Source organism: Dendrobates tinctorius, unplaced genomic scaffold, assembly GCF_039654945.1.
Source record: "Dendrobates tinctorius isolate UK_male_01 unplaced genomic scaffold, ASM3965494v1 ptg000030l, whole genome shotgun sequence".
NCBI classification, from domain to species: Eukaryota; Metazoa; Chordata; class Amphibia; order Anura; family Dendrobatidae; genus Dendrobates; species Dendrobates tinctorius.
The window spans coordinates 18,229,838-18,806,553 of NW_027361698.1; the positions used below are offsets into that span (position 1 = coordinate 18,229,838).

At 43.9% G+C, this 576,716-nt stretch overlaps 1 protein-coding gene across 18 annotated transcripts; it reads left to right on the top strand.

Annotated features, from left to right (window-relative positions):
* Positions 1-110,667: 110,667 nt before the first annotated feature.
* Positions 110,668-399,171, top strand: CAMK2D (calcium/calmodulin dependent protein kinase II delta). Of its 18 annotated transcripts, XM_073571880.1 has the most exons (22): positions 110,677-111,292; positions 129,594-129,688; positions 190,423-190,482; positions 246,524-246,578; positions 280,214-280,279; positions 300,522-300,594; positions 310,946-311,048; positions 316,450-316,533; positions 326,281-326,375; positions 326,459-326,581; positions 326,926-327,009; positions 328,205-328,247; positions 347,872-347,909; positions 364,252-364,305; positions 366,011-366,055; positions 371,752-371,769; positions 374,110-374,158; positions 391,755-391,830; positions 395,161-395,178; positions 395,733-395,827; positions 396,953-397,178; positions 397,629-399,171. In XM_073571880.1, exons 1-22 carry the CDS (start codon positions 111,231-111,233, stop codon positions 397,630-397,632), a joined length of 1,566 nt encoding a protein of 521 aa, XP_073427981.1. In that variant the 5' UTR covers positions 110,677-111,230; the 3' UTR covers positions 397,633-399,171. The 18 variants fall into 18 exon arrangements, with proteins under 18 accessions (XP_073427984.1, XP_073427982.1, XP_073427990.1 ...); XM_073571883.1 differs by lacking the exon at positions 300,522-300,594 and adding an exon at positions 301,149-301,221 and having other exon boundaries at positions 110,668-111,292; positions 347,875-347,909; positions 396,953-399,171; XM_073571881.1 differs by lacking the exon at positions 300,522-300,594 and adding an exon at positions 301,149-301,221 and having other exon boundaries at positions 110,672-111,292; positions 396,953-399,171.
* Positions 399,172-576,716: the final 177,545 nt, after the last annotated feature.

A 576,716-nucleotide genomic window follows, 5' to 3' on the forward strand; every position in this document is an offset into this window, starting at 1 on the left:
TGCTTTGAGCGCCGACCACCGGGTGGCTCTGACAGTAAACCGGCAGTGACAACCATAGAGGTCTCCATGAGACCTCTGGTTGTCATGACAACCAATCAGCAATAACCTGCGATCACTTGACGGTGTTCACCAATGGGTGGATTTCTGGCTTGATGTCTGGAATCGCGAGTTAAATGCCGCTGTCAGAGATTGATAATGGGTTAATAGCCACCGGTGGATCGCAATTCCACACATGGCTGTTCCAGGCACATGTCAGCTGTTTAAAACAACTGATATGTACCCGGAAAGATGTGGGCTCATTGCTGGAGGCCACATCAAAGGTAGGGAGTCTGACATTGGCGTAAATGTATGCCTGATGTCGGAAAGGGGATAAAAACAAAATCAAAATATCCCCGAAAGTATAAAACAAAACATCATAGCTCCCAAATGTCTCAGACGCAGATGGGGCTGGCAGGATTTGAGGCAGCTGTCCCACTGTCCAGGGAGGTCAGGCTATGTCCCAAAATCCAATCACGCTGTGCAATGTCTTCTCTCCTACCATAGTCATGGCTCTGTAGCTTCTCCTCCGCAGGGGACTGGGTTAGCATTTCTCTCCTCTCTACATACTTATATTTAAAGAAATAAACAATTATTCTATCTTCTTGAGTTCTGTTCTCCCCAAGAATCGGACCCACAAACTGCATCATCGTAGGTAGCAGTAAAGACTTAAGCTACAGCCTACACTGATATGTACAGTCATATGTTAAAGTTTGGGCACCCCTATTAACGTTAACCTTTTTTCTTTATAACAATTTTGGTTTTTGCAACAGCTATTTCAGTTTCATATATCTAATAACTGATGGACTCAGTTATATTTCTGGATTCAAATGAGGTTTATTGTACTAACAGAAAATGTGCAATCTGCATTTAAACAAAATTTGACCGGTGCAAAAGTATGGGCACCTCAACATAAAAGTGACATTAATATTTCGTAGATCCTCCTTTTGCAAAAATAACAGCCTCTAGTCGCTTCCTGTAGCTATTAATGAGTTCCTGGATGAAGGTATTTGTGACCATTCCTGTTTACAAAACAATTCCAGCTCAGTTAAGTTTGATGGTCGCCGAGCATGGACAGCCCGCTTCAAATCATCCCACAGATGTTCAATGATATTCAGGTCTGGGGACTGGGATGGCCATTCCAGAACATTGTAATTGTTCCTCTGCATGAATGCCTGAGTAGATTTGGAGCGGTGTTTTGGATCATTGTCTTGCTGAAATATCCATCCCCTGCGTAACTTCAACTTCGTCACTGATTCTTGCACATTATTGTCAAGAATCTGCTGATGCTGAGTTGAATCCATGCGACCCTCAACTTTAACAAGATTCCCGGTGCCGGCATTGGCCACACAGCCCCAAAGCATGATGGAACCTCCACCAAATTTTACTGTGGGTAGCAAGTGTTTTTCTTGGAATGCTGTGTTTTTTAGCCTCCATGCATAACGCCTTTTTGTATGACCAAACAACTCAATCTTTGTTTCATCAGTCCACAGGACCTTCTTCCAAAATGTAACTGGCTTGTCCAAATGTGCTTTTGCAGACCTCAGGTGACTCTGTTTGTGGCGTGCTTGCAGAAACGGCTTCTTTCGCATCACTCTCCCATACAGCTTCTCCTTGTGCAAAGTGCGCTGTATTGTTGACCGATGCACAGTGACACCATCTGCAGCAAGATGATGCTGCAGGTCTTTGGAGGTGGTCTGTGGATTGTCCTTGACTGTTCTCACCATTCTTCTTCTCTGCCTTTCTGATATTTTTCTTGGCCTGCCACTTCTGGGCTTAACAAGAACTGTACCTGTGTTCTTCCATTTCCTTACTATGTTCCTCACAGTGGAAACTGACAGGTTAAATCTCTGAGACAACTTTTTGTATCCTTCCCCTGAAAAGCTATGTTGAATAATCTTTGTTTTCAGATCATTTGAGAGTTGTTTTGAGGAGCCCATGATGCCAATCAAATAGGAGAACTACTTACAAGTGGCCACCTTAAAAACCTTTTCTCATGATTTGTTACACCTGGCTATGAAGTTCAAAGCTCAATGAGGTTACAAAACCAATTTAGTGCATCAGGAAGTCAGTAAAAAGTAGTTAGGAGTGTTCAAATCAAGAAAATGATAAGGGTGCCCATACTTTTGCACCGGTCAAATTTTGTATAAATGCAGATTGCACATTTTCTGTTAGTACAATAAACCTCACTTGAATCCAGAAATATTACTGAGTCCATCAGTTATTCGATATATGAAACTGAAATAGCTGTTGCAAAAACCAAAATTGTTATAAAGAAAAAAGGTTAACATTAATAGGGGTGCCCAAACTTTAACATATGACTGTATAAGAACCTTTTCTATACTTTATTGTGCAGCAAGAATTCAACAACCAGAGAAAATTGTTAGTTATTGTGCAGATTAGTGTGGACACCTGCAGAAGACGTGAAGAAAACAAAACTCAATGTATTTACTCAACACGTGAACACACACAGACATTACAGACATTAGAAAGCATGCTAGCAGTGTCCCTTACGTTGCATGTGGAAGAAGATGCTTTGGTCAGATGGGACCAAAGTAAAACTGTTTGGTCTAAATACAAAGTGCTATGTGTGGTGAAAACCTACACTGCACAGCACATCTGAAAACACCATCCCCAATGTTAAACATGGTGGTGGCAACACAATACTGTGGGGATGCTTTTCTCCAGCAGGGACATGGAGGCTGGTTAGAGTTGATGGGAAGATGGATGGAGCTAAATACAAGGCAAACCTGTAAAAAAAACCTGTTAAAGGCTGCAACAGACTTGAAAATGGGGCATAGGTTCACCTTCGAGCAGGGCAACATCCCTAAACAAACTGCCAGAGCTACAACCAAATAGCTTAGATCAAAGCATATTCATGTGTCTGAATGGCCTATTCAAAGTCCAGACCTAAATGCCATTGAAAATCTGTGGTAAGACTTGAAAATTGCTGTTCACTGATGCTCTCCATCCAATCTCACTGACCTAGAGCTTGTTTGCAAAGAAGAATGGTGAAAAAATTCAGCCTAGATGTGCAAATCTAGTATAGACATATACTACATATAGTTACAGGTCTGTGAGAGCCAGAAATCTTGCATGTTTGTGGGTGACCAAATACTTATTTTACACCATAATTTGCAGCATAAATCTTGCCAAATCATACAAGGTGATTTTCTGGATTTGTTTTCTCATTTTGACTCTCATAGTTGTGGTCTGCCTTTCATATCAATTACAGGCCTCTCTCACCTTTTTAAGTGGGAGATCTTGCACAATTGGTGGCTAACTAAATACTTTTTCCCCCACTGTACAGTGGGTTCGGAAAGTATTCAGACCCCTTTAAATTTTTCACTGTTTTATTGCAGCCATTTGGTAAATTCAAAAAAGTTCATTTTTTTCTCATTAATGTACACTCTGCACCCCATCTTGACTGAAAAAACAGAAATGTAGACATTTTTGCAAATTTATTAAAAAAGAAAAACTGAAATATCACATGATCATAAGTATTCAGACCCTATGCTCAGACACTCATATCTAAGTCACATGCTGTCCATTTCCTTGTGATCCTCCTTGAGATGGTTCTACTCCTTCATTGGAGTCCAGCTGTGTTTAATTAAACTGATAGGACTTGATTTGTAAAGGCACACACCTGTCTATATAAGACCTCACAACTCACAGTGCATATCAAACCAAAAGAGACTGGTATAATAAGATTACATAGACTGCACAGGAAAGCAAACAAAAAAAGTAAAAACACAAAGTAAATAGACTTTACAGGATTGTATGTTCGCCCGCTCAGAGTTTTCTTGTCTAGTTCTTAAGGCCATAGCACAGACCAACTTACAGGAGATCCACACCTAACCAGAACCAGTCACTGAATGAGACACTTGGTCTCCATTTTATCTGCCAAACCACACCCCTGGGGTGAGGATATGTGAGTAGCCACTTCCACCCACCTCTTTGACTGCTTGTAAAACTCGACCCATATATGCCGTATTAACTCACTCAGCACTATACATGCTGGAGCCGGCTTTCCCGGGCGTACATCACCGAAGCTACCAGCCTCGATTATACATATCTCAACTCAAGGACCTGTCAGGGGGCCATCTCTCAGTGCTGAATGTGGCTCGTGACCCTCTTTCTAAGCTGAATGTGGCTCTCAAGGTCAGAAAGGTTGGGGACCACTGTAGCACGAGCACCACTGGGAAGATTTGCTGAGAAGGCGGAGCCGGAGTATCTGAAGAGGAAAAAGTCTCTTGCAGCACAAGCCAGGAATTTTAGCAGAATACACAAGCAAGGACTGGGAGGAGGAACCAGGGTTATAAAGACAGGAAAGGCAGATTACATGAACGGAAGCGAGGCAGCAGATGCCATCTTGAAAAAGGGGAAAAAAGTATCACAGAGGAACCAAGGAATCCAGAGTCCTGACACACACCCTCATTTCATCTTTAATATCCTGGTAAATGGCAGCAAATTTTTATCAAGAATGTCTCCGTGCATTTGTCAATTCATCCTTCCTTCATTCATATGAAGTTTGCCAGTGCCAAATGCTGAAAAACAGCCCCACATCATGATGTTCCCAACTCCAAACTTCACTGTTGGTATGGTGTTTTTGGGGTAATATGTAGTGCCTTCTAGACAAAAAACATGGTGTGTATTATGGCATCCAAAGAGTTCAATTTTTCATCTGACCAGACTATATTCTCCCAATATTTCACAAGCTTGTCTAAATGTTGATGAGAAAACTGTAAACATATTTGAACATGCTTTTTGTTCAGCAATGAAATCTTGCATGGCCAGCGTGCATACAGACCAATTTATACTTTTCTTTGAAACAATTGTACCAGGTATTTCTGTAGCTCTCCACAGGTGGTCCTTGGGTCTTGTACAACTCTTATGATTAATCTTTTCACTTCTCCATTTGAAATCTTGAGGGGAGCACCTGGTCATGGCCGGTTTATGGTGAAATGATGTTCTTTCTACTTCCAGATTATTATATACAGTGGGGAAAATAAGTATTTGATAGGCTGCAGATTTTGCAAGTTTTCCCACCTACAAAGAATGGAGAGGTTTGTAATTTTTATTATAGGTACACTTCAACCTTGAGAGACAGAATCTTGAAAAACAATCCAGAAAATCACATTGTATGATTTTTACATAATTAGTTTTATTGCATGAATCAAGTATTTGATACAATAGATAATCTTTTTTGCAATTACCGAGATCAGACCTTTCCTGTAGTTCTTGACCAAGTTTGTACACACTACAGCAGGGATTTTGGCCCATGTTTTGAGGCTGTTGCTGGATAACATTGAATTTCCGCTCCCTCCAAAGATTTTCTATTGGGTTCAGGTCTGGAGACTGGCTAGGCCTCTCCAATACCTTGAAATTTTTCTTACAGAGTCAAGCCTTAGTTGCCGTGTCTGTGTTTTTCATTGTCATGCTGGAAGACCCAGCCTTGACCCATCTTCAATGCTCTTACTGAGGGAAGGAGGTTGTTTCCCAAAATATCACAATATATGACCTCATCCACTCTCCCTTCAATACAGTGCAGTCGTTCTGTCCCCTTTGTAAAAAAGCACCTCCAAAGTATGATGTTTCCCCCACCATGCTATAAAGTTGGGAGGTTGTTCTTGGGGTTGTACTCATCCTTTTCCATTCTCCAAACACGGTGAGTGGAGTTGATACCAAGACGTTCTATTTTGTCTCATCTGACCACATGACCTTCTCCCATGCTTGCTATGATTGTCATTGGCGAGCTTCAAATTGGCCTGGACATATGCTATCATGAACAGGGGGACCTTGTATGCCTTGCAGAACTTTAATCTATGATGGTGTATTACTAATGGAAATGTTAGCCTTTCCCAGCCTTGTGCAATCTTGTCCCTGGTGTCATTAGACACCTCTTTGGTCTTGGCCATGTTGGTAATGAGTTCAAACAGGTGCAATTAATACAGGTAATGAGTGCAGAGTAGGGGAACTTCTTAAAAGAAAAACTAACAGGTCTGTGAGAGACAGAATTCTTGCTGGTTGATAGGTGATAAAATACTTATTTCATGCAATTTAATTATTTAAAAACCATGCATTGTGATTTGCTAGTTTTTATTTCTTGATTCTGTCTCTCACAGTTGTAGTGTACCTAGGATATAAAATTACAGAGCTCTTCATTTTTTCTAGGTGGGAAAACTTGCCAAACAGTCAGTGTATCAAATACATATTTTCTCTACTGTATATACACACACAGTGGGTGAAATAAGTATTGAGCATTTCACCAATTTTTAAGTAAATATATATTTCTAAAGGTGCTATTGACATGAGACTCTCACCAGATGTCTATAACAACCCATCCAACCCACACAGGCATAAAACTTACCATAAAGTTGTAACTTTTTTATATAAATCAAATTGCTATATTGAGTAAGACGGTCTTGATAGACAACTCCTTGGTGCCTTTTGATTTATGTATATATCATGACACTGTTCAATAAATTTATCTGGAGAATTCGGACATTTTCTACTTTTGAGCTTTTTGAGATTGAGACTGCAGGGCCTTTGACACTGCATAGAGTCAAAATTTTAACATGAGCAACTGATTTCCATTTTTGGGATCCCCGTTTTCTTGGCTATAATTCTCATTGGGCATAACTGCTTGTTTTGATAGACCTGAAGGTACAGACACAGAAATGCAAGGGTCATCATAATTGATTACTATATGCCAGAATGTCAAATGCACTTCTGTCCCGTTGTAGATTAAATTAGGTTTTGACTACTTTTGGTATGTTTATGCTTCCTATTAAATTTCATTCTACTGAATGATAAAAATGATAAGTTCATGTTGAAGTGAGACCCGTTGGGCACCACTTTTTTATCGGATAGGTTGCTCTGCATGTTGCCATATGTCTGACTAATGTCACAAAGCTGCTTAATCTGCTGCTTAACTTCTTCCTCATTCTCTTGCAAAGAATAAGCTGACTCATGCTACATCTGGTTTGGAATCTATTTAAGAAGAGATTATTATAGATATCCAATTCCCTATTCTAGAAATGTTTCCAGTAAAGTTACTTTCTACTCAACATTTGTGCTAAGGTAAATGCAGGCAAAATTTGCCAGGTGAATGTATTCATTAGACATTTCGACTGCAGACCTTACACAGCGGTAAATAGTGCTACCAAAATGGTGTAGTCAAGTTTCATATTTCCTGTATTGCTTTGCAGTCAATTTAGAGTCCACATAGAAGAAAAAAATCGGCACTGCTGTGTCTCCTTAATGGAACTCCATAGCTCTGAAGCAAATTCACACACCAGGACTGTCCGCCATTCTGCCTATAGAACAGGTGCTCAATCCAGCAAAAGCACATAGACTGTATCATACGAAAAAAGAAAGAAAGGATGGCACTCACCGTTCTGTAGTGTTGATTTTTATTGGATAAGAAGCATAGGCTCAGGAGGAATGTACAAAGGGTGGACAACGGCTGTTTCACGCACTTGCGCTTCAACGGGTCATCATTTGTGTTAAGGTAAATGCAGGCAAAATTTGCCAGGTGAATGTATTCACTAGACATTTCGGCTGCAGACCTTACACAGCAGTAAATAGTGCTACCAAAATGGAGTAGTCAAGCTTCACATTTTCTGTATTGCGTTAGTCAATTTACATTGTGGCCGGAGCGGACATACCATTGGTGCGATCTGCGCAGCTGCACAGGGGCCCAAGAGGTAAGTCGGCTACTTCTCCCTCCAAAGCAGGTGGATTTATGCATTATGATGAGTTATTGGACTGCAAAGAGCCCATGTACTGTTCTTGCATAGGAACCCCCTTTCTGTCAGTGTCTGCTGCTTAACTGCAGCTATTCTCCCCAGGATGTGCATTAGATTGTTTAAAATCCAGTAAACAGCACTGCCATTGTAACATACATATTCACTGTGCTTGAGCTCAACATGCACATTAATACATTTTCTATATCACGTTGCATTAGCCATAGACCGTAGTCCTTGCTGTCTTCTAGCACAATACATTGTAAACCTAGGAGACAGCATAGCCATCGCTCATGCTGCTTTTGAGAACAAAATCAGTAATGAAAGTTGTTTCCAAAAATAATTATAGTGCAAAAGCCTTTTGCATTTTTTGTAAAACTGGTGGAACACGTACAGTATATTGATTTATATATGTATATTTCAATGTGACATTCATAGAACTGCATTCAAAAAGTGATTTAAGGTCAGCAGCACATAAGACACTGTGTGATCCGTTTGGTCCCAATGATAATCACATGATGCAGAAGAAGGTGGAGATCAGTAAGTTCACTCGAGACCAACATTTTTGAGACTGATACAAATGTTGTTTTCATAAAGCCTGCTGCTTCTATATTTTTAGATCTTTTAGTTGAATGTTTCTATGATTACTGAAGTACAATTAGCCTTTCATAAGTTTTTAAGCTTTCATTAACAAATACATCACTCTTATACAAAGACTCAATATTTACAATGTTTTCCTTTATTTTTCAGGACTTCCGCAAATTGTCCTTGCATCCTGGATATCAGCTTCTGGGCCAAATCCTCATTGACGGTAATCCATTCTTGTCTAATCAGTGCTTACAGTTTTTTCCCAAATTCTGTGTTTTTGTTTATCTATCCACTTTTGAAGACTGTCCACAGGTTCTCTTTGGGATCGAGATCTGGGGAATTTCCTGGCCATGGGCCCAAAATTTCAATGGTTTATTCACCAAGCTATTTTTTCCCTTGTGACATGGTCTCCATCATGCGGAAAATAGCATTCTTCACCACTGAATTATTCCTAGATCCTTGTGGGAAATTACCAAAGGTGTCACAGAATGATCCGTATGTCTGCAGACCAGGAAAAAAGTGTGACGTAAACAAAGTAAAAAAGATGAATAGCTGATAACTTACAGTGTGTGCTGTATATATTGTTCCTGGTCTCCTGGGATAGACGTCCAGCCCCAACGCGCGTTTCGGCACTAAGCCTTTGTCAGGCTGAATGAATTAAGTGTTTCAGACGAAGGCTTAGCGCCGAAACGCGCGTTGGGGCTGGGTGTCTATCCCAGGAGACCAGGAACAATATATACACTGTACACACTGTAAGTTATCAACTATTCATCTTTTTTACTTTGTTTACGTCACACTGTTTTCCTGGTCTGCAGACATACGGATCATTCTGTGACACCTTTGGTGTCTTTTAGTACCACTTGTATGGTCTACATAGGCATACTGACACCTATTGTTCAATTGCAAAATTGCACTGTACTTTATTTGTATGGTTTATACGGACATATTGACATTTATTGTTTTATTGTAAAATTGCACAGCACTTTATTTATATTTATGATGCACTTTACAAGTTTATATACAGAATTATAATTGATAAATTAATTGTATGCACAATTTTTTCACATAATTATTTTTGCACTATTATGTGAACTGTATGTCCTATTGGGGTGGTACTGCCCACATAAAAAATTATATTTCTTCAACATATGCATAAAAACTTGTCTCATTCCATATACTGATACCTGTTTTTGATATTTTAATTTTTATCTGATTGTATTAATAAATTCTGTATTTTAATCTGGGACTTGTGGTCGTCATGTGGTTTTTCATGTGTTGCTTTTGGTAAATTTACGACTGTCCTGATTATTTATAATCTCCATTAATTAGCTAGCAACAATAACATTTGTAATTTAATCTTATTATATTGATATTATATTGTTTTATTTGCTAGCTCTCCTGACCTCTTTCTTTGTGTGGTGCTTGAGAAACAATGCAGGCAAGCCGGCATCTTAAAGACATCATGTGCACATATCTGTGATGTAGTTTTTGAAAGTGAATGAACGGTCAAGAGACATTTTTTCCTTATAAAAGATATTTTAGTTTCATATCTTCACTAAGGCTGGGTTCACACGTGGCTTTTTTTCGCGTTTCCGCGGCTGTTTTAACCGCGCGATTTTGCCGCGAAAACGCGAAAAATAAGCATCCCATGCATTCCTATGGGATTCCGCAATGCTGTGCTAATGCTGCGGTTTTTACCGCGGCGGAATCGCTTTGCGGTAAAAATCGCAGCATGCTCATTAATTTGCGGAATCGCGGCGATCCCGCACCCATAGGAATGCATTGTTCCGCTTATTTCCCGCATGTGGCTGTGCACAACATGCGGAAAGTAAGCAGAACATTTGCGGATGGTACCCACGGTCCGGAGAAGAGGAGACTGTCCTCCGGGCTTTGGGTACCATATCCCTGTAAAAAAAAGAATTTAAAAATAAAAAATATTGTTATTCTCACCCTCCGGCGTCCCGCGCAGTCTTTCCGCTTCTCTTCACGCTCCTGTTCCCAGTAGTCCTTTGCGAAAATGCCCGCGATGGCGTTCGATCTCGCGGGATCACGAAGTCTCGCGGTCATTCGCGCGACGTCATCGCGAATTACCGCGAGACGTCGCGATCCCGCGAGAACTGACGTCATCGCGGGCATTTTCGCAAAGGATTACTGGGAAAGGATGCGCGGGACGTCGGAGGGTAAGAATAACACTATTTTTTATTTTTTTTTTTACATTTTATCTTTTACTACTGATGCTGCATAGGCGGCCTCAGTAGTAAAAAGTTGGTCACACTCGTCAAACACTATGTTTGACGAGTGTGACCAACCTGTCAATCAGTTCTCCAAGCGATGCTACAGATCGCTTGGAGAACGCTAGCATTCTGCAAGCTAATTACGCTTGCAAAATGCTAGTTTTTCCGCGGGAAAATCGCGGGAATTTAAAATGCGATTTTCCCGCGGACTTAAATTCCGGAATTCTCGCGGTAATTTCCGCAAGAGTTCCGGTACGTGTGCACTTAGCCTTATACTTTTGATTTTTTTAAAAGTGCAGTTTAAGTTTAATATGAACATATACAATATCAGAACTTCACGTAGTCATAGTAACTTGAACTCAACAGTTTACCAAATTTCACTAGTCTATCATTTTAACTTTCTCCATACATGTATAGTCGGATGTCAGGTTCATGTGCACATAGCTGACTCAGGAGCTGAGCCCAATCCATACAACTGCTGCTGCTGCTGAACCACTTAAATGTCGTTGTTAATCCATAACAGAAGAATTTACGCATTGCGATTTGCCTCTCTGCAATCACGTCCACAAAGTAATTGAGGGGTGCCGAAGGGTTACCATAGCAACTGAAAGCTTACTTCATAGGAGAACATTATTTTCATTAGCTGCTGTATTTCTAGGGTTAAGATTTCCAAAATATGGTGACAGAAACCAAATGTATTTTTCTAAGTTCTGAATTTATTAAGTCACTAAATTAAAAAAAAAGATTTTTAACCCCTTACCTAGAATGAACATAATATTCCATCCATGTGACCCTGGACCTAATTCCCATGGACAGAATATTACGTCATAGCGATCAGCGGCGCCCACGTGGTGAGCGCCGCTGATCGCGGCCGGGTGTCAGCTGATTATAACAGCTGACACCCGGCACAATGTGTCAGGGGCGGTCACGGACCGCCCCCGACACGTTGACCCCTTGCACACCGCGATCAAACACGATCGCGGTGTACCAGGGGTTAAAGGGAAGCATCGGCAGGGAGGGGGCTCCCTCCGTGCTTCCCTGAGCCCCCCCACAGCAGCGCAATGTGCAGCGCTGCTGCGGGGGTCTCTTTCCCTACAGGTCCCCTGATCCAAGATGGCGACGGGGACCTTCAGGGGCCTGCAGGGAGCTGACTTCCTCAGTGCCTGCAAAGCGCAGGCATGAGGAAGTCTGCGTCTATGCCTGTGACAGATCGCTGATCTGTCACAGGGATCTGTGATGTGACAGATCAGCGATCTGTCACAGGACAGTTATGTCCCCCCTGGGACAATGTAATAAAGTTAAAAAAAAAAAAAGTGTAAAAATAATTTTTTTTAAAAAAATCGCTAAATAAATTAAAAAAAAAATATTCCCTAATAAATTCATTTTTTGGAAATAAAAAAAAAAACAATAAAAGTACACATATTTGGTATTGCCGCATCCGTAACAACCTGCCCTATAAAACTGTCCCATTAGTTAACCCCTTTAGCGAACCCCTTAAAAAATAAAAATAAAAAACGAAGCAAAAAATAATGATTTGTTATCATACCGCCGAACAAAAAGAGAAATAATGCGTGATCAAAAAGATGCATATAAATATCCATGGTACCGCTGAAAACATCATCTTGTCCCCCAAAAAACGAGCTGCCACACAGCATCATCAGCAAAAAAATAAAAAAGTTATAGCTCGCAGAATAAAGCAATGCAAAAATAATTATTTTTTATATAAAATTGTTTTCTTTGCATAAAAGCGCCAAAACATAAAAAAGACCTAAATGAGGTATCGGTGGGTCAAAATATGGAAAAATTATAGCTCTCAATATGTGGTGATGTAAAAACTATTTTTACAATAAAAAGCGTCTTTTAGTGTGTGACAGCTGCCAAAAATAAAAAAAGCCATAAATAGTAAATCAAACCCCCCCGTTATCACCCCCATAGTTAGGGAAAAATAATAAAATTAAAAGAAAATGTATTTATTTCCATTTTCCCGTTAGGGTTAGGGCTAGAGTTAGGGCTGAGATTAGGGTTAGGGGTGTGTTGGGGTTAGGGTTGGAGTTATAATTGGGGGGGTTTCCACTGTTTGGGCGCATCAGGTGCTCTCCAAATGCAACATGGCTTCTGATCTCAATTCCAGCCAATTCTGCGTTGAAAAAGTCAAATGGTGCTCCTTCCCTTCCAAGCTCTGCCATGCGCCCAAACAGTGTTTTACCCCCACATATAGGGTATCAGCCTACTCAGGACAAATTGCAAAACAACTTTTTGGGTCCAATTTCTCCGGCTACCCTTAGGAAAATAAAAAGTTGGGGGCAAAAATATCATTTTTGTGGAAAAAAAATGATTTTTTTATTTTCACGCCAGGGAGTTATAAACTTCTGTGAAGCACTTGAGGGTTGAAAGTGCTCACCACACATTTAGATAAGTTCCGTGGGGGGTCTAGTTTCCAAAATGGTGTCATTTGTGGGGGGTTTCCACTGTTTAGGTACATCAGGGGCTCTCCAAAGGCAACATGACACCCGCAGACCATTCCATCAAAGTCTGCATTCCAAAACGTCACTACTTCCCTTCCGAGCCCTGACATGTGCCCATACAGTAGCTTTCTCCCACATATGGGCTATCAGCGTACTCAGGACAAATTGGACAACAACTTTTGGGGTCCAATTTCTCCTGGTACCCTTGGGAAAATAAAAAAAATTTGTGACTGAAAGATCATGTTTGTGGAAAAAATATGATTTTTTTTATTTTCACGCCCGGGCGTTATAAACTTCTGTGAAGCACTGGGGGGTTCAAAGTGCTCAACACACATCTAGATAAGTTCCTTGGGGGGTCTAGTTTCCAAAATGGTGTCATTTGTGGGGGGTTTCACTGTTTTGGTGCATCAGGAGCTTTCCAAACGCGACATGGTGTCCAATCTCAATTCCAGCCAAAAACGTCAAATGGTGCTGCTTCCCTTCCGAGCTCTGCCATGCGCCCAAATAGTGGTTTACCCCCACATGTGGGGTATCAGCGTACTCAGGACAAATTGCCCAATAACTTTTAGGGTCCTGTTACTCTTGGGAAAATAAAAATTGAGGGAGAAAAGATCATTTTTGTGGAAAAAATATGATTTTTTAATTGTACGGCTGTATGTTATAAACTTCTGTGAAGCCCTTGTGGGTTCAAAGTTCTCACCACATATCTAGATAAGTTCCTTGGGGGGTCTAGTTTCCAAAATGGAGTCACTTGTGGGGGGTTTCCACTGTTTAGGTACATCAGGGGCTCTCCAAACGTGACATGGCATCCGATCTGAATTCCAGCCAATTTTGCATTGAAAAAGTCAAATGGCGCTCCTTCCATTCTGAGCTCTGCCATGCACCGAAACAGTGGTTCCACCCCACATATCAGGTATCAGCGTACTCAGGACAAATTGCACAATAACTTTTTCAGTCCAATTTCTCCTCTTACCCTTGGTAAAATAAAAAAAAATTGAACATGAAGTATTTTTTTGTGAAAAAAAGTTAAATGTTCATTTTTCTTTTTTAAATATTCAAAAATAATTCCTGTGAAGCACCTGAAGGGTTAATAAACTTCTTGAATGTGGTTTTGAGCACCTTAAGGGGTGCTGTTTTTAGAATGGTGTCACTTTGGGGTATTTTCTATCATATAGACCCCTCAAAGTGGCTTCAAATGTGATGTGGTCCGTAAAAATAAAATGGTGTTGTAAAAATGAGAAATCGCTGGTCAACTTTTAACCCTTATAACTTCCTAACAAAAAAAATTTTGGTTCCAAAATTGTGCTGATGTAAAGTAAACATGTGGGAAATTGTATTTATTAAGTTTTTTGTGTGCCGTATCTCTGATTTAAGGGCATAAAAATTCAAAGTTGGAAAATTGCGAAATTTTCAAAATTTTCGCCAAATTTCCATTTTTTTTCACAAATAAACGCAAGTTATATGAATGAAATTTTACCACTAACATGAAGTACAATATGTCATGAGAAAACAATGTCAGAATCACCAGGATCCATGGAAGTGTTTCAGAGTTATTACCTCATAAAGGGACAGTGGTCAGAATTGTAAAAATTGACCCGGGAGTTAACGTGCAAACCACCCTTGGTAGTGAAGGGGTTAAAGGGACTCTACCCGTCTCTGACGCTATGAAGCTAGAGCTGTCAATCAAAGACGTGGGTGAAGATAGAGGGAAAATAAGTAGGTGGGAAGGTGTATGCAAATGATTGGCCACGTCATGGAGCACCAATTGCCTGTGCTTGGTTTGTCAGTCATTCTGTGCTGACAGTTCATTTAAAAGAATTCACCTTCATGGTCATTTTTACTGCACTTTTAAAAATGAAACTTAAATAAACAGCTGAAAAACCATTTCACTCCACTTGTTTTCTTTTTCTCCCATTTGAGTACATTATATTGGTAAAGTGAATGATGTCATACAAAACCACAACTTCCCCTCTCAGCTGTCACAAAAGGAAGTTTTGGCTTTTGATAAAGAGAGAGGAAAGAACAAAAGTGCAAAAAAATTAAAATTAACTTGGTCTAAAAGGTTATAAGGAGGGGACAAGGGAAAGAGGCATGGGTGTACTGTCCCCGAAGTATATATGCTAAATATACACTCACTGGCCACTTTATTAGGTACACCTGTCCAACTGTGTGTTAAGACTTAATTTCTAATCAGCCAATCACATGGCGGCAACTCAGTGCATTTAGGCATGTAGACATGGTCAAGACAATCTCCTGCAGTTCAAACCGAGCATCAGTATGGGGAAGAAAGGTGATTTGAGTGCCTTTGAACGTGGCATGATTGTTGGTGCCAGAAGGGCTGGTCTGAGAATTTCAGAAACTGCTGATCTACTGGGATTTTCACGCACAACCATCTCTAGGGTTTACAGAGAATGGTCCGAAAAAGAAAAAAAATCCAGTGAGCGGCAGTTCTGTGGCCGGAAATGCCATGTTGATGCCAGAGGTCAGAGGAGAATGGGCAGACTGGTTCGAGCTGATAGAAAGGCAACAGTGACTCAAATTGCCACCCGTTACAACCAAGGTAGGCAGAAGAGCATCTCTGAACGCACAGTGCGTCGAACTTTGAGGCAGATGGGCTACAGCAGCAGAAGACCACACTGGGTACCACTCCTCTCAGCTAAGAACAGGAAACTGAGGCTAAAATTTGCACAAGCTCATCGAAATTGGACAGTAGAAGATTGGAAAAACGTTGCCTGGTCTGATGAGTCTCGATTTCTGCTGCGACATTCGGATGGTAGGGTCAGAATTTGGCGTAAACAACATGAAAGCATGGATCCATCCTGCCTTGTATCAACGGTTCAGGCTGGTGGTGGTGGTGTCATGGTGTGGGGAATTTTTTCTGGGCACTCTTTGGGCCCCTTGGTACCAATTGAGCATCGTTGCAACGCCACAGCCTACCTGAGTATTGTTGCTGACCATGTCCATCCCTTTATGACCACAATGTACCCAACATCTGATGGCTACTTTCAGCAGGATAATGCGCCATGTCATAAAGCTCGAATCATCTCAGATTGGTTTCTTGAACATGACAATGAGTTCACTGTACTCAAATGGCCTCCTCAGTCACCAGATCTCAATCCAATAGAGCATCTTTGGGATGTGGTGGAACGGGAGATTCGCATCAGGGATGTGCAGCCGACAAATCTGCGCCAACTGTGTGATGCCATCATGTCAATATGGTCCAAAATCTCTGAGGAATGCTTCCAGCACCTTGTTGAATCTCTGCCACGAAGAATTGAGGCAGTTCTGAAGGCAAAAGGGGGTCCAACCCGTTACTAGCATGGTGTACCTAATAAAGTGGCCAGTGAGTGTATATAAATACCTTTTCATGATATTGATGTTCACATAGGTCACAACCTGTAGAATCATTAGAGTATAAATAATTAACTCGATGACAGAAAAAAATTACCCACCTAATAAAATATAACCTTTATTTATAGCCATTAAAAATAGCTCGTATTAATAAGAATATAGAAATTCATATCAATGTAAAACACAATTACCTCTTCTCGGGATACAGTTGATTGTTGTTTTACATTGATATGAATCTCTATATTCTTATTAATACGAGCTATTTTTAATGGCTATAAATAAAGGTTATATTTTATTAGGTAGGTAATATTGTTCAGATAGACCTCTGAAATGCAAATAAGGGTTCTGTACTGATGGCTGTTGAAATAATTTGATTATTGTTAATGAGTTTTACATTTCTAAATCTGATGATTTGGTACTTCAGCTTAAAACAGTACATAGTGTGATGAGCAACATTGTTGTTATTATCTGTGCTACATTAGGTTATACATTCATACAGATTATTATGTTCATTTAAAGACTTCTTAAAGGGAACCTGTCAGCAGGATTGTGCACAGTAGCCGACAGACAGTGTCAGGTCGGCGCCGTTATAGTGATTAAAATGATTCCTTGGTTGATTAAATCCGTTTTGTTTAATCCTTACTTGTAGTTTTAAGTTAATGATATGCCCGTGCTCTGGGGTGGCCTGTAGAGGATTCTTCATTGGTGCTCTCCTTAGCTATTCATCTGTATGGTTTCTGACAGGTCACTGATCCCTCAGTGACCTGCCCCCTATTTTACATACTGAATATAACATGTATTGAAGAAAAAAATACACGGCACTGTGGTAAAAGTGTATAGATCCACCCCCAGAGTCAGAATTTCTCCGGGGTCTCGGCTGCCAGAGGTAGCCGAGACCCCAGAGAACATGATTTGGGTTGGTTTTTACTGACCCTGGTGTTGCGATCGCCGTTATTAACAGTATAACGGCGACCGCATATAAAAATAAAAAGGACATCAGAGGAGAGAGAAATAGGGTCCCTGATAAACCCACCCCCCCCGTACCTCCCGGTGTCCCTGGGTCCTCCTGCTTCCCCCCCCACAGCCGCCAGCATCTTCTTCCGGTAAAAAAAATAGTAGGCGCATGCACAATGCACCCACTGAGATCTGCTAGCCGGCACCCGACAACAATAGGGAAATTTTTCCTATTGGTTCTTTTTGGTCACTGTGATAGGGTCTATCACAGTGTTAAAAATAATAAAAATAGTAAATTAACCCCCCTTTATCACCCCCTTAGGCTGGTATCACACTAGCGTTTTATCACGCAGCGCATCGTGCGCTATCGGGCGCACACGCAATGGTCCCCTATCTTTAAAATGGCGGGTGCAGTGTCTAGCGATTGCACATGCTCATCAGCGTTTTCGTGCGCTGCGCATTTTCCAGCTATGCGCCCAGACGCGCCAGACGCTACATGTTGCATTTTTTGTTCCGCCCAACCTCGTTAAAAAATCGCATGCACACGTGTGCACACGGAATGCGCAAAAAATAGCATTACAGTCTATGGGGTCGCTGGCGTGCACGTGATCGTGCGCTCGTCAGCGCTTTTAGCGCGCACATGATTTTAGAGTAAACAATGTCTAGACACTGGTTTAAACCACCCCCTACACAAGCAACATTGTTTAGGAGGAGTGTAGATAAAAGGTGTCTGCACGGTCAGACCATTTACTCTACAGACAGCCTGGAAGAGACCAGACAGCCTTGAACAAAGAAGAGCCACAACTTTGGATACAAGCTGCATCAGCCAAAATGTGAGTATTCTTCAACATAATGTCTGCCTGTCGTTTCAAATTTATTATGTACTAATGGTTTTTTTTTTGTTTAAATTCCAGCATGTCTTCTGGATCGGAATATTCTCCATCCCAGCAACAACTGGCCCAAGCAGAGCGTGAGGTGAGGATTTTACTGCCTTTTGGTAAGTATAACTGCTGCCTCTACAAATGTGTAATTTTTTTTTTTCTTTACAGACATCGTCATCGGACCCGGCAAGTGAGGCGGAACAGCGGGAGCAGCCTACCCAAGTCCCAGCGAGGAGAAGTAATGTAAGCACAGTCTTTCAATGTCCCTTTTTTTTTATTATTTTTTTTTTTTCTTCCTTTTTTTCATCTTCTGTCTTGCTTCTTTCATTTCTATTTTTCTATCTTTTTCATTCTCCAAAATTTCCAAGATTATAATTTTTTTTTTCTAGGTTCCACAACGGGATGAAGACATTTACTTGGACAATGAGCACCTGATCCACCTGGTCCAGGCGTGTGTCCCGTTGTGGGACAGCCGTGACCAGCAGTACAAGGACACTGTGGTGGCCCGGTAGCTGGGACAGCGCCTCTCCAACTTTCAAAAAGGCGTTTAGTAAGTATTTCAATGCTCTGTGATGCCGCATTGACTCTTGTTCCTGATGATACTGGTGTGTTTCTTGCAAGATATATTCTTGCAGGAAATGCAACAGTGTCCTCAGGATCAACAGTGACTGCATTGTGTATTGTACTGCTGTATTGATCATGCTTTCACTCTTGTTCCTGATGATACTGGTGTGTTTCTTGCAAGATATATTCTTGCAGGAAACACATCAGTGTCCTCAGGATCAACAGTGACTGCATTGTGTATTGTAATGCTGTATTGATCATGTTTTTACTCTTGCTGCTGATGATACTGGTGTGTTTCTTGCAAGATATATTCTTGCAGGAAACACACCAGTGTCCTGAGGATCAACAGTGACTGCATTGTCTATTGAATTCTTTTGTGATGCCGCATTGAATGTTTGCCAAGTTCACTCAGGTGTGTGTGATGATACAGATGTTGCCATCAGTCATTGTATAATGTTTTTTCTTTGTTTTTTCAACAGTGAACAAAGTCGGCACACGTTGGCTCTCGATGAAGGACCGCTTCAACACTGATGTTCATGCTGAGGGACAGGTTCACAGTGGTTCAGCGGCAAGGACCAGAACAAAGTACCGCTATCATCGTGAGTTGGCATTCCTAAGGTCCTTGCCACCAGAGCGTATGTATTATATTTTTTTATTTTTAATAATCTGTGCTTTTCTATTCCACAGCTGATGCTTCTTGTAAATGCATGATAGTAATATTTTTATTTTCTTTCCACAGCACCTGGAGCAGCACCCTGCAACCTGTCCCTGGAGCGGTCCTTCATCGATCGACCTCGGACCCGTCCCAGCCATCCAACAGCCAGGAAGCATCTTGCAGGTCAGAAACACGGACAGCTGGTGACCAGGAAGCTGGTCAATCAGGTGTTCCCCTGTCCCAGGTCTCTGCCACTGGTTATGCAGGCACTTCCCGCCAGTGGCAGATGGCCTCGGACAGGCCTGTCTTGCCCGAGTTCATGCACTTGAGCGAGGCCTTACATGCCAGCCTCAAGTCGCTGTCAGACAGAGTGGAAAGCGGTTTTTCACTCATGGAACACGGTTTTACCCACATGGAACACCGCTTCCACTCTGTCGATCAGCGCCTTGACCGTCTGGAGGCCGACTTCAACAGACCAGCGCACCATTTTTTCAGTAAAATTGAACGTGGCATGGCGGAACACTTTAGTCCTGAGCAACAGCTGAGTGTTTTGCAGGCCTGCAACACTGCTTACTTGCAGGCTATGCAGCAGAATCGGTATGTGCAGCAGTCAGTGGTGTCATTTCCAACAGTGCCACCACTGACTCGCTACACCTCACTACCGACTTCTGCTGCATACCAATGCGTGGCCACCTGCATTCCTAGCCAAGCCGGACACCACTACACCACACCAACGCTGAGTGCTACTGGACACTCCACCCCCGCCACCACCATGGCATGCGCTGCTCCTTTGTGGAGCACCACCATCGCCACCGGAGCACCATCTTGGAGTACTGCCACCGTCGAACCTGCTTGGGCCACTGCCACCTATTCTCCTGTTTGGAGCACCGCCACCACTTCGCCATCTAGGAGCACCGACACCACTCATCAACATTCAAGGAGCACCGCCACCACTCCTCATCATTCAAGGAGCACCGCCACCACTCCTCATCATAGGAGCACCGCCACCACTTCTCCTCCTAGGAGCACCGCCACCACTCCTCATCATAGGAGCACCGCCACCACTTCTCCTTCTAGGAGCACTGCCACCACTTCTCCTTCTAGGAGCACTGCCACCACTTCTCCTCCTAGGAGCACCGCCACCACTTCTCCGAGAAGCACCAACACCACTTCTCCTTCTAGGAGCACGACATGACTTCTCCTTCTAGGAGCACCACCACCGCCACTTCTAGGAGCACCGCCACCACCGAGCATCAGAGGGGTGACTCACATTCCCTCTTTTACCCATCAAGGCCGCGGTCCAGCAGCTCAAGGCGGTCGAGCAATGTAAGGCGGTCACACGGTGGAAGTCGGTCCAGGCAGGAGACTCCAGCCACAACGAAGCAAAAAAACTAAAAGACTTTGTTTGCCCCCCCTCTCCTCCTAATGTGTCTCAACCTGCCTCCAGTTCCATCCCTAAGCTCCCTTCCCCCAGTACTTTCGTCGCCCCTTCCCCTAGAACCCCTTCCTCAACTTCCAGCCATTCCTCGTCTTCCCCCAAACGTCATTCACAATAAAAAATTTGATTTTTTTTTTTGTTTTCAGGATTTCCTTTGTATTGCTCAGGTGATAATTGCTTCACCTGTGCAATACAAAGGAAATCCTGAAAACATGATCTGTTGGTGGGTCTTGAGGACTGGAGTTGGGGAACCCTGCTCTATTCAGTCTGTGCAATATTAGCAGACTGAAGAGACTGATGGTGAAAATACAAGTCAGAGATTAGCGTTTTTGACACCACATAGCTCCGTTACTGACACATGTTCCTTGTGTCAGTCTTGGAGATATGTGTAGTCAAAAACACAAATGTATGACTTGTATTTTCACCACCAGTCTCTTCAGTTTGCTAATATTGCACAGACTGAATAGAGCAGGGTTCCCCAACTCCAGTTCTCAAGGCCCACCAACAGATCATGTTTTCAGGATTTCCTTTGTATTGCACAGGTGAAGCAATTATCACCTGAGCAATACAAAGGAAATCTTGAAAACATGATCTGTTGGTGAGCCTTGAGGACTGGAGTTGGGGAACCCTGGAAATAGAGGATGGTGTTGAGTGCAAGGCATATCTATTGTTACCTTGCCAGGTATCATAAAAAGTTAATTGACTATGGTGATTGTTTACCATCATCATTTAACTATTTGTGAGACAAGGCAAGCGGATTCTAGATATACCTTGTAATTAACCACATCTTCTATTCAGTGTGTGTTGATTAAACTGATGACACGATGGGGAAAATACACATCATATGTACAATACCCTGGCCTTGAATCATAACTATCACACCTGGGCAGGTGAATACACATGAGTTTTAACCTGCAGCATCGCTTCAGTCTGCATATATTTCAAGCAGACTGTAGCGATGCTGCAGTTTAACTCATATGTGTATTCTCCTGCCCATGTGTGATAACTTTCTGAAGTCAGGATGCGTTAGTTTGGGCAGCCTCACTTCAGCATGCCACCAGGCCTGGGTATTGTACAAGTTGTATAAACTTTATTATGTCTCCAGTCTGTGTTCAAACTCAAGCCACAGTGATGATACTACAAATAATATTTATAGTCACAGGGTCACTTTGTCATAAAGCGTGACGGATGCTAGTGCATCCCCAAATCACTATTTGTAACATCAGGCCATGTGACACAAATATTAGTTGTATTATCTCCACCGTCGCTGAAAATTGAACACAAACTGTAGAGATGATAAAGGTCATACAAATTGTGTGTGTGTGTGTATGTATAGTCGTATAGTCACCTGGTCAGGCGTACTAGTAAATTCATGATGCACAAAACACAGCATCATGAATTCACTGGTACACCTGGCCAGTTGATTATTGTATTGGAGTGTAAAAAGACAGAGTGCACTCGGTACAGGTATGAAAACAGGTTTTTATTATTAACATACACACAAGAAAACATTTTTACACCATTTGATCTTGCCATTCCACCCGTCCTACATCTGAGTTGAAGTAGGCCGCAAATTGGTACCTCATTTGGCCAACTTCAACGGATGACCTGAGAGGGTGCTGAGTAAATTTAGGCAATGGGTTAGGAGATGTATCATCAAGTTCAAAGTTCGGGTGCTCTCTAGCTATCACAAAATTATGTAGAACCACACAGACCTTCACCACCTCATCCACTGTTTCCAGTTTCAGATTAATGGCTGTGCCGAGAATGTGCCATCTGGAAACCAATATACCAAAGGCACACTCTACAGTTCTTCTGGCCCTGGTCAGCCTGTAATTAAAATTTTTTTTAGTGTGGTCCAAGTCCCGGCTGGAGTAGGGTTTGAGCAGGTTTTGGCACATCTGGAATGCCTCATCCCCAACCATTACAAATGGCTGTGGTGGATCTTCGATGTTGAGAAGAGGCCATGGCATGGGGAAATTGAATTGGTTGCCATACAACCTCCGGCCCATGTCCGAGTTCTTAAAAGCCTGGGAGTCATTCCCACGGCCAAATGCCCCAATGTCCACTGTAACAAACATACAGTCTGCATCCGAAATGGCCATGAGTACTGTAGAAAAGTACTTTTTGTAGTTATAGTACTCAGATCCAGTTGTTTTTGGTTTGATAATCCGGATGTGTTTCCCATCAACCGCTCCCAAACAGTTGGGGAAATTGCAGACTGTCCAGAATTTTTCTGCTATTTCCATGCACTTTTGACGGTGGGCAGGGGCATAAATTCAGGACAGAAAACGTTCCACAAAGCCCGGCAGGTGTCCGCAACAATTCCAGACAAGGTGGATATTCCAATCCGGTACTGGAAGTGGAGTGAAGAGAGGGTCTCTCCAGTAGCCAGGAATCTGGGAAACCAAGAAAATACAAAAATTAATATTTATGTATATGGATTTAAAAAAAAAAATGGCATAAAAATAAATCTGCAGCCTTTTGTTTACTACATGGCAGAACAATAATTCTGCCAGGTTTGTAATAGTACATGACACAACAAAGAAAATTTATGCAGGCATTGGTTTTGCAATACTACATACCGTAATTTGACCAGGAGCTGTTCCTCCAGAGGAATCGCACAACGGAGCTGTGTGTCCTGTCTCCGGATGCCTTCTTGGACATGATCAAGTAAATCACTGAAGCTTTGTTGGGACATCCGGGTATAATCAGTAAATTTCTCCGGGTTTGCCTGGAGCTCGCTGTAGAGGTTGTGGTACGCACCACGGCTCTCCTAGAGTTCAATAATGGGATGTATCCACAAACGCTGCTGTCTTCGCTGTCTCTCTCTCTCTCCCTTTGTTGATGGCAAGCAACTGCATAAGCCTGAGCCATCCTGATGTCCAGATCCAAGTTGAAGTGAAAGCTCTTCGAGCGCAGATCCATGTTTCACAAAGGAAAATGCAAGCAAATGTCAAGAATTAAGCTGTAAGCAGGGTCTATATAAAGAATTCCCATAACACACGCCCACTGCTGTCCCATTTGTGGAGTTTGTTGCAAGAATTTTTCAAGGATTTTCCTTCTGTGAAATGTGACACCTAGGACAAACCATGCGCATAAAAAACACAAACGCATGGAAAACGCTTGAAAATGCATACAAACACTGCATTTTTTGTCATAATGCGCGTGATGATGCGATGAAAAATCACAGCGTTCGCATGCATTTTTTGCATGTGTTTCATGTGCGCTCAAAACGCTACGCAAAACGGCGCAAGTATGAAACTAGCCTTAGTTAGGGAAAAATAATAAAATAAAGAAAATGTATTTAGTTCCATTTTCCCATTAGGCTTAGAGCTGGGCTAAAGTGAGTTGGCCTAAGGTTAGGGTTAGGGCTGGGTTGGGCGTAAGGTTAGGGGTGTGTTGAGGTTAGAGTTGTGGTTAGGGTTATGGTTAGGATTAGGGTTAGAGTTGCATTTAGGGTTATGATTAGGGTTGGGACTAGGGTTAGGGGTGTGTTGGGGTTAGGGTTATGGCTAGGGTTGGGTTTAGGGTTAGGGGTGTGTTGGGATTAGGGTTGGAGTTAGAATTGGGTGGTTTCCACTGTTTAGGTAGATCAGGGGGTCTCCAAAAGCGACATGGTGCCACCATTGATTCCAGCCAATTTTGCGTTCAAAAAGTCAAATGTGCTCCCTCCCTTCTGATATCTGCCATGTGCCTAAAGTGCTTTGCCCCGCATATGGGTATAGGCGTACTCAGGACATATTGCACAACAACTTTGGGGGTCTAATTTCTCCTGTTACCTTTGTGAAAATAAAAATTTGGAGGCGAAAAGATCTTTTTTGTGGAAAAAATATGATTTTTGATTTTCACGGCTCTACATTATAAACTTCTGTGAAGTACTTGGGAGTTCAAAGTGCTCACCACACATCTAGATAAGTTCCTTAAGGGGTCTAGTTTCCATAATGGTGTCACTTGTGGGGGGTTTCCACTGTTTAGGCACATCAATGGCTCTCCAAACGCGACATGGCGTTCAATGTCAATTCCAGCCAATTCTGCATTGAAAAAGTCAAACAGCACTCCTTGCCTTTCAAGCTCTGCCGTGCGACCAAACAGTGGGGGTATCAGTGTATTAAGGAGAAATTGCACAACAAACTTTGTGGTTCATTTTATCTTTTTACACTTGTGAAAATAAAAAAATTGTTTCTGATTTAAACTGTTTGTAAAAAAAGTTAAATGTTAATTTTTTTCCTTTCACACTGCTTCACTTCCTGTGAAGCACGTAAAGGGTTAATAAAATTCTTGAATGTGGTTTTGAGCACTTTAGGAGTGCAGTTTTTAGAATGGTGTCACTTTTGAGTATTTTCTGTCATGTACACCCCTCAAACTGACTTTTATTGTGATGTGGTCCCTAAGGCTGAGTTCTCACGTGGCGTTTTTTTCGCGTTTCCGCGGCAGTTTTAACCGCGCGATTTTGCCGCGAAAAATAAGCATCCCATGCATTCCTATGGGATTCCGCAATGCTGTGCTAATGCTGCGGTTTTTACCGCTGCGGAATCGCTTTGCGGTAAAAAACGCAGCATGCTCATTAATTTGCGGAATCGCAGCGATCCCGCACCCATAGGAATGCATTGTTCCGCTTACTTCCCGCATGTGGCTGTGCACACCATGCGGAAAGTAAGCAGAACAATTGCGGATGGTACCCACGGTCCGGAGGAGAGGAGACTGTCCTCCGGGCTTTGGGTACCATATCCCTGTAAAAAATAGAATTTAAAATAAAAAATATTGTTATTCTTACCTTCCGGCGTCCCGCGCAGCCTTCCCGCCTCTCTCCACGCTCCCGGTCCCAGTAAGCCTTTGCGAAAATGCCCGCGATGGTGTCCGTTCTTGCGGCATCGCGAAGTCTCGCGGTCATTCACGCGACGTCATCGCGAATGACCGCGAGACATCACGATCCCGCGAGAACAGACGTCATCGCAGGCATTTTCGCAAAGGATTACTGAGAACGGATGCGTGGGACGTCGGAAGATGAGAATAACACTATTTTTTATTTTTTTTTACATTCTATCTTTTACTACTGATGCCACATAGGCGGCCTCAGTAGTAAAAAGTTGGTCACACTCGTCAAACACTATGTTTGACGAGTGTGACCAACCTGTCAATCAGTTCTCCAAGCGATGCTACAGATCGCTTGGAAAACGCTAGCATTTTGCAAGCTAATTACGCTTGCAAAATGCTAGTTTTTCCACGGGAAAATCGCGGGAATTTAAAATGCGATTTTCCCGCGGAATGCAATTCCGGAATTCTCACGGTAATTTCCGCGAGAGTTCCGGTACAAGTGCACTTAGCTAAAAAGAATGGTTTTGTAAATTTTGAAGTTAAAATGAGAAATTGCTGGTCGAATTTTAACCCTTATAACTTCCTAACAAAAAAAAAAATTGTTTCAAAAATTGTGCTGATGTAAAGTAGACATTAGGGAAATGTTATTTATTAAGTATTTTGTGTGACATATCTCTCTGATTTAAGGGCATAAAAATTAAAAGGTTGAAAATTGCAAAATTTTAAATTTTTTTGTCATATTTCCATTTTTTTCATAAATAAACGCAAGTCGTGTCAAATAAATTTTACTACTAACATGAAGTACAATATGTCACGAAAAAACAGTCTCAGAATCAGCTGGATCCGTTAAAGTGTTCCAGAGTTATAACCTCAGAAAGTGACAGTGATCAGAATTTAAAAAATTAGCCTGGTCATTTAGCTGCAAATTGGCTCTGTCACTAAGGGGTTAATAGCGTTATTAGTCTGCCCAGCACCCGCATTTAGTAGAACACTGCAGGGAGAAAATTAACATTATTCTACCCGGCAGCATGCAGATTTCAGTCAGTCACTGCGGCGGCGGCGGTGCCGGCGCGGTTCATTCACCGCTTTGAGAATACAGAGTGGCGACTCTATCCACACCCGTAGCACGCACGGACACTGGTGTATTCAGGCCAGTTGTTAGTCATTGCCGGTGGTGCGGTGACCAAACTAGCACCGGCATCGTCCCCGTGACTGAACCCCGAATGCTGCCGAGAGTTCATTCCTCCCCCCACAGCATTTGGCTAAGTGATTGCGCCGGGCAAGTTAGTGACGCTTTTAACCTGCAGATTAACCCAATATTTGCATGTTGATAATTTTTTTCTGGTGATAGGTTACTTTTAAAATCCCATTTAATAGTGTTTCTTTCCATTCTATCCATCTGACCATGATTGTTTCTATGTGTGTGCAAAAAAAAATGTATGCAAGCCCTATTCAGATAAATGTCATAGAGCTTTCTGTGACAAATCTGCAGTGTTATTATCCTCTGATATACTAGGATAAAAGAAAATGCAGGGCAAAGACACTGCTGATAATAACCATTCAAAGAATAGAAGATGTCACCCCAGGACACATGAGCTGCAGTTGTAGCCAGCTCAAAAACATTTGAGGGAACCACTGAAAGAGTTCTTTGTTTTGAGTGAGCAGCAGAATGAATGCATGTGTTCCAATGGCAATGGACAATAAAATAGCTTGGAGGTCATTATTAGGGCTCGTACCCATCACCGTGAAAAAAAGGCCCAATTCTGGTCCAGAAAAGTAGGACTAGCGTCATGCAAGTGCCGTGCAATTTTCATGCAAGTACAGTGCGATTTTCCACACCCAGGATCCGACTGACATCCAAATTCCTATGCGATTGCTATTCGATTGCAATGCGATTTTAACACGAGCTTTCACATAGAGTAATTATTTGTCATTTACTCATGGTTTTCCGAGGAAATATTCATATATATATATATATATATATATATATATATATATATATATATATATATATATATGTGTATATATATATACAGTGCCTTGCGAAAGTATTCGGCCCCCTGGAACATATCATGCTTCAAACATAAAGATACCAAATGTAAATTTTTGGTGAAGAATCAACAACAAGTGGGACACAATTGTGAAGTTGAACGAAATTTATTGGTTATTTTAAATTTTTGTGGAAATTCAAAAACTGTAAAGTGGGGCGTGCAATATAATTCGGCCCCTTTAACTTAATACTTTGTTGCGCCACCTTTTGCTGCGATTACAGCTGCAAGTCGCTTGAGGTATGTCTCTATCAATTTTGTACATCGAGAGACTGAAATTCTTGCCCATTCTTCCTTGGCAAACAGCTCGAGCTCAGTAAGGTTTGATGGAGATTGTTTGTGAACAGCAGTTTTCAGCTCTTTCCACAGATTCTCGAATGGATTCAGGTCTGGACTTTGACTTGGCCATTCTAACACCTGGATATGTTTATTTGTGAACCATTCCATTGTAGATTTTGCTTTATGTTTGGGATCATTATCTTGTTGGAAGACAAATCTCCGTCCCAGTCTCAGGTCTTTTGCAGACTCCAACAGGTTTTCTTCAAGAATGGTCCTGTATTTGGCTCCATCCATCTTCCCATCAATTTTAACCATCTTCCCTGTCCCTGCTGAAGAAAAGCAGCCCCAAACCATGATGCTGCCACCACCATGCTTGACAGTGGGGATGGTGTGTTCAGGGTGATGAGCTGTTTTGCCTTTACGCCAAACATATTGTTTGGAATTGTTGCCAAAAAGTTCAATTTTGGTTTCATCTGACCAGAACACTTTCTTCCACATGTTTGGTGTGTCTCCCAGGTGGCTTGTTGCAAACTTTAAATGACACATTTTATGGATATCTTTGAGAAACGGCTTTCTTCTTGCCACTCTTCCATAAAGGTCAGATTTGTGCAGTGTACGACTGATTGTTGTCCTATGGACAGACTGTCCCACCTCAGCTGTAGATCTCTGCGGTTCATTCAGAGTGATCATGGACCTCTTGGCTGCACCTCTGATCAGTCTTCTCCTTGTTTGAGATGAAAGTTTAGAGGGATGGCCAGGTCTTGGTAGATTTGCAGTGGTATGATACTCCTTCCATTTCAGTATGATCGCTTGCACAGTGCTCCTTGGGATATTTAAAGTATCGGAAATCATTTTGTATCCAAATCCGGATTTAAACTTCTCCACAACAGTATCACGGACGTGCCTGTTGTGTTCCTTGGTCTTCATGATGCTCTCGGTGCTTCAGACAGAACCCTGAGACTCTCACAGAGCAGTTGCATTTATACGGAGACTTGATTACACACAGGTGGATTATATTTATCATCATTAGCCATTTAGGACAACATTGGATCATTCAGAGATCCACAATTAACTTTTGGAGTGAATTTGCTGCACTGAAAGTAAAGGGGCTGAATAATATTGCACTCCCCACTTTTCAGTTTTTGAATTTCCAAAAAAATTTAAAATAACCAATAAATTTCGTTCAACTTCACAATTGTGCCCCACTTGTTGTTGATTCTTCACCAAACATTTACATTCGGTATCTTTATGTTTGAAGCATGATATGTGGCAAAAGGTTGAAAAGTTCCAGGGGGCCGAATACTTTCGCAAAGCACTATATATATATATATATATATATATATATATATATATATATATATATATATATATATATATTGCTCAAAAAAATAAAGGGAACACGAGACACTCTTACTGAGCAGACACATGGATGTTGGTGACATTCCAATCATTTCTACCTGTTGTTTATTCCATTGACACAACAGCAGGAGAAATTGAATCACAATCAATGTTGATTTCACAGACGTGTGACTGACTTGGAGTTACATTTTGTTTTTTAAGTTTTCCCTTTATTTTTTGAGCAGTGTATATATATATATATACACACATACACACAGTGGGTACAGAAAGTATTCAGACCCCCTTAAATTTTTTTAAATTGCAGCCATTTGGTAAATTCAAAAAAGTTCATTTTTTTCTCATTTATGTACACTCTGCACCCCATCTTAACTGAAAAAAAACAGAAATGTAGAAATTTTTGCAAATTTATTAAAAGAGAAAAACTGAAATATTACATGTTCATAAGTATTCAGACCCTTTGCTCAGTATTGAGAAGAAGCAACCTTTTGAGCAAGTACAGCCATGAGTCTTCTTGGGAATGAGGCAACAAGTTTTTCACACCTGGATTTGGGGATCCTCTGCCATTCTTCCTTGCAGATCCTCTCAAGTTTCTGATGTGAGCTCATTTTCGGGTTTGCCTCTGGCTTCTGGTGAGGGTTATGGAGCTGGCTGTGCTAACAGAGGAGTAGTGAGTTCTCTATCTGGACTCCCTCTGTTGGTGAAGGGAGGTAATGAAGCTGATCTAAATGGCAGAGACCGGCCACCTGAGGAAGAGGACTGCGATTGGACATCAGGAGTTTCTGATTGGATTTAAGGCAGCCGACTCCCTAGTTTCTTGCTGGTGATTTTTCCTGACTGTGGCTCCTGGTTTCCAGTTTGGTTCCTGCCTTCCTAAAGCTAATTTTTCTCTGCTATTGTTCATATGAGTTTTTGTCTGGTTTACTTAGTTTTTGTGTTCAGCCAGCCCTGGCTGGGACTGGGCTGAATCCCCATTTTATCTCTGATCAGTTGATCTCTTTTGCTCTGTCTTCAGAATATACCTGAGTGCTGCTATAGTGATTTGAAGTCTAGCGACTTCAGGGCCTTTTTCTATCAGACGTGTTGGACATTTTTTTTGGCAGGGTTTTTTGCGTGATTGCAGACAGCAGCTTTTCTTTCCTGTCCTTTCTAGTTAGCGAGGGCCCCATCATTTGCTCAGCCTATCTTTCTACCTGTGTCTGTGTTTTCATCTTGTTTCACCGACAATACACGTTGGGGGCTGTCTATTACTTTGGGGTCTGCTCTGGGGCAGTTTAGATTTTCCCTTTCTTTCTTTAGGCTTATTTAGTTCTCCGGCCATGAAGAGGTGTCTAGGACCATCGTAGGCACGCTCCACGTCTACTGCTAGTTGTTGTGGATAGGATCAGGGGTCTGCAATCCGCTAGTTACCAACCTCTCCGGTTTTCTGGGCTTAGCTTGCTTTTTGCTTTTTCCTCCTCGGTGACTCATTCATAACAAGTTTCCATCAGGTTGGATGGTGAATGGTGGTGGACAACCATTTTCAGGTCTAACCAGAGATGCTCATTTGGGTTTAGGTCAGGGCTCTGGCTGGGCTAGACAAGAATGGTCACAGAGTTGTTCTGAAGCCACCACTCTTTTGTTATTTTAGCTGTGTGCTTATGGTTATTGTCTTGTTGGAAGGTGAACCTTCGGCCAAGTCTTAGGTCTAGAGCGATCTGGATGAGGTTTTCATCCAGGATATCTCTATACTTGTTTCCTTCAAGTGCAACCAGGCATCCTGTTACTGCAGCTTAAAAACATTCCCATAGCATGATGCTGCCACCACCATGTTTCACTTGTGGGATTGTATTGGGCAGGTGATGAGCAGTGCCTGGTTTTCTCCACACATACTGCTTAGAATTATCACCAAAAAGTTCTATCTTCGCTTCATCAGACCAGGGAATCTTATTTCTCATAGTCTGGGAGTTCTTCATGTGTTTTTTAGCAAACTCTATGTAGGCTCTCATATGTCTTGCACTGAGGAGTGGTTTTTGTCAGACCACTCTGTCATAAAGACCTGTTAGGCATCGGGTTCTGGGCGCTGCACAGCAGGAATCCCAAGCCTTGCCATCTGCAGTCTACCATTCTCCTCCGGCTGCAGTGGAGCCTGCTCAGCTGACTCCACGATCCCGGCATTCTGCCCACACCAGCATCGTGGGTTCAGTTGCTGCTGCCACCTCTGGTCCAGTTATGGCAATGCAGTCTGTCCAGCAGCAAAAGACTCCAGAGTCTAAATCTTCCCTTCGCTCCACTGAGCATGCTCAGGAGACAATCTCCCATTGGAGATCGGGAGTCACATGATCAGGAAGGTCCTGGAAGGGCACGGCTATAAAACGCTTGCATGGCCGCCCCGCCATGCGCTATGATAGACTCTGAGGCTAATGCATTTAGTGTATGTGTGATGATGGATGAATGAGCCTGGTGACTGACGCATTATAATTCCCCCTCCTTGGATATTACATATGTGTTAGGGTGAGGGATTAGAGTCAGTACGTTAGCTCTACACTGCATAGCGCCGCAGTGTTGCTCCACATCCACCGCTAGGGCCTAGGGAGTCGGTCAGTATAGGCCTCCTTGGCCACTGCTATCGCAGCGTCCGCTAGTTTCGCCGTGCGCTTTAGTAGCGCTTTTCAGCCCGGTTATTAGGCTGGTTAGTAGCATCTGTCAGGGCGGATACTGCACACGTTGCAGCAGCGGTTCGCACACCGTGACCTGTGACGCTAACAGGTAGCGGTTGTTTGCCGGCAGGCACGTGTTTCGTGAGGTAACGGTGCATGTGTCTGTTAGTTCCGGCTCAGTGATTACGCACTGGTGTCCGGCTTTACTCCTACACGCCTTTCCCTCATTGTTGAGCAGCCGTTGGTCACCTCTGCATGGTGGGCCCTGGGCTGCGAACGCACATTATATATTATTTCATCTTTATTATTTGTTGCGTTCCGCCAGCCCCGTAACAAAGACCCTACTGGTGGAGGGTTGCAGTGATAGTTGACTTTGTGGAACTTTCTCCTATCTCCCTACTGCATCGCTGAAGCTCAGTCACAGTGATCTTGGGGTTCTTCTTTACCTCTCTCACCAAGGCTCTTCTCCCACGATTGCTCAGTTTGGCTGGACGGACAGGTCTAGGAAGGCTTCTAGTGATACCAAACTTCTTCCATTTAAGGATTATGGAGGCCACTGTGCTCTTAGGAACCTTGAGTACTGCAGAAATTCTTTTGTAACCTTGTCCAGATCTGTGTCTTCCCACAATTCTGTCTTTGAGCTCCTTGTCCAGTTCCTTTGACTTCATGATTCTTATTTGGTCTGACATGCACTGTGAACTGTGAGGTCTTATATAGTCAGGTGTGTGCCTTTACAAATCAAGTCCTATCAGTTTAATTAAACACAGCTGGACTCCAATGAAGGAGTAGAATCATCTCAAGGAGGATCACAAGGAAATGGACAGCATGTGACTTAAATATGAGTGTGTGAGCAAAGGGTCTGAATCAGAGGCGTAGCTAGGGTTTCAGCTTAGGGGGGGGTGAAAAATCTGAGTGGGCCCTTAACCAGCTAATTGAGACTACAGCTATGATGAAGCCACTTAATCGTGAGTATAGGGGAAAATCACCAGATGACTGCACTTATGAACAGTATGATGGTCCCACAGCTCCCATATATCCAGTATGATGTCCCCCACAGTTCGCATATAAACAGTATAATGGGCCCAACTGCTCCAATAAATACAGTATGATGTCGCCCAGAGTTTCCCTGTACACAGTATAATGGGCTAACCGCTCACATATACACAGTATAATGCCCCCCCAGCTCCCCTATACACAGTATACAGAGTATGGTAAGCCAACAGCTCCCTTATACACAGTATAATGCCCCCACAGCTATACACAGAATGGTAGGCCCACAGCTCCCCTATACATAGAATGATGTCCCCACTGCTCTCCCAAAACACAGTATACCAGTTAATAGTGTTCTTACACTGTGCGGTGCCTGCACTGAAAGTCTCACTGCCAGGAGGAAATTAAATATATTCCTCCTGGCAGCCTCACTCTTCCAGTCATAGGGGCAGCGCTGGGCATGGTTTCAGTCACCGCTCTGTGTATAGAGAGTGGCAGCTGTAACTGCGCCCCTGACCCTGAGTGACAGCCAGCTCAGCACCCTCTAGCACCCGGAAGCTTTGCTACTGGTGCCCCTATAAACAATAATGCTTCTTAAGTGCCCACTTGACATTTAATAATGTCTCCCCATGTACAGTAACAATGGCCCCATTGCTGATGCCAAGTGATGACTCTTTCAGCTTCTCTCAATTCTCTTCTATTGAGAGAAACCAAACCTTTCTAGTCAACACAAGCCCCCATAGCAAACATGTGATCACATGACCACCTGATAACGCCAGTGATATTGGAGGCTCATGACAGCAGGAGCTCCCTGTCATGATTTGACAGTTTGCTTATTATTAAATTATTAAAGCACCCCTCTAGCAGAGCTTTTTTTTCTCACCGCTGGAGTGATGCTTTAAACACAAGTCCTCTGCTCCGGTCATGAGCTCATCCTCCAGTGTGTTCATCATTTTTTGGCACAGCTCCAGTCCCACGGCTCAATCTTATGAGTGCAGCTTCTGATAGGCCAGAATTTAGTAGCTACGTCACAACCTCTCAGTGCAAGTCTATGAGAGCATAACGAGGCAAGAAAGAGGTCAGAATGAGGCTTTCATAGACTTACATTGATTAGTGACCTCCGTGCCACTCCATGAAACACTGGAGCAGCGGACAGGTCACAAACTGCAAGAGATGAGGCTGAGCGTCGGTGAAAACAGATGAAAACGCTGGAAGGTGCTTTAAATGTGATGCATGGTTGCTATATGGGGGCTTCTAATACTAATACTCATAAAAGACCAAGCTGGTAAGTATAAAAAGCTCCCAACCGGCCCATCTGCAGAATCCCAGACCGCAACTATTACATGTAATAGAGTGCATATAATCTCATAACAAAACAGTATAATAATCAGCCCCCAGTGCCCTGTCACCCTTTCCCCACCTCAGCCCCACAAACCCCATCCTCTCACATTCATCCCCCATTGCCCTGTACCCCACCTCCACTTCAGCTCTGACAATACCCTCATTCTCTTACATTCCCCCCAGTGCCTGGCCCCCTCTCCCACCTCCACTTCAGCCCCACACAATACCCCCTTCCTCTCACATTCACTCCCTAGTGCTCTGTCCCCCCTCCCCCACAAAATCCCCATGGTCTCACATTCCCCCCAGTGCCTGGCCCCCTCCCCACCTCTAATTCAGCACCAACAATACCCCCATCCTCTCACATTCCCCCCAGTGCGCTGTATCACCTCCCCCACTTCAGCCACAATAATAACCTCATCCTCTCACATTCACCCCCAGTGCCCTGTACCCCCACAATACACCCATCATCTTATATTCATCTCCCAGTGACCATGACATGCCTACATTTAAGTAATCTAATAAATTCCATTCCCACTTTCTGATGAAGTTTGCAGCAGGACCACTAAGTATCTGAAGGTGACATCAAGCCCAGAGGTTAGTAATGGAGAGGCGCCTATAAGATGCACCCATTACTAACCTGAAAATGATATTGTATAAAAAAACACACACACCCCGAATAAAGTCCTTTAAGTGAAGGAATGACACTAACTCCTTAATGAATCTAAATTAAATCAAACTCATGTCATCACCCAGGCTACTGAAGCCAATGTCCCCTGTAACAAAAATGAAATAATGAAGCAACCTAATCCTCACCTCTACAATGAGAAGATTATAATCCATTTGTCCCGTGACATGTCTAGCACTGCTACATCTAGATGACAGTCTGAATTTTTGCATGATGAGACAATACAGGCTTCCATCCAGCAGAGACACTGAGATGCGTGTGCTAGCGCTGCTCAGTGGCTCATGATAATGAACTTCTATGAACTGACTGACGTCACCACGAGTGTAAGAAGGTTCATATGCTCGTGGTGCTTTCAGAAAGGTCCTGGGAGTTCACAGCGAATTAACTCAGTTCAACTCACGTCAGCGGAAGCGCCGTTAGAATTTTTCCTACAGCGCTCGCGCTGACACTCATGCTCAAATCAGTGAGATTGTCACAAGGGTAACAGGAGAAAATGGACCAGAAAAATTTGTTGTGCAATTTCTACTCAGTACGCTGATACCCATATGTGTAAGAATACTACTAATTGAGGCGCATGGCAGGTCATGGAAGGGAAGGAGCACCATTTGACTTTTTGAACGCAGAAATGTCTGGAATCGAGAGCGGACACCATGTCGCATTTGGAGAACCCTTGATGTGCCTAAACAGTAGAAACCCCCCAAAAGTGGCCACATTTTGGAAACTAGATCCAATTTTTTATTTTCACAAGGGTAACAGGAGAAAATGGACCTGAAAATTTGTTGTGCAATTTCTCCAAAGAACGCCACACCCCATATGTGGAGGAAAACTACTGTTTGGACGCACGATAGGGCTCGGAAAAGAAGGAGTGACATTTTGGAACACAGACTTTGATTGGTCTGTGGGTGTAATGACGTGTTTGGAGAGCCCCTAATGTGCCTAAACAGAGAAAAACATATATTTTACCCCATTTTGGAAACTACACCCCTCAAGGATTTTATCCAGGGGTAAATTGAGCATTTTGAACCTACAAGTACTATATAGAAATTGATAACATTAGGTCGTCATATTGAAAATTTTCATTTTTTTCACGAAAATGTTTTTTTAGCCCCAAATCTGCAATTTTCACAATGGATAATAGGAGAAAACAGACCCCATAATTTGTAACAAACGTGATGATACCCCATATATGGTCAAAAACTTCCGCTTGGGCACATGGCAGGGCTAGGAAAGGAAAGAGCTATCTGCCTGGGGTAGATTGTGAATGCCTTATTGCAATTGATGATCCTATGACATTTGAAAACAACAGAAACTCCTCACAAGTGACCTTATTTTCGAAACTAGACCCCTCAAGGAATTCGTCTAGGAGAGTAGTGAGTGTTTTGAACCCATAGGTGGCTCACAGAATTTTATAACATTGAGATGTGGAGATATGAGATTTTAGTTGTAAAAATGTACCGTATTTTTCGGACTATAAGACACACCGGACCATAAGACGCACATAGGTTTTAGAGGAAGAAATTAGAAAAAAAGAAAGCTAAACAAAAAATGTGGTCAATTCTGTACTTCATATCCCCTATCCTGGTATATATGGTCCCCTCATCCCCATCTTGGTATACATGACCCACTCATCCCTATCCTGTTATGAATGGCCCCCTCATCCCTATCCTGTTATGAATGGCCCCCTCATCCCTATCCTGCCATGAATGGCCCCATCCTTATCTTGGTATGCTTCACCCCCATCCTGGTGTGCATGGCCCCCTCATCCCTATCCTGATATGCAGGGACCCAGGGGAAGAGTCTGGAGGAGATCATTTGCATATTCCCAGTGCCTTCTGGGATAAGTGAAGAGTCGCCGTGAGCTCAACGATCACTGGGTTTTGGCCGTTGCAGCTGAAAAGAGGAGATCGGAAAACCGCGCGCTGATATTTTGGCTCATCTTTCATCATTTTTAAGAAATCTCAATATGGAAGAGGCCAGGAGCCATTTGGTGAGCTGCATTTCTTGCTACATGTTCACAGACTTACCAGTGGAAAAGCCAAACTTCACATGCCACAAATGCAAGCTTGTGTCCCTGTTGGAGGAAAAGTTTCAAAATCTCGAAGAGAGGTTAGCCACGTTGAAGATCATTAAGGTAGGTGAAGAGTTCTTAGACAGAGCAGAATTATCTCTTCATGTTACAGAAAGAGAAGAAATTCGAAGTGCACCTGAAGAAACAGAGGAATGGAGACATGTGACCCAGAGAAGCAGGAGGATCAGGAGGCAGTCAGCACCCATACTTCTCAGGAACCAGTACCAGGCTCTCACGCAGGAAAACGATGAAGAAATACATCATGATAAGACTTTGCCCACAAACAGCAACCTTGTACACCTTCAGAGTCCTCCTGGATGGAGAAAGAAAAATGTTGTGAAGAAGAAACGGAGAGTGGTGGTCATTGGGGGATTCCCTGTTGAGAGGAACAGAGGCCGCTATCTGCAGACCGGATATAACTTCAAGAGAAATGTGCTGTCTTCCAGGTGCAAAAATTAAAGATGTGTCTGACAGGATATCAGGACTCTTCAGACCTACAGATGACTACCCATTCCTGCTTCTACATGTGGGGACAAATGACACCGCAAGAAACGACCTGGAAACCATCTGTAGAGACTTTGAAGACTTAGGCAAGAAAGTGAAAGAACTGGGAGCGCAGGTGGTCTTCTCTTCCATCCTCCCAGTGGATGGCCATGGAACAAGGAGGTGGAATAAGATTCTGCAGGTGAACAACTGGCTACGTCGATGGTGCCGTCAGCAACGATTTGGATTTATGGATCACGGAGTGAATTACCTTCACGATGGACTACTTGCTAGAGATGGGGTGCACCTTACGAAGACTGGAAAACATGTATTTGGAAGTCGCCTTGCTACACTTGTAAGGAGAGCTTTAAACTAGAACAACATGGGAAGGGAAGCAAAAGACCAGAAAAAGCCGTACACCTGACAAATGCTATTGAGAACTCTGCTATTAGAAGTGGAAAGGAAGAACAAAGACAAAAGAATCTAATTAATAAAAAATATTGGAGAAAGAGAAACCAATCACAAACTAAAATGTTTCTATACTAATGCACAAAGCATGGGCAACAAACAAGGAGAATTGGAGCTACTAACACAGGAAAAGAAATATGATGTCATTGGAATCACTGAAACTTGTTGGGACAATACACATGACTGGAATACAAGACTAGAAGGATACAACTTATTTGCAAGAAACAGACTTGATAAACGAGGAGGAGGTGTCGCATTGTATGTTAGAAACGTGTATATCTGCACAGAGATTGAAGCCTCAGATACTGGGAGTTCTGTGGAAACTGTTTGGGTAAGAATACAAGGACAGAACAATGGAAAGGACACCATTGTAGGCATTTACTACAGGCCGCCTGTGCAAGCCGAAGATATGGATGAACTCTTTACGCATCAAAAGGCCAAGTTCTCAAAAAAATATGACTTAAGGTACTGTCACACTTAGCGATGTACCAGCGATCCCGACCAGCGATATGACGCGGTCAGGATCGCTGGTACATCGCTAAGTGGTCGCTAGTGAGCTGCCACATAGGCAGATCTCACTAGCGACATCGCTGGGGACGGAGATCGCTACTTACCTGTCACACCAGGCGATCCTGCGTCCTCCCGCCCGGCTCCACGCGTCGCTCGTCCTCACAGCAGGAAGCGCCGCAGGAAGCTGACGACGAGAAACAGTCCTGGACGTTCTCGCGCGATCAGCGATAATCAGCGGGGGAGCCGGTCGGAGGTAAGTATCAGACACAGAGATATCGCTAGCAATATCGCTATAACGTCACTAGTTATAGCGATATTGCTAGCGATATCTCTTGGTGTGACATGCCCTATAGTTGTCATGGGAGATTTCAACTATCCAGACATTTGTTGGGAATCTCTCTCAGGCAAAACTAACAGGTCAAGGAAATTCTTATCCTCTCTTGCTGACAACTTTATCTTCCAAAAGGTAGGGGAGAAAACAAGGGGAACTGCTACATTGGATCTAATCCTTATAAACAGGCAGGAAATGGTTGAGGAGGTAAAAGTGGCTGGGACCCTAGGAGGTAGCGACCATGCTATTTTAAAATTTTGGATAACTAGAGGAGGAAGACCTGTGAAGACTCAGACTTCAAGGTTAGATTTCAGAAAGGCAGATTTTAAGGGATTCAGAAAGAGAATTGGAGGGATCCAATGGCTGGATATCCTTAAAGACAAAAATGTCCAGGAAGGATGGGAAATCTTGAAAAATGAAATTCTCAAAGCACAATTGTTAACAATTCCGAAAAGAGGGAAGAATAGGAAGCATTTAAGGAAGCCAGGATGGATGAACACAGAACTTAAGCACATGCTAAAAAGGAAGAAAAAAATGTTTATAAAATGGATAGAGGGAGGCATATCTAAAGAAGAATATAATGCTGTCTGCAGAACCTGCAGGGCACAAATCAGATTATCTAAAGCTGACAATGAATTGAGGCTTGCAAGAGATGTCAAAAGCAATAATAAAGGATTTTGGGGATATGTCAAAAGTAAAAGAAAAGTCAAAGATGCTATAGGATTTTTACAGGATGAAAATGATGAAATGGTAAGACAGGATGTTGAGAAGGCCGAACTTTTAAATTCCTATTTTGCATCTGTTTTCTCTCAGAAAGGAAATGTAACATCAACTGTTCTTCACTGTCCTATTAAGGGAATAGAAGAATCCAGGATATCTATAAACAGAAAGATAGTGAGGAAACACTTAGCTAACCTAAATTAATTCAAGTCTCCAGGTCCAGATGAATTACCCCCCAGAGTACTGAAGGAGATAGCAGAAGAAATTTTTGAACCCCTCTCCATAATCTTTGAAAATTCCTGGAGAACAGGAGAAGTCCCAGAAGACTGGAGAAGAGCAAATGTTGTTCCAATCTTCAAAAAGGGGAAGAAGGTGGACCCAGGCAACTATAGGCCAGAGAGTCTGACTTCTATACCAGGAAAGATCTTTGAACAAATTATTAAACAACATGTATGTCAGTACCTGGATAAGAATGAAGTGATTAAACAGAGTCAGCATGGGTTTGTAACTAATAAGTCATGTCAGACTAACTTAATTTCCTTCTATGACGGAATCACTGATTGGGTGGATCAAGGAAATGCTGTAGATATAGTATATCTTGACTTCAGCAAAGCATTTGACAAAGTATCTCATACAATCCTCATTGAAAAAATGACTAAGTATGGAATGGACAAGGCAACTGTTAGGTGGATTCATAACTGGCTTAGTGATCGGACCCAAAGAGTAGTCGTAAATGGCTGCACATCCAGTTTGAAGAATGTCTCAAGTGGGGTACCACAGGGCTCTGTCCTGGGCTCTGTATTGTTCAACATCTTTATCAACGATTTAGATGAAGGAATTGAGGGTAAACTGATTAAATTTGCTGATGACACAAAGCTAGGAGGGATAGCTAATACTAGAGAAGAGAGAGAGAGGATTCAAAAAGATATAAATAAACAGGAGAAGTGGGCAGCAACTAACAGAATGGTTTTTAACAGGGAAAAATGCAAAGTACTACATCTGGGCAATAAAAATGAAAAAAGCATATACAGAATGGGAGGAATAGGGCTAAGCAACAGTACATGTGAAAAAGACTTGGGTATACTAATAGATCACAGACTGAATATGAGTCAACAGTGTGATGCAGCAGCAAAAAAGGCAAATGCAATTCTAGGATGTATTAACAGAAGCATACAGTCTAGATCACGTGAAGTCATTATTTCACTCTACTCCTCTTTGGTCAGACCTCACCTGGAATATTGTGTCCAGTTTTGGGCACCACATTTTAAAAAAGACATCAACAAACTGGAGCAAGTTCAGAAAAGAGCAACCAGAATGGTGACCGGTCTGCAAACCCTGTCTTATGAGGAAAGGTTGCAGGATTTGGGATTGTTTAGTTTGCAAAAGAGAAGACTGAGAGGAGACTTAATAGCTGTCTACAAATATCTAAAGGGCTGTCACATTGTAGAAGGATCAACTTTATTCTCATTTGCACAAGGAAAGACTAGAAGCAATGGGATGAAACTGAATGGGAGGAGACACAGATTAGATATTAGAATAAACTTTTTGACAGTTAGAGTGATCAATGAGTGGAACAAGCTGCCACGAGAAGTGGTGAGTTCTCCTTCAATGGAAGTCTTCAAACAGAGGCTGGACAGACATCTGACTGGGATGATTTAGCGAATCCTGCTTTGAGCAGGGGGTTGGACCAGATGGCCCAGGAGGTCCCTTCCAACTCTACGATGCTATGATTCTATGTCCATCCTGGTATGCATGGCCCCATCCTCATCCTGGTACGCAGGGACGCCATCTCCATCCTGATATGCATGGCCTCATCCTTATCCTGGTATGCAAGGCCCCCATCTCTATCCTGGTATGCATGGCCCCATTCTTATCCTGGTATGCAGGGACCCCATTTCCATCCTGGTACGCATGGCCCCATTCTTATACTCGTATAATTGGCCCCCATCCCCATCCTGGTATGCATGGCCCCTTCAACCCTATCCTGGCATGCAGGGCTCCAATCTCCGTCCTGCTATGCATGGTCCCATCCTTTTCCTAGTATGATTGCCCCCCTTCCCCATCCTGATAACAGGAACCTCATCAGAAAAACATAAAAAAAACACAGACTTATCTTCTTGCGCTCCCTTGCAGCTCCTTTTTCTGATATCAGCAGCTTCTTGCTTGTAAGCAGTGCATGGCAGGGACGTCATGCGCTGCTTACAAGCCAAGGACAGCTGCTGGAATACTCACTGATCTCCATGCTGGGACTATGTGCGTAGAGCACAGTGAATATTCATTGCTCTTTAGTAACAAGCTCAGTGTTTGCCGCAGCCTCCGGCTTCCTGCAGCTGCCGCTACTAAAGGGAATGAATATTCATTACATTCCATACCTATGGGAGTGGAGAACAGTGAATATTGATTGCCTTAAGTAGCGAGCACATGTAGAAATTGCAGGGACGCGGGATGCAGTGACATGCAGGAGGCAGAACAAGAGTTAACAGGTTTATTACAGGAAATACTCCACGCAGGGAGGTAATGGATTAATGGAGAATAAACATGAATATTATGTCTATATAAGAACAATGGTTCTTGAAACAAGTATCAGTCTGCTGGTGTCCTGGCTGTGAAGGCTTGCAATCCCACGGTGGCATCCATGTAGGTGACGCGTAAAGTCTCTGGCATGATCCTGAAGACAGTGGAGGAGCTGGCTCCCGATGAAGGCGGTGTATCGAGGCTCTCCTAAGCGTGGTACTGCGTTACCGGGTTGACGAACATGCGGTGTCACAGTCTGTGTAATCAACGAAGCGTGGCTCAGTTTATCAGTGGCAGCGGGGATGAAGCTGCCCGGCTCTGTGTGAAGCACCAGGTCTTAGGCCACAAGCCCGCGGCAATCAGCGGGACGGTGAGAGGGGGTTTCTTGGTGTCAGGGGTGAGTGGACTCACAGCTACTGTCTGCTCATGGTCAGTGCGCGCATAGGCCGGGGAAACAGGGCGGAACTGAGGTATCGTGTCACTGACAGAAGAGTGAACTAACCTCCTGCTGCGCACAAGTCTCTTGCTTTCCATCCCTTTTATCCCAGCCACGCCCCCTACAGTCCAGTGCAAAGGTCTGTCCAGGTCAGAAATCTTTCCCCACGGCAACAATGGTGACAGCCCCAACAGTTCTGGAACTGGCACAAGAGAGGTACCACCAGCCCGGTTCATCTTCCTACACACACGTGAACGCCCAGCAGCTTCAAGAAGCGAGCAGCTGCGGCTAACACTGTGCTCGCTATTAAAGAGAAAAGAATATTTACTGTTTTGCACGCCCATGGGTGTGTAATGGAGTGAATATTCATTTATCTTTAGCAGTGGGCACAAGAGTTAGCCTGTAGCTGCTGGCTCCTGCCTCCTGTCACCTGCCGCTCCTCTACATCCCCACCACAGCCAGGGCTGTGAGCCAGAGTACATCCGGACTATAAGACGCACCCCTCATTTTCCTCCATATTTTTGGAGGGAAAAAGTGCATCTTATAGTCTGAAAGATATGGTAACTTTTGCATTTAATAGGTGAAACTATACCCCACAATTTATTGCACAATTTCTCCCGAATGCGGTGATGTCCCATATGTTGTCAGAAATTACTGTTAGGCCACACGTCAGGACTGAGAAAGAAGCGTACTATTTGGCTTTTGGAGCACCGTAAAGGTATGTGGTATCATTCGGTAACTATGTGGTGGTAATACGTGGTTCGGTCATGGTGTGACGGTATTTGTCCCTTGCATGGTCATTTTAAAAAGTGTACTGTATGTGACACATTCCCTTAAAGAAAATTAAATAAAAGTATACCTAAAAAGAGTATTGGATATTTTAAGAATTGTTAAATAGGTTACAATAGGGTAGGGCGTAGCCAACAGAGTATACCTTGTTGTGGTGGGGGCTTAAAATATCTTTTGGTCAAAACAAAAGCTGATGGCTATGTATGTGATGTGGTGATCAACGGGAACTGTTAATGAGTGATAGGTGAGGACGTGCTGCAAAAGTGGAGCTTTTCCAAGAGTGGGTGGTGGGACTATGAAAGGTTCGAGGGGTGGAGGTGGAGCTGGGCTGGAGCCTGGGTAAAGTCTCAAGGGGACCCAAAAATGTTGCCTGAAATTCCTAGTGACCGTCCTGTGGGCAAGCACACAAGAACACACTCTGCATTTCCTTCTAAGGCCTCTTTCACACATCCGGATTTTGCCGTCAGGCGCAATCCGGCATGTGTGTAAAGAAACGGATCCGTTTTTTTTTTCAGCCGGATGCGTTTTTTTGTCATTGAATCTCCGCAACGGATGTGTGAAAGTAGCTTATGTGCCTACTTTTCTTACTTAGGAGACCATGTCGATTGGAGTGACCAAGTCACAGCATGGAGAATTTAACTACCCAGATACTTATTGGGGTTATGGTTCTGCTTCAACTGTAAAGGGTAAAAAAATTCCTCAGCTTGTTACAGGATGGTTTTATGGGGCAGTTCGTTGAAGACCCAACCTGCTCTGTTGGATCTGGTCATTTCTAACAAAACAGAGCTTGCTGGAAATGTCACTGTTCACGAAAAACCTTGGTACAAATGGCCACAATATAATTTCAGTTTGCTTACAGTATAAAAAAAACATACTTGGGTAGAGAGGGAAAAAGCACTAATTTTAAAAAGATCCATTTTCTTAAGAATTCTACTACTGAACATCTGGGTGTCCGCCTCCAGACTGTATAAGAAAAACTTGGACTTTTTTCGAATAAAGGCCCCGTCACACATAGCGACTTACCAGCGATCCCGACAACGATATCAACGTGTCAGGATCGCTGGTGAATCGCTCTGTGATCGCTGGTGAGCTGTCAAACAGACAGCTTCACCAGCGATTAGCACAGCGACGCCGCGTTTGCGGCATCGCTGTGTTCAGCGCTGATTCATGTCAAAAATAGAATTAAAATAAAAAATATTGTTATTCTCACCTTCCGACGTCCCGCGCAGCATTCCCGCCTCTCTCCACGCTCCGGTCCCAGTAATCCTTTGCGAGAATTACCGCGATGACGTCCGTTCTGGCGGGATTGCGAAGTCTCGCGGTCATTCTTGCAAAGGATTACTGGGACCGGAGCGTGGAGAGAGGCAGGAATGCTGCGCGGGACGTCGGAAGGTGAGAATAGTAATATTTTTTTTTTTTTTTTTTTATTATTTTATCGCTGATCGCTGGTCTCCCGCCTGTCACACGCAGCGATGCGTGCTGGCCAGCGGGAGATCAGCGACGAAAGAAATGTCCAGAGATTTCCCAGAGCGATCAGCGATACCGGCAGGGGGGCCGGTCGCTGATCGCTGTCACACACAGCGATCTCGCTGGTGAGATCGCTGTTGTGTCACAAAACTTGTGACTCAGCAGCGATCTCGCTAGCGAGATCGCTATGTGTGATGGGGCCTTAAGACAACGGATTGCAGATCTCCCTGTATTTTATTTTATTTAGCTTTCTATTGTAAGGGAGGTACAGGACTGTAGTCGTGACCTGAACAACCGCAATATTTATGTCCAGTCCTTCCCCTAAAGAAAACTGTACTCTTCTCTTCAGCATACCTGCATCTCCAGATTCAGCTTCCTCTGGGCACTTCCCAGGCGATGACTGTCCCTCTTTCAGGCGACCCCCCAGGAATAGAGACACAGTCCAAGTTAACTTTGACATTTTCCTTACTGAGTACTTCACACGTTACATCCACAGTTGGTACATTGTGACAATTACTGGTTTCCTCATCTTTCCCTTTCTGGCTGTCGTTACTGTGCAGTACACGCCTGGACCGAACCATCCTAGACTGCTCCCCAGTTCCTTCCTGGCCTGAACTGGCCATGATGACAATTCCTTCTGCCTGTTCCACCCCAGACTCGAAATCATCAGTCACCAGGTTTGATTGCCTCTGGTAAAGCATCCGGCCCGTCTGTACCGATCTCGTCGAAGCTCCAACTTCCTTCATCTTCTCAGTCCAACCGACTCCTGCAATAAAAGCATCTGCCCAGGCGATAAGTTGACACACCTTTCCTTTCTTGTTCTGGCCCACTGCTATGACACACAGTGGCCATGGGTAATGTGGGCTTCAGAGCATTAACGTTCTGTGGCTGCCAAGCTGTCCGGGCCTATAGCCCACGTGGACACTAGGGCACCCCGGCCCCGTCTGACTTAACTTCCTACAAGCTTCCCTCTTACTACCTGGCAACCCTTCCTACAATTAACCCTCTATAAACATCCTGTCAGCTATACCTATAAGGCCCATTAGTATGCCCCCCATCTAGTGGCCCACAACAGAACTACACTTACCCTATGTATAAGAACTATGTACTAAAGTGCACTCCTCTAATGTCCCCAAAAGGATGCACTTACTTATCCTATACTACACATGAACATCAATATACATCACTTTATATTATATACAGTGTAGCTCTAAGTAACACAGACTCTAAAGCATGGTAACACATATTTATGTGGCAGTACCAGTAAAGTGAGCGGTAATACATCTTTATATGTAGCAGTACTGCAAGCATTCAACCTATACATTATTAATATTAGCAATATATACATATAAATAAATCAAAGGCAATTAGAGGAAGGGAAGCAAGAATAACAATATATCTCACCCCCTTACACTATGCCCCACACACCCATATTAACAGTTTAGGAAGGTTGATCCCACTGACAGATTCCTCTGTTTCTGTGAAATCCAGGTGACAATTTTATCAGATACAGTGATACTCAACATTCTCCTCTACCATACTGTGGCATAAATTGCACATTTGCTATTAATGTGTCTGGGGAGATTGGCTGACAGTGACCACATTGATAGTCAAACTTCCCCAAGGATAGATACAACAAATGTGAAGCTCTAAAAAGTACAGAAAAGACAAGTCAAGGACACAGCTGATTCATTATAGTGCCCAGACTAATAGGTCCTGACATATAAAAGAATGTATGGCTTGGTGCATTACACCACCTTCCACTCCTTTGTTTAACATAGCTATCTTTGAAGTCCAAGACAAAGACTGATTAATTGCCTAATGACAAGCACTCAGTAGCACTCCTTGTCTAAAATAAACATGTTCTCCATATTTGTATAGGTATTCTATTTGACTTTCACCATTTTATCATAGCAACAAAATTTACTTGGATATTAGAAATCGTGGGTTGATGCACAGAAGTAAAATACAAATGTAAAACAACAAAATAGAGCCAGGTTTCCATATCCAAAGGTATATAAAAAAATGAATGTATTTATTGTATGTATTGCACATTATAATATATACTCTTCTACTTATACCGCACTTGCTCCACTTTATCTCCGGAATGCTGCCCAGGTTGCCCGCCAGTCTACAGGCTCCTACTTCTGCCAAAGTTGGGCATCTTACAGCTGCAGATTTTTTTGCAAGGCACATACTGTATAATGGGGGTATGAATATCGACACATTTTACAAAAAAATTACCATTAGAAACTAATTATTTATTCATTTCATTAAAATATGACCAAAAAATACTGCACACGTGAAGTTTAAAAACATGGAATTAATCATATCAAAAATTTCTAAAAGGGACACTATTACTGTTACACTCTTGTAAGAGCAGGAAAGCGGGATGCAGTGACAGGAAGCAGGCAGAGCAAGGGTTAACAGGTTTATTTACAGGAGAAATACTTTATGCAGGGAGGTAAAGCGTTAAACAATATTAAAGGCACAGTACAATACAACGGTTCAAATAGTAGTAAATGTATAAGGAAGTCCTAATACTGAGCTCCTGCTGTTGCGAACTCAATGGTGCCGGCAAAGGCCGACGCAGTGTCCTCATTAATCGGGTCAAGCAGACAACAATACCCCCCTTCTTCTGGTGACAGTGGTCAGTCTCCGGTACCTTCCACTGCCCCTAGTCCATATACTGTAGTTTCCTACAAAGGTAAGGGCCACGACTACTGTCTAAGCTCGACGAGACTCCTGCACAACTCTCCTCACATTCTCGGTCAAGCGAGCCCAAAGTGGCTGACAGTAAAAAGGATCACGATCAGGTACGGGCTCCACGTGGCTCAGAAGTTGTTTAACCCCTTTCTGCCATCCGACGTACTATCCCGTCCATGGGACCTGGGCCCCTATGCCCATGGACGGGATAGTACGTCGACGCGATCAGCGGCGCCCACGTGGTGAGCGCCGCTGATCGCGGCCAGGTGTCAACTGATTATCACAGCTGACACCCGACACAATGTGTCAGGGGCGGTGACTGACCGCCCCCGACACGTTAACCCCTTGCACACCGCGATCAAACATGATCGCGGTGTACCGGGGGTTAAAGGGAAGCATCGGCAGGGAGGGGGCTCCCTCCGTGCTTCCCTGAGCCCCCCACGGCAGCGCAATGTGCAGCGCTGCTGCGGGGGGCTCCTTTCCTCCAGGCCCCCGAATCCAAGATGGCGACGGGGGCCTTCGGGGGGCCTGAGGAAGCTGGCTTCCTCAGTGCCTGCAAAGCGCAGGCATGAGGAAGCCTTCTGCAGTGCCTGTGTCAGATCGCTGATCTGTCACAGTGATCTGTGACGTGACAGATCAGCGATCTGTCACAGGACAGTGATGTCCCACCTGGGACTATTTAATAAAGTAAAAAAAAAAAAAAAAAAGTGTTAAAATAATTTTAAAAAAAATCGCCAAATAAATTAGAAAAAAAAAAAAATATTCCCTCAATAAATCCATTTTTTGGAAATAATAACAAAAAAAAACAATAAAAGTACACATATTAGGTATCGCCGCGTCCATAATGACCCGCCCTATAAAACTGTCCCATTAGTTAACCCCTTTAGCGAACCCCTTAAAAAATAAAAATAAAAAACGAAGCAAAAAATAATGATTTATTATCATACCGCCAAACAAAAAGTGTAATAACGCGCGATCAAAAAGACGCATATAAATATCCATGGTACCGCTGAAAACGTCATCTTGTCCCGCAAAAAACGAGCTGCCACACCGCATCATCAGCGAAAAAATAAAAAAGTTATAGCTCGCAGAATAAAGCGATGCAAAAATAATTATTTTTTATATAAAATAGTTTTCATTGCATAAAACCGACAAAAACATAAAAAAAGACCTAAATGAGGTATCGCTGTAACCGTACTGACCGGAAGAATAAAACCGCTTTATCAATTTTACCGCACGCGGAACGGTGTAAACGCACCCCCCCAAAAGAAATTCATGAAACGCTGGTTTTTGTTCATTCTGCGTCCCAAAAATAGGAATAAAAAGCGATCAAAAAATGTCACGTGCCCGAAAATGGTACAAAATAAAAACGTCAACTCGTCCCACAAAAAATAAGACCTCACATGACTCGGTGGGTCAAAATATGGAAAAATTATAGCTCTCAATATGTGGTGATGCATAAACTATTTTTACAATAAAAAGCGTCTTTTAGCGTGCGCCAACTGCCAAATATAAAAACCGCCATAAATAGTAAATCAAACCCCCCGATATCACCCCCTTAGTTAGGGAAAAATAATAAAATTAAAAAAAAAGTATTTATCTCCATTTTCCCGTTAGGGTTAGGGCTAGGTTTAGGGTTAGGGCTAGGGTTAGGGCTAGGGCTAGGGTTAGGGCTCAGATTAGGGTTAGGGGTGTGTTGGGGTTAGGGTTGGAGTTATAATTGGGGGGTTTCCACTGTTTGGGCACATTAGGGGCTCTCCAAATGCAACATGGCGTCTGATCTCAATTCCAGCCGATTCTGAGTTGAAAAAGTCAAATGGTGCTCCTTCCCTTCCAAGCTCTGCCATGCGCTCAAACAGTGTTTTACCCCCACATGTAGGGTATCAGCCTACTCAGGACAAATTGCAAAACAATTTTTGGGGTCCAATTTCTCCTGTTACCCTTAGGAAAATAAAAAATTGGGGGCAAAAATATCATTTTTGTGGAAAAAAATGATTTTTTTATTTTCACGTCCGAGTGTTATAAACTTCTGTGAAGCACTTGGGGGTTCAAAGTGCTCACCACACATCTAGATAAGTTCCGTGGGGGGTCTAGTGTCCAAAATGGGGTCACTTGTGGGGAGTTTCAATAGTTCAGGTACATCAGGGGCTCTCCAAACGCACATGACACCCGCAGACCATTCCATCAAAGTCTGCATTCCAAAAAGTCACTGCTTCCCTTCCGAGCCCCGACGTGTTTCCATACAGTAGTTTTCTCCCACATGTGGGGTGTCAGCGTACTCAGGCCAAATTGGACAACAACTTTTGTGGGTCCAATTTCTCCTGTTACCCTTGGGAAAATGAAAAAACTGGGGACTAATTGATCATGTTTCTGGAAAAAATACGATTTTTTTATTTTCATGCCCTGGCATTATAAACTTCTGTGAAGCTCTTGGGGGTTCAAAGTGCTCACCTCACATCTAGACAAGTTCCTTAGTGGGTCTAGTTTTCAAAATGGGGTCATTTGTGGGGGGTTTCCACTGTTTAGGTACATTAGGGGCTCTCCAAAGGCAACATGACACCCGCAGACCATTCCATCAAAGTCTGCATTCCAAAACGTCACTACTTCCCTTCCGAGCCCCGACGTGTGCCCATACAGTAGTTTTCTCCCACATATGGGGTATCCGCATACTCAGGACAAATTGGACAACAACTTTTGGGGTCCAATTTCTCCTGGTACCCTTGGGAAAATAAAAAAATGGTGACTAAAAGATCATGTTTGTGGAAAAAATACGAATTTTTTATTTTCACGCCCGGGCGTTATAAACTTCTGTGAAGCACTGGGGGTTCAAAGTTCTCACCACACATCTAGATAAGTTCCTTGGGGGGTCTAGTTTACAAAATGGTGTCATGTGTGGGGGGGTTTCCACTGTTTAGGTACATTAGGGGTTTTCCAAACGCGACATGGTGTCCGATCTCAATTCCAGCCAAAAACGTCAAATGGCGCTGCTTCCCTTCCGAGCTCTGCCATGCGCCCAAATAGTGGTTTACCCCCACATGTGGGGTATCAGCGTACTCAGGACTAATTGCACAATAACTTTTAGGGTCCTGTTACCCTTGGAAAAATAAGAATTGAGGGTGAAAAGATCATTTTTGTGGAAAAAATATGATTTTTTAATTGTATGGCTTTATGTTATAAACTTCTGTGAAGCCCATGGGGGTTCAGAGTTCTCACCACACATCTAGATAAGTTCCTTAGGGGGTCTAGTTTCCAAAATGGTGTAATTTGTGGGGGGTTTCCACTGTTTTGGTACATCAGGGGTTTTCCAAACGCGACATGGTGTCCGATCTCAATTCCAGCCAAAAACGTCAAATGGCGCTGCTTCCCTTCCGAGCTCTGCCATGCGCCCAAATAGTGGTTTACCCCCACATGTGGGGTATCAGCGTACTCGGGACAAATTGCACAATAACTTTTAGGGTCCTGTTACCCTTGGGAAAATAAAAATTGGGGTGAAAAGATCATTTTTGTGGAAAAAATATGATTTTTTAATTGTATGGCTTTATGTTATAAACTTCTGTGAAGCCCATGGGGGTTCAAAGTTCTCACCACACATCTAGATAAGTTCCTTAGGGGGTCTAGTTTCCAAAATGGTGTAATTTGTGGGGGGTTTCCACTGTTTTGGTACATCAGGGGTTTTCCAAACCCGACATGGTGTCCGATCTCAATTCCAGCCAAAAACGTCAAATGGTGCTGCTTCCCTTCCGAGCTCTGCCATGCGCCCAAATAGTGGTTTACCCCCACATGTGGGGTATCAGCGTACTCAGGACAAATTGCACAATAACTTTTAGGGTCCTGTTACCCTTGGGAAAATAAAAATTGGGGTGAAAAGATCATTTTTGTGGAAAAAATATGATTTTTTAATTGTATGGCTTTATGTTATAAACTTCTGTGAAGCCCATGGGGGTTCAAAGTTCTCACCACACATCTAGATAAGTTCCTTAGGGGGTCTAGTTTCCAAAATGGTGTAATTTGTGGGGGGTTTCCACTGTTTTGGTACATCAGGGGTTTTCCAAACGCGACATGGTGTCCGATCTCAATTCCAGCCAAAAACGTCAAATGGTGCTGCTTCCCTTCCGAGCTCTGCCATGCGCCCAAATAGTGGTTTACCCCCACATGTGGGGTATCAGCGTACTCAGGACAAATTGCACAATAACTTTTAGGGTCCTGTTACCCTTGGGAAAATAAAAATTGGGGTGAAAAGATCATTTTTGTAGAAAAAAATATGATTTTTTAATTGTACCGCTGTACGTTATAAACTTCTGTAAAGCCCTTGTGGGTTCAAAGTTCTCACCACATATCTAGATAAGTTCCTTGGGGGGTCTAGTTTCCAAAATGGGGTCACTTGTAGGGGGTTTCTACTGTTTAGGTACATCAGGGACTCTCCAAACGTGACATGGCGTCCAATCTGAATTCCAGCCAATTTTGCATTGAAAAAGTCAAACGGCGCTCCTTCCATTCTGAGCTCTGCCATGCACCGAAACAGTGGTTCCCCCCCACATATCAGGTATCTGCGTACTCAGGACAAATTGCACAATAACTTTTGCAGTCCAATTTCTCCTGTTACCCTTGGTAAAATAAAAAAAATTGAACCTGAAGTATTTTTTTTATGAAAAAAAGTTAGATGTTCATTTTTTTTTAAATATTCAAAAAAATTACTGTGACGCACCTAAAGGGTTAATAAACTTCTTGAATGTGGTTTTGAGCACTTTAAGGGGTGCAGTTTTTAGAATGGTGTCACTTTTGGGTATTTTCTATCATATAGACCCCTCAAAGTGGCTTCAAATGTGATGTGGTCCTAAAAATAAAATGGTGTTGTAAAAATGAGAAATCGCTGGTCAACTTTTAACCCTTATAACTTCCTAACAAAAAAAAATTTTGGTTCCAAAATTGTGCTGATGTAAAGTAAACGTGTGGGAAATGTTAGTTATCAAGTTTTTTGTGTGCCGTATCTCTGTGATTTAAGGGCATAAAAATTCAAAGTTGGAAAATTGCGAAATTTTCAAAATTTTCGCCAAATTTCCATTTTTCTCACAAATACACGCAAGTTATTTGAATGAAATTTTACCACTAACATGAAGTACAATATGTCACGAGAAAACAATGTCAGAATCACCGGGATCCATGGAAGCGTTCCAGAGTTATGACCTCATAAAGGTACAGTGGTCAGAATTGTAAAAATTGGCCCGGTCATGAACGTGCAAACCACCCTTGGGGGTGAAGGGGTTAAAGGCACGGTCAGGGTACAAGGATCTGTCCTGCCCTCGGTCACTCATATGGGGCATGTGTGTCATACTCACAGACACAGACCATTCTGTGCCTTGCTTTCTGACACCGGACTCATGCTGTACGTCCCTTTCTCTCTGGTCCCCGCCGTTTGCTTGCACACTGCTGATGTTCTCAGGACTTGGCACTTCTCTCTCTGGCTGCTAACACATAGAAAAAGTGATGATCAGAAGGCAATATTCTCATAAAAAATACAGGTGGCTTTGGATACAATAGCTACCACTCACAATCCGGTGTTATCTAATTACTGCCAATCCGGTATAGCATTCCTAACCCGGGGCTGTTCCTGTTGGATTAGGTGCGTGTTATGTGAATCATGAGTGAAAAGTGTCATGCATTATTTCATCGTCTTCAGTAGATAATTGGCAGTATGGATTTTAACTTTTACAAAAAAAATTGTATTTTTTATGAAAATATTGCCTTCTGATCATCACTTTTTCTATGTGTTTGTATGGTAATTGATGATAGGCTGTAGTAATCCAGTCACATACATGGTTAATTAACCATGTGTGTTTCAGATCTTTTTGTGTCTCTCTGGCTGCTGCATGGCTGGCTCAGCTCTACTCGGTGTGCACGTCTCAGCTCTATGTACATGGCTCAGTTCTGCATGTTCTGTCCGGGGTATACAGCCCTGCTCTGCTCTACTTTGCACGGCTCCGCAGCGGTCTCGCTTTCCGGCGTGCTACTGTACATGCTTGGCCCTGCAGGCGATGGGACCCTCTCTATGCCGCCTGCTACAGTGCCGGTACTCTGAGGGAAGGGAAGGCAGAGCGCGCCACTCATCGCTCTGTTCTGCCCTGGCACTAAAAAAACCCTTGTTTTGCGTGCTTTCCCTTTTTATCTGCCGGCTGCTGCGCGCCATTTTTTGGCTCTCCCCGCCCCCTCCTGTCAGCAGGAAGCTCCTTCTCTCTCCTGCTTCCCCCAGGCAGCAGGGAAAGGTCCGCCCTGCTCAGGCTTCCCATCGGGAACAGAGGATGCAGCCTTTCTAGTTCCGGTCTCGGCATGCAGGTACCCGAGGTTTGGTCTATGTCTTTACATTCTGAAGATACTTCTCTAACTTGCTACAGAGTTTGGCACCCTAGAGGATTCCAAAAGGCACCTCCACTCCTCGATCACTCACCCTCAATATCCCTGGTTCACCCTAAATGACTGGGGACAGTATAGATATAAAGAACATGGTTTCAAAACCGGTCAAATACAGAACATAAGAAAATCTTATGAATACCCAAATGAAAGGATCAGGGATAAGATCAAAATTATTGTCCCAGATGAAGGTAATAACTCCAATGATAAATCAAGCATCAAAGGTAACATATTATATTGTGAAAGCCATAATTAGAAAACTGGCCTAAACGCCCATGATAAACAACAACACTTCATATGATATGGAATATAATGTCACTTATCGCAAATGTTTATTCAATCTACTATTTTGCCTCTGCATTTCCCCTCATATCAGAGGTTCATCAGGAAGCTTCCAAATATCTTAGCATGACCTTCTGATGTGTATCCAACCGATTTCGTCCATTCAGCCATGATTCTCTGCTATTCTCGCGTGTTACAGATACACCATATCACTGGTCACGTCACTGCTGTGGCCAATGATTGACTGCAGTGGTCACATGCCCATAGGTCCAGAATAGGATGTACAGAGACAGTTTGCTACACATATGAGATGTGTAAACATAGGTGGAACTGGTCTGAACATTACCAATTTAATGTTTATGTAAAACGTGTTTTTGGCGGAAGTAGTTGTGGATTTCACACTTTGCATTTGGAAAAATATATCTTTGTACTTGTGTTAGACAGGAGATAGGAAAATATTGCAATTTGAGAGTCCTCAGTGGTTGATACCTTTTAATGGCTAACTGAAAAGACCACAATAAATGGAAAGGTTTCGAGATTACTTAGGTCTCTTCATCAGTCACAGTATACTAAGCCTTATGAAAAGACTGGAGTAATGTCTAAAGTTCGCTACTTGTTACTGTCTTTTCAGTTAGCCATTAAAAGGTATCAACCACAGAGGACTCTCAAAATTTTAACACTTTGCATTCCAATTAATAAAATCCATGGTATTTCTACAACAGGTAGAGTGTGCTGCTAAACTTCAAACTTTACATATGAAACCAGAGTTTGCAGTATACAACAATCACTTTGCAGAACAAAGTACAAAACAAGTATAACTAAATGCAGGAAAGTGATAGACACAGGCCCGGATTTAGGAGGGCCCAGGGGGCCCGGGCACTGGGCCACCCACCAAGTGGGGGCCTCCCACCAATATAGGGATAAATATCTGAAAACATGTAAAATACACGTCTCTTTTCTGTGAAGCGTTTCTAATGATAAGGAACATTTAACAAAAGAGAAACTATTTAAAGTGTAGGGATCTGGCTACAGTCCTACATCTCAGTGGCTGGCGCAGAGCAGCAGAGTCATGGCACCTGCCCTGTATCAGCATCCACTGACCTGGCTAGCCAGACTTCCTTAGTACCCTGTACCTAATGCTTAACTTATGGCATGCGGCAGCCTTCTCTGATCCCAACAGAAGCTTCTAGGTGCTACCTACTCAGCTATATGATCGCTCCCTCAGACTAGATCAGATGAGAGTTTGTTCAGCTACCTTCGAGGAAGGAGGCGGAGCCACGATGTCGGCGTGAGAAGAAGATTCTCCACCGTGGAGCGCGGCAGGACTTCACTCTGGAATGGATCTTCAATCACTGAAGATCCAGAGGTGGGGAAGGGAAGGAAGAAGGAAAAATACTTTCCCTGGTCATCTTCCTCCACACGACCAGTAGGGAGCGGCTTCTTCGATAGTGTCGAAGTTTCGGCGTGAGCCCCATGGACCAAATCATCAGTCTCAGGGGCTGGCTGGCACTTTTCAGCCTGGGGGGCAATCACAAGGCAGTGGCCCTCGAATTGTGGTGGCCCACCTCTGCCCTGCTTATCTCTGGCCGCTGCATTAAAGCAGCAGCAATGACAAGCTTTAAAGACAGGCTGGTACATAGATATGCGAACAGAACAAAGCTTGCTGCATAGATATGGGAGTAGAACCAAGCTTACTGCCTACATAGATACAGTAACAGAAGCAAGCTAACTACATAGACACAAGAACGGAACCAAGAATACTACTTAGATAAGGGAACTGAAACGAGCTTACTACAGCGATAAGGGAGCAGAGCCAAGCTTACTACAGAGATATGGGAGCAGAACCGAGCATACTACAGAGATAAGCGAGTAGAACTGAGCTTACTACAGAGCTATGGGAGCAGATCCGAGCTTACTAGAGAGATATGGGAGCAGAAATGAGCTTACTACAGAGATATGGGAGCAGAACAGAGTTTACTACAGAGATATGGGAGCAGAACAAAGCTTACTCCAGAGATATGGGAGCTGAACCGAGATTACTAAGTCTACTACATAAATACGGGAACAATACCAAGCTTATGGCATACATATGGTACCAGAATCTAGATTACTACATCGATACAGTACCAGAACCAAGCTTACTGCTTAGATATGGTACCATAACTGAGCTTACCTTCAAACATACAACTCCGGAAACACGGACATGTAAACACACAGTACGCAGAGGTGTTGCTAGGGTCCTAAAAGACCAGGGGTCCAAGCCCCAAAGTGCATGTTTCCCCATATGACCGCCCTATATCCATATAAAATAGCATCTGTAATTACAGTATATCACTGTTGCTAGCCAACAACACACAATGCAAAGACCAATATTATCAAAATGACTACTACAAAAGACCAAACAATACGGCTACACAATGTCCACTATCATCACCAATACACAGAGAATACATAATAATATGACCATTATCTCTACATAACAAAACACTCTATAAAGACCAATGATACCACCATACACCTTCTACTACATAATGACTGAAACACATTAACCTGTTACTAAATAAAAAAAAATAAAAACACTACTAAAAAGAGCAATCTTACCACCTTACAGCAACTGTATATTGGTAGATACCAGTCCCACAGAACATACACGTGATTACAGTACAGTTTAACTTACACATGACGTTCTTTCTGATTCGGGTTGTTCACTTTTCCAGTCTTTTCCATCTGGCCCAGACCTCCATTACCACTTCTCCAGCCACAGCTTGTCTGCACAAATTACAATAAAAACACATTTAAAGCGACGTAGCCATCTATTTCCAACCTACAAAAACTCCCCACTCTGCGTGCACTTGCGGTGTGGAGCACTGACCCCAATATTTAAAAATTATGGCGTTATTAGGATTACTCCCTCCCCAAAAAATTCTATATAATATCCCAAGTGCCCCCTTCCAGCAACAAATACTCTTGAGTGTCCACTTAAAGTTAATAATGCCCCCCCAACAAAAATAAATAATGGTACCTGAGTGCCCCTATCAAAACTAAAAATGTCTCCTTTTATAACAAATAATGTCCTTTGAGTACCCACACAGCTCTGTATATACAGAATGATAGTCCTACAGCCCTCAATACACAATATGATTTTCCCCAAAGCCCTTTATAATACATTGAGGACCCCAGAGCTCCCTATATATAGTAAAATGGCTACATAGCCCCTATATACAATATGATGTCCCCACTGCCCCCTATATATAGTATGAAGGTCCTCACTGTCCTATACGTATCATACAGTGGGGAAAAAAGTATTTAGTCAGCCACCAATTGTGCAAGATCTCCCACTTAAAAAGATGAGAGAGGCGTGTAATTGACATCATAGGTAGACCACAGCTATGAGAGTCAAAATGAGAAAACAAATCCAGAAAATCACCTTGTGTGATTTGGCAAGATTTATTTTGGCGGAACATAAGAAACATGCAAGATTTCTGGCTCTCACAGACCTGTAACTTCTTCTTTAAGAGGCTCCTTTGGCCTCCACTCATTACCTGTAGTAATGGCAGCTGTTTGAACTTGTTATCAGTATAAAAGACACCTGTCCACAACCTCAAACAGTCACACTCCAAACTCCACTATGGTGAAGACCAAAGAACTGTCAGGGGACACCAGAAACAAAATTGTAGCCCTGCACTAGGCTGAGAAGACTGAATCTGCAATAGGCAAACAGCTTGGTGTGATGAAATCAACTAAGTGCACAAAAAAGCAACACGGCGCATTTTTGTGCGCTTGCCTCAGCGCCAAAAACGCGCAAGCACCAGCAAAAATGTACCAGCGCATGACCAGCATACCCAACGCTAACTATAGGGTACGCTGATTACATGCTGCGTCATGCGATCAGAGGAGGAGCTGACCGGAGGAGGTGGGACGGGGGCAGAGCTTAGCGGTGGCCCATCACCTCCGAACGCAAATCTGAAAGTTGCCTTAGGCCTGTTTCACATGTCAGTTTTTTGCCATCAGTCAAGATCCGCCGTTTTCCTAAAAAAACGGATCCGCCATTTTGTTTGGCGGATCAGTTTTTTTTCCCATTGACTTGCATTACTGGCGGATCTTGACGGATGGGGATGGCCATCCGTTGAATCCGTTTTTTTGCAGATCCGCCATTTTTTACCGTCCGCCGACATGCCCAGACGGAGCATGTAACTTTTTTTGGCTGAATGATCCGCATTTTTGTATTGCGCTTGCCCGGAGGCATGAACTCAGCCGGCAATTTAACCCTGAAATACTTTCTGGCGCACAGAAAAATTCTCTCTCTCTCTCTCTTCCCCAAACTGCGGTTCCTTAAAAATTCTTCAGCCAACGGATCCGTAAAAAAAACGGTCCGCTGCCGTCCGTTTGCATCAGTTACGAACGGATCGGCTTTCCGCCATTTTGGCGAATTGTAACTGACAAGAAAAAACTGACGTGTGAAACAGGCCTTAGAGGGACACATCAGTCACAGTCACATTAACATTTTAGAGGGCCACATCCACATTATTGATGTCTGTGAATGTGGCTAAAACACATTTTCCCATACTTGCTGTGCTGGAGGAGCCTGCCTGGGCTGGAGGACACACGATCAGTAGTGCACTCAGTGGAGCGAGTCACGAGTGGACAGTTTGAGGCCTGGCTGAGGGCTGAGGCTCTCACTGTGTGAGCAATGGCGGCTGATCTCTGCCTCTTCTCTCAGATATGGCTGGGGACGGTTCAGAGACGTGCTTACGTAGCACGCTGTACACATGACCCACCCACCCCCCTCTCTCTGAACCTCGGCCAGATCCTCCAATCACAGGCTGCCACGTCTGTGCTGTCTCACTGTCTCAGTCAGCCTGCAGTGACAGTCTGACTCTGTGTGCAGTGACTGAGTGCCCCTCCCCTCCCCATGTCTCTGTACTGCTACACAGTACTATAATGAATGCTGCAACCCATGTGTGCTGCCGTGGCCAGCCCACCCCCCCTGTGTCAGTTAATGTGCTATGTGTGTGCGGCGGCACGCCCCCCCTGTGTCTGCTAATGCTATGATAATGTCACATAGCATTTAGCAGACACATGGAGGGAGGGCGAGTGGGCGGGGCGCCGCACACACATAGCCTATGTGTGTGTGGCTGCAGTAGTGCCCGGCCACCCGCCCAGCAACCCTGTCTCAGCTAATGCTAGCCTATGCCTATGCTATGTCTAAAAAGTGACACAAAAAATGGCAATGTATAGTGGGCCACAAATGTATAGATGGTATGTATATAGGTACAGCTATACATATATATTATATTTTATAAGCACCAAAAATTGAAAAGGCAAGTATAATATGTAGAAGGCCATCAAAAAGTAAAGGGAAAAGTCCCTGGCTAGCCATACAGAGTGAAAATATTGCCCAAACATAGGTGGTAGAGTCACATACGCCCCCTGAGGAAGGAACTTTTCCGAAACGCGCGTTGGGTCACGGCTGTGTACATTGTGCCACACTTTTCTACAGGTATGTGACTCTACCACCTATGTTTGGGCAATATTTTCACTCTGTATGGCTAGCCAGGGACTTTTCCCTATACTTTTTGATGGCCTTCTACATATTATACTTGCCTTTTCAATTTTTGGTGCTTATAAAATATAATATATATGTATAGCTGTACCTATATACATACCATCTATACATTTGTGGCCCACTATACATTGCCATTTTTTGTGTCACTTTTTAGCTGTATTGTGCCTCATCTGTTGACAATAAAGATTGTGATTTTTATATTTATATTGGACTTTTTACACTGTTTTTTTTTTTTTTTTTTTTTTCGGTGTTGGTATAGTTATACATACAGTGTGTCCTGCACTGTCCTATGATGTGCTGGAATCTTGTTGGTGGTCCCCAGTACATTCATTATGAACATACGGTTGACTAATTTTTCCAGCACATCTTGCTACCTATTGTTCTTACTATGCTATGTCTGTGTGGCAGGCAGCCCGCCCGGCCCCCCTGTGTCTGCAGCTGCTAGTGCGGCGGCCGCTCTCCTTCTCCTGTCTCCAGTCCTCTGATGATGCCGACAGTACTATTATGTACACAACAAGCGCTGTGGCCCTGTCCTTCTGCCAATTAACCGGCCCGGGGGGAAAATTCCTCCCTGCCACCCGGCCCAGCCCGCCACTGATCAGTCTGCTCACTACAGGGACGTACCCCTTCACCTCGGGGAACACCAGGCAGCACCAACTCCTCACACCTGCCTGGGTGCGTCCGCGTGTATGAGCAAGTCCCGCTCCCCAGCAGGGACTCTAGGGGGCATATTCGCCAAAGCCGCACATTGGGATTCTGGTTGAGCCAGAGGGGAGGCCCCAGACCCTGATAACTGCTGCTGCTGCTCCAACACATCATGCAGATCCTCATTCTCCTCAGTGAGGACCAGCAGCAATTGATCTCAGGTCTGTACTTGGCCCATGGCTCACCAGAGAAAATAAATAGGTTGGAGATAATCTGTCAAGTGTACTGTCCTGTGTGACACGACCCGCAGGCCGGTAACTGAAACAACAAGACCAACACGTGACCCTGTCCTGTGTGACACGACCCGCAGGCCGGTAACTGAAACAACAAGACAATGGGGAAACAGTTACAACGGTGGACCCTGCAATAGGGAACGGGGACGTGGAGACCTCCTGCACTCCCCTGAGGCAGTGTCCCTAAGTACTCCTAGCATTCCCTATACAGGCTCCTCACCTGTCGCCGACCAGGATACCTAAACCCTCACTCACCCTGCACCTACCCCTTGCTAGGGAACTTGGTGGTGCAGACACTGGTCCCACCGCTGCACTAATACACACAAGGAAAAATACACAAAACGGGGAATACATCAAAACACTTATCGTTCTCTGCTGCAGTCACCAGGCAGCAGAGTGCAGCACCAGATCAGCTTTCAGAAGTGGCTCGAACCCTCAGAGCCAGCTGCTACCTTCACCATCTTCAGCAGTGGCTCGACACCTCAGAGCCAGCTGCTCCCCTTTCTCTGCGGCAAACACCGGGCAGCAAAGTTCAGCACCAAACTTTCAGCAGTGGCTAGACACCTCAGCGCCAGCTGCTAACTTCACCAGGTTTCAGCAGTGGCTCAACACCTCAGAGCCAGCTGCTCACTTCACCGTGGTTAGAATCCACAAAGGAAATGCTATCACCAACACCTGCTGATAGACCAGCTGACCTTATATAGCAAAGGAGGGGCGGTCACATCAGCAGGGGCCAAAAACAAATGTAATAACCCGAGTGACCACTGGGGGCAAAAGGTAAAACAAAGAAACCATCATAATGTAATTACACTTGTGGCCACCGGGGGCAAAAACCCAAATTAAGCCCCAGAAGCCTGAAAATAAAGGTTTTAATGAGGGAACCCAGAATCTGACACAGATCCAAGAATTGGACTGTAACAATGAGAGCATTAAACAGCCTCTGTACAAATCGCTGGTTAGACCGCACATGGAGTACTGTGTATAGTTTTGGGCACCTGTGCTCAGGATGGATATAATGGAACTAGAGTGAGTACAAAGGAAGGCAACAAAATTAATAAAGGGGATGGGGGAACTACATTACCCTGAGAGATTAGCAAAATTAGGATTATTTAGTCTAGAAAAAAAGACGACTGTTTGGTGAACTATTAACCATGTTTAAGTATATAAGGGGACAATACAAATTGCTCTCCAAGTATCTGTTTATACCAAGGAAGGTGACGGTCACAAGGGGGGATTGTCTGCATCTGGAGGAGAGAAGTTTTTTCCACCTATATAGAAGAGGATTCTTTACTGTTAGGGCAGTGAGAATCTGGAATTCCTTGCCTGAGGAGGTGGTCATGGCGAACTCAGTCGAGGGGTTCAAGAGAGGCCTGGACGTCTTCCTGGAGCGTAACAATATTGTATCTTACATTTATTAAGTTCTTGACAAGGACGTAGACCTGGGGATTTATTCTGATGGAAATGTCACGATGTGACTGGCCCTGCGTGACGTGACCTGACAATCGATCGGTCACCAAACAACAAGACAAAACAAGGGGACACCGGGGACACAATTACAACGGTGGGCCCTGCAATAGGGAATGGGGAAAGGGACACCTCTTGCACTCTCCTGAGGCTGTGTCCTGGACTATCCTGATGTCCCTATACGGCTTCTTTCAAACCGTCGCCGACCAGAATACCTCAGCCATCACTTGCCCTCCACCTGTCCCTCACTAGGGAATTGGCAAGTGCGGACACTGGTCCCACCGCTGCACTAATACAACACCAAGGAAAATAACAGACAGGGAAAAGCAAACAACACTTAGCGTTCTCTGCAGTCATGCACAGGACAGCAGAGTAAGGCACCCGAACTCAGCTTTCAGCAGAAACACTACTGCTCCAGAAAGCTCCTCTATTCAGCAGCATCACCGCTGCTCCAGATAAGCTGAACCACCTCTGCACCGGGTGGGACCAGTCTTCACAACGGTTGGTTTCCAAAGGACCTGTATTACCAACAATCAGCTGGTGTACCAGGTGACCTTATATAGGAAGGAGGGAGTGGTCACCACCAGCAATAACAGAGTTACAAAACATGTAGTAACACCAGTGGCCACCGGAGGCAAAAACTGACATTAGCCTCCAATGGCCAGAAAAGAAAAAGGTTTATATATGAGAAGCCCACACTGACGCAGATCCAAAAATGGATCGTGACAGGAATATAGGCTGAACTGGATGGACAAATGTCTTTTTTCGGCCTTGCTAACTATGTTACTATGTCACTACTGTATGTTCTTCGGTGCTGCTTGATGGCCATCACTTTCACCGACTTAGCCGAGCACAGTGTACTGTTCAGCTGTGTCTGCTAATAGTTCTATGGCTGGGCCGACACAGAAGCAAAATTAAAGGAGCAATGCCCGCTTAACCTTGTCATTACTAGCAGTCACAACTACACAGTGCACTGTGCGCGGACAAGTCTGTGAAAGTGATGGCCATCAAGCAGCGTGCCCTGCACAGCCTCATGCCAGAGGAGCTGGAAGGAAGACAAGCCAGGGGGAAGATGCTTGTTGCCGGCTTCCCCTTATTAAAAATTCTTTGACTGTGTCTTTATGTCTGTGTGTATGCATGTATGATGTGTATATCTATGTTTGTCAGCGTGTATGACTGTGCATATAATTATATCTGTTTATATATTTTTGTGAATTTGTCTTCAAACATGTATATGTACTTATGCCTGTATGTGTATGTATCTGCATATATGTTTGTGTATGTGCGTGCATATCTGCGTACAGTGTGCATGTCTGTGTACCATGTGTGCGCATGTCTATGTACTGTGTGTGTGCATGTCTGCATATTACGTGCACATGTCTGCGTACCGTATGTGTGCATGTCTGCATATTGTATATACATTTCCGTGTACTGTATGTGTGTACGTCTGCGTACTATATGTGTGCACATCCACATACTGTATGTGTGCATAACTGTGTACTGTATGTGGGTATGCCGGTGTACTGTATGTGTGCATGTTTGTATATTATATGGGTGCATGTCTGTGTACTATGTGTGTGCATGTATGTATATTGTATGGGTGCATGTCTGCATACTTTGTGTGCATGTCTGTATATTATATGGGTGCATGTCTGTGTACTGTGTGTGCATGTCTGTATATTGTATGGGTGCATGTCTGCGTACTGTGTGTGCATGTCTGTATATTATATGGGTGCATGACTGTGTACTGTGTGTGCATGTCTGTATATTATATGGGTGCATGTCTGTGTACTGTGTGTGCATGTCTGTATATTATATGGGTGCATGTGTTATGATTGAGTCACCGTAGGAGGCAAAAACAGAAATGCTAGCTAAGTCCAGAAAACCAGAGAGGTTGGCAGCTATCGGATTGCAGACCCCTGATCCTATCACAACAACTAACAGTAGCCGTGGGGGTTTCCTATGATGCCCTAGACCCCTCGATCACAGCCGGAGAATTAAATAGGCCTAAAGAAAGAAAGGGGAAATCTAAACTGCCCCGGAGCAGACCCCAAAGCAATAGGCAGCCCCCAACATATAATTACGGTGAAGCAAGATGAAAACACTAACACAGACAGAAAGATAGACTGAGCAAAGACGGGGTCCAGACTACCTAGATAGGAAAGGACAGGAAGGCTGCTGTCTGCAATCCGTGAAAAACCCTATGAAAATAAGAGCCAACAGACTGACAGTGAAAAAGGCCCTGAAGACGCTAGGCTTCAAAAAAGCTATGTCAGTACTCAGGAATATTCTGAAGACAGAGCAACCGGCAAAAGGAGATTCAGCTCATCCCAGCAGGGAATGGCAGAATCCAGAAAAGCAAGGAAAACAAACACAAAACATAAATGCAAACAGGCAAAGCAGAAACTTAGCTTTAGGGAAGCAGGAATCAGACTGGTGTCCTAGAAGTCCACAGAGAAATCACCCACAGGGCAGAAGGGCGTCGGCAGCCTTATATCCAGTCAGTGACTCCACTCAGCCAGTCATCCTCATTAGACTCAGGTGCCTGATAATCAGGCTCATTACCTTTCTTTACAAGAATAGGGAGTTCACCAGACCTCAGTGACGAAGGGGAAAATTAACTCACAACAGTACCTCCCCCTTGAGGAGGGGTCACCGAACCCTCAACCTCGCCACCAGGGCGATCAGGGTGAGCCCGATGAAAGGCACGCACCAATCTTTTGGCATGAATATCAGAGGCAGAGACCCAGGAATTATCCTCCTGACCATAACCCTTCCACTTAACCAAATACTGGAGTCTCCGTCTAGCCAGACGGGAATCCAGTATTTTCTCTACCTCATATTCCATGTTACCTTCAACCAATACAGGGGCTGGAGGTGCCACCCCAGGAACAACTGGTTCAACAAACCTCTTCAACAAGGACTTATGGAACACACTGTGTGTGCATGTCTGTATATTATATGGGTGCATGTCTGTATATTATATGGGTGCATGTCTGTGTACTGTGTGTGCATGTCTGTATATTATATGGGTGCATGTCTGTGTACTGTGTGTGCATGTCTGTATATTATATGGGTGCATGTCTGTGTACTGTGTGTATGTCTGTATATTATATGGGTGCATGTCTGTGTACTGTGTGTGCATGTCTGTATATTTTATGGGTGCACGTCTGTGTACTGTGTGTGCATGTCTGTATATTATATGGGTGCATGTGTATGTACTGTGTGTGCATGTCTGTATATTGTATGGGGGAAATGTCTGCGTACTGTGTGTGCATGTCTGTATATTATATGGGTGCATGTCTGTATATTACATGGGTGCATGTCTGTGTACTGTGTGTGCATGTCTGTATATTATATGGGTGCATGTGTATGTACTGTGTGTGCATGTCTCTATATTATATGGGTGCATGTCTGTATATTACATGGGTGCATGTCTGTGTACTGTGTGTGTATGTCTGTATATTATATGGGTGCATGTCTGTGTACTGTGTGTGCATGTCTGTATATTATATGGGTGCACGTCTGTGTACTGTGTGTGCATGTCTGTATATTGTATGGGTGCATGTCTGCGTACTGTGTGTGCATGTCTGTATATTATATGGGTGCATGTCTGTATATTATATGGGTGCATGTGTATGTACTGTGTGTGCATGTCTGTATATTATATGGGTGCATGTCTGTGTACTGTGTGTGCATGTCTGTATATTATATGGGTGCATGTGTATGTACTGTGTGCATGTCTGTATATTACATGGGTGCATGTCTGTATATTACATGGGTGCATGTCTGTGTACTGTATGTGCATGTCTGTATATTATATGGGTGCATGTCTGTATATTATATGGGTGCATGTCTGTATATTATATGGGTGCATGTCTGTGTACTGTGTGTGCATGTCTGTATATTGCATGGGTGCATGTCTGCGTACTGTGTGTGCATGTCTGTATATTATATGGGTGCATGTCTGTGTACTGTGTGTGCATGTCTGTATATTATATGGGTGCATGTCTGTATATTATATGGGTGCATGTGTATGTACTGTGTGTGCATGTCTGTATATTATATGGGTGCATGTCTGTGTACTGTGTGTGCATGTCTGTATATTATATGGGTGCATGTCTGTATATTATATGGGTGCATGTCTGTATATTATATGGGTGCATGTCTGTATATTATGTGTGTGCATGTCTGTGTACTGTGTGTGCATGTCTGTATATTGCATGGGTGCATGTCTGCGTACTGTGTGTGCATGTCTGCGTACTGTGTGTGCATGTCTGTATATTATATGGGTGCATGTCTGTGTACTGTGTGTGCATGTCTGTATATTATATGGGTGCATGTCTGTATATTATATGGGTGCATGTGTATGTACTGTGTGTGCATGTCTGTATATTATATGGGTGCATGTCTGTGTACTGTGTGTGCATGTCTGTATATTATATGGGTGCATGTCTGTATATTATATGGGTGCATGTCTGTATATTATATGGGTGCATGTCTGTATATTATGTGTGTGCATGTCTGTGTACTGTGTGTGCATGTCTGTATATTGCATGGGTGCATGTCTGCGTACTGTGTGTGCATGTCTGCATGTCTGCGTACTGTGTGTGCATGTCTGTATATTATATGGGTGCATGTCTGTGTACTGTGTGTGCATGTCTGTATATTGCATGGGTGCATGTCTGCGTACTGTGTGTGCATGTCTGTATATTATATGGGTGCATGTCTGTGTACTGTGTGTGCATGTCTGTATATTATATGGGTGCATGTCTGTATATTATATGGGTGCATGTGTATGTACTGTGTGTGCATGTCTGTATATTATATGGGTGCATGTCTGAGTACTGTGTGTGCATGTCTGTATATTATATGGGTGCATGTCTGTATATTATATGGGTGCATGTCTGTATATTATATGGGTGCATGTCTGTATATTATGTGTGTGCATGTCTGTGTACTGTGTGTGCATGTCTGTATATTGCATGGGTGCATGTCTGCGTACTGTGTTGTCTGCATGTCTGCGTACTGTGTGTGCATGTCTGTATATTATATGGGTGCATGTCTGTGTACTGTGTGTGCATGTCTGTATATTATATGGGTGCATGTCTGTGTACTGTGTGTGCATGTCTGTGTACTGTGTGTGCATGTCTGTATATTGCATGGGTGCATGTCTGCGTACTGTGTGTGCATGTCTGTATATTATATGGGTGCATGTCTGTGTACTGTGTGTGCATGTCTGTATATTATATAGGTGCATGTCTGTGTACTGTGTGTGCATATCTGTATATTGCATGGGTGCATGTCTGTGTACTGTGTGTGCATGTCTGTATATTATATGGGTGCATGCCTGTGTACCGTGTGTGCATGTCTGTATATTATATGGGTGCATGCCTTTGTACCGTGTGTGCATGTCTGTATATTATATGGGTGCATGTCTGTATATTACATGGGTGCATGTCTGTGTACTGTATGTGCATGTCTGTATATTATATGGGTGCATGTCTGTTTACTGTGTGCTTGTCTGTGTACTTTGTGTGCATGTCTGTATATTATATGGGTGCATGTCTGTGTACTGTGTGTGCATGTCTGTATATTGCATGGGTGCATGTCTATGTACTGTGTGTGCATGTCTGTATATTATATGGGTGCATGTCTGTGTACTGTGTGTGCATGTCTGTATATTATATGCATGCATGTCTGTTTACTGTGTGTGCATGTCTGTGTACTGTGTGTGCATGTCTGTATATTGCATGGGTGCATGTCTGCGTACTGTGTGTGCATGTCTGTATATTATATGGGTGCATGTCTGTGTACTGTGTGTGCATGTCTGTATATTATATGGGTGCATGTCTGTGTACTGTGTGTGCATGTCTGTGTACTGTGTGTGCATGTCTGTATATTGCATGGGTGCATGTCTGCGTACTGTGTGTGCATGTCTGTATATTATATGGGTGCATGTCTGTGTACTGTGTGTGCATGTCTGTATATTATATAGGTGCATGTCTGTGTACTGTGTGTGCATATCTGTATATTGCATGGGTGCATGTCTGTGTACTGTGTGTGCATGTCTGTATATTATATGGGTGCATGTCTGTGCACTGTGTGTGCATGTCTGTATATTATATGGGTGCATGTCTGCGTACTGTGTGTGCATGACTGTATATTATATGGGTGCATGTCTGTATATTATATGGGTGCATGTCTGTGTACTGTGTGTGCATGTCTGTGTACTGTGTGTGCATGTCTGTATATTACATGGGTGCATGTCTGTGTAATGTGTGTGCATGTCTGTATATTATATAGGTGCATGTCTGTGTACTGTGTGTGCATGTCTGTATATTGCATGGGTGCATGTCTGTGCACTGTGTGTGCATGTCTGTATATTATATGGGTGCATGTCTGTGCACTGTGTGTGCATGTCTGTATATTGTATGGGTGCATGTCTGCGTACTGTGTGTGCATGTCTGTATATTATATGGGTGCATGACTGTGTACTGTGTGTGCATGTCTGTATATTATATGGGTGCATGTCTGTGTACTGTGTGTGCATGTCTGTATATTATATGGGTGCATGTGTTATGATTGAGTCACCGTAGGAGGCAAAAACAGAAATGCTAGCTAAGTCCAGAAAACCAGAGAGGTTGGCAGCTATCGGATTGCAGACCCCTGATCCTATCACAACAACTAACAGTAGCCGTGGGGGGTTCCTACGATGCCCTAGACCCCTCGATCACAGCCGGAGAATTAAATAGGCCTAAAGAAAGAAAGGGGAAATCTAAACTGCCCCGGAGCAGACCCCAAAGCAATAGGCAGCCCCCAACATATAATTACGGTGAAGCAAGATGAAAACACTAACACAGACAGAAAGATAGACTGAGCAAAGACGGGGTCCAGACTACCTAGGTAGGAAAGGACAGGAAGGCTGCTGTCTGCAATCCGTGAAAAACCCTATGAAAATAAGAGCCAACAGACTGACAGTGAAAAAGGCCCTGAAGACGCTAGGCTTCAAAAAAGCTATGTCAGTACTCAGGAATATTCTGAAGACAGAGCAACCGGCAAAAGGAGATTCAGCTCATCCCAGCAGGGAATGGCAGAATCCAGAAAAGCAAGGAAAACAAACACAAAACATAAATGCAAACAGGCAAAGCAGAAACTTAGCTTTAGGGAAGCAGGAATCAGACTGGTGTCCTAGAAGTCCACAGAGAAATCACCCGCAGGGCAGAAGGGCGTCGGCAGCCTTATATCCAGTCAGTGACTCCACTCAGCCAGTCATCCTCATTAGACTCAGGTGCCTGATAATCAGGCTCATTACCTTTCTTTACAAGAATAGGGAGTTCACCAGACCTCAGTGACGAAGGGGAAAATTAACTCACAACAGTACCTCCCCCTTGAGGAGGGGTCACCGAACCCTCAACCTCGCCACCAGGGCGATCAGGGTGAGCCCGATGAAAGGCACGCACCAATCTTTTGGCATGAATATCAGAGGCAGAGACCCAGGAATTATCCTCCTGACCATAACCCTTCCACTTAACCAAATACTGGAGTCTCCGTCTAGCCAGACGGGAATCCAGTATTTTCTCTACCTCATATTCCATGTTACCTTCAACCAATACAGGGGCTGGAGGTGCCACCCCAGGAACAACTGGTTCAACAAACCTCTTCAACAAGGACTTATGGAACACACTGTGTGTGCATGTCTGTATATTATGTGGGTGCATGTCTGTATATTATATGGGTGCATGTCTGTGTACTGTGTGTGCATGTCTGTATATTATATGGGTGCATGTCTATGTACTGTGTGTGCATGTCTGTCTATTATATGGGTGCATGTCTGTGTACTGTGTGTGTATGTCTGTATATAATATGGGTGCATGTCTGTGTACTGTGTGTGCATGTCTGTATATTTTATGGGTGCACGTCTGTGTACTGTGTGTGCATGTCTGTATATTGTATGGGGGAAATGTCTGCGTACTGTGTGTGCATGTCTGTATATTATATGGGTGCATGTCTGTATATTACATGGGTGCATGTCTGTGTACTGTGTGTGCATGTCTGTATATTATATGGGTGCATGTGTATGTACTGTGTGTGCATGTCTCTATATTATATGGGTGCATGTCTGTATATTACATGGGTGCATGTCTGTATACTGTGTGTGTATGTCTGTATATTATATGGGTGCATGTCTGTGTACTGTGTGTGCATGTCTGTATATTATATGGGTGCACGTCTGTGTACTGTGTGTGCATGTCTGTATATTGTATGGGTGCATGTCTGCGTACTGTGTGTGCATGTCTGTATATTATATGGGTGCATGTGTATGTACTGTGTGTGCATGTCTGTATATTATATGGGTGCATGTCTGTGTACTGTGTGTGCATGTCTGTATATTATATGGGTGCATGTGTATGTACTGTGTGCATGTCTGTATATTATATGGGTGCATGTCTGTATATTACATGGGTGCATGTCTGTGTACTGTATGTGCATGTCTGTATATTATATGGGTGCATGTCTGTTTACTGTGTGCTTGTCTGTGTACTTTGTGTGCATGTCTGTATATTATATGGGTGCATGTCTGTGTACTGTGTGTGCATGTCTGTATATTGCATGGGTGCATGTCTATGTACTGTGTGTGCATGTCTGTATATTATATGGGTGCATGTCTGTGTACTGTGTGTGCATGTCTGTATATTATATGCATGCATGTCTGTTTACTGTGTGTGCATGTCTGTGTACTGTGTGTGCATGTCTGTATATTGCATGGGTGCATGTCTGCGTACTGTGTGTGCATGTCTGTATATCATATGGGTGCATGTCTGTATATTATATGGGTGCATGTCTGTATATTATATGGGTGCATGTCTGTATATTATATGGGTGCATGTCTGTATATTATGTGTGTGCATGTCTGTGTACTGTGTGTGCATGTCTGTATATTGCATGGGTGCATGTCTGCGTACTGTGTGTGCATGTCTGTATATTATATGGGTGTATGTCTGCGACCTGTGTGTGCATGTCTGTATATTACATAGGTGCATGTCTGTGTACTGTGTGTGCATGTCTGTATATTATATGGGTGCATGTCTGTGTACTGTGTGTGCATGTCCGTATATTATATGGGTGCATGTCTGTGTACTGTGTGTGCATACCTGTGTACTGTGTGTGCATGTCTGCGTACTGTGTGTGCATGTCTGTATATTATATGGGTGCATGCCTGTGTACCGTGTGTGCATGTCTGTATATTATATGGGTGCATGTCTGTGTACTGTGTGTGCATGTCTGTATATTATATGGGTGCATGTCTGTGTACTGTGTGTGCATGTCTGTATATTATATGGGTGCATGTCTGTGTACTGTGTGTGTAAGCCTGTGTACCGTGTGTGCATGTCTGTATATTGTATGGGTGCATGTCTGTGTACTGTGTGTGCATGTCTGTATATCATATGGGTGCATGTCTGTGTACTGTGTGTGCATGTCTGTATATTATATGGGTGCATGTCTGTGTACTGTGTGTGCATGTCTGTATATTATATGGGTGCATGTCTGTGTATGTCTGTATATTGTAAAGGTGCATGTCTGTGTACTGTGTGTGCATGTCTGTATATTACATGGGTGCATGTCTGTGTACTGTGTGTGCATGTCTGTATATTATATGGGTGCATGTCTGTGTACTGTGTGTGCGCATGTCTGTATATTATATGGGTGCATGTCTGTGTACTGTGTGTGCATACCTGTGTACTGTGTGTGCATGTCTGTATATTGTATGGGTGTATGTCTGTATATTATATGGGTGCATGCCTGTGTACCGTGTGTGCATGTCTGTATATTGTATGGGTGCACGTCTGTGTACTGTGTGTGCATGTCTGTATATTATATGGGTGTATGTTTGCGACCTGTGTGTGCATGTCTGTATATTACATAGGTGCATGTCTGTGTACTGTGTGTGCATGTCTGTATATTATATGGGTGCATGTCTGTGTACTGTGTGTGCATGTCCGTATATTATATGGGTGCATGTCTGTGTACTTTGTGTGCATACCTGTGTACTGTGTGTGCATGTCTGCGTACTGTGTGTGCATGTCTGTATATTATATGGGTGCATGCCTGTGTACCGTGTGTGCATGTCTGTATATTATATGGGTGCATGCCTGTGTACTGTGTGTGCATGTCTCTATATTATATGGGTGTATGTCTGCGACCTGTGTGTGCATGTCTGTATATTACATAGGTGCATGTCTATGTACTGTGTGTGCATGTTTGTATATTATATGGGTGCATGTCTGTGTACTGTGTGTGCATGTCTGTATATTATATGGGTGCATGTCTGTGTACTGTGTGTGCATACCTGTGTACTGTGTGTGCATGTCTGCGTACTGTGTGTGCATGTCTGTATATTGTATGGGTGTATGTCTGTATATTATATGGGTGCATGCCTGTGTACCGTGTGTGCATGTCTGTATATTGTATGGGTGCACGTCTGTGTACTGTGTGTGCATGTCTGTATATTATATGGGTGTATGTCTGTATATTACATAGGTGCATGTCTGTGTACAGTGTGTGCATGTCTGTATATTATATGGGTGCATGTCTGTGTACTGTGTGTGCATACCTGTGTACTGTGTGTGCATGTCTGCGTACTGTGTGTGCATGTCTGTATATTATATGGGTGCATGCCTGTGTACCGTGTGTGCATGTCTGTATATTATATGGGTGCATGCCTGTGTACCGTGTGTGCATGTCTGTATATTATATGGGTGCATGCCTGTGTACCGTGTGTGCATGTCTTTATATTGTATGGGTGCACGTCTGTGTACTGTGTGTGCATGTCTGTATATTATATGGGTGTATGTCTGCGACCTGTGTGTGCATGTCTGTATATTACATAGGTGCATGTCTGTGTACTGTGTGTGCATGTTTGTATATTATATGGGTGCATGTCTGTGTACTGTGTGTGCATGTCTGTATATTATATGGGTGCATGTCTGTGTACTGTGTGTGCATACCTGTGTACTGTGTGTGCATGTCTGCGTACTGTGTGTGCATGTCTGTATATTATATGGGTGCATGCCTGTGTACCGTGTGTGCATGTCTGTATATTATATGGGTGCATGCCTGTGTACCGTGTGTGCATGTCTGTATATTGTATGGGTGCACATCTGTGTACTGTGTGTGCATGTCTGTATATTATATGGGTGCATGCCTGTGTACCGTGTGTGCATTTCTGTATATTATATGGGTGCATGCCTTTGTACCGTGTGTGCATGTCTGTATATTGTATGGGTGCACGTCTGTGTACTGTGTGTGCATGTCTGTATATTATATGGGTGTATGTCTGCGACCTGTGTGTGCATGTCTGTATATTACATAGGTGCATGTCTGTGTACTGTGTGTGCATGTTTGTATATTATATGGGTGCATGTCTGTGTACTGTGTGTGCATGTCTGTATATTATATGGGTGCATGTCTGTGTACTGTGTGTGCATACCTGTGTACTGTGTGTGCATGTCTGTATATTGTATGGGTGTATGTCTGTATATTATATGGGTGCATGCCTGTGTACCGTGTGTGCATGTCTGTATATTATATGGGTGCATGCCTGTGTACCGTGTGTGCATGTCTTTATATTGTATGGGTGCACGTCTGTGTACTGTGTGTGCATGTCTGTATATTATATGGGTGTATGTCTGCGACCTGTGTGTGCATGTCTGTATATTACATAGGTGCATGTCTGTGTACTGTGTGTGCATGTTTGTATATTATATGGGTGCATGTCTGTGTACCGTGTGTGCATGTCTGTATATTATATGGGTGCATGCCTGTGTACCGTGTGTGCATGTCTGTATATTATATGGGTGCATGCCTGTGTACCGTGTGTGCATGTCTTTATATTGTATGGGTGCACGTCTGTGTACTGTGTGTGCATGTCTGTATATTATATGGGTGTATGTCTGCGACCTGTGTGTGCATGTCTGTATATTACATAGGTGCATGTCTGTGTACTGTGTGTGCATGTTTGTATATTATATGGGTGCATGTCTGTGTACTGTGTGTGCATGTCTGTATATTATATGGGTGCATGTCTGTGTACTGTGTGTGCATACCTGTGTACTGTGTGTGCATGTCTGCGTACTGTGTGTGCATGTCTGTATATTATATGGGTGCATGCCTGTGTACCGTGTGTGCATGTCTGTATATTATATGGGTGCATGCCTGTGTACCGTGTGTGCATGTCTGTATATTGTATGGGTGCACATCTGTGTACTGTGTGTGCATGTCTGTATATTATATGGGTGCATGCCTGTGTACCGTGTGTGCATGTCTGTATATTTTATGGGTGCATGCCTTTGTACCGTGTGTGCATGTCTGTATATTGTATGGGTGCACGTCTGTGTACTGTGTGTGCATGTCTGTATATTATATGGGTGTATGTCTGCGACCTGTGTGTGCATGTCTGTATATTACATAGGTGCATGTCTGTGTACTGTGTGTGCATGTTTGTATATTATATGGGTGCATGTCTGTGTACTGTGTGTGCATGTCTGTATATTATATGGGTGCATGTCTGTGTACTGTGTGTGCATACCTGTGTACTGTGTGCATGTCTGCGTACTGTGTGTGCATGTCTGTATATTGTATGGGTGTATGTCTGTATATTATATGGGTGCATGCCTGTGTACCGTGTGTGCATGTCTGTATATTGTATGGGTGGACGTCTGTGTACTGTGTGTGCATGTCTGTATATTATATGGGTGTATGTCTGCGACCTGTGTGTGCATGTCTGTATATTACATAGGTGCATGTCTGTGTACAGTGTGTGCATGTCTGTATATTATATGGGTGCATGTCTGTGTACTGTGTGTGCATGTCTGTATATTACTGTATATGGGTGTATGTCTGCGACCTGTGTGTGCATGTCTGTATATTACATAGGTGCATGTCTGTGTACAGTGTGTGCATGTCTGTATATTATATGGGTGCATGTCTGTGTACTGTGTGTGCATATCTGTGTACTGTGTGTGCATGTCTGCGTACTGTGTGTGCATGTCTGTATATTATATGGGTGCATGCCTGTGTACCGTGTGTGCATGTCTGTATATTATATGGGTGCATGCCTGTGTACCGTGTGTGCATGTCTGTATATTATATGGGTGCATGCCTGTGTACCGTGTGTGCATGTCTGTATATTGTATGGGTGCACGTCTGTGTACTGTGTGTGCATGTCTGTATATTATATGGGTGTATGTCTGCGACCTGTGTGTGCATGTCTGTATATTACATAGGTGCATGTCTGTGTACTGTGTGTGCATGTTTGTATATTATATGGGTGCATGTCTGTGTACTGTGTGTGCATGTCTGTATATTATATGGGTGCATGTCTGTGTACTGTGTGTGCATACCTGTGTACTGTGTGTGCATGTCTGCGTACTGTGTGTGCATGTCTGTATATTATATGGGTGCATGCCTGTGTACCGTGTGTGCATGTCTGTATATTATATGGGTGCATGCCTGTGTACCGTGTGTGCATGTCTGTATATTGTATGGGTGCACGTCTGTGTACTGTGTGTGCATGTCTGTATATTATATGGGTGTATGTCTGCGACCTGTGTGTGCATGTCTGTATATTACATAGGTGCTTGTCTGTGTACTGTGTGTGCATGTTTGTATATTATATGGGTGCATGTCTGTGTACTGTGTGTGCATGTCTGTATATTATATGGGTGCATGTCTGTGTACTGTGTGTGCATACCTGTGTACTGTGTGTGCATGTCTGCGTACTGTGTGTGCATGTCTGTATATTATATGGGTGCATGCCTGTGTACCGTGTGTGCATGTCTTTATATTGTATGGGTGCACGTCTGTGTACTGTGTGTGCATGTCTGTATATTATATGGGTGTATGTCTGCGACCTGTGTGTGCATGTCTGTATATTACATAGGTGCATGTCTGTGTACTGTGTGTGCATGTTTGTATATTATATGGGTGCATGTCTGTGTACTGTGTGTGCATGTCTGTATATTATATGGGTGCATGTCTGTGTACTGTGTGTGCATACCTGTGTACTGTGTGTGCATGTCTGCGTACTGTGTGTGCATGTCTGTATATTATATGGGTGCATGCCTGTGTACCGTGTGTGCATGTCTGTATATTATATGGGTGCATGCCTGTGTACCGTGTGTGCATGTCTGTATATTGTATGGGTGCACATCTGTGTACTGTGTGTGCATGTCTGTATATTATATGGGTGCATGCCTGTGTACCGTGTGTGCATGTCTGTATATTATATGGGTGCATGCCTTTGTACCGTGTGTGCATGTCTGTATATTGTATGGGTGCACGTCTGTGTACTGTGTGTGCATGTCTGTATATTATATGGGTGTATGTCTGCGACCTGTGTGTGCATGTCTGTATATTACATAGGTGCATGTCTGTGTACTGTGTGTGCATGTTTGTATATTATATGGGTGCATGTCTGTGTACTGTGTGTGCATGTCTGTATATTATATGGGTGCATGTCTGTGTACTGTGTGTGCATACCTGTGTACTGTGTGTGCATGTCTGTATATTGTATGGGTGTATGTCTGTATATTATATGGGTGCATGCCTGTGTACCATGTGTGCATGTCTGTATATTATATGGGTGCATGCCTGTGTACCGTGTGTGCATGTCTTTATATTGTATGGGTGCACGTCTGTGTACTGTGTGTGCATGTCTGTATATTATATGGGTGTATGTCTGCGACCTGTGTGTGCATGTCTGTATATTACATAGGTGCATGTCTGTGTACTGTGTGTGCATGTTTGTATATTATATGGGTGCATGTCTGTGTACCGTGTGTGCATGTCTGTATATTATATGGGTGCATGCCTGTGTACCGTGTGTGCATGTCTGTATATTATATGGGTGCATGCCTGTGTACCGTGTGTGCATGTCTTTATATTGTATGGGTGCACGTCTGTGTACTGTGTGTGCATGTCTGTATATTATATGGGTGTATGTCTGCGACCTGTGTGTGCATGTCTGTATATTACATAGGTGCATGTCTGTGTACTGTGTGTGCATGTTTGTATATTATATGGGTGCATGTCTGTGTACTGTGTGTGCATGTCTGTATATTATATGGGTGCATGTCTGTGTACTGTGTGTGCATACCTGTGTACTGTGTGTGCATGTCTGCGTACTGTGTGTGCATGTCTGTATATTATATGGGTGCATGCCTGTGTACCGTGTGTGCATGTCTGTATATTATATGGGTGCATGCCTGTGTACCGTGTGTGCATGTCTGTATATTGTATGGGTGCACATCTGTGTACTGTGTGTGCATGTCTGTATATTATATGGGTGCATGCCTGTGTACCGTGTGTGCATGTCTGTATATTATATGGGTGCATGCCTTTGTACCGTGTGTGCATGTCTGTATATTGTATGGGTGCACGTCTGTGTACTGTGTGTGCATGTCTGTATATTATATGGGTGTATGTCTGCGACCTGTGTGTGCATGTCTGTATATTACATAGGTGCATGTCTGTGTACTGTGTGTGCATGTTTGTATATTATATGGGTGCATGTCTGTGTACTGTGTGTGCATGTCTGTATATTATATGGGTGCATGTCTGTGTACTGTGTGTGCATACCTGTGTACTGTGTGCATGTCTGCGTACTGTGTGTGCATGTCTGTATATTGTATGGGTGTATGTCTGTATATTATATGGGTGCATGCCTGTGTACCGTGTGTGCATGTCTGTATATTGTATGGGTGGACGTCTGTGTACTGTGTGTGCATGTCTGTATATTATATGGGTGTATGTCTGCGACCTGTGTGTGCATGTCTGTATATTACATAGGTGCATGTCTGTGTACAGTGTGTGCATGTCTGTATATTATATGGGTGCATGTCTGTGTACTGTGTGTGCATGTCTGTATATTACTGTATATGGGTGTATGTCTGCGACCTGTGTGTGCATGTCTGTATATTACATAGGTGCATGTCTGTGTACAGTGTGTGCATGTCTGTATATTATATGGGTGCATGTCTGTGTACTGTGTGTGCATACCTGTGTACTGTGTGTGCATGTCTGCGTACTGTGTGTGCATGTCTGTATATTATATGGGTGCATGCCTGTGTACCGTGTGTGCATGTCTGTATATTATATGGGTGCATGCCTGTGTACCGTGTGTGCATGTCTGTATATTATATGGGTGCATGCCTGTGTACCGTGTGTGCATGTCTGTATATTGTATGGGTGCACGTCTGTGTACTGTGTGTGCATGTCTGTATATTATATGGGTGTATGTCTGCGACCTGTGTGTGCATGTCTGTATATTACATAGGTGCATGTCTGTGTACTGTGTGTGCATGTTTGTATATTATATGGGTGCATGTCTGTGTACTGTGTGTGCATGTCTGTATATTATATGGGTGCATGTCTGTGTACTGTGTGTGCATACCTGTGTACTGTGTGTGCATGTCTGCGTACTGTGTGTGCATGTCTGTATATTATATGGGTGCATGCCTGTGTACCGTGTGTGCATGTCTGTATATTATATGGGTGCATGCCTGTGTACCGTGTGTGCATGTCTGTATATTGTATGGGTGCACGTCTGTGTACTGTGTGTGCATGTCTGTATATTAAATGGGTGTATGTCTGCGACCTGTGTGTGCATGTCTGTATATTACATAGGTGCATGTCTGTGTACTGTGTGTGCATGTTTGTATATTATATGGGTGCATGTCTGTGTACTGTGTGTGCATGTCTGTATATTATATGGGTGCATGTCTGTGTACTGTGTGTGCATACCTGTGTACTGTGTGTGCATGTCTGCGTACTGTGTGTGCATGTCTGTATATTATATGGGTGCATGCCTGTGTACCGTGTGTGCATGTCTGTATATTATATGGGTGCATGCCTGTGTACCGTGTGTGCATGTCTGTATATTGTATGGGTGCACGTCTGTGTACTGTGTGAGCATGTCTGTATATTATATGGGTGCATGTCTGTGTATGTCTGTATATTGTAAGGGTGCATGTCTGTGTACTGTGTGTGCATGTCTGTATATTACATGGGTGCATGTCTGTGTACTGTGTGTGCATGTCTGTATATTATATGGGTGCATGTCTGTGTACTGTGTGCATGTCTGTATATTATATGGGTGCATGTCTGTGTACTGTGTGCATGTCTGTATATTATATGGGTGCATGTCTGTGTATGTCTGTATATTGTAAGGGTGCATGTCTGTGTACTGTGTGTGCATGTCTGTATATTACATGGGTGCATGTCTGTGTACTGTGTGTGCATGTCTGTATATTATATGGGTGCATGTCTGTGTACTGTGTGTGCATGTCTGTATATTATATGGGTGCATGTCTGTGTACTGTGTGTGCATACCTGTGTACTGTGTGTGCATGTCTGTATATTGTATGGGTGCATGTCTGTATATTATATGGGTGCATGCCTGTGTACCGTGTGTGCATGTCTGTATATTGTATGGGTGCACGTCTGTGTACTGTGTGTGCATGTCTGTATATTATATGGGTGTATGTCTGTGACCTGTGTGTGCATGTCTGTATATTACATAGCTGCATGTCTGTGTACAGTGTGTGCATGTCTGTATATTATATGGGTGCATGTCTGTGTACTGTGTGTGCATGTCTGTATATTATATGGGTGCATGTCTGTGTACTGTGTGTGCATACCTGTGTACTGTGTGTGCATGTCTGCGTACTGTGTGTGCATGTCTGTATATTATATGGGTGCACGCCTGTGTACCGTGTGTGCATGTCTGTATATTATATGGGTGCATGCCTGTGTACCGTGTGTGCATGTCTGTATATTATATGGGTGCATGCCTGTGTACCGTGTGTGCATGTCTGTATATTGTATGGGTGCACGTCTGTGTACTGTGTGTGCATGTCTGTATATTATATGGGTGTATGTCTGCGACCTGTGTGTGCATGTCTGTATATTACATAGGTGCATGTCTGTGTACTGTGTGTGCATGTTTGTATATTATATGGGTGCATGTCTGTGTACTGTGTGTGCATGTCTGTATATTATATGGGTGCATGTCTGTGTACTGTGTGTGCATGTCTGTATATTATATGGGTGCATGTCTGTGTACTGTGTGTGCATACCTGTGTACTGTGTGTGCATGTCTGCGTACTGTGTGTGCATGTCTGTATATTATATGGGTGCACGCCTGTGTACCGTGTGTGCATGTCTGTATATTATATGGGTGCATGCCTGTGTACCGTGTGTGCATGTCTGTATATTATATGGGTGCATGCCTGTGTACCGTGTGTGCATGTCTGTATATTGTATGGGTGCACGTCTGTGTACTGTGTGTGCATGTCTGTATATTATATGGGTGTATGTCTGCGACCTGTGTGTGCATGTCTGTATATTACATAGGTGCATGTCTGTGTACTGTGTGTGCATGTTTGTATATTATATGGGTGCATGTCTGTGTACTGTGTGTGCATGTCTGTATATTATATGGGTGCATGTCTGTGTACTGTGTGTGCATACCTGTGTACTGTGTGTGCATGTCTGCGTACTGTGTGTGCATGTCTGTATATTATATGGGTGCATGCCTGTGTACCGTGTGTGCATGTCTGTATATTATATGGGTGCATGCCTGTGTACCGTGTGTGCATGTCTGTATATTGTATGGGTGCACGTCTGTGTACTGTGTGTGCATGTCTGTATATTATATGGGTGTATGTCTGCGACCTGTGTGTGCATGTCTGTATATTACATAGGTGCATGTCTGTGTACTGTGTGTGCATGTTTGTATATTATATGGGTGCATGTCTGTGTACTGTGTGTGCATGTCTGTATATTATATGGGTGCATGTCTGTGTACTGTGTGTGCATACCTGTGTACTGTGTGTGCATGTCTGCGTACTGTGTGTGCATGTCTGTATATTATATGGGTGCATGCCTGTGTACCGTGTGTGCATGTCTGTATATTATATGGGTGCATGCCTGTGTACCGTGTGTGCACGTCTGTGTACTGTGTGTGCATGTCTGTATATTATATGGGTGTATGTCTGCGACCTGTGTGTGCATGTCTGTATATTATATTGGTGCATGTCTGTGTACTGTGTGTGCATGTCTGTATATTATATGGGTGCATGTCTGTGTATGTCTGTATATTGTAAGGGTGCATGTCTGTGTACTGTGTGTGCATGTCTGTATATTACATGGGTGCATGTCTGTGTACTGTGTGTGCATGTCTGTATATTATATGGGTGCATGTCTGTGTACTGTGTGTGCATGTCTGTATATTATATGGGTGCATGTCTGTGTACTGTGTGTGCATGTCTGTATATTATATGGGTGCATGTCTGTGTACTGTGTGTGCATGTCTGTATATTATATGGGTGCATGTCTGTGTACTGTGTGTGCATACCTGTGTACAGTGTGTGCATGTCTGCGTACTGTGTGTGCATGTCTGTATATTATATGGGTGCATGCCTGTGTACCGTGTGTGCATGTCTGTATATTATATGGGTGCATGCCTGTGTACCGTGTGTGCATGTCTGTATATTATATGGGTGCATGCCTGTGTACCGTGTGTGCATGTCTGTATATTGTATGGGTGCATGTCTGTGTACTGTGTGTGCATACCTGTGTACTGTGTGTGCATGTCTGTATATTGTATGGGTGTATGTCTGTATATTATATGGGTGCATGCCTGTGTACCGTGTGTGCATGTCTGTATATTGTATGGGTGCACGTCTGTGTACTGTGTGTGCATGTCTGTATATTATATGGGTGTATGTCTGCGACCTGTGTGTGCATGTCTGTATATTACATAGGTGCATGTCTGTGTACAGTGTGTGCATGTCTGTATATTATATGGGTGCATGTCTGTGTACTGTGTGTGCATGTCTGTATATTATATGGGTGCATGTCTGTGTACAGTGTGTGCATGTCTGCGTACTGTGTGTGCATGTCTGTATATTATATGGGTGCATGCCTGTGTACCGTGTGTGCATGTCTGTATATTATATGGGTGCATGCCTGTGTACCGTGTGTGCATGTCTGTATATTATATGGGTGCATGCCTGTGTACCGTGTGTGCATGTCTGTATATTGTATGGGTGCACGTCTGTGTACTGTGTGTGCATGTCTGTATATTATATGGGTGTATGTCTGCGACCTGTGTGTGCATGTCTGTATATTACATAGGTGCATGTCTGTGTACTGTGTGTGCATGTTTGTATATTATATGGGTGCATGTCTGTGTACTGTGTGTGCATTTCTGTATATTATATGGGTGCATGTCTGTGTACTGTGTGTGCATACCTGTGTACTGTGTGTGCATATCTGCGTACTGTGTGTGCATGTCTGTATATTATATGGGTGCATGCCTGTGTACTGTGTGTGCATGTCTGTATATTATATGGGTGCATGCCTGTGTACCGTGTGTGCATGTCTGTATATTATATGGGTGCATGCCTGTGTACTGTGTGTGCATGTCTGTATATTATATGGGTGCATGCCTGTGTACCGTGTGTGCATGTCTGTATATTGTATGGGTGCACGTCTGTGTACTGTGTGTGCATGTCTGTATATTATATGGGTGCATGCCTGTGTACCGTGTGTGCATGTCTGTATATTATATGGGTGCATGCCTGTGTACCGTGTGTGCATGTCTGTATATTGTATGGGTGCACGTCTGTGTACTGTGTGTGCATGTCTGTATATTATATGGGTGTATGTCTGCGACCTGTGTGTGCATGTCTGTATATTACATGGGTGCATGTCTGTGTACTGTGTGTGCATGTCTGTATATTATATGGGTGCATGTCTGTGTACTGTGTGTGCATGTCTGTATATTATATGGGTGCATGTCTGTGTACTGTGTGTGCATGTCTGTATATTATATGGGTGCATGTCTGTGTACTGTGTGTGCATGTCTGTATATTATATGGGTGCATGTCTGTGTACTGTGTGTGCATACCTGTGTACAGTGTGTGCATGTCTGCGTACTGTGTGTGCATGTCTGTATATTATATGGGTGCATGCCTGTGTACCGTGTGTGCATGTCTGTATATTATATGGGTGCATGCCTGTGTACCGTGTGTGCATGTCTGTATATTATATGGGTGCATGCCTGTGTACCGTGTGTGCATGTCTGTATATTGTATGGGTGCATGTCTGTGTACTGTGTGTGCATACCTGTGTACTGTGTGTGCATGTCTGTATATTGTATGGGTGTATGTCTGTATATTATATGGGTGCATGCCTGTGTACCGTGTGTGCATGTCTGTATATTGTATGGGTGCACGTCTGTGTACTGTGTGTGCATGTCTGTATATTATATGGGTGTATGTCTGCGACCTGTGTGTGCATGTCTGTATATTACATAGGTGCATGTCTGTGTACAGTGTGTGCATGTCTGTATATTATATGGGTGCATGTCTGTGTACTGTGTGTGCATGTCTGTATATTATATGGGTGCATGTCTGTGTACTGTGTGTGCATACCTGTGTACAGTGTGTGCATGTCTGCGTACTGTGTGTGCATGTCTGTATATTATATGGGTGCATGCCTGTGTACCGTGTGTGCATGTCTGTATATTATATGGGTGCATGCCTGTGTACCGTGTGTGCATGTCTGTATATTATATGGGTGCATGCCTGTGTACCGTGTGTGCATGTCTGTATATTGTATGGGTGCACGTCTGTGTACTGTGTGTGCATGTCTGTATATTATATGGGTGTATGTCTGCGACCTGTGTGTGCATGTCTGTATATTACATAGGTGCATGTCTGTGTACTGTGTGTGCATGTTTGTATATTATATGGGTGCATGTCTGTGTACTGTGTGTGCATTTCTGTATATTATATGGGTGCATGTCTGTGTACTGTGTGTGCATACCTGTGTACTGTGTGTGCATATCTGCGTACTGTGTGTGCATGTCTGTATATTATATGGGTGCATGCCTGTGTACTGTGTGTGCATGTCTGTATATTATATGGGTGCATGCCTGTGTACCGTGTGTGCATGTCTGTATATTATATGGGTGCATGCCTGTGTACTGTGTGTGCATGTCTGTATATTATATGGGTGCATGCCTGTGTACCGTGTGTGCATGTCTGTATATTGTATGGGTGCACGTCTGTGTACTGTGTGTGCATGTCCGTATATTATATGGGTGCATGCCTGTGTACCGTGTGTGCATGTCTGTATATTATATGGGTGCATGCCTGTGTACCGTGTGTGCATGTCTGTATATTGTATGGGTGCACGTCTGTGTACTGTGTGTGCATGTCTGTATATTATATGGGTGCATGCCTGTGTACCGTGTGTGCATGTCTGTATATTATATGGGTGCATGCCTGTGTACCGTGTGTGCATGTCTGTATATTGTATGGGTGCACGTCTGTGTACTGTGTGTGCATGTCTGTATATTATATGGGTGTATGTCTGCGACCTGTGTGTGCATGTCTGTATATTATATGGGTGCATGTCTGTGTACTGTGTGTGCATGTCTGCATATGTGAAGGAAGAGGGGGCAGGCTGGGCCCTGTGTTGTATACCTATATTTCTCTGCTGTATCTGTGCATCATGAATTGTAGTATGTGTTAAAGGGGCCCACTGTAACGCTTTCGCCAGCCCTGACTGCATGTATGCAAATCCCCTACTAGTGGTCACCGATCCTGGTGCAGGTGTAAGGGGAAGGAACTAACTAGGCATGTCTCCTCCGTGAAGGGTCCGGAATCGTCGGGGGTGTTACCTGTATTGCGAGGTAGAAAGCTTGAGACTCCAGACCGTACTCCGTGTTTGAGAAAAGGGGGCGTGGCTAAGCGGACAGAGCTGCAGCGCGCAAGTGATCAGACAGTTTGGGCGGGAACTTCAGACGCACGGGACGCCTGTGAGGTAAAATCAGCTGAGAGGCGTCTGGGCAGAGCAGAGTCTGGGATGGCAGAATGCTTTGACAGGAGACTGTCGACTGAGTACTGCTCAGACACCGCTGTCCCAGCCGACATCACCGCCCTCGCTGAGACCACTGACACAGCTGACAGCGCTGCCACAGCTGCCTCTGCTGACAGCACTGACCGTGAGAGGCAAGGTCTGTGAACGGGACTTAGGCGTGTGTCGATTCAGCACAGCGAACCGGGCTGCCCATTGTAAACTGTGTTTGGGCGGTGCTGCAAATCTCTAGTGTTGGGACACTCACTGCTGAGGATAAGGACGTATCCCTCTCCATCACCTCATCTGCTGGACCAAGACCCGCATCAGGATCCCGAGGATTCGCTGCCATCGTCAGGACCATGGGAGGACACCATCAACATCAAAAGGTACTACATCATTTACCTTAGGATTGTGACAGACCCCACTGCGACGCAATCTAGGCAGCACCAGTCACAGACAGAAGTTCAACCGTGACTGGTCCCTGAGTGATAAGTCATATTTTATTGTATTTTCGGCTTTACTTGTCCCTGTTCCTTAATTATCCCCATTAGCCTTTTGCTGTATTAGGGAATATTATCCCTCCTTTTTCTCACTGTGTGGAGTTTCTACTGTATAATAAACCCCTTTCACCCTTGGTTTGTGTACAGTCCCTTACTGCATCCTATGTGCCTGCAGTCCCCTCACACAGGCACCAAAGAATCCTCACAGTGTACAGTGTGTTCACTGAGAGAATTCACAAGTCTCCAGTCACGTAGAATGACTGCAGGCTTGTACACTAAGGCCGGACAAGGGACAACCTCTTTAATTTTGTATAAATGGGCACTCCCTTCTATCGCATTGGTTATCTACCTTCACCGAATAAGCATACAGCTGTACAGTACAACAAATATATCTCATTTGCATGTACAGTAACTCTTGAAGGGGAAGCACAATGAACACAGGACTCTGCAAGTGATGCCAAGCAGAGATTTACACTAGAATTAGTACTTCTTCCACCAGAGTGCCTGGGACTACAATTCCCAGCAGCCTTTGCTTCTCTTTGCAATTTGTAGCAGAGACAAAGACTGATTGGCTGAGCAAGTTAGAGGAGAGGGGTGGAGTTTGAAGGTAAGGAGAAAGAGAGACAAGGAAGCATCCATTACAGACTGCAGCGCACAGAACAGAGGCACAGAGACCTGACAGCCCATAGGCCCCTGGAGAGGTCAGGAGACAGCCCTAGAGCAGCACTATTGCAGATTCACCAGATTTCCAAGAGTTGCTTATGGCATTCGGTCCTATCCCAGAGAAGAATCCTGCCTCTTAATCCATGCTCATCCTCACATCTGAACGCTGTGGCCCCAAGCTGGATCCTGGTGTGATAGTAAATCTGCTACAGGAAGCAGTGAGTAAATATTGCTGGGATTTGTTGTTCTTCTATTAAAGAGGGTGTCCACTACATTGTATAATGCCTCCACCAATTTAAACCTTGTAAAGAAGTATCTTTGTAACTATCTCTTGTTGTCATCTTGTAGGGGTCGGGGCTGGGCTGAGAGGCGATGATGCGGTGGTGCCGCTGATAGGCGGGGAAGGTGTGCTGATCCCACAGAACTGGGGGGGTGGTGACCCACTCCTTAGCGCAAACAGACTGGAGACTGAGACAGAAAAAGTGCATTCAACAGGTCGGTGTTTATTCACCTTTCTTCAACGACTCCCAGGACTTTATTACAGGATTTTCACAGTTCCTTAATACACAGACCCGGGGTACTTTCTTTTCCTATTTCCACCGTCGTGGTGTCCTCTGTGGTTCTCCTCACTGTGGCTGCCCTAGGCACTTCCACCACAGCGCTTCCCCGTTCAGAGTACACCGGTGTACGTAACCCTCAGGCCGTCTCTCAGTCTGTCGCTACTGTGTTCTGGGCCACCCCCCGTGACCGTCTCTACTGTCTGGTGCTTTCTGAGGGCTCTCCACTGCGCAGCAGACCCTCCTTTCTAGTGAGCTCCCCTGGCTGACTGAAGCTTCTAGAATCTTACCTCAGCCTTTATACTATCAGCCTAGGTAGCTTCGCCCACTATCACCTGACAGAGACCTCTGACCAATCACGATGAACTTGACCTGTGGCAGTTATGTTTTCAAATGATCTTTATTGGTATTTTAAATTTTTTAAAAGGTATGGGTAAAGGGTAGGGAAAAGAGGTAGGAAAGTAAGGTGATAAGGAGGAAAGGGCAATGGAACAAGGGAAAGAAGGGATGGGGAAAGAAGTAAAAAAAAAACCCCTATAAAGATAGGGGAAAGACAGGCATACATATATACACTATCATGGGTTATATACAGTTGAACACGTAAAGCTTAATAAAGTATCCAGTATAGGATTGTGTGCATATCATACAGTAAATCTGCACAAGGTTTAAGTTGCTTATTACAAACACCAACACCTGTAAATAAAAAAGCAATACAACAATATACCTCAATGAATCCTAAGTTACTCCTAGCAAAACACTTGCAGTTTAATACAGAAGCTGAGAAAGTTGCTTATTATAAACGCCAACACTTGTTAAAAAGCAAAAAGACAGTACACAAAGTATATAGTTTTACAATACTTGAGACTACAGATCACTGCAAGTAATCGCTTAATAAAGATATATAGACCTGTCGCGTCCGGGTACACATATAAGTGACCCTAAGACCTTGGGGAGGTAAAGTCCGGTTCATTCAAAAGCCATAAAGTGGAAAATACTTCTTTGCCAATCAAAATACTTATAAACCTCAAGACACTCAGTTTGGGACCTGTGGCAGTTATGTAACACTCTCTTCTGTGCTCCTCACTGCCCTCTAATGGCCACACTCAGTACGACACCCCTTTCTCTTTATCTCCGTGTTTTCCATTCTTACACTGAGCTATTCCTCTGCCTCTCACTAAAAGCAGATCTCTCTGTCAGGTCCACCTCCCCACATTCTATGCCTGTGAGTGGCGCTATCGCTGACCGCTCACTCTGCATCACGTGACCCTGGCTGCAGCCGCCACTGACATCCGCCGATGTCACATCAAGTTCCACAATCCCTTGCATCACCCGGCTGTGACTCAGTCGCACACACCCCTCACGTCACAGCCCAGTATCCAGCACACGCTTTCCCTTTCTCCTCAGCTTTCATTAGCTCTAAGTGCTGGATACTGGGTTATAACATGCGGTGAGAGTGCATGCGACTGGGTCGCGCCCAGGTGATGCAAGGGATTGTGGAACTTGACGTGACATCAACGGCGGCTGCCGCCGGGGTCACGTGATGCCGAGTGAGCGGTCAGCAATAGCGCCACACACAGGCACAGATGACGACAAGAGGCATTTACAAAAATACTTCTTTGCAAGGTTTAAATCAGAGGGAGCATTATACAATGTAGCGTACAACCCCATTAAGGAGTTGATGACATAGTTGTTGCTGAGGGCATGTCACTGTGTTTGGGTTTCTGTAAGTGCTACAATAAGGCTGAGTGGCGGTTATTTTCTCGTGTTCGCGGCGATTTTGCCGCAAAAACGCTTACAATAAGCATCCCATGCATTCCTATGGGATTCCGCAATGCTGTGCTAATGCTGCGTTTTTTTCCGCGGCGGAATCGCTTCGTGGTAAAAAACGCAGCATGCTCATTAATTTAGCGGAATCGCGGCGATCCCGCACCCATAGGAATGCATTGTTCCGCTTACTTCCCGCATGTGGTTGTGCCCACCATGCGAAAAGTAAGCAGAACATTTGCGGATGGTACCCATGGTCCGGAGGAGAGGAGACTGTCCTCCGGGCTCTGGGTACCATATCCCTGTAAAAAATAAAATTAAAATAAAAAATATTGTTATTCTCACCTTCCGACGTCCCGCGCAGCCTTCCCGCCTCTCTCCACTCTCCCAGTCCCAGTAATCCTTTGCGAGAATGACCGCGATGACGTAGAGATCTCGCGGGAGTGCAACGTCTAGCGGTGTTTCGCGATGACGTCACGGGAGCGCGACGTCTCGCGGTCATTCGCGCAAAGGATTACTGGGACGGGAAGGCTGCGCGGGACGCCGGAAGGTGAGAATAACAATATTTTTTATTTTTTTTATTATTTTTTTACATTTTATCTTTTACTACTGATGCCACATAGGCAGCATCAGTAGTAAAAAGTTGGTCACACTAGTCAAACACTATGTTTGATGAGTGTGACCAACCTGTCAATCAGTTCTCCAAACGATGCTCCAGATCGCTTGGAAAACGGTAGCATTTTGCAAGCTAATTACGCTTGAAAATCGCTAGTTTTCGCGGTGGTTTTTACCGCGCGATTTTGCCGCAAAAATGCGAAAAAACAGCATCCCATGCAATCCTATGAGATCCTGCAATGCTGTGCTAATGCTGCGGATTTTCCCGCGGCGGAATCGCATCGCGGAAAAATCCGCAGCATGCTTATTGATTTGCGGAATCGCAGCGATTCCGCCCACATAGGAATGCATTGTTCTGCTTACTTTCCGGATGTGGCTGTACCAACCATAAGAAAAGTAAGCAGAACATTTGTGAATGGTACCCACGGTCTGGAGAAGAGGTCCTCCGGGCTCTGGGTACCATATCCCTGTAAAAAATAGGATTAAATTAAAAAAATCGGGTATATTCACCTTCTAGCGTCCCGCGCAGCGTCCCCAGGCGTTCCTAGTGATGCATTGCGATGACCTTTGCTGACGTCGCGTCTCGCAATCATGTAGCGATCTCGCGAGACCGCGACGTCAATGGTCATTGCCGCAATGCATCACTGGGAACGGGACCTGCCGTAGCATCGCGGAGGCCTGGGGACGCTGCGCGGGATGCTAGAAGGTGAATATACCCGATTTTTTTATTTTTTTTACTAATTTTAACATATCTTTTACTACTGATGCAGCATAGGCAGCCTCAATAGTAAAAAGTTGGTCACACTAGTCAAACTATGTTAGACCAGTGTGACCAACCTGTCAATCAGTTTTCCAAGTGATGCTACAGATCGCTTGGAAAACGATAGCATTCTGCAAGCTAATTACGCTTGCAAGTTGCTAGTTCTTCCGCGGGAATTTAAAATGCGATTTTCCAATGGAATGGAATTCAGGAATTCTTGTGGTAACTTCCGCGGGAATTCCGCTACGTGTGAACTTAGCCTAATAGAAAATAATTTGCAACCTGTGTTTAACCCCTTCATTACCAAGCCTATTTTCACCTTAATGACCAGGCCATTTTTTGCAATTCTGACCAGTGTCCCTTTATGAGGTAATAACTCTAGAACGCTTAAACACATCCTAGCGATTCTGAGATTGTTTTTTCGTGACATATTTGGCTTCATGTTAGTGGTAAATTTAGGTCGATAATTTTTGCGTTTATTTGTGGAAAAAATCAGAAATTTGGCAAAAAGTTTGAAAATTTCGCAATTTTCAAATTTTGAATTTTTATTCTGTTAAACCAGAGAGTTATGTGACACAAAATAGTTACTAAATAACATTTCCCACATGTCTACTTTACATCAGCACAATTTTGGAAACAAATTTTTTTTTGTTGTTAGGAAGTTATAAGGGTTAAAAGTTGACCAGTGATTTCTCATTTTTACAACAAAATTTACAAAACCATTTTTTTAGGGACCACCTCACATTTGAAGTCACTTTGAGGGATCTATATGGCAGAAAATACCAAAAAGTGACACCATTCTAAAAACTGCACCCCTCAAGGTGCTCAAAACTACATTCAAGAAGATTATTAACCCTTCAGGTGCTTCACAGGGACTAAAGCAACGTGGAAGGAAAAAATGGACATTTTAATTTTTCCAACAAAAATTTTCTTTTATCATTAATTTTTTTCATTTTCACATGGGCAACAGGATAAAATGGATCCTGAAATTTGTTGGGAAATTTCTCCTGAGTACACCGATACCTCATATGTGGTCATAAATCACTGTTTGGGCGCACGGCAGGGCTCGGAAGGGAAGGAGCACCATTTGACTTTTTGAATGGAAAATAGGCTAGAAAATTTAGCGGTTGCCATGTTGCGTTTGGAGAGTCCCTGTGTGCCTAAACATTGGAGCTCCCCCACAAGTGACCCCATTTTGGAAACTAGACCCCCCAAGGAACTTATCTAGATGCATAGTGATCACTTTGAACCCCCAGGTGCTTCACAAATTGATCCGTAAAAAAAAGTACTTTTTTTCACAAAAATTTTCTTTTAGCCTCAGTTTTTTCATTTTCACATGGACAACAAGATAAAATGGATCCTACAATTTGTGGGGCAACTTCTCCTGAGTATGCCGATACCTCGCATGTCGTCATAAACCACTGTTTGGGCGCGCGGCAGGGTCTGGAAGGGAAAGAGCGCCATTTGACTTTTTGAATGGAAAATTAGCTCCAATTGTTATCGGACACCATGTTGCGTTTAGAGAGCCCCTGATGTGCCTAAACAGTGAAAAAAAAACACAAGTGACACCATTTTGGAAACTAGACCCCTTAAGGAACTGTTTACTGTAAGGACTGTAAGGAAAATGATTGTTTAGCACGCTATTTTTTATTTTCACATGGTTAACATGAGAAATTGGACCACAAAAGTTGTTGTCCAGTTTGTCCTGAGTACGCTGGTACCCCATATGTGGGGAGGAACCACTGTTTGGGTGCATGGCAGGGCTCAGAAGGGAAGGAGCGCCATTTGACTTTTTGAAAGGAAAATTAGCTCCAATCGTTAGCGGACACCATGTCGTTTTTGGAGAGCCCCTGTGTGCCTAAACTTTGGATCTTCCCCACAAATGACCCCATTTTGGAAGCTAGGCCCCCTAAGGAACTTATCTAGATGCATAGTGAGCACTTTGAACCCCCAGGTGCTTCACAGAAGTTTATAAAGCAGAGCCGTGAAAATAAAAAATACTTTTTTTTCCTCAAAAAATTATTTTTTAGTCCGTAATTTTTTATTTTCACAAGGGTAACAGGATAAATTGGACCCCTAAAGTTGTTGTCCAGTTTGTCCTGAGTACGCTGGTACCCCATATGTGGGGCGGGACCACTGTTTGTGCACACGTTGGGGCTCGGAAGGGAAGTAGTAACATTTTGAAATGCTGACTTTGATGGAATGGTCTGCGGGCGTCATGTTACATTTGCAGAGCCCCTGATGTACCTAAACTATGGAAACCCCCCACAAGTGACCCCATTTTGGAAACTAGACCCCCCAAGGAACTTATCTAGATGTGTGGTGACTGGTGAGCACCTTGAACCCCCAAGTGCTTCACAGAAGTTTATAACGCAGAGCCGTGAAAATAAAAAATCATTTTTTTCCTCCAAAAAATGATTTTTAGCCCACAATTTTTTTTCCATAAGGGTAACAGGATAAATTGGACCCCAAAAGTTGTTGTCAAGTTTGTCCTGAGTACGCTGGTACCCCATATGTGGGGGAAACCACTGTTTGGGCACATGTCGGGACTTGGAAGAGAAGTAGTGAGGTTTTGAAATGCCGACTTGATGGAATGGTCTGCGGGCGTCATGTTACCTTTGCAGCGCCCCTGATGTGACTCAACTGTGGAAACCCCCCACAAGTGACCCCATTTTGGAAACTAGACCCCCCAAGGAACTTATCTAGATGTATGGTGAGCACTTTGAACCCCTAAGTGCTTCACAGAAGTTTATAACGCAAAGCTGTGAAAATAAAAAATCATTTTTTTTTCTTCAAAAAATGATTTTTTAGCTCACAATTTTTTTTATTTTCACAAGGGTAAGAGGAGAAATTGGACCCCAAAAGTTGTTGTCCAATTTGTCCTGAGTACGGTGGTACCCCATATGTGGGGGGAACCATTGTTTGGGCACACGTCAGGGCTCGTAATGGAAGTAGTGACATTTTGAAATGCAGACTTTGATGGAATGGTCTGCGGGCGTCGTTACGTTTGCAGAGCCCCTGATGTGCCTAAACAGTAGAAACCCCCCACAAGTGACCCTATTTTGGAAACTAGATGTTCCAAGGAACTTACCTAGATGTCTGGTGAGCACTTTGAACCCCCAAGTGCTTCACAGAAGTTTATAACGCAGAGACATGAAAATAAAAAAATCATTTTTTTTCTGCAAAAATCATTTTTAGCTCCCAATTTTTTATTTTCCCAAGGGTAGCAGGAGAAATTAGACCCCCAAAGTTGTTGTGCACTTTGCCCTGAGTACGCTGATACCCCATATGTTGGGGTAAACCACTGTTTGGGCACACGTCGGTGCTTGGAAGGGAGGGAGCACCATTTGACTTTTTGAACGCAAAATTGGCTGGAATCAATTGCGGCACCATGTCGGGTTTGGAGACTCCCTGATGTGCCTAAACAGTGGAAACCCCTCAATTCTAACCCCAACACACCCCTAACCACAACCCTAACTCCAACACACCCCTAACCCTAATCCCAACCCTAACTTTAACCCTAATTCCAACCCTAATTCTAACCCTAACCCTAATTCCACCCTAACCCTAACTCCAACCTTAACCCTAATTCCACCCTAACCCTAATTCCAACCCAACCCTAATTCCACCCTAACCCTAATTCCAACCCTAGCCCTAACCGTAATGGAAAAATAAAAATAAAAATATTTTCTTTATCTATATATAAGAGGCATCGTGATTACTCGCTAATCCTGCCCCCTGCACAGTAGCTCTGCCCCCCACCACATCACCACACATAATCCCGCCCCCCCACCACATCACCACACATAATCCCGCCCCCCCACCACATCACCACACATAATCCCGCCCCCCCACCACATCACCACACATAATCCCGCCCCCCCACCACATCACCACACATGATCCCGCCCATCACCACACATAATCCAGCCCCCCACCACATTACCATTGGGTGTCAATGGCACAGGTTTTAAGTTGGAAAGATTGTGGTAGTTCTTATTAGATAGGGAGCGGTAGGAAGGGGAAGTAGTGGGGGGTGAGAGCTGTGGGGGTCCAGGATTATGAAATTTGTTTAGATGCTGGAATGAATAAAAAATGCACATCTTACTGAATCCAGTTTGTTTTTGAGTTTACACTGTGAATAAAATGTATCATTAGTATTATTCAGATTTTTAATGATTATTATTAACTTCATTTTAATTTAATTTACCACCTGCGTAAGCGCTATTGAATGTTGTCATTATTTACTTTAGTTTAATCACCAGCAGTGTTAATTAGATAGCAATGAGCGTGCCGAGCGTTAGCTGGCTGGAAACAGCTAGTTTTATTATATGTGCCTACATATGAGGGTGATAGAGAGGGGGTTTATTTACTTTTTATTTCATTTTGATCACTGTGAGAGTGATCAAAATGAATGAATCGAATGTGCAGCCGGCAGATTTGGGCGGGCGCACTGCGCATGCGCCCGCCATTTTCCAAGATGACCGCGGGACATGGGGAGCGACAGCGGCACTCGGTAGGCATCGGGGGGTGGGAGGGTGTGTGATCGGACTGCAGGGGGGAGTGGAAGGAAGGCAGGGGGAGCAGATGATGACAGCGGCGGCACATCGCCGCTGTCATTTAGTGGCGGGGGCCGATCGCCCCCACCAGCAAGTGTGTGAGGGGGTTCAGATTACTGTTTCCAGCCATGTCCGATGCTACTGCAGCATCGGCCATGGCTGGGTTGTAATATTTTATCAATTTTCATTGATGAAATATTACTATCGCTCTGATTGGCTGTTAAAAGTGAAACAGCCAATCAGAGCATTCGTAACCACGTGGGGGTGAAGCCACACCCCCTGTGGTGAAGTACAAAGCCCCCTGTATCTGCGGGTCAGGTGACCTTTCAGTGACCCTGACCCGCAGGGGGGCTTTAAAGTCATGATGCCACATAGGTGTCACTGGTCATAATGGCACAGGTTTTCATGACGCCTATGTGGCATCATTGGTCGGGAAGGGGTTAAATATTTTTGTAATCTACTTGGTGTGATGCATCAGCACTAAATAGTCTAAGTTGGTGAAGTGAGAAAAATATAGGCATAAGTTAAATGTATGGGATCAAATATCTAAAAATTGGCATGTTAATGTGTATTCAGACATGTATTCTCCCCTTTTTGCTAGGAAACCCCTAAAAATTCTGGTGCAAGCAATTCCCCTCATAAGACACATTATTAGTGAAGGGAAGCCTACCTGTGTGCAATCTAAGTGTCACAAGTCTGTCAGTATATACACACCTTTTCTGAAAGGCCTCAGAGCCTGAAACTCCATTAAGCAAGAAGCACCACTTTCCAAACAACACCATGAAGATCAAAGAGATCTCCAAACAAGTCAGGGACAAAGTTGTTGAGAAGTACAAATTAAGCTACTGTCACACTTAGCGATGTACCAGCGATCCCGACCAGCGATATGACACGGTCAGGATCGCTGGTACATCGCTAAGTGGTCGCTAGTGAGCTGCCACACAGGCAGATCTCACCAGGGACATCGCTGGGGATGGGGGTCGCTACTTACCTGTCACACTAGGCGATCCTGCGTCCTCCCGCCCGGCTCCACGCGTCGCTCGTCGTCACAGCAGGAAGCCCAGCAGGAAGCTGACGACGAGAAACAGTCCTGGACGTTCTCGCGCGATCAGCGATAACCAGCGGGGGAGCCGGTCGTAGGTAAGTATCAGACACAGCGATATCGCTAGCAATATCGCTATAACGTCACAAGTTATAGCGATATTGCTAGCGATATCTCTTAGTGTGACAGTACCTTTAGAGTTTGGTTATAAAAAATATCCCAATCTCTGATGATCCCCTGGAGCATCATCAAATCCATTATCATCAAATGGAAAGAACATGGTATCACAGCAAACCTGCCAAGAGAGGGACGACCACCAAAACTCTCAGCCTGTGCAAGGAGGGCATTAATCAGAGAAACAGCCCAGAGACCAAAGGTAACACTGAAGAAGCAGCGGTGTTCCCAAGCAGAGACTTGAGTATCTGTCCATATAACCACTATAAGTCGTAGACTCTATAGAGGTGGCCTTTATGAATGAGTGGGCAGAAAAAAGCCTTTACTTACACACAAAAATTGTAAGGCTCATTTTCAGTTTGCCAAAAGACATGTGAAGAAGAGGAGGGAAGGAAACTTCCAAAACAACAATAAAAGGTCGTATTATAAAATTGCTTTATTGGATACAGGGAAAAAAACACTAAAATATGCTAAAATGCTGAACACTTGTCAAAAGACAAAAGAACACCATGGGCCATACTTGCTTCATAAAAATACATTAAAGAGGACACAAAAACGAAGGTTTCCTGAAACGCGCATTGGGGCGGACACCAGGACCCGCTATTTGTCTGTGCGGACTTGCGTTTATCAGGTAATCTATGACACATGGGATTTAGTGTGTGGCTATTTGCGTTATACATGTCCATGACCTTAATGCAGTTCTTGGGTACTTACTTGTCTATTCTGTCAGTGGCATGGTAGCTTATCACATCATTTATTTTTGTGTCCTCTTTAATGTATTTTTATGCAGCAAGTATGGCCCATGGTGTTCTTTTGCCTTTTGACAAGTGTTCAGCATTTTAGCATATTTTAGTGTTTTTTGCCCTGTATCCAATAAAGCAATTTTATAATATAACCTTTAATTGTTGTTTTGGAAGTTTTCTTCCCTCCTCTTCTTTGTAAATCGTGACAATAGGTCTCCTTTACAGTCCACGGTAACTTTATTAATATGGGATAATATCTACGTATGGTATGTTACTCTTCACAATATCCCATATGATATCTGTACTGCTGTGTACCACTCTTTGTATCAAAAGACATGTGGCAGACTCAAATGTAAGGAGGAAGGTGTTGTGGTCAGATGAGACCAAAATTAAACTTTTTAGCCACCAAGGTAAATGCTATGTCTGGCGCCAAATCAACACAGCTCATCACCCCAAGAACACCATCCCCACAGTGAAACATGTGGGGTTATTTTATTGCAGCAGGGACAAGGAAGATGGTCTGAGTGAAGGGGAAGATGAATGGTGCGAAATACAGGAATATTCTAGAGAAAAACCTCTTTCAGTCTGTCAGTGATTTGAGATTGGGATGGAGGTTCACCTTCTAACAAGACCATGACCCAAAGCATACTGCTAAAGCAACACTCTAGTGGTTTAAGGGAAACGTATAAATGTTTTGGAGTGGCCTACAGTAGTTAAAACCCAGACCTTAATCCAATTGAGAATCTGTGGTCACACTTGAAGATTGCTGTTCACTAGTGGAAACCATCTAACTTGAAGGAGCTGGAGCAGTTTTGCCTTGAGGAATGGGAAAAAATCCCAGTGGCAAGAGGTGGAAAACTCAGAGACTTATCCAAAGCAAAGTGTAGCTTTAATTGCCGCAAAAGGAGGCTCAACAAAGTACTGACTTTAGTGGGGTGAATAGTTATGCACACTGAAGTTTTCAGTTATTTTTGTCCTATTTGTTCTTTGCTTCACAATAAAAAAAACCACAGATATTCATAATTGTAGGCACGTTCTTTACATGAACTGATGCAAGCCCACAAAAAAACATTGAAATTCCAGGTTGTGAGTTAGCAAAACACAAAAAATGACAAGGGGGGGTGAATATTTTCACAAGCCACTGTACACCGCTTTGTATAGCATATTTCTTACCACTAAGGGTGGTCTTTTATACTGTTTTGCAGGTGTTGTGCTATGAGAATTGTCTCCTATTGTTCAATACATGTGTTTTCTCAATTCACAGTTTAACTAGGTTAAAATAATCCTGTTAAATTGTTATATTCGTATCTCTTATGAGTGTATAATAAGGTTGGACAGGGGTTTCCAAGTCAACCACTGGGAAGAAGACCCTCCTGCTACCTGTAGACCTGTCTACAAGATTTAGGTGGAGGCACTGCACCACAGTGAGGTAAGAACTACAAGGCGCCTTGCATACAGGGTAAGGTCCATGGGGGTGTTACATGTCAATCAAGGCAGTGTACCTCATGTATGTCATCTGTATGTACAGGCAGTGGATTTCGCGTATGTCATCTGTACATACAGACAGTGTATCTCGTGTATCCTATCTGTACGTACAGGCAGTGTATCTCGTGTATGTCATCTGTACGTACAGGCAGTGTATCTCGTGTATCCCATCTGTACGTACAGGCAGTGTATCTCGTGTATCCCATCTGTACGTACAGGCAGTGTATCTCGTGTATCCTATCTGTACGTACAGGCAGTGTATCTCGTGTATCCTATCTGTACGTACAGGCAGTGTATCTCGTGTATGTCATCTGTGCATACAAGCAGTGTATCTCGTGTATTCTATCTGTATGTACAGGCAGTGTATCTCGCGTATGTCATCTGTACATACACGTACAGACAGTGGATCTCGCGTACTGTATGTCATCTGTACGTACAGTCAGTGTATCCTATCTGTACGTACAGTCAGTGTATCTTGTGTATGTCATCTGTACGTACAGGCAGTGTATCTCGTGTATCCTATCTGTACGTACAGGCAGTGTATCTCGTGTGTCCTATCTGTATGTACAGGCAGTGTATCTCGCGTATGTCATCTGTACGTACAGACAGTGGATCTCGCGTACTGTATGTCATCTGTACGTACAGGCAGTGTATCTCATGTATCCTATCTGTACGTACAGTCAGTGTATCTTGTGTATGTCATCTGTACGTACAGACAGTGTATCTCATGTGTCCTATCTGTACGTACAGTCAGTGTATCTTGTGTATGTCATCTGTACGTACAGACAGTGTATCTCAAGTATCCTATCTGTACGTACAGTCAGTGTATCTTGTGTATGTCATCTGTACGGACAGTGTATCTCATGTATCCTATCTGTACGTACAGGCAGTGTATCTCGTGTATCCTATCTGTACGTACAGTCAGTGTATCTTGTGTATGTCATCTGTACGTACAGGCAGTGTATCTCGTGTATCCTATCTGTACGTACAGGCAGTGTATCTCGTGTGTCCTATCTGTATGTACAGGCAGTGTATCTCGCGTATGTCATCTGTACGTACAGACAGTGGATCTCGCGTACTGTATGTCATCTGTACGTACAGGCAGTGTATCTCATGTATCCTATCTGTACGTACAGTCAGTGTATCTTGTGTATGTCATCTGTACGTACAGACAGTGTATCATGTATCCTATCTGTACGTACAGTCAGTGTATCTTGTGTATGTCATCTGTACGTACAGACAGTGTATCTCATGTATCCTATCTGTTCGTACAGTCAGTGTATCTTGTGTATGTCATCTGTACGTACAGACAGTGTATCTCATGTATCCTATCTGTACGTACAGTCAGTGTATCTTGTGTATGTCATCTGTACGTACAGACAGTGTATCTCATGTATCCTATCTGTACGTACAGGCAGTGTATCTCGTGTATCCTATCTGTACGTACAGTCAGTGTATATTGTGTATGTCATCTGTACGTACAGGCAGTGTATCTCGTGTATCCTATCTGTACGTACAGGCAGTGTATCTCGTGTATGTCATCTGTACGTACAGTCAGTGTATCTCGTGTATGTCATCTGTACGTACAGGCAGTGTATCTCGTGTATCCTATCTGTACGTACAGGCAGTGTATCTCGTGTATGTCATCTGTACGTACAGGCAGTGTATCTCTTGTATCCTATCTGTACGTACAGTCAGTGTATCTCGTGTATGTCATCTGTACGTACAGTCAGTGTATCTCGTGTATGTCATCTGTACGTACAGGCAGTGTATCTCTTGTATGTCATCTGTACGTACAGGCAGTGTATCTCTTGTATCCTATCTGTACGTACAGGCAGTGTATCTCGTGTATGTCATCTGTACGTACAGTCAGTGTATCTCGTGTATGTCATCTGTACGTACAGGCAGTGTATCTCTTGTATCCTATCTGTACTGTGATAAAACACTCCGGGATCGGCTTTGCTGGGGTCAAAGGTCACGTGCGTTCCGCATGAAACTCAGGCGCAGAGCTGGGATTCGGGTGTAACTGACTCTGGGTCAGGTTTATTATCAGAGAAAGCAATGCAAAAGGAAATAAAACATAAAACAAATCCTTGCCTGTCCGGTACTAACTAAACAATGGACAACCTAACTACCAACTGGCGGGCTTCTCCCGTCCAGCCAAATCACAGTTGCAGTGGGCACTGCTTTCACTCACGTATGTGTCTCTCACACAGACAAGCTCTCTGTGTTCCCAGGCTGAGACACTCACACAACCACCTTGCATCCTTTTATATCCACCTCCCATTATCCATTAGTAAGCAGGTGCGATACTGACCAGACTAGGCCACATAGGAAAGGAATCTGGGCGAGATATACCTGCCCTCATCCACTATTCCCACATGATTCTCACATATCCCCCCCTTCTGCTCAGACCACTCCGGTCGAGCAATGACACCCGCCAAACAGTGCACTCGGGACAGGGCATGCTGCATTTCCCATCTGTACCCCTGGGCGGTGCTCCACCGTAAAAGTGTAGGCCTGCAGGGCAAGGAACCACCGGGTCACCCGGCTATTCCGTTCCTTGTTCAAGTGCATCCACTTGAGAGGGGCATGGTCAGTGATCAGCCTGAACTTTCGGCCCACCAGGTAATATTTGAGGGCCTCTAGAGCCCACTTAATGGCGAGGCACTCTTTTTCTACGACTGCATACCTTTGCTCGTGTTTATTCAGCTTCCTGCTGAGATAGAGGACTGGGTGTTCCACTCCGTCCCTCACTTGTGAGAGTACAGCCCCGATACCGGTATCAGAGGCATCCGTTTGTACCACAAACTCACTGCGGAAGTCCGGAGTCACCAGTACGGGCTGAGAGCAAAGTGCCCGTTTTAGGCTATGGAAGGCTTCTTCAGCCGTTAAACTCCATTTAATCATGACGGAGTCTTTCCCTTTTGTAAGATCCGTCAGGGGGGTAGCGATGGCTGCAAAATTGGGTATGAACCGGCGATAATAACCGGCGATCCCCAGGAAGGCTTGCACCTGCTTCTTGTTGACAGGTTGTGGCCAGTCCTGAACCGCCTGAATCTTATCAACCTGGGGTTTAACAACACCCCTCCCAATTACATACCCCAAATACCGGGCTTCTTCTAGCCCGATGTGACATTTCTTGGGGTTCGCGGTTAGACCTGCCTCCCACAGGTCGTCAGTCACAGCTTGTACTTTCTGGAAATGAGTCTCCCAGTCCAAGCTGTAAATGACAATGTCATCCAAATAGGCCGAAGCATACCGCCTATGTGGCCTCAAGACTCGATCCATCAGTCTCTGGAAGTTCGCCGGTGCCCCGTGCAGTCCAAACGGCATATACATATACTGAAATAAACCTTCCAGCGTAGCAAATGCTGTCTTTTCTCTGGCAGCCTCCACCAGAGGGATCTGCCAGTACCCCTTTGTTAGGTCTAGGGTCGTAATATACCGGGCTTTTCCTAACCGATCTATTAACTCGTCGACCCGGGGCATGGGGTAGGCATCAAATTTTGAGACCGCATTCAGTTTCCTGAAGTCATTGCAGAACCGGATGGTGCCGTCCGGTTTAGGAATTAGCACAATCGGGCTGGACCACGCACTGTGCGATTCCTCAATGACTCCTAACTCTAACATTGCCTTCACTTCTCGGGAAACGGCTTCACGGCGCGCTTCCGGGATTCGGTAGGGCTTTACGTGAACTGTGACACCAGGTTCCGTTACGATGTCATGTTTCATTAGCATAGTCTGCCCGGGTTTTTCTGAGAAAAACTTTTGGTTGTGAAGTAGAAACTGCCTGACTTCCGTCTTTTGCCGCTCCGAGAGAGTCTCTGCAACCCGTACCTCCGGTACGGTATGCGAGCAGACAGGACGGGCCAGCTCCGCTGACAAGGCAGACCGATCCTTCCAGGGCTTTATCAGATTTACACGATAAATCTGTTCAGGTTTCCGTTTACCTGCCTGGTATACTTTGTAGTTTACCTCACCAACTCTTTCCTTGATCTCAAAGGGGCCCTGCCACTTTGCCAGGAACTTACTGTCCACCGTGGGGACCAGGATCAACACCCTATCTCTGGGTGCAAACGTACGGATCTTGGCGCCCCTATCATAGATTCTTTTTTGGGCTCCTTGAGCCTGTATCATGTGTTCTTTGACGATAGGCATAACAGCCGCAATACGGTCCTGCATTTGTGTGACGTGATCTATCACTGTTTTAAACGGAGTGACCTGACCCTCCCAGGTTTCTTTTGCAACGTCTAACAGTCCGCGAGGACGTCGGGCGTACAATAACTCGAAAGGCGAGAATCCCGTGGAAGACTGGGGTACTTCCCTGATTGCAAAAAGCAAATACGGAAGTAAATAGTCCCAGTTCTTCCCATCCTTGTCTATCACCTTTCTCAGCATCTGCTTCAGAGTTTTATTGAACCGTTCGACCAACCCGTCTGTTTGAGGGTGATACACAGATGTGCGTAACGGTTCAATTTGTAACAACCGGCAGAGCTCCTTCATTACCCTGGACATAAAGGGGGTCCCCTGGTCGGTGAGTATCTGTTTTGGTATACCGACCCGACTAAACACATGCACCAGTTCCTTGGCAATCGTCTTGGTGGCCGTGTTACGCAAAGGGATGGCCTCCGGGTAACGAGTGGCATAATCCAAGATGACCAGGATATGTTGGTGTCCACGTGCAGACCGTGGAAGGGGCCCAACTAAATCCATCCCAATCCTCTCAAACGGGACTTCAATAATAGGTAGGGGTACCAAAGGGCTACAGAACCGGGGCTTAGGTGCAGAGGCTTGGCAGTCAGGACAAGACTCACAATATACTCGAATATCGTGATGCATGCCTGGCCAAACTAAACAGTGTAATATCCTTTCGGTGGTTTTCTGGACTCCCAGGTGACCTCCCATCACATGTCCGTGGGCCAGGTCCAGCACCTGCCGCCGGTAGGGTTTTGGCACGATTAATAGTTGCACCGTATCTTCCCCCTTTTTCTCTATCTGATAGAGTAAATCATCCTCCAGAACCATGTAAGGATATGCCAGCCTAGAGCCAGGTTCAACGGGTACCCCATTTATCACTTTTACATTTGTCCTAGCCTGAGAAAGGGTAGGATCCTTTATTTGCTCGCTTTGGAAGTCATCTTTCTGAACTTCCAAATCCGGCAAACGGGGAGGTGGACGGCTGTCGGCCTCCTCCTCTTCCCCGGTCTCCTCCGTATCACCCGCCATGACTGAAAACGGGAACTGTAGGTCATTTCCAGCAGACTCTTCTCCAGAGTCTTCCGGGGAGACCTCTTCCAGGGGTTCGGGACCCACACGCGCCCTGGGAGAAGAATCATGTACACTATTACCCGAGGGCATCAACTGATTCTCCCACAATTGCCAGAAGTGGGGAAAATCCCGGCCCAGGATAACATCATGCAATAACGCCGGGACGAGTCCCACTTTATGTTGCACAGACCCATAGGAAGTAGTAATGCATATGACCGCGGTGAGGTACGAACAGGTGTCTCCATGCACACACGTTACAGAAAATTTGTCTGATGGTCCAGTCGGGGCTGACACCAGACTGGCCTTCACCAGAGTCACCACACTTCCCGAGTCTAACAATGCCACCACATTTTTGCCATCAACAGTTAAATCACACAAGTGTTTTTCCACATCCTTTTGACCGGCATTCACACTCACTACCCGTGCAACCATAGACATGCGGTTTTTAGAGTCTGTGACGTCGCACTGCATGGGTTCAGTAGTGAGCGGACAGTTCGCAGCAATATGTCCCATCTCTTGGCAGCAGAAACACCTAACGGGCCCCTTGCTTAGACCATAGTTCGTTACTCTCGGCCTCGCAGTGCGGGCAGTCCCGTTTTCCTCCCCCACTGTCTTAGGGATTTTTCCATCTCCCCTATTCCCTGGAACAGTCTTACCGGTTCCACGTGGAGATGATGAAGAACGAGGTGGGGTAGCGTCGTCTCGGAGTCCTTCCGCCACGGAGTAACGTTCAACCAGATCCACCAGTTGATCTGCCGTCGTAGGATTTCCATGGCTTACCCACTTCCTCAGGGCTGGCGGTAGAGCTCTCAGGTACTTGTCCATGACGACTCTCTGGATTATCTCTGGCGCTGTCAACACCTCGGGTTGTAGCCACTTCTTCGTCACGTGGATCAGGTCGAACATCTGTGACCGCGGTGGTTTATCCGGCTGATAAGTCCATTGATGCACTCTCTGTGCACGGACAGCGGTCGTCACTCCCAGCCGGGCCAAGATCTCGGCTTTCAATTTGTCAAAGTCCTGCGCGGCTTCAGGCTCTAAGTCATAATAAGCCTTTTGTGCCTCACCGGAAAGAAACGGGGCAATCAGGCCGGCCCATCGTGCCTTCGGCCATTTTTCTCGTACCGCCGTCCGTTCAAACGTGGTCAGGTATGCCTCGACGTCATCTTCGGTCGTCATCTGCCAGTACCGACTCACGTGAATCACTCTCGACTCGGCTTCCAGGTTAACCTCATGTAGGCTTGCCAGGCGCTGCGCCACCTGCTGGAGAAGCGAACGATCGGTAGCTGTCATGTCCACCAACTCCTTCAGCTGGGCCATCATCACCCGATTAGCTTCTTGCTGGACGGCGGTGGACTGTACCAGCGCTTTCACCACGTCCTCCATGCTCATGCTTGCAACGTGATGCCCGCATTCTCCACCACAATGTGATAAAACACTCCGGGATCGGCTTTGCTGGGGTCAAAGGTCACGTGCGTTCCGCATGAAACTCAGGCGCAGAGCTGGGATTCGGGTGTAACTGACCCTGGGTCAGGTTTATTAATAGAGAAAGCAATGCAAAAGGAAATAAAACATAAAACAAATCCTTGCCTGTCCGGCACTAACTAAACAATGGACAACCTAACTACCAACTGGCGGGCTTCTCCCGTCCAGCCAAACCACAGTTGCAGTGGGCACTGCTTTCACTCACGTGTGTCTCTCACACAGACAAGCTCTCTGAGTTCCCAGGCTGAGACACTCACACAACCACCTTGCATCCTTTTATATCCACCTCCCATTATCCATTATTAAGCAGGTGCGATACTGACCAGACTAGGCCACGTAGGAAAGGTATCTGGGCAAGATATACCTGCCCTTATCCACTATTCCCACATGATTCTCACAGTACGTACAGGCAGTGTATCTCGTGTATGTCATCTGTACGTACAGGCAGTGTATCTCTTGTATCCTATCTGTACGTACAGGCAGTGTATCTCTTGTATCCTATCTGTACGTACGGTCAGTGTATCTTGTGTATGTCATCTGTACGTACAGGCAGTGTATCTCGTGTATCCTATCTGTACGTACAGGCAGTGTATCTCGTGTATCCTATCTGTACGTACAGGCAGTGTATCTCGTGTATCCTATCTGTACGTACAGGCAGTGTATCTCGTGTATCCTATCTGTACGTACAGGCAGTGTATCTCGTGTATCCTATCTGTACGTACAGGCAGTGTATCTCGTGTATCCTATCTGTACGTACAGGCAGTGTATCTCGTGTATGTCATCTGTACGTACAGGCAGTGGATCTTGTGTATGTCATTTGTACGTACAGGCAGTGTATCTCATGTATCCTATCTGTACGTACAGGCAGTGTATCTCGTGTATGTCATCTGTACGTACAGGCAGTGGATCTTGTGTATGTCATCTGTACGTACAGGCAGTGTATCTTATGTATCCTATCTGTATGTACAGGCAGTGTATCTCGTGTATCCTATATGTATGTACAGGCAGTGTATCTCGTGTATGTCATCTGTACGTACAGGCAGTGTATCTCGTGTATGTCATCTGTACGTACAGGCAGTGTATCTCGTGTATGTCATCTGTACGTACAGGCAGTGGATCTTGTGTATCCTATCTGTACGTACAGGCAGTGTATCTCGTGTATGTCATCTGTACGTACAGGCAGTGTATCTCGTGTATGTCATCTGTACGTACAGGCAGTGGATCTTGTGTATCCTATCTGTACGTACAGGCAGTGTATCTCTTGTATGTCATCTGTACGTACAGGCAGTGGATCTTGTGTATCCTATCTGTACGTACAGGCAGTGTATCTCGTGTATGTCATCTGTACGTACAGGCAGTGTATCTCGTGTATGTCATCTGTACGTACAGGCAGTGGATCTTGTGTATCCTATCTGTACGTACAGGCAGTGTATCTCGTGTATGTCATCTGTACGTACAGGCAGTGGATCTTGTGTATGTCATTTGTACGTACAGGCAGTGGATCTCATGTATCCTATATGTATGTACAGGCAGTGTATCTCGTGTCACATCTGTACATACGAGTGCACATGACCAGTAGTGTGAGGACAACGGATCGGTTAGGATTTGATTAACACACAGTGCATCACCCAGCTTTGCACATAGACTTGCCTCTGCACCTAGCATTCACATGGTATGTCCATCCACCCTGCTCTCCTGCTGTCTGTCTATGAAGGACACACAGTGCATCACCCAGCTTTGCACATAGACTTGCCTCTGCACCTAGCATTCACATGGTATGTCCATCCACCCAGCTCTCCTGCTCTCCTGCTGTCTGTCTATGAAGGACACACAGTGCATCACCCAGCTTTGCACATAGACTTGCCTCTGCACCTAGCATTCACATGGTATGCCTTTCAGCTAACCCCAGCTTACCCCAGTGTTATTTATGACCTTGTTTACTCTGGCTTGATCATATACATCTGGTCCACTCTTAATTGTCTGACCAAGATGAGCAGAGACCACTCCTCTCTGCTTCACACCTGACTGCACTTAGTTGTACATATATTGCAGAGCACAAGTCTGCATAGACTTCAGTATGCAGTGTGATTCCTATAAGTGTGTGCTAGAAGTGTGAAGATTAATTTAAGAATTAAAACCAGAATTGAACCAGAAGGGAACTGAAGGTAACTGGACACAGTCACTGTAAACAATGTTTCTGTTTGTTTTCACTTTCACCCCAATAATCCTTCACTTTCTGCTAATTCCCCTAATCCCTACTCCTAGTAAGGAACTGTTCATCTCTTCTTCAATCCTCCCCATCCACCTCACCTCCGCCTCAAAACTGTTCCTTAACATACAGTCCTCTGTCTCCAAACACAGACAGCCCCCTCATGCCCTCTCCTGCTCCCACCTGCTAACACTTTCTCTGCTCCTTCTCACTGCTGGTGATATCTCTCCAAATCCTGGTCCTCCTCACCACATTCCCACAGTCATTTCTACCTCCCATCCACACTCTATCACAACCTTCCGTAACCTCTCCAACCTTATACCCATTCACCCAGCCCCCGCTTCCCCAGTCCCACTAACAGGAGCTCTGTGGAACGCTCGCTCTGTCTGCAACAAGCTTTCCTACATCCATGATCTTTTTGTTACTACCAAACTCTCCTTCCTCGCCATCACCGAAACCTGGCTCACCCCTTCTGACACAGCCTCTCCTGCTGCACTTTCGTATGGCGGCTTCCACCTTTCTCACACCCCCCGCCCCAGCAGCAAACATGGTGGAGGAGTTGGTTTTCTCCTGTCAGATACCTGCTCCTTCACCCCAATCCCACTGCCACCCTCTGTTACCCTCCCTTCCTTTGAGGTGCACTCTGTGCGCATCTACTCCCCCTCCAACCTCCAACTGGCTGTCATCTACCGCCCCCCAGGGCCAGCCACCACCTTCTTTGACCACTTCACCACCTGGTTACTTCATTTCCTTTCCGCGGACATCCCTACTATCATCATGGGCGACTTCAACATCCCCATTGACACTTCCCTCTCAGCTGCCACTAAACTTCTATCTCTCACTTCCTCCTTCGGCCTCACTCAATGGTCTTCTACAGCCACCCACAAAGATGGCCACACACTGGACCTCATCTTCACCCGCCTCTGCTCCCTATCTAACCTCTCTAACTCACCTCTTCCTCTCTCTGACCACAACCTGCTCACATTCTCTTCCCTCTTCACTCCATGTCTACAATCCCCACCCCACAAACTTTCACACCCTCGCAGGAATCTTAAACACCTTGACCTACACTCATTCTCTGAATCCCTCCTCCCTCTTACAGATATAAGTTCCTTACACAATGCGGATGACGCTGCCGCTCTATATAACACCACAATAGCTGTAGCTTTGGAATCCGCTGCCCCACTTACACATACCAAAACTCGCAAAATCAACAGACAGCCCTGGCACACCAGCCTGACCAAAGAGCTGAGGCGAGCTTCCAGGGCTGCTGAGCGCAGATGGAAAAGATCCCACTCCAACGAGCACTTCATCGCATTCAAACAGTCCCTCACTACTTTCAAGACCACACTCGCCACAGCTAAACAAACCTACTTCTCATCTCTCATATCCTCCCTGTCTCACAACCCTAAACAGTTATTCAACACCTTCAATTCTCTCCTCCGCCCCCCAGCACCTCCTCCCTCCCCACTCATCTCAGCTGAAGACTTTGCCTCATTTTTCAAGCAGAAAATTGATAACATCAGGGACAGTTTTGGTCAACAACCCCCAGAGCCCTTCCTCCCGACTTCCCAGCCCTCCACCTTCAAAACCAACTTCTCCACCATTACAGAAGATCGACTCTCCACTCTACTCTCAAGATCACATCTCACCACCTGTGCACTCGACCCGATCCCATCCCACTTCATCCCAAACCTCACCACAGTCTTCATCCCAACCCTAACCCATCTCTTCAACCTATCACTAACAACTGGTGTTTTCCCCTCAAGCTTTAAACATGCCTCCATCACACCTATCCTCAAAAAGCCCTCTCTTGACCCATCCTCTGTATCTAGCTATCGCCCTATATCACTTCTCCCATACGCCTCCAAGCTACTGGAACAACACGTCTACCTTGAACTGTCCTCCCATCTCTCTTCTTGCTCCCTCTTCGACCGCTTACAATCTGGCTTCCGGTCACACCACTCCACTGAAACTGCCCTTACTAAGGTCACCAATGACCTCTTAACTGCCAAGAGCAAGCGACACTACTCTGTCCTCCTCCTCCTGGACCTGTCGGCTGCCTTTGACACAGTGGACCATTCCCTATTATTACAGACCCTCTCATCCCTCGGCATCACAGACTTAGCCCTCTCCTGGATCTCATCATACCTAACAGACCGGACATTCAGCGTCTCCCACTCACACACCACCTCCTCACCTCGCCCCCTATCTGTCGGAGTCCCACAAGGTTCAGTCCTTGGGCCCCTGCTGTTCTCTATTTACACCTTTGGCCTGGGACAGCTCATAGAATCTCATGGCTTTCAGTATCATCTTTATGCTGATGACACACAGATCTACATCTCTGGACCAGATATCACCTCCCTACTAACCAGAATCCCTCAATGTCTGTCCACTATTTCATCCTTCTTCTCCACTAGATATCTGAAACTCAACATGGACAAAACAGAATTCATCATCTTTCCCCCATCCCACGTGACCCCCCCTACGAACCTATCAATTACAGTAAATGACTGCCCACTCTCCCCAGTCCCACAAGCTCGCTGCCTCGGAGTAATCCTTGACGCTGATCTCTCCCTCAAACCACATATCCAAACCCTTTCCACTTCCTGCCGACTTCAACTCAAAAATATTTCACGCATCCGTTCATTCCTCACCCAAGAATCTGCAAAAACCCTAGTCCATGCCCTCATCATCTCTCGCCTTGACTACTGCAACCTCATGCTCTGTGGCCTCCCCTCAAACACTCTCGCACCCCTCCAATCTATTCTAAACTCTGCTGCCCGACTAATCCACCTGTCCCCCCGCTATTCCCCAGCTTCTCCCCTCTGTCAATCCCTTCACTGGCTCCCAATTGCCCAGAGACTCCATTACAAAACCCTAACCATGACATACAAAGCCATCCACAACTTGTCTCCTCCATACATCTGTGACCTCGTCTCCCAGTACTTACCTGCACGAAACCTCCGATCCTCACAAGATCTCCTTCTCTACTCCCCTCTTATCTCCTCTTCCCACAATCGCATACAAGATTTCTCTCGCGCATCACCCCTACTCTGGAACTCTCTACCACATCATATCAGACTCTCACCTACCATCGAAACCTTCAAAAAGAGCCTGAAGACCCACCTCTTCCGACAAGCCTATAACCTGCAGTAACCACCGATCGACCAAACCGCTGCACGACCAGCTCTACCCCCGCCTACTGTATTATCACCCATCCCTTGTAGATTGTGAGCCCTCGCGGGCAGGGTCCTCTCTCCTCCTGTACCAGTTATGACTTGTATTGTTTAAGACTATTGTACTTGTTTTTATGTATACCCCCCTCACATGTAAAGCGCCATGGAATAAATGGCGCTATAACAATAAATAATAATAATAATTAATGATATATATTACAGATATTTAGAAAATCAGGATACAAAACAACTTCAAACAAAAGCTTAGTCCTGGACCCTGTGACAGATGTGCTGAAATATAAGGACCCAGGGCAGATTTTCGCAGCGCTGTGTACCCATGATCTGCTACTAATATGTGTATGACTGTCCCTGTACTCAGCAGCATGATCAGGAGAATCATGAAACTAGTGAGCAGGGCAGTGCTTCCTGTGATCAGTCACAGGCACTGGGTAGAGTGATTGTAATTCTCCCCATCCCCCTATGCCAGCATGTGTTGCTGTTTGGCCACTAGAGGGCGCTGTCATCCTCTCTCAGAGCCGAGCTGGGAGGCTCATAACACTGAGCACATCTAACCTACATAACATAACCCTGAGACGCTCTTCCTGGGTTCTCATTAGTAGCAGCAGGGCGGTAAGCACAGGTAGCTGTTGTGGGATTATCTGCGTCTCCTATGAGCCATCAGGCTTGCAGCTCTCTGGGGTGACTTGCTCTGGTAGAAGTTGGTCGCCCCGGCTACTTGCCCCAGCAGGTGTGTTTGGTGTCAGGAGCTCCTGCCGATATTTAGGTGTCTCCCAAACACAAGTGACACTAACTCCATTGCACAAGTGATAAGGAACGGAGGGCGGTGACCGTGCTGCGGGTCCAGAGGTGGAGAGGTGGCGGAGGAGAGGGGGTCAAGGAGGAGAACGACCCTGGTAGCCGCGGTGGTCCTGGCAGGTTCAGAGCGGTCTTGCGCCCTCGTCGCTTCCGCCGCTGTCGTTTCTCGTGTGTGTTTGTGCGCTGCTGCGCGTCTCCCAGCACCCCGACCCTGCACCACCCGAAGAGGACATCGGGGGGAAGAGGAGGAGGCGGCAGTATGGCTTCTACCACCTGCACCAGGTTTACTGACGAGTATCAACTCTTCGAGGAGCTCGGGAAGTAAGTGCCTCTGACTTCACCTATTCCTACTGTGCACCTAAGCGTACTATGCATGGACATATCATGTATCTCATCTGTGGTACAAGAATTGTATCTCATCTGTACATGCAGGCAGAGCATCTCCTATATCTCATCTGTTAAGGCGTCCACACATACTTCTATACGATTACAGTATATCTGGGTATCCCTCATTTCCAGTCATTCTCTATGTGCATCCATACAAACCTATAGATATACTGTATCCCATCAGTATAGACATTAAATGTAGCCGCACTGTACACCTACAGCTGACCTCTCCATCTCATGTATGCACTGTTCTATACCATGTCCTTTCGGACACTGACTCGTGTCACAAACATGCCAGTATCTCCCCTGTACATGACATATACACGCAGGTCTACATGAACAATGCTCCTGTGCCATGTATTTATGAGAATCCAGCTAATAACAGTGGAGAATAGCCTAACCTGCTATATTACAGAGGGGATCCATATGTCACACCCTTTATGAGGGGCTGTCAGTATATGTAACCTTGATACAGACAACCTGCAGTGTCTATAGATCCAGGATCCATGTACTGAGAGGAGAGGCGCTGCCGCTCATGAAAACTCTATTAAATGTGGAAAACCCAGTCAGGATATGGAATTGTACTACAATGCTGTGTTCTGATGCTACGCTACACCCTGTAAGACATCAGAGAGCGGCACCCATACTGGCCTCCGGCACTAGCCCTGTTCACACTGCTGCCATGTCTTCTGCTCCTCCAGGGTCTCTAATGGCTGTCACATATCTATTGGAATCTGTTTGGCGGAGCCATCATTTTTCTTTCTTGAATGTACTCTAAAAAAAAAATAATAGAACCCTGATGACACTGAAGTGCGAACGGAGCCTCGTACAAATGGAAGGAAAGCTAAAGTCCCTACTGTTATGAAGACCCTCTGGCAATCCGTGTGCTGCCATATGGTGCCTCTGTATGGCACTATATCCTCACACGGATCAATGCTTTTGGTGAGAATACCTCTGCAGTACAGCATGCAATAGAACATGCCACATGTGTGAAACTGAAACATTAGATGGGATTCTGTAGTGGGGTCTTTTCCAAGCAGTTTTTAAGGTTTTTTTTTTTTTTTTTAAAAAGAGGATTTTGGAGTGAGCCTGTTCTAAAAAAAAAAAAAAAACTCCTTAGGCTACGTTGAAATAGAATTTTCTAAAGATATGTTCACATGTCGTCTTTTGCAGACTGTCAAATCTGACAAGTTTTTCAAGATGAAGATGCTTCAGATACCATCATTCAATAGCTTAGCCAGCCCCCTTCATACAGCCTAAGGGTACGTGCACACGCTGCGGAATCCGCTGTGGATTAATCTGCAGGGATTTTGCAAAAACCGCAGATAATCCGCAGGTCCAAAGACCTGCGGATTATCTGCGGTTTTGCCTGCGGTTTGGTCCTGCGGATTCACTATCTCCACAATGGTGGAGATAGAAACCCGCAGCGGTTTCCGCAGAAAGAATTGACATGCAATTCTTTCTGCGGATTCAAAACCGCAGCAAATCCGCGCGGTTTTTTCCGCAGCGTCGGCACAGCGGTTTTTTTTTTTCCCATTCAAATGAATGGTACTGTACACCGCAGCTAAAACTGCTGCGTGTCCGCAGCGGCCAAAACCGCTGCGGAAACGCAGCGGAATCCGCAGCGTGTGCACACAGCCTTAGGCCTCGTTCAGACATTTGATTTTCTCTTACGAGTTCTATCTGTGGTTTTCACAGTAACCACACATACCTATGACATTCTTTGAGGTCGTGCACATGTGCAATTTTTTTTCGTTGGACCGAGTAGGCCATGGAAAATTTTGGGGATATATAAGATTTTGATCCAAGCATTGGATCAAAGTCTGCAATTCAAGTCTGTGGATCTGTGAAATAAATGGTACCGCACACAGATGACTTCATGCTGTCAGAATGGAGAAGGTGGAGAAACCTTTTTTTCCCCCACATACAAAAAAAACCGATAGCACTCGGACCAGACTCTGAACGGACTCTGATCAAAATAATCGGTCTGTTTTTCTCCTACGTGAGAACATTGTATATAAGAATGGGACCCAATTGTGTGAAGCACCAAGAGTGCAGCTGCCATGTTATGCTCTGAGCTATTATAGGGCATGTTCTTTTTCTAGTGTATTTCTGCCTGCTTATGATTGGTCAGCATCATACAGGGAGAAGAAGAACACGCCCACAGTTTTTTGTTTTTTTTTTAAGTCCAAGTGAGTGTTAACTCACCAGGTGGCAAATATTTTCATTGCTAATATCTACGTATCATAGAGTTGAAATGGAAAAAAAAATATTTTTATTCTGCTCTGCAACCAATATTACACACTGTCCAGTTCAATATGAAAAATTTGGTGAAAAGTCCTCTTTGAACACAATCAACATAAACCTATTTCCCAGTTATATAAATTAAGGTGAACATTAGTGCTGATGCTTCTTCATGCATTTCATCAATATCACAAATATTTAGCTCTTATTTTTAAGTATGTAAGGCAGGGGTCCCCAACCCGTAGCTCGGGAGCAACATGTGGTTCGCGGTCCCATGAATTGTGGCTCGCAACTGTCTGCCAGCTTGGTGCATTAGGTCCAGATCTAGCAAAGCAAACAGGTATGAAGAGCACATTTCAAAATGGTGAATTTCTGAGTAGCCCTGCACAGAAGAGCAGATCTGGATGCGTTTTACTAGTCTTAGGGGTCTAGAGATTTAGGTATGGTACGCTGGAGGATGGTACTACCTGTTAGAGGAGGTGCTCAAAGCTGGATGTGACAGTGTGTTGGGAGTCCTTGATGGGAGAAAACTGAATGGGGGTATTGTGGGAACCCCTGGATCTCAGTGTACTGCTTCGGAGTGATTTCTGTGGAAAAGCTTTGGTTATCATTATACCTGTAATGGGGGCTTTGGTTGACACTACTTTGAAGGGGGCAGGAGCAGAATGTGGCTCGCTTCTCTCTCTGAGCTGAATGTGGCTCGCAACCCTCTGTCTAAGCTGAATGTGGCTCTCAACGTCAGAAAGATTGGGGACCACTGAAGTAAGGTATGGATGAGACCTCCTGTGGTTAGGTTGCTTGTAGGAGGGTATACCATTGGGAACATGCCAAGACAGTTTTACTCATCAAACTAGTTTTATAGTTGTATAGGTCCTAAAACAACATGTCTTGTAGTAATCCAACTTGCCATTAATGAGAAATTGAGCTTTGCCGCCAAATCCAGATTTTTCTGGAAGTGCATTAGAGACAATGAATGTACTGTCCATTAAGTAACGCCCCTTATACATTTCCAGGGTGAATTGCATGAGGCTTCAGATCTCAAATTCTCAGCGAGGGCACACCGGATATTACAAGATGGGTGTCATTTTCATTACAACCTGTACAACCAGATTATTTCTTTGATGACATTGTCTTGAGAGATACTCTAATACAACAGAAAAGTTTTTAAGAGACTCTCTGCAGAAATGGTTTCTTCCCGTTTTAGAAGCTGTGCCCTCTCCCCTTCCCCAAAAATGGTACTGAGGATATCAACCTTGGGTGCTACGATTGCAGGTAAAAATGATTATATCTCTCCTTGTAGAGTGAGGGATGCCTTGTTGAATCACTTTTACTGCCTTGGTTGTGAGACTTGAGGGGAGGGCTATAACTATAGGTCAGTGTGATATATTATGTGGGTATCATTTTGTGTATATTTATATTTTATGGATTTCCATAGTGTTCTCTTGTTGCCCTGTATCATTGCGTGTATTCCCATATTGTCGAGTCTCTCAATTACCTTCCAAAAGTCTTATAATTGAATTAGCTCACTTACTGTCTGCAGCCTGACTGTATCTATGCCTCTTGATCAACCCCCTGTAGTGCCTTAATCCCTAAGGCACCTTTGTCAGGTCTGAAAACCGCCCCAACCTGTCTGACTACCCCTGGACATAAGGAGGGGGCTGGGGAGGACAGGAGTTGTTCAAGTCAGACCCTGTGTGGTGATGATCGTGTGAAGACAGCACGTCAGAGAGAAGGGGAAGCATATGTACCCATTTTATCCTCTGCTGGATTATTGGACTCTCATCTCCTTGGACATTCATCCTGTTATTGAACTGCATTCGTGTTCTGGACTATTGTATCCTCAGAGTGGTGGATTGTTTATTGACCTTTTAGTTATGCCTATAATAAAACTCTTGGGATTGTTCACACTTCCCTCGCTCTGTTGATTGTGTGGTATTGGAGAAGGACCCCTTGACAGTCAGGTCTGATTAGGAGGTGTTTGGAAGAATAGAACATGTGAATGAAGAAGTTAAATTGCAACCTCGATTTGAGTATTTAAGGCTCTTCTGGGTCAAAGAAGAGACTAGAACTAAGGCCGGGGTCAGACTTGCGAGAAACTCGCACGAGTCTCGCATGTCAATACCCAGCACTGCCGCCCACACTCGGGACTGGAGCGTTCAGCTGCATAGAAATACATGCAGCTGAACTCTCCAATCTGAGTGCCGGGTATTGACGTGCGAGTTTCTTGCAAGTCTAACCCCGGCCTTATGCTGTTGTTAGAATGGCCGTATATTCTCTCATGCAAGACAATCGGGCCGATTATGCTAGTGTCAGAGTTTGATCCAAGTGTCATCTTAGTGTGATCTGATTCTATTGCAGCACAGGTGTGGAGAAGACTGAGAACTTAATTTCTCTGTCTGAGTCCGCAGATGTTGGACTGCACTTGGATGACATCCGAGTGCAGTCAGATATTTTGCACGCACCCATAGACTTGTTTGGATGCGTGTGTTTCTGGGATCATTCGCAGCACATTTTGAGATTTTTCTTTGTCATGCTGAATTGGCATGAGAAAAAAATTGCAGATCTGCACTGCCCTATAGTATAACATTGGGCCGAGTGCCATCCAATAAAACACCTGCGAGCACTTGGCCATGATATACACCAGTGTGAGCGAGCCCTTAGAGTTGGATTATCAGACATGCAGATCTTATGGAGACAGTATAGCACCAGGAGAGGAGTACAAGAACCGGATATTGGCTGAGCGCTGAGTGACCAATCCGAAATGGGGAGACCGCCTTTTCCCTATCTGAGTTGTGCAGAGACTGTGCTGTCTTTTAGCCTATTTTCTTTTATCCTTCTTTATAGTGATGTTTGCAAATGAATGCAGTATATTTTATTGTTTTAAAGAAAGTTTCTCATCAATGGGTCTATGTTTGCTTGGGCTGACTCGTTGCATTGCCATCCTTCACAACTTCTTTACGGGTGCCTAAAAATTATAGGTGCCTAAAAATCATCAACTTGTGATGCAAATACCAACAACGCTACTTGGGAGCCCTGACTTTTCTATACAACGATGGCTACTACAGCAATATATTAATGTTTCTATAGTACATACATTACAAGTCTGTGTGAATTCACCATCGTTGGTCTACTCTATGTCTATGTCTCCTCAGGAAGGTGCATCTGTTATACAAGGTCTATTGCATCTTCTATATTCTGTATGACTAATATTCTGCATAAATGACTTTGCTTTCATATGAATGGCCAGTAACATGGCGTATGGATATATAAAGCACCACTGACAAGTTATCTGTTGGTATCGGAGCAGGAAACGGTTCCAGTTATGTGTGGGGTTATCAGCACTGACAGTGTGTGTGTAATATCAGCTAGCAGATGGAGCCAAGACGTCTCCTGGCTTTCAGCTCTGAGCACACAATGATGTCTCCAGTACAGGGAATCCCTCGCCCAAGATCTCGGCTGTACAGTATAGTAGAAGTGTCTGGCACAGAGCAGGTTCTCCCACAGTCTATTTCTACCAGCATGTTTAGTGTTAGATCATGTGAATGTGTAGGAAATACTGTGGCATCGCTGGGGCTGATGATTCCGTAAGTCAGTGTGGCCGGAATTCTCCATTTACCCGCTGTGTTTACAGTCATTTGCAGAACGTTTCCCATTGGCATGGCCTCTGGGAACTCATTATATTCATGCCTGATTTGTGCAATCAGAAGATACATTAATACCTACAGAGAATTCCCCATGCATAATCTTGACACGTGATGTGCTCTGACTAGTGTTGAGCATTCCGATACCGCAAGTATCGGGTATCGGCCGATACTTGCTGTATCGGAATTCCGATACCGACTTCCGATATTTTTTCAATATCGGAATTCGGAATCGGAAGTTCCAAGTTGATTGACAGATTGACGTCATCATGATGCGCGGTGTGTGCGCATCATGATGCGCCGTCATTTCGGGCCTGCCGGGGGGCTGTGCCGGCCTGCCGGGGGGGCTGTGTGGCCTGCCCGGGGGCTGTGCCGGCCTGCCGGGGGGGCTGTGTGGCCTGCCCGGGGTCTGTACCGGCCTGCCGGGGGGCTGTGCCGGCCTGCCGGTGGTCTGTGCACCCTGTGGGGGTCTGTACCGGCCTGCCGGGGGGCTGTGCCGGCCTGCCGGGGGGCTGTGCCGGCCTGCCGGGGGGCTGTGCTGATGTCCGGGGGTCTGTGCAAGCATCGTCCGATGGGACTACAAGTCCCATCGGGCGATGCCTGCTACCATGACAGTGATTGACACATTAGCCAATGATGGGACAGTAGTAGTCCCATCATCCGGCTAATGTGTTAAATGTTAAAAAAAAAAAAAAAAAATACTACATACATACTACATGCATGCTATATACTACATACATACTACATATATACTACATACATACTACATACATGCTACATACATACTGCATGCTACATACATACTACATGCATGCTACATGCATGCTACATACATACTACATGCATGCTACATACATACTACATGCTACATACATACCACATACATACTACATACATACTACATGCATGCTACATGCATGCTACATACATACTACATGCATGCTACATACATACTACATGCATGCTACATACATACTACATGCATGCTACATACATACTACATGCATGCTACATACATACTACATGCATGCTACATACATACTACATGCATGCTACATACATACTACATGCATGCTACATACATACTACATGCATGCTACATACATACTACATGCATGCTACATACATACTACATGCATGCTACATACATACTACATGCATGCTACATACATACTACATGCTACATACATACTACATGCTACATACATACCACATACATACTACATATATACTACATGCATGCTACATGCATGCTACATACATACTACATGCATGCTACATACATACTACATGCATGCTACATACATACTACATGCATGCTACATACATACTACATGCATGCTACATACATACCACATACATACTACATACATGCTACATAATACATGCATGCTACATACATACTACATACATACTACATGCTACATACATACCACATATATACTACATACATACAATACATTCATACAATACATACATAGACATACAGTACATATAACATAGAGTAACATACTTACCAATACTTGTCACATTGTTCCCCGAAGCCAGTGTCTTTTCCTGAATAAATATTAACATAACAAACCACAAAAATACTCACCCACGATCCGAAGCAGTCCACGAGTGTGTCCCACGACGATCTTGGGTAGAGAACTGCAGCATCAGATGATGCTGCCGTTCTCTACGGGCTGCAGGAATCCAATGACGGAAGGTAGGTATCCTTCCGCACTGTATTCCTCCGCCACTTAAAAAAAAAAAAAGTCCCTAGTCTTACTTTATGCCATTGCTGCATGGGAATTTCCCACACAGCAATGGCATAAAGTGAGACTAGGGACTTTTTTTTTTTTAAGTGGCGGAGGAATACAGTGCGGAAGGATACCTACCTTCCGTCATTGGATTCCTGCAGCCCGTAGAGAACGGCAGCATCATCTGATGCTGCAGTTCTCTACCCAAGATCGTCGTGGGACACACTCGTGGACTGCTTCGGATCGTGGGTGAGTATTTTTGTGGTTTGTTACGTTAATATTTATTCCGGAAAAGACACTGGCTTCGGGGAACAATGTGACAAGTATTGGTAAGTATGTTACTCTATGTTATATGTACTGTATGTCTATGTATGTATTGTATGAATGTATTGTATGTAGTATATATGTGGTATGTATGTAGCATGTAGTATGTATGTAGTATGTATGTAGCATGCAGTATGTATGTAGCATGCATGTAGTATATATGTAGTATGTATGTAGCATGCATGTAGTATGTATGTAGCATGCATGTAGTATGTATGTAGCATGCATGTAGTATGTATGTAGCATGCATGTAGTATGTATGTAGCATGCATGTAGTATGTATGTAGCATGCATGTAGTATGTATGTAGCATGCATGTAGTATGTATGTAGCATGCATGTAGTATGTATGTAGCATGCATGTAGTATGTATGTAGCATGCATGTAGTATGTATGTAGCATGCATGTAGTATGTATGTGGTATGTATGTAGCATGCATGTAGTATATATGTAGTATGTATGTAGCATGTAGTATGTATGTAGCATGCATGTAGTATATATGTAGTATGTATGTAGCATGCATGTAGTATATATGTAGTATGTATGTAGCATGCATGTAGTATGTATGTAGCATGCATGTAGTATATATGTAGTATGTATGTAGCATGCATGTAGTATGTATGTAGCATGCATGTAGTATGTATGTAGCATGCATGTAGTATGTATGTAGCATGCATGTAGTATATATGTAGTATGTATGTAGCATGCAGTATGTATGTAGCATGCATGTAGTATATATGTAGTATGTATGTAGCATATATGTAGTATGTATGTATCATGTAGTATGTATGTAGCATGCATGTAGTATGTATGTAGCATGCATGTAGTATGTATGTAGCATGCATGTAGTATATATGTGTTATGTATGTAGCATGTAGCATGCATGTAGCATGCATGTAGTATGTATGTGGTATGTATGTAGCATGCATGTAGTATATATGTGGTATGTATGTAGCATGCATGTAGTATATATGTAGTATGTATGTAGCATGTAGTATGTATGTATCATGTAGTATGTATGTAGCATGCATGTAGTATATATGTAGTATGTAGTATGTATGTAGCATGCATGTAGTATGTATGTAGCATGCATGTAGTATATATGTGTTATGTATGTAGCATGTAGCATGCATGTAGCATGCATGTAGTATGTATGTGGTATGTATGTAGCATGCATGTAGTATATATGTGGTATGTATGTAGCATGCATGTAGTATATATGTGGTATGTATGTAGCATGTAGTATGTATGTAGTATGTATGTATCATGTAGTATGTATGTAGCATGCATGTAGTATATATGTAGTATGTAGTATGTATGTAGCATGCATGTAGTATGTATGTAGCATGCATGTAGTATATATGTGTTATGTATGTAGCATGCATGTAGCATGCATGTAGTATATATGTGTTATGTATGTAGCATGCATGTAGCATGCATGTAGTATATATGTGGTATGTATGTAGCATGCATGTAGTATGTATGTAGTATGTATGTATCATGTAGTATGTATGTAGCATGCATGTAGTATATATGTAGTATGTAGTATGTATGTAGCATGCATGTAGTATGTATGTAGCATGCATGTAGTATATATGTGTTATGTATGTAGCATGTAGCATGCATGTAGCATGCATGTAGTATGTATGTGGTATGTATGTAGCATGCATGTAGTATATATGTGGTATGTATGTAGCATGCATGTAGTATATATGTAGTATGTATGTAGCATGTAGTATGTATGTAGTATGTATGTATCATGTAGTATGTATGTAGCATGCATGTAGTATATATGTAGTATGTAGTATGTATGTAGCATGCATGTAGTATGTATGTAGCATGCATGTAGTATATATGTGTTATGTATGTAGCATGTAGCATGCATGTAGTATGTATGTGGTATGTATGTAGCATGCATGTAGTATATATGTGGTATGTATGTAGCATGTAGTATGTATGTAGCATGCAGTATGTATGTAGTATATATGTAGTATGTATGTTGCATGTAGTATGAATGTAGCATGTATGTAGTATGAATGTAGCATGTATGTAGTATGCATGTTGTATGTATGTAGCATGTAATTTTTTTTTTTTTTTTTTACATTAGCCGGATGATGGGACTACTACTGTCCCATCATTGGCTAATGTGTCAATCACTGTCATGGTAGCAGGCATCGCCCGATGGGACTTGTAGTCCCATCGGACGATGCCTGCACAGACCCCCGAAGCCTGCACAGACCACCGACGAGCCTGCACAGCCCCCCGGCAGGCCGGCACAGCCCCCCGGCAGGCCGGCACAGCCCCCCGGCAGGCCGGCACAGCCCCCCGGAGCCTGCACAGACCACCGGCAGGCCGGCACAGCCCCCCGGCAGGCCGGCACAGACCACCGGAGCCTGCACAGACCCCCTGGCAGGCCGGCACAGCCCCCCGAAAGGCCCGTACAGACCCCAGAGAGGCTGTACAAGGGCAGGAAAGGGTTTTTCTTATTCCGATACCGGAAGTCCCATAGACTTGAATGGGACTTCCGGTATCGGAATCGGCGATACCGATACTTTTTTTAAAGATCGGCCGATACCATCCGATACGATACTTTGAAGTATCGGACGGTATCGCTCAACTCTAGCTCTGACCTTTCAATGCTGGCCTTAGTCAGGACTTTGGAACCACATCCTTTTTTCTGAAATGCAGATTTAATTTTTTTTTTTGCATTACAGAGAACATTTATTCCTGCTTTTGAGTTTGGGGTCACATCTCATATGAAGCCATATTTGATAAGTGACTTGCTCTAGTTTTTGCTAATTTTGGATCATGTGTTTAAAAAAAAAAAAAAAAAAAATATTTATATATAAACACACACATGGCCCCTGACACTTGCTGAGGGGGTAGTCTGGATTCCTGCAGCCTAACAAATATGAAAATGTTATGCTAAAAATGGTATAAATTATTGTGGAAATTCATACCACTTTATAAGCCAGCTTAAATTGGATTTTCTGTTGCCTGGACAGGTGAGGATACAATTGAAAATCTTGATACTCACTATTTATACTATTTCTGTCTTTTTTGTCAGCAGGGTCTTTAAACCCTCTCAGGATGACAGTTTTCAGTATACTGCAGAGCTGCCTGTACTATCTGTATTCAGTAGCTGTGTGTGCCGTCAGTGAGCTTCCTGCTCCGTCTACTGGCAGAGTTGGTCCGTGATCGCTCTGATGAGACGATGACAGTGCGGTGTGCTCCTCTCTTACCAGCTTAAGCATGAAGGAGTTCGAAATAGCTTGCTCACCTCATGCTTCGGATTTGCTGATGGTGCACTTAAGGCCATGTTCCCACGTAGCGTAAATGCTGCCCTTTTTATTTTTTTTTTTTGTGTGCAGACAATCTAACTCTACAAGCAAAGTGAATATAATTTCAGGAAAACTCCTGCCCTCTACGCTAATTTTTTTTTTTTTTCTTCATAGGCTTCTTTGAAGAACTTGATAAAGATGCAACTGTATTTTTTTCCATGCATTTTTAAGTGCAGCATCAAAACTTTTCTGTACTAAAAATGCATTAAATGCTACTTCAAATCTGTACCAAACACTCATCAGATAAAAAAGCAATTAAAATAGTTTTTTTCATATTTTGGTGCATATGCCTGCAGAAAACATGAGGCTAAAAAGCAGCAGAAAAAAATGCTGTATTTAAGCTACATGTGAACATGACCTAAGACATGGATCAATACTACTGTGAGAGCAGGGTCCTGCTGAGATGGAGACATTGGAGATCCACTTTCAAATATTTTGATTTCAGTACAAAGCGATCATGTGTCTTTTATTGCATTGGAAAATTGTCTTCATTGCAACAGTGGAATTCCGGCTACAGATTGTGATTCAGTGATGAGCACATCTGTAATTGATTCTTGTCCTCACCCGATAACTGCATAGGCTCAACTGATTGGGCACCACCCTATATATGGCCCCCATCAGAAAAGTATAAAAAAAAATTCTGCTTACCATCCCTGCGCTCCTGCTCAGCATCTTGTTTCTGTGCCAGCGCTCCACGCCTATGGGAGTGGAGAGAGGTGAATATTCATTTATCTTAAGTAGCGGGCACCTGTGTTCTCCCGGCCGCTTCACGAAGCCGGCCCCTGGATTTTTTTTTTTTATACTCAGGAAAAAACAGCACAATTATTAACTGCATATTAAACACTAGATGGTGGCCCGATTCTAACGCATCGGGTCTTCTATGTATGTAGTTTAAAGGGAAACTGCCACTGGAATTTGCAGGCCTATGTAAATGGCCTGGGTCCGGTCCAATGGCGGTGTTTCTTCTTTTTTCTCCACCCCACCCATGGCCCTTGTCCGCGCTCTTCTCTGGTATTCTTCTCCATCTTTCGCGCGTGCGCAAAGCAATCTTGCTTCACGCACGTGCAGTATGCTTTGCCCAACTGCGGGCAAAGCCGAAAATCATTACTGCGCATGCGCCGGTACACTATGTCCCGGAAGTATTTCGCTCTGTTCCGGGACATAGTGTACCGGCGCATGCCCAGTAATGATTTTTGGCTATGCCCGCAGTTGGGCAAAACATACTGTGCGTGCGCAAAGCAAGATTGCTTTGTGCACGCGCGAACGATGGAGAAGAATACCGGAGAAGAGCGCGGATGAGGGCCATGGATGGGGTGGAGAAAAAAGAAGAAACCCCGCCCATCGGACCGGACCCAGGCCATTTATATAGGCCTGCAACTTCCGGTGACAGATTCCACACTGAGTGAGATTGCTAGCGCCGGTCGGGATACTTCTGCAGCCAGGAGATGACCGGCTGGCGCCGGTCATTCCCCAGCTGCGTCACCACTGACCTCCGAGCGGCAGGAGATGACCCGCGGCAGCCGTCGGGAGATCAGCGGCTAGCGCCGCAGATCTCCCGACGGTAGGGGTGGAATGTGTCGTTTGAATTCCGCGCCAATTTGCAGCCGGACTGCGCCAGTTGCTGATTGGTCGCGGCCGGCCGCGACCAATCAGCGACGCGGGATTTCTGTTACAAATAGACAGACAGAATTAAACGAATATATAGTAGATGCGATTATGCTGCACAGACGGATTTTTTTTTTTTTTTTTTAAGTATTTACATATATTTATTATGTAAACTAGGGGGCAGGTAAATGAGGGATCAGTGGCCTGTCAGCAGTCTGCGTTATGAATGGCTAATCACAGCAACACCAGACGTCGCCCCGGAGCACGAGCATATCATTAACTCAAAACTGAAAATAAAGATTACACAACAACATCGGATTTCCTCACCAGGTATCATTTTAAGACCTCATACCCACTGGCGATAAAATCGGACGATTGCAATCCGATTTTTAATCGGATTGCACTCTGACCCATGTTAGTGAATGGGTGACATCTCACTTTCGATTTTTTTTCTCAGCCAAAATCGGTCTGAGAAAAAAATCGCAGCATGCTGCGATTTTCACCAATAGAAGTCAATGGGTGCGATTAAAAAAACGGACCATCCGTTTTCCATCCGTTTTTAACGGATACATCACCATTCTGTGGTATATAACACTGTAAATGACTGTAGAAAAAGAGTGGCTGGGAAAAAAAACGGATGGAAAACGGGTGGAAAAATAAATTGCATAGAAATCGCATGACACTGGCATAACACTCCACCCTTTTTTCCAGTCCAGAAATCGGACCGTTTTTTTTTAATCGTCAATGGGTATGAGGCCTAATTAGTATAACGGCGCCGACCTGACACTGTGTAGGTTACTGTATACAATCCTGCCGACAGGTTGCCTTTAAATGAGCCCACTGAGACTTTCTCCCATGGCTCACGAAAACCTGCACAGGAACATTTTTTTTAACCCCTTAACTTCCGGAGCGTGTTTCGATTTTTCGGTTTCGTTTTTTGCTCCCCTTCTTTCCAGAGTCATAACTTCATAACTTTTTTTATTTTTCCGTCAATATGGCCATGTGAGGGCTTATTTTTTGTGGGACAAGTTGTACTTCTAAACGACACCATTGGTTTAACCATGTCGTGTACTCGAAAGCAGGAAAAAAATTCCAAGTGCGGTGAAATTGCAGAAAAAGTGCTATCCCACACTTGTTTTTTGCGTGGCTTTTTTGCTAGGTTCACTAAATGCTAAATCTAACCTGCCATTATGATTCTCCAGGTCATTACGCGTTCATAGACACCAAACATGTCCATGTTCTCTTTTATCTAAGTGGTGAAAACAAATTCCAAAATTTGCTAATAAAAAAAAAAAATTGCGCAGTTTTCTGAGACCCATAGCGCTCCATTTTTCGTGATCTTGGGTCGGGTGACGACTTATTTTTGGCGTGCCGGGCTGACGTTTTTAATATTACCACTTTTGTGGTAATATGTTCTTTTGATCGCCCGTTATTGCATTTTAATGCAATGTCGTGGCGACCAAAAAATGTAATTCTGGCGTTTTTAATTTTTTCTCGCTACGCTGTTTATCGATCGTGTTAATGCGTTTTTTTTATTGATAGATCGGGCGATACCTGATATGTGTGTATGTGATTTTTTTTTTTTTTTTTTTTTTTTTTTTTTATTTTGATTGGGGTGAGTTGAACTTTTAGGTTTTTTATTTATTTTTATTTTTTTTTTTACTTTTGGCACGCTTCAATAGCCTCCATAGGAGTCTTGAAGCATGCACAACCCGATCGCCTCTGCTACATATGGGCGATGAGCAGATCGCCCCTATGTAGCAGATTTGCTCAAAGCGATCTGCCTGCAACAACCATAGAGGTCTCTGAGACCTCTGGTTGTCAGGGCAACGCGTCGTCGACCCCCGATCACGTGATGGGTCGGTGATGAGCTCACTTCCGGCCCGGCGGCCGGAAGTGCTATTTAAATGCCCGCTGTCTGCTTTGACAGCGGGATTTAACGAGTTAACAGGTGCGGGCGGATGGCACATGTCAGCTGATTATAACAGTGTCGTACTATTCAGTCATCGGTAAGGAAGGGGTTAACACATCCAATTGTGGAACTTATTATCTATTGATTAAAACGTTGATTCAAATTAACTTTGTTCATGGGAAACCCCCCTTAAATGTAAGCAACTTTAATACTTCTTCATCCACACTGGATAAGACCCTTGGGTGCCAAACCTAACTCTCAGTTTCCACTCCTAAATATTCTGTCATGTTGACCACCAAGCCCTAAAAGCAGGGTATCACTCATATGATATCATTTAGCAACAATGGCAAAACACCATCAATTCCGTTAACCGTTCACTCAGATTTTCCAGGGTTTTGGCTGACTTGTTCACTGTTCATCCTCGCGCAGCTTCAGTCTTGGCTCTGGTGTTCTCATCAGGGGTCATTCAAACCATCTCATAGTCAGAAAAGGCATTTGTGACAATCAGCTGCTGATGCTTCTTTGCAGCACTGGAATTCTCAGTACGCCACATTCTGACCAAAAATGGAAAAAAAAAAAAAAGTAATTATCACAAATATTTCTTTTTGCCTCTATGTCCTGCATAAAGAATCTTAAGAGGAGTAAACATTCAGTGATACCATAGAATACTTTGTATTATTGGATTTCTGGTAAATTATTACTTTATGATAAACTAATTATTTCTGGGTAATAAGTAAATATATGTAGACAGTGTAGGAATTTGATTTCTATTTTCACATCAATTTTTTACTAATCAAATTTAGGTCATTAGCCTTTTCTGTTCTTTAGAAAGCTGGATTTTATCTATATTCTTAGATGTGCCCAAGGCCTTAGTGTGGCCGTGATATTTAAGGTTTTCTTTGTGAAAATATGAGACTACAAAGATGCCTCGTCGTAGATAAGTGGCTGTATCAGTCATATGCACAGATGCTGTGCTGTTGTATGTCACTAGGGCATGGTAGCTTAGACTTCAAAATCCTAGGCATATGGTTTTTGTACAACCACATCCACGCCACCTGTGATACTATTATGTATGCCTTTATAAAGGCCATGCAATACATCCTGTACCACAGCTTAAATTAGATTATTGTATTGCTCACCTCTAGTTTAATGTACTCTATGTAAGGACCCTTTTATTTGGGGTATATAAACTATCCAAACTTTTGCAGATTTAAACAGAATAGTCAGCACTCAGACATTGTGGGCGAATGAACTACAGGAAGAGAAATAACACACCCAACTAAAACTTCTTACAATAAAGTATAGAGAGAGGAACTACACCAATATCAACAAGATGTAACAGCTAACACAGCACCATCTGCTACAGAACATTCCACAGAATAAGCCTGCAGCTGTTCTATACTCCAACACAAACAAGTGTGAATTAACTTCCTATTAAAATTGTGAGTTTGAAAACATCGGTTGTTCATTCACATACAGTTATCATTTATTATTGACAGCACATTCACTGTTTTTTGCCTGCATTAAAAATACAATCTAAGTGTTTTTTTTTTGTTAGATGATCGCTCTGCATGCTTATACAGACATTAATAGTTTCTATGAACGTAAAAGAACACCAAATTCTAGTTGATGAACTAAAAGGTAATCAAAGGGGTATTGTATTTACTAGACCACATTCCTCACTCCCCCTCTCCCTTACAAAAAACATCCTTCTGGTCATTGTGTGCCATTTGTGCTCTGTTTGAAACGACATGATCCTTTCAGTTAATTGACCAAGAGAGGTCATGCCAAATTTGATCTGCCATAAAATTAGTCTCGTGATTTTGCTCTGTGGGATTTTTGGCCTCTTGCAATATTCCTTCAACATGTGTAGCTGTAACAGGACACCTGACTCAGCAGGTGGTCCAGCCAAACCAGCTAGTAACCAAGACATACAAGATGACCACCTGTGGAGCCCACGCTGCGTGACTGTATTCAAACTTCCTCCAGTCAAAGAGGAATTTCATACAAAGATTTAGGGAGAATATGGAATTATTGTACATCCTAGCCACACACCGGTTACAGTTTTTAGATCTCTGGAACAGCCTTAATGCCTTTCAGGGTCTCTATCCATTCTAGCACCCCAGGATGGGGAGTTAAGCAGAACAGCTAGTAAAAGACAGGTAACGAAGCCTTATTTGGTCTCCAACTGTAAAGGGGGCCCAGCCAGATTCGATGACGCCAGAACCCCCACCCTATGACCTTCAATTGAGAAGTTATGATCCTTCATAGGTTTTGGGCGTTTTAGATTTAAACACCCAGGGGAGGGGGATAAAGCCCCTCTAGGGAGTGTAACCAACCAATTGGATAAATGCTTGTGCTAGGCCATGTGTTCTCCCTCTCTCTTCGCCATGCTTGCTGTTCACTTCCAAAGAGGGGGCCACGTCGTGTAATGTGCTGGAAAGAACTGAATCAGCTGGCAGCCCCATGAAACATGAAACTGGTAATTAACATGATTCATCTGCTTATAACATTTGTACAGTCACCTGCATTTGGATATCTGACAATTTAATATGTATAACCATTGTGTATATAGTGTATTGCCTAGTGTGCCTTTAAGGCGATTAAATATATAATTTAACCTTGGGCTGCTCTTTTATCTCGATCTGCAAAAACACATCCATGTTCTTGGCTTTAACTTTCCATGATACCGGGGCCCAATATAATTCCATTAACACACCGGGCTTATCTGTAAGGAGGAACCTGTAGTAGTCCTACCGGGCTGATAAGGTTCTGTTTCACTGGTGCTAGTGAAAGGGGCCTCTCAGCCTGACAGGGCTGTGAGCGAGTGCAGTGCCATTTTACACTGCTGACACTTGCCACAGCTAGAGAGCGAGCTCACGACATCAGGTTTGATCGCGTAAGCTTCCCCAATAATGCCTTCATCACAGGCATTATAAAAGATGAAGCCTGACCATTTTAGTATTTTACAAGTTATGGATAGGAGGTCAAAGTGCACAGCTCATTCCAAACAGGGGTAGAAAAAGGCCTAAATCTGATTGTGTTGTACTATAGTGCTGAATCACATTGAAAATGCAAGTGGTATTCAAACTTCCTCCAGTGAGAAACCGGAGATTGAGCCAAAATGAAAACCAATTGAAAAAGTCACTAAATGATTCTCGGGCACAGCAAATACTGAAGTAGTTTTACTCTGCTCTGATCTGAATTATTAAAAGGTGAAAGAGTGTGTGTAGAACATTGTTCATTGCCTGGATAACTGAACTGCTTAGGATGATATGCAAGGAGAGGTTAGATGACATCTGAAAAGCACATTTGCTCATCCACAGCCTATTAGTGTCATAGCATACAGAATGGGGGAATCTTTTCTGCTATCTGGTCAGAGATGTTGTCTACTGACCTATTAATACCTATGTGTTCTTGTTTTGCAGGGGAGCCTTCTCTGTGGTGAAAAGATGCATGAAGATTACCACAGGTCAAGAGTATGCTGCCAAAATTATCAACACCAAAAAGCTTTCCGCAAGAGGTATTATTCAGAACCCGCTGAGCATATCTTTCGTTGAGTCTTTGTCTCCCATGTTGTAAAGTTTACATATGCTTACTAAATTGTTTGGTCTACTTTATCTGCTACTTATTATATATGTACCCCACTTTATACCTTTCATATAGGTTGTCTTGCAAACTTGGGCAACCTTTCCCCACAGCCGCTTGCCACACCTTCAGTCAACACTTTGTTTCTGATACATTTATTAGCACTATTGGAGAGGCAGTAAAGGCCCCGTTACACGTAACGATATTGTGAACGATATCATTGCAACGTCACCAGTTTGGTGACGTTGCAGCGACGTCGAAACGACATCGTTGCGTGTGACACGTAGCAACGATCAACGATCAGTTGGCTGATCGTTTATCGTTGCCTAATGGTCTGGGCCATAAATCTATCGTTGGTCTCCCGTTGGGCAGCACACATCGCTTCTTGTGACAGCGAGAGACCAACGATCAGCGAGCTCCCAGCGCCATACAGCAGACGCTGGGAGCTGGTATCCAGGGTAAACGGCAGGTAACTTAGCGCCGCTCTTAGTTACTCACTGTTTAAAGTGCATACCAGCATGCTCGCTGGTCCTGATCGGGTATCCAGGGAAAATAGCGGGTAACTAAGTGCCGCCCGACGCTTAGTTACCCGCTGTTTACCCTGGATACCAGCTTGCTCGCTGGTCCTGAACGCTGGTCAGTCTACCTATGTGACAGCTCACCAGCGATGAGCTAACTATGTCCCAGCGATCCCATCCACGTTGGATCGTTGGTGGGATTGCTGGGACATTAAAGCGTTTAATGGGGCCTTAAGAGAGAACATCTTAATTTGTTGTGTATAGATTACGTTTTGTTAATCCACATAGAAGCAACGTGGGGCACATTTAGTCCACGTAGGACTCCTTTCCAAACCGGTCATGAAGATTTAGCTTTCTGCCAAACCAGTGAAGTTGGGTGGTGGCCTTGTGATGAAAGATTTTTGTGTTGCTAACTTCTGTTATAGCATAAGTCAGCAGACTGATCTTCAACATGTTTGTCCAGATAAGAACTTTCTGGGCATCCATGGCCAAGGAGCCATGTAAGGCTTTAGCTCACTTAGCCTACAATGAGTACACCACTAACATGGCAGATTGCACAATTATCACATTAGGTGGTAATGTGCCCTGCTAATTTCTTAAACTCTAATCAGCCATCTAGACTCACGTTCTAATCCATCTTTGTGCATAAATACTGTACATCGGACTGTAGGTACATAATCTTTCTCTGTGAATTCTGTGACGGAAAATATGGACATTTTATTCTTTTTTGGAGTTAAAGGTAAATATAACGTAATAAGGATGAAAAATGGCATTCTCAAATGAAAGAACTTTTTATGAGCTTGCACAAAATCCCTTTTATTACTTGCAATGTATATAATACGGTATGAGCACTCCTTTTCAGAATAGCAGCATGTCCCTTATATTAAAGCAAATATCTCGCATGAGAGAATGGCAGCACAGGTGCAGAGAAGACTGAGAAATTGATTTCTCAATCTTCTCCATTGCCTCTGTGCTCGTACAACTTAGACTTGAATAAATGAGTGCGATCTGAATATTAGATGCAATCAGCATGTGAAAAAAATCGTGGATCTACTTTGCCCCATAGTATAACGTTGTGCCAAGTGCTATTCGATAAAACATCAGATAGCATTCAGCCATGTTACACGCTTGTGTGAGTGAGCCCTTAGGATACGTTCAGTATTTGGTCAGTATTTCACATTGGTAACCAAAACCAGGAGTGGATACAAAATGCAGAAGTGGTATTTTTATTATACTTTTCCTCTGATTTTTCCACATCTGATTTTGGCTACAAGCACCACTCCAGTGGGTTTTTTTTTATTATTATCGCAGTCCTGGAGTGGTGTTTATATCCAGACTCTCATACATACCTGCTGCCATCTTCCCATTCTATCAGCACCGCTTCTGTTGGTCTCCAGCAGTTTGAGACCTGCCAGATCACTCCCGTGTTCCATGGATCAATCCAGGGGTCACTTTTCAATGCTTGTGTATGAGAGCCTTGTTCTAGCGCTGTTGAGCGCTGAAAAGAATAACTCACTGGAGTGGTCCTTTAAAAATACTGACCAAATACACAACGTGTGAATGTGGCCTTAATAAGGCATATGCACATAATAGCTCTTTCAAACGGATTACTTAAAAAGCTTCACAAAAAATGAACATAATACATGGCAATATCAAAATGGAATTGCTGTGCGCATGTTCAGTATTTCGTTACTTCTTTTAACCTCTTAAGAAACCTTGAAGCAGATAAAAGACATACAGTCATATGTTAAAGTTTGGACACCCCTATTAATGTTAACCTTTTTTCTTTATAACAATTTTGGTTTTTGCAATGGCTATTTCAGTTTCATATATCTAATAACTGATGGACTCAGTTATATTTCTGGATTCAAATGAGGTTTATTGTACTAACAGAAAATGTGCAATCTGCATTTAAACAAAATTTGACCGGTGCAAAAGTATGGGCACCCTTATCATTTTCTTGATTTCAACACTCCTAACTACTTTTTACTGACTTCCTGAAGCACTAAATTGGTTTTGTAACCTCATTGAGCTTTGAACTTCATAGCCAGGTGTATCAAATCATGAGAAAAGGTATTTAAGGTGGCCACTTGCAAGTAGTTTTCCTATTTGATTCTCCTATGAAGAGTGGCATCATGGGCTCCTCAAAACAACTCTCAAATGATCTGAAAACAAAGATTATTCAACATAGCTTTTCAGGGGAAGGATAGAAAAAGTTGTCTCAGAGATTTAACCTGTCAGTTTCCACTGTGAGGAACATAGTAAGGAAATGGAAGAACACAGGTACAGTTCTTGTTAAGCCCAGAAGTGGCAGGCCAAGAAAAATATCAGAGAGGCTGAGAAGAAGAATGGTGAGAACAGTCAAGGACAATCCACAGACCACCTCCAAAGACCTGCAGCATCATCTTGCTGCAGATGGTGTCACTGTGCATCGGTCAACAATACAGCGCACTTTGCACAAGGAGAAGCTGTATGGGAGAGTGATGCGAAAGAAGCCGTTTCTGCAAGCACGCCACAAACAGAGTCGCCTGAGGTATGCAAAAGCACATTTGGACAAGCCAGTTACATTTTGGAAGAAGGTCCTGTGGACTGATGAAACAAAAATTGAGTTGTTTGGTCAAACAAAAAGGCGTTATGCATGGAGGCTAAAAAACACAGCATTCCAAGAAAAACACTTGCTACCCACAGTAAAATTTGGTGGAGGTTCCATCATGCTATGGGGCTGTGTGGCCAATGCCGGCACCGGGAATCTTGTTAAAGTTGAGGGTCGCATGGATTCAACTCAGTATCAGCAGATTCTTGACAATAATGTGCAAGAATCAGTGACGAAGTTGAAGTTACGCAGGGGATGGATATTTCAGCCAGACAATGATCCAAAACACGGCTCCAAATCTACTCATGCATTCATGCAGAGGAACAATTACAATGTTCTGCAATGGCCATCCCAGTCCCCAGACCTGAATATCATTGAACATCTGGGGGATGATTTGAAGCGGGCTGTCCATGCTCGGCGACCATCAAACTTAACTGAACTGGAATTGTTTTGTAGACAGGAATGGTCACAAATACCTTCATCCAGGATCCAGGAACTCATTAATAGCTACAGGAAGTGACTAGAGGCTGTTATTTTTGCAAAAGGAGGATCTACGAAATATTAATGTCACTTTCATGTTGAGGTGCCAATACTTTTGCACCGGTCAAATTTTGTTTTAATGCAGATTGCACATTTTCTGTTAGTACAATAAACCTCATTTGAATCCAGAAATATAACTGAGTCCATTAGTTATTAGATATATGAAACTGAAATAGCTGTTGCAAAAACCAAAATTATTATAAAGAAAAAAGGTTAACATTAATAAGGGTGCCCAAACTTTAACATATGACTGTAACATGTTCATACTTTGGGTGCTTAGTTTGTAACCTCTATATATTGCAGGCATAAAGTAAAGATGTCTGGTGGCAGAACCACCGCAAACTCAACTGAAGAGACAACTACACAAAGGCTTCAGGAGAATGATCACCGGCATTTTCCTGAAGCGGTTTCAACTTGGAAAACCTAGTACTTCCACTGGTATTTTAATAGCGCTACATGCTCTTGCAACCATTTTTCAAGTGTGGGAAATGATGAAGAAAGAAAAGAGAAAGGAAAATGAAAGAAAAATATCTTGTACTGTGTTAGTCAATTAAAAAAAAAATCATTATTGGCTGATACTTTTTAATGACTACTTGGGTCTCTTCATCAGGCAGAGAGAGAAAAAGAGAATAGTAAAAAACTCATCATGGGATGGTGAGCAGAACCCTTTTGATTACCTTTTTGGTGCTGTTTCTCCTCAACGGAAGACATTTTTTTTCCTTCTTTCTTTTTCACTCTCTGCCTGATGTAACGATGACAAAAGAGAAAGATGACGCTCGAAGAAGATCCTTTCCCAGTACTCCAAGGATTACTAGAATTCCATTCAATGGTAGTATGTTTTGCAAATCTTGTCAAACAACCTATGATGTGACATCATGCTCTCTACATGGGCATGTAGGTTACAGGAAGCCGAATAAAATGATACGTTGATATGCGCGATCTAATGTCTTATTCCAGAGAAATCAACGTTTTTTATCATGTGTAAATGAGCTGTAAAAATCTATGGGTCGGACACTGATTTGCATGGGAATCTGCCTCCAGAGCCTATTTTAAATAAAAGGGGGCTCTACCAGTGTAAGACAAGTAACTAACACAGAAAAGGAGAAATGAACTTTGTGTTCTTATAAACACATTTGCTGCAGTTCTCACATCTCTGTTTTACTGCATCACTGTGTGACTGTGAGCTGGAAGCTGAAGCTGAGAGGAACCTGCAGATGTGTCAGTTATAATCACACACAGCTCTGCAGTGAGAACAGAGAGCAGCCATTACACATCACACTGGTAACGCTCTCTTATATTTTAAAATAACCTCTGGAGGCAGATTTTCATGCAGATCTATGTCCGGCCTATAGCCTGGTACATATAATTTACTTATAGGAAAAAATGTGGATTTCTCTGGATCCTGGCAAGCCAGGTATCGTCGTATTCGGCTTCCTATGACCTACATGCCCATATAGACAACTGAGGAGGGTTGATTCTACTGACAGATGCCCTTTAAAGCCCATCTTGCTATTCTCTATATGCATTTCATGGTCAGATTTTAAACAACACTGTTGCTCTCTTCTGGGTACCTCATCAGGAAAGAACAAAGATAATTCCATACTACAGCCGTCTAGCAGCTCAACAGAATGAAGTTCCAAAGCTTCTGCGTAGTGCACAGAAATAGCCGCTTCTGCCAGTGGCTAATCTACATGATTACCTTTTATGTCTCTTTGGCTACCATAAAATAGCCATGTCTGTTGCATGCGCATCGAGATTACTTATAATAACTATTACAGCAATGAATCCACTTGTAAGGCAGCAGTGACAGGATGAGTCGGATAAGAATTGTGTGGCTTCAGGCTTGTTAGTGGGCAGTAGTCTGCCTGAAAGGCACTCGGCAACATGGGAGTAAGATGCTCCCGCGGTATGTTGTGAAAAAATAGGTCAGCGCTTAATTGAATCAGATTCCTCTTCATTATTTACAAATGAACTTGCTCCATTAAGGCATGCTGTATTTAACAGTGGGGCCTGGCAGAATTCTTCTGTGCTTGGAGGTCTGCAATTGGCTGGCTTTAAAGCAGAATCATTCTGAAAGCTGGGAATTATTCATGTATATGTACAAACAGGCTGTGCTCTCTTCTGGCCATTCACTTTAGGAATAAACCCCTCACCACATCCAGTATTCTATAGACGTGAGGATACGGTGAAGCAAGGTGCATACATAATGGTTTTCTTGCTGCGTCTGAAATAGATCTGTGTGGGTCTTCACAGCGCTGTGGTATAATGAGAGCTGCTATTTTTGCTAGCAGTCATTTTTAGAAACCCAGCAAAAAATGTGCACTCCTCTGCTTCATCAGAATGATGCTGTGAAAACGCTCCCGAGAAGATGCCAGCAGTCTGCCTCCCCTGATCTTTTCCATTGTCAGAATAATGGTCCTCATACACCGAGTCGTGTTATCCGAACCCGCTCGGCCTAATACGTATGACGGTTTCCCGATTCACCCTGACAAATGATGTTGGGGGAGAGAAGTATTAGGCAGACTTGAATTTTAACATCCAATCATTTTTGTTCTTCAGGAGAACAAAAGACCAACAAATTGATCAGAATTTACACCACAAAAGCGTAAATTAGGGCAGGAATGTACATCAGTCCCCGACTGTAGGACTCCTCTTGTTGTTGCACAGAGCAGCCAAAAGATGCATTAATTTACTCCAGCTTGCTCTTCTGCAAGACTGGCAACCAAAACGTCACTCCGTAATGTCAGCCGAATCCAGCAGTATCCTCAGGATCGGCCGATGGTCTCATGTTTAAAGGGTGCCGGCAGACTGATGGTCAGTGGAAAAGTCAGCTGTGCAGGTTCGATTTCAGACTTCTGATTGCATTCTTCTCCCCGGGATAAGCGCTGGCCGATGTGTCAGCTGGTGGAATGCATAATCGCTCAGCTGAATAAGCGCTCCTGTGTATGGGAGCGTCGGCTGAGATGTTCGTTGGGCAAACATTGTTCTGCCAGCAGCCATATAATGTGTAGGGTCAGCATTAATGAAGTGTAGGCTAAGTCATCCACATATCCTGGATGGCTGCTACATGATACTCTGTCAAAGAGAGGATGAGACCGAGAGAACCATTTCTTGGTGTTTGATACTAGAGATGCCCTGATCTCTGCTGGTTTCATCAAAGATTAGAGAACTGGTGCCAAATTGCCCAAGTTCAGCTTTGTTGTGGGACATGTCATCTGAAGTTGGCATTAGCCTGCGTGTCTGCATCTCCTTTTTTTATTTTTTATTTTATTTGTTACATTGTTTATTTGAGGTGTTCCGCATTTGATCTAAAAATCAACCAATGTGTCCCATTCCTCTAATTTGAATGCAGGTGTATTGTACAAACATCACGTAGTCTCAGGAGCAGATGGGACCTCTTCATGATATTCATATCCGTCATCTTGTGAGATTTAGCCTGTGTTCATTATACATTTTTGCCTCTTCAGCATTCAATGCTGATATATGAACCATGGGAATTTCTCTGAGCTGTTTGTGGTAGATTAGGTTTCGTGACATTTTGCAAATACTGATTTTTTTTTTTTTTTTTTTTTTTTTTTTTTTTCCCCACTATTGATTCAATTGCTGTGACATTTCTAGATGTGTTTATAAATGGCCGAGTTTCTCTGGTGTCTGGCTTGTATGTTGTTGTTTGCCTGTCATGTTCACCTACTCTTTGTGCACAGAAAGGAAGCTTGCGATGAAGAATCCCATCTGTAGCTGATAGATAATGTGGAGATTTGTGGAAAGTCCTCATAAATCTAATAAAGGCTGGAGGCTAGTCTTTGTTTTTTGTTTTTTTTTTCTTCTGTAGTATTTACTCTGAATTGTGCAAGGAAGAAGGTCTACATGTGTGGACCCAACCAAAAATTACATGTACATGATTGTAGCCTGCACGAAGATACCTGGCATTGGGATGAGCTAAGTCATAGTATTCCCAAATGTTGGCTAGAACATCTATTGGAATGTTTGGCAGCTCTTCCGCCTATCGTTGAGCCAAGGGTTCTGCAAAAAGTAAAAGCCACTATGAAGACTCAGTGTAAGGCTATGTGCACACGTTGCAGATTCACCTGCAGGTTTCTCCACGTGGATCCGCAGGTAAAACCACAGGTAAAGTGACCTGCGGTTTAGCCCTGCGGTTTCACACCTCTACTATGTTAAAGGTGTGAAACCGCCCAAACAATTGACATGCTGCGGTTTGTAAACCGCAGCAAAACCGCGCGGAAAAAACTGCAGCGTGAGCACAGCGGTTTTGAAAAGCCATATGATAACATGGTACTGTACCATATCTGCGGAACTGCTGCGTTTCCGCACGGCCAAAACCGCTTCGGAAACGCAGCAGAATCCGCAACGTGTGCACACAGCCTAAAAACTTCAGAATTGCTTAACTGGTAATTGTTTCACATAGAGCCATGGCGGACACTAGCATGTCATCCATCTTTTCTAATAGATCAATCACCCTGCATGTGTTACAGCTGTCGGAGAGCGCTGAGACAGGGAGCCGCGGGGACTCCAACATATTTTTCAAGCACACTGAAGTTTAGCACCCGAGCATGCTCGGATACCACCTTATCTGAGCATATTTGCTCATCACTATTGCCCACCTATTACGTAATAGTAATCCAGTATATTAGCCAATGTGCCATTATAAATTGTATAAGATGAAGGGGTTTTATAAAGCACGTGTGCACCCAGATGTGTGTGTTTCATAAAGAGGACTAGTGACAGGTTCTCTCTGAAGCTCACCATGGCCGTGAATGTGCTTCCCTCTATATTGGATCATGAAATCATCCATTACTGCGGGGATACAGCACTGAACGCTGAAGTGATTAGCTGCGTCGTCAGAGACACGTGATGCAATCTGAAACGTGCTGGCGAGGTGGAAACTAATGAGCCATCCCCTGCCGCTCCGTGTATAGTCCTATTCCTGTCTCACTCCAGCCATGCTAGGTGCACATCTTCATGGACGGTATTCACCTCTGCACGTCGGGAAGGATTATCTGATTGATAAACTCTGACTGCTTTCTGCCCATTTCTCCTGCCGCTTCTGCTCCGCGCAGTTATATTTAGCTTCGACTGAGCGCACGCCCGCCTGCTCAGCCTGCATCTTTATGTAGTTTCCATTTTTCTGAGCCGCCTTCTTTTTGTCAAGAATGATGAAACCTTGTGTAGATATCGAGACATACGTTTTGTCATATTTCATTATCTACTGGCCAGAATAGCTGCCGCATTAGCACAGCTTTACACTATAATGAAGCCGTTGTACATCTCCGGAACCACATCTTCTCACTGTGCCCTAAATGTATTGTTTGTGTCAATTTTCTTTTATTGAAATAGACACGTGTTTGTTCAGACAGATTAGCCTGTATGACTCCCATCGGTACAGGTCTTGATGAAGTTGGGTGTATGCAAATATCTAGACAAAAAATGAACCTAAGAAGGATACCCATTGAAGGCCTAACCCTAAAACCCTGTGAAGTGAGTGTTATCTGAGCTGCAGTACCTAAGAATGGCCACTATGTAGTGTACAGAGCAGTGGTATAATGGCTACGCACACTGTTAGGGCCATGTGCACACGTTGCGGATTCGGCTGCGGATCCGCAGCGTTTCTGGCCCTGCAGGTCCGAAGCAGATTTAGGTGCGTTGTACAGTACCTGAAAAACGCTGTGCACATGCTGCGGATTTGCTGCGGGTTCTAATCCGCAGCATGTCAATTCTTTGTGTGGAATCCGCTGCAGTTTCACACCTTCCCCATTGTAGAGGTGTGAAACCGCAGGGATAAACCGCAGCCTAAAACGCAGGTCTTTTTGACCTGCGGATTTTACCAAATCTGCACGGAAAAATCCGCAGTAACAAAAATTACGTGTGCACATAGCCTTACTATTCACCGCCTTTGAACCTGCTGGCAACTGATTGGTTAGGGTGCCTGATATTGGTGACCAATGCGAAGGATTTGCCATCATTATCAAACTGCTGCACAAAAGCCTTTAAAGGGAATCTGTCACCAAATATATGCTATGTAATATGAGAGCACCGTGATGTAAGAGCAGAGCCTTGATTACAGTGATGATTAATTTACTAGGCTGTCTTTTGCTCTTTCAATACAATCAGTATTTTATCAGTGGGTGATTATCGCTACTGGACTACTGGCCTTGTGCATCCTAATCCAACCACAGCCCCACCACACTCTTCTGAAATCTCTCATATACAATATACACAGTGTGGTGTGGCAGGGTTAATACACAGCTCAGCAACTGAGCTTTTCTAGAAATGCAGGCAAGCAAATTGTGATTCTCTCATATCTGCTGCATCCAGTAAACTACTGTAAGTGATACATCGCTGGAATCAGGGCATCTGTCCCTACATCATTCTGCTGTCAGATTGCATAGCAAAAATCTGCAGACAGATCCATTATACAGCATATAGTGTCCATACTGGTGTGATGTCATCACTTTATAAGATGGAAAAAATCCTTTAAGGAGCTAATTCAAATTACAGCAGACAGTTTCCACTGCTGATGGTAGTAACTCCATGGAAAGAAATGTAAAAGAAAAATAAAAAGACACAAGCATTTTACAACTCCTGTATGTTTTCTATATAAGCCTGTCTGCAGGTTTTCCAGAAATGCTTCTTTCATTTAAAATAAAGGGAATTAAAAAGTTAGTGTGAACCCAGATTAGTATATAAACATTTGTATATAAGTATTTGAATGAAAAATACTATTTCATATAGGATCAGATGTTCTACTCGAAACCTGTGACCTTGCTAGAATACATACTGTATATCATGTTTGTGTTTTATGCTTGACAAGTTGTGTATCAGGTGCAGCCTGGCTTGGAGGGTAATCTACCGTTTAGCTCAGTATATCTTTATTATGGGAATGGCTATGCGTGACCGGTGTGTCAAGCTTGAAATTGCTGTATTTCATGAAATATAGTCATTCAGTTAACTACTAAACTAGGAGTATTTAAGCCCGGAATCAGGCATATACACTTCACTGTATCCTTCTTTTTAACAATTGGGTGCATCAGTTTATTACCAATGTGATGTGTTTATGTATCGCATTATAGAAACTTTCTTCCAAAATAAAATATAAATGTGTTTATCAGTATAATCTGAATAGGGACAACCAGGGTGAGTGCCCGACGAGCTGGGGCGTTATTGTCGTATATCTAGGGTGCCAACCTCCGCGGATAGGCAGAACCAACCAAGTCTAGCCTTCCAGACTATTAATATCAGCTCACAGCAGTATAATTAGCCTTTCCTGGTTATTAAAATGGGGGACCCTGGAAAAAAAATGATGTAGGGTCCTCCTATAATTAATAACCAGCAAAGGCTAGTCAGACAGCTGCGGGTTGATATTAATAGCCTAGGAAGGGGCCATGGATATTGGCCTCCTGCCAGACTAAAAACATCAGCTCTCAGCCGCCCCCGAAAAGGTGAAATCCATAAGATGCGCCAATTCTGGCACTTAGCCTCGCTCTTCCTACTTGCCCAAATTGGGTGATAGTTGTGGGTTGTTGTCAACTTCATATTGTCAGGTGACATCAAGCCCAGAGGTTAGTAATGGAGGGATGTCTATAAGACGCCCCAATTACTAACCTAATAGTGATATTGTATACAAGAAACACACACGCACATGCCCTGATTAAAGTTCTGTATTGTGAATAATGACAAACTCCTTTTTTGAATCATAGTCGTGTCATCGCCCTGTCCAATGAAATCAACATCTCCTGTAAATGAATTAAAATAATAAACATCAATATTCCTCACCTGTCCAGAATGACGAGATAATCCATAATGCCCCACGACGATCCTGATGACTTTAAGAGCAGTCAATAATGTGACTGTTCTCAAGGATAGCAGGGTCACACTGACAGGAACGTGTAATCGCTCCTGCAGTGTGTATCACTGAGCTGTGGTGAGAAAGTTCACCGGAGTTCATTAGCTGATGAGCCCCGGTGACCTCACTGACGGCACCTCTGCTGCTTTTTCTTTTTTTTTTTTTTTTTTTTTTCTTTACAGTGATTAGGTGTAAGGTGAGTGTAACCATGTTTTTTTTTTTTTTTTTTTTTCATGCCAATATTTATTTTTTTATTGGTTTTTAATTTCTTTTACTTTGGGTGACAGCAGGCTTCTGCTGATGGGAGTAGAAGTGTCTCATCAGCTGATGACTGTGACCTGCGATATGCTTTTTACCGCAGGTCACAGTGAAATCTGCGGGGTCACGCTGACATCTGACAGCGTGGAACCACCATGCCGGTGTTTCTCTCTCTGTCACACATGTTTGGTGTCTATGAACTCGTAATGACCTGGAGAATTATAATGGCACGCTAGTTTTAGCATTTGGTCAACATGGTAAAAAAAAAAAAACGTTGTGGAATTGCCCTTTTTTTGCAATTTCATCGCACTTGGAATTTTTTTCCCATTTTTGAGTACACGATATTATAAAACCAATGGTGTCGTTCAAAAGTACAACTCGTCCCACAAAAAAACAAGCCCTAACATGGCCATATTGATGGAAAAATTAAAAAGTTATGGCTCTGGGAAATACCGTATATACTCGAGTCTAAGCTGACCCTAGTATAAGCCGACCCCCCCTAATTTTGCCCCAAAAAACTAGGAAAACTTATTGACTCGAGTATAAGCCTAGGGTGGGAAATGCTCCATAGATTATTCCCCATATGCTGCCCCCATAAGAAGCTCCATAGATTATTCCCCCATATACTGCCCCCATAAGAAGCTCCATAGAGTATTCCCCCATATGCTGCCCCCATTAGAAGCTCCATATTGTTCCCCCATATACTGCCCCCATTAGAAGCTCCATTTTGTTCCCCCATGTGCTGCCCCCATTAGAAGCTCCTTAAGATTATTCCCCCATGTGCTGCCGCTGCTGCAGCATGTAAAAAAATGACATACACACCTCTCCGTCGCTGGGTGTCAGATTCTCACCTGTCCTGCGTCCATGGCTGCTCACCGCTATCTGCCACGTCATCGGTCAGTGACGTTCAGACTGCAGGGGGTGCGGCGCGCACTAACCACGTCACCGCGCCCTCTGCTGTCTGAAGTCACTGACCGATGACAGACAGCAGCAAGCAGCCATGGACGCAGGACAGGTGAGTATCGCTGTACTTACCCGTCCTGACGCTGTGTCTTGAGCCCCCAGCTTCTCCGCGCTCTCTCTTCCTGCCTTCAGCGGTCACGTGGTGCTGCTCATTAAAACTCATGAATATGCGCATATTCATGAGTATTAATGAGCGGCACCACGTGACCGCTGAAGGCAGGAAGAGAGAGCACGGGGAGAAGCTGGGGGCTCAAGAGACAGTGTCAGGACGGATAAGTATGACCTGACCCCCCGGTGTATATGACTCGAATATAAGCCGAGAGGGGGACTTTCAGCCCAAAAAAACGGGCTGAAAATCTCAGCTTATATTCGAGTATATACGGTAAGCGAAAAACGCAAAAGCGAAAAAGGCCAAGGTCTTGAAGGTGTTAAAATAGTGACAGCTATGTGTGGTACTTAGTGCTATCATTCTAAGATCTGTGTGTATAAGTATTTTGTATAGTGTATCAGGCCCGGATTGGCCACTTACCCAACCGGGCATTTTCCCGTTGGGCCGTCATTTTCATGCAGTTATGGGCCGCTGGCTGGGCGCCCGCTCCTCTGGCCGCTTGCCAGATAATGCGGCGGCCACCGGCCTCTTTATTTATTTTTTTTTTTTTTCCTGCTGCCGGCCCTTTAAATTTGCTGGCAAGGCGGCAGGCAGCGGCACCCTAGGGGGTTAAGAACGCGCGGCGTGACGTGACACTGCACGTCGTCGGACGTTCTTTGAGGGTGGAGAGCAGGAAAGCGCGCGCCTCTGCTGTCTGCTATGCTCTTGCTCTTCTTCCTTCACTGGCTGCCTGCGCCAGGCACAGTGGCTGGTGACTGGCCTATCAACTGCGTCGCCGCGGCCGCGTTCACTGACTCACCCAGGCCAGGAAGCAGGAATTTATCCAGGGACAAGAGGAGGCTGGGCAGTGGGAGCTGCTGTGCGCGACTCGACTCCTAGCCCCGCACGCCGGGCTCAGGGCAGGCTGAAGTTCATTCAAAGCAGTGTGGGAATTGGCCGGGGCCAGGGGTGAGTTAAAAGAGGCTGGGGGGGTGCACTGATGTGATGATGGATAAAATATATATTATATATTACATGGCCGCTACCTGCCAGGGTGGATGTATATACAAGGCCTGGTCACTGGGGGGCTGCCATCTGCCTGCGCTGATGTGGATGTATATTACAGGGCAGGACTGGGGGGCCGCCATCTGCCTGCACTGATGTGGATGTATATACAGGGACTAGGGGGCCGCCGTCTGCCTGCGCTGTTTGGATGTATATTACTGGGCAGGACTAGGGGGCCGCCATCTGCCTGCACTGATGTGGATGTATATTACAGGGCAGGACTGGGGGGGGCCGCCATCTGCCTGCACTGATGTGGATCTATATTACAGGGCAGGACTGGGGGGCCGCCATCTGCCTGCGCTGATGTGGATGTATATTACAGGGCAGGCCTGGGGGGGCCGCCATCTGCCTGCACTGATGTGGATGTATATACAGGGACTGGGGGGCTGCCGTCTGCCTGCGCTGTTGTGGATGTATATTACTGGGCAGGACTGGGGGGCCGCCATCTGCCTGCACTGATGTGGATGTATATACAGGGACTAGGGGGCCGCCGTCTGCCTGCGCTGATGTGGATGTATGTACAGGGCAGGACAGGGGGGCCGCCATCTGCCTGCACTGATGTGGATGTATATACAGGGACTGGGGGGCCGCCGTCTGCCTGCGCTGATGTGGATGTATATTACAGGGCAGGACTGGGGGCCGCCATCTGCCTGCACTGATGTGGATGTATATACAGGGCAGGACTGGGGGGGGGGGAACGCCATCTGCTTGCGCTGATGTGGATGTATATACAGGGCAGGACTTCCTTCCTTTCTCTCTGTTCTTTCTTTCTCTGTTCTGTCTTTCCCCTCTTTCTTTCTATTCTTTCTCTGTTCTCTCTCTCTCTGTATTCTTTCTTTCTTTATTTCTCTCTCTGTTCTATCTTTCCCCTCTTTCTTTCTTTCTCTCTCTGTTCTTTCTTTCCCCTCTTTCTTTTTTTTCCTCTGTTCTTTTTGCTGTCCCCTCTTTCTTTCTCTCTGTTCTTTCTTTCCTTTCTTTCTCTCTGTTCTTTCTTTCCTTTCTTTCTCTCTCTCTGTTCTTTCTTTCCCCTCTTTCTTTCTCTCTCTCTCTCTCTCTATTCTTTCTTTCCCCTCTTTCTTTTTTTCGCTGTTCCTTTTTTCTGTCCCATCTTTCCTTCTCTCTCTCTCTGTCTCTCTCTCTCTTTTTTTCTGTCCCCTCTTTCTTTCTCTGTTTTTCTTCTTTCTTTCTTTCTCTCTCTGTTCTTTCTTTCCCCCCTTTCTTTCTGTTTTTTTCTCTCTGTTCTTTTTTCTGTCCCCTCTTTCTTTCTCTCTGTTCTTTCTTTCTTTCTTTCCCCTTTCTTTCTTTCTTTCTTTCTTTATTTCTCTCTCTGTTCTTTCTTTCCCCTCTTTCTCTTTCTTTTTCTCTCTGTTCTTTTTTTCTGTCCCCTCTTTCTTTCTTTCCCCTCTTTCTTTCTTTCCCCTCTTTCTTTCTTTCTCTTTCTCTCTCTCGTCTTTCTTTTTTCTCTCTGTTCTTTTTTCTGCCCCTTTTTCTTTCTATCTATCTATCTATCTATCTTTCTTTATTTCTCTGTTTTTTTCTGTCTTTCCCCTCTTTCTCTTTCTTTCTTTCTTTCTTTCTGTTCTTTTTCCCTCTCTGTTTTCTCTTTCCCCGCTTTCTTTTTTTCTCTGTTCCTTTTTTCTGTCCCATCTTTCTTTCTTTCTCTCTCTGTTCTTTTTTTCTGTCCCATCTTTCTTTCTTTCTCTCTCTGTTCTTTTTTTCCTGTCCCCTCTTTCTTTCTCTCTCTCTCTGTTCTTTTTTTTCCTGTTCTTTCTTTCTTTCTTTCTTTCTTTCTTTCTTTCTTTCTTTCTTTCTTTCTTTCTCTCTCTGTTGTTTCTTCTTTCTTTCTCTCTCTGTTGTTTCTTCTTTCTTTCTCTCTCTCTGTTGTTTCTTCTTTCTTTCTCTCTCTCTCTGTTGTTTCTTCTTTCTTTCTTTCTCTCTCTCTCTCTGTTGTTTCTTCTTTCTTTCTCTCTCTCTCTGTTGTTTCTTCTTTCTTTCTCTCTCTCTCTGTTGTTTCTTCTTTCTTTCTCTCTCTCTGTTGTTTCTTCTTTCTTTCTCGCTCTCTGTTGTTTCTTCTTTCTTTCTCTCTCGCTCTCTGTTGTTTGTTCTTTCTTTCTCTCTCGCTCTCTGTTGTTTGTTCTTTCTTTCTCTCTCGCTCTCTGTTGTTTCTTCTTTCTTTCTCTCTCGCTCTCTGTTGTTTCTTTCTCTCTGTTCTTTCTTTCTTTTCCTTAGTACCAGTCAGTGTGCCCACAGTACCGGTAGAATAAGAGGGGTAGGAAACTAGATGGCACTGGTCACATTGATCCTTTCATACTTTTTTCTGGTGTATAATCATATGCCCTGAGCACCCCCATAAAGTGGGCCAGCCCCAGACAACAGGGTACAAACAAATCACTATTACTATCAGTCCAAGTGGACAATTATATACGGAAATTTAATGTCCCTGTGCCAAGCAGTGCGGAGGATCAGAATACACTGAGGAGACCAGAGCAGCGGGGTATGGTGAGAAGAATTATATGGGGCGCATTATACTGTATGCAGTAATATATGGGGCCCATAGTACTGTATGAAGTAATATATGTGGCCTATTATACTGTATAAAGTAATATATGGGACCCATTATACTGTATGAAGTAATATATGGGGGCCACTATGCTGTATGAAGTAATATATGTGGTCTATTATACTGTATAAAGTAATATATGGGACCCATTATACTGTATGAAGTAATATATGGGGGCCACTATGCTGTATGCAGTAATATATGGTGCCCATTATACTATATGCAGTAATATATGGGGCACATAATACTGTATGGAGCATTATGTGGGGATAGGGGATGACTTTCTGTTTGTTGTGGATCTGACCGCTGGGACCCCCATGATCCTGGGAAACGTAGCTTTGAAGAGCACCATGTAAATGGAGCTGTGGTCAGTCATATTTACTGTGGTGCCATTCACATGTGGCTCTTCAAATAACTCCTTTAAGAGAGTGATGAGGGGATGACAAATTATAGCAAAAGTTCACTGATTGAGGCTGATGAGTGTTATAGTTTGTGGGCTGGTGGGATTTGTGTGGCAGGGCTGCATTTTTTGTCCCAGTCCGGCCCTGGTGTGTATATATGTATTATTTATAGTGTGTGTTTTTCTCATTAGTTAACAGTATTCAGTAAAGAAGCGTGTCTCATGTTTCATCCACGGTTACACTATTCCCTAGAATTTGTGTGACCATTGTACTCTTCTGAATTATGTGGCTTTTGTCCTATTGCTGGGTAACTAGTTCCGTGCAGCTTTGTTCCTGACCTAGTTTGTGAGGCATCCAATTGAAAATATTTTGTATGTAGAGATTCCCTCAGGAAGCCGACGTGTAAGAACTACCTCATCTCAGCGAGCTGACTGCTAGCAGTGGCACTGGATATATTTAGAATCTGTCACATATAGCGGTTCCAGGTCAGGGCTGTGCTCACTACACAGGATAATGAATGATTGTGGACGTAGAGCTATCGGGACAGTCGTTGGGCAGAACGATATCTAGAAATGCCCCCTTTTTATAACCCTAGTCCCACTCTTACAGGATGCGGGATTGCATAGTATTTAAGTGCATCCCTGGAGTCAGATTCACAGTCCGGGAGCTCAGTCGTGTTTAACACCAGCATTTACAAGACCAAGGACGCATGCGCTGGCAAACGCATACCTGCGCACGGCCTGCGTCCCCAGTGCTAAAGATAGGGGACGCATGCAGCGTCATGCGCCCGTAGGCGGAGCTACTGGCGGAGGCACGGCAGGGGGCGGGGCTTAGCGGTGGTCGTGCGCAGCCCGACGCTGCAGCCTTAAACGCAAATGTGAAACCACCCTTACAAATACTGATGTAAAATACTGGCGTGTGATCATGGCTTAATTTCTATACCCTGCTGACTTTACAAGGCTGATTTACCTAACAAACACTAATAGTAATCAGTATCTAGCTGTGTGTTGAAGGTGTACAGGATGGTTATCTTGCACAAAGTCAGGAGAGGCTGCTTTCCTTGGCTAGGGTCCACCTTAAGTTCATTGCTTGCATTCTTGGCATTCTTGCTGTGGCTTTCAACCATTTGTAAGAAAGGTGTTTTGTATAATTACTAGAATGTAAAGGCTTTCTAGGGTTACAAGTGTAGTGTCTAGTTCTGCATCCATTGTGCTCAGCTAAGGAAGTGCAGGTTTGGAAGGTCTCGTTTGCTTTGACTTGATATACATATCTGTATTTGTTAACTGTGAATATTTACCAAAGAGGTATCCATGTACAGACGTGTTCTGGAAAAATGCCAAGAGAGCATACACAGATCAAGGGTATGAAATAGTGATCCTAGAAAAATGTGTGCTACTCTGTAACTGAAGAGAGTGTTCAGGCAACTAGGACTTGGAGCAAAGGAGCAGAGAGGTAAAGGAAAATTCACACATGGAAGAGTAGTGGTGAATTCGGCAGCAGATCCAGTGAGTTGCCATCTATCCTGGTGCTGACGAATCTCTTCTACACAATGCCTAGCTTGTGTTGTGCCCTCAGTAATAATTCTCCCCTGAAATGAATAATGTTGTGTGACCCCTTTAGACGGTTATGATCCTTTAGTTTCCCTGTACCCCATGAGTCCCCGCTGTAAGGCCACGTTCACACGTGGAGTATTTGGTCATTATTTCACCTCAATATATGCAAGCCAATACTAGGTGTGGGTGATAAATACAGAAGTGGTGACGTGGTTCTATTATACTTTTCCTCTGATTGCTCCACTCCTGGTTTTGGCTTACAGATACTGAGGTGAAAAACTCCCCAAATAATCAACATGTGCACGTGGCCTTAAAGTAATAATGCAACCTTTTGTGTCACACACACACACTCACACACAATCCAAGCACCCGATTCCTGTTCCCTGCACACAGTGGGTGGGCACAGAGAATGCAAAAGAGAAATGCCATTGCTCCACCCGTGTCTGAATGTCCTATGGAAGGGAGATTGGTAGGGCAGCGAGCACTGCTCACCACATTGTGAGTAGTGACTGTAATTGCTTAGTGCACTCCCCTACGAATGAAAGCTGGTGGCTCCTGGGAAGAAATAAGTTAATTTTCTCGTAGTAGCCGCACAGTAAAGCGGCCAGGAAGCATTGTAATGCTATTTACCTGCAGACTAACCCTATATATGCAAGACAATAGCCGATTCCAAGGGACAGGTTCTCTTTAACACATCTCAGTTAGCAGTGCTCCCGCTAATCCTTGTGTAGCAGCAGGCTATGGTCGGGTGTGGGCCCACTTGTACAAAAATATTTATCTAAATGGATGTGACCCCCCCCCTACAAGCATCCTGCACAGGGACTATTGAATAGGGTCTGGATGCCAAGTGAAGTGTTAAATTAATTTCAAGTGTCAAAGAAAACCTGTTACCTCTTTTTTGGCTTACCATCTAAAAATAGGAGTTAACTGAGTGTCAGCTATACATTCCACAACTACTTCTGAAACCCCCTGACTCCCCATGTATCACTCATAAAACCTTTCTTATTGCTCCTGCGCTGTATGGTAATTTGTTCGGTCTGGTCCGATGGGCGTTACCCCGGTTCCCTCACTCCACCCCTCCTCGGCTTGCTGTATGCATTCCTTGCCGTGAATATCACAGATTGCGTAGAGATTTTGCGCATGCGTATTCAAATGGGATCTTGCGCGTGCGCAGTATGCCTTGCCCAACTGCGGGCAAAGACTAAAAGCAGTAAGGCGCATGCACACTACTGCTTTTCAGCTTTGTTTTATCAGAGGCCCATGTCAGTGAATGAATGTGTGTGCTTCCGCCACCCATCGGGCTCTAAATATTTGCCTTTATAATACTGCCATTATGATGTGGCAAATCCCCCCCCCCCCAAAATAGAAAGTATGAAATATAGAAGGGCCAAAAATCTGTGGTTTCTGATTCCACACATACCTTTCCTAGCGATGAGACTGTTTTACTAGCAGGTTCTCCGTGGACAATGCATTGGAACTGACGCCAGCTAGAAGTCTGGTGAAATGAGAATATTTATTCAGGCACGCTGCCATGTATAAAGGGAAGAAGCAGCCAGCTACTTTATTAAACAGGTGGATAGATAGTAAACAGATGCCAGGGTTGGTTAGATCAATGTACTGTGTTTCCAGGAGATTTTCGGAAGTAAATAAGAAACATTTAATCAGCGATGGGAAATGGGGGGGGGGGGGCAATGACCTCAATAGACTTTATCATATCTATAGGTAATGTACAACCAGCTCAGCCTGACATGTATTACTAGAAATCAATGTTCAGGGGCGATAACCGAGGAACGACGCCATTTTAAGAAAAGGTTTCCAGAATTTATTTTCTGGGGAATAAAAGTATTTAGTAAAACAGATGTGTCGGTGGAGCTGGCGGGTCCTCTTAACATTTTCCTGCAAGTGTCTATATTCAATAAAAAAGTATAGTCAGAAAAATATCTATAAATAAAATGGCTTAAGTATTCTAGGAGTGATATCTTTATTGGCCAGCCAAAAAAAATTCTATTTACTAGCTTTCAGGAAATTGATGTCAGCCTTTGCAAGTAGCAGTACGCTGTCAGATCTATCTCAAAATTTGCAGTACAGCCAGCTATGTGAAAAAGTTGTTCAGACACTACAGGCACAAAATGTTAGGAAGTATTTAATGAAGATTGTTTCAAAAGGTACCCATTTTTGTATGTATAGATAGGAAGCAAATGAACGATTGCTTTTAAGTCTGAAACCCTAACACATACAGTATCTATGATCTAGAAGTCTTCGGCTAAATTCACAAGAGGTTAGTATCTGTTGACTATTTATATTCAGTCCAACTCAAATGTCTTCATTTTGGCAACTTATGAAAATAAGCTTCAAACATTATTCTCCGGTTGGCAGCTGGATATCGTCCGTAACAATCCATATTAATCTGTTGCTGTGGGTGACTACACCATCGTGTAACTCGTGGGTGCGGCAATGGCTTTCCTCTCTCTGGCTCTAACCTGCATTCAAGTCTCACACAGACCTGACATACACAGAGCCCCTGCTCTGTGCTGGCAAAACCAAATCCTGGCACACCCAAACCTTAACTGAACATTTAAATGGGAATCGTGGACCTGGGCCTCTCCCAAGACCCAGAGTGGAGGGAGAGATCCGTCCCACTACCTTCCTACAGATCTCTCCAAAAATAAAAGCTCATGTTAGGTTTTCCTAAAGCTGACTTGGTCAAATAACTTGACCAAGTTCACAGCGTTTTATTTTGCATTGTAACCACAGCTGTTGCTGTAATTACAATGCTATCCAGTGGGTTTAGTATGTTTCTATGCACACCCTGGGAGACATATAATGACCCTCCTATATGATCTCCCCTCACTGCATCACAGTACTGTAAATATGCATTTAAATGTACATGTATTTATGGAGGTGATGCCTGACGAATTGGGGAGCCCAAAATATAAGTCCTGCGTGGGGGCCCTACACTGTCAATGTTTGCCCATGGCATAAATATACCCTTTTACTGATTAAAGACCCTGCATAAATTAAATTGTTGCTTTCACTCAAGAACTCATACAAGCTATTGTGTATGTGTCAATACTAAGACAGCAGGAAAGTCCGCATAAATGTACGGTACTTTTGCAACAGTTAAATACCAGAGGGGAAAGTAATGTACAGTCTGTAATACACTCATAATAGCAATAATCAAGAGGAAGCAACGAGTCAACAGACCAGAACAGATACACAAGCTTATTTAGAACCGAGGAATGTGTATTCTGTATCAATATTGTTGTATTCATAGTAGAGACATTGTATATACCAATGAAAACTGTAAACAGACAGTGTATAGAAGCAGGTCACCATGAAAAGGCACATATTCCTATTCTGGAAACCAGGGAGTAAACCATGATTTATCTTACGACTAAGAAGAAGAGAAGATGGCAAAGCGGCACACTTATGGTGCATTTTTAATGTAATAGCTGAGGTTAGGGTTAAAGGGTTATTCCCAAAATCACAATGTGGTCTAAAAAATAATGTACAATACATACACTGGCTGCCAATTCATTACAGGGTACAATTCAAAGTACTTGTTCTCACCCACAAAGCTCTCCACAGTGCGGCACCCCCTTACATCTCCTCCCTCATTTCTGTCTATCGGCCTAACCGACCGCTGCGCTCTGCAAATGACTTTCGACTAACCTCTGCCCTAATCCGTACCTCCCACTCCCGACTCCAAGACTTCTCCCGTGCTGCGCCAATCCTCTGGAATGCTCTACCTCAAGATATTAGGACCATCCACAATTTGCATAGTTTTAGGCGCTCGCTCAAAACACATTTGTTCAGAGCGGCCTATCACATTCAGTAATCAAAGTCATTTTATGTTTGTGTGTGTGTGTAGCCCATTCACTATCTCCATCTAACCCCCACCCCCTGAAGATGGCTGGACCATCATTGTAAATACAAACCTGTGCTTTGTATCACCCCCACCTCATTGTAGATTGTAAGCTCTCACGAGCAGGGTCGTCTTATTTCGCTTTAATTATTGTATTGTTAACGTTGTTACTTATGACTGTTGTGTTTGAAACTGTTCAACTGTAAAGCGCTGCGGAATATGTTGGCGCTATATAAATAAAGATTATTATTATTATTATTATTATTATTACATATATATTCATTGTGTAAAATGGGTAAGATTTAAAAAATTAAACCCGTCCCCGAAAGATGCACTGCCAGGCTTTATTTACCCGGCTGTTCCTGTTTGATCATGCACTATGCTGCATCTCACAGCTGGCTTCTTGTCAGCATAGCTCTGCTCTGCCTCCTCCTATCTATTTTAGAATTAACTCCATGCTCCTGCACAATGTCTGCTTCTGTACAGTACCCTGCCTGACCAATTTATATATTCTACATTTTATGTATTCTATATCTGTAAAGCTGGCTGTGTTGTTATAGCTAGTTTTTGGCAGAGCTCAACTCCCCTGCATTCCTCCACAGCAGAGCTTGTAATAACTAGGCAGAGCAGAGTTCAGCTGTTTGCTGCCTGCAGGTGACAGATCGGTTACGTGAAACTGCAAATGCTGCGGTGCTGATGCATATGGCAGAATATGACGTACGCGTCTGAACATTTCATGGATACATACAACTGGGAATGTATGTTGTAGCAGCAGTCACCATAGACATCCTTTTTTTTTTTTTTTGTTTACTCTTTTTATTACTGCAAACCTTTGTTTGGAGTAATTTAATCAATTACAATTTTCGCAGCAATTGGAGGCAGAGCATTTTATTCCACAGCGCCCACTGTCTGGAACTCGTTACCTGGATCAATCAGAGCAATATCATCCCTGGATGCATTTAAATCGAGATTTAAAACACATCTGTTCAGTTTGGCATTTAAAGGCAAATAACAACACGCCCTTCCCTCTATGTGAAACTGATGCATTGAGGCCATTGCGAGAAAAAGCATAATGCAAATGTTTTTGTTTTTGCTATTCAATATGGAATCTATTAAATAAAAAAAAGCTTCTCTTTCTTTTTTTTTTTTGTTTTTAATGCTATAAACTCTTAAAGTGCTGGCTGCCAGTACTGTCTGAAGGATCACAAATGCCCACGTTTGCTTAAGTGTGATGTAAACATAGATTTATGATTAAGTACCATCTAGACCAGGGGTCTCAAACTCAGCAGAGTAAATGGGCCTCACATATAAAAAATTTGAGCTGGCGGGCGGCATTCCTTTCAAACTTAATACACCTCGCTCACACACAGCTCCGTTCCGTCCACCTCGTACGCACGCGGCCCCGCTCCGTCCACCTCGTACGCACGCGGCCCCGCTCCGTCCACCTCGTACGCACGCGGCCCCGCTCCGTCCACCTCGTACGCACGCGGCCCCGCTCCGTCCACCTCGTACGCACGCGGCCCCGCTCCGTCCACCTCGTACGCACGCGGCCCCGCTCCGTCCACCTCGTACGCACGCGGCCCCGCTCCGTCCACCTCGTACGCACGCGGCCCCGCTCCGTCCACCTCGTACGTACGCGGCTCCGCTCCGTACACCTCGAACGCACGCGGCTCCGCTCCGTACACACGCGGCTCTGCTCCATACACTTCGCTCGTACGCGGCTTCGCTCCATACACCTTGCATGCACACGGCTCCACACACTTCGTATGCACGCGGCGCCTCTCCGTACACCTCAAACGCACGCGGCTCCGCTTCGTACACACACTGCTCCGCTCCGTACACCTCGTACACACACTGCTCCGCTCCGTACACCTCGTACACACACTGCTCCGCTCCGTACACCTCGTGCACACACGGCTCCGCTCCGTACACCTCGTTCACACACGGCTACGCTCTGTACACACAAGGCTCCTCTCTGTGGCTCTGCTCCGCACACCTCGTACACACGCGGCTCTGTTCCGTACACCTCGTACACACACGGCTCCTCTCTGTACACCTCGTACAAATGCGGCTCCGCTCTGTACACACAAGGCTCCTCTCTGTGGCTCTGCTCCGCACACCTCGTACACACGCGGCTCTGTTCCGTACACCTCGTACACACACGGCTCCTCTCTGTACACCTCGTACAAATGCGGCTCCGCTCTGTACACACAAGGCTCCTCTCTGTGGCTCTGCTCCGTACACCTCGTACACACGCGGCTCTGTTCCGTACACCTCGTACACACGCGGCTCTGTTCCGTACACCTCGTACACACGCGGCTCTGTTCCGTACACCTCGTACACACGCGGCTCTGTTCCGTACACCTCGTACACACGCGGCTCTGTTCCGTACACCTCGTACACACGCGGCTCTGTTCCGTACACCTCGTACACACGCGGCTCTGTTCCGTACACCTCGTACACACGCGGCTCTGTTCCGTACACCTCGTACACACGCGGCTCTGTTCCGTACACCTCGTACACACGCGGCTCTGTTCCGTACACCTCGTACACACGCGGCTCTGTTCCGTACACCTCGTACACACGCGGCTCTGTTCCGTACACCTCGTACACACGCGGCTCTGTTCCGTACACCTCGTACACACGCGGCTCTGTTCCGTACACCTCGTACACACGCGGCTCTGTTCCGTACACCTCGTACACACGCGGCTCTGTTCCGTACACCTCGTACACACGCGGCTCTGTTCCGTACACCTCGTACACACGCGGCTCTGTTCCGTACACCTCGTACACACGCGGCTCTGTTCCGTACACCTCGTACACACGCGGCTCTGTTCCGTACACCTCGTACACACGCGGCTCTGTTCCGTACACCTCGTACACACGCGGCTCTGTTCCGTACACCTCGTACACACGCGGCTCTGTTCCGTACACCTCGTACACACGCGGCTCTGTTCCGTACACCTCGTACACACGCGGCTCTGTTCCGTACACCTCGTACACACGCGGCTCTGTTCCGTACACCTCGTACACACGCGGCTCTGTTCCGTACACCTCGTACACACGCGGCTCTGTTCCGTACACCTCGTACACACGCGGCTCTGTTCCGTACACCTCGTACACACGCGGCTCTGTTCCGTACACCTCGTACACACGCGGCTCTGTTCCGTACACCTCGTACACACGCGGCTCTGTTCCGTACACCTCGTACACACGCGGCTCTGTTCCGTACACCTCGTACACACGCGGCTCTGTTCCGTACACCTCGTACACACGCGGCTCTGTTCCGTACACCTCGTACACACGCGGCTCTGTTCCGTACACCTCGTACACACGCGGCTCTGTTCCGTACACCTCGTACACACGCGGCTCTGTTCCGTACACCTCGTACACACGCGGCTCTGTTCCGTACACCTCGTACACACGCGGCTCTGTTCCGTACACCTCGTACACACGCGGCTCTGTTCCGTACACCTCGTACACACGCGGCTCTGTTCCGTACACCTCGTACACACGCGGCTCTGTTCCGTACACCTCGTACACACGCGGCTCTGTTCCGTACACCTCGTACACACGCGGCTCTGTTCCGTACACCTCGTACACACGCGGCTCTGTTCCGTACACCTCGTACACACGCGGCTCTGTTCCGTACACCTCGTACACACGCGGCTCTGTTCCGTACACCTCGTACACACGCGGCTCTGTTCCGTACACCTCGTACACACGCGGCTCTGTTCCGTACACCTCGTACACACGCGGCTCTGTTCCGTACACCTCGTACACACGCGGCTCTGTTCCGTACACCTCGTACACACGCGGCTCTGTTCCGTACACCTCGTACACACGCGGCTCTGTTCCGTACACCTCGTACACACGCGGCTCTGTTCCGTACACCTCGTACACACGCGGCTCTGTTCCGTACACCTCGTACACACGCGGCTCTGTTCCGTACACCTCGTACACACGCGGCTCTGTTCCGTACACCTCGTACACACGCGGCTCTGTTCCGTACACCTCGTACACACGCGGCTCTGTTCCGTACACCTCGTACACACGCGGCTCTGTTCCGTACACCTCGTACACACGCGGCTCTGTTCCGTACACCTCGTACACACGCGGCTCTGTTCCGTACACCTCGTACACACGCGGCTCTGTTCCGTACACCTCGTACACACGCGGCTCTGTTCCGTACACCTCGTACACACGCGGCTCTGTTCCGTACACCTCGTACACACGCGGCTCTGTTCCGTACACCTCGTACACACGCGGCTCTGTTCCGTACACCTCGTACACACGCGGCTCTGTTCCGTACACCTCGTACACACGCGGCTCTGTTCCGTACACCTCGTACACACGCGGCTCTGTTCCGTACACCTCGTACACACGCGGCTCTGTTCCGTACACCTCGTACACACGCGGCTCTGTTCCGTACACCTCGTACACACGCGGCTCTGTTCCGTACACCTCGTACACACGCGGCTCTGTTCCGTACACCTCGTACACACGCGGCTCTGTTCCGTACACCTCGTACACACGCGGCTCTGTTCCGTACACCTCGTACACACGCGGCTCTGTTCCGTACACCTCGTACACACGCGGCTCTGTTCCGTACACCTCGTACACACGCGGCTCTGTTCCGTACACCTCGTACACACGCGGCTCTGTTCCGTACACCTCGTACACACGCGGCTCTGTTCCGTACACCTCGTACACACGCGGCTCTGTTCCGTACACCTCGTACACACGCGGCTCTGTTCCGTACACCTCGTACACACGCGGCTCTGTTCCGTACACCTCGTACACACGCGGCTCTGTTCCGTACACCTCGTACACACGCGGCTCTGTTCCGTACACCTCGTACACACGCGGCTCTGTTCCGTACACCTCGTACACACGCGGCTCTGTTCCGTACACCTCGTACACACGCGGCTCTGTTCCGTACACCTCGTACACACGCGGCTCTGTTCCGTACACCTCGTACACACGCGGCTCTGTTCCGTACACCTCGTACACACGCGGCTCTGTTCCGTACACCTCGTACACACGCGGCTCTGTTCCGTACACCTCGTACACACGCGGCTCTGTTCCGTACACCTCGTACACACGCGGCTCTGTTCCGTACACCTCGTACACACGCGGCTCTGTTCCGTACACCTCGTACACACGCGGCTCTGTTCCGTACACCTCGTACACACGCGGCTCTGTTCCGTACACCTCGTACACACGCGGCTCTGTTCCGTACACCTCGTACACACGCGGCTCTGTTCCGTACACCTCGTACACACGCGGCTCTGTTCCGTACACCTCGTACACACGCGGCTCTGTTCCGTACACCTCGTACACACGCGGCTCTGTTCCGTACACCTCGTACACACGCGGCTCTGTTCCGTACACCTCGTACACACGCGGCTCTGTTCCGTACACCTCGTACACACGCGGCTCTGTTCCGTACACCTCGTACACACGCGGCTCTGTTCCGTACACCTCGTACACACGCGGCTCTGTTCCGTACACCTCGTACACACGCGGCTCTGTTCCGTACACCTCGTACACACGCGGCTCTGTTCCGTACACCTCGTACACACGCGGCTCTGTTCCGTACACCTCGTACACACGCGGCTCTGTTCCGTACACCTCGTACACACGCGGCTCTGTTCCGTACACCTCGTACACACGCGGCTCTGTTCCGTACACCTCGTACACACGCGGCTCTGTTCCGTACACCTCGTACACACGCGGCTCTGTTCCGTACACCTCGTACACACGCGGCTCTGTTCCGTACACCTCGTACACACGCGGCTCTGTTCCGTACACCTCGTACACACGCGGCTCTGTTCCGTACACCTCGTACACACGCGGCTCTGTTCCGTACACCTCGTACACACGCGGCTCTGTTCCGTACACCTCGTACACACGCGGCTCTGTTCCGTACACCTCGTACACACGCGGCTCTGTTCCGTACACCTCGTACACACGCGGCTCTGTTCCGTACACCTCGTACACACGCGGCTCTGTTCCGTACACCTCGTACACACGCGGCTCTGTTCCGTACACCTCGTACACACGCGGCTCTGTTCCGTACACCTCGTACACACGCGGCTCTGTTCCGTACACCTCGTACACACGCGGCTCTGTTCCGTACACCTCGTACACACGCGGCTCTGTTCCGTACACCTCGTACACACGCGGCTCTGTTCCGTACACCTCGTACACACGCGGCTCTGTTCCGTACACCTCGTACACACGCGGCTCTGTTCCGTACACCTCGTACACACGCGGCTCTGTTCCGTACACCTCGTACACACGCGGCTCTGTTCCGTACACCTCGTACACACGCGGCTCTGTTCCGTACACCTCGTACACACGCGGCTCTGTTCCGTACACCTCGTACACACGCGGCTCTGTTCCGTACACCTCGTACACACGCGGCTCTGTTCCGTACACCTCGTACACACGCGGCTCTGTTCCGTACACCTCGTACACACGCGGCTCTGTTCCGTACACCTCGTACACACGCGGCTCTGTTCCGTACACCTCGTACACACGCGGCTCTGTTCCGTACACCTCGTACACACGCGGCTCTGTTCCGTACACCTCGTACACACGCGGCTCTGTTCCGTACACCTCGTACACACGCGGCTCTGTTCCGTACACCTCGTACACACGCGGCTCTGTTCCGTACACCTCGTACACACGCGGCTCTGTTCCGTACACCTCGTACACACGCGGCTCTGTTCCGTACACCTCGTACACACGCGGCTCTGTTCCGTACACCTCGTACACACGCGGCTCTGTTCCGTACACCTCGTACACACGCGGCTCTGTTCCGTACACCTCGTACACACGCGGCTCTGTTCCGTACACCTCGTACACACGCGGCTCTGTTCCGTACACCTCGTACACACGCGGCTCTGTTCCGTACACCTCGTACACACGCGGCTCTGTTCCGTACACCTCGTACACACGCGGCTCTGTTCCGTACACCTCGTACACACGCGGCTCTGTTCCGTACACCTCGTACACACGCGGCTCTGTTCCGTACACACGCGGCTCTGTTCCGTACACACGCGGCTCTGTTCCGTACACACGCGGCTCTGTTCCGTACACACGCGGCTCTGTTCCGTACACACGCGGCTCTGTTCCGTACACACGCGGCTCCGTTCCGTACACCTCGTACACACGCGGCTCCGCTTCATCCACCCTGTAAACCCCTCCTGACCCAACACACAAACCTACCTTCCTCCAGCACCATAACAACCAGCACAGCAGAGTCCTGCAGACGCTGAGGCCCCTGATCATGTGACCCCTGACTCCTCCCCCCTCCTGTGACCTAATCACAGGTCCTGTGCCACAGAACAGCCATCGGGCGCTCTTGAATGCACTCCTTCCACCTGCTTGAGGGAGTGAGACATGTGATGCACCACGGGCCGCAGATGCCTGCCTCGGGCTGCATGCGGCCCACGTATTTGAGACCTCTGATCTAGACAATGCATATCACTTCCGTTACAGTACCTACTTTGGAGTCAACTTTGCAAACATTCATTTCCAAGATGTTGACTGATAAAGGTTCATAAGATTTTTTTACTAACATACAGTGTTTAGCCATTAAAGGGAATCTGTCACTAGATTCATGCTTCCCGGACCACGGGCATTATGAGCCTGGCAGCGCGGTGTTTCAGAGAAAATCGCTTGAAAAGCCATCAAGGGACCATTATGAAAGACCAGATTAGTTTGAGGTGGTTTTCACCCTGCTCCAATTGACTGACAGGGCCCTCTCAGGGGTGTACATAGGGAGAGAAACGATGCGGGGAGAAGACAGTCGGGGGCTGACTAGTCCGGTCTCTCCTTATGATCCCTGGCCAATTTTTCAAACTGTTCTCTCTGAAATGCTGCAGTGTTTCAATGTAAAACGTATCTGAGTACAATCATTTAGCCAGACACTGATTCATGCTTCCCTTGGTTCGGGCAGCATGAATGTGGAGACCGGTTACTTTTTCTTTGCCAAAAATATTAAAGACCTCTAATCCATAGATATATCCAGATGACATAACTGCACTCTGTCTTCTGGGTTGGGGAACATCTCTTTATAATGTTGAGTTTCTATTTAATTGGAAATGAAGTTGTAACGCGGCTCAGTAATCTCCTGAAATATGCATGGCATTCTATCTTGCTGCCCGCCACATACTGCCTTCAGAAAATACCACTATCCCATGAGAAGGTAACAATGCTGCAGAGATCAATATGTCTGAAGTGTGCCGTAATCTGCCTTTCATTTTCTGTGCCTCTCATGTTATCTATTCTTAGCAGAGCTTTCTCACTTTCATTGCATTAACTCTAGGGCAAATACTGTGTGGAATCATTTCAAGTGAGCTTTCCTTCTGCAGAATTTCCGAGTTCCATAGAGCAGTGTCAGTCGTACTTGCTACATTGCATGTGGAAATCGCTTTCAGTCTACAACACAAAATTACTAAAATTAGGTGATGTTTATCTTGTTCAAAAGAAGAGCACATAGATGCATATCCATATTTACAGAGATCTGATCCGTCTATTTGTCAGGAAGTCATCTATTACATGGTTACTTACTATACAGTGTTCAACATTGCCTGAAGACACTTTCTGCACAAGGAGTTTCCCTGCTGCCACACTAAACACAACATACTCGATTGTTTAACCACCATGGTATTTTAATCAATCATTTTAAGGAGGTTTTTCTCATATTGGTTAATGGTTAAAATTGCTAACTACTTGTAAAAACCAGCAACTTTAAAATAAACCTCTTGTAAAAAATACTCTCCCTCCTTAAAAAGGGCAGGATTTTCTTCGTGATAGTTTACAACTTTTTGCCTAGGTTACTGCCAACTTCTGCAGTCTTTTGAGGTAGCTGGTTATATAGGCAAATTAAACTTACTTGCAGGCTCTTTGATATGCAGCTTTTAAGCATTACTCTGGAGCTGGCCAGATCACTGAATCTGCCTCTGCCATCTGCATTGGAGAGTACGCAGTTCAGGCTGGTAGCTTAGGCCTGTTTCACACTTCCGCTTTTTGATGTCAGTCAAAATCCGCCAATTTTTAAAAAAAAGGATCCGCCAAAAAAGGGGCGGATCAGTTTTTTCCACCATAGACTTACATTAGTGGCGGATCTTGACTGACGTTCGTCCGTCCCACCCGTTTTTTGACCGATCCGCCAAGATTTCAGCGTCTCCCGGGCGGATGGGACGGACACTGCAACGTTTTTTTTCTTTGACGGTCCGCTATTTTGCTGTGCGCATGCCCGGAAGCTTCACGTCGGGAAGCATTTTAACTATGAAATGCCGTTCCGGGGAGAGGCAAAAATTTCTCTCTCTCCCTCCTTTTTCCCCAGGCTGCGATTCCTTTAAAATGCAGACTTCAGCGGATCCGTCAAAACAGCGGTCCGTTGGCACCCGTTAGTATCTCAATGGACACGGATCCATTCTCTGCCTTTTTCACGGATTGCTGCTGACAGGAAAAACGTAAGTGTAAAACAGGCCTTAGCCATACCATTAGTCAAACTGAGTTTTGTGGCGTGCAAGCAGTAAGCCAGGAGGCAGAGGAGCATTCCACGGCAGGAAGTTAGCCAGGAGGCAGAGGAGCACTCCACGGCAAGCAGTTAGCCAGGAGGCAGAGGAGCACTCCACGGCAAGCAGTTAGCCAGGAGGCAGAGGAGCACTCCACGGCAAGCAGTTAGCCAGGAGGCAGAGGAGCACTCCACGGCAAGCAGTTAGCCAGGAGGCAGAGGAGCACTCCACGGCAAGCAGTTAGCCAGGAGGCAGAGGAGCACACTTTTAGGCTGGCGGAACGCACCAAATAATGAGGTGCGTTCGCAGCCTGGGGTCCACCGTGCCGGGATGGAATACAGCAGCTAAGTAATGGCAAATACTATATGGCGGTGTAATAAGCGAACACACGCAGGTTAACGTCACTCGATGTGTACGAGGCGGACTCTGTTGCCTCACAGAGCCGCACTACCGCCGAATATAATCGACGAAACCTGTTAAGCTCACACAGCTTGGCGGAGTGAGCGCTGGTGTAAAGTCACAGGACTCTGCCCCAAGACACAGTCGGAGTCCCTCTAGACTCACCAGCACTCGACGCCGCCGTAGATGAGGCACTTATGTGCCTTGCGCTGGATGGCACAATATGGCGCTACGTTAGGTGCTGACCTGGCGCACTGTGGCCTAAAGCCTGGCCACTGACAGGCGCTGACTCTAACCACTAGACCTTAACAACAGGCACGACCAAGGGTAGGGGTTTCAAATGAGTCAGTCACCAGATACATGCATCCATCATCATACACACCTTTAACATAAGAGTCTATACTAGCGCATGGCCGAGCGGCCATGCGACTCTTTTATAGTGGCGTCCTTCCGGGACCTTCCCAGTGGTGGGCCAATCCGAGCAGGAGCTGGACCTGCGCATGTGACCTTCGACCTCCAATAAGAGGTCGTCCCACGGACATGCTCAGTAGGCAAAATACAGGACTTAGTCCCTGGAGCGTCTGCTTGCTGCTGATTCAAGCATGGTGTTACAGCAGAGCCTGAAGGCGCAATCAGACGCCTAGCATTAGCCTGGGCAAGACGTCTGGACCGACGCCTCTGCTGAGCAGGAATCTGCAGCCGCAGAGGAATGGGAGACCGCAGAGGACATGGCTTCAGATTCCCCCTGTGCAGTAGGGGAAACTTGACGCCTAACACTACTTCCCCAGGCCCCCCTCCCCCCTGAGCCTCGCTACGCTCAAAGGCCGCAATGAGTAGTGGAGCGCAGATGTTCTCCACTGGCTCCCAGGCCCGATCCTCTGGGCCATGACCCCTCCAATCCACCAGATAATACTTTTTTCCACGTACCACCTTACAGCCCACAATAGCGTTCACCTCAAACTCATCTGAGGACAAGCTTGATGTCCCGGCAGATGACTTGGAGAACTGGGACATGTGAATGGGCTTGAGGAGAGAGACGTGGAAGGTATCACTGATACCCAGGCGTGGGGGAAGGGCCAGCCGGTAGACTACAGGGTTCCCCAACTCCAGTCCTCAAGACCCACCAACAGATCATGTTTTCAGGATTTCCTTTGTACAGGTGAAGCCATTATCACCTGAGCAATACTAAGGAAATCCTGAAAACATGATCTGTTGGTGGGCCTTGAGGACTGGAGTTGGGGAACCCTGGACTACAGGGTTGACCTGTTCGAGGACCTTGAAAGGACCAATGTAGCGAGGTGCGAACTTAGTAGACTCGACCCGCAGCCTGATGTTACGGGCGGAGAGCCACACTAAGTCGCCAGGGTAGAAGGTAGGAGCGGGGCGCTGGTGTGCATCGGCGGAAACCTTCATTCTCTCCTTGGAAGCCCGGATGGCATCCTGAGTGTGGTCGCAAATGTCACGTGCCTCCACCGCCCAGTCTGCCACCCTAGAATCGGTGGAGGACATGGGCATGGGAACAGGGAAGCGAGGATGCTGGCCGTAATTGAGGAGGAATGGGGTCTGACCGGTGGAATCGGCCACAGCGTTGTTCAATGCAAACTCCGCCCAGGGTAGCAGGGATGCCCAGTCATCCTGCCTTGCTCGGGATGATAGGCTGAGGAGAGATTCAGCTCAATGCTGAGGAGACTACAGAGTTCTCTCCAGAACAGACGCAAACTGGGGGCCCCGGTCACTGACTACCTTATCCGGCACACCATTAAGGCGAAAAATATGCTTAATAAACAGCGTTGCCAGACCCCGTGCAGAAGGTAACCTTGCGAGAGGCACCAGATGCACCATTTTAGAGAAATGGTCGGTGATAACCCAGATAACCGTGGTGCCCCTGGACTTGGGGAGACCCACCACAAAGTCCATGCCGACCATCTCCCAGGTCCTGTCCAACACCGGCAGGGGGTAAAGTAGCTCAGCGGGCAGTTGCCGAGGGGACGTATTCTGGGTGCAGGAAACACGCCTGAATGTAGTCCCTGACGTCACGGGCCATATGCGGCCACCAGTACGTCCTCGCCAGGAGCTCAGAGGTCCGTTTTGTCCCAAAATGTCCACCCACCCTGGACGAGTGAACCCAAGAGAGGACCTCCTGTCGCAGATGGGCAGAGACAAATGTCTTGCCCGGAGGTACAGACTCGAGCAACCGGAGCCACGGTCCTCAGGCTCTCAGAAGGGACAATCAGCCGAGGCTCCTCCGATGACACCACGGAGCGGGAGAGAGCATCGGCTCGGACATTCTTTTCCCCGGAGAGAAAATGCAGGGTAAAGTGGAACCGGGAGAAGAACAGGGACCATCTGGCCTGACTGGAGTTCAGCCGCTGGGCCGTCTGCAAATATACCAAATTCTTATGGTTAGTGAACACCTGGAAAGGGTGGCGAGCTCCCTCCAGCAGGTGTCTCCACTCCGAAAAGGCCAACTTCATTGCTAGCAACTCCCTGTCCCTGATGGAATAATTCCACTCCGCCGGTGTAAAGGTCTTGGAGAAAAAGAAGCATGGGTGCTTCTGACCTTGCGTAGCTTTCTGGAACAGGACCGCTCCAGCACCGACGGAAGAGGCATCCACCTCCAGAATGAAGGGTTTATCTACATCGGGGCGATGTAGAATGGGAGCGCTAGCGAAATGGGACTTAATGGAGGAGGCCGTGGAGACAGGTTCTGACCATAACTTGGAATTCACTCCCTTCTTGGTGTGGGCCTCCAAGGGAGCTACCAAAGTCGAGAAGTGGGAGATAAATTGTCGGTAGTAATTTATGAACCCCATAAAGCGCTGCACCGCTTTAAGAGAATGGGGCTCCTGCCAATCTATCACCGCCTGTAGTTTGGCAGGATCCATGGCCAATCCCTGGGCGGAGATGATATAGCCCAGGAAAGGCAAGGACTCCTGCTCAAACACACACTTCTCCAACTTTGCATAGAGGGAGTTTGCCCGCAGGAGGTCGAGGACTTTGCAAACGTCTCCAGTGGGAGTCAATATCTGGAGAGTAGATGAGTATATCCTCCAGATAGACTACTACCGAGGTGGGAAGCATATCCCAGAAGATATCTTTCACAAAGTCTTGGAAGACAGCCGGGGCATTACAGAGCCCGAAGGGCATCACCAGGTCTTCATAGTGCCCATCCCTGTTGTTAAATGCTGTCTTCCATTCGTCCCCCTCACGGCTGCGTATCAGGTTATAGGCCCCCCGCAGATCTAATTTGGTGAAAACTCTCGCTCTCCGTAATCTATTGAACAGTTCCGATATCAGGAGCAGAGGATATTTGTTCTTAACGGTGATGGCGTTAAGACCCCTATAATCGATGTAGGGACACAGTTCTCCATTCTTCTTCTGGACATAGAAGAATCCCGCCCCCGCTGGTGGTACTGATTTCCTAATGAATCCTCTTGCCAGATTCTCCCTGATGTATTGAGACATGGCCTCTGTCTCCGGGAGAGACAAGGGGTAGACTCGACCCCGGGGAGGCTCAGCACCCGGCAAGAGTTCAATAGGACAGTCATAGGGGCGATGCGGTGAAAGGGTCTCCGCCGACTTTTTGGAGAACACGTCTGCATACTGACGATAGTGTTTGGGGAGCCAGGAGAGATCTGCGGGGACCTCGGTGGAGGCAACCTGAACGCACTTCCTCATACATCTACCCTCACATGATTTACTTCACCCACGAATCCTCCCCGAGGACCACTCTATATGGGGAGAGTGATACCGCAACCAGGGGACCCCTAGAAGAACCTGATCGATACCCTCGGGCATGACGAGGAAGGATATTGTCTCCTGATGAGATGGAGACACCGAGAGTAACAATGGGGCGGTCTGGTGGGTAATCTGTGAGGGTAGAGTTGAGCCGTTCACCATCCTGATGGTGACTGGTTGAGATATAACCAGGGGTATTGCGTGCCATTGAGCGAAGGCAGATGACATAAAATTGCCCTCCTCTCCGGAATCCACGCAAACCTCCACCTCCAGAGTGGAAGAACCAAACTCATGTGTCCCCTTAAAGGACAGCTTGGAGGAAAACGCCGCTGATTCTAGTGCGCCGCCTCCTACAGCCACTAGGCGCAAGCGTTTTCCCAGCCGCTGTGGGCACCGGTTGGCAAGGTGACCGGTCTGCCGGCAAAGATGACAGGTCACAGGAGCTCGAGCGGACCGGGGCCTGGATCCCTCACGGGAAGCCCCCTGATGCTCGGACGCCCGATCGGGAGATTCCAGAGGTTAAGTAAAACTGGGTGCCAACCTAAACCTCTGCCTACACTGGGACCGCTCCAACCTTCGCTCGGCAAGGAGATGGGTGGAGACGGTGATAAGCTCCTTCAGTGTGGTGGGAATCTCCCTGGTTGCCTGGGCGTCCTTCACATGGTCAGCCAAACCTCTCCAGAATGCCGGAATGAGGACCTTATCTGGCCACTCCAACTCAGAGGCCAGCGTCCGGAACTGGATGGCAAAGTGGCTGACCATGGACAAGCCCTGTGACAATGCGAGCAGCCGGAGCGCAGTGTCGTGGGTGACTCGCGGTCCCAGGAAGACCTGCTTCAGAGTGCCTAAGAACTGCAAGGCACTCTGTACCACATGTGGTACAGTAAAGGGTGTTTTACTGGATGGGAGATACATTTCTCCCAGCAAGTTATTGTTTGGCCGGGTTTTTCCCTAAAGACAAGGACCTGCGATGATGTCATGGTCACGTGATCAGCCCATGTGATGTTTACCTCACTTGTAGGAGGGGTTATGGGCTATGTAATGGAGGTTGGTGTTTGGCACATGGTGTGAGTGTGTCTGGAAGTTACAGGAACTTGGCTGGACTTAGCCTGAACTTGTATACAGGATCCCCGTGCTGCAGGACTATTATTATTATTTTTTATTATTATTATTATGCATTTATATAGCGCCATTTATTCCATGGCGCTTTACATGTGAAAAGGGGAAATATAGACAAGTATAATAAACATGTGTAAGACAAGGGACACACAAGTACATAAGTAGAGGGGACCCTGTCTGTGAGGGCTCAGTCTACAGGGATGGGTGAGGATACAGTAGGAGAAGGTAGAGCAGGTCGTGCGGTGGTTCATTAGACCGAGGATCATTGCAGGCTGTAGGCTTGTCGGAACAGGTGGGTCTTCAGGTTCTCCTTGAAGGTTTGCGTTGATGGTGAGAGTCTGATGTGTTGCGGCAGAGCGTTCCAGAGTATGGGGGAAGCACAGGAGAAGTCTTGTATGCGGTTGTGGGAGGAAGAGATAAGGGGAGAGTAGAGAAGGAGATCTTGAGATGATCGAAGGTTGCGTGCGGGTAGGTACCTGGAGACCATGTCACAGATGTATGGAGGAGACAGGTTGTGGATGGCTTTGTATGTCATGGTTAGGGTTTTGAATTGGAGCCTCTGGGCAATAGGAAGCCAGTGAAGGGCCTGGCATAGGGGGGAGACTGGGGAATAGCGGGGAGACAAGTGGATTAGTCGGGCAGCAGAGTGAAGGATGGACTGGAGTGGTGCTAGAGGGGAGGCCAGAGAGTAGGAGGTTGCAGTAGTCGAGGCGGGAGATAAGAGCATGCACTAGTGTTTTTGTGGTTTCGTGGTTGAGGAATGAGCGGATCCGGGAAATATTTTTGAGTTTGAGGCAGCAGGAGGAGGCGAGGGCTTGGATATGTGGTTTGAAAGAGAGCGCAGAGTCGAGGATCGCACGGAGCATGCGGGACTGGGGATAGAGAGCAGCCATTGACATTGATGGATAGGTCTGGTGGAGGGGTAGAGTGAGATGGGGGAAAGATGATGAATTCTGTATTGTCCATGTTCAGTTTCAGAATGCGAGCAGAGAAGAAGGCTGAGCTAGCAGACAGACATTGTGGGATTTCAGTCAGTAAGGAGGCGAGGTTGGGTCCAGATAGGTAGATCTGTGTGTCATCAGCGTAGAGGTGATACTGCAAACCGTGGGATTCTATGAGCTGTCCCAAGCCGAAGGTGTAGATGGAGAATAGTAGGGGTCCTAGGACAGAACCTTGAGGAACACCGACAGACAGGGGGCGAGATGAGGAGGTGATGTGTGAGAGGGAGACACTAAATGTTCGTCTGTTAGGTATGACAAGATCCAGGATAGGGCCAAGTCTGTGATGCCAAGAGATGAGAGAGTCTGTAGCAGGAGGGAATGGTCTACGGTGTCGAAGGCAGAGGACAGGTCCATGAGAAGGAGGACAGAGTAGTGTTGCTTACTCTTGGCGGTTAGTAAGTCGTTAGTGACCTTAGGGCAGTTTCAGTTGAGTGATGCGGTCGGAAGCCAGATTGTAACCGGTCAAAGAGGGAACAGGAGGAGAGGTGGGAGGACAGTTCAAGATATACATGCTGTTCCAGTAGTTTTGAGGCATAAGGGAGAAGAGATATCGGGCGATAGTTAGACACAGAGGATGGGTCAAGGGAGGGCTTTTTGAGGATGGGTGTGATTGAGGCATGTTTAAAGGATGAGGGAAAGGCACCATTTGTAAGTGAAAGGTTGAAGAGGTGTGTTAGAGATGGGATGAAGACTGTGGCCAAGTTAGGGATGAGGTGAGATGGGAGTGGGTCGAGGGCACAAGTGGTGAGGTGTGATCTTGACAGAAGGGTGGAGAGCTGATCTTATGTCGTGGTGGAGAAGCTGGCTGTTGCAGAACAGTGCTGAGCAGCTAAGAGGGGCATTGGGGGCTGCGGGCCAAAGTTTTGTCTGATCGTGTCGATCTTCTGCTTAAAAAAGGAGGCAAAGTCTTCAGCAGAAATGAGAAGAGAGGGAGGAAGTGCTGTGGGACGGAGTAGAGAATTGAAAGTGTTGAAGAGCTGTTTAGGGTTGTGAGACAGGGAGGATATGAGAGATGCGAAGTAAGTTTGTTTTGCGGCAGAGAGCGTGGACTTAAAGCTAGCAGCAAGACTCTCAACAACCCTGGGAATGGCACCTGCGGATGCCGCGGACCTGGCAGCTGCTTAGTTAAGCCCGTCCTGTGCAAGGGCTGAGTCTGGGACAAGCTAGTGTATTTTTATGTTTTTGCTTACTTTCTGTTAACCTGCTGTTTGCAACGTGACATTAAACTACTGAAATTGGACTTTAAGCCTGTGTGTTGCCTCGTTACTGCAGCCCTGCCATTACCTACCAGAGTGAATCCCTACACACATGATCACCACGCTCCCACAGCGGTGTGGCCCACTCCAAAGCCCTGCCCGACAAGAGGGAAATAATAAATCCCACCTTAGCCTGCTCAGAGGGGAATCGTGCAGCCAGCAGCTCCAGCTGTACAGTTCACTGGCTCACGAAACCCCTGCAAGAGGCACTATTGCCCAAGAACTTCTCGGGCAGCGGGAGGAGGGATAACGTCGGGCCAGGAATGGCAGTGGGCACACGGGAGACGGCCTCCGTGGCTGCCTGAACAGCGACCTCGGTAAGATCCACAGCTGCGGTTGAGCGCTCGAGAGTCACCAACCTGCCCTCCAGCTGCTGGGTGAACCTGTGGAGTCACTGCTAGTCTGCCATTACTAGCCAGACCCTGGCGCTAGTATACTATTAGGCTGGCGGAACGCACCAAATAATAAAATGATAATGAGGTGCATTTGCAGCTTGGGAGCCACCGTGCAGAGATGGAATACTGCAGCTAAGTAATGACAGATACTATATGGCGGTGTAATAAGCGAACACACGCGAGTTAACGTCACCCGGTATGTACAAGGCGGACTCTGTTGCCTCACAGAGCCGCACTACTACCGAATATAATCGCCGAAGCCTGTTAAGCTCACAGAGCTCGGCGGAGTGAGCGCTGGTGTAAAGTCACAGGACTCTGCCCCAAGACACAGTCGGAGTTCCTCTAGACTCACCAGCACTCGGCGCCGCCGCCGTTGATGCGGCACTTATGTGCCTTGCGCTGGATGGTACAATATGGCACTACATGAGGTGCTGACCTGGAGCACTGTGGCCTAAAGCCTAGCCACTGATTGGTGCTGACTCTAACCACTAGACCCTAACAACAGGCACAACCAAGGGTTGGGGTTTCAAATGAGTCCGTCACCAGATACATGCATCCATCATCATACACACGTTTTGCATAAGAGTTTATACTAGCGCATGGCCGAGCGGCCATGTGACTCTTTTATAGTGGAGTCCTTCCGGGACCTTCCCAGTGGTGGGCCAATCCGAGCAGGAGCGGGACCTGCAAATGTGACCTCCGACCTCCAATGAGAGGTTGTCCCATGGGCATGCTCAGTAGGCAAAAAACAGGACTTAGTCCCGGGAGCGTCTGCTGCTGATTCAAGCATAGTGTTATAGCAGAGCCTGAAGGAGCAATCAGGCGCCTAGCATTAGCCTGGGCAAGACGTCTGGACCGACGCCTCTGCTGAGCAGGAATCTCTGCGGCCGCAGAGGAATGGGAGACCGCAGAGGACATGGCTTGAGATTCCTCCTGTGCAGTAGGGGAAACTCGATGCCTAACACACTCCACGGCAAGCAGTAAGCCAGGAGGCAGAGGAGCACTCCACGGCAAGCAGTTAGCCAGGAGGCAGAGGAGCACTCTATGGCAAGCAGTTAGCCAGGAGGCAGAGGAGCACTGTTAGAGTGATCAATGAGTGGAACAGGCTGCCACGAGAAGTGGTGAGTTCTCCTTCAATGGAAGTCTTAAAACAGAGGCTGGACACACATCTGACTGGGATGATTTAGCGAATCCTGCTTTGAGCAGGGGGTTGGACCAGATGGCCCAGGAGGTCCCTTCCAACTCTACGATTCTATGATTCTACAGCAAGCAGGAGGCAGATGAGCACTCTACGGCAAGCAGTAAGCCAGGAGGCAGAGGAGCTGGCTGTGGAGTGCAGTAAGCCAGGAGGCAGAGGAGCACTCCACGGCCAGCAGTTAGCCAGGAGGCAGAGAAGTACTACAACCTCGAAGATTGATTATGTGAATTGCCATTTAAAGAACAGTCGTTTAATGTATTGCTGAAACAATCATACACATTTTAGTCCATATAGCCCATTATAGTTGTTCAATAAGTTATCCGAGTATCTTGGCAGGCAGTGCTCGAATAATATGTTCATGTTCCTGCGGCTGCGGGGATTACTTCACAAACAGGCAATCCCTGCATGTGTTGTGGTTGACTACATGATTCGCGGCAGTGGGGACTTGAACATATTATCTGAGCACTCCCAAAATACTCGAACAACACAATATCAGATCACGTTCACTCATCACAAATCTTTTCTTCAAAGAAAAATCACTCATCCATGAAGGATCTTTTGATGAAAGAAAATTCTCATATCACTCGCTCATTTGTTCAGTTCAGTGAAACCGTTGAACAAATGAGTGAGTGATCTGAGAATTTTCTTTCATCAAAAGATCCTTCATGGATGAGTGATTTTTCTTTGAAGAAAAGATTTGTGATGAGTGAACGTGATCTGATATTGTGTTGTTCGAGTATTCTGGGAGTGCTCAGATAATATGTTCAAGTCCCCACTGCCGCGAATCATGTAGTCAACCACAACACATGCAGGGATTACCTGTTTGTTAAGTAATCCCCGCAGCCGCAGGAACTTGAACATATTATTCGAGCACTGCCTGCCAAGATACTCGGATAACTCCCGAGCATGCTCGGATAACACGATGTCAGAGCATGTTCACTCGACACTACAAAAGATCTTTTGGATGAAAAAAAATCAAATACAGATAACCTCATTTCATATAATGACAGTCTTTGATCTTTGGATTTTAAAGGGTTTTCCAATTTAAGGAAAGTTGACATCTAAAATACATAAAATAAAAAACTCAGCAGGTATTCTCCCTCCTTGAGTCCAACGCCAGCTCCAGGCTGCTGCTCTGGTCCAGGTACATCACTGCTGCAGCTAGTCACTGACTGACTAGACCAGTGATGCGTGCAGATTTTACTTGGTGACATAGTTGCAGTAAAAACACCGGGACCAGAGAAGCAGCAAAAATTGATGCTAGAACCAGGAAGGATGAGTACCTGCTTATTTTGTTTTATGTATCTAACAGTTTAGGGCCTACTTTCTTGAAAGTGCACAACCCCTTTCCGACATCAGACGTAATGGTATGCCGATGTCGGACACCCTCCTTTTGATGCGGGCTCCAGCGGTGAGCCAACATCTTTCCCGGGACATGTCAGCTGGTTTGAACAGCTGACATGTGCCCAGAACAGCCGCTGGTGAAATCGCGATCTGCCCTCGGCTGTTAACCAGTTAAATGCCACTGTCAAATGCTGACAGCAGCATTTAACATGCGCTTCCGGCAATCGCGCCGGGAATCCGCCCACCGTTGACCCCCATCACGTGATCGCAAGTCACCGATGGGTTGGCATGGCAACCTGAGGTCTCCTGGAGACCTCTATTGTTGTCGGTGCCGGATTGCTATGAGCGCCACCTGGTGGTTGGGGCTCATAGCAAGTCAGTAAATCTACTACATACAGGCGATCTGATCATCGCCTGTATCTGTATGTAGCAGAGCCGATCCGGTTATGACAGCTTCTAGCCTCCCAAGGAGACTATTGAGGCATTCCAAAAGTTAAAAAAAAAGTTTTTAGAAATATTAAAAAAAAATTAAAAAAATATAAAAGTTCAAATCACCCCCTTTTCGACCCATTCAAAATAAAACAAAAAAAAATCAAACATACACATATTTGGTATCGCCGCTTTCAGAATCGCCCGCTCTTATCAATAAAAAAAGATTAACCTTATCGCTAAATGGCGTAGCGAGAAAGTCAGTACGCCAGAATTACTTTTTTTTTTTTAGTCACCTAGACATTGCATTAAAATGCAGTAACAGGCGATCAAAAGATACAGTGTTGTTCAAAAGCCTGCATAGGCGTGAAGAATGCTATGTTTCATACTTCTGCATCTCTACAGTGAAACTGGTGGAACATATATGTTTTTGTAATCCCTCATTGTATGCCATACTTATTTTTGAATGTCCCAAGTGTATAAATTGTTATGGTATGCACATTTTTGATAATTTTTTTTACAGCATAACCATACCTACACCAGTACAGTGTGTAGAATGGTGAACAGGTTTCTAAGTTAATTAACTTCCAATGCAAGTTCACACAGACTTAAATTTTACTTTTTAAGATTTATTATTTTTTATTTAATTCAGAGTCCTGAAAAGGGCCTTTTGAGTGCATCTTTAGCTTCTAATACTTTATTGGCCAGCCTTTGCTCTTGAGCACCAGCTTGCATCTCTGTGGCATTGAGTGAACAAGCTTCTGCAGATGTTCACAAGTGATGATGTGGTTCCAGGCCTGTATCAGAGCCTCAATCAACTCACTCTTGGTCCTTGGCTGTTTTCTAGATATCTCTAATGATACCTTGTGCCACAAATTTTCAATTGGATTGAGGTCCGGGGACTGAGCTGGCCAGTCAATAGTAGCCACCTTGTTCTTTTTTTTCCATTCCGTTACTGTCTTAGCTCTGTGACAAAGAGCATTATCATCCTGGAAGATATAATCCCCTGAAAACAGGTGTTGAGCAGAAGGCAGCATTTTCTTATTAAGGATGTCTATGTATTTTTTTGCATTAATCATACCCTCCACAATATGAAGCCTTCCAACACCATTGGCTGCCATACTGCCCCAGACCATTACTTTCATCGGATGTTTTAAAGAGAAGCTCAAACACTCTGGCTTGTACTCTTCATGTGGGAACCTTCTCACATAAGACTTGCCATCATTTCCTAAAATGCAAAAAGTGCTTTCATCACTAAATAGCACTTTTTCCCCATCCTCCTTCCTCCATTTTAAATATTTCAATGCCCACAGTTTTCACCTTTTGTCTTTGTATGGCTGTCATCAGTGGCTTCTTTCGGGCCTTGCACCCTCTCAATCCTGCTTCCAAACATCTCTTCCTAACAGTTGATGTTGCTACCTCAATATTGCACTTTTCTTGCCATTCTCGCAGAAGCTGAGGAGAGGTGAGCTTTCGATTGGCAAGGAATGTTCTTATCAGTACTCTATATTCCCTTTTAGTTGACTTTCTGGGCCGACCAGATTTCAATTCCCATATTGTTGCAATAATTTCAGGCAAAACTGCTTCAAAAGCTAAAAATATTACAGGGAGAGAATGCAAAATTGTATTCTGAACAAAACCATATATAATATGTCATATTAGCATCGAAGATATTCGACAGAAAACGTTTAAAACTTGAAAAATCAATTTATCCTATGCAGGACTTTTGAACACCACTGTAGTATCTACACCAAAATGGCATCATTAAAAATGTCAGCTCGGCACGCAAAACATAAGCCCTCACCCAACCCGAGATCACGAAAAATGGAGACGCTACGGGTCTCTGAAAATGGCGCAGTTTTTTTTATTTTAAACAAAGTTTGGAATTTTTTTTTTTTCATCACTTTGATAAAAAAGAACCTAGATTTATTTGGTGTCTATGAACTCGTAATGACCTGGAGAATCATAATGGCAGGTTAGATTTAGCATTTAGTGAACCTAGTAAAAACGCCTAAAAAACAAGTGTGGGATTGTACTTTTTTTGCAATTTCACCGCACTTGGAATTTTGTTCCTGTTTTGTAGTACATGGCATGGTAAAACCAATGGTGTCGTTCAAAAGTACAACTCGTCCCGCAAAAAACAAGCTCTCACATGGCCATATTGAAAGAAAAATAAAAAAGTTATGGCTCTGGGAAGAAGGGGAGCGAAAAACGAAAATCCCTCCGGGGGTTAAGGGGTTAAAACAACAATTATTCATTCTTTTTGTTTTTTTGCCTGATGATGGGTGGTTTTGGTTGAAATCATTTAATTTCATCATCGATAATATAATGTGTATGGGTGTCTTAAGCCTTGACTCTGGGTTACATTCTCCCTCTGCCAGGTCATATTTCTAGCATAGTGTAATTTATTTTTTGTCTAGTGTTTCCTATTACATTTTTTTTTCTAGACAGCCCGAATTCTTTACTTTTAATTCCCCCTCTTCCAATATTTTTTCATGAATATGCTGTAATTTTTTAATTACAGCACCACTCCAGCATTTTTTATTGCACCACCGAAGTGGTGCTTTAAATGTAATTCCCCTGCCTGCTGTCTCATACATTCCTGCTGTTGCCTTCATTCTTTTCCAGTGTTGCTCATGTTGGTCTCCGACGAAAAGTGACCTGCCAGCAACTCCAGTGTTTCATGGAGTGCGCCGGAGATCAAGTTTCAATGCATCTCTATGAGAGCCTCCCTCTGGCTCTCATAGACTTGCACTGAGCTCTTGTGAGAGCTCTCAGTAAAAGGTGAAGCATTTAAAGCACCATTACAGCTCTGAAAAAATCTTCTCTGGAGTGGTGCTTTAAAGGTGCTGTATATGTACAACTTTCTGCACTTATAGTTTGCTCCATGAACTGAGGGGAAAATGCGCAACTCCAAAATTCTCTTTGGTACACGTTGAATCTTGGTTTCATTCAGCAGTCTTCATCCAAACATTATGACACAACACACATAACACATTGTGCACATTCTCTTCAGAATTCATCTCTAAATGCAACAGGTGTTATCTAGTCTGAATACACCATTAAGTTTTATGTCTAAAGTGATGCCAAACCTTGTGTAGCGCTTTGATGAACTTGGTGCAAAGAACGGGAACGTGTCCACAAGTAAAACGGACTTGGAAATTCATCAAATGTGCACTGTTGATGAATTCTATCAGGATCCTGACAGCGCCGGCGTACAGCCTCCGCTGAGCAGGGACTCACCTGCACTGTGGGGACCCCTGGGGATCAGGACAGCCAGAAAGTATAGGTGCACAGGACCTGAGTGATGAAGTTTAGCAAGCCGGCACGGGACCTACGGTCACGTGACTGCATGGGGGTGGGGCTTAGCATCCTGCTTTCAGAGTCAGGCAAAACGGAGTTCATACACAGAACGGACAGTGAGGTACAGGAGGGATAAACAGATGGGAGGTCAGACAAAGCCAAAGGTCATACACAAGAGGGCGACGTGGTACCAAGGGGACGAGCAGAGAGAAGTCTGGTCACAAGCAGAGAGTCATACGCGAGAGGTAGCGCAGTACAAGAGGGACAGGCAGAACTCGTAAAAGGGCCAGAACCGGATCAAAACCAAACAAGCAAGCAAGATATCATGCACAATGCAAACGTACGCACAAGGTCAACTAACTCAGCTGAGGGCAGGAGTATAACTGACACCGGACCTAGGTCCAGTGAGCATTAAATAGTCGCCCTCTGCCAGGGAGAGGCGGAACAATTAACCCCCAGTCAGACCAGGAGGGGCCAAAACGAAACCCCGTCCTGGATCATGACAGTACCCTCAATGGGGGGGCCACTGGACCCCCAGGTCTCTCAGGGTACTTGGCGTGAAAGGCCCGGACCAACCGATCCGCATGAACCGATCGAGCAGGAACCCACGAGCGTTCTTCAGGACCATAGCCTTTCCAATGTACCAGATATTGAAGGGCACGACGGACCAAGACCAACCTGGAGTGGACAATTCGTTCCACCTTGTACTCCGACTGCCCGTCTACCAAAACCGGTGTTGGGGAAACTGATGATCCCTCCCCAGCGGACCTCACAGGTTTCAAAAGGGCCTTATGAAAAACATTTGGGATCCGCAGAGATGGCGGGAGACGCAACCGAAAAGCCACTGGGTTAACTGCCTCAGTAATTTCATAAGGTCCGATAAACTTGGGTCCAAGCTTCGCAGAGGGGACCTTGAGTCTTATATTCTTGGTGGGCAACCATACCTTATCCCCAATCTGAAACACCGGTCCCGTGGATCGTTTTTTGTCCGCAAAAAATTTAAATTTGTCCTGGGCCTTCGTAATGTTACTCTGGACCTCTCGCCATACCTCCCCCAACCGCTGGATCGTCTCATCCGCCCCAGGACACCCAGAATTCAAACAGGAAAATTCTCCACAATGAGGATGAAACCCATAATTGCAGAAAAAGAGAGATGTACCCGTAGACTGGTTAATGCGGTTGTTAAATGCAAGCTCAGCCACCGGTAACACAGAACACCAATCATCTTGTCGGTCTGAGGTCAAGCAACGCAGAATTTGCTCCAGCGACTGATTGGTCCGCTCGGTCTGCCCATTAGTCTCTGGATGATAAGCGGATGAAAAGGACAGACCAATACCCAACCTTTTACAAAAAGCCCTCCAAAATCTGGAAACAAATTGCACTCCTCTATCAGACACCACATTCAAGGGTACCCCATGCAACCGCACCACATGCTCAACAACCAATCTGGGCAATGTTTCCGCATTAGGTAGAGCTGCCAAAGGTACAAAATGTGCCTGCTTACTAAACTTGTCCACCACAACCCAGACGACGGTATTACCCTTGGAGGGGGGAAGGTTGGTGATGAAATCCATGGACAAATGCGTCCATGGTCTCTCAGGAATTGGCAGTGGTACCAATTCCCCGGCCTGCCGGTTATGGAGGGTTTTTGCATGGGCGCAAACATCACAAGCAGACACATATTCCCCAACATCAGAGGCTAAAGCAGACCACCAGAATACTCCCCTGGATGTCCACCGAGCAATGACCTTTTGTGGCTTACCCTCCTTGTGGAGTGTGTCAATGAATGCCTTCTCTGGACATCTGTCAAGTCAGCAGTCTTCCCCATGATTGTGGAGCCTACTGAAACAGACTAAGAGACCTTTTTATATGCTTAGGAAGCCTTTGCAGGTGTTTTTTGTTAATTCTAATTTACTGAGATAATAACTTTGGGGTTTTCATTGGCTGTAAGCCATAATCAGCAACATTAACAGAAATAAACACTTGAAATAGATCACTCTGTAATGACTCTATATAATGTATGAGATTCACTTTTTGTATTGAAGAACTGAAATTTACTTTTTGATATTCTAATTTAGTGTGGAGCACCTAAATTTCAAAAACAAAAAAATGGAATCTTGTAACTTTCACTCTGGCCACTGAGTCTACTAATAAAATAACAAAAACATGCTGGCAATGACGGGTAACAGAGCATGTGTAATATCCTGTCACGTGGAGTGGAGATGGTCGATGGCTTCTATTGTTTGCTATGGTCCATGTGGCTCATCTATAATTCAGGCAAGATGGCTGTTCCTAGAATCATGTATGGTAAATAGGGGAAAGTAATCTACACTAAGGGAGTAAAAGCAAATTAGAAAAAAGTACAAAATCTAGCCTTATATCATTCTTTTAGGTACCCTATGTGTGACATCGGATGCATCAGATGCTTCCATGATATTGAGAACGTGGACATGTTTTCACAAGAAGTCAGTCAGGATGAATGGTCTATAGTAACACAGCATAAATGCTCTAGTAATTCCAAAACTACACACAGTCCGCAGGCCTTGCATAGATTTGCTGGATCTAGTTTTCCTGTATAAGAGCCTCTCATCAAGGATTCAACATGCAAGAAATCAATTGACAGATGGGTCGGCATCAAAGTATGGAGGGATTCTGAGGTGACTCATAATGTCCTTTGGTCAGAAGTTCAGTGCAGTTGTGTGGGAGAGTTTGATCTGTGCAATCTGTCGTAGTTTTATTTTTACCACGTCACACAGCAGATGGCGATTAGAACAATTCATTCATAACGTTTCATTCACAAAAGGGATTATTGGCTCTTCAAACGCTAGCCTGAAGTCTTTAACCAAATCCTTCCTCTTTTTTTTTTTTTTTTTTTTTTTTTTATATAAAACTGGAGCATTTTGCATAGTGACCTTAATAAACCTTGCGGAAGTAGTGTAGATGGTCTACAGAGGCTCCAATATAAGACAGCCATCCCTGTACTCATTCACACCATTACAGTTTTTGGTTGGACCAAATTCATTTTCTTAATGGATTTTTTTTTACACAGTTTTTTTACTTTTCTCCAAAGAAACTGATGAACAAAGCAGGATTTAGGGCTCCGATGTTGAATAGCAAGGGCTTTTAGTATGATAATGAGATAAGGCCCAAAATAGAACTTCAAAGCTGAGTAGGACCCACGCCAGCATGGGGCAGGGAGGCGCCTGGGGGCTTCAATTAGAATATACCTGTCAGCTAGACACAGAAATACGCATCCATTGGCTCTCCCAGCTGCCCTGACTCCATCCTAGGATCATGGATTATGAGCACATCTTTCGAGTTATGGACTTATGGAAAATATCCGAGTGACCCTGAGGAAATCGCGCATCTGGCAGTGCGACTCCTGAGGCGGTGAGGGCTCTGGGGCCTGAGATACATAGATTGGCCCTCCTCAGCGACCCAATGGGGCCGTGTTTGCTCTCCACACGACAGAAACCCTTCTTTATTTTTCTGTGATTGATTTTTAGGCTACATGCCTAAAATCAGGAATAGTGGCGTTTTGGGCGCAGCGTATTTTCGCTGCCTTCTACATTCCGCACTTCTGTTTTGGAACTATGCGGTTTTACCACATCTGATGACAAACTATTGGGGAGAATACGCACAGGAGACTAAGTGTCTTTGCTACATAAATATACATGCTGCGGCATGGAAACCTGCACCGTGGGTGAGTTTATGCAGTGTTTAAAAAGCACAGTGGGCATGGGATTTCTCGAATTCCCATACACTGTGTATGTAATGTACGACACCGCTTTTTGGACCCAGTGAAAATTCGCTGCATCAAAACGCTACTATTCTTGATCATGAGCATGCAGCCTCATCTCGGACACACTTATTTCAACATTGGGCGCTGTGTGTGTCGGTGGTTCAGCTTAGGTGCATTGTACACTTGATTGTTTGCAGTGCTTGAGGGTCCTCTTGGGGTGCAGTCAGACAATGGAATAACTTGGACCACAATACTCTGACCGTCCCCTGCTTTCCCTACCAGAGCGTGATGGCTTCATAGAAATGTATGAAGATGCCACTCCAGGTTAGGAGAGCTGCCAGCAAATCCGTGCATTGTGGTCCGATCTTAGTCAGTCTGACTGAGCCCTTACTTGATATACGTGAGATTTTGAGTCCTTAATATTCGTGAGCTGTGGGCTAGCCCTGCCCACACCCGTTCTCCAGCCAATGATTGACAGCATGATCATGTGGCTTCTGTGAAGTATACCTTTGAAAACACTTATCTTCTGATGCAGTTTGGTATAAAAAAACAAAATGTGCTGTATTCACCATCCCCAGGTCTATTGTCGAGTCTTTCCTAGCCACTGCTGAGTGTCTTGCATAGGTTACATTGCTGACATTACATCGACAGTGCGGCAGTCACTCTGAGCTCAGAGGCTCTGCCAGCGTAGATGATACGCCTTCTCAGAGCTGTTTAGCTCACTGATTGGCTGACAAGATGACGTTGGCGCCGTAACCAATGCCAGACACCCTGAGAAGCAATGGAGACTCACCGGTGGATGGTAAGTACATTGTTTTATTATATATAGGACCTCCCACTGGACTCAATTATATGGAGCAGGGGGATGGCTGACCAGTGGGCGTGGACAGAAACAGCATGACTTCAGACTTATCATTTTAGCTTGAACAACCTCTTTAAGGGTTTTTCTAGAAAGGCTTAAGCATTATGAGTATTTTTAATATATACACATTCTTCCCATTTTTATCCCATATTATTAAAGGCTAAGCTTTAACTGCCTTCCTTTGGTGCTGAAGAACATTCCTTTATGGACCATTGTGAGGAGTTTGTATCGAGCTACTGCAGGTGTGCAAAAACGAGGGGACATATTTATTTTGGTATTGGGAACAATGCAGGGTTACTTTGCCACAGGTCATTGTTTTTGGAGCGCTTGTTATAGAATTCTTGATTTTTCGCTGGACCACAATGGGATTGAAGGGATAATTATTTTCTGATATACCCAGTTAAGACTTTATATTTTTTAAGACCTTTGACATAATGTATAAATGTACAGTGTGTTCTTTAACACCTTGTCATTAATGCTGGATGGTTCGGAACAAGTAGCAATTTTAAGATTATAGCTGTGATGCAGAACTGTGAAGTGCAGATTGCAGAAGAAGTGGTGGAGAGCGGCCTCCACAATCATGTTAGCACGGCTTTGTTTCCTTGTGAAAGGTAATGGTCTTATTTTGTGCTTTTTCAGATTGTTATGTGCAGTTTCCCCGGAATGTCTGTGTTCTTCATTAGAAAGGTCCGTGTGACCACATTCTAAGCAGGCATTATCAAGGCTTTAGCCACAGTTTTTGGGTATCAAAAAGTCTCCAATCGTGTTGCATGCTGCTTTAGCATAAAACTTTTGTAACTTGATGCAATTTTACATCTCTCTAGATCCTTTTGAAAAGTGTCATAGGTTAGCTGTGCAAACAAGAGCCAAGCCAGATTGAAGAATTCCACTTTAAAAAAAAAAAAAAAAAAAAAAATTCACAAACTTACTCCAGTAAGAGGAGGATTTTTAAAAAGTGGAAATTAAGCTCTAGACAAATGTATAACTGTATTAAAACAGATTGATCAAACATCGTTTGACCCAAATAACAACGCAGTCACTAACAGAACGGAAATATTCCACTCATGAAGAATTCCCCTATGTGCATATCAATGCTAGGCTAGTTTCACACTAGCGTTTCACTGACCTGCGTCGGTCTGCGCACGGCAGCCGCTAAGCTCCACCCCCTGCCACGCCTCCTCTGATCAGCTCCGTTTATTGGCGCATGACGCTGCATGCAACCTTCGTACCCTATCTTTAGCATTGGGTACGCAGGCCGTGCACAGGTATGCGTTTGCCGGCGCATGCGTCCTTTTGAAGGTGCGCCGAGCTCACCAAAATGCAACACGATGCGTTTGGCGCAGGTCGGCGCACCGTCAAAAGGACGCATGCGCCAGCAAACACATACCTGCGCAATGCCTGCGTACCCAGTGCTAAAGATAGGGTACGCAGGTCGCATGCAACGTCATGCGCTCATAGGCGGAGCTGACAGGAGGCGTGGCAGGGGCGGATGTTATGATTGAGTCACCGTAGGAGGCAGACACAAAAATAGAAGCTACGTTCAGAAAACCAGAGAAGTTGGCAACTATCAGATTGCAGACCCCTGAACCTATCAACACAACTAGCAGTAGCCGTGGGGGGTTCCTACGATGCCCTAGACCCCTCGATCACAGCCGGAGCGCTAAATAGCCTAAAGACAGAAAAGGAAATCTAAAATGCCCCAGAGCAGACCCCAAAGTAAAAGGCAGCCCCCAACATATAATGACGGTGAAGCAAGATGAAAAAACACTCACACAGATAGAAAGGCTGAGCAAACAATGGGGCCCAAGCTAGCTAAACAGAACAGGAAAGGAAGGTTGCTGTCTGCAATCTGCCAAAACCCTATCAAAGACATAAGCCAACAAGCTCATATGAAAAAGACCCTGAAGCAGCTAGGCTTCAAAAACTAAATCAGCACTCAGGTATTTTCAGAAGACAGAGCTAAAGGAATTCAGCACACCCCAGCAGGGAATGGCAGAAATCCAGAAAAACAAAGCAAAACAAAGTCTAAGCACAAATGCAAAAAGCCGAGCAGAAAACTTAGCTTTAGAGTAGCAGGAATTCAGACTGGTCTCCAAGGATCCCAAAGAGAAATCACCCGCAGGGCAGAAGGGCGTCGGCAGCCTTATATCCAGTCAGTAACTCCACTCAGCCAGTCATCATCATCAGACTCAGGTGTTTGATAATCAGGCTCACTACCTTTCTTTACCAGAAGAGGGAGTTCCTCGGGCCTCAGTAGTGAAGGGGAAAATGAACTCCCAACAGTACCTCCCCCTTGAGGAGGGGTCACCGAACCCTCAACCACGCCACCAGGGCGATCAGGGTGAGCCCGATGAAAGGCACGCACCAATCTTTTGGCATGAATATCAGAGGCAGAGACCCAGGAATTATCCTCCTGACCATAACCCTTCCACTTAACCCAATACTGGAGTCTCCGTCTAGCCAGACGGGAATCCAGCACTTTCTCTACCTCATATTCCATGTTACCTTCAACCAATACAGGGTCTGGAGGTGCCACCCCCGGAACAACAGGTTCAACAAACCTCTTCAACAAAGATTTATGGAACACATTATGGATTTTAAATGTGACAGGAAGAGCCAAACGAAAAGAGACCGGATTAATAATCTCCAAAATCTTGTAAGGTCCAATAAATCTAGGCTTAAACTTAGGAGAAGCCACCTTCATAGCAATATTTTTTGATAACCACACCATATCACCAACCTTAAACTGGGGACCAATGGTCCTATGTCGGTTGGAAAACCGCTGGGCCTTTTCCTGGGAGAGAGATAACTTATCCACCACTTGGTCCCAGATCTGGTGCATTCTCTCCACCACAGTGTCATCACCTGGGCAGGCAGAGGGCTCCACCTGCCCTGAAGAAAATCGAGGATGAAACCCAAAGTTACAAAAAAAAAGGTGACATCAAAGTGGCAGAACTAGCTCTATTATTTAAAGCAAATTCGGCCAAGGGCAAAAATGAAATCCAATCATCCTGATCAGCAGAAATAAAACATCTCAAATATGACTCCAAGGTCTGGTTTGTTCTCTCTGTCTGCCCATTGGTCTGAGGGTGAAAAGCAGAGGAGAAGGACAACTGAATTCCCAGCTTGGAACAGAAAGTTCTCCAAAATCTAGACACAAACTGGACTCCTCTGTCAGATACAATGTTCTCAGGAATCCCGTGCAAGCGAACCACCTGTTGTAAAAACAGGGGCACCAACTCAGAGGAAGACGGCAACTTAGGGAGTGGTACAAGATGAACCATCTTAGAGAACCTATCACAAATCACCCAAATAACAGTCATCCTTTGAGAGACCGGCATATCCGAGATGAAATCCATTGAAATATGGGTCCATGGCCTCTTGGGGACAGGCAAAGGCATCAACAACCCACTAGAGCGAGAACACGATTTAGACCGGGAGCACGTCCCACAGGACTGCACAAAATTCCTGACATCACGAGACAAGGAGGGCCACCAAAAAGACCGACTCACCAGATCTCTAGTGCCAAAAATACCTGGATGACCAGCCAAAGCAGAGCAATGAACTTCAGACATCACTCTCTTCTTCCTCTGGTCAGGAACATACAACTTTCCACTGGGACAACGCTCAGGTTTGTCCTCCTGGAACTCTTCCAGAGCACGTCTCAAATCGGGCGAGATGGCAGAAAGAACTACCCCTTTGCCTAAGATGGTAGCAGGCTTGGTCACCACAGGAGAATCAGCAAAGAAGCTCCTAGAGAGGGCGTCTGCCTTGACATTCTTAGTTCCAGGAAGAAAAGAAACCACAAAATCAAAACGTGTAAAAAACAAGGCCCACCTAGCCTGTCTAGGGTTCAAGCGCTTAGCCGACTCTAGGTAAATCAAATTCTTGTGGTCAGTGAGGACCACGACTTGATGCTTGGCTCCCTCCAACCAATGTCTCCACTCCTCAAATGCCCATTTCATGGCCAACAGTTCCCGATTCCCCACATCATAGTTGCGTTCAGATGGAGAGAACTTTCGGGAAAAGAAAGCACAGGGATTCATTTTAGATGTTACAGGATCCTTTTGGGACAAAACAGCTCCTGCACCAATCTCAGAAGCATCCACCTCTACCTGGAACGGAAGTGAGACATCAGGTTGCCGCAAAACCGGGGCGGAGGTGAATCTTCGCTTCAGCTCCTGAAAGGAAGAAACAGCCTCCGGAGACCAATTTAACACATCAGCACCCTTCTTAGTCAAATCAGTCAATGGCTTGGCAATACTAGAAAATGTTGCTATAAATTTCCGATAAAAATTAGCAAAACCCAAAAACTTCTGGAGGGCATTCAAAGAAGTCGGCTAAACCCAATTGTAAATGGCCTGTACCTTGGCCGGGTCCATTTCAATAGTTGACGGGGACAAAATAAATCCCAAAAAAGAAATCCTCTGTACTCCAAAAAGGCATTTAGATCCTTTGACATACAGGGAATTCTCCCTCAAGATCCGGAACACAGTCCGAACATGTTCCACATGAGAATCCCAATCCTTGGAGAAGATCAAAATATCATCCAGATAGATAATCAAAAATTTATCGACAAAATCGCGGAAAATATCGTTCATGAAGCACTGGAAGACAGCAGGGGCATTAGTGAGCCCAAAAGGCATCACCAGGTACTCAAAATGTCCCTCCGGAGTATTAAACGCCGTCTTCCATTCATCCCCATGCTTAATACGAATAAGATTATACGCCCCCCTGAGGTCAAGCTTGGTAAACCAGCAAGCATCTTTAACTCTGGAGAATAGATCAGAAATCAGGGGTAACGGATACTGATATTTAACAGTAATTTTGTTGAGGGCACGATAATCAATACAAGGTCTTAATGATCCATCCTTTTTGGCTGGAAAAAAAAACCCGGCACCTAAGGGTGACGAGGATGGTCTAATATGACCCTTCTACAACGCCTCCTTAATATAGGATCGCATAGCCTCGTTCTCGGGTACAGATAAATTGAAGAGCCGACCCTTGGGAAATTTACACCCCGGGCTCAGTTCAATTGCACAGTCATAACTCCTATGAGGAGGCAGAGACGCAGACTCATTCTCACTAAAAACATCATAAAAGTCCGCCAAATAATCAGTAACATCATGCGACTGAGGAGAAGTGGAAAACACCGGAGCCTCACTAAAGGCACACAGACAACCCCAACTCACCACAGACACAGATTTCCAATCCAAAACTGGATTATGAATTTGTAACCAGGGAAACCCCAGAACAATAGTATCATGCAGATTATGCAACACCAAAAATCTGCAATTTTCTTGATGGTCTGGGGCGACCCGCATTGCCACCTGGGTCCAAAACTGAGGTTTATTTTTAGCCAAAGGAGTAGCATCAATCCCCCTCAAAGGGATAGGCGTCTGCAGAGGTGTCATCGGAAATCCACAACGTTTAGCAAAATCCAAGTCCATTACGTTTAGGGCTGCTCCCGAATCCACAAAAGCCTTGGCGGAAAATGTGGACAGGGAGCAGATCAGACTAATAGCCAGAAGAAACTTAGGTTGAACACCACCAACAGAAAACGGGTGTGCAAAGCGTTTCTCTCGTTTAGGACAGACAGAAATAATATGCGAGGCATCTCCACAGAAAAAACACAACTTATTACGCCTTCTGAACTCCTGACGCTGCTCTCTGGGAAAAAAAACTATCACATTGCATAGGTTCAGACATTTGTTCAACAGGTGGCAACACTTCTCGTGCAGCTTTGCGTTCGCGCAAACGCCGATCAACCTGAATGGCTAATGACATAGAATCGTCAAGACCAGCGGGAACAGGAAATCCCACCATAGTATCTTTTACGGCTTCTGACAACCCCTTCCGAAAGAGCAGCCAAGGCATCATTCCAGGTAGTAAGTACTGCCCACTTTCGGAATTTTTGACAGTACAATTCTGCAGAATCACGACCCTGGTTCAATGCCAGCAGGGTCTTTTCAGCCTGATCAATGGCATTAGGTTCGTCATACAACAACCCCAAGGCCTGAAAAAATGCGTTCACATTAGTCAGAATAGGATCATCTGGTTTCAAAGAAAACGCCCAATCCTGGGGATCGCCACGCAGCAAAGAAATGACAATTTTAACCTGCTGCGCGGAGCTCCCTGACGAGTTAGGCTTCAAGGCAAAAAATAATTTACAATTATTTTTGAAATTCAAAAATTTAAACCGATCCCCAAAAAATACATCAGGTGTAGGAATCTTTGGTTCAGCAGCATGTGAATGAGCAAGGTAGGCAGAAATTCCCCGCTCTTCCGCAGCGAGCTGCTCCACACGATCAGACAATTGCTTTATCTCCATTGAGAGAAAAAAAAAATTCCCCCTACGGCCTCCGAGATATAGAGGAAAAAATATACACACTTTTTTTTTTTTTTTTTTTATACAATTCTTTCCTGCTATTGAGTACCTTAGGATCTGCGGTATGGCGGGTGATTCTGTTATGATTGAGTCACTGTAGGAGGCAGACACAAAAATAGAAGCTACGTCCAGAAAACCAGAGAAGTTGGCAACTATCAGATTGCAGACCCCTGAACCTATCAACACAACTAGCAGTAGCCGTGGGGGGTTCCTACGATGCCCTAGACCCCTCGATCACAGCCGGAGCGCTAAATAGCCTAAAGACAGAAAAGGAAATCTAAAATGCCCCAGAGCAGACCCCAAAGTAAAAGGCAGCCCCCAACATATAATGACGGTGAAGCAAGATGAAAAAACACTCACACATATAGAAAGATAGGCTGAGCAAACGATGGGGCCCAAGCTAGCTAAACAGAACAGGAAAGGAAGGTTGCTGTCTGCAATCTGCCAAAACCCTATCAAAGACATAAGCCAACAAGCTGATATGAAAAAGACCCTGAAGAAGCTAGGCTTCAAAAACTAAATCAGCATTAAAGTATTTTCAGAAGACAGAGCTAAAGGAATTCAGCACACCCCAACAGGGAATGGCAGAAATCCAGAAAAACAAAGCAAAACAAAGTCTAAGCACAAATGAAAAAAGCCGAGCAGAAAACTTAGCTTTAGAGGAGCAGGAATTCAGACTGGTCTCCAAGGATCCCACAGAGAAATCACCTGCAGGGCAGAAGGGCGTCGGCAGCCTTATATCCAGTCAGTAACTCCACTCAGCCAGTCATCCTCATCAGACTCAGGTGTTTGATAATCAGGCTCACTACCTTTCTTTACCAGAAGAGGGAGTTCCTCGGGCCTCAGTAGTGAAGGGGAAAATGAACTCACAACAGGCGGAGCTTAGCAGTGGCCGTGCACAGACCGACGCAGGTCAGTGAAACGCTAGTGTGAAACTAGCCTTACACATGCAGATGTATCAAGACCAACTTATATGCCAGTCTTAAAAATAAAATAAAAAATAGAATCTTTGGAGTAAAATGTGCCAATTGTGTTGACACGTGTGTCATGTAATACGTTTGGTGCAGTTTTAAACTGCTCTAAAATCGGAAAATTAACTCTACATTTCCTATGAACATGGGCAGATTCAAAACAAAATTTGCAACATTTTTCAATGTACAGCTTAACAAATTTGGCCATGACCCTTCCCAGTACTCGACGACCACTTTAAGGCCGGGATGAGACTACCGTGTGTGATGCGAGAAATTCGCACGAGTCTCTCGCATCAACACCCAGCACTACGGCAAGCACTCAGACCGGAGCTGCGGCTGCATGTATTTCTATGTAGCCACAGCTCCGGTCCTGAGTGCTGGCGGTAACGCCGGGTGTTGATGCGAGAGACTCGTGCGAGTTTATCGCACCACACATGGTAGTGTGATCCCGACCTAATTCTTGGCATTTATTGTTCAAAAAACAATGCGACTTGATTCATCATTTGAAGTTTTTTTTTATAAGACACTTTTTTATTGTCTTGAGATTTTTACTGACAGTTTTTGAAGCAAATTCTTAAAAATGGCAAAAGGATTTTATTTTTAATATCATGTTGCAAAACTAATACAGAGAATTTTGTCGTGCAAGAAATGCCCCCACGGAGGGGACAGAAGTACATTTATGATACATTTTTATGACTTTTTCAAAAGTTACAAATGATGAATCCGGCAGATATGCAAATTGCCTCTTCAGAGAGGAAAAGGACTTGAACTGTAGTGACACCTATTGGAAGTAGCAATTCAAAAAGTCAATGTTGACCCATTAGCAAGCCTTGCCGCATGACTTGGGATAAAAGCCAAACCAGAATCTCAATTTGTAGACATGGCCTTTTGGGATGTTTCCCCTCAAGCATGAGACCTGATTTGGGTAGGTGAGGCTTCTGACTGGGATTTAAGATGTTGAGTGTGTCAAGTCCCCTTCCTCTCTGAATAGGCAATTTGTATGTTTATTTTTAAACAGGTGCATTGCAGGGCTTATAAGCCTCCTCACATTGACATGCCATGCCAAGCATGTCACTCTTCACAAGGAGAAACGTTACCTCCTAGGAAACAGGCAGAGACATCTATAAACCCTAAACTCTGCCCACAATGATGAACCTAAAAAAAACACAGGTGAACACATGTAAAATAGATGTAAAAAAGGCACAACTGGACAGATGCCTTTTTTGCAAAGGCACAGAACGGTATAATCTTGACAAAGAACAAATGTAAAAATGAATTGGGTCCCTAAAGTTTGTGCACAAATTGAGTCTTTTTATGATTCTGTGTATGTCAAAAAATTGGAAAAACTGCCTGATGTCTGCGTGAAGCGAGATTAAACCATAGGCCTCTTCATACTGTAAAATTCTTATTCCGTTTCCAACCAGATTCCAACAGAATACAAAATGGGAAGCAGTAGCTAGTATCAACATCACCCACAGTTTTTACATGAAGTTACAGAAATATAAGGCATAGCAGTTTGCTGTACAAGTACAGTATATAAAACAATGGCATTCATAGCGGGCCGCATCAGCCGTTTCCTGTAAATCTAGACTAACTTGAAAATAAATGCTGGGTTTTGGAAACAATATACTGTATTTGACACAAAGCTGCTCCTTCAGAATCCTTGTCTCAAATTATCAGTTAAAGAGCAGCGAAACTATTTATTTTTTATTTAAAAGGCAAGTTTTTGCTACCCCATCTGAGAGTGCATGATTTAGGGGCTGAGACCCTGATTTCAGCGATGTTTCATTTACTGGGCTATATGCTGTCATTTGATACAATCGCTGTTCTTTGCTTCAGATCTAGCAGTGCTCAAATGCTGAGCCCTGTATATTCCCACCCACACCACAGATTGGCAGCTTTCTGTGTACACTACATTGGTAGAAAGCTGCCAATCAGTGATGGGGTCTTGGTTATACATAGCAGTTGACTAGGAAGCACAAGACAACTAGTCCTGTAGTGATAATCTCCTTCTGATAAAACACTGATTTTATTGAAATAGAAACAAGCAGCTCCGTAAGGGACACGTCACTGAAATCTGTGTCTCTACTTCATGCTGCTCTCACTGGCTCAGCCAGGGAAATTCACATATTCTCATACACAGTCTGAATATAGTGGACGAGTCTTGCAGAGCAGTATTTAAAAGGATTTTCTAAAGATGCATGAAGCGGGCATTGAAGCACCATAATGTTTGATGGACAAGGAAATAAGATAATGAAGCACATAACAAAACTTCAACGCTCCACAATGCTTGGGGGTCTGGGGATTTTACAGATTCAGGGGAGCGTGAGGATTTTGGCAGGCTCAAACTCCTTTTTTTTTTGGACATGTGATAGATCCTGTTTAAAAACTATTAGTTTAAAGATCTTGATGACCTAATCATTACTTTTTTTCCTATTGATGTGCTGAGCCTTCAGAAAGCATGTATGATATAGGTGCAAAAGGTAAAACTTCTGTTGTAGTGAATCTATCATTTAGGATGCATATAATCAGATGACACCTATAGAAAAAACCCTATTTACTGATTAGTTATTTCATGCGTATTTCATATTTGTAATGTTTTTTTTTATTTTGGTAAAAGGATGAGTTGTATAAAAAAATGTTACGCATAATTATCGGACTTAAATAGTTTAATTTAGAAGTAGAAGAATATTTATCATCTCTTCTTCTTTTTCTTTAAACAGATCACCAGAAATTGGAACGTGAAGCAAGGATCTGTCGCTTACTGAAGCATCCTAATATTGGTGAGTCAATGGAATGTGAAAGAGGTCTTCCGATGCTACCAAACTGATGGCCCATGTATAGGTTAGGTCATGAGACTTAGATTAGTGGGGGTCCATCTCTCAGCACCGTATAAAATCAACTGATTAAAAGGGTCTTGGAGCCCCCAGTATGTTGTGACGTTTTATTTTTTCAAGGCACTGCTATGTAATTTTTGTACTGGATTTACCTGGTATTACAATTCTGAGCTTCTCAGTCCTATTCAAGTATATGGGACTGTTTTGCCAAAAGAACTGTCCCTACCAAGTAATAAATGGGTGAAGTGCTCTAGTGTCACAAGTCCTTCTATAATTACCTGATCAGTATGGTGCTAAAAGGTGATACTTCTGTAACAAGGGGGGAACCGGGGTGGTGGTTATAGGTGGGTCACTTAAAGTTACAGTCCACAAGAGTCCACTGAGCCTACGGTCAGTGAGCACCCCGGCCCCCTTGTACATAAAAATGGACAGGACAGATGTAGCTCACATGATTTACCTTTTCATCTCCTCAGCCACGACAGTCCAGGCAATTAAAGTCCAGGATCCAGCTGTGGTCCAACAGTGAATAAACTTTAATAAAACGGTAATGAGCAAAAGGGATACAACACTGGATTCCTGCTCTTTCCCTGACGTGTTCTACGGCCACACCCACTACAGTCATGGTAGCCGAAATTAAGCAGCAGTCCACTCACTGTGATCTGGGGATCTGGAGGCTGTAGTCCCTTCAGCGGGGGCCCTTCCGAAGTCCTGGGACCGTGTTGCAGTCCTTAAGTCTTTAGTCCGAGACAGCAGATTCTGTTCCCTCCTGGGATCTGGCAATGCCCCGGCTGTTCCTATACATCCGCCCAGGGCCAACGTGCCCGGGTTACTGACCGGGAGCTGCAGCTTCCTGCTGTTTTTACTGCTGCTGGCCCAGCCCACAAAATTAACTAGTTCCTTTCCCTAAGCTAACATACCTTACTGATACACACATTACACAATACAGATATAAGGAACATTACAAACACAGCACTTGCGTTACATTACATAAAGTGAATACAACAGCAGACACATATTATCATACATGACAGCATTGTACAGCACAATACAGTTCAGCGAAGTGCACAGGGTCGACACATAGGAGAGAGAGAGAGAGGTTCCTACCACTTCCTGACACTTCCACCAATATAATATTGATGGACTATCCTTAACATAAACCATCAGCTTTGTAGAGCCAGAACACCCCTTTTAATGTAAATCAATTTACTGCTTTAACTATGAGTAGCATTTAGAATAACTCTGGACAGACAATGTAATATAGTCTAAGAGAAAAAGACAGCTGGATAACCATTTGGATGTCCTACTCCTGATTCATCATGCATAGGTATCTTTTCCACATCCAGACATATAGATTTTTAGCTTAAAATGCATTCCTGAGGTGATTTTTTATACACAGTACAATATAGTACGTTACCTCAGGAATAGACAAAGCCTGGCTGGTCAGAAAATCTAACCTTGTGTCCAGACTTTTGCTCATAGCCGAATGCATGGAGCTAGATGCAGTTGTTAACTTCATCCCAGCTGAGCCAATCCCAGACTACTCTAAAGCCCCCGTCTCACATAGCGAGACCGCTAGCGAGATCACTGAAGTGTCACCGATTTTGTGACGCAACAGCGACCTCGCCAGCGATCTCTCTCGCTACATGTGACACGCAGCAGTGACCGACCCCCCGCTGGATATCGCTGATCGTGCTCGAATGTCCTGGGCCATATTTTGATCGTTGGTGTCCCGCTGGCCAGCATGCATCGCTGTGTTTGACGCCGACGAGCGACCTCGTTGGCGACGCAGAACTCATGGACGCAGGCGTGAGTCGTCAGAATAGCTGCTGTGTGACAAGGTCCCAACATCCGCCGAGGATCGCTGAATGGTTGCTGCGTCGCTGAAGAGATCTGCCTGTTTGGCCGCTTACTAGCGACCATTTAGCGACGCACCAGCGATCCTTACCAGGTCGCATTGTTGTCAGGATCGCTGGTGCGTCGCTAAGTGAAACGGGACCCTTAGACATCTGCTACAGAAAACACTGCAGGAAAACACCAGTGGTATTTTTCCTGAAGAGTCTTCTTTAGGTAGGAGACAGACAGCTGTATTTCTTGTGCGAGGATTGCATTGCAATGCTTGGATTGCGGCGGTCACGGTCAAGATAGGTGCTGGTCCCGTCCGTGCAGTGTGTTATGATCATCACCCGAGTTATACGGTAGTCTCTCTGCCCTTAGCGTCTTTTTGGTAGGTTTTGTTGTGGCTTAGCCTCTGGCAGCATTTTTTTTTTTTTTTCTGAATATATAACTAGTGAGCGGCTTCCAAGCAGAAGCCACCTGAAGGATGGTCAAGTCACTTCTTCCAGTCACTTCACGGCTTTAGAAGCCTGTAGTTGTTAAAAGAAGCTCAGGAATACTGAACATATCTTAGTTCTATCTAGCATTTTTAAGTGCTTTTCCACGTGGATTTCAGACTGAATCTGCACAAAAAGTTGCTGTGTGCCCATACTGTCAGTGCAGAGCATTCCTGAACTGATTCACTACAACTTGGGCACTAGATTACCAGAGGATTGGGAGGTCTAGAGACATGCATAATGTCTTGTGCAGATTTGTCACAAAACCTGAAGAGTTTCCTGATATCAGCAAAGTGAAGGAGAATCCTGAAGTCTCATGCACACGTTGCTTATTTGTGACTTGCAGATTTGGTGCAGATTTAAATCTGCAGGATGTCAATTCTTTCAGCGTTTTTGCTGCCGAGCTTACCTGTACTAATGACAGGGAAAAAATCTGCACCAAAAATGTAAGTAAAAAAGATGCAGCAAAAATCTGAATTTTTGCAGCTGTGGTTTTCCTTCCAAGAGATTCAGAAATGGTGCAGAAATCTCTGTGTGCTCATACCCTTAAGTTCCACAGTGTATTCTTCAGCCATTGAATAATTCCTGCACTTAATATGTACTAATTTGTGCACTTCCACTCATACACTAATCAACCCATCCATCATAGTCCTGAGAATTCTCAAACATAAATTGTAACGCTCCATTCTTATATCCTTTCATATCCAAAAAATGTCTTATTTTATCACCCAGGTTGGGTTTTCCCCAAAAGGTGCATTCCCTCTTGGGAATAGAGAGGTGGTCACACGTGCACATCTCTCAACATCCCTTTTTTTTCCTCTGAAGCTAATAGAGAGACGGTGCACATGTCGCCACTAGAGTTGAGCGACTTTGGTCGGATCGGGTTTCGTGAAACCCGAATGAAACAAAATAAGTTTCAGATGAAACTCGTCCGACTAGAGCAAAACAAAGTCGGAGTTTCGTCCAAAACCCGACCCCAATGCAAGTCAATGGGAAATAAAAGTCGGACGAAACTCCGACTTTGTTTTGCTCTAGTCGGACGAGTTTCATCTGAAACTTATTTTGTTTCATTCGGGTTTCACGAAACCCGATCCGACCAAAGTCGCTCAACTCTAGTCGCCACCCCTCTAATTGTCACAGCATATGACCAAGCCTTGTTATCAAGATTGATGATAGTCAAGAAGGTGTACCTACATCTTATCAACAGGAAAGATGTATATCTTTGTACCGTGTTAGCCAGTAGATAGAAAAATATTCAGGATTGAGAGTTCTCAGTTGTTGATACCTTTTAATGGCTAACTGAAAAGATGGTAACACATTGCAAGCTTTCGAGACTACTCGGGTCTTTTCATCAGGCTAGACTAATACAAAATCTGAAGTCACATATTTATGCACAATACAGCCTAGAAAAAATGCAATAGATAAGACAAGTGACGTGAAGCAGAACTATCAATATGGGAGAGGGAGAAACATAAATATAAACATTGGACCAGTTCATAGATAAGGAGTCCGGATGTTTTATGGTCCTCTGATTGGGGCCTAGTTCTGTGTTGTGATGCCCCCCACAAGGTTTTAAAAGGAAATTCCTTAATTGATGTAAAAAGACATAAATCCATGCGACACATTCATTCCAGCACTGAGAGTGTCAAAGTTCGTCATAAATTTGTACTCCCAAACTCGTCTCTCTCTCTGAGAATTGAAGTTACCTTTCAATACCAGTAATTTCATATCCACGCTGCTGTGATCAGGGATACAGAAATGTTTTGCCACAGGTAGATTCATTCTTTTTTCTCTTATTGTGTGACGATGAGCATTCATCCTTGTTCTAAGCTTTTGCCCTGTCTCCCCCACATACAGACCCCCAGTTGGACATTTAGTACAAATAATTAAGTACACCACATTAGATGTAATGCAGGTGAAAGTACCTGGGATCTTGTAGTCCTGATATGAGCTGGGGATCTTTATCTTGTCCGTGGTCATTATAAATGGACAAGTTTTACATTTTTTCTGGTTGCAAGGAAAGGTTCCTGCAAGTGTTGGAGAGGACAGGGAGCTTCTGACAATGATGCTTCTTAAATTTGGGGGCTGCCTAAAACACAGCAGTGGGGGGTCTGGAAAAATGGATTTTAATCGGGCATCTTTTTGTAGTAAAGGTTGTAATTTCCGTGCAGCTCCCCTTAGCACCTCCAGATTTGGGTTGTAGGTGACTACTAGAGGCACTCGGTTATTTTCTTCTTTAGCTTTGTAATGTAGCAGGTGATTCCTTGACAATCTGGTGGCTCTTGTAATTTTGGGTTTCAATTGTTCTTGGATGGTAACCCTGATTCAAAAAGGTCTTTTTGAGGCGACCAAGGTGTTTGTCTCTATCCATGGGGTTGGAACATATACGATTGTATCTGATGGCTTGGCTATAGATAATAGAGTTCTTTATGTGTTTTGGATGGAAACTGTCCCATTTAAGGTATGTTGGACGGTCGATTGGCTTCTTATACAGGAATGTCTCTATTTCATTGTTTTTTAGCTTAATGATGGTGTCCAAAAAATTAATCTCAGTACTGGAGTAGTTGAGTGTTAAATTGATGGTGGGATGAAATTGATTAAACTGTTCGTGGAATGTCTTTAGCTGTTGCTCAGACTCCGTCCAGATGATTAAAATATCATCAATGAAGCAGTAGTAGGCCAGGGGCCTAATGGGGCATGAGGACAAAAAGTCGCTTTCAAGCTTGGCCATGAAAAGATTTGCATACTGTGGAGCCATTTTACTTCCCATAGCTGTGCCAGTCTCCTGCAGGTAGATCCTGTCATCAAATTCAAAGTAATTGTGGGTGAGGATGAATTTTATAAGTTTCACCACAGCATCAGCATCAGTCCCTGTGTTTTCCATGAAGAATTTGCAGGCATTTAAACCATCTTGGTGTGGGATATCGTAACAACTAGGAAAAGGTCAGACTGGACACCTCCACCTGGACGCAACCCTCATTTGGATAAATATATAGACTCCTTCAGACATTTGTTAAAATCCACAATCATAGACACTAACAGGAGACAAGCATCCAACATTAGTGCCCAGGAGAGAAAGGCCATACAGTCTTTAAAAACCAGCAAAGAAATCATCATTAAACCTGCTGACAAGGGAGGTGCAATAGTCATGATGAATACGTCATACTACATGAAGGAAGCAAACAGGCAACTTATGGACACACGCTACTATAGAAAATTGGAGTCGGATCCTACACAGGACTATTACAAGGAACTAAACAAGTTGGTTTCTTGTCTGCCTGACCAGTCCATAAGAGCTGGCGATGACCTGATACCAGAGACTCCAAGAATAGGGACATTCTACATGCTTCCCAAAATCCACAAATCTGGAAATCCAGGAAGACCAATTATTTCATGTGTGGGCACCCTCACTGAGCAGGTATCTGGATGGGTAGAGGGTATTCTTAAACCACTGGTGAAGGATACATCCAGCTACATTCAGGACACAACTGACCTATTGAATAAACTAGCAGCAATAGGTCCTCTACCAGAAGGAACCATCCTGGCCACCATGGATGTGGAATCTTTGTACTCTAATATCCCACACCAAGATGGTTTAAATGCCTGCAAATTCTTTATGGAAAACACAGGGACTGATACTGTGGTGAAACTTATAAAATTCATCCTCACCCACAATTACTTTGAATTTGACAACAGGATCTATCCACAGGAGACTGGCACAGCTATGGGAAGTAAAATGGCTCCACAGTATGCAAATCTTTTCATGGCCAAGCTTGAAAGCGACTTTTTGTCCTCATGCCCCATCAGGCCCCTGGCCTACTACCGCTTCATTGATGATATTTTAATCATCTGGACGGAGTCTGAGCAACAGCTAAAGACGTTCCACGAACAGTTTAATCAATTTCATCCCACCATCAATTTAACACTCAACTACTCCAGTACTGAGATAAATTTTTTGGACACCATCATTAAGCTAAAAAACAATGAAATAGAGACATCCCTGTATCAGAAGTCAATCGACCGTCCAACATACCTTAAATGGGACAGTTTCCATCCAAAACACATAAAGAACTCTATTATCTATAGCCAAGCCATCAGATACAATCATATATGTTCCAACCCCATGGATAGAGACAAACACCTTGGTCGCCTCAAAAAGACCTTTTTGAATCAGGGTTACCATCCAAGAACAATTGAAAACCAAATTACAAGAGCCACCAGATTGTCAAGGAATCACCTGCTACATTACAAAGCTAAAGAAGAAAATAACCGAGTGCCTCTAGTAGTCACCTACAACCCAAATCTGGAGGTGCTAAGGGGAGCTGCACGGAAATTACAACCTTTACTACAAAAAGATGCCCGATTAAAATCCATTTTTCCAGACCCCCCACTGCTGTGTTTTAGGCAGCCCCCAAATTTAAGAAGCATCATTGTCAAAAGCTCCCTGTCCTCTCCAACAGCTGCAGGAACCTTTCCTTGCAACCAGAAAAAATGTAAAACCTGTCCATTTATAATGACCACGGACAAGATAAAGATCCCCAACTCACATCAGGACTACAAGATCCCAGGTACTTTCACCTGCATTACGTCTAATGTGGTGTAATTAATTATTTGTACTAATTGTCCAACTGGGGGTCTGTATGTGGGGGAGACAAGGCAAAAGCTTAGAACAAGGATGAATGCTCATCGTCACACAATAAGAGAAAAAAGAATGGATCTACCTGTGGCAAAACATTTCTGTATCCCTGATCACAGCAACGTGGATATGAATTTACTGGTATTGAAAGGTAACTTCAATTCTCAGAGAGAGAGACGAGTTTGGGAATACAAATTTATGACGAACTTTGACACTCTCCGTGCTGGAATGAATGTGTCGCATTGATTTATGTCTTTTTACATCAATTAAGGAATTTCCTTTTAAAACCTTGTGGGGGCATCACAACACATAACTAGACCCCAATCAGAGGACCATAAAACATCCGGACTCTTTATCTATGAACTGGTCCAATGTTTATATTTGTTTCTCCCTCTCCCATATTGATAGTTCTGCTTCACGTCACTTGTCTTATCTATTGCATTTTTTCTAGGCTGTATTGTGCATAAATATGTGACTTCAGATTTTGTATTAGTCTAGCCTGATGAAGAGACCTGAGTAGTCTCGAAAGCTTGCAATGTGTTACCATCTTTTCAGTTAGCCATTAAAAGGTATCAACAACTGAGGACTCTCAATCCTGAATATTTTTACATCTTATCAATACATTCATAAATGTCCTAAATGGCCAAATTCATTTAACAGGGTTGTCCTAGTGTGGCCCCCTCTTTAGCTGTGCACCCTTATCTACCATTCTTTCCCAGAAAGGTCTTATTACAAGATAAGCCTGGATCCTATCTCTCCCCCTAGTTTAGTAGAGACTCTGTTTAAGCTCATAGAGAGGTGAGGCACAAGTGTTAGACCATCCACATCTGGGGTACACCTTGTCATGGTTGGATGTGGTGTGTTTTGTTTTTTTTTTGGGTTTCTTAACAAATGTTAACCAAGTACATTACCTTTTTATGTGTGCAGTTGTAGGGTTCTCAAAACTGAATGTCACTTGCATCAGAGTCATTAAAGGAATTATTATGATTTTTATTTATTTTTTTCAATTAATCAAAAAAAGTGAAAAAACACCGCAAACAAAGATCAGATTCCAAACATGAGTATTACAGGGGACAACACCGCAGACCCCTGCCGCTCTCTTGCCACAGCCCCTGCTTTGGGACTCAGAAAAATTGTCTTCTTTCCTTATGCATTGACTCTCCTATTGAGTATGGTTTGAGAAAGACCTAGGTATAGGTCGAAACGTAGCCGTGTAATCCTTGTAATACTCATGTTTGGAATCTGATCTTTGTTTGCGGTGTTTTTTCACTTTTTTTGATTAATTGAAAAAATAAATTAAAATCATAATTCCTTTAATGACTCTGATGCAAGTGACATTCAATTTTGAGTGCGACTGTCTACCGATTGACTTTTACCTGTGGTATATCCACATTCAGTCAGCACCTCCTCCTACAGCACGAGTGCGCGTCTTTATTTTTTCCAGTTGTAGGGTTCAGCAGGTTCTCAGGATGCAGTGACGAGACACGAGACAAGGTATGACTTGTGAAATCAACTTTTATAACTTGGAGCCGCTGGGGCTCTGCTGAACAAGTAACAGGGGTAACAACAATCTGTCCTCGCAGGGACTCAACAGAATAAACAATACTTTTCTTATATTCAATGTGACTAACCCGGCTAGTCCGGGCGTCGAAGGCCACGTATGGCACAAACTATGGGTCCTTATTTCCTATAGTTCACTTATCCTTCCAGACGTCGCTCGGGTTCACAGGTGCGGCCGCTTAGAAGTCGCTGAATGCGGCTGCCTTGACGCCTCGTTGTCCCGGGAAGATTTGAGCTTGACAGGCCCTGAAGAAACCTTGCTGGTGGGGCACAACAGGCCCTGAAGGATCTGTGCTGGTGGGGCACAACAGGCCCTGAAGGATCTGTGCTGGTGGGCACAACAGGCCCTGAAGGATCTGTGCTGGTGGGGCACAACAGGCCCTGAAGGATCTGTGCTGGTGGGGCACAACAGGCCCTGAAGGATCTGTGCTGGTGGGGCACAACAGGCCCTGAAGGATCTGTGCTGGTGGGGCACAACAGGCCCTGAAGGATCTGTGCTGGTGGGGCACAACAGGCCCTGAAGGATCTGTGCTTGTGGGGCACAACAGGCCCTGAAGGATCTGTGCTTGTGGGGCACAACAGGCCCTGAAGGATCTGTGCTTGTGGGGCACAACAGGCCCTGAAGGATCTGTGCTTGTGGGGCACAACAGGCCCTGAAGGATCTGTGCTTGTGGGGCACAACAGGCCCTGAAGGATCTGTGCTGGTGGGGCACAACAGGCCCTGAAGGATCTGTGCTGGTGGGGCACAACAGGCCCTGAAGGATCTGTGCTGGTGGGGCACAACAGGCCCTGAAGGATCTGTGCTGGTGGGGCACAACAGGCCCTGAAGGATCTGTGCTGGTGGGGCACAACAGGCCCTGAAGGATCTGTGCTGGTGGGGCACAACAGGCCCTGAAGGATCTGTGCTGGTGGGGCACAACAGGCCCTGAAGGATCTGTGCTGGTGGGGCACAACAGGCCCTGAAGGATCTGTGCTGGTGGGGCACAACAGGCCCTGAAGGATCTGTGCTGGTGGGGCACAGTGTTGTGAGTTCATTTTCCCCTTCACTACTGAGGCCCGAGGAACTCCCTCTTCTGGTGAAGAAAGGTAGTGAGCCTGATTGTCAAACACCTGGGGCTGATGATGATGACTGGCTGAGTGGAGTTAATGACTGGATATAAGGCTGCCGACGCCCTTCTGGCCTGCGGGTGATTTCTCTGTGGACTTCTAGGAAACCAGTCTGATTCCTGCTCATCTAAAGCTAAGATTTCTGCTTTGCCTTTTTGCATTAGTGTTTTGTTTTCCTTGCTTTTCTGATTCTGCCATTCCCTGCTGAGGTGAGCTGAATCTCCTTGTGCCTGTTGCTCTGTCTTCAGAATATTCCTGAGTACTGACATAGCCTTTTTTGAAGCCTAGCGTCTTCAGGGCCTATTTTCATAGGGTTTTTCACGGATTGCAGACAGCAGCCTTCCTGTCCTTTCCTATCTAAGCTAGCTTGGGCCCCATCTTTGCTCAGTTTATCTTTCTGTCTGTGTTTTGTTCTTTCTTCTTGCTTCACCGTCATTATATGTGAGGGGCTGCCTTTTGCTTTGGGGTCTGCTCTGGGGCAGTTTAGATTTCCCTTTCTGTAGTCCTCCGGCTGTGATCGAGGGGCCTAGGGCATCGTAGGAGCCCCCCACAGCTACTGCTAGTTGTGTTGATAGGTTCAGGGGTCTGCAATCCGATAGCTGCAACTTCTCTGGTTTTCTGGACTTAGCTAGCATTTCCATTTTTGCCTCCTACGGTGACTCAATCATAACAGAATCACCCGCCATACCGCAGATCCTAGGGTACTCAATTGCAGGAAAGAATTGTACAAAAAAAAAAAAAGGTGTGTATATTTTTTCCTCTATATCTCTGAGGCCGTGGGGGGAATTTTTTTTTCTCTCAATGGAGATAAAGCAATTGTCTGATCGTGTGGAGCAGCTCGCTGCGGAAGTGCGGGGAATTTCCGCCTACCTTGCTCATTCACATGCTATTGAACCAAAGATTCCTACACCTGATGTATTTTTTGGGGATCGGTCTAAATTTTTGAATTTCAAAAATAATTGTAAATTATTTTTTGCCTTGAAGCCTAACTCGTCAGGGAGCTCCGCGCAGCAGGTTAAAATTGTCATCTCTTTGCTGCGTGGTGATCCCCAGGATTGGGCGTTTTCTTTGAAACCAGATGATCCTATTCTGACTAATGTGAACGCATTTTTTCAGGCCTTGGGGTTGTTGTATGACGAACCTAATGCCATTGATCAGGCTGAAAAGACCCTGCTGGCATTGAACCAGGGTCGTGATTCTGCAGAATTGTACTGTCAAAAATTCCGAAAGTGGGCAGTACTTACTACCTGGAATGATAATGCCTTGGCTGCTCTCTTTCGGAAGGGGTTGTCAGAAGCCGTAAAAGATACTATGGTGGGATTTCCTGTTCCCTCTGGTCTTGACGATTCTATGTCTTTAGCCATTCAGGTTGATCGGCGTTTGCGCGAACGAAGAGCTGCACGAGAGGTGTTGCCACCTGTTGAACAGATGTCTGAACCTATGCAATGTGATAGTTTTTTCCAGAGAGCAGCGTCAGGAGTTCAGAAGGCGTAATAAGTTGTGTTTTTTCTGTGGAGATGCCTCGCATATTATTTCTGTCTGTCCTAAACGCGAGAAACGCTTTGCACACACGTTTTCTGTTGGTGGTGTTCAACCTAAGTTTCTTATGGCTATTACTCTGATCTGCTCCCTGTCCACATTTTCCGCCAAGGCTTTTGTGGATTCGGGAGCAGCTCTAAACCTAATGGACTTGGATTTTGCTAAACGTTGTGGATTTCCGATGACACCTCTGCAGACGCCTATCCCTTTGAGGGGGATTGATGCTACTCCTTTGGCTAAAAATAAACCTCAGTTTTGGACCCAGGTGGTAATGCGGGTCGCCCCAGACCATCAAGAAAATTGCAGGTTTTTGGTGTTACATAATCTGCATGATACTATTGTTCTGGGGTTTCCCTGGTTACAAATTCATAATCCAGTTTTGGATTGGAAATCTGTGTCTGTGGTGAGTTGGGGTTGTCGGTGTGCCTTTAGTGAGGCTCCGGTGTTTTCCACCTCTCCTCAGTCGCATGATGTTCCTGATTATTTGGCGGACTTTTATGATGTATTTAGTGAGAATGAGTCTGCGTCTCTGCCTCCTCATAGGAGTTTTGACTGTGCAATTGAACTGAGCCCGGGGTGTAAATTTCCCAAGGGTCTGCTCTTCAATTTATCTGTACCCGAGCACGAGGCTATGCGATCCTATATTAAGGAGGCGTTGGAGAAGGGTCATATTAGACCATCCTCGTCACCCTTAGGTGCCGTTTTTTTTTTTTTGTAGCCAAAAAGGATGGATCATTAAGACCTTGTATTGATTATCGTGCTCTCAACAAAATTACTGTTAAATATCAGTATCCGTTGCCCATGATTTCTGATCTATTCCCCAGAGTTAAAGATGCTTGCTGGTTTACCAAGCTTGACCTCAGGGGGGCGTATAATCTTATTCGCATTAAGCCTGGGGATGAATGGAAGACGGCGTTTAATACTCCGGAGGGACATTTTGAGTACCTGGTGATGCCTTTTGGGCTCACTAATGCCCCTTCTGTCTTCCAGTGCTTCATGAACGATATATTCCGAGACTTTGTCGATAAATTTTTGATTATCTATCTGGATGATGTTTTGATCTTCTCCAAGGATTGGGATTCTCATGTTGAACATATTCGGACTGTGTTCCGGATCTTGAGGGAGAATTCCCTGTATGTCAAAGGATCTAAATGCCTTTTTGGAGTCCAGAGGATTTCTTTTTTGGGATTTATTTTGTCCCCGTCAACTATTGAAATGGACCCGGCCAAGGTACAGGCCATTTACGATTGGGTTCAGCCCACTTCTTTGAAGGCCCTCCAGAAGTTTTTGGGTTTTGCTAATTTTTATCGGAAATTTATAGCAACATTTTCTAGTATTGCCAAGCCATTGACTGATTTGACTAAGAAGGGTGCTGATGTGTTAAATTGGTCTCCGGAGGCTGTTTCTTCCTTTCAGGAGCTGAAGCGAAGATTCACCTCCGCCCCGGTTTTGCGGCAACCTGATGTCTCACTTCCGTTCCAGGTAGAGGTGGATGCTTCTGAGATTGGTGCAGGAGCTGTTTTGTCCCAAAAGGATCCTGTAACATCTAAAATGAATCCCTGTGCTTTCTTTTCCCGAAAGTTCTCTCCATCTGATCGTAACTATGATGTGGGGAATCGGGAACTGTTAGCCATGAAATGGGCATTTGAGGAGTGGAGACATTGGTTGGAGGGAGCTAAGCATCAAGTCGTGGTCCTCACTGACCACAAGAATTTGATTTACCTAGAGTCGGCTAAGCGCTTGAACCCTAGACAGGCTAGGTGGGCCTTGTTTTTACACGTTTTGATTTTGTGGTTTCTTTTCTTCCTGGAACTAAGAATGTCAAGGCTGACGCCCTCTCTAGGAGCTTCTTGCTGATTCTCCTGTGGTGACCAAGCCTGCTACCATCTTAGGCGAAGGGGTAGTTCTTTCTGCCATCTCGCCCGATTTGAGACGTGCTCTGGAAGAGTTCCAGGAGGACAAACCTGAGCGTTGTCCCAGTGGAAAGTTGTATGTTCCTGACCAGTGGAAGAAGAGAGTGATGTCTGAAGTTCATTGCTCTGCTTTGGCTGGTCATCCAGGTATTTTTGGTACTAGAGATCTGGTGAGTCGGTTTTTTTGGTGGCCCTCCTTGTCTCGTGATGTCAGGAATTTTGTGCAGTCCTGTGGGACGTGCTCCCGGTCTAAATCGTGTTCTCGCTCTAGTGGATTGTTGATGCCTTTGCCTGTCCCCAAGAGGCCATGGACCCATATTTCAATGGATTTCATCTCGGATATGCCGGTCTCTCAAAGGATGACTGTTATTTGGGTGATTTGTGATAGGTTCTCTAAGATGGTTCATCTTGTACCACTCCCTAAGTTGCCGTCTTCCTCTGAATTGGTGCCCCTGTTTTTACAACAGGTGGTTCGCTTGCACGGGATTCCTGAGAACATTGTATCTGACAGAGGAGTCCAGTTTGTGTCTAGATTTTGGAGAACTTTCTGTTCCAAGCTGGGAATTCAGTTGTCCTTCTCCTCTGCTTTTCACCCTCAGACCAATGGGCAGACAGAGAGAACAAACCAGACCTTGGAGTCATATTTGAGATGTTTTATTTCTGCTGATCAGGATGATTGGGTTTCATTTTTGCCCTTGGCCGAATTTGCTTTAAATAATAGAGCTAGTTCTGCCTCTTTGATGTCACCTTTTTTTTGTAACTTTGGGTTTCATCCTCGATTTTCTTCAGGGCAGGTGGAGCCCTCTGCCTGCCCAGGTGTTGACACTGTGGTGGAGAGAATGCACCAGATCTGGGACCAAGTGGTGGATAAGTTATCTCTCTCCCAGGAAAAGGCCCAGCGGTTTTCCAACCGACATAGGACCATTGGTCCCCAGTTTAAGGTTGGTGATATGGTGTGTTTATCATCAAAAAATATTGCTATGAAGGTGGCTTCTCCTAAGTTTAAGCCTAGATTTATTGGACCTTACAAGATTTTGGAGATTATTAATCCGGTCTCTTTTCGTTTGGCTCTTCCTGTCACATTTAAAATCCATAATGTGTTCCATAAATCTTTGTTGAAGAGGTTTGTTGAACCTGTTGTTCCGGGGGTTGCACCTACAGACCCTGTATTGGTTGAAGGTAACATGGAATATGAGGTAGAGAAAGTACTGGATTCCCGTCTGGCTAGACGGAGACTCCAGTATTTGGTTAAGTGGAAGGGTTATGGTCAGGAGGATAATTCCTGGGTCTCTGCCTCTGATATTCATGCCAAAAGATTGGTGCGTGCCTTTCATCGGGCTCACCCTGATCGCCCTGGTGGCGTGGTTGAGGGTTCGGTGACCCCTCCTCAAGGGGGAGGTACTGTTGTGAGTTAACTTTCCCCTTCACTACTGAGGCCCGAGGAACTCCCTCTTCTGGTGAAGAAAGGTAGTGAGCCTGATTGTCAAACACCTGGGGCTGATGATGATGACTGGCTGAGTGGAGTTAATGACTGGATATAAGGCTGCCGACGCCCTTCTGGCCTGCGGGTGATTTCTCTGTGGACTTCTAGGAAACCAGTCTGATTCCTGCTCATCTAAAGCTAAGATTTCTGCTTTGCCTTTTTGCATTAGTGTTTTGTTTTCCTTGCTTTTCTGATTCTGCCATTCCCTGCTGGGGTGAGCTGAATCTCCTTTTGCCTGTTGCTCTGTCTTCAGAATATTCCTGAGTACTGACATAGCCTTTTTTGAAGCCTAGCGTCTTCAGGGCCTTTTTACTGTCAGTTTGTTGGCTCTTATTTTCATAGGGTTTTTCACGGATTGCAGACAGCAGCCTTCCTGTCCTTTCCTATCTAAGCTAGCTTGGGCCCCATCTTTGCTCAGTGTATCTTTCTGTCTGTTTTTTGTTCTTTCTTCTTGCTTCACCGTCATTATATGTGGGGGGCTGCCTTTTGCTTTGGGGTCTGCTCTGGGGCAGTTTAGATTTCCCTTTCTGTCTTTAGGCTATGTAGTCCTCCGGCTGTGATCGAGGGGCCTAGGGCATCGTAGGAGCCCCCCACGTCTACTGCTAGTTGTGTTGATAGGTTCAGGGGTCTGCAATCCGATAGCTGCCAACTTCTCTGGTTTTCTGGACTTAGCTAGCATTTCTATTTTTGCCTCCTACGGTGACTCAATCATAACAGCACAGTAGGCCCTGAAGACTCTGTGCTGGTGGGGCACAACAGGCCCTGAAGAATCTGTGCTGGTGGGGTTTTCAGGACGTCTTTTACCGGCTCTCGTCTCACAGTGCAGTGATGATGCAGTTCCCTAAATGACGGTCGGCCAGCCTCTGCTCAGGGTCCCCTTGTAGATGGGACGTGGGCCTCTATTGCCGCCTATGGCGAGGTGGCGTTCACTGGGGCCAGTGATGACAGGGCCGCAGCTGTGGAAGGAGACAGGGGGGCAGTGTCCAGGCCGCTGCAGACGTTTTACGTGTCGTCGCAGCGGCGACTTGAGGTAACGGACCTGTCTCAAAAGGGCGGGGGACCGCAGGTGTGGCTGTGTGCGACCGTGGACGGGGAACGGCCTCTGGTAAAAGTCTCTCGCATATCTCTTGTCGGTGAGTGCGTAGCTTTCTCCTCACAGACAGCTGACGGTGTCCCTTACACACACCGCTCTTCATCCCACCTCTCTCTAAGTTACTCGGCTTCTCTCCTCCTGTCACACTCTCTGCCAACTGCCACCTGAGCGTGCTTCCTCCTCCCTTTGTCCTCGCCCCGCCCCCTGTTGCCCTGACACCTTCAGTCGTGTGTCTCCCTTTGTTGTCCCCCCAGTGTTGTTCCTTCAGGAACCCTGATGGCGGTCCCCTGGGTTCCGGCCCAGTCACAGCCTGGGAGTCCCCCTCCCCACACAGTAATAGTGGATTTCATGTATTCCTGTTATCAAGAGAGAGGCTGGTCGCAGAGGAGCACCCACAACATTACAGCATTGCTCGTATTCCTTATTGAAAGCACGGCTACTGGGAGAAAATGAATATATTCCATTCCAGGAGCCCCCGGGTTTTGGTACGGCTACAGTCATTGCTCAGCACTGCTTGCTATACTGTGAGGGGCGGCTGTAAGCATGCCCTGGCATTTTGAGTGACCGCTCACTCCGCAATCAATGAAAGTGGCTGTACGTGTGATCATTGGCGACTGTAATCGCTTTGTGCATGCCCTTATGACTGCAATCCATCAGTTCACATGAGAAAATAGGTTGATTTTCTCGCGGTAGCCGCATTTCAGTACCGCGGCCGGGCATCATTTTTCACAGTTGATGGTTACCCTTTAAATTAATGTGTCCAGTTTTGAGATTCCATAGTAAGAGATATACGTTGGAAAGTTTGTCCAGTTAGTTCTTGTTCAGCGTTGGATCATGCTATTATTACATTTCTGCTATGAGCAGACAGAAATGTGTCTAAGTATAAGATGTAAACTGTGTTTGGATGCGGGTATATGAAAAGTTGGTTTTGAAGCTACAACTCCTCAACAACAATAGCGCCAGTTTACTTTAGCCTGCAGCATGGGGTGTAGCCGTCATCAGTCTGGATTTTGCCACAATTTTAAACTGTGCTTCAGGTGTTGAAATAATTAGTCATTTTCTTCCCAGAAACTTTGTGAAAGCTCAGAGTAAAAATAACATCTAGTATTCTCACGTTTCCATTGTTAGCGAGCCAACTTTTTATGGCGTTATAAAGTCATGACGCTCTCTTTTGGGAAATGCATTACAGAAGATCACAATAGATGAAGTATGGAAATTGCCTCATCAGAGCGGAAGATGACTTGAACTCTATAGTGCCACCTCTTGGACGCAGCAACAGGTGGCGCTGTAGAGTTCAAGTCCTCTTCCTCTCTGACAAAGCAATTTGCATATTGCATTTCCCAGAGGAGCATTACACGGCGAATAAGCCTACTTACATTGGCATGCCAGAGCTGGTATGTCACTCTCCACATGGAGAAATATTGCCTAAAAAAAAAAAAATAAATCGATGCACAATATTTTTTTCTGACGTGTCATCAGGGGAGAGTCAGAATGCCCCCAGACTCATTAATGGTCACCTGAAATGGTCCTGTTCATCTATGTAATGGGATCCATTGGGTAATTTACTAGCAAGTTCTGCTGTTGCTGATCTGCTGTCGCTGATCTGCTGTGTGTGATCAGAACTGGTGAGTATCTAAGGCTACTTTCACACATCAGTTTTTTGCCGTCAGGCAGGATCCGGCTATTTTTAGAAAAAACGGATCCGGCATAAATTTTGGAGAACTGTAGAAACTGATCCGTTTTTCTGCTGGATCCGTCTAGCAGGTTATATCTGTTTCCTGGGGGCTGGCCAATTGGATCTGAGCATGCGCAGACTTAAAAAAACGGATCCGGTGGCTGGATCCGTCTTTTTCTGGATCCGGCGCCCATAGACTTTTATTGTGGCAAAAAGCTGGAAGCGTCGGATCCGGCGCTTCCAGCTTTTTCGCCGGAGACAAAAAACGTTACAGTAGCCGTTTTTTCCAGACGCCGAAATGAGACAAGTAGCCGGATCCGGCAAAAAACGGATGAAACGCAATGCCATCCGGTGTGATTCGGCGCTAATGCAAGTCAATGGGGGAAAAACTGGATCCGGCATTGCATTTCGCCGGATCCGGTTTTACAAAAAAAAGCCGGATCGCGCCTGACGGCGAAAAACTGATGTGTGAAAGAGGCCTAATGTCTATTGCCATGTTAACCTTTGTGTAGCAATTGTACATTTAATTCTGGTTCAGACGTTCCCATTCTCACAGACCCTATGTGTATTGTGCAACTGTATCCATGCAAGCATTACACTTATCTGCAGAAATGCACGACCTGTGACCTATTCTGCTGAAATCTCCCCCATGTTCCGGCTCTACAATTCTACCTTGATTGATTTTTACTTAAAGGACATTAATCGCTGTCATTAATTTCTGTGCTTTCCATTACTTGGATTTAGAAGTGCTTTTGTAATTTTGCAGTGATGCAGTGCCTCCGTTCTTTGATCTAATTCTAGAAAACTGTTTTTTCTTTAATCTGCCGGTCAGATCTAAAGGAGGTCAAATGAGGGCGCTTTGGGAAAGTGTTACACTTCTAAAGCCCTCATAAATTATTAACTTTGAGTGCATGCAGTATTTACGTATGATATCATTAAATGCTTTCAGCAAGACTCACCAAACAATTCAGACCACATGAGAGATAGGTCTAGCCAGGCCTAGGAGGCCTTTCCTTGTGAACCATCTGGAAAGCATTAAGTAAGCTGGTAAAGTAACTGTTTCTAGTTACCTACTGTCCTCTGTAGCAAACATTATATATCACAACATATAGCTCTTACTATAGCACTAGTTCATTCTCTTTCTGAGCTAATACAAGTCATTGTCTTTCCTGTTCCTGCTTTTTCCTGGCACCAGATACCAAAACACACACTTGAGGATTTAAAAAAAAAAAAAAAAATACAGTATCATATTTTTCCGTTACGTTCTGCAGACTGATGAAATGCAGACACTTGGCTAGAATGATGGTGGCATGTCCGCAACATGGGCTAGTACTTTTAGCTTTTTGATCCAGCAGTCACTCGCTGATTGCGTTCTATAGAGCTTTTTTGCCCTTGCTTTCAGAAATAACTATCAAATAATTTAACCATTTATATTAATGCTGTAAACACCACCACTGTTGATGAAATTGACGGGCAGGCGTAACCATGCTCCATCCCACCCCACCTCCTCCACTTTGGCTGAGCTGCTTGAAACTGGTATGAATTTAACAAAAAGTTGCAACATTTTTGTGTTTTATGCAATTTTTCTGATGAAACCTCTGATGACTTGCCCCCAATGTTTGCAACCTTTTGGAGCCCAGAGGCCCTTTCATCAGTCAAATTGAGATCAAAGCATAACCTTTTAGAAGACATCTAAAGACATTTGTACATGGGGTGAAATGTCATTAAAGTGGGTTTCCACCACAACATTGAAAACCTATCCTCAATATGTTTAATAATGGCCACTCCCTACTACCCCAGATCAACTCCAATTCTATGGGTAGGTGAACACGATCAGTAAGCGCTACGCAGCGTCCAACTTGCAGTGTCCAGATGTTACAGCATAGTGGATGGGATTTCAGAAATCCCATGCCCATTATGTGTGCACAGACACCCGTGGCTCACCCACGGAGACGGACCTGCGGCACATCTCTCCAGACCGCAACATGTCAATTTCTCTTTTACTTCAATACATTTTTATTGCATATTTTCGAAATAGAAAACATATAAGTAACAACACCCACAACGTAGGGGTTTAAACAAGGGAAACCTAAGCATAAATGCTCATACTCATAGATTGACATAATGTATAAAACAGAAAACATATCGACACTTGCATAAAAAAAATCATATATAAAGACATATATCTTCAATGCAAAGGGGCAGACCTCTGACTAAGTAACCACAGTTCCCATATTCGATCAACCTTTTTCTTGGTAACTGACAAGTGTGCCAGAGTTTGTTCATATTGACAATGTATATTAATTTTGTCCACCACTTCTCGCATGGTGGGAAGAGACATCCCTTTCCATTTAGCAGCAAAGGTGAGCCTAGCCGCTATCTAATATGTGACACTATACCCCTGATATTTAAAGGAAAATCGGTTGTCCCTATATGCAACAGTCCCATTGATGGTGTCAAGTTAACCTGAATCCCAGTCACCTCCCTTATCAACATATTTATAGTATTCCAAAAACCGATCGCCACTGGACAGGACCACCACATGTGGCTCAATGATCCCAAACCACTGCAACTTCTCCATCAAGCCGAAGTCTGGTTTGGCCCATAATGTACCAGTTGTCTTGGACACCTATGCCACCTAAGATGCATCTTTTTTAACTGTTCTAGGTGACCAATACAAGATGTACTCTAGGTATTTCTCTTAAACTATCCCTCCATTCCTCTGGATCCCACGTTGTTCCCAATTCCTCCTCCCATTTTAGCATATATGATAATTTAGCTTCCACCTCTGGATCATTTAATACACTATAGAGGATTGAAACACCTTTGGGGCCTGATTCAGGTCGTAGGAGAAATCCCATGGCTTTGTTGTTCACAGGGGGTTTAAGGAAGAGGGAGTCTGGCATAGTTTGGAGATGTCTGATCTGTAGGTATTGGTAAAAAAAAGACTCCTAATACTATGGAATTTGGAACATAGTTGATCGAATAGGATGACAAGAGAGCCATCTATCAGGTCCTGGCGGGATTCAACTCCTGCAGTGGACCAGTGTTGTAAGTTAATAAAGGGGATATGCATTTCCAAAGCTTTTAAGGAAATATTTGTTAAAGGAATATTTACAAGGCTTGAAGCAAATTTCCTCCAATAGCGTATTGCTGTTGATGCGGTAGGTAGACACTGGGTATAGTTACTAAATTTAATAGCTTCCATTTTCAACATAAGCCGCATCGAGTTCAATTTAGAATAAAATGACTCAATCTGAAGCCACTTATGTGTCTTGTCCAATAACCACCAGTCTCTAATACCAGTTAATACCGTCGCTTTATGATAAGCATGTAAGTTATGGGCTCCTATCCCCCAAAATTTATAAGGATAATATAGTAACCTACTAGCCACTCTTGGTTTTTTATATGCCCAAATGAAGTCATTAGCTATTTTTTGAAGGGATTTAATTATCCTAAGAGGAGTCTGGACAGGGATGCAACGAAAATAATATAAAACCTTGGGAAGTACCAACATCTTATAAATGTTAATCCTTGCTATCCATGACATAGTAGCTGTACGTAATTTGTCCAGACTCCTCCTAGATACTTGTATCAATTTTCAGAAATTCCTTTCCACCAATTGTGTAGAATTAGTGAGGACTATGCCTAAATATGGGAGTTCATCACTCACCCACTTAAAGGGATACTCCCGCTCCAACCATTCTTGAATTGTGGGTGGAACCAATACAGGAAAGACCAAAGACTAAGGGTATGTGCACACGCTGCGGTTTTGGCCCTGCAGAACTGCAGCAGTTCCGCAGACATGGTACTTTACCATGTTAGCCTATGGGTTTTCAAAACCGCAGTGCTCACGCTGCGGTTTTTTACCTGCGGAAAAGCTGCGGTTTTTTTCCGCAGCATGTCAATTGTTTCTGCGGATTCTGCTGCGGTTTGCCACCTATTCCATTGTCCAGGTGTCAAACCGTAGGGCAAAACCGCAGGCCAAACCGCAGCAAAACCGCAGGTCACTTTACCTGCGGTTTTACCTGCGGTTCCGCGGGAAAAAACCCGCAGGTGAATCTGCAGTGTGTGCACATACCCTTAGGGTACCGTTACACTTAGCGATGCACCAGCGATCCCGACCACAATATGACCCGGTCAGGATCGCTGGTGCATCGCTAAGACAGACAAGGCGATCCTGTCAGGGCCTGTCAGACGAGGCAATCCTGACGTCCTCCCGCCCGCATCCACGCATCGCTCGTCTCTACAGCAGGAAGCCATGGGCCCGTTACACATAGCAATATCGCTAGCAATATCGCTGTAACGTCACTGGTTTTGTGGCGCAGCAGCGATATTGCTAGCGATATCGCTACATGTGAGACTTGCCTCCGACCGGCTCCCCCGCTGATTATTGCTGATCACGCGAGAATGTCCTGGACCATTTCTCGTCGCCCGCTTCCTGCTGTGGTGACGCATGGACGCGGGCGGGAGGATGTCAGGATCGCCTCGTCTGACAGGTAAGTAGCGACCCCCGACCGCTGCTATGTCGCTGGTGAGATCTGCCTGTTTGGCAGCTCACTAGCGACCACTTAGCGATGCACCAGCGATAAGTGGTCGGGGTCATATCGTGGTCGGGATCGCTGGTGCTTTGCTAAGTGTAACGGTACCCTTAGCAGCATTTAGTTTATAGTATGAGACATTAGCAAACTCCTCCAAAGCAAGGAAAATACCACGGAAGGAGGACTCTACATTAGTACAAGAGATAATCACATCATCTGCGTATAATCCAATTTTCTGAGACACCTGTCCAACTCTAATACCTGCTATATCCTGGGCACTCCTTATTTTTTCCGCCAAAGGTTCCATGCACAAGGCAAAAATAATAGGAGACAATGGGCAGCCTTGACGTGTACCATTCGATATACAAAACGACACTGAAAGGAACCCTGATGATAAACCTTTGGCAAAGGGATTCGAGTACATAGCACATATCGCCGAGTAAATGGGGCCCGTCAGACCAAATTTTCGTAGAACACTTTTGAGATACCCCCAGTGCACCCTCTCAAATGCTTTTTCAGCATCTAGGGACAGGAATGCACTGGGGACCCCACTCAATTCCGCTATCCGGATTAAATTTATCATCCTGCGTGTTCCGTCCTTCGCTTCCCGACCTGCTACAAATTCTACATGATCAGACGAAACCAAGGAGGGGATCACATGGTGTAATCTAATTGCAAGCATTTTAGAAAAAATTTTAACATCACAGTTTGACTGCAATGGGCCTAAAATTACTGGGACATGTCGGAGGTTCCCCGGTTTAGGCAGAGTAGTAATAGTGGCCTCTAGATTTCTGACAGTTACAGATTCTGAATTTTGCCATGATTTAAATATATGAAGGAGGTAGGGAGTCAAATATTGATGAAATTGGCGATAGTACTCATTTGATAACCCATCTGGGCCAGGGGCTTTATGACATTTTGTAAGTTTAATGGTGTTCTGAATTTCCTCCTCTGTTAATGGGGCATTTTAATTTGTTCAGTTGTTCCTGTGATATTTGGGGTAAGTTTATAGATTGTAGATATCTATCAATATTAGCTTGGGAGGGCTGCGGAGTGGTGGGATCAGTCACTAGATTATAGACATGTTTATAGTAATTATCAAAAACCTTTACTATTTCTAATGGATTTCTGATACATTTCCCTTGTTGATCTACTAAATGGACAATTCTAGCTCGTCCCTCTGTTCTTTTTTTTTATTCATCTGCATTTAGTAGCCGGCAGTGGACATGTGTTGCGTCCAAAGCGCTGCCAATTCCTTAACATGTACACCTACCCTACTAGGTGAACATTAATAGGAGATGATCTGCTTTATTGATCTGTAGCACTCTGCAGAAGCCACTACACAGTGAGACGGAGCTTTGCTGCTCTGCTTCATACGCGGTTTACATCTGGCCACTGTGGAGTCGGTAATAGCTGAACATTGGCAGTGCCAGACCCATGACTATTTGACATCTCTATCCTATAGTCCTAAAATAAAACCGTATTTTTCTACACTACACAGTACCATAAAATGATTTTTAGCTGTGCAGCCCGGTAACCTGAAGCTCATGGACTGAACTATAAAAAGTAAACTATATAATGATGATAATGTAAAGGGTATCATTGCCCTTAGCGACCAATTAGAGAATTGTTTCAACCTTGCAATCTGATTACTTTTTGTGGGAAGACACTTAGCTATTTTTTTTTGTTTAGGGAGGCTATTGTGCCCCTCTGACAGTCACAGACTCTTCTCTAGGAACTGCGCCAAGTGAGTGGGTGTGTTCTCCAAATTAGCATCTGGTGCCCTTACGCACTGTGAGATATGTTAATACATTAGTACTGCTGTAGTGCTAGCCTCTGAAGGCACAGCCTCTGCTCACAAGTCAATTTTATCCTACTTTGGAGAGATATATTGGGAGGAATAAGCAATGTATACCTTTTGACCTTGTATACAGGTAGGTAGTCATACAGTAGGATAAGCAGCTAATGGGCTCCAATTGTAGGGACTAAAACCCAGCAATTTCCGTATACGTTTTTTTCTGTATACCTACTCCATACTGTTTTGAGACTCTTAAATGAGGCTCCACGGACTTTATTTGCATATTCATATTTCCCAGGGAGCAATGCACCTAGGATTTCACTGTGATTGAGCGCCTTTGCCGGCTGCCGCAGTGTTTTCTTTGACTGGTCTCCCTGAGGTCAGTGATTGTTTCATGATGTTGCTCCATACTGTGCAATATCCCCTCTCTGTCAGGTGAGTGGACCCTAGGGATACTAATGTAGGCTTTCGGGGTGATGTGAACAGATCCTCACACAGAGCCGATTCAATGAGCACATTTTCAGCATTCAAACAGATTGCATTACAAAATAAAACTGTTGAATTGATTTAGCAAAACCATATCTGGGAACGCCATCTGGAACGAGCGTTTCTTAACTTATCCAGGATGTTGAAAACAAAAACTCTTGTGTAACTCGGAAAGCGCGAACACTTGATAATATCCATGACATCACTCTGTAAAGATTCCTAAACTACAAAATATTGTCAGACCACAGAAATGTTCTGCTGGAAAAATGATTGTGTAATCCTCATTCCCAGTATAATTGTTACAATCCGGTCCTTTCTACAGACAGCAGAATTTCTATTAGATTCCAAGTTATTGTTTAGCCGCCCATTGCAGGAAGTGTTACCCTAGTGGGACTCCTAGACCCAAGAGAACTGCCCAGCAAGCCATTCCCAAATGGCTTTACAATTAAACTTTCGGCATTTTCCTGTCTGTACGGTACCAACATGGAATTCACTGGTACAGTCTCATATGTAGTATCTAAAAAAACATCAAGCCTAAAGCTGTGTGCCATGGTCTGAGCATGGGTTATGATGCATGGAACATCCGTGGTCTCCTTACCCGAACGCTGCAGCCACTTCATACATCATGGTCCTTTCTCTTTCCGTGATACACTGATGTGTGAATCTACCCTTAGTTGTAATCTCTATATCAGTTATTGTGGCGGTATATTGCGTTTCTGCTGGAAACTCACTATGCCTCCACATATGTGTCTATGGGGAACATCCACAAATAAAACGCATATTTACTACAAGAGGAATTGACATGTTGCAGATTTCAAATTTACACATCAGGTCAATTTGGGCATTTAAAAAAAAAAAAAAAAGACATAACATTCTAGTGAGCATGAGAGTGCTGTTTTTTTTTTGCGCACTGCATCAGAAAAAAGCGCACTAAACACTCATCGTGAGAAATCAGCCATTGACATCCTTTCAAAAGAGCTAATCCCACACGGAAAGCATATTACCATATTAGTATTTAATAGCATTTTATCTGATCTGCCTTTCCCCTTATATTTGTAATATAGATACTTTGCCTTGATTAATAATAACAGCATATTGTTTTTGTGCCTAATGCAAAAATAAAATGGGCACCTCTGATATGTTTGTGTCTGACACACCTTTCTTTTATAGTAAAATTCAAAGTTTTTAGCAGTTTTAGAATTTGATAATAAAGTAATAATTGTAAAACTTTATTAATTGAGTATTCCTTTTTTGTTTTTTAATTTGTTTATTAACCACAAAACAACATATACACATGTATACAACCAAGCCAGTATATATACACTTGTCAAGGTAATTACAAAAGGACAATAAATTTGTACAATAAATTGTTTGTACAATTTCAGTTTCATGAGTCCATATATTGCTATACGCATAATAATCCATTGACCAAATGAACATAAGACATTACTTAACTTTATATCTATTTGGTAACATATATATCAAAAATGACATTATCCATTAAATAATTAAACTACAACTATCCTATCCTATCCCGCCTCAAAGTACCTTTATGTAATATTAACAGCTATATGATGCCATAGAATGACAATGTATTTTAACCATGACATTCATGATGTTGTCAGACCATCATGTCCTGGTACAGTAAGATGAGAAGAGTTTCACCTGTCCCAAATCTTGTCAAATTTCCCTGAACAGCCCCTGTTTGGATATAATGTTCGCTCGTACGGTATAATTGAGTTTACCAATTCGATCCACGCCCTGAGAGAAGGATGTGTACCACCCATCCAGCTTTATACCAGCACCTTCCTAGCCAGAAAGGAAAATTTTAAGTGTTCCCATATTTCTTCGTCTAGCACCCCAAATAAGCAGACTAGAGGGTTGAGAAGAACAGGGGTTTGTACCAGAGATGTCAACAACGACGTTACTTGACTCCAGTAAGAGAGGATAATAGGGCAACTCCATAACGTGTATAAAGTTTGCATCCAGCGAGTGACATCTCAAACATTCTGACGTTCGGGATCGACCCATTTTAAAAAGCCGCAACGGAGTTAGATATGACTGGTGTATTATATACAACTGGGTCGTTCTATTATTGACTGATGGGGACACCTCGATTGGAGATTCAAGAATCTCCTCCCAATCCTCATCTTGAGCATCAGGAAAGAGACCCTCCCACCTTCCCTTAATTGACACTATAGCAGAGTTGGTTCCACATGTATGTGTATAAAGCAAAAATGAGACCCTGCGACTTTTAGGATTCCTATTAGAGGGAAAGATGAGATGATTTGAGTCATACTCACATAGCGTAGATGCGAATGGAGAGCTGATCTGAGCTGAAGGTAGCGAAAAAATTGGGACCTCGGTACATTATATTTAGATTGAATTTGCTCAAAGGACATTAGAACGTTACCCTCATATAAATCCCTGATCGAGGAAACATTATGTGAAATCCAGAAATTAGTAGATGGGTGGCCCAGCAACACCAGGAAATAAGTGTTATTCCAAAGCGGCATTTCAGCTATGATATCCTCAAAGTGAATTACTTTTTTAATTTGCCTCCAAACTGACCGCGCCAATCAAAGTAAAGGCAGTAATCGATGGACATTAAGTTTTTCTGCTTCAAGGAAGCCTAATGGGCAGTCAACCTTTGCAACATAAATTAAATGACTTTCTGAGTTGGGTAGGTGATTATCGGGAATCCACTTACTTAAAGCCTTGATCTGTTCGGCCAGATAATATAAATAAAAATCCGGTAACGCCGCTCCCCCCCATCTGTTTAGACCTCTGTAGTGTGGAGAGTTTTAAGCTTGGGTCTGGCTTTCCCCCATATGAAAGACGTGGTCAGGGAATTTAAATTCGTAAAGAAGGATTTAGGAATCAACACCGCACTATGTTAGAGGGAGTAGCTAAGCTTAGGAAGTAAAACCATTTAAATTAGATTTATACGGCCGGCTAAAGATAACGGAAATTTACCCCCACGAGGCAAATTTAATTTTGACTAAAGCCCCTGTGACACTAAGCGACTCACCAGCGATCCCGACAACGATATGACCTGATCAGGATTGCTGGTGTGTCGCTACATGATCGCTGGTGGGCTGTCAAACAGGCAGATCTCACCAGCGATTAGGACCAGCGATGACGTGGGTAAAAAGCGTGCGCGTCGCTTAGTTACTGTGTACCCTGGATACCAGCGTGCTCGCGCTGGGAGCTGGTATCCAAGGTAAACAGTGGGTAACTAAGGCCCAGGACATTGGAGCATGATCAGCGATACCCAGCAGCGATCTCACTGTGTGTGACGGGGGCTTAATTCCAGTAAGGGAATGATATTGAGTTGTAGGTCAAGCTCACTATTTTTGAATACAGTTAGGTCCATATATATTTGGACAGGGACAACATTTTTCTAATTTTGGTTCTAGACATTACCACAATGAATTTTAAACAAAACAATTCAGATGCAGTTAAAGTTCAGACTTTCAGCTTTCATTTGAGGGTATCCACATTAAAATTGGATGAAGGGTTTAGAAGTTTCAGCTCCTTAACATGTGCCACCCTGTTTTTAAAGGGACCAAAAGTAATTGGACAGATTAAATAATTGTAAATAAAATGTTCATTTATAGTACTTGGTTGAAAACTCTTTGTGGGCAATGACTGCCTGAAGTCTTGAACTCATGGACATCATCAGACGCTGTGTTTCCTCCTTTTGACTCCCCCCGACCCCGCACCGTTGAGGCATAAATACCTTTTTTAGCTTGTTGGTGATGGATGCAAATCGCCGCGGTCCGGTCTGATGGGCGTGGCTTAGTGGACTCTTCCCCCCCCCCCCCCTCGGCTTGCTTCACGTAATCTTCGACTGTGAATACCACAGACGCCATTGGTTTCCGCGCTTGCGCAATGTAAAGGCCCCCGGCGCCTGCGCAGTATGCTTTGCCCAACCACTTGCCGGTATTTTCCAGCGCGGTCTATGCCCCGGAAGTGTGTCCTACATGTGAAGACTTCCGGGGCATAGACCGCGCACTAGTGACCCAGTGCCACTGGCAGCCATGCATGCCCAAGCCATCACACTGCCTCCGCCGTGTTTTATAGATGATGTGGTATACTTTGGATCATGAGCTGTACCACGCCTTTGCCATACTTTTCTCTTTCCATCATTCTGGTAGAGGTTGATCTTGGTTTCATCTGTCCAAGGAATCTTCTTACAGAATTGTGCTGGCTTTTTTAAATGTTTTTTAGCAAAGTCCAGTCTAGCCTTTTTATTCTTGATGCTTATGAGTGGCTTGCACCGTGCAGTGAACCCTCTGTATTTACTTTCATGCAGTCTTCTCTTTATGGTAGATTTGGATATTGATACGCCTACCTCCTGGAAAGTGTTGTTCACTTGGTTGGCTGTTGTGAAGGGGTTTCTCTTCACCATGGAGATTATTCTGCGATCATCCACCACTGTTGTCTTCCGTGGGCGCCCAGGTCTTTTTGCATTGATGAGTTCACCAGTGCTTTCTTTCTTTCTCAGGATGTACCAAACTGTAGATTTTGCCACTCCTAATGTTGTAGCAATTTCTCGGATGGGTTTTTCTGTTTTTGCAGCTTAAGGATGGCTTGTTTCACCTGCATGGAGAGCTCCTTTGACAGCATGTTTCCTTCACAGCAAAACCTTCCGAATGCAAGCACCACACCTCAAATCAACCCCAGGCCTTTTATCTGCTTAATTGAGAATGACATAATGAAGGGATTGCCCACACCTGTCAATGAAATAGCCTTGGAGTCAATTGTCCAAATACAGCGCAAGTCTGTGTGCATCTTTTGTTTGATAAAAAATAACATAATCTGACATAATTCAGATATATAGGCGCACCAATAATAGCGCAACAAATCAAAATAAATTCAATAAAGAAAATAATAAAAAGATGAATGCAATGCCATGGCTTTCGCTGTATTTCTTTCCCCCATTGAAGATGGCGCCAACACTGATAGTGTGCTAGTGCGCATGAGTGGGATTAATGTGATGTTTACATTTTGGACTTCTGTTCCTGCGCAATGCGCAGTGTGAGACGCCGATACATGGCGCGATTACGATGGTCACTATGGGGTGAGTCATGCTCATTCATATGTTAATACAGCTGCCGCTGATTTGAAATCATAGGACATTACTAGATATTAATGGTTTTAAGCAGAGATTAATATCTTTTCATCAATTGAGGCACTTTTGCACATTGCACTATAAATGCACTTTTTGCTTGTTGTTCATGTTTTGTAACAATTGCACAATGTATATTATCTAATTGTTTGTAAATACCTGTATGATTGGTGATCTTTTAACCCCTTACCTACAATTGACGTAATATTCCGTCCATGTGACCATGGACCTAATTACCATGGACGGAATATTACGTCATGCCCTTTAATGCGACATCGCGACTTAAGTCGCGGTGATCGCATTAAAATGCCGATGCCATCTTACCTCAGGATAGATGGCCTCGGCATCCCGGGCAGTCTCCGCCCTGGCCCGCCCCTCTCTGAGCTGTGATTGGCTGTTCAATTCAGAACAGCCAATCACAGCAACTCTCTTTGTTTCAGCCAATCAGATTGGCTGAAACAACAGGAATCTAGGCTAGGATCGAGTACCGATGTACTCGATCCTAGGACCGGTGCCTGGCAACGCCAGGCACCGGAGAAAAGCCCCCAGATTGGCGCGATCGCCGATCTAATCGATCGCGCCAATCGCAGCGCACAGCGGCGCAATATCGCCGCTGTGCCCTGCCGGTACCGGCCCGGATCGGTGCTGTAATAGCACCGATCCTAGGCCAGAGCCTAGGACAGGCCCAGTAGGGCCTGCAGGAAGTGGTTGGCGCGATCGATTAGATCGGCGATCGCGCCAGCCACAGGGCACAGCTGCGGTCACCATGTGACCGCTCTGTGCCCTGCTGATGACCTGGCCATGACCTGCCTAGGAATCGGAGCTGTGAGCTCCGATCCTAGGCAGTTACCATGGTCACCAGGCAGATCAGGGATTGGTGGGATCGATGTAATCATTCGATCCCACCAATGACAGGTCACAGCAGCGAAGTGACCGCTCTGTGACCTGCCCCCTGACCTGCCTCTGACCTGTCTAACCTGTCTGCAGGGGTCCTCACTCTAGCTGAGGATTCCTGCAGAGAGGTCGGACGCAGCAAGAGCTCCTGTGCTGGGTATTGTGGTGCCACAGCTTGTAGCATCACAATCCCTGCAGAAGAAAGAAGAAGAAGAAAGAAAACTACAACTGTAAGTGCTAATTGATCCCTGATCCCCTGCCCAATCTATCTTCACCCCCCCACCTATCTTCATTCCCCCGACCCCCCTTTTACCCCCCCTCACCCCCCTTTTACCCCCCCTTTACCCCCCCTCACCCCCCTTTTACCCCCTCCACCCCCCCTTTTGGCCCGCCTCCGTGTGCAGCCGCCAAGCGTTGATCGGTGACGCAGTTCACCGATCAACACTTGTGCTCGCTTTTTTTTACTCCGCACACACATCCCGTTTTTCATTTTTTTCTCCCCCCCTTGTGCCACCTAACTACAACCCTAACTGACCCCTGCCCAATCTTTCTTCATCCACCCCAATCCCCCATCCCCCTTCCCCCTATTTTTACCCCCCTCCACCCCACTTTTGCGCCACCTCCGTGCGCAGCCACCGAGCGTTGATCGGTGACGCAGTTCACCGATCAACACTCGTGCTCGCCTTTTTTCCTTCGCACACACATCCCGTTTTTCATTTTTTTTCTCCCCCCCCTTGTGCCACCTAACAACAACCCTAACTGACCCCTGCCCAATCTCTCTTCATCCACCCCAATCCCCCCATCCCCCACCCCCCTCCACCCCACTTTTGCGCCACCTGCCTGCCGTTTTAAATTTTTTTCTCCCCTTTTTGTGCCACGTAACTACAACCCTAACTGTTGATCCCTGTCCGATCTCTATTCATCCACCCCAATCCTCCCAGCCCCCTCTTTTTACCCCCCTTTGTGCCGTTTCCGTGTGCACATTTAGCAGCCGCTGAATTTTGATAAGTGACGCAATTCACTTATAAAAGTTCGTGCCGACTGTTTTCCATTTTTCTTTTTCACCTCCCCCCCCCTTTGAGCCACCCCTGTGCACACATCCAGCAGCCACTGAATTTTGGTAAGTGACGCCGTTCACTTACCATATCTAGGTCCTGCTGTTTTAGACTTTTTTTTCCACATTTCCTTTTAGCTTTTTCTTACAGGATAGTGTGCACCAATCACTAGCCCCCCACCACATACACAGTTATAAATAAAGTACACCCAAGCACCATATTTACACAAAAAAATGTCCCGCCCATCACGTTCCTCCCAACAGCGCTATTCAATGGAGGAGGCATATTCTTACCTTGCCTCCGACACTGATAGCGAGGATGACGATCCGACTTTTCTTTATTTTTCGGATTCTTCATCCTCTTCTTCTTCCTCTTCCCCCTCCTCATCTTCCTCCTCGGGTCCTGCGGAACCGCCACGCAGACGCTCCAGGACAGAAGATGAGGCAGCGCCCACCATGCCCGCAGCTGATTCAGCAGACCCTGTGTGGACCTCGCCCCCCGAAAATTACGAGCCACTGATTCCTGATTTTGTGGCAGAATCAGGAATCAAGTTTGACACCACCGGCCTCACAGAAATTGACTTTTTCAAAGTCTTTTTTTCTGAGGATTTTGTTAACCACATGGTGGAGCAAACTAATTTGTACGCTCGGCAATTTTTGGAGCAAAACCCGCTTTCATCCTATACTAACTGGTCTCCTGTGGACGCAGTTGAAATGACGAAGTTTTGGGGCCTGGTCCTCCACATGGGTATCCTGAAGAAGCCTGAAATTTCGCAATATTGGAGTGTTGATATTTTATACAACACTCCAGTATTCCGAATGGTCATGGCCCGGGCGCGTTTTCAGGCCATCCTCAAGTTTCTGCATTATAACGATAATGCACAGTGTCTCGCACGAGATGACCCCAACTTTGACCGTCTGTTCAAAGTTCGGCCGGTCATCGAACACTTCAACAAAAAGTTTGCTGAAGTGTACGTGCTCCAAAGGAACATCTGTGTGGACGAGTCCTTGGTCCATTTTAAGGGCAGGCTCGGATTCCGTCAATACCTGCCCAGTAAGAGGGCCAGGTACGGAATCAAACTCTATAAGCTGTGTGAGAGTACCTCAGGGTACACCCACAGGTTTAGAGTGTACGAAGGAAAGGACACCAGGATTGAACCCCCTGAGTGTCCTCCTGACCTGGGAGTGAGTGGGAAAATTGTGTGGGATTTGGTGCACCCACTGCTGGATAAAGGTTATCACCTCTACACTGATAACTTTTATACCAGTGTCCCACTCTACAAAGCCCTCTTTGCGCGAGGTACCGCAGCTTGCGGTACTGTCCGCAAAAATCAGAGAGGCCTCCCGAAGACGCTACTTGGGCAGATGCTCCGAAAAGGTGAGAGCAGGGCCCAATGTAGCGACCACCTGCTGGTGGTCAAGTACAAGGACAAGAGGGATGTCTTTCTCTTGACCACCATACACGGTGATGGCAGCGCCCTCAGCACTGTACGGGGTACCTCGGCACAGGTCAGCAAACCTGAATGTGTGCTGGGGTACAATAAAAACATGGGGGGCGTTGATCGCTCCGATCAATACCTCCAACCGTACAATGCTTTGAGAAAGGCCAAGGCGTGGTACAAAAAGCTGGTCGTGCACATCGTCCAATTGGCAATGCTCAACGCATTCCTATTGTCACAATGTGCATGCCCCAGCGATACGTCGTACCTTCAGTTTCAGGAGGTAGTGGTTAAGGCCCTGATGTTTGGCACTCTGGAAGGAGCGGGCCCCAGAACTTCCGGAACTGAAGGTGCTCGTATTGTACCAGGTCAGCATTTCCCGGGGGAGGTCCCGCAAACTGGAAAAAGAGGTAAATCGCAAAAAAGGTGCCGAGTGTGTTACAAAAACGGAATACGCAAGGACACCATTTATCAATGCGACACCTGCCCCGAAAAACCTGGCCTGTGTATGAAGGATTGCTTCAAATTGTACCACACCTCAATGCACTACTAAATTTCGTTACCGGAAACATTAGATTAGTTGGGGCACATCTAGATAAGTTCCTTGGGGGTCTAGTTTCCAAATCAATGTCACTTGTGGGTTTTTTTTACTGTTTAGGCACATCAGGGGCTCTGCAAATGGAAAATGACGCCCACAGACCATTCCATCTAAGTCTGCATTTCAAAACGTCACTCCCTTCCGACCCTGCCGTGTGCCTAAACAGTTTTTTCCCACATATGGGGTACCAGCGTACTCAGGACAAATTGGACAACAACTTTTGGGGTCCAATTTCTCCTCTTACGCTTGGGAAAATTGAAAATTGGGGACTAAACGATCATTTTTGTGGGCACAAAATAGGATTTTTTATTTTCACGCCTGGGCAGTATAAACTTTAGTGAAACACTTGGGGGTTCAAAGTTCTCACCACATATCTAGATAAGTTCCTTAGGGGGTCTAGTTTCCAAAATGGGGTCACTTGTGGGGGGTTTCTACTGTTTAACCACATCAGGGGCTCTGCAAACGGAACATGACGCCCGCAGACCATTCCATCAAAGTCTGCATTCCAAAGCGTCACTTCTTCCCTTCTGAGCCCCGACGTGTGCCCAAACAGTAGTTTTCCCCCACATATGGGGCACCAGCGTACTCAGGACAAATTGGAAAACAACTTTTGGGGTCCAATTTCTCCTCTTACGCTTGGGAAAATTGAAAATTGGGGACTAAACGATCATTTTTGTGGGCACAAAATAGGATTTTTTATTTTCACGCCTGGGCAGTATAAACTTTAGTGAAACACTTGGGGGTTCAAAGTTCTCACCACATATCTAGATAAGTTCCTTAGGGGGTCTAGTTTCCAAAATGGGGTCACTTGTGGGGGGTTTCTACTGTTTAACCACATCAGGGGCTCTGCAAACGGAACATGACGCCCGCAGACCATTCCATCAAAGTATGCATTCCAAAGCGTCACTTCTTCCCTTCTGAGCCCCGACGTGTGCCCAAACAGTAGTTTTCCCCCACATATGGGGCACCAGCGTACTCAGGACAAATTGGAAAACAACTTTTGGGGTCAAATTTCTCCTCTTACGCTTGGGAAAATTGAAAATTGGGGACTAAACGATCATTTTTGTGGGCACAAAATAGGATTTTTTATTTTCACGCCTGGGCAGTATAAACTTTAGTGAAACACTTGGGGGTTCAAAGTTCTCACCACATATCTAGATAAGTTCCTTAGGGGGTCTAGTTTCCAAAATGGGGTCACTTGTGGGGGGTTTCTACTGTTTAACCACATCAGGGGCTCTGCAAACGGAACATGACGCCCGCAGACCATTCCATCAAAGTCTGCATTCCAAAGCGTCACTTCTTCCCTTCTGAGCCCCGACGTGTGCCCAAACAGTAGTTTTCCCCCACATATGGGGCACCAGCGTACTCAGGACAAATTGGAAAACAACTTTTGGGGTCCAATTTCTCCTCTTACGCTTGGGAAAATTGAAAATTGGGGACTAAACGATCATTTTTGTGGGCACAAAATAGGATTTTTTATTTTCACGCCTGGGCAGTATAAACTTTAGTGAAACACTTGGGGGTTCAAAGTTCTCACCACATATCTAGATAAGTTCCTTAGGGGGTCTAGTTTCCAAAATGGGGTCACTTGTGGGGGGTTTCTACTGTTTAACCACATCAGGGGCTCTGCAAACGGAACATGACGCCCGCAGACCATTCCATCAAAGTCTGCATTCCAAAGCGTCACTTCTTCCCTTCTGAGCACCGACGTGTGCCCAAACAGTAGTTTTCCCCCACATATGGGGCACCAGCGTACTCAGGACAAATTGGACAACAACTTTTGGGGTCCAATTTCTCCTGTTACGCTTGGGAAAATTAAAAATTGGGGACTAAACGATCATTTTTGTGGGCACAAAATAGGATTTATTATTTTCACGCCTGGGCAGTATAAACTTTAGTGAAACACTTGGGGGTTCAAAGTTCTCACCACATATCTAGTTAAGTTCCTTAGGGGGTCTAGTTTCCAAAATGGGGTCACTTGTGGGGGGTTTCCACTGTTTGAGCACATTGGGGGCTCGTCAAACGCAACATGGCGTCCAATCTCAATTCCAGCCAATTTAAGGTTGAAAAAGTCAAGCGGCGCTGCTTCCCTTCCGAGCCCTGCCGTGCGCCCAATCAGTGGTCCCCCCCACATACAGAGTATCAGCGTACTCAGGACAAATTGGACAACAACTTTTGACGTCCAATTTCTCCTTCTACCTTTGGGAAAATAAAAAATTGGGGACTAAACGATCATGTTTGTGGAAAAAATATGATTTTTTATTTTCACGCCCGGGCGTTATAAACTCCTGTAAAGCCCTAGGGGGTTCAAGGTGCTCACCACACATCTAGATAAGTTCCTTAGGGGGTCTAGTTTCCAAAATGGGGTCACTTGTGGGGGGTTTACACTGTTTGGGCACATTGGGGGCTCGTCAAACGCAACATGGCGTCCAATCTCAATTCCAGCCAATTTTAGGTTGAAAAAGTCAAGCGGCGCTGCTTCCCTTCCGAGCCCTGCCGTGCGCCCAAACAGTGGTCCCCCCACATATAGAGTATCAGCGTACTCAGGACAAATTGGACAACAACTTTTGGGGTCCAATTTCTCCTGCTACCTTTGGGAAAATAAAAAATTGGGGACTAAACGATCATGTTTGTGGAAAAAATATGATTTTTTATTTTCACGCCCGGGCGTTATAAACTCCTGTGAAGCCCCAGGGGGTTCAAGGTGCTCACCACACATCTAGATAAGTTCCTTAGGGGGTCTAGTTTCCAAAATGGGGTCACTTGTGGGGGATTCCACTGTTTGGGCACATTAGGGGCTCGTCAAACGCAACATGGCGTCCAATCTCAATTCCAGCCAATTTTAGGTTGAAAAAGTCAAGCGGCGCTGCTTCCCTTCCGAGCCCTGCCGTGCGCCCAAACAGTGGTCCCCCCCACATATAGAGTATCAGCGTACTCAGGACAAATTGGACAACAACTTTTGGGGTCCAATTTCTCCTGCTACCTTTGGGAAAATAAAAAATTGGGGACTAAACGATCATGTTTGTGGAAAAAATATGATTTTTTATTTTCACGCCCGGGCGTTATAAACTCCTGTGAAGCCCCTGGGGGTTCAAGGTGCTCACCACACATCTAGATAAGTTCCTTAGGGGGTCTAGTTTCCAAAATGGGGTCACTTGTGGGGGGTTTCCACTGTTTGGGCACATTAGGGGCTCGTCAAACGCAACATGGCGTCCAATCTCAATTCCAGCCAATTTTAGGTTGAAAAAGTCAAGCGGCGCTGCTTCCCTTCCGAGCCCTGCCGTGCGCCCAAACAGTGGTCCCCCCCACATATAGAGTATCAGCATACTCAGGACAAATTGGACAACAACTTTTGGGGTCCAATTTCTCCTGCTACCTTTGGGAAAATAAAAAATTGGGGACTAAACGATCATGTTTGTGGAAAAAATATGATTTTTTATTTTCACGCCCGGGCGTTATAAACTCCTGTGAAGCCCCAGGGGGTTCAAGGTGCTCACCACACATCTAGATAAGTTCCTTAGGGGGTCTAGTTTCCAAAATGGGGTCACTTGTGGGGGGTTTCCACTGTTTGGGCACATTAGGGGCTCGTCAAACGCAACATGGCGTCCAATCTCAATTCCAGCCAATTTTAGGTTGAAAAAGTCAAGCGGCGCTGCTTCCCTTCCGAGCCCTGCCGTGCGCCCAAACAGTGGTCCCCCCCACATATAGAGTATCAGCGTACTCAGGACAAATTGGACAACAACTTTTGGGGTCCAATTTCTCCTGCTACCTTTGGGAAAATAAAAAATTGGGGACTAAACGATCATGTTTGTGGAAAAAATATGATTTTCTATTTTCACGCCCGGGCGTTATAAACTCCTGTGAAGCCCCAGGGGGTTCAAGGTGCTCACCACACATCTAGATAAGTTCCTTAGGGGGTCTAGTTTCCAAAATGGGGTCACTTGTGGGGGGTTTCCACTGTTTGGGCACATTAGGGGCTCGTCAAACGCAACATGGCGTCCAATCTCAATTCCAGCCAATTTTAGGTTGAAAAAGTCAAGCGGCGCTGCTTCCCTTCCGAGCCCTGCCGTGCGCCCAAACAGTGGTCCCCCCCACATATAGAGTATCAGCGTACTCAGGACAAATTGGACAACAACTTTTGGGGTCCAATTTCTCCTGCTACCTTTGGGAAAATAAAAAATTGGGGACTAAACGATCATGTTTGTGGAAAAAATATGATTTTTTATTTTCACGCCCGGGCATTATAAACTCCTGTGAAGCCCCAGGGGGTTCAAGGTGCTCACCACACATCTAGATAAGTTCCTTAGGGGGTCTAGTTTCCAAAATGGGGTCACTTGTGGGGGGTTTCCACTGTTTGGGCACATTGGGGGCTCGTCAAACGCAACATGGTGTCCAATCTCAATTCCAGCCAATTTTAGGTTGAAAAAGTCAAGCGGCGCTGCTTCCCTTCCGAGCCCTGCCGTGCGCCCAAACAGTGGTCCCCCCCACATATAGAGTATCAGCGTACTCAGGACAAATTGGACAACAACTTTTGGGGTCCAATTTCTCCTGCTACCTTTGGGAAAATAAAAAATTGGGGACTAAACGATCATGTTTGTGGAAAAAATATGATTTTTTATTTTCACGCCCGGGCGTTATAAACTCCTGTGAAGCCCCAGGGGGTTCAAGGTGCTCGCCACACATCTAGATAAGTTCCTTAGGGGGTCTAGTTTCCAAAATGGGGTCAGTTGTGGGGGGTTTCCACTGTTTGGGCACATTGGGGGCTCGTCAAATGCAACATGGCGTCCAATCTCAATTCCAACCAATTTTAGGTTGAAAAAGTCAAACGGCGCTGCTTCTCTTCCGAGCCCTGCCGTGCGCCCAAACAGTGGTCCCCCCCCACATATAGGGTATCAGCGTACTCAGGACAAATTGGACAACAACTTTTGGGGTCCAATTTCTCCTGTTACCCTTGGGAAAATTAAAAAATTGTTGCTAACAGATCATTTTTGTGACTAAAAAGTTAAATGTTATTTTTTTCCTTCCATGTTGCTTCTGCTCCTGTGAAGCACTTGAATGGTAAATAATCTTCTAGAATGTAGTTTTGAATAGCTTGAGGGGTTCAGTTTTTAGAATGGTGTCACTTTTGGGTATTTTCTGCCATATAGACCCCTCAAAGTGACTTCAAATGTGAGGTGGTCCCTAAAAAAAATGGTTTTGTAAATTTTGTTGTAAAAATGAGAAATCGCTGGTCAACTTTTAACCCTTATAACTTCCTAACAAAAAAAAATGTTGTTTCCAAATTTGTGCTGATGTAAAGTAGACATGTGGGAAATGTTATTTATTAACTATTTTCTGTCATGTAACTCTCTGGTTTAAGGTAATAAAAATTCAAACTTTGAAAATCGCAAAATATTCTAAATTTTCGCCATATTTCCGTTTTTTTCATAAATAAACGCAAGTTATAGCGAAGAAATTTTATCACTAAAGTGAAGTACAATATGTCACGAGAAAACAATGTCAGAACCGCCTAGATCCGTTGAAGCGTTCCAGAGTTATGACCTCATAAAGGGACAGTGGTCAGAATTGTAAAAATTGGCCCGGTAGTTAACGTGCAAACCACCCTTGGTAGTGAAGGGGTTAATAGCGCTCACTTTGCATTGTTACACTGCTTGAGAAAGGTCCACAACTCCCAGGACCGAATCGTTGCTTTATGGGCAACTAGCCAGATGGGCTAATAAATAGCACTTTGACTGGATTTCTTTTGGTGTGCTGCTTTCATCTTTAGGACTATTTTTGGGGTTTAGTATATGCCTGGAAGGCTTGCACCCACATTTTGTTCAATTTTTGTGCTGCTTTTTCATATATATATATATATATATATATATATATATATATATATATATATATATATTATACACACTACCGTTCAGAAGGTTTGGGGTCACCCAGTCAATTTCGTTTTCCATGAAATATCATACTTTTTATTAATCAAATGAGTTGCCAATTGAATTTAAAATCTAGTCCAGACATTGACAGGGTTTGAAAAAATTTTTTTATTTGAAATAATAATTTTCTCCTTCAAACTTTGCTTTTGTCAAAAAATGCTCCCTTTGCAGCAATTACAGCATTACAGACCTTTGGCATTCTAGCAGTTAATTTGCTGAGGTAATCTGGAGAAATTTCACCCCATGCTATCAGAAGACCACCCACAAGTTGGTTTGGCTTGATGGGCACTTTTTGCTTACCATACGGTCAAGCTGCTCCCACCACTGCTCAATGGGGTTGAGATCTGGTGACTGCGCTGGCCACTCCATTACAGATAGAATACCATCTGCCTGCTTCTTCCCTAAATAGCTCTTGCATAATTTGGAGGTGTGCTTTGGGTCATTGTCCTGTTGTAGGATGAAATTGGCTCCAATCAAGCGCTGTCCACAGGGTATGGCATGGCGTTGCAAAATGGTGTGATCGCCTTCTTTATTCAAAATCCCTTTTACCTTGTACAAATCTCCCACTTTACCAGCACCAAAACAATCCCAGACCATCACATTACCTCCACCATGCTTGTCAGATTGCACTCTTCCAGCATCTTTTCAGTACTGCGTCTCACAAATGTTCTTCTGTGTGATCCAAACACGTCAAACTTGGATTAGTCTGTCCATAACACTTTTTTCGAATCTTCCTCTGTCCCATGTCTGTGTTCTTTTGCCCATATTAATCTTTTCCTTTTATCCTTTTATTAGCCAGTCTCAGATATGGCTTTTTCTTTGCCACTGTGCCCTAAAGGCCAGCATCCTGGATTTGCCTCTTCACTGTAGACGTTTTGCGTGTGCTATTTAATGAAGCTGGAAAAAACTGTGCTTTTCATTCAAAAATAAGGAAATTTATAAGTCACTTTAAACTTTTGAACGGTAGTGTGTGTGTGTGTGTGTGTGTGTGTGTGTGTGTATATATATGTATGTGTATATAGATAGATAGATAGATGTATCGACATGTTCATTCTCTTTCCCTCAAAGGTCCAAAATCTTGTTTTTGTTCACCTGCAGTCTCTGCTTGTTTCTGCAAGTTTCTAGTTGTTTCACCACAGGCAATAAAGTCACTGACCCTACACATACCTTTTGCTTTTAAAAGTTAAAACATACCTTTGGGAAGGGTTTTAGTCACATGAATGAGAAAGTATAAACTTATAGGGGTTGTCCACTACTGGGACAACCTCTTCTGAAGTCCTATCTTTGACCCCAGTAAAATAAATAACACTTTCGCTTCCCTCCGGCACCATTCCAACGCTGTTGGCACTGCCTCTCCCGAGGACCAGGAGCTTGCCACTGCGGTCATTCCGGATATTAGGGAATGTTGATTCACAATATAAAGGGCATATCATGGAGAAATTATAATAAACAAACACATTAGCTCCATTCACATGTGGTAACATAACTGTTATTTGTGGAAAACAACAGTTTAGTGGTATATGTAGAATACATCGTCCAGGTGTGTGTGTGTGTATGTGTGTATGTATATGTGTGTGTGTATATGTGTGTATATATATATATATATATATTTATTATGCTTCTTCTGTATTAATGAACTATCTGCATACTAGCAGCTCATGCAATGAGCTAGTAAGTACCCTATTTAATTAAAAAGCAATTTAATTCCCCATAAGCAACCCTCAGGTGGCGATGTAATTAGTTCTTATTACTTCTATATCTTTGCTTATAACTTGGCTGTGCAGCGGTATCTAACATTTTTATTGTCTGTATCTCTAGTCCATTATTGGCTTCATTAGATTTTACACCTGCCTGTTCCAATTAATAATTTACTAAAATGGTAATGTGCTGAAAAATTGGTGATGTGTAACTACGGTATATGACTGGAAAAAGATGGAGCAGCTTTCCAGAGTAGTGGGGCTTTGTTGCTCCCAAAAGTTCTCTACAGACCAAAGCTGATGCCTGTGCTGGCCTTGGCTATCTGACAATTGAACAGCGAAATTATTAGCCACTTGGCTATCTGCTTGCGGAGTTTCAACCCCAGTGACATTTTAAATTTTATGAATCGTGACACAAATGGTTTCCAGCATAGGCTTTAGTTTTATATCATTAAGGCTTGATTCACATACAGCCCGTTTTTAATTTTTAGCCAGATGACGGTGAAAAATCTGTTTTACATACAGCCCACGGGAACATACCTAAAAAAAAAAAAAACACTGTTGAAGGGTAGTTGCCAAATGGAAAATAGTCATATTGGTGGGCAGTACTTTATATAGCAAGAGTTGATGAGCAAATTGATATATCATTTTGTGGGGAAAAAGATTAAGGGTCCCGTCTCATTGCACCCAAAACCATAGTTTAAACACTGCTTTGCTGCCCTCATCCTTCATAAGTTAAAACTGCTGTCATGCACATACCATTTTAACCAGTCTGACTCTCATAGCCTGTATCTTGCCATCTGGTGTTTTTGAGGGCTTCCTCTTCCTCGGCATTTTACCAGCACTATGTGTGCTGGAACTTCCTTTCTCTTTCTTTGCGAACAGGTTATTGAGATGCATCATGCAGATAACGATGAGGCGGAAGTAACCAACTATGCCATTTTTTTTCTTAACACAGAAATTAGTGTTCATTATGGAAACAGTCAGTTGCTTGCATATAAGGTAACCAGTCACACAATATTAGCAACTATCTAACTATCTCTTAGTGTGAACGGCGCCTTTGGTCATTCTGCTTTAACTTCCACGGGTGTCACTCACAGTGATGAGCTCATCACTGGATTGTGTCCTTTAAGCGGTTTCAGCTATTATACTAGCCCTAACGGGGGTCACTGGTGTTTCCCGCTAGGCCGCAAGTCCTTAGTAGCTAGTCACTTAGTACCTTATGTGTGTTCCTTACATTGGCTGGCCCTGGCCCCTTCTACAGCACAGTCCCATCCCGCACCTCGTACCGTACATCTGTTAGAATTAACAGTCTAATTCACTTGCATCTCATGGTTACCACAGCAGATGTTTGGCACCAGACAATGATCCACGCTCAGCCTTCGATGCTTGAGGACCTGCAGCGTCTGGATATCTGGTCTCAACTGGTGAGGACTGGATTCTGTGACTTGACCAGTGTAGTCTGGATCCTGGATTTTGACCGGTGTAGTCTGGGCTTCGATACTAGACTCACAATATCTCACCTGTCTCGATCTCCAGCCACGCTTGGCTTTTGTGTTCCACCACTCGCCTGTACTCCTTGTTTCTCTTGTGGGCACCAACTGACTTCCTGCCTTGTCACTCTGGCCTTTTATAATTGATAAACGCTTCACAATTAGCCTCTGACCTGTTGCTCCCTTCAAGCTTATCCCTCTGGAAATGCTTCCCCCATCTTCTTGTTCCACCTAATTCTATTCACTCAGCAGATGGCAATATTTTTGGTCGCAAGTGCTATAGAACATTGAGGAACCCACCCTCTTACTGCTTTTCAGTATGAAAGTCTGCAGTTTTGACAGACAAGGAAGCCGAATGACAAAGACCTGCAGTAATTCCCAAACAGGGATCACTGCTGTGAGAGAAGGATTAAACTTGACTACAGAAAGTATGAAGCAAGATGGACCAAAGGGAAACCCCTACTGGCCTGCACCTTTCAAGCAATTTGTTAATCATTGAATTGGTCATCAAGTCAATTGAGAAAGAAAGTTGACCAAGTTTAAATTGTGTCCAATACTCTGCTTATTCTAAGCTTAAGAGTCGAATGGGCAGCTCTAATCGGTGATAGACAGCCTTCCTTATATTAGTTGGCATACATAGACAACTGCCGATGACTGATTAGAACCTCCCACTGGACTACTAAGCCCCAACTGAGCACAGATTTAGAGCAATAAATTGGATGTTTACTTGTTTTTTTTCCCCATAAATCTATACATCATTCTTCTCAGCTATTTCCGATCTGTAACCTTGCATACCGCATTTGCACGAAGATAACAACTTCTTTTTAAGGGGCTTAAGTGTTGTCCTTTATCTCAGTAGTGTTCTGCATTTTCTCCATTACATCAGTGAAGGAAAACACTGCATAAACGGCTCAAAAAGCCTCCAATAAGGTATTCTTACCAATATGGTTTGTATACTGGTCACCACAAGCACACACCACAGTGAGAAGCTTGTAAGTGAATTGTTTTGTCGACATATATATCCTGGAGGAAATTTTCTGGTGACATCTAGACCTGACAAGACTAATAAAACATAAATTGAGGGCTATGAAAGAATCTCATGTCAAAAAAGTGTGGAGCGATGGTAGGTATCTGGAGACGTGGCAACCCAGTGGAATTCTCCAGCATTGCATTATTACATTAGAGCAGCCTGCAGCCTTTGGGATATCGTTCTGATTGATTTTAGCAGCTTTTATTATCTATGTTTAGCAGCTTCTTTTTTCAGTTCTTTTTTTCAATTGCATTATGTAGAGACACTATATTTTAACCTATCCTCTACTGTTCGACTTGTAAAAGCCTGTGAAATGCCTGACTGAGGAATCTCTATGAAGACATTCTAAGGAAATTGGAGATTCTTCACTGATAACTCGACTTGTTGAGATTTGCTTTCCACTTTAATACTATCACATTGTATGTGATATTAACTACTTCTTTTCTTTGAAGAATCAAGTATTCTTATTGTATAGTTGCAGTAATGAGATATATGTTATTGACGACCAGAAGCTACACAACAAACCTATTGTACAAGACAATTGGGCTTCAAATATTATTAGAAATGCCACCAATGAATGCACATAATGTACATTTCATATATATATATATATATATATATATATATATATATATATATATATATAGCACTATTCCATAGATATAATCATTATTATTGGTGTGTTCCAATTCCTAGGACATGCCAATATATTGATCAATGGGTGTCTGACCAATACTTTATGGCCAGATTTGCACATCTGTATTTCACGTTCCGAGTACCGACCATGATTGCCCGTGGGTTTCCTGACTAGAACTTGACAGCCTAATAGGAATATTTGACACTGTTGAGCTTGGATCAGAAAACCCAAGGCCAGATCCATTCATTACGTTCTGTGAGCGGACCACAAACAAATACATAGCCTAATCTGAGGAGCAGCAGTGCAGACTTGGTGATGGCCTCGTTTTTCCTTGCACACTGACACCTGCTTATTGGCTGTCGACAAGAAATACTGTTAGGCGCCGTTTAGATGACTAAGCCCATCTTCAAGTCCTTGCACTGTACAGTATGTTCATATATTTTGGGCATCATTAACTATGTGAACATGTCAATCAATATTGGCCCACTAGATTGATGTGTTAGACATAGCCACATCACCACAATATGGTCCTAGCTGCCTTACTCTTGACGTGATATCCCTCTGGATATCATCAAAGATGGATGTCATCAAATAGATATGTGGACGAAGATCCGTTGGTGACAAAACAATCAATGAAGAATTCTAGAGCTACATATATTGAGAAGTTTGGGGGTTTGTTTTTTTTTTCTTAAACATTTCACTCAGATCAAAATTATATTTCATACCTGGTAATCCCCCGGTAATCTGTCTGTAGGTTTCAGCATCAGTATTTACGCTTTCGAGTTTTGCTCAATTTAACCAAATCAATCTGAAATCCTGGAGATCGCAAATCTGGCAACTCCTTAACTAGTTTTGTCTTTAACCAGCATCAATAGCCAAATTCAAGGCTTTAAGGTCTGGAACTTCAAAAGATGCAGTCACCCTTTATGGCAAATCTTTCAAAGCAACAGAAGTTACAGTCAATGGATATCTCTATTAGAAATATTTTAAATATATGAAATGAGAGAGAGATAGAAAGTATTAGGAAATGAAGGAACCTCTGTTAGTCTAGGAGGCAATAGGCCATACTATAGCAAATTAGACTTTACTCAGTCTAGTTTGTTATAAATAGGGGTGAGCGAACCCAAACTGCAAACCCGGACACTGACTTCTTACTGTACATCCGTGTAACTGTTCAGGTTCGGCAGCCTAATAATGCTTGTTGAAAGCTTTAAGGAGCAGACAGCTGTGAGCTGGTCTTAATATGCTGGGAAGGGGCCAATACTGTATACATGGACCTTCTCAGCCTATTAATATCAGCCCGCAGCTGTCTGCTTTGCTTTTGCTGGCTGTTAAAAATGGTGGAACCGTAAAAAAAAATTGTGGGGTCCTGCCTATTTTTACTAATCAGCTAAGGCAAAGCAGACAGCTGGGGGCTGATATTAATAGACTGGGAAGGGCCATGGAGAATCACACCTTCCCAGCATCTATTGGACAACCCCATTACTAACTCTGTAATCAAAAGAAAGAAACACAAACCAAAAGTCCTTTTTGTAAAAAATCACTTCCTGACAATTTCCCTCCCTCTTTTACCCATTTATGACTTCATATTTTTTAGGATCCCTCCATTTTTTAATAACCAACAAAGTCAAATCAAACAACTGCAGTCTGATATAAATAGGTTGGTTAGGTCCGTGGTTATTTAACCCTTTCCAGCATAATAAGACCAGCTCACAGCTGTATGCTTTCCCTTGGCTTGTTATACAAATAGTTGGGAACCCATGTCATTTTTTTCCCTTTATTAACAAGTACAGGGTGTGCCATTTATATGGATGCACCTAAATAAAATGGGTATGGTTGGTGAAATCAACTTCCTGTTTTTGGCATATTAGTATATGGGAGGGGGGAAACTTTTCAAGATGGCTGGTGACCATGGCGGCCATTTTGAAGTCGGCCATTTTGGATCCAACTTTATTTTTTCCAATAGGAAGAGGGTCATGTGACACATCAAACTTATTGAGAATTTCACAATAAAAACAATGGTGTGCTTGGTTTTAACGTAACTTTATTTTTTATTCTTTCATGAGTTATTTACAAGTTTATGACCACTTATAAAATGTGTTCATAGTGCTGCCCATTGTGTTGCATTGTCAAAGCAACCCTCGTCTCCCACTCTTGACACACTGACCCTCATTTTATTTAGGTGAACCCATACAAATGACCCACCCTGTACAGTAAAATACACATGCAAGGCGCTGCATGACTCCTCCACTTGGACCTCTGTCTCATGGTTCAAGATTATTTTTTATTTTTATTTTTTTTAGTTCTATGTTAAGTCCATTTTCTATCCACATTTGTTTGCAGTGCAGTTGTCCTGCTCTTACCCCCATTTTGTTTCCTTCTACAGCCCCCTAGCCCTTACTATGACCATATTACAGCACCAAAGTTTGGGACTCAAGTTTGTCCGAACTCGAATATCCACTGGTCCACTCATCCCTATTTATTAGATCTCCAGCTGTATCCTACTTGCAGCATTTGATGTTTTCTGAATAGAATTTTCCATTCTCTTAACATGCAGTAGTTCTAGTAAACATGTTCATATAGTTTGTGGACAAGTCCCATCAGAAGGTATCAGCCACCTGATACTGAAAACCATTCTATAAGCAATAAGATCCAGCTGTTTAGCCTAACATTTCATATATAGATGCCTGACTGTAACAGAAGTAAAGCCTAAAGAGTTTTTTTCTAGCACTAGAAAAATGTTTTAAAATTTTCCACCATTGAGAACAAAAATTCTAACCTTTTTTCCTTTATGCAACATCGATAGCCTACACACATTCCAATGGGTTTAGTAGAAGGTCTTAAAGAAGACCTGTCACCTGGTCAAAAGTGGCATTTTTTGTGTATTTTATTCCATTTGCTTCCCTGAGTAATCCAGAGTTTTTTTTGTTTGTTTTTTTTCTAATTCTGCTGTTCCAGAGCCTTTTTTATTTAGTTCTAAATTTTATGGTCTTCACCAATAGGGCGTGGCTTACATGATAAGGCAGATCGGCCTAAAGACACTCCCCAAGTAATACATCTATATAAAAAAAAAAAAAATATTGCCCTAAATGAAAAGGCCATATCTCTGGGACCAAATGGTGAAATACTGAAGAGAATCATGAATAAAATAAGAGCAAAAACTGGCCACTTTTGACCAGGTGACTGGTTCTTTTTAAACGTGGTGTTCTAAATTTGAGAGAGGACCCCAAAAGACCTCATAGGGACCACTGATAGCTTTAAAAATGGGTCTGCCATTCATAATATGTGGGTAGATTCTGATGATTTGTCGTTTTTAACTAATTTTTGCTTAATTTTCCTTATTTCATTTAAGCCATGGAAGTTTAATTAAGTTATCCAGCAATCTAGTTTCATCACATGAAAACCTTTCCTTGAAGCTGCTATCCTTAAGTAGCATGGGACCAAAGGGAGAAAAAAACATTGTTGTCAGAGTCCTGAAATAAATTCAGTTTAGCAACATTTCCGATATGCCTGGTTAAATAACAACTGACAGTTTGATAGTGCCAAGCAGCGGTACTTATGATTGATACTGCCGTTGAGCGCAGTGTGCCTGGACTGTGTAGGTGTATTCACTACACAGTAATTCTCATTTACAGTCTTCAAAATATGGTCCATCTGCCCGCCTGCCTGCCTGTCTAGCTCGTTTATTGCTTAAATTAATCTTGAAAACGAGGAGACAAAGACCCAATACTTATCAAAAGTATTTTAGCCAATGTCCGACATTGCGACAAATTTGACTGGCTTTGCACCACTCCGTTGCAACATATATCACCATGGACACTGGTTAAAATGTCATCGCTTTTTAAAGCCAAGGTCAGCGTGGTGTGGATATGTGCTAAATTCTGGCCAAGCCAGTCCTGCTTTTACAAACTGTTGTGCATGGCTCACATTGTGGGAAACTGGCACAAATTGTAAATACATTATTCTGCAGCCAAAACAGATGCCCACATATATCAATAAATATGGACCAAATCTGTATGACGTTTTTTTCCAATTTTAACCCATCATGCTGTGTACGCTTAATTGACACCATGTTTAGATGTGGTATTTATGGCACGGTGCAGGATAGACCCACGTTATAATTGCAGGGTGTTTTTTTTACTCCTAATTATAAGGAGTGTTTGATTTACGGTATGTAAAACCCATTTTCAAAACCCTTCTTTAGGGAAAATCTAAGTTAATAGTGGAGGGTTTATATTTAGCACTCTCAAAACAAAGAGCAGCTTCAGAGAGTGTTCCTCTCTGTAAAGGAACCAGTAATGACCGTACATTACATGGAGACCCTTTAGATTTGCATTGATTCTCCTGTGGGTGAATGTATCCTTTTCTGCCCGTTTCGAACAGAAATTACTTCTGATTTCTAGACATCTATGTCGCTTAAAGGCTGTGATTGTCTTGCACTCAACTAAAATAATTGATTTAAATAAAATAACAATTCTAGAAATTGTGCTCTCGCCCGGCACACCTGCCGCCCGGAGGATTCAGCCTGTCTCCTCCTCACTCCCCTCCTTCTGGCAAGCTGCAGTCCCGCACATGCGCCTTAAGCCACGGGCACTCGCTCTGCAGGCTCCTTAACCCTGCAGCGTCTGCCCAGAAGCCCCTGCCTTCCAATCAGCTGCTGACATAGGGTATAACAGGCAGCTCCTCCATATTGGAGGTGCCTGATTACCGTGTGCATTCTGTGCATTAATCTTGGCCGTGTTTATAGGGGTTTGCCCTGTATCCTGGACCTCCTGCTCCGTCCTGTACCCTCTGCTGCGTCCTGTACCTCCTGCTCCGTCCTGTACCTCCTGCTCCGTCCTGTACGCCCATTCCTGTTCAGTCATCCTGACCGTCCCTGCTCCACTCTGGTATACTGAGCCTTCTGTTCTGTCTAGGTCTAAGCCATCTATTCCCTAGTCCTGTCCATAGTGTTTTCCTAAGTCCTCTTGAGCCGTCCCTCTTGGTTCCAGCTGTCACCGTGTCTGACTCCCTTGAGTCTGCCCCTAACAATCTCTGTATAGGGGTCGGCTCCACCTGGTCCGCTCGCTCTTGGGAGCTCCAGTACTGCGACCCAGAGGGTTCACTCTCGGATGCCCGTCATTCCCTAAGCCTCAAAATTCCCAATTTGTACTGTTCTGTTATTCCTCGTAGAAATGTATAACTAAATTGACAACTGGGTGTTACCAGTTTGTTCAGTGTTTAGGAACACACCCCTATCAGTGCTGACAGCATCAGACTGAGTACTGCCACACCTTTTTGCAAAAGGGAATAGTAACAATATAAGGGCACACCTTTTTGCAAAGGGGTATAGTAACACTCGTCTGGCAATGTGTTCATACAATTCTAGAAGGAATAACCGAGGAATGGAACGTCGCAGCACTGTGAGAAAATGTTTTAGCATTATTTTATGAAGGATACAAGCATTTACTAAAATAAATATATCAGCGGAGCTGACAAGTCCTCTTCAAGATGCCACAAAAGTCAATTAGTGAATAATATCACGAAACAATCACTGACCTCAGGGAGACCATATTTGCATATTCGTATTTCCCAGGGAGCAATGCACCTAGGATTTCACTGATTGAGCGCCTTTGCCGGCTGCCGCAGTGTTTTCTTTAATTGGTCTCACTGAGGTCAGTGATTGTTTCGTGATGTTGGTCTACTAGGCATTGCTCCCACCTAGCCAGAATCCTACTCCATACTGATGAGGGGCAACACCCCGAAACAGCTGTCTGTGGATGGATACCTGGCCTTGGTATTTCCCTTGTCATATCTGTAAACTTGTAAAGAGCTGGATATTGACTTAAAGGAGCCACTCCTTGGCTGGGTCCTTCCCTGGAGGAATATCTGGCTAGTCCCGTGTTTGAGACTCTTAAATGAGGCTCCACGGACTTTATTTGCAAATTAGTGTATAATGTCAGATTGAGTTCTTTCCATAGCAAAACAACCAGAGTTTAGCGCTGTTTTGGTAATCTGCACTAGAACTTGAAATATGAACTCAATTTGCTGTGGGCAGCAAGAATATAATTTTTTCTTTACATTCATAAATGCTTACAGCTCTAGTCAAAAGCTGACATACCAGTTCATACAATGGTTTTCCTTATTGAAATGTACACACTGTAGTTTGAGACTGAATGCAGGAAAACTTAGAAGGAAACAGAATAAATAAACAAGAATATGTTAAACCTTCGGTTCCTTAAAGTACCCCTCTTTTACTATGATGTTGGCTTTACACACCTTTCTTATTCTGTAAAGCAATTTCCTCAGATGATCATCTGGCTTGGTTTTCCAACAGTCTTGAAGGCATTCCCAGAGGTGCTGAGCAATTGTTGGCAACTCTAAATTCACTCTCCAGTCCAACTCATCCCAAACTATCTCCATTGGGTTGACGTCAAGTGCAGCACCCTCCCGTTCTTAGTCATATAGCCTTTACATAACCTGGAGGAGAGTTTTAGGTGAGTTCTATTGCAAGGTAAAAGATGGTTCCACTAAGTAAAAACCAGGTAGAATTTTATGTTGTTGCAGAATGCTGTGACAGCCTTGCAGGGCAAGTGTGCCTTGAATTTGGCACAAATTGTCAACAGTGCCACCCTCAAACCATCATACCACCTCCTCTGTGGTTCTTGGTGGCCACCACACAAGTACAGTAGATCCCATCTACTCATCTTTTTTTCCATCTGAAAAAGGCTTGGCAATTGGTACCACAAATCTCATATTTGAACTCCTCAGATTACAGAACAGATTTCAACTAATCTAATATCCACCGATCTTGACCAACACAAGTCTCTTGTTTGGGTTCCTGATTAGTGGATTCTTTGCAATAATTTGACCATAATGACTCACTTATCCCAGTCTTCTTTTGACAGCTGACGTTGAGATGTGTCTGCTACTTGATGTCTGTGCATCATGTATGAGGCTGTTTTTTGAGATGCTATTAATTTGCATTTTGATGCTGGTAACTCTAATGAACTTATTCTCTCTTACACAGGTCATTCTTTGTCTTTAGTCACTGGAGCGCTCCTCATCATAGTGGTAGATGGCTTTCATGACTGCAGTTGACGAGACATTCAAGGTTCTAACAATTTTCTGGATTGACTGACCTTCATATTTTAAAGACATGAGGGACTGTCATTTCTCTTTACATGGTTGCCATAATCTGGTTTAAAACAGTTGTGAAATAGAGTTCAGTGTAATATGAGTTCACAATGCCTAGCAGGACGCTACTCCGACCTGACGTATGTCTTGAGTAGGTGTTCTTCACGCAGCCTGTCTTACTTTGTGTCCCCTGACGTCTAGGACGGGCTGCACACTTGATTTATGACAGTTGCCATTTTTAAAATCCTGACGAACTACAGTACATAAAGCATACTTGCTAAATAAAGGTATTAGATTTTTTTTTATTTAAATGTGTATTATTTATAACTGTTCTCTGATAACCCCTTTAAATGACTCTTTGTCTCTACAGTGCGTTGTTCAGAGTGTACATACAGCTTGTGATAGCTGTTCCTTAGTCAACAGCCACATATCACCCAAAGCTAAAAAAAACTGGGCCACTGAAGCTTTTTGTACCGCTTCACAATGACGCTAACAGAAAATGTAATTGTCCTTTTAAGAAACCAAATACATGTTTTATGATTACATGGATCCATAAGTGTTCTACTTAGAAATGTGTAAGTGACTGTAGTAAGTGCTGGGTGCAATAAATTTCTTGAACTACTACACCATGCAATTTACAGAACAGGACATTTGCTGACAATAATACTATCCTGTACAGTGATAGCCCTATAGAGCAGCAATAAAAGGCAGAATGACATATAAAAGGCTTGTTCTTTATGGGATCAGATATTTACTGTGAAATCCTGTACATTGAACTGTTCACCTCTCCCAGTTACTTTATCTGTTGTACCGGAGATAAGCGACTGTGTGATGCAATGTTAAGTTACCAGAAAGGGTAAAAACAAAGTCCTGAACAAGAAATACAATCCGGTGTATGCCACCTTGTGCCGTGCAGAAGCAAACGCTATATCTTGACAGCATATAAAGAGAAACCTTGATTGAATTAACAGTAGCCTCGATGTGTCTTAAATTTTCTTTAAAGCACCATTCCAGTGTTTTGGAGTTTTTTTTTTCAGCTCTGGATTGGTGCTTTAAACCTAAGATCCCTGCCTCGTCTTATTATACTCGCCCACTGGCGTCATCACCTTTTTTTTGTTGCCTCTCCGGTCTTGCTGCATCATCTTATGACCGCAGCTTCTGACTGTTTGGAAATCAGAAGCTTCATCACGTGTTCTCAATGCAAGTCTGAGAGCCAGAGAGTTCTGATAGACTTGAATTGAGTTGTGAACTCCAACTCGCTCCATGAAACACTGTATCGATCCCGCAGGTTACTAACGGACTGAGACCGATGGGAGCAGTGGTATTAACAGATGAAGATGCCGGAAGGCGAGTATAAGACAGGGGACTTAGATTTGAAGCACCACTTCAGCGCTGCAATAAAAGAAACGCTGGACTGGTGCATTTAGGTTGTATTCACATTTTGTGACCATGGATCTGTTCTTTGCAGATATTGAGGGTAAACCACACTAGTAGTATGTATTGCTGCAGATTTTCCATTGGTCTGTCATTATTAATAAGGAAATCATTAGCGATGAATGTTAATAGCCAAATTGTAGGCACTCACAAGCTAAGTGTTTTTCTGCCTCATTGAGACTGATGCACGAGTCTATACTTTCAGTATGGCCCTGGTCTTTTTATAATAAAATATCACACTAGAAACTTAATCAGTTCTTTTATCGAGAGTCCAATAGCTGCAAAATATTTAATAAAATGTGCTGCATATTCAAGGAGTAATGATTCTTCTTTGTGAGCCTGCACCTAAAGGAGCATCAGAGTGCTCTTTCTGTGTAGCTAAGGCCTCTTTCACACTTCAGTTGTTTGCATCAGTTATAATCCGCCAAAAAGGCAGACAAGCGGATCCGTTCTCAACTGATGTGAACGGATGGCACAGGATCCGTTTTTAGACGGATCCTGAAAATGAGGAAATTTAAGGCTGTGTGCACACGCTGCGGAAAAGGTGCGGATTCATCCGCGCGGATTTTGTACAATCCGCAGGTGAAACCGCAGGTCAAAAGACCTGCGGTTTTACCTGCGGATTGCTCTGCGGTTTTGCCCTGCGGTTTTTCATCTCCTCAATGGAGGAGATGGCAAACCGCAGGAGAATCCGCAGAAAGAATTGACATGTCAATTCTTTCTGCGGATTGAAAACCGCAGATAATCCGCGCGGAAAATTCCGCACCGTCTGCACTGCGGTTTTTGATTCCCATAGGGAATCATTGTACTGTACACCGCAGCAGAAACTGCTGCGGGTCCGCAGCGGCCAAAACCGCTGCGGAACCGCAGCAAAATCCGCAGCGTGTGCACACAGCCTAAAGGAATCGCTGGCCGAGAGAGAGAATTTTTTTTTTTTTTGTCCGGCACCCAGACAAATTTTGGGGTTAATTCAGTGTCTGGAGGATCCGCCGGTCAAAAAAACGTTGCAAGCTCCGTTTGGAAATCTTTGAGGATGTTGACGGACAAAACGGGGTATCTTCCCGTAGGCCATAGAAAAGGATGGTCCACTAGCTGGAGGCTCCCCAACCCTGAGGTATTAGAAGTAAACTTTACATTATTATATAGGGTCATTACAAACAGAGTGATCTATTTCAAGTGTTTATTTCTGTTAATGTTGATGATTATGGCTTGCATCCAATGAAAACCCAAAAGTCATTATCTCAATAAATTAGAATAATTAACAAAAACACCTGCAAAGGCTTACTAAGCATTTAAAAAGGTCCCTTAGTCTGTTTTAGTATGCTCCACAATCATGGGGAAGACTGCTGACTTGACAGTTGTCCAGAAGGCAGTCACTGACACACTCCACAAGGAGGGTAAGCCACAAAAGGTCATTGCTAAAGAAGTTGGCTGTTCACAGAGTGTTGTATCCAAGCATATTAATGGAAAATTGAGTGGAAGGAAAAAATGTGGTAGAAAAAGGTGCACAAGCCACCAGGATAACCGCAGCCTTGAAAGGATTGTTAAGATAAGGCCATTCAAAAATTTGGGGGAGATTCACAAGGAGTGGACTGAGGCAGGAGTCATTGCTTCAAGAGCCACCACACACAGACATATCCAGGACATGGGCTACAAGTGTCACATTCCCTGTGTCAGGCCACTCATGTTCAATCGACAACGCCAGAAGCATCTTACCTGGGTCAAGGAGACAAAGAACTGGACTGTTCTCAGTGGTCCAAGGTGTTGTTTTCAAATGAAAGTAAATTTTGCATTTCATTAGGAATTCAAGGTCCAAGCTGTTTGAGGTCTAGTGTGAAGTTTGGGAGTAATGACATCTGCTGGTGTAGGTCCACTGTGTTTTATCAATACCAAATTCAGCGTGGCCATCTACCAGGAAATTTTAGAGCACTTCATGGTCCCCCTGTCGATAAGCTTATTGGAGATGGAAATTTCATTCTGCAGCAGGACTTGGCACCTGTCCACACTGCCAAAAGTACCAATATCTGGTTTAAAAACAACAGTATCACTGTGCTTGACTGGCCAGGAAACTCGCCTGACCTTAAAGGGGTTGTCCGGGCTTTTCACATAATCTCAGTGCATATCTGGGCTGCAGAATGCTGACAATAAGTAATTTACCTTCTGTGGCCAGTTTGGAGGGTTTGCTAGATATCATCTCTTGCTTGTAAGAAAAACGGCCGGGCGGGGGGGGTGCGTTCTGGCACTGAAATGAGAACTGGACGTTTCCTCCTCAATAGTTTCACTTTCCATAGATCAGTGTTCAGTGTGTGTCTGGGGGAGGAGCAGCTGGGTGGTTCTGCTCTCTGCACTGAGGCTGCTAGAGGGGGAGGATTTGTTACTGTGTGAGGAGGGCTTGTTCATGTGGTCGGGGAGGGCCTGTTGCTATGGAGCGTGGGGTTGTTGCTATAGAGGGCAGGTTTTTAGTAGAGTAGGAGGAAACGATCAGTTCTCATTTCAATGCCAGAACACTAGATCCCACCCCCCACCCCCCCTTGGACGTTTTTCTTACAAGCATGAGATGATATCTTGGAAACCCTGCAAACTGGCCCCAGAAGGTAAATTACTTATTGTCAGCATTCTGCAGCCTAGATATGCACTGAGATTATGTGAAAAGCCCGGACAACCCCTTTAACCCCTCAGAGAGTCTATGGGGTATTGTCAAGAGGAAGATGAGAGACACCAGACCCAATAAAGCAGATGAGCTTAAAGCTGCTATCAAAGCAACCTGGGCTTCCATAACACCTCAGCAGTGCCACAGGCTGATCGCCTCCATGCCACGCCACATTGATGCAGTAATTGATGCAAAAGGAGCCCTGACCAAGTATTGAGTGCATTTACTGAACATACATTTCAGTAGGCCAACATTTCGGATTTTAAAAATCATTTTTCAAGCTGGTGTTATAAAGTATTCTAATTTACTGAGATAATGACTTTTGGGTTTTCATTGGCTGTAAGCCATAATCATCAACGTTAACAGAAATAAACACTTGAAATAGATCACTCGGTTTGAAATGACGCTATATAATATGAGTTTCACATTATGTATTGAAGAACTGAAATTAACCTTTTTGATGTTGTTCTAATTATGTGGGAAGCACCTGCATGTATGCATCTTAAGTGTGTCACTGTATAATTACAAAGGAGATTCAATAGCTATATCCGCATATACGCCGGGAAATTTCCTGCGGCATACATGAAATGGTGTATGAATTAATCCTGGCTCAAAATAGCCCCCCCCCCCAGCTTATTAGTAATAGCAACTTAAAAATATATATTTAAATTTAAAAATACTGTTCATTAAAAATATAGTTCATCTAATTTTCTTTTATTCCAGTTCGACTTCATGACAGCATATCAGAAGAAGGGTACCATTACTTAGTCTTTGACTTGTAAGTAAACCTTAAGTTTATTATTTTATTAATATTTTTATATCATAAGAATTTTTATATTATAAGAATCTTCGCCAGCAGTTTTGTTGCAGAAAATTATTTTGCACACTTGTGCACCGAGCCTATATGACTCCTTTATAGTGAACCAAACAATTGTTGGTACTGTATGTATTTATTATTAGGAGCATACAGAGTCTGGGGACACATGCTTTAGTTTTTGCTTTCAGATTCGTACAGTTATTAAGCAAGCACCAAGTTGGTTGGAGATCGTTTACTGGCCTGTATAGACAGCCTGATGAAGATTCCACATTACTATGATCTCTTTGTATAGAAGATTATGTTATCGGCAGCACATCGCTTGTATGCACAAGGCAATATGCTGCTGATAATGATGATTTTTATGCTGGCATAAAAATCATTGCACTCAAGAACCAGCATTTTGCTCATTCGTCGGGTTATTGCCAGCCTGTTTAGATGGGCTAATAATTGGGATTATTTACTGATTATTGGCTCTTCTAAATGGATAATGAATCAAGGTATACAGCAAACAGTATAGGACCTTTGCACCTTTGAGTCAGGTCTATTTAGACTCTGTTGGTATGAGTCTTGTTGCTATAAAGGGACCTGATAAATGACCTGTTCCTTCTTGAATTGAATGGTATCAGTCACTCGATTAATTGATTAAAGAGAAAGATAAGTTGGCTCTATATTTCCATTAGATTTTCTGCAGTCTTTTTTTAATCAGAATTTAGAGCGGCACCAAAGTTTGCTATCTACTGTAAGCTTATTTAACGTATGAAAATTCTCTATTTAGCTGTTGCTGTTTACTATCTGAAACTATTAATCCTTTAAGTGTAACAACCCTTTAAGCCTCCTTGGGCAGGGTGTCCAGTACTTCTCACCTCATTATGGCATAGTGCCTCTACCTGAATCTTGCTGGGAATGTAGTGGAATGCAGGAGGGTCTTCCTCTTCTGCCAGGTGTCAACTTGGGAAACCCCTGTCCATGCTCCGTACACGCTCACAAGAGGTGAGATTCAAATATTCTAACAGATTTATTGTACAGGGGCTAAAATGTGTCAAAGACCTGGAACATAACAAGTACAGAAAACAAATTAGTTCAAACAAACTTTACAGATAACCCTTTCTTAAAGGTAGATGATGTACTTTTCAGCCAGCCTAGGGGTTGTGTTAGCACGGGGGCATTCCCTGGGGGCACAACAGTGCAGCACTGTCACATAAGTTCCCAGTTATACTTATGCTGCTGGCCCTTGGTTAAGGACAGCACTTTCCCTTTAAGTGACCGCAAACACACTCTTAATGAATAACACTAATCCCAGAAATGGCTGCAGCAGTGCAAGTATCACAGTCCAATGATGGAGCCCAGTTGCTACAGATGTTGGCACACATAAAGAAACCATTGGTGCACTTTATTGTCAAAAGTCATTAAGTAATAGTTATCTCATTGTTGGCAGCAATAATTTAGGTAGTTTAGATAATTTAGATAATTTAGGATGCTCTCCAAGTGTGTGACAACAGAGCTTCTTTATTCAGGAACAAACAGGAACAATATATGATAAGCTTAATAGATCAGGAATCATTTATGTGTCCCTATCTGTGTAGCATCTACAGCAGGCTGCTTCTCTCATACACAGACACAGGAAAAACAGAAAATACAGTCACATGCTCTGCCTGTGTGAGCCTCTGGGAGGTTTTATTTTGCTCTAACTTTATAAACAGCATACAAATCTAGCAACTGAACACTCATAGACAGGAATGGACTTGTTGCACCAAACAAATTCCAACACCCCCACTTAACAACTATCCTATTACTTACCAAATTACTTCTTGACTTGCGTAAGCAGCAGACATATATTATGATATTATGCTTCTGTTGAAGATAATGCAACTGACGCTTGTTTTTTGCTGGACCAAGAAATTGAATTTTCTCCTAACTTGAACAAGTAACCACTTGTTGATTTCCAATCACTTAAATCTCCAGCCCAATCTGCATCCACATAACCTCTGAGAGTGATATCTCCTGATGCAGATGGCTTAAGATTTAGCCTTTGAGTTTCTTTAAGATATTGAAGAATTCTCTTAATTGCATTCCAGTCTCTTTGGCATGGCTTGCTTACATGTCGGCATAGAGTTCCAACTGTGACTGTGATATCCGGGCGAGTTGTGGTTGCTATGTACAGAAGTGTCCCCACTGCTTGTCTGTAAGGGCCCCGTCACACATAGCGACTCACCAGCGATCCCGACAACGATATGAACTTGTCAGGATCGCTGGTGTGTCGCTACATGATCGCTGGTGATCTGCCAAACAGGCAGCTTCACCAGCGATCAGCACCAACGACGACGAGCGCGCGCATCGCTGTGTACCTTAGATACCAGCGCGCTGGTGCAGGGAGCTGGTAACTAAGGTAAACATCGGGTTTCTAAGCGCCGTACGACACTTAGAATCCCGCTGTTTACCTTGGTTACCAGCTTCCTGCACCAGCGCGCTGGTATCCAAGGTACACAGAGGGTTTCTAAGTGCTGAGCCGCGCTTAGAAACCCGCTGTTTACCTTGGATACGAGTTGGGAGCTCGCTGATCGCTGCTCTCCTTCCTGCCACACGCAGCGATGCGTTCTGGCCAGCGGGAGACCAACGATCAAAAAAAGTCCTGGGCATTCGAGCACGATCAGCGATACCCGGCAGGGGGGCCGGTCGCTAATAGGTGTCACACACAGCGATCTCGCTGGTGAGATCGCTGTTGAGTCACAAAACTTGTGACTCAGCAGCGATCTCGCTAGCGAGATCGCTGTGTGTGACAGGGGCTTAACTCTCATTGCTGAGTAGCAGAACTTCTCCTTCCAACTTTAAGTAGGACAGATCCTTTGGTGTTGACGCACCTTTGGCTTCTGACATTCCAAACTGGTTTAGGAAGTGTTCTGACCATATAAGAAAGGCGTCTGGAGGTTGACTTGGTTCTTCAATGTCCTCCTTGGTGGCTTCAGAGCTTATCCACACTTCAGTGTTTTCCTTTTCGGCATCTGTGTTTGGTGATTTAGATTCTTGTTCTTGCTTCTTAGGTTGAATAACTGGTGTATCTTCATGGAATTTGAGCGATAGAGTTTTCATCAATCGCTACATCTCTGCTGATTGTTACTGTGTTGGTCTCTGGGTGCAGGATTCTGTATCCCTTTTGAGTTTCGCTATAGCCCACCAGGACTCCTTGCTTTGCATGTGATTCCCACTTGGAACGTTTTTCTTTGGGAACATACATAAACGTTCTACTTCCAAATATCCTGAGGTGCTTCAGGTTAGGCTTCTGGCAGTTCCATAGCTCATATGGAGTTTTATTTGTGGCTTTACCTGACACTCTGTTTTGAAGATAGCAAGCAGTCATGATGGCTTCTCCCCAATACGTTGTAGGTAGATTCACATCAAACAACATACTTCTTCCACTTTCACAGAGAGTACGGTTCCTTCTCTCTGCAATGCCATTTTGTTCTGGGTTGTATGGAATGGTAGTCTGGAAAACGATTCCATCCTTTTTCAAAATGGTTTGCACCTTACCACTTGTATATTCGGTTCCATTATCTGCACGCAGGGCTTTTGGCATTCTTTCAAATTTGTTTAACACTACAGCCAGATATTCTTCAAGTTTCTGTGGAACTTCATCCTTACTGTGAAGCAGGTAGGCGACTGTATATCTGTAGTCATCAATAAATGTAAGAAAATATCTCTTCTTGCTATGAATTTGAACACTCATTGGACCACATACATCTGTGTGTATCAGATCCATAAGCTGTGCAGCTCTAATCGTGCTTATTTTAGGAAAGGATTTTTTTGGACGTTTTCCCTTTAAGACAGCTAGTGCACTTCATCATTTGACTACACTGGTTGATTTCAATACCATTTGCAAGTTGAGCTAACTTCCTTACCACTTCTGGGTCTCTGTGCCCAAGACGTCTGTGCCATACATGGATACAGTTCTTATGCAGATCTTGCCTAGCGCTGTACACTCTTTCTTTGTATTTTAGCTGATAAAGTTCATCTTGGATTTTTTCTTTTGCAAGAGTGTGACCCTTCTTTGAGATGATGCAGCTGTTATCTCTAAAAGTGACTACATTCCCCTTTTGTGTGAGATTCTTTACTGACAGAAGACTGCTTTCAAGGCTGGGAACATAGAGAACATCCTTTACTGGGATCTTTCTGCTTTGTGCTGAGGAAACTGGACAGTGGAGGTAGCCGTCTCCTACTCATTTTGAAGTCATATAGTGACCATTAGCTAAGATGACTTTTTCTGACTTGCTTTCATTAAGGTCAGTGAAGAAATCCTTGTTGTTTGTCATATGACTGCATGTTCCAGAATCTATACATCATATATGCTTTACAGATGGGTCTGTACTGGCAATAAATGCAGCTTCAACACATTCAGAATCTTCCTTTACAGTTGTTTTAACCCTTTGACTGTTTTGCTTTTTAAACTGACTCATTCTTGCTTTCCAAATTCTGCAGTCTGCTTCAAGGTGGTCGGGCTCTTTACAGATAAAACATTAAGGAGTTTTTCTTAGATTGCTTTTATATTTAGGGAAATTTTGTGTCTTTAACACTATTTCTACTCTGAATTCATTACTGCTGCTTACATGCTGCGTATTTCTCTTGAATTCATCCACAAGTTTGCCTTTAACATACTCTAGTGTCAGCTCATCATCTGGCCGTGCATCTAATGCAGTCATGAGTGTGTCATAACTCTCTGGAAGACCACTTAATAGATGTGTAGCAGCATAAAAATCTTTAATTTCTTCTCCAATTCCCCTGAGACGCTCCACAATCTCTAGGGTGTTTCTTATATAGTCCTGCATATTCTGTCCATCACTTAGCTTAGACTGATACAGTTTTCTCATGAGATAAAACTTATTGCTGAGATTTGATCTTTCATGCACTTTCTGTAACTCATCCCACATCTCCTTTGCAGTTGCACACTTGCATATAGGCACAATCTGATTATCATCTACACTGAGGGAGATCGTGCTTTGTGCTTTCTGATCCTTCTCTAGCCAATCATCTGGTAATGGATGAGGCACTTGTTCCTGAGTATATTTCCACGTACCTTCTCTTATGAGCGGCATCTTCAGCTTGAATTTCCAGGACCGGTAGTTCTGTTAGTGAGGCTTGGCACTGAGAACTTGACAGGATTACTGCTAGTGGACATTTTCTCTGTTGCTCTGGGGTTCTGTGTCACTCTGGGGCCATAACCTGTTGGCAGTGGATTATTCAGGATACTCTCCAAGCGTGTGACAACAGAGCTTTTTTTATTCAGGAACAAACAGGAACAGTATATGATAAGGTTAATAGATCAGGAATAAATCATTTGTGTGTCTATCTGTGCATCATCTACAGCAGGCTGCTTCTAGAATACACAGACACAGAAAAAAAACAGGAAATAGTCACATGCTTTCCCTGTGTGAGCCTCTGGGAGTTTTTTTTTTTGTTCTAACTTTATAAACCGCATACAGATCTAGCAACTGAATACTCATAGACAGGAATGGAGTTGTTGCACCAAACATATTACAACACTCATGAACCTCATGAACAAGTCCACAACATGGAAAATGAGATTACCCAGATGGTGTGCTGCAATGTGTGCTATATATTTACTGATTTGCCAGAGGAAAAGACATTTTACGTGCCAGAAATGCAAGCTTGTGACCCTGTTAGAGGAAAAGGTGCAAAGTCTTCAGGAGAGAACAGCTACACTGAAGCTCAAAGAAGATAAGGATTTCCTTGCCAGAGCAGAAAAATCTCTTAATGTTGCAAGAGAAGAACTTTTCAGTGTTCCTGCAAAAGATAATGACAGAGTAGAAACAACTATTCAGAATATTTGAAGAGATGCACCTTTCAATGTACCTGCAGAGAAAGAGAAATGTAAGCATGTGACACAAGGAAGCAGGAGGATGAGGAGGCAGTCAACACCCATACCTCTGAAGAACCACTACCAGGATCTCACGCAGGACAACTATGAATATGTACATCAAAAAAGTGCTTTGCCCACAAAGAACACTACAGTAAGGAATCCGAAGCCTCTTGAACGGAGAAAAAGTGTTGTGGTGAAGATGAAAATTAGAGTGGTGGTCATGGGGGATTCCCTACGGAAGTGAAGAGAAGTTACTATTTGCCAATAGGACGTTACCTCACGAGACGCGTGCTGTCTTCCAGGTGCCCAAATCAAATATGTATCTGATAGGGTATCAAGACTTAGTCTGTACCTCTGTCCTCTGCTCTTCAGGAGCAGACACTCACCAGTCTGTAATGGAGGAACACAAACATCTCTCTGTTTCCAGCTAGCTCCACCCTTCTTCTCCAACGTGTTCAGCCAATCAGTTCTTTCTTTTGCTACTCCTCCTTTTACATGATGTAAAAAAAGGAGCAAAGTCTACTGGGAGTTGATGTCCCAGTCAGTGCCGCAAAAGAAGCAGTAATGTCTGCTGCTGGGAATGTTGATGTAATAGCAGCAGCAGTAGTCTCTGTACACATATCTCTCATTGCAAGTGTTAAGGTCCCGTTACATTTAGCGATGCACCAGCGATCCCGAAAACTATGCGACCTGGTCAGGATTGCTGGTGCATCGCTAATGAGCTGCCAAACAGACAGATCTCACCAGCGACGCTGCAACGATCCAGCGATGCTCGGCGGTCGCTCTTACCTGTCACACGGCAGCGATGATGACTTCCGCCTGCGTCCATGCGTCGCTAGTCGGCACCAGGGGGACGCCAACGAGGAGAAAATGGCCCAGTACGTTCAAGCGTGATCAGCGATATCCAGCGGGGGGGGGTGGTCGGAGGTATGTGTCACATGTAGCGAGATCGCAAGCGATATCGCTGTTGCGTCACAAAATCGGTGACGCTTTAGCGATATCACTAGCGATCTCGCTATGTGTAAAAGGCCCTTTACTCAAGGAAACAGTGAATTTTCTTTTTTACTACCCTTCTTAATCCCTTCACGACCTTTGACATATATTTACGTCAAAGATCCTGACCCTGCCTTTGATATGGGCTCACATGCGGAGCCCACATCTTTCCCCTCACTTAATGACTGATTTAATCAGCCATCAAGTGCCTTTAACATGCGTGGGTGGAGCGGTGCTGCGCCCATGGCTGCTAACATGTTAAATCCCACTGTCAACCATTAATAGTGGGATTTAATACACACTGGCTGGAAGCACGTCATTAATCCCATTCATTGGCGCCCCTGTCACATGATCGTGGTTTACCGAGGGGTTGTCATGACAGTCGGGGATCTGCTGATGACCCATATGCCTTTCATTGTGAATCTCCTGTGAACGCCAGCCTGTGATTTCTGGTATACATAAAAAACACAAGTTCAGCTATCGCCTCTTTTGCCCTATTGAAAATAAAACAATAAAAAACATATATACACATATTTGGTATCACATGGTAAAAAAGAAAAAAAACAATTGTGGTATTGTTTAAAATCAATGGTGCCATTCAAAAGTCCAACTCGTCCCACCAAAAACGAGCCTTCATAGTCTCTTAGAGCTCTTGCTAGAAAGGGATGAAAAAGCGAAAACAAAAAATGCTTTTTTTTTTTCTTTTTTTAAAGCTTTCTAGCTTTTTCTATAAACTGTAATTCTGCAGTATCATAGCATATAGTCCTATGAAGCTGTGCTTGTGGCTAGACTTCGCAGGAGTACCTACATGGCAGCAGCATGGGCCTTCAGCAGGCTGTTGCTTGCCATGAAACCCATCGGCACACTGATCAAAATTTGGTGGGGAAGAGGGACAAGAGGCACTTGACATAAATTCAGTGATTGTTTTTAACCTCTTAAAGGGAACCTGTCACCTCGTTTTTCAGCCATAAGCTGCAGCCACTGCCTTTCGGGGCTTCTAGAATGCTGTAGATAAGCCCCTGATCTAACCTGAAAGATAAGAAAAACAAGCTTTATTATACTCACCCGGGGGGCGGTCCGGTCCGATAGGCGTTGCAGGTCCGAGTCCGGCGCCTCCCATCTTCACGCGATGTCGTCATCTTCCTTGCTTCGTGTCGTGGCTCCTGCGCAGGCGTAGTGATCTGCCCTGTTGAGGGCAGAGCCAAGTACTGCAATGCGCAGTTGCCGAGAAAGGTCAGAGAGGCCGAGCGCTACAGTATTACCTGATCTTATGCTTATTTGTACTTTTGTTCTGTTTAGTTTTGTTGGAGTTTCTTCTTTTCCATTAGTTTTATAGTAGCTTTAATTATTACTCTAAACCTGAACTGTTTGACCTGGACCATTACATTGTAACTTCGCCTTGACTTAACATTCAGACTTGGTTTTGTTATTTTAGGTCCTTGAGTGCAACATTCACTGTAGTTTGCAATTGCCCTACTGACATATACCAGTGGTTGCAACAGGCTTCTGAGGTTGTACCTCTGTGCTAAATCCAAGACTACTGAGGCTTGTAGCTGTCGAGAACCATCATACTTTTAAGTATTGTTCTTCTCATTAATTCATTGCTTGTGAACAAGCCGCCTGCAGTGATTATTTTAATGATAATACATGACAGTGGCATATTGCTGCCATTCCACCCCCACACAACTGTTCCTGGCTTAATCGTTGCTTTTAGGAGCTGTGGGAATTAACCATGTCATACTGAGATATCTTCATATGGCATCCTACACTGAGAGAAGGGGACCTCTAATTAGGAATAAATAAGCTCTACCAGTAGCCACTGACTACTATGGAATTAGTGTCAGTGCTAATTGCTTTGTTTTTAAGATGAAGACATTTGCCTCATTTGTGTCCTACCCAACTGCTGCAGCTTCCATGTATAGGCACCCCTGAATATTTAGCATTTAACTATTCATTTGGAAGCTTTAGACCTCATAAACTATCCAAATTTAGACCTTTTAGACTTCTTTGATTTTTGTTTCTTTTGAACAATTACTTTATTAAAGAGTAAAAAAAAGTACATTATGCAGCTCAGCAGACAGGAGCGCACACACAGACCGGGATGCGGATTTAATTGAAAGCGTTGGTGGGTCGCCTCCCAGGGCTGTGGGGTACTCGGTACCGGGCCGTTGTCAGCGGGATGTGTCACAGCAGCGGTGACCCCGGTCCGTGGACCTGGGCGCCCAAATAATGGGGGAATTGAAATGGTGGAATGTAGTTGATTATATGAATAGTTTGTGACGCCACCTGTGGTGTACGGCAAGTGAGATGTTAAGCCAACGCTGCATGCAGATCCTCTGGGATTGATGGTATGGTGCAGCAAAGATGTAATAGCTCCTCACAGGTGAAGCTGTAGTCCCAGGGCAGTGTAGATGTGGTTGGCACGGGGATGTAGCAGTGCCGGAATGGTAGGAAGCAGACAAAGACACAGCAGGGTGCAATTTCTGTACCTTTACTTGATAAATGCAGTCCAGGGTCCTGATTAAAGATGGTACCGGAGCAGGATAGCCTGGAAGCAGCTCAGGATTCTCTCTCAGCAGATGGGCTGTGCAGTCTCCTTTCCTAGCGCTTATTTGCGTGAAGTACTCCTAGTACTGAGTTACACTGAAGTTCCTCCTAATTCTCTTCTCTTCTACTAGCACTCCTCGTATGGCAGACAGCTGTAGCCGCTATTCCTCTCTTGGCTCACTCCGTGCTGTTGTGCTTCTGAGTCTTAGATGGGGGTAGGGCATTTACAGCCTCCTACTCCTCTGGTGTCTGTTGCAGGACCATTAGTATCCATACAACCGTGGAGACCAGGCTCCAGTTCATGCGCTCTCACTGCAAGGGAGCTCTCTTCCCTCAGCTCAACCTCCAGCTTCTCTCCACACGTCTACACACGTGGCCCTCCTCACACTGACTGACCACTCCTTCCTCTTGGCCCTCAGAGAGCACTCCTCCCCTCAATTCCGGTTCAGAGTCCCCCCTGCTGGCCTGGAGTGGAACTGTGTTTCATGTATAGGTTAACTGTGAGAGAGACGCTTCACTGCATGACATCACCCTCCCTGGAGGAAGGCAAAGCCACTGTGGCGGCCATACTCCTGGGGACGCCACATTGGCCTTGTACACTTTCTGATGAATCCATATTCTGATCTTTGTGTGCGTTCAAACAGGAATTGTCTTCTTCAGTCTGCGGAGTGGCACACTGGTTGGGAGGTCTATTAATTGATCAGTGGAGATCTCAGGACCCGGACCCATATGGAACTGCAAGCAATTCAAGGGCGTTCTAAAGATGAAAACTCTGGAAGAAAGTTCAGTTACTTTAATTTCAAGCTCCTTGAAGTTGCTACCTACGTTGGATCTTTCATTAAACTGTGCTGTACTCTGTTATTGATAGGAAAGAGCCTTCCATAGCAGCAGATTATTAGAAGGGCCTGTCAGTTTGGGGGGGCCTGGTGTCAAATGTGACCTCTTCCCATCCCCCCACACATCTGGATTTCAATAGTATCTGCGTGGAATCTTAGGGCTAACATTTCTCCTTGTGGAGAGTGACATGCCAGGCCTGGCATGTCAGAGTGAGTTGACTTATACGCCATGCAAGCTTTTCTGAGAAATTAAGCAAATTGAAGAGGAACAGGACTTGAACTCCAGTGCCATTTCCAATAGGTGGCGCTAGAGTTCAAGTCCAATGGTATCTGAAGATGCAGTTGGATACATTCCATCCTCCACTATTCAGGCTGCCTATGCGAAGCCTGATGCAGCAGGCATGATGACATCACTAGATCATGCCTGTTGTGCGGAGACTTAGTACATACGCTGCACAAAGGGGAAAGCGGCTAGTTACGTTTTTTTTTTATTATTTATTCAGTCAGTACTTGTAAGGGGTTCATAATGTGCTTAGGGGACTGGGCTATGGGGCCACCATACTGTGTATAGGTAGTATGGTAGCCTCATAACTGTGTATGAGGAGCTGTGGACGTCCTTATACTGTGTACAGGGGCTATGGGTCCCAATATATTGTGTATAGTGGTTGGTGGTCCATAATACTGTGTATAGGAGTTGTGGTTGCCATAATACTCTGTATTGGGGCTGTCTGGTCAGCTCACTGTGTATAAGGGGCTGTGGGACCATCAATCTGTGCATTGCAGGCCTATAGGGCCATCATATTGGGTATAGGTTGTTGTGGGTTTGGGCCATCATACTGTGCGTAAAGATGTTGTGGGGGCCATCATGCTGTTTAATTGGGACTAAGGGTCCATCATATCTTGTATAGGGCTGTAGAGCCATCATACTCTGTATATTGGACTATGGGACCATCATACCGTGAAATTGTTGGGCTGTCATATTGCATATAAAGGACAGTGGGGCCATCATACTTCATGTAGGCAAGATGTGAGGTCTTCATATTGTGTATAGGGGAGTGTAGGGCTATCATTGCATATAGCAGAACTGTGGGGCTATCATACTATGAATAGGGGGCTTTAAAGTCATCATACTGCATTCAGGGGAGCTGGTGGAGCATCATACTGTGTGTTGATGGACTTTGCTTACCATGATACTGTGTGCTGGGTATCATACTGCATGCGGGGGCTAATTATGGGGATATTATAGAGTTACTAATCAGGGTTCACTCTGGTCATTATACTGTGCTTTTGGGGTTAATACACTATCGTACTGTATCTGGGGTGGGGCACTTTTGGTGACACCTTACTCCATTGGGACCATGACACAAGGGTATGATAGTGGGTTAAAACACTAAGAAAATTCTGTAGCGGCACAATTAGTGTGCGTCCCATAATATACCTCCCTCTCTGTCTCTAAAGGTGGGAGGTATACCATTCTGTGACTGCGCAAATGGGCTGTGACCCCCAAATGTTTTTAATTTATGTTATGGAGGTGGGGGCTTAATTAGGATTTCTGCTGCAGGACCCCGTGATTTCTATGCATACACCTGGTTATCCAGTTTGGTACCAAAAATATTGTTCCATATGGCTATAATGGCGATTATAGAATACGCTAAAGCCACATTTTGTGTGTTTTGTACATGCAGATATAGGCAACTAGCTGTCATTCATCACTATGAGTGGATACCCCAGACTCATTTGTTGTATTTTGCTATCTCTCCTAATAACTAAATGATTTAATGTTTCCCTGCATTGTTTTGGCTATTAGAGCAGACGTGTACCCCAAACTGCTTTCCTATGTAGTCTGAAGACAGATCTTCCTTCATATGAATATTATTTGATGCATACATTTGACAAATTTGGGGGTATTTATTTATTTTGGACTGCTTGGGGGAATCAGAGTAACTAATAATAATGTTTATTTTTATATAGCGCTAATATATTCCGCAGCACTTTACACACATTATCACCACTGTCCCTGATGGGGCTCACAATCTAAATTCCCTATCAGTATGTCTTTGGAGTGTGGGAGGAAACCGGAGAACCTGGGGGAAACCCACACAAACAAGGGGAGAACATACTACTCCTTGCAGATGTTGTCCTTGGTGGGATTTGAACCCAGGACTTCAGCGCTGCAAGGCTACAGTACTAGCCACTGAGCCACCGTGCTGCCCTAACTTAATAGGTGCTATCATGACGGCTGGTCCAGAGCTCTGTGACCTTCAAATGCTGGCATCCTTGGCATCTCGTACGGTCACTAGACCCTCATCTCTAATATTTATGCATTGTATTTTGATGCCTCAGTCGTGCTCTTCAGAGAATATATATACACTCACTGGCCACTTTATTAGGTACACCTGTCCAACTGTGTGTTAAGACTTAATTTCTAATCAGCCAATCACATGGCGGCAACTCAGTGCATTTAGGCATGTAGACATGGTCAAGACAATCTCCTGCAGTTCAAACCGAGCATCAGTATGGGGAAGAAAGGTGATTTGAGTGCCTTTGAACGTGGCATGATTGTTGGTGCCAGAAGGGCTGGTCTGAGAATTTCAGAAACTGCTGATCTACTGGGATTTTCACGCACAACCATCTCTAGGGTTTACAGAGAATGGTCCGAAAAAGAAAAAAAATCCAGTGAGCGGCAGTTCTGTGGCCGGAAATGCCTTGTTGATGCCAGAGGTCAGAGGAGAATGGGCAGACTGGTTCGAGCTGATAGAAAGGCAACAGTGACTCAAATTGCCACCCGTTACAACCAAGGTAGGCAGAAGAGCATCTCTGAACGCACAGTGCGTCGAACTTTGAGGCAGATGGGCTACAGCAGCAGAAGACCACACCAGGTACCACTCCTCTCAGCTAAGAACAGGAAACTGAGGCTACAATTTGCACAAGCTCATCGAAATTGGACAGTAGAAGATTGGAAAAACGTTGCCTGGTCTGATGAGTCTCGATTTCTGCTGCGACATTCGGATGGTAGGTTCAGAATTTGGCGTAAACAACATGAAAGCATGGATCCATCCTGCCTTGTATCAACGGTTCAGGCTGGTGGTGGTGGTGTCATGGTGTGGGGAATTTTTTCTGGGCACTCTTTGGGCCCCTTGGTACCAATTGAGCATCGTTGCAACGCCACAGCCTACCTGAGTATTGTTGCTGACCATGTCCATCCCTTTATGACCACAATGTACCCAACATCTGATGGCTACTTTCAGCAGGATAATGCGCCATGTCATAAAGCTCGAATCATCTCAGATTGGTTTCTTGAACATGACAATGAGTTTACTGTACTCAAATGGCCTCCTCAGTCACCAGATCTCAATCCAATAGAGCATCTTTGGGATGTGGTGGAACGGGAGATTCGCATCAGGGATGTGCAGCCGACAAATCTGCGCCAACTGTGTGATGCCATCATGTCAATATGGTCCAAAATCTCTGAGGAATGCTTCCAGCACCTTGTTGAATCTCTGCCACGAAGAATTGAGGCAGTTCTGAAGGCAAAAGGGGGTCCAACCCCTTACTAGCATGGTGTACCTAATAAAGTGGCCAGTGAGTGTGTGTATATATATATATATATATATATATATATATATATATATATATATATATATATATATATATATATATATATATATATATATATATATAAATAATGTATATTAAATGTGTTTGTGTATATACAGTGCCTTGCGAAAGTATTCGACCCCCCCCCTGGAACTTTTCAACCTTTTCCCACATATCATGCTTCAAACATAAAGATACCAAATGTAAATTTTTGGTGAAGAATCAACAAGTGGGACACAGTTGTGAAGTTGAATGAAATTTATCGGTTATTTTAAATTTTTGAGGAAATTCAAAAACTGAAAAGTGGGGCGTGCAATATTATTCGGCCTGCAACACTGGAGATAGGGAGGGCACCACCAAGAATAGATAGGGGATACACCAATGGTCAATATAAAGAACCAAATAATCATTCGGCCCCTTTAACAATACTTTGGGTATGTCTCTATCAGTTTTGTACATCAAGAGACTGAAATTCTTGCCCATTCTTCCTTGGCAAACAGCTCGAGCTCAGTGAGGTTTGATGGAGATCGTTTGTGAACAGCAGTTTTCAGCTCTTTCCACAGATTCTCGATTGGATTCAGGTCTGGACTTTGACTTGGCCGTTCTAACACCTGGATACGTTTATTTGTGAACCATTCCATTGTAGATTTTGCTTTATGTTTGGGATCATTGACTTGTTGGAAGACAAATCTCCGTCCCAGTCTCATGTGATTTGCAGACTCCAACAGGTTTTCTTGAAGAATGGTCCTGTATTTGGCTCCATCCATCTTCCCATCAATTTTAACCATCTTCCTTGTCCCTGAAGAAAAGCAGGCCCAACCCATGATGCTGCCACCACCATGTTTGACAGTGGGGATGGTGTGTTCAGGGTGATGAGCTGTGTTTCCTTTACGCCAAACATATCGTTTGGCATTGTTGCCAAAAAGTTCGATTTTGGTTTCATCTGACCAGAGCACCTTCTCCCACATGTTTGGTGTCTCCCAGGTGGCTTGTTGCAAACTTTAAATGACACTTTTTATGGATATCTTTGAGAAATTGCTTTCTTCTTTCCACTCTTAAGGCCAGATTTGTGCAGTGTACGACTGATTGTTGTCCTATGGACAGACTGTCCCACCTCAGTTGTAGATATCTGCAGTTCATCCAGAGTGATTATGGGCCTCTTGGCTGCATCTCTGATCAGTCTTCTCCTTGTTTGAGTTGAAAGTTTAGAGTGACGGCTGGGTCTTGGTAGATTTGCAGTGGTATGATACTCCTTCCATTTCAATATGATCGCTTGCACAGTGCTCCTTGGGATGTTTAAAGTTTTGGAAATCATTTTGTATCCAAATCCAGCTTTAAACTTCTCCACAACAGTATCACAGACCTGCCTGTTGTGTTCCTTGGTCTTCATGATGCTCTCTGTGTATCAAGAGACTATCACAGAGCAGGTGCATTTATACGGAGACTTGATTACACACAGTGGATTATATTTATCATCATTAGTCATTTAGGACAACATTGGATCATTCAGAGATCCACAATGAACTTCTGGAGTGAGTTTGCTGCACTGAAAGTAAAGGGGCTGAATAATATTGCGCGTCCCACTTTTCAGTTTTTGAATTTCCACAAAAATTTTAAATAACCAATAAATTTTGTTCAGCTTCACAATTGTGTCCCACTTGTTGTTGATTCTTCACCAAAAATTTACATTTGGTATCTTTATGTTTGAAGCATGATATGTGGGAAAAGGTTGAAGAGTTCCGGGGGGCCGAATACTTTCGCAAGGCACTGTGTAATTATATATCAATAATAATATATACTTGATACGCCTTAATGTTGAGAAGTTACGGTAATTGTAGAGCGCCCTCAATTTATTTTATACATCTTAGTATTTCAGTAGATCCCAATTGCCTCTTATTAGTGTATTGATTATTTGATTTGTAATCACAGGGGATGCAGGGGCTACAATCATACCTGTAGGGGCCAAATGACACATAAAATAAGCCATTGCTCCCCTGTGCCCTCCTATTTTACCTTACAAGCAGTCTACAGAGGTGCTTAGGACATCTGTATGGCAATACTGCTGCATATATTAGTACAGCCATGTAACACATCAGCACTACTTGCTGGCTTTTATTTTTTGTGATTTTCATCCCTGTTATTTTTCTTGTCACTGGGGAAAGAATCTCTTTTGAGAGACTTGCTTTCTCCTCTTCTGTGTAATTTTGAGATGCTTAGTTTGAAAGATCAGTAAAAGGATCAACTTGAAATCCCATTAAGAAGTTTTACAATTGTTTTGTGAAACTTCCTACTTTTCTCTGTCTAATAACTGTACGAGTCACTCACAATGGAAAGCATAATTTGGCAGAGACAAGTCTCCTCTATTGTCTGACAGCTCTTACAGCTCTAGCATACCTTTCTTGTGAGTCAAGTTGGCACAATACCTTTAAGGCTTGGGAACAAAATATATACAGACAAATTTAATTCAAGGCCATAATAATTTGTAAAAAGCCTTTATGGTTTCCTAAAACCTTCTAAAACTGAACTTGTAATTGCTCAGAAAACACATATGGGGGAGAGGACAGAGAAAGAGAACCACTCTGGCAATAAGAGCTGACAATCTACAGGCGGAGAAAGATAGGACCCCGCTAACCATAAGAACTTGCAATGTACAGGTGAGAGAGTGGTACCTGTTGACCTTAAGAGCTTACACTCTACAGGACAGAGAGGGAATCCTGATGATCATAGGAGCTTGCACTCTACGGGAGAGAGAGAAAACCCTACTGACCATAAGAGCTTACACTCTACAGGAGAGAGAGAGAGAGAAGACCCTACTGACCATAATAACTTACACTCTACAGTAGAGAGAAGACCCTACTGACCATAATAACTTACACTATACAGGAGAGAGAGAAGACCCTGCTCACCATAAGAGCTTACACTCTACAGGGGAGAGAGAGAGAGAAGACCCTGCTCACCATAAGAACTTTATAACATTTTATAGAAAAGAGCGAAAATACCCTTTTGACCTTAAGAGTCTACACACTGCAGAAGAGTGAAGGAGAGAGGTCCCTGCTGTACTTAAGAGCTCACACTCTATAAGAGAGTGCGGGAGGACCCTACTGATCGCAAGAGCTTACTTTCTACAAAAGAGAGAACGCCACTAAACATAAGGACTCCAGTCAACAGGAGAGTGTGGACCCAGCTGACCATAAGAGTTCACACTGTACAAGAGAGAGGGGAACCCGCTGATCATAAGAGCTTACACTCTACAGAAGATAGAGACTTAACGCAGTGAATCTGGAGATGGAAAAATATTCTATGGTACAACCTGTGCTCTGCTGGGAACTGCTGATCTGTGATGGCTGAGATACTGATCACCACTGAATAAGGTGTGATAATCCGTAAGATGTCATAGCTGCAGAGCATTATGGGGAGGCTCACGCAGAAGCACAAGTTGATGTAGGCCTGCTTGCTCATGCTTCAGCAGTGTGGGAAATGGTGCCAGGCAATTTTTGTTTTTTATTTGGAAATCGCTAATTGAATCTGTGTTCAAATTCATGCGAATTTTAGGAAATTCTACTTTATCCGCTAATCTCTAGTGGTGGTATATACTAAACAACCTAAAATTAAATGTTCAAGACAACGTTTGATACTGTCCATTCAATTTTTTAACAGTCTGCATATAATGTTACAATGTAAAACTAGTTTAATGTATTGGCATATCGCTCCATAATGCCTTTTAGTACAGGCATTACATACAGAATAAATGACCTTCATTAATTGTATAAAAATGAATGAAGTTTCTAAATGAGTTCATGCTATAGTTATCCATATGTAATTATTATCCTCATTCTGTCTGATCCTAATTTCATTTTGACAAGTTCCCAAATCACTTACCAGTCGTGCTGCATAAAAATAATATACGGTAACTCCTATGAGTGTGACTATTTCTATAAAAAAATCAATGTCTAAACAGGAGATAAAAGCTTTGTTCAGAGAACCTTTTAACCTTCAATTGGCAGACAAAAGGCATAATGCTGAAGCATAAAATGGCATTATCGCAGTCTGCCAAAGTTCATGCAACAGAATGCATGATTATTCTTCATAAAACATTTCTTCTCAGGTTTCAAATGAAATAGTACATCAGATAGGTACAAAATTGGTTCTACAGTCCAAACCCACAATCTGCAGTTCACAATACTGTTCTGTGCAGCCCTTAATGAGAATGAGCGTTAGGGTACACTCAGACTGCCATATAAATGACCACAGTTTTGGATAAATAATAATAAACCAACATAAACTCTGGCAAAAATTAAGAGACCACTTTCAAATGTTCAGTTTGTCTGATTTTTCTCTTTTTAGGTATATTTTTGAGTAATATGTGAATTGTTCTTTTAGTCTATAAAGTTCTGAAAACATGTCTCCGAATTTCCAAGCAATAAATTTTGTATGTTTTTTTCTGACAAAGAAAAATGGTCAAAATTAAAAAAACAAAACAGTGCTTTCAGAACTCAAATAATGCAAAGAAAACAAGTTCATAATCATTTAGAAACAACAATACTAATGTTTTAACTCGGCAAGACTTCTGAAATCAATATTTTGTGGAATAACCATGATTTTTAAAAACAGCTTTCATGCGTCTTAGCATGCCACCAGCCTTTCACACTGCTTCTGGCGCAAAAATTTAAGCAGTTCTTCTTTGCTTAATGGCTTGTGACTATCCATCATCCTCTTGATTACATTCCAGAGGTTTTCAATGGGATTCATGTCTGGAGAATGGGCTGCCCATGACAGGGTTTTGATGTGGTGGTCTCTTAATTTTTGGCAGAGCTGTATACTCCCTGTCCGCCGTAGTCCAGCTCACGTGTAGAACAGTCATATCGGGAGATGTGACTGCTCCACTCGGCCTCTGGCGATACCCTGACAGGAGGTTATCGCTCCCGCAGTGTATCACTGCATTGCCATGAGAGTTCACTGGAATTCAGTGATACACTGACAGGAGGTAATCGCTCCCACAGTGTATCACTGCATTGCCGTGAGAGTTCACCGGAGTTCAGTGATACACTGCGGGAGCGATTACCTCCTGTCAGTGTATCGCCTGTGGCCAGTAGAGCAATCACATACGCAACGTGCGCACATAGCCTTAATCTGGGATTAATTAGAAATCATGATGCTGATCAGCCATGATGGTTTACAGTTATTATTCCCTCATCCCCGACACGTTTCCCCCTGTATGTTTCAGGGTTCAACAGGGGACCCATACGGGATATCAATGTCTCTCACGGAAGGCCAAATGGTGCTGTGCACGGCATCTTACTTACGAGCACCATTTTATAGAGGTAAAATGTGGTCACTTATGGTTCCAATAGGAGGCACATGGAACACATCTTGCGCTCCCAGTGCTCGCACACCAGAAGTGATGTCAGCAAATAAGGGACGTGGAGCGCATATGCGCTCCACAAATGGAAAGAATGTTTCGGAGCATCAAATTACGCATCTCAATGTTAAAGGGAGAACCCAACAAGCTTCTTTAGCCAATTTCACAAGGGGGCAGTATTAATATCTTGAACAAACAGTAATATATGCCACATAAAGAATATATGTAATTAAAAAAACCTCAAAGGAAGCCCAGACATCCATATGTAAAGTTAAGTATGAAAAACTATCATTGTGCTCAAAACAGTTACTGGGCTACATTGATGATGTTGTAGTCAACAAACCCACAAGAATAAGATAAGGAAGCGTATAAATTGGATGGAGCCATCAAAATTGATAGCAACTATTCATAAGACGTGGTTAACAGAGAGGGTATACGAAAAGAAAAGGCTGATCCTATATGGCTACAATACTCAATAAAAATATCACATGAAGCTTCAAGCTCAGTTGTTCATTCAATCTTGGCTAAGGGATTCTAACCAATATAATATATCCATCGTGTTTCTCTCTGGATTATTTTTCTTTGCAAATCCTCGTGTCTGATGGAAGGTTGTATAGTCTCAATTACTCAAAAGAAAATACACCTACTGTCGCCCTCATGCTTAAGATTTACCTGGCATGCCAGTGGTGTGTCTGCCATGCCTAATGAACCCAAGGTGTTCACTAATGGGAACACGCAACTCTCGTTTTGTTTTGCCAGCGTAATCAATGGGGCATGAACAGGTGCTGAGATAGACTACCCCCAAAGTTTTGCAGTTGGCAAAACATTTCATGGTGTAAGTCCTGTTATGATGTTTGAGATGGTTTTTGATAGAGAAGTATATTGTCAAAAGCTGCAATGACCAATATCTATTTACCCCTCCTATTCGTAAATGACCAATACAGATTTACCCCTCTTGTAATGACGGATTGGAAGCAAAAAAAGTTGGAATATCTTGATCGGCTCTCAATATCCCCCAATGTCTCTTAAAGACTTCCATGACCTTGTTCGACTGATCATCATATGTCCCTACTAGTCTTGTCAAGGAATCAGTTAGGTTTTATATTTTACTAGATAATAAATATATATATATATATATATATATATATATATATATATAGCCGCCGGACTACTACCCCTAATATCCCACATCGTCCCGTCAGCCAGAACCACCAGACTACTTATATCCCACATCATCCCGTCAGCCATAGCCACTGGACAACTACCCCTAATATCCCATCCCACATCATCCCATCAGCCTGGGGTCAGAACCAGAGTGCTGAGTGGCATGTCCCTAACTTCCATACCCGGGATCCCTTTAATAGAAGCCTGAGCTGAGAATCAGAGCGCTGAGGGATTTACCCTAACTTCCATACCGAAGATCCCTTTAAGAGGGGCCTGGGGTCTGTACCAAAGCGCAGAGTGGATTTGCCCTCACTTCCGTACCGGGGATCCCTTTAAGAGAGCCTGGGATCAGAACCAGAGCGCTGAGTGGATTTGCCCTCACTTCCATACCGGGGATCCCTTTAAGAGGGAAGATGTGCCTATGGATGGAGGATGGGTATATGGGCACAGGAGGGGGGATTCATTTCTGTAATGTGCTCTTTGCTCCTTTCTGGGAACAGACAATGGCTGGGAGCTTATGTTCCCGGGGATATTAGATTTCTCTCACCATTTCAGTGTCTGCTGAGATGTTTTCTGGAATGGGAAAACTGTTGCTCATAGCAACCAATCACAGCTCAGCTTCTTTTAAACAGCTCTGGTGAAATGAAAGATGCTTCATGATTGGTTGGTGATACACACACGTTCATTTTTATATATAGAGATATAATAAAGATGACCTACTAACTTCCTTTGCATTTTCATATGCTGAGTCAGTGATACCTTCTTTGCAGTCCCTATCAAGAAAGCTTTCTTTGAGGTCTCTTGATTGGGACTGAAAGTCCCTCCAGGTCGAGCAGTTCCTCCTTATCCTAAGGAACTGCCCCTTAGGCGAGGTATCCCTAAGTGGGGACGGATGGTAACTCTCACACTTTAGCAGGCTGTTGGTTGATGTGAGTTTTCAAAACAGCGAGATTTTAGGGGTTCCATTCTTTTCTATCTATATATTCACATCCAAAAATGCAATTGTGTCTTCTTCAACCTCAAAGGTAAAGAAAGACCAATCTCTTTGGAATCTAGAAAATGCGCCCAAAAGCTGCTTGGTCACCTGCCCAGAAGACGAGCATGTCGTCAATGTACCTGCCCCAAAATAATATTCAGGGACACCAGATGACATTCTTGTCCCTGAAGACCATAATATCTTCCCACCAATACAGTATAATGGGCCCCACATAGTGCTCCATACAGTATAATGGGCCCCACATAGTGCTCTATACAGTATAATGGGCCCCACATAGTGCACTGTTTCATGTAATGGACGTCACATAGTCACCATGATGGGCATTACATGCACAGCTATGCTACGTCAGTTTTCAGTGATATAGCAGTGCTGTATCAGTGCGTTCAGAGCACAGTAGTGCAATGACTTCTTCTGTGTTCTGAATATGGAAGTGAGTGGTGATCTGCAGTCTGGTACTGTACTACTGATGTCAGGCTGAGCTCACCGCTCCCTCAGCCAATACTCAACTCATCCATAACCTCTGCTCACCGTATCTCCTGTCAATACTCCCTGCCAGCAGCTCCTGTCACAGCATGGCTTGTGCTCAGCATTGACAGGGGAAAAGTGTAGCTCATAGCATATGCTATGGGCTTCACAAAAATGGCGCCAATTTCCTGCTACAGCTGTTACCTGGACTTTCATGGAGTTTGTCTAGATCACGGCAGGATGCTGCCAAAATACATGAGATGTGGTCGGACATCGACCCCAGGCTCCTATATTACAGGGGCTGGCGCATATAGCTTTGTAACTCTCCGCTAGTTTTGTATTTTACATTTTTGAGGCTTCATTATATACAGGGTTTCCCTAAAGTCTGGACACTTAGGAATTCTCATTAACTATAATTTAATTAAATTAACTATAATAGAATTTGCAAAGCACATCAACCTTTGCAAATGATGGAAATCATATTTGAAAAATTATTTAATATTCCACTTGAAGAAAATGTTAATAAATTAAATTTCTACAAAATATGTATTTTTGCCTCTGTGTCCAGTCTTTAGGGACACACTATATCTAAATGTCATTTCAACTAGTGTAAAAAAAACAAAAACCTCTCTTTGATGAAATTTCCATAAAGATTGCTGCTACGGTGCTGAACAAAGCAATCAATTGTAAATGTCTCTCATGTAAATGTCTGCAGGTCTAGGCAAGTGTCGGACTTCTTCTTGTCAAAGAGGAAAATGGATTAATAGAAGCTAAAATATGACACTATTAACTGCTTGTTCCAACATTAGCCATAATCGCAAAATGACATGCCTGGTGATGGACAGGTAAAGAGGAGGTCGGATTCGTTCTGGGGCCCAGCTGCTTGGCTCATGTGGATGTTTCTTCTTCTCTTACAGTAATGTGTTTTGTGCAGTATTGGCTTCCGAATTTTCCATGTTCCTGTATGTACTGTAGAAGTATTGTCGAAAAATGACAACATGATAGAAATGAGCTTGTGAGAGACAACGGCATGTCATAATGATGGAACTGCAGAGACGGTCTGTCAGTACCCCAGGATTTTCTCTGGTCTGCTGCAGGATGGTTGTAAAGGTGGTCAGACAAATTAGAAGAATGAAGCTAAACCCCACATTAGACTAGCGGCCCATCCAATGCATATGAGTATGTCCCGACTCTTCCTTACACTCACATTTCGAAAGAAGGATTGGACATGTTGAATTAAAATATGCCTAATCCTTTTGTTTTCTCAGAAAATAAACCCAGTATCTGGCAGCACCTCATCACTCTGAGAACACCTGCCAAGGCCGGGGTCACACTTGCGAGTGTGATTGGAGAAACTCATGCATCAGTACTTGGCACTACCCGGTATTGAGATGTGAAAGACTCGCACATCACACTTGCATGTGTGACCCCGGCCTAACTCTGAATGTACACACCCAGATTTCTCATAGTTTCAGCTGATGGTGACAGACAATGGGGGGGTGTTTAAGCTATATGAGGCAGAAATCTGGTTTAATTGGCACCAAAAAAAGGTCTTTCATGACCAGCACCATATTTCTAATGTATTTTAGATATTTTATACATTTTTTTATTAAAAAAGGGGAGTGACCTATTGGAGAACGTGTGACCTAACGTGACACTGTGCACAAAAAACAGCACTCACCATTTCTTCTTAAAAAAGGTTAATGTCCTTTATTCCATGGGACAGGACAATCCTGTGACATACAGGGGGAGCAGGGAAGTGTAAGAGGACAACAGCCGTTTCGCGCTTTTGCAAGCGCTTCTGCATGTCCAAACCAGTCAAATTATAAGTGGTGTAAATTTAGAATAAAAAGTCTTAAACGAGATTTAGCAAGCAGAATGATTCAATGTAATATATTGTACATGAACATGCAACAAAGATCAACTCACCCCTAGGACTCTTCAAATGTGCAGATTGGATCTACAAATTACAGTCCCAAACATTAGAAAAAGTCCAGCAATGCAGAGATCATCCCAGAAGACTTACCTCATCTTAACCATGATGGAATAAACATAAAAAATACAGGAGCCCTTTAACTAGCCTACATAATTTGGCAAGTTATGCAAGTTGAACAATTAGACAGTATATATAACTATGCCTCATCAAATTTTATCTGAATGGACAATGTTATGATCTTGTCCCTGATGAGTGACACTGAGGCATATGCAGTTTTTGACGCAAGTGCAGTTTTATTGGCGAAACGTCAAAAATGGGTGTTTTGTTGGTGTAAACTGGGATTAATAACCTCAGTAAAACCATATGCAGTTTAACCACATCGCAAAATGCAGCATGTGACTCTTTCACTATTTCCATCAGACACTATATGTTCACTACACTCTGGTGTTTGGTAGAAAGATTTTTAAGCAGGATGGCTCAGTGGTTAGCACTGTTGCTTTGTCTTAAAAATGAGGTCCTTGGTTCATCATATCCCACCAAGGCCAATATCTGCAAGGAGCTTGTATGTTCTCCCCGTGTTTGCGCGGGTTTCCTCCAGGTACTCTGGTTTCCTCCCTCAGTCAAAAGACATACTGACTGTAGATTGTGAGTCCCAATGTCTGGAAAGCGCTGTAGAATATGATGGCGCTTTATAAGCAACACGTGATGATAAATAAGCCAGTCAGAATAATTTTCTGGCAGATGACAAATTTTAACTAATCAAATGGCCATTTACACTCTTTCAATTTAAGGCCTACTGTACATACACATTATTTGCTGAATCTGGCAATATTGATGGGTGTGGCCTACTGTCTAATATGTATGAGGGCGCTGGCCGACTGATGGTCAGGAGGGATGTCAATCGAGCATATTGCGTATTTTGCTCCCTAAGAAAAGCTGTTGGCCGACATTACAGTTGGTGGCCTTCTCATAGAGCGCAAAGAAGCGCTTGGCTGAGGCATTGTTTGGTCTACAGCCATCTAATGTATATGGCCAGCCATAGATGCCTGACTGGATGGCCACCTACGGTAATCAGTATAAAAACTGTTGTTCATCTCGCGTGGCAGCATTACAGTTATTGACAGTGGCTTACCTTTCAACGTTCCCACATTGTTTTATGACTCCGAAATAATGACTAAAGTAGTTAGACAGTAATTATGGATGTACATAGCATAAGGTAGCGCTGTCATTCAAGGTTGGGGACACTCGCTTGGCAGCCAAATAATCAGATCCGGCACGGATTTTCCATAAAACCATAACAGTCCATGCGGTTTATTCAGACATCATAAACCCACAGCAGCAACATAAAGTTCATATCCATAGCATAACGTTCATGACAGAGCTTCCCTCTGTTATCCCTGTGGTCACACAGGTTACTCAATGTCCAGTACTCAGGCTCTTCAGCCTCACAGTTCTCACCCCGTCAGGGTTACCTCATGGTTGCTTCAGACTCCAGACGTTCATTCCCTCCCCTGGGAACTCAGATACTGGCAGCCATTACACACAGCCACTTCACGTGCTGTCAGGCAGGAAGCCCCATCTCCCAATGGGACCTTCCACAACGGACCAACCGGGTCCAAGCATTCACTCATGTGACCTACCCTGGCCACCTTATATGGTCTGTAGCCATGCCCCCCGGATCACATGGCTATGACCTCATCACAGGTCCTTCACTCATTCACACACAGTCTTTACTACAGGTGTTCTAGAGACACGCCTAGGTTGATTTGTAGGTAGCTCTCCCTAACACATTGGCACGAAAGATCAGCTCTGCTGATCAGCACATAATCAAGCCTTCATCTCAAGGCCACCCACCTTGAGATACATTATGATCATTCAGCATCCTACTCCTATCAGGACACCAGAAATGCTTATATGCCTGTCCTGGGACACCCACACAGCGCCCCCTGGCGGACACAGTGGTCACTACACCACACATAAGTCACTTCTACAAGACAATCAAATAGTGAGTACAGGGGTAAGAGACGACCGTTCCTCCCTATACCTAGTCATGTGTGAGCAGCAGTTACAGTACATTAAAATCTTCATACAGGATGGAACTATGGTCTCCTCATCTATAAATGTATATAATATTGTGTGACAACTTCTAGTGCTTACATCTGCTAGTAATGGTCAGATGGTCACTTCTTGTTTTCAGGGTTCTGGTGGTGTATTTCACTTTATACTTGTTCTTTTTCTTTATTTCCTAGCTTTTATCCATTCACCATTCTGTCTTTATGTTTAGTAGCACCCTACCCCCGGTGTGCTCATAAACTAGTGGAAGCTGGATAACTGTGTAATTAAAGCTAGAAATACTTGTGTTCACTGTGCAAATCTACACAGCGCTAGTGACTCCACACCGATCCATAGAAGGCTGTCAATCAGCGACTGGTCAGGCGAGAAAGGTCTCCATCTAATAAATGAGCTGGGATTAGGCTCACAGCAAGCTAATTGGCAAAGTGAACACAAATGTTAAAAATTATTGCCTGGCCAGTAACTCTTACAATACGAATAAAATGCATTTATATAGGTAGCAGAGTTCTAGGTTCACATTTGCTCTTCCCATAAAACTGTTAAAATATATGTACAAGAAGATTTGGCTTGGACATTGCGCCTGGAGAATATGCTTGATTTTGTTCAGGTGCAGTGTTCTCCGATCCTTAAAGGGGGTATCCAGAGCTTTTATTATTTTTTTTTTTTTCTGTATGGAGCTAAGGACTAACAAGAAAGTTGTTGGTAACTACCTGCCTGTTCTGCATGGGGGTGATCTCTGCTGGCTGCTGCCAGTGATTCCTCTCCTTAATTTCACCCCATATCAATGGAGCTATTCCTCCCGTATTGCTCTTTTGATGTCGTGTCACTGCAGACCTTATCGTCCACTGGCTCCCCACAGTTAGGCAGCGGGGAGCCAGCTGTCAATTAGTATGACATTAGTAGAATCGCCACATCAACTGAGCAGCATCTTCTCTTCCGCTCCGTTGTTGTGACGTTAGTAGAAGCAGGGGAATCATCACCTGCTTTCCCTTTCTCTACTTCTCACTGCTGGTGACGTATCCCCCAATCCTGCCCCCCCACCTTATACACCCCACTAATCCTCACCCCTAACTTTCTCACACTAAGAGAAACTACTGCAATCCCTCACACTTGAAACCTGTGCCATTGACCCCCACCATCCTGCTCCCTCTCTCTGGAGCACTTTGGAGTGCCCGCTCCATCTGCAACAAGTTCCACGTGATCCACGACCTCTTTACCTCGCGCAGCCTTTCCTTCCTGGCCCTCACTGAGACCTGGCTGACACCTCCTAACACGGCCTCCCCTGCCGCACTGAGTTACGGTGGCCTCCACTTTACCCACACTCCTCGCTCTGGCAACAGACATGGCAGAGGAGTGGGTTTCCTTTCTAAAAAAAACAAAACTGCTCCTTTAGCCCTATCCAATCCCCACCCTCCCTTATTCTCCCTTCTTTTGAGGTTCACTCCATCCATATCTACTCTCCCTCTAATCTCCAAATGGCTGTCATATACCAATCACCAGGCTCAGCAACTGCCTTCATCAACCAATTCTCCACCTGGCTACTCCACCTTCTCTCTGCTGACATCCCCACCATCATCATGGGGGACTTCAACATCCCCATTGACACCCACCATCCAGCAGCCTCCAAACTCCTGTCACTTACATCATCCTTTGGACTTACTCAGTGGTCGTCCACAGCCACCCACACAGATGGACATACATTAGACCTCATCTTCATCCTCTGTTCCCTACCTAACCTCACAACCTCTCCCTTCCCCCCTATCTGACCACCATCTACTCACATTCTCCTCCTTGTCCTTCTCACCTGCCCCCCATGTCCAGCCACTAGCACATCCTCGCAGAAACCTCGCACACCTAGACACTCACAGACTCTCAGACTTTCTTCGACCTCTGTCCTCCATATCTTTACTTCATGATTCGAACACCGCCACCGCTTTCTATAATGCCACCCTCACAGCAGCCAAAGACGCAGTCACTCCTCTCATGCATGGAAAAGTGCGACGAATCAATAGGCAACCCTGGCAGTGGCACAACAACCTCACCAAAAATCTTCGACAAGCATCCAGGGTCACGGAGCGGCGTTGGAAGAAAAGACGCCTGCCAGACAACTTCACTGCTCTCAAACAAGCTACACTTGCCTTCAAATTAGCCCTCACCTCTGCTAAACAGACCTATTTCACTAACTTTGTATCTTCATTATCACACAACCCAAAGCAACTGTTCAGCACATTTAACTCTCTCCTCCGCCCACCACTGCCACCTCCAACTTCCCTCATCTCTGCCAAGGACTTTGCCACCTGTTTCAAAAACAAGATCGACCAAACAAGGCAAACCTTTACTGTTCCACCACCCCAACCACTCGACATACCAAACCTCTGCCCTTCCCTAATAACCTCCCTATCCAGTATCACCGAAGGAGAGCTTACTCATCTCCTTTCGATATCACACCTCACAACCTGTGCACTTGACCCCATCCCTTCCCACCTGCTCCCCAACCTCACTAACACACTCCTCACAGCCCTAACCCATCTCTTCAACCTATCGCTATCTTCTGGTACCTTCCCCTCTGCCTTCAAACATGCCACCATCACACCCATCCTCAAAAAAAACAAACTTTGACCCAACTACTATGCCCAACTATCGCCCCATACCACTGCTCCCGTTTGCTTCCAAACTCCTTGAGCAGCATGTCCATGCTCAACTTTCCTCCCACCTCTCTAACTCCCTCCTTGACATCCTGCAATCTTGCTTCCGCCCCCACCACTCCACTGAAACTGCCCTGACCAAAACTACTAATGACTTACTCACAGCCAAATCTAACAGACAGTTCTCCATCCTCTTCCTTCTCGACCTGTCCTCTGCCTTTGACACAGTCGACCACTGCCTACTGCTACAGATTCTTTCTTCCCTTGGCATCAAAGACCTTGCCCTGTCCTGGATTGCCTCATACCTTTCTGACCGCATATAATAATAATAATAATAATCATCTTTATTTATATAGCGCCAACATATTCTGCAGTGCTTTACAGTTTATCAGTTTCAAAACACAAGTCATAAGTAACAACTTTAACCATACAATAATTAAAGCACAATAAGACGACCCTGCTTGTGAGAGCTTACAATCTACAATGAGGTGAGGGAGATACAAAGTACAGGTGTGTAATTACAATGGTGTATTTACAATGATGGTCCAGCCATCTTGAGGGATGGATAGAGATAGTGAATGGACTACACACGCACACTTACACATAGAATGACTTTGATTAATGAACGTGATAGGCCGCTCAGAACAAATGTGTTTTGAGGGAACGCCTGAAACTATGCAAATTGTGGATAGTCCTAATTTCTTGGGGTAGAGCATTCCAAAGGATTGGCGCAGCGCGGGAGAAGTCTTGGAGTTGGGAGTGGGAGGTACGGATTAGTGCAGAGGTTAGTCGAAAGTCGTTTGCAGAGCACAGCAGTCGGATAGGCCGATAGACAGAAATGAAGGAGGAGATATAGGGGGATGCTGCACTGTGGAGAGCTTTGTGGGTGAGAAAAAGTACTTTGAATTGGATCCTACAATGAATGGGCAGCCAACATAAGGACTGGTGAAGAGGGAACGTGTCCGAGTGCCGATTAGCGAGATGGATTACCCTGGCTGCTGCATTAAGGATGGACTGGAGAGGGGATAGTCGAGTAACGAGGAAGCCAATTAATAGATCGTTGCAGTAGTCCAAGAGGGAGTGGATTAATGCACAATTACCGTTTCCCACTCCCACACTACCTCCTCATCCCGCCCTCTCTCTGTTGGAGTCCCCCAAGGCCCTGTCCTGGGGCCCCTACTTTTTTCCATCTATACCCTTGGTCTAGGACAACTCATAAAGTCCCATGGCTTCCAGTACCACCTGTATGCGGATGACACTCAGATCTTCCTCTCTGGCCCAGATGTCACCTCTCTGCTGTCCAGAATCCCGGAGTGTCTATCAGCCATATCCTCCTTCACCTCTCGCTTTCTAAAACTCAATGTAGACAAAACTGAACTTTCCTCCATCTCGCGTATCTTCCCTACCCGATCTATCTATTATGGTAAACGACATCACACTCTATACCTGCACCTGAAATCCACTGCTTCGGAGTAACTCGAATCTGCCCTGTCCTTCAAACCACACAACCAAACTCTTGCCACTGGCTGTCACCTCCAACTTAAAAATATTTCCAGAATCCGTCCCTTCCTCTGCACTAAAACTCTTGTACATGCCCTCATAATCTCCCGCCTTGACCACTGCAACACTCTCCTCTGTGGCCTCCCTGCTAACTCTCTTTCACAACTCCAGTTTTCAACTCTCGCTACTCCCCTGTCTCTCCCTCCACTGGCTCCTAATTCCCCAACGAATCCAGTGTGTGGCAGCGGGAGACCAACGATCACGAGCTCCCAGCGCTGTAGCAGACGCTGGGAGCTGGTATCCAGGGTAAACAGTGGGTAATTAAGCGCGCGGCACTTAGTTACCCGCTGTGTATCCTGGATACCAGCGTGCTCGTGCTGGGAGCTGGTATCCTAGGTAAAGAGCGGGTAACTAAGTCCTGCATGTGGATACCAGCGTGCTTGCTGGTCCTGATCGCTGGTGAGTCTGCCTGTTTAATAGCTCACCAGCGATCATGTAGCGACGCACCAACGTTCCTGACCAGGTCGCATCGTTGTCGAGATCGCTGGTGCGTCACTAAGTGAGACGGGACCCTTATTCGTTCCTCACACAACAGCCTCTGAGATTTCTCCCGAATATCCCCCATACTCTGTAATTCCATGCCTCAACACGTCCGATTATCCACCACCCTCGGATCCTTCAAACGGACCCTGAAAACCCATCTTTTCAGGAAAGCTCACAGTCTGCAATAACCATTGTGCCGCCTCACCACCGCCCGAGCTGCGGCCTCATCACCACCAGAGCTGCTGCACCCCTGACCTTCTGTCTCTTCCCCACTATCCCGTAGAATATAAGTCTGCAAGGACATGGTCCTCTCCCCTTTGTACCAGTCTGTCATTGTAAACTTGTTTACTGTTAACGATCTCTATAACTTTGTATGTAACCCCCCTCTCATGTACAGCACCATGGAATTGATGGTGAAATAAATATATATATATATATATATATATATATATATATATATATATATATATATATTATATAATATAATATATATATTTTATATATATATATTATATACATACCTCTCTGGCAGAAATTGTTACCAGGCAGAATAGACAGATTGTAACTACGTACCTGTTGGCTCTCAGCCCCATATGGACAAATAATAAAAGTCCAAGATAGCCACTTTAAAGGGTACCTGTCCTGTCCTAAAATTCTATTAACCGGCAGAAATAAGGTTAATCTGCAGGTTAGTAGCCTTCCAAAGCTACTCAGCCACTGCACTGAAAACCTTACTACCTGGAAGAAATGAACATTATTACTTCTGGCCTTAAGTCATAGAGGCGCGGCTGCCACATCTTAAGTTGCCACTCAGTACATAGTGAGTGTCGGCTATATCCACGCCCCAGTACTGACTGACAGCCGGCTCAGCAGTTCAGCGGTACAGAACCAGCTGTCAGTTAGTCCCGGGGTTTGGTTACAGCGGCCGATCACTATGTACCACTTTATGGTTACAGCCACGCCTCTATGACTGAAGGCTTGAAACTGTTGGTAGTAATAAAGTTAATTTCCTCCCAAGACGTGTGGGCTGTACTACAGGTTGGAATAAGATATGATCTTTTCTGATTGTTGGCTTGGCTTGTCAATATATTCCAGGAGCAACCAGCTTGTGTTTATTTCAGGATGTGTTCAGCATGGTTAATGACCGTGAGGAATGTTCCACCATTTTTTACGATGTTTGATGCAGTTGATGTATTTTATTACATAATTATGGTTAAAGCACTGATTTTAAGTGTCATTATAAAGAAAAGTTATTGTTTGTGGGAACTCTTTTTTGTTTGGTAATTTTTCTTTTGGAAAGCTATAGTGGGTATCTAAATAGGAAAGGTTTCTTACAGTTAGAACAGTAAGATTTTTGGAAAGCCCTACAACATGTGGTAGTAATGGCAGACACTATATCAGTATTTAAAAAAAGACTGGATGCTTTTCTCACAGCAAATGGCATTGTGGGTTAGAAATTGAACGATCGAGAATGTATAATTGGTCGAGAGAGGTTGAACTTGATGGACCCATGACTTTTTCAACCAATGTAACCAATTTGATATCTGCTGGAGATGTTGGCATGTCTGCCTAGTCCTAAACTGTTTTTGTGGCACTTCTGTGTTCCATTGTTAAAGGTTTTATTATTTGGCTATTTTCCCTGTAGTCACATGCCTTTCAATTAAAGCTTAATATTTCTTCAAATCTAAATTGTTCGTCAAATATTTATTTTTCTTTGTAGGCTGATATCACACTGAGAAGACACTAGGACATAAGGCTAGGTTCACAGTTCTCACCTCTGAGCTCTAACTTGGGGTTTCTTCTGGTTCGGTCAGCCCTTTATTTAATGTAACTAAGAAAATTACATGGACAACCCATTCTTAAATACTATATTCCACCTCATAAATATAAAAAGACCTTTTTATTCAGCACTCAATACAGCACTATCCCAGAGACCTCTAACCGGAGTCTACCAAGGTTCGTGTGATATTAAATATAGGGCTAATAACATTTGCTACTTATGGGCCGTAGTACTCGCACCTCCCCTGGTTGTTCATCCAAAGGAAATGCGAGAACAGCAGCTCAATAGTGACAGGTGATTGACTACAAGGCTCACATGGCGTAAAAATGTCATATGAACCTCTGGAGACATTGCCTGAATAGTGCCAGTATGAGAGGGGAGTATGTTATTTTTATTTTACATTGGGGAATACAGTATTTAAGAAGGGCTTGTTCGGGCAGTAGACAACACCTTTCAGTTCTGAAACTTTCAGAACTTATATACTGTAACTGAATCCATACTATTCTTATTTAAAGATTCATGAATTCTACCTTTATATTAGGAGGTTTTCTCAATATCCTTCTTCATGGTGATAAAGACCTGGCCAGATCTAGCTAAGGAATGTCTGTGGCAGACCCCAGAAGCAATGTGTATAGCGATCTGTCCATATTTCCCGCAGTGTTCTCCACTAGAAGCTATAACAGATCCAATTCTCAAGATGTATCTGTACTTTATCCCTTTTATTTTATACTGTTGTTACCTGTATGTATGTCTTTTTATTGCTCCATCTTTTATAAACTTTTGAAGCAATGTACTCTTTTTGTATAGTAAATAAAAAATGTAAGTTTGTCCCTTATTAAGCTAACACTCCCACAATCTCAAGGAGAGAAAATAGCTTGAATTGTGTTATTTTGTAGCCAGAATGCAAGTAGTGAACTGTTCAGGAGTTTGGGAAAGCTGGGTGTGCATGTGTTCCAGTGTGTTGCGCAATGCAGGCTTCTCACTGACCTGGTAAAATGGTGACATGTGGCGTGGATGAGGGGACAGTCAATGGATCCGCTTACCTCGTTTTTGGCCTATTGTAATAGGTGAGTGGATAAGTGAGTGGGAAGCGGAGTCCCCACTTTACGATCGCTTCCCAGCCGGATGTGTCGTGAGCAAGTGGTGTTGCTCGTGGAAGTGATGATGACAAAACCTCTTTAAATATACAGGTGTATTTGCTTTTCTATACTGCAGTTGTTTACAGTAGATTTTGTCATTAAGTGTAAATTGTGCAGTTTGTTTTATGATTATTTTTTGTTGTGTCTTGGCAGAGTTACTGGTGGAGAGTTGTTTGAAGATATAGTAGCACGAGAGTACTATAGTGAAGCAGATGCAAGGTAAGTGATGACAATTCCATTTCAGTGCTTCATGAAGAAGTTGTACTGATGAGCCCTATAAGACCTTATTGCGTATCTGCCCAAATCTTCATAACCCCTTCACATGCCGCTAATATGTGGTAGGTGTGTGTCCATTCACAACAGCCAATGGCCTGTAATGTTGGACTACTGATCGACTGTACCTGACACAGTGCATGGACAAATGAAGACTTGTTACAATAAGGGCTTCAGGGCTTAAAGGGGTTTTCCGGTCCAGTCTGTGACTGCAGACTTATGAATCTCCCCCAGCGCACGCACTACGCACTGAGGATTTGCCTCTTTTTGTGCCGGGATTGGAGGATATCTATGAGTTATACATACTTCCGGTCAGTGGGCGCAGCCGTGCTTCCATACACTAGTATGGGAGCGCCCACTAGACAGGCTCCAGCCTTGAGTATGTATAACACATACATATCCTCCAATCCCAGCACAGAAACTGGCGAATCCCCGCAGTGCACAGTGTGTGTGTTGGGGGGGATTCATAGAGTGACTGCAGACTTATCGATTTGGACTGGACAACCCCTTTAAAGAAGCGCCCCTACGACTTTCTAATTTAGGACCTGTATCATTCATATATTAATGGCATTTTCTAGGGTTTTACAGACAATTTTAATAAGTACAGAATAGAATTCATCTGGTTAGCAATGTCATAAGTATAATGAGTATATGTAATAGTAGTAATATATCTGTAACCCACTAAAGGGACACTTTGTGATCCGGTAATTGTCAAGGGACCCTTCTTACAAGTAGGGATTGTCCAAAGTGGACCACTCAGAACTTATAAGGTAAGTATTCTCAGAACAAAGGCTGAGCAATATTAGCTCACCAGTTATGTTTTATTTTACTGACTACTGATAATCATCTGTTTTCTAATAAGGATTCTGAAAGGAAGATTACCCCCAACATGACTCAACTCAAATTTCACAAGTGGGTTATTTGAATGTTTGGTTTTTTTTATAAACCAAGAAATCCCTTAAAGCATCCCAGTAGCCTATAAGTCTTTATTAAAACCCCACTTCTTTCATCGGACTTAATCTTTTATTAGTTGACGGTATCTGCTAGTGTAGTAAGGAATCAAATCAGAATAATTTTCACCTTAGCCCTTTGCATCCATTAGCTACATTTCCGTAGCCTGTATTCGAGCTGGTAGGGAATTACATGTTTTATATGATGTTTTTTCTACTGGCCATCCACGCCGCAGACGTGCCCCTATACTGGGCAATTAATAGCTTTTCCAGTGCGAAGGGAATTAATCTAATAAAAAGAGTTTGTCCTTTTTATATATTAACATGAAATTCTATATCATCCCATGTATGGCAGATACCCACTTACTGCCGGATGCTGCCCCTACCAAGCCATCTACATTTATGGTAGTCATGCTTTTCTGACTTAAATTCAGACTGCAAAATTATATTTTCTCGTATTTTCCCTTTTAATAAATGGAACAGACGTGTTAAGCGAGGCTTTTCTTTCAAGTGCCAGGCAACGTTTTCATTTTGGCAGACAACAGGGAATTACGAGAGTAGGTGACATAAGCATCTACTTGGAAATAAATGAATTTTCATTTTCAAAAAGTGAATGGGCTTTTCGAGCTTTTCTTGGCAATTCATCGTTCCAAGACTGTAATTATCCGGTACTATGTGCCTCCTGTAGTAATGCGAGGTTCTAGCCTACTTCAAACATATGTCCAGCGTTGAGCAGTTGAGTAATATTGTAAATAGATTCCTTCATTATTTTACTTCTCCAAAGGATCAGGCTGTACAATAATCCAGAGCTGCATTCACAATGTTTTTTGGCCTCAGACCTGATATCTCCCAGCATTCCTTATTGTCCAATTACTGGAACTAAGACTGTGATTGGTATGGTGGCAAGGGTACAATTTACAGCATGCGTTCTCCAATAATCTAAATATCTGACCTGCATTATTGGAGCATACTTAACGAGTAACCGTAATTTTAATTTGTATCTCTATAGTACACATAAAATGAAGCAGCTTTGTAATATATAATATCAGAGAAATCTGCTTCTTTCTCCTGGATTGATCTTTGACTCTCAATTCATGGGTAAAATCCATATTCAGTAAAGACAAATTTCAACCCCTTTAGGCTGAGTTCACACGTGGCGTTTTTTTCGCGTTTCCGCGGCGGTTTTAACCGCGCGAATTTGCCGCGAAAACGCAAAAAATAAGCATCCCATGCATTCCTATGGGATTCCGCAATGCTGTGCTAATGCTGCAGTTTTTACCGCGGCGGAATCGCTTCGCGGTAAAAAAACACAGCATGCTCATTAATTGGCGGAATCGCGGCGATCCCGCAACCCATAGGAATGCATCGTTCCGCCAATTTCCAGCATGTGGCTGTGCACACCATGCGGAAAGTAAGCAGAACAATTGCGGATGGTACCCACGGTCCGGAGGAGAGGAGACTGTCCTCCGGGCTATGGGTACCATATCCCTGTAAAAAATAGAATTTAAAATAAAAAATATTGTTATTCTCACCTTCCGACGTCCCGCGCAGCCTTCCCGCCTCTCTCCACGCTCTCGTTCCCAGTAATCCTTTGCGAAAATGCCCGCGATGGCGTCCGTTCTCGCGGGATCGCGAAGTCTCGCGGTCATTCGCGCGATGTCATCGCGAATCACCGCGAGACATCGCGATCCCGTGAGAACGGACGTCATCGCGGGCATTTTCGCAAAGGATTACTGGGAACGGATGCGCGGGACGTCGGAAGGTAAGAATGACACCTTTTTTTTTTTTTTTACATTTTATCTTATACTACTGATGCTGCATAGGCGGCCTCAGTAGTAAAAAGTTGGTCACACTCGTCAAACACTATGTTTGACGAGTGTGACCAACCTGTCAATCAGTTCTCCAAGCGATGCTACAGATCGCTTGGAAAACGCTAGCATTTTGCAAGCTAAATACGCTTGCAAAATGCTAGTTTTTCCGCGGGAATTTAAAATGCGATTTTCCCGCGGAATGGAATTCTGGAATTCTCACGGTAATTTCCGCGAGAGTTCCGGTACGTGTGCACTTAGCCTCACCCCCAAGGGTGGTTGTTTTCTCGTGACATATTGTGCTTCATGCTAGTGGTAAAATTTCTTTGATATGACTTGCGTTTATTTGTGAAAAAAACAGAAATTTGGCGAAAATGTAGAAAATTTAGCAATTTTCCAAATTTTAATTTTCATGCCTTTAAAACTGAGAAATATGTCACACAAAATAGTTTCCCACATGTCTATTTTACATCAGCACAATTTTGGAACCAAAATTTTTTTTGTTAGGAAGTTATAAGGGTTAAAAGTTGTCCAGCGATTTCTTCTTTTTACAACACCATTTTTTTTAAGGTACCACATCACATTTGAAGTTATTTGAGGGGTCTATATGATAGAAAATACCCAAAATTGACACCATTTTAAAAATTGCACCCCTGAAGGTGCTCTAAACCATGTTCAAGAAGTTTATTAACCCTTCAGGTGCTTCACAGGAATTTTTGGAATGATTAAAAAATGAACATTTAACTTTTTTTCACAAAAAACTTAGTTCAGATCCAATTTGTTTTATTTTACCAAGGGTAACAGGAGAAAATGGACCGCAAAAGTTGTTGTACAATTTGTCCTGAGTACACTGATACCCCATATATGTAGGTAAACCACTGTTTAGGCACACAGCAGAGTTTGGAAGGGAAGGAGCGCCGTTTGACTTTTCAATGCAAAATTGGCTGGAATTGAGATCGGACGCTATGTCGCATTTTGAGAGCCCCTGATGTGCCTAAACAGTGGAAACCCCCCACAAGTGACGCCATTTTGGAAAGTAGAGCCCCTTAGGAACTTACCAAGATGTGTGGTGAGCACTTTGAACCCCCAAGTGCTTCACAGAAGTTTATAATATAGAGCCGTAAAAGTAAGAAATCTTATTTCTTTCAAAAAAATGATCTTTGCGCCCCCAATTTCTCCCTCACCCATGACAGCACCACGGAGAGAGGGGGTCCGCCCATCAAGGACAGGAACCTACAGATAAAAGAGCGGCACCTCTCCTCCGCCCCCCAGTTGGGTTCCTGTCCTTGACGGGTGAACCACGGCAGCAAGAGCGCAGCGCTTACCGGAAGGTGAAGATCCGGGACCGCCCCGTCCGCGGTCAGACAGCGGGAAGGCCCCTGTCGCGGCGGGGTCGGTTGCCGAAGCCGCCACCGCTGCAGCTGAGGGGCTGTCCAGGGTGAGCGGGCGGGGAGGACCGGGCCGCCGCTCCGGGAGGAGTAGGGGCCGGGGGACGCCGGATAGGGAGAGCGCCGGGTACACAGGTGTACCAAGATGGCGCTGCCCCGGAAGTAGAATGAGGAACTTCCAGGTCCCCGCGGTCGGCACATGCGCAGTACGCACTCCCCGGGGGAAGAGCGGAGCAGGCCGGGAAGACAGGTGGCGCCAGGGCGGCTTATTCAAATTGGGAACGCTAAAGCAGCCTCAGAGCTGGAAGCGTTCAGGCGCGATGGATAGCGACCAGCATGGGGAGCTACAGCAGCCTAAGCAGCAGCAGCAGCAGCAGCAACAAAGGCAGCATCACCAGCGCCGCCAAAAGGATAAAGACGGACGGGGGAGCAGGTCCAGCAGCCACTCCACGCAGCAGTCTACTGCAAGGAGCAAGTCACCTGCCGTGGATCGCCCAGTGAGGGATTTGGATCCACTTCCAGAACTGGTACCTGCAACCGCGCATGAGGGGTAAGTGGATCTTCGTGAATGTTCCCCATTGTAATAGACTTCTTTCCCTTATCAGGGAAAGAAGAAAGAAAAGACCAAGAACAGGGAATGCCCCACCTGTGGGAAACCATTACCAACGCCCTGGGAGAAAAAATTGTGTGACTCCTGTATACAGGAGGTCCTCGGCGGTGAAACCCCGGATCATGCCGCAGACCTAAGGGCGGTAATCCGCGCAGAAATTCAGAGTGCCCTTTCATCCAGAAAACGGGAAAGGAAGGGAAGGAAGGGGGACGTGGTGATAGAGTCCCAATCAGACAGCTTATCGTCAGGGGAAGTCACCTCCCATACTGTAAATACCGACTCGTCATCCTCCGATGAGGAGACGGAAGGTCGTCATTGTTTTCCCCTGGACGAAGTGGATGCCTTAGTAAAGGCGGTAAGATCCACTATGGGGGTGGAAGACCCCCGGACTGATAGATCTGTCCAGGACATTATGTTCGGGGGACTGAGTCAAAAAAAACGGAAGGTATTTCCGTTAAATAAGAACGTCCAAGGCCTCATAGATAAAGAATGGGAAAAACCGGATAGGAAAAGCTCCACGGTTCCTTCCATCAAAAGGAAGTACCCATTTGAGGAGGAAGCATCCACATCATGGGATAAGGCCCCCAAACTAGACGTGGCGATAGCCAAAGCTTCAAGAAAGTTTGCACTCCCCTTTGAAGATATGGGTACCCTGAAAGACCCGTTAGATAAAAAAGCGGATACCCTACTTAAGGGCACCTGGGAATCAGCAGGGGGAAACATCAGGCCGGCGGTAGCGGCAACCTGTACCTCCAGAGCTCTTATGGTATGGCTAGACCAATTGGAGAGACAGATAAGGGAAGGGGTTCCCAGAGATAAAATCCTGGAATCCATGCCAATGATAAGAGGGGCGGCAGCCTACCTGGCCGACTCTTCGGCTGATTCGATAAGATTGTCATCTAAAACAGCAGCCTTGTCGAATGCAGCTAGACGAGCTTTATGGTTAAAATGTTGGCCTGGGGATCTCCAGACAAAAATAAAATTATGCGCCATTCCCTGTGAAGGAAAATTCCTCTTCGGGGAAACCTTGGATGACATCCTCGAAAAGGCAGGCGACAAAAAGAAAGGCTTCCCAAACCTAGGACCTGTGACCGCCACAGGCTTTAAACGGTCCTTTCGGAACAAAAAGTTCTTCCAGAGGAGACCCCCGAGAGACCAAAAATGGGAAGACAGAAGAAGGGACAGGGGGTTCATCTTCGGTAACTCGTCCCGGGATAAAAAACCCGCCAAGTGACTGTGGGCCCAGGGTGGGGGGGAGACTAAGGTTTTTCCTCCCAGCCTGGGAGAAAATATCCAACAATCCCTGGCTGATAAATCTTGTAAGATCGGGATTAAGGATAAACTTTTATTCTCTCCCGCCGCAAAAATACATAATTACCCCGATAAGGTCGTCAAAAAACGAACAGGACGCCCTCGAAAAGGAGGTTCTGAGTATGTTGGACAAAAAAGTCCTACAGGAGGTTCCCCCACAGGAGAGAGGCAGGGGGTTCTACTCGCCTCTCTTCCTGGTAACCAAACCAGACGGCACCTTCCGCACCATCATAAATTTAAAAAGACTGAATTGCTATATCAAGAACGAAAAATTCAAGATGGAATCGATCAAATCGACCATCAAAATTCTCTTTCCGCAATGCTTTATGGTGGTCCTAGACCTCAGCGATGCCTACTACCATGTCCCCATTCACAAAGAATCCAGGCAATACCTCAGGCTAGCAGTCTCGATAGCAGGAGAAATAAGAGAATTCCAATACAAGGCCCTGCCATTTGGGATCTCAGTGGCTCCACGGGTCTTTACGAAATTGGTGGCAGAGATGATGGCTCACATAAGAGAACAGGATGTTCTGATAGTGCCTTATTTGGACGACTTTTTAATAGCGAGCAACTCAGGCCAGAAATGCACAGAACAGAGGGACCGAGTGATGAGCACTCTAAAAATCCTCGGGTGGCTTCTGAACCTGAAAAAGTCAAGGCTGGAACCAAAGAGAGTCCAGGAGTTCCTAGGCCTGACACTGGATTCAAACATCCAAGTGTGTTACTTGCCAGATCACAAAAGGGACAGAATTATTCATATGGTACAAAAAGCGAGGCAAAACCCCTCTATGACACTAAGACGAGCAATGTCCCTGTTAGGGTCCCTCTCTGCATGCTTGCCGGCGGTCCAGTGGGCACAAATACATATGAGGGATCTGCAATGGGATATCCTGACCAACCAGCGGACCTTAGGAGACCACTTGGAACATCATATTACGCTAGGTTCAAAAACTATTCTTTCCCTAGCCTGGTGGGAGGACAAAAACAACTTGTCCAAAGGGATCCCCTGGGAGGCCAAAATCACACATGTGATTACCACCGACGCCAGTCCTGTGGGATGGGGAGCACACATGGGCATCAGCGTGGCTCAAGGGGGATGGAGAAGTCAAGAACTAAAAGCCTCCTCGAATCAAAAAGAACTGCTAGCAGTAAATTATGCCTTGAGTCACTTTTTGCCAGCATTAAAAGGCCATCATGTCCGGATATTCTCGGACAACCGAGTAACAGTGGCCTATATAAACCACCAGGGGGGAACCAGGTCCAGAACGCTAATGGAGGCATCCTTCGAGATATTCGGGTTAGCAGAGAAAAACTTACTGTCCCTATCGGCGCTACATATACGGGGAGTAGAGAACCAAACGGCAGACTTTCTGAGCCGTACCCAACTACATCAGGGGGAGTGGGCTCTAAATCAGTCCGTTTTTCAGAAGATTGTGGAAATGTGGGGAACCCCAGACATAGACTTATTTGCAGACCACAAAAACAAAAAAGTGGAAACATTCTGTTCTCTAAATCCCAAAGGGAATCCTCACACCCTGGACGCATTTATGCTCCCATGGACACGGGGTTTACTGTATGCCTTCCCACCGACCATTCTCCTTCCGGCGGTGATAAGGAAAGTCAGGGAAGAGGGGGCTCGGGTAATACTTATAGCCCCTTTCTGGCCAAAAAGAACATGGTTTTCATGGCTCAGAATAATGTCAGTAACCGACCCCTGGGTTCTACCAGATCTCCCCGACCTTCTATCGCAGGGCCCTGTGCTACACCCCCAAGCAGTGAACCTCCATTTAACAGCATGGAATTTGAAAGGTCACTGCTGAGGGGGAAAGGATTTTCAGAAAATCTAATTTCCACGTTACAAAAAAGTAGAAAACCAGTTACAATCAAAGCCTATGGTAGAACCTGGAGAAAATTCCTATCCAGTTCGGGGGCAAAGGTTCAGGATGGAATACAAATGGATAAAATCCTGGAATTCCTCCAAAGGGGGTTAGAACAGGGACTAGCGACTAACACACTGAGGGTACAGGTAGCGGCCCTGGGCGCCCTCTATAATCAGGAGGTAGCGAGCGACCCTTGGGTGTCACGGTTTATGAGGGCCGCAGCCAGGTCTAGACCACTAGCTACCCAGAAAGTACCATCATGGGATCTGAACTTAGTGTTGTCAGCCCTAACAGGACCCCCATTCGAGCCTATTCAGTCAGCTCCACTAAAGACCCTATCATTAAAAACGATACTGCTAGTGGCCCTAACATCGGCCCGCAGAGTAAGTGACATTCAAGCCTTATCGGCATTACCCCCATTCATTAAAATTATGGAGGATAGAATTATATTGAAACCTGACCCTGCATATTTGCCCAAGGTAGCAACACACTTCCATAGATCACAGGAGGTAGTCCTTCCTTCCTTCTGCCCAAACCCTACGAATAGAGGAGAGGAGAAATTTCACACATTAGATGTGAAGAGGTGCTTAGTGCACTACCTAGAGGCCACCAAGGGATGTAGGAAGGAAGGATCTCTCTTTGTGTGTTTCCAGGGACCTCGTAAGGGGCTCGGGGCGTCCAAAAGTACCCTGGCAAGATGGATAAGAGACGCGATTGCCCTGGCATACTCATGCAGCGGGAATACCATCCCGGAGGGTCTAAAAGCCCACTCTACAAGAGCAATGGCGACCTCATGGGCAGAAAGATCAGAGGTATCGATAGAACAGATCTGTAAGGCGGCCACCTGGTCAACACCTTCTACCTTTTTCAAACACTATCGCCTAGATCTAGCCTCTGCGTCTGACCTGACCTTCGGGAGAAGGGTCCTTCAGGCGGTGGTCCCTCCCTAAGCTACCAATCTCTGAAATTCTCTCCGTGGTGCTGTCATGGGTGAGGGAGAATAGCTTAGTTACTCACCGATAACGGTGTTTCTCGGAACCCATGACAGCACCCGCTTAATTCCCCCCCTTTTTTCACGTGTGCGGTGAGCACGATTTAATGTGTGTAGAGTGTGTTCTTAGACACGAGGTTTCTCTATAAGTATACAAATTATAATGTTATGTATATACTTTTGTTATTAACTAACCGGGAGACCCTCTGATGCTCTGTAACCAACTGGGGGCGGAGGAGAGGTGCCGCTCTTTTATCTGTAGGTTCCTGTCCTTGATGGGCGGACCCCCTCTCTCCGTGGTGCTGTCATGGGTTCCGAGAAACACCGTTATCGGTGAGTAACTAAGCTATTTTTTATTTTCCCAAGGGTAACAGGAGAAATTGGACCCAAAAGTTGTTGTGCAATTTGTCCCGAGTATGCTAATCCCCCTTATGTGGGGGTAAACCACTGTTTGGGCGCATGGCAGAGCTTGGAAGGGAAGGAGCACCATTTGACTTTTTCAGCGCAGAATTGGCTAGAATTGAAATCAGACGCATGTCGCGTTTGGAGAGCCCCTGATGTGCCTAAACAGAGGAAAACCCCCAATTCTAACGCCAACCCTAACCCCAAAACACCCCTAACCCTAATCACAACCCAAACCACAAACCTAACCCTAATCCCAACCCTTACCCTAATCCTAACTTAAGCCCCAACCCTAGCCCTATCTTTAGCTCACCTAACTTTAGCCCTAGCCCTAACTATAGCCCTAACCCTAATGGGAAAATGGAAATAAATACCTTTTTTATATTTTATTATTTTTTCCTAACTAGCGGGTGATAAAGAGGGATTTGATTTACTATTTATAGCGGGTTTTTATGTTTGGCAGCTGTCACACACTAAAAGATGCTTTATATTGCAAAAAAATAGTTTTTGCATCACCACATTTTGAGAGCTATAATTTTTCCATATTTTGGCCCAGAGTGTCATGTGAGGTGTTGCTTTTTTGCGGGACGAGTTGACATTTTTATTGGTACCTTTTTCGGGCACATGTCATTTTTTGATCATTGTTTTATTCCGATTTTTGGGAGACAGAATGAACAAAAACCAGCAATTCATGAATTTCTTTTGGGAGGGCGTTTATACTGTTCCAGGCGTGGTAAGCTTGATAAAGCAGTCTTATTCTTTGGGTTAGTACAATGACAGAGATACCTCATTGATATCATTTTTCTTAGTTTTTATTGTATAAAAGCGTCAAAACATATTTTATAGAAAAAAAAGATTTTTGCATCTGTTTATTCTGAGAGCTATAACTTTTTTATTTTTACGGTGATGGAGCTATATGGCAGCTTGTTTTTTGTAGGACAAGATGACGTTTTCAGCGGTACCACGTTTATTTATATCTGTCTTTTTGAACGCGTGTTATTCCACTTTTTATTCGGTGGTATGATGATAAAGCATTGTTTTTTTGCCTTGTGTTTTTTTTCGTCTAATGGTGTTCACTAAAGGGGTTAATTAGTGGGGAAGATTTATAGGTCGGGTCGTTACGGACACGGCGATACTGAATGTGTACTTTTGTTTAAAATTTTTTATTCAAATATTGATTTAATGAGAGAATACATTTTTTTTTATTATCTTTTTTAAATATTTTTACAATTATTTTAAAAAATTTTATTTATATCTTACTTTTACACTGTGTCCCACTATGGGACACTCATTTTGTGCAGGCTGATCGCTTATATGGCATGCAGATCTGCATGCCATATAAGCTGTCAGCGCTGCACTCTGTGCACACTGACTTCAGAGACTTCCTGACATGCACTCTGCATGACAGGAAGTTTCTGAGCTCTGGTAACCCGAATGTCGTCATGATGACATCAGGTTACCATGGGAGCGATCCGAACCCCGCGTCATGCCGCGGGGTCTCTGAACCAAAGGTAGCCTTCTGCCTGCTATCGGAATGCATAGTTCAGGGGGTTAAAAGTGCCGGGAGCAGTCTGTGACCGCTTCTGGCACTTAGTGCCGGGTGTCAGCTGTGAGAATCAGCTGATCGCGTATGACGTACTATCCTGTCCATGATCATTAAGGCCCAGGCCACATGGACGGGATAGTACTTCCAGTGTCATAAAGGGGTTAACATTACTAAGATAGTAAATGACAGTTTGTGGTTTTAAAATTCTATGGAGGAGAAGGAAGTATGGGCAGATGTAGACTACCTGCTGCAAATTCTTCTGAAATGACAGTTATTCATAGAAGTTTAGGAGCACCAACTGTCACCCACTGTTTTAATAATGGGAAAATCTGTAAAATCTGTATTCACTGAAAACGGATTTTACCTGTAAACTAAAAAAAGGTTCTCCAAGATCCTATCTAAATATGTAGTAGATGTAGTGATAATAATCATATTAGCAACATTAGAAATGTAGTATAGTTTTTTTTCTGGTTTGCTAAGTTTTTCCTCATTTGCAAGTATTTCAGGATTTTAGGTATCCATAGTTATGACCACTAATATAGTGAGTTAGCTAGTTGCTAGTGGTCGTAACCATGGATACTTAAGGTCCTGTAATTCCTGCACATGAGGAAAGAGACATAGTGAAGCACGAAAAAAAATAATGCTACATTTCTAATTGAAGGTATTAGTTAATAATAATATTATTGTTATTATTATTTTTATTATTATACCTACTACATATTAGGATAGGATTTTGGAGATGGGAATACATCTTTAATGATCAGTTGAGGAGAAAGATGTGGATTACACTAATAAGGCAATAGATATTACATTTCTTATTTTCACATATACTATTGATTTCTGAAAAAAAAATAAAATGGTGTTTACGCTTTAAACTATAAATCAAGAACTCCAGTAAATAATGAAGAGAACAGTGTAACAACTGATTAGCGGTAGTGCCGTAAATTGGACCCAACATTGATGTGTAGCTGATGGCTTATCCTAAAGGGCCTGTCACACTAAGCGATATTGCTAGCAATATCGCTGTAACGTCACTGGTTTTTGTGACATTATAGCGATATTGCTAGCGATATCGCTATGTCTGATACTTACCTCCGACTGCTCCCCCACTGGTTATCGCTGATCGTGCGAGAACGTCCTGGACCGTTTCTCGTCGTCAGCTTCCTGCTGGGCTTCCTGCTGTGGAGACGAGCGACGCGTGGACTCGGGCGGGAGGACGTCAGGATCGCCTGGTGTGACAGGTAAGTAGCGACCCCTGACCCCTGCGATGTCACTGGTGAGATCTGCCTCTGTGGCAGCTAACTAGCGATGTACCAGCGATCCTGACCGCGTCATATCGCTGGTCGGGATCGCTGGTGCATCGCTAAGTGTGACAGTACCTTAAGAATAGCTCAACAATTTTAAATGGAATATGTCATCAGAAATAACCTTTTGTTTAAAGTGAATCTCTCAGTAGGATCAACCCTCCTAAGCCACCTATATGGCTGTGTAGGTCATACGAAGCTGAATAATATATGCTCTCTGATGTTTCATTCCAGAGAAATCCATGTTTTTCTGATATGTAAATGAAATGTTCCATAGCCTGGAACATCTCCAGGTTATGGGGAGGACACTAGTCTGCCTAAGAATCTGCCTCCAGAGATTTTACATGAAGGGGAATTACCAGTGTGATGTGTAATGGCCGCACTCTTCTATCCTGAAGAGCTGTGTGTGATTATAACTGACACATCTGCAGGTTCCTTTCAGATTCAGCTTCCAAGTGTTTGCAAAGAGACAAAGTTAATTTATCTTGCTCTGTGTTAGTTACATGTCTCACACTGATATTGACCCTTTCATTTATAATAAGCTCTGGAGTTTTCTTCCAGGCAACATCCTCCCCAGAGCCTGGAAGAGGTAAAAAAAATAGTAGTGGTGTGAACTGTTTAATAGCCTAGTGGCGTGGCGACGTTTCGGATATGGCATATCCCAAAATGTCGCCACGCCACTAGGCTATTAAACAGTTCACACCACTACTATTTTGGTGCTGCTTTTTTTTTTTCTATTATCTTAAGGACATAAAGGTGTCTGGAGAAGCGTGCACTGCTCTAAGGTATTTTGTGCTGTTCCTATTTTTTACACACACACACACACACACACACACACACACACACACACACACACTTGTGCTCAAAAGTTTACATACCCCCGGCAGATTCTCTGCCGTATGATGTTGTGATGAGTGATTCACTCCTAAAATTTAAGAAGGGACTGGATGCCCTTCTTGAAAAGTATAATGTTACAGGGTATATATAGTAGATTCCTTGATAGGGCATTGATCCAGGGAACTAGCCTGATTGCCATATATGGAGTCGGGAAGGAAATTTTTCCCCCAATGTGGAGCTTAGTGTTTGCCGCATGGGGTTTTTTTTGCCTTCCTCTGGATCAACATGCTAAGCTATGGGTTGAACTAGATGGACTTAAAACTAAATACTATATTACTATGTTATGTATGTTACAGCAGAACAAAGTGGAGGCTCTGGAGTGGCCATCTCAGTCTCCTGACCTCAATATCAATGAGCCACTCTGGGGAGATCTGAAGTGCGTGGTTCATGCTAGACAGTCCAGGAATTTACAGGAACTGGAGGCTTTTTGCAAAGAAGATTGGGCAGTTTTACCATCTGAGAAAATAAAGAACCTCATCCACAGCTACCAAAAAAGACTTCAAGCTGTCATTGATGTTGGGGCAATACACGGTATTAAGAAATGGGGTATTTGAACTTTTAATCAGGGTCATTTGGATGTTTTGGGTTGTCATTATGATTTAAAAAGAGAAAACACAGTGGTTTGACAATAAAAGGCTTCACCCAACCACTAACCATGGGTGGAGAAAAAGTTGTGATGTCATCATTAATATTCTCTGGGGAAAAAAAGGCCAAGAAAGCGAAAATTCTGCTGAAGTATGTAAACTTTTGAGCACAAATGTGTATGTATGTATGTATGTATATATGTGTGTATATATATATATATATATATATATATATATATATATATATATATATATATATATATATGTGTGTGTATATAATATATATTATTTCAGGCTGACCATCTTGAGTTCAGACATTTGCCATTATCTATGGCATAATCTTTCTAGGATACAGTAGGCATAAGGCCTATATGCTGCTGTTCACTGTATAATGAGCGAGTTGAACACCCCGATACTTCTGTTGTCTTACTTGTTCCGCACTTTATATAATGATGTACGGTGTATGAGACCACCTTCAGTGACAATTCCTTTCATATCCATCAAAGATTTTACTATCCTGTTCCTCTAGTTCTTTCCTGTGATACCAGATTTATGTGGTCATATTTTCATTTCTCTCAGCCATTAAGTTCAATGATGTCCCAACTGATAACTTAGAGAAGTGCTGAAAAAGGAAACTGAATTTCAGGTCATTGATGTGACAATGATTCATTATGTGCCTAGTCTTGGTACATAGAATTTATTTAATTCCACAGCAGTTTGGAAGCAGAAGACTGAGATACCAGTTTAAAGACCTTACATTTTAGGCCAGTGTGTAAATCATTGAAAAATATTCATCCAGGCAGAACACCATAATAAAGGGTTTGTATCAAGTTTGTTCTTCAGAAGAGCACTGCTCCTCTCCCTTGATTCCTACATACCTAGTGGCATTGCACTCCTCAAGATTAACAGGATTTGTGGCTTAACCGAGCTGTTGTCCAATCTACGCTGTCCCTAATGTAATGAGGCTTGCCACATACAGCTCGCCAGATACTTGCTAGCGCTCACTTCTTGCCTAGGAAACTGGCCACCTTTGATAAACTGCAGAGGTGGCTGGTAACTTGGGCAGCCAGCTGTTACAAATATGAGACAACCCCTTTAATGAGCATTAATTAGCTTAGACAGTGCACTAGTGTCTGTGACTCTCCCCATTGTATCGTCATTATTTTTCAGTTTGGAATGCACATTTATTCCCATTGCCTGCATTCTTTTGTATTTTCCCAGCACATTTTCTTAGCGCATGTATTTATTCCTTATTTCCAATGCAGTTTTCCACTCACTGTGTTAATGCTGTTTGAGGATTTTTGTATTTAGATTTTAAAGGATATGGACAACTTCAAGGGCATTTGATTTACTTAAAGTGTGTGTATGCTTTGGGTAAAAATGATTTTTACAATTGGGTAATTTGCCTTCTATAGCCTCTGTGTTGCACTGTCTATTGCTACCTGCAAAGTGTGATAACTGAATTTGTCAGTGAGCACGATCTGACAGCAGTTTGTAGCTATTATCTTTCTTCTGTAACACAGGTATAAGGATGCAGTGACACAGAAGCACAGAGCAAGGGTTAACAATTATTCACTTTATCAAGACAGGAATATCCTGAAAACAAGGGAAATACAATTAAAGGGATGAGGGTTAAACAGGGTAATGGTAATTCTGTTTAACAGTCTATAAATCAGTTTCACTTAATGTGACTCGGTTGTCTGTTTCTCTCGCAGAGTCCGATGGTTGTTTGGCTACCGGCTGAGGCCGGTGCTGAGTCTTCAGGCTTCCCTGCCTAACAAACGTCTTACTTCTGACGGCAGCGAGCAGTCACCGGTTTTGCCCGCTGAGCACCTAGTCCATTCAGCTGCTGTGCAGAGAGTAGAGTCCTCCGTAACCCTCCACTTGTGCGTTTCCTTGCACGCACGCCGGTACTTGAGTCGTCCCCGTACCTGTCCAGAATCTCTACTCTGCGGCCTTTTTCTCCCCACAGTCTGTCAACATTCCTCACGTGCTCTGCTCTCCGGCGGGAAGTCCCTTCTCTTTCCCGCGCAAACCCTTTTAACTCCCTCTCGCTAGCCATGCCCCCTTCACCTAGACTACGAGTCCACTCCGTCTCTAATCTCCTTCCCTCTCGCAACATGAGGCTCAGCCCCAGCAGTTTCGGACCCGGCGCTCCGTCAGTACCCACAGCCCGGTCCTCTCTTCTACACTTCTTGTCCAAGCTGATTTATGACTACATGAAAATTGAGCAGAATAAGCCATGCAGAGTGAAGCACAAAGGCTGCCCGAGCCAGTTACATCATTTATAATGAAACTCATTTGTAATAATCATTTTTGTTTAGCCAAAAATCAATACATTTATATAAAAATATTCCCTTGGAAATGTTCATATTAGGGAGGAATCATGACCAGCGAAATGGAGGATCAGCAGATGAGTAGTTGTGATATCTTCGTTATAGCCGGAGTGTGCTATGAAAATAATATATAAGAAATAGGTAGAAAGCACCTTTAAAGCACCACTCCAGCAGGTTATTTTTGTGTTGCAGTGCTGGAGTGGTGCTTCTAATCTAAAGTCCCTGCACCTACTCTTATACATACCCGCTGTCATCTTCAACTCATATTGACGCCGCTCCCTTGGTTCTCCGGCAGTTTATGACCTGCGGGATCACTCCAGTGTTTGCTGAAGCGAGCTGGCGGTCATTGTTCATTGCAAATTTGTGAGAGCTTCATTCTGGCTCTGATAGACTTACTCTGAGAGCTTGTGACTGTTACTCCTGATCTCCAGTCAGAAGTTGTGGTCTCAAGATGGCCCTGCAGGACCGGAGCGGCGCCAATAAAAGGTGAAGACGGCGGTGGGTAAGTATAAGACTAGGGTTAGGGACCTCAGATTAGAAGCACCACCCTAGCTGGAAAAATATAGTTGCTGGAGTGGCGCGTCCACTGTAGAACAAGTACTTACAGCAGTAACTGTGCCCGTGAATACACACCAGGCAGAGTGCCCCTGTAATAAATTACCGTGCAGTGCTTTCTACTTGGCTAAGAGCTAGAGCTATCTGATCAGACACACGCACAATTGTCTACAACAGGGTTGCTAACGTGACTTTTTATGTTTTTCTGGACAGCTTATCAAAAAATCATAGACAGAAAATATTTTTTAATGAACACACTAAAAACACCATAACAAACAAATATTAGTAATGCATGTTTACAGCCCATAATTCTGATATGATGACATCAGCTGTCATGTATGTGGGGTGGAGAATTTCATAAAGCAAAAGTGAACTGTGTCTGTTTCCGGGTATTAAGACTGTGCCAGAGATTAGGACCCATCTAACTGAGCCCGGCAGGTTGATTGTCACGACATTTGAAATATGCACAATAGAAATATTGGGACAATGGTTGGGCATTGTAAATATTCAATCTCCCATAAATATTGGATTAGTTGCTATTCCTATCCTCCTTCCTAACATTTGAAGCATTCACCCAAGAGACCCCTTAATTACTATGTGTAGGAGAAGGTGTGGAAGGAAAGGTTTTCATTACATTTATTGACTGGGTGTTTTTTTCCTAGAATGCAGATTTTTATATAAGATCTCATGCTGACCCAATAATTTTCTGGGGCAATCTCTGAAGGAAATACGGTAGTTATTACAAATATTGACTTGTGTCTACAGATTTATTGTCCTATTTACAGAAACGAAGTAGAGCTATTAATTCATAAGCCTCTTCTGTATTAGGCAGGCCCCCTTCTGCTATATCAAGAATAATGTGGAGCATGCTGAAATCTTACTGCAGGCTTCTGTAGCTTTCAGATGAACATTGCTTCATTTATTATATTGCATTGCTATGGTGGACTTTGATATATCATGTTAATTCATTTCTATATTTAGAAAAAGAATGATAAAATGGACAGTTCTCCCATCCTGGGGAATAGTGTGCAACTGGAATAGGCAAGACGCAGTTATTAGCTCACACATTTTGCCTTACTGGAACTCCTGAGGATTGCATTATATATGGGCAAATCAGCGTTGGCTTCACTTTCCCTGCCTTTAGTCGAATTGCATAAATGAGAGAGCAGGAGCTCTGACTTCCTCCGGATGAGTGGCTGTAGGGTTTGCATGACATAGCAATGTCAGGTGATCCCCGGGAGAGCCAATGCTGACACCAGAGGTGAATTTAGGTATTATTATTTTAGAAAAGCAAAATATAGGGATTGAGAAGGGGTTGTCTAAGGCTGGTTTCACACTTGTGTTTTTTTGCGCTGTTTTTTTCCCCTTTCTTTTACATGGGTGCGCATACACATGCGTTTGTACACGTTTGTATGCGCATGCGTTTTATTATAGTGTGCGCTCGGGCGCACAAAATGCATCCTGTTGCATTTTTTGTGCGTCCGACTTGCCCCAAAAAAAACGCATGCGCACGCAATGCGTTTTTTTTTTTACAGCAAAACACCCATTATAGTCTATGGGTGCGCATTGTAATGCGCACGTATGCGCAAAAAAGCGCATGCGGTTTTTTAAAAAAACGCACCAAAACCCGCAAAAAAGTGCACACAAACGCATGATGCGTTTTTTTCATGCGTTTGTGTGCACAAAAAACGCGCAGCAAAAAAACGCAAGTGTGAAAGTAGCCTAAGTAGTACACAACCCCTTTATTATTATTTTATCATCAAAGCTCCATCAATGTCCCAGCATTTTTTCTGCGTTTGCTTCAATACTAGTGATATCCTCCACACCACCTCCCTCTTCTCGTGCCAGTGAAGGGGGTTAGCTAAATCAGTCCCCTTATTAATCTATGAAGTAACCGTGACAGATTTGGGGGCTGGCTTAGTTGGTGAATTAAGCCAGGCCCCTTCATACATCTCACTGACACAGGAAGGAGGATTTTGCTGTCACAGCTCTACAACCTCAACAGGTGACTGAAATGTGGCCATCCATTAATATCATATACTAGTAAGCTTAATTAATTTACATTTGGTAACTGAGTAAGAACTTTTTGCTTCATCGGACTTTAAATTGACATCCAAAGTTTTGTTACAAGGAGCAAGGGAAAAAAAAACTTTCTGTAATTTTATCTTCTCACTGTCATATTTTTTTTGTAATGTAGAGAGAATGAGGGAAAAAAAAATAACACCTGAATGCAGGATCAAACTTCACAATTTCTACAATTTCTTCTTTTTCACTTCAGTATGTAGTACACATTTAGGCTAATTAATATTTACTTATTTAAATGGCCTATGTAAGCCATTCTGGGCCAGAAGCCTTCGTCAACCTTGGCACCAATCATGAGACCGTCCTCACACTTGTTTTAAAGAGGTCTTCTCACCAGGACAAAGTCAGTTGGAAGTTGCTCAAACGATTTTCAGGCATGGTTCTTTAGGCAACCTTACAGAATTACCCTGTGAGGGACGCCCCCTTGGTAAAGACTCTAGAAATTGGAACTAAATAAAAAGTCACATATCTCTGGCAAATATAAAACAGACTGGATGCTCTGGTCAGCAGTGGGAACAAATTTAGAGCAAACACTGTCTACAAGTTCTCTTTTTTACTTATTATTAAAAGGATTGTCCTCTAGTTTTCTAAATACATTAATTTGCTCTCGATGATCACCCCGTGCAGTAGCGACTATGTGGTTCTCAGCTTTGCCCTGGCTTCCTATGAGGTTCCATTCTATGGTTTCTCCTTCCTGCCTCAAATGGAACAGTGACGTCACTCAGGAATGGGGCATGGTAAGGGGATATTTAGAAAAATGGGCAGAAGAGAGCAACTGATGAAAAGGTTTGGGCAAAAATGGGAACATGTTATGTCAGATAATGCTATTAATCGGCAAATATAGGGATAATAGTGATAAAAGGGGGCATTCAGTCATACAGGCGTGCTGATTAGCTCCGGCACTTGGACTGCCTGCCGACTCTGCAATGCGACAGAGCCGGATGTGAGTCTTACAGAGGACTAAGTAAAGTTTTGTCTCGAGCCGCACTTTCTGTTCAGTGGCCGGGGCCGTTGACTTGCAGATCAACTCTATAGCTGCGGGTTAACAGCGTTGACCAATGTTATGTTATTTTTAGGCCTCCGTTTACTACAATTTATAGTTTTTCCCCTTTTGTACTTTTTCTTAACCCCTGACACAAGTTGTGTGTTTTGTTTTACCTTTTTTATTTTCTTTCCTTTTTGATTAGAACTCACATTTCCATAACCCTACTGTGTTCAACACTTGTGCTAACTGTGATAAAGAATATTTCTATGTGGAAAATAAATCACTGCTGTTTTGAAAATGTACATATTATTTTCAGCTCATGGAATCTGAATGTCCCGGTTTCTTTCCCTTGTTTAATTCCATGTACAGATAATAAGTACGTTTTCATGTCCCCCGTGTTTACAGTGTCGTTGCTCCTACCGTAACGTTCCGTCTAGAGTTAGTCTTCCGACTGATACCTGCTAACGTCTGTGTCTTTGTGGTGTTTTCTGTTTGTTCGCTGTGTAACGATTTGCCTTTAAATTGTTTTCCCTTCCATTGTACCCTTGTATTTTCACAGTCATTGTATACAGCAGATTCTAGAAAGTGTAAATCATTGTCATCTTAATGGCATAGTTCACAGAGACCTAAAGGTCAGTATATGATGCTTCCTAGTTACTTCATACTGTCGCAAAGGTGAAAATTGGCTGACGTGAACCTTTCTTGATGACTACTGACTTATAATGAAATGCATGGTGCCTGCACGCTTCATATGCATCATGGCTGACGAGGCACAAGTGTTACATGTGGTTGTGGTCAGAAGTTGACTTGTCAGTAGATGTACAGAGGTTTGGTCTTGCCATGATGGTTTATGCAGTCTGCAGATTTCACCCCACTTCTGTCCTCAGATATTGGGTTCAACTTACAAAGTCGACTGGTTAGAATTTATAACAAATTCTTGATTGGCAGTTTTAATACTGTAAATACTTTTTATAGGATTATTTAATCTATTTACTTGGTTAAAAGTAAAAAAAAAAGTACATAAAAATGTAAGTTGCTACACATACCATATCTGAATAGCACTTTGCCGGAATTTGGCGTTCTCTACCAGTTCCTGGTTGTAAGTTCTGACCCAGTCATCCTGACGGTATACAGACAGTGGGTGTAAGCTTGGAACTAACACACGCCTCCTGGTGTTTGCATGCAGTCATTGCATTCAGCAGATCCTGGAGGCTGTACTTCACTGCCATCAGATGGGTGTGGTCCATCGAGATCTAAAGGTAAGTCGCTTCTTCCGAAGAAAGGTTGCGTATGCTGCTGTCTGGCTGTAATCCTGCATGAATTGCCTTATGTTGCTGGCAGAGAATGTTTTGGATATCAGGTTTTTTTCCTTATAAAAGCATTTGCTGTATGAATTTCTGTATTATGTATGCAGTGCTATTTGTAAATCGTTTTTAATTGGGGTAGCCATGTGTGAAGAACTAGCCTTATGTTAATCCGTTGGGATTTTCTTGGGCTTTACAATGTAATTTAATTATGAAGAATTTATCAGACCACAGATGGGTACAGCTAATACAAATTTAGCATAATTTTAGTATATAATGATTGCAACATCCCAAGTAGTGATGCACAAATAATCTTCAAACGTTCTAAATATATATACTTATTCAGGAGAACTTTCGTCTTTGCAGCCATTTGGTATTAGTAGGCACATGCTAATTTATACAATTATACTAATGGGAAAACATTAGTGCCTTGCTATGATATTATAGTAGAAATTGACTACACACGAAATTTAATACCCCAAGTATTCCATAAAATATATGGTAATTATTAGACAAAATAGAAATCATAATAAAGAACAATAAAGAGGAAAAATTTAACCATAAAGAGCCTTAATTTAGATTTGTGGGGCATGCCAACAGGACACCCCCAGCACCTGCCGAAGAAAAGACGAAGCAGAAGCAACAGTGTTGTGTGATAACTAGTGTTGAGCATTCCGATACCGCAAATATCGGGTATCGGCCGATATTCGCGGTATCGGAATTCCGATACTGAGTTCCGATACTTTTTGCATATCGAATACCGGAATCGGAAGTTCCCATAATGCTATGAGCCAGTTTGATTTGATTCAGCCAATGACAATCCTCAGAAGTGTGGGCACATCCTGTTAGGCATGTAGGCATGTTAACTAATGGCATGGCTGTGATTGGCTGCTGAAATGATGTCATGATGCACTATAAAAGCCGCCGCCATTTCGGGTTCACTCTGCTGTGAATTCAGTTAGGGACAGGCTGCTGTTCAAGACTCTGAGGGACAGTTAGAGATAGCGATTTTCTAAATAATATAGTGCTTTACCCAGGCTACATTATCAATCAGTGTAGCTTTCCTTTGTCTTGCAGCGCTGTTCACAGCTGTCTGCAAGGTCTGTGTGAGTGCAGCTCACGCTGTAGTGTGTCCTGCAGCCACGTCTGGTTGTAGGCCGCACAGCGTGCGTCACTGCCTCACACACATTTTTCTTTTATTGCAGCTCATTTTTCATTAATTCTCCTATTAGTGTGCATCCATCCGTATCCATATACATTGGTTGGTTGCAAACACTATATAGGATTAGATAGAGGAGCTTTTTTTCTGGCTTGTGCCCTGCAGCCGCAGCCAGATTAGTATTACCCTATGTTTTGGAGTCTCATCTATTGCATTGTAGGTTAACTTCCTGCATTGTAATAGCTCCAAAAAGTTTGTGATCCTATCGCTTTCACATCTTTGGTCACATCCTTTTTGTTTTTTTGAAAAAACAAAATAAAGTTCAGCAAACACTCCACTTGACAGTTGTGTAGGCCACATTAGCTCATATTAAAGTGTAGTCCACACACTTTATAAAATTAGTGTTTCTTATACCTGTTAGCAGCTGTTCAGGAATAAGCACACTAAGCCCCCCCTTTGTACTTTTCTGCCTATCTTTATCAGTCTACCAAGATGAAGAAGGCAGGGAGTAAGGCTCGTGGGCGTGGAGTTTCAGCAGGGAGAGGACGTGGGGATTCTGTGCTGTGGGCACCAGTGAGTCAGCATCCCTCAGTTTTACCAGGCAACAGTCCTTTATGCGCAGGACCTCGCCGTACCCCACTGCTGCGAGACGAACAAATTGAAGCCGTTGTCGGATGGATGCAGCTAACGTGTCGACTTCAATGACTTCCACATCCTCTCAGGGCCAGAGCACTGAAGAGCAACCATCTGTCTCTTCACCACCTGCCAAATTGCCCAGGCAGTCAGAGAGCCCTGGACAGGAGCCATCTCAGTCTCTACTTCTGTTCTTTGAATCTGTTGGCTTGGAAAGAGGGGGCCAGCCAAGCCGCATTCAAGAATGTGAAGAAGAGGGAGTATGCAGTGATGCGCAACTGCTTTGTCCCTCTGAATCTGAAGAGGCGGGTGGGCCAGTGCCTATGGTCGGCACACCTCAGTACGCATCAGATGATGAGACTCAGGTGCCACTTTCTGGTGCGTACGGTGCTGGCGAGACTACCCAGGAGAAGTAGGTGTTTGAAGAGGGGAGTGTAGATGATGAGTTCTTGACCCATCATGGCGTGAGGAACAGGAAGGTGGTGGGAGCAGCTCGGAGGAAGAGATTCCCCGAACGGCCAAAACAGGAGGGAGAGGGAGGAGGCAGACTTGGTTGCCTGTAGCCTCCACTTCGGCACCCGTTAGGAGCATTCCTCTTCCAAAAGCCAAAACGGGCGCTTCCAAGACTTGCAGTGCATGGTCCTTTTTTGACACAGTTGCAGATGACATTTGCTTTGTCAAATGCAAGCTGTGTCACCAGAAAGTCAAAAGAGGGAAAAGTGTCAGCAACCTCAATACCACAAATATGTGGAAACATGTGCGGCTCAAGCACGTGGTGGAGTTACAAAAACACACTGAATACGTAGGCCAACCTACAGCAGCACCTACCACCTGTTCATCTCGTGTTGTAGCCTCTTCCTCCAGCTCACACACAGCTGGTTCGGCTTCCTCACAGGACCGCCATGGAAGAACCTCTGGCACTGTTGTCCAGAGACCCAGTGACATTCCACCCACAGCACCACGTTCCCGTTCATCCTCACACTCCCAGGCCACTCTACAGCCATCGGTAGCACAGGCATGGGAGAAAAGGTGGCCATACTCGGCAAACCATCCCCGAGCACAGGCTCTGAATGCTGGCATTGCCAAACTACTGGCCCTTGAAATGCTCTCATTCAGGCTGGTGGAGACTGACACCTTCCGGAACTTCATGGCATTGACAGTCCCACAATACAGCGTGCCCAGCCGCTTTTATTTCAGCAGGCAAGCCGTCCCTGCCCTGCAAAAGCATGTGGAGGGAAAAATTAAACATGCGCTACTAAACGCTGTCAGTAGCAAGGTCCACCTGACCACCGATGCGTGGACCAGTAACCATGGACAGGGACGATACCTTTCCCTCACTGCCCATTGGGTCAATGTTGTGGAGCCGGGTACAGATCTTGAGAGTGGCGCTGAACGTGTTCTGCCAACTCCAAGGATTGCAGGAATCCAGTCTGTACACATTGACTCCTCCTCATACTCCAGTTCCTCAGAATCAGAGCTGCAGGAGCCTGTTACGACCGATATGAGCACAGCCGTGGCCAAACGTCAACAGGCCGTACTGAAATTAATTTCTTTGGGGAATCGAAGCCACACAGTGCAGGAGCTCTGGAATGCCATCAAGCAGGAGAGCGACGTGTGGTTCGTGCCAGCGAATCTCCAGCCAGGCTTGGTAGTGTGTGACAATGGCCGAAATCTGGTGGCAGCTCTGGGCCTAGGCAACCTCACTCACATCCCATGTCTGGCACATGTGCTCAATTTGGTCGTGCAGAGCTTTGTGAGGGACTAACCGGATCTTGATGCACTGCTGCACAAGGTCCGCATAGAGTGTGCTCACTTGCGGCGTTCCAGCATGGCAAGATCGCGCATTGTAGCTCTGCAGCGTCGATTACGCCTTCCAGAACATCGCATCATATGTGACCTACCCACCAGGTGGAATTCAACGTTACATATGTTGGAGCGGTTGTGTGAGCAGCAGGCAGCAGTAATGGAGTACCAGCTGCATCAGGCGCAAACAAGTCGCACTGTGCGCCAGTCACACTTCAGCACCACTGAGTGGGCCTCTATGAAGGACATCTGCCTCGTTTTGCGTGCCTTTGATGATTCCACGCGGATGGCGAGTGCAGATGATGCATTAGTCAGCATGACTGTCCCCCTTATCTGCCTGCTTCAAAAAACACTGCAAGCACTAAGGGAAGAGGTTTTGGAAGAGGTGGAGGATGAGGAGTCACCATCTGCTTCTGGACAGTCTGCGCTACGTGGTTCCTCACAAAGGCCTAGGCATGGGACACTTTGTGAGGAGTCAATGGAGGATGAAGACATCTCTCCAGAGGAGGGAGGTACACAATGCTCTAGTCAGTATGTACAGCGAGGGTGGGGTGATGCAGAGCAGGCAGAGATGACGCCTCAAGCAGGGGACAGCGTTTCTTTGGCAGTTGGGAGTCTGCAGCACATGGTTGATTTCATGCTGCAGTGCCTGAGAAACGACCGCCGCATCGCCCACATTCTCAACACGGCTGATTATTGGGTGTACACCCTCTTAGATCCTCGCTACCGGGACAACTTACAAAGCCTCATAACACCGTTGAACCGGGATCGTAAAATGCGGGAGTACCAAGAGAAACTGGTGCATTCCATCATGTTCTCCATTCCACCCAAGAGCAGTGCTGCTAGTGCTTTACAAAGCAGCTCATAGCGTCGAGGCAGTGGCGGAAGCTCTGCACAAAGAGGGAGCAGAGGCAGCGCCTCAACATAAGGCAAGACCACTATGGCCCAAATGTGGCAAAGTTTTGTGTGCCTGCCACAAATGTCTACACCATCACAGACTGCTCCAGTCAGCAGGAGGCAACGTTTCCGTCAGATGGTGACAGACTACATGTCTTGCCCTGTCAGTGTACTCCCAGACGGCACTTACGCCATCAAGTTTTGGGTCTCTAAGCTGGATACATGGCCAGAGCTTAGTCAGTATGCATTGGAGGTGCTGGCTTGCCCTGCTGCCAGTGTATTATCGGAACGCGTCTTTAGTGCCGCAGGTGGTGTACTAACAGACCGTCGCACGAGACTATCCTCCGATAAAAAAAAAAGAATAATAGGAAGAAGGTGAAGAGGAAGTTGATGAAAAAGATGCTGCTGCTGCTGAGGATCATGAAGGAGAAAGTGTGGGAGAAGTAAAAAAGAAGGTGAAGAGCATGGAAGTAGTGAAACATACATATCTGACAAAATATAAAAAAGGTTAACATTGTCAATATCTTTGTAACTCCGAATGTCTTTAAAAAAAAAAAAAAATTATTCCTGCTATTCCATTTGATTTAGCTAAACCTCTATGCCTTTAATGTCTCCTCCACCTCCCCCAATACATTCTACATTATTCTTAGTTGTTTTTCTTCATGTAGAATTAACCTACAAGGAAAGAAAGGGGTTTTTAATTCCGATATTTCTGTCCCATTGACTTGAATGGGACTTCCGGGATCGGAATCGGCGATACCCGATACTTTTTGGATATCGGCCGATCCGATCTGATATTTCTCAATATCGAATGGTATTGCTCAACACTAGTGAAAACACGAATTATCGACTCCTTTGACATTTGGAGCCATAGTCATAAATCATAAGTACAGATAATCAATCTAGAGTGTCCAAATCCAGCCGTGATTTCAGACAATCACATTGTATGGTGGGCTATTTTTCTTTTCAAGTATTCTAATTGAATTTTCATATCATCTGAGCTAAATGCTGGGGTCTTCCGAGAAGTCTTACTGAAAAGGCACAACATGATTTCACAACATGAAACCTTTGAGACGCCATTGGTTTTACCTGGACCTGGAGTATTTTACGACCGAAATACAGTTTTTATTTATTTCCCAATGATTTCGGTGACTTTCAGTACAATAGATGAAAGCTTTTTTCTGTTTCTTATAGCGTTGGGCATTTTGCCAGTTACGAAATTCCATATCCTGCTTGTGATGTACGCCGAAGATTATCCGGGAAACGTGCCCCAATCTTTACGCAGTTAAAATAGTCACAAAGCTTTAAAAAAGACATCGGTCTATCAAGTTCAACCTTTCATCACTAGTTATACGTTCTCTATCGCTAGTAGACATGGTGATATGTTGTAACAGTGGATTAACAATATGGGAGAGGGGGGTTATAAGAAGAGAGCAATATGTCCCCACAACTTGCTGTATAGTTTATTCACCTTGATGAACTTCTCAAGAAAATCAGACCTATTACTATCCATATACTACTAGACACAAAACTCCTCATTGCTTCTAAATGGAAGCAGTTAGACCCCCCCATTGTACAACAGAAGTTCTAGAGAAATCTTCCCTCCACCATGTATACGAATACAATTTCTCCATCAGGAATGAAGAATTTCAAAAAATATTCTAACAATTTGTCCCTCTGGTCCAACACATACCCTACTTGGCTGAAACCTCTAGCTTCTCATACCTAATAAAGCGCATTGAACAGTCAAATTACACAATTATTTTTTTTTATAGTTTTAATAATCTACAGATAACTGTAATTACAATGTTATAATAATGTGACAAGATATGTTAGATTATTTATTACCAACTATGCTATTTGATGTTAGAAAAGCATCCAGACCTTTTTTAAATGCAGATTTAGTGTCTGCCATTACTACCTCTTGTGGTCGGCATTCCACAGTCTGACTGCTCTAACTGTAAAGAACCCTTTCTTGTTTTGCTGCCAGAATTGCCTTTCTTCCACATGTAGTGAATGCCCCCTGGTCCTTTGTATGGTCTTTGGAAAAAGTAAATCATGTGCCAGTCCTTTATATTGTCAAACAACTGAAAGAGAAAAAGCGCAATAGGGTCTTACCCGAGTAGAGATTGATATAAAATCAAATCATTAGACTCACCTTATATAGGGGAGATTCAGACATATAGAAGTTAGTAGTCAGCCTGCTGCACATCCAAAGGGCCACACCGTGACCACGAATCATCAGATTTCACAGGAGAAAGTTTATGGATTAAACGTGCGCTGCTTGACAGATCATTCCTTCCAGATACTGTTAAATGTACTTTTATTTCCCAACGCGTTTCGAAGTTTATACTTCCTCAGGGGATGAGACATGTCATCCCCTGAGGAAGAAGTATAAACTTCAAAACGCGTTGGGAAATAAAAGTACATTTAACAATATCTGGAAGGAATGATCTGTCAAGCAGCGCACGTTTAATCCATAAACTTTCTCCTGTGAAGTCCTTTATATTGACCACACATATATTCATACATGTAAATGAGATGCCATATTTAAGATCTGTTGTCATGTTAAAAAATTTGTCATCTGGTATTTTTCAAAAAGCCCACCAAATTGTTTCTGGAGGTCACTGGATGTAGAAATACCTGTAATATATCTTCTGGCTATAACAAAGAATACGTCACTTTGTTATCACCAGTGTAATGCTCTCGATTCCGATGCCCAACACAGGTTGGTGCAGGTGGGCAGTGAATGCTATGGTGAAGGGTGAGAGAAAAGAAATGTATGCAGGGCCTAAATAGCATCTATTTTTTTCTTAAAAAATTAACGTAAAAGACCACATGAAGAAGAATAGTGAATCACATAAAAGTGAAATAATCTGAGCCCCATTTTCAGGCTTGTACCTGATGGGAAATATTAGCGCTCCCTTTTAAAATAAAATATACCCAGGGAATAAATATTGTTTGCATGTAATGCAAGTTGATGGGATATATTAGGGCATTCCTAGATATAGGCCACATTATGTAGTGAGCTCACGTAGAAGGCGTTGTGGTTCTGCATTGCATTCAGTGATTTTTTTAGATAAATCTGATAATACATATATGTATCTGAAGCCTAATGCCACACGTAATTTTCCAGTGTAAAAATAGAACACCAGCCAGGACATAAATAGCATTGGAGAGAAAAAACCCTGTGCATTCATTGTAGCTGTTTCTAACATTTTCTGTACCTTCTTCAAGCATTGGTTCAATGAATTACCGTAATTACTGTAGCGGTAGTAAAAAGTCTCCTCCTTCACTTGTTTTAAAAAATGATATTTAAATTATACCACAATTTGGCCTAATCATTGGCCCTTGGTCAATTAATACAGCAAATTATTCATTTCCATTCAGCTCAAAAGGTGTTAAGTGAAGATGGAATGCTGCGAACACAGTGCAGATGCTAAATTAGTGTGTTGCCGGCCTGCAGGAATGGAAGTATTGATCCAATCATTGGTTGTTGATTTATACATTTATCTATCCAGATACAAAATAGAAATAAGAAATCAAAACTACAGACCGTCAGTAATTGTGTCTCATTATCCAGAGCGGGGCTGTTGTTTTTGACAATTCCTCCATTTTTCATCTCGTACCCAATTGTGTATTTTTAGTGGGCTCCTGGTTTCCAGAATTTTTTTTTTTTATATTTTGGAATGGAAAAGAGAATAATGTGTTTTAATTTTTTTTTATCTACTATTTTAACCTCCTAAACCAACTGTATAGGAATCAATTGGTCACTATCCTTAATTGTGTGCAATTGGTGGCAGTAGGCAAGAAAGTATGGACGCCTTTTATTGCCTAAACCCCTGAGAACACTACGACTTTTGGCCCTGGTGAAAGTGCTTTTTGGAAGCCTTTTTAATGCATTATTATTCAGTTTTGGAAATAGAATTTTAATATTCTGGAAGAGTATATTACCCTTAAATAAAACAGAAATACATTTTTAAATTATATCAGTAAGTGCTTGTTTGACAAATATTATTTGTAAAGGGCATATACTAAATACATTAAAAAGAGGTGGATGTACGGGTAAGAACTAGAGCCCCAATTCATGATAATATGTACAGCAGAATTCTGGCATAAAACGCCTTCGAATGATGGCAAATTTTTGTACATGACCGTTTTTTCATGCCTGTTTTTGTTTGTTCTGCTAAAATAAGCGGAGTCGGTGAGGAGCCTGTAGATGTCAAGGCACGACCAACAAATGCACTAAAAAGGACAGAGTATCTTGCACCAGAAGTGTTAGTCACTCGGACTGGTATAACATTTCTGACGAGGCAAACGCCACTAGTAACGTGCTGAATTCATTAAGTGGCCTGTGTCTCCTAATATATTAGGCACATATTATTCCTGCCCATACCTCATTAACCCTGGTGTATGAAACGCCAGTCGTAATGAATAAGTGCCTAGAAGTTTGTCATCACAGGGGAAATTTAATAGCCTAAGTGGCGCTGAAACGGTAGGAAATTTACAAAGCTAAATGGGGCAAATCCACTCTTATTTTGCCAGTGTTAGTTGCCCTAAAATTCTATTGCAAGTCATTTAAGACACACGTACAAATTTTGACTCCTGGTAGTCACTTTGCCAAAGCTTTAAAAAAGGGGTCATAAGCCGTGCCTAAATGTATTACTGGCATGTGCCAATTTTTAGGCACAAGGTAGTGGTCTATGGTAAAACATCCAAGAGGTGGAAGCAAAGTTGGATAGACACCAAAGATGCACTAAAACTATCTGCCATATTTGATGAAACTTGTAATATCCTCTTTGAAATAATTTGGCACTGAAATTGCATAAATTTAAATCCGTTTAAAGATACTTGAAATTCGGTGTTGAGTATGGACCAGTGGGACAAATGTGGTGCACAGATGATCAAGTGTACGTTTACACCCTCTATAGATTGTACAGTTTTAGTAAATCTGACCCTCTGTTCTCAGTACTGACAAGCGCAATATGCTACAATGGGTAATCCAAATAAAAGCCTGACAATCCGGCTTCTTCTCTCCAGGCATTGAATATTTTTTGATAGGTCTTAATTTCCACTTGAGAATTACAAAGATGATAAAGCTGCAAAAAGGAAATAAAAAGGTTCTAAAATGTATAGGTTTGCCATCTAATCGGAGTGTATTTCTTTCCCTCTTTCTATAAATAAAAGCCTGAAAACTTGCTATTAGCTAGCAAATCAAAAGGGGCAGCAGTGAAGCTTGCAGATTTTGGCCTAGCGATTGAAGTTCAAGGAGATCAGCAAGCATGGTTTGGTAAGAAGAAAACTCTCCTTTTCATTCGCTTGTATTCATTCAGAATGTCTTTTTTCTGTTTTTCCACCCAGCATCAGTGGTCATAATGAGATTTCAGGGAAAAGATACCGCAGACATGTTGGCAGGGAAATATGCTTGCTCAGGTGGTCAAAACATTCGTCTTCTTGACTTGTGCCAAGGAATGCACTGCAATGTGTGTAGATGATACATGTAGAAGGGCTGGTGCTGTCCACTGAAAGGGGTTTTCATTACCTCGATCAGTGGCCACATGTACTTTCAATTCTATTTTATGAGAGATTTGTAGGTGAGTGAGCGCTCTCTCCTTCTGAATATTGACTATTATGTAATCTAGTAATATATGAAGACCTTGCTGTTTCACTCCAACACATTAAAGCCTATAGCGGTGTACAGTAATACGTCTTACTGCTGAGTATTTGCTAGCTTTGCATCCAGTATTGGATATGCTAAATGGGCTAAACACATCAGAAAAACCGACATAAATCTCACTTGTCTTCATAGATTCCTAATGTATCAAAATTGCCTGAGATTGACTTGAGCTGCAGTTCACATGCTCTAGCATCACTCCATTCACACAGGTGGGGAGCAGGGCAACCTTATATAGTATACTGGAAGTATACTGGAATGCCACTTCAAATGGACCTGGTCAGCACAGAATGACTCTTCAAGACAAGTACAGACGCTTGGTGCCTCATGCAATCAATTAAGTGCACCTTCCCACCTACTTGTTTTCCATTTATCTACACACATCCCCCCTATTTGACAGCTCTGACTTCATAGAGATAGATGGAAAACAAGGAGGCAGGAAGGTGCACTTAATTGTTTGGTAGCGCTATCAGGGCTGCCACTAGGAATTTCAGGGCCCCATACTGGCAAAATTTATGGGGGGCCCCCTTGAGACTCCGCCCAGGCTCCACCCCCAGTTCCGCCTCCACCCTAGCTCCTCCTTCACCATGCGAACCTTCCAAAATCCCTCCGTGCTTTCATCGAAAAACTTCACAATGCCCTCAATCACACATTAACACCATATCACATACCTAGTCATCAGTTTTTGTTTTGACGGTATATATTGACGGTCCTGGCCAATATATAAATGTACAACAATATTCAATAAAAGTTCAGTATTCTATATAGTATGCCAGAGCAACAAGTATATAATAAACACATATTCAGTGTATTCGTTATGGCCAATGAAATCCTCAGAATTTCAAATAACTCTACAATCAAAAAAGTCTTATGATTAAACAAGAAATATTGATGATATTACATCAAGCCACCTTATAAATAACAAACAGCCATGTTAGTAATAGGATTGGCACTGAACATGATGAGCCATAATGAATGCCACTCTTGTTACCCGACGCGTATCGTCACTAACGTGACTTCATCAGGAGTGGAAGAAGTCACTTTTCATAAGAAAAGGGTATTATCATTGACCCTAGTATTTCTAGTAACCCCTTTTTTTCTACTCTAAATTTAACCCTGTTTACAAAGCGGCATTTTCTATTGTCTTGGGCTTTTGATTAACATACTAACCGCTTGTATTTGGTTTTCATTAGGTGCCAATCTAAAATCTAATTTTATTTTCACTAAAATGATCTTTTCACCCCCAATGTTTGTTTTTCCCCAAGTGTAACATGAGAAATTGGACCCTAACAGTAGTTGTACAATTTGTCCTGAGTAGGCAGATACCCCATATAGGACTACAGGCTGAGCTGCAGGTGGAGACAGTCAACATGCTGGTACTAGTCAGCACAGTCTGTGATAACTAAAAGGATAGGACTACGGGCTGAGCTGCAGGTGGAGACAATGTGCCTACTAATCTTGGCACTGGAGATCTGTCCCCCTGGGCCCTGGCTCACCCCATCAGCCCCCTGGCTCCCCCCATCATCAGCCGGGCCTCCTGGGTCCCCCCCATCATCAGCGGGGCCCCTCAGACCCCCCCCGTGAACAGCCAGGCCCCTGGGTCCCCCCCATCATCAGCTGGGCCCCTGGGTCCCCCAGACCCCCCCCCCACGGACAGCCGGGCGGGCCCCTGGGTGACCCCCTACGGACAGCCGGGCTGGCCCCTGGGTGCCCCCCCCCCCGGACAGCCGGGCTGGCCCCTGGGTGCCCCCCCCGGACAGCCGGGCGGGCCCCTGGGTGCCCCCCCCGGACAGCCGGGCGGGCCCCTGGGTGCCCCCCCCCCGGACAGCCGGGCGGGCCCCTGGGTGCCCCCCCCCCGGACAGCCGGGCGGGCCCCTGGGTGCCCCCCCCCCCGGACAGCCGGGCGGGCCCCTGGGTGCCCCCCCCCCCGGACAGCCGGGCGGGCCCCTGGGTGCCCCCCCCCCAGACAGCCGGGCGGGCCCCTGGGTGCCCCCCCCCCCAGACAGCCGGGCGGGCCCCTGGGTGCCCCCCCCCCAGACAGCCGGGCGGGCCCCTGGGTGCCCCCCCCCCAGACAGCCGGGCGGGCCCCTGGGTGCCCCCCCCCCCCGGACAGCCGGGCGGGCCCCTGGGTGCCCCCCCCCCCGGACAGCCGGGCGGGCCCCTGGGTGCCCCCCCCCCCCGGACAGCCGGGCGGGCCCCTGGGTGCCCCCCCCCCGGACAGCCGGGCGGGCCCCTGGGTGCCCCCCCCCGGACAGCCGGGCGGGCCCCTGGGTGCCCCCCCCCGGACAGCCGGGCGGGCCCCTGGGTGACCCCCCCCGGACAGCCGGGCGGGCCCCTGGGTGACCCCCCCCGGACAGCCGGGCGGGCCCCTGGGTGACCCCCCACGGACAGCCGGGCGGGCCCCTGGGTGACCCCCCACGGACAGCCGGGCGGGCCCCTGGGTGACCCCCCACGGACAGCCGGGCAGGCCCCTGGGTGACTCCCCATGGACAGCTGGGCCCCTGGGTCCCCCCATCATCAGATGGGCCCCTAGGTACCCCAGACCCTCCCATGGACAGCTGGGCGGGCCCCTGGGTGACCCCCCACGGACAGCCGGGCGGGCCCCTGGGTGACCCCCCACGGACAGTCGGGCGGGCCCCTGGGAGACCGCCCACGGACAGCCGGGCGGGCCCCTGGGAGATCCCCCCCACGTACAGCCAGGCGGGCCCCTGGGTGACCTCCCACGGAAAGCCGGGTGGGCCCCTGGGTGACCCCCCATGGACAGCCGGGCCCCTGGGTCCCCCCCATCATCAGTTGGGCCCCTGGGTCCCCCCGGCCCCCCCACGGACAGCAGGGCGGGCCCCTGGGTGACCCCCCCACGGACAGCCAGGCAGGCCCCTGGGTCCCCCACCATCAGCCGGACCCCTGGGTCCCCACAGGACCCGCAATGTCCCCCCATGATCGCGCCGGGGCCCCCAAACTCGCCCCCCCCGTGATCAGGAAACCAGCCCCCTGCGCCGGGGCCCCCAGACTCCCCCCCCATGTTCAGACAACAACCGGCCCCCGGGGCCCCAGGACTCCCCAAACCCCCCCCCCCCCCATGATCAGACTGAGACAACAGGCCCCCGGCCCCCAATGTCCCCATCCCCATGGGCCATGATCAGCAGGCTGCAGCCAGACATAAAAAAACATTCACTTACCTGCTCGCTGGCCGTCCACCGCACCGTCACCCAGGGTCCAGGGACCGAAGTCTTCTGCTCTGCTGCAGGCCTGCAGCCGCTCCCAGACTCACGTTGACACCACGTGCACAGCGTTCTTCTGCTTTCTCAGGAATGAGGAAGTGAAGAGGCAGTGTGTGACGTCACGTGAGCCGGGGGCGGTGCTGGAGTGTGGACCATTAGACCATGGTGCACTGGGGGGCAGGGAGAGAGGAGGAGGAGCCAAGCGCTGGCCGGACCCTCCCTGCTGTCACAGACAGTGAGTGAATGAAACACAGGCAGAGCAGGCTGAGGGGGAGGTCAGGGGGCCCCGAACCACTGAAAAAATTGTAGGGGGGCCCGGCCGGGACCCGAGCGGCGAGTGCGGACCAGGCTGCAGCGCCCAGCTTGCTCAGGGGCCGCCGGGCCCGGGCGGGCCCCCCTAATCACCGGGCCCCATACTGGTGTAATGCCTGTAATGCCCTGATGGCGGCACTGAGCGCTATGATGCACTGAGCGCCTATACTTGGTTTGAACAGTCATTCTCTGTTGACAGAATCACTTTAATTCATATGATTGACAGGAGCAAACTGAGATCCTGGGAATTGCGAAGGATTAAAACAAAAGCCCCCATTTACAAATAGTGTTATGCCAGAAATATACGGTTTGTTCTTTTTGTCAGTTTCAGCTACTGTAATTTATTATTGGTTTGCACCAAAAAGAACAGTGTGTGCCCTAACTCTTTTTAAGAAAAAATGATCAAGCCTAAAAACTGCAGAAATGTTGATTATTGAAACATACCAGTTTTTAGCAAATTAACAGGGATTTCCACTACTAGGATATTGAAAGCCTAGATCATCGATATCCGATAAGCAGTGTGACACCCTGCTCCTACAGCTCAACCAAACATCAAATGCAAGCAACGTATGGAGTGAAGCACCACTGCACCGTCACACTGTTTAGTGACCACTCCTGCATACTTGCTGATCAGCTCGATTTCATTTGACCACCGCCAATCTAATATTGATGACCTATCCTGGGGAAAGGTAATAAATATCCTAGTAGGAGAAAACACTTATAATCTCTTCCTGACCTTTACTGAACATGTGCGTCACATGTCAGGTGTGCGTGTTTGGGGTAGGCTCAGGAGATGAAACTGCACAGCACTATACTGAGGGTCTGACTGTTATCCAGACATCGGCATGCGATTGCCATGATTGACGCTTTGATATCTATTCTGTAGAAGTTTCTAGTTGAAGAATGCTTTCTTCTGACAGTCGTTTTAACAAAGTCTTTTCTCTTTTAAGGGATCCTACAGGAGCCAGATTTTTTTTTTAAACAACAATAGCGTAGGCTTCTCCATTTTTCTGTATCGGTTGTAAACACTTGCCTCATATGGATAGGGCTATGCCTGAAGACTTCCTACTCTCTATTCTGTGCACACTGGTAATAGTCCCTGGAATAGGAGTCAGGTTGTGAGCAAATTCATCATTCAGCAGACTCATTTGGCAAGCGGAGTGAGATGGTTTTTCTTCACACTCTGTCTGGACGTGCTTAGAATGAACCCAACAGCCTCTCTTCTAAAAGCTTCTGACTCCTCTTTACATCTGTAGCATCAATGACCCATGTCGAGTGGTTGGACTAATACAATAATAAACCAGATGTCATGGAACCAGTTCACATCTATCCACTCTGGCATTTTAAAAGGAAACATCACAACGCAATCTGATGTCCCAAAAGCCGAAACATCGTTATATGGGAATATTAACGCTTTCACTGATCTCCTTTCTCGTATATTGAAAAGCATTTTAATTTTTTTCATATTTATGTTCTCTTTGTAGGTTTTGCTGGAACACCAGGGTATCTATCTCCAGAAGTCTTGCGAAAGGACCCTTATGGAAAACCAGTAGATATGTGGGCATGTGGTAAGTTACTGTATACCGTAATTGTTTTGGGTTGGTTAATATCTGTATTCAGCTAAGAAATAAATGTACCGCTATCTGCTCTGTTCTAATTATATAATCTATTATATACTTACCTAAAATTGTCCATCATCCACTTCCGTCCAGACGTCCTCGAATCCCACTATCCACTGCGCCGCACCGGAAGTACGTCAACCGCCATATTGGAATACCCAAGTGATGGGTATTCCAATATGGCATCCGCTGGTGGTACCAGGCCCTTGCGCAGTACCACCAGCGGGACACCCACGCCGCCGCTGGACCCCCATCAGGACCCGCCGCAGGACCCGCTGCCGGAACCCCGCTAGGACCCGCTGCCTGACTACACGCGCTGGATCTTGCCGCTGCCTGCCCACCCACCTACGTGCAGTCACAGCCGGCAGGAAAGACCGCGGCTTGCGGCCTGTGCTGGAGATCGGGTGCGGGCGCCCTCTGGTGGCTCCGCACCCCATCTCCAGCACAGGCCACAAACCACCGTCTTTCCTACCGGCTGTGACTGCACGGAGAGCACGGTAGGGGAGGGCGGGAGAGACAGCCGCCACCCCCAGTGCCACAGAGCTGCCCCCATCGTGATGTCACTGCCCTCCCGATGGGATAGCATTGGGCCCACATCTAGTGGATTATATAAAATCCACACATCAAGCGAACAAGCTTTCCGAAAGGCTGTTTAATATTTCTGCTTGCCTGTACCTAATCCTGTTTATAGAGAAGTTGTTAATGTTATTGACCCTCTCTTAGATATTTTTCTACATTTCCCTATATTGAAATCTTATGTTATAGAGTGGGAAAAATTAATCTTATTTAATCACGATGTGTCACATTTTCCTAATACATCAACCAGGTAGGGGGGGACTAGTCATGGTGACCTTCCACGTAGTATGCCCACTCTGCCTTAAAGGGAGTCTGTCACCTCATTTTAGCCCTATCAGCTGCCGGCACCGCCGTCAGGGGCTTATCTTCAGCATTCTGTTATGCTGTAGATAAGCACCCGATGTAACCTGAAAGATAAGAAAAAAGAGTTAGATTATACTCACTCCGGCGTTCAGTCCGGTCCGATGGGTGTCGCCGTCCCGTCCGGCGCCTCCCATCTTCATACGATGTCCTCCTTGCTTCTCCCTCGGCTTCTGCGCAGGCGTACTTTATTTGCCCTGTCGAGGGCAGATCAGAGTACTGCAGTGCGCAGGCGTGGGACCTCTCTGACCTTTCCCTGGCGCCTGCACACTGCAGTACTTTACTCTGCTCTCAGCAGGGCAGATAAAGTGCGCCTGTGCAGGAGCCGAGGGAGAAGCAAGGAGGAGGACATCATCGTATGAAGATAGGAGGCGCTGGACCGGACCGCGACTCACCGCACCCGAGTCCGCCCCCCAGTGAGTATAATCTAACGTGTTTTTCTTATCTTTCAGGTTTCATTGGGGGCTTATCTACAGCATTATAGATTGCTGTAGCCAAGCCCCTGATGGCAGTGGCCGCAGCTTATAGGGCTAAAATGGGGTGACAGATTCCCTTTAATTGATGTCCTGCAGGGTTTCATTCACCTTGGACGCCAATTAACGCGGAGAGGGGTCACACAAGATTTTTTGGCATGTTTTTTTTTTCTACTTAAAACCTGCTCTAAAATCAATGTCAATCAGCTTACCCTAAGGCCACGTTCAGTATTTGGTCAGTATTTTACATCAGTATGTGTAAGACAAAACCAGGAGTGGGTAGATCAGAGGAAAAGTATAATAGAAACACGTCACCACTTCTGTATTTTTCACCTGCTCACTATTGTATGTTTGCCTTGTTTCACTGTGCTCTGATATACTGCTTCCTCACCTAAGGCCGCACTCTGACCATCCATTTGCCTTTATCTTTCGCTTGATCCGCTATCTTCCTGGTATTTTTGACCCCTTGACCGTGACCTGATTATTCTTTTGTCTCAGCCTTCTGTCTATTACGCACCCTCCTGGCTTTTGACTCCTGGACTGTGACCTGAATACTCTTTTGTTTCTCTCTCACCCATGACAGCACCACGGAGAGAGGGGATCCGCCCATCAAGGACAGGAACCTACCTCTTCTCTGCCCCCAGTTGGGTTCTTGTCCTTGACGGGTGACCTATAGAACCAGCAGCAGCGGCAGCAGCTTACCTGAGGAATCCAGGGCTGTCCCATCCGTGTTCTTGACAGCGGTGAGGCCCCTGCCGCCACCGCTGCAGCCGACGGGCTCGACAGGGTGAGCGGGGGGGGGGGGACCGAGCTGCCGCTCCGGAAAGGAGGCTGGGGGAGACCCGGGACATGCGCGTGCAGCGCCATGGTACAGAGGTGTACCAATATGGCGCTGCCCTGGAAATGGATAAGATGACTTCCGGGTCCCCGCAGTCGGCGCATGCGCACGGCGCGCTCCACAGGCAGAGAGCGTTGCAGGCTGGGAGAGGAAATGACGTCACACGCCGGGAAATTTGAAAAAGGAAGAGCTGGAACCGCTCCTCGCTGGAAGCGTCCTGTAAGTATGGAGGACAGCGACCAGCAAGAGGAGCAGCCCAAGCAGCAGCCTAAGCAGCAGCACAGGAAGCAGCAACACCACCATCACCGGCAAAAGGAGGAGGACAGGTGCGAGGGTCGGTCCAGTAGCCACTCCACACAGCGCAGCAGGTCGGCTGCGAGGAGCAAGTCACCATCCTTGGATCTGCCCGTGCGGGACCTTAATCCACCTCCCGAACCGGTACCTGCAACCGCGCATACCTGGGTGAGTGATCTACGTGAATGTTCACCATTGTAATAGACTTTTTTCCCTTATTAGGGAAAGAAGAAAGAGAAAACAAAGAACAGGGAATGCCCCACCTGTAGCAGAGCTCTACCAGTCTCCTGGGATAAAAAGCTCTGCGAATCCTGCATACAGAAAGTTCTCTGTGATGAAACCCTGGATTACGCCTCGGATCTAAGAGCTGTAATCCGATCGCGTTTCAGAGTGCCCTTTCATCCCTAAAACAAAGAGGGAAAGCTAAAAATAGGGATGTAGTAGCGGGTTCCCAGTCAGAGATCTCGACGTCAGGGGAGGTTACCTCACAGACTTCGGACACCGATTCGTCATCCTCAGACGAGGAAACGGAGGGCCCTCGCTGATTTCCCCTAGATGAGGTAGACATGTTAGTAAAGGCAGTAAGGTCTACCATGGGGGTGGCAGACCCTCGGCCTGTTAGATCAGTCCAGGATATAATGTTTGGGGGACTGGGCCAAAAGAAACGCAGAGTGTTCCCACTAAACGAGAATGTACAGGGCCTGATAAAAAAAGAATGGGAAAAACCGGATAGGAAAAACTCCACGGTCCTTTCCCTTAAGAGGAAATATCCATTCGACGAGGAGGCGTCCACATCTTGGGACAAAGCCCCGAAACTAGACGTAGCGGTCGCCAAGGCCTCAAAAAAATTTGCACTCCCCTTTGAGGACATGGGCACTCTAAAAGACCCCTTAGATAAAAAGGCCAATACCTTCCTCAAGGGCACTTGGGAGTCAGCTGGGGGAAATCTTAGGCCAGTCATAGCGGCAACATGTACCTTCAGAGCCCTCATGGTATGGGTGGATCAACTAGAGAAACAGTTATGGGGAGGTACACCCAGGGAGAAAAGATCCTGGAGTCCATTCCAGTAATAAGAGGAGCGGCGGCCTTCTTAGCAGACTCATCAGCTGATTCAGTGAGGTTGTCATCCAAAGCTGCAGCCCTGTCAAATGCAGCCCGAAGAACGCTGTGGCTCAGATGTTGGCCAGGGGACTTACAGACTAAGATGAAGCTATGCTCGATCCCCTGCAAAGGAAAATTCCTATTCGGAGAGACACTGGATGACATCATCCAAAAGGCAGGGGATAAAAAGAAGGGATTCCCAAACCTGGGTCCTACAGGCTTTAAAAGGTCCTTTCGTAACAAAAAGTTTTTTCAGAGGAGACCCCCGAGAGAACAGAAATGGGATAACAGAAGGAGAGATGGGGGTTCCTCTTTGGTAACTCGTCCCGAGACAAGAAACCCTCGAAGTGACGGTTTGCCCAGGGAGGGAGGCTAAGCTTTTTTCCCCCAGCCTGGAGGAAAATATCGAACAACCCTTGGTTATTAAATCTGATAGGATCAGGCCTGAGGATAGATTTTCTCTCCCATGTCAAAAATACGTGGTAACTCCACTAAGATTTTCGATACGAGAACAAAAAGCTCTCGAAAAAGAGGTCCTAAGCTTACTAAGCAAAAGAGTCCTCCAGGAGGTTCCCCTGCAGGAGAGGGGCAGAGGGTTCTACTCCCCTCTTTTTCTGGTGACCAAGCCGGACAGTACCTTCCGGACAATTATAAATCTAAAAAGACTAAACGATTATGTCAAAAACCAGAAATTCAAAATGGAGTCAATCAAGTCAACCACCAAAATTCTCTTCCCACATTGCTTCATAACAGTATTAGATCTCAGCGACGCGTACTATCACGTCCCCATCCACAAAGACTCCCAAAAATACCTCAGACTGGCGGTCTCCATAGAGGGCGAGATAAATACAGGGCCCTGCCATTTGGAATTTCTATAGCCCCACGAGTTTTCACAAAACTAGTAGCAGAAATGATGGCCCACCTAACAGAGCAGGTTTTTTTAATAATCCCATATTTGGACGACTTTTTAATAGCAAGCAACTTGGCCCAAAAATGCAGGGAAAAGAGGGACAGAGTAACGAACACTCTACAGAACCTCGGCTGGCTTCTAAACCTGAAAAAATCGAAGTTGGAGCCCAGCAAAATTCAGGAGTTCCTAGGACTAACACTGGATTCAAACACCCAGGAGTGTTACCTTCCGGACCGCAAAAAAGAGAATTGCTCAAATGGTAGCAAGAGCAATTCAGAACCCTTCCATGACGCTAAGAAAAGCGATGTCACTACTAGAGTCCTCCGCCTGTCTGCCGGCAGTCCAATGGGCACAGCTACATACGAGCGATCTCCAATGGGATGTATTAGCCAACCAGTTAGCATTAGGAGGTCACTTGGAAGGTCACGTTACACTAGACTCCAAAACTATTCATTCCCTAGCTTGGTGGGGAAACAGAGACAACCTATCCAAAGGGATTCCCTGCGTAATAAAAATCACACATAATTACCACGGATGGTAATGGGGAGCACATATGAGCAACAAGGTGGCTCAGTGGGAATGGGGAGGTCAGGAATTAGAAGCCTCCTCGAACCAAAAGGAACTCTTGGCAGTAAGTTATGCCCTAACACACTTTCTTCCTGTGCTGCGGGGTCATCACGTCTGCATATTTTCGGACAATCAGGTGACGTTGGCCGACATAAATCACCAGGGGGGAACCAGGTCCCGGGCACTAATGAACACATCCTCCAAAATCTTCACCCTAGCCGAGACAAGCCTACTATCCCTCTCTGCACTGCATATATGGGGAACAGAAAACCAGAGAGCAGACTTTGAGTCACACCCAGTTACGCCAGGGAGAATGGGTCCTAAAACAGTCCATTTTTTGTCAGACTGTAAAAATGTGGGGAACTCCGGACATAGATCTGTTTGCCGACCACAATGCGTTTATGCTCCCGTGGACACAGGGCCTAACGTATGCCTTTCCGCCAACCATTCTCATCCCGGCGGTCATAAGAAAAGTCAGAGAGGACAAAGCAAGAATGATACTAATAGCCCGCTTCTGGCCACAAAGAACTTGGTTCTCCTGGCTGAGAATACGGTCAATAACCGACCCTTGAGTCCTACCAGATCTCCCGGACCCTCGGGCAGTGAACCTCCATTTAACAGCATGGAATTTGAAAGGGCATCGCTGAGGGAGAGGGGGTTCTCCGAAAACCTGGTTTCGACACTACAAAAGAGTAAGAAACCGATCACGACGAGAACCTATGGGAGAACTTGGAGGAAATTTCTGTCCAGCTCCGGGGCAAGGGTGCAGTATGGAGTCCAGATTGACAAAATTCTTGAATTTCTGCAAAAGGGTTTAGAACAGGGGCTGGCGACTAACACATTGAAGGTACAGATAGCAGCCCTAGGTGCCCTTTATAACCAGGACGTGGCAAGCAACCCTTGGGTAGCACGGTTTATTAGGGCTGCAGCCAGGTCTAGACCAATAATTACAAAGAAATTACCATCATGGGATCTAAACCTAGTACTATCTGCACTAACAGGCCCCTCATTTGAACCCATCCAGTCAGCACTCCTAAAAACCTTGTCAATAAAAACTGTGCTTCTAGTGGCCCTAACATCCGCTTGCAGGGTGAGCGATATTCAAGCTCTGTCAGCAACCCCACCGTTTACTAAAATTCTAGACGATAGAGTCATATTGAAACCTGACCCGGCATATCTACCTAAGGTGGCAACACACGTTCATGGGTCCCAAGAAGTAGTCCTTCCTTCTGCCCAAATCCTAGAAATAGGGGAGAGGAGAGATTTCACACCTTTTATGTGAAGAGATGCCTAGTTCGGTACTTAGAGGCCACCAAGGGATGTAGGAAGGAAGGCTCTCTCTTTGTGTGTTTCCAGGGACCTCGGAAGGGACTCAAGGCATCTAAGAGTACCCTAGCAAGGTGGATAAGGGATGCGATTGCCCTGGCATATTCATCCAGTGGGAATACCATCCCGGAGGGTTTAAAAGCTCATTCCACAAGGGCAATGGCGACCTCATGGGCAGAAAGATCAGAGATATCGATAGAACAGATCTGTAAGGCGGCAACCTGGTCAACACCTTCTACCTTTTTCAGACACTATTGTTTAGATCTAGCCTCTACGTCTGACCTGACCTTCGGGAGAAGGGTCCTTCAGGCTGTGGTCCCTCCCTAAGCAGCTACCAATCTCTAATTCTCTCCGTGGTGCTGTCATGGGTGAGAAAGAATAGCTTAGTTACTCACCGATAACGGTGTTTCTCAGAACCCATGACTGCACCCGCTTATTCCCCCATTCACGTGTGCTTTGAGCACGGTTTACTTTTCGTAGAGTGTTTTCGTTTAGGCACGGTGCTTCTTGATGATATACAATATTATGTTATGTATATACTTTTGTTAACTAACCTGGAGACCCTCTGATGCTCTGTAACCAACTGGGGGCGGAGGAGAGGTGCCGCCCTTTTATCTGTAGGTTCCTGTCCTTGATGGGCGGATCCCCTCTCTCCGTGGTGCTGTCATGGGTTCCGAAAAAAACACCGTTATCGGTGAGTAACTAAGCTAATCACCTCTCTATGATGTACCATCCTAATTTTTTGATTACCCAGCCTTGCGGCTTGCCGGTGAATTGTGACTAACATCACAAAAGGTTATTGCTTTTATTGAGTCATCAGCTGATGCTCCACATGTGAAAGATTGGCCAACTTTTCTATCCAGCTTGGACCTTGATCACCGTAGACCAAAGAAGCAGGAGTGTTACTAGAACTTATATTACTTTATATTACCATATCCGCATTATCCACGCTGCTACTTCTTCTCTGTTAGGCTGTGATCAAGGTCTAATGTGGATCGAAATGTTGGCCAGCATATGATGGTGAGTGAATAAAATTTTGGGGTGCTGGGTTTCTTTTAGTTAATATTTTTTTTGACTATCCCTACCACAAGAGCACTCATTACAGCCAGGAGTGCCAACCAAATTGTTTTACTAAAATGTAGGATAATAACATTTTCTGATGACAGGAACTCTTTTAAGGGGAATCAAATAGAGCTCCTGATTTGCGTTTTAGTAATATTAAATGAATTGACTAGTGGAACAGTAACGCCACTTGTCAGTTCAATGAGGAATAGAAGAAAGTCATGTTGTTTCCTCTATTCTATAAATGATATCCGAACGTAAAGTATTAGCAGCTATATGTAAAGAACACAATTACCTTCATTTTAAATCCTACTATATAGTTATACTTTAGATTAAAGCAAGTAATACTATACTGTTAAGCTGCCTTTATACTGAAAGATGATCGTGAATGAGCTTTCCTAAAAATGCTCCTTTCACTATCATCTTTCATTGTAAACAGGCTACTGATCACCAGATGAACAAGCAAAACACTTGTTCACCATGTGACATTATCAGCACAAAAGTTTGTCGTTCTTGTTTGTGCATCGTCCTGTGTAAATGGGACTTACGCTGCTGAGAATAATGGCAGCCTACGTGCACTGAGTGATCTAGTACAGATTGCTCAGTGCGCATCATTTACCGCGGCGTGCATGTGTTAACAGCCTATTAAATGATCATTGATTAATCAATGTAATGCTCATATTGTGCCGCTGGTCAGTTGGTGTAAACTGATTTTTGTTCTCCTCCTGGATCTGACGTCATGCGTCGATAGACACAACTGCACATCATTATGTGATAATAGCTTGTAATATTGCCTCAGCAAATGTATCACCTACTATGCATTAGCCTCTCTGCTCAATGTCAGATTGGGCACGAAATACTATAAAAAATAAATGTGCTGTCAAGTTTACAGCAAAATGACATTCTGGAAACTGACGAGGAATCAAAACGCAAAGGGCACTAATATTTAATAGTAGTTTTTTTTTATCTGCATTGAGTACACTGCACTAATCAACATGGCGCATGCCTTGCTGAATGTGGCACAGCTACAGAACCGTGACATGTTTCTTATTATACAGAAGGGCTTCACTGGTGGTTCACGTCTTCTTTTTTTTTTTTTTTTTTTTTTAGTGCAGTCATTGCACATGACTAGTGAGTGACATGATTACTTTTTGGGGAAAAAGACAGAGACAGAAGTAGTTGGTATAAAATAAAGAGATAAGTGTTACCAAACCACCGTAACTCCAGCCCAACCACTCTGCTGGTCTTTGCCAGCACTGATAGTGATAATGTCCCATCCATTCAGTCACATGACCTCTGAGGTCATTAGTTATAGGGTCCAGTGACTGATGGGACATTCCCACTGAAGGGGATGACTCTGTCTTTAAGTCACCTGTGGCTAATTGGTGGCCTTAGCAGTCATGTGGCTGAAAGGATGGGACACCTTCAGTTCTGGCTCCTAGAGCTTGGAGAGGTAAGAAACAGTTATAATGACCTCTTTACTCTTTTGGAAAACATGTATTACTACCACTTATTCACAAAAAAGAAATGTTCAGCTTTAATTGATGAAAAAAAAACTTTGAGCTCTCAGGATGTGCACGGAAACTGAACCCCAGATGGAAGGATGATCTCTAGGACACATGAAAAAAACTGTAATCTTGTCCAGCACTCAATTTCTAGGTAAAAAGAGAGCTTTATTGATCCATTGAAAAGATATGAGAGAAACACACGTTTCAAAACAGGTCATCTTGACAAACAAAATCTACGCGTTTTGAACCTAGAAATCTGTACGGTTGTTAGTCATGGCATAGTGGTAAGTCAGTTCCTTGTTCAATTTACATGTCTGAAGTAAATGACTTCTCTAAAGAATAGTACATATTTCTAGGTTCAAAATGCAAAGGAATTTTTTCAGGATCTCCTGTTTTTAAACTTGTGTGGTATATATCTTTTTAATGGATCAATAAAGCTCTTTTATTTACTTGGAGACTGAGTGATGAACAAGATTACTGTTTTTCACATGATCACCACTTAACAGCATTAAGAAATATACTGAAAATGGATTTTGAAAAAACTATTTTTATTTAGTGATTGACTTTAATTTGCATAAGATAAGGCTACAAAGTTGGACTGCAAAAAATAAATTAATGCAGCACTGCAAACAAAACCAAAGGATAGTTAATAATATAATGTATAATAATCCTGTCCCATAGGTGTCATTCTATACATCCTACTGGTAGGTTACCCTCCATTCTGGGATGAGGACCAACACAGACTGTATCAGCAGATCAAGGCTGGTGCCTATGATGTAAGTACTTGAATGGTAGTGATCATCGATTGACAGGATTATCCTACGGCTTTTTAACTTCTATTTTTTGTTTAAAATGTCAGTTTCCATCGCCAGAATGGGATACTGTGACTCCTGAAGCCAAAGATCTGATCAATAAAATGCTTACAATCAATCCAGCCAAAAGAATCACTGCATCCGAAGCTCTCAAACATCCGTGGATCTGTGTAAGTCCATCATGACCAGAAATGGTCAGACCTACTGCAAATACTATCCTGAAACAGCAGTCTATTCAAGAAGACTTGTCTGGTAAATGAGCCTACCTAGTGGATAGTGTTCCATTGGATTGGTAGCCTGAGATATACTATTGCAATGATATCCTTGCATCTTGTTGGAAACAGCATGGTTAATTTTTTGCCTATTTATATATGGGCTCAGGCATCAAATCTCTAGTTTTGTAGCGGATTAAAAAAAAAGACTGTATTGTATCTTTAGAAACAGCTGCAATATTCTAATATGTCTCTCCTCCTTCCCCTACAGTCTAATCATGTCATTTTTCTTTTCCTTACAGCAACGTTCCACTGTTGCGTCCATGATGCACCGACAAGAAACTGTAGACTGTTTGAAGAAGTTTAACGCAAGAAGGAAGCTAAAGGTAAGTGTCTATCGGGAATAGGAAGCAATGATAAATGGAAGTAAAATGTATAAATCTGCTGATGAGTCTATTGTATGAAATACTGTAGTTCAGTAAATTCAAGGAGTCAAATTTAATAAATTATTCAGGATTCTTCCAAAAGGGACAGGGAACACCCAGCTGTCTCCTAATACTTCATTTACATACGGTGCAGGAAAATATTTCAGTCAATTACTGAATGTTTAAGAGGTGACTCTACAATGCTTGTATCTAGTTAAATTCTAGTACTACAATCTTGACTACACCTGTATATATAGCATAGATGAGGTGTGATAACTGACTTTGTCTTTAAGTTGACTTCTTTATATTAGCGTCATTATTACAGTACACAAACTGATTATTGTAGACGTTTACTCACTAATCTTCCCTCCTGGATGATATTCTTATTGCATAGAGACCATTAGACACCATCCAATCTGTTACATCAAATAATCCAGCAGTAGAAGAAACCACTTGTACAATATCCAGACATTATTACAAATTATTAAAATATACAAGCAGGATACCATCTAAAAGTCGGAGGCATTATTGACATGGCGCTATACTCCCTTCAAACTACATAGTCACCCTTGTGACAGGAAGTAAGCTTTGTAACACACTATAACATTATTCAACTTTTAACAATAATTTATCCATCATATATTACTGCATGAGCATATTGTTATTAACATACTAGTCTTGCTCTTAAAGATGATCACAGTGTGATCTGGCTCAGACTGGCTAGCAGGGGGGGCAGGCGAATCCCCTGGTGGGCCTCTGTGCAGACGTCGACATTGTCCTTCATAAGTTGGTACCATACACTTGATTCACTATGTATCGAGAAAAGAAGCATCCTATCGTTCAGTTAACAAAATTTCCTAGTGTATAGAAGTAGAGGTAAGTTTATGAATTAGGATAATATATTTGTATGTAGCTGAACAGCGGCCCAACAGATTCACGGTTACTGGTGAGCCCTTGGCACACCAGTCCGACAATGTGTGTGATATCACTAAAAGTTGTCTAGAAATATTTATGGCATCCCATGCAAAGGAGAATTGCTTCTGAAATTGACCTAACCATTGACGTTGTTTTTAATGAATACCCATAACATTTTCTGAAACAGTCTGTTCGCTGAATCTGTACTTGTGGTTCAACAAATCTAATTTCTCTCTTCAAGGGGGCTATACTGACCACCATGCTCGCTACAAGAAACTTTTCAGGTATGTTGGTTGGAGGTTCACATTTTTTCCCCATGTATCAATGCTATAACTAATTATTTCTACATGAAAAGCTAAACAGGAAGTTGTGTTTTTATATGTTACATTTAATATATTTAATTAGCCATTCAATAAGTAACAAAAACACCTGCTTGAATGTAATTTCAGGTCACAGTATGGCTAAAAAACAACTTGCACGTCAACCAAGAGATGGGAAATTATAAAGGGAAGGGGGTATACGGTTAAAGGATTTGTCCCTACTGTGGAACCCCTCCTTTTTGTATGACCTATTTGGGCTTCTGAATATCATAGCTGGAGACCTTCACAAGGATGTAGTTGTCCATTCTGTATTAGAAAGCATTGACAACTAGTAGAAACTGCAGGTCCTATTCTGATTGACCCTCTACAATCCTTTATTAATTGGTTGGCGATTTCAATTTTAATGGACAAAATTCCCTTCAGTGGTTGCTTGAGGGGAAATATGTATCTGGACAGCTTTGTGTTGTCAATTAATGACCAAGGGCTTCAGAGGCTAGAGGCAAATAATGTGATTGCAGGAGTAACTTTCTTTTACATGTGAGGGGGTTTCCATTTGGGAATCACTTTTAAACAAAGTGATGATATACTGTGCACCTATATCTGCATACAGGGGCATATATTACTATCCCTACTGGTTTGGGAATACATTTGTAGTCTACTCTATACCTCAAGTGTAGTTCTGGTTTCAGAATTATCCAGCTCAATTTAATAGGTTATACTTTAATCCGAAATTATCCACTATGCTCTCACTAGCAGAGTTGATGCTGCTCCAGATAGAAAATTAGATTTATTTTATCCTGCATCTTTTTTGCTTGCTTCGTAGAAATATACATATATAAAAAAAAAAATTGTGTTTTTTTTTTTTTTTTTTTTTACTATAGTGATGAGCCATCGTGTTTGGATAACGTGTTATCTGAGTATCTTGGGCTTGCATGGATAATACATTCATGTCTCTGCAGCTGCATGTTTTGCGGTGGTAGACAGATGCAACACAAAGCAATCTCCTCATGTATTGCGGCTGTTTACCGCTGCAAAACATCTTGGCCATGTCTCCCATAATCGGGAGTTCTCATTCGGCCGAGCGGTTCCTATGTTCTCTGCGAGAAACCCACGACTGAAACATCGACTATACAGTAACTTAATGATCTCTGTGGGTCTGACAGCTGGACCCTCCACTGATCCTGAGACTGGGGCTCTGCAGAGCCTCCTTTAAAGGATGCTATTGTCTGGCATGCCCAGCCATCAGTATGTATGTATGGGGGATAACTTAAAAGCTTGGTACATTTAGTACATTGGGGTTATTCAATTTTGCCACTATAGTAAGTTTTCAACATTTTTTTCCCATCTTTTAGTTTTGCTTCTATTACTGCCTACTGTTTTGTTCACGTTATCCAGCATTATTTGTTATTTTATACCATTCATTGCTCAATAGTATAAAGGAGATCCATTACAAATGTTAAATTTAAAGGGGTCTTCCACAACTTGACAATTGCAGCCTAATTTCTTCAGACCCAATTGTTCCAGCGATATAGGTGCCGCTGTTCCTGAATAGTAAGCGCCTAACAAGACCAAAGATGTCTAAACATACCATCACGATCCTATAAATGAGTGGTGGATGAATTGTGGGCAAAATAGAATATGAAGCCTTTCATTGTTATCCAAAGCCGTTTTATGTGTCTCGAAGCTTGCCAAACACAAGACTATAATGATTAGGTTAAATGTACATTAACAGGTAACACAAAAAGCTTAATAATGGGGCGATTTGTGGTGGCATTTACTTATTAAACTAAAGATGTATATGTTTCAGTGCAATGTGATAATACATATTGCTCAAAACTCCATGTCTATCTACACCCAGAGAAATGTTCTTGTATTCTCATATGTGTGTTGAGACTTGACTTACTAATGGGTGAAACATTTTTTGCTTACTTGCCTTTTTGAATTATACTTTTCTACACTTCTTGCCTTTAAGAGCAATTTTACCCAAAGATTTATAGCAAACTTTAGCAGTTGTCACTTCTGGTTAAAGATGATATGGCCAATTTTCTATAAACAGCCAAGCATCTTAATGCTTACCTTACTTTATGCTAATATATGCATCATTTTTTAAGTAGATTTCTTACCTAAGATGTTCTCTTACTTTTTGTCTTAAAGGGGTTTTCCGTTTTCAGAAAACTCACGTCCCTAGGCACCCTTTGTTTTTCTTTAAAACAAAAAAACCCCTGAGTTTTACTCTCCAAAGTCTGCTTCCCCCCCCCGCGGTGTCTGTTATTGTTTACAGCACTGACAACATGACAGTCGGTGAGCTTTCATTGGGCTCACCCATCAATGTGACATCCGTGCTGCAGGCAGTAACAGACACTGGGAACACCAGTGGAGTCTAGCACTGGACCCATCCATGGTAAATAAAGCACAGCCTTTTTTTTTTTTTTTTTTAATACAAACAGCAGCTGAGGTCAGTGGCTTTCTGAAAATGGAAAACCCCTCTAAGCTTTATGCCGCGCTCTGCTGCTTGTGATTGAGAGCTTTCTGTCAGCTCTTACAAGCAGAAGGCAGGGGACAACAGTGTGACCCTTCATCAGATGGAGTACATCATTCAGTAAACTGCAGTGTTAGTTAGGGAAGTTGTTTAACAAAAGGACATAAGTTGCATTTATCTGAACAAGTGCAGTATTATGAGACTCCAATCCCCCTCTACCAGAGGCATGATAAAATATGTTGGATGAAAGGCTGTACAGAAAACTGATTTTAGAGCACCAAATCAGAGATGTAGTCGTCAAGATGGTCGATGACTCAGATTTGGCACATTAAGTAAAATAGGTATACACAAGGGAATACAGGAGAACCAACAAATTATTCCATAGTAACAGGTTATACTCTGCTATATAGACCAAAAATTAAAAAAAATGCTTCTTCAATGATCATGTGATGGTATTAGTATATATGGTCTTGTATGCCGCATCATAAGTTGTAGTTTAAGGCAATGCGGTTGCATTCCTGGTACCTATCTATAAACTATATACTAGTGTTATTTTCAGACTGAGTTGATAGAAGCCAGAATCTGTACTTTTCTGACATGTATCAGGCTGGCCACAGACAGGTTAGAGTGCTACAGAAATTAGGCATTTATTTAACAAATTCCTAGTAGTAGACCTTGGTTTATGAAATCACATTCTGTTAGGTTTTCACTACTAGAAGTAGAAAATGAAGTGACTGACTGCAAAATGTTGTACAGGTTGGAGCCATATTAAGTTGTCAAATACAAGATATTTTACCGGTGCAATAAATGTTAAAGAACCTTCTGCCAGACCTCTATTTTACACCCTTTAGAAAGTCTATCTCTTAAGAAGTTTCATCCAATTCCATGCAACTTTTACAGCTTTTACCAATCTGTTAGAGTAAAGCCGCATCTCATTCCAGCAGTCTAATATATTTATGCATTTTCATAGATACGATGCATTTCAGTTATAGCGCGAGTTCACATTGGAAATATTTAATGGGTAATTTCTGAGTCTCACAGTTCTCAAGTTTTTAATTTGTAAACCTTTGGTGAATTATGCACAGATGGTTCTAGTTGCTGAAAGTGGTGAAACAAGAATTATTGAATGATGTTGTAATAACTATCATTCTGGTGTACCCTTGTGAGTCAATTTACTTGGTATTTAAATATTTAAAATATTGAGTTTGTTAAAATATCTCTCATCCATTGAATTCTAAGGTTGTGTGCACACGATGTGTTTTTTTAAGCGTTTCCGCAGCGTTTGAGCCGGCTCAGACGCTGCAGAAACGCTTAAAAGATTAATCAAATTAATTAGCATGCGTTTTTGGCTTTCTGTGCCAATGCATGCGTTTTTAACCGCTCAGGAATCGCTTAGCGGCTAAAAACGCAGCATGCTCATTAATTCCCGCATTGCTGAGCGTTTTTAGCCATCCCCAATGATCCCAGAAATCGCGTGTCAAAAAACGCGTCAAAATCGCGTCAAAAAACGAGCGGAAAAAGACGCACGATTTCTGGAAAGGGGATCCTTTTCCTGAGCGTTTAAAAACGCTAGCGTGTGCACATAGCCTAAAACTCATTTCTTTACCTTAATGACCCATTAAATATTTGAAAAGAGCAGATGTCCTCAACGAGGTTTCTCCATTATTATTAAATCCTCGGTATTAATAGAGCATACTTTATATTTTGTATTAATTTTCAGGGTTTTTGGGCTAATTTCGGACAATAATGAGGATCTTTTTTAAGTGAGACTACACTCCCCATTAAATCTGATCCATTTGTTTGCATTGCATGACATTTACATTAGCTGCTCATACAACTGTGGTTATAATTGTGTTGGTTTTTTTTTAATTTTCCTTTTTCTAATTTTCCTTTTTATGTGGATTGTGTTTCATGTGAGGTAAGATAAAAAAAAAATGGATTCCTCTCACCTCTATTCATTTAATCTGTGCTTGCTAGAAAAGAATGATTCTACTCATCTGTCCTCGATAACTGCTTAGCTGCTCTCATCTGTAATACTAATATCTATTTTTTTATTACGCCTTTAATGCTTCAAACGCCTGTCAACTTTTCTATTCGGTTTCTGTACCTTAATTAATAATGCACGGAAAAAAATGGAAAGGAATAAAAAAAAAAAAACTGTTAGAGGGGCACAATGATATTAGCAGAAATCTAATATTCCAGTTTATTGGGACCACTGTTATGGAAAGAATTTACAATAGATACACCTTCAAGACTGAGGGTATGTGCACACGCTGCGGATTCTGCTGCGTTTCCGCAGCGTTTTTGGCTCTGCAGAAACGCAGCAGATTTTGCTGCGTTGTACAGTACCTTTATTTCCTATGGAAATAAAAAAAAGCTGTGCACATGCTGCGTTTTTTTCTGCGCGGTTTTGCTGTGGTTTACAATCCGCAGCATGTCAATTGTTTGGTGCAGAAACGCTGCGGTTTTACACCTCCTCCATTATGAGGTGTGAAACCGCAGGGCAAAACCGCAGAAAAAAACGCAGATAATCCGCAGAAAAACCACAGCACTTTGTCCTGCGGATTTCCTGCGGTTTTCTCTACAAAATCCGCAGAGACTAAAAACTACGTGGGAACATACCCTAAAGCAGCAAATGATGACATCAGCTTAGGCACATCTACATTCACTTTTAAATCCTGGAGAGAATGCTTTTCTCTTTTTAATATTTACACAGTTCTGGTATTTTAGGAAAACAGATCCAAGTAAGTACTTTATATTTAAAGCTCTGTTCACATTGGCGTCATAAACAATCTGTAGCATGATGTATACAGTGGTACTACTCCAATCAAACATAACTGAATTTGCAATTGAAACTCATAATACAGCCTTCGCCATGGATGTAAATGGGGATTAGCAGTCACAATAAAGGGCCCTTTACACATAGCGATATCGCTAGCTAGTGTATATCGCTAAAGCGTCACGATTTTGTGACGCAGCAGCGATATCACTAGCGATATCGCTACATGTGACACTTACCTCCGACCGGCTCCCCCGCTGGCTATCGCTGATCGTGCGAGATTGGTCTGGTCTATTTCACGTCGTCGGCTTCCTGCTGGCGCCAAAGAGCGAGCCATGGACGCAGGCGGAAGACGGTCACCCTCGCCGCGTCTGACAGGTGAGTAAGACCGCTGCTGCATCGCTAGTGAGATCTACCTGTTTGGCAGCTCACTAGCAACCATTTAGCGATGCACCAGCGATCCTCACCGGGTCATATCGTGGTCGGGATCGCTGGTGCATCGCTAAATGTAACGAGGCTTTAAGCATCCCTGTATAAATATTGGGAGCTTTCTTTCACTTTACTATTGACAAAGGGTCAATAAAAGGTCCTTGTAAGGATGAGAAATATAACTCAAACTGCACACTATTTCAAGTGGTTCCCCATTACTACAACAGGTGAAATACGGTGAGTATTGAACACGTTACCAATTTTCTAAGTAAATACATTTCTAAAGGTGCTATTGACATGAAATTCACACCAGATGTTAGTAACAACCCATCCAATTTACACAGGCAAAGAAATCAAACCATAGATGTCCATAAATTAAGTTATGAGAAATGACATGGAAAAGGTATTGAACACGCTTGCTGAAATTTAATTAATACTTTGTTACAAAAGCCTTTGTTGGTGATGACAGCTTCAAGACACCTCCTGTATGGAGAAACTAGTCGCATGCATTGCTCAGGTGTAGTGTTGAGCATTCCGATACCGCAAGTATCGGGTATCGGCCGATACTTGCTGTATCGGAATTCCGATACCGACTTCCGATATTTTTTCAATATCGGAATTCGGCATCGGAATCGGAAGTTCAGTTGATTGACAGCCTGACGTCATCATGATGCGCGGTGTGTGCGCATCATGATGCGCCGTCATTTCGGGCCTTCCGGGGGTCTCTGCCGGCCTGCCGGGGGGCTGTGCCGGCCTGCCGGGGGGCTGTGTGGACTGCCCGGGGTCTGTACCGGCCTGCCGGGGGGCTGTGCCGGCCTGCCGGTGGTCTGTGCACCCTGTGGGGGTCTGTACCGGCCTGCCGGGGGGGCTGTGCCGGCCTGCCGGTGGTCTGTGCACCCTGTGGGGGTCTGTACCGGCCTGCCGGGGGGCTGTGCCGGCCTGCCGGTGGTCTGTGCACCCTGTGGGGGTCTGTACCGGCCTGCCGGGGGGCTGTGCCGGCCTGCCGGGGGGCTGTGCTGATGTCCGGGGGTCTGTGCAAGCATCGTCCGATGGGACTACAAGTCCCATCTGGCGATGCCTGCTACCATGACAGTGATTGACACATTAGCCAATGATGGGACAGTAGTAGTCCCATCATCCGGCTAATGTGTTAAATGTTAAAAAAAAAAAAAATACTACATACATACTACATGCTACATACATACTACATGCTACATACATACTACATATATACTACATACATACTACATACATGCTACATACATGCTACATGCATGCTACATACATATTACATACATACTACATGCATGCTACATGCATGCTACATACATACATGCATGCTACATACATACTACATGCATGCTACATACATACTACATGCATGCTACATACATACTACATGCATGCTACATACATACTACATGCATGCTACATACATACATACTACATATATACTACATGCATGCTACATACATACTACATGCTACATACATACCACATACATGCTACATACATACTACATATATACTACATATATACTACATACATACTACATGCATACTACATGCATGCTACATGCATGCTACATACATACTACATGCATGCTACATACATACTACATGCTACATACATACCACATACATACTACATACTACATATATACAACATGCATGCTACATACATACTACATGCTACATACATACTACATGCTACATACATACCACATACATGCTACATACATGCTACATATATACTACATACATACTACATACATACTACATGCATGCTACATACATACTACATGCTACATACATACCACATACATACTACATACTACATATATACAACATGCATGCTACATACATACTACATGCTACATACATACTACATGCTACATACATACCACATACATGCTACATACATGCTACATATATACTACATACATACTACATACATACTACATGCATGCTACATACATACTACATGCTACATACATACCACATACATACCACATACATACCACATACATACCACATACATACCACATACATACCACATACATACCACATACATACTACATACATACTACATATATACTACATGCATGCTACATACATACTACATGCTACATACATACCACATACATGCTACATGCATACTACATGCATACTACATGCATACTACATGCATACTACATGCATGCTACATGCATGCTACATACATACTACATGCTACATACATACCACATACATACTACATACATACTACATACATACTACATGCTACATACATACTACATATATACTACATGCATGCTACATACATACTACATACTACATACATACCACATACATACTACATACATGCTACATACATACTACATATATACTACATGCATGCTACATACATACTACATATACTACATGCATGCTACATACATACTACATATATACTACATGCATGCTACATACATACTACATACATACTACATGCTACATACATACCACATATATACTACATACATACAATACATTCATACAATACATACATAGACATACAGTACATATAACATAGAGTAACATACTTACCAATACTTGTCACATTGTTCCCCGAAGCCATTGTCTTTTCCGGAATAAATATTAACATAACAAACCACAAAAATACTCACCCACGATCCGAAGCAGTCCACGAGTGTGTCCCACGACGATCTTGGGTAGAGAACTGCAGCATCAGATGATGCTGCCGTTCTCTACGGGCTGCAGGAATCCAATGACGGAAGGTAGGTATCCTTCCGCACTGTATTCCTCCGCCACTTAAAAAAAAAAAGTCCCTAGTCTCACTTTATGCCATTGCTGTGTGGGAAATTCCCACACAGCAATGGCATAAAGTGAGACTAGGGACTTTTTTTTTTTTTAAGTGGCGGAGGAATACAGTGCGGAAGGATACCTACCTTCCGTCATTGGATTCCTGCAGCCCGTAGAGAACGGCAGCATCAGCTGATGCTGCAGTTCTCTACCCAAGATCGTCGTGGGACACACTCGTGGACTGCTTCGGATCGTGGGTGAGTATTTTTATGGTTTGTTATGTTAATATTTATTCCGGAAAAGACAATGGCTTCGGGGAACAATGTGACAAGTATTGGTAAGTATGTTACTCTATGTTATATGTACTGTATGTCTATGTATGTATTGTATGAATGTATTGTATGTATGTAGTATATATGTGGTATGTATATGTAGCATGTAGTATGTATGTAGCATGCATGTAGCATGCAGTATGTATGTAGCATGCATGTAGTATATATGTAGTATGTATGTAGCATGCATGTAGCATGCAGTATGTATGTAGCATGCATGTAGTATATATGTAGTATGTATGTAGCATGCATGTAGTATATATGTATGAATGTATGTAGCATGTAGTATGTATGTGGTATGTATGTAGCATGTAGTATGTATGTAGTATGTATGTAGCATGCATGTAGTATGTATGTAGTATATATGTAGTATGTATGTAGCATGTAGTATGTATGTAGCATGCATGTAGTATATATGTAGCATGTATGTAGTATGTATGTGGTATGTATGTAGCATGTAGTATGTATGTAGCATGCATGTAGTATATATGTAGTATGTATGTAGCATGTAGTATGTATGTAGTATATATGTAGTATGTATGTTGCATGTAGTATGTTGCATGTAGTATGTATGTAGCATGCATGTAGTATATATGTAGTATATATGTAGCATGTATGTAGTATGTATGTGGTATGTATGTAGCATGTATGTATGTAGCATGCATGTAGTATATATGTAGTATGTATGTAGCATGTAGTATGTATGTAGCATGCATGTAGTATGTATGTAGCATGTAGTATGTATGTAGCATGCATGTAGTATATATGTAGTATGTATGTAGCATGTAGTATGTATGTAGCATGCATGTAGTATATATGTAGTATGTATGTAGCATGTAGTATGTATGTAGCATGTATGTAGCATGCATGTAGTATATATGTAGTATGTATGTAGCATGTAGTATGTATGTAGCATGTAGTATGTATGTAGCATGTAGTATGTATGTAGCATGTAGTATGTATGTAGCATGTAGTATGTATGTAGCATGCAGTATATATGTAGCATGCAGTATGTATGTAGCATGCATGTAGTATATATGTAGTATGTATGTAGCATGTAGTATGTATGTAGCATGCATGTAGTATATATGTAGTATGTAGTATGTATGTAGCATGCATGTAGTATATATGTAGTATGTAGCATGTAGTATGTATGTAGCATGCATGTAGCATGTACTATGTATGTAGCATGCATGTAGTATATATGTGTTATGTATGTAGCATGTAGCATGCATGTAGCATGCATGTAGTATGTATGTAGTATGTATGTAGTATATATGTGGTATGTATGTAGCATGTAGTATGTATGTAGCATGTATGTAGTATGCATGTTGTATGTATGTAGCATGTAATTTTTTTTTTTTTTTTTTACATTCAACACATTAGCCGGATGATAGGACTATTACTGTCCCATCATTGGCTAATGTGTCAATCACTGTCATGGTAGCAGGCATCGCCCGATGGGACTTGTAGTCCCATCGGACGATGCCTGCACAGACCCCCGAAGCCTGCACAGACCACCGGCAGGCCGGCACAGCCCCCCGGAGCCTGCACAGACCACCGGCAGGCCGGCACAGCTCCCCGGCAGGCCGGCACAGCCCCCCGGCAGGCCGGCACAGCCCACCGGAGCCTGCACAGACCACCGGCAGGCCGGCACAGCCCCCCGGCAGGCCGGCACAGACCACCGGAGCCTGCACAGACCCCCTGGCAGGCCGGCACAGCCCCCCGGAAGGCCCGTACAGACCCCAGAGAGGCTGTACAAGGGCAGGAAAGGGTTTTTCTTATTCCGATACCGGAAGTCCCATAGACTTGAATGGGACTTCCGGTATCGGAATCGGCGATACCGATACTTTTTTTAAAGATCGGCCGATACCATCCGATACGATACTTTGAAGTATCGGACGGTATCGCTCAACTTTACTCAGGTGTGATTTTTGCACATTCTTCTACACAAACACTCTTCAAATCTTGAAGGTCCCATGGGCTCCTTCTATGAACTGAGCTTTAGTTTCTTTCATACATTTTCTATTGGATTCCGGTCATGTGATTGGTTGGGCCATTCTAGCAGCTTTATTTTCTTTCTCTGAAACCAATTGAGAGTTTCCTTGGCTGTGTGTTTGAGATAATTGTCTTGCTGAAAAGTCCAGCCTTGTTTCATCTTCACCATTCTGGTAGATGGCAGCAGATTTTCATCAAGAATGTCTCCGTATATTTGTCCATTCATCCTTCCTTCAAGGCAATAAAGCCTGTCAGTGCCGTATACTGGAAAACAGCCCCACACATGTTCTCACCTCCAAACTTCACTGTTGATATGGTGATTATGGGGTGATATGAAGTGCCTTTTGACCTCCAAACATGGTATGTATTATTATATCCAAAGAGTTCAATTTTGGTCTCATCTCACCAGAATATATTTTCCCACCGATGCCTCTACCTTGTGCCAGTCATTACACTGGCTAACCATCCACTCCAGAATTCAGTATAAACTTATTACCCTCACCCACAAAGTCCCCCATGGCTCAGCACCACCCTACATCTCCTCCCTTGTTTCAGTATACCACCCTACCCGGGCCCTTCGCTCTGCTGATGACCTGAGGTTAGCATCCATAATAATCAGAACCTCCCACTCCCGTCTCCAAGACTTTACACGTGCTGCGCCAATTCTTTGGAAAGCACTTCCCAGGTCAATATGATTAGTCCCCAATCCCCACAATTTTAAGCGTGCCCTGAAAACGCATTTATTCAGACTGGCTTAACGCCTCAACACATTAACCTAATCTATCTCTGTGTGGCACAGCCAAAAGTTTTACCATAACCAGGTTCCCCGCATCATGTTCCCACATGCTTTATGCATCCATTAGCCCTCTGTGTCTGTACTGTTACACACTTAACATTATGGCTGGTCCATACAATCAGGGCAACTGTTACCACCCACCTTTCGTGTCTACCTCTTTCCTCATAGACTGTAAGCTTGCGAGCAGGGCCCTCATTTCTCTTGGTATTTGATATAATCTATGTGATTATTGTTATGCTGTAATGTCTATTGTCTGTACAAATCCCCTCTGAAATGTAAAGTGCTGCGGATATGTCGGCGCTATAGAAATAAAATTTATTAATATTATTATTATTATTCCCAGTATTTCACAGGCTTGTCTAAATGTTGTTGAGCAAACTATAAACGCGCTTGAACGTGCTTTTTGTTCTGCAATGCAGTCTTGCATGGTGAGCTTGTATACAGGCCATGGAGGTTGAGTGCAGTGCTTATTGTTTTCTTTGGAACAATTGTACTTGATGATTCCAGGTCTTTCTGTCAGTGTTCCTTAGCTCTCAGACAACTCTTCTAATTATTCTTTTCACTCCTCTGTCTGAAAGCATGCGGGGAGCACCCGGTCATGGCCGGTTTATGTTGAATTGATGTTCTTCCCACTTCTGGATTATGCCCCCAACAGTGCTCACTGGAACCTATAGTAGTTCAGAAATTATTCTGTAACCAATGCCATCAGTATTTTTTTCAACAATAGGGCTGCAAATTTCTTGAGACAGCTCACTGGTTTTACCCATCATGAAATGTTTCTTTTGTGGCCCCTTGGTAATGAGACACCTTTTTATAGACCATCAGTTGAACCAGCTGATATTATTTTTCAATCAGTGGCAGGATTGCTTTCTAATTAGTGATAGATTTCAGCTAGTGCCATGACTTTCTATGGCTTTTTGCACCTCTTTCTTCATGTTTTCAATACTTGTTCCCTGTGTCATTTCCCATAATTACACATAGCTTAATTTATGGACATCTATAGTTTGATGTCTTTGTGTGGATTGGATGGGTTGTTATCGACTTCTGGTGAGAATTTAATTAATGTCAATAGCACCTTTACACTACGTTCCCACTATTCAGATGTCACAGTGCTTTGGATACAGCATATTTTCGCTGCTTCCTAAACGCTGCATTCTATTTAATGCAGGTAAATACATGTGTGTTCACTGAACTGTGCAGATTTACCACATTCAATACATTCTATTGATGTCATTTCTGTTGTGGAGACTAGCGTTTCCGCAAAAGAAATTGACATTCTGCTGTCTTGAAAGACGCTTCACATGTCAGTTTCCATGGGTGAGCTGCACATTTACGTGTAGTGGACATAGGATTTCCAGAAATCCCGTCCCCTATGCTGTAACATTTGGCCTCTGCGGTTTTACCGCTGCTTAAATTCACAGCGTCAAAACCGCAGTAATGCCTGAACGTGAGAACGTACTCAGAGAAATTATATTTATTTAGAAAATTGGACCCAGTGTGGTCTTAAAATGGGGAAAAAAAGAACAAAAAAACAACATTTGTGAAATAAATATAGTAGCGGAAAACTACTTTAATATTAGATTGTAATATTTCAGGCGGTTATCTAAAGCAGTACACAACTGTAAAGACAGAGGCAGAGAAAATCCGGGCTAATGTGTTTGTTCCAATGCAAGTTAAGTCTTCAATAATTTCACTATACTGTCGCCAATATAAGTCCAAGTATTTTCTTTTTATGTGTTTTAATTATGTGCAATATTGGGAAACGCTATTATACAGTCATTTCCATTTTTAGTAGCCAAGCATTAATAAAAATGCTCCATACAGATATAGTAAGGTTCTGCCTGGGTGATTGAAAGAAGCAAATGCACCGATCAAAGTCCCTGTGCTTACCCATTCCCCACCAGTGCAAGACAATGCTACATTTAAAGCAGCTGGCCAGGCCGTATATAAATATTACTCTGGGGGTAATGGATGGAGTAAATGCTTTTTCGGTCTCTTCTCATCTTCCTCATCCTAATAAATCATTAATCGAGCACAGATTATTCTTTGACAGCATGAGCTTGATTCCTCTTTGAAACTGGGGTTCTCTATATTCTGACTGCTGCATCTGCTTCCCATTGCTACACCCGCCAGCTTCTAGTGCACTGCTCAATTAATCTACTTTTCTTCTCTCTGGAGTGTTTATTCTGATTAAATATATTTATGGAAGAATTGTTTCTGCACTGTTGTGAAGTGTTGCTGAATTATTCATCATTTCTCTGCTGAGTCAAAGAATATATTACATAAATGGCCATATTTATCAAATGCCATGTGTCCATTTGACTGAACTGTGACATTTAGTATACAATAGTACAGTGCAACAACTTACTAAAGGCTCAAACCAACTTACGTGGCACACCGACTAGCATACCAATGATAACACATACAGGTGCTTCTCAATAAATTAGAATATCATCAAAAAGTTAATTTATTTCAGTTCTTCAACACAAAAAGAGAAACTCATATATTATATAGAGTCAATACAAACAGACTGATCTATTCCAAGTGTTTATTTCTGTTACTGTTGATGATTATGGATTACAGCCAATGAAAACCCCAAAGTTATCTCAGTAAATTAGAATAATTAACAAAAAACACCTGCAAAGCCTTCCTAAGCATTTAAAAAGGTGATTGCTAAAGAAGCTGGCTGTTCACAGAGTGCTGTATCCAATCATATAAATGGAAAGTTGAGTGGAAGAAAAAAGTGTGGTAGAAAAAGGTGCACAAGCAACCGAGATAACTGCGGTCTTGAAAGGATTGTTAAGAAAAGGCCATTCAAAAATTTGGGGGAGATTCACAAGGAGTGGACTGATCCTGGAGTCATTGCTTCAAGAGCCACCACACCCAGACGTATCCAGGACATGGGCTCCAAGTGTCTCATTCCTTGTGTCAAGCCACTCATGACCAATAGACAACGCCAGACACATATTACCTGGACCAAGGAGAAAAAGAACTGGACTGTTGCTCAGTAGTCAAAGGTGTTGTTTTCAGATGATAGTACATGTTGTATTTCACTTGGAAATCAAGGTCCCAGAGTCTGGAGGAAGAGTGGAGAGGCACACAATCCAAGCTGCTTGAGGTCTAGTGCGAATTTTCCATAATCGGTGATGGTTTGGGGAGCCATGTCATCTGCTGGTGTAGGTCCATCGTGTTTTATCAAGACCAAAGTCAGCACAGCCATCTACCAGGAAATTTTAGAACTCTTCATGCTTCCCTCTGCCGACACACTTTTTAGAGATGCAAATTTCATTCTACAGCAGGACCTGGCACTTGTCCACTCTGCCAAAAGTACCAATACCTGGTTTAAAAACAACAGTATCACTGTGCTTGATTGGCCAGCAAACTCACTTGACCTTAACTCCATAGAGAATCTATGGGTTATTGTGAAGCAGAAGATGAGACACCAGACCCAACAATGCAGACGAGCTGAAGGCTGCTATAAAAGCAACCTGGGCTTCCATAGCACTTCAGCAGTATCACAGGATGATGGCTTCCATGCCACGCCGCATTGATACAGTAATTGGTGCAAATGTAGCCACGACCTTTTCGGTAGGGCAACATTTCAGGTTTTAAAATAATTTTTCAAGCTGGTGTCATAAAGTATTCTAATTTAGTGAGATAATGACTTTTGGGTTTTCATTGGCTGTAAGCCATAATCAACATTAACAGAATTAAACACTTGAAATACTGTAGATCACTCTATTTGTAATGACTCGATTTAATATGAGTTTCAATTTTTGTATTGAAAAACTGAAATAAATTAACTTTTTGATGATATTCTAATTTAGCGAGAAGCACCTGTATATACTGGGCCATATACTTAGCATACTGGGGTGGGTTTATCAATATGTTGCCACTTGAAAGCTTTAAAGAGAGAATCCTTTAATAATCTTCAGTTAGGTCTGCCATAGTTATCAAACATGAGACACATTTGTAAGCCACTTAAAGAGGTTGTCCACCTTTGATGACATTTTTTTAAATGCAGGTATTTGGGGCTAAATATCATTTTTGCAGTTTGATTAAAAATGTTCTACCGTTTGGTATTTACAGGCTTTTTTTCCATGCATATACAGTGGTTAGCAAAAGTATTCACCCTCACTACCCCTTGGCATTTTTTGTGTTTTGCCACCTCACTACCTGGAATTTCACTGTTTTTCGTGAGGGTTTTCATCAGTTCATGTAAAGAACAAGCCTAGAACCTTGAACATTTTTAGTTTTCTTTTTATTGTGAAGCAAATAGGACAAAATAACGGAAAACTTCAGTGTGCATAACTATTCACCCCTCCAAAGTCAGTACTTTGGATAAGTCTCTATGAGCTTTCCACATCTTGCCACTGGCATTTTTGGTCTTTCCTCAAGGTAAAACTTCTCCAAATCCTTCAAGTTAGATGGTTTCCTCTGGTGAACAACAATCTTCAAGTCTGACCACAGATTCTCAATTGGATTAGCCCCTTTCCGAAGGCAGGCGTAATAGTACGACAATGTCGGACACCCTCCCTTTTGATGTGGGCTCCGACGCTGAGCCCACATCTTTCCTGGCACGTCAGCTGTTTTGAATCGCGATCCACCCGTGGCTAGTAACCTGTTAAATGCCGCTGTCAAACTCTGACTGCGACATGTAACATGCACGCCGGAATACCGCCCATTGGTGACCCCGTCACGTGATCGAGGTTCACCAATGGATCGGCATGACAACCAGAGGTCTCCTGCAGACCCCTATGGTTGTCAATGCCGGATTGCTATGAGCGCCGCCCGGATGTTGGCGCTCATAGCAAGTGAGTAATTCTGCTACATAGAGGAGATCTGATCATCGTCTGTATGTAGCAGAGCCGATCGGGTTATGGCAGCTTCTAGTCTCCCATTGAGACCATTGAAGCATGCCAAAAGTAAAAAAAAAAAAAAAAAAAAAAAAAAAAAATGTTTTTAAAAATAAAAAAAATACAAAAGTTCAAATCACCTCACTTTAGCCCCATTCAAAATAAAATAATAAAATAAAATCAAACATACACATATTAGGAATCGCCCAATCTAGTAATAAAAAAAGGATTAACCCGATCGCTAAATGGCGTTGTGAGAAAAAAATTCAAAACACCAGAACTACATTTTTTTGGTCACCACAACATTGCATTAAAATGCAATAACAGGTAATCAAAAGACGCTACGTGTATCGGAAAATAGCGCAATTTTTTATTTTTTTTAACAAGGTTTGGAATTTTTTTTCACCACTTAGGTAAAAAAGAATCTAGACATGTTTGGTGTCTATGCACTCGCAATGACCTGGAGAATCATAATAGCAGGTTAGTTTTAGCATTTAGTGAACATACTGTATGAAAGTTAATTAGAAATGTAAGCTCAAAAATTCAATATGGGTTTGAAGGGAGCATTACTAAACCAATCATAAATAAAATACAACCTTTATTGGACCTTATCTCAAAACAGGACAACCACACAGAAAACCAACAAATAACCGTGTCACCTATTTTGGCCCTACACTGGGGCCCTGATAGCAGCTACCTACCAGCGGAGGTTAGCACCCTACACACAGTCGAGATTGGCGCCCCCGCTCCACGATGGCTGACCCTATTACTCCTGAATGACCCTGGACTGGTGCAGCACACAGTCACCCATTTAACCAGGAAGGGAGTGTAAAGGTGTCGCCGATATGAGTAGGTTATTAGGCAACAATAGAAAAAGTGCAAACAAGGTGCTGTAAACACAAGACATAAAGTGACATGTGCAGACAAATGAGTACCTGACTGTACTGTTCCCTGTGACTGTGAACACCTTCCTGTCAGCAGAGGTTGGCACCCTACTGGTCAGCGGAATGGCGCCCCCGCTCCACGACGGCTATCCCTTAAGTCCCTGATATGACTGATAAATCAAATAAGGATAGCAAAAACTAGATAACCAGACGGTTCATTTTAACCCATTAGTCCATTATTGACTCATATGAGAAAAAGTATAATTCATATTGATAACAGTAGAAGGGTATTCAAGGTTAGTAGTTGATGAAGTGAAACCTCAACGCGTTTCTCCTATCCGGATCATCAGGAGGTGGATAATCAGCTGATCATTACAAATGCTGGTTGTAATGTAACAAAATAAATAAAAAGCCAAAGGGGTGAATACTTTCGCAAGCCACTATAGCTTTGATTTGGCGATAAGAATTAGAAACTTTCCCATTGGACATTGAGAATGAGCCCACTGATGGATTCTCAGTTATCCTATTCTGTAGTCAGCAATAGACAGTACAACACAGAGGCTATAGAAGGCAAACTGTGGAAAATTTTTAATGAACCCACTTACAAAAATTATTTTTAGCCAGAAATACATGCATTTTAGTAATAATGAAAAAAAATTGTGACGAAGGTGATCTGATCATCGCCTGTATGTAGCAGAGCCGATCGGGTTATGGCAGCTTCACTGTTGAAGCATGCCAAAAGTAAAAAAAGAAAAGTTCAAATCACCCCCCCTTTTGCCCCATTTAAAATAAAACAATAAAAAAATCGAACACACACATATTTGGTATCGCCGTGTTCAGAATTTCTCGATCTATCAATATAAAAAATAAATAACCCGATCACTAAACGGTGTGACGAGAAAAAAATTCAAAGCGCCAGTTTTTTGGGTCGCCACAACATGGCATTAAAATGAAATAACGGATAATCAAAAGATTGTATCTGCACTAAAATGGTATCATTAAAAACGTCAGCTTGGCGCGCAAAAAATAAGCCATTACCCAACCTGAGATCACGAAAAATGGAGATGCTACGGGCATCGGAAAATGGTGCTATTTATTTTTTTTTTATAAACATTGGAATTTTTTTTCACCACTTAAATAAAAAAGAACCTAGACATGTTTGGTGTCTCTGAATTCATAATGACCTGGAGAATCATAATGGCAGGTTAGTTTTACCATCTAGTGAACATGATGAAAAAAGCAACTGTGGGATTGCACTTTCTTGCAATCTCACCGCACTTGGAATTTTTTTTCCAGTTTTCCAATACATGATATGCTAATACCAATGGTATCGTTCAAAAGTACAACTCGTCCCTCAAAAAACAAGCCATCATATGGCCATTTTTACCAAAAAAGGTTATGGCTCTGGGAAGAAGGGGAGTGAAAAATGAAATGCAAAACCAAAAATAGCTCTGGTCTTAAGGGGTTAAGACATCCCAGGCTTGAGATTTGAGAATGGCTTGTTACTCAGGAAATACCTGTAGTATATAAAGCTAGAATACATTTAGGGCACTCCCAAATTTCAAAGAAAACCTACAAAAATGGAAGCGAAAGGCTCAATGAAAAATAACTTTTATTTGTAATTCATCAAGAAACATGAAAGACATGATTAAAAACCTGCAATAAGAGAGTGTGGAACACAGGGATCTATACCACCCAGGAATAAGATCAGAATGACAGCAAGATTACAAATGTACGACACACGATGTACAAAATGACCATATTATTATATGGAAAGTGTCCAAGTGACTTGGTCAAATATAAGGAAATGAATGGGGCCCAAAAGTGTATGAAACACCAGTACAAATATTGATGTATGTAATGGATAAGAAAGAGACCAAAACCCCAACTTGTGTTTTACGTAACCCCTGAAAGAAGCGAATGCGAAACGTGCATTGGGGTTTTGGTCTATTTTACAATAAACTGATTAATAAAATTCGTTGTGACCTATGGAGTGCAGATCACACATTTGTTTCTCGTGATATTGCCATTGATAAATGAGTCATTTATGGCACATGTAAAATCTTGTGTTTTCATCTACTATTTACATTAAAGTCAGGTCTTTTTTTATTGATCATGAGTTTGGTTATTGGCTTCTCTACTCTTCCTATTAACATATTTTTCCAGCCAATCTGTGACTTTAATGATATTTTGTACTGTACCCCTAATATAAAACTCCCATTTGTTTGCAGCAGCGAGAAGTTTATTGAAGAAACCTGATGGAGTGAAGGTAAGTTATGCAACGTAAAACTCGGTCCTTCATATTTCCAGGATTCTTTCAGCTGTAGCCGCATGAACCCTACCGGTTTTGGAAATGTCATCACTGAGGTGTCCTAATGATGGAATGGCAGGGACACTTTACTAATTCTTCATTTTTGTCATATAAAATACTTGATTGCATGTAGAGTATCCGACTGTAGATCATTAGGTAATAAGCTTAACCCTGTACACCTGAGGCCATATTGTATTTTTTCACTTTTTTAACTGGATGTCAGTGTGGATATATTACATATTTGTTTTTATCGATCTTTTGATTTTAGTTGTCCTTTATTAGAAGCTATATGGCATAAGTCTAAGCACTTGCTAATGAGCTCCTTGCCTGTAGAGACTGAAAAGAATGGTTTATGCTTAGCCACAAATGTGTCTTGTATAGTAGGGCGATTTTATAATTTCCAAATTTTCTGTGTTAACACACAATGGCTGTTGTATGCTGTGATTGCTGAGGGAAACAGCCATGTGTGGCTTTCTTACAGCTTCTCAGAGCAACCGAAGATCATAAGAAGTTGCTTACCATTTCATAATAGGGGCTTGCAGATTAGACGTCTGGAGGGCTGCCTTATGTTATTCATGTTAACAGACCCGAACTGCTGCAGAACCTCTCTAAAAGAGGAAAGGATAGGCCCATTTCTTTAGGTGAGAAATGCCTAATGAAAGGGATTGTCCAAGACTACGATCAGAACGGTAAGTGTCTGACAATCTGCACCAGCTCCCATTCCCTTTAATAGTAGCTGAACTGCAGTACCTGAGAATGGCCACTACATAATGTATGGTGCTGTGGTGTTCCGGCTCTGAACACTATGTATATTTGGTGGCTGCAGAACCTGCTAGCGGCTGGTCAGTGGGGGTGAAGTGTGTCGGACCTGCACCGGTCTAATATTGATGATGTCTTCAATAACCTAGTCCTGGTCAACCTCTTTAACACATTTCTCAACTTATGCATGTGCACACAGGTGCTGCTGAATGTATCTATTTTAGATATGAGCTCCAGATATTTTCAGCATATGTATACGAGTGACAGGAACATTAACACTTACTGATTCCATATGCGCCGCACAATTGGACCAGCAGGCTAGAATTAACAAGCTACTATTGTATCGCATTAATGGACCCTCTTTATAATTCAAGTAATCCTGCTTTTTTTTTACCCACCTATAGTTGTGTTTCTGGGCTCCACCTCATGGCCCTCCAACAGATACTGTATTCAGGATTTCCTTCGTATTACCCAGGTGATAATTTCATCACTTCTACAATACTATTGCTATGTTTACACGGAGTTTTTTGCCTCTGCGGATTTTGTAGTGAAAACCGCAGATAAATCTCTGCGGTTTGCCTGCGGTTTTGCCCTGCGGTTTTACACCTCATAATCAATGAGGTGTGAAACCGCAGCGATTCTGGACAAAAGACTTGCCATGCTGCGGATTGTAAACCGCAGAAAAATCTGCAGCATGTGCACAGCGTTTTCCAGTTTACCATTGAAAACAATGGTACTGTACAACGCAGCTAAATCTGCTGCAGACCCGCAGCTGCAGAAACGCTGCGGATCCGCAGCAGAATCCGCACCATGTGCACATACCCTAAGGGAATCCTAAAAGCAGGATCTGTTGCTGGCACTTGAGAACTGAAATTGGGGAACAATGGCCTAAAGGATATTTTAAGGGCTGTTTTTCAAAATGCACAACATAAATTATAGATTGATGATTAGAAAATGAAGTAACTAACGCTATTATGGCAGACTATATATAATCCGTGACATGTAATGGCATTGGGTGACAAATGTGAGTTACATAAATGTATTCAGCTCTTTTCTATTCAACAATAATAAAAGCAGGGTTGTGATACAGTTTGTTAAAGGAGCCTAGTCTGACATTGCCAGCTTGTCCTGGTGATAGATCGGCCTATTGCTATGTCACATATCAAAGATACTGCTGGGGGCAGCGTCAGATTAGCCTAACTTCATCAGCTCTGGAAACAGTTTCTCTTAATGAAATGCCAGAAAAATACCAGTATGAAGCAACTAATAGAGTCCCTATGCAATTGCTACAAACATTCTCTCCTAACTTGGAAGGAAAATTCTCCAAATCTTCCCTACTCCTTTTCGATATCACGCTCGTATTCTGAGCATTTATTGTCTGGGGTAGAGGAGAGTTGTACCAAGATACTGATCATGTAGTATATGGATTGACAAAAGAATAGTTACAGTTGATACCAGAAGTTTATATACACTATATAAAAAGATAGATCTGCATGTTTTTCTCAATATTTGACATGAAATCAGAATAAACCTTTCCCGTTTTAGGTCAATTAAGATTACCAGAATTATCAATATTTGCCAAATGCCAGAATAATGAGAGAGAATGTTTTAAGGCATTTTTATTACTTAGTGCAACATCTGAGTTAATTAGAGAGACACCTGTGGATGTATTTTAATGCAAACCTGAAACACACTGCTTCTTTGTGTAGCATCATGGGAAAGTCTCAAGACATCCGTCAAGATATCAGGAAGAGAATCGTGGACTTGCACAAGTCTGGCTCATCCTTGGATACAATTTCAAGACACGTGAAGGTGCCTCGTTCATCTGTACAATTATACTCAAGTACAAACAACATGAGAATGTCCAGCCGTCATACCGCTCAGGAAGGAGATGGGTTCTGTGTCCCAGAGATGAATGTGCTTTTGTCCGACATGTGCATATCCACCCAATGACAAAAGCAAAAGACCTTGTGAAGATGATGGCAGAAGCTGGTAAGATTTTGTCAATATCCACAGTGAAACAAGTACTGTATCAACATGGGCTGAAAGACCACTCTGCAGGAAGAAGAAATTACTCCAAATAAAACATTAAAAAAAATAGATTAATGTTTGCAAATGCACATAGGAACAAATACCTTAATTTTTGTAGACATGTCCTGTGGTCTGATGAAACATTGAACTTTTTGGACATAATGACCATCGATACGTTTGGAGGAAAAAGGGAGAAGCTTGGAAGCCTAAGAACACCATCCCAACTGTGAAACACGGGGGTGGCAATATCATGTTGTAGGGCTGTTTTGCTGAAGGAGGGACTGGTGCACTTCACAAAATAGATGACAGCATGAGAAAAGAAGATTGTGGCAATACTGAAGGAACATCTCAAGACATCAGCCACAAAGTTAAAGCTTGGGCGGAAATGGGTCTTCCAATTGGACAATGACCCAAAGCATACTTCCAAAATGGTAACAAAGTGGCTTAAAGGGAACCTGTCCCCCCCCCCCAGGCGTTTTTAAGTAAAAGAGCCACCTTGTGCAGCACTAATGCTGCATTTTTGGGACGCAGAATGAACAAAAACCAGCGTTTCATGAATTTCTTTCGGGGGGGTGCGTTTACACCGTTCCGCGTGCGGTAAAATTGATAAAGCGGTTTTATTCTTCGGGTCAGTACGGTTACAGCGATACCTCATTTAGGTCGTTTTTTTATGTTTTTGTCGGTTTTATGCAATGAAAACTATTTTATATAAAAAATAATTATTTTTGCATCGCTTTATTCTGTGAGCTATAACTTTTTTATTTTTTCGCTGATGATGCTGTATTGTGGCTCGTTTTTTGCGGGACAAGATGACGTTTTCAGCGGTACCATGGATATTTATATGCGTCTTTTTGATCGCGCGTTATTACACTTTTTGTTTGGCGGTATGATAATAAATCATTATTTTTTGCTTCGTTTTTTATTTTTATTTTTTAAGGGGTTCGCTTAAAGGGTTAACTAATGGGACAGTTTTATAGGGCTGGTCATTACGGACGCGGCGATACCTTATATGTGTACTTTTATTGTTTTTTTTTTTTTTATTATTTCCAAAAAATGGATTTATTGGGGGAATATTTTTTTTTTTTTTTCTAATTTATTTGGCGATTTTTTTAAATTTATTTTTACATTTTTTTTAAATTTTTTTTTTACTTTATTACATAGTCCCAGGTGGGACATCACTGTCCTGTGACAGATCGCTGATCTGTCACATCACAGATCACTGTGACAGATCAGCAATCTGTCACAGGCATTGAAGCAGACTTCCTCTTGCCTGCGCTTTGCAGGCACTGAGGAAGCCAGCTTCCTCAGGTCCCCGAAGGCCCCCGTCGCCATCTTGGATTCGGGGGCCTGGAGGATAGGAGCCCCCCGCAGCAGCGCTGCACTTTGCGCTGCCGTGGGGGGCTCAGGGAAGCACGGAGGGAGCCCCCTCCCTCCCGATGCTTCCCTTTAACTCCCGGTACACCGCGATCATGTTTGATCGCGGTGTGCAAGGGGTTAACGTGTCGGGGGCGGTCCGTGACCGCCCCTGACACACAGTGCCGGGTGTCAGCTGTGATAATCAGCTGACACCCGGCCGCGATCAGCGGCGCTCACCACGTGGGCGCCGCTGATCGCGGTAGACGTACTATCCCGTCCACGGTCATACGGGCCCGGGTACCGTGGACGGGATAGTACGTCGGATGTCAGGAAGGGGTTAAGGATACCAAAGTTAATGTTTTGGAGTGGCCATCACAAAGCCCTGATCTCAATCCTATTGAAAATGTATGGGCAAAGCTGAAAAGGCAGGTGTGAGCAAGGCAACCTACAAACCTCGATCAGTTACACCAGTTTTGTCAGGAGGAATGGGCCCAAATTCCAATCAATTATTGCGAGAAGCTTGTGGAAGGATATCCCAAACGTTTGACCCAATCATTCAGGGCTATGGTACCAAATACTACTGAAATGTATGTAAACTTTTGACTTTGCAGTAAGTAATAAACATGTCTTAAAACATTATTTTTCTCATAATTCTGGCTTTTGGCAAATATTAATAACTATGATAATCCTAATTGACCTAAATCTGGATAGGTTTATTCTGATTTCATGTCAGATACTGAGAAAAACATGCATATGTGTTTTTTTTTGTTTTGTTTTTTTTTATATATATATATATATATATATATAGTGTGTGGAAACTTCTGGCTTCAACTATATTTTGACAAGTGACCATGACATAATAGTATAAAGCTCTGTGACAGATTTCTTACATACCACAATCCATCCCATGGCTAGTAACCACAGGTAGTCATTTCTTAATATCCTTACTCATTTATTGTTTTTGTCCCCCTTTTTTCTGAGTGCTCAATCTAGAAAAGGAAGTCAAGTTTGTGTACTCAAATGATGGTGAGGACATTTGCTAATTGCTTGCTCCTAACACTCTACAGTAGAGTGGTTGTGCTTGAGCTGTGTCTATAAAGTTCATGCTTCCACCTAGCTTTTGTTTGGCTGTCCACAATGATTTTCCAGTCCGTTTACTATTGCTTATCCGACTTTTGTACCTGTAATTTCTGTATTTTAAAGGAAACCTGTCACGTTATACATGCCGTCCGATCTGTTGACAGCATTGTACTCGTTTAGAGAAGGAGAAGTTAAGCAGAATGAGCAGATTTTGTTGGACAGATGCAGTACAACTTGTATGTCGTTCGTTGAAATCCCTGGTGTTTTTGTACATGTCCAGTCAAATGGGCGGTCCTACTAGTGATTGGTCATATTCCAGGTATGCCTGTGCATGCAGAGATAACTGTCAGTCACTGATTAGGACCACGCACTGGACTCGTACGCACTTCAACACGAGATTTCAGTTAATAAAATGCAAGTGTTACTGAAACTGCTCTATAACAACATGGCTGTGCTCATCAGATGCCATTTTTAACATGACAGGTTATCTTAAGAGGTTATTTTTAACTTTTAAAGTATTAGCGTATCACTAGGTTATGCTTTCACTATAGGATCAGTAGATGTTTGGCCCTCCACAAATCCCGAGAATGAGAAGCATTTTCAAAGATCGTGCAAATACACCAAAATCTTTAGAACTAGGCAGACACAACCACTATACTGTCCTCATACACATTAGCAGGGCGTGCAATGAGACATGTAGCTAAACCCCCTGTCTTCTTTAAGAAAAGAGGCTGTAAAATTGTAACCTTTTATTGATTGCAGATGTGACAGGAAAGGGTGAAACTATAGGATGCAATAACAGGAGCATTTCAGAATATATAACTGCACAGAGCATAAAATACAGATCGTCTGCAATACACAGTAACATGAGGTAATACATAGGTAACATGAGGTAATACATAGGTACCATGAGGTAATACATAGGTTCCATGAGGTAATACATAGGTAACATGAGGTAATACATAGGTACCATGAGGGAATATATAGGTAACATGAGGTAATACATAGGTACCATGAGGTAATACATAGGTACCATGAGGTAATACATAGGTACCATGAGGTAATGCATAGGTACCATGAGGTAATGCATAGGTACCATGAGGTAATGCATAGGTAACATGAGGTAATACATAGGTACCATGAGGGAATATATAGGTAACATGAGGTAATACATAGGTACCATGAGGTAATACATAGGTACCATGAGGTAATGCATAGGTACCATGAGGTAATGCATAGGTACCATGAGGTTATACATAGCTGATGATTACCTATTTAATACAACAAACGTTATAAACACAGGATTATAACACCTAGATAGTGCTTACCAACTATGCTTAGAGCAGGCTGTTTAAGAAGCATGAAGAACACGAATGGTGTAGTCTCTCCTAAGACACATAGAGGAATAATGGCTGCTGTTCCCCTCATAGGGTCATAAACAAGACTATGATGTAACAGGAACAATCCCACAATACATTGCAAATTAAACTAGAATCTATGCATTAAACGGCCAGCAGGTGGTGCTGTTACCTTACAGTATGAAATATGTGAAGGATTAATACACACAAAAATACAATGTCTGTAATAATCAAAGACATAGAAAATGACTAGACCTTCTAGACAGCAATTATGTGGCTGGATAGAGCAATCACAATTGAAGTGTTAAGGTTTTTTTCCCATTTTATTCAGTGATTTATATTGCTATGAAAAGCAATCCCTTTTTGATTAGTGATTATGCAACTTCTGGGACTTCATGACCTTGAGAAAAAAGGGGAGGCAGCAGAAGTATGTTTACGTATAGGTTTGGACAGTGGGGCCCACAGCACTGCTATGCAATGCTATGAATCTTTTAGACTCTTAGGATTAGTGGTCATAAAATGGTGGCTTGTCCTATTGCTATATCATCTTTAAAATGGGACACCCCACCACCACCACCTCAAGGCTGGAAACTTGCATAACGTACTTCAATGTAAAGTTTTGTAAAATTTCTTGCACAAATGATGGGAGGGTCCAAATACTATGCACATATTCTGTGTTTGTTAGAGATCCCTGTTAGAGATCCCCACTACTGGTCCAGTCTTTACTCACAGACTGACTGTAGGAATGATGTCCCGTTGGCAGCACTGCATCCAATCACTGGGCTCAGCAGTGCATACTGTCTACATCAGCAGTGCATGCGATCTACATTGGCAGAGCCCAATGGTTGGCTTCAGCAGTTAAGAGCTCTGTAGACGTGAAGTAACTGCTGCAGGTGATCAAAAAAGACTGCAGTAGCTACGGATAGGCAGCGCTGAACTTGGGGAGGGTGAGTAAAACCTCAGTTTATTTTTATGCCTCTAAGTCTTTAGAGTTTTAATGTTAAAACAAGACAACCCATCTGATAAGGAAAGACTCAAGCAAGCCACTGTTTCATGATTGAGAAGCCTACCTTGTAGATCAGGTCTAGTACTATTTCACTGTTGGCTTTATTCACGTTGGTATCATGGGTTCCTTTCTTGTAGAGGCTGTGATTGATCAGTTGTGATTTATTTTGTACTGGATCTTGGGGTTATTGGGTTCTTTTTTTTTTTTTTGGACAAGAGTAATGTTCTTACTGTCAAAGACCAATGAAAACAAGAGTCAGTCTGTTCAAACCAAGTACAGGCACTCTGTGCACCCTTGGCATGGTGTATTCCCACCTACTTGCTTTTCCTCTCGCTCAACCCTCCTCTTTGATTGGCTTTAGAACCAAAGAAGGATGGAGATAAATAGAAAACTAGAAGGTGGCAAGGTTCAAGTAAATGTTTGGCCACACCACGGGTGCACCAAGCGCCTGTACTAGGTTTCATCAGTCATTTTGTGCTGACAGTCTCTCTTTAACATGAATGATACTGAGCAGATTCCAAAGACGGTTTTCCAACTACCTGATATCGACATAAGAGTTCATAACAATAATTGGCTAGTGTGAAAAAAGCTCATTAAATAAGTTTATAAAAGCAAATAATTGTAAATCATGAATGGTCTCTATAGAAACACTGAACACTCCTGTTACTAAATCTCACACTAATAAAGTTTTATCTGTGATGAGCGTATAATCCAAAAGGAGACCATATAGATTAGATTATTTTGGTTCATTTTTAATTATGTAATTGCTCTCATTAGTCACAAATTTAGGATAAAGAGGGCGGAGCACAAGTGAGCGCTTTCCGTCATTTGCATGAGCTGGCTGTATAGTGTAGGAGCGTCCTGCTCAGTGTATTGGCGGCAGCTCATAAAGAGACTAATTCACTGATCGACCCTGCTGCCAGGCGGACCGCTCGGTGGCCGTGAGAATGCAACTCACATGCTGTGTGGGTACTACTAAAGAATATGGCTATTCGATACTTTGCCTGATATGTTTCATTAGTAGTTTGGAAAATACCGATGTGTAAACCTACCATGAGACCCTCAACAACTGTTTTTTTTTTTTTTGTTTTGTTTTTTTTTTGTGTTTTTTTAACTCATATTTTGTGTGCTAATGGCACAAATTTCCATTTTTAGTACCCAAGCAAATGGATCAGTCACTCTAATTCCCAAAATTGTCAACGGAAGGATTTTAGTTTCCATGCCTTTTGTAATATCTCAAAATGCCAACGTATATAAAATCTGCAAGTTCTTCCATCCTTTTTCCTTACACATCGAGATGAAAAATGCATTTGTTTCACTCAGTGGTCACATCTATGACCATGGAAATATTCTCCCTACAGTTTGTCACCAATTCACGTCCCTGGCACTATCGAGACCCTGCCAATTGGTTTATACCTTTAAAAAATATGATATGTCGCGCAATATATTTTGACAATGTTTCGGCCTAAATGTTGAATTAGCCGTATAAAAGAGCCTGACATGTTAAAATGCAAAGTGGTAATGAAAGTAAAATGTACACTTTTGCATGGACAGCTTTGCAGGCTATGTAAATGCATTGCATATGCATGTGCTAAGTTACGGACATGCACAGTGTGTGTTTATACACTATATGATATGAACATTAAAGTGTATGTTTGGGTTTTATAAATGTCAAACTAGTAAAAGTAGTTTCCCACAAAATGAGAGAAGTTGTGGTTTTGGGCACCAAAAATAAATCCTAATACTAAGTGAAAGTTATTGTTATGTAACTGAATTCCTGTTGATTTCCTTAGAACAGTAACTCTAGTAAAATACATTTTGACCGGACACACACAAAAAATAAAGCCTGGTAAACGTACTGTGCCTTAATTAAAGGGGTTCTTTTCTTTAAAAAATGTTCTATTTTAATAGGGACTCCTCAGAAAAAGGTCAATATGATGTGTTCTCCGGATGGGATGTAATATATGGAGGAAACTTTGCAGAAAGTGTTCAAATTTTGTAGCGGCGCCCCCACAAGGAATATGAGGCATTACACAGTGTGCACTCAATTCAATTGATTGTGTAATGCAGAAGAGAAGTCTTGTAGAGCTATGAATGCTCTTGCAAATGCTCTCTAGTCCGGCCTAGAGATTAGGATGCAAAAGTGGTCTAAAAATGTAAAATTCTCTAAGAGGGAATGGAAAAATGTGATGTTTAAACTGAACAACTAATTTAAGTGACTCTTTTGAGCTGTAATGTACATGAGTTGGAAGTCATTTGCTGACAACGTCGTGAAATTCATCCTCTGTATATCACTGTATATATGGTCCCAGACCGATCTCTAGATGTACGAGACATCATATCACAATGAGCCAGATATATGATCCCACCTTAAAACGATTGCATTTGCTAGTGGTTTTGGTATATCCTGACATTTTGACAAGTTATTAGTGATGAGCGAACGTGCTCGAATAATATGTTCGAGTCCCCGCGGCTGCATGATTTGTGGCTGTTAGACAGTTTCAACACATGTAGGGATTGCCCAACAAACAGGGAATCCATGCATGTGTTGTGAATCATGCAGCCGCGGGGACTCAAACATATCATTCGAGCATGCCCAAGATGCTGATATTTCGCTCATCACCATTAGTTATTGTGTCAGGGAACAAAGGATCATTTCTCAATAATGAAAAAAGTGAAATGTAACCTGCCCAAGTATTATACGCTGAAAACTAATAATCATCTATGCTGCTGCTTTATTACAAAAGATAAAGGAGTGCTCCTATTTTACCATTTTTTTTTTTTGGTGAAGGGATTTGTCACATGAGCTGGGACCGTTATTTTATATTGAAAGACAAGATTCCAATGAGATTTAAAGCCATCTTAAATGGGTTGTCCAGTGCGATATGCATAATCTCTGCCACATGCCGACTGGGCATAGCAACTCTGAAATAATAATAATAAATTTTATTTCTATAACGCCGACATATTCCGCAGCACTTTACATTTCAGAGGGGACTTGTACAGACAATAGACATTACAGCATAACAATAATCACATAGATCATAACAGATACCAAGAGGAATGAGGGCCCTGCTCGCAAGCTTACAATCTATGAGGAAAAAAGGGGAGACACGAAAGGTGAGTGGTAACAGTTGCCCTGATTTGTATGGACCAGCCATAATGTTAAGTTTGTAACAGTACAGATGCAGAGGCCTAATGGATGCATAAAGCATGTGGGAACATGATGCGGGGAACCTGGTTATGGTAAAAACTTTTGGCTGTGCCACATAGGGATAGATTAGGTTAATGTGTTGAGGCGGTAGGCCAGTCTGAATAAATGCATTTTCAGGGCATGCTTAAAATTGTGGGGATTGGGGACTAATCGTATTGACCTGGGAAGTGCATTCCAAAGAATTGGCGCAGCACGTGTATAGTCTTGAAGACGGGAGTGGGAGGTTCTGATTATTGAGGATGCTAACCTCAGGTCATCAGCAGAACGGAGGGCGCGGGTAGGATGGTATACTGAAACACGGGAGGAGATGTAGGGTGGTGCTGAGCCATGAAGAGCTTTGTGGGTGAGGGTAATAAGTTTGTACTGGATTCTGGAGTGGATGGGTAGCCAGTGTAATGACTGGCACAAGGTAGAGGCATAGGTGTAACGATTAGCGAGGAATATGATCCTGGCAGCAGCATTCAAGACAGATTGGAGGGGGGAGAGTTTGGTAAGAGGGAGACCGATTAGAAGGGAGTTACAATAGTCGAGACGAGAATGAATAAGAGAAACAGTAAGAGTTTTTGCGGAGTCAAAAGTAAGAAAAGGTCGAATTCTAGAAATGTTTTTGAGGTGCAGATAACAAGAGCGAGCCAGTGATCGTATGTGGGGGACAAAGGAAAGCTCAAGTATGACCCCAAGACAGCGGGCATGTTGCTGGGGAGTAATAGTGGAACCACACACGGAAATGGCAATGTCGGGTATAGATACATTAGTAGCAGGAGGAAACACAAGGAGTTCAGTCTTTGACAGGTTCAGTTTCAGATATAGTGAGGACATGATGTTAGACACAGCATTTAGACATTTGCCGGTGTTTTCTAGAAAGGCTGGCGTGATGTCAGGAGAAGAAGCGTATAATTGGGTGTCGTCAGCATAGAGATGGTACTGGAAACCAAATCTACTGATTGTTTGACCAATAGGGGCAGTATACAAAGAGAAGAGGATGTGGCCTAGAACTGATCCTTGAGGAACCCCAACAGTAAGGGGAAGATGAGAGGAGGAGGAACCAGCAAAAGATACAGTAAAGGAGCGGTCAGAGAGATAGGAGGAGAACCAGGTGAGAATGGTGTCCTTGAGGCCAATGGAACGGAGCATAGTGAGGAGGAGCTGATGAGCCACAGTGTCGAATGCTGCAGAGAGATCCAAGAGAATTAGCATGGAGCAATGACCATTTGAGTTAGCTGTTAGTAGATCATTAGAGACTTTAGTGAGGGCAGTTTCAGTAGAGTGTAAAGAGCGGAAACCGGATTGGAGAGGGTCGAGAAGAGAGTTATCAAAGAGATAGCGGATAAGACGGGAGTGGACCAGGCGTTCCAGGAGTTTAGAGATGAAGGGAAGATTAGAGACAGGTCTATAGTTAGCGGCACAGTTTTGGTCGAGGGATGGTTTTTTAAGCAGTGGATGTATGACGGCATGGTTAAATGAGGAGGGAAAGATACCAGAAGAGAGAGGTTAAATATTTTAGTTAGGTGGGTGACAGCAGGGGAAAGGGGCTGGAGTAGATGTGATGGAAATGGGTCACAGGTGCAAGTGGTTGGGCGAGAAGATGCAAGGAGCCTGCTTACATCTTCTTCTGTGACTGGTTCAAAGTCAGAGAGTGAGCTAGATGCAGTGGGGGAGGGAGGACAGTGCATGGTATGAGGTGATTGGGAGATAATTTCCTGTCTGATCTGGTCAATTTTTTCTTTGAAGTAATTGGCCAGATCGTCAGCTCGAAGCTCCGTGGTTGGGGCCTGTACTCTTGGGTTGAGTAGAGAATGAAAAGTGTCAAAGAGACCTTTAGGGTTATTGGACAGTGAAGTGATGAGGGTGTTGAAATAGGTTTGTTTTGAGAGGTGAAGGGCAGTGTTGTATGTTCGAAGCATAAATTTATAATGGATGAAATCTTCAGGTAGGTTGGATTTTCTCCACAGACATTCGGCGCACCTGGAGCACCGCTGCAAGAAACGTGTTTGCAGGGTGTGACAGGGTTGTCGCCGTCTGTGTTGTGGTGTTCTATGTATAGGAGGAGCAAATTCATCCAGGGCACTTTGAAGTGTTTCATTGTAATGCTTCAATGCAGAATCAGGACATGGAAGGGAGGAGATAGGGGCCAATGAAGACTGCAAGTTCTTCATAAGTTTCTGGGTGTTAATGGCCTGTATGTTTCTATAAATATGGACAGTGGGGGTGACCTGAGCAGCCTGGCAGTTCTTGATAGAGAATGAAAGAAGGTTGTGGTCAGAGAGCAGGAGAGGGGAGTTTGCAAAATCATCCACTGCACAAAGCCGAGAGAAGACCAAGTCGAGGGAGTTTCCGTCTTCATGCGTTGGAGAATTAGTAAGCTGCAAAAGGCCAAATGAGGAGGTTAGAGATAAAAGGTGAGTAGCAGATGGGGAAAGGGAAAGAGCAATGGGGATGTTGAAATCACCCATGATGAGGGTAGGGATGTCACAGGAGAGAAAATGTGGAAACCAAGTGGCAAAATGATCCAGGAACTGATGGGAGGGGACGGGAGGACGATATACCACCGCCACTCGCAAGGAGAAGGGGGTGTAGAGTCTGACGGCATGGACCTCAAAAGAAGGGAAGACAAGTGAGGGTACTTGAGGGATAACCTGAAAGGTAGATTTTGATGATAGGAGCAGACCAACGCCTCCACCTGCTCTATTGTCTGATCTTGGGGTATGAGAGAAGTGTAGTCCCCCGAATGAAAGAGCAGCAGCAGCGGTAGTGTCTGGCTGCTGGATCCAGGTTTCAGTAAGAGCCAGGAGGTTAAGAGAATTAGAAGGGAAAAAGTCATGAGTGAAGGAGAGTTTGTTACACAATGAGCGAGAATTCCAAAGTGCACAGTTAAGAGAGACAGATGGCATGCAGGGAATATTAATAAGATTAGAGGGGTTTCTGAGTGTAGCAGTTGGGGGGTTTGACTTTCTATAACATGGGGGACCAGGGTTGGGAGCAATGTCTCCTGCAACTAGGAGAAGGAGGATAGAAAGAGTGAGCAGATGGTTAAGTGATTTGTGAGAGCGTCTCTGATGTTGAATGGTGGGACTGAATGGATCTGTGCTGTGTAGCAATGTGAAAAGAGCGTGAGTGCTATACATAGGAGAGGAAAGGAGTGAGGGGCCAATACGGACGGAGTGTAGACAGTTAATACCAGGGCGGTGGATGTGTGTAAATGCAGCGGCCAGGATATAAATTAGACAAATGCATATGGTGAATATTTGGGGTTGCCCAAATGTACAGGGAATAGATTTATTTGTCTTACCTGTCACCTGCCCTGTCTAACTGCCATGTTATAACTGCCAGCGTACTTTGATGCATGTACTTAGATTACATGTTCATAAATGCCTTCCCCAGGCTAGCTCTGAATTTATAGAAGGCCACTTCTAAGATCTTCCTTTTTTTTTTTCTCTCATTACTCGTTAGCAATCAATCAAACTAAGTTAGGACAGCAGGACACAATAAATGTATTTAGCAGATAAACAAGTGTCCAGGCCTACATGGATCATAAACCACTTTGAAAAGTTACTTGACCTCAATAGCATAAGGGGACAAGCAGGGTGAGTTGAAATAACTATATACCATTATATATGCTGCAAAGATGAATGATAGAGGTTGGACACATGCAGGATTCAGTGAAGTTGCTGGAAATAGTTAAATACCATTATATATGCTGCAAAGATGAATGATAGAGGTTGGACACATGCAGGATTCAGTGAAGTTGCTGAAAATAGTTAAATACCATTCTATATGCTGCAAAGATGAATGATAGAGGTTGGGCACATGCAGGATTCAGTGAAGTTACTGGAAATAGTTAAATACCTGTATGAAAAGAATAGAGATGCGTGTTAGATTCAGCCATGTTATAACTGCCAGCGTACTTTGATACATGTTCTTAGATTACATGTACATAAATGCCCCCCTGCATAAATCTGAAATCTGCATACCTATTTGCAAAATTGCATACTTGCGGTGACATGACTGCCCATTCCTGGTGCCGACACCAGAGAATCATCAAGAGGATTCACAAGTCTGCTGTCACATAAGGTGCAATGAATGAGGAATACAGTGGGTCAAAGTTCGCACTGCCCAAGGTTCCATAAATGCGATCACACACGAAGGTGAAGTATGAATGCGGCGTATTTGTCAATGCGTTTCAAGGTTTCCAAACCTCTTCATCAGGATGAAACCACAAGGTGACTGCAGACTTGTAGTTTAGGACTGTACAATCCCCTTTAAAAGCCTATTTTAGCTAATAGGCCCTCCACAGATATTTAGAAAAGGGCAACCTAAGCAATCTATTCCTCCTAACTACACAGCCTTCATAATGAGGCATTTCAATGGATCAATTCGGTTTCTGTTTTTGAGATGGCTGTAGTAACTTATAGTTTACAACCTTGAGTAGTAGCTGGAATGCCACGTTGAAGACTGACAAGAGAAGCATTAGTGCTTCTAACAATAACTCCTCATCATAACATAACTTGTCAATGAGGCTAGTCATCAAAGTTAGGAACATGGTTATACTTTGAGATATTGATATTCTAGTCAAACAGTATAAAGAAAGCTTAAAATTGCACTTGGCTATTCTTGAGATATAGCCCCTCTTCCTTCTATGTAAATGTAGTCTTGTTAGCCAAGTCAAAAATCTGCTTGCAGAGATGAGCTGAGTACCACAAATTTTTAAAGGGTTGTCCAGGCATATGTTGTTCACTATAATGTATGTGACCGCAGACTTTTGAATCCATACAATGCTCAGTGTACGCACTGCCTGGATTCTTCAGTGTTGTCGCCTTAAGCGGGCAGTAGTGTGACTGCAAGTATGTGATTGCATACATGCAGTCACATGCTGACTAATGACGTGCTGGTTCGCTCAATACAAGTGAATTGAGCAAGGTCCAGACATGTCTAGTCGGAATGTGGCCAGAAGTATGGAAATCGCTTATTTGCAGTCACATGACATCCTTCCGACATCAAAGAATCCGGACCGTGTTCACACGTTTTCATTCACGTAGACTAGACAACACCTTTGCATACAGGGAAGAGAGTGTCATATCTTGGGTATGGAGAGGAGAACAAAATAAGGAGAATAGCAATAATTGGATAAAATAACACATGGCAAGTACAGTTCTAAAGATGGTTAATATATGAAACTTATTTTGAAGTGCAGTTATTTATCCTTGTTGCTCTGCTCAAGATTGCACTTTTTATTCCTATAGAGTTGCAACTTATTGTGTGGTGTGGATTTTCATACTTTTTTTAGTAGGCCACCCAGTTTTATTTTTGTTTGTTTTTTTTATAACCATTTCATATAAGGCAAATTAACTATTTGAAAACCTTACTAGACACCATTTATTGTTTAACTGCTATTTTCGTTCCTTGTATCCTGATCTGTCGACTCTGTTCTGTGATTCCAATTTCAGCATCTTAACAGTCTAAGGTTCTTCTTTGTTTCTATTTTCTGCATATTCACAGATAAACAACAAAACCAACGTAATAACAAGCCCTAAAGATCCTACCCCACCTCTGGTATATTTTTCCAATCCCTTCACTTATTTTAGTACTTATTTTCTTCGGCTTTTCTTCAGTTTTTGTTTTTATTTTGCTTTCTGGAGGTCTGAAACTGTTGCATTTTGCTGTTGTGGTTTTGTGGGGGAGAAGTTCCTTGTGTAGTAGTATGTTTTTCCAGTAACCATTCATTGGTGGGTGGCTGGAGCTGAGACACATGCATGTGTTGTCTCAGTGTAAGTGCTTTGTGTTGCCTCTAGCTCTCCTTTTGATGGGCGTATCTTGATGTCCGAAGGATTTCCTTCACTGTTCCCTGTATATGGACATTAGGGGAGCTAACAAAAGTATCGCTAAGCAAACACAAAATGACCTTATTCAGATTTCTTTCTTTGATGAAAGGCACTGCTAGACTTTATAGCATTAGTTGTGGAATATATATATATTAGAAGAAACCACGTTCTGGATTTAATAGCCACATACATTTATTCACTCCATAGTTTAATAGCAATACATCTAAAATGTCTTCATTTCAATCTTGTAACACAACCCTGACCCTAACATAAAATTTTTTATACCAGCTGGATAAGCATAGCTAAAGTGGACCTGTCACAGAGTCAAAAAAGGTTACTTTCTACTCTTATTTTATTCCTACCGCTCCCATGAATATTCTGTTTTTTGTTGTTTTTTTAATTCCACTATATGGTTCCAGAAATATGGACCTTTTCATTTAGTGTCCGTTTCTATGGTTTTTACAAGGAGGCGTTGCTAACAGGGTTATAATAAAAAAGCAGCCTAAAGACACGCCCCCAGAGAATCCTGTGAGACACGCCCCCTTTGTAAATATCATAAGAATTAACACTAAAAAAGACCGTATCTCTGGAACCATATGGTGAAGCTAAAAAATAAAACTGTAATACAGCAGGCAAAATATAAGAATAGAATTTATCCATTTTTTTTGTCCTCGTGACAGGTCCTTTTTAGAATATCTGGTACCCTGACTTTTTAATCTTTCTGGTGCCTTTACTCTAATTCCAAGTCCCTCTTCATGCATGTAAAGTGACTACCAGCATTCTCTATGCACATTGTGCTTTGGAAGTCTGAGACAGTTCCTCCTGGGATGGGCTAGTTCCTCTAAAAGCGGGGAGGAGGGGAGTATTTCAGGCTACTAAAGGACACTGTGCCTAGACACTCACCCTCTGCTTTGGGCTGATCCAGAAAAGAGCCAGGGGAGCGTCGCCAACTTCCAAAACAAGACGTGCATAGAGGATACTAGCAGCTGCACATTAATTATGATTTTTCTATTATAAGGCGCACACCCACTATATCCTTTATAGTAAAAATAAAATGGGCAAATCCATCATTATCCTAATCAAGTGTTTATATACAGTTCATAACAATCTTCTCTCCGTAAATGAAGGCCCATAATCAGTGTACATATATTTTACTAAACACTACTAATAATATACATATGTAGAAAACTGCAATACTTAATGACATCCACGTCTAGATGCTCCCACCCCAACACTATGGTACTGAATAAGGTCTTTGCATGCTTCTCTAATAGGTAACATTACAGATTTCTTTTTCGTCCAGGGACAGTCTCCAGGTCCGTTACATGACAGCTCTTCACTTATACCTATTGCTGTCAGCATTCCTGCATAGGTGTATTTCTTCCTGTTCAACTGTACTTACCAATAGGTACTGTTTTCTCTCTGTTCTTACTCAGGAGCCCCAATCTACTGTAATCCACAACCCAGCTGATGGAAATAAGGTATTGGGACAGAGTCCACTCCATCTTGGCTAGTAATACGCATATTCATCAACAGACACTTTTGAAAAATTCTATCCATTTTCAAAGGGAGACATTCACTAAATATACACATTCGAAAATTGTAATATTTAATGGTGGTTTAGCGAATACCTCCCATGCATATTCAAATATTGTTTGGTCCCCAAAGACATAACGCCCAGGCCACTCAGCTGGCTTTCTGTGTCATAATCAGGTTTAAAAACTACTAATACATCGCTTCACAATTTCTTTTGTCTTGTTTCTTTCTTCAATTCTCATTGCCGACATCACACTCAAATTAACGTTTGTATTTTTTCTCTTAAATGATGATCTGTGTTTTCTACATGCAAAAATCCATTGATCACACGTTTCATATTCTTGTTAGTAAGAAAGAGCGGAGATTTCTCTTCTGCCGTGTTGGCAAAATGTGGCATAAGTAGCCAGAGTTATAATAAGAGTTCAGATTTTGTGACACCTACAGTAGGTTAATTGATTCAGTAATGAATGTTTTTATCTAGTAATTACTTTTAAATAAGGAGTGGAGCACAGGCGGTTTGCTTAGAATTACAGGCATAATGACCTTTTTGACTCGATGCCCAAATTTCTTGCAGATTTATAGTGACTTACTTGGCATTAACTGAATTTACGCATTTTGCTAAAACTCTACAGTATAAATTATAAAATAGACTTTGTATTTTCATTACAATATGTTGCAGATTGCTTTTTATTTTAAACAGTAGACAGTGTACAGTATATGCAGACTCTTCAGTCTAAGGGGAGCCAAATTGTGTACTAAAATATCAGTGTGGTTTGTACTTCAAAATTACCATTTTCTGGAGATATGGTGGTCAACTAACATAGCCCGACAGGTAGCACAATACGGTCACCCATTTGTAAACTTTTACCAATCCACAGTCGTTTGAATACCTGTTTACACAGACAGACCACAGCAAACAATGCCCACTGAGTGATCTATACTAGTCCTTTTTATAGAGGACGATGCACTGTAGAGAATGATGATCCTTTGTGCTCCAAAAAAAGATAAAAAGATAATTTCACCCAATGAATGAGTGTTTTGCTCATTCATCGGGTGATTGTCAGCCTGTTTACACTGCATTTTTAACTACTGCACAATTTAAGCAGATGTCCAGGATTATCAAGGTATCAGGAAAAAATGTTCACTTTTTTGTAACCTATTCCCTCCATTGAGTGTTGCCCAGGAATAGCTGTAAAACAGGTTGCTCATACACAATAGTCTAAAGTTGACCAAAACACATTATTTTAACTAAAGCAACACAATTGATCATTGTATAATTTCATGAAAAGAACAAATATTTTAGCTGATCAATTATAGAATATTATCAACGTAAAAAAAAAGTCAGACAAAAGTCTGACGTTTTTGGCCGCTAGTCAAGGAAGGATCTTTCTATGAAAGTATGTCCCCAGAAAGCTCTCAGGAGGATGTTACTGGATGTGTTTGCCTAGTTTAAACAGACGGTAGAAAATTGGACCAAGGTAGTTTAATTTCAAATATTTTTTTTTGCATTTTATATACAGTGATCCTAGAAAGTTTGGGAACAATAAACAACATTTTTTTTTTAAGATTACATGGGGTTACTTGAAACATTAAAATTGATAGTTTAGTAAGACCACAAACTAAGATCAGTGTACAGTCAACTCTCAGGAACTAAAGCTCTCCTCCAAACTGCTGTACGTAGTATTACAATTCAGTACATCTTTGTCTAATTCATGGGACTGAGCTTTAATGTTAGAATGTTAGAGATGGAAGGGACCTCCAGTGTCAAAGGGTCCAACCCCCCGCTCAATGCAGGATTCCCTAAACCATATCAGACAGATGTCTGTCCAGCCTGTTTGAAGACTTCTATTGAAGGAAAACCCACCGCTTCTACCATTTTAGTACTAGCCAAAGCCACTACTCTAGGTATGGCACGGTTTCTGGTAGACCATAAAGGAAACAAACAAGTCAAACCCTTCCTGCAAGTCCTTTTTAACTTCTTTATTCTTAGATATATCCATCTTTATCATAATTTATTGCAAAGCAAAATTTAACTAAACTAATAAATCAAATAAGCCAAAAATTATACATTTAATCCATATATTGATGTTTTGCAATAATGTTGAATTATAGTAAAGTTAAAAAGCATAACCTTTGTCATAAATAAGTAACAACTGTTCTTTATTATCTTCAATCTAATTAAAAATGCAAAAAAAACCAATGCTCTGTAAGTGATTGTCGACTCTTTCATTCAATCAATCTAATTAAAAATGCAAAAAAAAACAAAAACAATGCTCTGTAGGTGATTGTCGACGCTATCATTCAATTTAGTCACTCTGTAAGTGGACCTGTCAGTTTAATATGTAGTCCCGTATGCAAGATTTTTGCATGTTTTGGCTACTAGGAGTGTTGAAAAAATACTCCAGACACATTATAAGGCAAGCCAGTTTTGTTTGTAGCTATGTTGTTGCCATTATTTGTATCAAATTTATCAAAATGTCAAACTGTTTGATAAATTTTGTGTATTGTAACATATTGCACTTTTGTGTAGAAATAGTACCTCTCTTTTTACGCCAGCCCCCAGCCATCCTCCCTGTGAGAGTTTACAGGTTTTTTTAAGTACTTTGGAAATCCTAAAACTGTCTTTGATCTTATTTTCATAATTAACCAAGCCCACTTTTCAAAAATGGCAAGAGCATTGTAAAATTGAAAAAAGTAGCAATTATTTTTTTTAGCAACAAATGACGTGCAGCAAAATTTACATCACGTTAAACTTTAAGAAAGCATTGAATTGGTTTCTCAGTGTAAACATGAGGAAAATCGCCCTGTGTCATTTGTATAACAGACCTACAATATTGGGACACAGCAGCCGGTAGGCGCCATATGAAATATTTCTCATATTGCTGTGTGTGCGGACTCTAATAATGTTGATTATTTCCATTATTACTTCTAGTGGCTTGGCCAAAGATCAAATGGTGTAGGAATAGTTTTGAACCATTTTTTTTTTAAAGCCAGAAACTTTTAAGATTAAGGCATAAAATGCTTTTATAGCACAGGCTTACACATACAAGGGCAGCATGAATCGGAATCTGGCTGCATGATTGAAGCCAGGTATGTTTTTCTCTCATGTGCTTCTGCACCCTTACTTCTCACTGCACCGTTATAGTTGATTGACAGTGTTTCTTTCTCTCGATGTACAAACTTTGTTTTCTTTGAAACGTCAGAGACTTTCAGGGAAGAACATACTTGGCTACAATCACACAGCCAGTCTCCAGTTCATAGTGCACATGATTTGGGCAGCGAATTATGACTGACAGATTCCTTATATATTGACACTTCTTATGTATTCAACTATATTTATTGGTCAATTATCCTACAGAGCTTTCTGAATCTAGGCCTTGAAGATGTTCACTACACTAGAGAATGGGTTCTCCTTTTTCAATTCATAATGTCAAATAGATTGAGAACTAGAAGGAATAAAATATTTTGCTGTGTAATGACAGTAGCATCTAAGAGGATTAAAACTTGTATAATGGGAACTAGCTCCTATCACAATTATTACAGTTGAATGCTGGCTGTATGGAGTGCAGCTGGCACCTACAGGGTATGGAATGGGTTTAGCTACTGATCTTGCTCCATACGTATGCATGGTAGCGGTCACAAAAGGGTTAAGCATTAAAAAGTCTCCATTCAAAGCCAGACTCTCTCTTTATCACTGATCTTCACTCAATTCAAGAGATAAGAACCATTAAGGTACTGTCACACTTAGTGATGCACCAGTGATCCCGACCAGCGATATGACGCGGTCAGGATCGCTGGTGCATCGCTAAGTGGTCGCTAGTGAGCTGCTACACAGGCAGATCTCACCAACGACATAGCAGCGGTCGGGGTCGCTACTTACATGTCAGACGAGGTGATCCTGACATCCTCCCGCCCGCGTCGCTCGTCGGCGCCACAGGAAGCCAACGACGAGAAACGGTCCAGGACGTTCTCGCGCGATCAGCGATAACCAACGGGGGAGTGGTCAGAGGTAAGTATCAGACATAGCGATATCGCTAGCAATATCGCTATAACGTCACAAAAACCAGTGACGTTATAGCGATATTGCTAGCGATATCGCTTAGTGTGACAGGCCCTTTAGTTGCTGGACACCTTCTGTTAACTCACAATTACAATTTCAACATAGACAGCATTTGGCCTAGCACTCCTGTGTTCTCTATGAGAAAGTCACTGACTAACACTTCGGCCAGCAGCTTACCTCCAGTAGAACAATGCATTTTCCAGTCCAAAATTGGACATGTGCGATCAACATCTTTCCCAACCATCAGTTGAGTGGTGTCTCCAAACTCATTAGACCATCAACCAAACCTGTCTATATCTGCAGGTTCAGATGACTTTAGTCTAATGTGTATGGGGGCTCTAACTCTCCGTTATAGATAGGACTATTCCTATTATCTCTGGAGCATTGGTTCACCAACTTTTCTTACCCTGAGAGCCACGTTCAGCTTGAGATATATTTGAGTCTCATTCAGCGCCCCCACCCAGAGTTTCTCATTATTGGAATAATACCAACCAAAGCTTCCCTCCGAAAGCACACTGAGACCTTCTGTCCCCTCCCTTTTAGGAAGTACACTTTCATCCAGAGATTCCCACTTAACCCTCATTCAGTATTCTCATTCTCACTGAAGCAGGTAGGCAGTCTGACCTTTAATTTATCCATTGACTCTTAACAGTAGATCAGATAAAAATGGATGAAACGCAAATGTCAGTATATGCATATGTGCAGGCTACTTCCAAAAATCTGGAGACCCGCTCTTCATAGCTGTTTGCTAATTTGGTGTATTAGCATCAGGTGTAACAGAAGACCACTAGCCGCACATCATGGGCCTGTGAGCCACATGTGGCTTTTGTAATCATTTCTATGCTCTTGAGAAATTATTACAAAGTCATCATTTTTGTTACTTTTATTCTGCGCGTGTGCTTGACTTTATGTTGTTTTTTTTTTTTGTGCTTTGTTTTTGTTTTCATTGTTTCATGATCAAAAGCTATCTGCTAAATGGGAAGCCTTGTCTGTCCTCCATCTGTGAAAATCTGCCTGCTCACAGCACTGATTAAAGTTTAGAGGACCTGCCAGCTCTCCTGACACATGGTTTAGTAAAATTCCCTATAGAGTAAAATTTTCCTGTTCCTTTGTACATTTCCACAAGAATACATATAAATCAATTAACAACTGGATGTTACATTTTTTTTAGTTAATGGGGTGTGTCTTTACACAGTCTTATCATTATTTATCCATAGGAAAACACCCTATTAGCAGGGAGAATAGTAATGCCCAATTTCCCATTCATTCACTACCAGGAAGAATAACTGTGGAATAACGCTTTTCTGTGGTTTAAGAAAATGGCCCAAGCATTATTATTACGTAAGCTCTGTATTTAGTAGAATGGAGCTGACATGTCTGTCTTAAGATCATCTATCTTGTGAGCTCCAGCTGTTCTTCATTGTAATTTTTAGTAAATGAGGACTAGCTATTCTACCTCTGTATCCGCGTACATCTTGAGAACGGTGTCAGTCATTTAATACTGTATGCATAGGGAATTGTAATTTTTCAACCCTTCCTGTCATCTAAAATGATATAATTTCTTTTTGTACATGCCCACAGATTTATAGGCATGCGCAGGTTAGTATTTGATAATCTTTCTGTATGAAGCATCATCGGAACAAACCACTAAAGGGGTTCTCCGGGATTACAAATGGTCTGAAGTTGAATTTGTCATTTAACCTGTTAAGGCTATTTCATTTATACATAAAGACAGATATTTAAATCCTATGTAAAAGTAATATCACAATGAGCTGTGCCATTCTCAGCTATGTTCTGCTTAGCTGAGTGCCTATCCCGTGCCGTGCTTTTGTTAACACTTATAGTGGTAAAATCAGCACTTATCATTGGAATAATCTGATAAAACATACTACAGGGAGGCATAACTTATTTTTGTCCCCCTATAGACATTCAATGAAAGCCTGAGTCCGATGATCTTGGCAGGTTCGGCCAACAATGTAATGTTTTTTCGGTGCCTTCCCTTCTGAGATAAGGAATGAATGTAATCGACCAATCCTTTTGTTTTGTGCTTGCCTGCCATTGGCTTTTTCTGCTCTTCCAATGGAGAACACATGAATATCCAGTTGAGCCGAACATTTATGTGTATGGCGAGTTAGGACAGGAAGCTGTGTAGCAAATATTCAATTTTCCTAAGGCACCTTTAGTTTGTGAGTCACATGTATGGTTGATCAGTTAAGTTCTTTCAATAGGCTTATCGAGTAGATCGACCTGTTCATCCTACAATGTGTCCTTCAGAGCTTTAGAATAATGTTTGGGACCAATCTTATTGGAAAATATACTAATAAATTGGAGCACTGCATATGTTCAACTCTTTTATATTACTTGATCCCGGAGAAGTCCTTTGACATAAGCTTTTGTGTACTGTATCCAGAATAGATTAGCCTGCAACAAATACAAGATCTTCAATCTCAGAAAGGTCAATGTGACATGTGTAACGCCTGCTCAGTTACCACATGGTTCGTAATTCGTGTAAGACTCCATATTAAATGTTTGACTGTCTTTTTATTGTTGTTTTTTATTGTGTTGGGTATTCAAAGGGAACACTGTAAGAATTGGATGATACAAATAGCGATTATTTGCTCAACCAGTCATTGTCCCAAGATAATATATGGAAAATGTACACAATTCCTTCAATAATCTGCATAGGAATCACATAGCATCTTCAACCAAGGACATGCAAACCAATCTGGTTTCTACTTCTTGATAACCAGTGAATAAATATTACTACATCTAGTGTTTTAGTGCCAACCATCCTGCACCCTAATATTCACTACAGGTCTTTCCTTTACATCTGATTAGATCTGCAGCCGTTTTCTTGCAGTTATATTATAACTTGGCAATTCCATTACACTAATACTGTTTGAATACTCGTCATTGTGCCTTTTCAAATGTTTCTTCTTAAAAATGAATCTAAAAAATGCTGTGTGTGAACATGCTCTTAAACTGACCCAATCTCACACGCTGTTCCTGAGAATGTAAGTTATGCAAAAATATTTTTGGCAGTCGCTTAAAAGGTTTCCTTTGTTCAAGCACCTATCTGTACTCATGTACATTCATGGAAGACTGAGCTAAAAATCTTCAAAGTTGTGACACAATGACAAGACCTAGCACAGTATGGCTCATGGAGAACAGAAAAGGTCATTGCCTCTTCTTGATAACATGCCGGTGTTGGGTCTTTTTGGGTGGCTTAAAATTAGTGTTACAGAATTTTTTTATGTCTCCATTGCGCCACTGCATGCAAATAAATTGCCAAAGGAAAATCGGAGGCGTCCATCCTGGCAGTGTTTAACTCCTCTATAATGTTATTGAAATCATTCCTAAGAAATCAGAGATATTTACATGTGTATGTTGTTTGATCTAGCAAAAGGTGACGATCAGGCTTACATTACCTACAGTATCAGGGGTCTAATATCGACTAAAACACAAAGTATTCTGCATCTTCATTTAAAAAAATACATGACGTGTATCATACTCGCCCACTTAAAGTAATTTCTCTAGAAGTTCTTGTTGTGTTACATGGTTTTGTTCACTGTCAGCTGATATTACATATCTGTGTTTTACTCCTAATATTGTGTTTGTGTTAGTTGGTCGATGTTGCCAGGTTTCCTGCATTGCTTTCGCAATGTTGTGAATAAATGTTGCCCTTATATAACTTTCCAGTCTGGGTTCAGTGTTTCAGCAGACGTTTCATTGTTGCCAGCATTGGCAGTGCCTTCCATGTGTGCTCTGTAAGTGAAAAGGTTTAAGTAACCTGTTGTATCTGAGAGTTTGCCTTAGAAAGTCTTGCTGGGGCACCCAAAGCCCTTTTTCATATCTGGAGCACATGACCTGGAGGCAGAGTGATGTCTTCTTCCCATAGGTGTCTTGTCTCGTCCTTACTGTTGGTTTGCTTGTCCACAGGAATCAACCGAGAGCTCCAACACCACCATTGAAGATGAAGACGTGAAAGGTAATCTACGGATGAATTTCATGTTGGTGAATATGAAAAATAATAGAAGTGATTGAAAAGTGAACACAAAGAGACTAATGAAGGGTGTTATTCAATATTACAATGAAAGTGCATCTCACCACGCTCAGCACTTGAAATGGAGAAACCCTTTCCTTGTGGATTAGCAGCGTTATCAGGGCTCAATGTTGTGCGGGTTTGACTACATATTGGCCCAAAACCGCGATGAGGAACAGTAAAGCAAAAAAAAGGGGGGAAGGGAGAAGAGTTTTTCATTGTAAGATTTCCTCTTGGGTGGGTGAAAGCTTCAAAAGGGTAGACTTCAGTGTAGAAACTCTCCTGGACATCAAAGAAGAAAGCAGCACTCCGAAACTTCCAATGGAGCTGTGGTTTATTTACCTATCGTTATACTTAAGAGCGCACAACATTTCAGCTCCTTCATGACGCATTTCCAAGCACGGTGCTTACAAATGGACTGCTGCATCCTGATGAGTAAATAAACCATTGCTCCTTTGGAAGTTTTGGAGTGCTGATTTAGTCTTTGCAGTCGTGATGAGGCGCAGGAAGCAAAGAAGCAAATTTATTCAGATTTTTAGGCCAGAAAAACTGACATTAAAAAGTCAATATATCTGGATATTGAACAAGGTAGCATGGCTTAGCTTTGCCCGACATTCAATGTAATTTACGCCACAGAAGTGTTGTAAATGATAGCAGAAATGTTCTGACCGGAGTTCATTTTCTTACTGCGGTCTACTGTCCACTGATGATGCACCAAATTCAGTCAGAGGCTTATACCGCATCATCTTCAGTGAGTAAAATTGCAAAGTGCTTCTGGAAAAATTTACTTGTTTATAAAATTTCTCTCCATTCTTAGGACCAGAGGGATTTGTAATTTTGTTTGCCTAAGTTATTGGCCTTCACTTCAGTTCTTAGAATCTCTCTTGAAAAGAGCTCGTAAACACTACTATGAAGCTGGCCGGATCAATGGCAGAGTATGTGCAACTGTGCTCCTCCGATGTTGAAGAGTCAAAGCAGCTTCTTTCAGCATCAGAAACTGCACATTTCAGGCCAGTGGTGCAACGTAGCTGCTTGTCCAAACTGTCAACTAGTGATGAGCGAATGTACTCAGATAAGGTGTTATTCAAGCATGCTTGTGTGCTAACAGTGTGTCTTCGGCGTGCTCAAAAAATGTTTGAGTCCCTTGCAGCTGTTCGACAGCCGCAACACATGCAGGGATTGCCTGTTTGTTAGACAATCCCTATGTGTGTTGCTGCTGTCGGATAGCCTTATCCGAGCACGTTCGCTCATCACTACTATCAACCGATCAGTAGCCCAATACCTCCAACAAGAAGGAAAAAGAAGGGGGTGATATGCCCTTGTATAGTAAATTGAGAAAAACCCAGTGGACTCTGGATAAAGAAAGGCGTATAAAATGTCATATTTGATTAATTCAATATACTGGCATTGTCACTTTCAGAATTTCTGATCCTTCAGCTCAGGTAGGATAATACCAGATCACCTGAAACTGATCTTAATGTCATGCGCGTTATTAAATTGGGACTGTGGGGGTCTCGTAATTATACCTGGACGCAAGTGATATACATTCATTGTGCTATGTCTGCACATCAACGCTTGCCGTTAATACAGTTCAACCTTATGTTTCATTTTTCTTTTAGCGTTTGTGTCAATTTTCACGATTACTATATTGCTCGCCTTCAACATGAGTTCCCTTAATGTAACGACAGCCATTTTTATAATAATCTCATCTTTTCAGGTGCTCCTATATCTCTGTGATTATTTTTCCACTTTTGTAAATATATTATTCAGTTGTCCTAAAAATGGACAAAAATGCTTTATGTATACCGCCAAGCATGTATCAATAAAACATAGTAAAGCTATGTTTACACCTTGCGTTTCTGCTGAGTTTTTTTAATGACAATTTTCAGCTGTGTAAAACAGTACCAACAAAAGCTGAGGTTTCGGAAATCTCATGCACACACATTGTTTTTTTTATTCCTGGCTAATTTGGAAAACTGCAGCATGTCACTTCTTTCAGCATATTTGCAGCGTTTTTCACCTATAGGAAGCAATTGGTAAGTGCAGAAATGCAGCAAAAAACACCGTGTGGTGTAGTGACCACTGTGTCCGCTACGGGGCGCTGTGTGGGTGTCCCAGGACGAACGGATAGCCTTGTCCAGAGCGGTAACATGAGCAGGGTGCTAAAGGATCGTTATGTATCTCAAGGTGGGTGGCCTTGGGTTGGAGGCTTGCTTATGTGCTGATCAGCAGAGCTGATCTTTCGTTCCAATGTGGCAGGGAGAAGTCTCCAGGTAGCTGGTGAGATGGGCGAGACCAGTTACCTACAAGCCCACCCAGGGGGTGTGTTTAAGAACGCTATTGTAAAGTGTGTATGAGTGGTTGAAGGACCTGTGATGAGGTAATAGCCATGTGACCCGGTGGGCGTGGCTACGGACCATATAAGGTGGCCAGGGTAGGTCACATGGGAGTGAATGCTGGGACCTGGTTGGTCTGTTTTGGAAGGTCCTGTCTGAGAGAGATGGGGGCTGTCTTCCTGACAGCAAGTGAATGCTGTGTTTAATGGCTGCACGTGCCTGATAGTTCCCTGGAGGGAATGGACGTCTGCAGCATGGTGAAGGAGCCATGAGGTGAACCCAGAGAGGGGATATAACTGAGGCTAAGAGAGCCTGTGTGCTGGACATAGCACAACCTGTGTGACCACAGGGATAACAGAGTGAAGCTCTGTCATGGATGCTATGCTGTTAATATGAACTTTATGTTGCTGATCATGGTTTATGATGCCTAAATAAACCGCTTGGACTGTGATTGTTTTATGGAAAACCTGTGCCGGATGTATTTTATTGGCTGCCAAGCGAGTATCCTCTACCCGAATGACAGCGCTACCTTACAATTGGTGGAGAATGCTATGGGCAGTGTTGTAGCCTTGTTGCTAGGAGGAACGGAAGAGGACTGCAAAATTCGGTTGCTAAGGGCAACGGTTTCCAAAGCACATGGTGCAGTGCTGGCAACGCTGAGCCAGGAGGGCTGACGGTTGTGAAAGCCGTGTGATATACTGACAGCAGGTCAGTGGAAAAGACTGATAGGACACCTCTACGGTAGAGGCGTCCAAGAACCTGCGCGGCCGGCAGGTGACGGTCGTGAAAGCCGTGTAATGTGCTGACCGGGGTCAGAGAAAGAGACTGTGGATTGTGATAGGATGCCTCTGTGAATATGAGGTACCCGAGGACCTGTGTGGCCGACACAGGTAACGGACAGGTGTTCATGTTGTACTGACCTGGGTCAGTGAGAGAGACTGTGTACCTGGAGGGTTCAGTGAGCAAGATCTTGGAGGGTCAGTGTTGGGAGATTCTAGGAGAAGAGTCGGATCCCTGGAGCACGTGGTATGACCTTGGAGCTGGAGAGGTGTGAGTGTTGGGCAGTCTCAGACGGAGATGGATGTTCTGAAGAGCACCCGCTGAGCCCCTGGACCTGGTGAGGCCGGTGTGTTGGGAAACCCTGGGAGGAGGGTCGGCTCCCTGAATAGCACCCGGTGAACCCTGTGTGTTGGACGGTCTCAGGCGGAGACGGAACGTCCTGAATAGCACACAGACAGGACACGTGAGTTTTGTGTGGTGTGGTTTTTTTTTTTCCTCTTTTCTCGAACTCAGCTTGTGGTGGCTCAGGAGAGTTAAGGTGACAAGCGGCTTGCTGTAACTCGGCGGGGTTACGAAGGTGACACCAGCAGCTGTGTGTGAGCGGCAGCTGGAGGTGTCGGAGATTGGTGACAGCAGGAGCTGTGGTGGTGCCAGCAAGGACTTGTGTGGTATCGTAAAAGAGACATAAACTGTGTTGTGTGAACTGTGATCTGAGAAGACCTGTAGAATGGACATGGGGAGATCCCGAAAGGGGGCGGTGGCCCAAAGCAGGGTGGTAGCCCAAAAGGGGGTGGAGTCCCAGAAGGGGGCGGTGACCCAAATTGAGATGGTAACCCAAAAAGGGGAAGGAGTCTCTGTGAGGCTGGACTCAAAGAGTCAGGGGACTCTGACAGGAACTCCGCTCATTATATCTCTGACCGAGAAAAACGTCAGTTTTCACAGCGAACATGGGGTCATTGTGAACTATATGGTGGACAGACTCATGATTGAGATGACAAAGGGGGTTAAGTGTCAAGGTGGTAGTATGCCACCAAACTTAGTGCATCCCTTTGAGAGGGGCCGGGACTTTGTCTTGTTTGATGATATATGGCAGGAGGATGGAGATGTTCCTACTGTTGGGTTAGCAGACATTGTGACGGTGACACCTGCTAAGCTGGACAGGTCAGTTGTAGAAGTGACCGGAAGAAGGGGTACATCTGCCCAACTTACAGACCTGACGTCTCATGACATGGCGGATGGTGGTCTGGGAGATGAGTCAACTAGAGTGGACACATGGTCAGAGGGTAACTGGAGAGTTCTCTTGGATGATCGGCGTGACTCAGACTCTAGGGATGACTGTGGCTCTGAGAGAGCGAGGGAGCACAGACTAGATGAGCTAGAGAAAGAAGTCTTCGAGCTCAAAGGTCACCTGGCATCGTGGCAAGGTCTGAATAAGTCCCTCAGACAAGAGGTAGGAGTACTCACAGAAACTGTAAGAGGTCTTTTGCGGGAGAAGTGGGACGAAAACTTACAGCGACCAGGCCTGAGTGATGAACAGAGTGAAGACAAGATGAAACTGGAGAGTATGGAAGCGGAGATGATCCATATGCAAGAGAAGCTTGCTGCTGCAGAGCATGCTAAAAGGCAAGTACAGCAGGAAAGAGTTGAACTGGCTGATGTGATTGTCAACAACAGTGGTAAAGATGCTCTGGCTTTGGAAGAAAAGAGGCAGTTAGAGTCTTGTTCAGCTTGAAGAAGAAGTGGAGGAAGAACACGGCAACGTTGAATTAGCCAATGACAGGCTGAGAAAAGCCACACTTCAGGTTGACCAAATGAATGCTGATCTGAAGACAGAACGTAGTAATGCTCAGAAGAATGAGAGTGCCCGTCAGCAATTAGTTCGCCAGAATAAGGAGTTAGAAGTAAAGGTTGCGCTACTGGAGGAACAGCATGATGCGGAAATTTTAATCTGCAAGACAATCTGCAAGCAAACAAGTACGTCGTACGGAGAAAAAACTGAAGGTTGTACTAAGGCAAATGGATGATGAAAGGCGTAGTTCTGAGCAGTACAAAGACCTGGCGGAGGGAAATGATGTGCGTCTGAAACAGCTGAAACGCCAGGTGGAATAAGCAGAGAAAGAGGCTCAATGTGCCAATACGTTGCACCGTAGATTACAGTGTGAACTGGAGGATGTTACAGAGACAGCAGGTGCAATGAACCGTGGGTTAATGCACTGCAAAGCAAACTTAGATGTGGTGGGGTACCATTTGTTACAAGAAGCTTAGATAGAGAAAGGATGGTGACTAAACAGTGTCTGACGACGCAGACAGACCGTGACTGGAGGGTCAAAGGCAACGACTGATATTCTGACCGCTGGGGGTGGGGTATGCCTAACGTAGGGATGAGGCCATGTGACAGATGGAGACGGTTCTCTCGACCTGTGGGGCAAGGTGTAATGAGTGCCCGGTCTTGAGATCCTGGTGTAATGTGTTCAACCCCACAACTTTGAACAGAGGGGGGAGGTATGTGGTGTAGTGACCACTGTTTCCGCTAGGGTGCACTGTGTGGGTGTCCCAGGACAAACGGATAGCCTTGTCCAGAGTGCTAACAGGAGCAGGGTGCTAAAGGATCGTTATGTATCTCAAGGTGGGTGGCCTTGGGATGGAGGCTTGCTTATGTGCTGATCAGCAGAGCTGATCTTTCGTTCCAATGTGTCAGGGAGAAGTCTCCAGGTAGCTGGTGAGATGGGCAGGACCAGTTACCTACAAACCCACCCAGGGGGTGTGTTTAAGAACGCTATTGTAAAGTGTGTGAGTGGTTGAAGGACCTGTGATGAGGTCATAGCCATGTGACCCAGTGGGCGTGGCTTCGGACCATATATGGTGGCCAGGGTAGGTCACATGGGAGTGAATGCTGGGACCTGGTTGGTCCGTTTTGGAAGGTCCCGTCTGAGAGATGGGGCTGTCTTCCTGACAGCAAGTGAACGCTGTGTTTAATGGCTACACGTGCCTGATAGTTCCCTGGAGGGAATGGGCGTCTGCAGCGTGGTGAAGCAGCCATGAGGTAAACTCAGAGAGGGGATATAACAGTGAGGCTAAGAGAGCCTGTGTGCTGGACATAGCACAACCTGTGTGACCACAGGGATAACAGAGTGAAGCTCTGTTATGGACGCTATGCTGTTAATATGAACTTTGTTGCTGGTCATGGTTTATGATGCCTAAATAAACCGCTTGGACTGTGATTGTTTTATGGAAAACCTGTGCCGGATGTGATTTATTGGCTGCCAAGCAAGTATCCCTACCCGAATGACAGCGCTACCTTACAGAAGGCATCAGTTTTTGCGGAAACTTTGGGGCAAAAACCTAAGGGTACATGCACACGCTGCGGATTCTGCTGCGGATCCGCAGCGGATTTGGCCTCTGCAGATCCGTAGCAGTTCCACAGACAGTGTACAGTACCATGTAAGTCTATGGGATTTGCAATCTGCTGTGCACATGCTGCGGTTTTTTCACTGCGGAAAAGCTGCAGTTTTAAATCCGCAGAAAGAATTGACATGTCAATTCTTTCTGCGGATTCCGCTGCGGTTTGCCACCTATTCCATTGTCCAGGTGTCAAACCGCAGGGGAAAACCGATGGCCAATCCGCAGGTAAAACTGCAGGTCAATTTACCTGCGGTTTTACCTGTGGATCCACACGGAAAAATCCGCTGGTGAATCCGCAGTGTGTGCACATAGCCTAAGGAAGTTAAATCCTGCTTTATTTTGGAGGGCACTACACTTGCACAAGAGACAGCAAAAACACAGCAGCAAAACCTGCTTTTTGTAAGCAGCTTCTTTACTGCCAAGAGAGAAGGTTTTGCTGTGGGAAAAATGCAGCAATAAGACAACGTGTAAACATAGCCTTATAGAAAAGAAGAAATTTGACATTTCGTTAGATTTGCTGCTGCTAATTTTTGCTTTAATTCATGACTGACTGGTGTGGTCACATTTTATATAAGGATTTGGTGCCACCTTTAATGCTTTTTATGTTAGTAAAGATTAACCATTGTATAATGGAAGATTATTTAACGTCTGTTTTATTTCCTCACCATTCTCAAGCCCCTTGTCTGTTGTAGTTGGCTAGGTGCAATCTTGTTTGCCCCTTATGCTGGAAAGTCATTTATGCTGAGAAATGGATAGTTGTATCCCGCGCAGGCAGTCCTCATGCCATTGTTCTGAGTGTCTTACAATAAATAAATTAGAAGTTCAGGCTTTTTAGCTTCCAGAACATTATCTATACGCTTTTCACCTGAGCTTTAAAGAAGATTTGTCGCCAAATTTCACAATGCATATTGTATATGTTGTTAAATAGATCTTAGACCTGATGAGGCTTGAATATTAACTTTGAAAATCCATATAATAATCGCTGTGCCATCCTGATATTGACATGAGCTCTAAATAAAGTCCAAGTGTAGTTGGCTCTGCAGATCCAGCCTGACTGACAGTTGCAGCTTGTACTGAGCAGTGTGTGATCTCAGCAGTGGAAGGGGCACTGCGGAACTTTGCAGTTAGGGATTGCGGATATCTAACAGCCACGAGACATGCAGCCAAGGCGACTTGAACCTATTTTTCGAGTATGCTGAAGTCACTCGGTTAGCACACCAGCATGCTCGGATAACACCTTATCAGAGCACCTTCATTCATCACTACGGGCAGAAAATCCAGGAAGGAGCAAGGAGTGTACTACCCGGAGCACAGCGTGCAATACACACCAAGAAGCATAGCATCAGAATAAAGCTGAAACTACAGACACATCCTGAAGGTGGCAGAAGAAGAATTACAGTGTTTTTTTTAATATTGAATGTTTTTTATTATTCTAGTCCAAAAAAGAGAAACAGATTCGGCACCGTTGTACCACCGTGGTCTCTTAAACAAATCTACTATATGAACGCCACATACTCCAAGGAACGAGTGCTCAATCCTGAAGAAATATAGCCAAATCCAATAGCATAATTAAAGAAAAAAGGATGGCACTCACCGCTGCCAAAAGTAGAAGTCTTTATTTCACGGATAAAAATGCATAGGCTCAGGAGCAATGGAGAGAGTGCATTGCTCCCGAGCCTATGCATTTTTATCCATGAAATAAAGACTTCCACTTTTGGTAACGGTGAGTGCCATCCTTTTTTCTTTCATTGTGCTATTTTTTTTATTCTGCATGTGTCAGAGCACTGTGTGTAATTCTTGTATTTCGAAAAAAGTGTGCTAAAATGTATTTTTTTTTTAATTTTTTTATTAGTTTTAAAAGTGAAATTCAGCCATTAATAAATTCCACCTTTTATATGTAGTGCGTTCATATTGCACTATAGATTTTAATGTAATATCTAGACACCCAAAACAATTTAACAAAAATGCACTTAAAAATCCATGTAAAGTACCACTTGAAAAAGGCAGTGGGTGATAGCAGCCAAAGGGTTATCTTCTGGGGATTGCACGTTACAGGGGTTGCGAGTACATACAGTAGATGCATAGATTGACTCGAAAAAGAACGGATAAGAAGACTATTTTTACCTAGTATGGTTTTCTGATTATTTTTTGCACATTTCTTACGGTACATTTAGATTTTAATGATGATGTGTTTCATTTGTGTTGACAGTTTTAATTGCCAAAGGAAATTAGTCACTGTCATTAGCAAAACAAAAAAATGATTAAATTGTTCTAATTTGCTGCAAATTATAAAAACGCAAAAAGAACAACAAAATAAATATTAACTATTTTTGTAACAGCTGGAATTTACTGGCGTTTTCATATGTCTGTTTTTCTATGGAATTTTCTATGTTATTCTTTCGTAGGTATGATATTGACCAGGATCTGGACAATGGAAACACGTATACTTCCTGATGCAAGAAAAACTTCCATTGCCTTTCACATATTATACGCTTTAGACCACCCTTATCCATAGTATTACATTTTGTGCGTGTATTAGGGGTCTCCCGCTCCAGATTTCATTACGAACTAGAGATGCAAGGCTGGGTCATCTCTGTGTAAGTTCCATATTGCTTGAGCTTTACACAAAAAGCTCAGCTTGGCCGGCATGTACTGTTATATTTCTCCTGCAGCTTGGGTAATAGAAACTGGCAGATTATTTCCTCCTGCAATAACGGCTGATTATGTAGTAACATGTTGCCCTATAGACAGCAACTCCTTTTAAAATCATAGTAACAGCTGTAGGCCTCATTCAGAAGAGGGTTTTTTTTGCATGCAAGACAAAAAATTTTCATCCAACTTTGATCTTTGTGTCCATTTGTGCCATCATTGTGGCAACTTTTGTTATTGTATGCAAAACAGTAACACATTGCAACCTTATCCTACCCATTAAACAGTAAAAAATGGACAGCACTCAAATTGACCCTTGGTAAGATCTAAAACAGACTATCCTGCAGGTACTTTTTTGCAGACACTTGGACGAGAATAAACCCAGACCTGTGAACAGCCCCATAGACTATAACGAGTGTTTCATCCATGTTTCATACAGGCATCTGAATGGGCTAAATGGTATGTCAGCGTGAGGATCAGCCGATCCTGATCCAGCCAAGGGAGTCTGTCATGGAAAACTTGTTTGAATAGTCAGCACTGCAATATATTACAGAGCCCACCTTCTTTGTTAGTTGCTGTCCACAGTTAGTGGAGGACACCCTCTAAGATGTTCGGACACCTTAATCGAGACCTCAGTGCTTCCATAGTCAATTATGGCAATGATGTAGGCTAGTGATATATACAGTAGTTTTGTTTCCATTTATTTCATGCCTCAATGATGACATGGACTAATTCCCATTAAAAAAAACATGCTAAAAAGTAAATCCTTATAAAAAAGATGACTGTCAAACCCTTTGCATCACCAATACAGAATACATTATTTCATCCTAAGCAGGGTTTTGTTTTATTTTTTTTACCACAACATATTTTTTTTTTCTCAACAAAACTTAGTTACACCCATTTACTTGCAAATTGGTGTCTGTTCTGTGGGGAAACGATCATTAGAGCTAGCTGAGGTGTCTGAACAGTTTTCCCATGTAATCTTTCCATGTGAATATTCTCTTTTCTGTTTGTCACATTGTTTCATGCCTTAGTTGTGTTGCACTTTCTATTACCGTATTTCTTTTTCTTTGCTTTCTTCATTCTTGCATGCCAAAAATACAGTCTTCACAATGGAGGGTAGCACATGGAGCTTTTTTACAGTTCATCAATCTTCCTGCTGCTCCTCTTCCTCTCTTCCTTCCGTTCCTTCTTCCTCATCATCCTGCTGGTCGCCATCCATAGACTGCCCCAGTGGCCGCAACTTTTGCCAGTACCTGTTGAAGATTCTGGTGTCGCTCTACATCGTCACTTTCATTTGTTCATACGTTGTGTTTCTTTCCATCAATTCCACAGCCAAGTGCACAGGAAACACAAACTCGAAAAGTCATTCAAAGGAATCTGATCCACCACAATTTAATCCTTCATTTATTCAGTGTAAGTGTAGGACATGTTGTGGGGTGCCCTCCTGGATAGGATCTATGTAGTAATGACCAGTACAGTCAAGGCAACACAGAGTTAGTGTAAAATACATTTTGTAGAAAAGCATTTGTTTTACTAGGATTTGGTCATCAATACAATATTGATGAGGGTGCGATTGCTATAATCCCCCACCAGTCGGCTCTTTCTGGTGCCAGCTGCATGTTATCAGTTGCAGCATAGAACAGTACAGCTCTGGCAACTGTATAGTTGCGTCAGCTTGGTACTGCACTACAAATGAATAGATGTGGATATGCAATACTCCCCTTCGGCAACTATACAGTTGACGGAATTGTGCTATTCAGCTCCACTACTGATGACATGCAGTCACCACTGGAAATCGCTGATCAGTTGGGTTGCTGGGGGGTGTCACACCCCTTTTTATCTTATATTGATGACCTATGCCGAGAATAGACTATGAATACAGTGGGGAAAAAAGTATTTAGTCAGCCACCAATTGTGCAAATTCGCCCACTTAAAAAGATGAGAGAGACCTGTAATTGACATCATAGGTAGACCACAACTATGAGAGTCAAAATGAGAAAACAACTCCAGAAAATCACCTTGTCTGATTTGGCAAGATTTATTTTTCAAACTATGGTGGAAAATAAGTATTTGGTCATTGACAAAAGCTCATCTCAATATTTTAATATTTTATTATATATCCTTTGTTGGCAATGACAGAGGTCAAACGTTTTCTGTAAGTCTTCACAAGGTTGGCACACACTGTGCAGATCTCCTCTAGAGCAGTGATGTTTTTTTCCCCATTGTATAACAGTAGTGAATAACCCCTTAAATGATGTAAAATAACAAAAGTAGTAATACTCAACTTACATATTCCCTTGCTCCTCTGCCAACACTACTGTTCCCATTGGTCTCTGTTCTGTTTGCTCCAGTGATGACATGTTTACATGACAATGACATGAGACCGCTGCAGCCTTCACTGCCATCAGTGCTGTTGACATGATACCACTATACCAATGATTGACTGCAGTGGTAACATGCCACATGGCATTGCTGAGCTCAAAAGGAACAGGGACTAACCAGGGATCAGGAATGTGGTGGTACAGGATAGTTACAAAAAGTATTACTTCCTTTATTATTTTATAGCTTTAGCTGTTCATCTGTGGAAGTATTAATCAACAGTTATCGACATATATTTGGCCTCATTCAGCCATCAATGAATCCTGGACGTTTTCTGTCTGTTTTTTTTCATGGACAGAGCACAAACCCATTACAATCTCTAGAGCTATTCACATGTCAGTATTTTTTGTGGACCTTCTGTTTGCAAAAAAATCATTGAAATTTGTCAGTTTTTAATCCAATAGTTCCAAAGAACTAGGTACTCCCAGATATGAGAGAGGAAATTTGATTTGCCATCTAAAGCCCCCGTTACACACTGTGATATCGCTAGCAATATCGCTGTAAAGTCACCAATTTTGTGACGTAGCAGCGATATTGCTAGCGATATCGCTGTGTGTGATACTTGCCTCCGACAGGCTCCCCCGCTGCTCATCGCTGGTCGCGTGAGAACTCCCTGGACCATTCCTCGTCGGCCACTTCCTGCTGCGCTTCCTGTGGCGCCGACGAGCGACGTGTGGACGCGGGCGGGAGGACGCCAGGATCGCCGCGTCTGACAGGTAAGTAGCGATCCCCGCTATGTCGCTGGTGAGATCTGCCTGTGTGGCAGCTCAGAAGCGACCACTTAGCGATGCACCAGCGATCCATATCGTTGTTGGGATCGCTGGTGCATCACTAAGTGTAACGGTACCCTAAGAGTGGAAAGTGAGCGTACAATATTTTGCTCATTGACTCTGACCTTCATCAGGTACTAGCTCTCTTACAATTGCAGGCATCCTGTGCCTCGCTAAGGCTGGGGTCACACTAGTGTATAAAAAATTGATCCGATGTTGATGCAAGTATGTTGAGTGTCATAAGAGAACAATGCGATTTTTCTCTTCCAACATCCATATGACATGCATTTGCAATGCGTTTTTTAGCATAATTTTTTTAGATAATGTAATTTTCTACGTAACTTAAAGCTAGTTTACACACTAATAAAGCAATCTTATATACAGAAATAGATAAGCAGATATAAAGATATTAGATATATAATAAATAGAATGTCTAGATATCTGGAACATATATAATGACACAAGACTCCTACATAAAATTAACTTGCATCCTTTAGTGCCTTTCATTCTGCATTAAATGGTGTTTAGCCTTATTTAACCTGTTAAATAAATAATTAAAAACTATGATGTGGGGTTCCCCCTATTTTTGATAACCAGCCAAGTTAAAACAGACAGCTGCAGGGTTTTATTATCAGGCTGGGATGGTCCCTGTTTATTGGGCCTTTCCCAGCCTAAAAATACAAACCCGCAGCACATCACATGCAATGCACCAATTCTGGATTTTTTTGACAAATCACAGCTGTCATCAACCTCAACTACCATTACCCTGATTGCCACCACACCAGGTCAATCAAGAAGAGCCAGGCAAAGCACCAGAGTTGGCGCATCTCTTCTGATACACCTATTCTGGGGAAGTCTGCGGGCTTGTATTCTTAGGCTGAGAAGGGCCCAATAAGCAGGGACCTTCCCAACCTGATAATATAAGTTTGCAACCTATCAGCTTAAACTTGGCTGGTTATCAAGAAAAAGGGGGGACCTCACGTCACTTTCTTAAAATTATTTATTCAATAGGTTAAATAAAGTTAAACACCCTTTAGTGCCACATGAAAAGCACTAAAGGATACAAGTTTATTATATATAGGGGGATTGTGATATTATATGCCTGCATGTCATCTATTCTATATATCTATCATCTATCTCTCTATTCTTTGAATTTACTGTACTTCACTAATGAAATCTCGGGTTTCCTTTAAGATGTGTGAGTAAAACTTTGGCGACATACACATGGTCTATGTGCCGTCTGATATTTTTTTGCTGCACTCATTGACTTGCATTGGGGTGTCTCGTCTGATTCTCGCATCCTCTAACAGCATGCTGTGATTTTTTTTTCTTAGACCGATTAGAACTGAGAAAAAATTTGCAGATGGGCAATGACTCATTTACTAACATTGGTCAGAGTGCAATGGGATGTTTTCTCGCATTGCACTCCTCTGTATTATAGGAGTGTGAGCGAGCCCTTATGGTTTATCACAACCTGATCCATCTGCATAAAACATCTGAATCCTGATGAAGGTCAGAGTCAATGATCAAAAGGTTTTATACTCACTTTTGAATGGCAAATTTCCTATCTCATATCTACAAGTGTTGTTTTTTGGATTTACAGTATACAAGGCTGAGCCCCTACTAGCGCATCATCCCATCTGGAGTGCCATTTTTTAAACAGGACTTTTTAATCAGTCACTCTTCATACTTGCGCATACAAGTCTATGGGACCTTAAAAAATCACTCACTGCACACATTGCCATTAGTATGCAGTCCAATTTTAACATTACAGTGGACCAAAAAAGTTTTGCTATTTATATGTTAATATGAAAAAAGTCACTGACCTTTTTTTGCATACCAGAAAAATCACTGACATCTGAATTAAGGCCTTACGGCATGTTCTCACATCCTTTTCAGGTGGGTTTGGAGCAGGTCTGCTCTGAAACACACCTAAAAAAGTTTAAACAACACTGTAAAATAAAGTGAATGTATTTAGTTTTATATATATTAAAAAAAAGCACGCTGTGCATATGTGCAGGTTTCTGAACATGTTTTAACCGCTTAAGGTTTCCAAAGACGCCAAACAGTTAAAAAAAAAAAAAATGACATTTATTCAGGTTTCCTCCGTTCTGAAGGCGTTCAATACTTACCACTATCTATGAGAAAGCAGAAAAATACGCCCAGTAGACACATGTGTCTTATGAGTATTTTTGCTTCTTTGGTCAAAGGAACAAAAAAGCACAGAAAATTACCAAATAAAAGTAAAAAAAAAAAAAAAGATTGAGGTTTACAAAATGCCAGAGAACAGGAGTCTCTTGAAGTGTCTTCCTCTTGAAAAACTAACATTTTTGGCTGCCCGAAAAAAATTCCGCGTGCACATGCTGTTTTAGTATACACCTCAGCCTCACCAAGCTCGGGAGCGCCCCACAAAGGCGATCTGAGCCTGGATCCTGTGAGTCTATGCGCTGGAGTTCAAAGACATCTGCGCTTGCGTCACCAAAGGGAAGAGATCAATCAAAGGGAATGGGCATTTTTTCCAAAACATGGTTTGGTCAGGAGGCCGTACCACCCCCAGTGGCTCACAGTTACAGTTTTACACACACAAGCAAGTTTTTAATTTATAGCCACAGCAAAGCCAAAGAACACTTAGTATAGCTACAAAAAGCATTGTAATTATGTAATTGCCTGCAGCCATGTGGGGCTAGGTTTATAGATAGTTGTTCTGATGTCAGTTCTCTTTAACTGGAAAATTAAATACATATATATTTTTTTCTCTGATTTTAGATGCAGTTATGCAGTTTACTTTCAGTTCTTGGCAGTCACACATTTCAGCTTCTTCATTTACAGCGCTGGAGACCTTTGGCAGGTTTCCATGACAACATGGAAGTGCTTTATCTTATTGGTAGCAATATAACCTTGACAAGTGACAAGTCCTCTTTTCCATATCAGGGTGTCTTAATTCTATCTGATCTGAGTGCTACATATAGTACATGTATACATGCGGCATACCAGTGGCAGACATCAGTGGTCATATTAGTAGTGTATTCTCCATATTATGTCACGTGATATTTTTATATACACTGTCTTGAAACCCTCTGAATGCGCATTTTATAGGTCTGATTTCCATTTCCCCCTTGCATTAGCTACTGTTTTCATGTGTCTCAACTAGTGATGGACGAGTGTGCTCATCACTGCTTGCTACTCAATCGAGCATGAGAGTGTTAAATCAAGTACCGAGCAGTGCTGAGTATCGCATGGTAAGTTCTCGGGTCCTTCCCTTTAAACTGAGCCGCAGCACTGAAGTCGGGGGAATGCACACTCTGTCTGTCTCTCTAGTCTGCCTGACAATTCCTCAACTACTTCATTTACTGTAGCTCCGGCCCGTCGAGTACAGGTCTTCTAGAAAAATGCTTGCTTCATTGACATACATTATGCTTGCTACTCGTTTACTGCTTGATTATCACTAGTCTCAACTCATCAAAACTGATGTCAAAACCTCACTGATAGAGATGAGCAAACCCAAATTTTAAAAGTTCGGGGTTCATACCGGACAGGTAGTGCCTGGCTCTAAACGCCTAACACGGGCTTCTCCCAGAAGCTCTTGTAATGTTCAGAGTTTCAGGAGAGGTTTTTAGTTTAAAGAGAGATTTTCCAGCTCAAAAGTTCGGATCGCCGTTGTTTTCAGTGGAGTTCGGGTTCTGGTTCTAGTTCCGGTACAGGTCTGGTGCCCGAACCAAGCTTTGAAATAAATTTCTTATCATGTACCTGAACCTGAAAATCTAATTGATTAGTTGTCATCCAACTTTTATTAGCAGTTTCTGCTGCAAAATCAATGACATGAAACCAAAAACACAACATACTGTTTTGTTTTTTTTAATCTGGTTCCTTGAGTGGTCAAGAGGAACAACTGATGCGCAAGGTGATGTGAATGATCCTGTAGCCAACTAAGACATCAGTTCTTGAATTATTTGCCCTTTGGCGCGGTGAGAAAAAGAGAATGGAAAGCCAAATTCATGGAAATGAGGCCTTACTACTCCTTATTGTACCATTCCTTTGTTATTCTTCTTACAAATGTATGTATAAATTTGATAACTGTGTGATACCAGTTTACGGTGTGTCCCTAAATGGACTTGTACACTCCAATCAGTGCTGAAAAAGCCAGACTATGTCAAGACACCTTCTTGAAAAAGAGAAGTGTTTATGCCTACTTGCCAGTCTATTCATACATTTCCAAGAGGAATACCCGAACCTGTCATGTCAAAAAACATTTATTTGCCTACAAATATAGTGTTCAACAGCATATTAATAGCATTAAAATTCTGCCTAGCCACCTTACTGGAGCAGTGGCTGCAGGGGAAAATGAACTTATTTCCTCCCTATGTCACCCATGTACACGTTTTTACTACAATACACGACATGTCCAGTTTAATGTAGATTTTACATTGGTTTAAAATGCTGAAGTTAGACTATGGTGCGTCTTGTGTTTTTAGGAAAATGGAGTACAATCTTGCAGCAATTATATGCTTAGGCCTAGTAGGTATTGATCAGGGTGAGCAGCTCGATATTCCCATAATATAAGTAAGATTGTTTCTTTTATTATTTAATAAATGACGTCTTGCTAGCCACAAAAATACAATGAAACCCAAAACTTGGTAAATGGTTATCTGATGGAGGTAAGAATTGCTGTTCACTATAATATTGATATTTCATAGAAGCACATCACTTTGTTAAATAGAATGCTTATTGCATTCTCTGTATAGACACTTCATTGTTTCCACTCTACACAAAATATCTTTCTGATAAAATGTCTTTGTATCCAGAAATAGCAATTCTGTCTGTGTCTGAGGTTCATTTCTATCACATTCTCAGTAATTGTATGGAAGCTAGCACGTATTTTACTCTATTGTAAATCCAACTATGGCACGAATACAACTGGAGATGAGTTGTATGATATTGTCGTCATCGGTATATGGATGGAAGACTTCATTAAAGAGAACAGAAAGGTAGAAATGTGTTGGTATATAGAATAGAGTCCAGTGCATTTGTAACATAATGACCTTGTAGATGTTCCCCAGTAATATCACAGGTAACTGAATCTAAGCAAAGAAGATCTTCACTATGCTAACATTTAGTTCACATTTTTAAATGTGTGTTTTTTATAGTTAGATTTAGTTTTTTGTTTGTCTTTTAGTGTACCTATGTTTTCTGTGCCTTTTAATTAAAACATGGTTTTGTGTTTAGCTCGCAAACAGGAAATCATCAAAGTCACTGAGCAATTAATTGAAGCGATTAACAATGGAGACTTTGAAGCTTATACGTAAGTGCAGCTAGAAAAATAATAATCAGTGTATTTGACCATTACAGATGATGTGCTTTAGAATATCTATTCTAAATTTATTATAAAATTTTATATATAATAAAATTATGCAGGCACCTATAGACCTGTGTTTGTGTGTATGTATATATGTGTGTATATATATGTATGCAGCATGGTGGCTCAGTCGTTAGCACTGCAGCCTTGCAGCGCTTGGGTCCTGGGTTCAAATCCCACCAAGGACAACATCTGCACAAAGTTTGTATGCGTGGGTTGCCTCCGGGTTCTCCGGTTTCCTTCCTCATTCCAAACACCTACTGATAGGGAATTTAGATTGTGAGCCCCAAGTGCTATGGAATTAATGGTGCTATATAAATAAGTAAAATAAATACATATATATATACACTCACTGGCCACTTTATTAGGTACACCATGCTAGTAACGGGTTGGACCCCCTTTTGCCTTCAGAACTGCCTCAATTCTTCGTGGCAGAGATTCAACAAGGTGCTGGAAGCATTCCTCAGAGATTTTGGACCATATTGACATGATGGCATCACACAGTTGGCGCAGATTTGTCGGCTGCACATCCCTGATGCGAATCTCCCGTTCCACCACATCCCAAAGATGCTCTATTGGATTGAGATCTGGTGACTGAGGAGGCCATTTGAGTACAGTAAACTCATTGTCATGTTCAAGAAACCAATCTGAGATGATTCGAGCTTTATGACATGGCGCATTATCCTGCTGAAAGTAGCCATCAGATGTTGGGTACATTGTGGTCATAAAGGGATGGACATGGTCAGCAACAATACTCAGGTAGGCTGTGGCGTTGCAACGATGCTCAATTGGTACCAAGGGGCCCAAAGAGTGCCCAGAAAAAATTCCCCACACCATGACACCACCACCACCAGCCTGAACCGTTGATACAAGGCAGGATGGATCCATGCTTTCATGTTGTTTACGCCAAATTCTGACCCTACCATCCGAATGTCGCAGCAGAAATTGAGACTCATCAGACCAGGCAACGTTTTTCCAATCTTCTACTGTCCAATTTCGATGAGCTTGTGCAAATTGTAGCCTCAGTTTCCTGTTCTTAGCTGAGAGGAGTGGTACCCAGTGTGGTCTTCTGCTGCTGTAGCCCATCTGCCTCAAAGTTCGACGCACTGTGCGTTCAGAGATGCTCTTCTGCCTACCTTGGTTGTAACGGGTGGCAATTTGAGTCACTGTTGCCTTTCTATCAGCTCGAACCAGTCTGCCCATTCTCCTCTGACCTCTGGCATCAACATGGCATTTCCGGCCACAGAACTGCCGCTCACTGGATTTTTTTTCTTTTTCGGACCATTCTCTGTAAACCCTAGAGATGGTTGTGCGTGAAAATCCCAGTAGATCAGCAGTTTCTGAAATACTCAGACCAGCCCTTCTGGCACCAACAATCATGCCACGTTCAAAGGCACTCAAATCACCTTTCTTCCCCATACTGATGCTCGGTTTGAACTGCAGGAGATTGTCTTGACCATGTCTACATGCCTAAATGCACTGAGTTGCCGCCATGTGATTGGCTGATTAGAAATTAAGTCTTAACACACAGTTGGACAGGTGTACCTAATAAAGTGGCCAGTGAGTGTATATACTCACATATAAGCCGAGATTTTCAGCCCACTTTTTTTTGCTGAAAGTCCCCCTCTCCGCTTATACGCGAGTCATATACGCCAGGGGGTTGGCGGGGGAGCGGGGGTGTCAGATCATATTTACCCCCCCGGCGTGTCTCTGCAGCCCCCCGCTTCTCCCACGGTCTCAGGCGCCTTCTTTCTGCGGTACCGCTCATTAAAGTAATGAAAATGCACGTATCCATGATTTTAATGAGCGGTACGTGACCGCTGAAGGCAGGCGCCAGAGACCGCGCCAGTAGGGGGTAAGTATATGCGATATTCACCTGCCTCAGTTCCAATGCTGCTCGCCACTGTCTTCCGCGTCCTCTGTCAGTGACGTTCAGGCAGCAGAGGGCGCGATGACTTGGTTAGTGCGCTCTGCGCCCTCTGCTGCCTGAACGTCACTGACAGAGGACCCGGCTGACAACGGCGAGCAGCATTGGAATGGGGACAGGTGAATATCTCAGGTGCCGGGTCCTGAGTTAGTGGTGACACCAGCACCTGTGCCCCATAGCGCGCCGTGTCCCCGCCTGCTCAGGACACAGGCACCTGGCCCCCAGCGACCAGAGGTGAGTATGTCATTTTTTTTTTTTTGCGGCAGTAGCATATGGGGCCTATTCTATGGAGCATCTTATGGGGCAGCATATGGATCCTATTCTATGGAGTATCTTATGGGGCAGCGTATGGGGCGTATTCTATGGAGCATCTTATGGGGCAGCATATGGGGGCATAATCTATGGAGCATCTTATGGGGCATAATCTATGGAGCATCTTATGGGTCAACATATGGGGCATAATCTATGGAACATCTTATGAGGCAACATATGGGGCATAATCTATGGAACATCTTATGTGGCCATAACCTTTATGGAGCAGCATATGGGGTATATTCTATGGAGCATCTTATGGGGCCATTATTAACCTTTGTGCAGCATTATATGGGGTGTATTTTGTATGGAGCATCTTATGGGGCCATCATGAACTTTATGAAGCATTATATGGGGCTCCTGATTCAATATGGATATTCAAAAACATTTAGCCTACTGATGTCTCAATTAATTTTACTTTTATTGGTATCTATTTTTATTTTTGAAAATTACCAGTAGCTGCTGCATTTTCCACCCTAATATATACATTTATAAGTCCAATAACTCAATCATGTTATGCATAAATAACCATGTTCTACCCAATTCCATATGGAATATATTTATTTTTTTGATCCTACAAAAAAGCATGGAGTCAATGTCCAGAAAATTCTTATTATTAATATCAGAAAAATTTATTCAAACATAAGGCATAATACATAAAACAAAGACATAAAAATACAAAGCACAGATAAGGCTCAGGTGTAAAGGACATCAATACATCATTGTGTAGCAGGGTAGGGAAAGACTGGGCAGGTAGATCACCAAAACGCCATTATTAATGGTTACCTAACGTGCTTAGTGCAACAAGGATGTGTAAGCATGTGCCCCTAACAGCCACGGGTGGAATCGCGGGCTGAGTGCTGTAACCCGCATCAAAAAGGGGGAGGCGACCTATGATGTATCTATACGTCATAGGTCGTAAAAGTGCGGTGCCATGAGCCAACCACCTCCACAGCCCATTTGACACCAAAATTTTTAATTAGCAGGAGACTGCAAGAGGTGGAATGTGCCTATTTGTTTTTTCTTTCCATTCACAGACTGAAAGCTTGTGGAAGGTGAGTTGTTTTGCTCCTTTCGCTTGGTATTTGTACCATGTGGTGGCAATTGTTGCAGTGGTTTTGTGAATGTGGAGCGGTGTGGCCTGGCGTCATGGGGACTCTACCTTGCAGAATGGGTGCTGTGAGGCATCAGGTCGCACGCCTGCTTGTGCATTGTCGCCATGGTGGTAGTTCGCACATGACGCCGCACCTTATAAAGTTATAAAAAGTTAGGGACCCACTGAGAGGATTGCCGTGACATTGCAGCGGACTTCATATAGTCTGATGAGAATGGTAAACTAAGAACCTCATCTTCAGTGTTGTAAATTTTTGCATGGAAGCATTGGATCAACATATGATTTTTGGATGTGCGGTCGATGTCTTTCTTTACAGCTGTGCTAGCGTGACTTGTGTATCTCCAAGTACAGTTCCACTTTTCATTATCAGTAAATTATTTCTAAACTGTTAAATTGGTTCATTTGAAAATTGTAAGTTGTCCCTGATCATCTTTCAATAATGTATAGTTGATTTTATGAAATATTTCTATTAATATTTTCATATTTAATTTGCAGAAAGATTTGTGATCCTGGCCTTACTTCATTTGAGCCTGAAGCTCTTGGAAATCTTGTGGAAGGCATGGATTTCCATCGATTTTACTTTGAAAACGGTATGTTCTATTTCTTTTTTAGTATTTAATATGTTTCATCTCATAAGAAAACTTACAAACCAACCCTGTATAATGTAATGCCGCAGTCATGCTCCCTTGCCAAAAAGTTTTAAAAAGAGAAGATTTGTTTTATCCATTTTTTTTTTTGCATTTATTTTAAATTGTATTTACCGTGGGCACTAGAATTTAGACCACCACCAATCATGCAGTGATCGGCTAAGCCGATTACCAGTACACTTTCTTTGTGTCACTGCTTGTACAGTTAATTTTTGGTGTTTCTAGGGTGATTGCATCCCTGGTCATTCTGGATAATTTTCTGTGATTTTCTAATCTAATTTGTAGACTCAAGTTTATCCTTAAGAAGACTACCTCTCTATGGCCCCAATTCATCAAAGCAGTTAAGCCAGAATTCTGGCATAAGTTGCTTTGAAAAGTTGCAAAATTTTGGCGCAACCCGGAGTTGTACAAAAATCTTTCAAATTTTGGGGTTCTCACGCTAGTTTCTCCCAGTTACACCTAAATGGGTGTAGCAGTGGGGCAGAGGGAGTATAACAAAATGACTTATTTAATTCATGAGGCGCTGCAGTGTTACTTCTGCTAGAAACCTTACTCTAGTCAGTGACAGTCAGAGGCGCATGCCACGCTTCAGATGCTTCTGATTCATAAAGAGACACGCACCTATTCATGAATCATGAGCATCTGATTGCCCCCTGACGAAGCCTTGGGTGAAACGTGCGTTGGGGCGAGGGATCCAACACTATACAGCCACTAAATAATAGTGCATCATTGGATGTAAGTGCTATGCCTATTCTCTGTACATCTCTCATTTTTTAGCATATTACCTTTAGTGTAGAGTTTTTTTAGGCTACACACATTTGATTGGATTTAATAGTATCTGCGTGTACTGGTGTATCATGTTTTTCCCCTCATTTTTTGGAACTTTTCTCCATTACATATTTAGAGTTTTTTGATTATTTTAATATGTTTCAATAAACTATACATTTTAATGAGACTTAGTTTTCTCTTTTTCTCTTTTATTGGCATTTATTTACTTGGTTTCTCTCCATACATGTTTATTAATTTTTTTCTCACTTTGTTGATACTAATTAATTATTTTCTTTGTAGCTTTATCAAAGAGCAACAAGCCAATCCATACTATTATCCTAAACCCACATGTTCACTTGATTGGGGAAGATGCTGCCTGCATTGCGTACATTCGACTCACCCAATATATGGATAACACCGGGTTGCCAAAGACTATGCAGTCTGAAGAAACCCGTGTATGGCACCGCCGCGATGGAAAATGGCAGAATGTACACTTCCACCGTTCTGGGTCACCAACAATACCCAAGTAAGGGATAGCTAATTACAGTGGATGTCCTTGGGACAGCAAGGCATGTTCTTGTGACCAAACTGGGCCTGCGGTGTGCCTTATGATCATAGGGACATGACCTGTAGGTACGAATTTCCTTGAAGAACATAAAGGTTAGCTAAATAATAGTGCTGACCTTCTTCTAAAACTGACATATAATTGTATTTGCCTTTCTACTGCAGATGATGCTGGTGCTTTATGACTGTTTCCAATACGTAGGAACAAAAATGGGCACTTTCATAAAGTGTTACGTGCTACATTTTTCAACCTAGTGATTGATGGTTCGAATTGATTCATGACCATATTTAAAAAAAAAAAATGTTTTAAATGCGATTATATCAAACTACTCCTTAAAAGTTTTATTTGTCTTCTACATCTTGTCAGTTTTCTGTTCTGATACTTACTCTCACATCTTTCTTTCCCTTGTAGCTAACTCTAACTAAGCCTTGCAAGCCTTTTATTGTAAACACTCAAGACAACTGGATGGTATCTTAGGCCAACTGCATCCTTCCTTTGTGTCCTAATCACAAGTGTTTCTTTGCGCACAGAATGTCTCCATGTGTAATGCTTTTGTGTGTTGTATTTTTCATATTTCATCTCTGCCACACAGAAGGCTCCCCACAAAGGATCATTCTTGCTTACACTGAAGACAATATAACTATTATTTCGTTTTGACAGATCTTACCTTGCCAATATAATCGCTATACTAATTAAAATCGAAACCTTTTAACTTTTTAGTTGGTCTCACCAGTTTATTAGTAGATCACATCCCAGGTGAAAATATTTATTGAGTAAGCCAGACCTAAATCATCATACTGCAGGTAATTAGGTAGGAACATGTAAAGTACTTTGATATGAGCAAACGCCAAAAGTACTTTTCCATCGATATGCAGTAAATGCTGACAATTGTGTCTACTATATTATTTTCAACAAGTTAGAATTTCTAGTAGAAGTATCTATTACACATTTTTATATATACCGAGGATTTCTGTTGAATTATTATATAGATAACTATGAATGGGTGATAAGTGGTTTTTGATAATAGAGAATGCAAAATTTTGCAATCAGGGTAATTGATCCTCATGGAAAATAATGTATTTTTGTGTTATAGTCCATAATTCCAGTACAATTTAGATATTGTGTATTGTGTGTTGTAATGAATGTGCATTCTAATGGTTACGTTACACAAAATGGCAAACTATTACTGTATGTAAGAAGATGAAAAAAATTCTCAGTAATTACTAGAACTTTATACTTCTCCAATGTACAATACAATCTATATTATATTGGCACTGAGAAAAATATTGTAGGAAGATAATGATTTTTCTATAAAGGTTTCATTTCAGATGCCCTTGTGCTCTGTTGCTCATGTTTTGTAGTTGTGTAGTAGTAGTCATACTGCTTCATACATGGGTATGTTCGACTCCATTGCTCAGTTCAAGTTCACGTGTGCATGATGAGACATTTCAATTTTTCTTTCCTTCTGTCTGCCACATACCGATAAGGCTTTTGAATTTGTACTATTCCACTTTTGTGAATATCATAATAAGACTCTTTAAATTGTTAATGTTGAATATTGGATGTACTGCTAGTATGCTAATAAACATTTAATTTTCTACCTTATGTAATCATAATGTGACAAGCCATTAAACCTGCCAATTCAATTCTGTGAAAATATTTTTTTTTTCTGTACATCTTTAATCTAGAAGTGGTTTCACTGTCAGCATCTAGATATAGTGTATGATGTAAAGTTCTTCTTTTTACTTTTCATTTATATATAGCATGGAATGCAGATATAGTACTGTAGATCAATGCTGTCTTCCACAAAACCATGTGAGAATAGGTTGCACCATGGTGGTTTCTTTTATCATCTTTTGTAATGTTGCAATATACTGTACCAATAAAAACCATGTATATATTTCTTGCCATAAAATAACTGATATAAAGTAACAATAAAATTGTGTTTACTGTTGCACTTGTTGTATTTGTATTAAAACATATTTTATTAACCTCACTTACGATGGACGATTTTAATATTAAAAGGATTGTTGAGGTTTAACATAGAAGTCTACAGTCTCTCTGTGACTGTAGACTTGTGAACCCTCACAGTGTGCACAGAGCATGCTGTCAGAATTCTCTGTATGTATACTCCCAGCCAAATTCCGACTAGACATGCATGGCCTTGCTCAATACAAATCAACTGAGCGAGGCAGGGCACGACTAGTCAGAATGTGGCCGGAAGTATCCATATCTCATACTTGCGGTCCCATGACCGGCTGGTCTCGCCACTTGCACCAGAAAATCCTTACTTCACGCACCGTGCGCGCTGTGAGAATCCACAAGTCTGTAATCACATAAATTGACTGTAGACAATCATACCAAACCTGGACAACCACTTTTAACGACCAATCCCCAGTTTTCACATTTGACATGTGTCTCTTGATACAGTAACAACTCTTCAGTGCTACAAAACGCCTCAGTGATTCTGCTCCTTTTTTTGTTACACATGTTTACACCGTTAAACCAGATGGTTCTGCCAAACCAGCTAGTTAATGAACAACATTTGCCATATGTCTACTTTATGTTCATTTAATTTTTCAAAGGTCCTTTTATCTTATTAACAAAAAGTTACAAATCAGAAATAACTTTAAATTTTTCAAGGAAATGTATAAGTCCTATTTTTTTTTTCTTTGAAGGACCTTATATATTGGACCTCCATTCACCCCCCCCCTTTCCAAAAGAAAAAAGTGATACCATCTTAAAAATGATGAAAAACTGGAATGACCATAAGTGCAATAGGGTCTTATCCGGTATACAAGGGAAATGGAGAAACAGGAACAGCATTTGCTCACCTGATGGGGTTGTGACAGTCACAACCTCTGTGCTAACTTGTAGCAATAGGCTGCTACAGATCCACCAATATGATGAGATACAAACTTGGAGGAAAAAGTGGATATGAAATAAATGCGTGCTGCCAGTGGTCCAATATACCAAAAATGGTATGGATGCGATTTTTATTTTTCAACGCGTTTCTAAGTGTTCATGCAATCATCATTGTGTTTGTCCTGATGAAGAAGGGTGAACACCTTGAAACGCACTGAGAAATAAAAACTGTATCCATATCATTTGTCTCTCATCGTATATTGGACCTCTGGCAGAGTGGATTTATAGCCACCTTTTCCTCCAAGTTTGTACCTTTTTAAAAATGACGCTACTCAAGTTATTCCAAACTGCTATCACATCACTTGTAAAATGCTTCAGGTGCATCACAAGAATTAATGCAAAGTGGAATGGAAAAATTTCATCTGTTTCCACTAAAATATTGGTTTAACCCCAAATTTGTCATTTCTTCTGGGGTAATAGAAGAAAATGCACCCCACAATATTTTCGGCAACTTATTTTTAGGCAAATAAGTTGTGCAAGATCATTTTCTATGCAACTTTGTTAAACAACAATGTTATGAAAATGGCAATATCACATATGAAGTCAAAAACTGCTGTTTGGGTACACAACAGAGCTTGGAAGAAAAGAAAGTGCCGCAATTTTTTTTTTTTAGCATGAAAAATTTGCTAAATTTGCAGACGGCAGGGGTGGGATGAACATTTTAAATCTACAGGTGCTTTATAGAACTTTATAAAATATTGTTTTGGCCCCAAATTGTAGGGTATTACAAAATGTATCCTACAATATGTCTTGCATTTTCTATTGAACAAGGTGATATTCAATATATGGTCAAAAACTGCACACAGCACGGCTCAGAAGGGAAAGCGCACAATGTGATTTTTGCAGCGCACATTTTGCTGGAATAGATTGTGTGCATGATGTCACATTTGTAGAGTTCCTGAAATAGCCAAAACAGCAGAATCCCCCACAAGTGTCCCCATATTGGAAACTGATCCCCTTTAGAAATGAATCTGTGGGTGTAGAGAACATTTATAACCCGCAATTGCTTTTATAAGATTGAGCAAAAAAAAAACTTTTTTTCTCTAAATTGTTATTTTATCTTCAAATATTTCATTCTCACAAGGAGTAATAACAGAAAATGGATTTTACTATGAACAATGGCTTCACTAGGCACTTGGATCCAGAGCCTGAGCCTAAGATCAAAAGTGCACTGCCCCGAATCTCCTGAATCTCAAGTTAAAGGTTTTGTTTTTTTCAACACAGTCACGTACACATGCAGGATGTGTCTAACATAGCCCGTCAGGGTATTTGCCTATGATTAGCTGTGTAGTTCTTCATCTTTGTTCCCTTCTCTTTGGCGCCAGTCACAGGAGAGGTTTTCCGTGTATGTGCAGAGCGACTGCATGGTGTTTGTGTCAACAAGGGAATAGGCTGATGGGTATGTAGGGAGAAGAAGGAGATGGGAGAATCCTCTATTTAGAATAAGTGTATGTCATCTGTTTATAGCGTGTATGTCATCTGTTTATAGCGTGTATGTGTAGGTCATGTGTCTGTAATGTGTGTGGTCATGCAGATGTCATAAGTATGTCCTCTTCTCTGTCACATTCAGGCTGCGCATCACCCTATACACTGTGCGTGAGCCGGAGGTGGCTCTTATGATTGCTAGGAGTTTTTATTTTCAATAAAGAACTTTGGGTATTCAGTCTGTGTTTGTCTTTATTACATATGACTCTGGGGTTAGCAATGAGGTGTTTTATAGATGCCTCTCCCTTACTAACCCCTGGACTTTGTGAGCTGACATTACAAAGCTGACATCAACCCCAATACTGTTATCCCACTTGCCACTGCACCTGGGCAGGTGGGAAAGCAGAAGCTAAACTGGTCTAATGAATGCACCATTTCTGAGGTGGCTGAGGGCTGATTCTCTTAGTCTGGGAGGGGGCCAATATCAATTAAATATCAGCCTGCAGTTGTCTGCCTAACATTTACTAGTCACCCCTTGTTAATAACCAGTAAAGGCTAAGTAGACTGAGCTGATACTAATAGCCTGAGAAGCTCCATGTTTATTGCCCCCTTGCCAGACTACAAACATCAGCCCCCAGCTGTTGACTTCACTCAGCTGGCTAAGAATAATATGGGGAACTTTACGCCATTTTTTTCTTTTATTCTGTCTATATTCTGACTGTTTACTTTGTTTACTGTATTCGGCTGATGAAATGTTGGGTTTCCTATAAGATGGGTGTGTAAAAATTGCATGGCACACGCATGGTCCGTTTTTTTCCTCACGCCCATTGACTTGACGTTGCCAAGTCTCATCCGATATATGCTGCCACTCACAGCATAGCTTGCTGCGATTTTTTTTCTCAGCCCGTTCTGAGCTAAGAAAAAAAAAAAAATCGCAAAATGAACACAGAATCATTAACTAACAATTTTACAGGGTGCCCTCTGATTTTTTTTTTTTTTTTTTTTTTTTTTTTATCGGATTGTACGCGCCCTAAAACACGTGTTTTTTGTTGCATTTTTTATTTGCTAATTTTTTTTCCTGCACTAGAATGGGTGAAAAGTGCCGCAAAACTTAAAGAATTTATATGCTGTGGCTATGAAACTGCTTCAAATCCGCAAGGGAAAAAAAACAAAATGTGTATGAGACTTCAGGAATCTTTTACCTTGCCTGTACTGGGAAATGTCAGTTTTTTGACAAAACTGTGCAGGTGAAAAACACTGCAAAAACACAGCAAATAATGTGTGCACATACCCTAAAAAAGGTAGAGGTCTCAGAAAAAGGCAACAGAAAACTTTTTTTTTTTTTTACATGGTTCTGAATTTTTTAATCACTAAAATAAAAAAAAAAACAACAACTTGTTTGATATCGCTATAATCATACTGACCTGGAAAATCAGATTGGCAGGTTCTTTATACAATAGATTGAACACCATAACAACAAAACCCCGAAAGTAGTGGAATTGCATTTTTTTTTTCACGGTTTCCTCCTATTTGGAGGTTTTTTTTCTATTTTTCAGTAAATTTGATGGTATCCTGAACAGTGTCATTCAAAACAGCAACTCGCCCTGAAAAATCAAGCCATCATATGACTAAGGTGACAAAATAAAAATCTCTGACTCTTAGAACAAAGGGAAGAAACAAAAGCATAAAGACAGAAAAATATCCATGTCTTTAAAGGGTTAAAAAAAGGTGGTATTCCTTACTGGTGTGGCATATTTCACTGTCCAAGTACAGACCATAAAGCCTGGACCCACCGCAGATTTCCTAACAAAACTTAGACAGCCTCGTACACTCCTGTGAAGCTGTGGAGTCCAGATGGAGAGGGCAGTGGTCGGTCCGAACATAGCGATTCGTAGGACAATAAAATGCAGTCGTCTGACCCTGGAATAAGGTTGCATCACACCTACATTCTGATATTGGGTTTGTTTGTTACATTTTTACAAACAGAAAAATGGAATAAATGCACAAAATGCATTCACTACATATCTTCTGCTAATGGAATCAGAAGGAGCCATTGATTAGAGGGAATCTGTCAGCAAGTTTTTGCTGTGTAACCTGAGGACAGCATGAGGTAGGGGTTAAGGGCTCATACTCACTTGTGAGAGACTAGAACAATTCTTGTGCGAGTCTCTTGCATGAAAACCTGGCGCCGGCACTCGGACCAGAGCGTGTGGCTGCATAGAAATACATGTAACCACACGCTCGGGTCCGAGTGACGGCGGCAGTGCCAGGTTTTCATGTGAGAGAATTGTTAGAGTCTCTCGCAAGTCAGTATGAGCCCTTAAACACAGAATTCAACGATGTGTCAGATTTCTCAGATGAGGTACCAAAAACCTGCTGGCAGATTCCCTTTATTAAGAATCCATTGGGGTCCACTACATTATTTAGAACTGAAGAAAAAGATCATCACACAGAACTATAGTAAAACTCACAAATGGAAAGTAAGACCCAATTAATTGTCAGTCATGCAATAGACACATTTTAGACATTAATCCTGTTTTTCTTAGAACAGAACAGTCATGGAATTTCCAATTACAAGTGGGAATGTGGTCTACCTATGATATGACATCTATTACATTCATGATTTTTGCCAAGACGGTGCACAATTATGTAGAGAGCAGTTTCCAACTTGTTGAACATATCTGCATTTGGTTTGGTTCTGTACCTATATAATCACGGTGTGCTACATGGGACTGTAGGTCCAATGGACATTATCTTTGTTAGAGTTATTTGTGCAGTGACATACAACTGCAGGTGAAATCCACTCTGCACTCACAGTTATCACTGTTTCTGTTGTGCTACATACAAGTGCTTCTCACAAAATTAGAATATCATCAAAAGGTTAATTTATTTCAGTTCTTCAATACAAAACGTGAATCTCATATTATAGAGTCATTACAACCAGAGTGATCGATTTCAAGTGTTTATTTTGATAATGTTGATGATTATGGCTTACAGCCAATCAGTGCGCCTTTTTCTACCACACTTGTTCATTCCACTCAACTTTCCGTTAACCCCTTAGTGACAGATTGTTTTTTCGTGACACATTATACTTTATGATAATGGAAAATTTAGGTTGATATGTTTTGTGTTTATAAAAAGTATCCGAAATTTTAACAAAAATGTAAAAAAAATAGCCATTTTCAAGCTTAGAATGATTATCCCTTTAATTCAGATACCAATACCATAGCAGAACACTAAAGGGAGCCTGTCACCCCCCCAGGGCATTTTTCAGTTAAAGAGCCACCTTCAGCAGCACTAAGGCTATGTTCCCACGTAGCGTTTAAATCCGGACACTGAAAACCGGACTCCTTCCCAGAAATCACGCAGTTTTTTCCCACGCGATTTTACCGCAATTTCGCCGTGATTTTCGCGTGCGATATTCAAGCACTTTCCAAGCGAATTGAAGCATCGCTTGGAAAGTGATTGACAGGTTGGTCACACTCGTCAAACATAGTGTGACAAGAGTTCTCGGGAGTTCTGGAGGCCCCAGCCCCGCAGTGTGAATACACCATAACACACTGTGGGGCGGGATCTGGGGCCTCCGCAACACGCAGGCGCAATAGCCTGATGTCGGTTCTCGGGCAGCGCACACTGCGCATGCCCGAGAACTCTTGCCACAGCGCAGGCGCCCGTGTTGTGAATTCGCTTTCTGGCCTACCTCTGGTTACTACTGAAGGTAGTGGAGCTGGTCAAATTGACAGAGGGGTTGCGAGTTCTCTTTCTGGGCTCCCGCTGGTGGTTACTGGAGGTAATGGAGCTGATATGATTAACAGAGGCTTGCCACCTGAAAATGAGGACGACAATTGGACATCTGGGGTTTCAGACTGGACTTAAGACAGCCGACTTCCTCTATCCCTGCTGGTGATTTCTTCCTGCCTCCTGAGGTCTTAGTTTCCAGCTCAGTCCCTGCATGTTCAGCTAAGTGTTCCTTTGCTGTTCTGTTTACGTTTGATCTGGTTTTGTCTATCTCAGTTTTGTGTGGGTCAGCCAGCTCCGGCTGGGGTTGAGCTGAATCACCATCCATATGTTACTGCTTGTGCCAGTTAGTTTTTGTCCCTTATTAGATTGGCCTCTTTTTGCTCTGCTTTCAGAATATACCGGAGTGCTGATGTAGTGGGCGAAGTCGTGCGACTGCAGTATTTTTGCATCAGAAGTTTTGGACCTTTTTTGCAGGGTTTTTTGCGTGATTGCAGACAGTGTCTTTCCTGTCCTGTCTAGTCAATTTTCCTACCTGCGTTTGTGTTTTCATCTTGTCTCACCGACAATATATGTTTGGGGGCTATCTATTCCTTTGGGGTCTGCTCTGGGGCAGTTTAGATTTCCCCTTTCTTGCTTTAGGCTTAGTTAGCTCTCCGGCTGTGCCGAGGCGTCTAGGATCATCAGCCGAGGCGTCTAGGATCATCATAGGTACGCTCCACGGCTACTGCTAGTTGTGTGGATAGGATCAGGGGTCTGCAATCCGCTTAGTTACCAACCTCTCTGGTTTTCTGTGGCTTAGCTTGGGCTTGCTCTCCTCCTCGGTGTCCCAATCATAACACGCCTGCATTCAAAACAGGAGGATTCAGCGATGCACAGGGGCATCATGATGGACGGATGGTGGGCGGCGCCGAGACAAAGGACAGGCATGATGGACGGATGGTAGGCGGCTGATACAGGGGGGGACACCATACCTATGGGACACATTACAGGTATGAGGAGCTACAGTTGTGGCCAAAAGTATTGACACCCCTGCAATTTTGTCAGATAAAACTCAGTTTCTTCCTGAAAATGATTGCAAACACAAATTCTTTGGTATTATTATCTTCATTTAATTGGTCTTAAATGAAAAAACACAAAAAGAATTGTCCTAAAGCCAAATTGGATATAATTCCACACCAAACATAAAGCGCTCGAGCAGTGTGAAACTGCCGTTGTCAGCCTTTCTAGCACTCCTTATGTCACTCCCCCGACTTGACATGTTCATGATATGTCAATAAATCAGTGAAACTTCCATCTCGATGAGTGCGACCTCTTCTCTTTGCATGGATTCCCAGGATTGACTGTTTCCAGGTCTGGCACCCGAGATTCCCAGCTGCTGGGCTTCTGTATGCCGCACATCATTTGAAGTCACACGGTAACAGCGGTGCCGTCCGCTTTTTATCTTGAGTTTTGTAAATCACACTTGCAGCCAGTTGACATGGATTAAAGTTGACTCAACCTCTGCCCTGTGTCCTTGTGTGTACCACATTGAGCATGGAGAAAGGAGAGAAGACCAAAGAACTGTCTGAGGACTTGAGAAACCAAATTGTGAGGAAGCATGAGCAATCTCAAGGCTACAAGTCCATCTCCAAAGACCTGAATGTTCCTGTGTCTACCGTGCACAGTGTCATCAAGAAGTTTAAAGCCCATGGCACTGTGGCTAACCTCCCTAGATGTGGACGGAAAAAAAAATTGACGAGATTTCAACGCAAGATTGTGCGGATGTTGGTAAAGAACCTTGACTAACATCCAAACAAGTTCAAGCTGCATTGCAGTCCGAGGGTACAACAGTGTCAACCCGTACTATCCGTCGGCGTCTGAATGAAAAGGGACTATGGTAGGAGACCCAGGAAGACCCCACTTCTTACCCCGAGACATAAAAAATCCAAGCTTGAGTTTGCCAAAACTTACCTGAAAAAGCCTAAAACATTTTGGAAGAATGTTCTCTGGTCAGATGAGACAAAAGAGCTTTTTGGGCAAAAGCATCAACATAGAGTTTACAGGAGGAAAAAAAGAGGCATTCAAAGAAAAAAACACGGTCCCTACAGTCAAACATGGCGGAGGTTCCCTGATGTTTTGGAGTTGCTTTGCTGCCTCTGGCACTGGACTGCTTGACCATGTGCATGGCATTATGAAGTCTGAAGACTACCAACAAATTTTGCAGCATAATGTAGGGCCCAGTGTGAGAAAGCTGCGTCTCCCTCAGAGGTCATGGGTCTTCCAGCAGGACAATGACCCAAAACACACTTCAAAAAGCACTAGAAAATGGTTTGAGAGAAAGCACTGGAGACTTCTAAGGTGGCCAGCAATGAGTCCAGACCTGAATCCCATAGAACACCTGTGGAGAGATCTAAAAATGGCAGTTTGGAGAAGGCACCCTTCTAATATCAGGAACAGCAGTTTGCCAAAGAAGAATGGTCTAAAATTCCAGCAGAGCATTGTAAGAAACTCATTGATGGTTACCGGAAGCAGTTGGTCGCAGTTATTTGGCTAAAGGTTGTGCATCCAAGTATTAGGCTGAGGATGCCAGTACTTTTGTCTGGCCCATTTTTGGAGTTTTGTGTGAAATTATCAATGTTTTGCTTTTTGCTTCATTCTCTTTTGTGTTTTTTCATTTAAGACAAATTAAATGAAGATAATAATACCAAAGAATTTGTGTTTGCAATCATTTTCAGGAAGAAACTGAGTATTATCTTACAAAATTGCAGGGGTGTCAATACTTTTGGCCACAACAGTATTTATAAAAGTCGATATTTCAGCGTTACAAGGGGTCAGAAAAAGAAGAGCCACCTTCACAGAATGCAGCCTTAGTGCTGCTGAAGGTGGCTCTTTAACTGAAAAACGCCCCGGGGGGGGGGGGTAACAGGTTCCCTTTAATAAATAATATTTCTCACATGTCTGCTGTGCATCAGCACCATTTGTAAAATTGCATTTTATTTTGTTAGCATTTTAGGTTTAAAAATGCAGCAGTCATTTCTCATTTTTCAAGGAAATTTACAAAATTATTTTTTTTAGGGACCTATCCAGGTTTGAAGTGACTTTAGGGGTCCTATATATTGGGAAACCCCCCAAAGTTATACGATTTTAAAAACAACACCTCCTGACATACTGAAAACTGCTATCAGACAGTTTATTAACCCTTCAGGTGTGTTTCAGGAATTAATACAAAGTGGCATGATAGGAATGAAAAAGTTGATTTTTACCACCTAAATGTCGCAGACTTTTGATCATGTATAGCCGGCAGACTATAAGGCCGCTATTTGCTTCTGAATTGCCATGGTAAACATCAGGACCACACAGTCATGATCTAAGGGTGCCAATAGGGATAAAGAGGGAGAAGCCACACTCTTTTAAACTTTTATATGATGTAGTCAGTATTGACAGTAGCATCTAAGGGGTTAAACAGATATGGATGGTGACAACATTGATCATGGTTGATGCAGCAAGTTGTCAGCTATAGTGTACAGCTGACAGCTGCTGGATTGTCACCTGTATGGGATGCTAGTCTCTTATATCTCAGGTCAGTTAAAAGACGTATTGACGGTCATTAAGGGGTTAATATGCTTGGACACAGCACTCTGTGAACAGCCAGTGTCTTTAGCAATGACCTTTTGTGGCTTACCCTCCTTGTGGAGTGTGTCAATGATTGCCTTCTGGACATCTGTCATGTTAACAGTGTTCCCCATGATTGTGGAGCCTACTGAATCAGACTAAGGGCAGTTTCACACGTCCAGATAATTCCGGTACCGGAAAAACTGGTACCGGAGCTACCCGTGTCAGTGTGCATACGTATGCCATCCGTGTGCTATCCGTATGTCCGTGTGTACCATCCCCGTGTTGTCCGTATGCTGTCCATGTCCGTGTTTTTGAAAAATTATTTTCAATGTTAACCCTTTGACTTTTAAAAACGCACACAGATCGCACACGGACAGCATCTGTGTGCGGTACGTGTTTACACGGACCCATTGACTTGTATGGGTCCGTGTGATCCGTGCTGTTGCACAAAAACGGACATGTCAGCGTGTTTTGCACATGGACACACGGTCCGTGAAAACACACTGACATCTGCATAGACACATTCATTCAAATGTGTCTACGTGTGTCAGTGTCTCCGGTATGTGAGAAAACTGTCACTACACGTACCGGAGACACTGACGTGTGAAACTGTCCTAAGGGACCTTTTTAAACGCTTAGGAAGCCTTTGCAGGTGTTTTTTTAAATGATTCTAATTGACTGAGATAATGACTTTTGGGTTTTCATTGATGGAAAGCCATAATCATCAACAGAAATAAACACGTGAAATAGATCACTCTGTAATGACTCTATATAATAGGAGTTTCACTTTTTGTATTGAAGAACTGAAATAAATTAACTTTTTGATATTATAATTTAGTGAGAAACACTTGTAGGACCGCAGGTGATATTCCCTACATTATCTGTACTCAAGAGTTTTGACTGTCATATCTATGGTGTTACATAGGACTGCAAATAACATCTACTAAATTTTCTGTACTCAGAGATATCACTGTGATATATGTGGTTTTACATAACACTCTGAGTGACATCTACCATATGATGAGGTATGGCTGACTCGGATCAAAATTACCCCCTTTTAACCTCCATTCCTAGATTAACACCCAACCCCATTCCCTGAATTAAGACACTGAAACTTTAATCTTTTTTGGATAATTTTGGCCGCAGCGGCCATTTATTTAACATTACAACATTAAATTAACAACAATAGTGTGAAAATGTAAGAAGCGGGTCCTCGGAGTTATCAGGGTCAAACCCCGTCTAAAGCCCAACCAATACCAGATCAACCCTTCCTCTATTTTATACTGAAAGGGAATGATCCATATAATTCATTCTACACCAATAATGTTCCAACTCCATGGGCCCCCACCCTCTGCCAACAACCACTGTGACAGGAAAATACAGTTGTGAAAAACTGATTACTCCTTGATTTTATATTCTTTTACATGTTTGTCACACTTGAATGTTTAAGATCACCAAACAAATTTAAATATTAGACAAAGATAATACAAGTAACCACACATGCACTTTTTAAATGAAGGTCTTTATTATTAAGCAAAAAGAAATCCAAACTTACAGGACCCTGTGTGAAAAGTGATTGCTTCCCTCCCCTTAAAACGTAAATTAACTGTGGTTTATCACATCTTTGGGAAGCAGAGTTCAAATTCCTTAGCCACACCCAGGCCTGATTACTGCCGCATAGCAGGGCTCAGAAGGGAAGTAGCGCCATTTGACTTTTTGAATGTAAAATTTGATGGAATAATTAGCAGACACCATGTCGCGTTTGAAGAGCCCCTGATGTGCCTAAACAGTGGAAACCCCCTCCACAAGTGACACGATTTTGGAAACTAGACCCCTTATGGAACTTATCTAGATGTGTATTGAGCACCTTGAACTCACAGGTGCTTCACAGAAGTTTATAGCGTAGAGCCGTGGAAATAAAAAAAAAAAATCACATTTTTCCCAAATAAATGTTTTTTAGCTCCATATTTTGCATTTTCATAAGGGTAACAGGAGAAATTGCTTCATATAATTTGTTCTGCGATTTCTCCTGAGTACACCGACCCGTTGAAGCGCAGTTGGCATGAAACGGCCGTTGTCCACAGTTCAGACATCTCTCCCGAGCCTGTGCTTTTTATCCCACAATAAATTCACTACTTCAGAACAGTGAGTGCCATCCCTTTTGTTCTTCTTTATACAACGTCACAATAAAAACTTTTGTAGAAAAAATTATTATTTTTGCATCGTTTTATTCTAAGAGCTAAAACTTTTATTTTTCTTTTGATGGAGCTGTATTGGGGCTTGTTTTTTGCGAGACGATGACGTTTTCAGTGGTACCATTTATATTTACATCCGTCTCTTTGATCGCGTGTTATTGCACTTTTTGTTTTTTGTTCGGTGGTATGATGATAAAGCATTGTTTTTTGCCTCATTTTTAATTGTCAGCGATCTGACAGGCAGGGAAGGAGGCTTCTCAGGTGCTGCTTTCAGCAGGTGCTGAGAGCAACCTCCTTGCAGGACCCCGAAGGACCCAGCGGCCATCTTGGAGCCAGGGGGGTCTCCATGGACCACCGGAACAATGCGATCGTGCTCCATACTCTATAATGGGCCCCATATAATTCTCCATAAAGAATAATGAGCCCCTTATATTGCTCCTAAATAATGGGTCCCATATAATTTACAAAAAACTGACGGCTCATCAAGAACTGGTCTGAACAAGTGCATACCAAAAAACATCAAAATGAGGAAATAGTTGCACTCAATTGCATTAAGGCATGTCAATGTGAAATACATGAAGTGTATACTGTTTTTTGGTATGCACTCGTTCAGACTAGTTCTTGATGTGCCATCAGTTTTCTGTTATTTGTATGCTAGCTTTCTGACTGTGCACTTCGCCCTTCACCATGCAGTGATTTTTATTACATCTAATCACATCAGGTTCCTATCAACCCATAAATGTAGGCTTTACCAAGATATTAGCCATAGGTAAATGTTCATACTGAGTAGTTAGGTCAGGGACCCATCCAATCCTTGAGATTACCTTGACGTTGGTGCACATTTTTTGGCCAAATTTTGTGCTGAACATGTCATGTGTTTTTCCTAAATTTCAAAAGCCATTATGCTATTCACACTTCATGTATTCACATTGCCTTAATGCAGTTGGGTCCCATATAATGTTCCATACAATATATGATGGGCTCCATATAATGCTCTAGTATATGATGGGTCCCATATATTGCTCCTTGTCACGCTTTCAGAAGCAGAAGTACTGGAAGCTGTTGCACCAAAATAGAGACCTTTTTCTCTGAATTACCTGGCTTCACGGAGCCTCATGTCCAAGTCAACCTTATCATATCCCAGATACCCTGTGAGAGGTAAATTTGAAAGGGAAGAAAATGGATGTTGAACCAAGGGGCCATTGAAGAGTTCAAGTGTGGCTGGTCCAGTCCTATTGTTTTAGTAGCAAAACCAGATGGGAAGTGGTGGTTTTTCAACGCCTACAGGAAGCTCAAAGAGGTCTTGAAGATAGACACCTACTCAATGCCCTGAGTAGATGAGCTTTTTGAGAGGCTAGGGCCAGCTCATTACAACACTGCCCTGGATCTCACAAAAAGATACTGACAGATTCCTCTATCCAAAGAGGCCGATGAGGACAAAGCCTTCTTGACTCCAGATGGATGTTACCAGTATGCCAGGATGCCTTTTGGGTTGCATGAGGCTCCAGCCACCTTTCATAGAGCCACGAATTGGGTACTGGTCCCTCACAAAAAGTATACAGTGGGCTACCTGGGTGACATCCTAATATTCAGCCAGGATTTGGAAGTCATCTAAACAAGGTCCATGCAATACTTGAGGCCTTGAGGCTCTAAGGAAGGTGGGCTTTACCATCAACCCAAAAATATGAGTAACAGGGATGGAAGAGGCTTCATGGCAGGCAGAGGGGAGGTTAAACCCCAGATTAACAAAATAGAGGCAAAACTGAGCTGGCCACGCCCCCTCACAAAGAGACAAGTCAGGGCATTCCTGGGAATTGTGGGCTACTACAAGAGATAAATGCCTAATTTCCCTGTGTTAGTAGCTACTCTTACTGACCTCCTAAAAGGTACCAAGTTGGCCATGACTCAGGGGGCCTTTCAGAAGTTGAAGCTGGTACTCTGTAGGCAGCCAATACTGATAGTGCTGAACTTCACAAAGAAGTTCATTGCCCAGACGGATGCCTCAACCCCGCACTATTATGATACAGGAGGTTAGATGAGAGTAGCACCCTGTCATATACCTGAGTCAGAAGCTGTCCTAATGTGAGAGAAATTGCTTGATCATTGAGAAAGAGTGTTGGTAAATGGGCACTGGATACCCTTTTTTAACTCTTTGTTTTGATGTAAGTTTAGGCTGGTGTCCGATCATGTCCAATTGGCATGGATGCAAGAAAAGAAAGGTGAACAATGTCTGGGTAACACAATAGTTCCTAGCCCTTCAATACTTCAGTTCCCATGTAGAGCATAGGCCCGTGAAACTACATGGGAACGCTGATGCCCTTTCAAGGATCCACTGTATGTTAGTGGAAGGTGCCCAGCCCCCCGGCTTAGAGCAGAGGAGGAATATCTAAGGTTTCCAGCTGAGAGGTTCTTTAATGGGCCCAAATTTGGGCTCTGGGTTTTAGGAATGGCCACTAGAGCAGAGTGGGACGAACCAATCCCATACCTCCAGTTCCAGGCCTTGGAATGGCCTATTTAAGACTGTCCGGCAGCCTCATTCAGGGCTGGGTGTAGAGAGTGAAAGACCTTGCTTATGATGCTCAGTCTCTGCCAGAGGCTGTGAGTCAAAAACTGAAATCTAAACGCATGACCCCATGCTATATATGGACTGTTTATTTTCTGTTACCTTTGTGCCCAGAATAGGTTTCTTTTTGTTTTGTTCCACTGGAGTATGGAGCTTATGAAGGAACTAAACGTCGCATTGTTGTACAAGATCCCATTGCCTGTGTGTGTACGCTACCAGCTACAAAAGAGCTTAAATCCCTATCATATGTAAAATATATACATTTTATATTTCTGCATCATATTCATCCCTGCATAACCTTCCTACTCACCAATTCTTTCTTTCATCCTTTCCTTTTTTCCCTTTTATATATTAATTTTTAACCTCCCCAGTAAGTAAATAGATTTAACATGTTAATTTATCCCTAGTTTTCATCTAATAAATTGAATCAAGTAGCTATTCAAGACAACGAGGACCCACATTAAACCACTAATACATCTCCAAGCGCGTCTCTGCTGGTCTTTTTTTCTCCCTTTCCCTTTTCCCCCAACAGTTCACTAATGTTTCACTTCCTTTCCGTGTAATCTCCACAAAATTTCTTCCTTTCTGCCTCAATCCAAGCATCATCCACCTGTCTAACTCATCTATACTCTTCCGTCTATTCCTTATTCTCTACATGCTATCATTCTCAATTCACAGACACAAAGTGTAATCCTCACTCCTTTTTTTCACCTGTTTTCTTCCATTCTTACTTATATTTCCTTCCTGTTTAATACTATTTCAGTCCCATTGACTGCCTAATCAACATTTCTTTATCTTTTTTCTCAAAACCACTTTATCTTTCCATATTTCTTTCTTTGCATTTTAAATCATTTTCTTCACACAACAGCAACATGCTATTTTCCTTCTTCTCCTATTCTTTCAATTTTCCTTTCATTGTTTCATCTCTTCTTTGTTCTACCTTATTGACATGGAAAAAAAAAAAGCTATGTATAGTCCCATCGAGTGTTTTTCATGCCTCTTTGCACCAGTTTTTTAATTTTTTTTTTTAGCTATTTAAGCCAGCAATCTCTCTTTTTTGCTCTTTGTTTTTCTAGTGAAGAAGAGGTCAGTTCAATCTTGAACTGCGGCAAAAATAAACTACAATTCATTCTTTCAGGAATCCTAGGTTTATTCAACCAGCAGTGCAGCATCTCATCCTCTTTCTTATCTTCCGAGGTTTATTCACGTTAGAATCCTTTGACCAGTAGAGCAGCAGCAGCTGCAATCCTTTCTTCTGAGCCTAAAATAGGGTTTTTTTCATAACGTATCCAAAAACGCAACACAAACCTCTTGTGTCTGCATAACTCCCTATTGTGTGATTTTGTAATTTTCAGCTTTTTCAAATATGCCTGCTTTTTGCTCAGCTCGTGGTTCTGCACCTCGTAAATTCTTAAGTTGTTTTTTCCCACTAAAATATTGTCATACTTTTGAATGCTAACGGTGGGGCCCAGAAAGGAGGTTCCATTTGGATTTGGGAACACAAATTTCTCTGGATATATTTTGGTGGGGAGCCATATCACGTTTCCAGAACATTTACCTGTAAAGTGTAAACCCCTATATGTCTATGGACGGATGGCAAAGCTGTGTGAGGGCTTATTGTGTACTGGATGAGTTATAGTTATTACTGGGACCATTTTGGGGTACATAACTTTTTGATTGTTTTTAAAGCTCAGTTCACTTTTATCATGTGCTTTACATCGTGCATTTTTATCAGAGTTTACAACTAAATCCCCCCAAATAATATTTTCTGACAGAACTATTCATTATAATGAGACAATTCAGCCTGCTCCGTATACTCCTTGAGACCACTGACATATGTCACATGAGGTCAAAAAACTAATAGCAGCCATCAAGGTTCATGCTGTATTGATAAGGAAAGTGCTCTCCCTGCCCCTCATAGTGGTGACTGAGAGCCTGTCGTTTATACATTGTATTCTTTGGTTCCAATATTATTTGCCTACTTTGGAGAATGACCTGTAATATGCTGTCTTATGTAGAAGGAATGATCCATTTTAGCTACAGTGGGAAGACAGCAAATCTCAGATACCACACAGCATTCAGATTATACATATTAAAAAGGATTATTAAGAGCTCGCTCACAAGCAAGTATTGAAAATTTTAATGGGAAAAAGGGAAAAATCACTGTAATAGAGCAGGAAATTTTCCCTCCAAAAATATTAATGGGGAAACTCCTCCACTCTATTGAGATTTTGATATTAATTATTAACGTCGAACTTGACTATTAATAATTAAATAATAACTTTGTAATGCCTTAATGTTAACTGCTCCTTATACTATATACTAACAGAGACAAAACCGTGTATCAATAAAGGATATTTATCACATACTGTGAGGGCAATGAGGGGAGTCCTATGCGAGGACGGTTATGTATCCCCTTGGATGCACATAGAGGTATATTGTACCTGCTGGAGTGCATTGTAATTACAGCTACATCTGTGGTTACAAGGCAGAATTAAATATAGTATAGATTTGGTCAAACTATTTGACCAAATCAGATTTTTAGAAAAACCCAACATGGGCTTTTATTTTTGGAAGATGTCCAGGTTTGGTAGTGGAGCAAATCTCTCCCTCCTCGCTGGGTTTTGTGAGTAGACATGTCCAAGATTCACATTTAAACTTGGTTTTGAGCTTTGGGTGTGACAGTGTTTTGTTTGAAAGATACAGAGTAGGAGGCTCTATGCAATGCAGGCCTGTGTGAAGTTAACACAGAGCCAAGGAGAACAAAGCTTCTGACACGCCCATAGGGGATATTGCGGTGCAGTCGCCCATGGCCACAGCAATGGCTTTTGTCAGTGACTGTTTGGATGACCCAGCTGCGATCTGGAAGACAACGTTTACCTTACTTTGTGAGTTTTTGGAAATAAAGATGTTAATTTTATGTTGAACTCTCTTGGGTCACTGGCTCTCTATCGCACTGTGTGAACACTGCTGCATAGAATCATAGAATCATAGAATCGTAGAGTTGGAAGGGACCTCCTGGGCCATCTGGTCCAACCCCCTGCTCAAAGCAGGATTCGCTAAATCATCCCAGTCAGATGTCTGTCCAGCCTCTGTTTGAAGACTTCCATTGAAGGAGAACTCACCACTTCTTGTGGCAGCCTGTTCCACTCATTGATCACTCTGTCAAAAAGTTTTTTCTAATATCTAATCTGTGTCTCCTCCCATTCAGTTTCATCCCATTGCTTCTAGTCTTTCCTTGTGCAAATGAGAATAAAGTTGATCCTTCTACAATGTGACAGCCCTTTAGATATTTGTAGACAGCTATTAAGTCTCCTCTCAGTCTTCTCTTTTGCAAACTAAACATTCCCAAATCCTGCAACCTTTCCTCATAAGACAGGGTTTGCAGACCGGTCACCATTCTGGTCGCTCTTTTCTGAACTTGCTCCAGTTTGTTGATGTCTTTTTTAAAATGTGGTGCCCAAAACTGGACACAATATTCCAGATGAGGTCTGACCAAAGAGGAGTAGAGGGAAATAATGACTTCACGTGATCTAGACTGTATGCTTCTGTTAATACATCCTAGAATTGCATTTGCCTTTTTTGCTGCTGCATCACACTGTTGACTCATATTCAGTCTGTGATCTATTAGTATACCCAAGTCTTTTTCACATGTGCTGTCACTTAGCCCTATTCCTCCCATTCTATATATGCTTTTTTCATTTTTATTGCCCAGATGTAGTACTTTGCATTTCTCCCTGTTAAAAACCATTGTGTTAGTTGCTGCCCACTTCTCCAGTTTATTTAAATCTTTTTGAATCCTCTCTCTCTCTTCTCTAGTATTAGCTATCCCTCCTAGCTTTGTGTCATCAGCAAATTTAATCAGTTTACCCTCAATTCCTTCATCTAAATCGTTGATAAAGATGTTGAACAATACAGGGCCCAGGACAGAGCCCTGTGGTACCCCACTTGAGACATTCTTCCAACTGGATGTGCAGCCATTTACGACCACTCTTTGGGTCCGATCACTAAGCCAGTTATGAATCCACCTAACAGTTGCCTTGTCCATTCCATACTTAGTCATTTTTTCAATAAGGATTGTATGAGAGACTTTGTCAAATGCTTTGCTGAAGTCAAGATATACTATATCTACAGCATTTCCTTGATCCACCCAATCAGTGATACCGTCATAGAAGGAAATTAAGTTAGTCTGACATGACTTATTAGTTACAAACCCATGCTGACTCTGTTTAATCACTTCATTCTTATCCAGGTATTGACATACATGTTGTTTAATAATTTGTTCAAAGATCTTTCCTGGTATAGAAGTCAGACTCACCGGCCTATAGTTGCTTGGGTCCACCTTCTTCCCCTTTTTGAAGATAGGAACAACATTTGCTCTTCTCCAGTCTTCTGGCACTTCTCCTGTTCTCCAAGAATTTTCAAAGATTATGGAGAGGGGTTCAAAAATTTCTTCTGCTATCTCCTTCAGTACTCTGGGGTGTAATTCATCTGGACCTGGAGACTTGAATTCATTTAGGTTAGCTAAGTGTTTCCTCACTATCTTTCTGTTTATAGATATCCTGGATTCTTCTATTCCCTTAATAGGACAGTGAATAACAGTTGATGTTACATTTCCTTTCTGAGAGAAAACAGATGCAAAATAGGAATTTAAAAGTTCAGCCTTCTCAACATCCTGTCTTACCATTTCATCATTTTCATCCTGTAAAAATCCTATAGCATCTTTGACTTTTCTTTTACTTTTGACATATCCCCAAAATCCTTTATTATTGCTTTTGACATCTCTTGCAAGCCTCAATTCATTTTCAGCTTTAGCTAATCTGATTTGTGCTCTGCAGGTTCTGCAGACCGCATTATATTCTTCTTTAGATATGCCTCCCTCCTTCCATTTTATAAACATTTTTTTCTTCCTTTTTAGCATGTGCTTAAGTTCTGTGTTCATCCATCCTGGTTTCCTCAAATGCTTCCTATTCTTCCCTCTTTTCGGAATTGTTAACAACTGTGCTTTGAGAATTTCATTTTTCAAGATTTCCCATCCTTCCTGGACATTTTTGTCTTTAAGGATATCCAGCCATTGGATCCCTCCAATTCTCTTTCTGAATCCCTTAAAATCTGCCTTTCTGAAATCTAACCTTGATGTCTGAGTCTTCACAGGTCTTCCGCCTCTAGTTATCCAAAATTCTAAAATAGCATGGTCGCTACCTCCTAGGGTCCCAGCCACTTTTACCTCCTCAACCATTTCCTCCCTGTTTATAAGGATTAGATCCAAGGTAGCAGTTCCCCTTGTTTTCTCCCTTACCTTTTGGAAGATAAAGTTGTCAGCAAGAGAGGATAAGAATTTCCTTGACCTGTTAGTTTTGCCTGAGAGAGATTCCCAGCAAATTTCTGGATAGTTGAAATCTCCCATGACAACTATGTCATATTTTTTGGAGAACTTGGCCATTTGATGCATAAAGAGTTCATCCATATCTTCAGCTTGCACAGGCGGCCTGTAGTAAATGCCTACAATGGTGTCCTTTCCAATACCCATAAGCATACAGTCTATTACATACTGTGGTAGATCGGCGGACTCGGCTGCACACAGAGGTAGACATGGGTACACTGCGGCTTTAAAAACTTTTTGGTTTATTATAGACAGCAAAAACCAAGGTGTAGTAAAGCAAATACAGCCCTCTGGGCAAAACAGTTAAAAAAAACAAAATCGTGGAAGAAAAAACCCAGTCCCTATGAGAGAGGGGTTCCTTCCGCTCATGGCTAGCAGAACACACACGGTTCAGATTTTAGCATACACTTTCCTGGAGTGTTTCCTCTCCAGGCACACACTGAACACTGAAAGCTTTGGAAGCCAGCCATTTAAGCCCCAGTCCATATGACTGATCACATGATTATGACATCACCAAGGTCCTGTCAGCACATGACAGTGCTCGGCTCTTTAGGTGGAGATAAGGTGGACATTCTCCCACACACGCTATGTATGTCCACATAAAAAACAGCCAATAATATAACTTTAATTTATCCCTCACAACATGTAAAGTGCTGGAGGAAACTACTCTGGTTTCACATCACTGATGCCATTATGTGCAGTGGCACAAATCTCCCCTCCATTACTTTAATAGTGACTTTGTCACAATACATATATATTTATGCCCAAATTCTTGACTATAAATATATATATATATATACACATAAATTGGTACTAGAACACTAATACAGTAATAGCAAAACAATATCACACATTCAAACCCACTATTACCTAATAATATACCACCCAGGTTACACAAACACAATTCCAATATATGCCCACCCGCCTATCACTCACTATCCCTATGGAGCTGAGGGGGTTAAAGCTGGAGAACATGGTATGTATCCTCATGGTCCCAAAATGGAGTAAGAGAGAGCATGTGGCTAGCTCTGTGGTTTTAAATCCAGCCAAAGAGGAGCATGTCTTGTCCCAGGTTTGAGGGGAATGATGTTGTATTTCCCCACCCACTTGCTATGGTTCTTTGTTCATATCTACCCATCCTTGCAAAACCTGTTCTTTTAGGACAGTGACTGGACATTCTATTTAATCCTTCCTCTGCAGCAAACACACTATGGCACTATACATGTGGGGAAACGTGGGGAATTATATACAGGTGCTACTCACAAAATTAAAATGTCATCAAAAAGGTAATTTATTTCAGTTCTTCAATACAAAAACTGAAACTCATATATTATGTAGAGTCATTACAAACAGAGTGATCTATTTCAAGTGTTTATTTTTGTTAATGTTGATGATTATGGCTTACAGAAAATAAAATCCCAAGTCATTATCGCAGTAAATTAGAATATTTTATAACACGAGCTTGAAAAATGATTTTAAAATTCAAAATATTGGCCTACTGAAATGTATGTTCAGTAAATGCACTCAATACTTGGTGGGGCTCCTTTTGCATCAATTACTGCATCAATGCGGCATGGCATGGAGGCGATCAGCCTGTGGCACTGCTGAGGTGTTATGGAAGCCCAGGTTGGTTTGCTAGCAGCCTTCAGCTCATCTGTAGTGATGGGCGAGCACTAAAATGCTCGGGTGCTCATTGCTCTCATCGAGCAAATTGGAATACTCGGGCAATCAGACAGAATCACGAGCCCAATGTAAGTCTATGGGAGACCTGAGCATTTTTAACACGATCCCCCCCCCATGGGTCCTTTTAAGGTCTAAAAACATCTGAAAATTATTGAAACACTGCTCAAATGACACGGGAGCATCATGGCAACTGCCCCTGGAAGCATTTCTCACTCTTAGGTCACAGCTCTAAACAATGTTGTCAGTTTCACGCCCTTTTACCAAAAAACTAACAAAAACTAAACCAAAATGGATTTTGCTGGGAAATATGTTAAGGAACATCCTTTCTAGGTTAATGACTTTTATCTAAGCCAAAATAACTAACCCACAACAAAAATGTTCCTCCACGACTTGGGCTATGTTCACACACAGTGTTTTTGAGGCATTTTGAAACTTTACCATTGCATTCAACCAATACAAATGCATTCACTGGGAAATGTCATTGTAACATTTAACAAGCCTAGTTGGCCATGTGGTGTGTGACATATAAGCAGACACATCTTGTTTCATTTATGAAGGAGGGACTCAAAGTCACAGAGCCTATTTTTACAGGGGCATCAGGCAGCATTAATCTTCTTAAAGGGCCATTATTAAATAGTGGGCCTCCTATGCCTATGCAGTGCGTGGATGGGCTGTCAAGTATTAGGGTATGTGCACACGTTGCGGATTCATCTGCGGATCTGCAGCAGATTTGTCCCTGTGGATCCGCAGCATTTTTCCAGGGGATGTACAGTACCATGTTATCCTATGGAAAACAAAAACCGCTGTGCACATGCTGCGCAAAATTCTGCGCGGAAATGCAGCGGGTTATTTTCCGCAGCATGTTAATTCTTTGTGCGGATTCCACAGCGTTTTTACACCTATTCCAGTATAGGAATCTGCAGGTGTAAAAAACGCAGGCAAAATCCGCACTAAATCTGCTAAAAATCCGTAGGTAAAATGCAGGCATTTTGACCTGCGGATTCTGCAGATTCCACGCTGAAAAATCCACAGACGAATCCGCAATGTGTGCACATACCCTTACGACGCACACCAATACCCCTTTGATGAGGGGTACAGGAGGGCTTCATGAAAAAATGTTGCATTGAATGCAAGGCCTCGCCTGCCCCAAAGTTACATGCACCCCAATAAGCTTTTCAAGCCACGTACTGGATGGCCAAAAATAAATCCACTTCACAATATTCATTTTGTACTCTCATACTCTGATCTTATGCATTGACAGCAAGGCCTGCCCTGCTGCCAAGTTATATGCACCCCAATATGCCTTTGAACCCAGGTACTGGATGGGCACAGGAAAATCCACTTCACATTATTCATTTTGTACTCCCATTCTGTTTTCTTATGCATTGACTGCAAGGCCTGCCCTGCTACCAAGTCATATGCACCCCAATAAGCCTTTGAACCCAGGAACTGGATGGACACAGGAAAATCCACTTCGCATTATTCTTGTTGTACTCCCAAACTCTTTTCTTATGCATTGACTGCAAGGCCTGCCTGCTACCAAGTCATATGCACCCCAATAACCCCAATCCCCCCTTGGAAGAAACATGGAGGAGGGACTCATAAAAAAGTCCCATTAGGAATTCGACACTGGCTGTAGCAGCACGGAACACGTTATCCCTGGTGATTTAGTGGTGGTGGATAATGAGTCGTGGAGGAATGCCTGATTAAAACTATGCCCAATTTAAAGGAGTGGTTCTCCTAGACTTGTAATGCCCAAACACTAAGTGTATTGGCTGGCAAACATTTTACCCTGTGGGGTACACCTCAACCTTTTCCATAACAAGTATTTTATGCCCAGCATAACCCCCACCCTTGTTCGGAATTCGACACTGGCTGTAGCAGCATTGAACACGTTAACCTTAGTGATCTAGTGGCAGTGGATGATGAGACGTGGAGGAAGGCCTGATTAAAAACTATGCCCAATTTAAAGGAGTGGGTCTTCTAGACTTGTAATGCCCATATACTAAGTGTATGGGCTGGCAAACATTTTCCCCTGTGGGGTACACCTCAACCTTTTCCATAACAAGTATTTTACGCTCAGTATAACCCCCCACCCTTGTTAGGAATTCAACACTGGCTGTAGCAGCACAGAACGCGTTAACCCTGGTGATCTAGTGGCGGTGGATGATGAGACATGGAGGAAGGCCTGATTAATTAAAAACTATGCTCAATTTAAAGGAGCAAACATTTCCTCCTGGAGGTAGATATCAACATAGTGTGTCAGGGTTTTTTTAGGGGTATCATAAACACCTTGCAAAACTAAACTGTAATGTGGTTTCATATACAGTTTCTGCTGGTAAGGTGCAGGTTTTTAGTAAAAATATGGCGGACAAATCATTGGATGAAGTGATCAGGAAAAGGGACATGTTGATGACAGGAATGGGAAAGTACATGATTAATAACAGCAGTGACTATGGGAGGTATGAGATCCAGGATCCAGCTTACAATGATTCGTCGTTTAACCATCATCAATTACCAGAATTGTTTTCATGGCCGGCAGATTATTGGTGTCACAGATGTGCGTGAGACTCGGCCTAAGAAATGCCCATCCAAAATATGTTGCCAAACGCGCAAGTGTTTGTATAAAGGGCAAAGTGCAACATGTTCGTGAGATGCTGAATTAGAGAAAGCAGATCAGTGTCAGAGGAAAACCAAACAAACTGATGGATGCTCGTGACACACTAAGTTTAAAGAGGAGTGCACAGTCCGTAACTATTGTATAAACACACCCATGGCACAAGCTTCTTCATCTTTACCCATACATATTACCAATAATATCCAAATGTCACAGTCGAAAATTATTTGTCATTGTGTAATGAAGACTGTTAAAGGAATGGCACAAAATGTACATTAGCATGACCCTTGCAAACACCAGATTCCATCTTTACAAGATATGGACAATGATGCTATTGATGCCGAAATTTGAAATTTACCACATCCACACCAAGAAGATGAAGATCACAGCTGCAAGACATGCAAGACATGTGGAAAAAAGGTTGTGAATGTCTTGAAAATCATTTTCTCTAGGGCAAAGTTTCCCTCTTGCTAAAGTGGTACCGAATAATGCATACACAGCTCTCATGTCTACTCGGCATGAGATGCTTGAAAGATGATGTATTCTGATTTGTCCATGTCCAGTTTTTTAAAACAAGCAGAAAAGAAGGATGATATAGCGGGAAGATGTGTAGATCTGCGTGTCATCGGCGTCCCAGGCCGAAGGTGTAGATGGAGAAGAGTGGGGTCCTAGAACAGAGCCTTGGGGAACACCGAAAGACAGGTGTCGAGGTGAGGAGGTGGTGTGGGAGAAGAAGACAATGTATGTCCCCCAACAGTCTTGCTTTTTAAAGACTCTGACGTTAAATGTTAATTTTTTCCTTCCACAGTGCTTCAATTCCTGTGAAGCACATAAGGGGTTAATAAACTTCTTGAATGTGTTTTTGAGCACCTTGAGGGGTGCAGTTTTTAGAATGGTGTCACTTTTGGGTATTTTCTGTCATATTGACCTCTCAAAGTGACATCAAATGTGAGGTGGTCCCTAAAAAAATGGTTTTGTAAATTTTGTTGCAAAAAAAATGAAAAATCGCTCGTCAACTTTTAACCCTTATAACTTCCTAACTAAAAAAAAATTTTGGTTCCAAAATTATGTTGATGTAAAGCAGACATGTGGGAAATGTTATTTATTAAGTATTTTTTGTGACATATCTCTCTGATTTAAGGGCATAATTACGTTTTTTCATAAATAAACGCAAGTCTTATCGAAGAAATTTTACCACTAACATGAAGTAAAATATATCACGAATAAACATTCTCAGAGTCAGCGGGATCCTTTAAAGCATTCCAGAGTTATAACCTCATAAAGTGACAGTGGTAAATTGGCCCGGTCATTAAGCTGCAAATTGGCTTCGTCACTAAGGGGTTAAAAAAGCAACATAGTGCTGTATATAACTTGAGTAACAGACAGAAAAGCACAGGGAATACCAGCCTAAAATACACCAATTTGGAGCACATGGATGTATGAGGCGTGTCACAGATATACCACACTGTAAAATATCTGGCCTGTTTTATTTAAAAAAGCAACATAGTGCTGTATATAACTAGAGTGACAGACAGCAGGAAAAATGGAATACCGGCCTAAAAGGCCCAAACTTAGAGCATGCAGATATATGAGCTGGCACGGAGATACCAAACTGACAAATCTGTGGCCTGTATTCTTTGCTTTGTTAGGCTAAATAGTGCTGTATCTAACTAAAGTGACGCTCAGGAAAAAAATGAAAAACCAGCCTAAAATGGCCAAACTTGGAGCAAGCAGATATATGAGTTGGCATGGAGATACCACACTGACAAATCTGTGGCCTGTATTTTTTGCTTTTTTAGGCTAAATAGTTCTGTATATAACTGCAGTGACAGACAGCAAAAAAAATTGAATTTAGGTCTAAAATGACCAAAATTTTTAGCAGACGGATGGATGAGGCATGTCACAGATATACTGCACTGTAAGATATGTGGCCTGTATGTATTTTTTGGTGGGTTCACCAAAATGGTGTCAAGAAATTGTGTAAGACACTCAAAAAGAATTTTACTCTCTCTACCGTACCACATAAAAATTAAAGATTTCTCTGCGCACTCAAAAGTGATATTTGGGACCCCTTTAAAATTGCAGGATTTTCACACTGTGCTAGGAAAAGGATCTGGCTGTATTGTGCAGTGTCCAAAGCAAATGGAGATAAAAAAAAAATGGGCTCTGGATTGCTGTACAATAAAATAAGCACTATTAACCTGGCCTTTTTCCTAGCTACTTAGACCTGGGGCTAGGTATATACGGTCAATATATCCTATAGGTAGCAGCAGCAGACAGGAAGGGAATGGACCCTCTTGATGTATGCAATGATATGTATATATACACATACAGTGCCTGCAGGCCTTGCACTGATATACATAGAGTGACGTACAAGCCCCTGCCTACCTAAAACTGTAATCTATATACCCCGGAATTAGTCCTTAGAAGGACTGTTGGTTTAGCTAGATTTGAGTATTTTAGGATGGTAGACCCCACACTGACTAATAAATCCCCAAATCTGACCCTATCTCGGCAGCAGCCCTCCCTACACTTTCTAAATCCGGAGCTGAATGTGCCAAGCAGGACGGCGTCCGGTCTCTTATACCCCTGATGATGCTGTGCGGCCAGCCAATCACTGCACAACCACAACAAAGATAGCTGCGGTGTTTCATTGCCTGGCAGACAATCCCTGCATCATGATTGGGTTTCTAAAGACCGCCAAAAAAGCTGGTGGAGACCCGAGTTCCCGACGAGTAATCCCAGAAATGCTCAGTGCTCGCCGAATACACCGAGTACCGTGATACTCGGGCGAGTAACGAGTAGTGGCGAGCACGTTCGCTCATCATTAGTGCATTGTTGGGTCTGGTGTCTCTCATCTTCCTCTTGACAATACCCCATAGATTCTCTATGGGGTTAAGGTGAGGTGAGTTTGCTGGCCAATCAAGCACAGTGATGTGGTTTTTAAACCAGGTGTTGGTAATTTTTGTAGTGTGGATAGGTGCCAAGAACTGCCGGAGAATGAAATTTCCATCTCCAAAAAGCTTGTTGGCAGACGGAAGCATGAAGTGCTCTAAAATTTCCTGGTTTCGGCTGCGCTGACTTTGGTTTTGATAAAATACAGTCGACCTACACGAGTAGATGACATGGCTCTCCAAACCATCACTGATTGTGGAAACTTCACACTAGACCTCAAGCAGTTTGGATTGTGTACCACTCACTCTTTCTCCAGCAGTTCTTGGCACCTGTCCACATGCCAAAAGTACAAATACCTGGTTTAAAAAGCAACAGTATCACTGTGATTGATTGGTCAGCAAACTCGCCTCACCTTAACCCCAGTATGTAGGTTGCACCATAGGACCACAGAAAAAAACGCATTAGGAGACATTTATCTGATACTGTGAACCCGGAGGCACTAAATGTTTCTTCTGTTTCTAAACATTTTATTAACTGTCACAACTGGGATACAAAACACTTTAAATTCTTGGGTATCGAAAAGGTAAAAAAATCAGCATGGGGTGGTAATTTCCAACGTAAAAACCGGGAGTCATTTTGGATGTTTAAACTGTGCTCAATGGTTCCATTAGGTTTGAACATCAGGCAAGATCTCATTTTGCGATATACAGTAACTAATGCTCCATGAATAGTATCTTTCTATACATGTTGGTCAGAGCTCAGAGGTATAGTGTTTATACTATACGACCAGCAACATTCAATATTTCAATATTACTTTTCCTGCTTATCCGGATGTATATATATTTTTTAAATCATATATTGTTTTTATATGTATACTGCTTATTTCCAGATGTCTAAGGAGAATTTAGTCATGGCTCTGACTAATTAACTTGAAGTAATTAACTTGTTCTACCACTCCCTTTGACTCCCTGGTATGTATATATGTCTGTCTTTTACTCTAAGATGTAATCCATGATTAAGACCATGTAGTTTGAAAGATGTGGGATTAGTTCCCTGCACTGGGATTGCTCTTTTCTGCATATCTGTGCTTTTTATTATAATGGCTTAATAAACGTCAAGTTTTAAGAATCATTTCTCCTGTGGTTGCAGGATACATCTCTTTTTGCACATTGGATTTCCTTAGCGCCGGGACCAGGGCGGCTCCGTGCACAGATGACCAGCCAAGGAACCAAGGACATAAGGGGGTGAGCTGAACTTTCTTTCTTCTATATAGAGAATCTATGGGGTATTGTCAAGAGGAAGAAGATGAGACACCTGACCCAACAACGCAGACGAGCTGAAGGCTGCTATCAAAGCAACCTGGGCTTCCATTGCACCACAGCAGTGCCACAGGCTGATCGCCTTCATGCCATGCCGCATTGATGCAGTAATTGATGCAAAAGAAGCCCCGACCAAGTATTGAGTGCATTTACTGAACAAACATTTCAGTAGGCTAACATTTTGGATTTTAAAATCATTTTTCAAGCTGGTGTTATAAAGTATTCTAATTTACTGAGATAATGACTTTTGGGTTTTCATTGGCTGTAAGCCATAATCATCAACATTAACATAAATAAACACTTGAACTAGATCACTCTGTTTGTAATTACTCTTTATAATATATAAGTTCACTTTTTGTATCAAAGAACTGAAATAAATTAATTTTTTGATGATATTCTAGTTTTGTGAGAAGCCCTTGTATTTGCATACTTAAAGGGGTTGTCCGGTGAAAACAAGTACAAATATTAGATGAAAACTTACTGGTCAGTGGGCATCCGACCACTGGGATCTGCATCAATCGGCAGAATGAGAAATATTTATCATCAATGTGGCACTTTTATCCTCACTACAAAATGGAACAGCGGATTGGGACGCCTAACCGCCATTCCATTTATTCTATATGGAACAGCCTCATAGGGAATAAATGGAGCTGTGGTCAAACATGCACATTGTTGCTCCATTCTAGGGAAAAAATGTGCCCTATTCTGTGGATCGGTACATGTACCGGTGGTTGGACCCTCACTGATTAACAAGTTATTATGACCTCTTTAGTGGATAGATGATAACTTGTTTTCACCGGTCCTTCTTTAATACCTTGCCCGTAGTTCTGTTTTATTGTGAGAGTCCCTGCTTTTCACACAAATCTCTGTTTCCCACACCCTCCATTTTCCATACACAGAGTAGCACTTTGTTTTGGGATATATACAGAGCTGATGACTGGTTTATGAAGCTTTGCTTGAATAGCCTTATTATAAAGGCCACACACTACAAACACTTTTTACCACTTTTGTCACCTCATTTCTTTTATAGATTGTAAGGGTCCTCACGCTTCCTGTTAGTTGTTGCATTATTAATTTTCCTGTATATCTGACATTGTTTGTACATATAACCCCTGCATTGTAAAATATAGAATATGTTATTACTACAGTGATTCTGCATCCGCCAACACTCTATTACTGGCAGTGAGAGATACAGAAACAGCTTGGATTACTCACTCCACTCTTCTCTTAACCCTCATTTCTTATAATGATCAGAGACAGAGCCTGTGTTGCCACCTCCCGTCTGCGAATAAGGGACGGGGAACCCCTTCTTGCTATTGATGGAAATACTGACTGCTGGAATGTGCCATGAATTGGTATAATGGGAAACCCCTTTAAAAGCTAGGAACTAATAATTTGTAGTCAGGAGATTGCTGTATAATGATAATAATAAAAGATTAATAAATCACAACGTATGCTGTTGGGAATAGACCGAGCATGAATCCATTCTCCATATCTCCATGACAGCAGGAAAGAACAACCCAATGGCCAAGACAGGAGCTGCTATTTTTAGTTCAATGAGAGTAATTAAGGATTCCTATTTATTGCCTGGCTTCAATCAGGGGCGAGCTGCAGCTGCTTCCTTTGTCTGTGGAAAGAACAATCTATATTCCTACTTTCGCTGCTAGTCAGCTGTGGTCACTGTTACAGAGCACAGCGCCGCTCATCACTTTATTTGTACTGACATTTATTCATGTATAATAGGGGTTGGCACTTGGCTCATTTGCCAAGTAAAAGTGGCATTGTATGCCAAGATGCATTGATTTTGCAGGGGCATAAATAAGATCTGAAAATCTGGACAGGCATCTATATTTCCTACACTCCAACAAGTATAAACCATGGTGACCGGGTTTGTTGGGGCCAACGCTATGTCCACAAGGAGGTGCATTGTGATGCTGACATCACGGTATCACGCCACCTTGGAAATGACGTCGATGTGATCTGCAGCTGTAAGCCTCTGACACACCTGTAGGGATAGAGTAAGTGTGGAGCAGGGAGCTAGTCGGGAGAACTCGTTGACATGCTAGCAGGGACTGGTGACATTCTTTTTTCTTGTTATTTTTTATTAGCATTATGGGGGCAGCTATGGCGACACAATGAGGACCACATAGGTAGGCAAAGGTGCGATATTAAGGGACAACATAGAGGACTTTATAACTATATGGGGGCACCATATGAATTATATTAATTAATAACGTCCCTTTAATGTGGCCTTTATATAATTATAACATCCCTACATTATTACTGTCACAATACTGTAGTGGGATTTCCCAGGGAAATGGGCTGCTTCCATGTCCCTCCAGCTAGGAGGTCCCTAGGCTATCCCTGTTCCCCAGATTACCCCTGAAGATGGAGATGCTGGGGTCTCATACCTTACTGTGCTCATGTATAAAAGATTATCTGCTTCCTTCCCAACCCAGGGAGAAATGGAACAGGAGTGTTTAGGATAACACAAACCTGATAGAGGAAACAGACAGAGATAAAAGAAAGCTACAATCATACAACTCACAAAATGACCAAGTGGGATTAAAGGGAACAGTAGGTGGAATAAATTAAATGGGAATGAGAAGGATAAAACAAACAATACCAAATCCATGCAGATAACCCCTGAAACAGCACCAGCCGACTGCTACTATTTCAGTCTACTTGTTCCCCACCAAACCAGGAATTAAGCTATCACCAGCAGATGCCCAGTGCATGTGGTGAGCATATGTACCTAAGAGGAGTGGCAAACACCGAACAGCTGAGACAATTCAGGATGGAGAGCTCCAGGAGATAGACAGAACTGATTAACCCTTGCAATAAAGGGCATGTCACACTAAGAGATATCGCTAGCAATATCGCTATAACTAGTGACGTTATAGCGATATTGCTAGCGATATCGCTGTGTCTGATACTTACCTACGACCCGCTCCCCCGCTGGTTATCGCTGATCGCGCGAGAACGTCCTGGACTGTTTCTCGTCGTCAGCTTCCTGCGGCGCTTCCTGCTGTGACGACGAGCGACGCGTGGAGCGGGGCGGGAGGACGCAGGATCGCCTGGTGTGACAGGTAAGTAGCGACCCCCGTCCTCAGCGATGTCGCTAGTGAGATCTGCCTGTGTAGCAGCTCACTAGCGACCACTTAGCGATGTACCAGCGATCCTGACCGCGTCATATCGCTGGTACATCGCTAAGTGTGACAGTACCTTAACTGAGTAAGGAATTTCTCAGCTGCATTTCTTTTGTACTTGGCATATACTCTTTGTTTAAAAACCTCTTGCATATGTCCTTTATCCCTGGTGATATATGTTCTTTTAATTTGTGGTCAATAAACTTCATTGATTTTATTTTCTAATGTTAGTAGTTTATGGATACTTGATATTCATCTTTAAGCTGTATATGATGTAATCCAGTGTAAATACATATACAGCTCTGGCAAAAATTAAGAGACCACTGCAAAATTTTCAGTTTGGCTGATTTTTCTCTTGATAGGCATATCTTTGAGTAAAATGTAAATTGCTCTTTTATTCTATAAACTACTGACAACATGTCTTCGAATTTCCAAGCACTAAATTTTGTATTTATTTTCAGAAAATGAGAAATGGTTAAAATAACAAAAAAAATTCAGTGCTTGCAGACCTCAAATAATGCTAAGAAAACAGGTTCATAATCATTTAGAAACAACAATACTAATGTTTTAACTCAGGAAGAGTTCAGAAATCAATATTTTGTGCAATAACCATGATTTTTAATCACAGCTTTCATGCGTCTTGGCATGCTTTCCACCAGTCTTTCACACTGCTTTTGGGTGACCTTATGCCACTCCTGGTACAAAAATTTAAGCAGTCCTTTGTTTGATGGCTTTTAACTATCAATCTTCCTCTTGATTACATTCCAGAGGTTTTCAATAGGGTTCAGATCTGGAGATTGTGCTGACCATGACAGGGATTTGATGTGGTGTTCCTTCATCCACACATTGATTGACATAGCTGGGTGGCATGGCGCCTTGTCCTGCTGGAAAAACCAGTCCTCAGAGTTGGGGAACATTGCCTGAGCAGATGGAATCAACTGTTTTTCCAGGATAACCTTGTATGCAGCTTGATTCATAAGTCCTTCGCAAAGATTAACCTGCCCAATTCCAGCCTTGCTGAAGCATCCCCAGATCATCACCGATCCTCCACCAAATTTCACAGTGGGTGCAAGACACTGTGGCTTGTACACCTCTCCAGGTCTCCGTCTAACCATTAGAAGACCAGGTGTTGGGCAAAGCTGAAAATTAGACTTATCAGAGAAGATTACCTTACTCCGGTCCTCTATGGTCCAGTCCTTATGGTCTTTGGCAAACTTTAGCCTGGCTCTCCTTTGCTTCTAATTGATGAAAGGTTTTTCTAGCTTTACATAACTTAAGCCCTGCGTTTGGGAGCCTGTTACGAACTGTTCTTGCCATGCGCTTCACCCCAGCTGCCATTTGCCATTCCTTTTGTAGGTCACTTGATGTCATCCTGTGGTTGCTGAGTGACATTTGAATAAGATGACGGTCATCCTGGTCAGTGGAGAGTCGTTCTCACCCTCTGCCAGTCTGTAGCTTTGTCGTCCCCAATGACTGCTTCTTGACCTTGTTGTAATGGACTGCCGTCTTAGAAAATTTAAGGATGGAGGCAACATGATGCTCACTGTATCCCTCTGCTAGTAAAGTCAGAATGGAGCCCTTCTTTTCCCCACTCAAGACTTTTTTTTTCAACTCCTTAGGCATGGTTAAAAGTTATTTTTTCATTCCTATTACTTTTGGGATATTACTAGCACTTGTTTTGCCATCCAGATTGTCCTATTGCAAGAGGATTGTGAACACCACAGCAGGGTTTTTATACTTTCCTTCGTTAAATAAGATTTGGTTCAGGTGATCACCTAATCAGAAGTACATTAAGTAGAATGAGGTGTACTCTAGTTGGAATTCAAGTGACACTGGAATGGAATGGCTATCAGACATGTAGAGAAGCTGATTTTTATAAAACGGTGCAGTGCTCTCTTAATTTTTGCCAGAGCTGTATTTGTGTTAATGGAGAGACAATCACAGATGTCTCTATCCAGCTTTATTATTCCTTTATGCTTTTTGAATATTTGTCTTTATAAAATAGCAGTCATTGTCTGTAAGCTGACTTTAACATCATGTCCTCCCTCTATCTAAAACTGATTCTGTCAAAAACTGAACTCCTTGTGTTTCCTCCCTCTACTAACGTACCTAACCCTAATATTGCTATGTCCGTATGTGGTTCTTCTATAACCCCCAATGTTTTACAGTTGTAATCCAATGCGAGGAAATCAAGACTATTAACACAAATTCCCCTAATAACACTTTTTATTAAATATATTTAAAAATACCATCACATAACCACAAGAACCACAAAATAAACCTATATACAGGGAGGGCCATTTATATGGATACAACTAAATAAAATGGGAATTGTTGGTGACCCAGATCGGCATGCTGAATTTGCAAAATGGGCAAAACAAAAATTGGAACAGGACCCTCAGTTTACACAGAACATTATGTTCAGTGATGAGGCAAACTTTTTTGGGTGGGCCATTTATATAGTGTAAGGTAGCGCTTGTCATTCAGGTAGGGGATACTCGCTTTGCAGCCAAATAATCAGATCCGGCATGGGTTTTCCATAAAACAATAACAGTCCATGGGGTTTATTCAGGCATCATAAACCAAAGCCATAGATAATTCATATCAAACAGTATAGCGTCCATGACAGAGCTCCACTCTGTTACCCTGTAGTCATACAGGTTATGCAATGTTCAATACGCAGGCTTTCTAGCCTCCCAGTTATCTCACCCCGTCAGGGTTACCTCATGGCTGCTTCATACTCCAGACGTTCATTCCCTCCCCTGGGAACTCTTAGATACTGGTAGCCATTTCACACAGCCACTTCAGGAAGGCAGACACATTTTCCAGCGAGACCTTCCAAACGGACCAACCGGGTCCAAGCATTCTCTCATGTGACCTACCCTGGCCACATTATATGGTCCATAGCCATGCCCACCAGGACACATGGCTATGACCTCATCACAGGTCCTACAAGCATTCATACATTCTTTACTATGGCGTTCTAGACACACCCCTGGGTGGATTTGTAGGTAGCTGGTTCTGCCCGACTGACCAGCTACCTGGAACGCTCTCCCTGACACAGTGTAACAGAAACTCAGCAGTACCTCTGCTGACCAATGCACATGTTCAAGTTTCCATCCCAAGGCCACCCACCTTGAGATACATAACGGTTATTCAACATCCTGCCACTCATCCTCTCTCCTGGGACACCCACACAGCGCCCCCTAGTGGACACAGTGGTCACTACACCACATACCTCCCCCCTCTGTTCAAAATTGTGGGGTTGAACACACAACATTACCCTGGGATCTCGAGACCGGGCACTCATTACACCTTGCTCAACAGGTCGAGAGAACCGTCTCCGTCTGTCATATAGCCTCATCCCTACATTAGGCCTCCCCCGCCCCCAGCGGTCAGAATATTGGCCTTGATCTTTGGTCCTCCAGTCACAGTCTGTCTGCGTCATCAAACACTGTTTAGTCATCACATTCCTCTCCCTGTCTGTTCCATTCCCTGACCAGCTCCCCCAGTTGGAGCGGTCATAAGTCTTAGTCAAGCCTACTGTCTGGCCTGAGTCTGACTCATTCAGCCTCTAACAGGAAATACAGTCTCTCAGCTTCATCCTGCCAGTCGAACTGCCACTTGCAGACATTCTTCGGCCATCTGCCATGTCACTACTTGGAGGAACCCTTCGGGTCCTTACATCTTGGATTGAAGGCGGCCACCACCTGGTGCTCCATACCTCTTTATTGATCCGCAGACGGTCCAGCCTCAACTGTTCAATCCCTTGCAGGCACCCCACTCGATACTCCAAGAGCATTCGAAAGTTTCTCAGGCTTTCCTCGGAGCCAACCACCATGATGGGAATCCTACCCTCTTCACTGGATACCTGGTTTTCATCATCAGGAGGGATCCTCACCCTCACCACACCGGAGATATTTACAAGGTCTTGCATTACCTTCCCAAGTCTTCCAATAATTCTCCCAATCAGACCTTTGGGTACCGGAATCACATCTTTCCACAAACCAAGCCAATCCATAGCCTCCCTTGCTAACTCTAGGCATCGAGCAGCTTTAATATTACTCCTCCTGACCAGCTGTTTGACGTGGAGACATTGCAAATGCATCTCTTTCAGGACAGCTACCTGGCTTGCTGTATCTTCTCTGGCTGATAGTATCACCAACTGCCGAGCCTCTGGTGCCCAGTGCACCTTACACGCCTTGACCGCCTCTTTGAAAGCCTCATGCATACCTTCCTCAGCACAGGCTTCTTGCATATCTTCATGTACCTCGATCACAGATTTGAAGGTCGTGGTCTTGCTCTCTTCCCGGACAGAAGGCTCTGGCTTTACCACGGACACTTCCCTCACTACAGTTGACCCGACCGGGTGACTGTCTTCTTCTGTTCTTAGCTTACAAACTTCATGAGATTTTATCTCTTCATGACCAGGCTCGGACTGGCCCACAGGGTAACAGGGGAATCCCCCAGTGGGCCCCTGTGCACTCTGGGCCCCCAACCCCCCTGTATGGGCAGTACTTGGCATTATTCAGTTGATTCTCTCTGTACAAAAATATGCAGCATCTCATCATTTATTAAACTACCCAGTTTATTACTATATAGAGATATAGTTAAATTTGTGAATGGGGTTAGTGTTTGTATGCAGGTGAAAAGTGGGCCTTGCTACACTCATCAGGAGAGCTTGAAACTTGAATAATGTGGGAAGGGAAGCAAAAGGCCAGAAAAAGCCATACACCTGACAAATGCTATTGAGGATTCTGCTATTAGAAGTGGGAGGAAAGAACAAAGACAAAAGAATCTAAATAATAAAAAAACAATCACAAACTAAAATGTTTCTATACTAATGCACAAAGTATGGGCAACAAACAAGGAGAATTGGAACTACTAACACAGAAAAAGAAATATGATGTCATTAGAATCACTGAAACTTGGTGGGACAATACACATGATTGGATTACAAGGCTAGGAGGATACAATTTATTTGCAAGAAACAGATTTGATAAACGAGGAGGAGGTGTCGCATTGTATGTTAGAAACGTGTACTGTATATCTGCACAGAGATTGAAGCTTCAGAGACTGGGAATTCTGTGGAAACTGTTTGGGTAAGAATACAAGGACAGAACAATGGAAAGGACACCATTGTAGGCATTTACTACAGGCCGCCTGTGCAAGCTGAAGATATGGATGAACTCTTTATGCATCAAATGGCCAAGTTCTCCAAAAATTATGACATTGTTGTCATGGGAGATTTCAACTATCCAGACATTTGTTGCGAATCTTTCTCAGGCAAACCTAACAGGTCAAGGAAATTCTTATCCTCTCTTGCTGACAACTTTATCTTCCAAAAGGTAGGGGAGAAAACAAGGGGATCTGCTACCTTGGATCTAATCTTTATAAACAGGGAGGAAATGGTTGAGGAGGTAAAAGTGGCTGGGACCCTAGGAGGTAGCGACCATGCTATTTTAGAATTTTGGATAACTAGAGGAGGAAGACCTGTGAAGACTCAGACGTCAAGGTTAGATTTCAGAAAGGCAGATTTTAAGGGACTCAGAAAGAGAATTGGAGGGATCCAATGGCTGGATATCCTTAAAGACAAAAATGTACAGGAAGGATGGGAAATCTTGAAAAATTAAATTCTCAAAGCACAATTGTTAACAATTCTGAAAAGAGGGAAGAATAGGAAGCATTTAAAGAAACCAGGATGGATGAACCCAGAACATAAGCACATGCTAAAAAGGAAGAAAGAAATGTTTATAAAATGGAAAGAGGGAGGCATATCTAAAGAAGAATATAATGCTGTCTGCAGAACCTGCAGGGCACAAATCAGATTATTAAAGCTGACAATGAATTGAGGCTTGCAAGAGACGTCAAAAGCAATAATAAAGGATTTTGGGGACATGTCAAAAGTAAATGAAAAGTCAAAGACACTATAGGATTTTTACAGGATGAAAATGATGAAATGGTAAGCCAGGATGTTGAGAAGGCCGAACTTTTAAATTCCTATTTTGCATCAGTTTTCTCTCAGAAAGGAAATGTAGCATCAACTGTTCTTCACTGTCCTATTAAGGAAATAGAAGAATCCAGGATATCTATAAACAGAAAGATAGTGATGAAACACTTAGCTAACCTAAATGAATTCAAGTCTCCAGGTCCAGATGAATTACACCCCAGAGTACTGAAGGAGATAGCAGAAGAAATTTTTGAACCCCTCTCCATAATCTTTGAAAATTCTTGGAGAACAGGAGAAGTCCCAGAAGACTGGAGAAGGGCAAATGTTGTTCCTATCTTCAAAAAGGGGAAGAAGGTGGACCCAGGCAACTATAGGCCGGTAAGTCTGACTTCTATACCAGGAAAGATCTTTGAACAAATTATTAAACAACATGTATGTACTTACATAGAAAGAATGAAGTGATTAAACAGAGTCAGCATGGGTTTGTAACTAATAAGTCATGTCAGACTAACTTAATTTCCTTCTATGACAGAATCACTGATTGGGTGTATCAGGGAAATGCTGTAGATATAGTATATCTTGACTTCAACAAAGCATTTGACAAAGTATCTCACACAATCCTTATTGAAAAAATGACTAAGTATGGAATGGACAAGGCAACTGTTAGGTGGATTCATAACTGGCTTAGTGATCGGACCCAAAGAGTGGTCGTAAATGGCTGCACATCCAGTTGGAAGAATGTCTCAAGTGGGGTACCACAGGGCTCTGTCCTGGGCCATGTATTGTTCAACATCTTTATCAATGATTTAGATGAAGGAATTGAGGGTAAACTGTTTAATTTGCTGACGACACAAAGCTAGGAGGGATAGCTAATACTAGAGAAGAGAGAGGATTCAAAAAGATATAAATAAACTGGAGCAGTGGGCAGCAACTAATAGAATGGTTTTTAACAGGGAAAAATGCAAAGTACTACATCTGGGCAATAAAAATGAAAAAAGCATATACAAAATGGGAGGAATAGGGCTAAGCAACAGCACATGTGAAAAAGACTTGGGCATACTAATAGATCACAGACTGAATATGAGTCAACAGTGTGATGCAGCAGCAAAAAAGGCAAATGCAATTCTAGGATGTATTAACAGAAGCATACAGTCTAGATCACGTGAAGTCATTATTGCCCTCTACTCCTCTTTGGTCAGACCTCATCTGGAATACTGTGTCCAGTTTTGAGCGCCACATTTTAAAAAAGACATCAACAAACTGGAGCAAGTTCAGAAAAGAGCGACCAGAATGGTGACCGGTCTGCAAACCCTGTCTTATGAGGAAAGGTTGCAGGATTTGGGAATGTTTAGCTTGCCAAAGAGATGACTGAGAGGAAACTTAATAGCTGTCTATAAATATCTCAAGGGCTTTCACATTGTAGAAGGATCATCTTTATTCTCATTTGCCCAAGGAAAGGCTAGAAGCAATTGGATGAAACTGAATGGGAGGACACATAGATTAGATATTAGAAAAAACTTTTTGACAGTTAGAGTGATCAATGAGTGGAACAGACTGCCACGAGAGGTGGTGAGTTCTCTTCAATAGAAGTCTATAAACAGAGTCTGGACAGACATCTGTCTGGGATGATTTAGCAAATCCTGCTTTGAGCAGGGGGTTGGACCAGATGGCCCAGGATGTCCCTTCCAACTCTATGATTCTAAGATGGGTACTGGCAGTTCTGTCTTGTTATCACTCTGGCACGGCCGCTCTAAATCTTCGTCCAAGCTCTTCTCCCGCAGAAGACCTTTTACTACTCCTCTGAGTTCTTCCATCTCTTCCCTAAGGGTCTTGTTCACGCTTTGCCAGGTGAACAGGTGACCTCTGAGCTCCAAGACTTCTTTCTCGAGCTCTTCTATTCTGTGCTCCCTTTCTCTATCAGAGCCACAGTCACCCCCAGAGTCTGAGTCATCCTTCCAGTTACCCATTAACCGTGTGAATACTTCAGCCGTCTTATCAATCTGGTCAACGTCAGTTCTGTCACGAGACGTCAGGTCCGTCCATTGGGCAGACGTACCCCTTGTTCCGGTCACATCTACCTCTGACCTGTCCATGTCAGGAGCCGTCACCGTCTTAATATCTGTTAGCCCAACAGTAAAAACGTCTCCAACCTCCTGCCATATATCACCAAACACGATAAAGTCCCGGCCCCTCTCAAAGGCATACACTAAGTCAGGTGGTATCCCGCCCCCTTGGCACTCACCACTTTTGGACACCTCAAACATTACACTGTCTACCGCATAGTTCACCATGACCCCATGTTTACAGCGAACCTGGACCATTTTCTCGGCCAGACAGAAAGTGAGAGGAGTTCCTGTCAGAGTCACCTGACTATTTGAGTCCAGCCGACCCGAGACTCCTTCTCGGTGCAGCATTACGGTACACACCTGTGGCCCGTCGTTATCTGGAAAGAATATCCCATATTCCAAAAATGTCATACACGAACAGTGCTGTTCCTCTTTTGACACACCGCCCCCTCTCTGGACCACCCCGATTTGGGTCACCGCCCCCCTCTGGGACTCCACCCCCTTTTGGGCTACCACCCTGATTTGGGCCACCGCCCCCTTTCGGGATTTCACCATGTCCTTTCTACAGGTCTCCTTAGACCACAGTTCACACCAAAACAGTATATGTCTGTTACGATACCACACAAGTCCTTGCTGGCACCACCACAGCTCCTGCTGTCACCGATGTCCGACACCACCAGCTGCTGCTCACACACAGCTGCTGGTGTCACCTTCGTAACCCTGTCAAGTTACAGGAAGCCACTTGTCCCCTTCGTAACCCTGCCAAGTTACAGCAAGCCGCTTGTCACCTTCGTAACCCCGCCGAGTTACAGCAAGCTGCTTGTCACCTTCTTGATCCCCACTGAGCCACCGCAGGCTGACTTGAAAGGGAAAAGAAAAAAAAACACATGCAACACAAAACTCATGTGTCCTGTCTGTGTGCTCTTCAGGACGTCCGTCTCCTCTCCTGAGACCGTCCAACACACAGGGCGCACTGGGTGCTATTCAGGGAGCTGACCCTCTTCCCAGGGTCTCCCAACACACCGGCTTCACCAGGTCCAGGGGCTCAGCGGGTGCTATTCAGGACATCCATCTTCGCCTGAGACTGCCCAACACTCACGCCTCACCAGGTCCAAGGTCACACGTGCTCCAGGGATCCGATTCTTCTCCCAGAACCTCCCAACACTGACCCTCCAGGACCTTTGCACACTGAACCCTCCAGGTACACAGTCTCTCTCACTGACCCCAGTCAGTGCAACACGAACATCTGTCGGTTACCTGTGTCGGCCACACAGGTTCTCGGGTACCTCTTATCCACAGAGGCACCCTATCACAATCCACAGTCTCTTTCTCTGACCCCAGTCAGCATATCACACGGTTTTCACGACCGTCACCTGCTGGCCACGCAGGTTCTCGGACCCCTCTACCACAGAGGTGTCCTATAAGTCTCTTCCACTGACCCCGGTCAGTATATCACATGGCTTTCAAGACCGTCAGCCCTCCTGGCTCAGCATTGCCAGCACTGCAACATGTGCTGTTGGAACTGTTGCCCTTAGCAACCGAATTTTGCAGTCCTCGTCCGTTGCTCCTAGCAACAAGGCTACAACACTACCCGCATTCTCCACCAATTGTAAGGTAGCGCTTGCCATTCAGGTACGAGATACTCGCTTTGCAGCCAAATAATCAGATCCGGCACGGGTTTTCAATAAAACAATAACAGTCCATGCGGTTTATTCAGGCATCATAAACCAAAGCCATAGATAGTTCATATCAAACAGCATAGCGTCCATGACAGAGCTCCACTCTGTTAGCCTGTAGTCATACAGGTTATGCAATGTTCAATACGCAGGCTTTCTAGCCTCCCAGTTATCTCATCCCATCAGGGTTACCTCATGGCTGCTTCATACTCCAGATGTTCATTACCTCCCCTGGGAACTCTCAGCTACTGGCAGCCATTACACACAGCCACTTCAGGAAGGCAGACACATCTTCCAGCAAGACCTTCCAAATGGACCAACCGGGTCCAAGCATTCTCTCATGTGACCTACCCTAGCCACCTTATATGGTCCGTAGCCATGCCCACCGGGTCACATGGCTATGACCTCATCACAGGTCCTACAAGCATTCATACATTCTTTACTATGGCATTCTAGACACACCCATGGATGGATTTGTAGGTAGCTGGTTCTGCATGTCTCACCAGCTACCTGGAACGCTCTCCCTGACACAGTATAACAGAAGCTCAGCAGTACCTTTGCTGACCAACACACATGTTCAAGCTTCCATCCCAAGGCCACCCACCTTGAGATACATAACGGTCATTCAACATCCTGCCACTCATCCTCTCTCCTGGGACACCCACACAGCGCCCCCTAGCGGACACAGTGGTCACTACACCACAATAGATACACCTAAATAAAATGGAAATGGTGATAGGTTTCTTGAGTAGGGTGTCTTGCATTGAAATCTGCTGCAAAGACCCGGGTACTGCGTTCACCAGACATCAACACAATTTCTATCCGTTTCTATCAATTTCTAACCTTTGCGAAATGTCAATGACTGTAAACAAAGAGAAACATAAATAACTAATGAAAAAATAAAGTTACATTAAAACCAAGAATATCATTGTTTTTCTTGTGAAATTCTCAATAAGTTTGATGTGTTGATGTTGACCCTCTTCCCATTGAAAAAAATAAAGTTGGATCCAAAATGGCCAACTTCAAAATGGCCACCATGGTCACCACCCTTCTTGAAAAGTTTCCCCCCTCCCATATACTAATGTGCCACGAACAGGAAGTTGATATCACCAACCATTCTCATTTTATTTTGGTGTATCCATATAAATGGCCCACCCTGTATAAAGAAATAAATTTAAATTCCCTCAGTTCGTGACCAAAACATCAAATATGGAAAGAAATTGACTCAACAAATGATTCTCACACCTATATCGGGGATCAGAGCTTAATTGGACCCAGATTTTAAGGATCTGTCCCTAAATATGAAACCAACCTAAGTCGCGGAGGTTGGCACCCTAAGATTGTCACTGGCTATCACTGGTGAACCCTAACCTATCTAATAATAGGACACACTAATCAACAGATATATTGAACTTATAAGAAAAAAACAATGTAACACAAGATATAGTAAAAATATAGGGTCTGTAACAGGGTTTAGTATAGTGTATGATTATATAGTTTAAACCTTCCTAAAACAGAAATATAATAAAGGTCAGGAAACAATGGCATAGGAAATATGACAAGTGCCCTATAAATAAACTACAATCCTCATTCCTTCACAGGCATTCACAATACATGTGATAAAGATAAACTTAGCCGTCCACATGATGTACCTCTATGCCTTTCCCCTTTTCTGGTATAAGGTAAACAGATAGATGCAGGCAGTAGTACTATTACACATTACAAGAGTAACTTTTAGGAGGTATCTTATATTTTTGGCCCTTTAATTACCAACAGAATGGTTTGTGTCTGGCATCTGAAATTTACCCAAATCATTCAAAGGATCTCTTAAGCCCCCGTTACACACTGCGATATCACTAGCAATATCGCTGTAAAGTCATCGATTTTGTGACGTTACAGCGATATTACTAGCGATATCGCTGCATGTGATACTTACCTCCGACCGGCTCCACCGCAGGTTATCGCTGATCGCGCGAGAAGCTGCTGGACCATTCCTCGTCGGCCACTTCCTGCGGCGCTTCCTGCTGTGACGACGAGCGACGCGTGGAAGCAGGCGGGAGGCGCAGGATCGCCGCGTCTGACAGGTAAGTAGCGATCCCCGTCCCCTGCGATGTCGCTGGTGAGATCTGCCTGAGTGGCAGCTCACTAGCGACCACCTAGCGATGCACCAGCGATCCTGACCGCATCATATCGCTGGTCGGGATCGCTGGTGAGTCGCTAGGTGTAACGGTACCCTAAGAAGTGTGGAGTTCAGAAGAAAGGAATGACTGCACAGCAGAGTACAAATGCCATAAAGTCATAATCTCCTCCTAAACAAGCTGTCAACCCAATGCATCAACAAAACATTTGTTCGTCCTGTGAAATGGTTTTTAAATATCATCTCGGCAGCCCATTGTGTGTATAAACATGTGCTTCTGAGAACAATGCTATTTTATGTGCAAAAAACAATCACCGTTCTAAGCACCTGAAGGTGCGGTTGGCCAGTCTAAACAGGCTATTCATTGATGGCTGATTGGCTTAGTATAACACAGGGATGGGCAATTAATTTTCCCGAGGGGCCACATGAGAGACCGTGACTGCTGTGGAGGGCCGAACCAATAGGCTGAAATTAATTCTACTCAATATTAATATTGATTTATTATAATTATTATATTATCGATAATTATATTAATATTAATTGCATCACTTAATATTGAGCAGAATTAAGTATGCTGACATCCCCCTATATATCATTTGATCATTTGAACCCGAGTACAGCCCCTTCTGTATATCGTATGAACCCTCCAACAGCCTCTTCTGTATATCGTATAAGCCCATCAGCAGCCCCTTATAAACTGTAAGAGTCCAACACAGCCTCCCCCATATGCGGCATGAGCCCCACACAGCTTCCCCCATATGCGGCATGAGCCCCACACAGCCTCCCCCATATACATCATAAGCCCCACACAGCCTCCCTATACACAGCATGAGCCCCACAGCCTCCCCATATACAGCATGAGCCCAACACAGCCTCCTTATATACAGCATGAGGCCCACACAGCCTCCCCATGTACAGCACATGAGGCTCACACAGCCTCCCTATATATTGCATGAGCCCCATACACCCTTCCCATATACATTGCATGAACCCCTCGCAGCCTCCAGATATACAGCATGAACCCCACACAGCCTCCCTATAAATACTGCATGAGGTCTCCATAGCCTCACTATATACAACATGAGGCCCCACACAGCCTCCCTATATACTGCATGAGGCCGCCACTGCCTGCCCATATACTGCATGTCGCCCCCACAGCCTCCCCATGTGCAACGTATCGCCCCCATGGCCTCCCCGTGTGCTGCATGACATTCCATAGCCTCCCCATGTTCTCCACAATACCCACATACAGTAGCCTCCTCGTGTGCTGCAGGACACCCCATTGTCTCCCCGTGTGCTGCACGAAACCTCATAGCCTCCCTGTGTTCTGCACAACACCTCCATAGCCTCCCTGTGTTCTGCACGACACCCCCATAGCCTCCTCGTGTTCTACACGACATTCCATAGCCTCCCCATGTTCTCCACAACACCCACATACAGTAGCCTCCTCGCGTGCTGCAGGACACCCCATGGTCTCCCCGTGTGCTGCACGACACCTCATAGCCTCCCTGTGTTCTGCACAACACCCCCATAGCCTCCCTGTGTTCTGCACGACACCCCCATAGCCTCCCCGTGCCCACTCAAACAACCCATACATATGAAAAAAAAAGAACACCACATACACAACTTGGTTCCATTCCTCGGCGCTCTGCTTCTCTCCCTGCCTCCGTTGCGCTGACTCTTTACAGTACACATCTGACGCGATGAAATGACGTCACCGCGTCAGCTTTTTCACACGCTTATTGGTGGAGGAAGTGGCTGGAGGCCCCTCCTCCACCAATGCAGTCAGCGCAGATGGAGACAGCGAGCGGGCAGGCACCATGCGGCCCATGGACCTCTGGTTTCCAGCCCCATGGCTGTCTCAGTCCACGACCGGACTGAGACAGCCAAAGGGCCAGATGTGGCCCTCGGGTCGCACTTTGCCCAGGTCTGGTATAACAGATCAACAGTTGTTTAAAGGTCAAGATTGTGCAGTACATATGCACCCCTAGATCCAAGTACCTTGTAAGTGATATCTTTGATTGGAGTTGTTCTAATCCCTTTCTTCTACATTTAATCCATATGCCCAGATGACTTTTCAGAGCCACAGCTCATCGCTGCAGACTTCCCTCTTCACTGGTCTTCAGTGCCAATCTTGACACAGTGCAATTAAAAATAACATACATTTTATAATGTTTCCTGCATAAAAATAGCAGCACATTCTGTGCCCTAAATAGGCCCTATGCTGTTTCTTTGAATAAGTAATTGCCCCTCATGCTGCTCCCGCATAAAAAATTACTCCCACACTGTCCCTCTTATGATACATTGCCTGCACACTGTCTTTTCCTATAAAATTTTCTGTCTACACTGTATCCCCTATATACTATGACCACTACACTGTCTGCTCTAGTGAACTACAACTGCCACACATTCTGCATTATGTGCAGTGACCGCCATAGTTTCCACCCGTGTGAACTAGAACTGCCACACTACACTCCTTCTAAATTATACTCACCACACCTTCTTCCCTTATCAAGTATGGTCTCCACACTTCTCCATACTGAGTCACTATTAATACTCTCCCTATCTTCATACTGAGCCCCTTCTTAACACTGTTCTTCTCTTAATACCACCTCTATATACAGATCCTCCTCTCACACTATCTTCTCATGCTCTAGGGCGCCCTCTCCACACTATTCCTTAATACCGTCTCCTCTCCAAATTGTGTCCTAATACTATCCCTTACTCTGTAAACTTGTCTCACCCCCTTTTATAGTAAAAGCTCCCCTTGTATACTTCGTTCCATAAATTCATCATTAATAAGATTTCATTTTATATTTATGTTTTTAATTAACCCCTTCCCAACATGCGCCATAAATATACTGCTCTACGGCAGCTGCGTTCCCACAAACAGCAGTATATGTACGGAGCTGCAATTGCGCAGCCTCACGCTGAGCACCACGGTGATCGAGTGCAGGTGTCAGCTCCGTGTGAGAGCTTACACCCTGCTGCAACTCTCCATAACGGTGGTTTGTGTGCGCCTACCACTAATATGCTTTGCAGTGCAGAAGCATTGCAGAGTATCAGATTAGCGATGTGTCACTATACAGTGATGTCCCATCCTGGGACAATGTAAAAAAAAAGGAAGAAAAAAAATTAATAAAAAGTGTAAAAATATTTTTTTAAAAATCAGCAAATAAAGAACAAAAATTTTTTTTTCGAATAAATACATTTATTTATGTAAAAAAATAAACTGAAAAAGTACACATACTTTCCATTGCCGCATTTGTAACAACCCATTCTATAAAATTGTCCCACTAGTTAACCCCTTCAGCAAACACCGTAAACAAATCAACAAAAAACCAGGCAAAAACAATGCTTTATCATCATAAAGCTGTAAAATAAAACGTGATCAAAAAGACAAACGTAAATAAAATGGTACCGCTGAAAACGTCACCTTGTACTGCAAAAAACGAGCCACCATACAGCTCCATCAGCAGAAAATAAAAAAAGTTATAGCTCTCAGAATAAAGCGATGCAAAAATTATTCTCTTTTCTATAAAATTGTTTTTATTGTGTAAAAGAGCCAATACATAAAAAAATACTGTAAATGGGGTATTGCTGTAATTGTACTGACCTGAAGAATAAAACTCCATTATCAATTTTACCTCATGTGGAACAGCATTAATAAAAAAAACAAAGAAAAAAACAATTCCTGAATTGCTAAGTTTTTGTTCATTCTGCCTCACAAAAATCAGAATAGAAAGCGATCAAAAAATATCACGTGCCAATGGTACCAATATAAAAATCCATTCATTCCGCAAAAAATAATCCCTCACATGACTCTGTCAACCGAAATATGGAAAAATTATAGCTCTCAAAATATGGAAATGCAAAAACTACTTTTTGCAATAAAAAGTGTCTTTTAGTGTGTGACAGCTGTCAAATATAAAAACCCAATATAAATCTGGTATCGCTGTAATTGCACCAACCAAAAGAGTAAAGTCGCCTAATCACTTATGTCTCATGAGGAATGGCATAAAAAATAAATAAAACAAATTCTTAGTAAGGCTCGGTGCATATTTATATGAGTGCTTACACCTGGGCTTCTGTGTAAATCTGTTAGAATCTGTTCAGTTTGTGACTATCAGCCATTTTCTTGTAGTGTTCTGGCTGCTGGTCCTTTCCCCCTGGTGCTGGGTTTGTCTTGGGTCAGGTGATTGTATCACCCTTTATTAACCTGCATCTGTCTCCCATTCCTTGCTGGACAACAGTGTTAATCCGCTTGAAGTCTGGCTTGGAGTCTTGCTTTGCCTTCTGTGTGTTCAATTAGTGAAGTTCTGGGACCTCTGGTTCTGCTAGTCTTAGTTTCTGTTTTCAGTTTGTTTCTGCAGCCTTCTCTTTTTCTATTAGAAGGTGACCAGTTTTTGTACCCAGTCCTTAGATCTTTCAGAGACCCCCTTCCCTCTATCTATAGGTCTTCGGTTGAGATTAACCTATGATCGTCGGTGGGTCTATTCACAAGTAATGGGTCTCCCACTCCATCGTAAGGTATCAGCCTAGTCACAGTGCAGGGTCAGTTTTCCCCCTCCTATGCTAGTCCTGTGCTGCAGAACCATAACAGTTTGTCCAACCCGCGAATGTTAAAAAAAAATCCCTCACGGATTTCTGCAATATGAACAGCGTTCAAGATCTTGCTCAATGCCTGCAAACAGTTAATGTTGGAAGTTTCTGGCATACAGCAGCATGTGAGTAATTGCCCAGGGGTCCGCCCTGAAGAGCCTAAGGTGAGTTTGCCTGAATGTTTTTCTGGTAAACGGCAGGAACTTTTTTTAGTTCAAAAATGCATGTTTACTTTATTTTCGGCTTAGACCCAGATCTTCAGGAGCTGAATTAAAGCGTGTAGGGATTATTATGTCCTTATTGCGAGGGGAGCCGCATTTTCATTGCGTCCAGATGACCCTTGTTTGATGTCAGTAGAAGTGTTTTTTTCTGCTATGGGGTTAATATATGATGATCCAGATCAGGTCGCTACAGCTGAGGCAAAACTCAGACGGCTGAAACAGGGTTCTGGTGATGCTGAGGGATATTATACCCTGTTCATATAATGGTCTGCAGAAATCAGCTGGAATGATCCAGCACTTAAAAGTCAGTTTTTATCAGGTCTGAATTACAGGGTTGAAGACTTACTCATTGCATACCCTGCACCTGCTACACTTGAGGCTGCAATGCAGTTAGCCATCAGGGTGGATAGAAGATTGAGAGACAGGCAGAATGAGGAGAAGGCTTCAATTCTGCTGGATCCTGTCTCTTAAGGCCTGTTTCACACTTCAGTTTTTTGTGTCAGTTAAAATCCGCCAAAAAGGCGGAAAGCGGATCCATTCCTAACTGATGTGAACGGATGCCACCGGATCCGTTTTTTGACGGATCCGCCGAATGAACAATTTTAAAGGAATCGCTGCCCAAGAAGGGGAGAGAGAGAGAGAGAGAATTTTTTCTCTGTCCGCCAGAAATGATTGCAGGGTTACATTTCCTCCTGACTTCATTCCTCCGGGCATGCGCTGTAGAAAAATGCGGATCCTGCAGTAAAAAAAAGTTACATGGTCCATCCAGGCATCTCGGCGGATGCAAAAAAAAATTGACGGATCCGCAAAAAAACGGATCCAACGGATGGCCATCCGTCAAGATCCGCCGGTACTGCAAGTCAATGGGAAAAAAACGGATCCGCCAAAAAAAATGGCGGATCCGTTTTTTTGCAAAAACGGCGGATTTTGACTGATGGTCAAAAATGTGTGAAACAGGCCTAAGAGACCCCCGCGGACTAAGGGGAACCGATGCAACTTGACGCGATGTCCTCTCGTTCCCAGGAAAGGGAGAGAAGGTTCTCTGAGGGGCTATGCCTTTAATGTGGTAAGACTGGCCATTTTATCAAGCAATGTGAAGGTCGCATAAATCAGGAAAAGAAAAAAAAAAGGGGTCAGAGTAACTCTCCCGTTCATATTGCATTTTTACGGTCCGCAGGAATTTCTTTTTCTGGTAGTTCTATCTGTCAGGGTCATACTATGGATTTTCATGTGTTGGTGGACTGTGGATCTGCATTGAGTTTGATCGATCAACAATTTCTAGACAAGTTTAAGATTGAGTCTGTACCTTTATCATCTCCTTTTCCTGTAGTGGCGATTGATAACACTCCGCTAGAGCATGGGTGTGTTTCCCGAAAGGTCACCGGGTTTCCACTCTCTGTGAATATGGAGCACCAGGAATCTTTAGATTTGTTTGTACTTGATAAATTGCCTTTTCCAGTCGTTCTGGGGTTACCCTAGTTAAAAGTGCGCAATCCTGTACTGGACTGGTCATCAAATACTATAAGATTCTGGAGTCAGGGGTGTTATGGGAAATATTGTAATGTACACATCGGTGCTGTGGTGAAAAATGAGCTACCTGAAGCCATTCAGGAATTCTGGAAAGTATTTTCTGAAGTTGAGTCACAAGCTCTACCACCGCATAGAGATTACAATTGTGCTATTGAGTTCATCCAGGTGCTCCTCTCCCTAAGAGTCATTTATTTAATCTGACGATCCCCAAGAGGGAGGCCTTAAAGGAATACCAGCAGACTAGTCTTTCTGCAGGTCATATAAGACCCTCCAAGTCCCCTGTGGCTGTGGGATTCTTTTTGTCAAAAAGAAAGATGGGGGTCTTAGGTCGTGTTTGGATTTTAGGGAGATTAACAAGATCACTGTGCGCAATCCTTACCCCTTGCCGCTAATTCCGGGTTTGTTTAACCAATTAGTTGGAGCCAAGTGGTTCTCTGAGATTGATCTCCGTGGGCATATAATTTGCTGCGAATTAAAGAAGGCTATGAATGGAAGGCAGCCTTTAATACCCCAGAAGGTCATTTTGAGTGTCTAGTAATGCCTTTCGGTGAAGGTTCAGGCAGTATTGGAGTGGCCAAGACCTGAATGCTTGAAGTTAATTCAGAGATTCTTGGGGTTTGCTAATTATTACAGAAAATTCATGAAGAATTTTTTTGTTATTGCCAAACCCCTGTGTCCTGTGGTGCAGAACCGTAACAAAATCTCTGAAATATGTGACTCAGACAGAACCTCTGGTGGAAGATTCCCTATAATGAGGCAGATGGAGGCCCTGTGGATGCCATAGGACCTGTGATCCGTCTTTTTAGGATTGCATAAAAGTGCCGTCAGCCACAGTTTTGTGCACTTCTGAAAAGGACTACGCTGAGCAAAAGCCAGACGGGGTCCAGAGTAAAGGGCCTGTCACACTAAGCGATATCGCTAGCAATATCGCTATAACGTCACTGGTTTTTGTGACGTAGCAGCGATATTGCTAGCGATATCGCTATGTCTGATACTTACCTCCGACTGCTCCCCCGCTGGTTATCGCTGATCGTGCGAGAACGTCCTGGACCGTTTCTCGTCGTCAGCTTTCTGCTGGGCTTCCTGTGGCGCCAATGAGCAACACGTGGACGTGGGAGGGAGGACGTCAGGATCGCCTCGTCTGACAGGTAAGTAATGACCCCCGACCGTTGCTATGTCGCTGGTGAGATCTGACTGTGTGGCAGCTCACTAGTGACCACTTAGTGATGCACCAGCGATCCTGACCGCATCATTTCGCTGGTCGGGATCGCTGGTGCATCGCTAAGTGTGACAGTACCATTACTCTGCTGCCTCATTATAGTTACTGAATCACTCAGAGGTTTTATTTGAATCACTTCTCTCAGAGGTTTACAGTGGGGGAAATAAGTATATGATTCCTTGCTGATTTTGTAAGTTTCAAACTAAGAAAAGAGAATGGGTAGCACTCACCAATCTTGAAATTTCACACTTTATTAGTAACGATTAAAACATCTTCACCGGGAGAGTAGGAAAAGGAGTGAGCAGTTGACGACGGCTGTTTCGTGCTGTGGTGCTTCTACGGGTCAAATTTGGCATTTCTGTAGTGATGAGAGCCCACCAAATTTACAGGTGTGTGTTTCTAGAAGCACAAGCTGGGCATAATGTACTGGTGACTGCAACGTACTAGTCACTACAGCGTACTGGTCACTACAATGGCAGTTTGCAATTTTCAGTCAGCAAAATCCACTACTGCTTTTACCAGTATGAACATTTTTTGAAATATTTTTATTGCATTTTTAATATAACAGATTAATTGTTAGGGGAGGGAAGGAGGGAAAACCAAGTAAAAGGAAAATGGGGAAGGTAAAGGAAAATTACATATTAGAGAACTCAAGATACAGATACATATAATAGTAACATAGTTAACAATATAAGGCTTAATATGTATCTAATAAACACTATAATAAACATAACAATATTTAACATTAAGTATTACTAAAAGAAAAAGGAAATGTCTCAACCAAACCCACCACACAATAGGAACATAGTTAGTAAGGCTGAAAAAAAACATTTGTCCAACCAGTGCAGCCTATATTCCATCAGGATAAATCCCCAAATCTGCGTCCTTCTAAATAACCAAATAACTGTAAGGCCTCTCTTGAACCACACCACTGAGTTCGCCATCACCACCTACTCAGGCAAGGAATTCCAGATTCTCACTGCCCTGACAGTCAAGAATCCTCTTCTATATAGGTGGAGACGCAGAGAATGTCCCCTTGTAACCGTCACCTTCCTTGGTATAATCAGATCCTCGGAAAGATATTTGTATTTTCCCCTTAGGCTGGGGTCACACTAACCGACGCAAAATACGGTCAGTATTTTACATGCGTAATACGGAAGAATGGCCCCTAAACAGTGCTCCGTATGTCATCCGTAATCAAGGTGTGGTCGCGTATTTTGCGCATGTCAGCATCCGTATGTAATCCGTATGGCATCCGTATGGCTAGATTTTCTCGCAGGCTTGCAAAATGGACATATAATGGAGCCCTATGACAGAAAGAATAGATATAGACACATAGAATGCATATATATATATATATATATATATTCTATGTGTCTATATCTATTCTTTCTTTCTTTATTACGCCTGTCAGTGAGAGTTTACTGTATCGCGCACTGAATTGCCGGCTTTGCTAAAAGACACCGGGTGCGTATTTCTCGCAAGTCACATGTGTGGTCCGTGTGTAATCCATATTTTTTGCGCACCGATAGACTTGCATTGGCGTACTATGGCCGTAGTACGCTGACAATCGCAGCATGCTGCGATTGGCACGGACCGTAGAATACGGATGAGAAATATACGGCTGGTGCGAGGGACCCCATAGAGAATCATTGGTCCGTGTCTAATGCGTGCTTTTAGCGCCTCTCACTCGGCCGTATTCCTCGCCAGTGTGACCCCGGCCTTATATTCTTATACATGGTGATTAGATTGCCCCTCAGTCATCTTTTTTCTAGACTAAATAATCCTAATTTTGCTAATCTCTCTGGGTATTATAGTTCCCCCATCCCCTTTTATTAATTTTGCTGCCCTCCTTTGTACTCGCTCTACTTCCATTATACTGTATCCTTCCTGAGCACTGTTGCCTAAAACAGTACACAGTACTCCATGTACGATCTAACCAGCAATTTGTACAGAGGCAGTATAATGCTCTCATCATGTGTAGCCAGACCTCTTTTAATGCACCCATGATCCTGTTTGCCTTGGCAGCCGCTGCCTGATACTGGCTGCTCCAGGTAAGTTTATCATTAACTAGGATCCCCAAGTCCTTCTCAACTTCAGATTTACCCAGTGGTTTCCCGTTCAGTGTGTAATAGTGATATTGATTCCTTCTTCCCATGTGTATAACCTTACATTTATCATTGTTAAACCACATCTGCCACCTTTCGGGAGAAGTTTCCAGCTTATCCAGATCCATCTGTAGCAGAATACTAGCTTCTCTTGGATTGACTGCTTTACATAGTTTTGTCTGCAAATATCGATATTTTACCGTGTAAACCTTCAAATATGTTGACGAGAATAGGTCCCAACACCGACCCCTGCGGTACCCTACTGGTCACAGTGACCCAGTTAGAGAATATACAATTTGTAACCACACTCTGCTTTCTATCACTAAGTCAGTTACTTACCCATTTACACACATTTGCCCCCAGACCCAGCATTCTCATTTTGTATACAACCTCTTGTGTGGCACAGTATCAAACGCTTTGGAAAAAATCAAGATATACCACTTCCAATGACTCACTTTGGTCCAGTCTAGAGCTTACCTCTTCATAAAAACTGATTCTATAGCGCCGACATATTCCGCAGCACTTTACATTTCGGAGGGGATTTGTACAGACAATAGACATTACAGCATAACAATAATCACATAGATTATAACAAATACCAAGAGGAATGAGGGCCCTGCTCGCAAGCTTACAGTCTATGAGGAAAGAGGTAGACATGAAAGGTGGGTGGTAACAGTTGCCCTGATTGTATGGACCAGCCATAATGTTAAGTGTGTAACAGTACAGACACAGAGGGCTATGGATGCATAAAGCATGTGGGAACATGGTGCGGGGAACCTGGTTATAGTAAAACTTTTGGCTGTGCCACACAGGGATAGATTAGGTTAATGTGTTGAGGTGATAGGCCAGTCTGAATAAATGCGTTTTCAGGGCACGCTTAAAATTGTGGGGATTGGGGACTAATTGTATTGACCTGGGAAGTGCATTCCAAAGAATTGGCGCAGCACGTGTAAAGTCTTGGAGACAGGAGTGGGAGGTTCTGATTATTGAGGATGCTAACCTCAGGTCATAAGCAGAACGGAGGGCGCGGGTAGGGTGGTATACTGAAACAAGGGAGGAGATGTAGGGTGGTGCTGAGCCATGGAGGGCTTTGTGGGTGAGGGTAATAAGTTTATACTGAATTCTGGAGTGGATGGGTATCCAGTGTAATGACTGGCACAAGGTAGAGGCATCGGTGTAACGATTGGTGAGGAATATGATCCTGGCTGCAGCATTCAAGACAGATTGGAGAGGGGAGAGTTTGGTAAGAGGGAAACCGATTAGAAGATAGTTACAATAGTCGAGACGAGAATGAATAAGAGAAACAGTAAGAGTTTTTGCAGAGTCAAAAGTAAGAAAAGGTCGAATTCTAGAAATGTTTTTGAGGTGCAGATGACAAGAGCGAGCCAGTGATCGAATGTGGGGGCAAAGGAAAGCTCGGAATCAAGTATGACCCCAAGACAGCGGGCATGTTGCTGGGGAGTAATAGTGGAGCCACACACAGAAATGGCAATGTCGGGTATAGGTACATTAGTAGAGGGAGGAAACACAAGGAGTTCAGTCTTTGACAGGTTCAGTTTCAGATATAGTCAGGACATGATGTTAGACACAGCGTTTAGACAATCTCCGGTGTTTACTAGAAAGGCTGGCGTGGTGTCAGGAGAAGAAGCGTATAATTGGGTGTCATCAGCATAGAGATGGTACTGGAAACCAAATCTACTGATTGTTTGACTAATAGGGGCAGTGTACAAGGAGAAGAGAAGGGGGCCTAGAACCGATCCTTGAGGAACCCCAACAGTAAGGGGAAGGTTAAACAGTTATTTTCATTGAGATAATTCAGAATAACATCCATCAGAAACCCCTCAAATATTTTACCAAAAATTAAGGTTAGACTTACTGTCCTATAATTTCCAGGTTCACTTTTAGAGCCCTTTTTGAATATGGGTACCGCATTTGCTATGCTTCAGTCCTGTGGAACAGACCCCGTCGCTATAGAGTCCCTAAATATAAGAAATAATGGCTTGTCTATTACCTAGTTCTCTTAGTACACATGGGTGTATTCCATCTGGACCCAGAGATTTATCTATTTTAATCTTATTTAGCTAGTTTTGCACCTCTTCTTGGGTTAGATTGGTGACTGTTAATATAGGGTTTTCTTTGTCTCTCGGCATTTCACCTAGCATTTCATTTTCCACCGTGAATACCGTGGCGAAGAAGGTGTTTAATAAATTAGCTTTTTCCTCCATCATCTACAACCATTCTTTCCTCACAATTTTGTAAGGGGCCTACACTTTCACTTATGATTCTTTTACTATTGCTATAGTTGAAGAACAGTTTGGGATTAATTTTACTTTCCTTAGCAATGTGCTTCTCTGTTTCCTTTTTGGCAGCTTTAATTAGTTTTTTAGATAAAGGATTTTTCTCACTATAGTTTTTTAGAGCTTCAACGATGCCATCCTGCTTTAGTGGTTTAAATGCTTTATTTTTACTGTTAATTGCCCCTCTTACTTCTTTGTTTAGCCACATTGGGTTTTTCGTATTTCTTGTCCTTTTATTCCCACAAGGTATAAACCGCTTACAGTGCCTATTAAGGATGTTCTTAAACATTTCCCATTTATTATCTGTATTCTTATTTCTTAACACATTATCCCAGTCAACCAGATTAAGGGCATTTCTAAACTGGTCAAACTTTGCCTTCCTAAAGTTCAGTGTTTTTGTGACTCCCTGACAAGTCCCTCTAGCGAAAAACAAGTGAAACTGTACAATATCGTGGTCACTATTTCCTAGATGCCCGACGACCTACAGATTTGTTATTCTGTCAGGTCTATTAGATAGTATTAGGTCTAAAAGTGCTGCTCCTCTGGTTGGCTTCTGCACCAATTGTGAAAGATAATTATTCTTGGTTATTAGCAGAAACCTATTGCCTTTATGGGTTTCGCAGGTCTCTGTTTTCCAGTTAATATCCGGGTAGTTAAAGTCCCCCATAACAAGGACCTCATTATGGGTTGCAGGTTCATCTATCTACCTTAGTAGTAGACTTTCCATGATTTCTGTTATATTTGGGGATTTATAACAGACCCCAATGAGAATTTTATTACTATTTTTCCCTCCATGTATTTCGACCGATATGGACTCGACATCCTCATTCCTTTTGCTAATATCCTCTCTTAAAGGGGAATCTGTCACCCCATTTTCGGCCTATAAGCTGCGGCCACCGAGATCAGGGGCTTATCTACAGCATTCTGTAATGCTGTAGATAAGCCCCTGATGTAACCTGAAAAATAAAAAAAGTTAGAATATACTCACTGGGGGGCACGGTCGGGTGCGGTGGGTGTCGCGGTCTAGTCTGACGCCTCTCATCTTCATATGATGCCATCCTCCTTCTTACTTCTGCCGCATCTCCTGCCCAGGCGTACTTTATCTGCCCTGTTGAGGGCAGAGTAAAGTACTGCAGTGCGCAGATGCCGGGAAAGGTCAGAGAGGTCCAGCTCCTGCGCACTGCAGTACTTTACTCTGCCCTCAACAGGGCAGAGAAAGTACGCCTGCGCAGGAACGCAGCATGAAGCAAGGAGGAGGACGTCATCTCTAGAAGATGGGAGGCGCCAGACCGGACGCCAGAGTGAGTATAATATAACTTGTTTTTCTTATCTTTCAGGTTACATCGGGGGCTTATCTACAGCATTGCAGAATGCTGTAGATAAGCCCCTGTTGGCTGTGGCCGCATCTTATAGGCCAAAAATGGGGTGACAGATCCCCTTTAAAGTGGACTTTAGACAAGACTTTACATAAAGACAAACCCCTCCTCCTCTCCGATGTTTACGATCCTTTCTAAATAGACTGTAACCCTGTAAGTTAACTGCCCAGTCATAGCTTTCATCTAACCATGTCTCGGTTATTCCCACTATGTCATAGTTACCTGTAGATATTTCTGCTTCTAGTTCTTCCATCTTGTTTGTCAGGCTTCTGGCGTTTGCGAGAATGCAGTTTAGAGGATTTTGTTTTGTTCCAATCTCCTCCCTGTGGATTGTTTTAGAAATGTTCTTATCTCCCTTCTGAGTATGTTGTCTTGGGTCTTCTTTGCCACACCTCATGTCCTTCATCAGTATGATTTCTGGCTTCATGTTCGAGACTAATGTTTTTCTTCCCGTCCCCTCTTCTTCTAGTTTAACCCCCTCCTGATGAGTGTAGCAAGTCTTCTGGTGAATATGTGTTTCCCAGGTTTGTTGAGGTGCAGTCTTTCTCTGGCGAGGAGTCCGTCGTACAGGTAATTCACACCGTGGTCCAGGAATCCGAATCCTTGTTGTCTGCACCATTGTCTTAGCCAGATGTTCGCATCAAGGATCCTGTTACATCTCCTGGTGCCATGCCCATCTACTGGAAGGATAGAAAAAAAAACTACCTGTGTTTCTTTACTTTCTTCCCCAACTCTTCAAAGTCCTTGCAGATTGTCGGCAGGTCCTTCCCATAGGTGAGGTAACATTATATGGACTGTGACATCACTGCAGGTCCTCAAACTAATGTAGGGAAAGAGGTAGAGTGAGCACCCTCACCCAGAGGTGAGGTATGTGGGTAGCCAGACCCCCCCATCTCTCATAAATACTCGCAACCTGGACCCAGGTGCACTAAACAACATCTTAGTGCTTACATGCACTAAAGACAAATACTCCGGGTTACAACACAGGGAGCAGCCATTCCTGTGATACATATCTCCCATTGATTACACGGCCATTAGCCTCCTTACAACAGGCTTTGGGGTAAAGGGGTTAAAGTATATTAGAAAATATTTTAGATTATGGCATCAAGATTAAAGATGATAAAAATTCACTTGAATTTCAGACCAACCCTTTAAGCACTCATTTCTTTAGTGACTGTCACACTTAATCTGGCAGAAAGTTCAAGGGTGAGCAAATGCATAAACATGTTTTAGGTGTTATGACTCACTGAAAAACTGAGTTTAGGAAATCAATAAATAAAAATTGATAAGTGATTGTAAAATGTACTGTATGTAATTAACTGTAAAATAGGGAAATTTGTTAAAGGTGTGCAATTATTTCTAGAGATTTGTTAATGAATACCAGCTATTAAGTAGAACAAAAAAAGAGAAAAATGTTTAATATACCTACCTAGTAAAATGCACCAAATTTATAATGCCACACACGATTTAAATAAAATTTTCACTCTGTTCATCAACTACAAAAACATGCATGTTACAACACAGGAAACTGAATTTCCTAGGAAAGGACAGCCATCTTCAGTTCTTTTTGGGGCTTAACTGGAAGTACTAGCATTGTATCCATATGCATCTCTTACAAAGAGAAATCTTCCTTACGTTGGAGATTAGGAAAGGTACGTCACCAACTGGACTCAATTTTCATCTCTAAACACTACTCCAAACAAAATCGAGCAAAATCTATAGCACTGCATTATTAATCTCTTTACCTTCTGATCTAATATTAAAAGTGTATACCAGAAACCATAGATAACTAGCGTAAAATAACTTGGTGAACTTGGTGTTTTGGAGATAATTGCTGAAAAAATAGTCTTGTGTTTCTAGTAGCACTAACATGGCTAATGTGTTTACCAATTATTTTGCATTGCCCATAAAAATGGAAAAATGTTTTGATGACTGTCCCTAATTACAGCTTGAGGGCGAAAGGGCATTCAGTTAATGAGGAGAATAAATCATAAAAAAAACCTAAGAACATGTCCTTATAGTCTTGCCGAGGGTGAATGCAGAGGGTTACCATCAAACTCTTCTCATGTTAAGACATCATTCCTTTGAGGACATCTACTGACTTGGATATCGGTTGATTTCTTTCCTCAGAAACACATTCTACAGATGCATCTTGAAATAATTTCATAACCTTAACAATAAGTGACAGAAATGTTGGCATAGTAACTATTAAGGCTCACTTCATCAGAAAGCAGTAAAATGTGCTCTCAAGTCTCAATGTAAATGGTACTGGCTGAACCGGGTGACAGAATCTGAGGTACTTCTAAGTGCTCATGCCCATCTCCATGAACAAAACAAAGGCTGATTCTCAGTTCAGAAAAGTCTGACAAGTGTCATGCGATTTTTCAATCCGATTTTTAACACCGAACATCTGATTTACATCCAATTTACATGCGGATGAGATCTGATTGTAATCCGATTGTAATTAGTGTTTTGTGTGTGTAGTTTATTGTACATATTTATTTTTAGTAAATAAAATTATTTTGGAAAAAAAAGGCAATTCATCCGCTGAGTACAGAAAAATCACAGTGTGACAGGTTACAATAGAATAGATATATACACATAGAATAGATACCATATATGCTCGTGTATAAGCCGACCCGCGTATAAGCCGACCCACTAATTTTGCCACAAAAAACTGGGAAAACTTATTGACTCATGTATAAGCCGAGGGTGGTGCTGCACAAGGGTTAATGGTGGCCCAAGAAGATGCTCATAAATACCCCCCATATGCTGCTGCACAAGGGCTAATGGTGGCCAAAGAAGATGCTCCATAAATACCCCCATATGCTGCGGCACAAGGGTTAATGCTGGCCCAAGAAGATGCTCCATAAATACCCCCCATATGCTGCTGCCGCTGCTGTAATTAAAAAATAAAAATGACATACTCACCTCTCACTGGGGGCCAGGTGCCGGTGTCCTGAGCAGGCGGTGACACTGGTGCGCTATGTGGGCCAGGTGCCAGTGTCGCCGCTGGCTCAGGCCCCCATCACTGGCGATATTTACTGGTCCCCGCTCCATCGCTGTTCTGTCTCCCGGGTCTCTGCAGTGACGTTCAGCAGAGGGCGCCCACTGATTACGTCATTGCGCCCTCTGCTGAACATCACAGCCAGAGGACCCGGGAGACACAGTGGTGCAGGGCGATGGAACGGGGACAGGTGAACCCTATCCCTCCCCGGTATATGACTCGTGCATAAGCCGAGAGGGGGACTTTCAGCCTTAAAAAAAGGGCTGAAAATCTCCGCTTATACACGAGTATATACGGTACATATAAAGATGTCAGTCATATATATAATTACTACAGTGCTTGTGTAGCTTACTGTACATTTTCTGTACTGTTTTCTGAAAAAAAAATGGCATGGGATCCCCCTTTTTTTTAAACCAACATTTTATTGATTTTCTTACATAAAATATACAAATTATAGAATAAAAAGGATAAGTATTAGCATACAAAAATATATCAGACGTCGTAATAGTTATCAAGGAGTCTCAATACATTCACATAATCCTTCCAATTTGCCTTTTTCACCTCCTCCTCCTTATATATTCTTCCTTCCTGTTTTCCTCCTCCCATCCTTCAACAGTTTCTTATGTCTTAAATCCAAACTTACTTAACAACCCTATCCCTCCCCCCCTCCCCTCCCACTCCCCATGTGACTCGGCCTCAGAACCTCCCCCTATAATTTCAGCTTACCTAGGGATCCTAACAGATCTTCCTTCATATACCATTCAGTAGATACAAATGTTAACATTATTTGCCTTATTTCTTCTCCTGAGCATATACCACTTATGAACTTTCTCCATTTACTGAAAAAAATTGCTGTCGATCTTTCCTTGCTCCTCTCCACCACCACTTTCTCCAGCATGAGCATTTATTTCAGCTGGCTTATCACCTCTTCTCTCGAGGGAATTTCTCTCACCAACCATTTCTGGAGAATTGCCCTTTTAGTTATCATGACTATATCGCGGAAGAGAGATGGTATTGTACCCCCTCCTTTGTCCCCTCCCTCCTGATGATGACAATGGAATAGCCAAGCCATTGGTTCCAACTCCATATTTCTATTCCAGATTGTTCGAATCAACCCCTGAACTTGCTTCCAAAATCCATCAATTTTTCCACACTGCCAAATCCCATGGTATAAGTCCGTTCTTTCCGTATTACATTTCGGACATTTCACCAGTTTGTCTTGTTGTCTAATATTCAAAAAATTGAAACCATATATGGCCCTATGTATAAGTCTGTATTGAGTGTCTCTCCAGATTTTGTTTACTATCTTCTTCTTCATCTCCATCCACCCTTTCAAGATTTTTTCTTCCCCTTCTTGGTCTCCCAACTGCTTTGCACATCCCTCTAAAATTTTCCCTGGTATGTTGGGAACTAATGCTTCTCTCAGCTGTCGTAGGACACCAAAAGCAGAATTATAGCCCTGCACCAGGGTGGGAAGACTGAATCTGTAATAGGCAAGCAGCTTGGTGTGATGAAATCAACTGTGGGAGCAATAATAAGAAAATGGAAGACATACCAGACCATTGATAATCTCCCTCGATCTGGGGCTCCTCGCAAGATCTCGTCCCTTGGGGTCAAAATGGTCACAAGAATAATAATAATAATCTTTATTTATATAGCGCCAACATATTCTGCAGCGCTTTACAGTTTAAACAACCCCAGAACCCCACGGGGGGACCTAGTGAATGAACTGCAAAGAGTTGGGACTACCGTAACAAAGGCTACCATCAGTAACACATTATGCCACCAGGGACTCAGATCCTGCAGCGCCAGATGTGTCCCGTTGCTTAAGCCAGTAGATGTCCGGGCCCGTCTGAAGTTTGCTAGAAAGCATTTGGATTATCCAGAAGAGTATCGGGAGAATGTCATATGGTCTGATGAAACCAAAGTAGAACTGTTTGGTAGAAACAAAGCTCATCGTGTTTGGAGGAGGCAGAATACTGAGTTGCATCCAAAGAACACCATACCTACTGTGAAGCATGGGGATGGCAACATCATGCTTTGGGGCTGTTTCTCTGCAAAGTGATGAGGACATCTGATCCGTGTACATGAAAGAATGATTGGGGCCATGTATCATGAGATTTTGAGTGCAAACCTCCTTCCATCAGCAAGTGCATTGAAGATGAAACATGGATGGGTCTTTCAGCATGATTATGATCCCAAGAACATCGCTAGGGCAACAAAGGAGTGGCTTTGTAAGAAGTATATGAAGGTCCTGGAGTGGCCTGGCCAGTCTCCAGATCTCAACCCCTTAGAAAACCTTTGGAGGGATTTGAAAGTCCGTGATGCCCAGCGACAGATCCAAAACATCACTGCTCTAGCGGAGATCTGCATGGATGAATGGGCCAACATATCAACAACAGTGTGTGCAAACCTTGTGAAGACTTACAGAAAATGTTTGACCTCTGTCATTGCCAACAAAGGATATATAACAAAATATTGAGATGAACTTTTGTCAATGACCAAATAGTTATTTTCCACCATAATTTGAAAAATAAATCTTGCCAAATCAGACAATGTGATTTTCTGGATTTGTTTTCTCTTTTTGACTTTCATAGTTGTGGTCTACCTATGATGTCAATTACAGGCCTCTCTCATCTTTTTAAGTGGGAGAACTTGCACAATTGGTGGCTGACTAAATACTTTTTTTCTCTACTGTATATACATACACTTGAAACCACAAGTTTACATACACTATATAAAAAGACACATATTTTCTCAATATCTGACATGAAATCAGGATAAACCTTTCCATTTTAGGTCAATTAGGATTACCAGAATTATTAATATTTGCCAAATGCCAGAATAATGAGAGAGAGAGAATGTTTTAAGACATTTTTATTACTTACTGCATATAATATATATATATACACTCACTGGCCACTTTATTAGGTACACCATGCTAGTAAGGGGTTGGACCCCCTTTTGCCTTCAGAACTGCCTCAATTCTTCGTGGCAGAGATTCAACAAGGTGCTGGAAGCATTCCTCAGAGATTTTGGACCATATTGACATGATGGCATCACACAGTTGGCGCAGATTTGTCGGCTGCACATCCCTGATGCGAATCTCCCGTTCCACCACATCCCAAAGATGCTCTATTGGATTGAGATCTGGTGACTGAGGAGGCCATTTGAGTACAGTGAACTCATTGTCATGTTCAAGAAACCAATCTGAGATGATTCGAGCTTTATGACATGGCGCATTATCCTGCTGAAAGTAGCCATCAGATGTTGGGTACATTGTGGTCATAAAGGGATGGACATGGTCAGCAACAATACTCAGGTAGGCTGTGGCGTTGCAACGATGCTCAATTGGTACCAAGGGGCCCAAAGAGTGCCAAGAAAAAATTCCCCACACCATGACACCACCACCACCAGCCTGAACCGTTGATACAAGGCAGGATGGATCCATGCTTTCATGTTGTTTACGCCAAATTCTGACCCTACCATCCGAATGTCGCAGCAGAAATCGAGACTCATCAGACCAGGCAACGTTTTTCCAATCTTCTACTGGCCAATTTCGATGAGCTTGTGCAAATTGTAGCCTCAGTTTCCTGTTCTTAGCTGAGAGGAGTGGTACCCAGTGTGGTCTTCTGCTGCTGTAGCCCATCTGCCTCAAAGTTCGACGCACTGTGCGTTCAGAGATGCTCTTCTGCCTACCTTGGTTGTAACGGGTGGCAATTTGAGTCAATGTTGCCTTTCTATCAGCTCGAACCAGTCTGCCCATTCTCCTCTGACCTCTGGCATCAACAAAGCATTTCCGGCCACAGAACTGCCGCTCACTGGATTTTTTTTCTTTTTCGGACCATTCTCTGTAAACCCTAGAGATGGTTGTGCGTGAAAATCCCAGTAGATCAGCAGTTTCTGAAATACTCAGACCAGCCCTTCTGGCACCAACAATCATGCCACGTTCAAAGGCACTCAAATCACCTTTCTTCCCCATACTGATGCTCGGTTTGAACTGCAGGAGATTGTCTTGACCATGTCTACATGCCTAAATGCACTGAGTTGCCGCCATGTGATTGGCTGATTAGAAATTAAGTCTTAACACACAGTTGGACAGGTGTACCTAATAAAGTGGCCAGTGAGTGTATATATATATATATATATATATATACTGCTCAAAAAGATAAAGGGAACACAAACAGCCTGTTGCAAATAAAATACTGTTCCCTTTTTTGAGCAGTATATAGTATGTGTAATATAATATGTGTAATATAATATATAATCATTGCTCAGTGTATAGAGTGGCAGCTGTGAAGGCGCCTCCGGTACTGACTAACAGTACATGTGTTTGCAAGCATTGTACAGTGGAAATCCAGCACATTCGTGAACTGCAGGCTTTTCCACCCGTCAGATGCTGATTGACAGCTTTTTTTCTATACAAAGTAATATAATTAAATATGTTAATCAGAGGTGGGTGGGCAAGAAGCGCTCTTGAATACAATGACTTTAAGTCAAACCAAAATATGTATTTTAACAAAAGTCATGCATGGCTAAAATCAGGGTGCCTCACGCAACTGGAAGCTGCCATCCGAAAAGGTAGTATATACTTGGTGACAGATTCCCTTGAACTCTAAGTATTAGAGATGCTTGAATCAATTCAATGTCAGAGCACACAGCTCACCATTAGGGCTTATGTGTAAGGGAGGTCCAGGACCGTAGTTGTAGCCGAGGACACTGGGACTCTGGTGTCCTGGCCTCTCCTCACAGAACAATCATGCTCACTAGTCAGCATACCTGTGTCTCCGGATCCAGCTCCCACAGAGTCCCCCCTATGCAGTGGGAGACTGTTTCCAGGAAAATTTATATCAATTGAGACACAATCCATTATAACTTCAACAAAGACATGTTTACTTTGTTCATTACACAGCACTTCCAATGTCTTCACAGCGTTTATAACAGGCTTCCACATAACAAGGTTCCTTTTCTTTCCTTGCACTGCTTCCACGGCTACCCTGCATGGGCCCGGGTTGGACCATCACTGACGGTTTCTCAGTTTCCTCTCTGTTTAGCTCTGCAACAGCCAAGCATCCCTTGGTGTGTTTCACCCCAGACACAAGATCATTAGTCGCCGGAGTCAGTAGCCACTGAGCATGAGCCCTGATCTGATGTTCTGCCCTCTGTACTGGCCCCACTTCTTCTCCATCTGTACTTACTGCTTCTGTTGGTTCCTCTGACCATTTTGCCCTGGTCTTAAAGGTATGTGCCCAAGCAATGAGTTGCCACATTCTGCTGTACTGGCTCGTTGTTGTGCTGTGCTGGTGCGGAGGAAGGCTGGGCTTCTCACTTTTAGGGTTGTGAGATTGCTGCTGCGTCCTGGGCTTATTGCCCATGTGGACCCTTTGGGTGCCTCTGGCCCTCTCCCCTAACCCAAGGCTGTCACTAACTTATCTAGAAGCAGCCCCTCCTACAATTAACTATGTGTTTGTACTATCTACACTATCTAGGAACTGTGAACATTAACATGCCCCCCATCTAGTGGCCACCCTTGTCAACTGCACTTTCCCTAACCTTGTGCACATCAGTGTAACAATATACATATCATTCATTATACACTTAACAGTAAATGGTAATACACTTAGACATGTAGCAGTACCACAACTGAACATTGGTAATACACCTAAGGGTGTAGCAGTACCAGAATAAAGATAAACAAACATATTTTTCTCATCCCCTTACATATGCACATGACATCCTTAAAAAAACTCCTCACACTTTGAACCAATGTTATTCTATGGGGCAGTGCAGATGAATGATTTTCACAAAATGAATCTGCTTGTGAAAAGAAAATATCGCAGCATGCACGATACACTGCATTTTCTGTAAGATAAGAAAAAACTGAGTAAAGAAAATGGATTGCACATGGATGACAGGAGAGAAAAAAATCGTTCCACTTTTCTGGATGAAAATCGGACCAATTTTTTTTATACTGTCATGTGATCTTACCCTTACAGATAGTGAGAGAAAGTCTTAAAACAAAGTTTGGTGTACTACTGAAGAAAAGATAAAATAGGAGTGGTAGTCCATGAATAATAGCATGTAGATTCTAATGATGTAAGAGGATAGAGATAGGAGAAGAGCAGGAGCTGTGGAGTCTGTGTTAACGTGAATTGATTGCTCAATGATAGACTCCAGTATGGCACCTTTTCCAGCTGTCTATGAATTTAATTTACACCAATTTATTTTCATTCTTGAAGCACCATATACCAGATTGGTAGATTAAGACGCCTCAGTTCTATTTTTCCTTATGGCACATCTTTTTGCATTTCTTTTGCATTTATTTTTTTAAAGGGTGTTTTGTGTATTACAAAGACAAAATAAAATTTCCAACAATCCAGGCATTTTAATAAACATTTGCTTTAATAGTAAAATTTTACACTCGTACACAAAACACAAATACATGGCCCTTCCCCGGTCACGGATGATTCGATAAGGGCTGTAATCCCAGCAATGGCCGATGCAGTGTCCTCAGATGAGATTTCACAGCTCACGGTATATCTTATGGCAGCAACGGGCGGTCTCCGGTTTTTACCCATTGAGCCAATTAGTCCATAAACTTGTGCAGCCAAAGACAAGGGAACAAGAGGGGTCTGTGGCGTGCTGTCCAGCAAAGAGGGTCACAACAAACAGTCCTGAACACAGCCCCCGTACCTGTGCCTGCGCACGGCACTCAGCCTAACAGAGCCTACGGCCCTTCCTCTGCTGCCAGTCTCAACGGCGTGCTCGTGTGAAGCCGCCCACGATACATTGCAGTGCTGCTGCACACTAAGCGGAGCATGCTGCGCACGTCTCTACCCTGTCACAGCCGGCAGGAAACTGACCGTCGCTTCACGCGCTTCTCTTTTTGCCACGCCCCCTGCTTCCACATTACTAGGTCTGTTTAGTCCCCTATTCCTTCCCCCGGACAACCTGGGACGCAGCCTCGACAGTTCCAGACCCAGCGCAGTACATGTGCCCGCAGCCCGGTCTTCTTCCTTACAGTCCACCTCTCCTTTAGCTCGCCATTTCATGGGCGAGAGCTCCTGTAGTAAACGTTGGCATTCTTCCATCTCTTTAATAATTTGCTGCCAAATAAATTGGTCTTGTTCATATCGAGTGGGGGTATTCCAGCTGTCATCCGCTCGGTACGATGTAACTCGGGTTGAGTCGTAGAATCGGATTGGGGTGTGGAGGACGCGGGTTCGTCTGAGTTCTCTGGAGCAGCCATCTCTGGAGTTAAGGACCCGCGTACTTCCTCTGGGCTGACGGGCACTGAGCCATCCCTTTCGGGTAATGAAACAACTGTGTCTTCTTCATTACAATCAGGAACTGTAGGGGTGAACGTTGCAGCATCACTGGGTACTCTCTCCCCTGCTTCGAGGTCTCGAGACAGGCAAGGACGCAACATACTTCAGTGGGCTATTCGAATTGGTGCCTCCTCTTCCATTTCGGGTTGAACTTCATAGACAGGACCCTTGCACCTAACGCGGCATTTCACCTGATAAGAAGTCTTATCACGACGGTGTTCTAACTAGCCTCAAGGTTGCTTATCTCAGACCAACACACGATCTCCGGCCTTGAGAGCTGTCCCTCGAAGAGGTGCCGTTTCATGATACTCAAGCTCTCGAAACCTGGTCTGCACCAGCCTTTGAAGGGTCTGCAACCAGTGTCGATGTTTTCGGACCCAGGAAGATATCCCCCTCCATGGGTAGTCCTCTGCTGGATCCAATTCCAACTCCGTAATCTCCTGTCCTTTTTGCCCGAACAGCAGGGTATACGGGGTTTATCTGGTCGTACTGTGCACACCTAGACCAGCTCATCCACATACTCAGGCCAGCGAACTTTCCTCTCATCTTCCAACGTTCTCAACATTTGGATCAGTGCCTGGTTGAAGCGCTCACAGGCATTCCCTTGGGGATGATAAGGCATTGTTCTGGACTTCTCAATCTGGTACAGAAGGTGCAGCTCTTCTATTACTCAGCCTTGAAAACAAGTGCCCTGATCAGAATGAATCCGCTTCGTACATCCATACACCCAGATAAAGTCTCGACAAATGGCCTGTGCAGCCGACTCAGCAGTCTGATCTCGAGTGGGAATCGCCATAGCAAATTTGGTAAAGTGGACAGTCATTACTAAGCAATTTTTTTATCCCAGATGAGCTGGGAGCACGGTCAAGTAGTCAATCATCTAAGGGACTTGAAGGGAGCGGATGTCACAATGGTCTGTGTGGGGGCTCTCTGTTATGGCGGCTTAACCAGTTCGCCCTCCTCCTGGCGTCCTGTGAGGAGATCTGTAGCTAAGGCTATTAGGGCACGCCCGCCCGCTCTCTTGCCTTCTTAAAGGGGTGGCGTGCATTATTCAAAAAGTGCAATTAACCAATGGCAGCGCACTGGCTGCTATTTCTGGCCTCTCCTCCATAGGGAGAGCGCCGGAGCAACGAGTATCTATCATTGCTACATCCGGTTCTCATGCTGTCTGCGCTGCGTCTGCAGTCTCTGTGCATTGTCTAATACTCTCTGTCTCCACAGCATATCAGTATCCTGTATTACCTGGTTCTATCTGCAACCATCTGGTCCTAAGTCATCCCGTTCCGCCTACAGCCATCCGAGCCAAGGACTGTGTGAAGGTTACTGGAACCGACTCCTTACCAACTAGCCGGATCCAGGACCCAGCTCATTACGGACTCTGCTGTAACTTTTGTTATCCCTTTTGCCACGTGTTCGGGGTCTAACTGGAGGTAGCACCTGTGTCCTCCGGGAATTCCATTCTGGTCCTGCCTGAGGGGCTTTACTATGGGTACCTGGAGCTCACTAGACATGCCCCCTTCAGAGCCCCCCGGACCATGGTCCCGAGGTTCCACTTAAAAAATAAAAGCGAATGTGAACTTCACCATCTCTGCCTCCGCTTCCATTCGTTACACAACCTCTGTAACCACTGGAATGTCTTCACTGGGCCAAAGTGAGCCCCTCTCTCATGAGCCTCTGTAGCTACCATGCTGATCAACGTCTCCGGGAGTACCACTTGCCAGGTGACCCCCAACTCCCATACCAAGTTCACTTTCCAATACAGCAAGCCATCTTCCAACTGAAGCCTCTCCCACTGCCTGAGAATCTGCTGCATTCCTGGGGACAGAGCATCTCTTTCACTTCGGCTAGGGAGCCATTTCAAGGCCACCCACTGTCTCAACTGGTCAAGTTCCCTATCTTCCTTCTGGAGCTGCACCCAGTCGTTTCAACGTCATCCCAGCAATCGTTCTCCTGACTCCTCTCCGATCTGTCCATGTGTCGCTGCCAACGTCATGGCGAGGTCCCGGAACCCAGGAATATCTTCTGCCTCTAGCTCTTCATCTCGGTCGTGTCCAAGTCGGTCATGAGTCACACTTGACAGAACATCAGCATGTGTGTTCTCGGCCCACTTTCGGTACGCTATCTTGTACCGGTACTTCGCCATGCGGGCCACCCATCTCTGCTCCAAGGTCCCCAATTGTTGTTGTCAGTGTGCACCAAGACCTCAGACCCTGACAGGTATTCCGCGAATTTATCAGTCATCGCCCACACCCGCGTCAGCAATTCTAGCTTGAAAGAACTGTAGTTACAGTATCTGGGTTTCGTTCTGAGTCATGAAGGGACTGGCTTGCATAGGCAATCACTCGCTCCTTCCCATCCTGCATTTGAGACAGGGCAGCTCCTAGGCCATGTAGACTTCCATCAGTGTGAATGATGAAGGGCTGGGAGAAGTCCGCATAGGCCAATATTGGGGCCTCAGTCAGGACCATCTTCAAAGCTCGGAAGGCTTCTTCTTGTCTATCGCCCCACTGGATGGTCCAATTCTTTGCACCAGACGTCACTCCCTTTAGTAAATCCAGCAGCGGATTAGCAATTTGGGTGATGTTCTTCAAAAACCTTCGATAGTACCCAGTGAGTCCCAGGAAGCCCCAAATGTCCTTCACTGTCTTCGGAGTGGGCCAGTCCTGTACTGCCGCTATTTTCTCTCATGCTGGTCTCACTCCATCAGCGGTTATGACATGTCCCAAGTATTCAATTTGTTTGCAAAAAAGGTGCCACTTTTGAGGCTTCACTTTTAGGCTGTGCTTCTGTAAACGACACAACACTTGATCCAACCATCGGAGATGCTCTTCAAAGCTAGCCGCATAGACAATGATATTGTCCAGGTAGATGAGAGTAGCTTCAAAATTCTGATCTCCCAAGCATCTTTCCATTAATAGCTGAAATGTGCCAGGAGCGTTAGTCAGGCCAAAAGGCATTCAATTGAACTCAAGTAATCCCATGGGCAGTACAAACGCTGTCTTCGGCCTGTCATGCTCGGCCATGGGCACATGCCAATATCCACTGGCCAGATCTAGGGGACAAGAAGTTTTTCGCTTTTCCCAAAGCGGACAACGACTTCTCAATTCTTGGTAGGAGATACGAATCCCGCACTGTACATGCATTCAGCCGCCTGTAATCGACACAAAAAGGCATGATTCCATTATTCTTTCGAACTAGGATGATGGGGGCTGCCCGTGGGCTCTGGCTCTCCCAAATAACTCGACTCCGAAGCATTTGGGCCAACATCTCCTTTACTTCTTGTTACATTTGAGGCGGGATCTGCCGATATCTCTCACAGACTGGCACGGTACTTCCTGTAGGTATCTAGTAGGTTATGGCTGTGATACACCCGAAATCATTGTCATAACGGGCGAAGATGTCCTGGTAACGCTCCAGCACAGCTTCCACCTGTTGCATCTGTTAGCAGGAGCGCCCCGTCAGTTCAGCCCGCATCTGCTCCAGGATTCGTCACCCTTTTTTACGCTTCCAGACAACTGTATCGGGGTCATTGTAACAGCCACAGTCTATGGATCTCCTTATTTTACTGTCAACTGTACAGCCTCCTGTTGTATCAATTCTTCAGGCATTCCCAGCACCTGTGCCACTTCACTCTTGGGCGGGAAAGTAAGATTTTCCTTCCCTAGGTTGACGCACCGCACTACAACATTACTATCATGGACAACAGCTAGGGTCTGAGCAATGAGAAATCCTGCCAGTATCTGATCCATAGAGGTCAGCTCTATGTGGACTTCCACTTCTTCGAGGGGCGTACAAGCTTGTACAGGCAATGTGAGCACAGTGTGTCCAGACAGAAGGACGAGTTTAGCACCTGCAGGGTCTATCACTTTTTCGAGAACTTTCTTTTCACTTGACGCTTTCTGTGACTGAGCAACCTGTATCAACTGTTGAAACCTTCCTCTGGGTGGTTCGTGGGCTCCACGTTACAGAAAAGTGTCTGGGGACTCACTGATTAAGAGGGTCCTGAGTTCTTTCAACACATTCATCCCCAGAGTCATTGGAGGGCCATTGCTATTTTCTCCAGCAGTCAACACCACTCCTTTCCGCACACGGTACACACACCACCCCTGCGACTGAGATGGGCAATTGAGTGGCAGCAGTTAACTTAATCACCAGGCCCCATTCGGGCAGCGTCGCTTCATAAAAATGAGGTCGGAAATAGGACTCCCTCTGGTGGTTATTGAGGGTAGTGGGCAGTTTGGGCCCCATTATTTGCTCAGACTATTTTCTGTCTGTGTTTGTGACTCATCTTGTTTCACCGACAATATATGTTTGAGGGCTATTTCTTTGGGACTCTAGTGGGGCAGTTTAGATTTCACCTTTCTTGCTTTAGGCTTAGTTAGTTCTCCGGCTGTGCTGAGGCATCTAGGGCATCGTGGGTGCACCCCACGGCTACTGCTGGTTGAGTTGTTGGAATTAGGGGTCTGCAATCCACTGGGTTGCCAACCTTTCTGGTTTCCTAGTGGCCTAGCCTATTCCTGCCATCCTCCTCGTTGACCTATTCATAACAGAATCACCAGCCTAAACTGTAGACTCTAGGTTACTCGCAAGAAGGAAAGAATTGTTAAAAAAAAAAAGTGTCAGAAATTTTTTATATATTTTTTTCCTCTTTTTCTTTGGGGCTGTAGGAGGATTTTTTCTTTAATGGAGACTAAGCAATTGTCCGATCGTGTTGAGCAGCTCGCTGCTAAAGTGCAGGGAATTTCTGCCTATCCCACTCAATCATCTGTTGTAGAACCAAAGATCCCTACTCCTGATGTGTTTTCTGGGGATCGGTCAAAATTTTTGAATTTTAAGAATAATTGTAAACTATTTCTTGCTTTGAAACCTAACTCATCGGGGAGTTCGGTGCAGCAGGTTAAAATTGTCATCTCCCTGCTGTGCAGCAATCCCCAGGACTGGGCTTTTCCTCTGACACCAGGAGATCCTATTCTGGCTAATGTGGATGCGTTTTTTCAAGCCCTGGGGTTGTTGCATGATGAACCTAATGCTATTGATCAAGCTGAGAAAACCTTATTGGCATTGAACCAGGGTCAGGAAGCTGCAGAGTTATATTGTCAACAATTCCGTAAGTGGGCGGTCCTTACTAAATGGAACGATGATGCCCTAGCAGCTCTCTTTCGGAAAGGTCTGGCAGAAACCGTAAAAGATGTTATGGTGGGATATCCTGTCCCCTCTGGTCTTAATGACTCTATGTCATTAGCTATTCAAATTGATCGACGTTTACGTGAACGTAAAACTACACGAGAGGCGGTGCTGCCTTTCTAGCAAACTTCTGAACCCATGTAATGTGATAGGGTTTTGTCTAGGGCACAACGTCAAGAGTTTAGAAGGCGTAATAAGTTGTGCTTCTTATGTGGGGACACTTCTCATACTTTTTCTGTATGCCCTAAATGAGAAAAACGTTTTGCTCACTCATTTGCGGTGGGCAGTGTACAGCCTAAGTTCCTTTTGGCGGTTACCTTGATCTGCTCCTTGTCTACATTTTCTGCTAAGGCTTTTGTTGATTCAGGAACTGCTTTGAATCTGATGGATTTTGACTTTGCCAAACTTTGTGGTTTTCCCATGGTGCCCCTGTGGACCCCTATTCCTTTGATTGATGCTACCCCTTTGGCAGAGAATAAAGCCCAGTTTTGGACCCAGGTGATAATGCGGGTCGCCCCGGACCACCAAGAGAATTGTAAATTTTTGGTGTTGCACAATTTACATGATATTATTGTACTGGGTTTTCCTTGGTTGCAAACCCATAATCCTGTTTTGGATTGGAAATCTGTGTCTGTGGTGACTTGGGTTTGTCAATGTGTTCTTAGTGACACTCTTGTTTTCTCCACCTCTCCCCAGTCTCATGATGTTCCTGACTATTTGGCTGATTTTTCTGATGTATTTAGTGAGAGTAAGTCCGCGTCTTTGCCTCCTCATAGGAGTTATGACTGCGAAATTGAGTTAATGCCCGGTTGTAAATTTCCCAAGGGTAGGCTTTTCACCTTATCGGTACCGGAAGATGATGCTATGCGATCTTATATCAAGGAGTCATTGGAGAAGGGTCATATCAGACCATCCTCTTCACCTTTAGGTGCTGTTTTTTTTGTGGTCAAGAAAGATGGCTCATTAAGGCCATGTATTGATTATCATTCCCTTAACAAAATCAATGTTAAATATCAGTACTCGTTACCCCTGATTTCTGATTTATTTTCCAGATTTAAAAGTGCTTGTTGGTTTACCAAACTTGACCTCAGGGGGCGTATAATCTTATTCGCATCAAGCATGGTGATGAATGGAAGACGGCGTTTAATACTCCGGAGGGACATTTTGAGTACCTGGTGATGCCTTTTGGGTTCACTAATGCCCCTTCCGTCTTCCAATCTTTTATGAACAATATTTTCCGGGACTTTGCGGATAAGTTTTAGATCATTTATCTGGATGATATTTTGATCTTTTCCAGTGATTGGGATTCTCATGTGGAACATGTCCGGACTGTGTTTCGGATTTTGAGGGAAAATACTCCTGTATGTTAAGGGATCGAAATGTCTCTTTGGTGTACAGAGGATTTTGTTTTTGGGATTCATTTTGTCCCCGTCTGCTATTGAAATGGACCTGGCCAAGGTAAAGGCCATTTATGATTGGGTTCAGCCCACTTCTCTGAAGGCTCTCCAGAAGTTTTTGGGTTTTGCTAATTTCTACCGTAAATTTATAAGTAATTTTTCTGGTATTGTTAAAACACTGACGGATTTGACCAAAAAGGGCGCTGATGTGGTGAATTGGTCTCCAGAGGCAGTCTCGGCATTTCATGCGCTTAAGCGGAGATTCACTTCTGCTCCGGTTCTTCGGCAACCTGATGTTTCACTCCCATCTCAGGTGGAGATAGATGCTTCTGAGATTGGTGCAGGAGCCGTTTTGTCTCAAAGAGATCCGGTAACCTCTAAGATGAATCCCTGTGCCTTCTTTTCTCAAAAATTTTCCCCATCTGAACGTAATTATGACGTGAGGATTCGGGAATTGTTGGCCATGAAGTGGACATTTGAAGAGTGGAGACATTAGTTGGAGGGAGCTAGACATCAAGTTGTGGTCCTTCTCCCACCACAAGAATTTGATTTATCTTGAATCAGCCAAGCGCTTGAATCCTAGACAGGATAGGTGGGCCTTGTTTTTCACACATTTTAATTTTGTGGTCTACTTTCTTCCGGGCACTAAGAATGTTAAGGCGGACGTCCTTTCTAGAAGTTTCTTTGCGGATTCTCTTGATGTGACTGAGCCTGCTACCATTCTAAATGAGGGTGTAGTTCTTTCCGTCATCTCATCCGATTTGAGATGTGCCCTGGAGGAATTTCAGGAGGACAAACCTGAAACCCTATGGGAAAATTGTATGTCCCTGACCAGTGGAGGAGAAGAGCAATGTCTGAAATTCATTGCTCCACGTTAGCTGGTCATCGGGGTATTTTTGGTACCAGAGATTTGGTGAGTCGGTCTTTTTGGTGGCCTGCCTTATCTCGTGATGTCAGGAATTTTGTGCAGTCCTGTGGGACTTGTTCTCGGTCCAAGCCCTGTTCTCGTTCTAGTGGTTTGTTGATGCCCCTGCCGGTGCCCAGGAGGCCATGGACCCATATCTCAGTGGATTTTATTTCTGATATCCCTGTCTCTCAGAGAATGACCGTTATCTGGGTGATCTGTGATAGATTTTCTTAAGATCTTGTACCACTCCCAAAGTTGCCTTCTTCTTCTGAGTTGGTGCCCTTGTTTTTACAACAGGTGGTTCATTTGCACGGGATTCCTGAGAACATTGTGTCAGACAGAGGAGTCCAGTTGTTTCCAGATTTTGGAGAGCTTTTTGTTCCAAACTGGGAATTCAGTTATCTTTCTCCTCTGCATTTCATCCTCAAACCAATGGGTAGACTGAGAGAACAAACCAGACTTTGGAAACCTATTTGAGATTTTTCATATCTGCTTATCAAGATGACTGGGTCTCATTTTTGCCCTTGGCCGAATTCACGCTAAACAATAGGGCTAGTTCTGTCACTTTGATGTCTCCTTTTTTCTGTAACTTTGGGTTTCATCCTCAATTTTCTTTGGGGCAAGAGGAAGCTTCGGCCTGCAAGTGTGGATTCTGTGGTAGAGAGAATGCAGCAGATTTGAGACCAAGTAGTGGATAAGTTGTCCCACTCTCAGGAAAAGGCCCAACGGTTTTCCAACCAACATAGGACCATTGGTCCCCGGTTTAAAGTGGGTGATATGATTTGTTTGTCCTCAAAAAATATTCCTATGAAGGTTGCGTCTCCAAAATTCAAGCCAACGTTCATTGGACCTTATAAGATTTTCGAAATCCTTAACCCCGTTTCTTTCCGTTTGGCTCTTCCAGTTACGTTTAAGATTCATAACGTTTTTTATAAATCTTTGTTGAAAAGGTTTGTGGAGCCAGTAGTTCCCATGGCGGCGCCCCCTGGCCCTGTATTGGTTAAGGGTAATTTGGAGTATCAGGTAGAGAAGATATTGGATTCTCATCTGGCTAGACGGAGACTCCAGTACTTGGTCAAGTGGAAAGGTTATGGCCAGGAGGATAATTCTTGGGTCTCTGCTTCTGACATTCATGCCGAGAGATTGGTTCATGCTTTTCACCAGGCCCATCCTGATCAGCCTGGTGGCGTGGATGAGGGTTTGGTGACCCCTCTTCAAGGGGGCGGGTACTGTTGTGAATTCTCTTGATCGGACTTCTGAGTTGGGGCTCCCTCTGGTGGTTATTGCGGGTAGTGGAGCTGGCCGGGTTGATAGAAGTCAGCCACCAGACGACAATTGGAAATCAGAGGTTACTGATTGGGAGGATATAAGTGAGCAGGCTTCCCTCAGGTGTTGCTTAGTTCTTCCTGTGCATTCTGAGGTCTGCTGTCTCCTGCCTGATCCTGCATTTTTCAGTTAAGTTGTTCATTTGCTAATCCTTTGCATCTGATCTGGTTTTGCCTCTTTCTGCTTTGCTGTGAGGGTTCAGCGTGCTCCCTGCTGGGGCTGTGCTGGAACATATGTTGCAGCTTGTGTCAGTTTGTTCAGTCTCCTGTTATATTATTCTCTTTTGCTTTGCTGCCAGTTTCACCAGAATGCTGATATAGTGGTGGAGAGGTCGTGAGAACTCAGTGTTTTTTGTACATCAGACGTGTTGGATTTTTTAGGGGTTTTGCGTGATTGCAGACAGTCTCTTTCCTTTCCTATCCTATCTAGACAGTTTGGGCCCCATTATTTGCTCAGTCTATTTTCTGTCTGTGTTTGTGACTCATCTTGTCTCACTGACAATATATGTTTGAGGGCTATCTATTTCTTTGGGGTTCTGCTCCCGGGCAGTTTAGATTTTACCTTTCTTGCTTTCGGCTTAGTTAGTTCTCTGGCTGTGCCGAGGTGTCTAGGGCATCGTGGGTGCACCCCACGGCTATTGCTGGTTGGGTTGTTGGGATTAGGGGTCTGTAATCCGCTGGGTTGCCAGCCTTTATGGTTTCCTCATGGCCTAGCCTATTCCTGCCAGCCTCATTGGTTACCTATTGATAACATTTGTGGCTTGGTGGTCACCTGAGAACTGGTATCAACTAGACAACGGATGGCCCGACCATCCATTTTGGCCCATACGAGGGGGCTCAAGGAAATTAAACTTGGGGGACTGCCTTCTCTCCTCCTTGGCTGCTCATGCTCTGGGCATCGTCCCCTGGCCACAGAGCTCACTAGTTTAACGGTTGCCGGGTGTGCGGCCTCACCCGCTTGGTACATCCTCAGGCGTAGTGTCCAATGTCTCCACATCTGAAACAGATTGGGTGTCTCTCTGTTTGGAATTGTCCCATTTCCTGAAGAGGTACAGGAGGCAAGTGAGAATCGGGGCTAGTTCTGCCTCTGGGTGGATTTGGTGCCACAGGGGGGCTTTTCTAAGGTCAGACAACTCTTCCCGCATTTCTTGTATCTCCTTCCGGATCTCTCTGACCCATCCTGGTTCAGCTACGGGCAAAGTGGGCACCTCCCCGCTCCGAACCTTCCCCGCCAAGGCTGCCGTCCCTTACTCCTGCTCCGGCATGCGCGCTTCTGCCCCAATCTCTAAGAAACACATGTGCAGATTAACTCGTAAGTGCGCCCACAGAGCCTGTGTAAGCAGCGGACTTCTGAGACTGGCTATGAGTTGGTCTCTCAGAATGACGTCAGGGGGCCCCACGCCCACATCGTCCCGCTTGGTTATGGCCATGTGAAATTCCTGCAAAATGCATGAGCGGATCATTTTTACTAAGATGTTACAAATTTTGAAGGAGATGCATGGGGACCCAACAGGTGTTGGAGAATTGCGCATGCGCTTGTTTAGCCGCATTCAGGGTGAGGGAGAGTCCATGACCCAATATTTGAATGCCTTGGCCAAAACATAACAGAACATCGGGCTTCTCTGTCCAAGGCCATCAAAGCAATCTCTGCATGCATAGCGGGTGTCATAGGGTGCATCCTCAGCATTTCCTTGACCCGTTCAGTCCAGTCCCGTAGCAGCGAGTTGCTCCCTGTAAACTTTAGGAGATTGCTAAGCATGGCCCCCAGCGGTAAATTGGCCCTTGGGACACCCATGACCACCTGGTCTGCCACTTCTGTGCTTGTGGACTGCATCCTGCCAACTAAGCCAAGTGTAAGTAGGTTGCGGGATGAAGAGACGCAAGAAAGGCAGAGCAAGGGTTAACAATTTAATTTAACAGTAAAGATACTCCTCACAGGGAGATGAACAATTAAAGGGGCAAATGATAGGGAAATAGACAACCACAATGTAATAACAGTCCACGCAATCAACTTTGTGTTTGTAGCTTCCTCGGTCGCGGATGATCCAATGAGGTAATCCGATGTTGTAATCCCAGCAACTGCCAGTGCAGTGTCCTCAGAGGAGATTCCACAGCTCACGGTATATCTTCTGGTGGCAACGGGCGGTCTCCAGTTTTTACCCGTTGAGCCAATTAGTCCATAAACTTGTGCAGCCAAAGTCAAGGGAATTGCGTGCAGTCTATTAACAATAGGGGTCTGCGGCGTGCTTCTGGCAAAGAGGGCCACAACGAACAATCCTGAACACGGCTCCCGTTACTGTGCCTGCGCACGGCACTCAGCCTAATGGAGACCATGGCCCTTCCTCTGCTGCCGGTCCCAACGGCGTACTCGTGTGAAGCCGCCGGCGATACGTTGCGGTGTAGCTTCACACTAAGCTTCGCGTGCTTCCCTTTTTGCCATGCCCCCTGATTCCGGGTCACTAGATCTGTCCGGTCTCCTACTCCTTCCCCTGGACAACCTGGGACACAGCCTCGACAGTTACGGACCCAGCGCAGTATAGGTGCCCGCAGCCCGGTCTTCCTCCTTACACATACATACCAGGATAGTGATGAATGAGCCATGCATACCAGTATTGGGATGAGAGGGCCATGCATATCAGGATAGAGATGAGAGGTCCATGCATACCAGGATGGGATGAGGAGGCTATGCATAGCAGGATGGGGATGAGGGGGCCATGTATACCAGGATGGGCATGAGGGTACTATTCCTATCAGGATAAGGATGAGAGGGCCATGCATACCAGGATGGGATGAGGAGGTCATGCATAGCAGGATGGGGATGAGGGGGCTCATGCATACCAGGATGGGGATGAGGGGGCCATGCATACCAGGATAGGGATGAGAGGGCGACACATACCAGGATGGGGATGAGGAGGCCATGATGCATAGCAGGAGGGGGATGAAGGGGCCATGTATACCGGGATGGGCATGAGGGCACTATTCATATCAGGATAAGGATGAGAGGGCCATGCATACCAGGATGGGATGAGGAGGTCATGCATAGCAGGATGGGGATGAGGGGGCTCATGCATACCAGGATGGGGATGAGGGGGCCATGCATACCAGGATAGGGATGAGAGGGCGACACATACCAGGATGGGGATGAGGAGGCCATGATGCATAGCAGGAGGGGGATGAAGGGGCCATGTATACCGGGATGGGCATGAGGGCACTATTCATATCAGGATAAGGATGAGAGGGCCATGCATACCAGGATGGGATGAGGAGGTCATGCATAGCAAGATGGGGATGAGGGGGCTCATGCATACCAGGATGGGGATGAGGGGATCATGCATACCAGGATAGGGATGAGAGGGCGACGCATACCAGGATGAGGATGAGGAGGCCATGATGCATAGCAGGAGGGGGATGAAGGGGCCATGTATACCAGGATGGGCATGAGGGCACTATTCATATCAGGATAAGAATGAGAGGGCCATGCATACCAGGATGGGATGAGGAGGTCATGCATAGCAGGATGGGGATGAGGGGGCTCATGCATACCAGGATGGGGATGAGGGGGCCATGCATACCAGGATAGGGATGAGAGGGTGACGCATACCAGGATGGGGATGAGGAGGCCATGATGCATAGCAGGAGGGGAATGAAGGGGCCATGTATACAAGGATGGGGATGAGGGCACTATTCATACCAGGATGCAGATAAGAAGGCCATGCAGACCAGGATGGGGATAAGGAGGCCATGCAGACAAGGATGGGGATGAGGGGGCCATGTATACTAGGATTTAGATGATGAGGTCATGTATAGCAGGATGGGGATGTGGGGACCATGCATACCCAGATAGGGATGAGGAGACCATGCATTCCAGGATAGGGATGAGGGAGCCATGTATACCTGGATTGGGGGCATATATATATACCAGGGTGGGGGATATTAGTACAAAATTGACCACATTTTTTGCTTCACTATTTTTTCTATTTTCCACCTCTCAAACCTAGGGACATAGCTACAACATGAGGACCTGGATGGGGACATGACTACAATATGGGGACCTGGATATGGCGACATAGCTAAAATATGGGGACCTGGATATGGGGACATAGCTACAATATGGGAACATATCTACAATATGGGGACCTGGATGGTGACATAGCTACAATATGGGGACCTATATGGGGACATAAGTACAATATAGGGACATAACTACAATATGAGGACCTGGATGGGGACATATCTACAATATGGGGACCTGGATATGGGGTCATAACTACAATATGGGGACAGAACTATAATATGAGTGCACATTTCATATTACCACATCCATAACGACCGACGCTCTAAAAAATTTTTAAAAAACGACAAAAATGTTCGAAATGTTCGAAATGTGTCTAAAAAATGGTATCAATAAAAATGTCACTTTGTCCTTCAAAGAAAGTTCAAATTTTATCTATATGTGGACCATATACACAGTCGAGTTTGAGACCCCTGGTTTAAAGAGTAACTAAACTTTTTTCTTCTTTTTTTCTTTTGCATAATCATTTGCCAAATGTAAAATTAAGAGATTTGGTAATATATACAGTAGTGTAAAGTTTTAGGCAGTTTGTTTATGCACTTTGTTAATTTTTGTGTATTTTATCATAGTATAGATATATATTGATATTATTGTGTTATTCAAATGGTCATTGAGAACTCAAAAAAACTTCTGTTTTTTTCAGTACCTTTTCTTGCAAAAAAAATTTTTTTGGTTTTAATGAAATAATGAATAAAATTTTATTTTTATGAAATTCTTGGTGTCACTTCAAATATTTTTTTGTTTCTCAAATTAATGAGGGATTATTACAAAAAAATAAGTGGTAAAAATTTCTATGTGAAGTAAGTGCAGCCTTTGGAATTAAAGGCATTTTTTCATATAAAGGACCTTGTGTATAAATCTCATTTATAGCAAAATCAAGATGTGTGAGTGCATGTATTTCTGTGTGCCACGATCATATTTAATACTGAATAAAGCAAGATGTTTTGAAAATTTTGTTTCCATTTTTTCTTAATTTGCACATCATTAACATGTCTATCGATCCTGTGATTTCCATAACTCCACGTTTTTTCTTTATTGGTTTTGTAATTTCAGTGTTGAGGAGTATATATTACATCTGTTTCTCTTTTTCTTTTATTATTCCTTGATATCTCTGTTCATTACCTATTATTATATACACTGGAAGATGTGTCCGTGTTTGTAGACAGCACAACAGGGCTGTGGATTGAGCTGGCTGCACATGCTGTTAGACAACTCCAGCTAGCTTCTTATCTCTTAGAAAAGAATATCCACATGAAATATTGGATGGGCTGGTATTATTCCCAGTGGACTCCTTGGATGCTTATAAATAAATTGAAATAGAAGGTTGGTGCTCATGAATCCTGTAGTGGAATATTAAATTAAGCTATGCATAAATATTATGTTATTGTACAAATGTAATATGAGTGTATATGACAAGTGCTTATACTCAAGAACTAAATGACACATGGCAGGAAAATGCCCTCATTGGATCAAAATAGTTTCTCTAAGTAGTCACTGCTGATTCATGGATCTTTGTAAAAAGACATTTTAAACTCTTAGAGAAGCACTCCCATGAATATTTGTTTTCATGAAATGTATGGTGTGCTGGGCTGTTTTAGACAAAGTGGGGCACTGGAAAAAGTTTAAAGTGGGGTCCAAATACTCACATATTGCACACAGAAACATTTCAGTTGTATTTACATGTGATGAGTTCAGTCCGATAAACAAGCGTGATCAACAATATTGAAGTCATTCTACGCTTGTTCCCGAGTTTCTTTACACCGGCTGCGGAAGAATCATAGGGACAGATAGTCCTCAATACAGTATAATGCAGGTCCCATATAGTATATAATAATGCATTCCCCATTGTCCTTGACAGAGTATACTGCAGCCCCCCTCAGAGTATACTGCAGCTCCCTTCATAGAGTATACTGCAGCCCCCCACAGAGTAGACATATCTACATATTCAGAGTATAATGCAGCCCCGCACACATACAATATAATGTAGCCCCCTCATAGATTATAATGCAGCCCCACACACATACAGTATAATGCAGCCCCCTCATAGAGTATAATACAGGCATCCTCACAGAGTTTATATGCAGCCTCCCTCATAGAGTATAATGCAGTCCCCTCCCCCACCCAGTATAATTCAGCTCCCCCCACACACATAGTAAAATGCACCCCTGCACTCTCACACAGTATAATGCAGCCCCCCACACAGTATTGTACAGTTCCCCCACATACAGTATTGTGCAGTTTCCCCACACACAGAATTTTGCTGCCCCATACACAGTATAGTGCAGCCCCCACACACACACAGTACAGTGAAGTCCCCCCCACACGGTATAGTGGAGCCCCCCACTCACAGTATAATGCAGCCCCCACACACACAGTATAGTGCAGACACACAGTATATTGCAGACACACATTATAGTGCAGGCACACAACACAATATTCACCTGTCCTCTTCATTCCCCATGCTGCTTCAGGCTCTACTCTGGTTTCATCAGCTCCACTGCTGGCACAGCGTGGCGCACACTGTCACAAGCAGTGGGGGAGTGATGGGAGAGGTAGCATTATATGACACTCTCTCCTTCATCACTGCTCTCAACTGTATTGGCATCTATGATGCCGATAAGTTAAATGCGCAATGTTGGGGTCAGCGTCGGGCCACTCTTACTCAATGACACGATAGCAGCCACTGGCTGAGGGTCCCTGGAGGAGCGGGGGCCCTAGGTAGCCGTCTGATCTACCTGCCCCTAATGCCTGCCATGATGGTATGTAGTGTTAGTGTATTTGTAAGCAGGTGACTAAATGCAACAGCGGAGGCACCAGATGGACAACAATTTACTTATTGGATTATCAATAGGAAATAGAAACAGAGATTTACTGAAAATGACAAATCACAAAAGAACAATATTTACAGAGTATTTGACAAGCAATTATATAGCAGAAGTACAGGTGCTTTTCACAAAATTCGAATATCATCAAAAGTTAATTTCAGTTCCTCAATACAGAAAGTGAAACTCATATATTATGTAGACTCATACTGATAGGGAATTTAGATTGTGAGCCCCATCGGGGACAGTGATGATAATATGTGCAAATTGTAAAGCGCTGCGGAATATATTAGCGCTATATAAAAATAAAGATTATTATTATTATTATTAAACAGAGTGATATATTTCAAGTGTCTATTTCTTTTAATGTTGATTATTATGTAATGTAATGACTCTACATAATATGAGTTTCACTTTTTGTTTTGAAGAACTGAAATAAATTTACTTTTTGATGATATTTTAATTTTGTGAGAAGCACCTGTGTATTGATTAGTAAACAACAAGAAACTCCAGAATCAGCCTCTAGTCTGCAGTCCACCCTAGTTCTAGCAGGGAATGGGTGACAAGCACAGTATTTGGTGGGACGTTTCTGTGGCTGTTTAAGCCTTAATGAGGGCCAGGCTGGAATCTCTGGCCAGCTATTAACAGGATCTCTTTGATGCTTGACCATCGACGAGAGTTTCCTTGTTCCATATCGGTGGTGTCTGGTCTTCGAATGTTGACCGGTGTTGTCTAGGTTGGAAACCTTGACTGTCGTTGCTCGAGTCTTCGATGCTCGACCGTCAACGAATGCAGTCTGGTCCTTGACCGGCGTATCTCTGGTCTTTGTTGTTTGGCCACCATTGTCCCAGTCCAAGCCTATTATCTCGGCTGCTGTAACTACAGAGAGAGTGTCTGCCACCTCTCTTGGCACCTAATTCCATCCTATTTTGGGGCACTGCCTTTGTATATCAAAGGCTGATTTCATCACTGTTACCTGATCCAGGGCACTGTTTAATTATGTCCCCTCTGTAACTATTCTCCTTGAGAATAGTTTTGCAGGGTTTTGTTCAAGTCTGGAGGCCACACTGCTTTGCAACACTTTCTATCCTATGCTCCATTCTCCTATATATTAACATACTCACCTACAGCCGCTAACTCTGGGATCCAGGGCCATTCAGCTCCGCTTCTCCATGTCATCACCGCTTTGCAGACTCTCCTGCTCACACTGCACTATGCGTGATCAAGAAGCGGCTTTCAAAGTGACTTCCAGCTCACACATAGAGCATAGAATGAGCGGGATAGCCAGAAATGGAGAGATGTCACTGAGGAGAGCAGCAAGAGACACTATATTCCAGAGAAGGCGGCAATAGATGAGTATATTAGTACACTCACACTCCACACCATACACATTTACACACATTTAATGAGAAAAAATATTCATGGGAATCATCCTTTAAATAAGAAACATTAACTTATTGACTTTGTAGGCTGTTACTTCATATATTTTAAAAAAAAGAAGAAATGACAACATTAATCATCAGTAAAGACAATGAAAACAAAAATTAATCTTTCAACCCCGGAATTCTGAAGAAACACATTTTCCTTGAGGCGATACTCACATCTGCTTCATGGTTTATTTTAAAGATTTATTTTAAATATAAGGGAACATTACCAGTGCAATATGTAATGGTTGCTCTCTGTTCTCCTGATCTCACTGCAGAGATGTGTGTGATTATAAAGGCTAATACTGCAAGAAATACCGAATCGTGAAATGCGTTAAAAAACAGATTGCACTCGAACCAATGTTATTCAATAGGTGACATCTCATCTGCTATTTTTTTTCTCAGCTGAAATCGGGCTGAAAAAAAAAATTGCAGCATGCTGCGTACTGCTGCGCATTTCGGACGAGACTCGCCAATGTAAGTCAATTGGTGAGAGAAAAATCGTACAGCACTCGCACCATGCGAGTGCTGTCCGATTTTTATGCACCGGTGACGTTTGAAAAGCCGGCAATTCATATGCTGCTATACAGGAAAATCACACTGACATGTTGTAATACAAAAGATAGAATACAGTATATATAGATTTATATTTAATAGAGAGATACATAGCAGAATAGCCATTAATTCATTTGTCGGCTTATGAAAAATCACAGGAAAGGAGACATGGTTTACAAACAGTAAACCATTGCGTAACAGTTAAATTTATATATATATATATATATATATATATATATATATATATATCAGTGACTAATAGTGTTAGTAGTATGTATGTGTAAAATTTGAGAGCTGTAGGTATTTAATGAAAGAACGTATTCACGGGAAAAAATTGCGTGGGCTTCCGTGCGCCAAAGAGGGAAAGCCAGTGACTGAGGGCAGATATTAATAGCCTAGAGAGGGACCATGGTTATTGGCCCCCCTGGCTAAAAAAATCTGCCCTCATCCATCCCAAAAAAGGCGCATCTATAAGATGCGCCAATTCCGGCACTTAGCCTCTGTCTTCCCATTGCCCTGTAGTGGTAGCATATGGAGTAATAAGGGTTTTTTGTCTCCATTGTATTGTAAGGTGACATTAAGCCTGGCTTAGTAATGGAGAGGTGTCAATAACACACCTGTCCATTACTAATCCTGACATTTGGAAAGGGTTAAATAAACACACACAGGCAGAAAAAAGTATTTTAATGAAATAAAAGAACACACAGTTTTGCCATCTTTATTCTTCTGCTAAATCCAAACGAAGCCCCCCATCTCCTGTAAAAAATCAAAAACCAACAATATACCATACCTGTCCAATGTACAATCAATTCCACGGCGTAAATCCATATCCGGGGATTAAATAGTTTACAACCGGGAGCAGTGCTAAAGCTACCACCCCGGCTGTAAACCACGGAAGAATGAATGTGAAGCTGCCTGCGTCAGCATCAGTGACGTCAGCGCAGCCTCCCAGCCTGACCTAATATAACTAATATATACTGCTCAAAAAAATAAAGGGAACACTATTGCATTTGCAGCAGGCTGTTTGTGTTCCCTTTATTTTTTGAGCAATATATATATATATATGTATGTGTATATATATATATATATGTGTGTGTGTGTGTGTGTTTTGCAGAATATTTGTTTTTAAAACGATGTGTACAGTTGTGTATTACAATGCGATTTTAACATGAGCTTTTACATACAGAGAACTGCTGTATGTAAAACCTCATGTTAAAATCGCATTGCATACGGATTGCATACGCATGTCATATCGATGTTTTGTGGAAAAATTGCATGGAAATCGCATTACACTCGCATGACACTCGCATGACACTTGCATAGTTTTCGTCCATTTTTTTCGGTCCGTAAATCAGACCATTTTTTTTCTTCTCGCAAATGGGTATGAGCCCTTACTGACACATCTCCAGGTTCCTCTCAGCTTCAGTGTCCAGCTCACAGGCAGACAATTTAACATTAATGTTGTAATTCAGCAGAGCTCAGAGAGCTACAGCTGTTAATGTGTTTGTAAGGAGACAAATTTCAGGTCTTCTGTCCTGTCTACTTGTCTCACACTGGTAACTCCCCATTTATTCACAATAAGCTCTGGAGGCAGATTCTTATTCAGTGACCAGCCCATAGTCCTGAACAGCTCACTTACATATAAGAAAAACATAGTTTGTAGATACAGCTTACCCCATCAAATTTATGTATAAGGGTTTTTTTTTTATTTGTCTTTTTGTTTTTTTTGTTACATGGTTGTTTGTGGTACAGATGCATGTCTGCAAAATCCCAGTCTAGGGCTAACTAAAACTTTATTTTTCAGGTGCTGTCTATGTGTCATGTCATCGAATTAGTGGGCTTTATGTGTTTTATACTAGCATTTTTGTCCTTTTTTGCACTATATCTACAATTAAAAGTCAGCTAGACTCAAAACAAGGCAGATATAATTTTTATGCCCATGCTACTATTTTAATGAAGTCGCAATAAAGAAGTTTTTGCTTTTAATTTGCTTTGCTGGATTGAAAAACCTTTTTTCACAATTTTAAAATAAGAGAAAAGATATCATCTATCAATCAGCTTCCTATGACCTACATGGCCATATCGACGGCTTATGAAGGTTGAGCCTCCTGACAGATTCCCTTTAAATAAATTACCTACATGTATGACAAAAAATGGGAAAATATTGCATCCCCGACATACATGTATGTAATTTTGCATTAAGGGAATAAACTATTAATTTCCATTTGATACACCTACATTTCCTCATACTTTGAATTTTAGATCTATTTGTGTATATTATAATATATGTGTATATTGTGTATATTGTATATATTATAATATTATCATCTTTAATATTGAATTAGGATTTCTAATTTGTCAGTAAGAAAACTGTGACCTGCCATGCCTCTGTGCCGTTTTCACTTAACAGTTGAGGATGTGGGTAATCTGAGACTGACACCATTGAGAAGACTTTGTTGTTCGGCCATCTATCTCTAGAGATCAGCATTTCTCACATGACTGTGCTATCAGTGGGAAGGGGAGAAGCAGCTTGGCAGCAGTCACACCATGTCATCCAGCCTGCAGTATTAAACACCATTTTTTCTGAAAATTCATTTAGGTTGAGAAGTGTAACATTCCTTTATAATGGTTATTATAAATGTTCAGCAAGAAAGTCACCAAAATTAATGGATATGCTGCATGTATTGCAGTTCAGGTTCAGAATTCTTGTATGAAGGAAATGTAGAATTGGTGTAATAATAAAGAAAGCTGCTTTTGATTAAAATGTGTAATCTGCTTTCAACTTGAGGCTTTCCGCATGCAGCTTTGAAGAATTGAGCAAGGCAGTACACCACGTGGCCAATGATCCCAGGCTCATATTTAATGCACATTATCATTTACTTTGTTTATGTGTCTGGGAGCATATATCCACTGGGGAGTGTAGAATGAATAATCAAGAATTGCCAAAAAGTTTGTAACCAATCCATCTATTCCACCTACGGCACATCATCAAAATCCAATCTACACAGAAGCAAAGTCATTTGGATCCTGTCCCAGCTTGATGTTAGATGACTAATGAGAGGCTCGGCCTTGCTTAAAATGCTTTTTGTCAGCTGTCATATTAACGGTGAATACAACTTTACTAGAAATCTTTTCACGTTACTGCTATGCTGCAAAACATCTCACTTTGTATTTCTTAATTGTATGTTTGTTGCACTATGTAAAGGGCAGTCAAATGTCACTTCACTGTGACTGTGCTGGGAGCAAGTAGGCATTGAAGCATAACAAATTCAGGTATTAACATGATCAAAGTGTTTAAAGAGTAACAGTCTTTTTAATTTTTATTTAATAAATCAAAATTACACATGAATATAAACAACTTGGTATTATTTTTCATCAGATAAATCAGCTTCTTTCTTCTCCTGGAGTGATCTGTCACTTTCCCTTCATAAGTAAAATATGTATTCAGTGAAGACAAATTTTCCCATTACTCAGATAGGAGATGACAGTTGGTGTTTGTAAGATTCTATGGAGAGGCTGGGGGGGGGGATCTGGCAGAGGGAGCACAGACATTCTGCTGAAAGTTCTGACATGATAGTTACTGTAACATCTCCACTAGAACATGCTCCTGTGACTTCTGCTTCTGTCCCTAGGCACCGCCGTATTCACTCTGTGGGTGGTGTTAGTGATTTCACAACCAGATGCTCTGGACGGTTGGCACTAAGGCTAGAGTGGCTGTGAGCTGTAGTGCTGTCCAGTCTGGCAATATGGGTGTGTGTGCTTCCAGCTGATGTTATCAGGGGTAGGCTCCAGCCAATTGAAGAGCACCACACCCTACAAAGGTTTCCAGCTTGCTGCTGGAAGCTGTTAGATAAAGCTTTGTGTTTCCATGGTTAGGTGTGTGCCTACTGCTCCTGTTTAATTTATTTTCTTCCTGTTTTGACCCCGGCTTGTTTCTGACTACTCTTAGGATCCTGATTTTATCCTTGACATAACCTCTCGGCCCTGAGCCTTCTTGGTGACCATTCCATTTCCTACCTCTTGACGGCAGCCCTTCCATGGTAGCATTCCACTGGGTCTTATTGTAAAATCTGATCCCTGTACAGGGGATAAAGTTAAAGGGTATTGGAATTTCTCTAAAGTCTGCCAGATGTAGTGGCTTGTGCCAAGTCTAGCTGAGGCAGCCTTTGGAGCCTGTTGCCTCAAGAAAACGTAACATTTATACTTTAAACATTTTTTACCATAAATTTAAAGTGCAACTGTTATTACAGTAGAACTTGCAGCTATCAGTGACTGCCTCTGGCAGATCCTTACCCTCTCCATAGAAGATTAGTAGGTGGCGGAATAAACATTTATCCATAAATTGAGAATGAGAGAACATCCCAGGAGGAGAAAGAAGCATATTTCTCTGATAACACTGGTCGACAAAAGCAAAATGTTTTCCTTTCAAAAAAACAAAAGTTCCTGGATTGAAATATTTTTTTCGTGGTGAATTCCACCATGCAGGGATTTTTTTTATGACACATGTCATGTTTTATGGAAATATTTAAAAATAATACTTATGTAGTCAACATTATATGAAATACAGATTACCTAGAAGATTTTTGGAAATATTTTTCTTTTGGGATGTCTCTCTTTGTGTTCCAGTGTTCCAGTAAAAGTCAGCCAGTGGGGCCCCACTTTTCTTTTAACCTAGCCCTACAGTGCCACAAAGTTTGTCTATGGAGATTATATGGCTTTGAACTGAAAGGTACTGTCACACTTAGCGATGTACCAGCGATCCCAACCAGCGATATGACGCTGTCAGGATCGCTGGTGCATCGCTAAGTGGTCGCTAGTGAGCTGCCACACAGGCAGATCTCACCAACGACATCGCTGGGGTCGGGGGTCGCTACTTACATGTCACACTAGGCGATCCTGACGTCCTCCCGCCCGGCTCCACGCGTCGCTCGTCTCTCCACAGGAAGCGCCGCAGGAAGCTGACGACGAGAAACAGTCCAGCCTGTTCTCGCGCGATCAGCGATAACCAGCGGGGGAGCGGGTCGTAGGTAAGTATCAGATACAGCGATATCGCTAGCAATATCGCTATAACGTCACAAGTTAGAGCGATATTGCTAGCGATATCGCTTAGTGTGACAGAACCTTAATGTTTTAGCCACCTGAACAAAATAATTAGTAGAGTTGTCTACATACATTGTCCATTTACATGGACCGACCAGCAGCACAATATAACCACCAATTGGTGAACTTTTACTGATCACCAGTCGTTTGAATACCTATTTACACAGGCGAATGAAGAAAAAAGGATCCAACTCCAGGAATCCTGTAAAACCAATGTTTATTGAAAATTCTTAAAATCCATTATAACAGCATAGTAGCCACTAACCCTATAGGGGGGAGTTCACACTGACAAACACGTTTCAGACTCCAAGGTCTTTAGTCATTGTATCCCATATGTCCTACTCCTCAACCTTATATACCATTTCCTGTATGAAACAGCTGATTGAATTCAACCAAACCTATAAATGTTAAAAAGTACACATGTTAATACAATTAACATAATAAAAGAAAAAAAAAACACAAAGAAAATGTTTTAGTATAACTATAAAGCCTAACTCCATGTTATCACATAATTGCATAGATTAATACAAAAGCCGCATTAATTATTCATAGTAATATGAGAGATCTTGTTTCACGTTCATGCCCTGGGGAGCTCTAGTCTGTAACATGTACAAGTGCTTCCCACTAAATTAGAATATCATCAAAAAGTTAATTTATTTCAGTTCTTCAATACAAAAAGTGAAACTCATATATTATATAGAGTCTTTACAAACAGAGTGATCTATTTCAATTGTTTATTTCTGTTAATGTTGATGATTATGGCTTACAGCCAATGAAAACCCCAAAGTCATTATCTCAGTAAATTAGAATAACTAACAAAAAACACCTGCAAAGGCTTCCTAGGCACTTAAAAAGGTCCCTTAAGGCCCCGTCACACTAAGCGAGATCGCTAGCGATATCGCTTAAGCGTCACCGATTTTGTGACCCAGCAGCGATATTGCTAGCGATATCGCTAAGTGTGATACCTACCTCCGACCGGCTCCCCCGCTGTCTATCGCTGAACGTGCGAGAACGTCCTGGGCCGTCTCTTGTCGGCCGCTTCTTGCTGGCGCCGACGAGCGACGCGTGGACGCGGGCGGGAGGACGTCTTCATCACCACATCTGACAGGTAAGTAACGACCGCTGCTGCGTCGCTGCATTGCTGGTGAGATCTGTCTGTTTGGCAGCTCACTAGCGACCATTTAGCGATGCACCAGCGATCCTGACCGGGTCATATCGTTGTCGGGATCGCTGGTGCATCGCTAAATGTGACGGTACCCTTAGTCTGCTTCTGTAGGGTCCACAAACATGGGGAAGACTGCTGACTTGACATATGTCCAGAAGGCAGTCATTGACACCCACAATGGCTGTTCACAGAGAGCTGTATCCAAACATATTAATGGAAAGATGAGTGTAAGGAAAAAGTGTGGTTGGAAAAGGTGCACAAGCAACCGGGACAACTGCAGCCTTGAAAGGATTGTTACATTCAAAAATTTTGGGGAAATTCACAAGGAATGGACTGCTGCTGGAGTCACTGCTTCAAGAGCCACCACACACAGACAGATCCAGGACATGGGCTACAAGTGTCACATTCCTTGTGTGAAGCCACTCATGACCAATAGACAATGCCAGAAGCGTCTTACGTGGGCCAAGGAGAAAAAGAACTGGACTGTTGCTCAGTGGTCCAAGGTGTTGTTTTCAGATGAAAGTAAATTTTGCATTTCATTTGGAAATCAAGGTCGCAGAGTCTGGAGGAAGAGTGGAGAGGCACACAATCCAAGCTGCTTGAGGTCTAGTGTGAAGTCTCCACAATCAGTGATGGTTTGGGGAGCCATGTCATCTGCTGGTGTAGGTCCACTGCGTTTTATCAAGACCAAAGTCAGCACAGGCATCTACCACGAAATTTTAGAGCACTTCATGCTTCCCTCTGCCGACAAGCTTTTTGGAGATGGAAATTTCATTCTCCAGCAAGACTTGTCACCTGTCCACACTGCCCCCCAAAAATACCTGGTTTAAAAACAACAGTATCACATAATCATCAACATTAACAGAAATTAACATTTGAAATAGATCACTCTGTTTGTAATGACTATATATAATGAGTTTCACTTTTTGTATTGAAAAATTGAAATAAATTAACTATTTGATGATATTCTAATTTAGTGATAAGCACTTTTATATCCACCAGCTCTCTGCTCAGAAGTTTCCTAAGGTGATCCCCACTTCTTGAGTGTTTAGAGACCCTCTCTACACCTGTGACTCTGCAGTTCATGGTATCCCCATTATGATATTGTGAAAAGTGTTTACTAGCCGCTGAACATTTAAAAACTGTCTTATTTGCGGCATCTAACAAATGACATCTGATTCTATCTTTCAGTGGGTTAGTGGTACAACCTACATGCTGAATGTTAATCCTACAGAAAAACACGGAGATATAGTCCGATTTATATAATAAAAAATTCTCTTTATTAATATAGTCTGAATAGAAACACACGTAATACAGACAAAAGACTAAGTACTCATACAAGGCTCATATATGGTAGCCACAGCAACACACTAAGTAGCAGAATGGGTACAGACAAAAAATACCCAGAGCAACACAGTTAATGTCATACTGCCATCACAAGAATTTTTTTCAAAAAAGTGCATAGTGCATAATCATAATGAACAAACAGAGCTGCATTACTCAGGGACCACAGTAGCCACAGAGGTATATATCTAAAAAGGAGGTCCTGGAAGGAAAAATCACTGCGGAGAAAAAAGTGTCTTACCCATATATATCTGCAGGTGAGCGTGGCACAGGAAAGAGCAGCCCCGAAGCGCGTTTCACGTGGGCTTCCTTGGGGGGCTGTGGCTACCATATATGAGCCTTGTATGAGTACTTAGTTTTTTGTCTGTATTACGTGTGTTTCTATTCAGACTATATTAATAAAGAGAATTTTTTATTATATAAATCGGACTATATCTCCATGTTTTTCTGTAGGATTAAAATTATATTGGAGTATCCGAGGTTACAACATGTCCAGTCTAAAGGTTTATTAACCTATATTGGTAATGGATTTCCATCAGTGGATTGTGTTTTTTTTCTACATGCTGAATGTTGCAGGACTGACAAGTAAGGAGATATATAACATATGTAGTGTTGCAATTGATAAAATTGTGAATTTTATATGATTTTTTGGTTGTAGTAGAAGTAAATTGAGTTCTGTTAGGCTAGGTTCACATTTGCGGTTGAGTCCGCAGCGTATCACTCGCAACCACAAACGCATGCAAAATCGCATGCTAGCGCAGCATTTTTTAGCCGCATCAGCTTACGCATGACGTAAAATAACGCTGCGTTTGTGCATTTTTTATGCACATGCGTTCCATAAGGAAAATTTTCCAGGAGATTTTCCTTGACACTAGCCATGCCCAATGGGCGTGTCTCATGGGATTTCTGTATATAGATCCTTGCACAGATGAAATCCTCAGATTTTGCTCCTGTATCCTGCATCAAGATGGATCTTCGCATGGAGAGTTTCTATCGGAATCTGGATTTGGATATCAACTTATTTCTTGCCTTTGCCTTTGCTTGTGAGCAAGAACATAAAAGACAAAGACAGAGAAGACTGCGTCGGCGCTTTTGGCAACACCCCATTGTTGAAGTTTGGGATAGCCGTGTAGCCTACCACTCCTTATTCAGTGAGCTCCGTGAAAACCTGGATAAATATTTCAAATGTTAATTTCTGTTAATGTTGATGATTATGTGATACTGTTGTTTTTAAACCAGGTATTTTTGGGGGGCAGTGTGGACAGGTGACAAGTCTTGCTGGAGAATGAAATTTCCATCTCCAAAAAGCTTGTCGGCAGAGGGAAGCATGAAGTGCTCTAAAATTTCGTGGTAGATGCCTGTGCTGACTTTGGTCTTGATAAAACGCAGTGGACCTACACCAGCAGATGACATGGCTCCCCAAACCATCACTGATTGTGGAGACTTCACACTAGACCTCAAGCAGCTTGGATTGTGTGCCTCTCCACTCTTCCTCCAGACTCTGCGACCTTGATTTCCAAATGAAATGCAAAATTTACTTTCATCTGAAAACAACACCTTGGACCACTGAGCAACAGTCCAGTTCTTTTTCTCCTTGGCCCACGTAAGACGCTTCTGGCATTGTCTATTGGTCATCTCTTCAGTCTGCATTAATTTATAGTTCAATAGATTAATGCACACTGAAGAGATGATGGAGCTAATTCACTTCACCTGCCCGTGTGTCAGAACTAGTCCACTCAGGATTCAGAAAACCCAGCATCCTGAGTGCACTAGTGCTGACACCTGGGCAGGTGAGCATTGCTGACCCCTGACCCTTTGTTCTGTATTAATTCATTTTTTGGTGGATTTTCAGTCCTGTTTTTGCCACCTCATAGCTCCGTGACAGACACAAGAAGCAAAGCTGCAGTGTAAATCAAAGAAAGAAAAGAAGGAGCAGATTGTATGTCATGAAGATATGAGGTGGCAAAAACATAGTGTTTGTAGACGGCGATGTGTGTTGACGGCGCATGGTGTGTATTGCCAGCGACGAAAGAGACAAAGAACAAGCAGTGGTAGGGGAAAAACAACACAATTTTATTTTAAAAAAAATTACTTTTTACAAAATAATGAGGGGGAAATGTTATGGACCTGGGGGATGTGGAGATGGGTGGATTGGCTAGGGGTGGACAATGAAGGGGTTCCAGGGGAAGGGCCAACAAAATGTGTGGGATCTGGGACGTCAAGCATGGAAGTAGACACATTAGGAGTGGAAGCATGGGATGGGAGAGACACATTGAAAGGGAGAGACAAATTGGACAACAGGGAGGGAGGTGGAGGTAGCATGACAGTTCTTTTTTCACGTCTCGTTTCCCATCTCTTCTTCTTGTGTTTTCCATGAGTTGGTTGCTGGCTTCTTCGTCTCCTTGGAAAGGTGGGAGTGGTGAGTTCCGTAACCGGCATGGTGGTGGCAGTGGACGGCCATGTACTTTCTGTACCCGTCATGGTGGTGGCGGTGGACGGCCGTGTTGTTTCCGTTACCGGCTTGGTGGTGGCGGTGGACGGCATGCAGGAGCAAGACTCGGTGTGGTGGTGGTAGTGGACTGCCGTGCAGGAGCCGGACTCGGTGTGGTGGTGGAGTGGCTTTCAACAACACCCGGCATGGTGGTGGCACTTTAGTGGTGTGCGGCAGGACTGGGCAAGGTGGTGGTTGTACAGTGGTATGCAGCAGAACTCGGTATTGAGGTAAAGCATGTAAGTGGTGACACAGTTGGAAATGCCACGTGTGGCTGCTGGTAGTACTGAGTCTGCTGCATAGCCTGAGCGTAAGCAGCATTGCAGGCCTGCATCACATTCAGCTGGAGAACAAGCGTAAGGTGTTCCGACATGCCCCGATCAATCGCAGAAAAAAATGGTGTGTCGGTCTCTGGAGGTCGGCTTCAGGACGGTCAAGGCGTTGTTTGACAGCCTGGAAACGTGTGTTAATATGGTCCAAACCACATTCCAGTCTATCTCCCACTGCCTTCAGGCCATTCTGGAAGACCGAGCTCAAGTGAAGAAACTCGGGCATGAGTGTCCCGTCTGAGGCCTTCTGCCGCTGGCGGGAAGACCCAACAAAAAAAGAGGCAGAGGCCTGGGACAGGGGGCACTGGATAGACCAGCTGCCTGTTCTCCAGCCTTTGATGCCGGCCCACTTGCTGCATTGCTGGTGGATGGCTGGGACTGCTCCGAGGCTGTTCGCTGAAGGACCGCTCCAGAGGACAATCCAGATTCGAGGGTGCTGCTCCAGGTTCTGTGAAAAGAAAAGGAAAACATTACTATCAAAAAATAACATTTGTACAGGCGCCAACTCCTGTGGAACAGAAAAATTCAGATTAGGGAATACAATGGAATACAACACAAAAATTCTTACGTTCTCTGAACAAGGACAGGCCTCAGGAAAATCAGCATCCTGTGATACTTGTATTTTCTTATCCTTGCTGCAGCACCACTGCGAACTCGGATCTCCTGTCTCAGGTTTTTGTTGAAGCGATCCTTCATCGAAAGCCAACGGGTTCTGACTTTGTTCACTGAGAAAAAAATGTTAAACAATGCAATTTAGGCAGGTATCACACAACTGTGTGTGATGCACGAAAGTCACAGGAGTTTATCGCATCACACACGGTTGTGTGATACCGGCCTTACAGGTTCACTGCCGCATCAGACCACATTACAATTGTCATGATACTAGTGCTGGGTGACGTCACTGCTGGGGTTAATGTTCTGACCTCAGTGCAGACTCTCACCTGCACACCTGGGACCTATTATGGTGGCCTCTCATTGGTTCTGGGGAGGCTTCTTATAGCCTCAGGAAGCTCCCATTCCCCGTCAGTTATACTTTCGCCCTTGGCATTGTGTGGTGACCCCTGAGTGTGTTAGTGCTGTGTTCTGCTTGCATGATTCTCTGTGTATGACTCGGTCTGTTCTCTGGATTCTGCTTTGGATTCTGCCTGGTACTTTCTACGTCTGTTTGGTTTTGATCTCTGCTTGGCTCTGACTATCCGTTCTGTGTCATCCCTGATACTTTACTGAGATCTTGTGTATGACCTTTGGCTTTGTCTGACCTCCCGTCTGTTTATCCCTCCTGTACCTCGCTTGCCTGTATTGTGCATGACCCCCGCTTTGCACGACTTTGAGTTTTCTACCTTCTTTCAAAGCAGGGCGCTAAGCCCCGCCCCCTTGTAGTCACAGGACCGTAGGTCCTGTGCCTGCTTTCTAAACTTCTACATTCAGGTCCCGTGCATCTTTATTTTCCGGCTGTTCTTGTCCCCAGGAGTCCCTACGGTGCGGGTGAGTTCCTGCTTAGCGGAGGCTGTACGCCGGCGCTGAATACGTACAAAATTAGTTTCTGACTTGTGGTGTGGCGTTGACCCAGTCCTCCATCATCGCTCGGGCCACCTCATTCTACAGCCACCGAATCACCACGTTGTCCGAGTGCTGCTGCTCCTGGGTGTCCCATAACGCAGCTCGGTCCTGCACTAATGTGATTAGGAGGTCGTTGTCCAGGTAGTCCTCATCCCGTTGTGGAACCTAGAAATGAAAGAAAGACATTAATGTTGGAAAGATAAAACAATTTAAAAAAAAGAGAAAGAAAGAAAAAAGCATTGAAGAAAAACTATAAACAGTCAAGAAAAAAAATTACACGCTGTCTTGCCACCGGAACTTGGGTCTGAGTCTGCTGCTCCGGCTCCTCTGCACTTGGTGAAGTGTTCTGTAAAACAAAATACATGATTTTGCCACATATGTAAAGTGACAGTGAATGCTTACCAATCAGTTGCAAATGTACTCACTTCAGACTCCTGTCCGGTGTGTTCTGGACTTGAGGCCATGGTGATATGGTGATGAATGCTCCAAGAAAGAGACAGAAATAATTACAGACTGCAGGGAGAAAAACAGACACACAGACATTAGCTTGTATACTCACATTTTGGTAAATTCAGTGTCTTCACAGATCTCTTCCACAGTCTGGAGTCTTCCAATCTCTTTCACAGTATGGAGAGTAATGGACTTCCAGTGCCCACACCCTCTTTTTATACATCTTTGCATGGGGGGTGGATAAAACCAGTTCCTGGACATATTCACTTGGAAAAATGCATGTGTACGCAATGCAAGCGAACGCATGTGCTTGCGTGTACGCATGCGTTCCCATAGACTATAATGCGTTGTTTAGACGCACCCCTTCCGCAAGCATCCGCATGCATATGGCGGCGGCAATTTGACACCTCCAAAATTGCAGCATGTTGCGTTAGCCGCGCCCCGCCGCACAACCCAAAACGACGCATGCGTAAGCAAACGAGATCGAATGCATACAAACGCATGTACATGCGTCCACAACGTAAAAGATAGGAAAACATAACGCATGCGGATGTATGCATCAGAAATGCTGCGGACACAATCGCAAATGTGAAACCGGCCTTATCCACATGCTTGCAGCAAGTGCATGTTTGGTGTCCACATTTAAAAAATCCTATTGTATCGAGCCAAGTTTTAACTTTATTCATTTCCTGATTCAAATATAGACTTGGAGATAGCATGTTACTAAGGGTAGGGGCTTTCCTAGCTGTAAATCTGATTGGATTATCCAAGATTTTTTTAAGTTTCTTATCCTGATACAGTATTGGAATATGTTTTTGCATGATTTTCTTAATGTCTGAAAATTGTCGACTAAATTGTGTCACAAAACTGATTTTGGATTGAGCCCTTAGATATACAGTATCCTCTTTATTCTCCTGTAACATGTCCTGTCTATTGCTATTCGCAATCTTATTCATAGCTTTATTCATCATTCACTGTGGGAGCTTACGTTCTTTTAATCTCTTATTGACTATAGAGGCTTCTTTTAAATAAGCTGTATCTGAAGTAGTATTTCTCCTAATTCTAATGTTCCCCCCAAAGGGATGTTCTTAATAGTTTGTTTGCAATGACACAAGGTAACATGGAGTGTTGTATTCCCTCTGATGTAAATTTGAGGGAAATATAAAAAAAAAAAAAACAATTTTTATCATATTGCATGCTATATGTAATTTGAGATTCACATCATTCCGATTCAGATGACAAACTAAAGGGGGTTTTACACATAGCGAGATCGCTAGCAGTATCGCTAAAGCATCACCGATTTGGTGACGCAGCAGCGATATCGCTATGTGTGATACTTACCTCCGACCGGCTCCCCCGCTGTCTGTCGCTGATCGCGCGAGATCGCGCAGCTCCATTTCTCGTCGGCGGCTTCCTGCTGGCGCCGACGAGAGACGCGTGGACGCGGGCGGGAGGACGTCAGGATCGCCTCATCTGAAAGATAAGTAACGACCGCTGTATGACTGCTGCATCGCTGTGAGATCTGCCTGTGTGGCAGCTCACTAGCGACCATTTAGCGATGCACCAGCGATCCTGACCGGATCATATCGTTGTCGGGATCGCTGGTGCATCGCTAAATGTGAAGGGGCCTTAAAGGGAATCTGTCACCCCTTTTTTGAGATATCATATAATGATGTCATTCGATTGTGTGTCACATAAGGATTCTCTTAGTACTTTTGCTTCCCCCTGACCCCGCACCTTTCATGCATAAATACCTTTTTTATATCGGTTCAGATGTATGTAAACTGCAGAAGTCCGGTCCGCTGGGCGGGGATTATTCACCTGCTCCCTACTCCCTGTCTTGCTCTACGCATTTCTTCTTGTGTAGAGCAAGACAGGGAGGGGGGAGCAGTTGAATAAGCCCCGCCCAGCGGACCGGACAGCGGCAGTTTACATACATCTGAACCGATATAAAAAAGGTATTTATGCAGGAAAGGTGCGGGGTCAGGGGGAAGCAGAAGTACTAAGAGAATCCTTATGTGACACACAATTGAATGATATCATTATATGATATCTCAAAAAAGGGGTGACAGATTCCCTTTAAGTCCCTGCTGTCTCCTCAGGCAGTCCAAAGTAAACAATGCAAACTGAGCAATCTATAGTATAGTAGATAGGCTGCCATGGTAGTTTTCGGGGACTATGAACTACATGGAAGTTAAAATCTTGAAGTGATAGAAACCATCTTGTCACTTGGGCATTGTTCCCCTTCTTCTCCCGCATCCACCTCAGGAGTGTATGACCTGACAAAAGCCTGAACTTTCTGCCTAAGAGATAGTACCTTAGAGTGTCCAACGACCACTTGATAGCCAAATATTCCTTCTCCACTATGGAGTAGTTCCACTTGCAGTAAGACCGCTTTCAACTTAGGTACATTATGGGGTGCTCTTCCCCAATCAACTCTTGTGACAATACAGCAGTCAGCACCCAAACCGACATCTGATGCATGTGTCTGGACCACAATCTCCATAGAGATGTACAGTGCCACCAAGACAGACTGTTTACACAGGGCTGGCGTCAGTTCCTGGAAGGCCATCTCAGCTTCTGGAGTCCACATAGCCATAGCCGACATCATCCCTTTAAGAAGGTCCGTCAAAGGGGTGGCTATCATGACGAAGTTAGGGATAAACCGGCGGTAGTAGCACAATGCTCAGAAATGCTCTGACCTGCTTCTTTGAGAGGGGTTGTGGGGTTTATTTATTTGGAGCTTTATTTCACCTCTGCCTATGACATAGCCCAAGTATTTAACTTTCCCCATCCCCATGACACATTTCTTCGAGTTTATGGAAAACCCTGCATTCTGTAGAGCATCCAGAATCATCTGAACTTTGTTCAGATGGCTTCCCGAATCCTGGCTGAAAATCACAATGTCATCCAGGTAGGTCGCTGAGTATTTCTTGTGGGGAGTTAGAGTCCAGTCCATGGTTCTCTGAAAAGTGGCCTGAGCTCCATGCAACCCAAACGGCACCCTTGTGTACTGGAAACAATCATCTGGTGTTGAGAAGGCCGTCTTCTCTTTGGCATTTTGGGACATGGGAATTTGCAAATACACTTACGTGAGGTCAATGGTATTAATGTCCCTGGCCGTCCCCAGCCTTTCAATCAGTTCATCAACATGGGACATTGCAAAACTGCCATACTACATCTGTTTTCAGCATTAAGACTATGGGACTGGACCAGCCACTCTTGGACTCTTCAATGACTCCCAGGCTCAGCATCTGCTTCACCTCATTCGAGATCACCTCTCAGCAGGCTCTGGGAATCCAATACAATTTCAAGTTCGCCCGAACATGAGGTTCCGTGAGAGCCTCATGCTCTATGACCTGGTTACGACCTGGTAATTCTTAGAACAAGTCTCTGTTGTGATGTAGCAACTCTCGGCATTGCTGCTTTTGGGCACGTGACAGCGACTCTGCCACCTTGACCTCTTTCATGTTGGCTTCAGATTTAGCCACCAAATACGGAGCTTCCACAGGCTGCCTGTATTGATATGGCTTAATCAGGTTGACGTGGTACATCTGGTAGGGCTTCCAACTCCCTGGTTGGTGGACTTTATAGTTGACATCACCAACCTTTTCAACACTTCATAGGGACCTGCCACTTCGCCAGAAATTTGCTCTCCATTTTAGGTACCAGCAACAGTACCTGATCCCCAAGGTTGAAGTGTCTCACCCTCGCCAATCTATTGTACACCCTCAACTGTGCCTCTTGTGCTTTGAGGAGGTGTTCTTTAACAACAGGCACCAACTCGGCAATTCTCGTTTGCATCTGGGCCACATGTTCAATTACTCTCCTGTAGGGTGTAGACCCACCTAGTATAGGCCTGTGGGACTTCTTTGATGGAGAATAAAAGGTACAGCGGTAGACAGTCCCAGTCTCATCGGTCCTTCTCTACAACCTTCTTTAACAGTTTTATTAAACCTCTCCACCAAACCATCAGTCTTTGGATGGTAGACTGAGGTGCCTGAGTTGTGTGCTTTTCAAGGTTTTGCAAAACTCTTTCATCACCTTTGAAATTAATGAAGTCCCTTGATCCATTAGGATCTCGTTCGGTAACCCCATTCTGGAAAAGATATAGACCAACTCCCAATCTATACACTTGGGGGAGGAGTTGTGCAGTGGTACGGCCTTCAGATACCATGTAGCATAGTCCAGGATCACCAGGATATAATGATGCCCTCTGGCAGACTTGACCACGGGTTCCACTGGATCCATGGCTATGTGATTAAATGGAACCTCAATGATGGGCAATGGTACTAAGTGGCTACGGAAGTAAACCACCGGGGAGGTCAGCTGCAGGTCAGGTCCCTACAATAGTCCAAGATTTCTCTGTGACAAATGGGCCAGTAGAATCTCTGAAGGATCCATTCCTCTTTTTTTTTAAAAGAGCAGAAACCGCAGAAAAACCGCAGAGAGAACCGACCAAAGAGTCCAAAGAGTTATAATCTAAAACAAAAATAGTTAATTTAATTGATCAGGTACAACAATGGAAAAAACATCAATAAAATATTATGCGCGTTGGGGAGGACGCCATCCCGGTGCCAGGGAGTCTCACTGCCATTGTAAGTATTTTTTCATATATATTTCTTATTATTATATTTATGTGCAGCTATATATATTTCACACTGTGCTGCACTTTACACATGAGTGATTTACATTTACAATAAGCACTTTGAATTTTCACATGGATATTTACCATGCACTTGGACTAATCATGATCTAGATTCCCCTTTGCTGTTTATATATTTGTATTTATTTATTTGTATTTATTTCCATAAATCGCTATTGTATATTTTGTTGTGTATATATATTTTTTCATCTTTTTGGTATATATTTTCTTAGTATTTTTCCTGGGTGTGTCCTTGTTGTTTTTATCTATTGTAATATTTTATTGATGTTTTTTCCATTTTTGTACCAGATCAATTAAATAAACTATTGTGGTTTTACATTATAACTGTTTGGACTCTTTGGTCGGTTCTCTCAGTGTTTTTTCTGTGTTTTCTGCTCTTGTCCTTTTCAATTCCGATTGTCCATTGGTCACTACTTCGGTCCGGCTTCTTGGTCTCAGAGTTACTATCTTTTATTCATTCCACAATTTTCTATTTTCTATTTTATCATATTGATTACCCTGCCACCTCCTAGCTTTCCCTTTGTCATTTTTATTTTACTGTTTTATTTTTATACCCTCAGATGACCACCTAACACATCAGTATGGACCATGTCTAACACCATGCTTCTGAACAGACCAATAACTGCTCGATTACCTCCCCTCTTTGCTTGGTGACCCAATATAGTATCTCTCCATTTATGGCAAAATATGGATATCGGCTCGCAGCCCCCAGCTCTTTTCCACACCATTAAGTACCGTCACATTATCAAATGCCCCTTTTAGAGTTATATCCCTGAGTTGGACACCTCCAGCTCAGGTATGTTGGCCTCCAGGGATGTTGCTTTATCCTCATCGCCTTCAAGCAAGTGCAAGGGAAAAAAGTCAGCTGCGGCCTGTGATGACGTTTCTTTAGGAGCGACCTGGCTGTCGTCTGGGAAATCAGATGTCCTCCTTTTCCCCCCACAAGTCCCAAAAAAATGCAAAATCCTGCCCTATTATAACCAGGTGTAATAGGTCCTTGATTACACCAACCTCATGGGACTCGGTATCACAGTTTGTATCTATGACCACAGGGGCCACAGGGTAGTCTTTAGAATCCCCATGGATACAGCAGATGCTCACCATCTTCCCAGGAATCAGCCAATGAGGAATTGTGGCCCTTACTAAGGGCACCAAACTACTTAAGTCCAACAAACTAGTAATTTGCACTCAGTTCACTGATACCGCACATGCTTGTGACCCCTTGCCTGTGTCGGCAGGGTATGGAAAATATGAGCAACACCATCCTATGCTGCAGTCCATTGGATCTGTGGTCATGGGGTAATGGGTGGCTATGTGACCTGGCATGTGACACCTCCAATAAAGATTGTGACTAGATGGGACCTTTGGCAACAACTCAGATACCTACTGGGCTCTTGGAAGCCCCCCAGATGTGGATCTAGTCCCCTCTTTTGGTTGTCTGTCTGCGTTTGGGAACACCAGTACAGTGATGATCAGACCCCTTGCTTTCTCAAAGAACTCTCGATCGCCTGGTACCTTTCTACCAGGCCCACCATCGGCATTCCAGGGATCTCCCTGAGCAACCCAGGATTACACCGACAATGAAAGGGAGTATATGAACCTGTTCATGATGACCCTCTCTAACATTTGTGCTGGGGAGGAAGGTTTAGGTTTCAACCGCTTTTTGACCAGGTATAGGAGGTTGAATATTTGAGACCGGGGAAGTTTGTCACTGCAATAGGCTCAGTGGTGCACCCTTTGCCCCCTGACAGTCAGAGTCACTCCTAAGCACGCCAAGATCTCAAGTTTCAACTTGATGCACTCTTTTGTGTCCTGCAAAGCCAGGTCATAATAGGCCTTCTGCAGTTCCCCTGTTAGAAATAGCACCACAACCTCCACCCACTTCTCTGGAAGCAATTTCTCCTGTTCCTCCATCCTTTCAAAAAACGTTAGAAATGCCTCAACGTCCCTTGTGGTCCTCTCCTTGTTATTACCTTTCCCCCTTCGTCCCCCCCTCTTCCCCCTTCCCCCATCCCACTCCCGTCATTTCTTATTTGTATTTAAATGTTCAATAAAAATTATTGGAAAAGAAAGAAACGCCTCAATGTCATCACCTGGATCAAGGCTTTCTTTACCATCTTCTTCATATATAAGTCATCACATTGACTTAGGTTTGGGGCAGTTGCCCTACCAAGGCTCGCCTCGGCTAGCAGATCCATCTGCTGCCTGTGCTGCTGAATATGCTGCTGCTGTTGCCAGTGTTGCTGCTGCTGCCATGGCTATTGCTGCTGCAGATTAGGCTGCACCACTTGCTTTATCAATTCTCTATGTTGTCGTCTTTCGCTCCTGCAGTCTCTTTTATGCCAGACATGTCATATCATTGCGGCAATCACACTGCCCCTTGGGATTCATGCCCATACTTCTTGCACCAATTGTAGGGCTTCTACTCACTCAGTTGCAGTTGACATAGGCACAGGAAGTTTTAGTAAAATGTCCAGGCTGGTTTATTAAAATTTCATAAACTGCTCAGTATAAACAAACAAAAGACAGCCTTTCCATCACGGAGTGAAGACAGAAAGTATATATGGTTCTCCCTCTCAGGTTAGTGTCCAGTTCTTGCATCCTTTAGCAAACACAAACAGTACTAGAGGACTACAAACCTCCAGACACACACACTGAAAGAGACAACTGGTCTCCTTTTTGTCTGCCATACCACGAACCCAGGGTGGGGAAATGTGAGCAGCCAGTCCCACCCATCTCTTTGATTGCTCGTAAACTTACCCCTGATATGCCCCATTAACTCTCTCAGACCTATGTGTGCTGGAGACGGCTTTTCCAGGCTTATATCACCGGAGCTACCAACCTTGATGATACATATCCTCTCTCAAGCTCTCAAGGACCTGTCCGTCAGCCATCTTATAATAGTTACAGTAGGACTGTTGCCAGGAATTAAATTGAGCTGATTGTAGTGGCATAGATATCATAAATATTTGTAGAGGCCAAGTGCAATTCTCATATCAAGTGATTTTGTACATTTTTATGAGTGGCAGTCTGTGGCAGAGAGCAGCTCCTCAGAGATGCATAGTAGTGACATTGTTGTACCTCAGAACTACTGTGAGGTCCCCAGTCCTGGTCTAAGGACCACGCATGTCTCAGACAAAGTTTAAAATCGTACAGTTCATGTAAATGTATAGACTTCAGTGCCCCCCCTTTGATGTTCAACATTTAAGTCTAATGAAAATAAAATAAAAAAGTGCAGCATTTAAGATGTCCTAGCCCTACAGTGCAACACATTCTACAGCCAATGCCTGTCTATGGAGACTTTATGGCTCTGAACTTAAAGGTACTGTCACACTAAGCGATATCGCTAGCAATATCGCTATAACTTGGTGACGTTATAGCGATATTGCTAGCGACATCGCTGTGTCTGATACTTACTTACGACCACTCCCCCGCTGTTTATCGCTGATCGCGCGAGAACGTCCTGGACCGTTTCTCGTCGTCAGCTTCCTGCGGCGCTTCCTGTGGAGAGACGAGCGACAAGCGTGGAGCCGGGCGGGAGGACGTCAGGATCGCCTAGTAAGTAAGTAGCGACCCCCGTCCCCAGCGATGTCGCTGGTGAGATCTGCCTGTGTGGCAGCTCACTAGCGACCACTTAGCGATGTACCAGCGATCCTGACCGCGTCATATCGCTGGTTGGAATCGCTGGTACATCGCTAAGTGTGACAGTACCTTAATGCCATACTTACCTAAAGTAAATAATTAGTAGAGTTGTTTACATACATTAAGTCCATTTACATGGACATACCAGCAGGATGATATGACCACCAATTGGTGAACTTCTCCTGATCAACAGTCAATTGAATGCTTATTTGCACAGGCAGGCCAAAGTAAAGGTTGCAAACTGAGCAATCTATATTAGATAGGCTGCCATGGTTCTTGTAAGCGAGAGACCTGTTTACACAAGACTGGTAGCCTGTTTATGTGGCTAGATAATCATGAAATCAGCATTTTTAACAATGCTCATTCATTATTATCTTGCATAGTAAATGCTCCTTTACTTTTGGTCATATAATATATCTCAAATACTCCAGGGGTTGAAGATATAAAAAATTTAATTGCGTATTCTGCTAATTTTATTTTTTGTGTGAAGTCAGAAGTCTCAAAATATTGTTCATCAGACAGGTTGAACTATTAAAGGGAACCTGTCAGCCGCTTTGGCCAATATAAGATATGGCCACTACCTTTCTGGGCTTATCTTCAGCATTCTATAATGCTGTTAATAAGCCCCCGGTCCGACCTGAAAGATAAGAAAAATAACTTTTATTATACTCACTCGGGGGAATGATCCAGTGCGGTCCGGTCCGATGGGTGTCACAGGTCCGGGTCCAGCGCCTCCCATCTTCTTGCGATGTTCCCCTCCTGTTGCTTCATTGCTCCCCGACATCACGCGTCTACGCAAGCGTACTTCTCTGCCCAGTTGAGGGTAGAGCAAAGTACTGCAGTGCTCAGGGGCTGGGAAACGTCAGAGAGGCCCAGCGCCTGCGCACTGCAGTACTTTACTCTGCCCTCAACAGGGCAGATAAGTACGCCTGTGCAGGAGTGTGATGCCGGGGAGCGATGAAGCAACAGGAGGGCAACATTGCAACATTGCAAGAAGATGAGAGGCGCTGGACCCGAACATGTGACACCCATCGAACCTAACCACACCGAACTGCTCCCCCGGGTAAGTATAATAAAAGTTATTTTTCTTATCTTTTTGGAAGTGCATTGAGCAGCAGGGTGGTGTACTGGTAAAAGGGAAAAAAAAATCTTTTAAATCTTCAGCCTGACTTATCAGCCATTGATGTGCCCAGAACACCCATCAATGGGCACATCAATGGCTGATACTAAGTATTCATTTTTGTAATGTTTTGATTGACGGACCAACTTTGCATTGCAAATGAGCTTTACATTGTTTTCTATGGCCTCTGTTTTTTTACGTGTTTGTTTTGCCATTGAATACTATTTATACTGATTGCAATGAATTTCTGATGGACTATTAGGCCCTATTTATACAAATTGATTTTTTTGCATTGTTGGTCTGCAATTACTTGGAGGAAATGTTGCTGTTAATGCTGGGGTTTATTCAGCCTGTTTAGGCTGGTTTGCGTTACATTGTAGATGTTTTTAGGTACTGCTATTGTTATATGGTCTGTCCTTTTGCAGCACGTATTTTTTACTACGAGATAAGATTGATGAGCTGCATGGACTATATTTACTTTTTTGCAGCATATGCATTGTTTACTACGAGATAAGTGATTTGAGCTGCATTTTGTTCATTTTTGAGTCTTTTTTACTACGAGATAAGTTTACAGCACTCCAGCACTTTTTCTCCTATGAGACATATTTATGTCTACCCATTAGGGTTTTTTTTGTCGGGTGTATTTGTATGTGTGTGGTTTTTCTGTGTATCCCTTTTTTTTGTTTTGTTAGGGTGATTAAGGGTATCTAGGGCTACCGACATTGAGTGGGGGCGCCACATCGTCAACAATTAGGGTGCCAACCTCCGCGGCCAGGAAGGGACATATTAGGGTCTATTAGGGTGAGGTTCCCCCCTTCCTTTGATACTAATTTCTCTTGTGTGTCAATTTTTTGGCACTGTTGTAAACCCGGTATCACCCAGTCTTTTTGAGAACATATTTTTTTAAAAATATTGAATTAAAGGTTATATTTTAGGGGGTTCACCAATTGTTCGCCGACCGCATGGCCAACTTCACACTGTGGTCGGGTTTCGTTTCATGAAACCCGACTTTGGCGAAAGTCGGCGACTTTTGAATCTGACCGACCTGTTTCGCTCAACTCTAGTGGTGACCGGGGGCGAGGTCCGGTGTGGTGGGTGTCGCGGTCCGGTCCAGCGCCTCCCATCTTCATGCGATGATGTCCTCCTCCTCGTATCTCCCTCAGCTCCTGCGCACGCGTACTTTATCTGCTCTGATGAGGGCAGAGTAAAGAACTGCAGTGTGCAGGCGCCAGGAAAGGTCAGAGAGGTCCTGCGCCTGCGCCTGCAGTACTCTGCTCTGCCCTCAACAGGGCAGATAAAGTACGCCTGCGCAGGAGCCGAGGTAGATGCAGGGAGGAGAATATCATCGTATGAAGATGGGAGGCGCCGCACGGGACGGCAACACCCATTGGACCGGATCGAACGCTGGGGTGAGTATAATCTAAAGGGAGTTTTACACATAGCGATATCGCTAACAATATCGCTAAAGCATCACCGATTTGGTGATGCAGCAGCGATATCGCTATCGATATCGCTATGTGTGATACTTACCTCCGACGGCTCCCCCGCTGTCCATTGCTGATCGCACGAGATCGCGCAGCTCCATTTCTCGTTGGGCGCTTCCTGCTGGCGCCGACGAGCGACGCGTGGACGCGGACGGAGGACGTCAGGTTCGCCGCTTCTGAAAGGTAAGTATCGCCCGCTAGATCGCTGCTGCATCGCTGTGAGATCTTCCTGTGTGGAAGCTCACTAGCGATCATTTAGCGATGCACCAGCGATCCTGACCGGGTCATATGGCTGGTCGGGATCGCTGGTGCATCACTAAATGTAAAGGGGCCTTAACTCTTTTTTCTTATCTTTCAGGTTACATCGGGGGCTTATCTACAGCATTACAGAATGCTGTAGATAAGCCCCTGATGGCGATGCTGGTAGCTGATAGGGCTAAAATGGTGTGACAGATTCCCTTTAAGTATCCACGAAATTTTATAGCTAAAGGACAGATATATAAATCGGTCACTGAGGTGAGTGTTACTCACCTTTGCTAGTTCCAGCGCTTTGCTCCACATCCTCCTTCCTCATCAGCCGAGACTGTCTCCCTGCTTCCCTGTGCCTTTGTTCACTGTGTTTGGTTAGGTTGCCTGTGATGTCATTTTTTCTGGCCTTTGGTGCCATTCTGTCAGGGCAATTCCCCCGGTCCATCAGCAGGATTCCATTTGAGAATTCAGGTAGTTGATGCCTTGCCGCTAGAATGCTCCAGTAATGTGTTGCTCTGATGTGCTTTTCCAAGATTAAACTGTTCTCTTTCTCAAGTGTTAGTTACAAGTCACCAATGTTCCATTGCTCAACACTGCATCCAAGTCTTCAGTTTCTTCTTTTTCAGCTCTGCAATGTCATTGCTGTACCAGTTTTGTTACATCAGTCATCACTCCTTCAGTTCTGCTACATCAGCCATAGCTGTTCCAACTCTGCTATAGCATTTATCTCCATTCAAGCTCTGCTATATTAATCATCTTTCTTCCAGCTATGCTATACCAGTTGTCAAATTCTGTTAAAGACGCATTCCCATTAAACTTTTTACTAGTTATACCTAGTGTAGTATAAGTGCCTTAATCTAGTAACCAATCATAATCTTCCATGGCTTCCAGCTTTGGTCCTTTTCTGAATCATTTGATGGCTATTCTGATTGGTGGCTAAACCAGTGTAAATGTGCCTTTTTCACACAGAACCCTATAGGTTTGGATATTGGTTTCCTTTAATAATATAAACCTTCATTTAAAAAAGTGCATTTTGTGTTTACTTGTGTTATCTTTGTCTAATAATTAGAGTTGTTTTGGTGATCTGAAACATTTAACTGTGACAAACATGCCAAAGAATAGGAAATCAGGAAGGGGCAAACACTTTTTCATGCAGCTGTATTCATTTATATAGGTTTACGCAATAAAAATGTTCATAGGCAGACTTCTTTAATGTCACCTTCACTTTCTGCACTGTTCTCTGTATGATTTTCTGCAGTACTCAGAATAACTCAGTTTCAAAAGTCAGGTCAACCACAATGCAGTATGAATGACAGATATAGCATGGCAGCTCTTCTAACTTGATCCATATATAATACAAAGACTTGTTCATATGAAATATTAATGAGAGACCTAGATTACCGTTGATGTATTATTATGAGATTTAGATTGCAGAACAGTGGTGCAAACCTCTAAATTGTACAGTATTTCATATGTACACAGGAGGCTTATCTGTGGGATTAGAGGAAATTGAAGGATATTTGCATAAATTAAATTGGAACTAATTACAAACTCTGAACCCTAGTCATAAAATAAAATTATGTATATTGCAACAAGGGAGGAGGAAAGTGGAAGCTGTTGTGTAATAATAAGTCATGAAGCGATGCGGGCTAGCTCTGACAACTTGGTAGATACATTCTAAAAGTAATCATTGGAAGGGAGACAATTGTACTTTGGGTTGAGTTGAAAGTGTGCTGAAGATAAAAGACAAATAAGATTAAAGAGCACTACTGAGGCCCCATAGAACAAACAGTGTGTGCTCCGAATCAACTATCAATCACCAGAACAGAAAGTTATTTTCATGTACGGCTGCTCATATTCAACAATTATATAAGTAGGAGATGTATTTCTCAAAATCCCCATCATTCTATTGATCCATGATGTCAATTAAATCCATGAAGAATCTTTGCAGTAGGGGTAGTTGGGGATCAATATGAAAACTATGTAGTGTAGCTAAAGGTTGCATAGTCGATGGGAGTACTGTATGTGTCACAGAGATGGCTTGTCTCTGTGATGTAACCCGGAGTATTTTCTCTACTGCATGAAAGCACTAAGAGGTTCGTTTGTTGCACCTGGGTCCTGGTTGCGGGTAGCTATGAGAGAAGGGCGGGTCTGGCTACCCACATACCTAACAACAGGGTGTGGTTGCAGCCTATATAATGGAGGCTGTTGTTTGGCATATGGTCTATGTGTTGGGAGAAGGCCTCCTGTGTGTGGCTCCAGACAGAGCCTGAATACTGGACATTACTCCAGCCTGTGTGCCCACGGACTTGGCAGATCAGAGCCCTGCTATGGACATTAGTACTTTGTTTTGCCTGATCTAAAGGCTGTTTATTATCTGTATTTGCTTCTGGGTTTATGAAGCAATAAACCTACATGAACTTTTATAGGAACAAGCCTCCTGTTTTCCTCCCGTCGCACCCAAGTGAGTACAACCCCTACAACTAGCATATGTAAAATATTTTATTTCGATATCTTGCTTTTACACCATTTGGACTTTTCCATGTTGCTATAAAGGGCCAAGACAGCAAGTCAAAATAAGTAGCACAGTTGAAAGTCAGCAATCTGCTTTTATATTTTTTGGGGAAGTTATGTCTAAGCATCTGAAGTTGAAGAAAAGGGTATCTGGAACCTCCTGGCTTGGGCACCAAAATAACTTGATTTAAAATTTCTCATGGGCATGTACAGATTATTTTGCAATGTTTGCTTTGTACCCTTTGTGTTTGCTATGACAACTATTTATTGCTATGAAGATCAGTTTGCTCTATTTTGACACATAATTACAGAAAGCAATGTGAAATAAATAGTAAACAGGCTTTCCAGAAAATAACACCATCTTGGATTTTTGGGGACCCGTTTAACACAATAGAGCAACCTGGATAGCAACTGCCAGGGAAGGGCTGTTCCCAAAGATATGTACTCTCATCCAGTACTCTGCGATGTCTTTGTCTGGGTCATTGTCGCGGTACCAGAAGAACGTCAAGTAGTTTCTGTGTTGCTCTTTGATGAGAAAACAGTGGAACATCTGTTGTATATCAGCCATAAATGCCACCGTATCTCTGCGGAAACAGAGTAGTACTTCTAGAAGTCTGTTGAGGTCTGGGCCTGACAATAGAACGTCATTCAATGAGACGTCTTCGCATTTGGAGCTTGAGTCGAATACCACTCTTATTTGACCCGGCTTCTTAGAATGGTATACTCCGAAGATGGGCAAGTACCAACACTCCTCTGAGTGCTGAAGTGCAGGTGCAATCTCTGCGTGGTTGTTCTGGAATATCTTCCCCATAAAGGTAAAGAAATGTTCCTTCATCTCAGGTGATTTCTGAGGCTTGTGCCTGAGGGAGATGAATCGGTTGTAGACCAGTTCCATGTTCTTGGATAGGCATCTTCTCTGAGGTTGAAATGATAAAGGTGCGACCCAACTGTTTGACTTGTCCTTGACGATTTGTCTATCCATGATGTCCAAGAACATCCTGCCTTCTTTAGACATCGCTACCTTGTGGTCTTCCTTTGTCCTGTGTGTAACGTTCCTCACTGTCTGTGGATGGGGGTTACTCACTTTGCAGGTCTTGGAGGTAAACACTGACACACGTAGGGTTAAAACAAGTCCATTCAGTTTATTTTCTCCATAACCCATTGAAGCAGGAACAAAAGGCAAACAGTCTTACAGCAACACAAAAAACAGTCCTTAGCTGGGCTTGGTTCCCTCAGGTCCTGTTCACACACAGGCCAGGGCAATGTCTATAGCAGAGCTCTATCTGCAGCCTCAGACACAGGAAGGCTTCTCCTTCTTTAGAACACAGACCACTCTGTAGTGTCCCACCTGGACACATGGAAGTCTGTCCACACTCTGACAGAGTCCCTCACACTCTCTCACATGTGCTAAACACCTCAATTACATAGCCCTGTAACCACACCCATAGGTGAGGTATGGATCACATGAGCTGGTCACATGGTCAGGGCCTCACCACAGGTCCTGAACATACACATATCTTCAGGCAAAATGGGGTACAGTCCGCACCCTCACTCAAAGGTGAGGCAATATGGGTAGCCAGACCCTCCCATCTCTCATAGCTACCCGCAACCCGGACCCAGTGCACTAAACGCCATATTAGTGCTCATGTACACTAACAACAAAATGCTCCGGGTTGCATCGCAGGGAGCATCCATACATGAGACATATACCTCCCATTAACCACGCGACCACCCATCACATCACATGTGGAAGACTGTACATCCTATGTGGTCTTGTTCATCTTCAGAAGCATGGTCTTCGTTGGTAGGAACTGAGAAAGGGCAAGGTAGAGTAGAGCTGCTCAGTAATTCCTTACCAGCAGACTATTGTGACATGGCTGGAAGAGAGACGGACTTCCATTTTCTAGTGTGCCGGTAAGCATACTGTTGACTGATGCCAGCTTGTGTACTCCTCCTAGACAGACATCTCCTATATGACCCATCCAAGATCGAGCCTCTGTGCCTATGCAGCGTTCTGGAAGCCATTGATAGATTCTCTAGCCTTGTGGGCTCGTAGTATATCTCTTCCCAGGAGTAAAGCTATTGGGGCTTCTGGATCCAACTCAGGTATCAGGTGGGCTATTCGCTTCAAGTGGGGGGGATGTGTCGCCACTCGCCACCTCCGGTGAAGGTATCTCAGACCTGTTGTCGGGAATCTGGTTGCACTACAGGAAGGTCGGTAGCGATAGGCAGGTCTGGCCATGTATGGACTCCACCTTGTATCCGGCTGCTTTCCTCCCCGCCGTCTCAACGGTACCTGAACATGTCCTCAAGGAGTAGGGAGAACCGATGCCTACAATGCTGAAGTTGTCAAAGAAGATGGACCTGGCTAAAGACCTATTACTTTGGTCCTCCAGGATTGCATATATCTTCTAGGCTTTGTCCCTGCGGCCTGCTGGGTAGACTCGGACAAGACAGACTTTTGAACAGGCTCTTCCTATAATAATAATAATATAATAATCTTTATTTATATAGCGCCAACATACTCCGCAGCGTTTTATAATTTAACAGTTTCAAAACACAAGTGATAAGTAACGTTAATAATACAATAATTAAAGCAAAATAAGACGACCCTGCTCGTGAGAGCTTACAATCTACAGTGCTGTGCAAATTAATTGGGACAAAGCATTTTTTTAAGTAAAATCGCAAGTTCGTTACCAGTCATTGATTCAAACCAGTTTTAACTGCTTTCAACAGGCACTCACACCTGTTGAAAACCTGTTGAAAACAGTTAAAACTGGTTTGAATCACTGACTGGTAACCAACTTACGATTTTACTTAAAAAAATGCTTTGTCCCAGTTAATTTGCACAGCACTGTACAATGAGGTGGGGGAGATACAAAGTACAGGTGTGTATTTACAAGGATGTATTTACAATGATGGTCCAGCCATCTTGAGGGAGTGAGGGATAGATGGAGATAGTGAATGGGCTACACACGCACACTTACACATAAAAAGACTTTGATTAGTGAACGTGATAGGCCACTTTGAAGAGATGCGTTTTGAGGGAACGCCTAAAACTGTGCAAATTGTGGATAATCCTAATTTCTTGGGGTAGAGCAATCTAGAGGATTGGCACAGCGAGGGAGAAGACTTGGAGTCAGAAGTGGGAGGTGCAGATTAGTGCAGAGGTTAGTCAAAAGTCGTTTGCAGAGCATAGCGGTCAGCTAGGCTGATAGATAGAAATGAGGGAGGAGATGTAGGGGGGTGCCGCACTGTGGAGAGCTTTATGGGTGAGAACAAGTACTTTGAATTGGATCCTATAATGAATAGGCAGCCAGTGTAACGATTGGCGAAGAGCGGACGCGTCCGAGTACCGATTAGCCAGATGGATGACCCTGGCTGCTGCATTAAGTATGGACTGGAGAGGGGAACGGGGAAGTCAATTAATAGAACATTACAGTAGTCCAGGCGGGAGTGGATAAATGCGACAGTGAGGCTATGTACCCATGTATGCAGAAAATTTCTGCATGAAAACTGGACTCCTTCCCAGAAAACGCAATTTTTTTTGCGTGAGTTTTTTGCACAAAAAACGTGCGTTTTTTATGCGTTTTTTCCGCGCGTCCCCAGTCTCATAGAAAATAGCTAAAAACGCAGACTTTTCCGCAAAATTAATGAGCATGCTGCGTTGTTTACCGCAATGCGTTTATTTCGAGGAAGAAAGCACATCAATATGCACAAAAAGTGCAGAATGCATTAAAATGAATGGGATGCTTCTTTTAAGTGATTTTTAAGTGTTTTTGCCAGTAAAACGCTTAAAAAACGCAAAAAATGCTTACGTGGGCAGACAGCCTGAGGTTTTTGTTGTTTCCATGGTGAGAAAAGGGCGGATTCTGGAGATGTTCTTTAGGTGTAAGCGGCAAGAGCAGGCAAGAGATTGTATATGGGATGTGAAGGAGAGATTGATGTCAAACATAACACCCAGACAGCGCGCCTGCTGCCAGGGTGTTATTATGGTGCCACCCACGGAGAGGGAAATGTCAGATTTAGGGAGGTTAGTAGGCAGCAGAAGAAGTTCAGTTTTTGAGAGGTTGAGTTTCAGATAGAGAACGGACATGATGTTGGAGACTGCGGACAGACAGTCACTGGCGTTCTGTAATACTGCGGGGGTAAGGTCGGGTGATGACGTGTATAGTTGTTTGCCATCAGCATAACATTACAACACAGCTATGGCAAAGTACATGCTGCAACACTATCCTGCTATAAACAGAAATGCAAACTATCTGTAAGCAGTATAAAAGCATTAACTAAACTAAGAGATAGAGACTACACAGAGGCTGTCTAAGACAGACACATAAATGCATTAGAGTCTTACTGGAATCCGCTGGTCAGGAGAAGAGATTGAAGTGAAGAGAGAGAGAGAGAGATAGAGCCAGGACACTAGTGTATCACTTAGAAAAGCCTGGGAAAGATGTCTACATATCTCTTTTTGTCCGAGAAAACTAAGGGGGCGGTTCTATGCAGAACACACTATTCCTTAAAGGAGAAATTCTCTCTTGTACACAGAAACAAGATAAATGAGTAACTAATGACCTCTAAAGGCTGTAACTGGCACTACGCTATGAATTTTAGCATGCTGCTCATGAATGGGCAGAACATGCTCACTGCAGCAAAACAAACCAACTTCTCATCCCTCATATCATACCTGTCTTACAACCCTAAACAGCGATTCAGTACTTTCAATTCTGTCCTGCGTCAACTAGCTCCCCCTCCCTCTCCTCTCATCTCAACTGAAGACTTTGCCTCACCACCTGTGAACTTGGCACAATAATGTCCCACCTCATTTCAAACTTTACCACAGTCTTCATCACAAGCCTTACCCACCTCTTCAACCTGTCACTAATGACTGGTGTCTTCCCTCCTGACTGAAACATACCTCGATCACACCCAATTCCACTGAAACTGCCCTGACTAAAGTCACCAACAACCTACTAACCGCCAAATGAAAGCGACGTGAGTTTGTTCCCATCTGCACCCGTGGTTCCACAGTGCCTGCCTGAATTCTTCATCCCTCCTTCAGGCTGTAGCATCTTACCCACTGTAGGGGGTCAGCTTCCACCTTTTGTAGGTCAGCCATGGAGTAGCATCTGGTGCCACCTCCTTGTCCCTCCTTGGGTCGTAGCTTTTGCCTATTGCTGTAACTGGATAGAAAAATATTACTGCTTTATATTTCCTCCTCAGTAGGCCCCGGTGCTGCATGTTCTAGTGTACTATAAGTTAATGTGGACTTGTTCCTATATAGTGGTACTGCTACATGATTATATGTATTACCGCTTATAAATGATGGTACTGCTACACTAATATGTGTCTTACCGTTTACTGTAATTATGTATAGTTAATAATATGTTCTTTTGAACTGTAATGTATATCTAGTGGGTTAATACTGTGTTTTGTATTTGTGCTTATTATAGGAAAAGTGTAGTGCTTATGTTCGGCCACTAGATGGGGGGCAATCTAGTGTCTAGAGCATTCAGTTAGGATTTAGGATAGGAAACAGATAAATGTAGGAGGAGTTGCTGTGTGGTAAGCTAGGAATGTTCCCTTAGGAAGTCAGAAGGGCGAGGGCACCCGAATAGACCACATGGGCCCCAGGCACAGGACACCACAGCAGTCACGTAACGTTAAAGAAGAGAAGCTTAGCCATTTGGAGTCTATAGGACAGAAGCATGGTGTCAAGCAGCAGGATTGCAGCAGTTCATAGTTGGAGAAAGGAAGCAGTCTGGAAAGTACAGGGCGCAGAATATTCAACATGTGGCAGATAGTTGCATGGGCCGATGCTCTCAGGACCGGGGCGAAATGTGCCAGAGAATACACAAGCACAGGAAGTCTGAACAGGGAGAATGCTGCAATACCGCCTAAGGCGCTATTAAACTCTAAGTTTAACTTGTTGCATTTAAACCAGACTGTGTCTCAATTCTTGCGGAACCTATTGCAGAAAGGCTTCAGCACCACAGAGGAATCCCTGATGGCGCAGTGAGAGAAGACACAGGTACTGTATGCTGGTGAGAGAGTATGCTGTTTTCATTTAAGAGGAGGCCAGGGCACAGGTACACAAGAGTGCTCGGCTATGACTATGGTCCTGGACCTCCCTTACATTGCCACTTATCCAAGTTGGGATTTGGTAAGCAACCTAGTTATGCCCCTCTAGGCTTTCAGAGGGATACAGCACAGTGGTTCCACCACCTTGCCCATTACAGTCTCCATTTGCTGGGTTGGCTGTAGTGGAAGAGATGTCGGTCCCCACTATACTAGTTCTACTCTATTGCAATTGATGCCACTTTGTTGGTTTCTGCCACTAATTTTTGTAAATGTGTAGACTCCTGGTTGGGTCTCCATCATGCGTGTTGCATGTCGCAGTAGGCCTCCGAGACAGTCAGGCCTCCACTTTATTGTAGTCAACTACCCTTGTTACTATCCTTAGATTTTTCTGACAATAGTAGTCTATGAAATTTATATGAATTGACTGATGCAGATTTGACATGAACAATTTGTCAATTTATGCTGCGGATATTCACCACCGATTTTTTCCTTTGCGATACAAAGGAACAGGTCAGCGGTAAAGGTGTATCATTGTGTAGTAGTAAACAAAGCAATATCTGCACAATATCTGTGTGGATATTTCTGCTGTTAATTTGCTGAGGTATTTCTATGGTAGAAATTCTGCAGCAAATGCATTATGTGAATGTACCCACTAATAGTGCTGGGGGCCCTAGATCACTTATGTATGGTGTTATTAGTGAATATTACGGAAATCTCTCTGCTACCTATAAGGCCATATCTTTTTATGAAGGGCCTCATTTTCTTAGTGGTGGCAGAAAAAAACTTTAGTCCGTCAGGGGTGATACAGGGAGAGGGGGGGCTCAGTAAGTCAGAGGGTTGATACAGGTGTAAGGAGGGAGACCAGGGCATGGGTACTTGCACGATGACGGGTCCCGAACTGTCAAGGCCGCACCCAGTGTTGCCAGGGGGAAAAAATGAGGGACAGGTCCCATGACCCGAGAGGAAGGGGCATGGCTAAGCAAGGCAGAGGGCAGGAAGAGCGGGAAGGAGCCTTCAGTTTCCCGCCGGCAGTGAGGTCAGAGGCAAGCATGCGGCGCGCTCCACAGGGTGAGAGACAATGCAGGGTTAAGCTGCAACAGAGCTCTCGCGTGCGCGCGACTCAGCCAGTGTGGGAGCAGAGCACCGAGCACCCAGCTAGGCAAGGGACAGTGCTCGCACCGAGCAGCGAGTGCCATGTGCAGGATCCTGCGTTGCGGTCCTCGGTGATCACAGACGTGCAGCAAAATCCGTGTTGGACAAAGATTTATGCAGCAATTCCCACTTTGGCTGCACAGATTTATGGACTAGGGGCTCAGCAGGCAGAACCGGTAACCGCCCGTTGCCGCCAGATGCCAGACCGGGATCTGTTGGGATTCACCTAGAAGACTCCATACCGGCTGTTGCTGGTACTACCACCCCCAGGGGACTGACTGCCTGCGGCTGAGGAAGCTACAGACACAATAAGTTTAATAACTGGACTGCTGTTACATCGTAATTCCTGTTTTCAATTTAACTACTATCTCCCTGCGAGGAGTTCCCTTATTGTTATAATTAAATTGTTCTAATGTTAATCAGGGCCGGACTGGGACTAAAATTAAGCCCTGGCATTTGAAGTTACACAGGCCCACTAGTCACATGGTGACTATATAATATCTTTGTACACTTGTAGGTTACAAGAAGTGAGAGGAGATTAACACGACTATGTAACATGTAGTCACAGCTGTGCCCAGTATTTCAGCTCAGTCCTATTTATTGCTTTTAGGTACAGTACTCCTCCCAAAGCTCTGTCTCCTTTTGAACGCACGATGACAGAATTCCTGGCAGAACTGCTATCCATTGGGCAACCAGACCCCTTGGTCATAGCCACCCCTATCATACCTCACAACTTTTGAAGAAGGGAAAGAGGGATAAAAAGACTGAGGCGCGCGCAGGCCACACCCCAACCACACCCTTTTCACAACTAGTCACACCCATTATGGGCACACTGACTGGCACTAAGGAATAGAGAAAATAGAGAGAAAAAAGAAACAGAGAGAGAGAAAGAAAGGAGAGCGAGAGAGAAAGAAAGAACAGAGAGAGACACAGAGAGAGAAAGAAGTAAAGAAAAGAAAGAAAGAACAGAGAGAAAGATAGAGAGGAAAGAAAAAGAAAGAAAGAGGGGAAAGAAAGAACAGAGAGAGAGAAAGAAAAAAGAAAGATTAGAGAGAGAAAGAAAGAACAGAGAGAGAAAGAAAATGAGGGAAAGACAGAACAGAGAATGAGAAAGAACAGAGAAAGAAAGAAACAGAGAGAAAGAAATAAAGAAATATTATATAAAGATACTATAGCAGCCCGGCTCCCATTGTAGTGCCCACCTGAGCCTCCCGATGCAGGACATATCATGATCCGCTCACATGGCCGGCATCCCCGATTCCAAGGCGATCCTGCTGTCTGCGCTGTCGGAGGAGGACATGGTGATGGATCTGAAGCATTCCTAGTTCCGTCACAATCTCCTCATGAAATTATCTAATTTCCGGTCAGCTTCCAGCACATCACTTCAGGTGGAACGTCATGTGCAAGTTTTAAAATGTTCCTCGGGGCTCTGCCGTGTACTCCTGTGTCCGTGGGAAAAGCCCGCTTTGTATGCTTCGTACACACTTGGCTCTGCTCTTTTCATCCCGTACACATATGGCTCCGCTCCGTACACCTCGTACACGCGTGGCTCCGCTCCGTACACCTCGTACACGCGCGGCTCCGCTCCGTACACCTCGTACACGCGCGTTTCCGCTCCGTACACCTCTTACACGTGCGGCTCCACTCCGTACACCTTGTACACGCGGCTCCGTTCCGAACACCTCATACACATGCGGCTCCTCTCCGTACACCCCGTACACACACGGCTCCGCACACCTCGTACCCACATGGCTCCGCTCCGTACACCCCGTACACATCTCCGCTATGTACACACATGGCTATGCTCCGTACACCTCGCACACATGCGGCTCCAGTCCATACACCTCGTACACATCCGGTTCCGCTTCATACACCTCGTACACACGGCTTCCCTCCGTACACCTCGTACACACACGGCTCCTCTCCGTACACCTCATACACACACAGCTCTGCTACATCTATCCTGTAAACCCCTCCTGACCCCCACACATAATTCCCTCATCCAGCACCATGACAACCAGCACAGCCGAGTCCTGCAGACACCAAGAGGCAGGGCTGTGCGCACAGGACCTGTGATGAGGTCACAGGAGGGGCGGAGTCAGGGGTCACATGATCAGGGGTCTGGACAAAGGCTCATAATCATGTGACCCCTGACTCCTCCCCTCCTGTGGCCTCATTAAAGGTCCTGTGTACAGAGAAGAGAGCAGGCAAGCAACGCTGTGAGTGGCTGCGGGGGGGAGGTCTCATGCTAGGGCGTGGATGGAGTGCGTGGGGGGCATGGATGGAGTGCGTGGGGGGGGCGTGGATGGAGTGCGTGGAGGGGCATGGATGGAGTGCGTGGGGGGGGCGAGGATGGAGTGCGTGGGGGGGAGGTCTCATGCTAGGGCGAGTATGGAGTGCCAGTGGCTGCATCAGCTGGCAAGTGGACAGCGGCCAGATGATTGGGCGCTGCCGCCCGCGGCCCACATGACAGCGGCCCAGCGGGAAAATGCCCGGTTGGGTATATTACCAGTCCGGGCCTGATGTTAATCCTTGCTCTGCCTTCCCTGCATCATTGCATCCAGTAACCTGTTTACAAAGGGAGAGGAGCTCAGTCAGTCAGGGGTGATACAGTGAGAGGGGCTCAGTCTGGTGGGGTGATACAAGGGAGAGGAGTCTCAGTCAGTCAGGGGTGATACAGGGAGAGATGCTCAGTCAGTTGGAGTGATACAGGGGAGGGGTATCAGTCAGTCAGGGGTGTTACAGGTATAGGGAAGTGGACTGACCTATGGACCTGTTTGCAGTAGGAAGGTGAATGCAAAATGTGGAGTAAAAGTACTTGACGTGGACTGCTGTATATGTATGTGGGGAGACAGCTAGAGACAATAGAGGATGGTAAAATACTGGGTTTGGCCACTTGGGGGAGACCAAGAAGAGAAGGAAAGGGAGACAGTGCAGTACTGAAGTTTGGCCACAAGATGGAAGCAGAGAGCAGTGAGGAAAGGGCTTAACAACAGCTTAAGGCTATGAAACCGCAGAATCATGGGGGACGGAGTTACAGGAGCTCTAGAGGGGAATTCCCGGGGAGGGGAATAAATAGCTAGGGAGAGTTCCAGAAGGAAGCCAGTCCAGGAGGAGGAGCTCAGGAGAAGAGGAGACAGAAGGGAGAGACGGACAGAAGAAGAAGCTCCGGTAGGGACTGAGGAGAGAGACGGTCAGGGGGTGGCCCTGACAGGAGAGCCGCAGGACATAGGAAGCCCGGGGGTACCAGACGGACAGACTCGGACAGGGGAAGCGCTGTGGCCGTGGGCCTAATGGTAGCCACAGTGAAAGAACCGCGAGGGACATCACTGTAGAGGAAAGAGAAGAAGGTGAAAGGTACCTTGGCCTGTGAGTAGAAGCTGTCATGCTGCTGTTGTGTTTCTGTGGTTGTCGGGAGAACGGCCAATAAAGAGGACCTGTTGAACGCACATCGATTTCTGTCTCCAGTCTGTTCGCGGCAAAAAAGGGACCACCCCCCAGTCGGCACACGATCCTATACTTGGCGTAGTGGGCAGGATTATACCGCCAATACACCAACTTCAGTGGTAAGCCTGCGCCGAAGATCCAAAGGAACCAAGCTGGATGGGTTGAAGATTTACCCTTGTGGATTACAAAATTAGACCGTGTTTGGGATTGTTGGCTTTAATCAGAAGAATCTGGAGCAGAAAATGACTTTGCAGAATGGCGGTGGCATATCAGCGCCTGAAAGAATCGCAGGAGTTTGCTGCCACATTGGACTGTCAGGGCCTGCCCCGGAACACTGCTGGGAAAGCTGGGTGCTGCTGCTGGAAAGCTGGGCACTCCTCCACAGTGAAAGACTACAGCGGGATGGTGGAGTGGAAATGGCGACGGGAGATCGAGGCCCGGCGGGTCACCTGCGCCTGGGAGTCACTGCTGGTGTACCGGACACTCACCCTGGAGGAAGACCGACCCGGGACCCCACTGCAGCAGCCGACCCTCCATGCGGAACCATCGGGCCTGGAGGCTGGTCCTGCAGGACAGCGGGATGAAGAGTGGCGGCACATTCCAGATGACGGGGCCAGGAACAACATGGGAATAACGGCGACCGGCGACACCCCGGACCCTCTGGTTGCACATATGCGCCGACCCCCGGAAGCGTGGCGGAATGTCCTGAAGGGAGCTGTGGCGCTGGGGAAGGTGAGCATCCCCCCGGCCCAGCCGGCGACCCCGCAGGCAGTTCCCACTCCCACGACATGAGACAGGACTCAGGGCCCCGACACCGGCCCTCGGCCTCCCCGTCCGGCCACCCCACATCCAGCGGCCCTGGCTCCCGACCAATCTGTGGCCCTTGCGGGGCCGACCGACGTCTGCGCCACCGACCCTGAGCCGTTCCGCCTGGTGCTGCCCTTTTCTGCATCCCGGGTGCAGAGCGGAACCGCGGCCCTCCCATCGATATCCATGGTCGCCCCTGCTCTGCTCTCGGCTCCAGCTGCGGCCTACTCATCAGGCTCCGCGGCCGCCTCCGCCCTGCTCTTGGCCCTGGCTGTGGCCTACCCGCCAGGCTCTGCAGCCTACTCACCGGCGCCTGCGGCCACCTCTGCCCCGTCCTTGGCTCCGGTTGCAGCTTGCTCACCGGTGTCCGCGGCCGCCTCTGCTCCGCTCCCGGCTCCGGCCGCAGCCTACTCGCCGGGCTCCATAGCCTGTGCCGGGCCTTCTGTCTGGATCACTGATGACATCTCGCAGAAGAAGGCCAAGGAGCGGGAGATCTGGGAGCTGCTGCACAAAAAGGGGGAGGCGGCCATATCTGTTCCTCAGAGTACCGGGCAGCTCGTGTACATCAACGTCGAGAAGGGCTACGGTTTCATCCGAGAGGTGGAAACTGGCCACAAAGTATATCTGAACGTGGCTTCCCTCAAGCATGGGTGGGCCCTGTGGATGGGAGACCGGGTATCCTTTTACAAAGAATACTGCCCCCGCGGTTACTATGCTGTGGCAGTAACTGCATACCCCAAAGGGGTACTAAGCTGGGGCCCTGTCGAGATGGGAGGGCCCACTCACACTGTCTGGGATACCCGCCACCACGCCCCCCATGCACCAACCCCATCGTCGCCCTCTCAGAGACCCACCGCAGCCAGCAATGAGTCATCGCTGGGCTGTTCTCTTTTGGCACAGGACCTGTGATGAGGTCACAGGAGAGGAGGAGTCTGCGGTCGCATGATCAGAAGCCTCCTTGTCTGCTGCGCTGGTGGTCGTCATGATGCTGGAAGAGGGAAGTTTATGTGTGGGGTCAGTAAGAGTTTACAGGGGGGATGTAGCAGAGCTGTGTGTGTACGTATCAGAGCTATGTGCACGAGCCACGTGTGTACGAGGTGTACAGGATCGTAGCTGTGTGTGTACGATGTGTGCGGAGCGGAGCCGCGTGTGTACGAGGTGTACAGAGAGGAGCCATGTGTGTATGAGGTGTGCGGAGCGGAGCCGGGTGTACGGTGTGGAGCCCAGAGCTGTGAGTGTACGAGGTGTATGGAGCGGAGCCGTGTGTGTGCGAGGTGTACCGGAGCGTAGCCGCGTGTGTGCGAGGTGTACGGAGCGGAGCGGCATGTGTACGAGGTGTACGGAGCGGAGCCATGTGTGTACGAGGTGTGCAGAGCGGAGCCGTGTGTGTACGAGGTGTGCAGAGCGGAGCCGTGTGTGTGCGAGGTGTACGGAGCGGAGCCGTGTGTGTACGAGGTGTACGGACCGGAGCCGTGTGTGTACGAGGTGTGGGGAGCGGAACCACATATTTACGAGGTGTACGGAGTGGAGCAACGTGTGTACAAGGTGTGTGGAGTGGAGACGGATGTGTACGAGGTGTACGGAGTGGAGCCGTGTGTGTACACAGCATACAAACTGGAACCGTGTGTGTATGAGGTGTGCGGAGCCATGCGTGTATGAGGTGTATGGTGGGGAGCATTCATACTTCCCAACCATCCCGGATCCAGCAGGACAGTCCTGATTTTGAGAGAGAGACTGAACCAACCGGGAGCGTACTTTTCCCACAGACACAGGAGTACACGACGGAGCCCAAAAAACTCGCATTTGACGTTCTACCGGAAGTGATGTGCTGGAAGCTGACCGGAAATGAGGTAATATTGGGAGGAGATTTTGACGGAACCATGGAGGCACTTCAGGGAATGCTTCAGATCCATCACCGTGTCCTCCTCCGATAGCACGGACAGCGGGATCGCCTTGGAATCGGGGATGCCGGCCATGTGAGCGGATCATGATATGTCCTGCATCGGGAGGCTCAGGTGGGCACTACAATGGGAGCCGGGCTGCTATGGTATCTTTATAGAATATTTCTTTCTCTCTGTTTCTTTCTCTCTCTCTCTCTTCTTTCTTCCTTTCTCTCTCTGTTCTTTCTCTCTAATATTTTTCTTCTTTCTGTCGCTCTGTTCTTTCTTTTTCTCTCTCTCTCTGTTCTTTCTTTCTCTCTCTGTTCTCTTTCTTTCCCCCTCTTTCTTTCTTTCTCTCTTCTCTTTCTCTCTCTCTGTTCTTTCTTTCTTTCCCATCTTTCTTTCCCATCTTTCTTTATGTCCCTCTGTTCTTTCTTTCTTCCCCTTTCTCTTTCTTTCTTTCTGTCACGATTAGAGTTGAGCGATACCATCCGATACTTCAAAGTATCGTATCGGATGGTATCGGCCGATCTTTAAAAAAAGTATCGGTATCGCCGATTCCGATACCGGAAGTCCCATTCAAGTCTATGGGACTTCCGGTATCGGAATAAGAAAAACCCTTTCCTGCCCTTGTACAGCCTCTCTGGGGTCTGTACGGGCCTTTCGGGGGGCTGTGCCGGCCTGCCAGGGGGTCTGTGCAGGCTCCGGTGGTCTGTGCCGGCCTGCCGGTGGTCTGTGCAGGCTCCGGGGGGCTGTGCCGGCCTGCCGGGGGGCTGTGCCGGCCTGCCGGGGGGCTGTGCAGGCTCCGGGGGGCTGTGCCGGCCTGCCGGTGGTCTGTGCAGGCTCCGGGGGTCTGTGCAGGCATCGTCCGATGGGACTACAAGTCCCATCGGGCGATGCCTGCTACCATGACAGTGATTGACACATTAGCCAATGATGGGACAGTAGTAGTCCCATCATCCGGCTAATGTGTTAAATGTAAAAAAAAAAAATAAAAAAAAATTACATGCTACATACATACAACATACATACTACATACATGCTACATTCATACTACATGCAACATACATACTACATATATACTACATGCATGCTACATACATACTGCATACTACATGCTACATACATACTACATATATACTACATGCATGCTACATACATACTACATGCTACATACATACCACATACATACTACATATATACTACATGCATGCTACATACATACTACATATATACTACATGCATGCTACATACATACTACATGCTACATACATACTACATACATACTACATATATACTACATGCATGCTACATACATACTGCATACTACATGCTACATACATACTACATATATACTACATGCATGCTACATACATACTACATGCTACATACATACCACATACATACTACATATATACTACATGCATGCTACATACATACTACATATATACTACATGCATGCTACATACATACTACATGCTACATACATACTACATACATACTACATATATACTACATGCATGCTACATACATACTGCATACTACATGCTACATACATACTACATATATACTACATGCATGCTACATACATACTACATGCTACATACATACCACATACATACTACATATATACTACATGCATGCTACATACATACTACATATATACTACATGCATGCTACATACATACTACATGCTACATACATACTACATACATACTACATATATACTACATGCTACATACATACCACATACATACTACATATATACTACATGCATGCTGCATACATACTACATATATACTACATGCATGCTACATACATACTACATGCTACATGCATGCTACATACATACTACATACATACTACATGCTACATACATACCACATATATACTACATACATACAATACATTCATACAATACATACATAGACATACAGTACATATAACATAGAGTAACATACTTACCAATACTTGTCACATTGTTCCCCGAAGCCATTGTCGTCTACGGAATAAATATTAACATAACAAACCACAAAAATACTCACCCACGATCCGAAGCAGTCCACGAGTGTGTCCCACGACGATCTTGGGTAGAGAACTGCAGCATCAGCTGTTGCTGCCGTTCTCTACGGGCTGCAGGAATCCAATGACGGAAGGTAGGTATCCTTCCGCACTGTATTCCTCCGCCACTTAAAAAAAAAAAAAGTCCCTAGTCTCACTTTATGCCATTGCTGTGTGGGAATTTCCCACACAGCAATGGCATAAAGTGAGACTAGGGACTTTTTTTTTTTTAACTGGCGGAGGAATACAGTGCGGAAGGATACCTACCTTCCGTCATTGGATTCCTGCAGCCCGTAGAGAACGGCAGCATCATCTGATGCTGCAGTTCTCTACCCAAGATCGTCGTGGGACACACTCGTGGACTGCTTCGGATCGTGGGTGAGTATTTTTGTGGTTTGTTATGTTAATATTTATTCCGGAAAGACAATGGCTTCGGGGAACAATGTGACAAGTATTGGTAAGTATGTTACTCTATGTTATATGTACTGTATGTCTATGTATGTATTGTATGAATGTATTGTATGTATGTAGTATATATGTGGTATGTATGTAGCATGTAGTATGTATGTAGTATGTATGTAGTATGTATGTAGCATGTAGTATGTATGTAGCATGCATGTAGTATATATGTAGCATGCATGTAGTATATATGTAGCATGTATGTAGTATGTATGTGGTATGTATGTAGCATGTAGTATGTATGTAGCATGCATGTAGTATGTATGTAGTATATATGTGGTATGTATGTAGTATGTATGTAGTATATATGTAGTATGTATGTAGTATATATGTAGTATGTATGTAGCATGTAGTATGTATGTAGCATGTATGTAGCATGCATGTAGTATGTATGTAGTATGTATGTAGCATGCATGTAGTATGTATGTAGTATGTATGTAGCATGTATGTAGTATGTATGTGGTATGTATGTAGCATGTATGTAGTATGTATGTGGTATGTATGTAGCATGTAGTATATATGTAGCATGCATGTAGTATGTATGTGGTATGTATGTAGCATGTAGTATATATGTAGCATGCATGTAGTATGTATGTAGTATGTATGTAGTATGTATGTAGCATGCAGTATGTATGTAGTATGTATGTAGTATATATGTAGTATGTATGTAGCATGCATGTAGTATGTATGTAGCATGTATGTAGTATGTATGTAGTATATATGTAGTATGTATGTAGCATGTAGTATGTATGTAGTATTTTTTTTTTTTTTAACATTTAACACATTAGCCGGATGATGGGACTACTACTGTCCCATCATTGGCTAATGTGTCAATCACTGTCATGGTAGCAGGCATCGCCCGATGGGACTTGTAGTCCCATCGGACGATGCTTGCACAGACCCCCGGACATCAGCACAGCCCCCCGGCAGGCCGGCACAGCCCCCCGGCAGGCCGGTACAGACCCCCACAGGGTGCACAGACCACCGGCAGGCCGGCACAGCCCCCCGGCAGGCCGGTACAGACCCCGGGCAGTCCACACAGCCCCCCGGCAGGCCGGCACAGCCCCCCGGCAGGCCGGCACAGCCCCCCGGCAGGCCGGCAGAGACCCCCGGAAGGCCCGAAATGACGGCGCATCATGATGCGCACACACCGCGCATCATGATGACGTCAGGCCGTCAATCAACTGAACTTCCGATTCCGATGCCGAATTCCGATATTGAAAAAATATCGGAAGTCGGTATCGGAATTCCGATACAGCAAGTATCGGCCGATACCCGATACTTGCGGTATCGGAATGCTCAACACTAGTCACGATCCATTTTTGGATCTGTGTCAGATTCTGTTATATAAACTTTTTTCCTTTCAGGCCATCGGTGGTTAATGTCATTTTTTCCTTCCGGTGGCCACTGGTGTTACTACAAGTTTAGTTAGTCTGCTGCTGGGTTTCCCCCCGGTGGCCTCTGGTGTTACTACATGTTTAGTTAGTCAGCAGGTGGTGACTACTCCCACTTCCCTTTATAAGGCCACCTGGTGCTGCAGATCACTGTTGGTAATACTGGTCATTTGGAAACCAACTGTGGTGAAGACTGGACCTACCTGGTGCAGAGGGGGTTCAGCTTATCTGGAGCAGTGGTGATGCTGCTGAAGAGAGGAGCTATCGGGAGCAGTGGTGTTACTGCTGAAAGCTGAGTTCGGGAGCCTTACTCTGCTGCTTGGAGCATTGGCAGTAGACAAAGCTAAGTTTTGTTTTTTATGTGCTTTAACCCCATGGTGTCTGTTTTATCTTTCCTTTGGTTTGCAGTGCAGTTCACTTTATTCCCTGTGTCACCTCCTAGGGAGAGGGTTGGGGTTTAGCTCAGGGCTTAACAGGAGATAGGGACAGGTCGGGGACTTGGGCCTCACTACCATCAAGTGTACCCCCAAGTTATGGAAAGTCAGGGCACCCCCTTAGCCTGAGGGGCAGTTCAGGGGCCCAGGTTCCACATCTCCTGTTTTTCCCTACTTCCCCGTGACATTCTCTCTCTGTTCGTTCTTTCCTCTCTTTCTCTCTGTTCTTTCTTTCTCTCTCTGCTCTTTCTTTCTCTCTCTGCTCTTTCTTTCTTTCCCATCTTTCTTTCTGTCCCTCTGTTCTTTCTTGCTTCCCCTCTTTCTTTCTTTCTTTCTTTCTTTCTTTCTCTCTCTGTTCTTTCTTTCCTTCCCCTCTTTCTTTCTTTCTCTCTCTGTTCCTTCCCCTCTTTCTTTCGCTCTACCACTCTGTTCTTTCTTTCCCCTCTGCTTTCTCTCTCTGTTCTTTCACTCTCTGTTCTTTCTTTCTCTGTTCTTTCTTTGTTTCTTTCCCTTCTTTCTTTCTCTCTCCCTCTCTGGTCATTTTTCCCTCTTTTACCTTCTCCCTCTGTTTTTTTTCTGTCCACTCTTTCTTTCTCTCTGCTCTTTCTTTCCTCCTCTCTGTTCTTTCTTTCTTTTCCCCTCTTTCTTTCTCTCTCTGTTCTCTTTCTTTCTTTCTTTCCCTTCTTTCTTTCTGTTTCTCTCTGGTCTTTCTTTCACTCTGTTCTCTTTTTTCTCTTTCCCCTCTTTCTTTCTCTCTCTAATCTCTTTCTTTCTCTCTCTGTTCTTTCTTTCTTTCTCTCTGTTCTTCCTTTCTTTCTCTTTCTGTTTTCTCTCTTTTCTTTCTTTCTTTCTCTCTCTCTCTGTTCTTTCTTTCTCATCTTTCTTTCATACGTACACTACTAATTAATAGCCTCCTTCACATGAACGTGTTTTGCCACAGAGCGTGTGTCTGTGTGGATCACATGCATGTCCGTGTGATCCACACAGAGACAAGTCCGGTTTTGGCCGGTGTAACGGGGTCTACCCAGGCTGGGGTACCGCTTTCAGTACCACCCCGTGTTTTCGGAGGTCCGCTCTGCGTTGGCTGGAGTCTGAATGAATGACGCTGGCTGGAATTCCTTGGTTACATGGGCGCATATAAAAGATCACTGCTTCTCCACGTATTTCCAGTCTGACAACACTTTACTCACAGGACACAGACTATATCACACAGATACAGAGGGCAGGCCAGACATGCATTACAAAAGCCGCAGGTGGCCGGAGCCTGCCGGTGTTTACTGTGGGAATTACAAAGGTGGGGGGAGGGCGGACAAAAGGAGAATATCGTGTCCCCTCTGCCCAGGGGCGCAGCCTGCGGGCTGATGCATTAGGGACATGCATCTCACATAGAACCTATTATACATACATATACTGTAACTGCACAAAATATTCTGGGTGCTGAGTGGTTCTGTAACACATAACACGGCTCCCCTTTTCAGCGACGCGATCGGCATACACAGTCTGATCCTCAACGGATCGGTTTGGGGATGACCGAAGTTTATGGGGTTGGTACAAGTTCCGTCTGTCGACTTAGTCCATCGGCGTCACCATTTTGTTTGCCGGGTCTGTGGTGGATGGTGAAGTCCAGAGGTTGTAGGGCAAAACTCCACCGCAGCAATCTGGTGTTGTCTCCGGAGACCCGACTAAGCCAGACTAGGGGATTATGGTCCGTTAGGAGGGAAAACTGTCGTCCATACAAATATGGTTGCAACTTCATGAGTGCCCATACTACCGCCAGGCACTCCTTCTCGATGGCCGCATAGCTTACTTCACAGGGCAGTAGTTTCCGACTCAGGTAAGCTACCGGGTGTTCTTGGCCGTCCGGCCTGACTTGGCTCAGTACTGTCCCCAATCCAAACATAGAAGCGTCTGTGTGAACAAGGAAACGTTTAGTTGGATCGGGTGCGGCCAATACAGGGGTATTGGTGAGGGCGTCTTTAGTTGGCGGAAAGCTTCCTCACACTCTGAGGTCCAGGTTACCTGGCAGGGTTGGTTCTTACGGGTCAGATCAGTGCCACCAAAGAGGCATTTCAATCCCTTAACAAACAAGGAATTCTCCCTCAAAATCCGGATCACAGTCCGGACATGTTCCGCATGAGAATCCCAATCACTAGAAAAGATCAAAATATCATTCAGATAAATGATCAAAAACTTATCCACAAAGTCTCGTAAAATATCATTCATAAAGGACTGGAAGACAGAAGGGGCATTAGGTACTCAAAATGTCCCTCCAGAGTATTAAACGCCGTCTTCCATTCATCCCTGTGCTTGATGCGAATAAGATTATACGCCCCCTGAGGTCAAGCTTAGTAAACCAGCAGGCACTCTTAACTCTGGAGAATAAATCAGACATCAGAGGTAACGGGTACTGATATTTAACCGTCATCTTGTTAAGGGAACGATAATCAATACACGGTCTTAATGAACCATCTTTCTTGGCCACAAAAAAAACCCAGCACCTAAAGGTGACGAGGATGGTCTAATATGACCCTTCTCCAACGACTCCTTAATATAGGATCGCATAGCATCATGTTCGGGTACTGATAAGTTGAAAAGCCGACCCTTGGGAAATTTACACCCAGGTATCAACTCAATTACACAGTCATAACTCCTATGAGGAGGCAAAGATGCAGACTTACTCTCACTAAATACATCAGAAAAATCGGCCAGATAATCAGGAATATCATGAGACTGAGGAGAGGTGGAGAAAACAGGAGCGTCCCTAAGAACACACTGACAACCCCAACTCACCACAGACCCAGATTTCCAATCCAAAACTGGATTATGAGTTTGCAACCAGGGAAAACCCAGAACAATAGTATCATGCAAATTATGCAGCACCAAAAATTTACAATTTTCTTGATGGTCTGGGGCAACTCGCATTATCACCTGGGTCCAAAACTGAGGTTTATTCTCCGCCAAAGGAGTAGCATCAATACTCCTCAAAGGAATAGGCGTCCGCAGAGGCGTCATGGAAAAACCACAACGTTTAGCAAAGTCCAAATCCATCAGATTCAAAGCTGCTCCTGAATCCACAAAAGCCTTAGTGGAAAACGTGGATAAGGAGCAGATCAGAGTAATTGCTAAAAGGAACTTAGGTTGTACACTGCCCACAGCAAATGTGTGTGCAAAACGTTTCTCTCGTTTAGGGCAAACAGAAATAGTATGAGAGGCGTCTCCACAGAAAAAACACAGCTTATTACGCCTTCTAAACTCCTGACATTGCGCTCTAGACAAAACCCCATCACATTGCATAGGTTCAGACGTTTCTTCAAAAGGTGGCAGCGCCTCCCGTGTAGTTTTACGTTCACGTAAACGCCGATCAACTTGAATGGCTAATGACAGAGAATCATCCAGACCAGGGGGAACAGGAAATCCCACCATAACATCTTTTACGGTCTCTGATAAACCCTTCCATGTAGTAAGGACCGCCCACTTTTGGAATTTTTGACAGTATAACTCTGCAGAATCCTGACCCTGGTTTAATGCCAACAGGGTTCTCTCAGTTTGATCAACATCATTAGGTTCATCATATAACAACCCCAAGGCTTGAAAAAATGCATCCACATTAGTCAGAATAGGATTTTCAGGTGTCAGAGAAAAAGCCCAATCCTGGGGATCGCCGCGCAGCAAGGAGATGACAATTTTAACCTGCTGCGCAGAGCTCCCCGATGAGTTAGGCTTCAAGGCAAGAAATAATTTACAATTATTCTTAAAATTCAAAAATTTAGACCGATCCCCAGAAAACACATCAGGAGTAGGGATCTTAGGTTCAGCAGCATGTGACTGAATGAGGTAGGTGGAAATTCCCTGCACTTCAGCAGCAAGTTGCTCCACACGATCAGACAATTGCTTAATCTCCATTAGGAAAAAAAATCCTCCTACGGCCCCAGAGAAAAAGAGGAAAAAATACATAAAAAAAAATTCTGACACTTTTTTTTGTTTTAAACAATTTTTTCCTGCTTTTGAGTACCCTAGAATCTGCGGTATGGCTGGTGATTCTGTTATGAATGGGTCACCGAGGAGGAAAACTAAACAAGCTAAGTCACAGAAAACCAGAGAGGTTGGTAACTATGCAGATTGCAGACCCCTGATTCTAACCACACAACTAGCAGCAGCCGTGGAGCTTTCCTACGATGAATCTAGGTGCCTCATCACAGCCGGAGGACTAAATAAGCCTAAAGCAAGAAAAGGGGAAAACTAACTGCCCCAGAGCAGACCCCAAAGGAATAGACATCCCCCACACATGTATTGAGAGTGAAACAAGATGAAAACACAAACACAGGCAGGAAAATAGGCTGAGCAAACGATGGGGCCCAAACTAACTAGAAAGGACAGGAAAGGAAAGACACTGTCTGCAATCTGCCCAAAAAACCCTACAAAAATAATGTCCAACACTTCTGATAACAAAATTAACCCTGAAGTCACTAGACTTCTCCCACTATATCAGCACTCTGAAATATTCTGAGACAGAGCAAAAAGAGGCCAATCTAATAAGGGACAAAAAGCAAAATCGGCAAATACAGATAAATAAGAGCGGAAATTCAGCACAGCCCCAGCCGGGGCTGGCTGACCACACAAAAAACTGAGTAGACCAACAAAATCAAGTGTGAACATTAGCAGAAACACTTAGCTTGAGATGACTGGAACAGAGCTGAATACCAAGACCTGAAAAGCCAGAAGGAATCACCAGCACCAGAATAGGGCGTTGGCTGTCTTAAATCAAGTCTGAGATTCCAGAGATCCAATCGTTTCCTCATCATCAGGTGGCAGATCTCTACTAATTAAATCAACCTCACTACCTCCTGTTACTACCAGAGGGAGCCCAGAAGGAGAACTCACAACTGGTAGACCAGAAAATGAGTTCACAACAGGGGGTACATGGAGCCTGAGATATACAGCACATGGGGGGTAAATGGAGCCTGAGGTATACAGCACATGGGTGGTACATGGAGCCTGAGGTATACAGCACATGGGGGGTACATGGTGCCTGAGGTATACAGCACATGGGGGGTAAATGGAGCCTGAGGTATACAGCACATGGGGGGGTAAATGGAGCCTGAGGTATACAGCACAAGGGTGGTACATGGAACCTGAGGTATACAGCACAATGGGGGGGTAAATGGAGCCTATGGTATACAGCATATGGGGGGTACATGGAGCCTGAGGTATACAGCACATGGGTGGTACATGGGGCCTGAAGTATACAGCACATGGGGGGTACATGGGGCCTGAGGTATCGTGATTACCTTGCACACTGCAGCCACACAGGAGGACGTGACACTTTCAGCGCTGCTATCTCGCTCAGCAGTGGATGGAGTGGGGGAGGGCAACGACTCCTGTCAGGGTTGGTTCCTGTACACGGAGTCCGGCGTCTCCCTGGTGCAAGCTCCCTGACAATGCAGCCCCCTTGTCTATTGGTGCAGCAGGATTATAACTCTCCCTCTCCTGGAGCCGGCACCGCAGGAGTCTCCCCACTGACTCAGTCCCTCACCTGGAGCCGCACAGCAGGAGTCTCCCGAGTCCCCACTGATGGGAAAAGCGCGGCAAGATACCGTGCGCAATTCTTAAAGGCCCGCGGCCAAAAAATAGGGAAAGTGGGGAAAGCGGCTGCAGGCCACACAAAATGATATGGCAGGCCGTATATGGCCCACGGGCTGGACATTCCCCGCCCCTGATGTAAGGGGTAGCAGAAACTGTTAATGCACTGAACATACCCCGGTTGCCCCAGTTGTGAATGTCATGCTCTGTATATATAACATTTTGTACTTTTGTATGCTGTAGCTTAGGGTAAGTGCAGTACCTCAATGTGGACACTAGATGGGGTACAATAGAGTATATAGTTTACTTAGGAGGAGTCAACTGTGGGTAAGGTAGGAACATTTCCTGAATAGAGGCAGTAGGGCCAGGGAGCCCAAGGCGTCCTGTAGGGCTTTAGAGACCGGGACAGCACAGTGACCCCGCAATGTTCAAGTTAGGAGCCTACTTTGTCCAGGGCCGGATAGTGGCCGAAGATTGCAGCAGGAAGACGATGCAGGGCAGCACCAAGATGTGGCAGCTTACTACATGGGCAGATGACCTTATGTCTGGGGCAAAGTGGACAGGAGTGATGCTGCGGTACCGAGCGGGTCGGTATGTCCCGGGGACACCCTGGGAGGAATGAGGGAAGATACAGGGAAAGCGAAGGATGCACACTGTATTCTTTACTGTTGAATTGGACCTGGACTCTGTCTCTTTGTGTATAACAACGCCAGCAGCGGAACTTCAGCAGACCAGATGGGACCCTGATGGTGCAGAAGGTGTAGCAGAAGGTACGCTGCAAAGGGGACATTGTATGCCTGTGTTGGGAGACCAGGGCGTGATTGAGCAGTCTTTGTCAGCCACGACTACGGCCCTGGCTCCCCTCACACTTGTATGACACTCTTCTTTTTTGGATCAACATCAGAGTGATTTTTTTATTTGATAGTGTGACCCCAACCTTACTTGGATTCAGAACGCATACTGCTAGATGACATAGAAAACCAGGACCCAATAATCGAATGGAAGGACCCATTCAGGGATGCAAAAATAGATATTTGTTTACTGAATGGATGGATTGGACATATGTAAAGACGGTAGCAGGAAAAACTTTTATTTTTTCCATCTTCTGTAAAATACAGAAGTTCATGCTTTATGGTTTCAGGTTGTGGTACATTTTTTGGGAGCATTGATACAGAAGTGCAGCATACTTCAGTGGGGTCTCCCTCTTCCATTCTACAGTTCCTCAGCTCACTACCTAGTAGTACACTTACCCAGGGTGGCAAACTCAGTATTTCTTCACCAATGATCACAAGTCTGGCGTACCCAACCCACAGCTATCTCCTAGACTTCCAGCTCTGTACTACAGAAGCTCAGCTTTCCAGTCTATTCTCCTCACACAAGTCACCCCAACTTTCCTGCTGTTTTCAGATCGTTCTGCCACTCAGCAAATCCAGTTAATTTTTTTTGCACAGCATATACAGGTTTCCCTCTTTAACACAAACACACACACACGCGCACACCAAATGCTGATCTGGCAATATCACCTACTTTCCTCACTACTGAACTCTGACTAGAACAAGGAACTGTTTCCCCCCACCTCCAGCTCCCTTGCAATTCACCTCACTATTTGGGCTGGTCAGCTGTCTTTCTCAGCTACCTAATCTTCACAGCCCAGAACTTGAAAATGGGTCGCCCTCCCAGGGCTGCGGGGTACGTGTCACAGCAGTGGGGACCCAGTCCGTGGCCCTGGGCACCCAAGTAATGGGGAGTAATGTAATGGTTTGAATGAATAGTTTGTGACGCCACTTGTGGTGTTCGGCAAGTGAGATGTTAGGCCGACACTGCATGCAGATCCTCTGGGGCTGGTGGTGTGTTGCAGCCAAGATGGTGAAGCTCCCCACAGGTGGAGCTGTAGCCCCAGGGCAGTGTAGGTGTGGGGGAAGAGAAGAGGCACAAGTGGTGTAGAAGCTGGTACCCAGATGTAGCGGGGCTGGATGCATTGGCGCAAGAATGAATGGAGGACCCCAGGGCTTGCAGTTCCAAAGCTTTACTCACAGTCTGTAGTACACACAGGTGCCTGCCTCCGTGCCATGTCCTCTGGGTCAGGGACTCAATCAACCTCCAGGCAAGATGGAATGCTCCCTTCCAACGCTCCGCCAACATGTGCCTTTCTGAACGTCTCCTCTATAGCGCCTTTAAGTGTGAAGTACTCCCAGTACTGAGTTACACTGGAGTACCTCCTGACGGATGTTCCCAAGAACTCTGCTTGTACGGCAGACAGCTGTAGCCTGCTTCAGGGACTCTCCACTCCTGAGTCCCGGCTCACTATCCAAGTTGCTGTTGTGCCCCCAAGTCTTAGATGGGAGTAGTGCATTTACAGCCCACTACTCCACCGGTGTCTGCTGCAGAACCATTAGTGTCCATACAACCTCGGGGACCGGGCCCCAGCCTTCCGCTTAGAACTTCTAGGCAGGATTCTTCCTCTAACCCACGTCCTCTCTGTTCCCTTTTACTCCTTCGTTCCGTTCTAATCTCTCTCTCTTATGGAAGATCAGGTTTCAGTTCAATGTCTTTCTCCTTCTTTCCTTTCCCGTGCCAGCAGACCCAGGTCACTGAGATCTGCTGCAGCACCTCCTTCCTCCATCCCTCTTCCAGGGATCTTCTTTCCTCACTCCTCTCTGAGTGGCTTCCTCTCTCAGACTGACCTGTAATTCTAAACCTTCCTGCTCTTTTATGTATTCTAAACTCCACCCGCCTCCCAGAACGTTTCGTGTTCCAAGCAGGGAACCACCAAAGGTGCTCTGCTACTCTCTAAGCAAGGAGCCGCAATGTGGCTTTGCTGAACTACTCTGTTGTGTGGGGTGCGAGTGTTAGAGCGTGGTCAGGAGCCTCCAACTTACCTGGATGGTGTGGCACCATACCTCAGGAGGAGGTTCAGTACCTCTGTGGTGACTGAGCCTCAGGGGCGCCACAAAAATAATACCAAATCACACAAAAATGTCCACATATTATGGTATGTTTCCACGGTCAGTATTGGCAGCGCTTTGGACGCCGCTCCGTCCAAAGCTGCCGGCTTTTGAACGCATGGTGATTCCACATGTGTTCATTGAACCATGCGGAATCACTGCGCCCTATACATAGGACGGTGATATTTATCTTGCGGAGACTGAGCGTCTAAGCAAGATAAATAGACATGATGCGGTCTAGAAAGACGTGCCGCATGTCCAGTTATGAAGGGAAGCCGGAGGCGTCCCTGCACGCATAGTGGAGATGGGATTTCCTAAAATCCCATCCACTATGCTGTAACATCTGGACGCTGAGGATTGGACGCTGCGGCTGTATGCAGTGTCCAATCCGCAGCATTTACTGACCGTGGAAACATACCCTTAAAAGTTACATTACAGGACAAGAAAAAAATGTAGATTTTTATTTGGTGACGTTTTCTTCTATGCTGCTGACTTCCAAAGAAAGCAGGCATCACTTCTGTGGCCTGGCACAGACCTCTAGAGAAGATTGTTAGGCCAGTGCCACATCTACCTGCTGTAGGGACAGTGTGTTTGTCCTCTCCTTTATATTCTCCTAAATGAGCTAATAGATTATATGCAATTAGAAAGACTGGACTGTAATCTCCTTCAACATAACTGTGTGACAGTAGCTGTGTAATCTTCGTAATCAACTGCGAGTTTGTGGTACATTTCATACAATTTCATCATACAGACAGGACTGATAACTGGAATGGTGACCCCCTTGAAGAGAACATAAAGCCACATGGCCAACTGAAGAGAAAGATACCATGAATTTTCAGATAGAATGGAACAAATAAGGTTATTGGCTTCATTAGTTGCATCAGGTGTGCTTGAGATAAAGCACATCAAATATCTGGACTGGCTAGGGGTTCATTGTTTGTATATTTGAAGTATGGCTAAAGCTAAGGAGTTTATATGTTATACCCGTGTTTGCATGGTTTTCCTCCGATACTCCAGTTTCCTCCCATACTCCAAAGACATTCTAAAGTTAATTTAGATTGTGAGCCCCATTGGGGACGATGATGATAATGTCTGTAAAGCGCTGCGGAACAAGATAGCGCTATATAAGCAAAGCATAATAATAATAATAATAATAAATAAGGCTAAGTTCACATGTCTAGTAATTATCTATTATACTTGCCTAAATAGCGCCATTATATTCCATTGCATTTTACAGACATTATCATCACTGTCCCCACTTGGCTCACATTCTATATTCTCTATCAATATGTCTTTTGAGTGTGAGAGAATACCTTAATATAAGGAGGAAACCCCCAAAAAATATTAAAACATCTTGCAGATGTTGTCCTTGGTGTTATTTGAACCCAGGACCCCAGCGTTGCAAAGCTGCACTGTCCTTGATGTACCATATAGTTATTTATGTGTTCACAAAAATAGCTTCTATTGCTGTCACCCACACATGCAAATTATTTGAATTGCTTTGGCAGGGTGCGTCTTAGGCTACACTCCCATGATGAGCTTTTGGCGAGTTTTTGATGTTGCAGATTTTCTGCAGCATTTCTGCGCCCATTAAGTAAAATAGGGTACTTTCACTTTTTCCAAAATATGCAGCATCAAAAACTCATCGTGGGAACATATCCTTACATAGACTAGCCTGGTTTCACAGTCTGTAATCATGGGAGTGATTTATATTCTCCACAAGATTATTACATAATAATACGGTGTGCGTGATCGCGAGCTTCATTTAAACAGTGCCTGAACAGTGGAAACCCCCACAAGTGACACCATTTTGGAAAGTAGACCCCTCATGGAACTTATCTAGATGAATGGAGAACACCTTGAACCCCCAGATGCTTCACAGATGTTTATAATGTTGAGCTGTGAAAATAAAAAAAATCACATTTTCCACACAAAAATGTTTTTTAGCCCCAAATTTTGCATTTTCACAAGGTAACAGGAGAAATTGCACCATGCTATTTGTTGTACAATTTCTCTTGAGTACACCGATACCCCATATGTGGGGCTCACAGCAGGGCTTAGAAAAGGAATGACGTTTTGGAAAGCAGACTTTGACCCTTTTCAGAAGGATAGCAGAAGAAAAGGGACCCCAAAACTTGCTGTGCAAATTCTCCTGAGTACACCGATACCCCATATGTGGTCGAAAACTACTTTTGAGGCACAGCGCAAAGCTCAGAAGCAAAGAAGCACCATATCGGAATTGACATTTTGCTGGACTGGTTTGAGGGTGCCATGTCACATTGGCAGAGCCCCTGAGGTTCCAGAACAGCAGAACCCCCCCCCATAAGAGACCCCATTTTACAAACTACACCTCTCAATTCATCTAGAGGTGCAGTGAGCATATTGACACCATAGGTGGGTTACAGAATTTTATATAATTGGACAATAAAAAAAATAATAATTATATTTTTACCACCAAAATTTTGTTTTAGCCCCAGATTTAAAAATGACACCAAAATTTTTTCCACAATTTCTGCTTAATGTAGAAATACCCCAAATGTGACTGTACAGTACTGCTTAGCCATATTGGCAAATAGCGCTTTGTCCCTCTCAAGTCTCGCCATATTATTAAGCAGTACTGTTATACAGAAGGCATCGTGGAGCACAGAATTTTCTATAATAGTTTGCGGACTCAATATACAGAGCCCCTAAGTGCTAGAAGAGCAGAATCCTCCCTCAAGTGACCCCATTTTGGAAACTATACCCCTTTGGGTATTTATGAAACAGGTGTTATGATGATTTTGGCTCCATGTGAGTTTTCTAGAAACAAGCAGCAGTGGATGTTGCTGAGCAAAAATTGCAAACTGTCATTGTATGCTGTGCCCAGCTCATGCACCTGTAAATGAGGCGGGCTCCCATCACTACAGAAATGCCAAACATGTGGGCGCTATATGTGATTTAGGTACACTGGGGCTCAGAAGGGAGGGGCAGGCATTTGGATTTGGGAACCCAGAATTTGCTGAATTTCTTTTGGGGGGTGAGGAGCAATTTCACTTTTCCAGAGCCTTTGTACTACCAGTAACATGGAAACCCCCGATATTTCTTTTAACAGATGACAAACCTGAGTGAGGGCTTGTTTTTTTTGTGGATTGAGTTAAAGCTTTTATTGGGAACATTTTACATAACATTTGGATCACATTTATCTGGTGCTCTATGCTGAGCACTTACATCATGGTTTCCCTTTAAATCTTCGAGTCACATAATTCAGATGAAACCCCGAGGGATATATTCACTATAATGAGGCAGCAGTGTTACTCTGGACTCCATCTGGCCTCTGCTCAGCGGTTTCCTTTTTTTCAGAGGTGCAGAAAACTGTGAACGACGGCACTTTTATGCAATCCTAATAAAAAGACGGACATCACTGAATCTCAGGTCCTATGGCGTCCACAGTGCCTACATCTACTACATCATAGCAAATCTTCTGCCAGGGGTTCTGTCTGAATCACGTATTTCAGAGATTTCCACAGAAACCCCATTGTAAGCACTCAGTGCAGAGCGCAGGATAAATGTGCACAGAGCCTTACTGTGATATTTGGGAGGCAGGATGAAAAAAATCAACACCAGGTGAATAATTGGTTTTAATATCTTTTTATGCCATTGCCATGGCTTGTTTTTAGCAGGACAAGTTGATGTTTTTATTGGTACCATTTTTGGGCACATTACATTTTTTTATTGCTTTCTATTCCGATTTTTGGGAGGCAGAAAAAACAAAACCAGCAATTCAGGAATTGTTTTTTGGTTTTTTTTTATGCCGTTCCACGTGTGGTAAAATTGATAAGAATGCTTTGTTCTTTGAGTCAGTACGATTATAGCGATACCCCATTTATATCTTTTTTCATGTTTTGGCACTTTTACTCAATAAAACCTATTTTAAAGAAAAAAATAATTAGTTTTACATCGATTTATTCTGAGACCTAACTTTTTTATTTTTCAGCTGATGGAGCTGTATTGCAGCTTGATTTTTGCAGGAGTGGTTTCAGCGATATCATTGTTATTTACATTTGTCTTTTTGATTGTGTTTTGTTGCACTCTTTGTTCGGAGGTTTGATGATAAAGCATTATTTTTTGCCTCGGTTTTTTTTTTTACGGTGTTCACTTAAGGGGTTAACTCATGGGTCAGTTTTGCAGGTCTGGTCTTTCGGGAGGTGACACTACCAAAGATGGGACTTTCATTTTCTGCAGTCTGATTGCAGTTATAAGGTATAGCAATGCAGGAGCATACCTTACAACTGTCAGTGCTACAGACACAAGTTAGTTAGATCATGCACTGCACATGATCTAATTAACTTGCTAGTGCCTGGTGACCCAGATGTCATGACGACATTGGGTCACCAGGCAATGATCGGGACCCTGCGATGAGTTGCAGGGCCTCCGAACAAAGGGCAGAAGGGCTTTCTTCCTTCTGCCTGCTCTCTAAATGCTGTGATCGCAGCATTTAGGGGGTTAAAGTGCTAGAAAGGGTGCGGTTGTAAACTAGCGACAGGGTTGTAGTCATGTCAGCGCAATCCGTACTCACTGTGCCGGCAACTGCTTCTTCCCTGCTATGTCCCCCAATCTTCCTTGGGTTCAAAGGACAGGAGGCAGAGTCCAAAGCAACTATAAACAAAACTGGCTTATTGTCTTCACGACACAGCACATCCATAACACTTCCAGCACACTTGTCACAGTACCAGCAATATGTTTTCTTCGTCTTTCCCTAACTTCTTCTGCTTCACAGGAATAGGCCACAAAGATATAACGGGACGAGGAGCCCGGTGAAAACGCCTCTTAAATATATCTCCCTGAAACCGACTTCATTCCAGACTCGGAAATACTATCTACTGGGACGTCCACCCCTTTACGGTTATCCTGCCCTTGCACTTTCACGGTGGCCCACTCTATTTTCTTCTGTACGCAAACGTCTTCTGTACCCAAACTTCTTCTGTAAATTCTTCACTATGTTGCTGCATATACAGTGCTCTTAACTCTTTTCTTCTTTCTTTATACTCCCACTCCTTTCCTTGGATGGCTGGGCTTCTACTTCTAATGTTACATGATAGCCAGGCAGCCCAGGCCAGAGGCCGCCTGAGCAGCACACAGGGGTCTACCCCGACTGACTATATCCAAGAAGTCTCACTACCTTATTCCCCAGCTATCCCTCCTAGAATTAATCTCTAAGTGTCCTACAACTAAACCATAACATGCAGTGTACTCAGTGCCCCCATCTAGTGGTCCTTTTCCCTAACTGCACTGTCCCTAGCTTACATATAATACAAAGATAAGAAAATATGACACAATGCAATATATTACAATTATATGCAGGTAAATGTACATAGCAGCATGAACAGACGTTTCGGTCTGTCATGGACCTTCGTCAGTCTGCTATATGAAATCAATAAAAATAATAAAATAAAATATATGTTCATGTATAGTACAGCATACAGTGGAACTAAATGAAAGACGAATAACATAATCGCCAATGGGTGATCATAAATATATACAACACCATAGAGGTACAATAGGCAATTCAATTATATTATACAAAAAAATTTCTATAATACAAAAAAATATATATTATACAAAAAAATCATAAGCGAGAGACAGAGAGGTTCAGGGATGAGGGTACCTACCCGACTGCTGTAGAGGAAGAGGAAATGGTCTAGTATAACCAAATCAAGAGTTCCTGTGATTATATAAGTGAAATGATATTAAGGATTTTATGAAGAAAAATTAAAGAAGCAATGAAGTTTTGATATAAAATAAGACACTTGTAGTAGAGGAATTGGAGAAATGAACTAGAAATAGTCCATTTACATAGAGGTATAAAGAGGTACTATAAAGTGTATAGTATCAATGATTAATATAAATATCAATGGGACACAATGATTAACTAAAAAGAATGGGGAATAATAGGTGGAAAAATTAATAAGTCAAGGGGGAGTACCTGTGCCAGGAAAAGTAGTGGTATGAAGTAATTCAGTAGAGTGTATGCTGGATCAGGTTTTGTAGCTATATAAAAAGAAGAGGGCATTATGGAAAAACAAAAGGCAAATAACTAGAATTCATAGTATTGGGGGAGAAAATGTAAAGTTGTCCTACCTATATCATAATATTCAGGGAGTGACGTCCTAAGTAGAGCTGTAGGGAGATGTATAGGATTACACAGAGAAAACGAGCCACAAAGGGGAAAGGTCCCATAACGAGTTAAAACTTACCATTGGTGATAGTAGCTATGCCAGAGGTGTAAGACGCGGTATCCACCGCTTGTCTATCTCGTATATAGCGCCATGTATGGCCCAACCTCTGGGGCAGGGACAAATCAGGGTCAAACTAGGAACTTTCCTAGTCTGAACAGGGACCTGTTGGGTTCAGGTGTTGGTCTCTCCTGGTTCGTATGTAACCCTTGTGAGTGTGCTTATACAGTCATAATAATATTATGCTGGTTGTCCATCTTCATTAAGTAGACTGCCTTCTTAGAAGATTACTTTTAAATCTCATTTTAGGTGGTCATGTGAAACAGATTTCAATATACCGGTACATCTAACACATGAAGTGTATTAGCAGTGGTGTGCCTCTAACCTAGTGTCACCAATGCAATTCCTCCATCAGGGTCCCCAAATACCATAAGTCTTTAATATTTTTTTTCTCATAAAGGCAAAAAGAAGCTTTTGGGACCACTAGATTCCAGGGAACCTGTGCGACTGCAATCCCTGCACTCATTATAGTTATTCCCTTTGGTTTTAGAAAGTTTTACAATCTTTCATTATACAATGATTAGGCTTTCTTTACATTGGACTAGAAAGCACTCTCACATTGATTCTTGGTTCAAACATTGCTCCCCTAGATAAAGGTACAACATCAAAATGTCATCTCCATTATGTTTCTCCATGTGTTATGAATAGATTTGTGCAGATAAAACCAGCTTTAATGTAGCAGCATAATACCTGACCTTTACAGTTGTATGCCGTCATTTCTCACTGTAATATGCTGTTATGAGAATGTTTTGAGCTGATTGAGAAGTTTTTATACTTATCACTGTCAAGCTGTCCTAAAAGAAAGCAATCTCTATATTTGTAAAATAGGGTTTTTACCAAAAATGTCACTCATTTCCTTTCACACTGCAGTTATAGTGAAACCTTCAATTATTATTGTGCGCGATGATGTGGTATGACATGATCTTATTCAGGAACGCTTTCTCACAACCTATTGCTAGTTCATGTGTGCATTCTTACAGTATCTACTGTATGTCTCTGTACACATCATGCACAAGTACAACTCGGTTACAAAGCCAAAAATGTAGTTCTTTAACTAATGTGTTGCTATCACATTGTGGAACAATAATCTTTATTTCTGGAATTATTAACCCTTACACGTCTTTTGACGTACATGCACGTCACAAGTCATGTCCCTGACATTCACCTGACATGGTGGCTGATTAAATCAGCCATCCTGTGTCTGCCCTCACAATCCACCTGGCTGGCATTCTTATGGTTGGCGTTCATAGGAGATCATGATTTTCTCTATACATAGCAGGGCTGATAAAACACAAGCGATCAGATGATCGTAACTTCAAGTCATCTAATGGGACTGTTAAATACAGTACAAGATGGGGGGAATAGTTTTTAAAAATGTGAAAAAAAACACACAAATTCAAATCACTGCCCTTTTAGCCCATTAAAAATATAACAATTAATATATACAGTATATATATAATGGGTATTGCTGTGTGCAGACAAATCTGGTCTATCAAAATATTAAGTAAATTAATCTGATCAGTAAACGGTGTGACAAAAAAAAATCAAAACTCCAGAATTACGGTTTTTTTGGCCGCTGTAACATTGCAATAAAATGCAATAAGATGCAATCAAAACATCATATCTACCCAGAAAATGGTATCAGTAAACGTCAGCTTAGGGCACAAAAATGAAGCTCTCACTTAGCCTCAGATCTCGAAAAATGAAAACCAAATGAGTCTCAGAAAATGGCGACAAAATGCAATATTTATTTATTTTTATTTTTTTACAAATGTCAGAAAATTTTTTTACCACTTAAATAAGTGAAAAAAACTATACAAGTTTGGTTTTCAGCAAACTCATATTGACCTGGAGAATCATATTGCCAAGTTTTACCATATAGTGAACATGCACTAATTGCACTTTTTTTGCACTTTTCACCGCACTGTAATTATTTTCCTGCTTTGCCGGACATCACATGATAAAATGGATGATGCCGTTCCAAAGTACAACTCGTCCAGCTAAAAACAAGACCTTAAACAGATACAGTATATTAACGGAAAAACAAAAAAAAGTTGTGGCTCTTGGAAGAAGGGGAGGAAAAAACAGAAAATTGCCCTCGGTTGAAGGAGGTAAGCAATTTTTACCCGCAATGCCATACATGACATTTATGTTTATGTATTTATGCATGCTAGAGATAAGTGAATGTTTTGAAATTTGAATTCACCAGCTTTGACAAATTTTCCCCAGAAATTCAATTTTCGACTAATATATTTTCAATACTGTAAAGCCTATTGTTGCCTGGAAAAGGCTCTGGTTTCCAAGGATTATATCCAGCCTTATGTTGAAGCCTTATTAGGCCACATTGACACATTCAATATTTGGTCAGTATTTTTACAGTGGTTTGCAAAAGTATACACCCCTATTTTATGTGTTTTTCTACCTCACAACCTGGAATTCACTGTCATTTCACTTTCACTTTCACTGTCATCCCAAACTATTTAATCCCTTAATGTCCATTAACGTGCACAGTCCATCATGGGCGGTTGTAACTTACCGCACCAGGATGGACTGTGCACATCATCCCTTTGAATTGTCACTGCACGTAAACACGCAGTGACAATTCAGTGCCGACAGCTGTCTATGACAGCTGTCAGGCACGGCAAGGGGTGCAGGGATGCTTGCAGTTGGTCCCTGCACCCCAAGTGCTGTGATTGGTCAGTCAATCTGACCGACCAAACACAGCAGCGATCGGGCAGGAGAGGCTGAAATTTCAGCCTCTCCTGCCCGATCAGTGCAGGAGCTCAGCGCTGCAGTGGCTGAGCTTCCTGCACTAACAGCCAGGAGCGGCGCCCCCGCCACCCCTGGCTGTTAGCCCCCTGAGTACCGCAATTGAGCGCAATCTCAGCGTTCGGGGGGGAGGCAGAGGGTAGGGGGCTCCCTCTGCCTCAAGTCGGCATCCCCGCGATGTAATCGTGGGGCCCGACCTGTGCCATGATGACCCGGAAGTTTCATGACAACCTCCGGGTCATTCAGCTATGGAAAGCTGCTGAGACCATGCTGGAGCATTGTAATGTATTATACCTAAAGTGAAAGTCCCATAAAGGGACAAGTTAAAAAAAAAAGTTTTTTTTAAAGAATATGAAAAAAAATATTAAAAAATAATTTAAAAATTCCCCTAAAAATACATATTTTTATGTAAAAAATAAACAAAAAAATACACATGTTTTGTATCACCACGTCTGTAAAAATCCCATCTATAAAAGCGTCACCCTAGTTAACCCCTTCAGTGAACGCCGTAAAAAAAGTAGCAAGGTATACTTTTTCCAAGCGGTATCATCATACCGCTTGGAAAAAGTGCAATAACACGCGATCAAAAAGACGGATATAAATAAACATGGTACCGCTGAAAACGTCATCTTGTCCCGCAAAAAATGAGCCACCACACAGCTCCATCAGCGGAAAAATAAAAAAGTTATAGCTTACAGAATAAGTGATGCAAAAATAATTATTTTTTCTATAAAAGTTTTTATTGTGTAAAAAATACCAAAACATAAAAAAAGAGATAAATGAGGTATCGCTGTAATCGTAGTGACCCGATGAATAAAGCTGCCATACTAATTTTACCACACGCTGAACAATGAAAAAAAAAAAAAACAATTCCTGAATTGCTAGTTTTTGTTAATTCTGCCTCCACAAAAATCGGAATAGAAAGCGATCAAAAATGGTACCAATAAAAACGTCGGCTCATCCCACAAAAACAAGCCCGCATATGACTCTGTCAGCCAGAATATGGAAACATTTTAGCTCTCAAAATACGGTGATGCAAAAATTTCTTACAAAAAATTCTTCCCAAAAAAAGCGTCTTTTAGTGTTTGACAGAAGCTAAACATGAAAAAACTATATAAATAACTATATAAATCTGGTATCGCTCTAATCGTACCGACCCGAGGAATAAAGTCTCCATGTCACTAATACCGCACGAGGAACGGCGTAAAAAATAAAACCAATTCTTCACCTTTTGTGGATTTGTGCATTCTGCCTCCCAAGGATCGCAGTAAGGAGATCACAGTGGTTTACCCCTACATATGGGGTATCAGCATACTCAGGACAAATTGCACAACAACTTTTGGGGTCTAATTTCTCCTGTTAGCCTTGTGAAAATAAAAATTTGTTGGTAAAAAGAATGTTTTTGTGGAAAAAAATAAGATTTTTTTTATTTTCACAGCTCTAGGTTGTAAACTTCTGTGAAGCACCTGGGGGTTCAAAGTGCTCACCACACATCTAGATAAGCTCCTTAGGGAGTCTAGTTTCCAAAATGGTGTCACTTGTGGGGAGTTTCCACTGTTTAGGCACATCAGGGGCTCTGCAAACGCAACATGACGCCCGTAGACCATTCCATCAAAGTCTGCATTCCAAAACGGTGCTCCTTCCCTTCTGAGCTCTGCCATGCACCCAAACAGTGGTTCACCCCACATATGAGGGATCAGCGCACTAAGGACAAAATTCCACAACAACTTTTGGGGTCCTATTTCTCCTGTTATCCTTGTGAAAATAACAATTTGTGGGCAAAAAGATAATTTTTGTGTTTAGGCACATCAGGGGCCCTCCAAACATGACATGGTGTCCGATATCACAATTCCAGGCAATTTTGCGTTGAAAAAGTCAAACGGCACTCCTTCCCTTCTGAGCTCTGCCATGCACCCACACAGTGGTTTACCCCCACATATGGGGTATCTGCATACTCAGGACAAATTGCACAACAACTTTTGTGGTCCTTTTACCCTTGGGAAAATAAAAATTGGGGATGAAAAGATCATTTTTGTGGAAAAAAATATGAATTTTTAATTTTACGGCTCTATGTTATAAACTTCTGCGAAGCCCTTGAGGGTTCACAGCTCTCAAAACACATCTACATAAGTTCCTTGGGGGGTCTAGCTTCCGAAATGGAGCCACTTGTGGGGGGTTTCCACTGTTTAGGCACATCAGGGGCTCTCCAAGTGCGACATGGCATCCGAGCTCAATTCCAGCCAAAAAAGTCAAATGGCACTGCTTCCCTTCCGAGCTCTGCCATGCGTCCAAATAGTGGTTTACCCCCACATATGGGGTATCAGCGTACTCAGGAAATCAAATTGCACAATAACTTTTGGGGTCCTGTTACACTTGGAAAAATAGAAATTGAGGGTGAAAAGATTTTGTGGAAAAAATATGATTTTTTAATTTTTCGGCTCTATAACCTTCTGTGAAGCCCTTGGTGGTTCAAAGTGCTCACCACACACTTAGATAAGCTACTTGGGGGGTCTAGTTTCCAAAATGGGGTCACTTATGTGGGGTTTCCACTGTTTAGGTACATCAGGAGCTCTCCAAATGCGACATGGTGTCCACTCTCGATTCCAGCCAATTTGACATTCAAAATCTCAAATGATGCTCCTTCCCTTCTGAGGACTGCTGTGCACCTAAAGATTGGTCTTCCTCCACACATGGGGTATCAGTGTACTCAGGAGAAATTGCACAACAAATATTTTGGGTGGTTCATTTTCTCCTGAAACCCTTGACAAAATAAAAAAAATTGTGTCGAAACATACATTTTTTTGGGGAAAAAAGTTAAATGTTCATTTTTTCCTTCCACATTGCTTCAATTCTTGTGAAGTATCTAAATGGTTAATAAACTTCTTGAATGTGGTTTTGAACACCTTGAGGGGTGCAGTTTTTAGAATGGTGTCACTTTGGGTATTTTCTGTCATATTGACCCCTCAAAGTGACTTCAAATGTGATGTGGTCCCTAAAAAAATGGTTTTGTAAATTTTGCTGTAAAAATGAGAAATCGCTGGTCAGCTTTTAACCCTTATAATTTCCTAACAAAAAAAAATTTTGGTTCCAAGATTGTGCTGATGTAAAGTAAACATGTGGGAAATGTTATTTACTAACTATTTTTTGTGACATATCTCTCAGATTTAAGGGCATAAAAATTAACAGTTTGAAAATTGCAAAATTTTAAAAATATTCCCAATATTTCGTTTTTTTCATAAATAATCGCAAGTCCTATCGAAGAAATGTTACCACTAACATGAAGTACAATATGTCACGAAAAAACATTTTCAGAATCAGCAGGATCCGTTGAAGTGTTCCAGAGTTGTAAGCACATAAAGTGACAGTGGTCTGATTTCAAAATTAAGGCCTTGTCTTTAACCTACAAAATCGCTTGGTCGTTAAGGAGTTAAAGGGATAAAGAGGCATCAGCAAAGGAAAATTAAAATATCAAATATTTTATTAAATAATATAATTAAAATGATTTGCCAAAGAAATCTTTACATACAAAGGGTATCTCATTAAAAAGGTAGCATAAAGGGCAAATAAAACAGTCTGGACTTCAGCAGCATTCAAATGTCTTAAGGAGATGGCCACTAATAACAGACAATTGGTAAAGTCATATATCCTCTCAAGTATTTATTTACACTATAAGTGTCTGAGATAAATATTTACAGACATCCATTTAGCATGGTTTATACATGTGTATAAATATCCAGTATTATGATATTGTATATGCATTTTATACACTGGGTATTTGATATATAAGCACCTAGCACTTTATTCACTCATTATAGTTTGAGATCTGTACCCATAAATATATTATTATAATTTTATGAAGGCTGTACTTGTAATAATGTAGATTCTATCCCCTATTGCTGGCAGCCTTTTACATATTTCTACTATATATTTGTTATATTTCATTAATACAGGCCATTGCAATATTCATTTGCGGTGCTATTAGGTAGTATTTAATAATCCTATACACTCGGAGGCATGTACAAGCCGTATATATGCCTGCTTTAATTATATTTGTTATATCTCATTAATATAGCACCTTACAACTTTCCTTTGCGGTGCTATTAGGTAGCATTATAGGTTATACACTGTGAGCCAGTGAACCTACAGGAGATTTCTTCCAGTTTACAATCATCATCAGCGTCCGGGCCATATACGGATTGCATAGTTACTGTTAATATGTATCCAGGATTGGATCCAGACCGTTTTCAATTAGACCTCCCCTTTCCATTTTCTTCTGGTTTGCAAGTCTTTGTAGCGTACTTGCCCTAGTCCTGTTGTGTAGTTACTGCTACTATGCAACAGGGAAGGACTTAGACCATCACATGACATGCATGAGTCACCTACGGTCAGACCTTCCCTCTTCACTCCCATTGGTCGCTAGATATTATTTCAATGATGCCGCCGCCAAGACATGTCCCCAGGAAGAAGCATCAGCGAAACGCACGTCGGGGTCAGGAGTGTTAGCGTGCCACTTGGCTGTACTCGTGGAGGCAGCACAAAAACAGGTAATATGTGTAATTGGTCCTTTGTTACAAACACTGCTAGTATGGATACACTGATAGCAATTGCCATTATGGCGGTCTATACTTAAATATAGCGTTACTTGTGAGATGCACTTTTCTTGCGCATACACTACAACAATTCAAGCCACTTCAGTGCGTACTTAATTATAGATATATATTGTGTTGTGCATATAATTCTTCTATGTGGAGGTATGCAAGGATATAATAGATTGTGGATTTTGCACATGCATTATAACAATTTAGGCCACTTTATTGTCCATTTGGTGGCAGGTCAGGGTCAGCGTCAGCACCCGGCACACCCTAGCAATTGCCGGGGCCCTGATGAGATGGGGGGGCCCACTCACGCTGTCTAGGATACCCGCCGCTACGCCCCCCCATGCACTGAGCCCATCGTCGCCCAGTCGCCCTCCCAGCGAGTCCCACTGCAGCCTGCAATGACGTCCCAGGCTGTTCTGTTCACACAGGACCTGTGATGAGGTCACAGGAGGAGAGGAGTCAGGGGGTCACATGATCAGGGGCCTCAGTGTATGCAGGACTCTGCTGTGGTGGTGGTCGTCATGGTGCTGGATGAGGGAAGTTTATGTGTGGGGTCACTGGAGGGGTTTACAGGGGGGATGTAGCAGAGCTGTGTGTATGGAGCTGAGCTGTGTGTATTCGGAGCAGAGCTGTGTGTGTACGGAGCAGAGCCGTGTGTGTACGAGGTGTACAGAGCAGATCCTCGTGTGTACAAGGTGTACCGGAGCATAGCCGTGTGTGTACGAGGTGTACGGAGCGGAGCTATGTGTGTACGAGGTGTACGGAGAGGAGCCATGTGTGTATGTGTGTGGAACAGAGCCGCGTGTGTACGAGGTGTACGGTGCGGAGCCTGGAGCCGTGTGTACGAGGTGTACAGAGCGGAGCCACGTGTGTACGAGGTGTATGGTGTGAAGTCCAGAGCCGTGTGTGTACGAGGTGTACGGAACTGAGCCGTGTGTGCAAAGTGTACGGAGCTGAGCCGTGTGTTTACGGAGCGGAGCAGAGCCGGGTGTGTATGGGGTGTATGGAGTGAAGCCGTGTGTGTACAAGGTGTACAGAGCGGAGCCGTATGTGTACGAGGCATACAAACCGGAACCGTGGGTGTATGAGGTGTGCGGAGCCGTGCGTGTACTCTGTGTATGGTGGGGAGTATTCATACCTCCCAACCGTCCCAGATCCAGCGGGACAGTCCTGATTTTGAGAGAGAGTCTGCCCCAGCCGGGAGCTTACTTTTCCCGCGGACACAGGAGTACACGACGGAGCCCCAAGGAGCACTTTAAAACTCGCACGTGACGTTCTACCGGAAGTGACGTGCTGGAAGCTGACCGGAAATTAGGTAATTTCGGGAGGAGATATTGACAGCACCATTTAGTCTCGGAAACTTGGGCTATATGCGATGCTGCAGTTGCCGTGGCCTCAGACGCCTGGAGTGGAAATGGCGTCAGGAAGTTGAAACACGCCGGGAGACCTGCCCCTGGGAGCCTTTCCCAGTGCCCCGTACTCCGATGCAACCGCCGGTGGAAGAAGCTGGAAAAGTATCTACCGCGGAGCCATCGGGCCTGGAGGCCGACCCTGCCGGACGGCAAAGTAAAGATCCATGGCAATTGGAGGAGCTGCGGGAAAGCCTGCAAGGAGCCGCGATGCCGGGGAAGGTGAATGTTCCCCTGGCCCAGCTGGCGGCACTACAGACAGATCCCACCCCCACGCCCAGAGCACCAGACAGGTCCCCGGGCCCTGACGTCAGCCATCGGCCCCCTCGGCCGATCTCTCACTCTCCAGCAACTACAGCCCTGGATGACGTTACTCCTCCTGACCAACATCTCAAGCTGCCCCGCCTGGCAACGCCGGTGCAGAGCCAACCTGCGGCTGCCCCTGCTGTGATCTGTCTTCCGGCCGCGGCCTGTTCACCAGAGCCTGCTGTCACTTTGGGCCCGCTGCAGGTCGCCGCGGCCTACTTACCGACACCCGCGGCCACCACTTTTCCTTCTGCGGCCATGGCTGCGGCCTACTCATCGGACCCACGGCCGCCTTGATTCCGGTTGCGGACGACTACACAGCCTACCCGATAACACCTGTGGCCGTTTCTGCCCCATCCACTACTACGGTTGTGGCCTGCTCTCCATTGTTTGCGGCCGCCTCTGCTCCACTCACAGCTGCGGCCCGCCCACCGGACTCTGCAGCCTATACCGGACCCTCTGCTTGGGTTGCGTAAATTATTGAAAAGAAGAAGGCCAAGGAACGGGAGGTATGGGTGTTACTCCATGAGAAGGGGGAGGCCGCCATGTCTGTTCCACAGTCTCACGGACGGCTGGTATATATGGACACTGACAAGGGCTATGGCTTTATTAGAGACACCACCGGCTACAAAGTATATCTGAACATGGCCTCAATTAAGAACGGCCGAGTTCCACGGGAGGGAGACCTAGTCTCCTATTACAAAGAATATTGCCCTGCGGCTTCTATGATGTGGCTGTCATCGCGTACCCGGAAGGGTACGAGCCCCCATGAAGAAGTGAGGACTCCTGGGTCTCGAGCATCAGGGACACTTGAGGCCCGGAGATATTGTTGGCATTCCAGAGACTCTACAGCTGTGGAGTCCCCCTGTTTTGGCGAAACATCGGCCGCAGGAGGTGGCCCGGAGCACCTGTACAATAGACTGCCGGGACTGCAGTGCACTGTTGCACAATAAAGGGGACTGTTCCGCGTTCCCATGAGAAAGAAGATCCTCCTCCTGGAGCAGTGGTAATGCCTAAAGGGAGTGTTTTTCTCAAAGGAAGGGGTAGCACCCCTGTCCTCATTTGATTAATATTTTTTGTCTGTTTGTTTGTTTGTCTGGAGTGTATTGTTTTTGTTAAAAGAAAAAAAAGGTAAAAGGTTAAAAAAAATGTTTTGATAAAAGACGTATTGCAGAAAATATGGTAAAGTGTGTAGTAAGTTTGACATGTTGAAATGTTAAAAAAAAAATATGTGTGCGTTCAACAGGTCCCAGCTACTTGGAGCATGCCGACCATGACGAATTTAAGTTGGCAGGACGACATGACAGGAAGAGTGTAGACAGACAGTGGTCCTTAAGTCAGGCCCCAGTACCACATACCCCCAGAAGGTTAGGAGGACGCTGACGATGACCTGGTAGGTTAAGGCCTCGGTCATGACATTAAGAGGGTGACAGAAGGGGAGAGCAGTGGGAGGTACACATCCGTAGAGTAGTCCGGATGGACCTAATCCAACCTGAAGGAATTGTCATGGTGGCGTACGCGCTGGCGAGTAAGCCGTGAGCTACTCGGAGCATGATTGCTCCCGGTTTGGTTCAGCCCCCGTGTATCGCGGGCTTGGCTCAACAACCGATCCGACAAAAGAAGGTGGGAAAGTTTCAGAACGGAGAGGGAGACAAGATTGTCGAGGATGACAATGGACAAAGGAAGGGGAAATGTGGGGAGGTTGAACTGACGGACAGGTCTGCCTGTGGAGAAAGGCAGAAGGATAGCGCAGTATAGGCTGAGATACAGAGAAAGGGGTGTCATGTGGTAGTTTGACCATTAGAGTGCAGTGGGGAGTGCAGGAGAAAGTGACTGTGTAACTGCCATGGGTCGAGGTAACTGTCATTGGTCAAAGGTAACTGTCAGGTGATAGTGGGCAGAGCTACCAGGACTGGGAGTATAAAGGCTGAGGGAAGATTCTGGAAAGTCCAGTCAGCCAGGGGAGCTCACTAGAGAGTAAGATCTGCCGTAGAGAGAAAGACGGTAAAAGCCTTCAGAGAGTAGCTGACAGTGGAGACGGTCACGGGGGGTGACCCAAAAGGACAGTAGCCGCAGATGGAGACGGTCTGGGGGTACCAAGTGGACGGTGTACTTTGATTGGTGAAGCGCTGTGGTGGATGTGCCTAGGGCAGCCACAGTGAGGAGAGCCACGAAGGACACCACGATGGTGAAACTAAGACGTGAAGGTACCCGGGTCTGTGAGCCATAGGACTGTGAAATTCCTGTGAAGAATTGCATCAGTCAGAGAGGCAGCCAATAAAAATGGACCGTTGAATATTTCTCCTGTCTCAGTCTCGTGTCTGTCGGCGGCAAGAAGTGGGTCACCCCCCATTCCTGTTGGATCAGCGCTCCCCCTCGCCTATCCTACAGCTGTACGCGAGTATTCACCATGAGGATGGGCTTGAGGCTGTGAGCTTCTTTTTGGAGGCCAGCAATTTGGATGCGGACATGAGGGACCTGTTGAGATTCATATTGACACACCATATCTTAAATTTTAGGGACCGATACTACCTTCAGAGGCGTGGCACAGCTATGGGGCGGAGTGTGCGCCTTCTTATGCTAACTTATTTCTTGGATATTGGGAAAGAGAAATCTTCCCCTAGGGTGCACACGCCTCCTCCCATATCCTGGGGTGGTATTGGTTCATTGATGACATTTTGTTCCTTTGGCAGGGCACTGTCAGTGAGCTTGATACATTCATGTCAGAGTTGAATCAAAACAGGTACAACATTAGACTCACCTATGTATTTAGTAGGGAAGCCATTTCCTTTTTGGATATAGAAATTAAGATACTAACCAATGGCTACTTGCAGACCAACGTGTTCCGCAAACAAACGGCGGTTAATGCATTATTACATGCCTCCTCAGCCCACCTCAAGTCTACTATTAGGGCCATCCCTAGAGGACAATTCCTCCGGGCCAGACGCATCTGCACTTCGGATGATCTTTATGAAAAGCAGGCTGTGGACCTTGGGCTGAGATTTAGGGATCGGGGGTACAGTAGGAGAAATATAAAACAAGGTTACCTCCATGCTAAAAAAAAACTCCAAGGAAGGACCTCCTGGTTTATAAAAAGAGACCTCAGAAGGATGTGGAGATTCGTTTTGTCTCCACTTTTAAACAACAGTGGGACCTAATGAGAACTATAATGAGGAGACACTGGTCAGTGCTTTTAACTGATCCTATACTTTCCAACCACTTGTCAAAAGGACCACTCATGACTGCACGCCAAAGCAGGAACCTTAGAGACATTCTCTGTAGTAGCCACTATGTGGGAAAGATTGCTAGCCCTATTACAACAGGGAGACAGAGATTTGGATTTTTTCCATGTGGTGACTGCCTGGTGTGCACTAATCATGTGAGGGCAAGTGGGTTTATGTCATCTAATGGCCGGCGTGAGTACAGGATTAGACACTATATTACATGTAGAACCTCAGGCGTAATATATTACGCCCGTTGTTCTTGCAATCTTGTATATATTGGCCTGACATCTAGGGAGTTGCGGATTCGTACACGAGAGCACTTTAGAGACATTTTGGCAGCCCGGGAAGTAGATGACGTGAGCATACTGAAGACACTCCCACGTCATTTTAGATTGAGACACAATTGTAATCCTAAGGATTTAAAAATTTGGGGGATTGACTGTATCCATCTAGGGATTCGTGGGGGTGATATCAAGCGTGCTCTTGCACGCAGAGAATGCAAATGGATTATAACCCTCAAAACCATGATACCAGCAGGGCTCAATGAACAATTGGACTTTGCTTCCTTTCTCTAGACATTTGGTACAGCCCTTGGTTTTGTGTTTTATTGTTGTTTTTTCTTGTGTCCTACTGCGTGTTTTTGTATTTTATTTTATTGTTTAGCAATTTTCCTGTTTTCAATTTTTACCATCATTGAATGCATCTGACTGACTTATGCTGCATGGAAGCAAGGATTTATCTGATGAAACACCAGAACTATCTTCAACTGCTCACAAATTGGTGTGGCATTTTTTGTGTACCTATGTTATAACAGAATTATGTATCACTTTACAGTATGTGTGGCATTCTCTTTTTGTGTATCTATGTCATAATAGAATTATGTATCACTACATAGTATGGTTGCACATGTATATTAATTGATTATGTCAATTGTATGTTATTTATATATATTCACCTTATTTATATTCACATATATATGCATTTTTTATGCATTGCACTTCTTTTTTACCTTATCACCCTTAGTATTGCACATATTGTTTATACATATATATTCATGTTCTGGTGTTAGCAAAAAGTTTTTCCAACATGCAGCGGTAGTCAGGGTATTCTTCAATACTGTGCCCCCTGATCGTTAGATCATTTTGCCATCTAATACTGTGCAAATCTGTTACTGCAGCTCTTTAGCTGCGCACGGCGTTTTCCCTTAACTATGATGGCGTTCCCTATACTTCTGGTTCCGGTTATGGCTAGTGCGCATGTCGCGCTTTGTTCTTGCGGCTGGAGCGTCGCACCTGGCATCCGCTTATGACGTCTGCGGGTCACTGACGTCAACGGGGTATTCCCCGTGACCCGCATCGTCATGGACTGCCGGATGTGATGTAACTTCCGGCGCTGGACAGCGATACATGCGCCGCTAATTTGGCCTCATGGGGACACTTTTATGGCATATATAAGTAGTAGTATGGACACATTTTGAACACGGCCCCCCGAGGAAGCCAACGCGAAACGCGCGTTGGGGCTGCGTGCTGCGGGAACCCTTAGTGAGGAATTATGGGTAAGAGTGGCATTTGCTATAATATGTATTTTTGATATATGAGAAATTGCTAGGTATCTCACAGGAGACCCTGCACACGGCACGGCTATTGAATCTACTCTTTTTTACGGTTTACATTCTGGCACATGCACGTTAAAGCCGTGCATTATGGTACAAATATATAACTTATATGACTTTGAACCTTCTTCCCACCTCTATGTTTATCTAAGGCCCGGTCTCTGTACATTTACTTGCCTGTTCCTTCCCCATATGTTTTATTGGATTTACACTCAGTTGTTTTTGTTTATTTAGAGAGTGTAGCGAGCAGCTTCAAATTGAAGCTGGAGATCAGAGTGTGTGTGCATCTACACTGAGTGCGCCTGCCTTACCATGTGAAAAGCTAAAAGTAGCCAAATTGTACATGTGACATTATAATATGAGGGATTATTTAGGGGTAGGTGCACGGACAAGGTATTCTGGTGACAAAGACACAAAAGGAAAATGGAAACCCATGACTAAGGAAAGTCTGACTGACGACTTCACTGTAATGACCCCTCCCAAAACCCACACTTACCCCTTCTTAACTTAAATAAGACACGACTGCGTGACATTGGATGTAAAAGGCCACAGCAGCCCCGTTTATTAACACCAAACAAGCAATAACATTTTATCCATAAACATAGAAATATTCCATAAACATAACCACCAGCAAAAGGAGGGGGGTAAATGAAGAGTCCATTGTACATGATTGCAACACCAGCTCCACCACGTGCCCTCAGCCGCACCACACCGGCTCGAGGACACCCAGCCGAGTGTTGCAAAACCCATTGTACATGATTGCAACACCAGCTCCACCACGTGCCCTCAGCCGCACCACACCGGCTCGAGGACACCCAGCCGAGTGTTGCCCAGCCAATGTCCTGCTGGGACCCAGCCCAGCAGGGACCCACGTTAACATGCCCCGCTGTGACCGAGCACAGCAGGGTCCCACGTTAACATGTCCCGCTGTGACCCAGCACAGCTGGGACCCACCTTAACCAAGTATACCATTGCACCACCAGGGGTAACCCGCTCCTGCACTGGGTTCACCCCCCCGCTCTTTGTGCAATCCACCGACTTCAATACCCCCCTCCTTTCCGCCGACTGCTGCGACAACGTCAAACCTCTTCTTCTCTTCACCATGTCGATCTCCAGAAGATCCTAAAATTAGGGCGGGAGGGCGGGACGATTCCGGACGTCTGCAAGGTAAGGAATGACCATCCCCCCACAGTTCTGCCCTATATATCCATCCCACTACTGACCACTCCCTGCCAACTCACATTGCACAATAAGCCCCATAGCTCCAACCCACACCTTCCCCACAAGCACAAAGCACTACTGACCACTCCCTGCCAACTCACATTGCACCATAAGCCCCATAGCTCCAACCCACACCTTCCCCACAAACACAAAAGCACTACACCTTACCCTTCACTAACCCTCAGGCCTAGCATCCCTCCTTAGTCATGTGCGCCCTCCCTGTAGCCCCTTTGGGGCAGGTGTCCGGGCTTGCCTTGACTTAGGAAAGTCTGACTGACGACTTCACTGTAATGACCCCTCCCAAAACCCACACTTACCCCTTCTTAACTTAAATAAGACACGACTGCGTGACATTGGATGTAAAAGGCCACAGCAGCCCCGTTTATTAACACCAAACAAGCAATAGCATTTTATCCATAAACATAGAAATATTCCATAAACATAACCACCAGCAAAAGGAGGGGGGGTAAATGAAGAGTCCATTGTACATGATTGCAACACCAGCTCCACCACGTGCCCTCAGCCGCACCACACCGGCTCGAGGACACCCAGCCGAGTGTTGCAAAACCCATTGTACATGATTGCAACACCAGCTCCACCATGTGCCCTCAGCCGCACCACACCGGCTCGAGGACACCCAGCCGAGTGTTGCCCAACCAATGTCCTGCTGGGACCCAGCCCAGCAGGGACCCACGTTAACATGCCCCGCTGTGACCGAGCACAGCAGGGTCCCACGTTAACATGTCCCGCTGTGACCCAGCACAGCTGGGACCCACCTTAACCAAGTATACCATTGCACCACCAGGGGTAACCCGCTCCTGCACTGGGTTCACCCCCCCGCTCTTTGTGCAATCCACCGACTTCAAATACCCCCCTCCTTTCCGCCACCGCGAGCACGTATGACACCTTGTACGTGCGAGTACCACCACCAAAAACCCAACCCGAGCCGACTCTGCGGCTCGAGTAACCAATGTTTCTGTACCAAGACCAATCAATCAAAACTGATCCCCATTAGACCTCACAATGCCAACCTACACCAAAATACCAGTACAACAAGGTCAGCCACACCCAAGACCTGCAACTAGCCAACCGCATCGTCCAATCCTATGCACCGCCTGCGCGACCAGTCCCCAACCTGAGCCGCCGCCTCTGCCTCGTTGAGACCGCAACATTGCAGGCGCCTCCGAAAATTATACTTCACCTAATAATTAATCAAAGCCAACCATTATTGCCGTGAACAAAAGAACCTACATTGGTTCCCCAAACCTCCGATAGATTCTTGAAAATGTGCCCAGTAAAACCCACTATGTAGTCATTGCAAACAGGAGCCCCTATGGACACCAACATGAGCACGGCTCCCAGGCAGAAAATTGCACTCCACCTGATAATAATCAAAGCCAACCATTATAAACGTAACAACAGAACCTACACTGGTTCCCCAACCTCCGACAGATTCTTGAAAAACGTGCCCCACTATATAGTCATGAACAACAACACGAGCATGGCTCCCAGGCAGGAGCATTCAGGCCCGATGTCTCAGATCAAACTCCTTGACGCCCCAGCGACCAAGTCTCCACCACACACGTGCAGTACCAAAACGCTGTTGGTCCCGTCAACCCTGCGTGATAGCATCTATCTTAAAATATCCACCCAACTAGAAAACATAAACCAATCCACCCCGTAATCACCACGACCCGGAACGAATTAATTGTGTGCATCACCCGTGCACTTCGAACCCAGAATCACAACACTATTGTTGCCACCCTCTTACCAAAAGTGAGATGTACTCCGCACCCATTCCCCGCTGAACTGCGGATTCGACACTACTCACAAAAGAAAGAAAAGCGACTCCACACCACCTGAAGTCCAGGAAAACTCAGACACACATCACGTCTCCCGAAAACCCCAGACACCATAAACCCGGGCCATCCGTCAAAACATTGCACTCACCGGTGCCCGATGCTTGTCCACCACTCAGCCTTAAAGCACCGCAAAAAGCACCCCCAAACGGAGCACTGCCCCAGATGATTACCAGGTCCTTAGAATCATTAGAAGTCAATGCACATCGCACTAGCTTCCCCTGCCACAGCGTACCACCAGCCCGACATTAATGAAAGTAATGTTATAGCTGCAACCTGCTAACCCACTACCTAAAGTACACCTCCCCCGCAGCAGCGCTGCACCACAATCGTGTCCCCATAATACCAGCCGGTCCTGACAAGTGCGCATAACGGAATAAATGACATAGCCATGTATTGCCGGACGGGCTACACCCACGCGGGAGACCATTCACACGGCCATCAAAACAACATGTCTTGCCTCATGCTCTATACAGAATTCCTGACAAATGGAACAACACCCGCTGGATAAACAAACCGTTCACCAACCAGGACCCCCGAGACCAGTAAAGCACACGCTGGGTTACCCAACTCAAATGTTGCATCATCCTTGCGCAACACTTCACCCTGGCCCCCCCGTCCGGGGGCACCCAAAAAGAAAAGACTCTAAGGAGAGCTGTATACCCAGAAGGCAAAGCAGGACCAGCTGCACCCACAATAAACCTCCTAGCCCATTGTAACGAAAAACTATCCACTCTGTATAATAAACTCCTACGTAGCTACAATCAACGGCTGTAACAAATACCACCCGATACAGTCTGCCAAAAGCTCAATCGGCAACCCTAAAGAACCGCAGTGAGAACCCACCAGTCCTTACGTACAAAAGTTGTTAAAACTGCCCCAGGGCAGCCACGACCAGCAAATTACCGTAAGAACGCCATATGACTGCAGATCATGCAAAAACCCCCAGTGGATCGTAGCCCCACGTATTCAATAACCAAAATCAACCCCCCAAAACAGCAGCGCGATATACACGGGAACCTAATAACGACCCCCGACCTGACACGATGTACTCGTTAACCTAACCTGACTTAGACATAGGGCCCCAGGTGAATCAAACACTTTGACTTATCCAAACACATGATAACCGCAACAACGCCCTGAGCATGAAGAAACCCAAAGTAGTCAAGGGTTGGACCATGAACAGAAATAAGCACACCACCTTCCCTAATACCAGATAGTAGTTCCAGGTTGGACCATGAACAGAAAATAAGCACTGCACCATCCCTAATACCAGATAATCCCCGACTACCACACAGAAACCAAACCACGGACCTCAACAACCGGACATTGACCAACCATAACCCCAGCTCCACGCCATATCTACGTATCCCCAGAAATTAACCAGGAAAACAAATCCGGTAAAAGGTCAACTCCAAGCCCCCCGGGGGAAATGTCATCCATTGCTGCCAGAAAGGCAGGTTCCCGAAAGATCTGCCGTCCCAAGCATCTCGACCTCACCAGAACGTCTGCCGCAACAAACCAAAATGCCCCTAGTGAACATGAAAACCCTTAGTACACTCAAAGCCCCTATTGGAGAACCGAACCCGGCATATAAATAAAACACACCCTAATGAAAACTCGACCACCTACCCCCTCACCTCTGACCAGCAATAGAACAGACCCCACTGTAACGTGAAAGATTAAGCCGCCCGATGCACTACCCAAACAGATCACCACGTCAGTGAACTGCCATCCAACCCTTATCAAATACTAGGCGCGGCGCAAATACTTGGCGCGGCGATAATCCTCCAGCCCAAAGACCCCATGCCTATAACAATAAACCATAAAACTGGCATGGATATGGCTATCCACCACCGCTCTGCCAATATCCGTATCACCACCTGAATTACTCACAAACCGCCATGGAATCACCACCAGTCATACACAAACACCCAGAGAATGCAAGCACAATTATACTAACCAAAATAAAATGATGTCGTCACCTATAGATATACCCACTATCATAAAAGCAAACTAGCATGAATTTAAAAAATACCTCCCAACACTCATGAAGTGCACAAAACAGCCTCCTGGACCACAAAGCAACCATTCCCTCACAGATTCGAACGCTGTCCACATGGACCAGCCGCGCATCTTTCCGAACCCCCAAACACCCGAAACCATACGTAGCAACACCCTTCCCAACCAATATAATCTAGACATTAATAAAGGTTTAAGTGAGCCTTACTTACTAGGCTGACTCCGCGGAACCCCACGGAACAGCCGTCACGTGTCCTCCGCGTCGAGCACCGCAACTGCGATCTTCTCCATGGATCTACGCCGACTGCAGCCCTCCTGGGCCGCAGCGCCAGCGCCCAGACCGACTGTCCGTCCGGGAACGCATGGCAAAAAGTCACTGGCTCGGAGCCTCAAACAAGGGGGGGGAGGTTGGCGCTCCAGCCGCAGGCAACACCTCCTGAATCTGGCACCCAACGCCGGGGGAACGCGACGCCGGACCACATGACCTGTGGCCCCTGGCAGCTGAAGGGTGGCCACATGACCGAGCCACCGCCCGCTTCCCCCCAGCGCCGCGTGAAAGGTAATGAGGCTGGTGAAGTCACACACCACCTCGCCACCGGGCTCCTTGCCGCGTCACGCCACCGCCGTCCACCGATGCCGATGACCGCGCCGGGTCAGGTGACCACACCGGGTAACGTGGCCGCGACGTGCGCGTCACCACTGTGTGACGCGATCCGAAATGGAGGGGAGGCCGGCCACGTCACTCACCGCCCCGTTACCTTGCTGCCTGCTTCTCGACTTCTGGCTCCGGCCCCGCGATGTCTTCTGCAACAGGTCTGCTAATGGGGCTCATCCTCCGCTGCAAACTTAACTCCGGGCTGAGGTGCTCAGGAGGCCGTGATCGTCGCTGCCGCTTCGGAGGCAGAGGGGTCCCATCTTCTCCGCCGTCGCCATCACCAGACCATCGCTGCAGCTGTTCCTTCATCCACTGCTGGCCGCGCTGCTCCATCATCCTCTTCATCTGTGCCACGAGGTATTCCATCTTCTGGATCCAAAGATTCAAGCTGAAGTCCCAGTTGTGAGGAGCTGACGATTCCGGACGTCTGCAAGGTAAGGAATGACCATCCCCCCACAGTTCTGCCCTATATATCCATCCCACTACTGACCACTCCCTGCCAACTCACATTGCACAATAAGCCCATAGCTCCAACCCACACCTTCCCCACAAGCACAAAGCACTACTGACCACTCCCTGCCAACTCACATTGCACCATAAGCCCCATAGCTCCAACCCACACCTTCCCCACAAACACAAAAGCACTACACCTTACCCTTCACTAACCCTCAGGCCTAGCATCCCTCCTTAGTCATGTGCGCCCTCCCTGTAGCCCCTTTGGGGCAGGCGTCCGGGCTTGCCTTTGTCCCCAGCAGCAGCATATATTATACATTAAATGCTTTACAACAGGGGTGGGGAACCTCCGGCCCGTGGGCCGCATGCGGCCCGCAGTGGCTTTTCATGTGGCCCGCGGGAAGGTCCCTGGAGTCCCGAATGCTCGGGCGGCAGCTGTATCCTGTCAGCTGCCAGCCCTTTAACCCCCAAGTGCTCTTCTCCGCGCTCAGCCGGTGTAGTGCTGTGATCACTGCAGTGCGAGCTGCCGTCTCCTGGTCCGTGTGAACCCGGAACTTCACCTCCTCCAGCCAGAGCTGCACTTCCCCCCAGCCATGAGAGAGCTGCTCAAAGGGTAAGTGAGAGCCGGCTTGGTTCCCACAGATGCAGCAGAGCCGGAGGGATGGAGCAATCCTGGGAAACTTTGTGCAGCCTGCCAGGGGCTAGCACCGGTCCCAGGCTCCGGGGGTACGCGCTGCTGTGCCCGGGACCGGAGGAGGCTCCTGCGTGCACAGATCCAGACCCCCGTCCATTGTTCTGAGGCTGGATCCAGCTCGGTGGTAGCGGACAGGGCCGGCCCGAACGTATAGGCAAACTAGGCGGCCGCCTAGGGCACCGACCCAAAGGGGGCACCAGAAAAAAAATAGAAAAAAATTATAAAAAATCTTTTCAAAAGGCAAAAAGTTTTAGGGATGGAAAGAAAAGTGTACATATTTAAGGGCAAATATGACGCAAGAGAGGTTGGTTGGGTTGGCAACAATTTCGATAGAATCTGAAGTTGCTAAACAAATTTATCTCGGTGACTTAGTGTCATCCTTTTCAAAAAAAAAGGCAAGGAAACAAAAATTTTAATTACCTATGGTCATTTTTGTTTTGTGTTATTGATTACTTTGTATATATTTGTCCTATACAACTTCTCAGAAGATTAAAGAGTTAGGAGAGAGTTAATTAATCATTGTTGTTGTGGTTTATTTTGCTCCTAAATTTATATCCCAAGTTTTCATCTACTGCCAAGAATAGTAGGGGCGCAACAAAATAGTTTCTCCTAGGGCATCGTAATCTCTCGGGCCGGCCCTGGTAGCGGACACATCAGTGTTCTGATGGCTGCTAGCATCTGATTGTGTGTCTGTTACCTGTAGCTGTGCCACATGCCAAACCCGGCTCTGCTGCCCTCACAGAAGCAGCTCTGCTACATCCTGTAGATCAGCAGGGCTCCAGTGCTGCCCAATAGGTGACTGACCACCTTTGTTGTGCTGCCCTCCCCCTTCCACGGCTCCCTTCAGACTTCTGAAAAGGTCAACTTTCTGCCGGTTTCTTGTGGGTGCACATAATGGTGTGTCGGTGCCCACCGCTGTCCACATCCCTTTATTTTCTGTGGTGAATGGGGGTCAGGCTGGGCTGGAGGTGGGGGCGAAATCCCAACAAGTGTTACTTTGAAATTTGCCCCTTCTAGCGCTGGTGGGAGCCCCCCCATCACACGTGCAGGATTCCATTTCATCCGCCCCAGTAGGAAGACATTATCTTGTGAATACTGTTACATCCTCCAGCCTGTAGGGAGAACCTGACTTGAAAAGCCAGAATCCTGCCTGAGGACCCCTACCTGCATGGTGGGCACCATTGTCCCTACCCAAATAGCCGGGATTATTCCTCATATTTTTTTAATTTGATCCGAGCCCCCCACCTATATTTACCCCCTGTGATCTGTGCCCTCCAGCTATGTGCTGCCCTGTGATCTGTGCCACCCCGCTTATATGCCCCCTGTGATCTCTGTGCCCCATCTATGTGCCCCCAAGCTGTTTCCCCATGTGATATCTATGCCCCTGTTATCTGTGCCCTCCAGCTATATGCCCCCTGTGATCTCTGCGTCCCCAGCTATGTGCACCCCTGTGATATCTTTGGCTCCCAGCTTTGTGTCCCCTGTGATTTTTTTTCCGTGATCCGTGCCCCCTAGCTATATGCCCCCTGTGATCTCTGTGCCTCCAGCTTTCTGCCCCCTGTTATCTATGTGCCCCCCTGTGATCTGTCATCCAAAGCTATTTGCCCCCCAGCTATATGCACCCCTGTGATCTCTGTGCCCCACCCTTGATCTTTGTGTCACCCCTCTGTGATCTGCCCCCTCAGTGATCTGTGAGCCTCCCTGACGATCCCTGTCCCCCCAGTGCTATATATCCCCCCAAAGCTGTATGTGCCCCCCAAGTGATGTGTATATTTCCCAGTGCTGCATTTACCCCAAAAGTGCTGTATATCCGCCCGAGTACTGTATATCCTACCACCTGTGATAAGTATAGCCCCCAGTGATGGAGAAGCAGCTCCAGCCATCACATTAAGGGTGAGTTACTGTAATTAGTTGTTTGACTAAATATACCGGGGTAATTTTTAAGGTGATCATTTTTGTGTGGCCCTCAAATGATGGTAGAAATTTCCAAATGGCCCTCGGATGGAAAAAGGTTCCCCACCCCTGCTTTATAATATGGTTTTAGTGTCTGAGATGAGCAAAGATTTTTGGTGCTTTATATATTTTTTTCCTGTTTTTTTGTGACAGCTTAGGTGAATTTTATTCCTAGAAATTAGGAATTTATTCCTAGAATTAGGAACTGTAAAGTTCAGGGTTTCTAATGGACACCCAGTGTCCGATACTGAACCAGCGAATACACACTTTTTACTGAATGTCCAGTGTTATGAATGAGTCACCGTAGGAGGCAAAAGCAGAAATACAAGCTAAGTCCAGAAAACCAGAGAATTTGGCAACTATCAGATTGCAGACCCCTGAACCTATCAACACAACTAGCAGTAGCCGTGGGGGGTTCCTACAATGCCCTAGACCCCTCGATCACAGCCGGAGAATTACATAGGCCTAAAGAAAGAAAGGGGAAATCTAAACTGCCCCAGAGCAGACCCCAAAGCAATAGGCAGCCCCCAACATATAATGACGGTGAAGCAAGATGAAAATACTAACACAGACAGAAAGATAGACTGAGCAAAGACGGGGCCCAAAACTACCTAGATAGGAAAGGACAGGAAGGCTGCTGTCTGCAATCTGCCAAAACCCTATCAAAGACATAAGCCAACAAGCTGATATGAAAAAGGCCCTGAAGCAGCTAGGCTTCAAAAACTAAATCAGCACTCAGGTATTTTCAGAAGACAGAGCTAAATGAATTCAGCACACCCCAGCAGGGAATGGCAGAAATCCAGAAAAACAAAGCAAAACAAAGTCAAAGCACCAAAGCAAAAGGCCGAGCAGCAAACTTAGCTTTAGAGGAGCAGGAATTCAGACTGGTCTCCAAGGATCCCACAGAGAAATCACCCGCAGGGCAGAAGGGCGTCGGCAGCCTTATATCCAGTCAGTAACTCCACTCAGCCAGTCATCATCATCAGCCTCAGGTGTTTGATAATCAGGCTCACTACCTTTCTTTACCAGAAGAGGGAGTTCCTCGGGCCTCAGTAATGAAGGGGAAAATGAACTCACAACAGTACCTCCCCCTTGAGGAGGGGTCACCGAACCCTCAACTACGCCACCAGGGCGATCAGGGTGAGCCCGATGAAAGGCACGCACCAATCTTTTGGCATGAATATCAGAGGCAGAGACCCAGGAATTATCCTCCTGACCATAGCCCTTCCACTTAACCAAATACTGGAGTCTCCGTCTAGCCAGACGGGAATCCAGTACTTTCTCTACCTCATATTCCATGTTACCTTCAACCAATACAGGGTCTGGAGGTGCCAGCCCCGGAACAACAGGTTCAACAAACCTCTTCAACAAAGATTTATGGAACACATTATGGATTTTAAATGTGACAGGAAGAGCCAAACGAAAAGAGACCGAATTAATAATCTCCACAATCTTGTAAGGTCCAATAAATCTAGGCTTAAACTTAGGAGAAGCCACCTTCATAGCAATATTTTTTGATGATAACCACACCATATCACCAACCTTAAACTGGGGACCAATGGTCCTATGTCGGTTGGAAAACCGCTGGGCCTTTTCCTGGGAGAGAGATAACTTTTCCACCATTTGGTCCCAGATCTGGTGCATTCTCTCCACCACAGTGTCAACACCTGGGCAGGCAGAGGGCTCCACCTGCCCTGAAGAAAATCGAGGATGAAACCCAAAGTTACAAAAAAAAGGTGACATCAAAGTGGCAGAACTAGCTCTATTATTTAAAGCAAATTCGGCCAAGGGCAAAAATGAAACCCAATCATCCTGATCAGCAGAAATAAAACATCTCAAATATGACTCCAAGGTCTGGTTTGTTCTCTCTGTCTGCCCATTGGTCTGAGGGTGAAAAGCAGAGGAGAAGGACAACTGAATTCCCAGCCTGGAACAGAAAGTTCTCCAAAATCTAGACACAAACTGGACTCCTCTGTCAGATACAATGTTCTCAGGAATCCCGTGCAAACGAACCACCTGTTGTAAAAACAGGGGCACCAACTCAGAGGAAGACGGCAACTTAGGGAGTGGTACAAGATGAACCATCTTAGAGAACCTATCACAAATCACCAAATAACAGTCATCCTCTGAGAGACAGGCATATCAGAGATGAAATCCATTGAAATATGGGTCCATGGCCTCTTGGGGACAGGCAAAGGCATCAACAACCCACTAGAGCGAGAACACGATTTAGACCGGGAGCACGTCCCACAGGACTGCACAAAATTCCTGACATCACGAGACAAGGAGGGCCACCAAAAAATCCGACTCACCAGATCTCTAGTACCAAAAATACCTGGATGACCAGCCAAAGCAGAGCAATGAACTTCAGACATCACTCTCTTCTTCCACTGGTCAGGAACATACAACTTTCCACTGGGACAACGCTCAGGTTTGTCCTCCTGGAACTCTTCCAGAGCACGTCTCAAATCGGGCGAGATGGCAGAAAGAACTACCCCTTCGCCTAAGATGGTAGCAGGCTTGGTCACCACAGGAGAATCAGCAAAGAAGCTCCTAGAGAGGGCGTCTGCCTTGACATTCTTTGTTCCAGGAAGAAAAGAAACCACAAAATCAAAACGTGTAAAAAACAAGGCCCACCTAGCCTGTCTAGGGTTCAAGCACTTAGCCGACTCTAGGTAAATCAAGTTCTTGTGGTCAGTGAGGACCACGACTTGATGCTTAGCTCCCTCCAACCACTCCTCAAAGGCCCATTTCATGGCCAACAGTTCCCAATTCCCCACATCATAGTTACGTTCAGATGGAGAGAACTTTCGGGAAAAGAAAGCACAGGGATTCATTTTAGATGTTACAGGATCCTTTTGGGACAAAACAGCTCCTGCACCAATCTCAGAAGCATCCACCTCTACCTGGAATGGAAGTGAGACATCAGGTTGCCGCAAAACCGGGGCGGAGGTGAATCTTCGCTTCAGCTCCTGAAAGGAAGAAACAGCCTCCGGAGACCAATTTAACACATCAGCACCCTTTTTAGTCAAATCAGTCAATGGCTTGGCAATACTAGAAAATTTTGCTATAAATTTCCGATAAAAATTAGCAAAACCCAAAAACTTCTGGAGGGCCTTCAAAGAAGTGGGCTGAACCCAATCGTGAATGGCCTGTACCTTGGCCGGGTCCATTTCAATAGTTGACGGGGACAAAATAAATCCCAAAAAAGAAATCCTCTGTACTCCAAAAAGGCATTTAGATCCTTTGACATACAGGGAATTCTCCCTCAAGATCCGGAACACAGTCCGAATATGTTCCACATGAGAATCCCAATCCTTGGAGAAGATCAAAATATCATCCAGATAGATAATCAAAAATTTATCGACAAAATCTCGGAAAATATCGTTCATGAAGCACTGGAAGACAGAAGGGGCATTAGTGAGCCCAAAAGGCATCACCAGGTACTCAAAATGTCCCTCCGGAGTATTAAACGCCGTCTTCCATTCATCCCCATGCTTAATGCGAATAAGATTATACGCCCCCCTGAGGTCAAGCTTGGTAAACCAGCAAGCACCTTTAACTCTGGAGAATAGATCAGAAATCAGGGGTAAGGGATACTGATATTTAACAGTAATTTTGTTGAGGGCACGATAATCAATACAAGGTCTTAATGATCCATCCTTTTTGGCTACAAAAAAAAAATCGGCACCTAAGGGTGACGAGGATGGTCTAATATGACCCTTCTCCAACGCCTCCTTAATATAGGATCGCATAGCCTCGCGCTCGGGTACAGATAAATTGAAGAGCCGACCCTTGGGAAATTTACATCCCGGGCTCAGTTCAATTGCACAGTCATAACTCCTATGAGGAGGCAGAGACGCAGACTCATTCTCACTAAATACATCATAAAAGTCCGCCAAATAATCAGGAACATCATGCGACTGAGGAGAGGTGGAAAACACCAGAGCCTCACTGAAGGCACACCGACAACCCCAACTCACCACAGACACAGATTTCCAATCCAAAACTGGATTATGAATCTGTAACCAGGGAAACCCCAGAACAATAGTATTATGCAGATTATGCAACACCAAAAATCTGCAATTTTCTTGATGGTCTGGGGCGACCCGCATTACCACCTGGGTCCAAAACTGGGGTTTATTTTTAGCCAAAGGAGTAGCATCAATCCCCCTCAAAGGGATAGGCGTCTGCAGAGGTGTCATCGGAAATCCACAACGTTTAGCAAAATCCAAGTCCATTAGGTTTAGGGCTGCTCCCGAATCCACAAAAGCCTTGGCGGAAAATGTGGACGGGGAGCAGATCAGAGTAATAGCCAGAAGAAACTTAGGTTGAACACCCCCAACAGAAAACGTGTGTGCAAAGCGTTTCTCTCGTTTAGGACAGACAGAAATAATATGCGAGGCATCTCCACAGAAAAAACACAACTTATTACGCCTTCTGAACTCCTGACGCTGCTCTCTGGAAAAAACTCTATCACATTGCATAGGTTCAGACATTTGTTCAACAGGTGGCAACACCTCTCGTGCAGCTTTGCGTTCGCGCAAACGCCGATCAACCTGAATGGCTAATGACATAGAATCGTCAAGACCAGAGGGAACAGGAAATCCCACCATAGTATCTTTTACGGCTTCTGACAACGCCTTCCGAAAGAGAGCAGCCAAGGCATTATCATTCCAGGTAGTAAGTACTGCCCACTTTCGGAATTTTTGACAGTACAATTCTGCAGAATCACGACCCTGGCTCAATGCCAGCAGGGTCTTTTCAGCCTGATCAATGGCATTAGGTTCGTCATTAGTGTTGAGCGATACCGTCCGATACTTAAAAGTATCGTATCGGATGGTATCGGCCGATCTAAAAAAAATATCGGGTATCGCCGATTCCGATACCGGAAGTCCCATTCAAGTCTATGGGACTTCCGGTATCGGAATAAGCAAAACCCTATTTTTGCCTTGTACAGTCTCTCTGGGGTCTGTACGGGCCTTTCGGGGGGCTGTGCCGGCCTGCCGGGGGGTCTGTGCAGGCTCCGGTGGTCTATGCCGGCCTGCCGGGGGGCTGGGCCGGCCTGCCGGTGGTCTGTGCAGGCTCCGGTGGTCTGTGCCGGCCTGCCGGGGGGGCTGTGCCGGCCTGCCGGTGGTCTGTGCAGGCTCCGGTGGTCTGTGCCGGCCTGCCGGGGGGCTGTGCCGGCCTGCCGGTGGTCTGTGCAGGCTCCGGGGGTCTGTGCAGGCATCGTCCGATGGGACTACAAGTCCCATCGGGCGATGCCTGCTACCATGACAGTGATTGACACATTAGCCAATGATGGGACAGTAGTAGTCCCATCATCCGGCTAATGTGTTGAATGTAAAAAAAAAAAAAAAAAAAATTTACATGCTACATACATACATACATACAACATGCATACTACATATATACTACATGTAACATACATACTACATACATGCTACATACTACATGCATGCTACATACATACTACATACATAATACATATATACTACATATACTCCATGCATGCAACATACATACTAAATATATACTACATGTAACATACATATATGTTACATATATACTACATGTAACATACATACTACATACATGCTACATACTACATGCATGCTACATACTACATACATGCTACATACATACTACAAACATAATACATATATACTACATGCATGCAACATGCATACTACATATATACTATATATACTACATGTAACATACATACTACATATATACTACAAGCTACATACATGCAACATACACACTACATGCTACATACATGCAACATACATACTACATACATGCTACATACATGCAACATACATACTACATACATGCTACATACATACCACATGCATGCAACATGCATACTACATATATACTGCATATATACTACATGCATGCAACATACATATATACTACATACAATACATACATATAGACATACAGTACATATAACATAGAGTACATACTTACCGTCACTTGTCACTTTGATCCCCGAAGCCATTGTCACCTGAGCGATAAATATCAAAATAAAAAAACACCAATATACTTACCCCGATCCGCAGAAGTCCACGAGGGTCCTACGTCCATCTTGCGTGGAGAACAGCAGCATCAGCTGATGCTACCGTTCTCTACCAGCTCCAGGAATACAATGACGGAAGGTAGGTATCCTTCCGCACTGTATTCCTCCACCACTTTAAAAAAAAAAAAAAAAAGTCCCTAGTCTCACTTTATGCCATTGCTGCGTGGGAAATTCCCACGCAGCAATGGCATAAAGTGAGACTAGGGACTTTTTTTTTTACAGTGGTGGAGGAATACAGTGCGGAAGGATACCTACCTTCCGTCATTGTATTCCTGGAGCTGGTAGAGAACGGTAGCATCAGCTGATGCTGCTGTTCTCCACACAAGATGGACGTGGGACCCTCATGGACTTCTGCGGATCGGGGTAAGTATATTGGGTTTTTTTATTTTGATATTTATCCCTCAGGTGACAATGGCTTCGGGGATCAAAGTGACAAGTGACGGTAAGTATGTACTCTATGTTATATGTACTGTATGTCTATATGTATGTATTGTATGCAGTATATATGTATGTTGCATGCATGTAGTATATATGCAGTATATATGTAGTATGCATGTTGCATGCATGTGGTATGTATGTTGCATGTATGTAGTATGTATGTAGTATGTATGTTGCATGTATGTTGCATGAATGTAGCATGTATGTAGTATGTATGTAGTATGTATGTTGCATGTATGTAGCATGTATGTAGCATGTATGTAGTATGTATGTTGCATCTTTGTAGCATGTATGTAGTATGTATGTAGTATGTATGTAGTATGTATGTTGCATGTATGTAGCATGTATGTAGTATGTATGTTGCATGCATGTAGTGTGTATGTATGTATGTAGCATGTATGTAGTATGTATGTTGCATGTATGTAGCATGTAGTGTGTATGTATGTAGCATGTATGTAGTATGTATGTTGCATGTATGTAGCATGTAGTGTGTATGTTGCATGTATGTAGCATGTAGTATATATGTAGTATGTATGTTACATGTAGTATATATAGTATATATGTAGTATGCATGTTGCATGCATGTAGTATATATGTTGTATGTATGTTGCATGCATGTAGTATATATGTATTATGTATGTAGTATGTATGTAGCATGTATGTAGTATGTATGTAGTATGTAGCATGCATGTAGTATGTAGCATGTATGTAGTATGTATGTTACATGTAGTATATATAGTATATATGTAGTATGCATGTTGCATGCATGTAGTATATATGTTGTATGTATGTTGCATGCATGTAGTATATATGTATTATGTATGTAGTATGTATGTAGCATGTATGTAGTATGTAGCATGCATGTAGTATGTAGCATGTATGTAGTATGTATGTTACATGTAGTATATATGTAGTATGTATGTTACATGTAGTATATATGTAGTATGTATGTTGCATGCATGTAGTATGTAGCATGTATGTAGCATGCATGTAGTATGTAGCATGTATGTAGTATGCATGTTGCATGTAGTATATATGTAGTATGCATGTTGTATGTATGTAGCATGTAAAATTTTTTATTTATTTTTTTTATTTTTATTTTTTTACATTCAACACATTAGCCGGATGATGGGACTAATACTGTCCCGTCATTGGCTAATGTGTCAATCACTGTCATGCAGGGCTGTGGAGTCGGTAAGCCAAACCTGCGACTCCGACTCCGACTCCGACTCCTCAATTTCCCTTACACCGACTCCAACTCCGACTCCACGACTCCGACTCCGACTCCCACACATATTGCTTATATTTAAGTGAAAAATTTATTGTAGTACAATGTGAACCTCAGACATTTAATCATTTTTATGATCCCATAATCAAGATATTTAGATAGAACAGAATATATATTGGTGTACTACCCGGTTTTCATTCTTTTTGGTACAGATACGATATGGATAGACAGATATGGATAAATGGATAGATAGAGCAGATTTCTAATCTGCTTTTGCTATTGAAAACATTATCTATGAGCTCAAAAACCTTTCAGGTGATGCGATTTTTTAAAAAGATGATCAGCTTTTGCAGCTGAAAAAAGTATCCTCAAAAAACACAGGAAAAACGCTGTGTGTGAATGTAGCCTTAGATCAGGAATAGAACAGCCATTTATAGGACATTTCATAACTTTCCCAAATTCCTATGAAAAAATATTCAGCACATTCTGCATTGAATTACTGTACCCAATTTATTATATATTTTAGGAGTCAGAGTCGGTCCATTTTATACCGACTCCAACTCCGACTCCGACTCCACCAAAATGAGCACCGACTCCGACTCCGACTCCACGACTCCGACTCCGACTCCACAGCCCTGCTGTCATGGTAGCAGGCATCACCCGATGGGACTTGTAGTCCCATCGGACGATGCCTGCACAGACCACCGGAGCCTGCACAGACCACCGGCAGGCCGGCACAGCCCCCCGGCAGGCCGGCACAGACCACTGGAGCCTCCACAGACCACCGGCAGGCCGGCACAGCCCCCCGGCAGGCCGGCACAGACCCCCGGAGCCTGCACAGACCACCGGCAGGCCGGTACAGACCCCCGGACAGTCGGCACAGCCCCCCCGAAGGCCCGAACCTACGGCGCATCATGATGCGCACAGACAGCGCATCATGATGACGTCATTTTGGCAGCCAATCAGAGCCACAAAAGTGGCTCATTGCATTTTGGACTTCCGATTCCGGTATCCGATACGAAAAAAGTATCGGTACTCCGTATCGGAATTCTGATACGGCAAATATCGGCCGATACCCGATACTTGCGGTATCGGAAAGCTCAACACTATTCGTCATACAACAACCCCAAAGCTTGAAAGAATGCGTTCACATTAGTCAGAATAGGATCATCTGGTTTCAAAGAAAACGCCCAATCGTGGGGATCGCCACGCAGCAAAGAGATGAAAATTTTAACCTGCTGCGCGGAGCTCCCTGACGAGTTAGGCTTCAAGGCAAAAAATAATTTACAATTTTTTTTGAAATTCAAAAATTTAGACCGATCCCCAAAAAATACATCAGGTGTAGGAATCTTTGGTTCAGCAGCATGTGAATGAGCAAGGTAGGCGGAAATTCCCCGCACTTCCGCAGCGAGCTGCTCCACACGATCAGACAATTGCTTTATCTCCATTGAGAGAGAAAAAAAATTCCCCCTACGGCCTCAGAGATATAGAGGAAAAAATATACACACTTTTTTTTTTTTACAATTCTTTCCTGCTATTGAGTACCCTAGAATCTGCGGTATGGCGGGTGATTCTGTTATGAATGAGTCACCGTAGGAGGCAAAAGCAGAAATACAAGCTAAGTCCAGAAAACCAAAGAAGTTGGCAACTATCAGATTGCAGACCCCTGAACCTATCAACACAACTAGCAGTAGCCGTGGGGGGTTCCTACAATGCCCTAGACCCCTCGATCACAGCCGGAGAATTACATAGGCCTAAAGAAAGAAAGGGGAAATCTAAACTGCCCCAGAGCAGACCCCAAAGCAATAGGCAGCCCCCAACATATAATGACGGTGAAGCAAGATGAAAATACTAACACAGACAGAAAGATAGACTGAGCAAAGACGGGGCCCAAAACTACCTAGATAGGAAAGGACAGGAAGGCTGCTGTCTGCAATCTGCCAAAACCCTATCAAAGACATAAGCCAACAAGCTGATATGAAAAAGGCCCTGAAGCAGCTAGGCTTCAAAAACTAAATCAGCACTCAGGTATTTTCAGAAGACAGAGCTAAATGAATTCAGCACACCCCAGCAGGGAATGGCAGAAATCCAGAAAAACAAAGCAAAACAAAGTCAAAGCACCAAAGCAAAAGGCCGAGCAGCAAACTTAGCTTTAGAGGAGCAGGAATTCAGACTGGTCTCCAAGGATCCCACAGAGAAATCACCCGCAGGGCAGAAGGGCGTCGGCAGCCTTATATCCAGTCAGTAACTCCACTCAGCCAGTCATCATCATCAGCCTCAGGTGTTTGATAATCAGGCTCACTACCTTTCTTTACCAGAAGAGGGAGTTCCTCGGGCCTCAGTAATGAAGGGGAAAATGAACTCACAACAGTACCTCCCCCTTGAGGAGGGGTCACCGAACCCTCAACTACGCCACCAGGGCGATCAGGGTGAGCCCGATGAAAGGCACGCACCAATCTTTTGGCATGAATATCAGAGGCAGAGACCCAGGAATTATCCTCCTGACCATAGCCCTTCCACTTAACCAAATACTGGAGTCTCCGTCTAGCCAGACGGGAATCCAGTACTTTCTCTACCTCATATTCCATGTTACCTTCAACCAATACAGGGTCTGGAGGTGCCAGCCCCGGAACAACAGGTTCAACAAACCTCTTCAACAAAGATTTATGGAACACATTATGGATTTTAAATGTGACAGGAAGAGCCAAACGAAAAGAGACCGAATTAATAATCTCCACAATCTTGTAAGGTCCAATAAATCTAGGCTTAAACTTAGGAGAAGCCACCTTCATAGCAATATTTTTTGATGATAACCACACCATATCACCAACCTTAAACTGGGGACCAATGGTCCTATGTCGGTTGGAAAACCGCTGGGCCTTTTCCTGGGAGAGAGATAACTTTTCCACCATTTGGTCCCAGATCTGGTGCATTCTCTCCACCACAGTGTCAACACCTGGGCAGGCAGAGGGCTCCACCTGCCCTGAAGAAAATCGAGGATGAAACCCAAAGTTACAAAAAAAAGGTGACATCAAAGTGGCAGAACTAGCTCTATTATTTAAAGCAAATTCGGCCAAGGGCAAAAATGAAACCCAATCATCCTGATCAGCAGAAATAAAACATCTCAAATATGACTCCAAGGTCTGGTTTGTTCTCTCTGTCTGCCCATTGGTCTGAGGGTGAAAAGCAGAGGAGAAGGACAACTGAATTCCCAGCCTGGAACAGAAAGTTCTCCAAAATCTAGACACAAACTGGACTCCTCTGTCAGATACAATGTTATCAGGAATCCCGTGCAAACGAACCACCTGTTGTAAAAACAGGGGCACCAACTCAGAGGAAGACGGCAACTTAGGGAGTGGTACAAGATGAACCATCTTAGAGAACCTATCACAAATCACCAAATAACAGTCATCCTCTGAGAGACAGGCATATCAGAGATGAAATCCATTGAAATATGGGTCCATGGCCTCTTGGGGACAGGCAAAGGCATCAACAACCCACTAGAGCGAGAACACGATTTAGACCGGGAGCACGTCCCACAGGACTGCACAAAATTCCTGACATCACGAGACAAGGAGGGCCACCAAAAAATCCGACTCACCAGATCTCTAGTACCAAAAATACCTGGATGACCAGCCAAAGCAGAGCAATGAAC

What these genes read in the sequence shown, in the direction of transcription:
- CAMK2D (XM_073571881.1), top strand. Translation starts at nt 111,231, where the DNA reads ATGGCTTCTACCACCTGCACCAGGTTTACTGACGAGTATCAACTCTTC. An exon ending in TGGTCCATCGAGATCTAAAG is followed by an intron (nt 301,222 to 310,945) that starts GTAAGTCGCTTC and finishes TATAAATAAAAG; the next exon opens with CCTGAAAACTTGCTATTAGC. An exon ending in TCGATTTTACTTTGAAAACG is followed by an intron (nt 395,828 to 396,952) that starts GTATGTTCTATT and finishes TTTTCTTTGTAG; the next exon opens with CTTTATCAAAGAGCAACAAG.